This window comes from Canis aureus, chromosome 3 (assembly GCF_053574225.1).
Source record: "Canis aureus isolate CA01 chromosome 3, VMU_Caureus_v.1.0, whole genome shotgun sequence".
Lineage (NCBI taxonomy): Eukaryota > Metazoa > Chordata > Mammalia > Carnivora > Canidae > Canis > Canis aureus.
In genome coordinates this window covers 11,234,984-11,722,570 of record NC_135613.1, presented here as the reverse complement: position 1 = coordinate 11,722,570, position 487,587 = coordinate 11,234,984, and the positions used below count along the sequence as shown (strand labels likewise).

The 487,587-nt window shown below is 40.9% G+C and overlaps 11 protein-coding genes, 5 long non-coding RNA genes, 2 other non-coding genes and 3 pseudogenes across 54 annotated transcripts in view; 9 read left to right on the top strand and 12 right to left on the bottom strand.

The window, feature by feature from the left end:
* Positions 1-287: 287 nt before the first annotated feature.
* On the bottom strand, positions 288-99,281 carry ZNF19 (zinc finger protein 19). Of its 10 annotated transcripts, none has more exons than XM_077889865.1 (8): positions 16,678-16,949; positions 15,639-15,792; positions 15,171-15,251; positions 12,130-12,256; positions 11,486-11,599; positions 6,666-7,761; positions 5,956-6,218; positions 288-745 (listed from the first exon to the last, which is right to left on the bottom strand). In XM_077889865.1, exons 4-7 carry the CDS (start codon positions 12,161-12,163, stop codon positions 6,200-6,202), a joined length of 1,263 nt encoding a protein of 420 aa, XP_077745991.1. In that variant the 5' UTR covers positions 12,164-12,256; positions 15,171-15,251; positions 15,639-15,792; positions 16,678-16,949; the 3' UTR covers positions 288-745; positions 5,956-6,199. The 10 variants fall into 10 exon arrangements, with proteins under 10 accessions (XP_077745991.1, XP_077745987.1, XP_077745971.1 ...); XM_077889861.1 differs by having other exon boundaries at positions 15,187-15,251; XM_077889845.1 differs by lacking the exons at positions 15,171-15,251; positions 15,639-15,792 and adding an exon at positions 99,083-99,281 and having other exon boundaries at positions 16,678-16,856.
* Positions 20,048-22,157, bottom strand: LOC144308766 (RNA-binding protein EWS pseudogene; annotated as a pseudogene).
* On the bottom strand, positions 28,141-28,247 carry LOC144311658 (U6 spliceosomal RNA). The gene has a single exon (XR_013377244.1). It is a non-coding gene; the product is annotated as a U6 spliceosomal RNA (small nuclear RNA).
* On the top strand, positions 48,881-51,387 carry LOC144304341 (ragulator complex protein LAMTOR5 pseudogene; annotated as a pseudogene).
* Positions 55,796-82,350, top strand: CHST4 (carbohydrate sulfotransferase 4). Of its 7 annotated transcripts, none has more exons than XM_077889788.1 (5): positions 55,796-55,945; positions 57,823-57,946; positions 66,106-66,293; positions 67,662-67,737; positions 73,436-82,350. In XM_077889788.1, the coding sequence occupies exons 2-5, from the start codon at positions 57,900-57,902 to the stop codon at positions 74,589-74,591; spliced, it is 1,467 nt and encodes a 488-aa protein (XP_077745914.1). In that variant the 5' UTR covers positions 55,796-55,945; positions 57,823-57,899; the 3' UTR covers positions 74,592-82,350. The 7 variants fall into 7 exon arrangements, with proteins under 7 accessions (XP_077745914.1, XP_077745897.1, XP_077745907.1 ...); XM_077889771.1 differs by having other exon boundaries at positions 55,806-56,044; XM_077889781.1 differs by lacking the exon at positions 55,796-55,945 and adding an exon at positions 56,359-57,211.
* A 1,638-nt stretch (positions 99,282-100,919) lies between the features above and the next one.
* TAT (tyrosine aminotransferase) lies at positions 100,920-113,839 on the bottom strand. Its single transcript, XM_077889609.1, has 12 exons — positions 113,696-113,839; positions 112,848-113,094; positions 112,601-112,705; positions 109,812-109,879; positions 108,363-108,521; positions 107,828-107,966; positions 107,159-107,211; positions 105,823-105,975; positions 104,854-104,982; positions 104,442-104,525; positions 103,609-103,707; positions 100,920-102,104 (listed from the first exon to the last, which is right to left on the bottom strand). The coding sequence occupies exons 2-12, from the start codon at positions 113,080-113,082 to the stop codon at positions 101,964-101,966; spliced, it is 1,365 nt and encodes a 454-aa protein (XP_077745735.1). The 5' UTR covers positions 113,083-113,094; positions 113,696-113,839; the 3' UTR covers positions 100,920-101,963.
* Positions 102,683-139,843, top strand: LOC144308728 (uncharacterized). The gene is made up of 3 exons (XR_013375068.1): positions 102,683-109,996; positions 122,646-122,747; positions 139,480-139,843. It is a non-coding gene; the product is annotated as an uncharacterized LOC144308728 (long non-coding RNA).
* LOC144308726 (uncharacterized) lies at positions 137,167-147,524 on the bottom strand. The gene is made up of 3 exons (XR_013375067.1): positions 147,229-147,524; positions 143,084-143,250; positions 137,167-138,991 (listed from the first exon to the last, which is right to left on the bottom strand). It is a non-coding gene; the product is annotated as an uncharacterized LOC144308726 (long non-coding RNA).
* Positions 147,525-147,655: 131 nt separating this feature from the next.
* Positions 147,656-156,196, top strand: LOC144308718 (MARVEL domain-containing protein 3-like). The gene is made up of 3 exons (XM_077889621.1): positions 147,656-148,104; positions 150,727-150,854; positions 154,989-156,196. The coding sequence occupies exons 1-3, from the start codon at positions 147,740-147,742 to the stop codon at positions 155,597-155,599; spliced, it is 1,104 nt and encodes a 367-aa protein (XP_077745747.1). The 5' UTR covers positions 147,656-147,739; the 3' UTR covers positions 155,600-156,196.
* On the top strand, positions 150,733-161,911 carry LOC144308720 (MARVEL domain-containing protein 3-like). The gene is made up of 2 exons (XM_077889635.1): positions 150,733-150,854; positions 160,329-161,911. Exon 2 carries the CDS (start codon positions 160,364-160,366, stop codon positions 160,964-160,966), a length of 603 nt encoding a protein of 200 aa, XP_077745761.1. The 5' UTR covers positions 150,733-150,854; positions 160,329-160,363; the 3' UTR covers positions 160,967-161,911.
* Positions 161,912-163,942: 2,031 nt separating this feature from the next.
* Positions 163,943-239,285, bottom strand: PHLPP2 (PH domain and leucine rich repeat protein phosphatase 2). The gene is made up of 19 exons (XM_077889602.1): positions 239,157-239,285; positions 232,071-232,339; positions 220,649-220,782; positions 204,441-204,631; positions 197,589-197,714; positions 196,138-196,292; positions 193,799-193,945; positions 193,186-193,416; positions 191,763-191,965; positions 188,487-188,547; positions 184,923-185,018; positions 182,489-182,644; positions 179,861-180,061; positions 176,652-176,814; positions 176,306-176,436; positions 175,585-175,695; positions 174,293-174,487; positions 172,218-172,449; positions 163,943-169,058 (listed from the first exon to the last, which is right to left on the bottom strand). The coding sequence occupies exons 1-19, from the start codon at positions 239,253-239,255 to the stop codon at positions 167,904-167,906; spliced, it is 4,056 nt and encodes a 1,351-aa protein (XP_077745728.1). The 5' UTR covers positions 239,256-239,285; the 3' UTR covers positions 163,943-167,903.
* A 4,019-nt stretch (positions 239,286-243,304) lies between these two features.
* AP1G1 (adaptor related protein complex 1 subunit gamma 1) lies at positions 243,305-322,527 on the bottom strand. The gene is made up of 23 exons (XM_077889578.1): positions 322,175-322,527; positions 298,736-298,939; positions 286,990-287,114; positions 279,936-280,077; positions 278,270-278,366; positions 276,835-276,911; positions 273,405-273,500; positions 272,880-272,960; positions 272,377-272,475; positions 269,910-269,965; positions 268,719-268,832; positions 264,724-264,864; positions 263,909-263,963; positions 259,952-260,074; positions 259,690-259,779; positions 258,968-259,095; positions 257,535-257,639; positions 256,736-256,877; positions 256,422-256,548; positions 252,669-252,776; positions 252,427-252,587; positions 249,519-249,617; positions 243,305-247,517 (listed from the first exon to the last, which is right to left on the bottom strand). The coding sequence occupies exons 2-23, from the start codon at positions 298,934-298,936 to the stop codon at positions 247,416-247,418; spliced, it is 2,469 nt and encodes an 822-aa protein (XP_077745704.1). The 5' UTR covers positions 298,937-298,939; positions 322,175-322,527; the 3' UTR covers positions 243,305-247,415.
* On the bottom strand, positions 268,353-268,437 carry LOC144311631 (small nucleolar RNA SNORD71). The gene has a single exon (XR_013377227.1). It is a non-coding gene; the product is annotated as a small nucleolar RNA SNORD71 (small nucleolar RNA).
* An 11,487-nt stretch (positions 322,528-334,014) lies between the features above and the next one.
* On the bottom strand, positions 334,015-346,199 carry LOC144308703 (IST1 homolog; annotated as a pseudogene). The gene is made up of 6 exons (XR_013375060.1): positions 345,391-346,199; positions 342,414-342,592; positions 341,423-341,513; positions 340,211-340,293; positions 339,238-339,348; positions 334,015-336,123 (listed from the first exon to the last, which is right to left on the bottom strand). The product of XR_013375060.1 is annotated as an IST1 homolog (transcript).
* Positions 346,200-349,866: 3,667 nt separating this feature from the next.
* ATXN1L (ataxin 1 like) lies at positions 349,867-360,778 on the top strand. 4 transcript variants are annotated; one of them, XM_077889462.1, is made up of 4 exons: positions 349,867-349,997; positions 351,901-351,968; positions 352,778-352,865; positions 353,106-360,778. In XM_077889462.1, exon 4 carries the CDS (start codon positions 353,223-353,225, stop codon positions 355,284-355,286), a length of 2,064 nt encoding a protein of 687 aa, XP_077745588.1. In that variant the 5' UTR covers positions 349,867-349,997; positions 351,901-351,968; positions 352,778-352,865; positions 353,106-353,222; the 3' UTR covers positions 355,287-360,778. The 4 variants fall into 4 exon arrangements, with proteins under 4 accessions (XP_077745588.1, XP_077745599.1, XP_077745568.1 ...); XM_077889473.1 differs by having other exon boundaries at positions 353,103-360,778; XM_077889442.1 differs by lacking the exon at positions 352,778-352,865.
* Positions 360,779-362,622: 1,844 nt separating this feature from the next.
* On the bottom strand, positions 362,623-380,316 carry ZNF821 (zinc finger protein 821). 11 transcript variants are annotated; one of them, XM_077889498.1, is made up of 10 exons: positions 380,030-380,310; positions 379,354-379,416; positions 378,054-378,141; positions 377,432-377,504; positions 376,657-376,770; positions 369,134-369,259; positions 366,345-366,490; positions 365,630-365,734; positions 364,318-364,484; positions 362,623-363,544 (listed from the first exon to the last, which is right to left on the bottom strand). In XM_077889498.1, the coding sequence occupies exons 5-10, from the start codon at positions 376,694-376,696 to the stop codon at positions 362,890-362,892; spliced, it is 1,239 nt and encodes a 412-aa protein (XP_077745624.1). In that variant the 5' UTR covers positions 376,697-376,770; positions 377,432-377,504; positions 378,054-378,141; positions 379,354-379,416; positions 380,030-380,310; the 3' UTR covers positions 362,623-362,889. The 11 variants fall into 11 exon arrangements, with proteins under 11 accessions (XP_077745624.1, XP_077745611.1, XP_077745656.1 ...); XM_077889485.1 differs by lacking the exon at positions 377,432-377,504; XM_077889530.1 differs by lacking the exons at positions 369,134-369,259; positions 377,432-377,504 and having other exon boundaries at positions 380,030-380,316.
* A 139-nt stretch (positions 380,317-380,455) lies between these two features.
* On the top strand, positions 380,456-384,895 carry LOC144308641 (uncharacterized). Its single transcript, XR_013375039.1, has 2 exons — positions 380,456-382,959; positions 383,174-384,895. It is a non-coding gene; the product is annotated as an uncharacterized LOC144308641 (long non-coding RNA).
* Positions 384,896-391,784: 6,889 nt separating this feature from the next.
* LOC144308632 (uncharacterized) lies at positions 391,785-394,111 on the bottom strand. The gene is made up of 2 exons (XR_013375036.1): positions 393,071-394,111; positions 391,785-392,569 (listed from the first exon to the last, which is right to left on the bottom strand). It is a non-coding gene; the product is annotated as an uncharacterized LOC144308632 (long non-coding RNA).
* IST1 (IST1 factor associated with ESCRT-III) lies at positions 393,271-427,033 on the top strand. 2 transcript variants are annotated; one of them, XM_077889409.1, is made up of 11 exons: positions 393,304-393,416; positions 408,658-408,699; positions 414,790-414,892; positions 415,306-415,486; positions 416,651-416,738; positions 420,797-420,880; positions 421,373-421,483; positions 422,378-422,584; positions 423,227-423,319; positions 424,437-424,485; positions 425,640-427,033. In XM_077889409.1, the coding sequence occupies exons 3-11, from the start codon at positions 414,805-414,807 to the stop codon at positions 425,837-425,839; spliced, it is 1,101 nt and encodes a 366-aa protein (XP_077745535.1). In that variant the 5' UTR covers positions 393,304-393,416; positions 408,658-408,699; positions 414,790-414,804; the 3' UTR covers positions 425,840-427,033. The 2 variants fall into 2 exon arrangements, with proteins under 2 accessions (XP_077745529.1, XP_077745535.1); XM_077889403.1 differs by lacking the exon at positions 408,658-408,699 and having other exon boundaries at positions 393,271-393,416.
* The window catches only part of PKD1L3 (polycystin 1 like 3, transient receptor potential channel interacting), a 68,361-nt gene continuing 3,592 nt past the window's right edge, over positions 422,819-487,587 (bottom strand). For 5 of the 7 annotated variants that reach the window (XM_077889364.1, XM_077889374.1, XM_077889384.1 and 2 more), the window contains 31 exons: positions 482,780-482,887; positions 476,794-476,840; positions 474,869-475,117; positions 472,482-472,613; positions 469,815-469,991; positions 468,970-469,100; positions 468,755-468,881; positions 467,708-467,836; positions 467,143-467,374; positions 464,297-464,490; positions 461,767-461,997; positions 460,736-460,837; positions 460,290-460,468; positions 457,606-457,752; positions 452,710-452,906; positions 452,180-452,379; positions 451,543-451,723; positions 450,757-450,949; positions 450,420-450,654; positions 445,757-445,856; positions 443,008-443,145; positions 442,016-442,201; positions 438,434-438,749; positions 437,224-437,357; positions 433,698-433,822; positions 432,939-433,099; positions 431,132-431,342; positions 430,601-430,702; positions 428,277-428,408; positions 427,852-427,931; positions 422,819-424,775 (listed from right to left, as the gene is read on the bottom strand). In XM_077889364.1, the coding sequence (XP_077745490.1) occupies positions 424,760-424,775; positions 427,852-427,931; positions 428,277-428,408; positions 430,601-430,702; positions 431,132-431,342; positions 432,939-433,099; positions 433,698-433,822; positions 437,224-437,357; positions 438,434-438,749; positions 442,016-442,201; positions 443,008-443,145; positions 445,757-445,856; positions 450,420-450,654; positions 450,757-450,949; positions 451,543-451,723; positions 452,180-452,379; positions 452,710-452,906; positions 457,606-457,752; positions 460,290-460,468; positions 460,736-460,837; positions 461,767-461,997; positions 464,297-464,490; positions 467,143-467,374; positions 467,708-467,836; positions 468,755-468,881; positions 468,970-469,100; positions 469,815-469,991; positions 472,482-472,613; positions 474,869-475,117; positions 476,794-476,840; positions 482,780-482,887 (4,892 nt within the window). In that variant the 3' untranslated portion in view covers positions 422,819-424,759. Of the gene's footprint in view, positions 424,776-427,851; positions 427,932-428,276; positions 428,409-430,600; positions 430,703-431,131; positions 431,343-432,938; positions 433,100-433,697; positions 433,823-437,223; positions 437,405-438,433; positions 438,750-442,015; positions 442,202-443,007; positions 443,146-445,756; positions 445,857-450,419; positions 450,655-450,756; positions 450,950-451,542; positions 451,724-452,179; positions 452,380-452,709; positions 452,907-457,605; positions 457,753-460,289; positions 460,469-460,735; positions 460,838-461,766; positions 461,998-464,296; positions 464,491-467,142; positions 467,375-467,707; positions 467,837-468,754; positions 468,882-468,969; positions 469,101-469,814; positions 469,992-472,481; positions 472,614-474,868; positions 475,118-476,793; positions 476,841-482,779; positions 482,888-487,587 lie in introns of those variants that run through there. The other 2 variants (XM_077889354.1, XM_077889389.1) reach the window with 2 other exon arrangements.
* On the top strand, positions 474,716-479,105 carry LOC144308636 (uncharacterized). Its single transcript, XR_013375038.1, has 2 exons — positions 474,716-474,901; positions 478,057-479,105. It is a non-coding gene; the product is annotated as an uncharacterized LOC144308636 (long non-coding RNA).

Genomic DNA, 487,587 nt, shown 5'->3' with positions numbered 1-487,587 from the left:
CCCTGCCCACCAGGAGAAAATGACAAATCTTCTCATATTAAATAATATGTTTTTGGTGTTTCCAGTTTTAAGATGACATAGTTAAGGTCGTTCTGCCTGCTTCTCCTCTTGAAAATTATGAGAAAACAACAAAAGTCTGTTTGGGGTTCATTCCAAGAATTCAAATAGGTTTCAATATTATAAAAGTTTCCTTTACTTATGGACATTATGAATGGAATTACTATATCACTCTATTATGTGTAGAAATAGGGCAGGGAGAGGTCTTACAAAAACAACAAAGCAACCAAAAAAGTTAATACATTTATTAATAAATGTATAAGACATATATGAAGAAAAACTTAAATACTCGGAGACTACACCATCACCTTTGCCACCATCAGTAAGAAGTTGTATATAGAAAGGCACAGGTAATTTTTCAAAGAAAGGACATTCATCTTGATTTAATCTTTAAGTCCAATTTCAAACAATTTTGGGGGAAAAAAAGAATAAAGTGGGAGGAACTGCCATACCCAAATAAAACCACAACAGATTTGTTTTGTTTTAAAGATTTTATTTATTCATGAGAGGCAGAGAGAGAGGCAGAGATAGAAGCAGGCTCCATGCAAGGAGCCCGATACGGAACTCGATCCCAGGACCCCCGGGGGATCATGCCCTGAGCTGAAGGCAGACACTCAACCACTGAGCCACCCAGGCATCCCAATAACAGGATTTGTTTTGGAACTCGTGAAATGATCCTAACGTTCATCTAGGGAAAAAATATTATATATTTATTAGGTACTACCAAAACATAAAAATGCAAAAGGACTGAAAGTTAAAGAATGGATATACCAGACAAGTGTTAAAGGAATAATAGCATTAACTATATTACTATAGCAATGATTTTGAGACCAAAAATATCTCTAGGCAGTGTTTCATTTAAGGCAATATAGTGAATGATATAAACTAGTTATCTAGAAATTTAGGATAAGATATAATTTAAAACATCATTTTAGCTCACAGGAAAATATACCCAGGTACCAAAACTGAACAAGAAACTAAAACCAGAGTTTAGCTGCCCTCACTGCTTTGGCCAACACGACCAGAAATAGTAGAAATTTGAAGATCTTGATATCTGCAGAGGTTGAATTATAATATTCAGGAAGCCACATGACGCAAGGAGGAACTGGGGCTACACACACACACACACACACACACACACACACACACACACCCCACAACCAACCAAATGCCTGGACTCATGAAAGTAAAAATTAGAAAAAAAAAAAATCTTCCCACTAGCAAAGAGAGATAACAAAGGTCATAGTCCTTGCCTAGGTTTTGGAGTGATAGTGGGGATGTCCCCTAAGAATTTATAATCATAAAAAGAATTTATAATCATAGTCTGTATTACTGAGCACAGTTTATTTTTAAATTATTTATATATATTTTTTTAGATTTCATTTATTTATTCATGAGAGACACAGAGAAAGAGGCAGAGACACAAGCAGAGGGAGAAGCAGGCTCCATGCAGGGAAGCTGATGCGGAACTCGATCCCGGGACTCTAGGATAACGCCCTGGGCCAAAGGCACGCACTAAACCGCTGAGCCATCCAGGAATCCCTTATTTTTTTATTGTTTTTTAAAAAAATATTTTTTAAATTTATTTATTCATGAGAGACACAGAGAGAGAGAGGCAGAGACATAGGCAGAGAGAGAAGCAGGCTCCCCAAAGGGAGCATGATGTGGGACTCGATCCTAGGATCCCAGGATCATGACCTGAGCCAAAGGCAGGCACTCAACACTGAGCCACCCAGATGCCCCTGAGCAGAGTTTAAAATTAATACTACCTACTGGACTAGTAACTCATAATCTAAGAAATTAAAAATGAATCCTAGCAAACTGCTGAAATTGTCCCTACAGAATTTGGAGACAATGGCATTTAAGTTATTATAACAAAAATAAATAAAAAATAAATAAAATAAAAAAATAAAAAAAAATAAAAGTTATTATAACCACATCACAGATTATAAAATTAAGTAGAGACATGGAAAATATAGAAATGATCTAAATCATTAAACTTCCAGAGATGAGAACTGTAATGTACAATAAAAAGTCATTGGACAGAATTAGGAGTAGATATTTTTTAAAAATACCTTTTTTAAAAATGTAGTGAACTTGAAGTCATAGCAGTAAAAACTATCCAGAAAGAAACACATAGAGAAAATTAAAAATAAATAAGCATTAATAAAACATGCATAGGACTTCCATGTTGAAACCCACAAAATGCTGATGAAAGAAATCAAAGCGGATCTAAACAAATGAGGACAAATACCAAGTTCACGGATTAGAAGATTCAGCAGAGGAAAGAGGTCAGCTCTCCCCAAGTTGATATACAGGTTTAAAGCAGTTCATACTCAAGTTCCAGCAGATTTTTTTAAGATATAGACAAAATTATTTAAAAATTTATATGAAAAGGTAAAGGATCTATAATAAGAAAACCAGTTTGTAAAAGGAGAATAGCATGGAAGGACTAGGTCTACCCAATTTCATGTCTTATTACATAGTTACAACAATCAAGACCGTGTGTTATTGGAAGAGGAATATACACATAGATCAATGAAACAGAATGAAGAACCCAGAAATAGACCTATACGAATATGTTCAACTTATTTCTTTTAAAAAAGTACACAAGCAATTCAATAGAGGAAAGATGGCTTTTTCAAGAAACAGTGGTAGAGCAACTGGACATCCATAAGGGAAAAATGAAATTCAACCTAGGTATCACAATTTATAAACCCAAAATTGATCACAGACATAAAAGTGAAATTATGTAAAAATGTCAAAATGTAAGCATACAATAAAGTTTAGAAACAAGTGAGAGAGAAAATTTTTAGGACTTAGGGTTAGGCCAAGAGTTCTTAGACCTAACATAAAATGCATTAGTCATTAAGAGAAAAAATGGATACATTAGATTTCATCAAATTTCAAAAAAATCTCTACAAAAGATCCTATTAAAAGGATGAAAAGACCAGCTATAGAGTAGGATAAAATATGTGCAAACCACATATCCAACAAGTACTAGCACATACTTCTTGCTTTATTTCTGGAATATATAAAGAACTCTCAAAACTCAACAGTAAAAAAACAAGCAATCCAAGTGAAAAAACACTTCACTGAAGAAGATACACAAATGACCAAAAAAAAAAAAAAAAAAGTTCAATATTACTAGCCATTAGGGAAATAAAATTAAACCACAAAATCATTAACATAATTATCAGAATGACTGAAACAAAACAATAGTGACAACATCAACTGCTGGCAAGGATGCAGAGCACCTGCATCATTCACGTTACTGGTGGAAATGTAAAATAAAATGGTGCAGTCACACTGGAAAAAGGTCTGTCAGTTTCTTAGGAAACCAAACATGCAATTATCACATGACCCAGCACTTCTGGGCATTTAATTAAGGACAAACGAAAACTTACTTTCACACAACAACCTATATACAAATGTCTATAGCAGCTCCATTCACAATAGCCAAAAACTAGAAATGACTAAGATGTCCTTCAACAGGTGAGTGGGTAAACAAACTGTGGGATATCTACACTAGGGAATACAATCAGATTTAAAAAGAATAGATTATTTATACAATCTCAATCTCCAGAGAATTACACTGAGTGAAAAGGCCCATCCCAAAATGTTGTACACTGTCTGGTACCATTCATATAACAGTCTTAAAATGACTTTTAAAAAGGAAATAGAGAATAGGTTAGTGGCTTCCAGGAGTGAAGGAGAGGGTTATGGGTGGCTAGAGAAGGGTAACACAAGCGATCCCTGTGAATAGGGAAGTACGCAGTATGTTGACTGTATCCCTGTCAGTATCCTGACTGTTGTCTTGTATTTTAGTTTTGCAAGATGTTACCTTTGGAGAAAACTGGGTAAAAAATACATGGAAACTCTCCATATTATTTCTTATAACTGCATGTCGATCTATGGTCATCTCAAAATTAGAAGTCTAACTAAATAATAAATGAGATCATAAATGGTGGGACAACTTCAAGCAGACTTAAAAGGTCAGGAGAAGAGAAATGCAACTACATTTTTATATGTATTTAGCATAAAAACTTGTATGTATATGTATACAGGTTTTTATGTATTATATATGTATATATATAAAAACCTATATACACAGGTTTTTATGCTATACGTGAAGTGGTATAATATTACTTAAAGGTAAAGTATGCTAAGTTTAAGAAATATAGTCTAAATCCTACAGAAACCCTAAAACAAAAACTGTTATAGCTAAACAGCCAGAAAAGGAGATAAAATGAAATCACAAAAAATTAACTGATCCAAAAAAAAGGGCAGGAAATGGGGTAGTAGGGAGAACTATGGGGCAAACAGAAAACAAATAACAAGATGACAGACTTAAACCTAAGAAGTATATCAAATACAAATGGTTAAATATTCCAATTAAAAAACAAGAGATCACATTGATGATAATGGTAAAAAAGCAGAAACTACATCAACAGCCAAACCAAGTACTTCTGGTTCCTGGAGGTAGTATTCCCTGAATGACCTCATTTGGCCACTTTACAAACCACATTAAATCAGCAAGCTGCTAATAGCACAACGTGTTTTGTATCTTCAGGTCATGTAAAAATGCAATATAGATGGTGGGCAGGAAATGAAAAAGAAACAAACAGGTAAGTTCATTTCGTGTTACCAAGTGCACTAACTTAACACGTGGTAAGTGTAAAACACTTAGCAGCCAGCTTTCAACTCAGTGTGACCTAGTAGGAAGCCTACTGAGGAGTCCTGGCTCCTTCAAGGACTAGCTAGGAGACACTGGGCAATCACTGCATTTTCCTGAAACTCCATTCATTGATCTGAAAAATGGAGTAAAAGCACATAGTTATTGTAAATACTATATGTTGTTTCACTTAAAGTGCATACAGTATGGCCTGGGATTCAGGCATTGCTCAATGTTAATTTCTTTCCTCTTCTATCTCATTTGTGTATCTGAATAACAGCCAACCAAAGACACCAGGTCCTGATTTCTGGAACCTGGTAAATGTGACTTTAAATGGCAGGTTTTGCTGGTGTATTGTGGATCATCTGGGTGAGTCCTAAATGCCACAAGTGTCTTATGAGAGAAGCAAATGGAGATTAGATACAGTGAGGGTGTGATGTGAAAACAAAAGCAGAGATTGAGGAGTGATGTGGCTACAAGCTAAGGAATGTTGGCCCCCACTAGAAGCTAGAAGAGACAAGGCAGAGATTCTGCCCTAGAGCCACCTCAGGGAGCGAAACTCTCCCAACACCATGATTACAGCCCAACAAAATAGTTTCAGACTTCTGGCCTCCAGAACTGAGAATAAACTTCTTTTGTTTTCTGCCACTACATTTGTGGTGATTTGTCACAGAGCCACAGGAAACTAATACACTAACCACAGACTAAATCAAAGATGGCTACTCAGTTGGAGGGGGGCTTCCTGACAGTGGCAATGGGGGTCAGGGACCATGGATGCTGATTACTCAATAAAGAAGTCCACTGGGACGCCTGGGTGGCTCAGTGGTTAAGCATCTATCTTTGGCTCAGGGCGTGATCCTGGAGTCCCAGGAGTCTGGAATGCTGCAGGCTAATTGCTACAATGGTTGAAGCAAAACAACACAGGAAGCAGATTACAATAATCATCTAAGGAAAAGGGCCAGCCAGCTCTTTGGTTTCCTACTGAGATCCCTCAGCACTCTCTCTTATGAGAGACCGAAAGGGTTTCCTTGGCCCACTAACAAATCATAGGGCAAGGTGGGCATGCTATTTTAGAGAAACTGGTCAATGGCATGCTGTAAATGCCAAAATAGCCTGGCATTTACTAGTGTAATCCCTAGAATAGCATCCATCCCAAATAAAAAGGAGTAAAAAGAATGAAAGCTTTATGAGCAGTAGCTTTTGGTTTCATAGTTAAGACTTACCTTGAGAATGGACTCATTGATGCAGACATAGTTTTGCAGTAACAATGAAACTTCCATCGCAGAGCTTAAGTAGCTAGAACTTCTATATACTGGTACCCTGATGCAGCCCAGGCTCTTGCATTACAAGGGGTTTTCCATTCTTGTTACAATCACGAGGACTGCTGGAACTATAGCTAACGGCTTTCCCACACATCATATACATAAAACATTTCTCCATCAGGTTTGTTATCCCTGAAGATTTTTGTTACACCGATAAAGCTCTCCTGCAAGGGAAGAAAACCTATCCTAAGCTTGAGTGAACAAAAAGACAACAAAAACAAAGTTAAATGTGTTGGTTACTGGAACTCAAAAACCCAGATGTATTTCTGGCTTCAGATATGGTTTAAAGTAGTTGTTCAAACAGAAACTTTGAGGGTGATTACTCCTCAACTCTGATTTGTCTTTTGTTGTGCTGACTTCCTCCTCAGCCTCCACAAGAATCTAAGAGTTCCTCTCAGCTTTAAGACTAAGGGAAAAAGAGAAGAGTATTTCTTCCTATTAACTCTTGCCAAGTCCTAGAGCTATAACTGGATCATCTTAGGTAAACTACTGACATTTGAACCTATAGCTATGGCTTAGGGAAAAAAATGTGCAGCTGACCCGGGCCTGTGTCACACATCCTGCTCCTGAGTGGAAGATGAAATCCGAAAGGAAATTTAGTGTATTATTACCAGTAAAAGGGGGTGAAAAATTCTGGGAGGCCAAAATGACAAATGTCCAGGACAGGTTTCTCTCCAGGGCAGACATGCTCATGATGACCTAGCTTGGAAGTCCTAAAGGTTTTTTCATACTTGACACACTCATAGGGTTTCTCTGTAGTATGGCTTCTTTGATGATAAAGAAGATTTCTTCTGCTAGTGAAGACTTTTCCACACTCATCACATAAATATGAAGATTCCTGAATATGGATCCTTAGATGCCTTTTTAATTGTTCCTGAGCACTAAAGGCTTTTCCACAATCTATACAGTCAAAGGGTTTCTCTTCACTGTGGACTCTCTGGTGCCGAGTTAGTTTTGTATGAAAATTAAAGGCCTGCCCACATATTTTACAAGAATAAGGCTTTTCCCCTGTGTGAATACGTAGATGTTGGCTTAGATGAGAAGTCCTTCCAAAGCTTTTGCCACACTCATTACACTCATAGGGTTTCTCTCCAGTATGAATTTTCTGATGTCGAAGTAGTGGTGAATTACCAACAAAAGCTTTTCCACACTTATTACACTCATAAGGTTTCTCCCCAGTGTGGATTCTCTGATGTATAACAAACTCAGAACTACTGGTAAAACTGTTTCCACACTCTCCACAGAGATAGGGCCTGTCCCCACTGTGGATTCTCTGATGCCTGATCAGATTTGCATTATCATTAAAGGCTCTCCCACACTCTTCACATTGATAGGGTTTCTCTCCAGTGTGGATTCTCTGGTGCCGAATTAATGAAGAATTGCCATTAAAGGCTTTTCCACACTCATTACACTCAAAGGGTTTCTCCCCAGTATGGATTCTCTGGTGTCTAACATAGTAAGAAAAATAACTGAAGCATTTCCCACACTCCTCACATCTGAACGTTTTCCTTGCACAGTGGATTCTTGGAACCTTTTCTTTAATATTTTTCACTGTGGGAATTTCCTGGTGCTTTTGTAGTTCACAGGTTTCTAGAAAGTTGGTTCCCTGAACAACATTCTTCTGCAAACCATGTGACAACATCACATCTCTTTCTTCAGAAATTCCCTGTGTTGATGTGGGTTCATTGTCAATGTTGGTCTCAGTACCTAATACAACAGAAAACACAAATGCCACCTGAGAATTATGCTACAAACAAAAGAGCATAAAAAATGAGAGGGCCTTTAGAGATTACTATTACAACCTCCACATCAGACTGCTAGCAACACCAGGATACTAAAATGAAAGTGCCAAATATCACACAGAATAGTCAAGGAGAAACAGGGTATCGATATACACAGCACATAATCAGATTGCTTCCTAAGCTTTTCCAGACTCCATACTTTTTGAATGACTTCTCTCTGGTACATTCTAGTACCTTTTGACCTTAATATATTCATAGGCCAACAAAACACCAAAGGCACAGGCCCTAAGATCAAGTGGTGACACTGGGCTGGCAAGACTCAGAGTCAGAAAGTACAATAGAACAGAGTCAGAATACAAAGATGGTTCTTTAAAAAAATTCATACCCTGCAAATGGCCCAAAAGCCTGGAAACACTGAGCATTACAGGCACTAGGCTGTGACAAGACACAGAGAGAAGATTACACTCAGAGGTTCCTAACTGTAGGACATCCCCCAGAGGTTGTTAACTTTAGGTCCACAGAAGACAATGAACTCGCTAAAACTGCTGGCAATTCCTGTCTTGTTATCAGACTCTCAGAAAAGTCTGAATCTCAAACATGCACAGACTTTATTTGGAAAGGGAAGAACAGAGTTTACTTAGATACACCAAAACTGTAGAGTAGTTCTTCTCATTTTAGCAAAAAGAAAACAAACCACCATAAAATGGCATTTGTGTTCCAAGACTGGATGCCCTTTTGCTTCACTTAAAGTCAATCTATTTTATATAAAATGTTGGGCTAATTTTGTTTTAACATTAATCTGGGTTATCTGGGTTAATTGGCTCATTAATCAAGTTCATCCTTCAAGTGTGAGTCAAGGGAATAAGAGCCCTTGGAGAAAGGCAATGGGAGAAGAGACATTGGAGACTTAAGTCAACAGGGTAAGGTCTAGTCTGGAAGACAGTGATCGAGACAACTGACAACTGGACCCAGTGATGGGCTCTCACACCACCTTCTTGCTACTAGGGTGCTCAGTTATAAAACCAGGACTGAACAATCGATGACTTCTTTATTTTCCTGCTGCCCCTACTCTACCATCATCTAGATCAGGATCCTCACAGCAAGTCTTCCAAGCAATCACCTTCCTAGGTCTCTAGCCATTACCCCCACCTTCCTGCTGAAAGAAAAAAGCTGCCCAGATGCAGTGCCCTCAACGTCACACCCACTCATCTCAAGCCATCCACTACCCTCTCAAGTCTCACGTTTCTCAATCATCCCTGATGCCATCTCCTCCCTTCCCCTGCTACACTGCTCCCTACCAGATGTATCATCCCTCCTCTTCATCACCAACCTCTTTCTGCAGATCCTCAAATCTTGGGCTTAACAGTCATCCCTTCACATCCAACTTTTTTTATAGTAGTGTCTTTCAAACTGCCTACCCATTAGTTGTGAAAGTGACACAGTATTAACTATCAAACACTTTTTCAAATGAAATACACTAGCCTAACCTAGAACAGAATTCACATACATTGCAATGCCAAGGTAAGTTTTATCTCTTGATAATCAAGTCTCAAAGTACATAATGAGTAGTATACAGGGTTGTGATACAAAATCTAAAACCTGCTGAAGCTCATAATAAAAAAAGAGTTGGTACACTTATATTTCATTTCATAATAAAAAAAGAATTGGTACACTTATATTTAATTTTTTAAGATGTTATTTATTTATTCATGAGAGACAGAGAGAGAGAGGCAAAGACATAGGCAGAGGGAGAAGCAGGCTACGGAGAGCCTGATGCGGGACTCAAATCCTGATCCCAGGATCACATCCCACGCCAAAGGCAGACACTCAACCACTGAGCCACCCAGGCGTCCCTTATATTTCATTTCTAAACTTACCAAAATAAACTTATCTAAAATGCTGCCTCAATTTCATCATCTCATTTACTCCTTCTCTATGAAGTATCCACCCTGAAACTCCTACCCTTGCCTTTAGTTCCTTGTTCCCTCTTGGGAACCCTCCTCTGCCTATATTCACTTCCCTCTTAGAATTAAATATCCCTTAATATTCTTAATATTTAAGATTCAGCCCCTTTTTCTCTCTAGGTGTCTTTTTTTTTCTTTTTTTTAAGATTTTATTTATTTAATCATGAGAGACATAGAGACAGGCAGAGACATAGGCAAAGGGAGAAGCAGGCTCCATGCAGGGAGCCCAAGCAGGACTGGATCCCAGGACCCCAGGATCACTGCCTGAGCCAAAGGCAGATGCTCAACCACTGAGCCACCCAGGTGCCCCTCTGGGTGTCATTTCAATTAAAACTCTGGTAGAGTACACTCGCATCTACCCCTGTAGATCTGACATTAATCTCAGACTCTACACCTGTTTTCTCATGGCTTGTTCTGGCCATCCATTTATACATATTCTAAACGAACCTCAGATTCTGTGCTCAGATCTGAATTCACATGTATTTAAATAGCTTCTTTTATGTCATGACTTCCCAGTATTATCTGATTCAACTCTCCTCTTTGATGGATAAGTTTTGGTAAGATCGGGTCTTTCCTCTTCCATTTTTGCACTGTCACTGTCCCCTATCCAATTCCCTCACTCAAAAGTTAACACCTGACATATAGTAATGGTTTAACGAGATTCTATGCTTTCAATTTCCTTCAGCTCAATCCAAAGCACACACCATGATAATATTTTGCAAATACAATTAAATACGGGCCTATGTCACTAGAGGCAAGGTCACTGTGGCAGGGGTCACTGTTCCTGCTCCTTGTTTGCTTTTACCAGCTCTATCATTTCCTGTTTCCACGCCCTAAGTTCTTTAGGATAGAGCCTTCAGGTCCACCACAAACTCTGCATTCTAGACTTTCCACACAAGGCTGGGTGGGTAAGATACACCAACTATATTCTTCTAAACCACCTGAGTAAATGGGGTCAGGGTGTATTATAGACTCTGCCAGCCCCAGATTCCAGGAAGTCTTACTTGGGCTTTGAGTCCTAAGCTTCATGCTCTTCAACTGCTTACTAGAAAAGACAAATACTTGTAGGTGCTCCAGAAATATCCATTTTAAAAAATGCTCCCCAGGCAACTATCCCTGAACATTAAACTGTTAACATTCTTCCCAACAATTTATTGGATCCTCTACTCCTTTTCTTAGGCCAGATATCTACCTTCTTTTTTTCCACATGGGATCCATTGTCATAAGTCAAATTTGGAACAAATAGCCTGCCATTGAAGGAGCTTACTTAAGCTTCTAAATGAGAATTTCTCCTCCTGCTGTGCTCCCACAGCCCACTACCTATATATCAACAACAGCACCTAACACACTCTTTTTTTTTTTTTTTTAAAGCTCTTTACATCTGTCTCCATAGCATGTATCCTCCAGAGCTTCTTAAATAAAGCTTGGCATGTGTCAAGTGCTGAAAACCGCTTTTGAACAAATCCATCCTGTCCAAAGAACAAGAACCACTGAGATAGGAAATGCTGAAACTCAGGAAGGAGTAATGGATTAAAAAAATCACATGAAACTTACTAAAGGGAACTTGTTATCATGGTGACAGTTAAAATTAATGGGAAAGGTTTCATATTTTACTTGTTAAGAGAAATCATCCATTTTATTTAAATCCTTCCCAGCATGGTTCATTTTAAAACATACTGCTCTATACAGCTCCATAGTTGCCAGTTCTAAAGCTTCCTTGCTTACCTTTACAGATGCCTTTGGACCTCTCTGCAGATGGGTTATTCTGTGCCTCCAAGCCCCAAGGCAAATTCCCTCCCTCCAGAAGGGAGACCAGAGCAGGTCTGGGAACTGGGTATCCTGAAAAGGAGAGAAAATGGCACCTTTCAGCTGTGTGTCTGCTGTATCAAAAGAAGGAAAACCCCAAGAGCCTCCCTAAGAGTAAGATCCACAGAAGGCAGCTCAGGATTGGGAAAAGCCAAGATCTGATCAAGAAGGAATCGAGCATTTGCGATCCCTTTCTACTTTAGAGTAATGTAAGTTAGTGAGATCCTATAAGACAAATGCAAACACAGAGAAGGGGTCACACCCTTCCCTACACAAGCTAAGATCTTAGCTCTGGTAACACAAACTATGTATTCCTTACTTGGCAGAGCCCCCTGGAGGATGGGACATACTCTTACCAGGGGATAGCAATTCCATACATGGTGACCAAACTGACCCAAGATCTCTTCATACCCAGCAATCTTCGAAGTGGGTCATTTGGTCTCAGCCTTGGAGCCAGAGTGGAGGATACCAGAGACAACCATTCCCTCCCATACTGCACAGTCTATTAGAAGAGAACAAGGAAGGAAACAGCAGAGAACAGAGCTGAGTTCCAGCAACCTTACCCAGGGATGTCAAGTTCCCATAATTCTCCAGCATCACACTTCTGTACAGGGCCTTCTGTGCAGGAGAAAGTCCAGCCCATTCTGTCTGGGTGAAGTAGACAGCCACGTCCTTAAAGGTCACCAACTCCTAAAACAAGAGGTTCCTGCTGTCCCAGAGCCAATTCTCTGACTCAGGGACAGAGTGCAGAGCACAGGGGACAGTATGAGGGAGAGGTCCTTTTAGGGATGGCTAATGAGAAAAAATGAAGGAAATGGATGTTAGACCATTAAATGACTTTTTACAGCCAAAAGTCTGACACTTCTCTGATGGAAGAGCTTCCATTAGGACACGAAATGTACTAATATAAAACATGGTAGCATTTCAAAAACCCTGGAAAATCTTGCATTAGTTAAACTTCCTAAAGAAAATTCTTTGGTTTTATAAATACTTTTATTTATTATTTTTTTTAATTTTTATTTTTTTTAATTTATTTATGATAGGCACACAGTGAGAGAGACAGGCAGAGACACAGGCAGAGGAAGAAGCAGGCTCCATGCACCGGGAGCCTGACGTGGGATTCGATCCCGGGTCTCCAGGATCGCGCCCTGGGCCAAAGGCAGGCGCTAAACCGCTGCGCCACCCAGGGATCCCTATAAATACTTTTAATCTTTCATTGTTACACCTACAAATGGACATGAGCTTCAATAAGTTTAGACACCCACTCACAGGTGGCATGTCAGGACCCACCCATTCCCCCTTCACTGCCTCAGCACCCAGGTAATCCATCTGTATCCACACATGCTCATTCTGCCCCAAACCTCAAGCCCACTTAACAAGAACAGCATCGTGGTCTGGAGTGATGAGCCAGTCTCATCCAACCCCCACCTCTGCTTGTTCTCAAGAATGATCAGCAGAGAGCTTAGTGCCGCCCAGAGCAGTCATTTCTGAGAGACTTCCTGATGGGTCTTCCTAGGAGAATTTGCTCTTGGAATCAAATTGCTACTGGGCAGCTCTTTTAGCTGCTCTTCTGTATATCTCCAAGACAATCTATAATAGTTCCTATCAACCAAATTTCAAGATTTTTCACCAGCCCCTCCTTTCTCTTCTCTGACAGTTCCAGCTCTACCTTCCTAGAAAGCACCAGCATCTTGTTTAGATCCTCTATCTACTCTTCAGACTTTGGTATCAAACTGGTTACCTGAACATGCAATGAATATCCTCCTACCTTCTAACACCTCCATTGATGCTGCAGATCCCCATCTTCCACTAGTTCCAGCACTGCCTCAGACTGCCTGGTGACCTAACATGGCTGACCCACCAACTACACCAAACTTATCTTCCAACCAAAACTAACTTTTCTAAATCATATAAACTCATTGGCACTGACAATTTTGTTTCCCTATCTCAATTAACAGTACCAATTTCAGCCCAGACTCCTACACTAGAACTTGAGATTCACCTAGACTAACTCACCCCAGGCCCTGGTCATTTCTCATATGCAGTTGGTAATCAGATCCTGCCAGTTTCATTGCCTAAATATTTCTGGCATCTGACTCTTCTTCACCCTCATACAATCAGTACACTAGCTCAACAGCTGGGAACACTTAAACAGCTCCAATTCCAGGCTGTCTTGCACTGAATCTATCCTCTGCCAACACATACAATGATCTATTTAAAATGACAACATAACCCAATAAACTCAATGACTTAATGAGTCAGCACTAACTACAATAGTGGTTATCAAAGTGTATCCCCCTCCCAGCAGAAGCAGGAGGAGGAGAAGGAGCAGCAACAGCAACACCTGAGAACTTTTTGGAAAGCAAACTGGTAGGCCCCACCTGAGAGCAATTTCTGCCTTAATGAGCCCTCCAGGTGATCCTGGACACACTAAAGTTTGAAAAGCCTGGACTACAGGATAAAATCAAAGCTCAGGAAACTGAGCTGCATCAGGTGATAAGTAGTGAGAGGGGGAGGCATGAGAGTATACATAAACTAGCTGGAATACTCTGCTAACAAAATCCCAGGGAAAAAATGACGAAACCTGAATGATGACAACATATATGGGACAAGCGGAAGAGACAGCAAGCAGAAGTTGGACTTGGTGCCTCTCTAGAAGTGGTATCAAGGGAGATTGAGTCAACAACTCACCCGTACTTATAGAAGATCAGAAGAGGGTGGAAGCTACAGGGAAGATACTGCATCAATTAAATTCAGGGAGAAGGACCTACCAAATGTCAGAAATCCAAGATTGGGAACTTGGGATATGGTTCATGGGTGCTAAGTTACTGGATAAATAAGTCCCAGCACGAGGAAATGGTAATCAGCACCTAGAAACTCCCTAGTCAAAAAGTGAACTACAACCCAAGAAAGGAATTGGCCAGTCCCACAAATGCAAAGTACTTAACGTTCACTTTACAGATGAAGTCCATCAAAATACAGAGTTCAAGTGATTGGCTCAAGACCACAGAGGCCTAATGGGATCCCTAAATTCAGATGTCCTGTCATAGAGCATATTTGTCCTGGTGCAGATTATCCTCAACATAGCCTACTGGTGCCTCACCTTAGCCAGCAGCACTGACCTCAAGGGTGATACATCTGTCCTGATCATGAAGCCTAAATTTCTTTCTTTAGGAGGACAAAGGCTAGACGCCCCCTTTTCTTGTCTTTCTCCTGTTAGCTCCCTGCTCCCACCTCCCAAGAACCTTGCAACCTCAGTGATCTCAATCACTCCCATTGAACACTGGATACTTCTACCACCAGCCTGAGTCCCTCATTCTCACAGATCCCTTCATGAGAGTCCCTCCTGAACCTGGGAGCTCTCCAGTTCAGCAGAGATCCATGGAGAACAGGAGGCTGTACTTCTGATTTCTCGGACACTCTCTCCAGCCAATGTTTTCAGGGCTTCTAGCTGCTCAGCTCCTCACCATCAGCTTTCTCCCCAACATCTAGTCATACTGGAGACAATCAAGAGGTGCCTTCCTGCTGCTTTAGTTCTAAGAGCCTTGCCAGAATTATCCCTCTCGTGCCCCATTTCCTTCAAATAAGATCTCTGAAGGCTAACCTGAGTCACAGCTCACCTGGTGCCAGGCGTTCAGGGGCATGGCTGACATCACCTGGTCTCCCTCTCAGTGAAGGGCAGGGGCTGAGGGAAGAAGCAAAGAGAACCATGAGTGAGCCTGGCCCAGCCAAAGGCTCTCCTTTAAACCCAGAAACCTGTGGCAATAACAATAGCAGCCATCATTTACTCAATGCCCACTGGATAAGTGGCATGTGTTTCTTCTTTCAACCCACACCATACAAGTTTGAATTTGGAAGAAACAGATTTTCAAAGGGTAAGTAACTTGCCCTCGGGCACCAGAGCCTACCACCATCAAGCAACGCTGCCTGTCCTGGGTAAGACGTAAGAACAGGGGGAATGGAAGTACACAAAGAGTAAAACAATACTAAAACCAAAACTAAACAAAACTAAAGCAAAACCTAACAAGAGGATATCTAGATCTTTTTTCTTAAAAATAAACGTTTGGAACACCTGGGGGGCTCAGCCGGCTAAGCATCTGACTCTTGATTTCAGCTCAGGTCATGATCTAGGTGTCGTGGTATCCAGTTTCACATTGGGTTCCCTGCTTGGTGGAGTCCACTTGTCCCTTTCCCCCTGCTCCTCCCCCTGCTCGTACTCTTGTGCTCTGTCAAATAAACAAGTGAAATTAAACAAAACTTTTACTGAGAAACATAAAAAGTAAAAAAAAATACATAAATATATATAGAGATATAGGTTATTGGATGTAAAATACATATCCCTTCATTCAGTGTCCACTTTCATCCTCTGAATTTTCTTTCTCCCAAATGAGAAAACAAGGCTATGAGAATAATTTTCTTCAAGGTCATAAGGTGGTGGATGAACCTAGATTCCAACCAGATGTGCCAGATTCCAAAGGCCACGTTTTTAGTTAACTACACTAGATCACTTCCAATCATAATCCCAAAAGGATCTCTTAGAACCTGATAAAGTAATTCTGAGGTTCACATGGGGAGAGCTGTCACCAAGAAAGTTCAGATAAAGAATCACAGAGTAAGTCTTCCTTTTCTTGGATCTCAAGGCAGGCATCTTGTTCACCACTCTGTTCTAGGACCCAGCGATGACCGAAACTGATTAGCAAAGGGCCCGGAAAGGCCACCTCAGCACGCCCAAACGCTGGGTTGTTACTTTAATTACATCGTCCCCTACGACACTCTGTTTTCTTGCTCAACAGTCACACTCTGCCCCAAGGCCAGCATCTTCCCTAACCTCACTGCACTCTGTAACCTCCTGCTAGCCTCATCTGCCACCCTCCTGTTTAGCCACTCTGGCCTCCCTTCAGTTCCCTGTACTACGAAACTCAGGGCCTTTGTGCTTGCTGTTGCCTCTGTACGAACTACTCTTCTCCAACCTCAGGACCTCTGTAACTGATACGGTCTGCCTACAACACTCTCCCGCAGCCTGCCCCTTCCTCCCCTCGGTGATGCTAGATCATCCTTCAGATCATCCTCTACAAACCAGGTAGAGGTTTCCCGTTAAACCCTCCACTCACACGGTGTTCGCTGTCCTGTAGACCACGTCTCCAAGTTTGAGAGGATGTATTTGCATTAGTCTGTGCTTTCTTCACCCAACAAACATTTATCAGATACTTCATTCATTCCAGGCCAAGCGTGAGATACGGTGGAGAGAGGAAACACGGGTGTGACCTTCTGGCCTGGAGCTTTGTCTAGACTAAAGGAAAGGCGCACATTAATCGGAGATTCTCGTAAGTAACTTCAAGATCACAACTGTGATTATCGTAGACCGGACGACTTAGGGGTAGGAACTGACTAGGTTAACCACGCATGCCGTGGAGGTGAAAAGCCAAGGCTGCAGCACAGCCGAGACCGCGTGCCGCCAAGCCACGGCGGGGTCGCCGCAGAGGATGAAGCCATGCGGGGATCTGCGCGCACGTACAGGTTGGTCTCCCGCCGAAAAACCACAGCCGCAGCTACCGGGTTACAAACAGGTGGAGTGAAGCGATCAGATTTGATTACGAGGTGACGTTCCCGTTGGACTGAAAGCCCCCCGAGGGGGGCCGACGCTCGTCTCCTTTAGGGCCGCATCCGGGGGCCCAGGGCAGCGGCCGCCCCTCAGCTGTTGGCTAAGCAGCGACCGGCAGGGCCCGGGCCCGCGGCGCCATCTCCTTTCCATCCGCAGCCTCCCTGCCCCAAAGCGGCCTCCCCCCACCGCTGCTTCAGGGACGCGGGGCAGCTCCTGGAAGGGCGCAGCGCGCGCCCCCCGCACACAACACCCGCCGCCGGAGCCCCCGGCTCACCTCAGGAAAGGCGCCGCGCGCGGCGGGACCGGAAGTGCGTCACCGCGCGGGAGCGCCGCCCGAGCCTCACGTACGTCCTCTCTAGGACGCCGAGCGCGCCTCGGTGCTCTCCTGGCTGCGCGCCCCGGGGAGGCCGGCGGGGCTCCTGCACCCCCGCCCGGGAGACCTGCAACGGCGGGGAAGTTGGCGGGGGTTGTCGCTGCTCTCTAACCGGTAGCCTTCTCTTCAACTGAGTGTTGGCAACAAGCCACGGTACTATCAGGAGCACCTGTGGATTGTCCCCAGTGGAAAGCACAGATATTTTCTTTTTTTTTTTTTTATCATTATTTTAAAAGATTGATGGATTGATTGATGATAGACACAGAGAGAGAGCGAGAGAGAGGCAGAGACACAGGCAGAGGGAGGAGCAGGCTCCATGCAGGGAGCCCGACGCGGGACTCGATCCCGGATCCCGGGATCACACCCTGGGCCGAAGGTGGTGCTAAACCGCTGCGCCACCCGGGTGTCCCCAGATATTTTCATTTATCGCTCCACAGATGACGCAGGTTTCTCAAAATACACGCTATTCACATCCCTCATTTGAAAGTATTATCATCGTTGTTATTAGGGCTCACCTTTGGATCTTGTCATTTCATTTCACCAAAGTGGCAAAAACACACGTATATTAACATATCACAGTTTTTTAATTGTTTTTTAAGGTTTTATTTATTCATGAGAGACACAGGGAGAGAGGCAGAGACATAGGCAGAGGGAGGAGCAGGCTCCCTGTGGGGAGCTCTATCCCAGGACCCCGGGATCACGGCCTGAGCCAAAGGCTGACCCTCAACCACGGAGCCACCCACGTGCCACTCACAATTTTATTTTTTAAACCCCTTAATTGTTTTTTAATAGAATTAGTTTCAGAATGGTCCACAGATGTCCTCACAATGCCAAAGAGGCAGTCAGGCAAAAAACAAAAAACCCTGTCTCTTTATAAATGAATGAATGAATGAATGAATGAATGAGTTAAAAAAAAAGAAAAAAACCTGTTTTCCTGAGGGATAAAGATCCAATCACATTAAGAAAGACCAGGACTGTGAAGGGATACTATTCCAGAACTATTTAGGAAATGAAAACAGCGGAGATTTTTTTAAAAGACTGAATAACAGATATGAGAGACAGGGAGCAATCTACTATAGCCATGAAGTTTGAGTGACCTGATAGATGAAGGTGTCACTAACGGAGATTCAGTTAATTCAGGAATTTAGGAAAAGTCGCTGGTTTCAGGCAGGAAGATCACAGAATTTGGTTTTAGAAATTACACACACACACACACACACACACACACACACACACACTAGCTTTATTAAAATGTAATTCACATCCCATACGATTCATCCATTTAAAGTAAACAACTTAGTTTAGTTTTTGGTATATTCACAGAATCGCACAACCATCACCACAGTCAATTTAGAATATTTTCATCATTCCCAAAAAGAAACCCTGTAACTATCAGCACCAGCGCTCACTTTCCATCTTCCCAGTGATAGGCTAGATACTGTTCCCCTCAAAGATGTCTGGAATTCATATGTTGGATTTCATGACAAAGGAACATGAAGGTTGCAGACGGAATTAAGTTGCTTATCAGCTGATTTGAAAATAAGATTATCCTGGATTATCTAGATGGGCCCAATGTAATCATAAGAGTCCTTATAAGTAATGGAGGTCATGAGAAGAGCCACAGAGGTGACAAATTGAGAGAAACTTGTCCCATCATTGCTGGCTTTGAAGGTGGAGGAAAAGCTCCACAAATCACAAGTGGCTTCTAGAAACTGGAAAAGGCAAGAAAATAAAGTCTCTCCTTAGCCAACACTTTGAATTTAGCCTGGTGAAACCCATTTTGGACTTCTGACTTCTAGAACTATAACATAAATTAATAAGTAAATTGAATAAATGTGTGTTGTCTTGTAAGTCACTGTTCGTGGTAATTTGTTACAGCAGCAACAGAAAATTAATACAATCCCTGTGTGAGGGATTAATACAATCCCTTCCTCCATTCCTAGACAACTACTGATCTACTTTCTGACTCTACAGACTTGCATATTCTGGGCACTTACATCATATAATATCCATTAAATCTGGACATAAAACAAAGATCTTTATTGTTGGCCATTTTATTAGTCTTTGGAATAATGGAAACCTATGTGATCCCTGGCAAGACTTGGGAAGAGCTTGATTTTTTTTGCTTGGGAGGGGTTGCTATACTTTTAATATGCACAAACCCTCAACAACAACAACAACAACAACAAAAGACTATCCCAGTGAGGAGAAATGTCTCAGTTATCTCCGGTAAGTGATCACTCCGAGCAGAGAAGCAGTGAAATTTGAGATGTGGTGTTCTTTTTTGTTTGTATATATATAAACATTTGGAATTTTATTTAAACAAAAATCACAACCATGAACATTGTTACAGTTAGAGGCCCTCTTGGTTCTCCACAATGATACTGAGCACGCTCACACGGAGTTCCCATTGTTTAGTCTTTAAACAACCATCTTTAAAAGAAGGAAAAGAAACTCAGCACACTACCATTTAACTTGTTTTAATGTGTCTTCACAAATGGTGAAAAATACTAAAGTACAGACAAGGAATAATCATAATGTTGTGGCCAACATTATAAATATGGAATTATAAATTTAAAACATTTTCTGGTTTAAAAAATAAATCTGGTAGTCAAGGCAGCTCTGTGGGGTCTCCGCATCTAGTAGGGCCGGTCTCTGCGCTCCTGACGGTGCTCACCTTTATCCATTTTCCAGGTCCTCCATGCCTGCCTCTTCCTCCTCCCATCTGTTCCATCTCAGGTCCAGGGAGCCCACCAGGACCACCTTGTCTTCCTCCGCCACAGCCACCTGGGTCCATGCCCCGGCCACCACGGAAGCCTCCTATGTCTCAGGTCACCTCTGAAACCCCCACCCGGACCCCTTCGGTCCATGAGGCCACCTCTTCCTCCCCGCATGCCACCACGGCCGCCTCTGTCCTGGTCACCACCCAGGGGCGGGAAGGGTGGTGGAAGGAAGCCTTCAGGCTTCAGAGCCTTACACTGGTTGCATTCTGTTCTCCAGGCAAAGTTCTGGTTTCCACACCCCGGATTGGGGCACTGCCAGTCCTTAGCTTGGTGCTGGACGTTTTCTCCTCCGGATGGGTTCCCTTGGGAACCCTAGGGTCCTCCTAGGGGAGAGCCACCTCTGTCTCCTCCATGGCCTCCCATGTGACCCATGGGGCCCCCAGGACCTCCTGGGCCCCCTGGACCTCCATGGAGTGGCGGTGGCATCCCTCTGCCCTCACGGGAAGGCATACCACCCTGCATGCTGTTCGTTGGAGACCTCTTCCGAGCAAGAGAAACCTTAAGTTTGCTTCCTTGAAAATCTTTCCCATCAAACAACTCCACAGCAGCCTTGGCAGTTGGTGGATCTTCATAGGACACTGTAGCACCACTTTTGGGTTTTCCTGTTTCCTTGTCCAAGTAGATATGGATCATGGGTTGTCCGGTTCTCTTGCTCATCTTAACAACTCCACACTGCTTAAAGAAGACTGCCGGATTGTCTAGAGTCACAGTGTCATTTAAGCCTTGCACATAAATTGCACTGTTGTCAGAATCTTCATCTGGATCTACAGGTGGGCCTAGATCAAGATCTGGTCCTTCATCCATGGGTCCACCAGGCTTATTGAAGCCACCTCACTCTCCAGCGCCCATTCCACTGAGTCCTCCTCCCCTCCCACCTCTGCTCATGCCTCCCCGATCAAATCCCCCTCTTCCCCTGCCCCGGTTATCAGGGCCACTTATGCTCTGGTTCTCTTCTGGTCCAGAAAATCCTCCAGACTGCCACCCATAAACACCCATGCTACTGGGGTGGTCCTGTTGGAATGAACTCTACTGCCCGTAGCTGCTGCTCTGTTGACTATATTGACTTGGAGCGTAGCTATAGGATCCAGTTTGGAGGGGACAACTAGTGGGCGGCTGCTGCCCATAGCTGCTTTGTTGACCATAGCTACTCTGCTGTCCATAGCTGCCCGGCTGCCCATAGGTAGCCGAGAGTAACTGCTGAGAGTAACTGCTCTGATCATAACTAGTCGGCTGTGTAGAGGAGTAGCTGGTAGGAGGATAAGATGGTGGTGCTGTGACTGGCTGCATGGGGTAGCTCCCAGGTACCCGGGGATAACTGGATAACTGTAGTTACTCTGTCCATATCCTAGGCTGGGCTGGTTGTAACCCCCTGTTCTAGATTGAAGTTGACTAGTCTCAGCGGGTTTGTTACCGCTGTGGTCTTGCAGGTGTGGTGGCTGCTGGCTGCTGCCCAAAGGCTGGGTAAGCAGGCTGAGTGCCATATGCAGACTGAGTGGCATAGGAGGCCTGAATATTAATGAGCGTCGCAGTGATGGTATCATAAGAACCAGTGCCGTACCCCTGGACAGGCTGACTGTATGCTTGGGGGGCAATTGGAGTCGTATAACCAGCAGGAGGCTGTCCATAAGAAGTTGCCTAGGTGGTCTGCCCATAGGTCACAGTGGTCTGAGCCTGGGTATAGCTGATATCAGTGGGCTGTCTACAGGTTCCATAACTTTGCTGCCCATATGCCTGGGTGGCCTGTGCATATCCTTGAGTTGGTTGGGCAGTGTATGCACTATAGCCCTGGTAGGCTGCAGCTTGGCTGTAGGTACTATACTCTGTGGATGCCATCTTCTCTCCTTCCTTCTCGTTCTCTCACCATCTGTCTCCCTCTCGCCTTCCCTCTAGGCACCCTTGAGATGTGTTTTGAAGTCCTTTGGACAAACTACATACTGCGGCACCTTTCAGCCCTGGCCATAATGAGCATTAGCAGATGCCTCCTAGCAAGGCTTGAACTTAAGTGCCCTGTTTCTCCATGATATTTTATTTATTTTTATGTAAGGGTTTTTTTTTTCCTTCAAATCATTTAGTAAATAGAGCAAGATTATTGTTGCAGGTGAATGGCAGGTCAACAATACTGTCACAAGCGACTCATGGGGAAGGGTTAGAAGTTAAACAGTGTTGCTTATTTCTTGCATAGTCATATTTTATGAATCAGAGTGTATACTATTCTTGATATTTAGAGAGAAATTCAGTAGGATTTTGCAATTTGGGTTTCCCTGACCAAGACTCTAATCCAATGTTCTTTGGACCTTTAGAATGGGGAAATGCTAGCCCATCTGAAATCCTTTTTGCTTAAATGGTGAGTAACTTCCACTCCCAATTATCTACATGGTATCCCAGTGCATCTTTAGAATTAATAAACAGCTAATTGGTGCTGTCCTACTGGACCACCTACAAGAAAATGTACACTCATATCCAGATCTATTGTGGTATCTACCATCAAACATAATTATCTTAACGCCTCAGCCGCTCCTCAGATTCCACTGGGAGCCACCTTCTCCTGTGGTCACCTTATGGCCTGAATACCTGGCTCTCTCTCTAACTCCTATGTTATCTTTTTTTTTTTTTTTTTTTTTTTAAGATCTTATTTATTTACTCATGAGAGATACGGAGAGAGGCAGAGACAGGCAGAGGGAAAAGCAGGTTCCATGCAGGGAGCCTGATGTGGGACTCCATTCCAGAACTCCAGGATCACACCCCGAGCCAAAGGCAGACGCTTAACCACTGAGCCACCCAGGCGTCCCCTATGTTATCTATCTTTAATTTAGACTAAGAGCACTGTAAGTCAGGAAAGCCAGAATATAGCGTATGATCATGGCACATTTGCTGTTTGTTATTCTTGACTTTAAAGTGGTGGGGAAAATATCAATTTCTCTCCCAGCTCTCTGAAAACCATAGCCACAAAATAGACTGAAGTTATAGTGGAACTTAAATTTCATGCACAAAACTTGACTGTCCAAAAATGTACAAACTCAATGTTTTGTTGCAGTGGCTACAATGACATAGGATTTTATGTGAATTATTTCCTTGCAGCTGAAAATATACTGAATGGTGACAGAGAGCCTTCCATCCAAGATTGGGCACAAGACAGGTATGTCTGCTCTTGCCACTACTATTCAACACTGTCCTGGGAGTCCTAACAAGTGCAAGAAAGCCAGAAAAAGAAATCAAGGGCATACATACTGGAAAGGAAGACATAAAACTGCTACTATTTGCAAGAGGACATAACTGTCTACATAGAAAATCCCAAGGAGTCTATAAAATCTCCTAGAATTAACAAGTGAATTTCACAAGGTCACAGAATTAGTGGTTACAAAAAAGAAAAAAATCAATTGTTAGAAACTGAAATTTCTGATAATAAAATTTCCTGTGAGACAATACAATTTTTAAAAAAAGATTTTATTTACTTATACATGAGAGACAGAGAGAGAAAGAGAAAGAGAGAGGCAGTAGCAGAGGCAGAGGGAGAAGCAGGCTCGATCCCAAGACTCTGGGGTTATGACCTGAGCCGAAGGCAGATGCTTAGCTGCTTAGCCATCCAGGCGCCCCAATACAATACAATTTTAATAAAATTTCAAAAATAGTACCATTTACAATAGAACAAAAAAATCACAAAATATTTAGGTATAAATCTAAGAAAATTTGTCCAATATATGCATGCTGAAAATTACAAAATAATGAAAAATGAAAGAATACCTAATAAACAGAGAAATATGGTGTTCATTGGCTGAAAAACAATATTAAGATGTCAATTATCCCCAATTGATCTATATATTCAAATTAATCCAGTCTAAATCTCAGCAAGACCCTTTGTAAAAATCAAGCAAATGACTCAATTGTATGTCAATCATACGATAAAGCTAAAAAAAAAAAAAAAAAGCAGTGGAGACAGGAGGGCAATGCTGTGTAATGGTTAGCACATGGGCTCTGAAGTCAGATTGCCCAGGTTTGAGTCTCTGCCCTTCCACTTATTAGCTGTATCTTTGGGCAACCTGCTTAATCTCTCTGTTCTTCAATATCCTAACTGAAACAAGATAACGGTATCTACTTCAAAGGCTGCTATGAAGATCCAGTTAATGGGGATTACCTAGCATAGGAAAGCACACACAATGTTACTGGTTATTAGTGTTTATTAAAGAACAGCTATAACAAATAAAAGGGAGGCAACAACTGGAATAAACAAACCTTGACTTAGGTGATTTCTATCATTTCTTTGCCTGAATCACTTTTGGTGTGTCTGCACAATTTTAAGTCCATTACTAAGAGATGACCTCCCAGTGTCTTCTCCTATTTGAACAAATAAGAAGATGGTAAAGCTGTCTCTCAGGGCAATATTTCAAACATCAGGTTAAGTCTGGGATTGAGAACTGTCATGAAGTAGATGATAGTACAAGGAGGCATACGACATAACAAGGCACAGACTGACAAGCCTGCAAAGAAGAGAATCTCTATATTCTCTAGATCAGTGGAGACAATTTTGATTTTCATGAGTGGGGTCAGGCAGAGTGTTACAAAGAGTATCTAGTGGGTAAAAGTCAGTGGGTAAGCTAAACACCCTACAGGACAGCACCAACAAACAATTATCAGGTCCCAAATGTTAGCAGCGTCAGGTTTGAGAAACTCTGCTTTAGATTTAGGCCAAGGAAATGGCCTTGGTTATCATATCCCCTTACCAAATCTAAGGTCATGGCAGCCATGCTATTCTAGGCATTATAAGGACGAATGTCAAATTTTGCATGCAAATATCTGAGTAATAAAAACTCTTCATACAGATTTTGTCAACCAAAAAATTTAGGAATGCCAAGGAGCATATATCAAAAAAAAATTTTTTTTAAATACAATACATAAGGGCACCTGGGTGGCTTGGCGGTTGAGCTTCTGCCTTTGGCTCAGGTCATGATCCCAGGGTCCTAGGATAGAGTCCAAAATCAGACCCCCTACAGGGAACCTGCTTCTCCTACTGCCTGAGTCTCTTATGAATAAATAAATAAAATATTTTTTAAAGGGTACACAATCTGCGTAAAAGGCAGGGCTAATGATTTATAAACGTCAGTAAGAAATTATAAATTACCAACATTGGTTCAAGAAGTAGACAGTGTCATTGGATCAATGCCAGAGAAGGGAACTGAAAAAGTAATCAAAGACCTCTTCTCCTCTATACTGTCCCCAACAAAAGTAACTGGCCCAATCAGCTTTATTAGATGGACTTTTTTTTTCAAATTTCCAAGGAACAGATAACTGCTAGGCTTTTGAAACTGTTCCAAAGTACAGGAAAAGAACAGCCTCCTAATTATTTCTAGCAATCTCATATAATTCAGCTCCCAAATCCCAACAAAGATGGAAAAAAATTATAGGACAATCACACATATGAATATAGATGACAATATCCTAAATATTAACAAATACTACCCAGCAAGATATAAAGAAATGTGTACTAGTGTATCCAACTACTATTATAAGAGCATAAATATTACTAAGTAATAGGAAAACATTAATATAATTAACTATAGGTGGGTCAAAAAAGAAACATCCAGTAAGATCTAAAATAAGATTGAAAATTCAGCATCTACTTCTGTCAGAAACCGAGTAGGAAATAAACAAGGCTTTCCATTTAATACATGCATCTTCCTTACAGAATATTCATTGACAGAGATTTAGTTTTATAGTAACTTGAAGGGATGCCTCGCTGGCTCAGTCAGTAGCACATGTGACTCCTGATCTCGAGTCATGAGTTTGAGCCCTACGATGGGCACAGAGCCTAATTAAAAACAAAACAAAACAAGAAAAGCACCTATACAAACTTGAAATTTTCATTATAGTGCTTAAATTGCTAGAACTTCCTTCCAAATGGGATCCCTGAATGTTAACCTGGCTTAAGTGAGGGTTAATGGCCTTCCCACATTCATATTGAATGTTTACCTCTGTGCAAACCACCAGAATCAAAGCTACTGTGTTTCTAAAACATCACAAATATGAAAGGTTTCCTCATACTATGGACTCAGTGATGCCAAATCAAGTTTATATTATCTGAAGGTCTTTGAAACATAGGAGACATTGAAATGGCTTAGTATCAACAAGGAAAGAAAACTCAACTCAAAACAATTTAAGCAAAAAACTGAAGTTTATTTTTTATTTTTATTTTTTTTATAGATTTTTTTTAAATTTTTATTTATTTATGATAGTCACACAGAGAGAGAGAGAGAGGCAGAGACACAGGCAGAGGGAGAAGCAGGCTCCATGCACCAGGAGCCCGATGTGGGATTCGATCCCGGGTCTCCAGGATCGCGCCCTGGGCCAAAGGCAGGCGCTAAACCGCAGCGCCACCCAGGGATCCCAAAACTGAAGTTTATTGATTTATGTCACTGAAAAACCCAGAGATAGATTTGGTTCTCTCCATTTCTCTCTTATCTGCAGGGCTGGCCTTCTTTTCATCCTTCATGATGGATCAAGGCTAACATCTGAGTCCAGCAGAATAAAATGTTGCTTCTAGGCAGGTTTTGCACCTGATTGGATGAACCTGGTCACTTGAATCCATCGTTGTGGCAGGGGGAAGGAACAGTATAGATGGGCTAGACTAGGCCACAAGTTCCACCCCTGCTGTGGGGAAGAGAGCCCCACCTATATACCACAACAATTGTTGAGTGAGGGCAGGGTGGCTTTCCAAAAAAAGCAAGGCAGTAATTACCATGAAAAGGGGGTAAAAAATGCTGGGAGGCCAAAGGAACCAAGGTCCAGGACAGGCCTCTCTCCAGGGTGAGCATATGCATGATGATGTGGCTGGAGGAAGTCATATGGTTTCATATGGTTTCTCTCCACTGTGTATTCTCTGATGCTGACTTAAAGTTGATTGACAGCAAAAACTTTTCCACGCTCATTACACTCAAGGTTTTTCCCCAGTGTGGATTTTCTGGTATCTAACAAAGCTGAAGCATCTCCCACACTCCTCACATCTGAAGGGTTTCCTTGCACAGAGGATTCTCTCATCCTTTCTTTTAGTATTTTTCACTGTGGGGATTTCCTGGTATTTCTCCAGTTCACATGTTTCTGGAAAGTCACTTTCCTGAGAGACACTCTGCAGCAGCCCATATGATAGCATCATATCCCTTTCTTCAGAAATTCCTTGAGTAGATGTGGACTCACTGTCAATGTTGGTCTCAGCATCTGACATGAGAAATGGAAGACACATGACACCTGAGACTTATACTGGAAAGAATAGAGCATTGAAATTATAGGGCCTCTGGAGATTACTATGGCAACCCCCATGTAGCCTACCAGAAATATAAACCTATTAAACTGGAAGAGCCAAATATGAAAGAGGCAGAAAGTAGTAGCTGGGGAATAGGAAATGAGATTGTGAACCCAGTTCACTGCACTTTCCAACACAGAAGGCTGCTTATTAAGCTTCTCCAGACCTGTATGTCCCCAGTAACTTGTGTTTTCGTAGTACTTAAATGCTTGAAAATGCTCATGGAGGAAGAAGCATTGAATCTAAGAGCAAGAGGCAACACCTGATGGGCTACAAGTTTGTGCCTATGCTATCAAACTATTAGAAATGGCTGAGTCAGCTGTTGTGGACTCAAAACAGGTCTGCTCAACTGCTTAGAAAGGAGAGAGCAGTTAGCTGTGAGGCCCAGGCTCCATTTGCATACTAAAGAACAGGAAAGCCGTAGATGAGAAACACAACAGGAACAGGCTCTCTAGTGGCATTTGTATTTCCAAAGATTGAAGGACATTTTCATTAAGTTTGTTGAAATCCAACCCATTTTTTTTTTAAAATATGGAACGCTTCATGAATTTGTGTGTCATCCTTGCGCAGGGGCCATGCTAATCTTCTCTGTATCCTTCCAATTCTAGTATATGTGCTGCCGAAGCGAGCACCCATTTTTTCTAAAATTTTGAGTTAAATTTCATATTCAAGTGTTGATCTTTATGAATTTGTACACTTGTTAAACATTTGTAACTAAAAGTGGATAACAGTATTTTTATGCCTTTTGCAAATAAAATGATGTGCAGAATGTGTTTATCTTTCCTTTTTTCCTTTTTTTTTTTTTTTTTTACAAACTAGCTGCCCTATGCCCTTAAACCACTAGAACATAAGCTCCATAAGAGCAAGGGCTTTGTTTTCCTTCCTGCTGTATCCTAGGTGTCTTGAGCAATTCTTGGTACACAGATACTAATAAATGTGATAAAATGATTGAATAATTATTTGTTATCTATGAATAGGCATAGAGACACACCGGGGTGGCTCAGTCAATTAAGCGTCCAATTTATCATTCTGGCTCAGGTCATGATTTCAGGGTCAGACTGCACACTGGGCATGGAGCCTGCTTAAGATTCTCTCTCTCCCTCTCTCCCTGCGCCTCTCTCTACACCACAACCCCAACTTGGCTCGCCCTCTCTCAACAACAACAACAAAAATATAGGCATACAATTTATGTACTATAATATAAAACTATTATGGCTCAAAAATCACTGGATCCATATTATAACATAAGTTTTATGTTGGGTAGATAACTGGGGGTTATCTACCCAGTTCTCTGCACACACCTACATGTGTGTGAATTTGGAGAGGGGGCTTCTTCCAAAGGGAAGTGCTGGGAAACAGGAGCAAGGAGACAGCCGAAACTGTGAACACACAGGGAAATAACAATCTGAAATACAGTGACCAGAATAATGTGGACCCTGGAGGTCAATTCTTATATATCTTTTCCCTCACTGTTTGGCAGAAAGGTGTGTTGTGTCACACGATCCAAATTAGAGTAATAGATGACATGGAAATCCCCTCTTTCCCTGACACCCTAGAACCCTGTCATTTGGACTGATCAGTTTCCCCACAGCGGTCCTTCCAAGCAATCACCACTTTCCCTGGACCTCCAACTGCCCTCTCACTCAACTCTCCCAACAGTATCATCTCTTCCTCGCTTGGAAAACCAAGACGGCCTCAAAGGTGCACCTCAAGCTCCACACTGTCCACCCCCACAGGGTGGCGCCCATCTCCCATCTTCCCTTTAGGGCTGGCTGTCTCCTCACCATGATGCCAACTCTGTCCACTCCTCTAACGAAGCTCATTGGATACATCCTCTCCCTTCTCCCCTTTCACCTTTTCTGACTTTTATTATTTTTTAAAGATTTTATTTATTTATTCATGAGAGACACAGACATAGGCAGAAGGAGAAGCAGGCTCCATGCAGGGAGCCCGATGCAGGATCACACCCTGGGCTGAAGACGTACTAACCTGCTGAGCCACCCAGGCTGAGCACCTTTTCTGACTTCAGCTATTCAGGTCCACTTGAGGGTAATTACCTTTCCTAGACTAGTTTTTGTTTTTTTCCTTTTTAACTGTTTGATGACCCACCAGTGGGTCATGAAATAAATGTAGCAGATTGTAAACAGAAAATTTTAAAAGTGAAAGACATCAGACTAGATTTGAATAGACAATAGAGAATACCAGGCATCAGAGCAAACAGAAAGGTAAGCTCTGAATCTGAAACTTTGGTTTCAGTTACTTATAGAAGCATTTATATACTGGGTTATGACTTAAGTTGTATTTCTTACTGTAGGTGACAGTAAAAAATGTTTGCAAAACATTGCCTTAAAGCCACTATTTACAGTCTTTCTTTCATTCCTAAACCACACAAAAAGTGTTTCCTCAACATGTTCACATCCCAGTTACTTCTCCATGGGCTTCTGCTCCATTGCCCACCATCTTCCTTGGAAATCTTCCCTCCTTTAGTTTCAATCTCACCCTTCTCTCTTTGTGATGTTTCTAGTCTTTATCTCTACTTCCTCCTCCCTCTCTCTTCAACCCTAGAAAATCTTTAAGATTCTCCTCCCCACCCCCTTCTCTATTGAGGGGACATTTCAGCTACATGGAGTCCTTTATACAGAACAAGGTGTCTCAATCTCAGCACTACTGACATTTGCAGCCAGATAATTCTGTTGTGTGGGGTTGTCCTGTGCAGTGGAGGATGTTTAGCACCCTTCCTGATAAAGTAGCACCCCCTTCCCCAGTCTGAACAAACAAAACTGTCTCCAGACATTGCCAAATGTCCCCTAGGGGACAAAGTGACTGGTTCCTAGTGAGAACCATTGATCTGGAGGATTCCCAAAACAGGATGATCATAAAGTCTGGAAGCAGATGTATTTTTTAATAGATTGAAGATGTCTTTCACATCATCATTGTGTATGTCTTCCTAGGTTTCTAGACTTTGACACCCTGTGTAATTCAGCCTTGACCTTGTCCCAACATGACAGAGTTGCATTCTCAAGAGTTTGCTATATCCAGAGAACTGTGTGTTGCAGAGAAACTCAAACTTCATGAGATAAATACACTGTCATCATCACCATAAAAGCTATTATTATATCATGACTTATTTATGTTTACTGCTAATTTTTATCAGTGCTACCCTGACACCTCTACAGTCCTTTCTATCCCTGCATCACCCTGTCCCTACCCTTGCAGGTCTCCAAAGTTATTAACTGCAATATAATAACAATGTAACAAGGTTTTATGCCTTAATTTCCCCCACAGTCCAAATTACATACTACATTAAGTTAATATTTTTATTTATTTTTATTTTTTTGAAGATTTTATTTATTTGAGAGAGAGAGAACATGAGCGAGGTGAGGGGCAGAGGGAGAAGCAGACTCTCTGCTGAGTCTGCTGGGCCCCACCAATATGGGGCTCGTTCCCAGGATCCTGAGATCATAACTCGAGCTGAAGCCAGACGACCAACTAACTGAGCCACCCAGGCGCCTCCAATTAATATTTTTAAAACATAGCAATCATGAACTTATGTCATATGCCACTAGTGGCAAGGTCACTGTGGCAGGAGTCACCTCTCCTGCTCCACATTGTTTTGCCAGCTCTCTCATTTCCTATTCCTATGCAGTTATGTTCCTTAGGACATAGGGGACAAGTCTTCTGGTCTGACATAACCTCTGTGCTCTAGGTTTTCTGTACACACCAATGATGTTTATGCATGGTTGGCTAAGTAAAAGGGCTCAAGGGCATGCTCTGTAGTAAAGCAGGGCTGTTCAAAAGAAATATAATGTGAGTCATAAATACAATCTATATATTTAATTTTGTTTTCCTGGGAGCTACATTAAAAAAGTAAAAAGAAAATGGTAAAATTAATTTTTAAAAAATTTTATTTATTTATTCATGAGAGACACAGGGAGAGAGAGAGGCAGAGACATAGGAAAACAGAGAAGCAGGCTCCATGCAGGGAGTGGGTCTCGTTCCTGGGTCTCCAGGATCATGCCCTGGGCCAAAGGCAGGCACTGAGCCGCTGAGCCACTCAAGGATCCCCACTACTTTGTTTTAAAATTTGTTTTTCACTTTAGTGGTCCTTTTGCTTATTTCATTCTGATCTTTGTTTTCAATTTCTGGTCTCTGACCTTAGCAGAATCATCTAGGGTGAAATTTACTTAGGTCGTGGTTGATATTCTTGACTCAGCCCACTCATACAGCCACTCTGCACTGAGCAAAATGACTAGAAAGAAGAACTCGCCACAAAAGAAAGAATCAGAAACAGTACTCTCTGCCACAGAGTTACAGAATTAGATTACAATTCGATGTCAGAAAGCCAATTCAGAAGCACAATTATAAACCTACTGGTGGCTCTGGAAAAAAGCATAAAGGAATCAAGAGACTTCATGACTGCAGAATTTACATCTAATCAAGCCAAAATTCAAAATTAATTAAATGAGATGCAATCTAAACTGGAGGTCCTAACGATGAGGGTTAATGAGGTAGAAGAAAGAGTGAGTGACAGAAGACAAGTTGATGGTAAGGAAGGAAGCTGAGGAAAAAAGAGAAGAACAAAAGACCATGAGGAAAGGTTAAGGGAAATAAATGATAGCCTCAGAAGGAAAAATCTACGTATAATTGGGGTTCCAGAGAGCGCCAAGAGGGACAGAGGGCCGGAAAGCATATTTGAACAAATCATAGCTGAGAACTTCCCTAACTTGGAGAGGGAAACAGGTATTCAGATCCAGGAGATAGAGAGGTCCCCCCCCCCGCAAAAAAAAATCAATAAAAACTGTTCAACAGTTTGACATTTAATAGTGAAACTTGCAAATTCCAAAGATAAAGAGAAAATCCTTAAAGCAGCAAGAAACAAGAAATCCCTAATTTATATGGGGAGAAATATTAGATTAACAGCAGATTAACAGCAGACCTCTCCAAAGACCTGGCAGGCCAGAAAGGACTGGCAGGATATATTCAGGGTCCTAAATGAGAAGAACATCCAGCCAAAAATACCATATCCGGCAAGGCTCTCATTCAGAATAGAAGGAGAGATAAAGAGCTTCCAAGATAGGCAGACACTATATACAATGGAATATCACTCAGCCATTAGAAATGATGAATACTCACCCTTTGCTTCAACATGGATAGAACTGAAGGGTATTATGCTCAGTGAAGTAAGTCAATTGGAGAAGGACAAACATTATATGGTTTCAATCATTTCAGAATATAAAAATGGTGAAAGGGATTAAAGGGGAAAGGAGAGAAAATGAGTGGGAAATATGAGAGAGGGTGACAGAGCGTGAGAGACTCCTAACTCTGGGAAACGAACAAGGGGTAGTGGAAGGGGAGGTGGGCGGGGGGATGGGGTGACTGGGTGACGGGGACTGAGGGGGACACTTGATGGGATGAGCACTAGGTGTTATACTATATGTTGGCAAATCGAACTCCAATAAAAAATATACAAAAAAAGAAGAAACCTTGAAAGTGATAATATTCTTCTACATGCTTTTGAAAAATCAATGCCTATGTTTCTCTAAAGAAGTATTTTGAAATACATACCAGTTGCCTAAATTCATTAAAAAGAGCATAAGCCAGATGGGACACCAGTGTAGTTTGAGTCCAACCAATGCATACTTTATGTGGTAGATGCTGTGGAGTGGTTCACTCAACATGTTTTCCAGCCTTCTTCTGGTGTACCTTTTTTTTTTTTTTTTAAGATTTTGTTTATTCATGAGAGACACAGAGAGAGAGACAGAGACATAGGCAGAGGGAGAAACAGGCTCACTGAGGGGAGCCGGATGGAGGACTCGATCCAGGACCCCAGGATCACACCCTGAGCTGAAGTCAGACATTCAACCACCGAGCCATCCAGGAGCCTCTGGTGCGCCTTTCTGTACACAAGATGGAAAGCTAAACACCAAATGTCCCATATTCCCTGCGAGTGGGCTTCTGAGTAGGCTCCACTGATGTATCCATGCAGGGCTAACTTGTGTGATTCACCACAGAGGCAGCATTGTTCAGAAGCCACCAACTGTAATATAGAAGAAAGTTTCAAATCTATTGCAGGAATTAGAGTCCCTTTGATTGTACAGTCATGTAGTGTTGCTGTGGGAGTCATTCCCAGAGATTTAGCCAGAATCTATTTCTTCAAACTTCCCAGTGATTTTATAAGTTTCTAAAATCTTGTAATACGGACACTTGGGTGGCTCAGCAGTTGAGCATCTGTCTTTGGCTCAGGGCGTGATCCCAGGGTTCTGGGATCAAGTCCCCCATTGGGCTCCCTGTAGGGAGCCTGCTTCTCCTTCTGCCTATGTCTCTGCCTTTCTGTCTCTCATAAATAAATTTTTTAAAAATCTTTTTTAAAAATCTTGTAATAAATCCGGTTTACTTAAACTAAACTCTGACAAATACATACTGTGTCTTATTATAATGAATTTGAATTTCTGTTTAATTGCATCCATTAACAAAGACACTTGCTAAGTGTATGCTTGTTGTAGGAAATTGAGTTTATTCACTTAATGTGTAATAAGCATATTACCTCTACTGTGATTCATTACCTTCATTCTATAACTCCCCTATTATATAAGTAGCATGAACTTAACAGCTATTAAATATGGAGACCTCTTTGCTTTGGCTTTCTCCCTACAGACCTCTTTGAGTTTGTGTCTTTACAAGGATATTCACTATGGCACTCCATGAAATAGTGCGAGTAGATAAGCAGGCTGTAGAGAATCCTATTCATTAGTTAAAATGAACTGGAGCTACAAGCTTCAAAATAAAATCTCATAAAAATCATGCTGAGTTTAAATCATGTGACAAAAGGACACAGTGCAAAATGTTTTTACATTTAAAAAATACTTAAATTATAAATATATATAATATTTATGGATAATTTTTAGAACTTACATATATAGTAAAAGCTCAAAAGAAAAACATGCATAGTTCATGATACACAATAACCCCAGAATAGGTGCTTACACTAAGAGAAGGCAGAAGGGAAGGAGAAAGAAGGAGGAGACACAGGGGAAGCGGGGCTTTAGCTATGAAAATATTTTTGAAATGTTGGAAAAAAATCCCAGTATTTGCTTAACCTGGGTGGGGGGGGCGGTGCAAGAGAATTGATTACTTTTACTACTTTTCTATGTCAGTTATTTCACGTGAAAAACAAAGATTTAAAAGTAGAAATAATGCTTTTATCACATTCGTTATTATTAGACTTTTACCTTGGAATGGACTGTCAGGTGATATATTAGTTCTGTTTTAACACTGAAGCCTTCCAGATGTATTATTAGAACTTGTTTCCACAGGGTAAATCCTAGGCTGTCTAAATTCAGAGTAACTCTTTTTTTTTTTTTTTTTTTTTAAGATTTCATTGATTTCTTCATAAGAGACACAGAGAGAGGCAGAGACACAGGCAGAGGAAGAAGTAGGCTACTTGAGGGGAGCCCGATGTGGGACTCAATCCCCAGACTCCGGGATCATGACCTGAGGATCATGACCTGAGCTGAAGGCAGATGCTCAAACACCAAGCCACCCAGGGGCCTCTAAATTGGGAATAACTCTTCCTGTACAGTCACTGAATTTCTCACCTCTAATGCATAGTATCAATAGAACCATAGCTGAAACCTCTCTCACACTTTATACATACAGAGTTTCTTCCTATCATGATGCCCATTTAATTTTGCTTTAACAATATCGAAGACTTTCCCGTAGCACTCACACTGGTAGAGTTTTTCTCCAGATACTCTGATGCTTATCAAATTGGGAGGTACTTTCAGAACTACAATTAAATCCCCTCTCACATAACATGCATTTGTTGTTTATTCCCATGGCAAACCTGAATCCCTGATTAATTTTGCATTAACAATGTGGGGGGAATCTCTTCTCTAATGTAGGTACTCTCCTATTAACTCACTTGGGAGGCATACCTAAAGGCTTTCTTGCAATCACTTCACTCATAAGATGTCTCCCCAGTGTGGATTTTCTGATGCCAACAAAGTCTGAAGTTACAGGTTTAAGAGCTTTCTCAGACCTAATAAAGTCATGGCTTCTCTTGGCTGTAGATTTTTTTTTAAGATTTTATTTATTTATTTATTAATGAGAGAGAGAGAGAGAGAGAGAGAGAGAGGCAGAGACACAGGCAGAGGGAGAAGCAGGCTCCATGCAGGGAGCCCGACGCGAGACTCGATCCCGGGTCTCCAGGATCACGCCCTGGGCGGAAGGCGGAGCTAAACCGCTAAGCCACTCGGGCTGCCCTCGGCTATAGATTTTTTGATGCCGAATTAGTTTTCCACTGATGCTGAAGCCTTCTCCACACACCTTACCTTGAAAGGGCTTCTCTCAGTATAAATAAGCTGATGCTTTCCACACTGGGAGCCACATCCGAAGGCTCTCCCACCCTCATTATATTCATAGACTCTTCCCAGTGTGGATTCTATTGATGTTGAAGATAGAATTACAGCTGAGACCATCCCAATATTCCATATACAAATAAGGTTTATCATTATTATGGTTTCTTTGATTGGATTTGCATTGACATTGAAAGCTTTCTCCACATTCATTACATGCATAAGGCTTCTCTCCAGTTCGATTCTTTGATGTCTAATATAGAAAGAACTATACTTGAAATCTTTTCCACATGCTATATATTTGAAGGGTTTCTCCACGGTGTGGCTTAATGCCAATTTAGTTTTGCCCTCATATTTAATGTTCTCCCACATTCCTTACATTGATATAGATTCAATTCAAAACTCTTCTGTGGACTTTTCTGGTGCTAAGTTGGGAGTTAAATCCAAAGATTTTTGCACACTTTCTCTATATATTTTTTAAGATTTTATTTATTTATGAGAGACAGAGAGAGAGAGAGAGGCAGAGACACAGGCAGAGGGAGAAGCAGGCTCCATGCAGGAAGCCCAACACGGGACTCGATCCTGGGACTCCAGGATCACACCCTGGGCCAAAGGCGGCACTAAACCACTGAGTCACCCAGGCTGCCCAAATCTTGTGTTTCTAATTGGAGAACCTTTGTTTTTTTCACTCAGGACAAGACCCCATGTACACATGAAGTATACTCTCTTAAACAGAAATTCCTAAATTCCTAATTCCTAATGCAACAAATTAAATATAAGTGAGCTCTCTTCTTACTAGTTATCCTGTTATAGTTCACATACAATACATTCTTTCTTGACATTTCTTGCCAAAGTCCAAGAATCATTAAGACTGGGAACAATAACTTCTGTGTGTTACATGTAATTTTTGTACCAAATTGGTAGATTTGGATGCTACAAAATAACTGGACACTACAACAGCCTTGGTTAAAGCTTCAGCCTTTGGTTGATAGAACCCAGAAGGCTGTTGAGTTTCCCAGGGCCAGAAAGTCTCCTCAGTTAACATGTGCATCTAGCTCTTTAGGACATGGTCTCCTGTCTCACCCTTTCTCATGCCTGAGCAGTGCCACCTGCACACACTTCCTTTGTGCTCCTGAACCCGGGGTTGCTCTCTTTCCAACTCCAGTAATGGGGCTTGCACTTGTGAGGCCTCAGGGAGCAGCCAGCCTGGGTCCAAGGCAGAGACACACAGGAACCCTGCACATGGCCACCCTTCACAGAAAGCACTGAGGCAGGTACCCTCCTTTGGTGTTCCTTAGAGCTTGGCCCCAAGAAGTACCAAGTATAAGACATGTAGAATGAATCATAAATAAACAAGAGAAAATCAAGGTTCGAGGAGTTTTGGTAAAGCCATAGCAATCATATTCTGGCATCAAATGGGAGTCAAAAAAATGAACAATCAAAAAAAAAAAAATGAACAATCTTCAAACACTTGAAAAGCCTCACCCTGTCCTAAATATTAAATAGCACTCCTGAGTCTCAGCTACATGTCACAGCACGATGGTGACATCTAGTGTTGGTTGGAACACTAGCTAGCTCTGCAATTTACTTAAAATTTAAAGAAACAGATTTCTTGGTGCTTCCCTTTCTCTTAGGTTTCCTACAGGGACAAGAAATTTGTTTTTGTTGTTGTTTTTTTTCTAGTTTGTAACTTGCCTTTTAATTTTCTTAATAATTGCTCTTGGGGGGATCCCTGGGTGGCTCAGTGGTTTAGCGTCTGCCTTTGGCGCAGGGCATGATCCTGGAGTCCCAGGATCCAGTCCCACGTCGGGCTCCCTGCGTGGAGCCTGCTTCTCCCTCTGCCTATGTCTCTGCCTCTCTCTCTCTCTGTGTGTCTCTCATGAATAAATAAATAAAATCTTAAAAGAAATCGCTGTTGGGGAGGAGGAGGCAAGATGGCAGAAGAGTAGAGGTCCTCATTTCATCTGGTCCCCCAAATTTAGCTAGATAACTTTCAAACGTCCTGAATACCTATGAATTCAACCTGAGATGTAAAGAAAGAACAGCTGGAACACAACAGAGAGAAAAGTGATCACTTCTTACAAGGGAGGAGTGTGGAGAAGAGAAATGGAAGGGATAAATGGGAAGATAAACTCAAACCCAGCGAGCCTTTGTAAACTGGCTGCAGGATAGCAACTCAGCTCATAATAGAGACCTTTAGAAATTTGCTCCTGAGAGAGTCTTCCCTGACTGAAAAGTGCTTATTGGGGAAGAATTAGAGGAGCGGCAGTGAAGTCTCAATATTTCCGGAGACACAGAAAGAACAGAGGTACCTGGGAGAAAGTTCAACTTGTGCCATAAACTGCAAACCGAGGTTAGGTCGGGGGACCAATGCCATCCTAGGTCCTGGCAAAGGACTAGAATGCAGCAACCCTCTGCAGGCATCTGGGAGAGGTGGAACAGGTGCACACTGGAGCGGGTGAATGCTCTGTACCTCAGGGCCAGGCAGCGGACAGAGGCAGGCTATCCTCCATTCTCTCTGGGAGAGGTGGAGCCAGTGAGCCACAAGAGGGTGAAAGCTCTCCCACTGCCAAGCACCTTTCAAACTGTACCAGTCAGTGCCCCCCGCACCTGCCCCAGGAGGATGTGAGCCAGTGTGCACTGAGAGACTGTAGTTTGGTACATGCTGGGAGCTCCTGGCTCCAAAGCTGGAGATCTGGCCACTACCATTTTTTTTTTCTCCTTTCACCTGGGAGAGGTGTTGCCTCCAGGGAACAAAGGCCTCACAGGGCAAACAGCTTCCATGGAGCCCAGCCACCTGGCAAGGGGTGGAACATCCTCACCCAGGCACAGACACCTGAGAATCATCACAGCAGGCCCCTCCCCCAGAAGAACAGCTGGAAGAACAAGGGAACAGCAAGTTTACTGAACAAGCAGCAATGGAAAACTCCAGGACTAAGGGGAAACAATATATAGAACTTGAGGGTTTTTTCCTTATGAGTCATTTATCTTTCAGGTTAAAAATTTCCAATATTCTTTCTCTTTTCTTATCTTAACTACCATATTTTATCAACTCTTCATTTTTAAGTTTTTTCCTTTTTGACTTTCATATTTTTACGATTACATGTCATAGATATATTTTTCATTTTTGGCTTCCTTTCACCATATTCAACTTAATTTTTGTAGATATGTAAGTTTTGTTTTGCTTTATAATTTTGGAATTTAGTACCTTCTAACATAAAGACTAAAATACACTCAGAACCAAGTGGAGCACCATGTTGGTCCACATTGAGATTATATTCTCTCTTCTTTCCCATTCTGCACCCCACTTTTGTCGTCTTGTTTTTGTTTTTGTTGTTGCTGTTGTTTCTCCATATAAGTTTTGCTTGTTTATATAAATTTGGAATTTATCACCTTCTAATATACAGGCCAAATATACTCAGAACCAAGAGGATCACCATCTTGTTCTACTCTGTGAGACTATATTCTCTGTCCCTTACCACTTCTTCTCCCCTAACTTTTTAAAATTTTTACTATTTTTTAATTCATTTTTCAGTTCCATGGTCTTTTTTTTCTTTTTCTTTTATTTTCAGGTCCTTGACCTCTTCAGAATTGTCTGGGGTGTATTTTACTTAGGTCGTGGTTGATATTTTTGACTCTGCTCACTCATAGAGCCATTCTGCACTGGACAAAATGACTAGAAGAATTCGCCACAAAAGAAAGAACCAGAAGTAATACTCTCTGCCACAGATCTAATAGATATGGATTTAAGTAAGATGTCAGAGATACAATTCAGGAACAATTATAAAATTACTGGTGGCTCTTAAAAAAAAAGCATAAAATACTTTAGAGATTCTCTTACTGCATAATTGAGATCTAATCAGGCTTAAATTAAAAATACTTTAACTGAGATGAAATCTAAACTGGATCCTCTAACAGCTAGGGTTAATGAGGCAGAAGAGAGAGTGACAAAGAAGACAAGTTGATGGAAAGGAATTACTTGATAGTTTGAGAAAGAATAATATTCATCTTATTGGGATTCCAGAGGGTATGGAGAGAGAGAGAGAGAGGACCAGAAACTATGTTTGAACAAATCACAGCTGAGAACTCCCCTACTCTGGGGAAGGAAACAGGCATTCAGGGACTGTATAGGTAATACTATGACACTAAATTCATATCTTTTAATAGTTACTCTGAACATGAATGGGCTAAATGATGCAGTCAAAAGACACAAGGTAAAAGCAAGACCCATCTATATGCTGTCTACAAGAGACTCATTTTAGACCTAAGGACACCTTCAGACTGAAAATGAGGGAGTGGGGAAGAATTTACCATACAAATGGTCCTCAAAAGAAGGCTGGGGTAGCAATCCTTATATCAGATAAATTAGATTTTAAACCAAAGACTGTAATAAGAGATGAAGAGGGACACTATATCATATTTAAAGGGTCTATCCAACTATAAGACCTAAGAATTATGAATATTTATGCCCCTAATGTGGGAGCAACCAATTATATCAACCAATTAATAACCAAAGTAAAGAGACTCATAGGTAATAATACATTAATAGTAGACTTCAACACAGTGCTCTCAGCAAAGGATAGATATTCTAAGCAGAAGATCATCAAAGAAACAAGGGCTTTGAATGACACACTGGACCAAATGGATTTCACAGATATATACAGAACATTTCATCCTAATGTAACAGAATGCACATTCTTCTCAAACACACATGGAACTTTCTCTAGAATAGACCACATACTGTCACAAATCAGGTCTCAACCAATACCAAAAAATGTGATTATCTCCTGCATATTTTCAGACCACAATGCTTTGAAACTAGAACTCAATCACAAGAAGAAATTTGGAAGGTACTCAAACAATCAGAGGTTAAAGAGCATCCTACTAAAAGATGTCAACCAGGAAATTAGAGAAGAATTCAAAAGATTCATGGAAACTAACAAAAATGAAAGCACAACTGTTCAAAATCTTTACAGCAAAGACAGTCCTAAGAAGGAAATATATCTCAATACAAGACTCCTTCAAAAAATTGGAAAAATCTCAAATATATAAGCTAACCTTATATGTAAGGAACTGGAGAGAGAACAGCAAATAAAGCCTAAACCAAGCAGAAGAAAAGAAATAATAAAGATTAGAGCAGAACTCAGTGAAATAGAGACCAGAAGAACAGATCAACGAAACCAGGAGCTGGTTCTTTGAAAGGATTAATAAGATGGATAAAACCCTAGCCAGACTTATTAAAAAGAAAAGAGAAAATATTCAAATTAATAAAATAATGAATGAAAGAGGAGTGATCACAACCGATACCAAAGAAATACAAACAATTTTTAAAAATGTATTATGAGCAACTATATGCCAACAAATTAGGCAGCCTGGAAGAAATGGATGCATTCCTCAAAACCTACAAATTACCAAAACTGAAACAGGAAGAAATAGAATACCTGAACAGACCCATAACCAGCAAGGAAATTGAAGCAGCAATTAAAAACCTTCCCAGAAATGAAAGTCCAGGAGAATTCTACCAAATATATTTTTAAAAATATTTTATTTATTTATTCATGAGAAACAGAGAGACAGAGAGGTAGAGACACAGGCAGAGGGAGAAGCAGGCTCCATGCAGGGAGCCCAATGTGGGACTTGATCCCGGGTCCCCAGGACCATGCCCTGAGCTGAAGGCAGTGCTAAACCGCTGAGCCACCCAGGCTGCTCTCTACCAAACATTTAAAGAAGAAATTAAATGTTCTACTAAAGGTGTTTCAAAGGATAGAAATGGAAGGAATACTTCCAAACTCATTCTATGAGGCTAGCATTACCTTGATCCCAAAACCAAACAAAGACTTCACCAAAAAGGAGAATTACAGACCAATTACATTCCTGATGAACATGGACACAAAAATTTTCACCAAGATACTAGGCAATAGGATCAAACAGTACATTAAGAGGTTTACTCACCATGGTCAAGTGGGATTTATCCCTGGGAATGCAAGGGTGGTTCAACATTTATAAAACAATCAATGTGATAGATTACATCAAGAAAAGAAAAGACAAGAATCATATGATCCTCTCAATAGATGCAGAGAAATCATTTGACAAAATACAGCATCCATTCCTGATTAGAACTCTTCAAAGTGTAGGGATCGAGGAAACACATCTCAATATCATAAAAGCCATCTATGAAAAGCCCACGGCAAATATCATTCTCAATGGGGAAAAACTGAGAGTTTTCCCCTAAGATCAGGAACACGACAGGGATGCCCACTCTCACTGCTGTTGTTCAGTTTAGTACTAGGAGTTCTAGCCTTAGCAATCAGACAACAAAAAGAAATAAAAGGCATTCAAATTGGCAAAGAAGAAACCAAACTCTCCCTCTTTGCAGATGACGTGATACTGTATATAAAGAAGCCAAAAGACTCCACCCCAAAATCTCTAGAACTCATACAGCAATTCAGCAATGTGGCAGGATACAAAATTAATGCCCAGAAATCAGTGGCATTTCTATACACTAACAGTGAAACTGAGGAAAGAGAAATTAAGGAACCAATCCCATTTATAATTGCACCCAAAAGCATAAGATACCTAGGAATAAACTTAACCAAAGAGGTATATAATAATATGTATATTTATATTACATATTTAATATAAAAAATTTTAATGAAATGAGTTTCATATTCAAAAAATTTGAAAGTCTCTAGAATTTTTCTTTTACCATAGAGGATTGGATGTGATTCCAAGGTCCCAAACATGGCCCCTAGAGCATGCCTAAGGGTACCTTGAATATAATTGAAATATAAAGGAAGTGGAGGGAATCCTTTAGAAATAATGTTCGAGGATATGGGGGATTTTTTATGTTACAACTGGGAATCCTAGAACACAGTGTTGGGGGTAACGGGGAGCTGTTGGAGGATGTCAGTCTGAGATGGACCAGAATGAGTGAGAATCAGGAGCAGCAACCAGGATGTCTTCTTTCTAATTCCCATCGAGGAGGCAAGAGGGCTCCATAGTTATCAGGGGACAGAGTACCACCAATGTAGCATCCAATCCAGGAAACATCCTGAGTACCTACTATACTCCAGGTTCTGGGTTAGGGAACATAGATGGATACAGGACTAAGATGCTGTTCTTGTCTTCAATGAACTAGCAACCTATCCAGGGGAGACTGCCAGTCTTCAAGTTCCCTCCCATCCTGAGGGAGGTCCCTGCTGTCCTGGGGCAGACATGTGGGTCCCAAGAATCTTCTGTTACTTTCATAGGCCCCTGCCTAAGCACAACTTTGTGCAGACATGCCCTCACTTCCTCACTCTCCTCCAGCCTGACACAGAAATGTCTTCCCCAGAGCACTCCTTCTCAGTTTGCACAGCCAAAGGTCCCTTCTGACTTCATGTCAAATCAACAAATAAGGATGTAAAAAGCTCATTACGTGCAAGGGGCTAGCTAACCTTGGCATTCAAAGTTAAAGTCTTCAAAACACAGGAGAAAAACACACACACACACACAAAAACAAAAACAAAAACAAAAACAAAAACAAAAAACAAAACAAAACAAAACACAGGAGAGCTAATTTAGCAGGTAGCAGAGAAAGAAAATTTGGTACTATAAATTGTAGTTTCAATCTACACAGACCTTCAAGCCACCCCACTGAGAAGGGATTTTTTTTTTTATTTTTAGTACTACACCTCTAGATGGGAGAAGGGTCACTCAGACAAATTGTCAGAAAGCTTTGAGGCAATAGCATGATGCTGCTGAAGAACAGAAGGGTACTAGACAAGATCTACAGAAACACAGTGGCTTACATCTACAGGTGTAGACCATAACATTTTTGCTTGCACACGTTCTAAAATAATTTTGCAAAAGTGAGATAGTCATGGCCAACAAGCACATGAATAGAGAGATGTTCACATCATTAAGGAAATGCAAATTAAAACCACAGTGAGAGGTGCCTGAGTGGCTCAGTCGGTTAAGCATCTGCCTTTGGCTCAGGTCATGATCCCAGGGTCCTGGGACTGAGTCCTGCTTCAGGTTCCCTGCTCAGTGCAGGGACTGCTTCTCTCTCTACTCCCTCCCCCTGCTCATGATATCTTTCTTTCTCCTACTCTTTCTTAAATAAATAAATAAATAAATAAATAAATAAATAAATAAATAAATCTTGTAAAAAAAAAAAGGAGATACCACTCTATACCTACTAGGTTAATTATCTTTTTAATGGAATAACAAGAGTTATCAAAGAAGCAGAGAAATTGGAACCCATGGTAGCTGCAAATGTACAATGGTACAGTGGCTGTGGAAAAGTTTGGCAGTTCCTCAAAAAGTTAAACAGAATTATCAGCAATTTTGCTCCTAGGTAGAGAATTGGAAAGAATTCCAAAAGAATTGGAAAGGAGTATTCAAACAAATACTTGTACACTCATCCTCACAGCAACACTATGCATAATAGCCAAAAGGTAGAAACAAGACAAATGTCCATTAGCTGATGAACAATTAAGTACAATGTGGTATACACAGATGATGGAATGCTTTTCAACCATAAAAGGGAATGAAGTACTGGTACACACTACCACTTGAATACACCTCAAAAACAGCATGCTAAATAAAAGAAATCAGACACAAAAGGTCAAATATTGCATGATTTCATTTATAGGAAACATCCAGAATAGGTAAATCCGTAGAGACAGAAAACAGATTAGTGGGTGCCAGGAAACAGGCAGGGCGTGATGGCAGTTATTGTTTAATGAGTACAGGGTTTCCTTTTGAGATGATGCATATGTCTTGAAATAGAGGAAGTGTTTGCACAATATTGTAAACATACTAAATGCCACCGAATTGTATGCTTCAATGTGGTTAATGGTTAATTTTATGTTATGTGAATTTTACTCAAAAAAATCCATAAAAGAAAAAAACCTAAGTAGTCTCCCTAAACGTTTTCAGTTAATATTTAACTTTTTTAAAAAAGATTTTATTTATTTATCTGAAAGAGAGACAGAGATAGTGAGAGCACGAGTGGGGAGGAGAGGAAGAAGCAGGCTCTCCACTGAGCAGGGAGCCCAAAGTGGGGCTCAATACCAGGACCCCGGGGTCACACCCTGACCTGGAAGGCTCAACCACTGAGCCACCCAGGCATCCCTCAAAATAAAACTGTTACATTGTTCTTTTAAATATATCCATCTAAATGCTCTAATTTGATACCCCGTTGCCTTTTTTTTTTTTTTTTTTTAAGTAACCTCTACCACCTGCATGGGCCTTGAATTAATGACCCAAGATCAAGGGTCTCCTGACTGAGCCAGCCAGGCTCCCCAACCCCATCACCTATTTTTAAAAGTACATGAACAACATCTTCTATAATTATCAGTTATCTTATTCCTTTTTCTCCTTGAAATTATATTTCCATTACATTTCCTCTCAGATTTTTATCTTTGTGTAATTTTTATTTTTTTAAGATTTATTTATTTATTTTGTAGGGGAGGGACAGAGGGAGAAAGAGGGAATCCCAAGCAGGCTCCCAACTGAGTGTGGATTCCAACATGTGGCTCAATCTCACAACCCTGAGGTCATGACCCAAACTGAGACCAAGAGTTGGTGCTTAACCAACTGAGCCACGCAGGCACGCCTCTTTGTGTAATTTTTAAAGTTTTTATTTCCCTGATTCCAAAGTCTCCAAATATTAAAAATTTATTCTGGATTGAGTTGTTATAGTTGGTATTAATATACAATTGATCAAAACAACATAAATATAACAAACTTTGATGAACAATTGGCACACCTGGGTGGCTCAGTTGGTTAAGCATTCAACTCCTGATTTTGGCTCAGTTTGTGATCTCTGGGTTGTGAGATTGAGCCCCAGGTCAGGTTCTGCATTGAGCATGAAGCCTGCTTGAGGTTCTGTCTCTCCCTCTCCCTCTCCTCTCTCTAAAAAGAAATAATAATATGGGACACCTGGTGGCTCAGCAGTTGAGTGTCTGCCTTTGGCTCAGGGTGTGATCCCGGCCAGAGTTCCAGGATGGAGTCCCATATCAGGCTCCCTCCATGGAGCCTGCTTCTCCCTCTGCCTCCTGTGTCTCTGCCTTTCTCTCTCTCTTTCTCCGTCTCTCATGAATGAATAAATAAAATCTTAAAAAAAAAAAGTCAGATATTTAGCTGACTGAACCACCCAGGCATTCTTCTTAAGTCTTTTATTGTAAATTTTTAAAAAGATTGTATTTATTTATTTGAGAGAGACAGAGAGAGCATGAGCGGGGGGAAAGGCAGAGGGAGAAGGGGAGGGAGAAGCAGACTCTGCCAAGCAGGGAGCCCAACACAGGCTTGATCCCAGGATCCCAAGATCAGGACCCTAGCTGAAGGCAGACACTTAACTGATTGAGCTATAGAGGCACCTCTTAAATCTTTTTTTAAAATCAAGAGATTTTTTTCCTTGTTTTTCTTTCCTCTTACAACTGATTTATTGAAAAACTGGGTCATTTGTCCTGTAGATATATTTTCCATGTTCTGGATTTTGCTGATTATATCTCCTTGACCTCTGTATTTCCTGAAAATTGATATTTAGATCTTGAGTCTTGAATAGATTCAGATATGATTCTTTAGCAAGACTCCTTTATAGCTGGTGTGTATGTAGTCTTTATTTCATTGGAGGTACCTGAAGTCTAGGTGTCTTTTTTTTTTGTGATAGACTGTATCAGTGGGTTCAGTGTTATAGGCTGTATCCACTCATTACCAGGGTCCCCATCAGCTTTTCATCTGATAGTTTAGCAGCCATTAATGATCACTACTTAGATCCATCATTTCATTACATATTTTTCCTTCAATTCAATGAAAATAAATAATTGAGACCCCAGACAATAATCTGTTCCCTAATCATTAGTCATTCACTTTATTAATTTATTTTTTTAAAGATTTTATTTATTTATTCATGAGAGACACAGAGAGGCAGAGATACAGACAGAGGGGGAAGCAGGCTCCCCATGGGGAGTCTGATGTGGGACTCAATCCGAGGACCCCAGAATCATGCCCTGAGCCAAAAGCAGATAGATGCTTAACCACTGAGCCACCCAGGCGTCCCACACTTTCTTAATTTTTGAAAAGTAGTATACTCAAATAACTTCAAGAATTATTAATTATCAGATTATACGCTTATTAATATTGAGAATTATATAACTATAGTTATGCCTGTTACCTCTTTTTTTAAAGATTTATTTATTTATCAGAGAGAGAGGGTACTCATGTGGGTTGGGGGAGGGGTAGAGGGAGAGAATCTTCAAGCCGACTCCTCGCTGAGTGTGGAGCCTGAGGTGGGCTTGACCCCATAACCCATGAGATCACGACTTGAGCCAAAAACAAGAGTGAGATGCTCAATCACTAAGCCAAACAGGCACCCCTGCCTATTACTCTTTCCTGTAAGAGACATCTTGTTTAATATGATATACTCAGAAATATTGGAAAAACCAAATATTAATTCTAATGCATCATAGCTAATTCAATATTTTTCAATAAAATTAATTTTCTCATCCCACATTTTAAATATACTTTTGTTGGGCACCTGGGTGGCTCAGTGGTTGAGCATCTGCCTTTGGCTCTGGGCATGATCCTGGAGTACTTGGATCAAGCCCTACATCAGGTTCCCTTCAAGGAGCCCACTTTTCCCTCTGTTTATGTCTCTGCCTCTCTTTCTGTGTCGCCCATGAATAAATAAATAAAAAAAATAAACAAATATACTTTTGTTAAAAGTCTTGGAAGTATGTCTCATTTCACTTATGAAAAACACTCACCATGTTACCCAATTGTCAACTCTGATCCTCATTTTCAAACCAATAAACTAAATCAGCATTAATTTCTGCCTGAATTTAAAAATTCAGGTAAATATGTTAATAGACATTCTTAAGGAATATTATAACAATTACTGAGAAATAAGTTATGGAACACATCAGTAAGATACATTAGTAAAAGCAGGTAAGATTCAAATAATGGGGCAGCCCCAGTGGCTCAGCGGTTTAGTGCTGCCTTCAGTCCAGGGCGTGATCCTGGAAACCCAGGATCGAGTCCCACATCGGGCTCCCTGCATGGAGCCTGCTTCTCCCTCTGCCTGTGTCTCTGCCTCTGTCTCTCTCTCTCTCTCTCTGTCTCATGAATAAATAAATAAAATCTTTAAAAAAAAATAATGCAGCTCACATAATTAATTTATTCACATTTAGAATAATTTATAAAAACAAGATATTTATGCTATTTGCCATCACTTAGTTATAGTCTTTCAATGTTCAACTAACATTGTAAATTATTTACAAAGCAAGAAATATGAAGAAGATATGTTATTTCTTTGATGTGTACATATGCATATATAAATATCAGGTGTTCAACTTTTGAAAATAAAATTATGTATAAAAATCAGAATTAACTTTACTACTTTAGTTTGATATCCAGATTGAACTTTTCAAAGAAAGAGAAAGGCCTATTAAATTAATTAGCCCAGCACTTGATTCATTAAACATTTTAGAAGAGAAATAAGATGAGAATTAACTGCTATTGTAATAAATATTTCATGATATGTTTTGATAAACTACCACATTGATTAATGCACACAAAATCTGAAAGAAATCACATGGGATTTTGTTGGCAAATTTATCCAGTATATCTTGAATAATTTGATAGTCCCAGGTGAAGTTTCCTTAAAGGAATCAGCACTATTAACTTGTACCCCAAGGGGCACCCGGGTGACTCACTGCCTTTGGCTTTGGGGTGTGATCCCGGGGATCCGAGATCGAGATGAGTCCCACATCAGCTCCCACTGGGAAGCCTGCTTCTCCCTCTGCCAGTGTCTCTGTCTTTCTCTCTCTGTATCTCTCATGAATAAATAAATAAAATCTTAAAAAAAAAAAAAAAAAAAGCTTTAACTTGAACCCCTTTAGAGGTACCTTTTCTTTCCACAAAAGATGTCCTGTGGTGAGTACTGAATGAAATGTACTGAATGGACTGGTTTATCTTAAATATGAGGTGGGGGAAGTCATTTTGGGGATTTGATATTTGCTTTGATTTCACGGGGTTGTTGCTAGGAGCAAAGGTTTTTTCAACAATAAACTAGAGATGGAAGAGGTGAAATGATTTCCACCCCCATGCCCATGCCACTACACAATATCTGCATTCAGACTGTCAAAATGCAGGCCAATTCTTCCTAATAAAAAATGTATAAGACAATGGAAGACAAAAAGTAGGTGGGGTTTGTTTTTCCCTTCAATTAATTATTTAGGGAGTCTTTTCAGAAATCTATATTTTAACCTATCTCTTCGGTGCCCCAGAGGTTTTGACTCTGTAGGGCAGGTCAGGGCAGCTTAAGAGTATGTGTTCTTTTTATAAAGCAGAAGGGCAGATTATGAAAGCGGCTTTGGAAGGAGAACCTGCAAGGGCAAGCAGCCCTGCTTCCACACGAAACTGAGGATCTGGATATAGATGCTGCTAGTCTCAATTTGAAGACCACACTGACCACTGACCTCCAGCTTTGAGGGTATTTCCTTGGACTGGGAAAAGGTAGATAATAACAGGCTCCCCCCACTGACTTGCTTTGGAATTCAGGGAACGTTCTTCAGCTTTCTTGTTTCAATCTCGCAAGTGGAACCAATGTCTAGTTTCTGGTTTCCTTCCACAGTATTTTTTTAAATCTTTTTTTTTAATGTTTATTTATTTATGATAGTCACAGAGAGAGAGAGAGAGAGAGAGAGAGAGGCAGAGACACAGGCAGAGGGAGAAGCAGGCTCCATGCACCAGGAGCCCGATGTGGGATTCGATCCCGAGTCTCCAGGATCGCGCCCTGGGCCAAAGGCAGGCGCTAAACCACTGCGCCACCCAGGGATCCCCTTCCACAGTATTTTGAGAATTAAGCATGAGAAAGAGTTACCAGGACTACTTAGGTTTCAAACAGTACTTTTAAATTTCCAAGACTTTGTTGTCTGGATCTTGTGTTTTCCTCCCAACTGTCCTTCAAAGGCAAGTCTTCCTCTTGTGTGATAGATGTGAGTTATGGAGATCCAGGCAAAACTTGCCAAAGATCTCACAGAAAATAAGTGACCTGGTTGGGAACAGCACCTTCTTTCTCCAACAGCAGAGAATGAAGAAATCACCAATTACATCAAATACCAGCAGATTAACATAAAGCATGAAGCATATCCAGTATGTATGCTACATACAATATATAGCATATCTAAGTTTATGGTCCATCTGGATTTTTTTAAAATATCATTTTCATGATCTAACAGAGGTCAATGAATATTTTTTTTTTTAAGATTTTATCTATTTATTCATGAGAGACACACACACAGAGAGAGGCAGAGACACAGGCAGAGGGAGAAGCAGGCTCGATCCTGGGTCTCCAGGATCACGCCCTGGGCTGAATGCAGGTGCTAAACCGCTGAGCCAACCAGGGATCCCAAGTCAATGAGTATTCTTAGTTTGCTCCCTCACACTGTGACTCAGTTAACTGAAGAGCAGAAAAAGCAAAAAACATAAAGCTCCCCAAATGCACATTCGTTCTTCACTGTCCAGTATCTGTGATGTACTTTGTACTTCTTCTTTTTTAATAAAGATCTTATTTATTTATTTATTTATTTATTCATGAGAGACACAGAAAGAGGCAGAGGGAGAAGCAGACTCCATGCAGGGAGTGGGCTGCATGGAGTCCATGTGGGACTTGATCCCAGGACTCCAGGATCATGCCCTGGGCCAAAGGCAGACACTCAACCACTGAGCCACCCAGGTGTCCCTACTTTGAACTTCTGTAACCACCCTGCAAGATGATCCTTCCTGGGGGGGAATGATGTCAGCCAAACAAGGAAGTTATTTCAGGCTAGACTTTTTTTTTTTTTTTTTGGCTTCATTTGAAACAATATGTTTCTTTATTTTTGACTAGTAATTCAAAAGATTTTACAAAAGAGTAGGTTTCCCTTCCAACTCCTCCTGCCACCTTCTTCCTTTCCTCAGAGGTAATCAATGAGAAAGAATTTAAATCATGAAATCTGTTATAACCCTGTACATGCCAAGGCAACATGAAATAAGACATTTGGAGCTAATCTGTAGTTTGGGAAGTGTTGGGATATTATAAGATCTTCATTTATGGAAGACTAAATATAGAAAGTTGGTGGCAGGGCCGGGGCTGGGTGGACCATAGGCGGGAAGGAGATGACCTTTGAGCAGCACTTGGAAGACATAATAAAGAATCCATCCATTGTTGGGAGTCCTCTGCGCAGATTCACAAGGACTTAATCTGGGCTGCTGTGGGAGGCTGTCAGATGAGCATCCTGGGGCGATGTGTATTCTAGCCCAGCAAGTAGCTAAGCTAACCTCAGACCTCACTGATATTCCTGTGGAGTGTCTCGAATCAGATAATGGGAACATGATGATCCAGAAACATGACAGCATCACAGGGGCAGTGCACAAAATGGCCTCTTGACATCTCATATCAGTTCTCCAGCAGCCTGTCATAGGGACTCAGTGTTAATTATCTTGTAGAACTATTAATATTCTGGTAGGCCATTTATTTAGTGAGCATTAGGCACTTTTCCATTAATTTTAGAGTAAGCTGCTTTTTGACACTCATAGACTGTCTTATCAAAATATTAGGAAGAAAGGATCATGTTTTGAAGGAACAGGTCCAGGGTATTTTGTACACAGAATTTTGGCATATTCAATAAATCTTGTTAGAGGATTAAAAAAAGAAAGTTGGAAACAGGGTCTAGTTAAGGGTCAAGGTAAAAGTTGACACACATCATATAAGCATAAGGATGATGAGGGATAAAGAGTGAACTACTGAGTTCAGGAGAAATGAATTGCAACTGGGAGTTATGGGTGAGTCCAAGGGAACATGGGTTTCCAGAAGTCCATAGAGCAGTTAAGAGCAGAATAAATCCAGGTGTCCAAGACAAGTCAAAGTGAAACCTAGGCACAGAATCCAGTCCAAAGATGGCCCCTCTTCTCTGAGCTGTCCCAGAGACTGCCTCATGATCTGAAACCCTTGCCTCTGACTTCCAAAACTTACGTATACCTAAACTGCTTCACAAGCAGAGATCCTTTACATTTCAGAGCAGAGAAGAAAAATATTACCTAATACATCTAATTCTCAAGCAATTTGATCCCTGGGCCCCATAATACTCTTAAAGACATTAAGGACCCCAAGGAGTTTTTGTTTATGTGTGGGCTATAGCTATTGATATTTACTATATTAGAAACTGACAATGATAAAAATGTTCAAGTGTTTATTCATTTTATTTTTTTTATTCATTTTAATATAATAACAATAAACATATGTTAACAAATAACATGTATTATGAAAAACAACTGTATTACAAAACGTAAAAAAAACGAAGTAAAAAAATTGGCATTCTTTTACATTTCTGAAAATCTCTTTAGTGTCTGGCTCAACAGACAACAGCAGAGTTCTTATCCCTACCTCTGCATTTAGGGTGTTTGATAGCACATGGCGTGTAGCTTTGAGAAAATCACTGTAGGCACACAAGAGTGGTTTTCAGAATACAGACCCCTTGAAGGCTTCCGGATTACCCTTTGAGAACTACTGATCTGGTGTAATTTGGGAATGCACTCTCTTGTCATGTCACTTATTAGCACTTTGGCATGTGACTTAACCTCTCTACTCCTTACCTTCCTTAGCTGTAAAGTGAAACTAAAAACAAGTCTTTTTTTTCCAGGATTTTATTCATTTATTCATGAGAGACACAGAGAGAGAGAGGCAGAAACATAGGCAGAGGGACAACCAGGCTATTGTGGGGAGCCTGATGCAGGACTTGATCCCAAGACCCTGGGATCACAACCTGAGCCAAAGGCAGAGGCTCAACCACTGAGCCACCCAGGTGCCCCCAGAAGGTCCCTATTATGACCATGTACATTTTTATGGATGTTGTAACCTCACAGGCATTTAGATACATAAGTGAGATGATGGATACCTGTAAATGTTTAATACAGGGCTTAACTCATAGTATTTATTCAAAAACTGGCTTTTCCTACTATTGTTGTTAGTAAGTTGTTATTAACTACATTCCAAGCAATATGCCAGGCACCAAGGGTCACATCAAAATGAGTAGGATGATGACCTGAGTTGCTTAAGAGTACGGGAAGTAAGAAAAATACACACCTATAGAGAACAAAACATATTATGTCAAGAATGATACAAAAAAGGGAGAGGCAATTCATTCATTCATTCAACAAATATTGGGGAGCAATAGCCAGGAAGGGGCCAATGTAGTGGAGCCAAGCAAGGAACAGGAGAGTGGCAGGAGGTAAGGGAGGGCCACAAAGAGATAGGGGTGGCCCATGCACGCGTTGTATAGGCCTTTGTAGGCCAGTGTGATTGGGGATATAAGGAAATGTTTCATGTGAAAGTGGCATTTGAGTTAGAACTTGAAAAGAGGTAAGATTTGGAAATAGAGTTGACATACACATGCTTTAGATCACTCATTCAACAAACATTTGATTTTCTTGCTGAGTCTGCTCCATGTTGCATGAACAAAAGATTCCTACTTTTTTAAAAAAATTTTTTTCTTTTTTAAGATTTTATTTATTTGAAAGAGAGAGAGAGAGAGTGTGTGTGTGTGTGTGTGTGTGTGTGCGCGCGCGCACAAGTGGGGGTGGGCAGAGGAAGAGGCTCAATTCCAGGACCCTGGGATCATGACCTGGGCTGAAGGCAGATGCTTAACCAACTGAGCCACCCAGGTGCCCCAGGGTTCCTACTTTCAAAAAAGTAAATTTTGTATTTGTTTTTATTATATAAGGAATACCTACCTGGTCACTTGAAAAATTAGAACATACAGATGAGCAAAAATGAGAAAATAAAAACCACCCACAAATCCCCCAATCCAGAGAGAATCCCTGTAGGGCCAGGATTAGAGGGAGGTGAGTAATACAACATTTAAGGGAGTGGGGCAGAGCCAATGCTAAAAAAATTCAGTAATCAAGATAAATAATATTTTAATGTAATAGTTTTTAAGAAGCAAAATTATTGCAAAAAATCCAGGATGACACAATACCTAAATTTTAATAAAGGCAGGATCCCACCCTGCACTTGCCTTGCTCAGCCTCCCTCTCCTTCCCCTCATCCTGGTGCTGCTGTCCCTGCCTGTCCCTTCCGCCCCAGTTGTGTTCAGCCAATGGGAAGCACCTGTAGGAAACCAGAAGCTAGGTGTTTCTTCCCCACTCCCTCCCTTCCCATCACCAAAGTTCAGGCAGTGGCTGCTTCTTCCACAGAAACAGCTCCTGTCCAGAAGCCCCTCTCCTACACTTTCAGCTTTTGCAGAGCTCCCTCCCCTTCTTCAGGCCTATGGGTGCTTTCTGCTTTTGCCAGATTTTGGGTACTTCATGTTCTTTTGTTGATTCCTTTATTTTTTTTAATTTTTAAATTTACTTATGATAGTCACACACAGAGAGAGAGAGAGAGAGAGAGAGGCGCAGAGACATAGGCAGAGGGAGAAGCAGGCTCCATGCACCGGGAGCCCGACGTGGGATTCGATCCCAGGTCTCCAGGATCGCGCCCTGGGCCAAAGGCAGGCCCTAAACCGCTGCGCCACCCAGGGATCCCTGTTGATTCCTTTAATGCTGCTTACATTTCTGTAAGTTGACCCTTTAGAAGAAATTCCCTACTAAATTGCAATTTAGGGTGCCTTCTGCTTCTTATGGGAACCTTGCTTGTTACAACTACTGTCAACATTTCAGGTCAACAATTAAGGTATTTGCATTTTTAAAAGAAAGAAAAGTTTGTTAATTTCAAGACTCCAAAACGATGATATTATAATTGCTTTATGTGGTTATATTATGTGTTAAGGAAAACTGTCACCATGCTGGCTTATAATATCCTACTTGTGGAGATTTGCTACAGAAAAATACAAGCAAAAATCCACCATTCGTGCTACCTTTTCCCCACAGGGGACTGACTGGTCAACTCTGCTTCATTCTCTTCTCCTAGGCCAAACTATTTCCAACAATTTCTAGCCTGGGGCCTGGAGACTCTACCTTGAATTGTTCCCTTAATGAAATGCAGGGTGGGGGGAATGGCTGAACAACCATCTGACTGTATCACCAGGGAAAGTACTTGGGAAAAGAGCCTAAAGCTAAGAGCACTGGAGTCATTGGGGCTGTGCTTTGTTACACATTTAAGGAGCTCAAGGGGGTTAACAGCATGCCTTTGCCGCAAGTCCATTCTCCACCTTTCCTAACTGGTGCTCCACTCAGCCCTTGAAACTTGCCCGCTCCTTCCCTGTTTCTTTTGGCACCCTGAGAACTGGGCTGTGTGTGAAGCTTCGTGACTTGGCTTCCCAAGAACCATGTACCAGATTCAACCCTAAGCCGGGGTGGTACCAGTGGTTATAACCATAGGAAGTTAGAAGAAGCCGGAAGAGCCCGTCTGCCAGTGTAGACTTATTTCTCTCCTCTTAAATAAATCCTGCTCATGTTCATTTAGCCCTAATTACCTACTGATTAAATCTCATGCCTATCTGATTACAGATTTGAAAAACTGGAAAGAATGTACATTAAGGAAAATATACCAGAGGGCCCAGGCGATGACTCTTCCTCTGCCTGCTCTCCTACGAGTCATTGGGTGGAGAAGGATGTGGTGGGGAAGACAGATCTCCTCAAGAGGAAGTTCCTGGATGGAGGAAATGTGAGAAAACCAGGGCAAAGTGAGTAGAGTAAGCATCCACGTGGAAGACTCATTGAGGCAGAAAAAGTAGCCACACCTGGTGGGGCCCCTGGGAGGGGTCAAGGTAATAGGGAAGAGCTCAGCACACAAGTGCCGGAGTCCACAGGTGGAACCCCGGAAGTGAACAGTGTCAGGTTTGATCCGGTTGGTAGTGAAATGAAATAGGCCAGGCAGAGGTCAGTGGAGACAAGCTTTGAACGGACGCGCTCTCAGGCGAGGTTCCGTGGCCCGCAAGGGAGTGAGATGGGAAGGCGCGGGCCGGGGAAGAGCGCCCAAAGGGAGTACACGCCAGCTTAAGGGGAGGGTAAGGGGTTGTGTCTGTATGGGGTCATAGGTTTTAGGGCATATTACTGGTGGAATCGGTATGAGTGATGACTGCTTATGCCCTTTTATGGGGGTCCAGGTAAGGAGCGGTTCCTGTTTCCTGCATAGGCCCTGTTTTTCCCATGATGACGTCTGCTAGTGGGAAAGTCCCGAGGGGAGAGTAACAAGATGGAGGGTCGGCCGCCATTTTGTTGGCGCCTGCGGATCCCCCTTGATCCCGCCAACCCCACACACACCACAAAGGAGCAGCGCTTTCATTTCCTCCATGGCTGCAGGAAGCCTGGGAAATCTCCATTCCCAAACATTTTAAAGAAGAAAAACATAAGAAGAAAGAAGAAGAAGGAAGAAGAAGAAGAAGAAGGAAGAAGAACAAGAAGAACAAGAAGAACAAGAACAAGAAGAACAAGAACAAGAAGAACAACAAGAAGAAGAAAAACATGATTTTTTGGTATTTTTTTATTGGAGTTCAATTTGCCAACATATAGTATGACACCCAGTGCTCATCCCGTCAAGTGCCCCCCTCAGTGCCCATCACCCAGTCACCCCATCCCCCCGCCCACCTCCCCTTCCACTACCCCTTGTTCGTTTCCCAGAGTTGGGAGTCTCTCATGTTGGGTCACCCTCTCTGATATTTCTCACTCATTTTCTCTCCTTTCCCCTATAATCTCTTTCACTATTTTTTATATTCCCCGTATGAGTGAAACCATATAATGAAAAACATGAATCTAAGTGGAGATGGTTTGGGGCGTTGTCCCTTAATTCTCTGCTTAGATTGTTAGAAGAGTTTAGAATTTTCCTTTTCACTTTTCTGTTTTCTCCCTTTGGATTTGCAACATTAACGGAGCTCCTACTGTGTACCCCAGCCTGTGCAACCTTTCCTCCAAAGGGAGGAACAACCAAGGATCCTGGGCTCCTTGTGTGACTGGCATAAACCTGGATAAAGGGAATCGTGATAACAGATAATGATGCTCTCAAGGAGGACCGTCATTGGTCTATTGACTTGGCCTATGCCTTAAAGTAGCCAAAGTGAATACTGTTGGGTGTCCAAGGTGCACTTGTTCATGCTTGACAGTGATGATGTGGAGCCAGGGCAGGGGCATTGTCTTATCCAGAGCACCTGAAACTCCAGAAATTTAGAAACTTCATCCTGGAGAGAATTAGTGTCACCTCTTCTGCAAATGATGCCCAGCATCTGGAGTTAGCTCAACTGGAAGAACTGGAGTTCCATTTGAAGGAAGAAAGGAAGGTAATGGTTGTGCTTGCAGCACTGACTGGCACAGCAGTTCCTGGGTGCTGAGCCATAGGACAAGGCCATTGCTGTGGCTCAGTGGTGCAGTTAGGTGCTATCTTTATGTAGACCTTCAATCTGATGATTATTGTGTCATGGTCATAAGTAGGCCACTGCATATCTAGGACTCACATCTGAATTCCAGACCAAAAATGGGGAAAAGAGGTAAAGGGTACATACATTCATCCTCTAAATGTACTTTTCTAAGTGCCTTTTCCAAGGACACATCTCACCTGAGTTTTGGTAAATACTACTGGGTGTGAAGGTGTCACTATGTTCTTGGGAAAGGTTTCATAATTCACTAATTGTATTTGCTACATGAGTGTCACTATTTCTTTTTATTCAAGTAGAACTTAGAGTCAGGAAGGTAAATATCTAACCCCAAATCTTGTCATGTTAGTGATAGAAGCATGTCTTTTTATACTCCATTCCTTTATGCCTTAAAAAAAAAAAAAAAAACGAATGCTCTCCTCTCTACCTTACTCCTAATTTCACTTTACAAACTCCCATTCAGCTTTCTTTCTTTCTTTTTTTTTTTTTTTTAAAGATTTTATTTATTTGTTTGACAGAGAGAGAGCACACAAGCAGGGTGAGCTGCAGGCAGAGGGAGAGGGAGAAGCAGGCTTCCTGTGGAGCAGGGAGCCCCATGTGGGACTCAATCCAAGGATCCTGGGATCATGATCTGAGCCAAAGGTAAATGCCCAGCCAACTGAGCCACCCAGGCGCCCCCATTCAGCTTTCTTTTTAAAAATATTTATTTATTATTTTTTAAAGATTTTATTTATTTATTTATGAGAGACACAGAGAAAGAGAGAGGCAGAGACACAGGCAGAGGGAGAAGCAAGCTCCTCACAGGAAGCCCAATGTGGGACTCAATCCCAGATCCCAGGATCACAGCCTGAGTCGAAGGCAGATGCTCAACCGCTGAGCCACCCAGCTGTCCCACCATTCAGCTTTCTAAACCCTGTTCAGAAATGCCTTGTCTGTGCAACCTTTCCTAATCATGATTCCCTTTATCCAGGTTTATGTCAGTCACACAAGGAGCCCAGGATCCTTGGTTGTTCCTCATCCCTTGGATTTCATCCCAAATGGCTCTGTACATGCTGTTCTCTAACCCCATTTCCCAGCTCCCCCACCTCCTGAAATCCTTAGCAGTTAATCATCAGAATTGACAAAATCCCTCTTTTTTCGAAGTTTCTGAATTTTTTTTTCACGTTTTTGCTCTAAGGAGACTGGGGTTTCTTTTGGGGACACTGCTTCCTCTGTAGCCCTCTCAAGTTGTGGCTCTTTTTCTCCCACATCCCACAGTGGAATCATCATTGTCCTCTGTTATTCTCTAACGTTCCCCATTGCTGCTTCCAGACCATTCTACTTCCCTCCTTCTTAACATAGCTCAGCTTTGATTCTGATGATAACCAGACTATGCTACCCTCCTTGCAGCCTTATGGCCATACGCCCTTTGTAACCCAGCTCCTACACAATCTCAACATCCTTAGGAATGATCCTTCCAAAAGGCTTATTTCTAAAATCCTTGACCTCCTTCCCTCAAAAAGCCTGTCTTCCTCCTTAGCTCAGTTATTCCTCTCATGTCCTTGTTTCATCTCTTATGCTCTTAGATTCTGTGGCTCTTTATTATCACTCTTTTGAATACACCATTGGTTTCCTTTCTCCTCTGTCATTTCATTAGACTCTTGGACAGAACACCTTAATTAACAGCCTTAATTAAATCTAACTCTCCACCTGTCTACACAATTGCAACAGCTAAACATGGCTGGAAAATTCACACACTTATGCCAACTGTTCTCACTTTAAGTTTATGACCACATACTTTGCAAAGGCCTTCAATGTCACTCATCAATACTACTACTTACATTACCCTAGCATAGTTACTAACCCATCCTCATTAATGGCTATTCCATCCTTTCTCCTCTATCTTCAAACTTTCCACAACTTCTTTCCTATCCTCAGACTCAGCTAAAAACCCTGTCAACTAGTTCACTGAGAAAATAAAAAACAGTAAGAAGATAATGTTCACAAACTCTCAGAACATCATCCCCCCACCTACCTGCAGCTGGGTTACATAGTCCACCTTCCCTTCTATTAATAAGGACAAACTATATGTGTTCCTAACTTAGGCCAACTCTCCATTTGTGTACACTTTATTCCATCACTCTAACCATTCTTCTCTCTGTCCTGTACCATTTCCACCAATAAATAAACAAGTTGTTATTTCTCCCATCTTAAAACAAAACAAATAAACAAAAAAACCTGTCTCTTGACCTTACTTCCAACTACTTACTGTCCCATTTCTCATCCTATTTAGACGTTGACAGTTGGCTATCTTCCCTACTTCCAATTCCTTTCCTCCCAACAGATTTTCATGCTTATAACTCTATAGAATGCCCTCCTGTCAAGGTCATTAATAACATCTATCTTTCTGTATCCAATCAATATCCAGTCTCTATCTTTCTTAATCTTTCTGAAGCTTTTAACACAACTAATTACTCCTTTCTCTTTTTTTCTTTTTAATTTTTATTTACTTATGATAGTCACAGAGAGAGAGAGAGAGGCAGAGACACAGGCAGAGGGAGAAGCAGGCTCCATGCACCAGGAACCCGACGTGGGATTCGATCCCGACTCCAGGATCGCGCCCTGGGCCAAAGGCAGGTGCCAAACCACTGCGCCACTCAGGGATCCCTCCTTTCTCTTGATATACTTTTTTCTCTTGGCTTTCAGGACACCACAACCCCTTGTTTTCCTCCTAACTTGCTAGTGACTCCTTCTACTGGTTTCCTTTGTCATCTTCTCTATCTTCTCACTCTTCCAGAATGTTCTCATCCAGCCTCATGGCTCAATATACTATCTCCATCTTAATGGTTCTCAAAAGTGTGTCTCCTTTGATCTCCAGACTATTTACCTGACTACTCCAACATTCCCACTTGTATATCCATAGGCATTTTGAAATTAACACAGCTCAAATCAAACTCCTGATGTCCACCCCAATCATAATTCTTCTTCTGTTCCTTCTTCTTTCCTTATTTTTCTTTACAGCACTTAACCACAATCTGATATTTATCACACATTTGATGTATATGTTTGTCCTTTATTCAGTAGAATGCAAGTTCCACAAAGGCAGTGAATTTTGTCTTTTGTCCAATGTGGTTTTCAGGGCCTTGAGCAAAGCCTGGTATGTAATAGGCAACCAACAAATATTTTTGGAATTTATTGCATGAAGAAGATTATAACAGAGGGTAGAGAAACACCTGCTCTTAAAAGGTGCTTAATAGCAGGCCAAAAAATCTTTCACCTTGTCTATAATGAGCTCCATCACAGCATTTTATCGGAGAAGTGATTGGGACTGGATCTATACAATGAAAGATCACTCTAACTGCGGAGTGAAGCAAAGACTGGAGGGGGTAGGATTGGAGGTTGAGAGAAGAGTTGAGGGGTTTTTGGCAGAAACTCAGACAGGAAAAATTGAGAGCCTGAGCAAAGACAGCGTCTGTGAACAAAAAGAAAAAGGTAGCAAATTTGAGTTATATAGAGGTGACCAATGTGATACATGGGGTTAGAGCCCAGCAGAAGACACCTCTTTACGCTCCCCAGATTTCATCCCCAGAAACTCCTTGACTAAACCATCATGGATCGCCTATATCAATCTCTGGAGATCTTCTAAAAGCCTGGAGGTAGAATTCTCATCTCAGATAATACCCTGGCCCAATTCCAGATAAGGCACTCATTGTCCAATAATGTCAAGCTCCTGAACCACCAACAACATACAAGACTTAGCTTTAGGAGGAACTCCTGACTCTATTCCCCATTTTCTCACCCCCTCTGTCCTATTCAGGAACCTCAAGAAAGTAAGAACCAACAAGAAACATAATACCATGTTTACCTTTTCCTTCATCCTAACCTACTCTAATCCAACCTGTTCTCCCACTATTGAAACAAATACTTTTAACACAGAGATAAGGGCCAAGGGATTCCCAACCAGGTGTCTACCCCCAGGGCCCAGCTCAGGAAAGAAGGTTCTACTCAAGGCAATTGTCCATTTGATAATAGGATTTATAGCAATGAAAATTCCCCTTCTGGCACACTTCTTCAGAAGGTGCTGGCTCTCTAGGATGCTGAGGTCCAATCTCTGCAGCCTGCAGATGCCTAACCAAAGTAAAAAGCTCTAGTCCTCCTAACCAAAGTAGAAAGCTCTAGTCCTCCAGAATCCATTCTTTAAACCCAGCCTGTACCCTCATCAGGCCTGGCACCAGGCTTTGGTAAGTAACATAGGGCTGGTGATCGATATAGGGAGTACAATGTCACTCAGGTTTCAGGTATTGACATTCATGCTGCAGGCTGATCCATATTGAGTAATGTATAGAATTCTGGAGCCCCCATGGGAAAAGGAACTTAAGGAAAGCCTAACTGTTTTAAGAGGCAGGGAGGGGCAGAGGGAAAGGGATAAAGAGAATCTTAACCAGACTATGCTACCCTCATTGCAGCCTGAGATCATGACCTGAGCTGAAATCAAGAGTGGGGTGCTTAACTGACTGAGCCACCCAGGCACTCCTGTTTGTTTGTTTGTTTGTTTTTAAAGATTTTTTATTTATACATGAGAGACAGAGAGAGAGAAGCAGACAGGGAGGGAGAGAAGCAGGCTCCATGCAGGGAGCCCAATGTGGGACTCGATCCCAGGTCTCCAGGATCACACCCTGGGCTGAAGGCAGGCACTAAACCACTAAGCCATCCAGGGATCCCCTTATCTGTTCTTTTAAGGTCAGTGAATAGGAAAGACATGTAGCAAGTATAGCATTCAAGAAACTCCAATCCTAGTACATAGGGAGCAATGGTCTGGGTAAAGGTAGGAGTATAACTAATAGAAAGATTCTTCTTGACCCCTAAGAAAATCAGACTCTGGATCAGTGGCTGACTCTTTACCATGTGAGGGGGTCCCCAGACTATAAAGATGGTAAAAGTCCAAGAGGGAGAGTTGGGGCACATAACTGATGAACAGTGGTCCCTGGAAGATAACTCTTGAAATCATGCTTTGAGAAGCACCTAAGGTACATACAGTCTTTTGTCAGGATTCTTAAGTAGGGACTCTTTGCAATTGGATATGATATTGTGTTTGTATAATGATCAAATGTACATTTTTCTAGAGAGACAGTCTTTATTTTTCATAAGATTTTCTGAGACCTGGTACATTAGCCACATTTCAACTGTCCAGTGGCCTCACATAGTAGTGGCTGCTGTATTAGGCAATGCAGATACATAACATTTCGCCATCACAGAAAAGTTCTATGGATGGTGCTGACTTAAAGAAATGGTTTTCCCTGTGAATGTTCTACTCAAGGCTTAAATGTTCTACAAGAAGGCTTGGATATCAAACACTGGCATTCAAATTTCTTCCTGGTGCTGTGGAATACTGTAGACTCTTTTTTTTTTTTATTAAAGATTTTATTCATTTATTCATGACAGACATAGAGAGAGAGGCAGAGACACAGGCAGAGGGAGAAGCAGGCTCCATGCAGGGAGCCTGACGTGGGACTTGATCCTGAGTCTCCAGGATCACACCCCAGGCTGAAGGCGGTAGTAAACCACTGGGCCACCAGGGCTGCCCAATACTATAGACTCGTAAAAGCCACATATCTGAACATGCTGACTACTACCAGAGACTAATGATCAAAGGAGGCTTTTCTTTAGCTGCCTGGCATTCTATCAGCACAAATTCCTATCAAGAAAAAGATGGTAAGTGATATGAATTATTTAGGGTTTTGGTGTATATGAGTGACCTCGTTATATTTGGGAAAGCTTCAGAAAAGCATAAAAAAATAGTAGAAAGGGCTGGATTAAAATTATCGGTATTAAAAATTAATAAATAAAATTATCGGTATTCATCAATGACTGACAAAGACCTAATTTCTCTCTTCTTTTTACATAAGGCTAGTAGAATCCCCCAAAAAGACCAGGGATTACAGGTGATGCAGGGAACTGGAACAACTCCTTCCTCTTTATGAATGTTAAATTTCTATTCCTACAACTGTAGAAAGAGTTCTGCCCTGAATGAACTATCAACTACTCTTAGGAGGACAGTAAAAGGTAATAGACTTAATAGTCCTATCCATGATGAGACAGAGGTAGCAATGTCGATGAGTAAGACTGGACTTTGATCTCAGATGGAAGATTGGGTCCATATTTTCCCACTATGAGTTATGTAACTGTGGAAATATTGTTTAACTTCTCCAAGCCTCTATTCTATCATCTGGAAAATATGGAATTTACTTCATCAGGCAACGGCAAAGGCAACAATGCAATGACCCAAATAAGCATGCAGTGCAGTGCTTGGCTTGTAGCCAGCTCCGAACAAGCAGGAGCTATCATATCACTCTCTTCTTTCACAGTCTTCATGCCTCCTAATTCCTTCCTGGGAATGCCCTCTGTTTGGGATACCCTGGGTTTCTGATTACTGTGAATACCTATTTTAAATGGCTGTTTCCAGCCTAACCTTTCCGAAAATTCTTCCTAACTGATGTAGAGTCACAAACTAAAGAGGCTAAGATCTGTGGTATTACATGTAAGAAAAGGGGTGGGGCAGCTACTCACACTGAGAATTATGCTAGGTGTTTCATTAATCATTAAGATCACCATATTTATCACAGTGTTATATGTAACAGGGAAACTGGGAACAATCTAAATATCTGACAATAGAGCACTGGAATGTTGGCATGTGACAAATCCTTTTGAAGTGATGTCTTCCATAAATACTTGTTTACATGGATAAATGCTAAGTATATGGTATGAGGTGAAAAAATCAGAGCCAAACACACCACATGTCCTAGCATCCCCTAGAGACACTTGGGTAAATGTGTGCCTGGAGACATGTCAAGAATATTTAAGTCATTACTCCAAACTACAAACACTTCAGATGTTGATTAACAAGATCATGGACAAATTGTGGTATATTCACACATGGAATGTTAAAAGGATAACCAAAAACAAATTTTAAAACCCCTATAATTATATGCAACAATATGATGAATTTTACAAGGATAATATGAAAGGAAAAAAGCAAAGCTCAAAAGAATACATGTGGTATGATTCTATTTACAGAAAGATCAAATTGGGGAAAATTTAATTGTCTTAAGATAATAAACTGTAGGGGCCACCTGGCTGGCTCAGTTGGTGGAGTGTGCAACTCTTGATCTCAGGGTTGTGAGTTTGAGCTCCACGGTGGGTGTACAGATTACTTAAAAATCAAATCTTAAAAAAAAAAAAAGACAAAGTGTAAGGAAAAGCAAGGAACCTCACATCATGATAGTGATCACCTCTGCATAACAATGGCAGGAGGAGGTTGTGGGAGGGAAGGGATGCTGAAACAATCTTGATAGTGTCCTGGTTTCTTTTTTAAGTGGTAGCTCCTTCATATTACTTGTTAAATTGTACCTACATGCCCTTATTCTACTTTTGTAATTTAAAATATTTTAAAATAAAGACAAGGGGAAAACAAGTAGAAATGTGTATTTTCCAGTGTGATCTCAATTATACAGAGTTCTGCAAGCATGGGAAAAAAGCAGTTCCCTCTGCATGGCAAATGTAAAGGGATTTATAGTATATTGTCTTTCTTATACATTTTGTAATTTTCACATTTTTTATAATGAACAGGTACTAACTTTTATAATAAGAATAAAAACAGAACTACCAGCTGCTCAGTTCTGGCCCTTCAATTTATACCCTGGCATGGAATGACTTTGAGGAAGAGAAATTTTTCTTCTCCCTGCCAGGGAGAAATTGGGAGAGAGGGAGGGCCACACAATTGAAATCCCATTACCATAGGTCTGGTCATTCGAGCCAATGATAAGACCTTAGGAGGCTCAGCTGAGAAACCAGCAAAGACACTTCCTAGATTAGCTTAGAACTCCTACATAACTCTCCAGCCACTGAGCAAGGAGGTATTATGACTATCACTTAAATTTTTTGTTTTTACTCTTTTATTTCAGTGGGAGAGAGAGAGTGCAGGGGGAGGGGCAGAGGGAAAGGGGGATAAAAACTCAGGCAGACTCCCTGCTGAGCAGGGAGCAGGACAAGGGACTTGATCTCAGTACCCTGAGATCAGACCTGAACCAAAACCAAGAATGAGATGTCTAACCGACTGCACCAACCAGGCGCCCCTTAACTACCACTTTTTAACTCATTATTGTCATAATGTTGTATTAAGGGTGCTATATGCATTAATCTTGCTCTAACATTCACAAGAATTCTATAAAGTAGATATATATTTTACACTAATATTCTGGGGCTCAGAGAAGTGGAAAAGGACTTACTGAGATGTCTGACTGCAAAGTCAGTGACTTCTATACTTGGCCACAATTTATGTTTACTTGAGTTTTCTCATCTACAGTTTATATTCACAAAAATCATGTAAAGTGGCCCAGAGTAGTTGTGTGATTTGCCCAAAGACACACAGCTAGTAAGAAGCTAATTTTTTAATAACTTGTTTCTTTTTTTCTTGAGGAGGTAATATTTTTCCTGTACTCCAACCAAATGCCAATACATCCACGTCCTCCCATACATTTAGTTATTGCATGTAGGTAATTATCTAGTTATAATCTCCTGTAAGAAAGGTTGAAGATGTTGAACATGACACAGAGGCCAGAAAAATGTTATCTCCCTAAATCCAGTGGAGTAAGCGGGCAGGTACATTCCAGAAACAGCATGCAGTTTTTCTCTTCTTTTTGGCATCAGAGATAAGATTAAGGGCAAGGCTTAAAATCTTGTGAGTATTTGGTTGTAATTGTCACTGATTTCCTTATCGACCTCATCTCCCAGGTCTTCTTTTTCTTTTTCTACTCTGTCCTAAGGGATTTAACCTTTTCAGCTGCGTTCAAGAAGCCTACTTTCCAGCACCAGCTTCCAGCTGTGGGATACAGAACTTCCTCCTTTGCGTCTACTGCGAGCAGCCTCTCCCAGTGCTTGAGTGTCTCAGTGTTAAAGCTGCTAATATCAAGGCTACTCGGGAGTGAGCGCTTTCTCAACACTGTTCTGGAAGGTGGGTCACTATTCCGGCAGAAGGGAGAGGTCAGTGGAATTATTTCTGAGCACAGTTTATTATGCAGAATGTAAGGAGGAAGTGGAAGCCGATAGGGGAGTTGGTGGGTGAGTCAGAGGAGAAAAGCACAACTTGGCTTGCAGTGAGCCTTTCTAAAGCAGTGGAGAAGCCTAAGTTATTATCAAGGTAAGAGGAGAATTTTCTCTGTATACGCCTCCATAGCAGGGCCACTGATCCAAGGCTCCTGGAGTGGAGTATCAGAAAGTTACCCGAAGCTAAGCTAAGGATTTTAACTGTGGTGTCAGAGGGAGGGGTTGTGGAGGGCGGCTAAATCAGAATCACCTGGAGAATCTCCCTGAAAAAGCGCAAGCTGCCTACCAGCAGCTCCCTCATCCCCACTGGCTCCATCTCTGAAAGGATCCGAAAAAGCCTAGAATGCCAGTAGGGCTGTCTTGATAGATATTTTGTAGATGGTCCCCTGATGCATCTAACTTGCTCAGATCCTGGCTTCTGAGTGCAAGTTTCTATACTTCGTGTAGCTTTTCTGCTCAGGTGCTGGAGGTGGCAGGTGGGAGGTGGAGGTAGCTGTAGGTTTGGGATGTGATAATTGAATGCTCTCAGCCCTGAGACTCAACAGACCTGGGGTCTGATTAAGGTGGGCTATTTCCGCCATTGGATCAATCAGTTAAAATTCAATTTACTTATCCTGAAAAACGGGTGTGTGAATTATCACTGTCCTGTATATCTAACCGGATAGCTGTCATGATTGTGACTAAATGGGGTTTCAAAGTTGTGGAGTGCTATTCAGATGTAAAAGAAGATTAAGTTATGAGGCCAGCGCATCAACCAAAGTAGAAGAGACTTCTGTCTTGTATGGCCTCAGATAAATCTAGAACTTCTAGTTGGAATTGAAATAACTTTATACACGCAAAATAAGAATATCTTGTCCTACCTTCCTTATCCACATCAATGAGGGCACCTCAAACAATAAAAACTGCCTTACAAATGACGTCATTCAGTCATCATTCAGTAACTTTCTCGAGCACCTACTATGTGCCAGGCACTGTTGTTGACACACCAGAGACACAGCAGTGATGAGGACCCAGGTCCAACCCTAACTTTCAGTCTAGTTACTGTTTGTTGCCTTTGCCTGGGTCCTTATCCCCATGGTTTTCCGGGCTCTATAGGTATATGTGTAGATATCGGCTTCCCCAACCCAGCTCTGATCTCTTGGTTTGTGAAAATATCTCCTACAATCTCTGATTTCGGGTTATGGGAGCATAATCTTCCTGAGGAATCCAAGTTAGGAATGTGCCAGTGGCTGGAATCCAGGGCTCTTAAATTGCTGTCTGTTATTTTTTCCCTCAGAAGTCTTCATTTTGTTTCTAAAAGGCTACACAGCATCCATTTGGGAGTCATCCATAATTCAGCCCTCTGTCATCAGGTAAGGTCATGTTTATGATGGTGATTTTTTTTAAGAACAATACCACTCATCCCTCCTTGATGCAATATGTTTTTTAATTATTGGGGGGTGGTGGTGACAGATGTGCTGAGGGTTTTCTCTGTTTTTTCTTTTTCTAACTGAACTAGTTAGACAAGAGAAGCAGTCTGAGTGGTCTTGTGTCCTGCAATACAGTTTTTATTTTATTTTATTTTTTAAGATTTAGTAATTTTTTAAAGATTTATTTATTTAGGGAGAGGGAGAGAAGCAGACTCTTTGCTGAGTGGGGCTCCATCTCAACCCTGAGATCACAACCTGAGCCAAAATTCAAGAGTCAGATGCTCAACTGACTGAGCCACTCAGATGCCCTGCTTTTATTTCTTATTAATTAAAAAAAAAATAATAATGTTCATGGCTTTTTTTCCCCTAGTTTTCATGAATATATATTCAGTGTAGAAACTTTTTTTTGGAGTAAGGTTGATTGTGCCATGCCATCAAACCTATGCGTCTGACTTTATTAATATTTTGCTCCATGCAATTGAGATAGTTTTGGTTCTGTGCTCAATGCTCAACGGAATCACCTAAATTTTAGTAATTGATACTAAAGAGACACCCATGTGCATTTAGGAAAGGCCAAGTTTTCATTTCTTGACAGGTCTCATTCAGTTGTCTGCTTTCCAGCATGATTATTTCTTTTCCCATATTCAATTATTAATTTATTCAACCAGTGTTTAAAGAGCCTTAATCACTTATAAGTTTCATGTGCCTGTAAATAAGATAAGACAGCACTTTATCCACTTACCCTTAAGTTATAGCAGCCCTGTCGCAGAAACATTCTTCTACAGCTATTTACAATAGAGGGGAGAGATGGATGCTAACTGAAAGTTCAAAGAACAATTAAATCTCAGGAGGAATGACTTCTAAGTAACAGGAAAGAACCAAAAATCTGGAGCCTACGATGCTGAAAAGCAAGGGACTGGCAGGGTATCAAGATCAAACCTGAAGGTCCTTGGCTACAAGATTTGGGGATTTTGATTTAATCCTGTATGTGTTGGAAAGTTACTGAAGGATTTCAAGGAGGGAACTGATAGACTTGTACTTTAGAAAAGACAGTTTTTGGCAGCAGTGGATGATGAGACAGAAGAGAGAGGCTACTTATTATCAAATGCCAGGCTAGAGACAGCAGACAACAGACCAGAGATTCTGACAACAGGGAGGCAGGATTCAAGCTTGCCAATGAGCAGCCAGGAAAGTACACTTGGCAAGGTGGACCACGGACTCTGAAATGGAGTCATGTCACATACTTCTCACAAATGCTGACCAAATCCAAAGACTACAGAGGATGTTAGTGGGAGAGAGGTGGGAGACAGGAGAGGATTGAGGAAATAGCTGTAAAAAAACCCGACTTGCCCATTCTTCATGGAGCCACACCTGCTCACTTCTCCCAGGCCTTCAAGAGTATCCATCTCTATCACTGATTACAATCTCTGCAGAAATGAACTTTATCTATAGTCTTCCCTGGCTGTTCTGGCTCACCCCATCATGGTACTTCCAGGAAGTACCTAGAGCCCAGTGACAAGAGATGGGACTCACTTTACAAAAGCACACTTTCTTTCTGGCCAGGGTGAGTGCTCATGGTAAGAAAAAGCAAAGGAAGGAATCGAAGGATTTCCATGGGAATTCCTGAAACCACGGACAACTAAAGCCTGAGGACAACTGGGGATGGAGTTCGAAGGCCTGGCTCCAGCTCTGAGAATGGGCATGAGGCCAGGAGCTATACTGGTAGGCAAGGAGGACTTAAAGCCATTGATCCTGCTGAGGACACTGAAATGGCCCAAAGCCGTGTTGGGAAGAAAGGGTGTAACTTTGAAAGGTCTATATTCCTAATCCTTAAGAAATGTTAGCTTCTTTTTGAGCTGATTACAGTCCCTGCATAAAGTTCTATCATGGTTTCCTTATAATTAATTGTATACAGGTCAAGTTTTTCTCTTCTTTACTTTTCTCTCTTTTGCTCTATTGTTTCCTATCTTTGTTCCAAATTTTTCTTCATACTTACATTACCTTTGGGAGAGGATCTCTTGCTAAAGTCATTTCCTCAGTCTTTGGGAGGTGGAGGTAGAGGAGGACAATCTTTGGCTATTATTAATAATGGCCTAGTTTCTTTTTTTTTTTTAATTTTTATTTATTTATGATAGTCACAGAGAGAGAGAGAGGCAGAGACACAGGCAGAGGGAGAAGCAGGCTCCATGCACCAGGAGCCCAACGTGGGATTCGATCCCAGGTCTCCAGGATCGCGCTCTGGGCCAAAGGCAGGTGCTAAACCGCTGCGCCACCCAGGGATCCCATGGCCTAGTTTCTAATAATTTCCTCTTAGGCTTGCGTTTGAAAGACCTAAGAGCATATCTTAGCTGGTCTTATTCTAAACTTCAGGGCCAAGAAAAGAATTACCACTCATTGGCATTTCCCTGGCTATAGCAAAATAACCTTGGCAGTGAAAGAGAGATGATCCTCATTGGATCCATTTGACACAGAAGGAGGAAATGCATTGTTGTAATGAATGGAAGTGAGGAGTTTCTGTGCCACTGCCACATAAGGTCTGGCTTGGGTCGGTACACAGTTCCCAGAAGGTTCAGGGGACTTCCAAGGGAAGCCCATGAGCTGGCAAAGCATGCTGTACCTCTTCAGGAAGCACGCTATAAAATCCAAGAGTCACATCTATGGCTGCCCAATTCCTCCTCAAAAACCTACTCCCTGGTGGCCCCGGTGGCTCAGCGGTTTAGCGCCGCCCACAGCCCGGGGTGTGATCCTGGAGACCCGGGATCCAGTCCCACGTCAGGCTCCCTGCATGGAGCCTGCTTCTCCCTCTGCCTGTGTCTCTGCCTCTCTCTCTCTCTCTCTCTCTCTCTCTCTCTCTCTCCTCTCTGTGTATTCTCATGAATAAATAAATAAAATCTTAAAAAAAAAAACCTACTCCCTAGAATCTCTGCAGCTCTTGATATAGTGAACGGTTCATGACCAGTATGAATGCTATCTGAGTGATAAATAGCAAAGTTACTCACATGTGTATTTTTGGACTTTATGCTTTCACTTCTGGGGATTTAGCTTACATGCATATGTAATGATCATGGTCAGTGCTGAAGTTTGTGAAATGGCAAAAGAGCTGGAAATAAGTCAAAAGCCCATCAATGAAGAAACTATTTAAATAAATTGTGGTACATCCATATAATAAACTCTATGTAGTGGTAAAATGGAATGAGGAAATGCTTTATGTGCTACCATGGAAAGCTCACCAAGACATACAGTAAAGTTAAAAAAGTATGGTGCGAATAACTTGCTACTTCTGTTATAAAGAGGGGGAAAATTAAGACTACATGTACATTTGAATGTTCTTGGGTATGCAAAAAGCAACTGAAAAGACACATGAAAAATGAACCCAGTTGCTACCTGGGAGCAAGGTGGGAATGGGCAGATAAGGGACACATACTGGAAATAGACTTTTGCTGTACAGTAATGACAAAACACTAGCTAGTAGATTAATCCTAGCTGTGAGTAGAGATGAGGTTACTGAGTCAGCTGCCGGTAAAATTCTTGGGTGTTCTTTCCCTCAGGAAAATACTGTGACCCATCATTAAGGTAAATCATTACCCCTGTTTACAAAGAGCTCTAGAAGTTTTCTGGTTTATGAGTAGAGGCTTTACCCACAGACATAACTGCTTGTCATAGTATTTCCCCCATCTATTAAAGATTTGCAGTGTGACACACTAGGCTCTGGCTGGTAAGCAAGCACTCCCGTAATGCTCTTCCTGCATGCAGAATTACAGGAAGCCTTCTTTTAAATTCTAAATCTGGATTCAATGTTTATGATAATGATACTTTTTAAAACAATTTGAGCTGTGTAACTATTACTCATTAAAAACTTTTTAAAAATTACTGATAAGATCTGTCACCAGGAAAATAACCCTAAATCCAGCTCCAATTACTTTCTAGAAATGTATTCTTTGTCAAAGCTGGAAAGAAGAATATTACTAGTATATAGTGATGTGCAAATTAGCACATTGTGGGTGCCTGGCTGGCTCAGCCAGTGATGTATACGATTCTTAATCTCAGGATTGTGAGTTTATACCCCACATTGCATGTACAGATTACTTAAAAATAAAATATTTGAAAAAAAAATTAGCACGTTGCTTCTATTAATATTTTACACTGTGAAATAGCTTTCTCTCAATAGTTGTTTATGCTAGGAAGTCACCCAAAACAATCCAGAATTATCTTAACCCTTAAAGAACCCTTAACCTTAAACTTTAAAAACAAAAAACAAAAAACTCCTCAGAATAATATTCTAGCATGGCACCAGGAACCATGGTCTTTTCATACCAAGTAAGCCTTGATTACTAAGGGAGTAAATTGAGGGTTGCCATCAGGCTGTATGAGCCTTCGTGTGAATTACTAGGAAGAATTCATTTCTCTAAATATATTTTTAAAGATTTTATTTATTTATTTTAGAGAACACATGCACATGTACACACACAAGTGAGGTAGGGGCAGAGAGAGAGAAACCCAAGCAGCCTCCCCACTGAGCATGAAGCCCAACCCAAGGCTCAATCTCAGAACCCTGAGATAACCTGAGCCAAAATCAAGAATCATCTGCTTAGCCAATTGAGCCACCCAGGCACCCCTCTCTAGGTATTTAACATCTAAAAATTGGAAAATCATTTTAATGTTATTATTCTCTTGGACTAAAATACTTTACTGTCACCTGTGAGAACATTTTTTAATAATAAATATCTTAAAGTTTTCATGAGATGGCATTCCCTAGGATTATAGTATACAGCCTGGCCATCTGTATTGAGCAGCCCTGATTGGGTTGTGTCAAGCAGTTAACAGGCCATAAGTAGCACTATTGCAGCTCTTAGGTTGGCTTGCCACACTTCCATAGCGTCAGCTGTTAAGGAGACAACAATTCAAGTCAAATAGATAGTTTCTTAGCTACACTGATGTAAGGTCAGCATTGGGTCAGTTCCTCATGTCCCTAGTCCCACAGGATGAGACCCGATCAGAGGAGACTAACTGACAAATGCCATGGGCACTTGGCTCTGTCACTGAGGAGACAACCCCAAACTCAAGCCAAACAATTTTATAGCCTGTGACCATATCCTTCAGGAGATTGAAAGGCTTGTGCTTGCTCAAGATGAAGGAAGGTAATGAGAAATGATCTATGGCAATCTTCCTCAAGATAGGGGAGGTGGGTGAGCAATGGCCTTGAGGTAGTTCCTCCCAAGTCAGCTAATCTCTCTTAGTTTCAGAAGGAATCACAGAGCAGTCAACCAAAACTTGTGTCAGACTATGGTTAATCTTTGCCTAAGTGGCCTGTGTGGAGACATGCATGTCACCAAGGCAGAGCTATTCTTCTATGTCAATGAAATATGGCTGGGTTCAGGGATTTTTGGTAGTTTACTGGACAAGAAAGACCACAAGGGAGGAAGTAAGGAGCCTAAAATAAACAGAACTTATTGACACACTAACTGCAAGGGACAGGAATTGATTCAGAGAAGGATTTGTATAGCTGGTTGCCAGAAGTTTCCAGCACTCTATGTTGCTCTTCACTGGGGGTCAGAGGAAAAAAATGGCATTGGCAGGAAAGGGGATGGAAGGCAGACACCAAAATAGAAACATAACACAGCCCTTCTGCTTGTTCCTTAAGGATCTTCCACTTCAGCGTGATGATACTGCCAAAAAAGATGAAGCCACCGCTGTTTCTGATTTCCCAGATGGCCATCTTTGCTCTATTCCTCCACCTGTATGGCCACAACTCCAACTCCCCATCCACCACAGAGGAGCCCAAGCCCATGCATGTGCTGGTCCTGTCTTCCTGGCGCTCTGGCTCTTCTTTTGTGGGACAGCTTTTTGGGCAGCATCCAGATGTCTTCTACCTGATGGAGCCTGCCTGGCACATCTGGATGACCTTCACACACAGCACTGCCTGGAGGCTGCAGATGGCAGTGAGGGATCTGATACGTGCCATTTTCCTGTGTGACATGAGTGTCTTTGACGCCTACATGAAACCTGGTCCTCGAAGACAGTCCAGCCTCTTCCAGTGGGAGAACAGCCGGGCCCTGTGTTCCCCACCTGCCTGCAACATCTTCTCCCGGGATATGATCATACCCCGGGCTCACTGTAAGCTTCTGTGCAGTCAACAGCCCTTTGAGGTGGTAGAGAAGGCCTGTCGTTCCTACAGCCATGTGGTGCTCAAGGAGGTACGCTTTTTCAACCTGCAGATGCTCTACCCGCTGCTGAGAGACCCTTCCCTCAATCTGCGTATCGTGCACTTGGTACGTGACCCTCGGGCAGTGTTCCGTTCTCGAGAACACACCACAGAGGAACTCATGATCGACAGCCGCATTGTGTTGGGGCAGCATTGGGAGAAACTCAAGAAGGAGGATCAGCCCTACTATATGATGCAGGTCATCTGCCAAAGCCAGCTGGAGATCTATAAGGCTGTGCAGTCCTTGCCCAAAGCGCTGAGGGAACGCTACATGCTCATACGCTATGAGGACCTGGTCCGGAACCCCATTGCCCGGACTGCACAAATATATGAATATGTGAGATTGAAATTCTTGCCTCATCTCCAGACCTGGGTGTACAACATCACTCGAGGTGAGGGCATGGGTAATCATGCCTTCCACACTAATGCCAGGAATGCTCTCAACGTCTCCCAGGCCTGGCGCTGGACTTTGCCTTACGAAAAGGTTTCTCGACTTCAGAAAGTCTGCAGTGATACCATGACTTTGCTGGGCTACCAGCTTGTTAGATCAGAGCAAGAGCAGAGAAACCTGTCACTGGATCTTCTGTCTACATAGACTACCTCCAAGTAAGTCTACCAAGAGGGTTGAAGAGGCTGTGTGTCCCCACTTGGCACCAGCCTTGGCCACATTAACAAAGGCTTCTTAGTCTTAATTACATCTCTTTTGGTGTACATGTGAGCATGAGTTGTGCCTATACGTGCTCAAGCTGAGAAATCTTCATGTCTCCACTCAGGCCTAGAAGAGATTCAGAAACGTATACGAGCAGCATGTTCCACCACCTAAAAAGGAGTATTGCCTTTCTTCTCTTCTTGGTCTTCCCATCTGCATGTACCTCAAAGACTTTGTGGCCTGGGGTCCTAATTGGCACCACACAGTATCAGTGGGATAAATCCATAAACTTCTCTATCCACATCTTGCCCAGTAGGAAAGGAGAGAGACAGGAAATGGGTCTTCTGCCAAAGAGCCCACCAGCACATTCCACAGGGATATGAACTTTGAGCCCATGGAGCTCCTGGTGGATTCACAAAGGGAACAGAGAAAAGAGTTGGATGCTTATGGTGGGCTTGGCCATTACAGTTATCAGTTATCACAAATACAAAATGAGATCTCCGCATAATAGAGCAAGCTCTTAAATTCATGGAGTGGCTAGGCCTGATATGGACATTGTTTCCCCTCAGTGTTTTCCTATCGCATAGAAGATTTTGATTTGTGAAGCTGCTATCCATTAACACTAAAATTCCAAATAGGATTCTGTTTGGAGTTTTCCCTTTTATGCTTTCTAATTACTTAGTAGTAAATGCTAATTCTTATGGGATCCTAACCTGATAACATAAGCATCTTTAGAGACTTTTTTTTTTTGTGTACTTTTACTATTATCTATTACCCACACACAAAAATTTCTAAGACAATATTTGGTGTCAGATGATGAGCTGAGTCTAAACTGATCAATACTGACCACATTGTGCTCTTAAGAATCTGTAGAAAGTAGGCAACTAGCAACAAGCCCTTTCTTTCTTGTGTGAGGTGTGAGTTGCAGTAACACTCTAGGGTCTGGGCAAAGGGTTCTTCTAATGTGATCCTCAGCCAGAGGACCTCAGGGTTAGTATGGCTAGTGATGTTCAGCTCTTCCTGGGTCACCTCTCCACCTGATAGACGCTGTTTCTCCCAGTCTTTGCAGTACTCCCCAGGTCTACTTATACATCAGAATCCACTGTCAGAAATTCATTTTGCCATGCCCAACCTCAGATCTACTGGAATTGGAATCCACCAGGGTAGGGGCTGGGATTCTATACGTTGATCAAGCAACCCTGGTAATTCTTTCAAGACCAGCCTAATAACGCCACACCCTCCATTGGGCAGCAGCACTGTGTGCCTTCCCACTCCAGAACAGATGCCTTTTCAGCACATGCCAAGTATCCATGCTGCTTGCTCCTGACATTGGTCCTGTCCTCAGGTTAGAAGGAATAGGAAGAAGGGTGGCTCAGCAGTTTGGCGCCTGCCTTTGGTCCAGGGCACGATCCTGGAGTCCTGGGATCGAGCCCCACATCAGGCTCCCGGCATGGAGCCTGCTTCTCTCTCTGCCCCCCCCCCCCTCTCTATCATGAATAAATAAATAAAATCTTTGGTAAAAAAAAAAACAAAAACAAGGAATAGGAAGAGGGTCTCTATCGGTCTGGAACTCCAGGGACCTCTGAGTCCCGACTTGCTTAATATTTCCTGTCCAAATCTAAAAGATACCATCATTTCATCTTTCCTTTTGTTCCCACTCTGGACATGGTCCTTACCTCATAAAGTGCTCTCAGTGTCAGATGGGAATTCTCATACTTGATTCTGCCAAGGAGCTCTTGGGCTGTGGCATCACTTAAGATATGTGAGCAGCTACCTTTCCCAGCTGGGTCTAGCAAAGTTAATTTATATGTGAATCTAAAGGAGTGGATTTATTCTAACACATAAACCTAAGCCACTCTAGACACACCTCAAGAACCTAGCCAGGATCTCCCAAGCAAATGTTTCTTGCTTCTACAAACCTTCCAAAACTGTGAAAAGTTTCCCCAACACTGAAAATAAGGCCAGGGCAGCAGGTATGGTGCAAACAGTGAAGAAGGCAAGTGAGGGGGGAAAGACAGTGAGAGACTCAACCACCTCTGATTTCCCCTCTGAAATTCCAGCCTCCACCTGAATTGTCTTAATGCTAGCAACTTCCTTAGGAACCATTTCTATGAGATGCTGGAGTACAAAGCTGTTTGCTTTTCATTCTCCAAAGGAATCGTTATGTGCTCATGAGCACATGGGCTCTGGAATCCTGCTGCCTGGGTGACTCTACTATTACCAGCTGGGCAATCTCCAGCAAGTCCCTAAACATCTCCATGTCTCTGTTCCCTCATCTGTAGGGTCGGTTGAATAATGGTGGCACTGACCTCTTGGAGTTGCTGGGAGAGCTGATGAATTAATAAATGGAACATGCTTAGCAAGCATCTGGCTCATAAGCAAGCACTCACTAAGTGGTAGCAGTGAATATATTGGTAACAACACTAGTTTTAGCTCTCTCAAGGACCATCTTCTATCATTCTGGTAATATCCTCATTAAGGTGATACTCAACAGCAGATTACAAGCCGTTTGTGGCATGTCTGATCATACTGAAACAATTAGATTTACAGCTGTCTAATATTCCAGTTTATCCACATCCGTTGTTCTCCACCCAAGGTGATTTTGTTTCCTAGGGAACATTGGGCAATGTCTAGAGACATTTTGGTTATTACAACCAGTAGAGTGTTAAACCTCCTATAGTGTACAGGAAAACCCCTATCCCCAACAAAAATTCTCTGATCCAGTATGTCAACAGCACATCTGTTAAGAAGACCTACTCTAGGGACGCCTGGATGGCTCAGCAGTTGAGGGTCTGCCTTTGGCTCAAGGTGTAATTCCAGGGTTCAGGATTGAGTTCTACATCAGGCTCTTTACAGGGAGCCTGCTTCTCCCTCTGCCTGTATCTCTGCCTCTCCCTATGTCTCTCATGAGTAAATAAACAAAATCTTAAAAAACAAAAACAAAACCCTATTCTAGGGGTGCCTGGGTGGCTCAGTCGGTTAAGCATCTATCTGCCTTTGGCTCATTTCATGATCTCAGGGTCCTGGGATCAAGCCTCACACTGGGTTCCCTGCTCCGCAGGGAGTCTGCTTCTCTTTCTGCTGCTCCCCTTGCTTGTGCTCTTTCTCTTTGTCAAATAAAATCTTAAAAAGAAAGAAAGAGGAAGAAAGAATCCTACTCTACATTCATCAGATGATGCATATATGCAAGATGAAGAGTCAATGATTAAAACAAATTTCTCTTCTCCTTTTTTATTTCTCTTCTCCTTTTTCTCAGTCTTATGCAGTCTTACTCAGACAGTATACCCCCAGGCCAAGCGTCCTGATGGGGGAGATGTTGCAACCAACCAGTGATCTGGCACCCACTCAAGTCCTGTCAAAGGGAGTAAGTAGTGAAGCAGGCATTATCAAAATTCAGAGCAGAGGAAGCAAGCAAAGCCAGGCTTCCTGGGACCAGTCATGCACTGGCCAATCTGTGCCTTAACTGGTCTCGGCTTATGTCCACCCTAATTCAGTCCACTGTGGCCAGAAGAGGAGTTTAAAGTGGGCAAAACATGGGATCCCTGGGTGGCTCAGTGGTTTGGCGCCTGCCTTTGGTCCAGGGCGTGATCCTGGAGTCCTGGGATCGAGTCCCACGTCGGGCTCCCAGCATAGAGCCTGCTTCTCCCTCCTCTGTGTCTCTGCCTCCCTCTCCCCCGCTCCTCTGTCTATCATAAATAAATAAATAAATCTTTAAAAAAAACAAATAATGTGGGCAAAACATAGTCATTGAGGGTCTTGGGGAAGATGGACAGGACAAATGAAGCCAGAAGCAGACACTACACTAGACAAATGAGCTAACATTTCTGGAAACGAAAGAATCACTCATGAATGTCAAAATATTCCACAGACACTACAAGATTTAAACCATGACTCCCCAATATTTTTTTCCTGTTATCACCTCCTTCCCTTAGCAAGCCTATGGTAGACATTTTTGTTCTAATCGTCCTCTATCATGAAATGTTAATACCACAATAAAAACTGCATAAAAATATATGTAGCTCCCCCAAAAGCTACAAATCACAGTAATGCTTTCATTCCCCGCCCCCCGCCCCAACAAACCACTTTTTACTGTCGGTGGTAACAGCAGCTCCACTGAGAATGTATGATCTTAGCTCCCTTCCTGCTCCTATTTTCCTCATCATGCCTTTTGTCATGCCCCCAAACTATGTTCCTTGCTCTCACCAATAAGACTTGTACCTTGCTCAACTGTAATTAAATGTGATCATGCAAAATAACACATATGAGAGCAACTTGTAAATTATAAAGACCTATGAAAATGTTGCTTATTATTATTAGAATAATAATAATAATACAAGTAACTCTCATTGCCACCCTCTTAGCCCCCACTCCCACTAGCACTAATCTTAACTATTTGGGATGGCCACTGGCCTTGTTTGCCTTGCCATGTTTTGAGATGACTTCTTATGATCCTGGAAGAACATTTTGTTTGTGTCTTAAGTGTATGATAAGAAGTGAACAAGTAGAACAGGCACATAGGGCTACTGTCCATAAAGAATGAGGTGTGTTTCAGGAAAAGTAACCTATTGTTCCACCCTAAATCAATATGGATTTAAATGGCTAACGACAGATAATGTAAACATGTTGGATGAAAGGGATAAAGACTCCTGTCCTTTTAGGTAGGGGTGAGGTAAAAGCCTGATTACCTGATCAAACAATGAATAAACTAAACGATGAGACTTTAATAGATGTAGTACACACATACATGCACGTACACACACAGCATTCTGGAAACAAATAAGCTTGAAAAAGTTGACAATACTAAATTTAACCAGGTTTTTATTTTTTTATTTTTTATTTTTTTATTTTTAAATATTTTTTATTTATTTATGATAGTCACACAGAGAGAGAGAGAGAGAAGCAGAGACATAGGCAGAGGGAGAAGCAGGCTCCATGCACCGGGAGCCCGACGTGGGATTCGATCCCGGGTCTCCAGGATCACGCCCCAGGCCAAAGGCAGGCGCCAAACCGCTGCGCCCCCCAGGGATCCCTAACCAGGTTTTTAAATGCAAGACCCTCAGAACTTTCAAATATGTTTGTGCATATTAAGAATGGGAAAGAGCAAAAAGTGATTCTCCCATATTTCTTTGACCAAGAGGTTTTTTTTCTTCAATATACCTATTAACATCTGTCAGGATAATATTTGGAGAAAGGCCAATCTGGGAAATGCGGAGTTGTCTTCAGCAATCCTAACTCTGGATGACCCCAACACTTTGGTTTCTTTTTGCCTCCTCCTGAGCACAGGCAGGTGAATGCTGAATTGAGGGCATTGCAGGCAGGCATGTAATTCACAGGGGCTTTATGATAGTCCATATCAATTTATGATCACTTCAACACTCACAACTCTTTCCCTCTTAGCATAAGAACTTTCCCTACTCATCTTCTGGCTGCATACTTTCCCAAAGAAAAGAAAAGTCATCTAATATTAGACTTCTCTACTCCTCAATGCAAACATCTGAACCACTCCATGCCAGTATCCATTCTTCCTCCTTATACTGTAGTACAAGATAGAGATTGTTCTGTCTTCTATTGAAGGCTAGCCTCCCCTCTATTGGAGCTTTGGATTCTATCCACTCACCTTTTCAAGAATTGTATATTTTTAGTATTCATTCTCTTTCAACTCAACTTCTCTTTAACTGAATCCTTCTCTTTGGCCTTTTAACTTAGTATACTCCCATTTTGAAAAAACTCTTCCTCTCCAACTACAGATCTTCTTCCACTTATGATGGAGTTAAACCCATCCTAGGTCAAAAGTATCATAAGCCAAAAATGAATTTAATACCCTTAACTAAATGAACATCATAACTTAGCCTGGCCTACGTTAAACATTCTCAGAACACTTACATTAGCCTACCATTGAATAAAATCATCTCCCACAAAATCTATTTTATAATAAAGTGTTAAATATCTCCTGAAATTCACTGAATACTGTATTGAGAGTGAAAAATAGAATGGTTGTATGGATACAGAATGGTTGTCAGTATATCAGCTCTTTACCCTTGTGATGGTGTGACTGATTGGGAGCTGTGGCTTGTTGCCCTGTCCAAGCTCACAACAGAACTGAAGCACATATCCCTAGCCTGGGAAAAGATAAAAATTCAAAATTTCATGTATGGTTTCTACTGAATGTATGTTGTTTTCACACATTATAAAGTCAAAAGATAATTAGGTTGAGCCATTGGAAGCTGGAGACAATCTGTACTAGCTTCTCCTCATCTCACAGCCAAATTGCTCTTACGAGATGTCTATAGTCATTGGCTTTTTATTTTTTCACCTTCTACTTCATATACTTCAATCTGGATTTTGTCCCCTTTTCTAACTGTTCTAGCTGGTAACAAAATTCCAAGTTATTCATTCACTCAATGGACATTTTCCAATTCTCATTTCACCTGACTCAGCAATAAACTTGAGAATTTCTCCCTTCTTGAGACACTGTATCCTAGTTTTCCTCCTATTCTCTTCTTTCTAGCTATTAAATGTTGGAGTTACTTAAAACACAACATAGATCCTCTTCTTTTCCCACTTTATACTTTCTCTCTAGACTATCTCATTCATACCCATGTAGTTTTAAAAAAACACCCACATGTAGATGATCCACAATTTTATATCTTTGATGTTTATCTTCTCTGATCTCCAGATCTGTAAATCCAATCACCAACTGACATCCCTAGAACATCTCAAAAGATGTTTTAGACTCGGTATGTCCAAATATCACATTCACAATTTTCCCCTCCTCCACCCTAGACCATGCCAAACATCTTCATCCCTTCTGGGTCTCTTCCCACCTTTTCAACCTGTTGCCAAATCAAAAAACTGGACTTTGCCCTTGACTTCTTCCACTAATCAATCAACAACTGTTGATCTATCCCATCGACATTTTTTTTAAGTTCATTTACTTCTCTTTTCCTGGTCCCTCCAAATCCTCACCCCTGTTTTATTCATGCCATCACCATCTCTTTCCTGAAGCACTAACTGGTCTTCCTGCCTCCAAGCTTCCCACTTCAGTACAATCTACACTGTATTGAAAATTCAGAAAGTTCAAATTTCTTATTATAGTTGAGATAGCCTTTCATGATCTGGCTCTTGCATCTTTCTCTTGTCACTCCCTCTTAGACTGTACTTTCCTAACACCTCAAATTTGTAGTTTTACCAATGTGCCACATATATGTCTAGATCCTAGATCATGCTATTTCTCCCACCTAGAATATGCTATTCTGCCCCATCCCCAACTTCTCTGACTCATTTTTTAAATTCCTTCTCAACTAAAATATCTCCTCTGGGAGTTTTTCCCAGCTTAACCTTCAGTGCCACTTGTACAGGCTTTCCTATCATCACAGCACATATTGCAATATAATAAAACCACCCAATGTATGTGTCTTTGAGCTCTTTGAAGGCAGAAACTATCTTTTTCACTTATTATAACTGATGCCTAGCACAGTCCCTGGTACAGTCTCTGGCATTCATTAAATGTTTAATAAATGAAATGTTAATCTTATCTGCATTATATGTAAAGAGCTCATTCTTTATGTAAGACTTAGGAAAAAAAGGCTAATCACAGAACCTTCTATTCTGAGAAACAGAGTTATATGTTTAAAGATTCAGATAAGAAAGAACCAACATTTAAAAGTTTCCTGTTTAAGAAAAATAAAGGAAGTTGAATCTCAAAGCCAACAGCTCAGAAGTGCTGGGTCAAGTGGGGTGGCAGATGGGAGGTAGAGGATAAAGCAGAGATTCAGAAATTAAGCTGACATGTATTTCTAATAGTGCTATTACTATGGCAAGAAGAGCTGCAAATTATGCTGGTTTCTAAAGAGTTGCATGTGTTCACAGGGTGTAGTATATGAACGAATCAAGTGCCACCTGGAAGCATTTGGCAAATACTTGCTTAGTGGTTGCCTTCTGACTGATTTTTAGCCAAATCTCCAAGCAGAAAAAGTTACCAATCTTAAGCCAGATGGAAAAATAAAAAAAGACTATAATTACTAAAATTGAGAATGAAAGTGGGGATATTACTACTGACTTTATAAAAATAAAAAAGATGATACGGGAATGCTATCAACAACCATATGCCAACAAATTAGATAACAGACAAAATGAACAAAGTCCTAGAAAGACACAAATTGTCAAAAATAACTCAAAAAGAAATAGAAAGTCTGGAAAGACTGATAAGTAAAGAGACTGAATTGGTGATTTACAACTTCCCACAAAGAAAATCCCAAGCCCACGTGGCTTTACTGATAGATTCCACCAAACATTTAAAGAATTAATATAAATTCTCTTGAACTCTTCCAAAGTAAAGAAGAAGAGGGAATACCTCCCAACTTGTTGTATAAGGCCAGTGTTACTCTGAGACAAAAACCAGAAAAACTTGTTACAAAAACCCCTACTTACCAATATCTCTTATAAATATAGATGCAAAAGCTTCAACAAATAATAGTCAGGCAGCCCGGGTGGCTCAGCGGTTTAGCGCCGCCTTCAGCCCAGGGCTTGATCCTGGAGACCTGGGATCGAGTCCCACATGGGACTCCAATCCATCCAATATGGATGGCTCAGCCAGTAGAGTATGTGACTCTTGATCTCAGGTTTGTCACTTTGAGCCCCATGTTGGGTGTAGAGATTACTTAAAAATAAAATCTTAGGGGTGCATGGGTGGCACAGTCAGCTAAGCATCCAACTCTCAATTTCGGCTCAGGTCATGATTTCAGGGTCATGAGATCGAAAAAAAAGTATTCTAAAATTGATAGTGGTAACAGTTACACAATCCTGTGAATATACTAAAAGCCACAGAATTGTATAATTCATCAGTTTTTTAAAATATTCATTCATTCATTCAATATTTGACCGAGAGAGTGTGTGAGCACAAGCAGGCAGAGTGGCAGGCAGAGGGAGAAGGAGAAGCAGATTCCTGGCTGAGCAGGGAGCCCCAAGTGCCAATCGCAGGACTTTTAAATCATAACCTTAGCCTAAGTCAGACACTTAACCGACTGAGTCACCCAAGTACGCCTACACTATTCTGTTTTAAGATTTTATTTATTGGAACACCTAGGTGGCTCACAGGTTAAATGTTCACCTTCAACCCAGGGCGTGATCCTGGAGTCCTGGGATCGAGTCCCACATTGGGCTCCCTGCATGGAGCCTGCTTCTCTCTCTGCCTGTGTCTCTGCCTCTCTCTGTGTCTCTCATGAATAAATAAATAAAAGCTTTTAAAAAAAATTTTTGAGAAAGAGAATGTGCTCAAGTTGTGGGGGAGGTGAGGGTGGACAGGCAGAGGGGGAGGGAGAAACAGACTCTCTGCTCAGCAGGATCCTGAGATCATGACCTGAGCCAAGGCAGAGGATTAACCGATTAACAAACTGAGCCACCTTGGCGCCCCCAAACTGTAGACTTTAAATGGATGCATTGTATAGGAATTATATCTCAAGAAAGCCATTAGAACAAACAGAAGAGAAACCTCCAGGGGTTTCCCAGTCCACACAGTACTTCTCCCTTCATTCATTCACTTCTATCCATGCTCTCTTCTTTGTACCAATTTTCCAACCTTTGCACCTGTGGTTTCTACTTAGAACATTCTACCCCAAATTATCACAAACTGATCTCTTTCTCATTTAGCTTCAATTCAAATGAATCCTCCTCAGAGACATTTTCCCACAAGTCTCTCTCTCTTCAAACGATGTCTTCTATATTCTGTCAAGGAACAAAAATTAGTTGAAGTGACTCAGGTTAAAGTGACTCAGGTATTTAGCTGATTGTATCAGGCAGTCCCTCAGGATGACAAAACTCCCTGAGCTGAAGCAGGATTGGAGTTTTTACATAGAGGGCACAGAGAGAGGGGCCTATGGTTAGGATATTGTCCCAGTTGCAATTTTCTTTATCTGTAACTGCTGCAAAGCTTTGCAGCTGGAATGATGGGTTATGTTGGGGTTTTTCATGATTGTTGTTGCAATCTTACTTTGGTAGCTGTTGAAACAGTTCTTTTGAGAGCTATCTTTGTAAGTCCTTTGAGTCATCTAATGCTAGTTAAGGTTCAAGGGAAGGGGAGGTAGAAAGGGGGAAACAGAGGGAAGGAGAAGAGAGAGAAAAAGAAAGAAAAAGGAAAGGAGATGAAGATTAAAACAAGGAAAACCAGGGTCTGTTTTAATTCTTTCATAATTCTTTAAAATGCTTCTCAGTACATAAAAGTTGTCTTAGTTATTTGCATGTTTATCTTCCATCTTTCATCCTCTGACAGGATGTTTCCACCTTGTTTGTCCACATAGCAGGTGCTTATTAAATATTTGATGGTTGAAGGGACAAATTCCACATCGACATGATAAATCCAGGATGAAACATAAGCAAACTATTTGACTTTTTCTAACCACACCTCTCATTTCTCCTGAATATAACTAACTTCTAAGGAAGCTATGGGCTGAGTCTCTATCATCTGGGTGCTTGTTAAAGCTATAAATTCTTGGGCTGCACCTCCACAAATAGGTTCATCTGTGCTTTTATTTTTTTTTTATTATTTTTTTTAAATTTTATTTATTTATGATAGTCACATAGAGAGAGAGAGAGAGGCAGAGACATAGGCAGAGGGAGAAGCAGGCTCCATGCACCGGGAGCCTGACGTGGGATTCGATCCGGGGTCTCCAGGATCGCGCCCTGGGCCAAAGGCAGGCGCCAAACCGCTGCGCCACCCAGGGATCCCTCATCTGTGCTTTTAACTACACTTCTGCCTTGCCCGGAAAAACAAATATATATTAAAAAGTTAAGATCAAAGTCTGTGTAATAGTCTGTGCAGTGCTTCCACTTGGGGACCTGTGTGTTAAGAAAAACAAGGAAGACTCAAAAAATAAAACTCAAAAGTAATTCCAAAGCTTTGAGTATGGTTTTACTTTCAGATAATATGAAGAGATCGTATTTATTTTTTTAAAGATTTATTTGTTTGTTTGTTTGTTTATTTATTTATTTATTTATTTATTTATTTATTTATTTATTTATTTATTTATTTATGATAGACTGAGAGAGAGAGAGAGGCAGAGACACAGGAGGAGGGAGAAGCAGGCTCCACGCCGGGAGCCCGACGCAGGACTCGATCCCGGGACCCCAGGATCGCACCCTGGGCCAAAGGCAGGCGCCATACCGCTGAGCCACCCAGGGATCCCCAAAGAGATTGTATTTAATTTTGTTAGACATTATGACATCATGGTTGTGTTGTATGTATATATACATTTATACATATATATATTTTTACATATATACATAGTCTTTGTTATTGATGTACCACACTGAAGTACTTATGGATGAGTTTATATATTTTGGATTTGCTTTAAAATGCACCAGAAAAAAAAGGGGGGAGGGGACAAACTGACAAAATGGTGATCATTTGATGATGTATACACTGAGATTCATTATACTACCCTCTCTACTTTTCTGTATGTGTGAAATTTTTATAATAAAATATTCTTTTAAAAATAGTCTCAAGTCCGTGATAACTACCAGTCCCCCCCCCCCCCCCCCCCCCCCCCCCCCCCCCGCCAAAAGGCACTTGGCACTTATGGTGGGAAAGTATAGTTAGAAATGTTGTGTATTTGTCCCAAAGTGAAAGATGAAGGGGAAGGAACAAGAAGTAAGGTTTATGGGCCAGACCCTTTGGGTACATTCCTCCATTGAATCCCCCCCAACACAACTCTGTTACAGTTAACACCCCCTTAACTGTGTGATGGAATTTAGCTTGGCTCATCCTGTGACAAACTGGTATTACATGCCTCCTGGTGGAGTATATGGGGAAGTACAAATCATCATTGAAGTGGTCCTCTTGCCAAAAAATGTTTAACTTCAATCTAATCATGAGGCAGCAGTCAAGTGCTAAACATGGATATTCAACCAGACAATAGGCCTGGACTCTTCAAAACTGTCAATATCACCAAATACAAACATTTCTTAAAGACAAGTATATTGCTTAAAGAAGACTAAAGACATAGGACATCAAAATGCAATGGGTGAACTTCAATTGGATCCTAGATACAAAAAGGCAGAAAAAAGACACTTATGGGGACAATCAGAAATTTTAAAAATGGACAATATATAATATTTTTGAAAAATATTAAATGTAGTGACTGTGATGAAAAAAAAAATAACCTTATGAAGTAAGTGGTAACCCTCTTTTCCAGACTAAGGTTCAGAGAAACCTTGCCCAAGAATCCAGAGCTGGCAAATGTCAGCACCCAAACAAACCAGATATCCCTGCCTCCAAACCATAAGCTCTTGGCTAGTGGATGCTTCTTCCTCTGAAGCATCCCCAGTAAGTAAGAGATAAGACTGTGACCTACATTATCTCCCAGGGTATGGTAGTAGCGAAAGGTGGTAAAGAGGCACCCCTCACTCTTGTCACCAGCAGTAATTAATTTATTCAGAATTTAATTGGTGTGTGACAATGATAAGAAAAAACACAAGCCAGTCCCTACACTCAAGATACTTCCAGCCTAACGAAGGAGACAAATGTTAATCAAATATTGGAACCACCCAAAGGAATATATAATAACAAAAGGTAAAAACAATGAAGAAAAGAAAGCTGATCAAAGCTGGGGGTCTATGGAAGACTTCTATGAGTTGTACTTTGAAAAATGAATAGAAATTAATGATACAGACAGAGGGAAGAGTATGAGTAAAAGGCCGATGGCAAGAGGGAACGGGACTTTACAGTAGGAAAGCCCCAAAAGCTTGCCTGGTGCAAGGTGAAAATGGAGGAAAGCAGACAGAACAGACAACATAGGACCCCAAAAGCCATGCCAGGTATTCTTTTTTTTTTAATTTTTATTTATTTATTTATTTATTATAGTCACAAAGTGAGAGAGAGAGAGGCAGAGACATAGGCAGAGGGAGAAGCAGGCTCCATGCACTGGGAGCCCGACGTGGGATTCGATCCTGGGTCTCCAGGATCGCGCCCTCTGCCAAAGGCAGGCGCTAAACCGCTGCGCAACCCAGGCATCCCTCTTTTTTTTTTTTTTTTAAGATTTTTTGTATTTATTTATTCATGATAGATACAGATAGAGGCAGAGACATAGACAGAGACAGAAGCAGGCTCCTCACAGGGAGCCTGATGTGGAACTCAATCCCTGGACCCAGGAACATGCTCTGAGCCAAAGGCAGAGGCTCAACCACTGAGCCACCCAGGCATCCCCTTGCCAGGGATTCTGTTTGATTTTTAAAGCAATGGAAATTGATAAAACCAAAAGACAACCAACAGAATGGAAGATGTGTGCAAATGACATATCAGCTAAAGGACTACTATCCAAAATCTATAAAGAACTATCAAACTCAACACCCAAAGAAAAAATAATCCAATCAAGAAATGGGCAGAAGACATGACAGACACTTCTCCAAAGAAGACATACAAAAGGCCAACAGAGGAGATCCCTGGGTGGCTCAGCGGTTTAGTGCCTGCCTTCGGCCCAGGGCATGATCCTGGAGTCCCCGGAGCAAGTCCCGCATCAGGATCCCTGCATGGAACCTGCTTCTCCCTCTGCCTGTGTCTCTGCCTCTTTCTCTGTGTCTCTCATGAATAAATAAATAAAATCTTTTTAAAAATGGCCAACAGACACATGAAATAAATGCTCAATATCACTCAGCATCAGGGAAATACAAATCAAAACCACAATGAGATCCCATCTCACACCAGTCAGAATGGAGAAAATGAACAAATCAGGAAATGACAGATGTTGGTGAGGATGTGGAGAAAGCAGAACCCTCATACACTGTTGGAGGGAATGCAAATTGGTGCAGCCACTCTGGAAAACAGTATGTAGTTCTTCAAAAAAGTTGAAAATAGAGCTACCTGGGCAGCCCCAGTGGCTCAGCGGTTTAGCACCACCTTCAGCCCAGGGCCTGATCCTGGAGACCTGGGATGGAGTCACACGTCAGGCTCCCTGCATGGAGCCTGCTTCTCCCTCTGCCTGTGTCTCTGCCTCTCTCTCTCTCTCTCTCTGTGTCTCTCATGAATAAATAAATAAATAATCTTAAAAAGAAAAAAAGAAAATAGAGCTACCCTACCACCCAGCAATTACACTAATGGGTATTTACCCCAAAGATACAAATGTAGTGATCCAAAGGGGCATCCACACCCCAATGTTTATAGCAGCAATGTCCACAATAGCCAAACTATGGAGAGAGCCCAGATGTCTATTGACAGATGAATGGATAAAGAAGATGTGGTATATATATATATTATATAACACACACACACACAATGGACTACTACACAACCATCAAAAAAAATGAAATCTTGCCCTTAGCAACAACAGGGATGGAACTAGAGGATATTATGCTTAGTGAAATAAGTCAGTCAAAGAAGGACAATTACCATATGATCTCACTCATATGTGAAACTTAAGAAACAAAACAGAGGATCATTGGGGAAAAGAGGAAAAAATAAAGATGAAATCAGAGAAGGAGACAAACTATAAGAGATTCATAATTAAAGGAAACAAACTGAGGGTCACTGCAAGGGAGAGGGGTGGGGAGATGCAGCAATTGGGTGATGGACATTAAGGAGGGCACGTGATGTAATGAGAACTAGGTGTTATATAAGACTGATGAATCACTGATCTCTACCTCTGAAACCAATAATACATTATATGTGAATTAATTGAATTTAAATTTTTAAAAAGACAACAAAATCAAAAGTAATAAAAGCGATGGAAAGTTATTATTTAAGCAGATGACAAAATCAGATTTCAGGTTAAAAGACAACAACAACAGACTTCAGCTGCAATGTTGAGAGGATAGTGGAGCAAAATAGATGTTGTTAGACCAGTTAAGAGATTATAGTAGCCAGTGGTAATTTGGATTAGAGTGAGCAGTCTACAAAGATGGAAGTGGCCAGCCAGATCTAAGGGATAATTGGAAGTATATAGGAAAATGCAAGTGAAGGAGGTGTTGAAGAGATTCTTAGGTTTCTAGATTGTGCAGTTGGATGGAGATGCCATTTTCTGAAAGAGGGAACAGTGGAAGAAGGCCAGATTTGGGAAGATACGAGTGGAATTGAGGAATTGATGTATTTCTTAGGTCTCCAAGTGGATGGGAAGAGGAAGTTGGATGTGCAAGTCTGAAGTTCAGAAGTCTAGACTGACATGTTCATTTGGGAGTCATCAACTTATAGTTACTGAAATAAGGGTAAGATGGCCTCAGAAAGGGAGGAGTTAGGAGTTAATTCCAATTCCCTGGAATTGGATGGTTCTTAAAGAGAAGGCAACTGAGACAGAAATACTGGAAGGGAGCTGTGGAAGGGAGAAGGTTGAGTGAGGAGCCTGAGGGAGAAGTGGTGGGCTGGAGAAAAGCTTTAGTGTCATTCTCACTACTTCTAGAAGTGCTGCCTTCTGCCACCAATGGCATGTTTTTCACTAGTGTTGGAGGATGGTTGATGTTCTTCTCCACCTGGTGGGCTCTACCATTCACCCTCCAGGTAAACCTCTGGTAGCCTCCACATCTGCTGCCATTGCTTCATGGGGAAAGTCGCTCTATCGCTGGGCTTCTCTCCTGGTATCCTCCAAATAAGCAATTAACTTATTTATTAGCTAATCCCTTAGTGATGTGCAAAATTTATGGGCAATAATTATGGTATAATCATACTATGGAATACTATGTAGCAGAAGAGAGAGAGAAATTTCTCTGTGCACATATATGGAGAGCTCCCCAATTCATATAATATATATTTTATATATTGTACATTACATTATACATTATATACTTATACACAAATATGTATTTTTAAAAATTTTTTAGAAGATTTTATTTATTTGTTCATGAGAGGCACAGAGATAGAGGAAGAGATATAGGCAGGGGGAGAAGCAGGCTCCCTGCAGAGAACCCGATGTGGGACTCATCCAAGGACTCTGGGATCATGCCCTGAGCTGAAGGCAGATGCTTAACTGCTGAGTCACCCAGGTGTCCCACATATATGTATATTTAAAGAAAAAAATCAAAGCACAAGATCCTGACTCATGCTTTTATATTTTTTTCATGCTATCTTTTATATTAAGGGGAGAATATATAAATCTATATTCGAATGTGTTTGTATACGCCTATACACCATGGAGAATACATGAGACACTAAAAGCAGTGACCCCATAAGGAATAAAGCAGGTTGGATTGGAGATGAGGAATAAGGATGAAAGGACAACTTTTACTGTATGACTCTTTATCCTTGAAATTTTCTGACCTTTATGACTATACCACCTATTCAAAAAATTTAATCAAAAAGCCTGGAAAAATGTCATTTCCAATTTTCATGAGTTCATGTTCTATATTTTCTAATGAAACTGATTTTGGCTGGTATGATATTTTTGTAATTAATTTTTAAAGATAATTAGATTGTAGATTCACAAACAGTTAAGAGAAGTAACACAGAAGGATCCAATATACTTTTCATGCATCTTCAATATTTTTTAAATGGCACATAGTAGTGATGAAATGTGATGAAAATTGCCTGTATTTTGACTGTATTAATGTTAATATCCTGTTTGTGATGTTGTATTGCAGCTTTGCACGATGTTTTTATTGTAGGGGAAAATTAGGTGAAAAGTATATTGGATCCTTCTGTATGATTATGGATATATATAAACCTGCAAGTAGAACTGCTATAGTTGTATGTTTATCTTTCCAAGAATCAATAGATTGTTTTCCATAGCAACTATACCATTTTGGGGACTCGCCGCCTCTGTTCCCGAGTGGCCGCTGATGGCGGCGGAGGCGCGGAGCAGGAGCAGGAGCCGGAGTCGGATCCGCCCGCCCCGCCGCGCCCCGCCGCGCCCCCCGCGCCCCCCGCGCCCCGCCGGCCCCTCGACCGCGAGCAGGGCTGCGGGCCGCCTGCTGGCCCTGGCGCTGGCGCTGGCGCTCGTGCAGGCGGCGCTGGTCCGGCCCGCCGCCGCGGAGCCCTTCCCTTCTGCCGTCACTATCAAGTCATGGGTGGATAAGATGCAAGAAGATCTTGTCACACTGGCAAAGACAGCAAGTGGAGTCAATCAGCTTGTTGATATTTATGAAAAGTATCAAGATTTGTATACTGTGGAACCAAATAATGCACGGCAGCTGGTGGAAATTGCAGCCAGGGATATCGAGAAACTTCTAAGCAACAGATCTAAAGCTCTGGTGGTTCACTTTCCTTGATCGCATGGGATAATCTTGTCTCTTCAGTGAAGAAATGGAAGAGCTAGCAGAAATGAAATACTTCAGTAAAGGTCACAACAAATTTATCACAGCTTTGCTAGATTAAAAAACATCTGTGAAGGCAAAACTCATCTCTGGTGTTAGAGCACAAGGGATGTTAGTGGATGCTAGTAATTTCTGTTTTTTCGATTTATATGCATCATATGAAAACTTCTACCTTGTTAGAATCATGATTCATACACTTTTTGTATGTATGCTATTATCAACAGTAGGTTAAACTAGGAAAAAAGTTGCAAACACCTGTATAAAATTATAGAATTGGTCATATTATGAAAATATTGATATGTTGAGGTTAAAATGTTCTTTGAAACATAGTTCTATATAGTATTCACTCTAAGAGGCTTTAGGATTATTTCACCTAAAATAAATTTTTTACAAAGTGTGTTTTTCCCCTATAATTAGCTAAAAGCCAGGAAAGAAAACGATGTCTTCATATGATCACTTAAATGCCTCTATGTCATAAGAAATTAGCTAACTGGTTTTACATGTTTCAACACTTCTGCTTGAAAGCGGTCCTGAAGCATCTTTGTAATTAGTTTATTAATTTTTTTCTTGCTTATTTAGGCTGTTATACTAGAAACATGAGCTATTCTTTACCCCGAATTTTGTAAAAATAGAAGCAGTTACTATATAATTGTCAGCCTTAAATTAGATGACATATGAGAAAAGTCTGTAGCGTAAGGTGTGGCACGTGATGTATTTTCAGTAACAGTCAGGTTTTTTTGTTTTTTTGTGTGTGTTTTGTTTTTTCTTTTTCCTCTGTGGAGATCTTATTTCAGTCTGCTGTTGGAAATGGGTGGATTTTCTGGCTTGTTGGCAATACAAAGAAATGAACATTTGTTGCTTTGAAATATGCATCATTTTATGAGAGCATTAGCCAGATGAAAAATCTGTGTTGTAGATGGCGTTTCTCAATGTGCTGAGTATGGGCTAAATGGACATGGTATCTTAATTTCATCTGCTACTTGGTTTTACATTCTAATACTGTGACTATGTAATATGTAAAACTGGCAAAATTATTTTAGGAACAATAAATACGTTCATTCTCTTTGAAAAAAAAAAAAAACTATACCATTTTGCTTTCCCACCACCCACAAACAAGAGTTCCTATTTCTCCATGGCCTTGCCAACACTTGTTACTTTATTGTTTGTTTTTGTTACAAGTCATCTCAGTGGATGAGAAGTGATATTATACTGTGTTTTGACTTGCATTTCCTTAATGACCAATGATGATGTCAGTCATCTTTTTATAAAATTGTTGGGCACTGCATATTTTTTTCGAGAAATGTCTATTCAAGGGTATATGGTTTTTTTTTTTTAAAGATTTATTTATTCATGAGAGACACTGAGAGAGAGAGAGGCAGAGACACCAGCAAAGGGAGAAGCAGGCTCCATACAGGGGGCCCGATGTGGGACTCCATCCTGGGACTCCAGGATCATGCCCTGAGCCCAAAGGCAGACACTCAACCACTGAGCCACCCAGGTGTCCTGATGATTTTTTCTTTAAGATTTTATTTGCAGGGATCCCTGGGTGGCGCAGCGGTTTAGCGCCTGCCTTTGGCCCAGGGCGTGATCCTGGAGACCCGGGATCGAATCCCACATCGGGCTCCCGCTGCATGGAGCCTGCTTCTCCCTCTGCCTATGTCTCTGCCTCTCTCTGTGTGTGTGTGTGTGTGTGTGTGACTATCATAAATAAATAAATAAAAAAAATTAAAAAAAAAAAAGATTTTATTTGCAAGTAGTCTCTGCACCCAATGTGAGGTTCAAACTCACAACCCTGAGATCAAGAGTCACAGGCTCTACTGACTGAGCCAGCCAGGTGCCCCCAGGGGTGTATGATTTTTAATTGTATCATTAATGATATATTTTAAAACAAAGGGATTTTTAAAAGATTATATTTGTTTATTCATGATAGACACAGAAAAAGAGGCAGAGACATAGGCAGAAGGAGAAGCAGGCTCTCTGTAGGGATCCTAATGCGGGACCCAATCCCAGGACCCCAGGATCACTACCTGAGCCAAAGGCAGATGCTCAACCACTGAGCCACCCAGGCATCCCTGGGGTAGGATTTATAGCTTCTCCAGTTTAAGACCAGCAGGAGGCCTGGAAGTTAGGGTATTAGTCACAGGAATGTTGAAATGTCCCACGTCTCAAGGTCCTAAGTAAACAAAGGAAAGTGCACAGAAAGGGTATAAAATAATATAGCCTATATTTTAAAGAAGGATGGTTATCACAGGACTCCCTCAGAGAGATAGTTTGAACTGGCTCTAGGCATGGCAGTGTCTCTGGGGGAACAGCCAAGTTGCAGTTAAGGCAAAGAGGTAAAGGAACATTCTAAAGAATCTGGGAATGACGGGGAATTTTATCTGCATTGGAATAAGGATTCCAGGGGGAAAGAATGGAAGGAGGAAGCATCAGATTAGAGGGAGCTACAAGTATGGCAGTTTCTAGAGCCATATCAGAAACTAGATAACATATGAAAATGTTTTGCCTTCAAAACACCTAGATATGCTGGATCAACTCTAACAAATATTTTCAGATTAGAGCTAAACTTGCAAGACAATAAGGTAATCTCCCAAGGCACAAAGGTAAAGAGGAACTGAAAAGCAGAACAATAAGAGTACACTTACGCTGGTACTAGCTCAGCAACCCAAGGGTTTGGATTTTAATACTAGGAGGGGAGACCTTAGGCCCATGTAAGGCAGGGAGTTAAAATTTAGACTCTGCACAAAGTCAGGACCCTCCAAATACTAAACATGAATGAAAAGATGGATTCAAAAGAAATTTCCTTTTTCTGGGAAGGAAAAAAAAAAAAACCTCTCCCCCTAAGAATCTAATCATGAGTGTTCCTTCACATGGGCTTGATGTTCAAATTATCTGAATAGTCTGGGACCCCAAGTTGAGAAATTCACATGAAACGGGTTTCCTGTCCAGGTATTTTACTACCGAAAAAGAGGAGAAATGGGTGTTAGGATACCTAGCAGTCTGCCATTTCAGTCTATATTTTTGTTGAAGAGAAATATGATCAATACAACACTTTCGGCGATAATAAAGGACTACATTAACACAAAATTGGGGGCAAACATGGACTCGAAATACAAGATCAAGAGAGAAAAGGAATGATGTAAATTTTCTAATATCATTCCTTTTGAAAATGCATGTTCTAGAGTTAAAATTCCATTTAATGGACATCTGGGGTTTAGAAGAATGAGTTAAATGACAGCAGCAGGAAGCAAACAAACACACTTAAAATGAGTGTAGGACATTCATTCCACAGGACAACGATTTCTGCAACAAGTCAATGGCATGAAAAGATTAAAAGAGATTTAAGAGAACTAAAAGTAAGTTTGAACCTTGTTTGGATCCTAATTTTAATTAACCAACTATAAAAGACATTTTGAAGACAACTGAAGAGATCTAATTATTGGTGTAATGCGTCACTGTGACTAAGCAATTACAGTTTTGGAGATGCATACCAGGAGTTTGAGGGAAAACAACACATGCCCAGGATTTACTTTATAATCCTTCAACAAAGGCAGCAAGCAGGAAAGAAGAAATACGGCAGTCTTGATAATGGATGACGAGTATATGGGTGTTAATTGTACTTTATATGTGTTTAAAAATTTCAAAGTCAGAACTCAAAATTATTTAGAGAACACATGAACCAAAATTCTTATTTTTTTTTTTACAGGTTTTATTTATTCATGAGAGAGGTAGAGATATAGGAAGAGAGAGAAGCAGGCTCCCTATGGGGAGCCTGATGTGGGACTTGATCCCAGGACTCTGGGATCACAACCTGAGCCAAAGGCAGAGACACTCAACCACTGAGCCACCCAGGCATCCCTGAACCAAAGTTCTTAAAGAGGACTAGTGTAGCATATAAATTACACTGGAAATTTCTTATCTTCCACTTGTGGAAGCCAAACTGACAGTCGACTTTTTTTTTTTAAGATTTTATTTATTTATTCATGAAAGACACAGAGGAGAGAGAGGCAGAGACACAGGCAGAGGGAGAAGCAGGCTCCATGCAGGGAGCCCGACGTGGAACTGGATCCCCGGACACCAGGATCATGCCCTGGGCCAAAGGCAGGTGCCAAACTGCTGAGCCACCTAGGGATTCCCACTTTGTCTACTTCTATTATAAAATGTCAGATCAGTGATCACCTGGGTGGCTCAGTGGTTGAACCACTTAACAAGTGGTTGAACCACTTAACAAGTGTTAAGTAACCACTTAACAAGTTTACTTAACAAGAAGATAAAAAGTAATGGCAATATATTAGTCTTTGTATTTTTCATTCATTCATTCATCCAATGTGGTTTGAGTACCTATTATGTGTCAGAGGCTGTTCAGGGCACTGAACATATATAAGAAAATAAAACAGACAAAAAAACTTTACATTTTTGTGGCTTTCAATTTTTATCCCAGTTTAATTGAGATATAATTGACGTATAGCACTATGTAAGTTTAAGGGGTACAGCATAAGATACATATTGTGAAATGATTTCTACAGTAAATTAACATCCATCATCTCATATAGATACAGCAAACAAGAAAAAAAATTGTTTCCTTCCGTGTGATGAGAACTCTTAGGATCTACTTTTTTTTTATTAGATAGAAAAGAAACAGCATAAAATTTACCACCTTAACTAAGCATAAGTGTACAGTTCAGTAATGTTTAGTATATTCACATTGTTGTAAAAGAAATCTCCACAACTTTTTCATCTTGCAAATATGAACTCTATACCTACAAAACAAGATGCCTGGTAATCACCATTTTACTTTGATTCTGTGAAATTGACTACTTTAGATAACCTCGTGGAAGTGGAATCATAAATTCTTTGTCATTTCGTGACTGGCTTATTTCACTTCACATAATATTCTCAAGGTTTATCCATGTTATAGCATTTCCTTCCTTTTTTAAGGCTGGATAGTTTTCTGTTGCATGTATACACCACCTTTTGTTTATTCATTCAATCATCAGTGAACATCTGGATTGCTTCCACCTCTTGACTCTTGTGAATAATGCTGTTATGAACATAGATTTACAAATATCTCTTTGACATCCTGCTTTCAATTTTGGATATATACCCTGAAGTAGTATTGCTGGATCATATGGTAGTTCCATTTCTAATTTTTTGAGAAACTGCCATAATGTTTTCCATGGTGGCTGTACCATTTTACATTCTTACCAACAGTGGACAACGGTTCCAATTTCTTCATATCCTTTCCAGCACTTTTCTTTTCCTTTCTTTCTCTCTTCCTTTCTCCTTCCTCCCTCCCTCCCTCCCTTCCTTTCTTTATAATCATCCTAATGGGCATGGGATGATAGCTCATTGTGGTTTTGTTTTGCATTTCTCTGATGAATAGTAATATTGAGCATCTTTTCACTTTTCATCTTCTTGGTTAGGTTTATTTCCAAGTATTTTATTCTTTTTGATGCTAAATGAGTCTCTTGATGTCCTTTTCAGATTGTTGTTAATATACAGAAACACAACTGATTTGTGTTGATTTTGAATCTTGCAGCTTTGCTGAATTCAATTGTTAGTTGTACTAGGTTGGGTTTTTTTAATGAATTTTGCTTTTAATTTTTATTTTTTTATTGATGTATAGTTGATATGCTCTAGTTTTCTCATGGACTATTTAGGGTTTTCTATCTATAAGATCATGTCATCTAACAATAGAGATAATTTTACTGCTTCTTTTCTAATTTGGATGCCTTTTATTTCTTTTTCTTTCCTATATGCTCTGGCTAGGACTTCCAATATGGTGTTGAATACAACTGTAGAACTGGTGAGAGTGGGCATCCTTGGAAAGGCTTTTAGCCTTTCACTATTATGATGTTAGCAATGGATTTTCATGGATGGCCTATAATATGTTGATGTCATTTTTTTCTATTTCTAGCTTGACTGTTTTTAGCATAATAGAATGTAGAATATTGTCAAATGCTTTGTCTGCATCTATGATGTGTTGTTTTACCCTTCATTTCGTCGTGGTTGTGTATTACGTTGATTGATTTTCTTATGTTGTAAGATTCTTGGATTTCTGGAATTAATCCCATGACCAAATGGTGTATAATCCTTTTATTTATCTATTTTTTAGATTTATTTATTCACGAGACAGAGAGAGGTAGAGACATAGGCAGAGGGAGAAGCAGGCTCCATGAAGGGAGCCGAATGCGGGACTCGATCCCGGGACTCCAGGATCACGCCCTGGGCTGAAGGCAGACACTTAACTGCTGAGCCACCCAGGCGCCCCGGTGTATAATCCTTTTAAGGTGCTGTCGAATTTGCACTGCTAATACCATGCTCATCTCTGTATTGTTTCAATTTTAGTATGTGTGCGGCCAAAGTAAGAACTCCTGTGAATTTATTTTTTAAATAAGGAATAACCTACCTCCCTTGAATTCCAAAAAGTACTTTGCATTTCAGTTACCAAATGAGTAAACGTCTCAAAGAGCAAGAATTCTTTCCCATGCTTGAAACACTGACAAAAATTAAGACATACTTGCTAGTTCATCCCACTGTTTCCTTAGCAGAAATAGCATCATCTCCCACATGATATACTTTTTTTTTTTAATTTATTCATGAGTGACAGAGAGGGAGAGAGGCAGAGACACAGGCAGAGGGAGAAGCAGGCTCCACGCAGGGAGCCCGACGTGGGACTCGATCCCAGGACTCCAGAATCACTCCCTGGGCCAAAGGCCGGCGCTAAACCGCTGAGCCACCCGGGGATCCCATATACCTCAATTCTTCTTTGGAAGGTGCTGTGTAACAATCTGACCCACAGAAATCAGGCAGATTTGTAGGTTCTAGGAAACCCTATGAAACTTGCTTGTAAACATACCCAAATTGTTTAAAATAAATGAGCGTGAATAAGAGGCACCGGGAATTCAGGTCGACCTTTAGGGTACTTAACATACAGCCCCTTCTGGTAGTAATACGGATAGTGTGTGGAGCCTAGCGGTGGATTCATTTTCCTGCCCAAGTAGAGATCCAAACCTACAAGCCAGGTACTCAGGATTATAAAGGACACAATTCTTTGGGGGGAAAAAAGTTCCAGGGACCACACATTTGCTGTCAGCTACTAACAGCTACCGGGAATCCCTGTTTCTGCCTCTCATCGGACTCGCTGGGGCGGCCCAGGGTGAGGAAAAGAAAAACGTACAGTTCACTTATTTAACAGGTGTTTACAATACCTAGGGATGTGTCAGCTTCCGGGAAGCCTCCTGCCACATGTGGCCCAGACAGCGGGCAAACGAGGAAGAGAACTTCTCCACAGGGTGCGGGTCCGAGAATGAAGCTGGAGGAGGCAACCGAAGGGAAACCTCCCCAACCGAGGAAAACCCAGCACCTGCCACCTAGAGCGAGGCTCGGCGGCTGCTCGCGTTCTGCGCCTGCGCCCTGAGCGGCCCTTCGGCGCCCGGGACCGCGCATGCGCCCCGGGCTGCACCGCCGCCCCCCTCCGCCCGCCCGCCCTTGCATTGGCGCCTGCGCAGCCGTAGCTTCTCCTCTCTCTGCTTTGCTCCCGCCCGCTGCCTTGGCGTTGAGGGCTCGTGGGGCTGGGGTGGGAGGCGGGCTGGTACCAGCCGTGGGATACTGGCCAGTTACCCGATGGGCGGTGCTCTGGCTTAGAAAGAAGGGTGATTGCACAGACTTGAACGCATTGCTTTCTCTGGGAAGCTCAGACGCCACCCACCCTCCTGCCGCAGCTGCCCGCGAAGCATCGAGAAGCTCTCTCCGGGGGGGATTTTAATCTTGTTTGCAAGCAGCCCGGCCCTGGGGTTCTTTTTATCTAGAAACACCCAGGTGATGGGCGCCTCAGAAATATCCTTTCTTTGTCTTCCATAGAAAGCTGAATTATAAAGCTGAGTAATAGTTACTTTGAAAAAGGAAAAAGGGAAAACACACACGTTTACAGATGCACAGAAGAATCTCTAAGAAGGGACCAGCAACTGCTAACTGGTCACCTCAGGGGACAAGGGTCTGGGAGGCTGGAGGACAGGCATGAGGAATGTTTCTGGGTTTTGTTCGTTTGCATCTTTTGAAATGTGCTGTGTGCGTGTATTATTATTATTATTATTATTTTTTAATGTTTGAGTATTTCCTTGACTCCTTTATCAAAACATAGACATGAAATTCGGATGTTTAAGAAGTCTGAGTAGAATCCAGTAAAGCTGGATAGAATTATATGTACATGTTAAGATCAAATGTCTTGTGTAAACCACCAAGTGTTCCTGTGGATTTCTGGACGGAGATCTTTCAGGGGTTGGTGCCAAGGAGGTATAGGGGGAAAGGCGCTTTGGGAAAATTCTTGGCATTGATGGCATACAGGAAACAAATCTTTATCATCTCAATTGTTCTATGTTCCCTCTGGATTTGCCAAAGAAAATTAAAACGTAAATTTTAGTGGGAACTCACTCCATGCGGACATTCGATGTTTATTTTTGTAAAGGAAACTAACTGGGTGTGACTGGCAGGGTTGAGACCTGATGTGTCTCTTCTATAGATAAGGAAAATTTCTCTTAGTGACTAATCTCCAGACTGAAGATGGTATGCTCCTCCTCCCAACCTCGCAAGATAACTTGATGCTTTCCTCTAAGGGAAGTTGTGAGGGAAAAACTAGTCAACTGTGCCTAAGAGGATATGCAGGCAAAAGGCCCCTAATGAAAGATATTTAATACCTCTCATTTCCTGGGTCAACTGAACCCATTCAGTTTCATTCACTAATGAGTGGTTAGTGGATCCAGAGCATAGGAATTTGGGACCAGAGATTGGAAATTCCAAAGAGTTGAAAGTGTGAAGTCAAAGGCCAGAGGTTTATAATAATAAACTTCTTAGTTTGCCTTGTTTGTAAAGTAGGAAGCCAGAGTTGAACTCCCAAATAAAATGTTTTAGGCATAGTATTTCTTAAATAGCTCCAAAGGTCAGTACATGGACAAAGAAATAAATAAAGCATCAATCAGACTGAACAATGAACAGCACCTGGAAATATGAATTCCCCACAGAGGAGAAAAACCACACCACAAAAGAGCATACTTAGTAAAATTTATTTTTTTTAAAAAAAGAAGAAAAACAATAATTTATGCCCTTGGCAAAATAAAGGATCTTGTCAATATAAATGTTTCTTAGAAAACATATGAAAAGATAATATAATATATATATCAATAAATCAATATCAACATTACAGCAAAAGCAATGATTCCATAAAAATGATAGGATATTTCTGGACCTAATACCACAGTATTTCTGGAAGGTCCTATGATTCCTCCTTTTTTTTTTTAAGTATAGATGTGCCCTCATTTTAAGTAATCCTGATGTACACATATCTAAATTTAGAAAGTCCATTGATTACCTTTACAATCAATAATTCTATTTATGTATGTATGTGTGTATGTAATCTCTGCACCCAAAGGGGTCAAACTCATGACCCCAAGATCACGAGTCACATGTATGGACTGAGCCAGCCAGGTGCCCCATGTAATCAATCATTCTTCAAAAAAAATCAATGAGAAGGTTTCTGTAAGGGATCCGTCAAATCAGGAAATTTTGCTAATGTGTTTAAAATCCAATTAACCAAATATATGTGTTCCCAACGTCTTTCGTTATAGTTCTATTGCATAAAGCGAGGTATATACCTGAAGTGAAGCAGTAACAGAATTGGGCCTTAGACCTGACTGGAGAGTGTGTTCTTACTGATATAATATGAGGAAATGTTTGGGGACACAAATTTTCTCAATCTCTTTTTTTCTCTCATCATGAGCTTTAACTTTTCTTGTCTCTTCCACTTTCTAGTAAATTTTGCTCACCTCGTACTCTCAGGAGAAAAGGAGGAAGTCATATAGGAGGGGACATATTCAGGAATGAGTGAGTCACTCCAGAGCAGAGTGAGAGGAGAATCTGGGATTCAGAGTGTGTATGTGGACATAGCTAGGGGAAAGCACGAGCCATTCTGAACCCCTGATGTGCTTTCGAGGCCCCTCTCCCAGTAGGGGTGCCTGATTCCTCTTAAGGAACAAGAGCAAGGCCTAGTCCAGCCCTCCCCAGATGGGGCACCTACTCAAGAGAATGGACTTGGGCCTATTTGTCACACTCCTCCTGGCTCCCTTCAGCACAATGGTAGTGCAGCTCGCAGAACTCCTGGATCCGGCTACAGGCCTCCAGCATCATCACTTTGGGGACTGTGATTACCACTCGGAAGAAATTCGGGTACTCGAAGCACTGCAAAAATAAGAGCCCATTATTCTCATAGCAATTGAATCTGGTACTAAACTCCCCTAAAATGACCAGGGTCCTAATCAGCAAGAAGCAGCGATGTCATTTATTCAGAGCTATCAGTTTACTCAGTTACACTGTGGAAGGTGAAATGAAATGGTGTCACTTTTGTCACAAGGTTTTTTTGTTTTTGTTTTTTGTTTTTTGTTGTTTTTTTTTTTTTTTTCAATTTATTTATGATAGGCACACAGTGAGAGAGAGAGAGGCAGAGACACAGGCAGAGGGAGAAGCAGGCTCTATGCACCAGGAGCCTGACGTGGGACTAGATCCCAGGTCTCCAGGATCGCGCCCTGGGCCAAAGGCAGGCGCTTTTGGGATCCCCTTTTGTTTGTCTTTTAATGTTACAAGGTTTTAAAATGGAGCCAGGAGGTCATTGAGGAGATGGACTGTATGCACCTCTTCACCAGTGAAACTATGAACTTTTGAACTAGGCCAAACCACAAATCTTACAAGGACTCCTTAGTTACTTTTTTTTTTTTTTTATAATTATTTTTTTTATTTATGATAGTCACACAGAGAGAGAGGCAGAGACACAGGCAGAGGGAGAAGCAGGCCCCATGCACCGGGAGCCCGACGTGGGATTCAATCCCGGGTCTCCAGGATCGCGCCCTGGGCCAAAGGCAGGCGCCAAACCACTGCGCCACCCAGGGATCCCTCCTTAGTTACTTTTTACTGCAACTTGCTATAGTAAGAGACTGCTCAGTGATAGTCTTAATAACCAATCATATTTAGCCAAGATTAGTTTCCTGTCACCAAACAATCAAAATTCTTTATAAACAATATATACAAGCATTCCCTTTTGTCTTTAAAAACCCTTGACTTTGGGCATCTAGGTGGCCCAGTCCATTAAGCATGTGCCTTCACCTCAGGTCATGATCTCAGAGTCCTGGGATTGAGCCCCACATCGGGCTGTCAACTCAGTAGGGAGTTTGCTTCTCCCTCTCCCTGTGGGCTTACTCTCGCTCTCTCTCTCAAATTAAAAAAAAATTTTTTTTCTAGAGAGAAAGGCAGAGACACAGGCAAAGGGAGAAGCAGACTCCCTACTGATGTGGGACTCAATCCCAGGACTACAGGATCACACCCTGAGCCAAAGGCAGTTGCTCAACTGCTGAGCCACCCAGGCATCACAAATAAAATCTTAAAAAAAAAAACAACAACCTTTCATTCCAGGGGGGTTTGGGGGCTGGAGGGTGGGAAAACTTGTGGGACAAGCTTGTTTCCCTTCACCTACAATGTATGGCCACAACTTTTCTTCCCAGTACAGATGAGATAATGATGGAGGAGAAACAAATTTTAAATAGAGGCCACAAGACACATCAGTTTAAATCTTATCAAATAAGAATACATTTTCTTGGCAGATGAGAAAAATCAGGTTAAAGACCAGCTCAGGGAGAGCTCCTGAGGCTCTAGAAACGGTTGAGAATGTCCTGAGAGAGACAGAAGCACTCACCGTGGCTGGGAGGCAGTGGACTGATTGTTCAGCAACTAACCGCTCTGTGAACTCCACATCATTCTCAAATTCTGGGAAATGTTCCATCTCAATTCCAACCTATACCAATAACGGAGAGAGGCAAACTTATCAGAAGGAGGGAAAAAACAGGCCAACTCCCTAAGCTATAAATTAAGGTAGGGACTGCTCTAAAAAAATATCTTGGAACTCTACTACTAGTAGCTAAGAGTTCTAACACTTAGGAGCTCAATGAATTTTTCATAGGGAAGAGAGGATATATTTATATTAATATTTTAGTTTTTTGAAGCATTCCTTTCTGGACCATGATAAATGAGAGCTACAAACAGAATGCCAGTGTTTCTCTTAAAAAGGCAATATAAGCATTATGGGCCAGGCAATTCTTGACTGCATGGAACAATCCCACCCATTGGAAAATATTTAGTATCCCCAGTGCACAAAATGCCAATAGCATCCCCTCACACACTCGCCCCAAGTCATTCTGCAAACAAAATTCCCAAATATTCTCAAACACCTCTAGGGAACCAGTATCATTCCTAGTTGAGAAGTACAATCATGTGGAAAACCTCTTATTTGTGTCTTATATCTTCTCTGTATCTACACATAAAATGATTTTCTGAATTGAGGCATTAAGTCATTTTAAGAGGGTTCCTTTTTTTTTTTTTAACACTGAGGTTAAATCATGTTAGTGGGACAATTCAGAACAAGGTGATTCCTAAACTAACTGGCCCAGAAACTTAGCTGGTTGTCTCTGTGAGTGCTGCAGACTGGATTCTGCTTGCCCCACAGCAAATGCTTGCCACCCACATACTTACCATGAGGTACATGGCCCCGGAAGGGCGGACTGGCCGGAGTCCAGGAATGGCAGCCAAAGCTCCATAGCAAAGATCAGCATTGGACTACAAGAGGAGGCAGAAAGAGGTCAAGGATCCAGATTTAAGTAAAAGAAAACCAAAAATAGAGCCAACACTGAAGGCAGGTAATTTAAGCCTGCTCTGCTGGCATAAGGAGTCAACGAGAAAGTCCTATCACCTGAAGCCTTTGGCCAGGAGCAGAGTGAATTGCCAATGAGAGAAATGTAAGGGTAGATGGTTGCACTGATGCCACATAATGGAACCGGAAGCCCCATAGTGGAATATTGCTGCAGAAATGAGGACCCATTATTCCTAATTCCACTGGTGGCTTTCCCTGAGACTTCCAAAGTGGAAGGCCACAGGCTGCCCTTACCTTCAGGAAGCTCAGAGTATTTTGGTAGAACTCCTGAGGGGTGCGACGCAGGATGCTTTTCAGAGCTCCCTGGACGATGGTGCAGGGCCCCAGGATCCTCTGACTCAGCTTCACCAGCCCATCTCGGATCTAAAGTGCCCCAGCAAATGTATTAATTATTTAGCCTTCCTTAAGCATTCCAGCTTTGGGGACTTTTGTTCTGACCTTTTTTTTTTTCCCATTGGGTTTTTAATCTCTGGGGAAATGATGGTCCTAGTGGATCAGACCACCTGGGTTTTTGCCCAGCTCTGTCACACACCTCCTGTGTGACTCCGGGCAAATTAGACAGCATCTTAGTGCCTCATTTTTCTCAACCATAAAATGTAGATAATACTAATCCTGGCCTTGTGGGGTTGTTATGAGGATTAAATTAAAAAGTATATTTTGAAGCACTGGCACACTGTAAGCCTGCAAACAATACCTGGTATGATTAGAGCTACAGTTTCCTTTTTTTGTGATCCTAAAATTAGAAGCAGATGGAGGGATCTCTGGGTGGCACAGCGGTTTAGCGCCTGCCTTTGGCCCGGGGCACGATCCTGGAGATCCAGGATCGAATCCCACGGCGGGCTCCCGGTGCATGGAGCCTGCTTCTCCCTCTGCCTGTGTCTCTGCCTCTTTCTCTCTCTGTGTGTGACTATTATAAATAAATAAAAATAATTAAAAAAAAAAAAAGAAGCAGATGGAACTTCTTCACAGAACCAGGTATAAGAAAACTGAGTTCTGGAGAGGAATAACTAGTACCATCTTAAGGGCATCTTTCCAGGCACTCAGAACAATAGGGCCAAAAACAAAGAGGGAAAAAACAACTCTACAACAACAAAATCACCTCCTAACCACTGTGCATACAAAGTATAATACACACACACACACACACACACACACACACACACACACACAACTAGACATACCATTTCACCACATTGCTCTTACCTCATTGCCAAAAATGTCTCTTCGGTCATGGATGAGGATCCAGCCCAACCTCCAGCCAGGAACCAACCAGCGCTTGGCCAGCCCTCCACAGGACAGGATGGGGACGTTGCTGCTCAGGGTAGCCAGAGGCTCAAATTTGGAATCCGAAAACACCTGAGGAGAGGAGATGCTTGTTAGAGTTGTCTTCTGGCTTACTTTCCTCCAAACCCCATGCCTCCCACTCTTTAAATTGTATAACTAGGGAGAGGGCCTTTCTCATTTCTGGGCTCATTTCTACCCTGAAGCATGACTAGGAGCCCAACAGACTTTAAAGGAGACTATCCTAAGACATTTAACCTGGTGTTTGGTCTGGATTAAAGGAAGCCTACAATGAGGACATTGACCCTAGCCTGGGAATATGTACAACTCAGTGAAGCTTGCTCTAAGGAATGAATGCCTGTTGGAATTAGAGATCTAAAAATAAAATAGAGGCCCACAACGTGTTGTCTGAAATTCCTGGGCTCATATTTATTGCAGAATGCAAAACTGTTTGGATTTTGGATAAGTTATGTAGCACATGTATCAAATATTATGTAACACCCCCAAGGGCAGTGTGGGACAGCACTTTTAATCAAGCATATTAACGTTTTTCTCTCCCTTTCCCTACATTTTTGACAAATATATGGATCTGTGAGATACATAAAATATCTACAAATATCTTTATATCAGGTTAAATCAGGTTTTTCTACCAAATGAATTTCAAAAATAATCAGATTTTCATAGCTTTTTGGACTTCAAAAAACTGGCGAAGGGGTCGCAGATCTATATGTACTTTTTTAAGGGGAGAAAGAGGAGCAGAGGGAGAGAGAGAGAGAATCTTAACCAGGCTCCATGACCAACACAGAGCCCAACACAGGGACTAGATCTCACAACCCTAAGATCACGACCCGAGCTGAAATCAAGAGTCAGATGCTTAACCAACTGAGCCACCCAGGCGCCCTAATCTATTTATACTTTTAAGAGTGGAGGGATACTGGGACTCCTGTGTGGCTCAGTGGTTGGGTGTCTGCTTTCTGCTCGGGGAGTGATCTCAGGATCCAGGATTGAGTCCCACATTGGGCTCCCGATGGGGATACTACTTCTCCCTCTGCCTATGTCTCTGCCTCTTTCTCTTGGTGTCTCTCATGAATAAATAAATAAATCTTAAAAAAAAAAAAAAAAGACTGGAGGGATACTGATTTGCTGCACTGAAATGATTAAGAATTACTTCTGGTTATTCTAGATGCCACCTCTAAAGGCCCTGTGAAATAATTTGGAATTGAGATTATTGTATTGATATACCCTGCCCAAGACTTACCATGTCTCCATAGATCTCATCAGCTAAGATGGGGACGCACTGCCTTGCAGCCACTGAAAATAAGAGAAACAATCATTTTTAAGGTGAATTGCCTTAGCAATTAATATTTACCAGGACTTATTTTACTTTGCATTTCATGTTTGTGTGTGTGTGTGTCTGTGTGTGTGTTTTAAAGATTTTATTTATTTATTCATGAGAGACACACAGAGATTGAGAGAGAGAGAGAGAGAGAGAGAGGCAGAGACATAGGCAGAGGTGAACCAGGCTCCATGCAGGGAGCCCGATATGGGACTCGATCCCAGGACTTCAGGACCATGCCCTGGGCCAAAGGCAGGCGCTAAACTGCTGAGCCACCCAGGGACGCCCTGTTTTCCTCTTTAAGAACTATAAATTCTTCTTATACTCTTCCAGGGTACAGAGCCTAAATCTGCCATTTAGTCAATGGATATTTCAAACCTTCACTTCCACATATGGGGATGAGGCAAATGTTTCCTTTTCTCCTTGTAGACAACTTCTACCATTCCAGTGGCACACTATTTACTGGAGACCCCAGTGGAGCTCCTGCATTTCCATCCTCAGCTAGGAACTGACTCTTTTCTCATTCCAGGAAACAGATAAAGGATTCCATCCCCATATCTACTCCTATCAAATGAGGACTGATGCACTTACCAGCCAGAATTTTCTGGAGATGACTTTTACTGAACACTGACCCACAGGGGTTTGATGGATTATTAACAATGAGACAAGCTGTCTTTTCATCAATCAGAGATTCCAGTTGTTTCAAGTCAATTTCCCAAGACTTCTCTGGCTGGGGAGGGAGAAAGGGTGAGATTAAGATGATTCTGAAAAGTTTAAGGGGAATACTCACCTAACAGTGTCTTCTAAATAATAAAATGTGTTTCTGATCCCACCACCCACTTCCAGATCTTTCTGTGCTAAGATAATGGTCATATATTTTTATGACGTAGTAATTGAGCACTTGAGTCTAAAATTAAAAAGTTGGGCAGCCCTGGTGGCGCAGCGGTTTAGCGCCGCCTGCAGCCCGGGGTGTGAGACCCGGGATCGAGTCCCCGCGTCGGGCGTCCTGTGTGGAGCCTGCTTCTCCCTCTGCCTGTGTCTCTGCCTCTCTCTCGCTCTCTCTGAATGAATAAATAAATAAATCTTTTAAAAAAACTAAATTAAATTAAATTAAAAAGCTGTTTACCAATAAATTGTAGAGTTTGACCTCAATTCCCATCGATTCAGCCAAAGTCCTGTAGAGAGAGAAACCAGGTCTCGGAACTAGGATGTTTTGTCCTGGATTAGCCAATACAGCTAAACAAAGTTCAATAGCCTGACTGCAGCCACTGGTCAGAATGACATCCTGTGAAGAAATAAAAGGTTTAGTTTGTTAGGGGTTCCAACAGCAACAGGGGAAAAGAGATTGTCAGGTGAGTGGGAAGCAATAATAAACTTACTTTCCAAGTTCTCAGTAAGGTGGTAAGGACTGTACTAAGCCAAAATTGAAAGAAATTAATATATTTATGTATGTCCATTTCTAAATTTTGAAAATGTTGACCACTTAAAAGACAAAAATTACTTGGGGCACCTCATTCAGTTAAGCAGCTGGCTCTTTTTTTTTTAATTTTTTAAATTTATTTATGATAGTCACACAGAGAGAGAGAGAGAGAGGCAGAGACATAGATGGAGGGAGAAGCAGGCTCCATGCAGGGAGCCCGACGTAGGATTCCATCCCGGGTCTCCAGGATCGCGCCCTGGGCCAAAGGTAGGCACCAAACCGCTGCGCCACCCAGGGATCCCCAGGCAGCTGGCTCTTAATTTCGGCTTGTGCTATGATCTCAGGGTCATGGGATTGAGCCCCGAGTCAGGCTCCACATTCAGAAGGGAGTCTGCTTGAGATTCTTTCTCTCCCTCTTCCTCTGTCCCTCCCTGCTCGCTCTCTCTCTCTCTCTCTCTCTCTCAGATAAATAAATAAATAAATCTTTATTTTTTTAAAAAAAGAAGTAAATCACTTTGAAAAAGACATGCCATTTGTGACTCATAGGCTTCCATGAGAGATCATTATGACCTTGGACTTTTTCACTTGGTTATTTATTTATTTTTGACCAGAAATTTGAAGCCTGACTCTTCTCTGAAATGCAGTCTGAGGGCACTTCTGTCAAAAAATATCAAACGCACACAGTAGACAACAGAGGGATAGTGGCATTTAAACTTGGCACCACCATCATTTCAATATGCCATAGCATCTCGATCTTCCCAACTGAGTGAACCTCAGGAGAATGAGGGAAGCTACAAATTTAAGAAAGATTCTATTGGTAAAATCTTTAAAATGTTTATGTGGTGTTTATAAATTACATTTTTTTAATGATCTTTTGCAAAGAATCAAATATAGGGGAGCCTCTGAGTTCTTTGTGTCTCCTTAAGACAGGACACCACATAAGTTGTATGCAACATTATTATCATACTATAATATTAAATATAATCATGGATTAGTGGCCTCACTATATGAGAAGTCCTCAAATTGCTACAGGGAAATTCTCCACACCTTTTGTTACTACCCCTGCGACCATTTATTCCTTGTGAAATAGAAATGAGGAAAAAGGTACAGTTTGCCCAATACTGTTTCAGAGCTGATACACTGTCTAAGGCATACCTTAGCTTCCAGGGGTGCCTCAGGCCGGTGGTAATACGAAGCAATCTCCTCCCGACTGGATAAGTAGCCTGAAAGAGTGGAAGGAAGAAGCCGGAAGTTTGCATCTGGCAACTGACCACTATGCCCTAGAGTCCAGAGGGCTTCCAGCTACCTTCTGCCCCTGCTTAGAGCACAGTTCTATTCAGGTTAGTTCTCACCCACAATGGAAAAGAGAGACTGACTTTATGTTTTACATTTTTATAATAAGTTCAAATGTATGTATGAAAAGTATGTAAAGTTCAAATGTATAATAATAAGGAGAACTTTCCAAACTATGAAATACTCTGCACCATCTTGGTTACTGTGATTGTTTTATTTTTCATAAAAACAGAAAGATTTAGATTATTCCTAATCCCTTCCAGGGACTATGTTTTTGAGAAGTTATAATCAGGATGCCTGGGTGGCTCAGTGGTTGAGCATCTACCTTCGGCCCAGGTCATGATCTTGTGGTCCCAGGATTGAGTCCTTCACGGGCTCCCTGCATGGAGCCTGCTTTTCCCTCTGCCTCCGTCTCTGTGCCTCTGTGTGTGTGTGTGTGTCTCTCTCATAAATAATATAAATAAAATGTTTTTAAAAAAATTTATAAGCAATGCATTCAATACATTGGGTCCCTTTTAAGTTTTTTAGATCATATAAGATACCGATTAGGGATTTTGTACAATTTTTTCTTTCAAATTCTATTCTTGGACAACATTTCCAAATGTTGGCTTATGACCTTGAAGTAGAGTCAGCATCACACAAATTATGTTTTGCAAAATTTCTTTCCAAAAAGATTCCATTCAATCATAAAGTCCAGATGCAATATTTCACAATATTCCACATGGTAGTTAAAGATAAATGTCTTTTTTTTTTAAGATAAATGTCTTGAAGTTATATAAATCAGCACTTCCTTAATTATTAATAAGGAAGAACATTTTCCTAGATATATATTATGATCTATATTTCCATTAGCATGAAATGTTCATATTCTTGAATATTTGTCAATTGGAGAATTGGTTCTGGTTTTTCAGGTTGAATCAGTTCCCTAATACTTTGGGGATAAAAGTTATAAGCTTGTTTTATTTTTGGTCTTATTTTGTTTTTATTTTTGTTTTATGAAACTGTATATATAATCAACCTAAAAATTATGTCCCTCAGACCTCTTTGAAGTGTTTTTGAAATTCTATTTTAGCATAAAACTGGATTTGTATTCTATGTTAGAAATATGTACTTAGGGGACACCTGGGTGGCTCAGCGGTTGAGTGTCTACCTTCAGCTCAGGTCGTGATCCTGGGATGCCAGGATCGAGTTCTGCATCGGGCTCCCTGCACAGAACTTGCTTCTCCCTCTTCCTGTGTCTCTGCCTCTCTCTCTCTGTGTCTCTCATGAACAAATAAATAAAATCTTTTAAAAAAGAAAAAAGAAATATGTACTTAGGTTTTGCATTTGCAACAACATGGATGGACCTATTGGGTATCATGTTAAGTGAAATAAGTCAGAGTGAGAGAGATAAATTCCATGATTTCACTTATAAGTGGAATTTAAAAAACAAATGAATGAACAAACAAAAAAAGCAAAATTAGACCCATAGAGAACAAACTGATGTTTGTCAAAGGGAGATGGGTAGGAGGATGGACAAAATGGTAGGAGGATGGACAGGACAGGAAGATACAGCTTCCAGTTATAGAATGAGTAAGTCATGAGAATAAAAGGCACGGCGAAGGGAATATAGTCAATGATATTGTCATAGCGTCGTATGGTGACAGATGGTAGCTACATTCTCAGTGAGCACAGCATAACATATAGAGATTTTGAATCACTATGTTGAACACCTGAAACTAAAGTAATATTGTGTGTCAATTATATTCAAATAAAAAAATAAAAATAATTTTTATTTTTTTAAAATAATTTTTAAAAAAGAAAACATGTTGCTAGGTGTACAGTATAGACAGTGTGGAACACTGAAATAAAGTCAAAGGATCATGTATTTTATTAAAATGTCTAATGTGGAAATATTTAATAGATGGAGACAGTTACACCTAAGTAAGAATAGGATATGAAAAAAAAAAAAAAAGAATAGGATATGGGCAAAATGGGTGAAGGGGTCAACTGTGTGGTGATGGATGGTAACCAGGCCTTTGGTGGTGATCACTTTGTAGTATGTACAGTTGTCATATTATAAAGCTATACATCTGAAACATATATTTTAAAAACACCTAAATAAGAATACTTTCTTTCTGTCAGAAACCACTTTCTAACCTTCAAGAGGACAGCCTATTCTTTATATTCTAGTTTATTTTTATCTCTTTAATCTGAGACAGTTACGACTGCATTTGAATGTGATTAGAACCATAGTTAACTGTCGAATGTATAAAGAAGGAGATATAAAGCCAAGAAGCTATTAACATAGTGCAATAAGTAAATTAATTTAGGACCTAGAGGACTCAGTAGACAAGCAGCTGCAACTAACCTCAAGGCCTTCATATGAGAATTAGCAATGATAGGATAGGAGTGCTATGTGAGAAATAAGTATGTGAAGGGAGCCGAGAGAGGAGGGGCTGGTGCGCCAAAAAGACCAGGAAAAAAGCTGGACTTTGCTGGCTGTGTTTGAGCATTCTAAGACCTCCCCAAATCCAAATGACCATTTTACTTTAGCCTCTCTTTAGGAACCATGCATCAAGGAAGCAAGGGAGAACTGCTAGAAATTTATTCCTAATAGAAGAACACTAAAGATTTGGAAGCCACCAGAGGGAGTCTCAGGAGAAGCTTACCAATGGAGGGGGCATAGCCGTTATACTTCCCCGAGTCCAGGGCATCTTTCATTGCCTGTGTAACTTCAGGGTCTGTAGGCAGGTTTCCGAACACAGTAGGGTCGCCTTTTCGTGGGAGAGAAAAAAAAAAAAGCCACCAAGATGTTACTCTTCTAGGCCCAGTGCTCAGACATCCCTTCTACTCCTATCTTCTCCAAACAGTTGTGAGACACAAGGATCGCCCCTCCCCAGAGTGTCCCCAACTCACCAATAGACAGAGCAATTGTGGCTTTATTTGGATTTGGCTTCACCTTCGAGCTGTCCACGATGGCCCGGATGGGGTTGAAAGTTTTGTTAGACATGTCTGAAGGCCTCACAGACCATCTGGCCTTCCTGCCTTTCATTTTTCCTGGCAAGGAGCTTCTCCCACCAATATTGACATGCACATCCAGGACTGAGGGGAGGTTGCTGTTGCTGTTCATCTCAATCACATATGGGTCCATCACGAGCGAAGCCTATGGGGAAAAGGATGTCCCTGAGACACCAAGAACAGAGCACCATCCTGGGAGGCTATGTTTGGACCTAAACATCAGGGTGATTTCACTAGACATCTTTTTCCAAACTGCACTGTTTTGCTACATTTCTCATGCTTTCTTGTGAATGAGGGGAGTTTTAAGACTTTGTCCTGAGACAGAAAATAAAGTAAGAACCCACTGTATAATGTTAGCAAAGACCATCCCATTGCATTCTTATCTACTGTGAGATTTGCTGTGTACAACCCTAATGCCCATAAAAGTGCTCTGAGTGAAACCGAGGGGAGATGACATGAAAATCGTGAAATCATCAAAGACTATGTGTTGCCTCCTTTCAATGCGAAGGCTACCCAAGAGTCTCCTAATGCTTCAACAGACTGTGTCTTGCCCTCTGCAAAACCATTCTATCTGCAAAACCATTCCACATTGTTAGAAATTTAGTGTTAATCTTGTCATGAGTAAAAATAAAGCCCTATTCCATAAGTATCTTACTGCTCTGTGGAAAAAGAAGTTAATACACCATAAAGAAAAAAGCATACATCCCAATCACCACCACCAGATTAGCTGAGGCTTGAGATTTTACCTTCTAACTGAAGGACAAACAGCCTCCAAGTAGACAAACCTGGAAGCTCTCTTGATTCTTCTCTACCAGGTCACAGCGACAATGGCCTCAGATGCAATTCTTGACTCCTGAAATAGTCTGCACAAATGGGCGTTGGGCCTGGAACTTTTGTGCTATTGGTTAGGGTGAGAACTGGGTGGCCAGCCCTCCCTTCCCTCCCCTCTTCACTTTCTGCTACTTCTCACCTCTAACCCTTCCCCCACCCCCACCACCAGATCAGGAGTTTGTCCTCACTTCAAATATCTGGAATTCTCGGTGTTAACTCTTTCTGAGCACTTTGTGAGACATTTGAGAGGACTGTCAGAGGTATAGTTATGATTACAATTGGCAATTTTTATTAAATCTCTTTTGGTACAAAACAACATATTAAAAAATGTTTACAGTACAAAAATGTGTAAAATAGAAAGTGAGAGTCCTTCCTTGTACCTCTATATGCCCTATTCTCACTGCCGGGGATAGGCAGTGGTAATGATTTGGCCATTTCTATCCATTCACCAAGATGGAGTAGGAGGTGGGTAGGTAGATATATGATAAATACATAGATACAAGATAGATACACAGACATAAATCATAGATTTTCAAAACACCGAAGGGATCAGGTTCTACAATTTGTTCCGCAACCTCTATATTTACTTCCTATATCTTGCACTCCTTTCCCTGTCCACGAGATTCTACGCCAGTCACAACAAAGTGGGCGGTTGAAACAAATTAAATCCTACTCAACAAATACCTAGAAGACAGTGTGGTCTTCGAGGCAACTAAAATCTGTGCAATATTATCTTGTCCTGTGAATTCTCCTTCATTTACCTGTATGGAGTTATTGGGAGAATAAGATGTCAGGTGAGATCTAAACAAAACAACTTCGCTAAGCACACACAGCAGAATTCTCAGCATTCTAGTGAGCCTATGACTAATACCGTCCATTCAAGGGTTAAAAGAAGCCTCAGGAACTCCATGGCTCAAATCCTATCTGTTTATTTATTGGAAGACAAAGGGTTGTTACATAAGTTCTTTCTTCTCCATTTACTTTTGGGTGATTCGAGTCTCCAGTGGGGTTGAATAACCTTTTATTTTTCTGGACCTTTCATCTCTTAGTACTTTGAAGAACTTATCTAACACATTGCCTTCCCCACTCCAATGAAGCAAGCGTTTGCCACTTTGTCTTACCAGTGGAGCAGCAGAAGCACAAGGCAAGAACAGGAAGCCAGTCAGGTCAAAGAGAATTTAAGTTCTAAAGCTGGAAGCCAGATACCCTGAGCTAGAGACCTAGGGCTGTTCTGTTTCAAAATGCAAGTACACAGCCCTGTTTGTACAACATCCAAAGACACGGAGAAGGAAAGGGTTGTCAGTTCTGCTATTTGGCACCCTACAGCAAAAGGCAAATGGCTTCTTTGTTTTACTAAACAGCAGGTAAACATTGTACAGATAGGTGTATACTTCACAGGCTGGACAAGGCCTAGCCTTTGTGTAGCTGCCAGCATAATGAGAACGTGGTATTGTTTCCAAAGTCCACAGATTTTTGTCAAGAGAGAAGACTTTTCTCTCCCAACTGCTTTTATTCCACCACCACCTCCATTTGAAATATAATACATACGTACCGGAGAATAGTAGAAAAAAATTAAAAGCATTTATAATCCCATCACCATTGTTAACACATTAGTCTTATTCTTCCCCTACAAAGTTGATATCTTCTTCTAAATCCATATTTTTGAAAGTGAGATAAAATTCATGTAACAAAATATTCAGTTTTCTTCATTTCAGAATATAAGATTCAATGACTTTTAGTACACTCGCAGCGTTGTACAACCATCACCACCATCAAATTCCAAAATATTTTCTTTTACTCTTAATTTTTAGTAATTAAAATCCTCATATAATAAATTCAAATAGGGATGTTTATAGACAAAGCCCTGAACACCTTTCCCCACAACCCCACTCCATAGAGATGGCCGTGTTAGTCATTCCTTGTATCTCATTAGTGTTTTCTGTTTCTATGCAATACTTATATATAGCTGGTTTTAAAGCTGCTTGAAAATTTGGGAAAAAAAATTGGATACTATACATCTGTCCTATAGCTGCACTGTCCCTTATGGTAGCCACTAGTCAAACGCAGCTACTGAAAAAAAAAAAAAAAAAAAAAGGCAGCTACTGAGTACTTAAAATGTGGTTTGTTTAAATTGAGACATGGTGGAGGGAGGGGGGGAAATAAACTGAGACATGGTGTTGGTGTAAAACACACACCAGGTTTTGAAGACTTATATAAAAAGAATATAAAATATCTCATCAATAATTTTATATTGACTACATACTTAAATATTTTGGATATATTGGGTCAAGTAAAGTATACTATTAAAATCAATTTCACCTACTCCTTTTTACATTTTAAAATACTTCTGCTAGAAAATTTGAAATTAAATTATTATGCGGTTTCCATTCTGTTTCTATTGAATAATGCCTATAAGCTTGCCTTTTAAAAAATCTTAACATGTTGTCTTGACATCCTTTCCATTTTCATACTGGAGATCAATTCCATTCCTTTCAATGGCTAAATAGTATCATTTAACCATTCTACTCTTGTTGGACATGGGGCAGCTTCTAAATTTTTTTTCTCTTACAAATAAAGCATATTAAACACACTCATTATTAATGACTGAGAATTTTTATAGGTATCCTATTCCTTATGGGATAGTTTCCTAGAGGTAGAATCACATTTCACATACTGAGACACCTACCAAATTGATCAATTGATGTACTATAGAAAGAAGAGACAATACAGATATGTCTTATTTTGACAACCTACCACTCGAAATTTAGACTTTCAAGGATCCCAGCCCCATCCACATGAGACTCAGGTTCAACTCTCCCTCCCACACACTCACATAGTCTATGGGCTTTGTATCCTGTCCTCGCCTGGAAGTTAACACAGAAGGCTTAGGCTATTGAGATAATCCACTCTGGGTAGCAGCAATGTCAACCCACTTTTGTCTCTGGTTCTCAGTTCTTTTTCATTGTTTGGTCCCTGGTGTATTCCCTTTTGTATTTTTGGAGCTCTGTCAGGGGTTTTGTTATATTTTATCCGACATTTCCAGATATATATTTTTAAGTTGAACTGTAGTTGACACATATTGTTACTTTAGTTTCAGGTATAAAACAGTGATTGGACAACTACATGTTATGCTATGTTCACTACAAGTGTAGCTTGTCATTACAAGATTATTACAATATCATTGATGGTATGTGTCCTATTCTGTGTGATCTATTCATTCCATAACTGGGAGTCTATACCTCCTACTCCTCTTCACTCATTTTGCCCATCTTCCCATTCCCCTCTCCTCTGGCAACCATCAGTTTGTTCTCTGTATTTATAGCTCTGATTCTGCTTTTTGTTTGTTCTTTTTAGATTCCACATGTAAGTGAAATCATGGTATTTTTCTTTCTCAGTGTAACTTATTTCACTAACACGATACCCTCTAGGTCTACTCATGTTGTCCCAAATGGCAAGATCTCATTTTTTATGGCTAATATTCCATTGTGTATGTGTGTTGTGCATGTGTATCAAGCTTTCTTTATCCATTCATCTATCAATGGACATGGGTGGCTTCCACACCCTGGCTACTGTAAATAATGATGTAATAAATGTAGGGGGGTATATATCTTTTTGAATTAATGTTTTCATTTTCTTTGGGTAAATACACAGTAGTGGAATTACTGGATTGCATTTCTATTTTTAATTTTTTTTAGAAGACTCCATACTGTTTTCCACAAAATTTTTTTTGAGAAGACTCCATACTGTTTTCCATTGACTGCACCAATTTACATTCCCACCAACAGTGCATGAGGGTTCCTTTTTTTTTTTTTTTTTTTGAGGGTTCCTTTTTCTCCACATCCTCACCAATGTTTGTCATTTCTTGCTTTTTTGTTTTTATATATTTTAGCAATTCTGACAAGTGTAAGGTAGTATCTCATTGTAGTTCTTTGGTTTGCATTTCCCTGATTAATGATGTTGAGCATCTTTTTATGCATCTGTTGGCCACCTGCATGTCTCTTTGGAAGAATATCTATTCTGGTCATCTGCCCATTTTTTAATCAGATGATTTGGGAGTTTTTTGGTATTGAGTTGTGTAAGTTCCTTGTATGTTGTATATCAATCCCTTATAAGATATATCATCTGCAAATATCTTCTGCCATTTAGTAGATTGCCTTTTCATTTTGTTGATGATTTCCTTCACTGTGCAAAGGCTTTTTATTTCAGTATAGCCCCAATAGTTTATTTTTGCTTTTGTTTCCCTTGCCTGAGGAGACATATCTAGAAAAATGTTTCAATGGCTGATGTCATAGAAACTGCTGCCTATGTTTTCTTCCAAGAGTTTTATGGCTCCAGGTCTCACATTTAGGTCTTTAATCCGTTTTTAGTTTATTTTTATGTATGATGTAAGAAGATGGTCCAGTTTCATTCTTTTATGTGTAGCTGTCCAGTTTTCCCAGCACCATTTATTAAGGAGGCTATCTTACTCCCATTGTATATTCTTGCCTCCTCTGTCATAGATTAACCATGTAAGTGTGGGCTTATTTCTGGCTTCTCTACTCTGTTCTATTGATATATGTGTCTATTTCTGTGCCAGTACCATACTGTTTTGATTATTATAGCTTTGTAGTATTTCTTGAAATCCAAGATTGTGATACCTCCAGTTCTGTTCTTCCTTCTCAAGATTGCTTTGGCTATTCAGGGTCGTCTGTGGTTTCATGCAAGTTTTAGAATTATTTCTTCTAGTTCTGTGGAAAATACTATTGATATTTTGATAGGGACTGTAATGAATCTGTAAATTGATTTGGGTAGCATGAACATTTCACAATATGACTTATTCTTATCCATAAGCATGGTATGTCTTTCTATTTGTTTGTATCATTTCAGTTTTTTTCATCGATGTTTTATGGTTTCCAGAGTACAGGTCTATCATGTCCTTGGTTAAGTTCACCCTAAGTTTTTTTTTTTTTTTTCTTTTGGTGCAATTGTGGTTTTTTTTTTTTTTTTTAAGATTTTATTTATTTATTTATTTATTTATTTATTTATTTATTTATTCATGAGAGACACAAAGAGAGAGAGAGAGAGAGAGAGAGAGGCAGAGACACAGGCAGAGATTGAAGCAGGCTCCATGCAGGGAGCCCCACGGGGGACTTGATCTCAGGTCTCCAGGATCACGCCCTGGTGGGAAGGTGGCACTAAACCGCTGAGCCACCCGGGCTGCCCCCTTTTGGTGCAATTGTAAATAGAATTATTTTCTTAATTTCTCTTTCTGCTATTTCATTATTAGTGTATATAAATGCAAAAGATTCCAGAATATTTTGTATCTTGCAACTTTATTGAATTTATTACTTCTAATAGCTTTGTGTGTGTGTGTGCGTGCGTGTGTGTGTGTGTAATCTTAAGAGTTTTCTATGAATAGTATCATGTTATTTGAAAATAGTGATGGTTTAACTTCTTCCTTACCCATTTGGGTGCCTTTTATTTTTCTTCTCTGATTGCTGTGGCTAGGACTTCCAGTACTAAGTTGAATAAAAGTAGTGAGAGTGCACATTCTTGTCTTGTTTCTGAGCTTAGAGAAAAAGCTGTTTTTTCACCATTTTGAGTATGATGTTGCTGTGGATTTTCATATATTGCCTTTATTATGTTGGGGTATGTTCCCTCTACACCCACTTTGTTGAAAGTTTTTTATCATGAATCAATGAATGTTGAAATTTGTCAAATGTTTTTTTTGCATCTTATTGAGATGATCATATGATTTTTATCCCTCATTTTGTTAATGTGGTATATCACATTGATTTGTGGATATTGAGCCATCCTTTCATCTCCAGAAAAAATCCCACTTGATCATGTTGAATGATCCTTGATATTGTTGAACGAATTACTACTATTTTCTTGAGGATTTTTGCATCTATGTTCATCAGGGATATTGACCTATTGCTTTTTTGGTTTGGGTTTTTGTTATTTTCCCTTTCAGTGTCTTTGTCTAGTTTTGGTATCAAGGTAATGCTGGCTTCATAGTATGTATTTGGAAGCTTTCTTCCTCTCATATTTTTTTGGAATAGTTTGAATGTTTGTTACAATTCAACTGTGAATCCATCTGGTCCTGGACTTTTGTTTGTTGGGAGTTTTTTGATCACCAGTTCAATTTCATTACTAGCAATTGGTCTGTTCAAATATTCTTTCTTTGTGATTCAGTTTTGGAAAATTGTCTATTTCTAGGTATTTATTCATTTCTTCTAGATAATCTATAATCCAGTTTGTTGGCATGTAGTTTTCCATAGTAGTCTCTCATAACCCTTTGCATTTCTGTGGTGTCAACTGTTCTCCTCTTTCATTTCTGATTTTATTTGAGTCTTCTCTTTTTTTTCTTTGATGAGTCTGGCTAAAGGTTTATCAGTTTTGTTTATATTTTCAAAGAACAAGCTCTTAGTTTCATTGATCTTTTCTACTGTCTTTTAATCTCTCATTTGTTTTTACTTTGATTTTTATTACTTCCTTCTACTAACTTTTTTCTTCTTTTTCTAGTTTCTTTAGGTATAAGGTTAGACTTTTATTTGAATTTTTTCTTGATTCTTGAGGTAGGCCTGTATCACTATAAACTTCTTTCTTAGAACTGCTTTTACTACATTCCAAAGATTTGAAACCATAGCAAGCATCTATCATGTATGATACTAGAGATCAATTACAAGAATAAAACTGGGAAGAACATAAATATCTGGAAGATAAATGACATACTCCTGAACAACTAATGAGTCAATAAAGAAAAAATACATGGAGACAAATGAAAATGAAAACACAGTATTTGATTTTTTTTTCAAGATTTATTTTTTTTAATATTTTTTTTATTTATTTATTCATGAGAGACACACAGAGAGAGGCAGAGACATAGGAAGAGGGAGGAGAAGCAGGCACCATGCAAGGAGCCTGATGTGGGACTCAATCCCGGGACCTTGGGATCACACTCTGAGCCAAAGGCAGATGCTCAACCACTGAGCCACTCAGGGGTCCCTATTTATTTATTTTAAAGAGCAGAGGAGAGGGGCAGAAAGAGAATGAAAGAAATCTAGGCAGACTCTGCGCTCAGGATGGAACCTGACACAGGGCTCAATCCCACCACCCCTAGATCAGACCTGAGCCAAAACCAAGAGTCGACTGTGCAACCCAGGTACCCCTAGATTTGTTTTTAAATTGAAGTACAGTTGGCACACAATGTTACGTTAATTCCAGGTGTACAACATAGTGATTCCATAAGTCCTAGAAATTTCGGTAACTGAAGATTCTCTAGGTCATTCTGACTTCAATATTGCCAGAAATGGAAGTCTCTCTCCTTGTTAACTTGAAATGGCACTTTCATCTTGTTCTAAATTCCTCTTTCTGAAACTTTTATGGAATATTCTATTCTAGAACAAACGTTTTTACAGTTCCTGATGTGATCCACCAGCTTGCTTTCAGAAGGGCCAATTAACTTTCTATCAGCAATTGTTTGCAAACCCTGGAAATGGTTTTCTAAAGAAATCTTTGCCAAATTGATTGCCAGGTGAAAAAAAAAAATGGTATTAAGGTATTGCTATTATTTCTGTCCCTTTTTACTTTGATGAGAGTGGTCACTTTTCATATGTTTTTTAGTTCTTGGTATTTTGTGAGTTACCTGCTCATGCCCATCACCTGTCTTAGAGGGAGAACTCATTTTTTTCTTAGGTGAGGTGTGGACCTAGGAAGTGACTGCAGGGCAACAGAACAGCTGCTCTGAGATCATCTGGCCAGCCTCCTCTGTCTCAACCCAGCTGGCTCAGACTCAGGTTTACAGATCAAAGAACAGCCAGCAGCACAGGATTTTGGTGGGTGGTCCTGCAAATAATACAGCTGACGCAGAATTTGCAGGGTTAAGGGGGTGTGAAGGGGGCAGGGGCTGCTGTATCAGGTCATCCGCATGGACACGCCTTCAGATTCAGTAGCTAACAACTGAACCTAGATCAGAAAGAAAAACAGCCAAAGCAAACAAGTTTTGGTAATACCCCTCTTCTGTAGCTCATGTTTTTTCTCAATAGAAATCTGAGGGGGAAAACAAATCAGAGGACTCACGTCTACTTAGGAAGCCTTACTGTTCCTGGGCAGTCAGGGTGCAATAAAGTGTAGAAATACCCACAGAAAGCTACACCAGTCAACCATTGTTATGACCTTCACTTAAAACTCAAACAACTTTTACTCATTTTTTCCCCTTAAGTAAGTTTGCCATAGAAAAGTTTTTTTTTAATTGTGATAAAAAAACATAACATTAAATTTACCATCTTAATCATTTCAAGGGTACAGCTTAGTAGTATTAACTACATTCACACTGCTGTACGACAGATGTCTAGAACCTTTTCATCTTACAAAACTGAAACTCTGCAACTATTAAACACTAATCCTCCCACACCCTCTCCTCAGCCCTTGGCAACCACCTTTCTAATTTCAACCTTTCCACTTTCTGATAGAAGAGTATTTTTTAAATAGTTCCACCACCCAGAGATAACTGTTAGCCATTTTACCCACATCTAACATTTTGAAATATTCATATATTTTTCTAGGTACACATCCAATAGGTCTTATGTAAGAGTTTTGCATTCTGTGAGCCTCATTTTACATAATATCATGAACATTTTCCTAAGACTATAAAAAGTGTTATAAACTTGGCTTTACAATGATTGCCTAAAATCCCAGTTCTTTCATTTTTATACACCTTTTTCCCACAGCCTTCCTTTCTCTACCCATGCAGAAAGGCATAACAGCTTGCACTTACTGGGCACCTAACCCATACCAAGCATGGCTTGACACACTCTACCTCAATCAACTCATCATTCTCCCATCAATCCTAGGAGTAGGGCCTATTTCATTTCTACTTTGGAGATAAAAAAGAAGTCACACAGTAGCAAGTGGTGATTTGGAGTTCCAGTATCATCATGTGGCTCTACATTTGACGACGCAAGTCTGCCTCTCCCTAAGGACAAGGTGAGTTGAGAACTATATAGTCTTTTCTTCCCAAAATAGGGGGAAAAAATAGAAAATGAAGAGATGCTCAGGTGGAAACAATTTTAAGAAAATAATTAACTATGTGGATTAAGCATTGACTAATTTGCCTGCCTTTGATTGCTTATTGCCTTATTAGTTACTTTGTATCTTTCTATCCTGAACCATTATCAATGATCACTCATCTACTGGGTACAGAAGAAGGCACATGTTTTAATTCCCCTGGAGTCCTGGAAGCTCCCGGAAGAAGTACAAGATGGGGAGCATTCCTTCTGCTTTTCCACATCCTCCTTCAAGTCTGGCATGGCACTTTATATGAGCCGTGCTCAATCCTTGCTAGCCAGTTGGCAATAAATAGTACATAAACTAGAGTACATGGCAAAAGGTGTAATAAATGAGGAGATACCAGTCTTTGTATAGTTATGGAAGGTGGGGTGGGGAATTTAGGAGTGATGAGGTAGTTATGTTGGACTTTGATCATTTATAATGGCACCTTACGTTTACAGAGAGAGCTTTGGGGTTCGTTCCCACATTTATTATCTCATGCAGTATTTATTAAACCTCCCCTCTCCCCAAATCTGTAAGCTAGACAGAAAGAAGCCTGTCAGAAAAGAGGTGAACCTGGAGGAGCTTTTAAAATTCTAATTAACTTTTTATTTTAGAACAGTTTTAGAGGCATAGAAAAGTTGTGAAGATAGTACAGAGGGTTCCCCATACCCTTCACCCATTTTCACCTGTTTTTTTTTAAGATTTTATTTATTTATTCATGAGAGACACACACACACAGAGAGAATGAGAGAGAGAGAGAGAGAGAGACAGGCAGAGGGAGAAGCAGGCTCCATGCAGGGAGCCTGATGTGGGACTTGATCCTAGGACTCCAGGATCACGTCCTGGGCCAAAGGCAGGCACTAAATCACTGAGCCACCCAGGTGTCCCTTCATCTGTTTTTAACATCCTATGTTACCATGATACATCTGTAGTCACAAATAAGAAATAAACATTGGTCCATTAACATTAACTAAACTCCGTATTTCATTTGGACTTCACAAGTTTTCCCACTAATATTCTTTTTCTGTTCCAGGATCCCATCTAGGATACCAAATTACACTTTGTCATGTCTCCAGAATTGAATCTAATCTGTAACAGTTTCTCAGACTTTCCTGATTTTTCATGACCTTGACATACAGAACATTCCTCATTTTGGCTCTGTCTGTTGTTTTTCTTATGGTTAGAAGGGAAGACCAGTTGAACTATTAATGTTAAGGACTCTAAAGGCCAAAATGAAATTATTATTATTATTTTAAAGATTTTGTATATTTATTCATGAGAAACACAGAGAGAGAGGCGGAGATATAGGCAGGGGAAGAACCAGGATCCCTGTGGAGAGCCTGATGAGGGACTCAATCCCAGGACCTGGGATCATAACCTGAGTTGAAGGCAGACCCTTTAAAAAACATATTTTAAAAAATTGCACATGCACGTACCATACAATCCTAAGAAAAGATATCCCATGCTTAGGAAAAGAAATAAAAACTTAAGTTGACACAAAACCTGTATGTCACTTTTTATAGTGGCTTTATTCATAATTGTCAAAAAATGGAAACAGCCTAAATGTCCTTCAGTTCATGAATGAACAAGCAAATTGTGGCACATTCACATAAAGGAAAGCTACTCAGCCAAATAATAATAATAATAATAATAATAATAATAATAATAATAAATCTCAAATGCATTAGGCTAAGTGAAGGAAGTCTGATTCAAAAGGCTATATACAGTATGATTTCATTTACAGAATAATTGGAAAAGGTAGAGTTATAGGGATAGAAAAACAGATCAGTGGTTTCCCAGAGGCTGGGAATGAGGGACAGACAGCTGTGCATGGAAATGTGGGAGGATGAAGGAACAGTTCTACACCTTGACTGTGGTGCTGGCTATGTGACTGTATGCATTTGACAAACACAGTAGGACTCTACACCAAATAGAGTGAAATTTACTGTTTATAAATTGTACCTCAATTTTTTTTAAGATTTTATTTATTTATTCATGAGAGACACACAGAGAGAGAGGCAGAGACACAGGCAGAGGGAGAAGCAGGCTGCCTCTGGGGAGCCTGATGTGGGACTCGATCCCGGGACTCCAGAATCACGCCCTGAGCCAAGGGTGGACGCTCAACCGCTGAGCCACCCAGGCATCCCTGGTACCTCAACTTTTTAAGAAGCATGAATAGGTTACCTCCAAACAAACAAACCAAACCAAAATTACCCGTGCTGAGAAAGGTGCCACTGAAACTTGGTCTCGTAGCTCATCCTTTAAAGTAACTTCGCAGAAACAGATAATCACCTAAACAATGGTTTGTTGCTTCTTTAGAAAGTAGAAGTGTCTTTATTGAACAAAACATATTTTTTGCACATTTTGGCTGCAGTATTGGTGCTAGAATATACTATTTTATGGGCCATCTCAATTTCTATTTCATATTTATTTATCGTTAGACCTCGACCACATTCTTATTTTTCTCCTTCCACTTCTTTGCCTGTAGGATGTACTGTACATACTCATGCCCTTTGTATTAATATATTAGAAATCTACAAGGGCGCTTGAGTGGCTCAGTGGTTGAGCGTCTGCCTCTGGCTCAGGGTGTGATCCCAGGATCCTAGGATCCAGTCCTGCATTGGGCTCCCCAGAGGGAGCCTGCTTCTCCCTCTGCCTGTGTCTCTGCCTCTCTATGTCTCTCACAAATAAGTACATAAAATTAAAAAAAAAAAAGAAATCTACAAATCTGTTGTATACTTTTTATATGGTTGGATACTTATAATCAAAACCTTTACTAGGGGGATCCCTGGGTGGCGCAGCGGTTTGGTGCCTGCCTTTGGCCCGGGGCGCGATCCTGGAGACCCGGGATCGAATCCCATGTCGGGCTCCCGGTGCATGGAGCCTGCTTCTCCCTCTGCCTGTGTCTCTGCCTCTCTGTGTGTGTGTGTGTGACTATCATAAATAAATGAAAAATAAAAAATAAAAAAAAACCTTTACTAGGGTATCAAATAAATTTAGTCTTACTAGAAAATAAGCAAATCCATATCCAAACCTCCTCCTCCAAACTTTTGGATGGCTTCTCGTTGTACTTGGAAGAAAATCCAAACTTTTCCTAAGTCCCCACATGACCTGGCCCCTACCAACAGCCTGGACATCACATTCCTACTGCATACCCCTCATACTTCACATTTGACCACATTGGACTTTGGGTCCTTAAATGAGCCAAACTTATCTCCACTTAAAGACCACTGACCCAGACAGATGTGGATCACAGTTCCACGCCTTCTCAACTACATAAATTGGCAAATTACTTAGTCTTGTGCCTCAGTTTCCTCTTTGGTAAATATGAGAATAATGATAATACCAATGTCATAGGGTTGTGGTGGTATCTGGGAAATTAACATACATAAATCACTTTAAACAAAGCTGAACATGTTGCAAATGTTCAATAAATATTAGCTATTTTTATTTCTGGTTCTGGAAGCCCTTGCCTTTTGTATCCTTTGTTCTTATGATCCAGAACTGTTTGTGTGCATGAGCATGGCTACTGGGCAAAATATCTTACAGAGGGGCTGTGGTTTCAAGTACACTAATAACAATGTTCTGGTTAAACTTTTTCCTTGGGGATAATATTAGATATACAGAAACATTGTAAAGATAGTACAGAGATTTTTTTTTTTTTAAGATTTTATTTATTGGGACACCTGGGTGGCTCAGCGGTTGAGCGTCTGCCTTCAGCTCAGGGCATGATCCTGGAGTCCCGGGATCGAGTCCCACATCAGGCTCTCTGCATGGAGCCTGCTTCTCCCTCTGCCTAAGTCTCTGCTTCTCTCTGTGTGTGTCTCTCATGAATAAATTTTTTTAAAAAAGATTTTATTTATTTATTCATGAGAGACACAGAGAAGAGGCAGAGACACAGGCAGAGGGAAAACAGGCTCCCTGCAGGGAGCCCGATGTGGGACTCCATCCCAGGATCTCAAGATCACAACCCAAGCCAAAGGCAGATGCTCAATCACTGAGCCAACCAAGCGCCCCTATGAGAAAGGGGAATTTATCATAAATAATCAATAACCCGGACAGTAATAGTTTTCAATACCTCGGCTAACCAGGACATAAAATTAAGCAACTGGAACGAAAAAAGGAGATTATCAAAATATTTCTTTAACAATGAACTGAAAATTAAAATACAAAAATTTTATTTATTAATAAATTTTGATCAAGCACCTCTCTATTCTTGGCACTTTTGCAAGTTCTAAATACTTTACAGATGTCAACTCCTCTGATTCTCACAATAGCAGGAAACAGGTACTAACACAAGGCACAGAACCCAGACACAGAAAGGTTAAGGAACTCGCCAAAGGTCACACAGCGACTAAATGGCTGAGTCAAAACTTAGTCCAAAGCAGCCTACTCTAGGTCAGCATTCTTACCCACCAGGCTATACTACCTCATAGCCACTAAAACATCCTATGCTGTATTGATGGTACTTAAGTGACAGTTAAAAAATCAATAAAGCAATAAAAATCATTAACTTTTGTTACTAAAGTGACACCCCCCTCCCCCCCACCAGCCCCTGGTTAATTAGGCCATTCAGTTTGCTGGCCAATTATCAAATGACGAAAGGAAGGCAGAGCCAAACTGCTCTGGTTGGCTTTTGTTCTATTGACATTTGTTGAGTGCCCTTGATGTGACAAGCACTGTGATAGGCACTGGGGACAGATAAATAAAGGGGCTCAGAGACAGATAATCGCCACATGGAAGCCTGTAGAAGGTTCAAGATGCGTCCAGGGGGACAGAGAAGACTTTACTGATACTCGTGTTGAATCTTGAAGGAGGAGTCAGGAGCAAAGAAAGGCTGGACTCATTGCCCTGCCCTTCAGACATGAGGCCTGCCCTCCAGACATGAGGCCAGGTATATTCCTTCCCCTCTTTACAAAACAATTTTTGGTTCCCTAGAACATGAGAACAGCTCTAGTTCCCTATCTCTGCCAGAGCAAATATTGAGAAATGTCTGGCTCAATGACTTCAGTGTTGCACCTTATTGCGTGTGCCACAGAATGGATCTATTCCTCCCCTCCCCCCCACACCACCCAGATGGGAATCATGTGGCTGTGGCAGAGAGATGTCCCAGTAAATCAGAGTGGGGAACAACCAGGGACTGCCAAAGAATGCAGATAGTGAGAAAAGAACAGAAAGAGAGTGACCAGAGACTGATCCTGCAAAGTTTCCTGCATACCAGGGCACAGGGAATGCACAGATGGTGATGGACTATTGCCTGACATCAGATCAATAATCCATATGTACAAGGCATGTGAATGCCAGCTGTTCTGGGGTCTCCCAGGAACTCCTGTCTCCTTTCTTAAAAAATAAGTAATGGTTACAAGTACACACATGAACATACATCAGTGTTTTCTTAAGAGATTTTATATATGACCAATCTTTCAAAGCAACCAATAAATTTGCCTACAAAAGTTACTGATTTTTACTGCTCTATTGATTTTTTTTAACTACCATTAAGTTAAAAAAAAAAAACAACTACCTCTAAGTTCCCACTCAGACGTCAGTGAGCCATAACATGAAAATTAACTGCAATGCTTATGTGTCTTGTGAGTATTTGATCAATGTGTTCTTGGCTTGTGCCTGTGCCAAAGCGTGGACTCTGGGAAAGTGTATATATTTCTAGATCTTTTCATGTTTGTGCATTTCTGAGGGCAGGGGCTATACTTGTTTAACTCGTTTTATACAGTGCTAGTTCCATGACAAGGGAATACTTAATTCAATTTAATCAAGAGGTGGATGCTTATTTCCAAAAAGGGGTTAACATACAAGCATCACACATCTCAATGTACACATTCACACATCTCAATTTTTAAAAACTCATAAAACAAATATAATTTACAAGTGCCAAATAAATCAGACCAAAATATGTATCCTAACTAATAAAAATGACAATCTGGGCAAACTCATATATTTTGGCTTGTTAACATTGAGTGACCATTCTCACCTGGGGACAATGACTTGGGTCTGAGGTAGGGAGGGTCAGAAGAAAATTGCAGCATAGCAGTAAAGCTTCAACTTCCAAAATGCTCCATGCATCTTCAAGTCATGTCTATCAATGATTTTTCCCTCTTAAAAAAAAAAAAGGTATTTTTCATGGTTATGCTTTCTGTCTCATGTGAAATATGGGAAGGTTCAGGTGTAAAGGTATACAAGAGAAAGTAAAAATGGTAGCTAACACTGACATAGAACTTATTTATTTATTTGTTTATTTATTCATGAGAGACACACACAGAGAGAGAGAGAGAGAGGCAGAGACACAGGCAGAGGGAGAAGAGAAGGAGGCTCCATGCAGGGAGCCCAATTGGGTCTCGATCCTGGGGCTCAGGGATCACCCTGAGCCAAAGGCAGACGCTCAACCACTGAGCCACCCAGACATCCCTAGACCTTATTTTTTTTAAGATGTATTTATTTATTTTAGAGAGAGAGAAAGAGAGCAGGGGGAGGGGCAGAGGGAGAGAGAATCCCAAGCAGACTGCCCTGACGTGGATCTCCATCTCACAACCCTGAGATCAGACCCTGAGCTGAAATCAAGAATCCAATGTTCAACCAAATGAGCCACCCAGACGTCCTTATGTAAAACTTACTATATGTCAGTCTGGATTCTAGGTGTTGTATATATATTAACTCATTTAATTCTCACAACTACCCTATGAGTTCAGTTTTATGCTCACTTACAATGGAGAAAAACTTTTCATTTCATTAAAGGAAACTTAGGTCCAGAAAAATTAAATATCTTGCTCAAGTTTACAAATCTATCAGGTGGGATCTGGGATTCAAACCCAGGTAGGCTGGCTTCTAGATTTATCACAACCACTAATCAACGACCAAAAAGAACTCCTTCAAGAACATTCCAGTCATTTTAATCATGAGTGGCCGTGGACTGGATGCTTAGTAGCTGGAACAATTAACCTCAAAACTTCTTAAAAACCACAATAAAGGGGCACTGGGTCAGTCAGTGGAGCTTGCAACTCTTGATCTGAGTTGTGAGTTCAAGCCCCACGTTGGGTGTAGACATTATTTTAAAATAAAAATCTTTAAAAAAAACTTTATCAAATATGTTAGTATATATGTCATGTGCATTTTTATAACTTGATAGTTAACAGAGACTCCTGAAAGTCTCTGTTACCTCTGATGATATTCAATCTATTTTTCCAACTTTACCCAAGCATCTGGTACCTGCAACTGCTTCCTCCATATCTGCTATCCCAGAGGTAACTTAAACTTAAGATGTCCCTATTACCCATGGATGCCTGGGTGGCTCAGCAGTTGAGTCTCTGTCTTTGGCCCAGGGCGTGATCCTGGAGACCCGGGATCAAATCCTGCATCGGGCTCTCTGCATGGAGCCTGCTTCTCCTTCTGCCTGTGTCTCTGCCTCTCTCTCTCTGCGTGTCTCTCATGAATAAATAAATGAAATCTTAAAAAAAAAAAAAAGCCCCCCCCCAAAAAAAATGGCCCTATTACCCAGACCGATCAGCACTAACTGTTCTAAACAATCTCCAGTCTCAGTGGCTTACTGAAATTAATGTTTATTTATCAATCACCTAAACTTCAAAGCAGGCATTCAAGGTTGTGATTTCTCATAAGAAGCTTTCTTGCAGCAGTGATTCAGGGATCCAGACTCCTTCCATCCTGTGGTTCTGATATTTTCACCACAAACCCTCAATGACATCCTGGTTTGGCGGAAATGGAGGTAGGGAAGACAGGGAGTGAATGTAAAAAAGGCAGAACCATTCTTAATGGTTTCAAACTGGAAGTGGCACATATCATTTCTCTTTAAATTCTATTGGCAAGGGCAGCCCTGGTGGCACAGTGGTTTAGCGCTGCCTGCAGCCCAGGGCGTGATCCTGGAGACCCGGGATCAAGTCCCACATCGGGCTCCCTGCATGGTGCCTGCTTCTCCCTCTGCCTGTGTCTCTGCCTCTCTCTCTAGCTGTGTCTCTATGAATAAATAAATAAATAAAAGCTTTAAAAAAAATAAATTCTATTGGCAAGAACTAGTTGGATGGCCCCATATATATTATATTCTCCCCTGAAACCTAGTTCTGCTTCAGGATTCACTTACTCAATGGATAAATATCTCCATTCGGGTTAGTTATCTATTAATGCAAAACATAGTGCCTCAAAACTTAGAAGCTTAAAACAACAATAAAATTTATCATCTCTCACAGTTTCTGTGGATCAGGAATTCAGGAGCTTAGTAGAGAGAGCATGCCTCAGAGTCTCTCCCAAAGATGCTGTCAAGATATATCTTGGGACTGGGGCACCTGGGTGACTCGGTTGGTTTAGCATCTGACTCGATTTCAGCTGAAGTCGTGATCTCAAGGTCATAGACATAAGCCCTGCACTAGGCTCTGTGCTCAGCAGGGAGTCTGCTTAAGGATTCTTTCTCTTCCTCTCCCTCTGCCCCTTGCCTCTCTGTAAAAGAAGAGAAAAGAAAAGAAAAGATAGATGTATCTGGGACCACAGTCATTCACCTCCAAGATGGTTCACTTGCATGGCTATTGTCAGAAAGCTTCAATATTTTGGGTGCTGGCTGAAGACCTAAGTCCTTTTCCAAGTAGACCTCTCCAGAGGGATGCTTGAGTATCTTGACAACAAGGCAACTGGATTCTCTCAGAGCGAGTGATTCAAGAGAAAGAGGAAGGCAGAAGCCCAGTGTCTTTTTTGATCTAGCCTCAGAAGCCACCCTCTGTCATTCCTATGGTATCTTACTGGCTCCATAGATCAGCCCTATTCAATAAAGAAGGGCACTGATGTCAGGAGGCAGGAGTCATTGTGGGCCATCTTGGATTATGGCTACTCTCCATTCAAGTTATACAAACTAGATACCTAAGCTCATCACTGACTCCTGTCTCTCCCCCACCCTTATATCCATTATTGGTATCTCTTTCTTCTTTTAATTCTGTCAGTTTTGCTTCTCATATTTCAGGGTTATATTTAGTAAGTATGTGTTTACAAGTGTTATAGATCCTTTAACCTTTTAGGATTGAGATGCCCCTCTTTACTAATACTTTTGTCTTAAAATTTATTTTGTCTGATATTAGTATAGCCACTTCAGTTCATCTATGGTTACTCTTTGCATGTATATTTTTCTCCCATCCTTTTACTTTCAACTCATCTGTGTCTTTGAATCTGAAGTATGGTCTCTTGTAGTTGGCATACAATTAAATATTTTTTTAAAGATTTATTTTATTTATTTGAAAGAGAGAGAGAGCACAGGGGGAGAAGAGGGAGAAGGAGAGAATCTCTAGGAGACCTTGTGCTGAGCACAGAGTGCAACACAGGACTCGAGCTTGAGATCATGACTGAGCCAAAACCAAGAGTCAGATGCTCAACTGACTGCACTACCCAGTTGCACCAAATTGAATCTTTAAAAAAAATCAGTCTGACAATCTCTGCCTTGAAGTTGGGTAGTGTCATTCCTCCAAATCTGATTCTCTTTCAACATTGTGTTGGCTCTTCTTGGTCTTTTATTTTCCAAATAAAAGAAACCAGCCTTGCATACCTGAAATAAATCCCATTCGGCCATGGTATATAATTCTTTTTATATATTGTTGGATTCAATTTGCTAATATTTTGTTGCTAATTTTTACATCTGGGTTTATGAGAATTTGTCAATATTCACAAAATAATTTACTGGGATTTTGTTTGGGGTCCTATTGAATCTACAGATCAACTTGGGAAGAAATGACAGTTTGACACTATTGACTCTTTCTATCCATGGACATGAAATATCTCTCTACTTATTTAGTTCTTTGACATTTTTCATCTGAGTTTTGTAGTTTCCCTTATATATATTTTGTACCTATTTTTTTTAAAGATTTATTTATTTATTTATTCAGAGAGAGCGAAAGAGAGGCAGAGACACAGGCAGAGAGAGAAGCAGGCTCCATGCAGGGAGCCCGACACAGGACTCGATCCTGAGTCTCCAGGATCACACCCCGGACTGCAGGCGGCGCTAAACCACTGCGCCACTGGGGCTGCCCCTATTTTGTACCTATTTTGTTATATTTGTGCCTATTTCACATTTGTAGTACTAATGTAAATGGCATTGTTTTTTAATTTCAAATTTCACTTCTTCATGGCTTTATATACAGGAAAGTGGTTAACCTTGTATCCTGAAACCTTGCCATAATTGCTTATTTGTTTTGTTTTGTTTTTTTGGATATTTTTCATAAATGATCATGTCATCTGTTAACAAAGATGGTTTTCTTTCTTCGTTCCTAATCTGTATGCCTTTTATTTCCTTTCCTTGTCTTAATGCATTAGCTAGAATTCCAACTATGATGTTGAAAAGCAGTGATGAAAGAAGGAATATCCTTGCCATGTTCCCACTCTTGTGGGAAAGCTTTGAGTTTCTCATCATGAAGTATGATATGAGCTGTACATTCTTTTATAGGTATTCTTCATCAAGTTGAAAAAGCTCCCCTCTATTCCAGGTTTACTGAGAGTTTTTATCATGAATGGGTGTCTAGAGTTTATAAAAGGTTTTTCTGCATCTATGGATATGATCATGTGACTTTTCTTCATTAGTATGCTGATGTGATAGATGACATTAATTAATTTTCAAATGTTGAACCAGCCTTGCATACCTGAAATAAATCCCATTCGGCCATGGTATATAATTCTTTTTATATATTGTTGGATTCAATTTGCTAATATTTTGTTGCTAATTTTTACATCTGGGTTTATGAGAAATATTGGTCTGTAGTTTGTCAGGTTTTGGCATCAAGGTAATGCTGGACTCATGGAATGGGTTAAGAAGTATACCCTCTGGTTCTATCTTCTGAAAGAGAGAACTGATATACATTTCTTCCTTAAATATTCAGCAGAAATCACCAAGGAACCCACCTAGGCTTGGTACTTTCTGTTTTGGAAGGTTATAGATTATTGAGTCAACTTCCTTAGTAGATATAGGCCCATTCAGATCATGTATCTCTTGCTGTGTGAATCTTGGCAGATGTGTCTTTCAAGGAAATGGTCCATTTCACCTAAGTTATCAAATTTGTGAAGAGTTGCTCATAATATTCCTTTATTATCTTTTAAATCCTTGGAATCTCCAGTGATATCACTCCTTAACATCCAGTGATATCTCCTCTTTAATTCCTGATATTAGTAGTTTGTGTCATCTTTCTTTTTTCTTAATTAGCCTGGCTAGAGTGAGAGCAATCTTTTCAAAGAATTGGCTTTCAGTTTATTGATTTTCTCTACTGATTTCCTGTTTTATATTTCATTGATTTCTCCTCTAATTTTCAATATCTCTTTTTCTTCTGCTTACTCTATTTATTTGTTTGTTTGTTTGTTTGTTTATTTGACAGAGAGAGCAAGCACAAGCAGGTGTAGCAGTAGAGGCAGAGGGAGAAACAGGCCCCCTGCTCCCTGGACCCTGGGATCATGACTGAGCTGAAGGAAGACACTTAACTAACTAAGCCACCCAGGCACCTCACCTTCTGCTTGCTTTAGATTTGCTCTTCCATTTCTAGTTTTCTACAGTGGAAGCTTAGATCGTTGATTTTATATCAATCTCTTTTGGTAAATGTTCCATGTGAGCATGAGAGGAATATGCATTACGTACATTGGTTGGATAAAGCAGTTTATGGATGTCTATTATATTCCTAATCTTTTTCTTTGTACATAAGCATAAATGCAACCTTTATGTGTATATATACATACAACATACACATACAAACAATAGATACAATTTGTGTAAGGTTCCTTGAATAATAGATCTAATTTGCATAGGTATAATCTGATGGTATACTCTATGCATCAAGCTTTTTATCACACATTTTCATATTTTACCTTAACCTGCATATTCGTGACTTTAATAACCCCAACTGTTGACATTTGCTTGGAAAACTTTACTTGTGCCTGAGTACTACTAAAATCTTTTAAAAAACAAAACAGAAAATCATCAAAAAGATTCTAAGTCCTATGGTGAGTACTGATTTCCCAAGATTCTATGACTTGTCAAGGTCATACTGGGGTGATACTAGTTTACTAGGGCTGTGACACAAAGGACCACAAACCGGGTTGCTTAAACAACAGAAATTTATTGTCTCAGAGTTCCAGAGGCCAGAAGTCCGAGATCATGGTGTCCACAGTGTTGGTTCCTTCTGAGGGCTGGGAGGGATAATCTGTTTCATGCCTCTCTCCAGCTTATTGTGGTTTACTGGCAATCTGTGACTTAAAAGTGCATCCTCTTGCTCTCTGCCTTCACCTTAATATGTCACACTCCTTGTGCACCTGTGTCCAAAATTCCCCTTTTATTTTTTTAAAAAGATCTTATTTACTTATTCATGAGACACAGAGAGAGAGAGAGAGAGAGAGAGAGAGGCAAAGACATAGGTAGAGGGAGAAACAGGTTCCCTGAGGGGGACTCGATCTCAGGACCCTAAGATCACGACCTGAGCCAAAGGCAGATGTGTAACCATTGAGCCACCAGGCATCTCAAAATTCCCCTTTTAATAAGAACATAAGTCATATTGAATTAGAGGCCCACTCTCCTTCAAAAACTAGTTACATCTGCAATGACTCTATTTGCAAATGAAGTCACATTCTCTGATACTGGGGAGTTAGGACTTCAACATATGAACTTTGAGGGAACAGAATTCAACCCAGAACAAGGAGCAAATAGGAGTATTGGTATGACAAACTGGAAAGACAACAGAATTTGGGTTCCAGTCTTAGTCTGTTATCAATCTGTTGCTGACCTTGAGCAAATTGGCCAAAGAGGGGAGATCCTATAGATGATACCAAGGCCTCTCTTCTGGTCCTGTTGTTCTTGAAATAGCACTTCTGGGGGCAGCCCCGGTGGTGCAGTGGTTTAGCGCCTGCCTTCAGCCCAGGATGTAATCCTGGAGCCCCAGGATCGAGTCCCACATCGGGCTCCCTGCATGGAGCCTGCTTCTCCCTCTGCCTCTGTCTCTGCCTGTCTCTCTCTCTCTCTCTGTGTGTGTGTCTATCATGAATAAATACATAAAATCTTAAAAAAAAAAAAAGAAATAGCATTTCTGTGGGAAGACTTAAAACATAAAGTTCTAAATTAGATGTTGGATTTGAAACAAGTCATCAATTCAAAAGAGAGACCTTTTGAGAGGACTGTAGTATGAAGAGTCCCAGCAACACAAGGGGCAGGATCCCTGGGATTGATTTGCTAGAGTTGCCTTCATATACATGGTGTCATAGGACCATTGCCTTCAGGCCGTGATAATTTCCAGCCTTTTAGGAGTTGCAACACCCAACATGTTACGGTTGTTTATTTGATTTTGTGACACTGCCCATTATTCTCCACCTCCCTGAAGCCTCTCTCCCCTCCAGCTCCAGCCCAAAGGAATGGCCAAACATGAACTTACCTTTAAAAATTAATTAGGTCTTCTAAATTCTATCATACCATAAGATAATCCTATCCCCTTTGTCAAAGATATAAACAAAAGAAATGGCCACTGGGCACATAAATGGATGTTGGAGAGAATACTTAGGACCACCCAAAAGACCATTTGCAGGAAATTATGAATTATTTTTTAATACCACCTTACACTATTTTAAAGCGCTTTCACAATAGCAAGTATGTAAATTTGGATGTCAAAGTTACTGGAAAAAATATAAATCACTAATGTTAGTTGGAATAGGGAGTTATAGATTTATGGGTGATTTTTCTATGGGTGATTTTAATTGCTTCTCTACGTTTTTCTCCATTTTAAAATATTTCTACTACAGTAAGTGCTGCTGCTAATTATCCAAAATAATATTTACTTTATTTATTTTAAAATATTTTATTTATTTATTTGACACAGAGAGAGAGAGAGAGCACAAGCAGGGGGAACGGCAGAGGGAGAAGCAGGCTCCCCACTGAGCAAGGGGCCCAACTCTGGGGCTGGATTCCAGGATCCCAGGGTCATGACCTGAGCCGAAGGCATATGCTTAAGCACTGAGCCACCCAGGTGCTCCAGTAATATGAACTTTAAAAGATGAAGTTTATTCCTCTAGTCAACAAATGTTTATTGTGCACCTACTGCATGCCAGGCACTGTCACAGCAGTAAAAAAACAGCTCCTGTGGGGCTTCCATTTTTGGAGTGGGAGGGGGACGGTGAGTGATTTTATTAGGCACAGATCACTTGTTCTTCTGTGTAAATGTTTACTCTGAGCAGATTTTTTGGGGGTAGGTGATATAAGTGGGGGGATAACATGTGCCCCCAAAGAAGGAAATGCTGCTGAATGGAGAAGTCTGAAGGTGGTGAGCAACACCTTTCATCTGTATCCAGATTTTTTTTTAAAGATTTTATTTATTTATTCATGAGAGACAGAGAGAGAAGGAGAGACATAGGCAGAGGGAGAAGCAAGCTCCCTGTGGGGAGCCCAAGGTGGGACTTGATCCCAGGACCCTGGGATCACACACTGAGCCAAAGGCAGACGCTCAACCACTGAGCCACCCAAGAATCCCAGTATCCAGATTTTACTGGAAACTGGCTCTTGAAGTCAGAGCTCCATCCTTCCTGGTCCCAGGCTGCCTCTTGTACTCAACTGCCCTCCCAGGGACATTGTGAAACTGAGTTGGGAATCACTCACAGCTGGGTGGTACTGGTCAAGGTGGCGCTAAGAACAGGACAGGGCATTCTGCTGACGTCACTGTGCAGAAAGCTAACAGGGCCCATACTGCGGTCCCTTGGCAGGTCAACAGGTTCTAAGCCACCTCTGAAGGCAACACACTGGATATGTAGTGAGACGAAAAGATTGAAGGAACTGTTTTGGTTAGTGCACATATGCTGTTCCTGATGTCCTAAGATTTAGGCAACTGCTAGTTTTGCCAGCACCTCACCGACTTTTTCACTGAGCACTATAATTGAAACTACAATGCTCAGAGGGCAGAGGCACTACCAAGGGCACAAAGCTCTAGAGAGGTCCAGGACAGAGACGGATCATTACACAGAGCTTTGATTTGCCATGGCCAGGTTTCTGACACGGCCCACCAGAGTGGCCCTTCGGGAAAACAACGTGGTAAGACACATCCAGACACAAAAATATACATATTCCCTGACCCCAGAAATTCCACTCCTGACAATTTATCCTACAAAGAAAATTATCTCTGCATTAGCTGTAATATTGTAGCATTGAAAACATCCAAAGTGCCACAATTTCATAACAGCTAAATAAACTGATAATATCATTCATTTAACGAATCCACATTATAATAATGAGTATAAACACAGTTGCAAAGGTATATATCCCATCCTAGAAAAGTGTTTGTACTACTCTGCTAGTGCTGCTGTAACAAAGTGATCCAAACTGGGTGATTTAAACACCAGAAATTTATTGTCTCACAATTTGGGAAGCTAGAAGTCCAAGATCAAGGTGTTAGTAGGAAAGGCACCTCGGGGGATCCCTGGGTGGCGCAGCGGTTTGGCGCCTGCCTTTGGCCCAGGGCGCGACCCTGGAGACCCGGGATCAAATCTCACGTCGGGCTCCCGGTGCATGGAGCCTGCTTCTCCCTCTGCCTGTGTCTCTGCCTCTCTCTCTCTCTCTCTCTGTGTGACTATCATAAATAAATAAAAATTAAAAAAAAAAAAGAAAGGCACCTCGGTGGCTCAGTGGTTGAGCATCTGCCTTCAGCTCAAGTAATATCCTGGGGTCCCGGGATTGAGTCCCACATCAGGCTCCCTGCAGGGAGCCTGCTTCTCTTTCTGCCTATAGCTCCCCCTGCTTGTTCTCTCTCTCTCTCTCTTTCCCTGTGTCAAATAAGTAAGTAAAATCTTAAAAAAACAACAACAACAACAAACTAGTGATAATAACCATCGGGGATAGCCTCCACAGTGATCCTTGCCTTCTGGTGGTCATGCCCTCGCATGGTTCTTCCACATGCAATAAGGGCTGACCTGTGTGACCAGTGATTCCACTGAGGAGGTGATAGCATGTGACTGCCAAGGCAAAGGTCAAAAAAAGCATTGCAGCTTCCACTTTTATTTATTTATTCATGAAAGACATACAGAGAGAGAGAAGCAGAGACATAGCAGGGAGAGAAGCAGGCTCTCTGCAGGGAGCCTGATGCGGGACTCGATCCCGGGACCCCAGGATCTCGACTTGAGCTGAAGGTAGATGCTCAACTACTGAGCCACCCAGGAGTCCCAATAAATAAAATCTTAAAAAAAAAAAAAAAAAAAAGGTGTTAGTAGGATTTGGTTTCTTCTAAGGGCTGTGAAGGAAAAAGAGTCTGCTCCAGGCTTGTCTGCTACGCTTGCCAATGGCCATCCTTTCCCTGTCTCTTCACACGGTCTTCCCTCTATGCATGTCCATCTCTGTCTTCAAATGTCCCCCCCCTTTTTTTATAAGGACACCAATCATATCGGATTAGAGGCCCACTCTAACAGCATCATTTAACTTGACTATGTCTGTGAAGACTCTATCTCCAAATAAGGTCATAGTCTGAAGTACCAGAGGTTAGCAGTTCCATATATTTCCCCTCCCCTTCCTCCAACAGGAAGACGTAACAGTCTTTTACAATGACAGTGTTTTATGACATAATGCTAAGAGAAATGGTAACAACAGCAAACTCTCACTTGGCATTTTCTATATCCCAGGTAATGTTATAAACGCTTTAAATATGTTAAACTCATTCAATCCTCACAGCACTCCTATGAAGTATCAGGATCCTCATGCAGCCAATAAGGAAACTGAGGCAAAGCAGAGCAGAGGTAAGTTATTTTTCAAGGTCACATAGCTAGCAAGTGGTGGAATCAGGCTTTGAACCCAGGCAATTTGGCTCCACAGACCACTTAACCTCCTCCTCATACTGCAAAATGGTATATATTATATTTACAACAGTATTAAAATATGTAAAAAAACATATTTTTACAGAAAAAGTCTTAATAGAATATGCAAAAATTAAAGTAGTTTCTAATTATGAGGAGTTATTTGTTATGTTACATTACTTTTACAATTAATACATAACATGCATTTATAGACTTCCTAAAAACAAAGAATGCTTTGAAAATGCTTCCGCAACCTAAGAAATTTCTTAAGAATACCATAAATCAAAAGATCAGTGATAGGCAGCTGGGTAGCTCTGTTAGTTAAGTGTCTGCCTTCGGCTCAGGTCACGATCCCAGGGTTCTGCGTTGGGTTCCCTGCTCAGCAAGGAGCCTGCTTCTCCATCTCTTTCTGCCTATAGCTCCCCCTGCTTGTTCTCTCTCTCTCTCTCTCTCTCTCTCTCCCTGTGTCAAATAAATAAATAAAATCTTAAAAAAAAAAAAAAAGACTAGTGATAATAACCATCGGGGATAGCCTCCACAGTGATCCTTGCCTTCTGGTGGTCATACCCTCGCATGGTTCTTCCACATGCAATAAGGGCTGACCTGTGTGACCAGTGATTCCACTGAGGAGGTGATAGCATGTGACTGCCAAGGCAAAGATCAAAAAAAGCACTGCAGCTTCCACTTTGGTCTCTTGGATCTCTTGCTCTGGGAAAAGCCAGCTGCCATGTGTGGATACCCAAGCAGTCCTATGGACAGCCCCACTGAAGAGGAACGAAGGCCCCCCAATCACAGCAGCATTAACTTGTCCACCATGCGAGTGGATGACCTTTGGAGCAGATCCTCTGGCCCCGATAAAGCCTAGATGACTGCAGCCGTAACCAAACTCTTGGCTGCAGCCTCATGGGATTCTCATGAACCACCCAGGCAAAGCACTCCTAAATCTCTGACCCACAGTGCCCCCTGCAAGATGTCCACAGCCTACTCCCTGGAAACTGAAAATGTCACCTCACATAGCAAAAGCAACTTTGCAGATATGATGAAGTATCTTAAAATAGGGAAATTATATCCTGGATTATCTGGGTGGGCCTAGTCCCTGGAGCCTGAACTCTAACATGCCTGGACTCTAAATCTTTTAGGGGAGGGGTTGGGCAAAAGAGGGCTCTAAACTTTTTGCAACCTTTTGAAATGGTAGAAACTGTAGGAAGGGTGATTCTTTTTTCTTTTTTTTTATTCATGATAGTCACATAGAGAGAGAGGCAGAGACATAGGCAGAGGAAGAAGCAGGCTCCATACAGGGAGCCCAATGTGGGATTCGATCCCGGGTCTCCAGGATCGTGCCCTGGGCCAAAGGCAGGCGCCAAACCGCTGCGCCACCCAGGGATCCCGGAAGGGTGATTCTTAATTATGTACGTGGACAGCTTACACTGAGAGGAGTCCCCCAGGCTCTGAGGGCTGAGCCTGCCCTCGATAATTTTTCTTCCTCTAGAGAAATGGGTGCTTGTGCATGAGGTATAGAAACTATTTTTTGTTTTATTTTGTATCAGAAAAAAAAATTTTAAGATTTTATTTATTCATGAGAGAGAGAGGCAGAGACACAGGCAGAGGGAGAAGCAGGCTGCCAGTAGGGAGCCTGATGGGGGACTCGATCCCAGGACCCCAAGATCACACCCTGAGCCAAAGGTAGATGCTCAACCACTGAGCCACCCAGGTGCCCTGGGCTGTGAGCTTTAAAAGATAGTCTTGGGGCCTGGGTGACTCAGTTGGTTAAGGGACTGACTCGATTTCAGCTCAGGTCATGATCTTAGGGTCATGAGAGCAAGCCGTGCGGAGGTCGGTGCTCACTAGGGGGTCTGCTTGAGATTCTTTCCCTGGGCCCCTCCCCCTGCTCACAGGCATGCACGCACACAGTGTTGCTGGCTCTCGCTCTCTCTCTCTCAACTAAATAAATAAATCTTAAAAAAGAAAAAGTCTCATTCACTTAGGAGTCCACACAGTTCCTGATAAATAATAACAGGGACAGTAGGACAGTAGTAACAGCTAATACTTTTATAGTACTAATATATCCAACCACTGCTTCAAGTGTTTTACACATATTTACACATATTCATCTGATTTAATTCTAGGAGATGGATACAATTACCCCTATTCTGCAAACAAGGACACTTGGACACAGAGAAGTTGAGAAACTTCCAGGTCACTTATTATTCAGGGAATACTGAACTAAACTGAACTGTGTGCTTTCTGTATCACACCTGAGATGAGAGAAATAGAGTTACCTAGGCCCAGGTGGGCAGGGAAAGGCTCAGGCTGAGGGACAGGGACATGCTGGGGAGGCCCCAACCTGAGCCTGTGCTGCCGCCTGCTGGCCAGCTCTGCCCTCGCTGCAGGCTTAACCAGGTCACAAGTCCCTCCGCCACCTGAGCTGGAGTCTGGAGTCTGGTGACCAGCATAGGATGTTCTAAGAGGGAGAGGGAGCCAGGGGATCATGCAGGGACTATGCAAGGATTGCCTCTGGATCCACTCACCTGAAGGACTTCCTCCTGTTAGGGATGGCTGAATGAAACCACTCAGAGTTAAGAACAAAATTGGGAAAGTAAACCCTCTGCCCCAAATTGCCTTAAAAGGTACCCCAAACCAACAGAGATGTTTATTTTTATTTACTTATTTTTAAAGATCGTATTTATTCATTCATGAGAGATACAGAGACAGAGGCAGAGACACAGGCAGAGGGAGAAGCAGGCTCCTCACAGGGAACATGATGCGGGACTCGATCCCAGGACCCTGGGATCACGACCTGAGCCAAAGGTAGATGCTCAACCACTGAGCCACCCAGGTGTCCTGAAATGTTTATTTTTAGGAAAAAATTTAGGTGAGAATTTGGATTAGTTTCACATTAGGTTAGGCTCTCCTTTAGGATGGAAAATTGAATGCTAATTTATATTAATAAATTAGTTCTCAAACGGGATGCTTCATGGAACTATTAAAAAATGCAGATGCACAAAAAAAATGCAGATGCACAGGCTTTTGTGAGCCTGCTAAGTCAGAAGAGGCCGGGTATACTATTTCTCCTCAGGGCTAGCCTCTCAGCTACATTTTCCCAAACCCACAAAGCATCCCACTTTCCCAGTTTAAGTGAAGGCAATGCCCTTGCCTTTGTGCTTCAGCAGAAAACTGTTATTTTACAACTCTGCATTGTAGATAATCGATAGCAATGCAAAAGAAAAAAAGTTTTGCCTATAGAGATGCAAATTCTATTTTGTCTGGTAAAGATTCAACTGATTTTCCCTTTCCTCCTTGCAAGCAATCAGTTTTGCCTCCTTCGTACGCTCATTTATCATTCCTGATCTACACTGGGTATGTTCTTCAGATTTTCTTTTGAATCTGTTGTAACACCTGCCTGATTCCTTCAGTGATGACTGAGTTACATAAAATGTTTAGCATGTGTCCATTTTATATCTGAATGAGAACTGTGATCTTACCTTTTTAGGACATTTCTTGTTAACACACCAATGGCGAGTACTTTCTTTTTCTGCTCTTTGGCCGTCTGCTCATGGTGCTCTTTGCTTTGGTTGAACAATCAAGAAGTTTCCTCAGAAAAGAGCTCCCATCCTTGTTACCTTCCACCATGTGCATAATGTCAAGGGTTCTGGGAACAAGGTAGATAACCCAAAGGTTTTACACTTCTAACTAAGGCAAAAGAGATGTCAGAGTATTGGTTCCTAATCTCTCTACAAAAACAAGAACATACACTAAACTAAAATTAAATAAACTCATCAGATTTTCATTGGGCTCTCATTCAGTCACCTTACTTACTCTTTTCCTCACTATCAAATGATTAGTTATTGAGCAATGCAAATTCTCTGTGCAATGAAAATGGCAAAAACATGGGCAGCCCCGGTGGCTCAGTGGTTTAGCGCCTGCCTTTGGACCGGGGTGAGATCCTGGAGACCCGGGATCAAGTCCCACATCGGGTTCCCTGCATGGAGCCTACTTCTCCCTCTGCCTGTGTCTCTGCCTCTCTCTCTCATGAATAAATAAATAAAATTAAAAAAACATATCATTCCAGGGAGTTGACTGGCTAGAGAGACAGACTATACAAATAAATGTAAGTTTTCAAATAAAATGCATGTATTGAACCAAAACTGCAACAAATTTTTCAATTCAAAAAACTTCCCTACTCAGAAAAGGGAGAGGCCAAGATGAGCTGGAGTCAAGGAATGGACACTGGTTATCCTCTGCTAAGTAACAAATCCAATTTCTCCCCCTTCCCAACTTTGAAGCATAAGACAACCATGTTCATGGATCCCGTGGGTCAGGAATTTAGAAACAACCAGTGAAGATGGCTTGTCTCTCCTTCACAACGGAGCAGGAACTGAGCAGGAAAATTCAAAGGCTGGAGGTGATTCAAAGACTAGGAAGGGAATCATTGAGCCTTCATTCAGCAACCCCTGGCAGGTGACATGGGCGATCAGCTGGGACCACAGCTGGGGCTAACAGCCACAACACCCACACATAGCTTTTTCATGTAGCCTAGGATTCCTCACATTATTGTGACTGGGGTCCAAGAGGCAGGATTCTCAGAGAACCAGGAGGAAGCTCCATGGCCTTTTATGACAGGCCCTAGAACCCATGTTGTCTCTTTTGACACATTCTATTCAGGGCCAGCTTCACAGGATGTGACCCACTCAGTCACCCAGGACCCCATGCTTAGAACAGCCCCATCCCTGGTTTAATACTCTGCCTTTACCATCTTGAAATTCCTAATATTATTTGCACAAAGGGCTCCCCATTTTTATTTTGCACTGGGCCCCACAAATTACATAGCCAGCCCTGAATCTCTTCATCCAGGTAATCACAAAGGCCTGTCCAGGCTTGGGGGGCGGGGGGGGGGGGGCGTCATTAGATAGAGACTTTCTTCTTTTTTTTTTTTTTTTAAATATTTCATTTATTTATTCATGAGAGACACACACACAGAGAGGCAGAGACACAGGCAGAGGGAGAAGCAGGCTCCATGCAGGGAGCCTGACGTGGGACCTGATCTGGGGACTCCAGAATCACACCCTGGGCCGAAGGCAGGCGCCAAACCGCTGAGCCACCCAGGGATCCCCTAGATAGAGAATTTCTGTCTTGATGGAGCAGTGGCAAGGTTCTGGAAGAGTATGTGGGACTCGAGTTGTGACCTTTTTTAGAAACGGTAAATTTGCCATAAAAGTTTTGTGGAGAAGTTAAGGCACTATGTGGACTTTGGAAAGACTTTGCTCCACAGCCTCCCACAAAGATATATCCAGGTCCTCCTCGTTCCACAAAGCATCCAAGGAGAGTAAAAAAGGAATACTTGTCTGTCCATCCTTCCACTCAGCAAACCCTTACTGAGCACATAAGGGGGAACATTTACAGGTGACTCTTAGAGACCTCAGTAGGTCTCTAAGAGTGTTCAGAATGACAGGGTCTGTGAAGGCAGAAGAAAAAGCAAAGGGTGAATAACTGTTAAAAAGAGAGAGAGAGAGAGAGAGAGAGAGTGAGAGAGAACTAGGGGCCCCCGGGTGGCTCAGCGGTTGAGAGTCTGCCTTTGGCTCAGGTGGTGGTCCCAGGGCCCTGGGATCAAGTCCCGCATCAGGATCCCCACAGGGAGCCTGCTTCTCCCTCTGCCTGTGTCTCTGCCCTTCTCTGTGTCTCTCACGAATAAATAAATAAAATCTTTAAAAAGAGAGAGAGAGAGAGGGAGGGAGAGAGAGAGAAAACCCAAATTGGAGTCATCTGCCCCCCTCCCTGGCCTCCAGTAACAGACCAATAAGAAGTGGATCAAGGTAAAGATACAAAACAAAACAAAACCAAGGGAAAGAAAAAGGTAAGGTGGTAAAGGCATTGGTTTATTTGAAAAGAGGGTTCCAGGGCCCCAGCACTTTGCCACCTCACTAACCATTCCGCGTCTGCTTGTTCGCCAGGTCTCCTACACAGTCACACCTGTCCCAGGCTCAGAACAGGATGCTGCTGGAATAAACACTGGTGGGAGGCCCTAGGATTTGGCCCACAGTGCTTCTCTAAGATAATGTCGGGCAGGTAGGCCTGGACCACCCCCTCCTGGGGTTCCTCCTACCTCACTCAGCACTTCTTAATCCTTTTCCAGTTTAGCTCTAAGGGCTCCATTTCCCTGGGGCTCTGCCCGAGGCCTTCCTAGGCATTCTAGTTCCTCCCTCAAAAGGCCAGCACCTTTACAAGGGCAGAGTACCTCGCCCCACCCGGACCTGCTCCAGACTCCTTCATCCATCCCTTTGCCACCGGACGTCTACACCGGCATGAATCCTAGCCACATCGAATTTAGCGCGTCCAAAATGAAACTCCCCACTTTCCCCCCTACCTTCTTCCCTCAGGCTTCCCATTTTGGTAAGCAGTTGCTGCCACCGCTCTCACTCCTCCACATACTTAAGTTCTTCCTCCAAACCACAACTGGGATCCACTCACTTCTCACCAGCAACTGAGTCACTATCTCCCCTCACTCAGTTGCTCTGGTAACTTCTTAATTTTATCTCTTGCTTCTAAGCTTGGCTCCTTATCATTCAGCCTCTACACAAAAGCCAGACTGGTCTTTTAAAACCGTAAATCAGGGACGCCTGGGTGGCTCAGTGGTTGTGTCTGCCTTTGGCACAGGTCTTCATCCTGGGGTCCTGGGATTGAGTCCTGCATGGGGCTGCCCCTGGGGAGCCTGCTTCTCCCTCTGCCTGTGTCTCTGTGTGTCTCACGAGTAAATAAAATCTTTAAAAAAATAAAAATACAGAAATAAAACCATAAATCAGGGGTACCTGTGTGGCTCAGTGCATTAAGTGTCTGACTCTTGATTTCTGCTTAGGTCACGATCTCGTGGTCATGAGATCGAGCAGCTTCGAGCTCCATGCTGGGTGCGAAGCCTGCTTAAGATTGTCACTCTCGGGCAGCCCCGGTGGCTCCGCGGTTTGGCGCCGCCTTCAGCCCAGGGTGTGATCCTGGAGACCCTGGATCGAGTCCTGCGTCAGGCTCCCTGCATGGACCTGCTTCTGCCTCTCTCTCTCTCTCTCTCTCTCTCTCTGTGTCTCTTGTGAATAAATAAATAAAATCTTAAAGAAAAAAAAAAAAGATAGTCTCTCTCCCTCTCCTCTTCTCTAAAAAAAAAAAATAATAATTTTTTAAAAAGTGACTCAGAGCAAGTCACTCTCTTGCTCGAAATCCTTCAGTGTTTTCCCCTTACTTACTGAATGAGAATGTGGCCTCTTCACCGTGGAGACCCTATACTACCTGCCTGCTCTCACCTCTCAGCCTCATCCTATTCCCCACTCGCTCCCCTGGAACCGGTTTCAGCTTCTCTTTCTAGAACATTCTCTCAGCCATCCCCACGGCTGCCTTCCGGGACTCACTCAACTCAAAGATCCCTTCTCAGATCTGCAGAAAGAAACCTGCCTTCCTCGTTAACTTCTAGACAGTCTCTGCCCTCAGTGCCCTCTCTTTTCCCGCACATGCTAAGAGGGAAGCTCCTTGCAGCCGCTAGAGGCCGCCACTGTGTCCCCAGGGCCTGCTGGGTGGGCGCTCGCGTATCCTGGTCTAAAGGATTAATTAACAGGCGGAGGTTCCGTACGCTTTCAAATATCCTTACTTGGCAAAAAAGGAAAAGCCGCGTGTGCTGCGTAGTCGTTTTGAAAGTCTGACACTGTTGTAGTAGATGAACTGGCCTCAAGGCCCCTGGACGACACAGTTAGAAGGACGGCGGGGCGGAGAGCGAGCTAGAGGAAGGAAGAGACGGCTGGGAGGCCGGGGGCAGAGGACCGAGCGACGGGGTGCACGGGCACGCTCCGGGGATGCCACCCACCTTTCGGGGTCACCGAGAGGATGCGCCAGGGAAGGTGTCGGCGCCCCTCGGCGCGGAGAAGCGAACCGGGCCCCCGCGCGCCCCCTGCCGGCCCGCACGCCCAGGTGAGCGCCTCCGAGCCCGCCGCGCCGCTGCACGCGCACGCCCAGGTGAGCGCCCCGGCCCGCCCCGCCCGCCCCGCCCGCCCCGCTCGGGCCCGCCCCGCCCCGGCCCGCCCCGGCCCTGGCCACCTGCCCGGGAAACTTGCGGTGGGTTGTTGCCCTCGGGTCGCTCCGGGGCGCGGACGCGGGAGCGCGCCATGGGAGATACGCCGGGGGCTCGCGAGCCCCGGGCCCGGCCGAAAGAGCGGGACCCGGAGCGGCAGCCCCGCCCGGACCGAGACCGTCACCCCGAGCGCCAGCGGGACAGACCCGGGGACCGGCGCCGGGAGAGGATCGGGGCCGAGCGCGGGGACGGGCACCGCCGCAGGGGGAGGGACCGGGACGCTCGCCAGGACGGCGACGGCGACCGCGGAGCTGGGGAGAAGGCCCGCCGCGGCCGGGCGCGGGAAGCCCCCCGGAGGCCCGCCGGCGCCGCAGCCCCGCCCCCCTGGCCCGCGCCCCGGGAGACCCCGGAGCCGCCGCCCCAGAGGAGGGAGCGCTTGGGGCCCCGCGGCCCGGCAAGGTGAGGTGGGTGAGGGGCGCCCCGCGGCCTGGGCTGAGGCCCCCTGCGCTGCCCCGGCGCCCCCGGCCCGCGGCCTAGCGAGTCAGCGCCGCCCCTCCTTTTTGCACTTAGAGGTGGCCTGGAGGGAGGGAAGGCCTTTCGATGCCCCCGCTTCTCGATCCGAGCCCGGTTGACAAAGTAGAAACCACGGCTTTTAGCAGTGGCCGTGCGGGGCACCTGGTAAGGAGGAAGAGAACCTCAGGACGGGAAAGGGAGGGGTGGAAGGAGGTTAGGTAGGTGGGGTTAACCTGAGGCTCCTCCCTGACCTCCCCACACCCCACCCCCCACCCCGACGTGCCCTAGCACTGCCCGGGGGCTTCAGACCCTTGCCCTGTGCTCCAAAACCAGCCTCCCAAAGTCCTGCCAGAGCCTGATAAAGTCAACCCAATGAGGGGTTAATAATAACCAGGTGTACCCTCTTCTAGGGGGAGCTGGGAGAAACGACCTTAACCAAAGAACTAAATCTCCCTAAAACTCTCCACTGAAGGACAGAGATTCCCCAGCTTTGTCGGAGAAGTCTCTCTGGGCAGCCTCATTCAAACCCCAAGACTGTTTCAGATCCCACTCCTCTGAATGAACAAACCGCCATCTCTATCTTGTAGAGCACAGAACTCCCTTAGGGCCTTGCGAGGTGAATGCATCCGCTGTTCTGGAAGACTCGGTGAGCGGGTGAGCGTAGGGATGGAAGGGAAGAGAGGAGGCAGTCCTCGACTCCACACTCCCTTGGAAAGTCGGTCTTTTTTCCATCAAGCATTGCATCCAACTCCGCAGGTGTTACTGAATGCCCAGGTTATGTGCCAGGCCAGTAAGGAGACAGGTACTGGAGTGATGACTGCCTTCTGGCTTTTGACATCTGCCCTCTTCTTTAAGGAAGAGTCAGGCTCCTATCTGCTGTAGGGATTTGGAGGCTTAAGCTCAGTCTCTTTCCATGTTGTGTCCACACAGCGGGAAAGCTGTTATCCTGAGTTTATGTTACATTATCTAAAACCAACTAGCCAGACTTTGACAAAGGTTGTGCCCAGATACAGTCACAGGAACTACCTGTTGTTCATCCCTCACCGAAGCCACATTGCATTAGTAGCTCCAGAGCTACCTTTTGAATTTCCTTATAAACCAGGGTCCTAATCCCCCCAGCCCCAAGGTGAGTGAAGGGAATGCTTTTGCTTTTTTGGCTCATAGCCAGTTCAAACCAGTTGCTGGTTTGAAACCAAAGGACAATTTATCTCCACCTTTCTTCTACACAATAAGCTTTTATTTAATGAGCAGGATGAAGGGGCTAGGGCTCCATTACTTAATGGGTGAGATCTACTGACAGGGTCCACACTCTGGTAGGAGGCTGACAGGTAAACGTGCCACTGCAGGGGAAACAGATTTGGAGAGAACAGATCCCCTGCCTGAGATCTGGAAGATTTACTGGAGGATATTGACTTCAAAGCTGAGCTCTGGAAAAGGAGAGGAAATGAAAGGAGTTCCAAGCAGAGAAAGAGCTTCAGTGACCTAGAGCATGGGAGTGTAGGTCATCTTTTTTGGGGGGGGGGGTAGCAGTTCTCTATGACTGGATCTGTGAATGTCAAGTTGTGAGTGAAGAGAGATGAGCCAGGGTCTCCTGTGCTGTGCTAAAAGTTTGGACTTTATCCAAGGCTACGAGAGTTTAAGGATTTCAAATCCAAGAGATCCGTAATGAGAATACTGGAAGGATCCTTGGAGCCCAGCAGATAGAATGCAGCCCCCACCACTGCATCCCAGACAAAGCTCAGGGTCTGCTCAGGGTATGCTGGACAAAGAGGGGGAAGGAAGGAAAGTGCCAGCTCCAGCAGAGGAAGAGGGAGAGAGGGGAAGACATCCAAAGGTGTCTGTGTTGCCCATATGCCTGGAGAGTTATTGTGGATTCAGACCTTTCCAAAGTAACAAGAGAAGGAAGAGAATGTCAGCCTGGGCATCAGAGCCTTGTGAACATAAACTAGCTTTATTTTATTTATTTATTTATTTATTTATTTATTTATTTATCTATTTATTTATTTATTTTCATAAACTAGCTTTAAAGAAGGCCTGGTCCATGCCGAACCGAAAAGTTAGGCTCACAAAGGTGGGTCCCTGGTTACCTGGTTAGATAGCTCCTGCAGGCGGACAACCCAGCATCCAATCAGTGCTCAGAATTATAAGCACAGTAGCTTAGCAGTGTTGGGCCCCGTGTTTAGATGCCCTCTGGGGCCACTAAACCAGAGAATTCTCTGGAATACGAAATGCTGCGGCAAATTTTGTTTCTGTTCTGCACATTTCTTTATTTTTTTAAAAGATTTTATTTATTTATTCATGATAGAGAGAGAGAGAGAGAGAGAGAGAGAGGCAGAAACACAGGCAGAGGGAGAAGCAGGCTCCATGCCGGGAGCCCGGCGCGGACCTGGATCCAGGGACCCCAGGATCGTGCCCTGGGCCCAAGGCAGGCGCCAAACCACTGAGCCACCCAGGGATCCCTGCACGTTTCTTTAATGTCTGGGCGCAGCATGAAATGTTCAGTGTTCCAATACTGAACAAGCTATTGAATTTGCAACCCGTAATGGCTGTGTGTGTTTTTGGTTATAGTGAACCCACTTCAGGGAGATACCTGCCCTCGAACCCCAGGTCTGGACTAGAGGAAGTGGAATATTACCAGTCAGAGGCTGAAGGACTCCTGGAATGCCATAAATGCAGATACCTGTGTACTGGGAGAGGTGAGCCATTTGGGAGGCATTTTGACGTTTTACTGTTTGCTGATGGTTCTGGAAAGAGTCTGAGCTGGTGAAACAAAAATTCAAGCAGACTTCACTTTTGGGTTCTAACATTTTTAAGATTTTTTTTTTTTTTTTAAATTCATGAGAGACACAGAGAGAGAGAGAGAGAGAGAGGCAGAGACACAGGCAGAGGGAGAAGCAGGCTCCATTCAGAGAGCCCGATGCAGGACTCGATCCCGGGACCCCAGGATCATGCCCCGAGCCGAAGGCAGGCACTAAACTGTTCAGCCACCCAGGGATCCCCCTCATTTTTATTTCTAAAACAACAGGAGGTTCTCATTAAAAAAAAAAAAAAAAGATAGAAATATCTGAAAGGTACAGCTAGATTTCCAGTGCTTCTTTTCAAATGTGCCCTGGGGGCTGAGGGCTCAGGGTCTGGTGAGGCAAGGAGCCATGCGAAGGCTTTAGATTCAGGTGGAACTGCAGGTAGAACCAGCTTTGAGCTGCCAGCTGTGGGAGGGCTGAGTTAGAGCCCTCTAACCTGGAGGGGCAGCCTGGTAGCAGTTCATGCCACAGATGTCTTAAAATTTGTTGCCTGAGACCCATAGTAAGAAATATATTTTACGTTAAGACCAAGTTCATACACATACGCACGTAAAATGGTACTTTAACATTATTATATGCCAAGTATATGGGTAATTTCTACCCTGTTTCATTGAGAACAAACAAAAACAAAAAACCAGTTATTAGAATGTGCACAGTTTGCAAAAACACATACATAATATCATGTGTTAATTCCAAACATGGTACCCTGAGTTCCCATCCAAGCACAAGTCCTGGCCTTGCCAGCAAAGAAGAAAATCTGGTTTGCCAGGGTGAGCCCTTGTGGCTCACATGACTTGGTGAGAAATTTTTCTAGGCTGCATATGACTAAGGGGGAAAACCTCTCAGCCTAAGGGAGAGAAATCAAGGAACTTGTACCTGTAAATCTATTGTAGGATGATTCCAATGATGCACATAATTATGGGATTTTGTGGACCTTCCGTTAAAGAGCTCTAGGCAATCCAGATACCAGAATCTGCACTCTAATTTATACTTATTGGTACAACTTAATTGCTTCTAATTTGCTCAATAATTCCTGAAGCTCAGAGAGGTATAGTAAGATAACCAAAGCCACACAGCTATTTAGAACAGCTGGAATTGAAACTTAGAGCCTAATTCTAAAGCCTGAAACAGTTTACTTGCTTGACCTTTTTTTTTTCTTGATGATAAAAATAATAGGAATAAGCCAGAGGCCGGTTAACAGATTTCTCAGTAGAAATATGTTTTCCTCTGTGTTTATTTTACCAAGAAGCGAGGGAGGCACTTGAGACTCCTGACTAAAACACACTTTGATTTAGCTTTGACTGCTTCTGGCTATTTGGCTTTGGGCCTACAGGTTGTTTCTGAGTCAAGATCGTGAAAGGCTGGTTTAGCAATCAGAAGCTAACCATTGAAGGCTTACAGAGGACTCTGGATGTTCAGAGACCCACATCAGGACACAATACTTGGTGTTGTGTTGAGAGAAACAGTCACTGAACACCAGGAAATGCATGCCTGGGTAAAGGTCACCCAAAGATTTTCAGCCCTCTTAGAGCAGATCTTTTGTGACTCTTTTTTCCTTATCGGTGAAATCATGTCCTCTTCCAACAAACTGGTGGAAGCAGGAGGCAGCCTATGGCCCTCCCTGACTTCCTAGGGAGACCCTGAAGTTTGGGCAGTGAGCCATACTTTTGGAAGTTCAGTGTAATAGGACACTGGTACTTATGAGCAAGTCTCCTCAGATACTAAAATCTTTAGGGGTTGAGGCTAATGATCAGATTAAAAGTATGTACAAAAAAAAAAAAAAGTATGTACAACTGTCCGTGTGTGCATATCAGATCCGCAAGGGATCCTGTGCGTGTACAAGTTGTGCTCATTTATTATTTGGAGGGATGGGTGAGGAGTTGCAGGTTCCTTGGGAAGAAGGTGCATTTCCTGCTCCCCTCCTTGGCTCCCTGATTTGGTTGGAACAGTTTCTTTTTCACCTTTGTTCTTTCCTTTTCCCTTTCGACTGGTAGTGTTCAAACCATGATGTTTGCGTTCAGATTGTGGCCTGAATTGCACATCTCCCCCAGCCCTGCTTATTCTTTCCTAGTTTTATTAAAGTTAAAACAGGAACAAGGGGTTGTAGCAGCTCTGCCTTCGTCACACTGTATTAAAAAATATATATATTTGTCCCCATACAACAAGACGTTGGGAAAACTCTAAGTATCCTTTATCTTGGAATTATTCAAATTCATTGTGGTGTTACTATACTTCCTTTAAAGATATGAAGTATATTTATATTTGCTGAGATAGAAATGTTCATACTATATTCTTTTTTTAATCACTTAGTTTTTTTTTTTTTTTAAGATTTTATTAATTTATTTGACAGAGAGCACAAGCAGCGGGAGCAGCAGGCCAAGGAAGAAAGAAAAGTAGGCTCCCCCGCTGAGCAGGGAACCCAACGCGGCCCACGTCCCCGCTCTGTACTTCTACTTCCAGCGCCTCTCAGGATCATAACCTGAGCCAAAGGCACGTCACTTAACTGACTGAGCCACCTAGGTGCCCCCATACTATATTCCTTAGTGAAAAAATAGATTATATAATAGTAGATAGGGTAGGACCATATTCTTCACCTACAAGCAAATAACAGCAAAAATTATGCATATATGACAGAAGTCCAGAAGAAAAAATAAAGGTCACAGCAGTTATATTTTTAATTGGTTGGATTTTAGGTAATTATTACATTATATACTTTTGTCTGTATTTTTTTTTACAATCAGTATATATATCACTTTTATAATTACAGAAAACAATAATGCTCTCTGCATTTTGGGGAAAAATCGAAGAGTTTATAGACAATACTTGAGAGCATATCATTCCGATTGGAGAATGTGTAGATGTAGCACAGCTTCATATGTAGACCAACTGGACAGAGGCACAAAATCTGGTTTTCTAAACATCAGGAAGCTGCTAACAGTCTACTCCAAGTCAGCTGACCTCCTAGAACTGTTCGGAGCATATACAATTTCCAGCTCAGAAGCACCCAGCTTTATAGAGTCCTGAGAAAAGCCACACACACAAGAGTATGTAACTGTATGATTCCATTTACATGAAATTCTAGAAAGGCTAACCTAATTCCTAATGGCAGAAAGCAGATCAGTGATTGTCTGAGCAGGAGGGTAAGGGACTGACCACAAAAAGTCTCTTGGGAACTTTCTGGACAGAAGAGCATGTTCTGTATCTTGACTCATTGTGTGGCTGGTATATTTGTCAAAACTCAAGCTGCACACGTAATGGTTCTTTTGTTCCATAGCAGTTATATCTCGAAGTTGCTTTTAAGGAAAGCAGCCAGCTTTGGTGCAAAAGCTGCAGCACTGTCCTCATCCAAGACAAAGAAGCCGAGGGTCCCCAAGAGAATCTAGCCCTGTGAAAGCATCACAGCCCAGATTTGCTCTTTGGGGAAACTAAAAGAAAACAAGTTAAATTTTAAGCAGACCTACTTAGTTGAAATCTAAGAACAATGAAACCAATTCCATTTAATTCAGGAAGCCCTGTGTGTTTAATTAACTTAATCTTTCCTGTTTCTGATGTATGTCAACCATGGTTAACAATTTGTTGTCCCTTCCATGCTTTTTTCCAACTTCACTGTATACTTTAAGCTCTGTGTCATTTCCTTCAAACTTGGAGAAGTTTCCTCTTTCAAACCGAAGAAAGCCACAAAAGAGGAGGTCACCCTTTCTTAAGTCTTTTTGGCAGGGAAGGCCTGGGGTGAGGATGCGCCTGCCTTCCATGTAGGGTGCCTTTCTTTCTGGGTGGTAACTGGCCGATCCCTCCCACCGCCTCCCTGGCCCGCAGCAGGGCAGGCGCTCTTTTGAGGGTCACTCTTCTTAGCCCAGAGTCCCCGCGACATCCTTTCCAGAGCCTTCGGGGAGGGTTCCCCGCTGCATCTCAGGCCTCCCGGGGCGGAATAGAGGGCCTGCGAGCTCCCGCGGGGAAGCTGAGCAACCCGGCCGCGTCTCCGGGGACCCAGGGGACCCCTGAAAGTGGTAACGCGCCCTTCTTTTGCAGCCTGCTGCCAGATGCTGGAGGCGCTCCTGAACTTGTTGGTCCTGGCCTGCAGCTCTGTGTCTTACGGCTCCACAGGGGGCTACACGGGCCTCCCCAGCCTGGGGGGCATTTACTACTACCAGTTCGGAGGGGCTTACAGTGGCTTCGACGGCGCGGCCGGGGAGAGAGCGCAGCAGCTGGACGTCCAGTTCTACCAGCTGAAGCTGCCCACCGTCACCACGGCCATGGCCTGCGGCGGGGCCCTCATGGCCTTCTGCTGCCTCCTCGTGCTCCTGGGCGTGCTGCGGGTGCCGTGGCACTGCCCCCCGTGGCTGGTGGCCGAAGGCCTGCTGGACGTGCTCATTGCCGCGGCCCACGTCCCCGCTCTGTACTTCTACTTCCAGCGCCTCTCGGCCGCCTACGCCTCCCCCGTGTGTAAAGAGAGGGAGGCTCTGTACCAAAGCAAAGGCTACAGCGGCTTCAGCTGCAGTCTCCACGGCGGGGACATAGGGGCTGGAATCTTTGCTGCCCTGAGCGCTGGGGTCTTTGCCGTGGGGGCCGTGCTGGCCATCAGGGGTTACCGAAAAGTCAGGAAGCTGAAGGAGAAGCCTGCAGAGATGTTGGAGTTTTAGGCTTTTTAGACTGTCCTGCCCCGTGGGAGTGGTGGAAGTTACTCTCAGGGAGTGCTTTGTGGCGGGACTTGCCAACACGTGCAGTGACGGGCCAATCTGGCATCCTGGGTGAAGCTCTGGGTTACACGGGGCAGGATTCTCTGATGGAGCAGGCCCTGGTTCTAGAGCCCTCTGTTGGTGAGCGATGAAGCAAAATGATTGAAACAAAGCAAAACCAGAGGTCAAGGCCCACAAGGAAAAGGCGTGGGCTGCAGCAAAAGGCCCCTGTGATGAACTCGAGGGAGAGAACCAAGTGGATCTGAAGAACTTTATCTTCAAAGTCCATGAAAAGCCATATACCCAGGAGACAACATTCCAACTTGAACTTTTCTAAACACAGCTGTGTGAAGCAGGTGAGCTCCAGAGTTTTTCCACACTGAGGCCTCCGATTCTTCACCTCCTTACTGCTCTGGATGCAGGGTGTAGGGAGGCTGGGAGACTCTGCCTGTAAGTTGGAGGTAGGCGTGGGCCAAGCAAAGAGGAATCAGATTAATTCACTGGGTTGCAAAAAGCTATGCTAACAAGCCCCTCACAGTGGCTTTGAAAACTCAGTGTTTTGTACCTCTTGTAAATGTACCGTTGTATGAAGAATTAAACCCGACATCTGGAATTCAGGATCCATCCATTATAAAAGAATGAAAAATCTGTTCCAACAGAAGAATGCTACTTTTGGCCAGACAACTTCACGGGTCCTTATTGCATGTTAAATTATGACTTCTGGAACATTACAATATATTCTTGGTACAAGTGAATATGTTCTTTGCTTTACATGAATCTTCTCTTTACTTCTCTTTACTAACACTCTACGCTTAAATACAGGCAACTTGTCACATTTAAAACGTGAATTCCATTTCGGTCTAGAGAATGAAATAAATGCTTGTATATGATTAGGCAATTTTTTAAAGAATCCTTAAGAAAGTGTGAAGAGTATTTGTTTCCAAAGAGAAGGAGATTTTATTTTTCATTTTAGCATAGCTTGACTGCATGTTTGTTTTATTTTATTTTTTATTTTTTTATTTTTTTAAATATTTTATTTATTTATTCATGAGAGACACACAGAGAGAGGCAGAGACATAGGCAGAGAGAGAAGCAGGCTCCCTGTGGGGATCCTGACATGGGACTCGATCCCGGGATTCCAGGATTATGCCCTGGGCTAAAGGCAGGTGCTCAACTGCTGAGCCACCCTGGCATCCCTATTTATCTATTTATTTTAATATTTTATTTCTTTATTCATGAGAGACACAGAGAGAGAGGCAGAGACATAGCCAGAGAGAGAAGCAGGCTCCCTCTGGGGAGCCCAGGTTGTGGGACTCCATCCCAGGACCCCCTGATCACGTCCTGAGCCAAAGGCAGATGCTCAACCACTGAGCCACCCGGGTGCACCTCAGTGTTATTTTAGATAAATAAGAATATTGATTTATTCCCCTCTTTTTTCTTTTCTTTTTTTTTTTTTTAAAGATTCTTTTTTATTCATTTATGATAGTCACAGAGAGAGAGAGAGAGGCAGAGACACAGGCAGAGGGCGAAGCAGGCCCAATGCACCGGGAGCCCGACGCGGGACCCGATCCCGGGTCTCCAGGATCGCGCCCTGGGCCAAAGGCAGGCGCCAAACCGCTGCGCCACCCAGGGATCCCTCCCCTCTTTTTTCATATTTACAAAGGCAGAAGTACATGTATAAGCAGAGTATTACATGATCAGCCACAGAACCAGCCTCACCCAGAAAGATCCCATTTATAACAAAAATCTCATGTCTGCTCATATCTGTTCTGGCCTCCACTTCCCTCTATAGAGCCCTCTGCTCCCTTTCTGGACACTTGTCCCATCCCACCATCGAGGTAAACTGCCAGCGCTAGCAGTCACCCTTGTTCTCTTCTGAGAGCTGTGAATCTTTCCGCATTAACAGCAAGGGCGGAAATACGTGAGCCTGTTTGAGGTTAGTCGCAAAGCCAGGTACTGTGCTGATCTTTAGTGGCCGTATTCCTTCCGCAGACCCAAGAGCACTGGACCCGGCGACAGACCATTAATCCTCTCAACTGTTGTAGCTAGTGGGGTAGTTGACAACATCTAGGTTTATTTCATTTCAGCCTAGTGGATACATGCATGGATCATGACTCTACTGTTTTGGCAAAATCTGTCCCAGAAGGAAGACCAACGTTCAGCTTTTCCCATCTTGTAGTAGGACAGTATTCCCATCTCCCTTTGAGGGTGAGACGTTAACATGTTTGCAGAAGGAAAACCTAGGCAGGGACGCCTGGGGTGGCTCAGGGGTTGAGCGTCTGCTTTTGGCTCAGGTGGTGATCCCAGGGTCCTGGGATCAAGTCCCACATCAGGCTCCATGCAGGATCCATCAGGCTCCATCTCCCTCTGCCTGTGTCTCTGCCTCGCTCTCCGTGTCTCATGAATAAATAAATAAAATCTTAAAAAACAAAAAACAAACAACAAAAAAAAAACACAACCAAACCAAAAAACCCAAAGTAGAGAAAGATATTGGATGTAGGGGTTAACTACTCCCCCTGAATTTGAGTGATGTTTGGGCCAAGTCGTTGGCTCTGCTATGGGGAACAAGTGGCCTGTCACACTGCCTGGGTAGAGAGTGGGCACTTCTGATGTTATTTTCTGATTTAGCTTAGAGGAATGTAGCTCCTCAACTGTCAGGGCCTTTGGCTGCTGTGTCCCGTGGACCTCCTAGGAATTTGTGTGGGCCCAGCAGGAGTTAGAATCAGCAACCCCAGGAGCTGGTGCCCCTAAGTACGTTAGAGAGCTGGATTTAGCTGCCCAGTTTTTAAATGTTGAGGTACTCCCTAGGGTATTAGGCTTCCTGATTTCTGGGAAACCACACTCCTCATTTGTCCCATTTCTTAAATCTCCCCCTAAGCCCCTTCCATTGTACAAAGGTTACAGAGTAGCATCACCATCCACTTGCATTAATGTTTTATGATTTTCCAAGTATTTGCATGTACTTGCTTTCATTGGGGCCGCACCCCAGCCCCTCGGGATAAGACAGGCAGCCACTACCTTCATTCGCCAGGTGAAGTGTGTAGACCCCTCGAGTCCGTGACGGAGGCAAGATCACAGGCAGTGAACTGTTGGGGACGTGAACCTGGTGTTCCCCCTCTAGGGTCATATGCTTTTCTTTTCTCATCTCTGAATCCTGGAGAATGACAGGAGACAGGAGACATTCTAACAGAAGTATACCTAAGCCAAGGCCAGGGCCTCTGTCAGTGATGAATGAAAGCTGACCTTGGACAAGAAGATATTCAATCTCCATTCACCTGTTGGTTCCTTAAACTCATCAGAAACCCCCAAGTGAACAGCCCCCATGCCCATCAGTTGCATAGACTGGTCCATCCACATAGTGGCATTAGAGCCCACGTAACGAAGTCTGTGGTCACTGTAGGAGCTGATCTGAAAACATCTCCAGGAACAGTAAATGAACAAGACTCGGAGCAGTGCCTGTGGTATGCCTCCTGGTGAAAAACGCAGGGAAGGGGAGATGAAATGCAGATTTGAGTGTGCTTTTATTTGCATAAAGGAACACTGGAAAGTTACTTTAGGAAGTAATGAAAGCAGGTGGGGGCAGAGAACAGGATGGACAGGGACAGGAATGATTTTTCTCAGTTCATTCCTTTTTTATGTCATTTTTTTTAGTTTTTAAAAACTTGAAAATTTGAAATAATTTTAGATTCACAAAATGTTACAAAACTAGCACAGAAATCTTGAGTATCCTCCACCCAGTTTTTCCACAGAGCTCACAGCTTGCATAACTATGGTGCGATACCACCAGCAGGGCATTGACCATCCATAGAGCTTTAGGTTTCACCAGTTTTACATGCATTCATGTCATCACCATGATCAGCTGTCCCATCGTCAGGCATGGCTAGGGCTCCCCCCTTATAGTCACCTGCAACCCCTCCCCGCTTAGCCCCATTCACCGACAACCATGGATCTGTGCTCTATCTCCATAATTTTGTCATTTTGAGACTGTTACATAAATGGAATCATACAGCATATAACCTTTGAGACCGGCTTTTTTTCTGCTCATGACAATTCCCTTGAGATCCTTCCCTTTTACTGCAGAGTAGAGTTTTCCATGGTACGACTATACCTGTTTAACCACTCGCCTACTGAAGGACATGTGGGTTTCTGATTACTAGGCTATTACAAATAAAGCCACTGTGGGCTTTCATGTACATAGTTTTGTGTAGACTTTTTTTTGTTTGTTTCTTTAGGATAAATACCCCAGGAGTCCAGTTGCAGGGTCACAGGGTAAGCTTATGTTCAGTTTTTGAAGAAACTGACAAAGTTTTTTTCACAGTGTCATTTTGTTTTTCAAACATGAATATTAAAAATAAAAAACTGGGGTTCCTGGGGCACCTGGATGGCAGTGGTTGAGCATCTGCCTTTGGCTCAGGTTGTGATCCCGGGTCCTAGGATCGAGTCCCATATCGGCCTCCCCTGGGGAGCCTGTTTCTCCCTTTGCCTACATTTCTGCCTCTCTCCCTGTACCTCTCATGAATAAATAAAATCTTAAAAAAAAAAACCCACAAACAAACAAAAAACCCTGGAGTGCCTGGCTGGCTTGGTTGGAAGGGTATACAACTCTTGATTTCAGGGTTGTGAGTTCAAGCCCTACACTGGGCATGGAGCCTACTTGATGTCAGTGTTAAATCCCGCATCTCTCTCCTCCTAGGTGTGGTACAGATAGTGGAGGTGATACTGAATGGGATGGTTCTCATGTGTGTCGTGGCCTCCTACTTTGTCCTTGCTGGATTCAGCGCCAGCTTCACCAGTGGTGGCGGCTTTGGAAACAACTACTACTCCCCATTTGAGGGCACGGAGCTGGAGCAGGTTCGGCAGCTGGACCAGCAGTATACGGTCCTCCGGGCACCTCTGATTTATGGTGGTGTGGCTGTGTCTCTGGGGCTGGGTGTCCTCACTATGGGTGTTTTACTCCAAGGAGCCAAAAGCCTAACCAAACTGTGGGGGAAGTGGCTCCTCCTGGAGGCCGCCTTCAGCCTCCTGGCGGCTCTGAGCTACGGCGCAGGCATTGGCATTTACCTCCACGTAGCCTTGCAGATCAATTCCACCGACACTTGCAGAGCACGAGCGAGGCTCTATGCCCGCAAGGGTCTCACCTGGATGAACTGCGAGCTGGCAGGCACGGACGGAGCAGCAGCCACCTTTGCCTGTCTCCTGGTGATCATGTATGGGGCCAGCGTGGTGCTGGCGCTGCGGAGCCACCGGGAGCAGCAGCGCCGCAAGGAGGGCCAGGCGCAGCCCCGAGAGTACCATGACGGCCTGGAGTACCTGTGGTCAGGAACACTCTGAGACCTTCTGGAGCCCAACTGGCAACCCATCTCCCTTGTTTCTCTCCAAAAGATGTGACCCTTACAATGACACATTAGACAACCGTGGCTTCCGCATCCTTGAGTTTCCGTACGTTCCCTTCGGTCCCAGCACGAAGCTAGATGATCACGGCAGTCTTCTATCAAAAAGTCTTTGTTGGCTGAGACCTTGGAAAAAATACGTCCACCTCTGCAGCAAAGAGCAACATCAGAAGCCTGGGGCCGCCCCGTGGTGTGGCTCCCCTATGGGATGGTAAGATGATAATGACACAGAACTAAGGAGTCGGGCGTTCGGAAAGGGAGGCTGCACGTCAGGGGTAGGCAGGCCCCACTGCAGAAATAGCGGGCCTGTCCTAACTACTCAGAGTCACCCAAAGAAACATGCCATTGCTCCCTGGTGTTTGGTCCCAGGGGAATGATTTTAAATCGGTTGTATGACTGACTTCTGAGTAATTACATTCTGACACTCCTAGAAGGAAACTGGCCTGACTGCCTGGCTGCCAGGGAGCCTTCCTCCCTTAGAGACGGGGGCGATGCTTGGAGGCGATGCTTGTCCCATGCATGTTCTCCCTCCCGGGCTCCTGCATCAGGGCAGAGAGAAAATGCGGTTTTGCCAGCATTCCAGGTTCCTTTTTTGTTGCAAGTCATTCATTTGGATTTCACACTCCAAAAATATGTTTTAATGTCCTTAAACGAGGCTTTCAGAGAGTGAGAAAATTCATGAACTTCTTAAATGCATTAGTTCAGTTGATTTCAAAATAAGAACAGTTAATTTTACTAGACTAGAAGGACGTATCGGAGGCTTCCTCATTTTTGCCTGCCCTCTAGAGTAGGCAGGGTGTGATCTCTCATGACCCTGGATTGTTTTTGTAATATAACAGATCATTAATGCTGAATAATAAAGTTCTTTCAATGATTTTAATCTCAAGTTTTATAGCTGTTCGTAGACTTTTACAACTGGTCTCAGATCTTCAGTTCACGTCTGACGCACCTCAAAATTCAGATTATCATAAAGTTTTCCCTTAATTGCCCTCTTGCTTTTCGATACCTCATCCTTTTTTATTAAAACAGTAATATCACTGTTTTACTTTCATATTGTAAATGAGGTTAAACTATTAATAAACTCAAATATTTAGTACATCTCCAAAAACAGTATTTCCACAATGCAATTTTGACAATTTCAGATTTTCTAAATATAGTAAGAAACTAGCAAACATAAGCTCTTTCAACATATACCAAAATGGCTGCTAAAAGAAAATTAAGTCATTGTCATCCCCTACCCCCTAACTGCTCTCCCCTCTGGAACATATTACCTCTCCTCACCTCTCACATCCTTTCAAAAGCTATTGCTTAGAGAACATATCCAAGCCGAAAGATCAAAGCTAAACGTCATGCAGAAATGGGAAAATATCTAATTCTACTTCTATAAAAAGTAAAGCTTGGAGGAAAATAATCAACTGAAAATCTACATTATTAGGTTAACATACAAATGTGCCACAGAAAGTTGCTTCTGCTGTCACCCTCAACCTTGAGGCAGTGGCCAGCGTCCCAGTTTTTACCGAGTGGTAGACAAGGAAGTTTAACAGCAGCAAAACCCAAACAACCCATTCCTCACACACCCCCAGAACAGAGTATCTTCCTCTCCACCCTCCCAACTATTTTCCATCTGGCATTATTCCCTGAGACATGTCCCTGAGAGCTTTACCTACGTCTGGGTCTTCAGCTTGATAAAATGTGGACTCTGGCCTATCCAAACCCCAAGACTACGCCCAGAGCAGCTATGCTACTGCTCCAGAGAGTCTCCTCCTGAGGGATCAGAGTCCACCCGTCACCATAATCATAACCTTCCACCTGTGGAGTTTCAAGTCCAAGGCTTAAGCAAACTTCATCTTATTTACTATCACTTGTCTGATACACAAGTCAGGATTTATTGTTCACTTGTTACACATGAGGAGATGAAGGTTCGAGAAGGTTAAGCGGCTTACCTAATAGCTGGCATTTTATTGGCTGCTCACTGTATGCCAGGCCCAGTACTGGGCTGAGGCAGCATTTGCACCATCTCATTCATACTCACAACTGATGGGAGAGATGGTATTATATCCATTTAGCAGTTGAGGAAAACTGAGTCTTAGGCTATTTAAGTTCCCAGAAGTCAATAAAGTCAAATCTTTTCTTTTTTTTAAGGGAGGGAGGGTAGGGCAGAGGGAGGAGGAGAGAATCTGAAGCAGGTTATATGCCTAGCTTGGAGCCTGATGCAGGGCTTGATCTCAGGACCCTGAGATCATGACCTGAACTGAAATCAAGAGTTGGGACGCTTAACTGACTGAGCCACCCTGGGGCTCTAGTCAATCTCTTAGGCAGTAGAAACAAAACTTATCCATAATATTCAGAACATGTTCTGAGACTTATGTACTCTAAGTGGTTTTTGGTGAACCAGGGAGTATCACGTGAGGTAGAGAACACACTCAGAGGATCTGACCGCCATCCTGGTGTAGAGGGGAGTCTCAAAGTCCTGAGGCACCAAAGCATATAGATGGTGACTCTGAGCCCAGCACATTTAAGGTGCTCACAAACAGCTAATGTACCAAGGTTTTAATATGTTCGTTCTGCTAGATAAGGGAGAAGCCTAACCTTATCTTGCTTGGAAACCCAGAGATTATAGGAGACAACCTGCAGGGAAGGGAGGGAGTGGGAGATAATTTAGAGGCTTAGCTGGATTTTAAGTATTTTGTGAGTCAAAATGCATCCCAACATCTGAAGTTCTGACACCAAACCTTTACATTAGGACAAACACGACGGGTAGATTATCCAACTGGCTCCTCTGTGTCATCATCTGCTCTAATTTAGGAGCTGTAAATTACTTACGATAGAATTTCCTTTAGTCAGCTAACAATCTGCGTGCAAATAAGGGCCGTTTCCTGTCTTTGAGATTTCTTTAAACATATAAGTCAAGTCAAAATGTTTCTTAACATGAAAAAATCTTTATTGCTATTTCAGCTTAAGAGGTGATCAAAAATATTTATTCTTGCTGTAACTCATAGCTTCATAGAGTGTCATGGAATGTGGTTTCATTTATTATCTTCCTCTAAAGCAAGAAGAAAAAGGGCAAAAAAAAAAAAAATAAATCCTAAAGGTGCTTTTGGTTAAGAAACTAATTCTGTATACAAGGTTAGAGAAAATTACAGTTTCATGCCAAAATAAAGTATTTATAAAATAACAGGTATTCCATTTTAAAACAAAGCCATGAAAAAGATATTCCATTTTATTTAATTTATTATTATTGTTATTTTTTACAAACAATAGATTTGCTGCAACATGCTCTGGCTCATATTATTGAATTAAAAAATTTAACACATTTCAAAAATATCAAAAATACACTATAATGAGTCTTAGGACTACAATACAACAATGATTGCACAAAACCGTAAGATATGGACTCACTGTCTGGATGATATCCACTGGCAACAGTGAGAAAAACTCTATAGCATCTGGGAGAATTGCGTGAAATTGAGAATACAAGGAGCTTATGTGTGATTGAATGGTCACGAAATGAAAGGAACAGCGGGGTTTACTGTAGCTGCTTTTCTCAATCTAGGAAGTGCTTACCCGACTAGGGGGCAAAAGTCACTAACTGGAGAGAAAGATGAGCTTGCCTCCAGGACTGGGGGAGTCTGAAAAGGCCCCGCCCAGAGGGAAGTAAAAAGTGACGCGACACAATTCTCTAGTGATGCTGCAGGCATCACCGAATGGCTTGGAGACTAATTATTTAATAATTGGTACATTTATCGATAACAGCCAAATGCTCCCTTATGGAGGTCTCTTTGTTAGTAATTATTGAGTAGATAGAGAAGGTGAGCCTGTGGCTTCCAAGTACCTGCTTTTGCTGAAGGTCTACAAGGGAAGAGCAACGTTTGATAGTCAGTAGATAAACCAAACCTAACTGGCTCCATCTCCTGGAAAATAGCACTCACGACAAACAACTATAATAGCACCCAATGATTACCAAGCTGCTTGTGTTGGCTCTTCCATATGCCAAGAAAATGAATTCACCAACTTATTGCACACATACACTCTACAGTAGTAGTACAAACACTCTCGTTTGTAGTAGGAGCGCCAATTCAATAACTCTACGGTAGACTCCTAATGACATAGTGGCACTCAAGTTTTCAAACATACTTCCAATCCATTTGGATAAAAATAAGAATACCATGGCTGCCAAGACTCATGTATTTTTCTTTCTTCCATGGGACTCCCAAACTGCTCCCAGAAGGAGCCTCTTTCACAAATTCTCTTAAAAGTTCTCTACGAAACGGGAGGTACTCACAGAGACCTGAGAATCCTGCAGAGGCCAGACTCTCTGGGCCAGAGATCAATGGAACTCTGCCCACCTGGGGAACACAGCCTCTGGGTAAAGTCCTGGGAAGCAGATTACATTCACCTGGAGACAGATTCCTGGATTTCACCACCTGACAACCTAATCAGACCACACAACTGTAAATGACCTTATAGGTCAAGAGTTCTGTATGATATTTTTGGTAACGGACTATGGCCTTTTTACCCTGTATCTTAATACAGAGTAATTATAGAGGGAAATGAATGAAAGGAAGTTAGAGAACAGAGTGGTTAGTTTGGTACAGCTTCTATGAAAGGTTTTCAATGCAACCTAGTGTTTCTTGAAAATAAATCTACCACGTAAAAGAACATATGGAATTTTAGAGTTCTTCTGATGAAAGGTAAATACATTTACTTTTGGTAAAGTCATTTCAGAACTGGGTTTCATGTCCAATAAGTAGGGTGGGAAACAAAGACAAGAAAAGTGTTCACAGAGAGAAAGGACGATTTTAAAGAAACTATACTATGAAAGCGGTACATTCCCAAAGTAACTTCTGCAGACAGCACCAGTGTTCGGTAACTCAGAGATTCTGCTGTCTGGGTAGCAAGACGTTTCACATCACCCGTCACTATTAATTATCTTGGGCTTTTTATTCATTTTCATTTCTCTTTCATTTTTTCCTCCCATTTCCCCATATAAAAATAGGGCAGCAACACACGATTTGTTCCCCTTTTTCTAACGGCACCTAAACCTTGTATGAACCATTATATCCCCCACTTCAAATCAAGACCAGAGTTCTAAAACTTTTTAGTAGTTGACCAGTAGTTTGACATAGGGAAGTCAAGAATTTTCCTGACAATATAGGACTCAAAGTCAGACAGCTGCTGGAGTGGTATGGAACCCCCCAAGAGTGTGCCACACATGCCATGCGTGCATGTGTGCGAGCATGGAGCCTCTGAAATGAGGATACATAATCATTTGTGGACAGGTCATCTGGTTTCCTATTGCTTTAACAAAAACTTCAAAAACCCCCTCAAAGATATAAATAGATGGACAGATCTATATATATCTCAACCCTATCTTTAACATTTTGTTTCTCAGAAAGCAAATTAATGGTTCCACACTAATTTTCTTTTTAATTGTGAAAGTATTCTAAAAATTCAAAGCACATTCCCCACTGGGTAAAATCAAGCAATGTCAAAATTTTATAGGAATAAGTAGGATTCGTTTCCTCAGTAAATCTTCTAAATGGAAAAGGCAACAGAACAGAAATAAGGAAGGAACTGCATTTTGCTAGGGTCATGTGGAATGTGCAAACAATACAGTAAACCAGGTTTTCTGTAAGCTTAGGATTTTCTCAATTAAGTCTTTCTTCTATTAGTAATTGAGCCCAGTACTCTGAAACCATGTGATGTGGATAAGCAGTTTCCAGAAGAGTACCCTGGTTCAGCGTTAAAGACAAACTCAACTCCTCTCTGACACTTTAGAAAACCATCCCTCTGCTCTGGACTAAGAGAAGGGACGTGTCTAACCCACAAGCTCTGTCCATCCATCTGCTCTCATTCACCTGAGTCTGTGCAGAATCCCCTGCTACGCTCAAGGCTGCTTGGATGCAAGTAGCATCCGCCATGGTCCTACACCTGAGGAGGATGGCTGCCAACCCCATCACCCGTCATGGGAAGAGGCCAGTCCCCAAATACTTCTCTGGTGATCTGCTGGGCAATTCCTCGCAATTGTCACATTTGCCAAGGAGTTAATTCTCTTTTTCTGATGGGGGTTGGGGGAAGCAGTCTTAGTCTTCTCTCCTTCCCCATCTTCATCCTCAAAGATCCCACCCCTTCAAGATTCTCAGGAGCTTTCCCAGTCTGACCTCCAACAGTTCAAAGATTTCCCAGGGCCCTTCCTAGTACCCTCACAGAATGCTCCAACACCTGATGATCATTCTGTCTACAAAGGTGCCGGGCTGCCTTTAAGAAGATTGGCTCGAGTGCAGATTCAAAAATAAAAAGTTCACAGTCAATGAAAAGTGCTCTCATTACATTACATACATAAATTATCTGTTTGATTGGTTCTACATTTCCAATAAACATCATTTCGAAAGGCTGTATTCTCGTAGAGAAGAATGAAAAGCCATGTGACTAGTCACATCACATCCCATCAGTTAGGTTGAGATATAAGGTGATTTCTCTGTCACAGAGATCCATCAGCAGCAATTAGTAAAGAGAATCAGTCTTCAGTTATTTCCTCCACAGAAAGAGTCCCTTTCCTGCCCAGGCAGGCAAATTCTCAAATTATCCTAGGAGAGAAAGGGTTAATGGCAGGTGGTAGGACTGATACAGAACATCTGCTTTCTTCCCAGTAACTCTGGGAATTCCAACGCAGGTTACACATGAAACTTAACACTGATGGTGTTTACTAGCTTATCCGGAGCAAGACCTTGACAGCTCTCACCATGTTGGCTCCAAGTTCTACACCCCCCTCCCCCCCCCCAGCTATGGTTTAGAAATGCAGAGGCAAAGTGCCTCTGGAAGGATCCCTACCCCAACACTACACAGCCTTCCCTAATGCTACAGCTCCTAGGGGAGGATTACAGTGCTGTGTCAAACTCCTCCGGGAGCTCGGTCCGATCTTCTTCGTTGGGCTCAGGCTCAGGCCTGCTTTCCTGGTGTTGTTTCATTTGCTCTTTCACTTCCTCTTCCAGGTCACGAGGTACGACAAACTGATCCTCTGGCTCCAGCTGAGTTGGGGCAGCGAAGTAGCCAGTTTTCTTCTTGGGTGCTTCTGTGGCCACTTCAATGAGGTTCAGGCTATCTTCTAGGGGCACAATAGAGCCATTTGAGAGTTTCTTTCCATAGAGACAGGAAGTGGAGGGGGACTTCTGCAACTCCATCCTGTCCTTGCTCACTGGCAGAAGTATGCCACTATTCACACTGTTCTGTCTTCGGATCCCAAAAAATGATCCTCTAGCATGTTCCTCAGGACATGGGGTTGGAGAATTCTCTGTAAGAGTGGGGGAGTTCTCGAGATCCCTGCCCCTACAGCAGTGGATATCTACTTCTACTTCTACTTTGCTGCCATTTGTTATGACACCTTCAACAGGCTGGTCGTCATCACTGTCCAGGCCATTGTCAGACTGGTTACTTGAGAAAGTTGCACAAGAAGGCTGGCGCTGAAAAACCCCCGAGGTGGGTGTTGGATGGAGGCTGCAGCGCCTCTCTGGCCTTGGAAGCAAGCCAGCATCCAGCCCGACAGTGTTGTGTTCATCAGAAGCCGTGGACCCCACCTCGCTGCTCACCTCTGAAGTGGACATCTCGCTGCCGAACTCAGAGGCAATGCCACTACTAGAGGAAGGAGTGGTTGGCTTCGGTGGGTCCTTGATGATGGTGGTGGAAGCAAAGCCCACAGGACCTGGGAGGGTGAGCCCATTCATTTCACACGTGCACCCTTCCTCACCAATGTTCAAATAAACCACCATCGCCCCCACATTGTCCTGACAACCATAGCTCTGGGCTAATGTGCACAGCTTCTTGGCAGCAGCTAAGGGGTCTTGCACATGGCGTACTGCGTTGACAGCTTCTGTATATGACAAGTGTTCCCACAATGCTTTGTTTCCCAGAATCAGCAATTCATCTTGAATGGTAAGTGGAGTGGCACATATGTGAGGTTTAGGGAGGATCCAAGGGTAGAGGTATGTACAGCCCAGCATCCGGGTACAGCAGGTTACCCCATTCACTTTGTTGTCCTAGAGACAAGCAGAATACAAATTCTGAGACACAAGCAACAATGTCATTTTTTTTTTTTTAATCTTTCTAGATGACAGTGCCTAGGGCTCTACAGTAAAAGAAAACAGACTTGTTATATGGTTTCCCCTCAGTTCTCTGTAATTTAAGTGGACTTACAAAAATGAATGTACAGAATTCTTAAAGGACAAGATATCATGTGGTTAGTAAACCAAAGAGTTCACAGGACCTAAGTTAAAAAAATTACGTGGCTAAAAGTTTAGCACCTCCATCTCACATGAAGTACAGGCCTCAGCATGTCCTTAAATATAGAAACATTTGTTAGAAAAACAATAAGCGGAACTATCATTAATTCTCCATCACCAGTATTCTCACAGAGGCCAAAACTCAGGTGGGTCACCAAAAATCATCTCTCATTGGGGCACTCTGGTGGCTCAGTTCATTAAGCAGTTGCTCAGGTCATGATCCCAGGGTCCTGGGATTGAGCCCCACGTAGGGCTCCCTGCTCAGCAGGGGTTTGCTTCTCCCTCTGATCCTCACCCCTGCTTGTGTGGGTCTATCTCTCTCTTTCTCGTTCTCTCAAAAATAAATAAAATCTTAAATTATTTCTCATTAAAGGCACAGTTGGGACAGAAAATAGCTAAGAGAATCTTCACTTTTTTAAAAGATTTTATTTATTCATGAGAGACACAGAGAGAGAGAGGCAGAGACACAGGCAGAAGGAGAAGCAGGCTCCATGCAGGGAGCCCGACGTGATACTCTATCCCGAGTCTCCAGGATCATGCCCAGGGCCAAAGGCGGCGCTAAACCACTGAGCCACCCAGGCTGCCCTAAGAGAATCTTCATAACTTTAGCATAACTAAAACATCTCCAAAGCTGTTTAGCCTAGAAAAGTAAAGTCTGAAATCCATAGCATAATATAGCTAATCTGTAAGGATTGTCCCAGGAATGAATAGCAGATCAAGTCACAACGGATATAATTCTAAACTTAGAGGAAAAGGAGTAATACTGGTCACAGGTTGGGAATGGTCATCTGCCAAATACTTTGTACTGATTTCTTTTCAAGATAAAATCATACAAAACCTCTAAAGCCATCAATATTTGTTTCAGAGTTGTGGTCATTCTCTGGGTGAAAATCTTAGCTCTCTCATTTACCAGAATTTGTCACAAACTCTAAATTCTATTTTCCTCATCTGTAAAATGGAAATAAAAGGACTTCCTTCATGGGGATTATTGTGAAAAATAGATAAAATAATAGGAGTCAAGTGCTTAGCAAACAATAAATGCCTGTGGTTAAACTGATATTTATAAAAATAAATCCTGCTTGCCTACGACACCCCAAGAAAAACTAAAACATTATCTAAATTCTGGAAAAACAAATTAATCAAACAAAAACTTATCTTTTATCTTGCATTTGTTTTGACTGAAAGACTTTCCTGAGACTACTGCCCCAGCATTCCAGAATCTTCTTTGTATCAACCCACATTGTAACGGTACTTTTTTTTGGTTTTGTTTTCTTTGGGTGGAATCTATTCTGGGTATCCTTACACAGGATTCTGAAAGAACAGACAGCCCAAATATGGACCCACACAAATATGGTCCACTGACCTTTGCCAAAGGAGCAAAGGCAGCTCAATGGAGAAAGGGCTGTCTGGTTAATGAATGCTGCTGGAACAGCTGAATAGCCACACGCAAAAAGGGAAAAGGAATCTAGACACTGAGCTTACATCTTTCACAGAAATTAATTAAAAATAGACCACAGACCTAAATTAAAACATGAAACTTCTAGAGGATAACACAGAAGAAAATCTAGGTGACCTTGGGTTTGGCAATGAGTATGTAAACACCAAAAGCATGAACCCGTGAAAGAAAAAAAAATTTGGTAAATGGGACTTCGTTCAAAGTACAAACTTCTGGGGATCCCTGGGTGGTTCAGCGGTTTAGTGCCTACCTTTGGCCCAGGGCATGATCTGGAGTCCTGGGATTGAGTCCCGGGATCAAGTCCTACATCGGGCTCCCCACACAGAGCCTGCTTCTCCCTCTCTGCCTTTGTCTCTGCCTCTCTCTGTCTCGTGAATAAATAAATCTTTAAAAAATAAAAATAAAAACTTCTTGGGGTACCTGCGTGGCTCAGTCAATAGAGCATCTGACTCTTGATCTCAGGGTCATGACTTCAAGCTCCACATTGGGCATGGAGCCTACTAAAATAAAATTTTTTTAATTAAAAAAAAAATTCATACTAAGAACTTCTGCTTTGCAGACAACACTGTTAAAAGGGTGAAAAGACAGACACAGAGTGGCAGAATGTGTGTACAAAACACTTATCTGATAAGGACTTGTATCCAAAATACACAAAGAACTCTTAAAACTCAACAAAGAAACAATTAAAAATGGGCAAAGTATCTGAGCAGAATTCTGCTTTGCAGTAAACAATGTTTTTTGATTTTTTTTTGTTTTTTTAAAATTTTATTTATTTATTCATGAGAGACACAGAGAAAGACATAGGCAGAGGGAGAAGCAGGCTCCATGCAGGGAACCCGATGCGGGACTTGATCCCGGGACTCCAGGATCACGCCCTGGGCCAAAGGCAGGCGCCAAAACCACTGAGCCATCCAGGGATCCCCTGCAGTAAACAATGTTAAATGCAATTGTTTAAAGTCTCTTTGAAAGCAAAAATGTAGTGCTAATTTTACTAAAAAGGAGACAAGCTATAAATTACTAGAGATACTGATGCTTCATTATTAAAAAAACAAAAAAAACCCTAAAAGCCACCAAAGCATACTAAGCCATACATAATATAAACGGTTAAAATATTTAAAAACTTTTCATTTCAGAACAGGATGTCAAATTGTAGAATTTTTTCTTTTTCTGGTTAGAATAACAAAACAGAGGAGTTGGAAATTAACCAAGGGAGACATTTACATTCATTTTACATGCCAGCTATACATCTGAAGGGTCCTAAATTAGGATTTTTAGTTTCTAACTTGCCTTTTCTTTTTGTTAGTCATTACCTATTTGTTAGATTTTCTTCTAGTACTATTATCTGGATTGGATACAATTTACAAGGCTTGATAGGAAGAAAATGAACCTTCACTGCCTGTACACAGAACAGCATTCACTAGATTTGGGAAGCAGAAGTAACTAGTGGGAGCAAGATTCACCTCTGTTATGATGGCTTTCTGGTCCTTCACCCTTTGAGCCTCCTCCAGGTCCTGTTCTAGGCTGAAGACTTTTGAGAGTGGCACTGGTTTCCCACTGCGGCACAGGACTGCCTGGCATGTGCCAACGTTGGCTACAGTCAAGCTAAAACTACTCGCTGGGTCGGCAGTGTCAGGGCGGATATAACAAAGGAGAGCAGAGGAGCCCAGCTTCTGGCCAGCCATTCCCAATTTCCTGTTTAGAAAAAAAAAGAAAACAAAGACATGGTAGCCAGAGTTTTAGAAGTAGCAGTCCTTCATGCCCATGATTTCCTTGTTTCTCTGCCACAGGACTATGAGCCAGGCTCACCCATATTCACCTGAAGGCTGCCTCTTACTACAGGAGATGATGGTGAAGAGTTTTGCCTTCCACACTTAGCTGACCGAGAAAAGACATTTTACAAAAAGATTGAGGGTAGGGGAGACAGTGAAGACACATCTTTCTCTACCTCTCCTGGGTGTGTCTGCTCATGGACTGCAGTGACCTCATTCAGTCATTTTTCAGCTTCAGCACATCAGAGTCACCTGGAGGGCTCATTCAGAGTTTTTGACTCAGGGGTAAGGGGCTAGTCCAGTAATCTGCACTTCTAACAAGTCCCTATTGATGCTGAGGATGCTGCTCCTAGAATAACACTTAGAGAACCACTCACTTAGGCTGTAATTTTCTCAAAAGAGGGACCACACTCTTCCCTATCTATCTCCATACACATGGCATCCATCCCCTAGCACACAGCATACAATGCTAAGCACAGAGCACATACTATGAGTAAGAGCTGGTTGCAAATTCCAGCTCTCCCATTTGCTCACTGCAGATCCACAGTGAGATATTTCTCTGAGAAACTTTTCTAATAAAATACCCACTTCTTTGGCTTGTTTGGAAAATTAAAGATATGGTATGAGAAAGACAGATTCACTTTTGCCCAGCTCTTGGGGGTGCTTCATAAACTGAGTTTTCTTTCCCAAACTCTTTATTTTGCCAAGCTCCTAGCTCAATTCTATTACTGAAAAATAGCATCCTTTCCCCACATCTTCACTTTGTTGTTATAATGAGAGATAAGACCAGCTTGGGCTCCAGGCTATTCCATCCCGACCTGGACCTCTCATTTGCACGTGTCCTTCATGCAGCCCACCTGATGTACATGACGCTCCATTAGCTACTAAGAGGTTTTCAATAGTTTGGTTATATATAGTTTTTGCCCTTGAGTGGTTGAGAAGATTAATTGGTAAATCCCCAATACTATGTATTCTATAAATTTTTTTTTTAATTTTTTATTTATTTATGATAGGCACACAGTGAGAGAGAGAGAGAGAGGCAGAGACACAGGCAGAGGGAGAAGCAGGCTCCATGCACCGGAAGCCCGACGTGGGATTCGATCCCGGGTCTCCAGGATCGCGCCCTGGGCCAAAGGCAGGCGCCAAACCGCTGCGCCACCCAGGGATCCCCAATACTATGTATTCTAAACACATGAATCTGATCAGTGCTTAACCTTTTGAAGGTCACTGCTTTTTGTGACGAATCTTACAAATGTGTATACCATCTTCCTTCCCCTAAATGTAAAAATGCACTTATACATACACAACCTTCTACACATGATTTCTGGGTTCTCCAGATCCTCAGCAGCCTCTGGGTTCAACAGGGAAAAGAGATGGCTTCATAGGCTCTCTAAAGGACCAAAGTCCCCAGGTGCTTCGGTGGCTCAGTTGGTAAAGTATCTGCCTTCAGCTCAGACTGTGAGCTTAGGGTCCTGGTATGGAGGCCCAAGTTTTTGGGCTCCCTGCTCAGTGCGGGGGTTGTTTCTCCCTCAGCCTCTGTACCTCCTCCCGCTCATGCACGCGAGCTCTCTCTCAAATAAATAAAAATCTTAAAGGACCAAAGTCCCCACATTCCTCCATGCTGATATAGAGACCAGTCATAGCAGAAGGAGCAAGATCTCACCTTGATCCTGTACCTATAAATTTATACCCCGACCTTCTGACTTAGCAAGATTTATTTTCCGAAAGTAGAACTGAGTTAGGGATTATTCAACCCACCTGCTTACCTGTGAGATACCAAGAAGGTGTTAGCCATGAAAACTGTGTCATTTGTTGACTGCTGGACTTCTTCCAAAAGCACGTCTGCCATGGTACACTGGAGGAGGCGAGGGAGCTCCTCGTTTCGGTCCCCATCAAACATGCCATATACAGCTCCTACCCCCTCTGCACAGTTATCCACGGCTAGGGCAGATACACATAGCCTAGAACACAAATATGAGAGAAACAAACATCAAAGAAAGTTATGGTAAAAGGATTATTCTCCAGGGAGTCTTCTTTGAAAAGTATTAATCGAGGGTGGAAAGAACAGTAGTAAATTCTAATCTACACATGAAAAAAGTATTAGGGGGGGATCCCTGCGTGGCGCAGCGGTTTGGCGCCTGCCTTTGGCCCGGGGCGCGATCCTGGAGACCCGGGATCAAATCCCACATCGGGCTCCCTGTGCATGGAGCCTGCTTCTCCCTCTGCCTCTGCCTCTGCCTCTGTCTCTGCCTCTCTCTCTCTCTCTCTCTCTCTCTCTCTGTATGACTATTATAAATAAATAAAGAAAGAAAGAAAGAAAGAAAGAAAGAAAGAAAGAAAGAAAGAAAGAAAGAAAGAAAGAAAAAAGTATTAGGTAATTAAGTAGCACATGAGAGAGCTGATGTCATAAGACCTGGGGGATTTCAGCCAAGAACAGTAGGTAGGAGCTGTGCAATGCTGCCAAAGGCTGGAAAGATTCAATGCTTTCCCTTAGTGACTAAGGACTAGTACAGTCAACGCACTTCAGCCAAAGAGCCCCAGGGGCACAACTACGGTGTGCCCACAACTACGGTGGAACAAGCTGGGTTTATTATGCCTTGCAGTAAGAGAGAATGCATACCATGGGATTCTGAGGTGAACAGGTAAGAGTGTGGAAAGGATCCGCATTACAGGATTTGGGTTTTGGCTAGGTCATTTTGGGGAAAGTCTACTGAAGTGCACCAAGATTAGATGCTGTCAGAAAGTGGAGCCATTCTATGGTTGGGTATCTCAGTAAATCTTATCTACAGGGAAAGAAGATTAGCCTGTGGATAAAGCTGTAACTGGTCAAGAATGTAGCAGTCACCATTTTAGCCATGAGAGGCAGTGTTTGGTATTCTGTGGTCTGTGCATTCCCATCTTGTTTTTGACTCACTCCATCATGGTCTGAGGGATTTTCTCCGATGCTGGCATTCAATGATGTGTTTATGTCCCACAGAACATGATGGCCTAGCTTGTAGCATCAGATCAGATGTTAGGTGCTGCCTTGTAAATTTCTCTCCATGGCCAAGATACTCACTTATTTCTCTGCCCTGCCATCTCAGCCAGTCCATGGCTCCAGAAGGTTGATGTAACAGTAGAATCAGTGGTTGGTAGAGGTTTCTGATCAATTTTCAAGGTTGTGATATGGCTGTGAGAAGTGCAGAAAGGGAAGATTAGACCGCATATGCTTCTGTGTTTCACAAAAACTATCCCAACAGGAACATGCGTTTATATAAAATCACCTGTTGACAGACCAAGGTTCATTTCCAGAGAGACTAAAGGAAAGTAGTGTGTTGATCCACCAGCCAAGGAGGAGGAGAAAGAAAAGGGGTAGGAGGAAGAAATAGGGCCAAATATTTTGACAACTGATACTATTAATCTCAATGTAAAACCAAGCACATCCAAAGATTTCAAAGTCTTAATCAATTGTCTACTTAAATATTCTGATACAATGAAGGCTTGGTACAATGAGTGAACCTGCATCATCTCTGAGATGATGTAATGTAATGTGATCTATGACACCTAAAATGTCTATGTAAAAATATTCAGTGTGTGGCTGAGCAGTACCCATGATGCGGAGTTCTGATATAAATGGACTATCTACTAGATAGAATATCTATCCAGAACTGAATTAAATAAAAGAACTGAGGGGCTCTATGGCCTAATTCATTCTATTCCTTAAACAGACTTTTACAAGATCCATACATGGCAGGTGGAACTAACAGCACATATAGACTCAATTTCAAAATTTTTCCTACCTAAATGTGTCCAATGTCTTGTGTTCCAAAACCAGATTTGTATTTCCAGTCAGGTCAAGGTCTTGTAAAGTGGCAGGCAGTGCCTCCGGAATCAGGATTTCTGTCAAGTCATTGCAACTTAGGTCTACAAACTGGGAGGAAAATGGGGAAATCAAAAGTAAATACATCACAACGACTGAATTCTTAACTCCCTAATAGTCCCCTACAATATCCTCAAAGAAAAGAGTATCTTCCCAGGAATCAATTAAATCTGTTGTGATCCCAAACTGCCACCTTATTTTTTTCTGTGAGAAGAGAAATACTTGTCATTTCCCCAGGAGGACCCCATTCCATCACACAGAAGTACCTGGATCTGGGGCAACTGCAGTATTTCTGGGAAGATGCTGATGTTGTTGGAGTGTGCCACAAGGGTATGAAGCCTTTTGCAGTTGGCTATGGTCGTGGGAATGGTTTTAAGCTTGTTGCCACTTAGGTTCAGTTCCTCCAATTGCTCCAATTTATTTAGTTTGCTGAAAAAAAAAAAACAACACAGAGCATACCACACTCAAGATGAGCAGCTGCCAAGCCAATTTTACAGCAGCCACAAACAGAGTACAGTGGTGAGCTGGTCCACTGCCAGAGGGCTGGTCAAAATGAAACAGCCAGACACTGGCAGGGGGAATGGCTCCCCAAAGGGAATGCTCTCCTTGGGTCTCAGTCTAATCTGTCTCTCACTGGGTTTCAAGGACGGAAGCTTCCCTTGCTTCTCTTACAGCTGTTGGATCTTGTGAGTATGAACATCTTCCTGTTATTTGACTTACAAGAAGAGACTAAATCAGTGCTGGCCTATGGTTACATTATTATAGTACTTGCTTGGGCACTAACTGGCTGAAAGATACTGCAGGATTTATTGTCAGTGGGCATCAACCTCCTCAGCTGTAAAATAGACAAAGTGTACTAAATCATCAATAAGATTCCTTTCAGGGATCCCTGGGTGGTGCAGCGGTTTAGCGCCTGCCTTTGGCCCAGGGCGGTATCCTGGAGACCCGGGATCGAATCCCACATCGGGCTCCTGGTGCATGGAGCCTGCTTCTCTCTCTGCCTCTGTCTCTGCCTCTCTCTCTCTCTCTGTGTGCCTATCATAAATAAAAAAAATTAAAAAAAAAAAAAAAGATTCCTTTCAGTGTTAAATTTCTGTAGTTCTCTATTTATAAACATAATTCATCTTAAGTAAATATTTCATGAGTGCTTACTATGCATACAGCGATGTGCAAGTGACTGTGATATAAATGAGTCGCATTGTTCTGTGGGACTAAGCAAAGCTTTCTACACAGAAAGCAAAGTATCTTCAGACAGCCTAACATCTTTATCTATATAATTACAAATTGTTCTGGCTTATTTATAATTTATTAATTAAAAATTATAATAATAATAAACTTCTATAAAATGGAAAGTTTGGAAAATAAAGAAAATAAATAAATCAACAATACCACCAATCTGAAATTACTATTACTTCTTTTGCTAAATAAAATGCATATTCAGAATTTTCATGTCTATGTTTTACATAAAACTTATATCCTGCCCTTTCCATGTATAGTTTCTATTGCTAGAAAATTCATAATTTTTAATTACTAAGTTTAGTCAATTAAAACTGTTTTTTCCTATTACAAAAGTAATGCATATTCATTGAAAAAAACCTGAAAAGTAGAGATGAACAGAAAAAAATCCTTTATTCCTACTACCAGAGATGATCTCTCATAACAGTCTGGGGAAGGTATTCTTGACCTTTTTAATGCAATAAAAAATTATATTTTTCAAATTAAAAAAATGGTATATATGTTGTTTAATAACTTGCCTTAAAAAAAAAAAAAAAAAAACACCTAACAGTACATTTTATAAGTGGTCTCCTGTCCAAATCTCATGCTTTTCTATTATCCTACTCCTTGCTTGGATCTAACCCATAAACAGAAACACAGGATCCCTATCTCAGCCAGCCTCTTACTGAGCACCCAGGACTATACCGGATTCCGAAAGCAGTCCAAAAGAAACAGAAGATTTGGACTGTGCCTGTGTAATTAAACACTGTTCAGGTGATGACTTGACAGTGGGTTTATTATTCACTATAAAACAAGCATTTTCTTTAACATACTGTTGCTAAATTCCATTTAGTTTTATTATCTGTATTCAGAGTACTGTAATTTTGTGTAACCTCCTATTAATTTTTATCTTTACTTCTAACCTATTTTCATAATCTTTGATGTTTTAAAGTTTTGTATCAGTCTGCTTTTAATGCTTCCAGTAAGAATGTCATCAGATTAGGAGGAATTCATCAGCTCCAGGGCATTCCATCTGTGATCTCCCAAAAGCTTCATAAAACCAATGATTTGTCACTGTCTGTTGTTTCCCCTTTACAGGAACATATCTGAGGCCAATGGAATTTATCTGATAGGATTTCAAGAGATCTATCACATGCTGAAATTAAGATTCTGCCTACACATTAAAAGCCACCGTTCAAATTCTTTGAAGGAAGCAATCCAGTTTATCCTGCTTGTTTTCTATATAAGGTCCAAATACCTCATTTCATAAACATTAACAAAATTATCATCTTTATAAATTTTTCTAAGTTTATCACATTTCTAAGAAGATCTGTAAAATAAAATTAGAATCAAAATATAGTTTTGTTTTCAAATTATATCAAACATATAGTTTCAAATTATAGCAATCATAATATAATTTTATATGACATGTATAATTTCATTCAAATTATGTCAAATATCATTTCCCTATAGTCTTCATTTTCTAAAACATCACTTTTAATGACTACTTTCATGGTTTAGATGGATTCTTCTGACATTAAATTTTCCAAAAAAATTTTTTTAATCAAATGTATTTTGGAAGATACTTATTTCTCCACTGACACTGTTTAAAACTTTGACAGTATTAAATTTCTCTCTTATGTTTTCTTATAGGTATAGTGTAACTACTAGTAGTTAACTACTATTCACCTCTTTCTCCAGGAAGGCCAACCCCAGCCCTAGGCCCTGTGCAGTGCAGCTAGCTACCCTTGTATCTTTAACATTCTGCATTTATTACACTGCACTGTAATTGCCTGTGACTTGTCTATTTCCCCAATTTGACTGTACCTTATTTGAGGACAGAGACTGCTAACCTAACCACCACTGTTTTTCCAGTACTTGACATACAGTAGGTGTTCAAAAACATATATATAATGAATAAATTAATGGACTCAACAGTATATCATAAAACAGTGTTGACAAGGGAAAAGAAAAAATTGTTTTCAAAATGCATTTCTTAAGCTTGTAGTTTTCTAGGCTGAAAATTCTCAGACTATTATTAAATCATTGTAACAAAGAATTAAATGCATTTTAGCTACCATTTCTCTGGTTACTGATAATCAACTGGGTATAGATTTTCTTCATTCAACTAGTGGAATCATAGCACCACCAAGCTGCTCAACATAAAGCAAGAGGATCCAGAAAGAGAACTGTAATGGAGACTGGCAAATGCAGATTTCATGCTGTGTATCCGAAATGACCAGTGTCTGCATTTGCTTACCTTGCAGGAAAGGTCTGTAGCTGGTTGTTCGCAAGATGCAAGATTCGCAGGTGCGGGTGCCCCACCAGAACGGGCACACACTGGTCTGTCAGAAGGTTGTTGGTCAGATAGAGCAGCTGCAGAGCACTCAGACTCTCCTCTCCAGCACTAGCAGATGGCAAAGATTCCAGACTGTTTGCAGATGCATTCAAGTATCTGAGACTGACAGAACACATATACAAATCACCATTTCCTTTACGGTTGTTACCATCATACTATCTCAGTACAGGACACTGCCATTTCATACTCCCAAACTTATGACAAGTAATTTCCTCCAGGATTTTTTCTCTAATTGATTCTATCCACCCAACCAAAGTTCCTTTATTCAACTCATGCAATTGAAGCAGAGAGGAAAGAATTCAGGCTTGTTTGTGTTCCCAGGCTTTTGTAGTGGTCTGATTCTAAGCTAGTGTCCTCTTTTACTGTCTACTGTGCACAGAATTGTTGAATGTCATGTTCACTAATATCTCACTTGTGAAGGCACCTTTCAGAAAAGTTTTTGTCTAACTTTAGCAGGATCATATTTATTTAGCCAATCCACTTATAGTCTGCAGACAATAGCATATAGGCTGTTGGCAACTATTTACTATTACAGACATTGTGATGAACAACTTTGTGTCCTTATCTAATTATTCCTTTAGGTTATATTCCCAGATGCAGAATTTGTAGGGTCAAAAGTACATTTATCTTTAAGATTTGTATATATAAATATTATCAAACTGAATCCCAGAAAGGCTATTCCAAGTTATACCTTCCACAAGCATAATATAAGAATGTTTGCTCAATCTTCTGTCAAAGCTAAGTATCATACTTAATACTTCATTTTAATCTCTGCCAATCTAACAGGTAAAATATGGTATGATTTAAAAATTTTGCATAGCATGGTGTTTGGTATACGTGAATATGCTCAATAAAAGATAGCTATTATTATTAACCTTGTGTGCTCTTAAGTCTTCTTAATATTATGTGATTCACATCCCTCATTAGCTTTTTAGCTGTTGAGGGTACTATTTACGTGTGTGTGTGTGCGTGTGTGTGTGTGTGTGTGTGTGTGTGTGTCCCAAAAGTGTTCTGGGCAGTTAGTATTAGATTAGTTTCATTGATAGTTTGCTACAGCTACTAAGTAGCTTCCTTACTAAAAATTATAAGGTTGTAAACTAATTTTATTCAGGCTATCATTAGAAATAAATGCAGTGAAAAATAAAGAACTACACCTGGCTGGTTCAGTCTGTGGTGTGTGTGACTCTTGATTCTGGGGCTGTGGGTTCAAGCCCCATGTTAGGTGTAGAAATTGCTTAAAAATAAAAACTTAAAACACACACACACACACACACAAAAGGACGCCTGGGTGACTCAGTCTTGATATTGGGGTTGTGGGTTCAATCCTCACATTGGGTGTGGAGATTCCTTAAAATAATATGTAAAAAAAAAAAAAAATGAAAGAAAGAAAAGTAAAAAGAGAGTGTCTGGGTGGTTCAGATAATTAAGCATCTAATTCTTCATTTCAGCTCAGGTCAGTATCTCAGGGTTGTGAGATAAAGTCCATGCTGGGCATGGAGCCTGCTTAAGATTCTCTCCCTCTGCCCCTAACCCCCCTCTCAAAATTAAAAAGGGGGGGGGCCTAAAGGCAGTGTTATACATTACTAACAAATACTTGTTAGTTACCAAGTTAAATGTTACTGCATTAAGATCCCGTATAAACTTTCCAAAAAGAAAATTTCCCTCAAATATTTTCTAAAATTTCCAAAGATTCTACTTTTAGGAAAATCCAACCAAGTATATTATACATTAAGAGATACATAAGCTGCCAAAGAACATGCCAGACACCTGTGAGCTACATGCTTTTTGTATATATCCTGTAGTCTTATGTTAAATTACTACTGCTTATCTCTGTTTTCTCCATTTTTAAACTGAAGATAATATTACCTTCTCCCTATTGCAGAAGACTATAATTAAAACTAGTTTTCACTTAATGGTGACATATGCATGAGATAAATCTGGTTATAGGAAGTAATAGGAAGACACACTATCTATTGGTTAATTCACAATGAGAACACAAACACCTTTGGAACAATGTTTCCTTTAAATGCTCAGTTTTCAAACCAGGTAGTAAAAAAACACTGCACATTAAGAATGTAACTTGATGATAGCTTGGTAAACAAAGCAAGAAGCAAAAATAAATTAACTTTAGTGATACGTCTGTCCTCTTTCCCCAAATGCAAAAGCTAAAAATCGCCCAAGAAAGCTTTATCAGAATGCTGTAATTATTTTTTACGAGGCCATGAATGTATTCATTTTTGGAGATGAAAGCCTGTTTGAAATTTCCCAACCTGCTCGAAAACTGTCTATAACATTAAAACTTAAGTATTTGATGGTTATTGCAACTTTTGAGTCAAAGACTATTGCCTCATCCAACAGTGTCATCTTTTATTTCCTATAAATTACTCATATAAGTCAGTCTCCACCCACACACAGTTGGACCAAGAGGCAAACAATGTGAATATAGTTCCAAAGATCACTCCAATGACCAGTCAGTATAGTTGGTTGCACCAATGATTCTCTCCTCTAAATAAACTTGGTGGCACTTACTTTAAGGCCTTGGAGAAGAGAGTATCTGGCAGCCTGGTGAGTAAGTTATGCTGAATATCCAACACTTCCAGAGGGATGTGCTCCACCAGCATGGGCAGGCTCTGCAGCTGGTTGTGTGCCACTGTCAGCTTCCTAAGACTCAAGCTACTAAGGATTCTAAGGGAAACAGTACAAAGAAATAAATGAAAAACTTACTTAAATCATTCTTTCTGAGTCTGTCCTTGGCCACCTCCCTGAAATGAGTAAACTAACAGCAGCATATTCTAGACAGTCTAATCACTGGCAAGCACCTGGGCCAACAGAGCAGCCATGACCATATGCTTATCCACCACCCACCAGGAAGAAGTCATTATAAGGTCATTTTGGGAAAAGGTGACTTTAAAGCAAACAATACAGAAGAGATCTAAACCAAAATGCCATTTCTAGAATAAACTGATTTATATTTTAAGTCTAGACAGTACCACAAATGCAGTGAGTTTATTAATATACAGTTTATCCTTGAACAACCTGGGTGCGAACTGTGTGGATCCACTTACATGTGCATTTTTTTTCTAACTTCAGTATAGTATTGTAAATGTATTTTCTCTTCCTTACAATATTCTTTTTTTTTTTTTTTTTTTTTAAAGATTTTATTTATTTATTCATGATAGTCACAGAGAGAGAGAGAGGCAGAGACACAAGCAGAGGGAGAAGCAGGCTCCATGCACCGGGAGCCCGATGTGGGACTCGATCCCGGGTCTCCAGGATCGCGCCCTGGGCCAAAGGCAGGCGCCAAACCGCTGCGCCACCCAGGGATCCCCCCTTACAATATTCTTAATGAGATTTTCTTTCCTCTAGCTTACTTTAAGAATGGAGTATATAATACATATAACATACAAAATATGACTGTTTATGTCATCAGTAAGGCTTCCAGTCAATAGTAGGCTCTTAGTAGTTAAGTTTTGGATTGAGTCAAAAGTTATATGTGGATTTTTGACTGTGCAGAGGTCAGGACCCATAACCCCCATGTTGTTCAAGGATAACTGTAATTGATGTTAATAAATAACAAAATATAACAAAATATACCACTTATTTAGTGCTTAAAATGTGCTAGGCCAATTTTACTATTAAGTTCAAAAGGGTTAAGGGGCTTTGATTTGCCAACAATCTCACACTGAATGTGAGAAACAGTATGGTCAGGACTTGAACTGAGGTCTGACTCCAAAAGCTGTATTCACACCTTGTACACTGCAAGCCTCTTTTTTTTCTTTTTTTTTAAAGACTCCACTAAGGGACTACACATTTTACATCTCAATGATTTTGAAAATCCCATTCCCTCACCCATAGAACCTTCCTCTCTCCCCCTCACACTCAGAAATCTTACCATCCTATAAAAAGGTCAACTCAAACATGCAAATCTCTCAGAAAGCATTCTATAATTGTTCAAAGTTGGGAACCCTGGGTGGCGCAGCGGTTTAGCGTCTGCCTTTGGCCCAGGGTGCAATCCTGGAGACCCGGGATCGAGTCCCATGTCAGGCTCCCGGTGCATGGAGCCTGCTTCTCCCTCTGCCTATGTCTCTGCCTCTCCCTCTCTCTCTGTGTGACTATCATAAATAAATAAAATAAAAATTAAAAAAAAAAAAGAAATCTGTAATATAATTGTTCAAAGTTGTAAATTTCTACAACATTTGATTCATACAGTGTAATGATGAAAAATGAAGGCTTTGGAGTAAGAATGACTACATTCAAATGTCAGCTCCCAGCATTTCTAGTCAAGTGTGACCTTGGGCATTACCTAACCATGGCAGGCCCTCATTCCCTCATTTGTAAGATGACCATAAGAGGGTCTATCTAATAGATGGTTAAAGGATTAAGATAATAAAAGCAAGGTTCTTAGAATACTACTCAGTTCATAATAACTTATCCAATACAAAATATCTATTATCACAATCAGATCCCTGATCTATGCCAGTAACTCTTGTTATGTTTTATCACAGTTATCTGTGCGCAAGTCATCTCAACTATCCACTTACCAGTTCCATGTAGGCTGAGACTGTGGATTAGCCATTACTGTATTCCTTACGGCACTTAACACTGCCGTGCACTCAGTTAAGTACTCAATATTTAACAAACAAATGAATGAAAGTACCTTTGTAAAGCAACCCAAGGGGTGCCTGTATGGCTCAGTCAGTTAAGTGTGACTGTGGCTCAGGTCTTGATCCCAGGGTCCTAGGATTGAGCCCCATGTCAGGATCTCCGCTGGGTGAGGAGTCTGCTTCTCCCTCTGCCTCTGCCCATCACCCTGCTTGGGCTCCCTCTGTCTCTCAAATTCTCAAATAAACAAAATCTTTTTAAAAAGGGGGGGGGGGGGCGCAACCCAAATCTAGGAAAATAATTGCACACACATACATGCAAATACACGTAAGACTACATACATACGTTAACATACACATACCTCATGGGAACTTCTGTCAGAAGATTATAGCTCACATCTAATACTTCCATCTTCTTTGCTTCACAGGCCCAGTCAGGGACACATTCTAGCAGATTTCTAAGAAAATAATTAAAAGGTATTGCTGAAGATGACAAGTTGAACTCATTTCACTGGTCTGTAATGTATGTTAGCCAGCCCGTGAGCTCCTTGAAGGCAGGAGCACTCTCCCTAAGGCATCCCTAGCATACTACCTAGAATACAGCAAGTGCTCAATGAATGTTGTTGACAGGCAGAGAGAGACAAACATACAAACATGTAATAGTATATTGGATCAATTATGCTACTCACTCAAAGAAGACACAGAGGTGTTACGCAGTAAGGAAAGCATGGAGTAGAGAGATGGCATGAGGAAAGACAATGAAAGCAGGGGCATTTTAAACAAACTTTCAGAGACAAGTAGGATTGGCACAGGTAATGAATGCCTGAAGGAGAAGAGAAGGAAATTGTGGAGAAAATGAACCAAGTGAACACAGGTGAGGAAGCAGAGACAAAAGGTGAGTGGTGGCAGAGTCTACAAGCCATTCATAACGTGAGCCCAGCCATTTAGTAGGGCACCAATCGGGCAGATACTTAGCAAAAGCAATTCTACATTCAGATGCTACTTAGCTTTGCTAAGGCTCAAGGTGTCTACTGATCAACAGATTACACAAGGCAGGAAAAAGCAGGCACTGAAGCAGGGGATGCAAAGAGGCTGTTAAGACAGCCTTGTGAAGGGACCACCTTGCCTGACATGGATCAGGGCCAGCTCCCCAAGAAATATGACATCTAGGTTGGAATCTGAAGAATGCTGTCCAATGACCCAAGATGAGGAAGACATACTGAGGAGGAGGTGACAACATGAGCTAGGGTAGAAACAAGAAAAGAAATGGCTTGGTGGGGCAGCCCTGGTGGCGCAGCGGTTTAGTGCTGCCTGCAGCCTGGGGTGTGATCCTGGAGACCTGGGATCGAGTCCCATGTCGGGCTCCCTGCATGGAGCCTGCTTCTCCCTCTGCCTGTGTCTCTGCCTCTCTCTCATTCTGTGTCTCTCATGAATAAATAAATAAAATCTTTAAAAAAAAAAAAAGAAATGGCTTGGTGTATATGAGGAACAATAAACAGTCTGGTGATACCAGAGCAGCACATATGGAGCCAAAGGTAAAAAAACAACCTGGAAAGACCTAAAGACCTAAATCATGTCTATAAGGGTGTGACTGTATCCTGCAGGTATACCGGGATCACCGAAGGAGTTTGTAAGCAGTGGGAAGACTTGGTCAGTTTTGCATTTTCAACAGCTCACTCTGTGGATACCCAGAGGTCTGCCTGAGGTGTTTATATTAGTAAAAGAAAGCTGTTACGGAATTCTAGCCACAAAATGATATGGGCTTCAAAGGGGGGTAATTAATACACATGGAAGGGAGGGGAGGGATTTCAGAAATCCCTAGGAAGCAAATATCAAACAACTTGGAGATGAATCAGATGGGAGTAGAGCAGAGGGAAGAATAAAAATGACATTTAGGCTTCTTGCCTAGACAGCCAGGGAGAAAATCATATCCAGAGAAAGGACTGGTAGGCTCCAAATGAGGTTGAAAATTTGAGTCACGAGTGGTGTCCATCTGATAACGACTATCTTACAATAATGCCCAACGCTGAAACAGACACAAGACATCAAGCAAAGCTAGGGTTGGAGGAGTGGATAAGGAGTTTCATTCTGCACATGTTTGAGGTACTTGGAGACCGGCAGGCCAAAAATGCCTAATGCAAAACTGGACACGTGGGTCTGAGGCTAGAAGAAGAGGTCTGGGCTGGTGACCCAGGTGATGCTGGTGCTGAAGTGTAGCTAAAATCACTGGACCAAATGAGACCGTTGAATGAAATGTAGTAGGCAAGGACAGACCAGAATAAGTGACCTGTAAAAGGCTGGCTGAGGAAGAAGAGTATGCGAGAGACAACAGTGGTAGGAGAAGCAATAAAAAAACAAAAAAAAAAAAAAAAAGGTTGGTATTAGCCAGTTGAGGAAAAAGCATGCTTAAAGAAAAGAGATCAAGATCAACACTATCAATATAGAAAAGTTCCATATGAGAGGGTCAAAAGCAAGCTGTGATGGGATAAACAAATGGGAACAAATGGAAACTGAGCCAACACTGAAAATACTGAGAAACTAGGACAAAAAGGAAATGAGAAGAATGAGGTAGTACCTCAAGGGGCTGCAAAATAAAGCAAACTCTGTCAAGACAGAAGAGGTGTGAGTGTACGTAGACTGAGAAAAAGGAAGACCCTGACCATACAGGAGAGAAAGTGAGAACTCACAGAGCAAGATCTGGAGCAGGGCAGGGGATGCCACCCTGAGCCCAGAGGCAGGATTGGACTTCCCAGAGGAAAGAAGCTGAGAATGGATATGGATCTACATGCAATGTGGTAGGAAGCTGAGCAACGTGGAGCAGATGCTTAATTAAGACACTAGAAGGAGCTGACAAAAGAAAAGACTGATAAGCTCCAGATGAGGATGGAAATTGATTTACAGGGGTGTCCATATGATTATCCTTAGCAAGGATCAAGCCCAGAGGAGAAGATCAATCTTAGTATTGACCCATGCTGGGGTTTTGTGGGGAAGATATGAAAGAAATCTAGAACAGCTTAATAATCATGGTAACAGGGATGCCTGGGTTGAGCGTCTGCCTTTTGGCTCAGGGAGTGATCCTGGGGACCAGAAATCGGGTCCTGCAAAGGGCTCCAGGCGGGGAGCCTGCTTCCCCCTCTGCCTATGTCTCTCATGAATAAATAAAATCTTTTTAAAAAATAATAATCATGCTAACAGAGTAACAACAACAAAAAGAAACCTGGCTACAACAGTTAGTATTTCCTGGAAGACTATTTTATGCCAAACACCATGCTAATACTTTGCATTTATTACCCCATTTAATCTTTATAATAACCCTGACCATATAGGACCCTTTCTCTTTTCTACCTTTCTATAATCACAGCATCTAATAAGCTACCCTGTAACTGCTTATTTGAGTCAAACTCTTCATTAGGCCATAAAACTCAACCACTGAATCCCAAATGTCCAAGAGTATTAAAAAAGGAGGAAAGAAAGCAAACCTCAGTTATCTTTGTCCTGACCACCAAAGGAAGTAATAAAATCCTGAATATAATTAGTATCTCTCCAACCATCAGACCAACACAGGTCATAAGAATACCCCAAAAATTAAGAGAATAAAATTAAAAAAAAAAAAAAAAGAATTATCTGATTTCAGTCAGCAGAAAGGAAATCACTGCCATGAAGGAGATAAAAGGACTTTGTTTGCATCTCATTCTAATTCCCCAGACTTTAAGAATAAGTAATTCACAGGCACCTTTCTGTTTCAAGAAGACCCTTCCTGAAATAGATGGTACAGTATTCTTCTACTCATCCTTTCTCCCTTCTCCAGGCTATCCAAACATTTCAATGTATTTAGATCTCTTCTACCTCAAAATTACCGAAGTATCTATAACCATCTCTTAAATATTAAGAATCAAACAGGCACCATTCTCATGAGACACACTCACCGGGAAAGTTCTAGAGAAGTGAGTTGACTGGGTACTGGATAGACATTCACTGCTGTCAGCCCTAATCAAAAAACAAATAGGTGTTAGTGACACTCTCCAAAGAAGAAAGTAACTGAGAGTAAACAAGGGCAGAGTGGTTCAGTGAGATCACCAGGAGGAACACTGACTGATGTCATCTACTGAGATGAACTGAAGACAAAAACCTGGGTAGCTCAAGATGACTAACTTTACCAGATCCTGATCTGAAAACCAAATAAAACAACTAATTGAAGGATTCTGTGTACTGGTCTAGATTCACCCCAGCTCAAGCAGTTGTTAAATGTTGGCAGCGACTACGAAGCTTTCAAACTTAAAAAAAATAATAAATAAAATAAAATAAATAAAATAAAATAAAATAACAATTGGATTTTTACTGGCAAATCTTACCTTTGAAATAAAGTAAAACATAAATACAGAAAAGTGCAAAAATCTTAAGTGTATAGATGAACAAATTTTTACAAACAGAACACTGTGCAGTTACCAGTACCCAGATGAAGCAACAGAGTGTTACCAGCTGCTCCCGAGTCCCCCCTTACCATCACTTCCTAGCTGGGCAACCCCGCCCTGACTCCCAATACCACAACCACCTTTGCCTCCCTATATAAATACAGTCTGCATACTGTTCTGCCTGGCTTTATTCACTCCACACTGTGATTGTGAGATTTGGTTATAGACTACACATGGCTGTAGTTCATTCATTCTCATGGCGATATCAAATTTTTTATGTAAATATACCACAATTTATTTAACCATTTTAGAGTTGGTGAGCACTCAAGTCTTTTCCAGTTTGGGGTTACTCTGAATACTGACTGCTTCCATGAACGTTTTTTGTCCATGTCTTTTGTGGATTAATATAATCAGCATTTATCTGAAGTATAAACTAGGAGAGAGAGAGTGTGGATAATTCCACGGTTTTCCAAAGCAGTTGTACCGATTTACACTCTCCACAGCAGACAGTGGTGTTGTCAGTCATTTCCATTCTAGTCAGTCTGGTGGGTGTGCAGTGGCGTCACGCTGGGGTTTTAATGTGCATGTCCTTTTCCTACATTAACTGATCACTTGGATAACCTCTTTTGCGAGGCTGTTCTTTACTTCTGAGGCATCAGAGCTGCAAGTGTTGGTGTGAACTCTCCCAGGTTGTAGAACTTACGGATTCTTCCTTCCCATCCACAGTGGCTATCTTCAAACAAGCCCCATTTAGTGCAGTCCTGTGAGGGAATCTCAGCTCCCAAATACAGCGGGTACCAATGAGGCCTTTTCTAACAGGCCACTCATTCAGGTTCTCTAGATACTTTAGAATAGAGAAGGGGCCTGATAACAGATATTTACATGACAAAAGACTGACCACCACCTCACAGTAATACCTATAAACAGCACGCGGTGACCTTCAGCTTTAACACTGTTTTGATCTAAGCAATTATTCTAAGCTACAATTCGAAATTTCTCTAGCATGATAAAAGACAATGAAAAGTTCTTAACTTTTATCCTAATAATATATTTTAGAGATATTGAAGAGAATAAAAAAATGAACATTCTTTCAACTCATCACCCAGCTTTTAACAAATCTTCACGTTCTGCCTTATATGCTTCAGAATTTTTTAATTAAAATATTGCACATACCAAGAGGTAAACATCATCCTGAATATGATTTTCATCCTTCCCATGGGTTCTCTTAAACTGTTATGGCATACATATAGCTAAGGAAATAACATTTCTGTGTGTTGGAATATTTGATACAACTATCTTGGTGTACATAAAATTATGCTTTTTTCCCCCTCACAAAATGTTTCTAAGATTTATCCATATTAATACACAAAGCTTGGATCCCTGGGTGGCGCAGCGGTTTGGCGCCTGCCTTTGGCCCAGGGCATGATCCTGGAGACCCGGGATCGAATCCCACATCAGGCTCCCAGTGCATGGAGCCTGCTTCTCCCTCTGCCTATGTCTCTGCCTCTCTCTCTCTCTCTCTCTCTCTCTGTGACTATCATAAATAAATAAAAAAATTTAAAAAATTAAAAAAAAATACACAAAGCTTTAGGGCATTCATTTCCATTGCTGTGCAATATTCTATTGTATAAATATGTCACTGTTTAGTTTACAAATCTTCCTATCAATAGTCGTATTTTTTCTTATTTTTTTTTTTTAGCACAAGTAACAACACTGCGATAAACATTCCTCTACACATCACTTTATGCACATGCGAGCGTGCCCGGGAGACATCCCAAATGGAGGAACTGGTAGAACATGAGCTCCATCCATCTTTGACTTTTCCTAACACTAATTGCTCTCCAAAATGAGTTGACCTACTGACCCTCTCTCATTGACAATGTAGGAGAGCTGCTTTTCCACATCTTCAGTAGCACTCAGCATTATTTTTTTAAAAATTGATGAGTATACAGTGGCATTATCAAAATTTGCATTTCTCTGACACTTAATGATATCAAACATCTTTCCCCATCCCTTCCTTAAACAGAGAAAAAGTAATCACAATTTCCTTGGTAAGTATGCTCCATAAAAAGAATGGCCCCAACAGATATGGGGACTTTTATACTGAGAAATACTTCTGGAGCAAATCACTACTGAAATAAGGGGCTTCTCTTAGAACTGAGGCTGCACAATATTTTTGTCTAGAGATGAGCAAAGGTTTTCTGTAAAGGTATAAACATATAGTAAATATTTTAGGCTTTGCAGGCCCTCCGATCTCTCTTACAGCTACTCCATTCTGCCATGGTCTCGTGAGATCAGTAATATATAAAGAAATGACTGTGGGTTTTATTTCAATCAAATTTTATTCACTGGTATTTGAATTTCACAGAACTTTTCCAAGACCAAATCATTCTTTTGATTTTTGTTAACCCTACCCTAAAAAAAAAATGTAAAAACCCATTCCTCAAGGGCCAGGTGGAAGGCCAGATCTAGCCCCTGGGCTGTTGTTTGTCAACCCTTGTTTTAGACTATTATTGATACTCTATTTTGAACATGCTTGCCCTCCCTCCTACCCCTTGTTATTTTGCAAAATGCTTCTTATCATGCTCACTTGGCGAATCTGGAGATGTCTTTTTATGCATGTCTCAACCATTTGAATGCTGACAGCAAGCTTAAAAGACAAAGCTGATCTCAATGAGCCTCAAATCACACTTTGCAGAGTGGCTGAGCAAAACCACAGATGCCACTGTTCTTAGAAAGCTCTGGCGAGAGCTACAAAAGAAAAAACAGGAGGCTGGAAGGAGAACTCACTGTTGGAACTGGCGTAGAGAGTCCGAAGGGAGAAGCCACTGAGTGTCAGCTCTCTCAGCTGGTTCCGCTCACAGTGCAGCTGCTCCAAGCTACACAAGGAGCTAAGATCTAAGTCAGCTAGTTGATTGTCCCGCAAATCCATGTGGGTGATGTACTTATTTCCCTCCAGATTTTCAGTAACCACAGTTTTCAAAAGGTTCATCCTTAAATATTCAGAAATAAAGAGATCATAAGAAATAAATTCTACTAAATACACTTACCAAAAGAAAAATAGGAATGATTCCCTTCTTTCCTAAACAACTCGAAAAGTTCACTATTAGCTTCACTTTGCAAGGTATTACATAATCACAGCCAACTCTACCTTGAGTTCTTTGTTTATAAACTTAGACAATCCAGACTTGCAAATACAAATACAAATTAAATAAAGAGAAAGGGAAAAGGGACCATGCTTACAAGTTGTTGGTTAAAAACTTAAATCCAAATACTTAAGTTAGGCAGGGGCGAAGAAGCAGGCCAAAGGAACAAGAAGATGAACATAAGCTTTTAGGTTAGGGAGTAGCAAAGCAGTCATGGTGTATCATGTGGAGAACAGGAGGAAGCAGCCATATTTTCTCCCGTTGCTCAGCCTACTCTTTCTTGTGCTAAGATTTACTTTACGCTTATTAATGGAAGGGAAAATAATCTGTATCTATATGGAAATGTTCAAGGGCAAATTACAGAGTATGGCTTCTTGGTTCTCTACTTTACTTATAGAGAACAGGCATGTTCTCATTCCCCTGTATTTCAGTACATTTTTCTGTGACTGTTTCTTTACAAGGAATGTCAATGGCTTAGTGTAAATGATAGAACACTATGCATATGTGTCTTTTACCAGCTTTCTTTAGGAAAACATTATAACTAGAAAATAAAAACTATAAAAAATTCATAGCAAAACCTTTAACATTCTAATTGCAATACAACAGATATCAAGAAGAAACCCAAAGATTCAATAGAAAAATGGTCAGGTTTAAGGAAAAATACAAACTACCAATGAGCATATTAAAAAGATGCTCAACCTCACTCATAAATAAATGCTGATTAAAATAAAACACTGTTTTCTCCTAGGACACTGACACAACAAGGAAAAATACTGCTAAAATCCAACATTGGCAAGGACGAGAAGAAATGGGAATTCTATAAAATGTTACTGGGAGGGTAAGTCAGAACAACCTACGTCAAAGGTAATGTGAAAGTCTCTATCATGTGGTACACCTACCTTACTCATAGTGTCTCTGCTACTGAGTAAAAAATGAAGCTTTACTACAGTCTGGAAAACATACACTGTTCTAAAATCCATATGTTTTAGAGGAGTCTTAGTAAAGAGAAAACATAAAAGACCATCAGAGGTCGATTTAAAGGAAGACATGGTGGAGAATGGCCTCACCTTAAATCCACATGTCTGATATGGCTCATCCTGTTCAGCACCCCAAGGTTTAGGACTTTCAGGCAATTTCCTGCCATAACCACTTTATCTAACATAGTGAGCTTCCCATAAACTTCAGGTATTTGACTAAAGTTGTTGAAGGAAATTCCCAGGGAAGAAAGCTGTTGCAGATTTCCCAATTCTTCAGGTAAAGTTGTCAGAAAGTTGCCATCAAGACAGAGGGTTTGAAGACTGTGGAAGAAAACAGAACCACACTTTGTGAAAGCTTTTAATCGGAATGGACAGAACTAGAGGGATGGACTCTGATTTATGTCACTAATTCATTAATGAATGAATCCAATAATGATAAAATACCCTATCTACAGAGACTCAACGACACACATCACTGATATGGATGGTCCCTCCAACATCAAAAATTGTCAAAGCTTCTACTGTTGAAACTGAGGAACTAACTGGTCACTCGTGCAAGCAAGTAACAACTGCTGACTAGAATCCTCATAATTACATGATTTATTTCACTGCAAGAGCTCATGCAACTACATGCATTCCAAATCCCAGACAAGCTCCTTACTCTGCAAGTAAAACACCAGCCCAACAGAAGTCAGACACTTACTTTAGCAGACTGCCAATCTGACTCGGCAGGTCGTGAAATCCATTACAGGAGAGGTTGAGCTCAGTCAGGGTAGAAATCTCACATAACAATACAGGAAACAACCCAAGTTTGTTGTGGGACAAATTCAGCCCCTTCAGCTGAGAAAATCTAAAAAGCAAACACACAAATTCTAGTACTAAATGAAAATGCCATCTGTTTTAAACGTCCACTGTAGAATTTGTTTTACAAATATCTATTGAGCACTCACTACACGCCAAACATTGTGCACAGCACAGAATGTGGAGATGCCTAACAGAGAGGCTCCATACCAACAAGGAAATCGGGTCTAGGGCAGTGGAGTTCTTCTCTCCTCTCTTTAAAAAGGCACAAAATCTTAAAGAAAATTCATGCTGGTATAATTATATCAAGTCATATCATCTTTGAAATCGCTTCACCAAATTTCTACATATAAAATAAAAGACCTTAGAACTTACAAATACATGAAATGGAGTTTTACTGTAATATGATCTCATAGAGAACATGAAATAGTAACTTTTAGTGCTTCTGCTTCATTCCTGAAGGAAAAGTATACTGTCTTACTCAGAGACAGTATCATCATACACTGGATCCACAGGAATCACTCCGGGAATTTTACTTAGGAGTATTACACTAATGATTAAACTAGTGCAAGAGGGTAAGGCTGAAGTGGTGTTCTCCACGATGATGATATGTACCACCTGCTTCTAGAATGGAGTCATTGGTACCTCATTCTAATGCTCCTTTTTCAAATTTACAAATTTTGATTTCCAATTTTCCTGACCTTGAGTACTGATTGTTCCTTTGGCTTGGTGCCTTGACTTCGGAATTCCTAATCCAACCCTCAAATTAGATTAACCCCATTTCCATAGTCACTCAGAAGAAAATGCTAGAAACCCACTTCTTTAAAATTATAGCTTGTGTTGTTTTTATATACCAATAATTATTCTAGAAATATCGGTTATTAAGTAAAATATGTAACTTTAATGTGTATTAACCTTTTTTTTAAAAAAAGATTTTGTTTATTCATGAGAGACACACAGAGAGGGGGAGAGAGAGAGATTGAGAGAGAGAGAAAGAGAGAGGCAGAGACACAAGCAGAGGGAGAAGCAGGTTCTACGCAGGGAGTCTGATGTGGGATTTAATCCTGGGACTCCAGGATCATGCCCTGGGCCAAAGGCAGGTGTTAAACCGCTGAACCACCCAGGGATCCCTGTATTAACCTTCTTAAAAAGATCTTATTTATTTATTTCAGAGAGTGAGCAAGCAAGAGCAAGCACGAGTGGGAAAGGGGCAGAGGGAGAGGTACAGGAACAAGCAGGCTCCCCACTGACTGCAGAGCCTGACACAGGGCTGGCTCCCAGGACACAGAGATCATGACCTGAGCTGGCCAGAACCTTAATCGACTGGGTCATCCAGGCACCCCATGATGTGTATTATCTTTTTAATCACCATTTAATTTGAATGCTTTAATTTCCAACTTCTCTTCCGCTCACAGGAAGCCCACACAATTACTTCAAATATTAATTCACTTCCATCTACTTTTAAAGGAGGGGGGGAGGTAAGGTGGTTGGAAGGTAGGAAGGGGGAATATATTCTAACAAAGAAATTGGAAAATAGGGATGCCCGGGTGGTTCAGCGGTTTGGCACCTGCCTTCAGCCCAGGGCATGATCCTGGGAACCCAAGATCGAGTCCCACATGGAGCTCCCTGCATGGAGCCTGCTTCTCTCTCTGCCTATGTCTGCCTCTTTCTGTGTCTCTCATGAATAAATAAATAAAATCTTAAAAAAAAAAAGGAAAATATATGGGCCATAGTCCCTTAGGAGTGAAAGGATTCTTTTATCATAAAAGAAAGGTTTCCTAGCTGTCAAAAGGCTTAGAAATTAGCATTAGCAGGTACACAGGAAAGATAAAAGCTCTGAACTGGGAGTGGAATTCTTAAAATTAGGCCTATTTTCTTTAAGTTATTTAAATTTGACACTTATGATTCAAAAACTTGCCATATACTCAATCTCTCAATTTACCCTGGCTTCAGATCATGCATCAACTGCCAGTGATTTATGTAACAAGAGTAGCCAGATCAATGGCAACTCAACTTTGCCTCTATAACAGAACATTTGCATCTATCTTCTGTTTCATGGAGGGGAAAGGGAATACTAAATAAAAACTGTATGAATAAAAAAATTTACTTCCTCTTCAAAATGGAGAGGAAATTTTCAAATATATATGATGGTAAACATGCTCACTTCCAGGTACACATGACTAAGACAATGATCACAACTTGGTTTGAGTAAGTTAGTCTGGAAACCCATTCTCCTCATACCTGTACAGAGTGTCAAGGCCCCCTGGTCTTTCCAACTGCATGAAGTTGTGTCGCAAATTGAGGTAGGTGATATCTTGACTGTAGAAGAGATGCTCAGGAACCTCCTCAAGGCTGTAACATGAGAGGTCAACAGTGCTGATTCGCTGGGACACCACCTGAATACAGTCAAAGACAAGAGCCATCTGAGCTAGCACCAAATGTCTCTCATCCAGCACAGGAACAAATAACATTTACACAAAAAGGTGGTAATTTTAAAAATGGGAAAGAGAAATAGGTAATGACATCTAATTATTCATTTATAAAAATCCGTTTCTGTTTTTCCTAAAACCATAACCTGCATGAAACACACAATGGTGTAAGTTACAGTGCCTATAAGTAAAAACTCAAAAAATACAAATCATAAAAATGGAAAGTTAACATTTCACCCAAGAAGTTGACAGCATTCAAAATAACTACACAAAACTTTGGGAGGCAGTGTCATTTTGAAAGCCATGGCCTTCTGTATCCACACGACTCTGCTACTTACTAGTGCAGTTTCTGCATCTGGTGTGAGGATAAAATTAAATAATCCAGCATACAGTACATTGCTCAGTATGCAAAAGATGCTCAAAAAATATTAACTTCTCTTTGTAAGGTCAACAGAATGGAATGGCTACTTAAAATTGAGACTAGTTTTATTTTGAAGAGATTTTATTACCACTACAATATATGTACAGAAAATTCAATAAAACCAAAACAAGTTTTTATTTCTATAACGGCATGCTTATAAAAGATGGGTTGTGAAAATTGGTCTAAAAATCAAACAAAATAACACTGGAAAAGTCATTCATGTTTTATGGCATCTCATTACACAAAATGATCCTTTATGTAACTATTTAGCTCCAAAAGGAAAAATGTGCTAAAATTCTGCAAAGATAGCTAGGATAACAAGAGAATTTGAAAGTGCAACATAATTTTAGAGCACTTCATCTTTAAAGATTAAAAAAGCAGAAATGATGTTGAAAAGCTAATCATCCTCAGCATACAGAACAATGCTTTGTGACAGGAGCACAGGTCACATCCCATGATAAGTCCAAATTTAAAGGGGTTCGTCACAGCTATGCTAAATAAATACAGGCTGAGAAGCACGAGGCTAGGAATGATGAAATGGCTCTATCACTGACCACAGTGGTTCAGGCAGTCAATTCATTCAAGACCCCATATTCTTATCACAGAGATGGAGGAAAGGTAAATGTACCTGGAAACACTTTTAAAAGCTTTTTGTACTACGCAAATATAAATAATTAGGACCTGTGGATTTCCATTATTTCAGCCATTACATACTTACAGGGACCTAAAGTAAGATATATAAAAATTATATTTCACACTCTTGGGAGTGAGTTCTGTTTCAAAATACATTTCTACTGGACTTTCACATTCTCCCCACAACAAGATGTCTGACAGCTTATCACCTTGGATGCCTGTCGCTGCCATCTCTGGCACTCAGCCAGAGTCTCAAAGCTGACATGATAGGTCTGAGCTTGGGCTCCAGCTGAGCTGAATGCGAGGGAATGCTGCCGCCGCTTCACTTCTTCTACCTGAAGAGGAGGAGGGAAGAAAACCAGAACCAAGAAAAAAAATCCTAGTTAGAGAGCAAAGGACAAGACAATTTTTTAAAATAGGCAAAAGATGTTAATAGACATTTCTCCAAAGAAGATTGAGAAATGGCCAGTAATGACAAGAAATGATGTTCAACATCACTACTTATTAGATAAATGCCAATCAAAACTGAAAGATACCACATCACATTTGCTAGGATAGACAGAATTTAAAATAGTAAACAACAAAAGTTAGATGACAAGTATTAGCAAGTTATGTGGAGAAACGGGATCCTCCATACACAGCAGTGGGAATGTAAAACGGTGCAGCTACTTTGGAAAACAGTCTGGTAATTCCCCAAAGGGTTAAACATAGAGTTACCATGTGACCTAGAATTCCACTCCTAGATATATACTCAAGAGAACTGAAAACATACACCCACACAAAAACTTGTACACAAATTAGAGCAGCAATTTCCTAATAGCCCAAAGGTGGAAACAAACCAATGTCCATCCATCAACAGGTAAATATACATACAAAATGTGGTATATTCAAACAATGGAATATTACTTAGCCATCAACAGAAGATACTGATGCACACTATTATATTAACACATGTGAACTTGAAAAGATTATGTGAAATGAAAGTCACAAAGAACAGTATACTGTGATTTCATTTATATGACATATCCAGAGTCAGCAAATCTGTGTAGACAGGAAGTAGATGGATGACCAGGTGCCTCAGGGCTGGGGAAAAAATGGGGGAGATGATGGCTAAGGAGAGCAGGCTTTCTCTTCAGGATCATGAAAGTATTCTAAAATTGATTGTGGTGATGGTCACAAAGCTCTATGAATAGACTAAAAGCCACTGAATTGTACCCTTTAAAAAAGCAAATTATACGGTATATAAATTACGTCTCAATAAAGCTGTTTAGAAAAAGCAAAGGCATACTTAGCAAGTATGTCAAAGCAACAGAACTCGGGGCATACTCATAAATGTAAATGTATTTATTAATTCTTCTGTAAGTCACAACATAATCTCAATTTGATAATTAAATATTTGTTGTGTGGATACATTCTACTGTTCTGTGTGCTGGAAACAGGCAGGGGAAAAACAACACCCCTGCCCTTGGTGGAGTTTGTATTTGAGAATAAACAAACACTCTAACACCAAAACAGTGACATAATGTAGCATAACATATGAGTAATCTCAAGAAAAAGAAAACAGGGGAAAGGCTTGGAGAATAGGGCAGTCATGGAAGGACTCACTGAGATAACACGTGAACAAAGATGCTAAGGGGGTCGGGGTGGAAAGCTCCTGGGCAAGGAACATTCCATGCACAGCAGCAGCAAGCATAAGTCCCTGTGATGCAAGGCCTCATGCCACATTTCAGAACACAAGAGTCTCTAGACCCACGTGGCAAGAGCCAAAGTCTCCACTGCAAAAGGAAGACAGTTCCAACCCTCTCCACCCATACTGCAGTGCCATGGAGGTAGCTGCCTACCTGCAGAGTGCCCTGGTCTGCTCTTTGCACTCCTTTCCTCTCTTACTTAGCGCTGGGCTAGATGTCATTTTTTACTTCCTCCAGGGCTGAAGTAGAAGGGGAGGAATGACAGGAAAGATAAAAGCTCTGCTTGTCTTGTTCTTACTAGACAAGCAGAGTCATAACCTGACTTCACAGATCTGGCCCTAGCAGATTTTAAATGGAGGCTTTTCCTCAATAGGTCTTTTTAAGGGTTCTTTTGGTCACCCCCACCCTAATCCAAACAACAATGGCTTCTCACTTACAGATCCCTTGACCTGGCTAATGCATGCTATTCCAGCAGTTGACTACTCCCTCCTCAGACATGAAGGAATCCTGTAGTCCACTGACAGCCTGTCCTCAAGGGAAGTCTATTTCCCCTTCAAGATGGACCTACTAGACAAGTTCTAAGAGAATCCACCCACTGGCCTTTTTTCTCTCAACCCATCTGGGTCACATACTAACAAACCCAAGGAGCACACAATGATCCCAATGGTGAGCTAGGCTCTTAGGCTACCTGGCTGTTCTGGTGACAGACTCATGTCTTGGCCTCAAGACTTCTTGGTCAGAGGGCAGGATACCAATCCACTATGGTCCCCTTACTTCAGGGTACCCATATTTAGCTCTCATGAGTTCTGCTGAAACCTCTTTCACTAGACTGAAGAAAAAGGCAGAAACCTCCTCCATTTCCCATTGAGGTGGCTATAGGGATTCATAGCACAATAGTTGTTCTCTTCAAAGCATTTCTCCCCCCAAATCCAACAACCCAATTCACATAGCTTTGATGAAGATGAAGTCTTTATAGTTATGGAACCACTTACATCTTTGTCTGACATCTCACTTTGATATGTCCTAACTATTGAATCTTGGTGAGTCAGCTGCAAACTTCCAAATTATACTCATAAATCATTAGGTTTCTGGTGCCAAGTAAAGACTGAATCAAATAGCAGAAACAAAACAATTTAAGCAGAAAAGATCCCAATAAGACGACCTGGGTGGCTCTGTCAGTGAAGCATCTGACTTTGGGGATCCCTGGGTGGCTCGGTGGTTTAGTGCCTGCCTTTGGCCCAGGGCATGATCCTGGGGTCCCGGGATCAAATCCTGTATCAGGCTCCCTTCATGGAGCCTGCTTCTCCCTCTGCCTGTGTCTCTGCCTGTGTCTCTGCCTCTCTCCTCTCCCTCTCTCTCATAAATAAATAAATAAAATCTTAAAAAAAGAAAAAAAAATATCTGAATTTGGCTCAGGTCATGATATCACCAGGGTCCTGAGATGGAGCCCTACTTTGGACTTCGTGTTCAGCAAGGAGTCTGCTTGTCCCTCTCCCTCTGTCTCTCCCCACCACTCTTGCATGCTCATGCTTTTTCTCCAATAAATAAAATCTTAAAAAAAAGAAAAGATCCCAATAAAATTAAATAATATTCATAACATTCAATTGCAATGCTCACAATAGGAATATTTTGTATTAGTAATAAATCATGCAAATCAGTGTCAAAATAAAGGATCTTATTGAAATGAAGAACAGATACTAATGACTGTTTTAGAACAATCTTTTAAATATTTTACTATGGGATATTTGACACAGAAAAATATACTCATAAAATCAAATACTGAGAAAGGTTTGTAAATCTGAGATTCTCTTTCTGCCTTTCCCTCTGCTTCCCCCCACTCCCGCCCTTGCACTCACACTCTCTACCTTTCTTTTTCCCTCTTTTGCACACACGTGCTCTAAACTAAATAAATAAATCTTTAAAAAAAAATGCTTTTGAGATTCATCCTTATTTTGATGTATATCAGCAGTTTATTCCTTTTTATTGCTCAGTAATATTCCATTGTGTGGAATGTGCCACATTTGTTTATCATTTTCACCAGTAGTCAATGAACATATGGTTTTTGACAACTGTGAATAAAGCTGCTATGAACATTCACTTAAAGTCTTTGTAAAGACAGATGTTCATTTCCCAATACCTATGAGAAATGCTGGGCCATCTGATATGCATATGTTTAAGTTTATAAGAAATGAAAAACTGTTTTCCAAAGTGACTGTACTCCCATCAATGATGTAGGAGCATTCCAGTTGCTCCTCATCTTTGCTAAATTTGGTACTTATCAGTCTTTTGATTTTAGTTATCCTAGCAGTATAGTAGAATCTCTCTGTGATATTGACTTGCATTTCCCTAATGACTCATAATGGTGAGAATCTTCCTATGTACTTACTTGCCATCTGAAGATCTTCACTGGTAAAGGATCTGCTCAACTCTTCTGCCTTTTTACTAGGTTATCTGACTTTGTCTCACTGTGGTATAAAAGTTCTTTATGTATTCTGGAGACAGTCCTTTGTTGCAGATAAACTCTCATTAAAATGTTTTGTATGGAGACATCTGGATGGCTCAGTTAAGTGTCCGCTGTCTGCCTTCCACTCAAGTCATGATCTTGGGGTCCTAAGATCAAGCCCTATGTAGGGCTCCCTGCTCAGCAGGGTGTCTGCTTCTCCTTCTCCCTCTGCCCCTCCCCTGGCCCATGCTCTCTCTCCCCCAAATAAATAAACAAACATCTTTTTTAAAAAATGTTTTGTATGATGTTAATATAACCAATTTTCTTTTGGTTGCTATTTGATTAGCACAATTTTCCCACCATTTCACATTCAATCTTCTAAGTGTTGGGAAGATCTCTTATAACAAGTACTGGGATTTTAAATGACAACTTGACAATCACAATTAGTATCATTACGGATATATTTCGATATGTTCCTGTCACTATAATTTATGATAATTCATCACCTAATCATTTTGTTCCTTTCTCTCCATTCTTTTCCTGCCTTCTTTTAGCATTATAAATTTTTGATATTTTCTTTTCCCATTCTACTTTTAGTGGCTATCCTATAAATTTTTACATTCATACTTAAGGTTTTTTCCTAATAAAGTTAAAAGTTACTTGGTGTTTCTATTCTCTTATTCCAAGACTGTATCACATGTTACTCATTGAACATACCACTACATCTTAAATATCATTCAGGGTAGTTTGAGCATTAGTAGCTTAAATTATATTTAAAATACAAAAGAGCTCTTGGGTGGCTCAGTGATTGAGCATCTCCTTTTGGCTCAGGTCGTGGTCCTGGGGTCCTGGGATCAAGTACCACATCGGGCTCCTCACAAGCCTATGTCTCTGCCTCTCTCTGTGTCCCTCATGAATAAATAAAATCATTTAAAATATATAAAAATGATAAAATACAAAAATTTAAACTTTTTACAATCAGTATTAACTTTACCACTATATTTTATCAATATCTGCACTCATCACTGTTTCTTATTTTTTGTACCTTCTCTTTGAATTTCCTTTCCTTTGTTGTATTCTTTTCTTTTTGGGGGGCAGGGGGATATCTTTTTTTTTTAACCTATTTTTTTCATTCTATCTTTTAGCCTCCAAGACTGAACCAGGTTCCTGCCCCTGGTTGATACTGGAGTGTGCACATTCATTCAGTGGGGGCTTGTTCACTTCCTGGTCACAAATCTGGTCACAGATCACATAACTGAGTCCTTCCACCTCTCTAGAACCACAGCTAGAACAAGACTTGGTTCCAGTAAGTTTGTTAACAGCAGTTTTGGGGCTGGTTATTCTTTTATTTTTGTTATCTCCAGCATTCCTTTGGGAGCAGAGAATCTACCATTCATCTCCTGTTCAAGGAATAAGCCTAGTCCAGGTTCCTCTCATCAACAGAGGACTTTTAAACCCAAAAACTTATATAAGACTGGCACAACCTTTCAGGCCCAGAACCCAGGAGGCCCTCAGATTCAGACCCACTCACCATGTACATTTCTATTTTATATTCTATAACCTAGCTATGTCTTTTTATATATTTACATTTTGAATATATTTTATCTATATTGCTGTGCATCTGGACCATTTTGGACATCTCAAAGCATAAATTCACTAGGTCACTTTGTCTGGAAGTTTTCTAAAATTCAGACTGTTTTGTGATATTCAACATGGAAAATAAACAAAATGATGTATAGCTTCATATAAATATTAACATATCTGTTTCCAGTCATCTTTCAGCTTGACAGACTTGCAAGTGAACTCTCTGCCTAGGATGGGGAATTCTCTAGCACAGTCCAGAAATAGACTAGAGAGGTCTAGAGAGGTGCTAGAGAGGTGCTTGTGACCACTCCTGACTTTCAATTTTATTCTAATGAGGAAAAAGGAGAAGCTGGAAAGAATCTATTTTGGGGATGGATGTGGCAGGAGGCTACAAGTGGCAGCACTCTATCTGGGTGTAATCAGTGCCTACCTAGCAGTAGAGGCAGAGGTATCAACAAATGGGTTCCACAGCAGAATTTGGGGTATGGACAGACTTTGGACCTCCCAGAAAATCTATGATATAAATAAACTTGTTTTATGTTTAAATTAGCCTGAGTGGGTGGCATGCCTGGGTGGCTCCATCGGTTAATCATCTGACTTGGTTTCAGCTCAGGTCATGATCTCATGGGTCTTGAGGTTGTGAGATCATGAGATTGTGAGATTGAACCCAGCATTGGTTCTGCACTCAGCAGGGAGTCTGCTTCTCTTCTCCCTCTCCCTTTGCCCTCTCCTTGCTTGCACACTCTCTCTAAAATAAATAAATAAATCTTTTAAGTTTTTCTAAAGATTTTATTTATTTATTCATGAGAGACACAGGGAGAGAGAGGCAGAGACATAGGCAGAGGGAGAAGCAGGCTCCCCGATGTGGGACTTGATCTCTGCACCCCAGGATTACGCCCTGAGCTGAAGACAGACACCCAACCACTGAGCTACCCAGGTGTCCCAATAAATGAATCTAAAAAAAAAAAATTTAGGGGCAGCCCGGTGGCTCAGTGGTTTGGCACCACTTTCAGCCAAGGGCGTGATCCTGGACACCTGGGATCGAGTCCCATGTCGGGCTCCCTGTGTGGAGCCTGCTTCTCCCTCTGCCTGTGTCTCTGGTTCTCTCTCTCTCTCTCTGTCTCTCATGAGGAAATAAATAAAACCTTAAAAAAAAAAAATTTAGCCTGAGTAGGTTTCTTCTGGTTAAACCTAAGAACTCTAAAAAACAAACTTTATAATGCAATCTTAAATAATATTAATCCTGGCTTCTTTAAAAAGATGTGGGTAAAGTGCTGAAAAGCAAATGTGATTTAAATTAAGAAGATCAAACAAATGAAGAATAATTCATTTTTTATGAGTCTTACCTTTCCCCCAACCAGAGGCAAAATGTGCATCTTTCCAGTCTGACAATCCTTCACTGAGGAAACGATGAGGCAGGTGCCACAGAGAACAACTAGGCGTTCAGCCCACTTATGCAGCTGGGTCTTTCCCTTGCGTACGTTATAGATGCCAGACAGAAGGATTCGATCCAGATGATCCATCTGGCATGGTTTTTCTACAAGAAAAAAGAACTTCAGAAATCACCATTCAAGTAATAGACTCTTGTAAGGAAAAAGAAAGTATTGTGTGTCAACATTCAGCAACCTTGTTTACAGATTTAAGTTATCAAAGCAATATAAATATTACAAAATAAGATCTCAGTCCTAAAATGTTATCCATCACTGAAGTTATACAATGGAAGTACTGTGGATTTAGTGCTAGGGACCAAGATTTTATTTTGGATGCTACTGTTAATTCTTCTTCCAACACAGTCCCACGTACAGAGAAAGGCATAGACTTGGGGGCCAGATATGCAAACCTGAGTTTGAATTCTGGTTCTGACACTTAACTTTGTTTCTCTGAACTACTTAACATAATCACTGAGGTTGACTTTCTTCACTTACAGTTTGGATCATAATACTACTTTAGGGTTTTCTTATTTTAAAAAATTAGGATAATTAATGTAAAGTACCGAGCATAGTTCTAGGTAACAAAAGTCACTGAAAGGGACACCTGGCTGGCTCAGCAATTGAGCGCCTGCCTTCGGCCCAGGGCATGATCCTGGAGTCCCAGGATCGAATCCCACATCAGGCTTCCTGTATGGAGCCTGCTTCTCCCTCTGCCTGTGTCTCTGCCTGCCTGCTCCTCTCTCTCTCTCTCATGAACTAATAACATCTTTTTTTTTTTTTAAGTACTGAATAAATGACCGTCACTATTGTGATTAGTCTATTCTAGAAGGAAGAAATTAATAAATATGGGAGCTTTCTGGTTCTGTACACATTACTCCATTTTCCTGTTCCTTGTGAGGAAAAGCTTATGGCTGATATTTCAATCCACTATCCCAGTCATGGTGGCAGAGGCTCATATGTGCATTCAAGAGCTGTTTTCTTTTTGTATTTCTTAAAAATCTTTGTAAGGCTGAGATAAAGTGAACAAAACAGCACATGATGACAGAAGACAGGTTCTTGATTAAAGCCCAGCTAAAACCAAACTAACTCTACACAGAAATGAATACGAGCAGCACATTAGTATGAGGTAGTATAAACAGCAATAAACTGGGAAGGGAGAAAATCACATTGTACTTGATATTATTAGAGAATTGATTACAGAGCCTGGGCATCACGTTGCCCTTTTAGGTATGTTTTCCCATATATGATCTGAGGAAATGGGTTAGATGGCTTTCAGAGCTTTCAAACTTTGTACGCGATCACTAGCCCTAGGAGAAAACCAAGTCTCCTTGTATTTAAGGCCAATCCTTTCATCTATATTCCAAACACCACCTTTCTCAGGGAGTTTGGTTCTTCTCTCTTCTCACTCTTCAACTCCACCCTCTTCATTGTTCCTGCCAAAGCTACAAAAACATTTGTGTTTTTTCCCATGCTCTCTCAGGCTCAACTGTGGAATTCCTTTAGTCAGTGACTCCAATTTCTGTGTGCCTAAGACTTACTATGTGAGAACAGTTTAAAATGTGAGACACGGGCAGCCTGGGTGGCCTAGCAGTTTAGTACCGCTTTCAGCCCAGGGCGTGATCCTGAAGACCCGGGATCGAGTCCCACGTCAGGCTCCCTGCATGGAGCCTGCTTCTCCCTCTGCCTGTGTCTCTGCCTCTCTCTCTCTCTCTCTCTCTCTCTCTCTGTGTCTCTCATGAATAAATAAAATCTTTTAAAAAATTAATAAATAAAATAAAATAAAATAAAATAAAATAAAATATAAAATAATAAAATAAAATAAAATAAAATAAAATAATAAAATAAAATAAAATAAAATAAAATAATAAAATAAAATAAAATAAAATAAAATAAAATAAAATAAAATAAAGGACGCTGACATCCACCCACAGACAGTCTAATCCACAGGGCCTGGGATGGAACACAGGAAAATATATTTTTAACAACTATTCCAAGTAGTTTAAATGCAGGTGGTCCACAAACCATATTTTGAAAAACTATAAGCTTACTTTTTTGAGGCTCTTTTCTTCTCATTTGTCCCTCGATAGTAGCTAGCTATCTCTGTTATCTCACCTCCAATTTACTCAATTTTCTTCAATCTGGCTTCCAGCCTCCAGACTGCCCTATCCGAAAGATGATAATGGCCCTCAGATTTCTATCTCCTGCCTCAGTCTTCCCTTGGTTCCAATCTCATATATCTAATTCTTTCCTGGACATGTCCAACAGACGTCCTCATTCACCTCAAATTTCCAGCATCAGACTGGAAAGGAACAAAACTATCTTTATTTGCAAACGAAAGGATCTTGTATGTAGAAAATCCTAAGTGAGCCACAAAAAACACAATTATAACCAACAAATGAGTTCAGCCAACTTGCAGGATACAAAAAATTTTTTGCTGTATTTTTTTTAAGATTTATTTTTATTTGAGAGACAAAGGGTGAGAGAGAGAGAGAGAGAAAAAACACCTGAGTGGGGGGAGGGGTAAAGGGAGATAAATCCTCAAGCAGACTCCCTGCTGAGTACTGAGAGCTGGATGCATGGCTCAATCCCAGGACCCTGAGACCTGAGCAGAAATCAAGAGTTGGAAGCTTAACCAACTAAGCCACCCAGGCGCCCCAGATAACATTTTTAAAAAATCAATTGTATATCTAAGCACAAGGAATAAACAATTCAAAAGTAAAATTAAGAAACTAACTGTATCTAAGATAGCATTAAAAACAATAAAACAAAAATAGTATAGTAAAAACTACGAAACATAGTTGAAGGAAATTATAGACCTAATTTCAAAACTTAACTATAAAGTATGGAGCAAGCACACAAAGTACAGTACTTAGGGCACCTGATTTTTGACCTTGGGGTCATGAGTTCAAGCTCCACATTGGGTGTAGAGATTACTTAAAAAAAAAAAAAAAAAAAGGTACAGTACTGACATAAGGATAGACATAGAGCAATGGATTAGAATTCACAAATAATATCCCTACACTTATGGACAACTGATTTTTGAGCAGGGTGCCAAGATAACTCAATGGGGGAAATAAAAGTCTTGGTAAATGGTGAACTGGAACACCAAAGGGAAAAGAAAAAAGTCAGATCCCTAACCTCACACTATATACAAAAATTAATCCAAAATGTAAGAACTAAAACTATAAACTCTTAGAAGAAAACATTGGAATAAATCTTACATCTTAAAAGTCAGTAAAAGGTTTCTTAGGTATCAACACAAAAAGTTAAAGTGACATGGGGTGCCTGCATGGCTCAGTCGGTTAAGCATCTGCGTTTGACTCAGGTCATGATCCCAGCCTGGGATTGAACCCTGCTTCAGGTTCCCTGTTCAGTAGGGAGTCTACTTCTCCCTTTGCCCAAACCCCACCCCCTGCTTGTGCTGGCTCTCTCTCTCACTCTCACTCTTTCAAATAAAGAAATAAAATCCTTTTATTTTTTTATTTTTTAAATATTTTATTTATTTATTCATGAGACACACAGAGAGAGAGAGGCAGAGACACAGGCAGAGGGAGAAGCAGGCTCCATGCAGGGAGCCTGACGTGGGACTCGATCCTGGGTCTCCAGGATCACACCCTGGGCTGAAGGCAGGTGCTAAACCGCTGAGTCACCCGGGCTGCCCAAGAAATAAAATCCTTTTAAAAAATAAATAAAATTGACAAAAAAGAAAATACAGAAAAATGTACTTCATCAAAAATAAACTCATGTGCTTCAATAAACACCATCAGAAAGTAAAACAATGACTCACAAAGTAAGAGAGAATATTTGCAAATCATATACATAATAAGAGACTTGTATCCAGAATTAAGAACTGTTACAATTCAGCAATAAAGACAAAGAACACAATTAAAAAATGGGCAAAGAATTTGAATAGATATTACTTCAGAGAAGGTATATAAAAGGCCAACAAGCACATAAAAAGATGCTCAATTTCATTATTCACCTGATAGATAAATATCAAAACCACAATAATAGTTCACAAGCAATAGGATGACTATAATTGAAAAAGACAAACACTAAGAAGTGTTGGCGATGATGTAAACAAACACTGCTGTTGTGAAAATAAAATGGTGCAGCCACTTTGGAAAACAGTCTGGTAATTCCTCAAAAGTTTTAACATAGATCCACCATATGATCCAGCAATTCCACTCCTACACCTATATCCAAAAGAACTGAAAACACATGTCCACACAAAAACTTGTACACAGGTGCTTGTTCATAGTAGCATTATTCATAATAGTCAAAAAGTAGAAATAGCCAAAATGTCCATCAACTGATGAATGCATAAACAAAATGTGGCATTATCTACACAATGGAATACTGTTTGGCCATAAAAAGAAATGAAGAACTGATAATATACTACGACATGGATGAGCCTTGAAAACATTAAGTAAAAGAAGCTAAAGCCAGGGCAGCCCCGGTGGCGCAGCGGTTTGGCGCCGCCTACAGCCCAGGGTGTGATCCTGGAGACCTGGGATCGAGTCCCACATAGGGCTTCCTGCATGGAGCCTGCTTCTCCCTCTGCCTGTGTCTCTGCCTCTCTCTCGCTCTCTCTGAATGAATAAATAAATAAATCTTAAAAAAAAAAAAAAAAAAGGCTAAAGCCAAATATATATGATTCCACTTAAACGACTTGTTCAGAAAAGGCAAATCCATAAAGGCAGGAGGTTCATCACCATTAAACAAGATGTGGGGTCTCATTTTATGGTGATGAAAGCAGACTAAAATCAGACTATGGTGATGGCTGCATAAATCTCCAAATATACCAAAAAGCACTGAATTGTACATTTTTAAAAGGGTGTTATAGGCTATGAATTATATCTCAATAAAACTGCTTTTAAAAAATCTCATTATTCCCCCCAAACATGCCAATGGCTTTTATATTCCCCATCCTGGTTAATAGTATCACCTAACACAAAGTTGGCTAAATTATGTAAAAAAAGAAAAATGGGACTTCATATGGTTTACCATGCTTTCAAATTGCCTAACAGTCTTTTTAAAAGTTTACATGAAACATGTAACAAAGATGTTCTATCTTATAGTGGATATATAATTCTCTGAGTCTCTTCTTTCTTGGCCTTATTTCTAAAGAAATTTATTTTATTACAGAAAAACTCCTAAATCAATCCATCACCACTCTCAGAAGGGAACATTCAACTGTGTTCTGGATAATTTATTTGTATATGAAATAACATGCTGTTTGTTAATTTTAGAGTTTGCTAGACATTCAGAGGGCCTCCAGTCTCTGATCTTCTGAAAGTGATTTAAAAAAATAAATAAAAATGAAAAAACAAAAACAAAAACAAAAACCAGAATGAGGGGCACCTGGGTGGCTAAGTTGGTTGAGTGTCCGACTCTTGATCTCAGGGTCGTGAGTTCAAGCCCCACACTGGGCTCCAAGCTGGGCATGGAGACTACTTAAAAAACAAAAAACAACAAAACGAGAATGAGAAAGTTCTAATATTCAGAACGTGTAACAGTTCTAATTAAAAAATAGTTTCAAAAGCCAAGGTTCTAAGTGGAAAATTAAGGGTAATTTTAATTTCCTTATATATTTATATGTCCAAATGTTCTATAAAGAAAATGGAATGTTTCTGTAATTTTAAAAGTTGCTAAAGAAACAATCAAGGGCAACCCTGTAGCAATGAGTTCCTTTACTGCCCAGAGTACAATCTCTAAACATCATTTTTCATTAAAATGAATCAGGAGTCCTTAGAAAAAGAGTTTATTTCTGGTCTGAGCCAGACAATGAAAAGATGAGCTTAGGACATCTTGTTGTGCCAGAACTTAATGGAAAATCCAGAATGCTTTCAAAAAATCCTGGAATCATGCTGGAAGGACAGTAGCCAATGTAAAGAGCTCCCACTAGCTGAGATGGGACAAACTGAGCAACAAAAGAATACTGGCTGTAATGAGTCAAAACAAACAGATACAAGTCCATGAGCTCACAATGATAGACAAAAAAAAATTTTTTTTTTTTGACAAAAAAATTTTTAAAAAGAAATCATACAGACTGTAATGGAGCAGCTATACAAGGAGCCCAAAAAGTAAACAGCTGCAGGCAGATTAAAGAAGAACACCACAATTCAAAATACCACCTAAGCAGTGGCAAGCTTCCCACTGTTTCCTCCTCTGACCTCCCCCAGCCCAGTAGAGGCAGGTGCTGGTGTGGACAGAGAGCTCTAGAGGAAGCCCTCAGGTTGTGTCTTGAGGAATAGAAAAGGGGTCTCCTAACACTCAGAGAGAGTGGAAGAAATTCCTCATTTTTGCTTTCCCTCCCCTTTTCTTCATTTTCTTATGTCCCAGACCCCAGGAGTGGGGACATAGGCACCTAAAACTCTGAGGGGTGTGAACCTCCCTCTCTTATTAGAAGACCTGCAGTCCCAGTCCTATGAGAGTAGAGTGAAAATCTGTTAATTTCTGGTTTCCTCCTCCCATTGGCAGCCCTGCAATGTGGATGCCCTTGAGGGAAAAGCCCAACAGGGCAGGCTTTCTAAAGCCCCAGGAAATCGAAAAGAGGAAGGAGCTCTGGAAAATGACCCCCGTCAAGCTGTCTAGGAATTCCTATGCTCATGCTTGAGGTATACAAATGTGGCTGGGACCCCAAGCAGCATGCCAAAAACGCTGAAAACTGAACTAATAGGTTCTCCAAAGGGAGAGAAGAAATGCTGAAAAATTATTTGAAGAAATAGAGGAAAACTCCTCAACTGAAAGATATAAACTTATGGATTCAAGAAGTTCAGTGAACTCCAAACAGGATAAAACCAGAGAAATTCTAGCCTAGAGACTATATAATCAAAGTACCGAAAATTAAAGACAAAGTCTTGAGAGAAGCCACAGAAAATGGAAGCACTACTTCTACCAGAACAATTCAAATGACTGCATGAAGGACCTGCAGGAGCTCTCTCTACTAATCTCCCAACTGCTCTGAAGATCTAACGTTAGTTCCAAATAAAAAGTTAAACCAATAAATATTGGCTGATACATTACGAGATAAAAATGAAGTATCTATTTACATTTAAAGAACAAAACAGGAAATTTCACAATAAATTTCAAACTTTTAACAGGCTCTCATACAAAAAAACAAAACAAAACAAAACAAAAAAAACTTCTATTTGAAGTATTTCACTAGAACACCTGGCAAATCAGTGGTGGCTAAAGTAATTCTATCATCCAGTTTCATGAATCGAAACAAATCCTTAAGTCTTCCGGTTTTAGTTTCCTGAGTTTAAGACCAAGGAGTTGGATTGGATGATCCCCAGCCATTCTCAGTTCTCATTTTATGGATTCTTCATCCTCCTCGACACTCTCTCTCCAACAACTAAAAGGCGGTGTGTCTTAGATGTTAAAAGGATAAGATTTAGAAGCAGACAGGTGTATCTGTTTCCTGGTTCTGTTATTTGACTGGGACATAGCATAGCCTCTCAGGAATAATAACATTCATCTAGAGGGTTGTAAATATCACCCAAGACAAGGTATACAGAGTGCTCAGCACGTGAGAAAGTGCTCAGCATACAGTAAGGGTATAAAACAAATGCCAATTATTATAATGAAAACTGCTCTAAGCCTCCTTTTCCTACATATAAGAATTTCTTTCAAAGATATCATAACAACTCTTACAGCTTTAACATCCCCGTTTACCCTACTCCCATTATCTGTATGTCCTGAGCTCTAGTTCCCCATTTCCAATGACCTGCCAGACATCTCCAACAGGATACTCACCAGCACTTAAATCAAATATTCCCAAAACCAAGTCAGCACCATCCCCACGAACCAGGTCCATCTCACAATTCAAGTCCTGACATTCTCCTGATGTAATCCTGGCTCCTAAGTTCAGGGTCAGTGTCAACTCTTAGGTTTTCTTCCTCAACTCCCCTTTTCATTTATATGAAAGATCTTTATTTTCTTTTGAACAGTATTAAAACAAATAAATTATTGTGAAGTTCAGTAACACAATGGGCACATGTCAGAGTGAACCTCGTTAAAGTCATTTCCGGTACAGTTACAATAAAGCAATAGATAATTTGATAGTTATTTATCTTACCACCTTATAAAATTGCCTGCTCATTTCACATTGTTCTTTTAATGTTCTTCAGTGAATTGTTGCATTTAAAAAAAAAAAGTCAAAGTTCCATCATGAAATGTACTTCTGTTGATTGACGTATCACCAGTGAATCACATTTTTTTAATTTAAATTCAATTCACCAATGTATAGTATAACACCCAGTGTTCATCACACCATGTGCCCTCCTTAATGCCCATCACCCAGTTACCGCCCCCCCCCCACCTCCCTTTCTGCAACTCTTTGTTTCCCAGAGTTAGGAATCTCTCGTGGTTTGTCTCCCTCTTTATTTTCCCCACCCAGTTTCCCCTCCTCTCCTTATGGTCCCTTTCACTATTTCTTATGTTCCACATATGAGTGAAACCATACGATAATTATCTTTCTCTGACTTCTTTCACTCAGCATAATACCCTCCAGTTCCAACCATGTCAAAGTAAACGGTAGGTATTCATCCTTTCTGATGGCTCAATAATATTCCATTGTATATATAATACCACATCTTTATCCATTCATCTGTCAAAGGACACTGTGGCTCCTTCCACAGTTTGGCTACTGTGGACACTGCTGCTGTGAACATTGGGGTGCAGGTGTCTTGTCATTTCACTTCATCTGCACCTTTGGGGTAAATACCCAGTAGCACAATTGCTGGGTTGTAGGACAGTTCTATTTTTAACTTCTTGAGAAACCTCCATACTGTTTTCCAGAGTGGCTGTACCAGCTTGCATTCCCACCAACAGTGTAAGAGGGTTCCCCTTTCTCCACATCCTTACCAACATTTGTTGTTTCCGGTCTTGTTAATTTTAGCCATTCTCACCAGTGTAAAGTGGTATCACATTAAGGTTTTGTAGTTCCCTGATGGCAAGTGATGTGGAGCATTTTTTCAAGTGCTTGTTGGCCTTGTGTAGGTCGTCTTTGGAGAAATATCTGTTCATGTCCTCTACCCATTTCTTTTTTTTCCTTCAATAATTTTATTTATTCATGAGAGACACAGAAAGAAAAGCAGAGGGAGAAGCAGGCTCCTGGAGGGAAGCCTGATGCAGAACTCAATCCCAGAACCCCAGGATCACAACCTGAGCCAAAGCCAGATGCTCAACCACTGAGCCACCAAGTATCCCTCTTCTGCCCATTTCTTGACTGGATTGTTTTTGGGGTGTTAAGTATGAAGTTCTTCCTACTTTGAAGAAAGATTAGTTGACTATAGAGTTGAGGATCCATTTCTAGGTTTTCTATTCTGTTCCACTGATCTATGTGTCTGTTTTTGTGATGGTAGCATGTTGTCTTAATGATCAGGGCACTATAACACAGCCTGAAGTCAGGCATTGTGGTGCCCTCAGCTTTGGTTTTCTTTTTCAACATTCCTCTAGCTATTCAGGGCCTTTTCTGGTTCCATACAAATCTTAGGATTATTTGTTCCAATTCTGTGAAGAAAGTCCATGGTATTTTGATAGGGATTTCATTAAATGTAAAAATTGCTCTGTGTACCATAGACATTTTCACAATATTTATTCTTCTACTCCATGAGCATGGAATGTTTCCCATCTCTTTGTGTCTTCCTCAACTTCTTTCCTAAGTGTTCTGTAGTTTTTAAGAGTACAGATCCTTTACCTCTTTGGTTAGCTTTATTCCTAGGTATCTTATGGTTTTTGTTGCAATCATAAATGGGATCAATTCCTTAACTTTTCTTTCTTCAGTCTCATTGCTAGTGTATAGAATATCTGATATCTGTATCCTGGCACACTGCTGAACTGCTGTCTGAGTTCTAGCAATTTTGGAGTGGAGTCTTTTGAGTTCTCCATATACAGTATCAAGTCATCTGTGAAGAGTCTGACTTCTTCTTAGCCAATTTGAATGCCTTTTATTTTTTTGTTGTCTGATTGCTGAGGCTACGACTTCTAGTACAATGTTGAACAACAGTGGTGAGAGTGGGCATCCCTGCTGTGCTCCTGACTTTAGGAAAAAAGCACTGTTTTTCCCCATTGAGAATGACATTTGCTGTGGGCTTTTCATAGGTGGCTTTTATGATATTGAGGTATGTTCCCTCCACCCTTAAACTCTGAAGAGTTTTAAGTAAGAAAGGATGCTATATTTTGTAAAATGCTTTTTCTGCATCAATTGAGAGGATCATAATGGTTCTTTTCTTTTATTGATGTGATCTATCATGTTGACTGATTTACTCATTCAACTCTCCTTTTCAATCAGCCATCAACTCATACAGATCATTCCTTCAAAAAGTCTGTCATATGAATAATTCCTTCCCACTCCTCACTTCAGACCCCTATCAATTTACATCCATATTATTATCCACACTGGTGCCAGATTCACCTTCTCTGGCTCACTTGGAACCTGTCACTTCCTGCTGTCATCTACCAAATGAAGACTAAACTCCTGATATTGCACTCAACGCCCAGAACAATCTGGACTCAAATTATCTGTGATTCACAGGACATACGTTGAAATGTCTAATCTCCCATCCCATGTCCTCCTTTTCCTTTCTGCTAAATGAAATCCTGTCAATTTTTTAAAAAACAACTTGGGGGATCCCTGGGTGGCGCAGCGGTTTGGCGCCTGCCTTTGGCCCAGGGCGCGATCCTGGAGACCCGGGATCGAATCCCACATCGGGCTCCCGGTGCATGGAGCCTGCTTCTCTCTCTGCCCCTCTCTCTCTCTCTCTCTCTCTGTGACTATCATAAATAAATAAAAATTAAAAATATATTTAAAAAAAATAAAAAAAAAATAAAAAAATAAAAAAAATAAAAAACAACTTGGGATCCCTGGGTGGCGCAGCGGTTTAGCGCCTGCCTTTTGCCCAGGGCGCGATCCTGGAGACCCGGGATCGAATTCCACGTTGGGCTCCTGGTGCATGGAGCCTGCTTCTCCCTCTGCCTATGTCTCCGCCTCTCTCTGTGTGTGTGTGACTATCATAAATAAATAAAAATTAAAAAAAATAAATAAATAAAATAAAAATAAAAATAAAAAACCAACTCAAATACTACTTCTTCACAAAGACTTCTCTGATTCTAGAGATCTCCCTGATTTTTCAGAGAACAGTGATAAGGTACTTCCTTACCAGCTATCAAAATATATCATATAGGCATATTAACTAAAATAATTTTGGTATTAGCACAAATTGGCCAATGTAACAGGATAGAATCTAAAAATAGACCACTGCCTGTGTAAGAACTTAAAAATAATAAAGATATTTCAGATCGTAGGAAAAGGATAAGCTATTCCATAAATGTTGTTGGGACAAATGGCTGTCTACCTACAGAGAAAAAGTAAAGTTAGATCCCGATCTTATGCATATTTTAAGAATATCAAAGTATTGGGAAGCCCCGGTGGCGCAGTGGTTTAGCGCCGCCTGCAACCCGGGGTGTGATCCTGGAGACCCGGGATCGAGTCCCACATTGGGCTTCCTGCATGGAGTCTGCTTCTCCCTCTGCCTGTGTCTCTGCCTCTCTCTTTGCTCTCTATGAATGAATGAATAAATAAATCTTAAAAAAAAAAAAAAGAATATCAAAGTATTGAAAATACGGAATATATTTATGACCTAGGAAAAGGAAGGAATATAAATGCATTAAAAGAAAAGACTCATCAAATCTAAACAGGACTTCTACACAATAAAAAACAATAAATTTAAGGATAAGTTATAGGCTGAAAAAAATTTTTGTCACAAATATAGTAGGCAAAGGATGTGTACTAAGAATAAATACAGAAGTCCTTTAGATCAATATGAAGGGACACCTGGATGGCTCAATGGTTGAGCATCTGCCTTTGGCTAGGGCGTCCAATGTCTCTGCTTCTCTGTATCTCTCATTGAATGAATAAATAAAATCTTAAAAAAAAAAAAAAAAGGAATATGGTATAGAAAGAAATGCTCAGGCTGGGACTTATTCTGAGACACAGAGCCCTAGAACTACAACTTCCCTAGTAAATCACGCTTTCTGGACTCCTTTTTTTCATACACAAATCAAGAGTTCACTGATGTGCTCTCTTAATCTCTGATTGATCATGCTACCTACTCATCTTTAGTCAATTATGTTATTTCCACAGCTTTTACCATGAATTTCCACTGAGCAGTCATTCCATTAACTTCACTTTTCCCCAGAACTCCCTTTCCAGAAAGACTGATAATGAACATTTGCATAAGAGCTGCTCAGCATACTGGGTACCTTTTAGATCCAGCAAGCACAGCAACATTAACTGGTTTGAACTTAGGCCCTAATGACTCTGGCCTCATTAACACTATATTCTAGCTAACTTACCAGACTCTATACATAAAATATTTAAAGCTGACTACTAAGCTGTTTGCTGCTAAGAGAATATTTCACAGATATTTTTCCTTCTGTTAACAGTGGTAAAAAAAAAAAAAAAAACAGTGGTTATCTCTGGATTTGGGAACTGAGGGGTGGGAGGATCAGGTGAGAGGGAAGCATTCTTTTTGTGACGGTTTTAAGATATGTCCACAAATTCTTTGATAGTGCTCTCTCCAGAAGGTAGGGGCAAGTTAATTTCCCTCTCTATTGGGTGGGCTGTAAATGGTGGCTTACTTCTACTAAACAGAAGGTGGTAAAAATGCCAATGACTTATGAGGCTAGGTCATGAAAAACACTGAGGCCTTGTGTGTGTGTGTGTTTGCATGGCCATCTGTCTGTCTCTTACCGACAGAAGCTAGTTGTCATGTTATAAAGACACTCAGGCAGTCTTAAAAAAGAGGTCCACAAAATGAAGAACTGAGATCTCTGGCCAAAAGCTGGTAAGCCATTCAAGTGAGCCATGTTAGAAATGATTCTTCCAGCCATCAAGCTTTTGGATGGCTATACCTTCAACCAACAGAGTGAATATAATCTCATTCAACCCAAACTAGAACCATCCAACTAAATTACTCCTAGATTTCTGACCCACAAAAACTATATGTGATAATAAATATTTATTATCATTTTAAGTCACAAAGTACTTTTTTTTTTTAGGATTTTATTTATTCATTCATGAGAGACACACAGAGAGGCAGAGACAGAGGGAGAAGCAGGCTCCTTGCAGGGAGCCTGATACAGGACTTGATCCCAGCACCAGGGATCACACCCCGAGCCAAAGGCAGATGCTCAACCACTGAGCCACCCAGGTGTCCCCACAAAGTACTTCTTTAAAGTTTATTTATTTATCTATTTAGTAATCTCTATGTCCGACATGAGCTGCATGTTCTACCAACTGAGCCAGCCAGGTGCCCCGTAAGTTACTTAGTCTTTTTTTTTAAGATTTTATTTATTTGAGACAGAAAGAGAGAGAGGGAGGGGGGGAGGGAGGGAGGGAGCGCATATGCACACAAGCAGGGGAAGGGGCAGAGGGAGAGAGAGAGAATCATAAGACTCCATAGTGAGCACAGAGCCTGATGCAGGGCTTATTCTCAACCTTGAGAACATGACCTGAGCTGAAACCAAGAATCAGATGTTTAACCAACTGAGCCACCCAGGCACTCCCATAAGTTTTGAGGTAATTCATTACATAGGTAAGAGATAATTAATTAACTTATTGATATATGTTTTTTTATTTTTGTTTTTGGTGCCATAAATACATACTGTCCAGTTTCAAAAATAATTAGCTTTAAAACCTCTTTCTTAAAACATAATTTTTTCAAATTATACTAAGCTTCTCTAAATTAATAGAGCCCACTTTTGGAAATGTTCTTTTAAAGACCCTCTTCCTCCCAAAATATAGTGTGTACTACAAACTGGTACTCTTTTATACTCTACTAGAAATATCTTAAGGGTATATGAAGACCCTGGGCATACAATTTAACGAGTGGTGGCAGAAAATTAATGTATCAGTGCCAACAGTTGTACAATATACAACTGAGTGCAAATGTGTCTCAATGGTTCAAAAGGAGTTCACTGGCACTTTAAGGCTCATCTTTCACCACAGAATAAAACATACAATGAAGAACTCACTTTCAACTACAATCACAAAAGGAGCATGTTACTGCTTCAAGTTGTTCTTTTTTTTTAAACCAAGTTTTATAGGCTTAAACAAGCTGTGCTCCTCAAATTAATCTTAAAGGATTCTCCTATTTAATTTTTTTTTTTTTTTTTTTTTTAAGAGGGGCTGAGCAGGGCAGCCTGGGTGGCTCAGTGGTTTAGTGTTGCCTTCAGCCCAGGGCCTGATCCTGGAGACCCGGGATCGAGTCCCACATTGGGCTCCCTGTATGGAGCCTGCTTCTCCTTCTGCTTGTGTCTTTGCCTCTCTCTCTGTGTCTCTCATGAGTAAATAAATAAAATCTTAAAAAAAAAAAAAAAAAAGTGGGAGCTGAGCAGAGGGAGAGAGAGAATCCTAAGTAGGCTCCATGCTTACCATAGGGCCCAATATGGGGCACAATCTCACAACCCTGAGATCATGGCCTGAGCTAAAATCTAAAGTCAGGTGCTTAACTGACTGAGCCACCCAGGCACCCCATGGATTTTCCTATTTAATTTCAATCTAGCAACTATTTCTCTTCCATGAACTAGCAATGAAGAAAAATTAATGGAAATAAATGAAAATCAACTTTTAAGGAACAACATGTCACAAAATAGTGTTATGATGAAAAATTAAACATAAAATCTTCTGTGAGGTACATTAAATAAAGCCAGCTTGTGATATTATGTCACAAAAGTTGTATCAAGAAGTATACAAAGAGGCCTCTGGGGGCTCAGTCAGTAGAATGTGCTACTTTAGATCTCAGGGTCATGAGTTCAGGCCCCACACTGGGTACAGAGATTACTTAGAAATAAACAACAACCAAAAAAAAAAACCCCCACAACAACAAAAGAAGTACACAGAAATTTAATCAATTTGGGAAATGAGAGCAGGGAATTTTAGTAAATGATTTTGCCTACATACACTAATCATTTAGTTATTAGTTTAATTGTTTGATAAATGAGTCATATTAATTCAAAATTGTTAAGTGTTAAAGGGCTTTGTCATTTACTAGCTGTATGACTTTTAACAAATTGCTTAAGTTCTCCGTTTCCTCATCTGTTAAATGAGGTAATAGTTCCTACAGCATAAGGTGGTTGTAATAAACTGGGTAATTCACAAGTATAAAAGCACACAGTAAACAATCAGTGGTACTCAATAGTAGTAGTATTAGTAGACTATGTATATTTGGAAAGCAATATTCAGAAAGTATTTAGCTTAAATAAGTCTAACTACATTATTGAAGTGTCCAGTGAAAAACAGTGGATGGGGGGGGAAATGCACCAAGAGGAAACAAAATTTAAAAATTCTAGATTTAGCTGAGTGAAGTAAGTCAGTCGGAGAAGGACAAACATTATATGTTCTCATTCATTTGGGGAATATAAATAATAGTGAAAGGGAATATAAGGGAAGGGAGAAGAAATGTGTGGGAAATATCAGAAAGGGAGACAGAACGTAAAGACTGCTAACTCTGGGAAACGAACTAGGGGTGGTAGAAGGGGAGGAGGGCGGGGGGTGGGAGTGAATGGGTGACGGGCACTGGGGGTTATTCCGTATGTTAGTAAATTGAACACCAATAAAAAAAATAAATTAAAAAAATTAAAAAATTAAAAAATTAAAAAAAATAAAAAAAATTCTAGATTTAACATATTTAGATTTGACAAATGTATTCATCAAATGTCAAGTCATATGATGACAACCACCTAGCTCTCAACATTCTTGAGCTATCCAGAAGTTCATGGTTCTTACAAGGAGCTTGAAAAGAAACTGATACTGAAAAGCATAATTTGATCAAGATTCTGACAAAGGGATATAATGATTCTAGTAAATCAGCAAAAACACTACAACCAAAAGAGCAAAAATATAAAGGGGAAGGTATTTTAGCTAATACTTCTAAGTCTTCCCTGAACCACACCCCACCTTCTTGTTTCTGTTGGGTTTTTTCAACCACATTAGTTAACTGGCTTAAAAATACCTTTTGCTAAAATACTTTTTAAAAGCTGAAGACAGAGAGAGGCACAAATGATCAACTTAAAAGCAGTTAAACATATTCACAAAGCCACTGATAAATTCTTACCACCATAAAATCGAAGCATACAGCCGAGGTCAGGATCTGTTGCCTCCTCCTGTATACGCACAGGGTCATCAAATCCCAGCCTGGACAAGTAATCATAAACGATCTGAAGAGGTCGTTCTGTAGGTTCTAGTCTCCTGCTTACACAATTAAAAGAAAAGTATTTAGTAAAAATAAAAATGTTTCATTTTTAAAATCTTTTAATATGTTCTAGATTATTACTTCTGTATCGAGATTTTCTTTAATATCGTATGATACAACTAATATAAACAAGAGGACCCCCAAAGAGCTTTTGTTTACATGGGGGAATATCTGCTGATATTTACTGAATAAGAACAACAAATTAATAATTTCCAAATGGTGGGGCACCTGGGTGGCTCAGTCAGTAAAGTGTCTGTCTTTGGCTTAGGTTGGGATCCAGCCCCACATCAAGCTCTCTGCTCAGAGAGGAGTCTGCTTCTCCCTCTCCCTCTGCCCCTTCCCCTGCTCATGCTCAAAACACACTCTATCTTATAAATAAATAAAATCTTAAAAAAAAAAAAAAAAGCCTCAAGGAGCATTAGCCTTTAGGTCTTAAAAGGATTGTTTAGAAAACTTGAGGAGTGCCTGGCTGGCTCAGTCAGTAGAGAGAGCAACTCTTGATCTAAGGGTCATGAGTTCGAGTCTCATGTTTGGTACAGAGATTACTTAAAACTTAAGAATTGTATTAATTAGAAGAAACATGGTACACCTCTCATCAGTGTAAAAAATATGAAGGCCATCTGTATTTCATGGTGAAAAGAGAAGAAAATACAGCTGGCAATAAAATTTAAGTAAAAATAACATGAAATAGTAATATTCCAAAGCTGAAGATAAACAGCTCCAAAATTGTAGAGGCTGTCTTTAGGCAATAGCCCTGAGCAATGGAAACCTGAGCAAGGTAAAAGGGCCCACAGCAACCAAGCTGACACTAACAGACTCATTAAGCCACAGGCCCTCAGCAACCAGCCAGCCAATGGGTCACTTACAGCCAGGCGCAGTTTTTTTTTTTCCTTTTTGATTTAATTTATTTATTTATAAGAGAGACAGAGAGACAGAGGGAGAAGCAGGCTCCCAGAGGAGAGCTTGATGTGGGACTCCATCCCAGGACCCCGGGATCATGTCCTGAGCCAAAGGCAGATGCTCAGGTGCCCCAGCCAGGCATAGTTCTTAAGATTACAAAAAAAAGGTAAGTTCCTTGAGTCCCATGTTCCCTCATTCCAACCTATAACTATAACCCCGCACCACCACCTTGTGGTAGAGTCTCTCCTTTGCTCTCCTGCCCACTACTCCCTTGCAGTGTATTCAGTAAACTCTACCTTTTTTGCTCTGCCTTGGGTGAATTCTTTCACGGGCCCACCCCCAGCCCCCATCAAATCAGAACGCTCCACAAAAAAATGATAATTTAGGAATGTATATCATAGTGATGAGAAAATACAAAAATAAAACAACCACTTGGCCCCTCCTGACTGCTCAGTGCAGACTTTTATCCATAAACTCAGAATTGCTACATGAAGAATGACCAAAGAACTAAAACCCTAAAAAGACAAATAAATACGGAATTTAACAGAAACAGAATATAAACTTTATGAAATAATTACAACTAATCTCTAGGCAAATAAAATAAAAATTCACAAAGGGCTACAGCAGTATTAGACATTTTCCCAGTACACCAGTAGAATTCTTCTAAGGAGAATATATTTTAAGAGACTTCTAATAACCTGTATTCTAGATGGGTCAATTAGCCATGTAACCTAAACACTGAAGGATTAACTAGATGACAAGGGCATAAGGAGCTATCTCGTCTTCCAGTGTCAAGAAGGATTAGACTTACTCTGGATCACTCTAAAGAACAGGACTAGGAACAATGAAAAGTTGCACAGGTAAACCTGGATCAAAAATGAGGAAGAGAGAAAAAAAAAATGAGGAAGAGGGATGCCTGTGTGGCTCAGTGGTTGAGCGTCTGCCTTTGGCTCAGGGCAGGATTCTAGGGTCCAGGATTGAGGCCCACGTCAGGCTCCTTGTGAGGAGCCTGCTTCTCCCTCTGCCTGTATCTCTGCCTCTGTCTCTACCTCTCTATGTGTGTCTCTCATGAATAAATAAATAAAAATCTTTTTTTAAAAAATGAGGAAGAACTTTAATAATTAGAGATGCCCAATAATGAAACAGACTGCCTCTCAAAATAGCTCATGGAAAGCTAGAGAGCCATCTGTCACACGCATTTAATTTAAATAAAGAGTCTCCTAAAAAAAATCAGGCTGAGATGTGTTTGGGTGGCTCAGTCAGTTACATCTGACTCTTGACCTCAGCTTGAGTCTTGATCTCAGGGTTGTGAGTTCAGGCTCCACACTGGGCTCCATGCTATGTGTGGAGCCTAGTTTAAAAAAACAAAAGAAAAGAAAAGAAAAATAGAAGAATCAGGTTGGACAGATGATGTTTAGGGTCTTTTTAGAACTCAAGGGTCAATGAGATATCCAAGATACCTTCCAAATGCAATACAAATTCTGTCTGAATCCTGCTATTATTTTTAGATACAGAGTTCAATGTACTTAAATATCATAATTCCACATAATGATCACATAGCCAAGACCAAAGAAATAAAACTTTCAGGATAACTCTCACTAGTTCAATTTTTCAATTTCTGTCTAGAAAACCAAAAGAAATGGAAACATCCTAATTCTGACACATTTTACCTGATCAACTTTCCTTCCTAAAGAGGCTCTGTAGATTCTGAAACCCTCTTTATACATTTCCACCTAATGAAAATATTTTTCCTGGTAGGACAGAAAAAAAAATCAGGAGAATCTCAACATCTGCTCTTATTACTTTAGCATAAATGAGTAAACAAGAACTATTTCAAGAACTGCAAAAACAAGTAAAATGAGGGACTAATTCTATTTACTCATTAAACTCACCTGCTTAAGAGAGTAGAGAGTATGGGGGGGGGTGGTATTATCTGCTTATAGATCAATTTTATGTTTCAAAGTTCCCAAACTTTAACAAGCTGGTACTTAGCTATTTGTTAAATCTCTCACAAATCAAAGGAAAATTATATACTGCTAAAAGAGGTGTAGGAGAAATATTGTCAATGTTCTATTCAGCATTTGAAATACTTCTGCTACTGCTTTAAGGAAAGACAAAAGATGGTTATAGTTTTAGTTTGCTTCTAAGGCTTCTAGGAGCTACTAGGGTCCCTGTAAATCTGAATATATACAGTTATTTCTCTCCAAACCAACCAACCAATACCTTAATGCTATCAACAGCCATTTAGAGCTTTTAGCCAGGAATAGCAGTCAATAGTTATTCTAAATGATGCCCACAGGTAAAACACAGATAAGAGAAAACTACATTTCATTCCATGTATCTTTTCACAAGAATTCTAGTTAACAGGGGGAGGCAAAAGTACACATTATTAAAATATAATATGGGTAATAGTACAATGTATCAAACCCTAACAAAGCACAGCAGCATTCTCTACATTCAGATTAAAACTTAATCTCTGGCCACCTAGAAAGGTAAAATCTACAGATGTTAAGATCAACAATACAGATAATACAAACATCAATAATGAGGATACTTCAATAAATATCTATTTCATGCCTGACACTATGCTGAAAAGTGCTCAACATTTTATAAAGCTTTGCCTGTTTTGCAAATAAGGAAAATGAGATCCAGTCATACCATTAGTACATTGTGGCATCAAGGTTTGTTGGTTTCATTACAAAGCCTAGTTTCTTTTAGGTAAACTGCATTATTTTATATAGTTAAAATAATTTATGCAGAAGAGAGCTCAAAACACTTTATATTTTAACTTTGCATGGAAGAACCTAAAAAGTAATGTTTTTAAATTACTGTATTCCAGTTTATTACACCATCATTTGAAAGATACATTATTTTGTGCCTATCATTGTTGTATAATACAGAATCTTACACTAGTCTTCGTTCCTGATTCCTGGGGGGGAATTTTAAAGCCTTGGAATTTCCTGAATATTAGGAGTGTCTTAGTCATTCATGAGCCCCTGGCATCACCCCTACCAGATGAGATGACTCAAGATAGGGGCTGGTAACCATAAAGATCAACCAAGTGAAGAGAAGGTTGGGGTTTGGAGCCAGCCTGAATACATAGGGAAGGAAGAGAGAGTTGGAGATCAAAGGCCAAGCATGTGGTCGTTGAATCAATCAAGCCTACTCAATGAAATGCTACTAAAAACTGTATTGAAGGGGTGCCTGGATGGCTCAGTGATTGAGCATCTGCCTTCGGCTCAGATCATGATCTCAGGGTACTGGACGGAGTCTCGCATTAATCTCCCCACAGGGAGCCTATTTCTCTCTCTGCCTATGTCTCTGCCTCCCACGAATAAACTAATAAAATCTTTAAAAAAAAAAAAAACACTGTACTGAAGTTCCATGGAACTCTGTGGTCAGTGAACAAGGGGAGATGTGCTGGGAAGATGACAAGGGAGAGGGCATGGAAGTTCTATGTTTATCACCCTCCCAGACCTTGCCCTATGTGTGCCCTGCTCATTAAGCACATATATTCCAATAACACGAATGAGGCATTGCTCATCATTCAACCTCCCCTCAATAACCATTTATACCGCTTCCTATTTAATTTCTCCAATTTTTGTTAAAAATTTGTACATGTTTGTCATGGAACTTTGATGAGACACATAAGTACAGCAAGAGGAGAGTAATCTCATCCTTCCTGGCACCTGAGCTCAGGGACTTCGCACGCAGATTTGTAACCACGTGGCCAATTTGATGGATAAGCCTTTTTTTTTTTTTTACATCGTCATGATCATTTCTAATGTAACAGTATCGGCAGGGTCCTTTCTAACCAGGCTTATTATTTTTTTTAATACTTGTTATTTCTCGTGGTAGTGGGTTTGGCTAGTTCTGATTTGTACTTTTTTTTTAAAGATTATATTTATTTATTCATAAGAGAGAGAGAGACGAAGAGACACAGGCAGAGGGAGAAGCAGGCTCCATGCAGGGAGCCAGACGTGGGACTCAATCCCGGGTCCCCAGGACCACGCCCTGGGCTGAAGGCAGGCTCTAAACTGCTAAGCCACCCAGGGATCCCTGATTTGTATTCTTTATTATCCTTTACTAAAACTGTAATCATAATTACAACACTTTTTTGAGTCTGAATCATTCTAGTAAATTATTAAACCTAAAAGGGTCATGGGTACCCCCATGACCAACCTCCAGTTGGTCAGAAGTGTGGCTATAATCTGAAGGGCAATCTTGTTGGGGACCATGCCCTTTAACTTGTGAAGTCTGTGAAAAGTTTGGGTGGTTAGTATCAGAACTATACTGTAGTAAACCAAATGGTATTGCAATAACCATTAAGAAAAAAACACTGCCAATTAAACTATGACCCATCAACAACTATAAAATACAAGCTGATTTCATTAGTATTAAAATGTAAAAACGGGCAGCCCAGGTGGCTCAGCGGTTTAGCACTGTCTTCAGCCCAGGGCGTGATCCTGGGGACCCAGAATCGAGTCCCACGTCTGGCTCCATGCATGGAGCCTGCTTCTCCCTCTGCCTGTGTCTCTGACTCTCTCCCTGTGTCCCTCATGAATAAATAAAATCTTTTAAAAAATAAAATAAAATGTAAAAAAAATTAACAAAAATTAATGTATAACAGATTTTTAAGTTTTAAAATATCAGAAATATGAAGCAAAACAAACAAACAAACAAACAAAAACCTCCTTTCCTTCCTCAGTAGCAATCAAGGTCAGTACATATCCTGAAACAGTATCATTCACTCCACTTTTACAATGTCAAAATATGGTAAACAGGATTTTAGTAACCTGCACAAGGTCACTCCGTCGGGTCAAGGACAGAAAAGTAATTAGAATGCAGGATCCCAAACCCCAAGGGTATTTTCTGTTATAAAAATCTTACTGTCTCCTAGCTTATCTTAAAAGATAATCAAACACAGAAATCTTACTCAGTTTGAGGACTAAGAATAAAAGTAAATATATGACCATGAGCCAAGGGACACTCCACTTTTGTCATATATGATCTAGTTACAACTTTTCAGGTAGAAGGCAATGATTATACTAAACTTCACTAGTGAGTCAGTTATCACTCAAACAGTTCAATAAAAAAACAAACCAAATATTATCATCTAAGAGTAATGGACTAGGACAGCAGCAGACTAGGCAGCGGGAGGAACATTCTATCCCCCCGCCCTCTCCAGGTCTGTTTCACATTTATGAAACAAAGGGAAATGGTCTGTTATTCCCACTGGGAAGTTACTGGCCTTCTGGGCAAGACAATTCCTGGTTGTACAAGTCTATCCCACATATTGAAGACATTAAGCCTTTGTGGCCCGTGCCCCGCTAAATGCTGGCAACTCTCCCTCGTAGTTGGGACAATCAGCAAACCCTGCCCCAGACATATTTCCAAATGGTAAGGGCAGGGGGTGAGGGGTGAGGGGTCATGAAGTTGAGTAGACTAGACTTTGTCTAATAGAGGACCTCTTCAGGTTGCTTCAAGTGCTACAATTCTATAAATTAGCAATCCTTCAGTTTTACTGAAGTGACAAGTCCATGACTGAAAAACAGTACGGAAATAAGGGAAATAAGGAAGTCATGGGTGATTTAGAAAAAAAAAAAAAAAAACATGCGGTAAATTTCATCCCAGTAATCCCATTTCTAGCACGGAGCCCAGGGAGATCAACAATATAAAGATTCATGAACTAAGGTTTAGTCATCACAACACCACTTCTAAGATTTGAATGATTTGAAACAATCTAAAGAGGTAACACGCACTGAGCACTTACTGGGTGTCAGACATGATAGTCAGCACTTTACTTCCTTGCCACCCAAAGTGAAGCACATCACTTAGAAGCTTAAAACAGAATCTCAGGCCCCACCCAGGCCTTCTCAGTCGGACTCTGTATCTTAACAAGCTCACCAGGTGAGCATTATAGAGTTTAAGAAGCACTATTTTACAAGTATTAATTCATTTGATCTTCACAAGGTGTAATTAATTTCCATCATGATAGCTCTATAATGTAAATACAATTATCCTCCATTCTACACATTAGTAAACTAAAGCATAGAGCATCATGTAACTTGCAGAGTGACTGCCAGGGCCAGGATATGAACCCACACATGCTTGTTCCAGAATCCAAGCTCTAAATCATCACTGCCTATTATTTCTCAATTTTTAAACAAGTTACAGTATTTCTGTAAAATGGAATACCCTGTAGCAAATAAAACTGATGTCTAAAGAATTTTTCATGACACAGGAAATTAACTGAAGTATGCAGTAAATAAAATTGAATATATGGTATGGGCCCCAAAATGTAATTTTTAAAAATTACATACACATTCACTTTGAAAAAGATCGGAGTGGCGGGGGTGGGGGGGAGTAAGTATGGGGAGTCAATATAGGAGATCTGGTGTCAGAACACAAGAGTTCAAATTCCAGCTCCACCGCTCATGAGCTCAGTGAGGTAGAGGCAGCTTTGAGGTAACAAGCTCAAGCAGTGGAAGCTGAGTAAGGAGGAAGGGCCCATAGGGACCACGGGGCTGAACACAAACAGGCGATGCAAACAGGCTCAGAAGTGACCCCCCTGAAATAACCATAGGCCCTAAATGACCAATTACAGCCAGGCACCCTTCCTAGATCACCAAGAAAGGGAAAATTCTATATGCTCTCGTCCTCCCTCACTCTGCCCTGCAGCTGTGGGCCTTCACCACTGCCTTGGGGCAATCTCTCTGCTTTCACTGCTTCCTTGCAGTGTTGTTTTTTTTTTTTTTTTAATTTTTATTTATTTACGATAGTCACACAGAGAGAGAGAGAGAGAGAGAGGCAGAGACACAGGCAGAGGGAGAAGCAGGCTCCATGCACTGGAAGCCTGACGTGGGATTCGATCCCAGATCTCCAGGATTGCGCCCTGGGCCAAAGGCAGGCGCTAAACCGCTGTGCCACCCAGGGATCCCCCTTGCAGTGTTTTTAACCAACTTTTCTCTCCTGTTCTGCCTTGAGTGAATTCTTTCACAGCCTGCGCTGTAGATCGGAGCACCCCACATCTGGTGGCTCCCCCATCTGACTGCCACAAGCGATCTTGGGTGAGAGGGTTTAACCTTAAAAAGTTTCTTCACCTATGAAAAGAAAATTTTCTTCATCTATGAAATGAAAATAGTATCTACCTCACAAGATCGTTGTGAGGATTAAGTGAGGTAATCTACAAAAAGCACAAACACTGAAGATTATTATTTCTCTTTATACTTTCTCATTTGGCAAAATTTCTACAATGACTATACTTCAGTAAGTAGCAAAAAAAAAAAAAGTGCCTTATATTGTCAACTATCTCACAGGCTATTATGAAGAAAGTATCTATTCTTCTGATTAGATAACACAAGACTGAACTCAAGCAATAACAGTTGAGTAAGAGATCTAAAAATAGATCTTTAAATCATAAGTTTAAGGAGTGAAACTGAGTAAAGGACACAGTACTAGTTCCTCTCCTGGAGGGCCTTTCCTCGAACAAAGTTCACCACCTCCTTAGTCCAACTCCCTGGCAGTACCTGCTTGACCTTGAACAGGTTGTAGGACCTCTTGCAAAGCCTCGCTTTTCCTCTGAAAGAAAGGATGCAACTGCTCTTGGAATTAATTACTGTGAGGATTTAATGAGATTACGTACGTAAATAACTAAGCACACTGGACCTAGCAAAACGAAGCCCTCGATGTTAGCTCAAATCTATCCTCATCACCAGCGTCATCTTTCTTTGGCTGAGTGACGACACCTCTTGAGCTTCTCCTCCAGCAATGAGAACATACTCATTCTTTTCAAAGAGCAATTCAATAGTGTTCTCATTATTTTCTTTTTTTTGTTTTGTTTTCATTATTTTCTAATCAATTAGATCTATGAAGAGCCATTTCATTACAAAATTATCAAGGCCACAGGGCTAAAAAGAAACAAACTCTCAAAAGAAAAAAAAAAAGAAAGAAACAAACTCTCGGGACACCTGGGTGGCTGTCTGCCTTCGGCTGAGGGCCTGATCCTTGGGTTCCATGATTGAGTTCTGTATCGGGCTCCCTGCGTGGAGCCTGCTTCTCTCCGTGCCTATGTCTCTGTGTCTCTTATGGATAAATAAATAAAAATCTTTAAAACAAACTCTCCATTTTAAGTAACTTAGATTCACAAAAATATATAATTTCACATTTGGATTAACTACACAATTAGTAGCAGCAAGCAAATTCAGATAGGAGTTTCGTTATAGTATCTCTGTATCAAATACATTAGTATACAAATGAGTAAGCCTTAGGTTTAAATACATGAACTCCATCAGTCACTACCAGCTCTAATGTAGGTCAAGGCTTTCCACCTGATAAAATTAGATCGGAATCAGTGTTAAGATTTAGAAAAGCCTAAGGATCACCTAGTCTGATCCTTTCGTCTTGCAAATGGATTTAGGAAATGTAGTTAACTGGTGAACAAAGAAAACATTCAAATGCTAATCTACTTTTTCAGGAATTAGTCCAAATCCTAAAAGGAACACATAGTAAATAAAACTCAGTTTAGACTTTTAAAATTACATCAATTTTTAGCTCAGCTAAAGGTGTTACTATTATTACCACATTTTGAGATAAAAGTGGGAGCTTCCTTTCTCACTTTCAAGAGTACTGAATCTACAGCTTTGAATTCTGTTTCGGGACATTTATTACAGGGAAGAGTGAGGAGAGAAAGTCAATGGTCAGTTGCATTAGCTCTTATTCTATGTCTAATTCAAAAAATAGTTGTTTTTTTTAACATTGAAGCAAAGAGTTCATAAGCACAGTAAAAGATACTATGAGAACATTCTCCTTCACAGTCATATAAAAATTTTTAAAGGAACACAAATGGCATTTGAACCTATGAAAATATGCTCTACTGGGCACCCGGATGGCTTAGTGGGTTAAATGTCTTTGGCTCAGGTCATGATTCCAGGGTCCTGGGATCAGCCCTGCAGCAGGGTCCCTGCTCAGCAGGGAGTCTGCTTCTCCCATTCTCTGCTCCTCCCCCCACTTGTCCTCTCTGTCAAATGAATAAATAAAAATCCTTAAAAAAAAGATTTGAAAATATGCTCTACTAAGATAAATGTAAATTAAGATGACAAAAATAAAATTCCTATCAGATTTGCAAGAATCTAAGTCATTAGGCTAGAAAAAAGATTTGTCCTTGGAATGCTGACTTTATAATTCTCTAATTTAAAAACCACTAACAATCATTTCTACCCACAAGCAAGTATCATGCCTGAGTATGTATCTATATTTATATATAAAATTTAATGCTAACATGTTCTGGAGAAAGGGGAAAACAGTCATACTTTTATATTATTTGCTGAAGTTTAACTTCTACAAAAAGAAATGTTGACAATATGTATCAAAATTATAAATGCATATATCCTTTGACCCAATAATTCCACTTCCAGAAGTTTTATTTTACAAGATTACTTCCACAGAGGTGAATTATCATAGGTAAAAGAATATTCACTGCAGCACTGCTTGTAGAAGTAAAAAACTGGTAACAACCTGAATGTCCATTAATAGGAGATCCACTAAAATGATGTAGCCTCATAAAATGGAATATTATACAGCCATTAAATAAATGAAAATTAGATGGAAAGATCTCTAAGAGATTTCAAGTCAACAATGTGCTGCATATAGCACCATTGATTTTTTTCTTTTTTTTTTTAATTCATGAGAGACACAAAGAAAGAGGCAGAGACACAGGAAGAGGCAGAGACACAGGAAGACACAGGAAGAGACACAGGGAAGAGGCTCCCTGCAAGGAGCCTGATGTGGGACTCGATCCCGGACCCCAGGATCACACCCTAAGCTGAAGGCAGGCACTCAACTGCTGAGCCACCCAGGTGTCCCTAGCACCATTAATTTTAAATTTATATACAGACACATACTTATTTATGCACGAACCTCTATACTTATTCTATTTCTTTCCATACATTTCAATTTCATTCAAATTACACATATTATTTTTTTAAATAACTCTTTTAAACAGGTTCCATTCTCAGGTGTTGGGGCTTAAACACATGACCCTGAGATCAAGACCTGAGCTTAAAATCAAGAGTCAGACACTTAACCAACTGAGCCACCCAGGCACCCCTATTTCTTTAAATAACCTTAAAATATTTATTTTAAATTTAGATATTTGACCCGTGTGTAACCCAAATGAAGTAACTATCAAATTTTGCTTCACTGATAGCTTTTAAATTCAAAACCATAATTTCAGCATGCCAAGGACAAGTCTTTATTTCAAGTCTAGTGACCCATAATCAATTATCAGTTCTAAGCACAATTAAAATCCTAAAGCCCACTTCCAAGCAGAAATGGAGATTACTTACACTGCGACAGAGTTAGAGGGGTAAAACTGAGACCTTACCTGACTAGGTCTCCATGAAGCTGTAAATAAAGACTTTCCCTTCCCTCACCAGCACAGATTTCTGATGCTGGTGTCTCCACGGTGCACAGGACAAGATGTAAGTCAGAGGAGGCGGAGGCAGAGGTGGTTGTGGCGGCAGTGGTCGTGTCTGCTCCATAAAGGTAAACACAACCTCTGCTGACATCTTCTCTCAGCCAGTCTCTTTCTCGAGAACCAAACCTACTTCGCCTAGTCAAACAATTCCTGCTCCCATTGCGTTTCATATTTCTCTAAAAAAACATCAAGAGAAAGAAATCATTAGCTACAATGTCTGGCTGAGTTAGACATGTTTAGTCCCCAACCCACCTTTCCACTCTCTATCCACTACCACCTCCTGTCATGAGGCCTTCCACACCTGCCATGCCCATTCCTAAGCTTGAAAACAGTTTTCTCCCCTGCCAGCTGCTTATGGCTTTGTCCAACACTTTGTCTAACCCTTTCTTGTTCTTATATTTTCAGAAAAATGTAAGAATAATAAAACATCTGTTTACCTACGACCTAACTTTCACAAATTTTGTCATATTTATTTCCTTATTTATTTATTTATTTATTTATTTATTTATATTTATTTTTTATTTATGATAGTCACAGAGAGAGAGAGAGGCAGAGACACAGGCAGAGGGAGAAGCAGGCTCCATGCACCGGGAGCCTGACGTGGGATTCGATCCTGGGTCTCCAGGATCGCGCCCTGGGCCAAAGGCAGGCACTAAACCGCTGCGCCACCCAGGGATCCCCTATTTCCATATTTAGATCCTTATTCTAAAGAACATACACACAATATATTCCTACACATTTAGCTCAAGTCACCTAATACCCCACCTAAGTCCCATTTCCTTCCCTCTCTCCCCAGAAACACTCTACTGTATTTGTTTTCACCATTCCATGAATTTTTATATGTTCGCTATATAGGTACATATCTATAAACTAAACACAATTATTTTCCATGATTTAGAACTTTAAATCCTACCATACTTATGTTTCACCCTGCCATTTTTTAGATTTGGTTCAACACTGGTCATGCTAATACACCCAGCTCACTCATTTGAATAATATCCCATTATATGAATACACTGCAATTTATTCATTCTCCTGTTGATGGCATTTAGTTTGTTTCTAATTTTTCACTGTTGGAAACTATGCTGCATTAAACATTTTTGTACATGTCTCTACAATGCAAATTGCAAGTTTCTCTAGGGTCCTGACCCTCTGCCTCAGATTCCAAATAAGTACAGAATACTGCACAAATATTCTTTCCATTCTCATCATTTCCAAACAAATTAGTGTTGCATCTGATAATCTAGGTATGTGAAATTCACACACACTGTGGTTATCTCAAAGTAAAAACAATTGCTACAGCAATATGACAAGTCTCTAAAGATCAGTATTGACCTGCTCTATTTTTATGATGGGCTATTTCTGTTCCCTTTTCTTTTTCAAGATTTTATTTATTTGAGACAGAGAGTGAGCAAGAGAGGAGGGAGGGATGGAGAAGGACAAGCAGACTCCCCGCTGAACACGGAGCCCTGCACCTGCTTACAACTGAGATGATGACCTGAGCTGAAACCAGGAATCCCATGCTTAACTGACTGAGCCACCCAGGCGCCCCTGTTCCCTTTAATATAAAGACATTTCCTCTAATACACTGCTGTACTTCTCTATGTCATTCTCCATACCTATCACTGCTTCAGTCATATCCCGCTTTTAACCCTCCCAATATACCACGATTCCACAATTCTGTGACTTGTCTGAAATGTCCTTCTCCATCTTGTCCACCTGACTAGATAGCCTTCAAAACTCTACTCACGTGTCACTCTTCCCTGTGGGGCCTTCCATGTCTCCCATCCCCATTTTCTCTGCATACCTAGAATTAGTGACTTTCTTTACTCTCTCCACAGCAGAACCTCTTCACCTTGAACCCCCATGTTTACTACTACAGGGATCACAATGTGTTTTAACCATGCATTTGATGTTTCCTCCTCTCTTCTACACTGAGAATCTATTACAGTCCTGCCTTAATACTTGAGTGGCACACTGATGCACACAGAACTCACAGAAATCACATCACATCACATCACATCACATCACATCACATCACATCACATCACATCACAGAATGTATTCCCAGTCTGTACTTTAGCCCAATTTGCTCTGGCAAGAAGCTGAACAAACTTGAGGGGAAAGTCTCCTTTTTATACAGAGAACCCTAAAATCCTTTTTACCAACCACAAAGTAAAAAAAAAATTTTTGCTACTATTCCTTATTGGAAGTCAGAAATGCCTATAAATAAAGCAAATATAATTTTTGTAATTACTGAGATTAAGTACTTGAGGGTAAATATGGCATCTTAAATTCAATTTCTAAGATGATAAAGAAATGCGAAGGAAAAGTGAGAAGGTATTTCCATGTGGGAATAAAGAAAAATATGAGTGAGAATGGCTTCGTTGTTTAAATTAAGGATAACAGGCAAATCCACTGTTTTACAGATATTAAGGATTTGAATATAGCTATTCAAAACCATGAGGATTATTACTGATTCTAACTTTAGATAAGTAGGATAAACCCCTGCTACAGGTAGGAACTAGGTCTCTCTTCTCCACAAAAGCATTTTCTCAAAGCTGAACATCTCAGAATTAACAAAGGGATTTCAAGTACTTATTTTATAAAGACAAAGGCCATCATATTTATATCAAGTAATTTTAGCCACTGAATAATTTATCACTGATTTTAAATATTCCTTCTTTTTTAGTCTTTGGGAAAGATCAACTGGCCCATCTAAAACAGTATTCACGGTACAGTAATATTTATACAAAGAAGCTCTCCATTCTTCACTGAGCAGAGAGAAATTTTGCTCACTATTACTGAGAACAAGTAGATAACTATTCCACAGAACCACCAAAAAGTTTCTTTTAAAAAACTTTTTAAGGTCAAATAATGGCCCAATGATCTTCTCAATCTTAGAAAAGTCAAGAAAAAAATCCCAGGAAGTTATTATATTAGTTCACCCATGATTTTTCTTCTGTGAGGATCTTTAAAGTCATTTTTAGGGGCACCTCGGTGGCTCAGTTAGTTAAGCATCTGCCTTTGGCTCAGGTCATGATCCCAGAGTCCTGGGATGGAGCCTGCATGGGACTCCCTGCTCAGTAAGGAGGGAGTCTGCTTCTCCTTTTCCCCCTGCCATTTCCCCTGCTTGTGCTTGTTCTCTCTCTCAAATAATAAAATCTTTGAAAAAAGAATTTTTTTAAGTCATTTTTAAATGTGTTTATAGGGGTGCCTAGGCGGCTCCATTGGTTAAGCAGCAGACTTTGGCTTGGCTCATGGTCTTGAGGTCCTGGGATCCAGCCCCATGTCAAGGCTCCCTGATCAGCAGGGAATCTGACTGTTCCTCTCCCTCTGCCCCTCCCTTGCTTGTGCTCTCTCTCTCTCTCTCAAATAAATAAAATCTTTAAAATGTGTTTATCCATTTTCCTTAAGACCATAAATCCCTTAAAAAAAAAAAAAAAAAGGCAGCAATAAATCCCTGGCAGCTCTTTCTGCCCATGGGTTCTGTCCCTGTGCTTTAATAAAAACGCTTTTTGCACCAGAAAAAAAATAAATAAATAAAAAGACTATAAATTCCTTAAGAACTTTACTGAAACACATGTGTTGTTGGTCGAAGAATGTATCTCCTATTTATATGATATATTCCATCCTTTAAAGATAAACTGCTGAGTTAGACCTTTAGTGGGTATCATTCTCTTAAACCTGCTCAATGGGCATTTTTAAAAGGCCTAGATACCAAGCAAGCATAGCCTTCTGGCAAAGATCTAGATGAACTGTTCAGCTATTACTAGCTATTGCTGAATTACCTAATGCTTCCTTCTCCACTGTGTAAAGCATCAGATAACTGCTGGAAAGGCCAGTACTGTCCTGATGCTTTCAGCTTTTAGAATCACTTTTCCACTGAAATTGTTAAGATTTTAAGAAGATTCTCTTGCTTCCCTTACTCTTACATAAAAACTGTTGACAAACTTTTCTAAAAGGAACAGGTCTATAATCACCTCTCACATCAAACAAGTGTAAAAGCACATTTAAGATTTAAAATAGGGGCATCTGGGTGGCTTAGTCGGTTAAGCACGTCTGACTTGATTTCAGCTCAGGTCCTGATCTCAGGATGGTGAGAGGGCTTGAGATTCTCTCTCTCCGTCTGCCCCTCCCCCACCCTCTCCCTTAAAAAAAAAGATTGAAATATAGTTCTAAAAACTGCAAGTCTTTAGAAGCCATGAATAAAGTACCCACTTCAGTTTTAAGCTTTTAACTCTCTAAAAATGAAAATAACATGAGGGCTGTGATCAGTTCAAAGGTGATAAACTATTAAACACCCACATACAATTAACTCTAAGATATGTATGGGAAAAAGTCTGCTCAAGTAACTCTCCCTACTGAGTTCTATTAGAATGTGAAATACCGTAAGGTAGGAGATATGCTCCTGCATTCAAAACTTTAAAACAATATGGGCTCATCTCTAGGAATATACATGTTAAGCAATATTTTGGAAAGAGTGGGATCCGGTAAGGAGAAGAAGAATATTTCAGTTTATTAAAAATCTTGGTATTGATTTTTAAAAACCATAAACGCACATTATTTGGGTACAAACTTGAAACCAGTACTGACAAAAATGGATTTCATGGCACTTGCAGTCCAGTTTATGATCTATCTTCTATAGTCTAAGTAAAAATATAATCCCAAACTTGTAGCAACCATCTGGAATATTATTCTTCAAAGTTACTCCCAATAATCTTAAGAATATTACAAATACTACACCTATATTCCAACAACAACAGTAAAGGAGTACACTCTAATTAGTAATTCACTAAATACATCTGGAATTAGATTTTGAGGCTAACTTTCGAATACCCCATATGATGGACCTAGATCTAATCTGGCTAAATTATACTGGCTTAGTTATAGTAGCCTTTTTATGAAGATCTATATTACTTGACAATAATGCTCCTGACTTCGCAGTTAGTATAAAAGCATTACAAAAAAGAACGATAAGCCTTGTCCAAAGGGTCTTCAAAGAACAGGTAGGAAATTATGACTTCTATCCATATATTCTTTTCCAGCTTCATCTGGCACAAAATTCAACCACTCAGCTACTTAAGGAAACTTTTGTATGTCGAACACGCAGCACCTATTCTCCATAGCCAATCCCATTTATTTGCAAGGATTATTTAAAGCATTGACCATATGCAATAAAGCAAGAGATGCAAGAGCATTTAGACACTGTCAACCTCCCATAACACCAACTCAGTACTATAATCAAGATCAATTTCTGGAATCTTTCTAATGGTTCCCACATTGGAACCCAGGGAAACCAGTGGTAAATCTGACCACTTCCTGAAAGTCTAGGAAGGCAGGACCCTTGAATCAAGAGCCTCCTTTCTCAGTTCCTTCCATCTCTCATCAATTCATTCCCTCCCCCACAAAAAGTTGTCATAAAAAAAGCCAAGGTTGTTTATCTTCTAGGCCAGAGGCCATTACCTATCTCTCAGACCTGCCATATCCTGATAAGCCACAGCAGAACTTTTTTTTTAAAGTTCATTGACAATTTACATTTGATGACCTTACAGTTTTAAATAAGTATCTAAAAGCCTTAAAGTCATTATATTTTAAACTTATGGTTAAATAAGTTAAAATAAACATGTACAAGGTTTAGGCAGAAGTAAAGAATAAACTATGAAAAGTTACTGCTTTAAGTCTGCATTAAGACTGGGAGATGATAGCAAAAAAAAAAAAAAAGTCTTATATTTTACAGAGCTCTATTTTTGTTTCATGGATGGGTTCACCAGATGCTTCACATCCTTTTTTTTTTTTTTCCAGTGTTCCCATGTTGTAGTAGTGTCCTACGAATAATCTCAATCAATGTACAGGGCTCATCCTTAATTCCAACTGCCAACTATTACTTAATAGATTTTTTTTAACAACGTGTATTTTCACTGTTTTTGCAAAGTATTTCTGAAAGACATCAAAACCTCTAAATGTTCTTTTCTCTCTTACATCTCAGTGGCCAAGTTTTAAATCCTGCTGATTTCCTCTTCTAGAACTCTATTATCATCGGGACATCTTGTTTACACACTTGACCTACAGAAAAATTCCTCTCCAACTATTTCAGAGGCCAGCAGAAAACTCTATCCAGTTGGTCTCCCTACAACTCCTTTAAACCATCTTTACCGTCGCCCTCCCGACCCTACATTTCCTGTGCATCGAAACTTCTTGTCATCCCCTCCAAGGCTCCACCACTCGCGCCCCGCCAACATCTGCTTTCATTTTCCTCCTACTCCCCCCCGGGCCTGCCCCCGAGCCCCGCGGGCTGCCTGTTGCATAACCGCTCCCCACTGCCGCCTCGCCCGGCTCCCGCACGCAGGAATGCCCTTCCTGCCGAACCCCTCCTCTCTGCAGCAACGCGCCCAGAGCCTCCCCGAGCTCCGGCTGCCGCGGGGATCCTCTCCGCAGACGGGCAGGTGGAGCCTCAGAGCGGGCAGCCGGGTCCCAGCTCGGGCGGCGGGCCCCGCGGCAGAGCCGGCCCGCTCCGCCCGGCGCAGCCCCGAGCACACGGCGGCGCCCGGCCAATCACCGCCGCCGTCCTCCCGCTCGGGTGATGTCTTCAGGTGTCCGGGGAGAAAGCCCTGCGTACTCCCCGCGCGCTCTCCGCCCCGAACGAGGCCGAGGGCGGCCGAGGCGGGCCCCCGGGTCCCGCGGCAGCCGGGTGGGCGGCGGCGGCCGGGCGGGCGGCGGCCCGAAGGCGTGGGCCTGCGAGGCGGGTGGCGCGCGGCCAGGGATGGGCAGCCGAGGGGGCCGGAGGCGGCTGCGGCCTCGGCGGGGGCGGGCGCGGGCGCGGGCGCGGGCGCGGAGGCCTGGGCCGGGGCCGCGGCGCCCCCCGCCGGACTGCGGGGCCGCGGGCGGCGAAGCGGACAGACTGACGCGGCGCGGGGGTCGCCGGCCGCCCTGCCACCGCGCGGGCCGGGGGCGGCCTCTCTCCGCCCCGGGGTCCTCCCCCGCCCGCCTCACCTTCAGGACCCGAATCCCGCCCGGCCGGCGGCTCGCGGGCGCTTCGGGCGGCTCCGGGGGCTCGAGCGGGCCCGCGGGCCCCGGCTCCACCTCCCCCATCGGCGGCGGAGGCTGCACTGGGACGCCGGGCCGGCGCGACGGCGCGCGGAACCTCGGCGGCGCGCGCGAGCAGCCCGCGGCCCCGCCCCGCCCCCCGGGCCCCGCCCCGCCCCCCGGGCCCCGCCCCGCCCCCCGGGCCCCGCCCCGCCCCCGGGCCCCGCCCCGCCCCCCCGGGCCCCGCCCCGCCCCCCGGGCCCCGCCCCGCCCGCAGCCCACCGGGACCAGCGTAGCTGCGGGCCCCGCGCAGCCCCGGCTCAGCTCGGCGAGCCGCAGCCCGACTGGGCGGCGGCGCAACCCCGGCGGCCGGAGCCGGGCGCCTCCACAGGCTGGGCCTGCGCCCCCAGCCGCCCTCCAAGCCGAGGCGGCTGGGAGGGTTATTTGCTGCTACCACCGCCCCCGAAGTACCGGCTGGACGGACTAGGGGCAGGGGAGTCTGCGCCCGTTAGTGGTGACAGGACGCTGCCTGGCGCTCGGGGTGGCTCTTGTAACTTACCTCTCCCTGATGTTTCCTCTTTCTGCTTCGAAACTGGCCTGTCACCCTCACATGCAAAGCCACTGAATGGATTGTTGAGAATATCCCTTAGCAGGGCCTTTTCTCTTCCGTATTACAGATGCTCACGATGTTCTTTAGCAAATTCGACCCAACCTCGTGTACAAGATGTCAACTCACCGCCCAGCCACATTTTAATTCACTTTTCTCCTCCTTTCGGTAAAAGTACCAGAATTCCTTACTCTGCCTCAAGCCATAATATGGTCCAAGACCATTTTATTATTTGCAAGGCTAATTCAGAAAATCCTTAAAAGCTAATTATTTTAATTCCTGCAGTGATGGTACTTTTGTGACTAGCCAGACTGCCAAATTTGGAGTCAGACAGCCTGATTCCAGATCTGAGCTCTACCTCTTATTACACCTATACTCTTGTGCAATTTACTTGATTTGAGCCTTTGTTTCTTAGCTGTGAAATAGAAATGAGTATCTAGCAGTTACTATCAAGATTTTGTGAATGTACACAAAATGCTTAGTAGGGGGGATCCCTGGGTGGCGCAGCGGTTTAGCGCCTGCCTTTGGCCCAGGGCGCGATCCTGGAGACCCGGGATCGAATCCCACGTCGGGCTCCAGGTGCATGGAGCCTGCTTCTCCCTCTGCCTGTGTCTCTGCCTCTCTCTCTCTCTGTGTGACTATCATTAAAAAAAAAAAAAAAAAAAAAAAAAAAAGCTTAGTAGGGATTCATAGGAGCCATTCTAATTATGATCTTCCAAATTCAAGATTTACTCAGTTTCTCAGGTGGAGGAACTCTTCTACTCTTAATTCTACTCTAAATTTTCCTAGGAAACCTTTTAGACTTCTGGATTTTAGGGCTTTCCCTCTTACACAGGTGTTAATAAATCTTCAAGCAACATGTAAGAAATTAAGCACCAAAAAATCAGTAATTCCCTGATCTTTGAACAATTGGTAAAAATGGTTATCACCTATCCACTGCTCCAGCTTGCCTAGTCCATACCAACTGTATGTTTAAAATATTTTAATTATAGGCTTAGTACAAGAGAATTTGAGATCTAACAGTCAGTCTGTGTCCCCTCTCTACTATACGATATGTATCCATTTGGAGATTTTTAAATCCCAAGACAAAATTTGACTCCTGTAGATTCTGATTCGATACAAGTTTGGTCACTACTTTCTCCCTTCATATGAGCTACTTTGCCTATACCAAAATCCCGATCTCCAGTAGTTTTCGTTAGTCTCATTTTAAAATTAAAAATGACTTCTGTGAGTCTGATATAAAGTGAAAAAAGCTCTTAGGTTGACTACCTCCTGGGTCTTCCTTCTACCTTGAAACTACTTTTAAGAAAGCTACTTAAAGGAATTGATTTCTGGGCAGCCCTGGTGGCCCAGTGGTTTAGCGCCACCTTCAGCCTGGGGCGTTATCCTGGAGGCCCCGGGATTGAGTCCCACATGGGGTCCCTGCATGGAGCCTGCTTCTCCCTCTGCCTGTGTCTCTGCCTCTCTCTCTCTCTCTCTCTCTCTCTCTCATGAATAAATGGGTAAAATCTTAAAAAAAAAAAAATTAAAAAAAAAAGTTGATTCCCATTTCAATGATTCCTGGGTAACTTCTTCCAGCAAGAACACTGGTATACAAGCTATAGGTACCCATATGGGAAGAGAAGTGGACTTTGACCAAGGGCAGAGCGGAAAGACCAAAATATGGTCCAGAATTAGTGTTTCTGAAAGCCTGTTTCTTGAGGTTTTATACATTACACATTCCTGATCTTATAAGAAGCTTTTTATTGATTGATCACCTGCACGAAAAGGATTTTATCCCAGGACCAGCATTTTGAGTTCGTGCTGGGGAACAGTGGTGGTAGATTGGTTTTCTCCATTAATGTAATAAAGGCTAATGCATCAATTCAGAATACAAGCATATGCTGAAAGTTATGTATTCACTACTTCTTCTTTCATCAACAACAGTAGTACCTCTTTCAAAAGGAAAACAAAAACAAAAAAACTACCAGCCCAGATGCTGCGGGAAATCATATGATGTAGCTCTTTAAAGGTCTCCATGTTTTAAGATCCAATTCAGGAATCAACCAATTGATTCTTTTTTTCAAGTCATGTACTGCCATTAACATTTTATACTGTTTCAAAGGTCACATATTCATGTTCTTCCCCAGTTCAAGGCAATGTGCATTATGTATGCCAAGGGTTATGTAACTACAATTTCTGGAAATGGTAAACAGCTGAGACTAACCCTAAAAATAAATTCCTCTGGGAATTTCTGTGCAAAAATCCATCTGCCCTCACTGCAGGTTCATCGTTACAAAAATTACTGTTTAGATCAAGCCAAGAGACAGAGAAGTCATTACTGCCTCCTCTTCTGTATCGTTTCTGTAAGCAGCTGCACATACCTCTCCCTCCACGGAGAGGAAAGGACATACATACGTTTTATCACAGGAGCTTTTCCTAACCCTCACTATAAAATCAAAAGAAAGTCTGGAGAAGAAAAGTTCATCTGTCAAAATGTGGTAGAAGAGCCATAAGGTTTTACCACATTCACTTATTTATAGCTAGTTCCCACTCCTTTAATGATCACAAAGTCATCTTTAAGCCTAAATCTCTTATTTCTACCACAGATTAAACAGATTTAGATATGTTTTATTTTAGTTCCAAAGAAACAGTATTTACCTGGCCTCAGGGTTTTAAGGAATATATTTTCAAAATATGGGGACAATTGAACTAGGAGAGGAAATAGCATGGAAAACCCTGAAAAGTGATAAAATTAATTCAGTCCTTCTGGACTAAAGTTCAAATCTGAACACTATTCTCTGTATTTGCTGAGTAAATGACTGAAGTCTATTACTGGTCGAACTTTTCTATTGTAGTTTTTATATTTCCTGCTACATGAAATTATATGCAGATAAACATGTTAACTAAATTTAATATTAGAAACAAAGATGAATTTTAACTAAGCCACATACAAGGAAAGATTACAGAAATGTCAGTTATCAAACAGTGCCAAAGGGCACTCCTGCATAAACTAAATAAATAACAAGGCTTCTCTTTTTCTCCTCACTTAGGGGGCTTTCACACGCTCTCCCCCTTCACAATCAAGGGAAATAGGGATCACCCCTGATGGATAGAAAACCTACATCCAACCATTTTTACTTCTATGGAAGAATTCATATAAAATAGATCATGAAATAGAATTCATTTTGGCTGGTCAAACCTTCTTCCCAGTCACAGATATACTTAAACATAATTTACAAATAGAAACTTGTAACTAAAAACCATGGTCACCCCTAAATACACATTTCACCTTGATACAATTCCTTTGCCTTGTTTGAAAATTTACCCATGTGGAGAAGTAAGCATTATTTAAAATTCCCAATTGCACTTTTGACTGTCTGTAAACTGCAAGTATTTTTTAGGTTGCTCAAATTTCTCTAGGTGAGATTTGTGTAAAAAACGTTAACAGGTAAGTTTAGGTCAAAGCTCTGGAATAAGAATTCATTCAAGGCTTCTCTAATGCACTTGTAAGAAGCAAGGAAGCAAATTTTAAATCATTGAGTATTGACTTTTTATTATTAGTCACTGTTCATAATTTGTTTCAACCAAAAGACAATACACACAGCAGAATTCTAATGCATCCCAATGTAAATGTTTACATCCATTTTATTCCTCACTCACCTCTAAGACTTATCATTTAATTTTAAATTTTTTTTACATCTCAAAAATATGTCTGCAATAATTAGAATTAGCCGTCCCACTTAGAAACAGCCTTTTAATATTTTTACAGTAAAGAAGATGTGATGGGGCTTAATGAAAATGTAACTTACAACAATTATGAAAGAAAAGGGACTTTACAGGGACACAATGGGAGTTCACAAAGGAAAGAGTTCAGAAACTCTTTCCCATGCGCCCTGCCCCCCCAAAATTGAAAACAAAAACAAAACACACAAAGCGCAACAGCAGGTTCCAAAAACAAAAACAAAAAAAACTCCAATGCTCCATCCTGAGGCCAGAATCAGCCTCAAGGAAGTTCATGAAGCAACTGTGCAAGCTGCTTCAGCACGTTCTTCTGTTTAGGTGTCCTGGGTCCTAGAACCCTGCAGATGGAGCCCACTCACTACTATTGCTTGAAAAAGAGTGATTGACTTCCACTTCTACAAGCAGCCCCACCCTCCTGAGCCAAAGCTGGTCAAAGTGTTTTCAACTTCAGGACTTTCCTTCTTCAAGTGACCCTCCCCACCCCCAAACGCTTGAGTATACAGTCCTGTACCACCTCTCTACCAACCACAAATTCGTGACTATCCATTTTTTGCTCTAATTCTCACTCGGTGTAGGACAATGTAGATAAAATACATTCACTAGGAAAAAATATTCACAAACTCTTTCTTCCCCCTAGCTCTCATGGCCCAAGTATTTTCCAATGCAGAAAGTAATAAAGTTGAACCTCAAAAACAGTATCCCTTAACTTCCAACCTCTTCTAAGAGAACTGAAAATGAAAAGCATGTTATACAGTAGATGGAAATACTCAAACCGTTAATCCTGAACAGTTTAAAGGTCTACTCTCTTTTATATGAATGGGACAAATAAAGGGCATGTACCACATCTTTAACCAGTAAGAGGAAAGAATTCCCTCCCAAAAGTTACACTGAGGAATGTTTCTTTAAATGAGAAAGACCTTAAAAAATGAACAGATGACCACTACACACAGCATAAAACATTCCATGACTGTCCAAATCACCTCAAGGTAACAGCACCAGAGCACTGTGGGAGAAGCTTCTCAGGTAGAGCACACTTCCTACAGTTTTTTTTATATTACTTAGATGAATTCTCCCTTAGGATTACTTGGGTGGAAGGGTTGGGAGTGATAGGATACACTACTCTGAAAGAAGGGGGGTAAAATGAGGTAAAAGTGCATGTGTAATTGTCCAAGTATGTGGAGGCTCACTGCTTATCACCCTAGGGTTATTAAAACAGCCATAGAAATCACTCTTTCCTTACAATGGCTCTGATGCTGTAAATCTATCCAAATTTGCTCCCCCTTGCATGGTCATACCAGGGAAAGAAATTACTGAAATGTGTTAAGTATTCATAGAAATTAAGAGATTTCTCCTTTAGCAGCAAGGCCAAGCACAAGGAGAACTAATTCTGATCCTAGAAACTAAGGCACGCTGAAGCCTTCAAAGATCCGATCATTTGCAAAAGTCTTCACAACTGTCAGGATCCTAGGCAGCTTTCTGGCTGCTAGTTCTTCAGTGTGGTGCTCAGCTTCACTCTCCAAAATCACTTCAAATATTCTATGCAGCACCCTTTGCGTTAAGGCCATGATTTGTATTCTGTCTAGACAAAGCCATGGATAATCATAGAACTCCACCTCAAAAAAAGTATAATCACCCACGGAGATGCTTTGTTACTAGAATAGACCCTTTCTAGCTCCGCTAGCTAGCACTGTCTGATAGCATGCATGGTCTTCGGCAGATTTCTGATATTCAATTCAGTCCAACTAAAGAAACTTGAGCTGGTCAACTATTAACATGAGAGAAAATAAAGCCTCCAACCCAGAGGAATGTTAGATAAATTCTACTCGAGAAATCCACCAATATTATGTTAATCCTATCATGTTTCACAGCATTAAGTATCCATCCAATGAAATCAGTCTGCAAAGAATTCTTTAAAGGCTATTCTTCATTGCACAGGCAGAGCAAGTTGTCTGAAACATACACTAGTCCACACTTGCCTTTACTGAAATCTGTGCACAAGATAATATCCTGTTCTTGACTCAGTCAACCATTTGCCCAGTAGAGTAAGTTTTTGGAAATCTTGCTCTTTTATACACATAAGACCAGAAAGTTTCCCTTTGGAGCCTTTTAGCTCAACCCCAGTTTGTCAAATGTTAGAAATAACCTAGCATCTGATACAGAGCTAGATATGACAAGACACTGATTTTAAGTAAAGGCTTGGTGAAATGGGGGGGGGGGGGGGGGGTATCTGAATCCAAGTTTAAGACGAAAGCCAAAGTAGTCAGCATACTGTACTCAATACAGTAATGACTGCAAACATTTTAAGAGCAAGGTGGACCTGACTTTTCCTTTCCTCTTTAGTACATGAGACATGGTGCCCGTGTACCTGAACATACACAGTACATTCACCATGTGCCACCAGTCACCTTACCTCATTCTAGTAACTCAGTGTTAAAGTTTAATAACACGAGTCCTTTCTAAACAGCACTTGGCACTCTCACTAGTTTAAAAAACTCTAGACCTCAGGTCTTTGATGCAGATATTCATGAAACTAGCCTCTCATGAGACCAACTTCTCAGACTCAGGAAAGGATATGCCTACTGCATGGTGTCTTTTTTTTTTTTTTTTTTTTTTCCGTATGGTGTCCTTAAGGACTTCCTCTCACACTGGGGGCAAGGAAGCTACAAGGCTTCATTCCAACACCATAAAGTACAATATAGGAAAGATTTCTTTAACCGCGTGGTCTTTATTTCAGTGCCAGTGTTACAGATACAACACAAATGTTCCAGTTAGAAGAAGGAATTCAAACGGAATGCCAAGGTCCAAGCCAGGCTCAGGAAATAAAAAGGAAGATTTGGAGTAATGGAGAAGATGACTCCAATATGCTCTAGGGTGAGTCTGATACTCACTCTTCCTATGGGCAAAGGTGCTTTTGTTAAGGAGTCTGGTCTTAAAAAGCAAACTCCTCTTTCCACCCATTTACCACAGTTCAACAGGCAAGTTATGGGCTTGGGAGAAACTTTAAAATCTGTTGTGGGAACAGGGGCATTAATAATTATTAATATACCTTTTAGAAGTTGTCCACTTTGCACTTTCAGGGGAATCAATTTTGAAAATCATGGAGAGTATTCGTGACTACAGCTAAAGTATGGAGAGAAAGGGGAGCTGGAAGAGCCTTGGGAGTTTCTATTACAAATAGAGCACCATATCCTTCATGCCAAATCTCTTTTTAACTCCATCTGTCCAGTGTTTACAAATAACCTCTCCAGGTCTGCCCAGGTCTTGGTAACAAACATACATACATGTGTGTGTCTGTGTGTATACAGCAATGCACAGAAAAGGCTACCAGGAGCCTAATGCCTCTTTCAAACACTGGGGGAACCAGTAGAAAAAGGCAGGGCTCCCTAATGTCCATTGTTAACATTTCCATTCTGAATGCCTGATGTTAAAGCGCCTGAAGATGGTAACCCAGCTAGTGAGGAATGAATACCCCACCTCGCCCAGTCCACAGAACAACACAGTAGAAAGAAGGGATAACTCTTTGCTGCAGAGACAGAGTGAGTGTTTTCTTGCCATGGATTCCAGTCCTCTCCTCCAGACCAGCTGCTTATTTCCTCAGGGGCCCAGGGAATGTTGATTCTGGCTGTAAATGTGGGAGGGGTGGAGAAGTGCGGACAAAGGAGAAGAGGAGGAAGAGTGCAAAGTAGCCTCCAGAAGCAGCCGGCCTCAACAGTGGAGGAGAGGAGATTCGTCTTTGACAATGCTTTAAGGTCAGCAATAACTTCAGGAAAATCCTCAACAGTTCTCTTCAGCTCCTCATGCCCATGGTACAGTTGGGGGGGACTTGCCAGCGATCACAACCTCCTTCCCAGAGTTCCTTTGATTGAGTGGGACAAGAATGAGAATGGTGCCAGCCCTCATTGCCAGGACTGAGGGGGAAAGTTGTTCACCTCTGCTAGATCTTGCATTGCTGAGCCCTTGTGGTTATATGTGAGCTTGATCCGCATTCGCAGCTGTTGCTATAGAAGAACAGAGAATCACAAATTATGCACTGAAAGGAAATCTCTAGAATCTGTGTGGTCCACAAATAGACTTTTAATCTCAGAGAAATTATTTTAGGGCAAAGCTGTCTCTTAAAAATGACACACAGGCAAAAAACCATAACCACCACCACTACTGCCTAGTACTCTGGTCAACTCCATGCAGTCAAGTAAGAACACATTGTCAGTGTCAATCCTAAAACTGCATAACAGGACAGAACCACTCAGGAGCATTTTCAGAGTAATGCTGGCTAAGTGCTTCTCAAAAAGATTCAATGATTGTATCCAAGTTTTCAGAAAAATGAGGTAAACATACTCATCTTATGCTCTACACTCAGAAATACTGTTGCTTTGTCTGTAAAACCAATAGTAAATGTGAACATAAACTTATTTTGTTGCCAATACATAAAAGAGTTAACTTACAGTAACAGAATTTAAGAGAACTAATTATAAATCCTTTTAACTTTATGTGGCAGATTTCAAACATTAATGCACTAAGGAAATTTTTACTCTATGTATCAGGTCATCAAAGGAATCTGCTTGTACTATAGGCAGATACTCAAAATACAGTGACTAGCAGAGGAAAGGCAAAATGTTATAAAAGGAAGAAATCATACTGGGGTTATGAGACACTGCTAGAAATCTTTCAAAGTGAAGAAATTCTCTGAACCATTTTCAAAAACTGAAAACTAGTCGATTGCTATTAAAAGTGGAGTCAATTTACTTCTTTGAGAAGATATAATGAAAATATTGCTTCATCTCAGTTTCTTCCTTTTTTAAAAGATTTTACTACAGAGGAAGAGAGAGTACAAGCACATGCAGAAGGAGAGGGAGAACCAGGCTCCCCACTGAGCAGAGAGCCCAACATGGGGCTCAATCCCATGATCTAGGGATCACAACCTGATCCGAAGACAGACACTTCACTGACTGAGCCACCCAGGCTCCTCTTAATTTGTTTCTAAGCTACTTTTCATTTGGCTAATTCATTTAAAATGCCTCCATTTTTACTGTGCACACATAATAATTATAGTAGTAAGTGTGGATATATGGGGACCTACAGATACTCTTTACCTAGACTGCAACTTGTGTAAAGACTAAAATGTCTAAGGGGCATTTGAGTGGTGTAGTTGGTTAGGTATCTCTTAGTTTCTGGTCAGGTCATGATCTTAGGGTCATGAAATCAAGCCCTGTGTTAAGCTCTGGACTCAGCACAGAGTCTACTTGAGATTCTCTCTCCCTCTTCCCCTCCCCCATGCACACTCTCTCTAAAATAAATTAATAAATCTTTTTTTCTTTTTTCTTTTTTTCTTTTTTTTTTTTTATGATAGTCACATAGAGGAGAGAGAGAGAGGCAGAGACATAGGCAGAGGGAGAAGCAGGCTCCATGCACCGGGAGCCTGACGTGGGATTCGATCCCGGGTCTCCAGGATCGCGCCCTGGGCCAAAGGCAGGCGCCAAACCGCTGCGCCACCCAGGGATCCCTCTTTTTTTCTTTTAAAGATTAAAATATCTAAGCTTTCCCTCTTCTACAAAAAACTAGACCTTTAAGCCTCTACATAGACAATTCCTTAAAGCAGCATTTTAGTGGTGCATGGGTGGCTCAATCACTTGAGTGACAGACTCTTGAGTTCAGGTGAGGTCATGAGATCAAGCCCCACATCGGGCTCTGTGCTGGGTGTGGAGCCTCCTTAAGATTCTCTCTACCCCTCTTGCCCCCTCCCTCTCAAAAATAAAAAGAGCTCCATTTAAAAAAAAAAAAAAAAGAGCTCCATTTTAATGCTACCACTAAAATAATTTCAAGCATCTAGGTTACATTTATTATCTAATCTATAAAAGAATAAAGAAGTTAGACTAGACATTTCCACATATTTCTTCTACAACTATGAGTCAGAAAAAAAACTTAGAGAAACAAAGCAGAATTTTATTTCAGGAAATATGTTTACACCTCACTCAGATACTGTCTTCAAATGTGCTACTCACCTTCTGTGGGTTCAGGACTTTAATGACTTGTGTGATGGTCCCCGTATTAAATGCTGGGACAATGCTGCTGCTAGGAGACAGAAGCTGCAGCTGGAATGTCTGTGGGGAACAAAGGGGATGCTTCAGAAAAAATAATACACTCAACACTATGTCAGAGATGTCAACAAATATAAAAGTCAAGTAACAGATTGACCTACTACTACGTTCTGTTTGTTTTCCAGATATCAACAATTCATAGCATGTGACTATAATCTTCATCTTATTTTAAAAAACCCACTGTTAGAGGAGGCCTTTGATCATGAAAAACTAACAATGAGCCACTCACTGTCTTTCAGGCAAAAGGAACTTTAGCCTACCATTTTTCAAAAGGTGACCAATTCTTGTTCTGGCAACCTCACTTAATAGTAACTGATCAACTATGAAGGTAAAAAAAAAAAAAAAAACGGGTGCATGTGGCTAAAAAAAGCCAGAAAGAAATGAAAAACAGAAAGTGCTTTCTAGAAATAACCAACCAGCATACCAATAACCAACTACAGGCCTTTATGCTTGTATATATCTGGATGGTTGGGATAGGGAGACTTAAATTTTGTTTTCTCATGTCAACATAATCTGGAATGTGTTAATGGCTACATGACAGAGGTAAGGAAAGGCTGCAAAGAGCCAAGCTGTTAATATGTATGTGGAATACATCAAGATCTCTTCATTGGCGTCACAGGTCTTAAGTGAACAATTTCATGCAAAGCTAGGCTATACAGCAAAAAACCTGGAAAAGCCAATTGCCATAATGTGTAGTGTCAGTGGGTTTCATTTGTTTACAAAGAAGAGAAATAAAAGTGCTATCATATCAGCAAGATAGGCAAACCATAACTGTTGGTACAATGTAGTACGTATGTAGCTATTCTACATACTAGGACTTTTTTTTTTTTTTTTAAAGAAGGCTCCATGTCCAGCACGGAGCCCAGTATGGGGCTTGAACTCATGACCTTGAGATTAAGACCTGAGCTGAGATCAAGAGTCAGACACTTAACCAACTGAGACACCCAGGCACCCCCATACTATGATTTTAAAAAATCTCTCCTGAAAGGGTAGTCTTCTAAAATAATTGAGAGTGAGAAAAGAGAGAGGGGAAGAGAAGCAGAAGGAAGAAGAAAGAGTAAAGGAGAAAGGGAGGGAGGGGGGGAAGGGGGAGAGAGACAGAAAGATGGGCGGGGAGCAGGGTTGGTGGAAGACAAGAGGAGGAAAGTCTATCCAGCCTTCTCTTAGGACCAAAATTGTAAGAGTAAAGAGACTTAATATCAACTCACAGACTTATTATGTTGGGTCTTATCATAATTCTATTGTCAAGATATATTATATAAGCTGAAATATTAATATTTACATTTATTTAACCAAATGTACGATGTCATTAGTTGTGTGTTCCCACCATCATTTTATGTACCACTGAGAAAGAAAACAGGCTACCAACTAAACTATGACAAATCATCAATTTTAAAATGCATCTCAATTTCAGAGACAATAAAAAGTAATAGTAGAATCTATGAAATATGATATTTTGAAGTTCAAGATACATGACATGCAAATAAGTATTGTACAGTATAGCACCAAAACTAAGGCCATGCTTTAATGGCAGAGATGCTATGTTGCTAGAGTACAGACTAGAGCAACAAATGTAAAACCCAAAGTTGCAGCAGTTAACATTTGCTGAGCAATGAACATATGAAAAGTGCTTAAAACAGTATACAGTACATAGAATGCATCTATTCTTCAAAGGAACTCTAGGAAGTAGGTATCACAATCACCATCCTCCCTCTGTAAATGAAGAAACTGAGACATAGAGGTTAAGTAACTTGCCTAATGTCATTCAACTAATATTGAAACCACCCCATTCTAGTGATTCTGAAACATCTACATGACTCCTAAAAAATGGCTCCTAAAAAAATGCAAGTAAAGGAGGCTGCAAAGTCAGCAGTAACCACAAATAAAAGGTCTTCAAATCCTGAAAGTGTGTTGTTTGAGTATCATATCTCACATGGTACTGCAAAAATTAGATTAGCTTAGTCTAAACCAAGGGCTGGCAAACTATGGCCCATGGGCCAAGAATGACCCAACATCTGTTTTTATAAATGGTTTTTTGGAACAGAGCCACATTCCTTCATTTACATATTAACTATGGCTTCCCCTCCCCCCCACTATACCAGGAGATATGAGTAGATGTAACAGAAACCATATAACCTAAAATACTTACTATCTTGTCTTTTACAGAAAAACTGCCCACTCTTCATTCTCAGTATTTCTTTATACAAAACTTTTCATTATTCTAAGACAGACCATAAATATTCCTTAAACTAAGGTTTCATATACAAACAAAGCTTCAATTTATAAAAACAAGCAATCGTTATATCAATACTAAACTAGATACTAATGAAGAAGGAATGTTTCTTTCACTTAAATAAATATCAAGAAATAAAAACTTTTAATTCTGATCTAGTGACTAAAGAGAATACCAAATAGATAAAAGTCTTCATCTTAATGACTTTTGATTCCATGTTAGATTTTGTGTTTTTTAGGTTTTTATCACTGTATTACTGAACCCCAACCCATCCTCAATGGCCTGAGCATTAGCAGACCACCTTGCAGAATTCTGCTGTCTCACTATAGCTACTACTAGAATATACTTTCTTTACCCTATAGTGCTAACTAGAAGAATATTTCTGACAAAGTAAAAAGCTTTCATTAAAAATGACATGCTTCAATGAACCATAATAGTTACATTATTGCTAATTTGGGTTAAATATGCAAAATCACTTTAACCTCTAAACATTAAAATGTATCCCTTGCCAAGTGCATGAAAGAAAAAAATCAACCCATCTTTAATCAAAGGAAACAGGCAAAGAAGACACTGTAGTACCTTTGGTACTGCAGCCTGGAAAACAAAGTCTGTCATGTCCAGCTCTGTGCTGTTGGAGGCCTGTATCGTTATCACTGTGACGCTAGGATTGGTATTTGACCGTTCAAAGGTGAATTCTATCTTCAAGCCATTCTTACTGTATGCTGTGATGGAGGGGATGCCTGGAAAGTACAGAAAGATCAGTCTAATTGCAGTCAGCTTAATGCTTACAGAATTACACCTCTCACTGATGGTAATCATACCTGTAGTGATGTCATTGAAGAGAGGCTGTGATGAAAGCCCATCCAACAAGAAGGGGGGCTGGGATATCTGTGGGACTGAGGCAGGGGCAGGAGCAGCAGCTGGAGCACCTAAATGAAACATTCCAATGGTAAATCAAATAGCCAGCATGATATAGCTCACACACACACACACAAAATACAGGAGATAATTATTTCATCTCAGGTTAAGAGAAGGACTCCTTAAACAAGATGCAAAAAGCATAAACCAGAGGCATCTGGGTGGCTCAGCAGGTTAAATGTCCAACTCTTGGTTTCCGCTTAGGTCAAGGTCATGAGACCAACCCCCACATCAGGTTCCATGCTAAGTGCACAGAGCCTGCTTAAGATTCTCCCCCCCCCCAAAAAAAAAGATTCTCTCCCCCTCATGCCCTCTGCCCCTCTTCCTCCTAACGCTCTCTAAATGAATAAATGAATACATAAATAACTACTCCTCTTTTTTAAAAAAGCATAAACCACAAAGGGAAAGAACTAAATATTCAAATACTTTAAAATGAGTAACTTTTATTCATTAAAAATACCATAATAAGATAGACTACAGGCAGGAGAAAATGTTTGCCACAAAATAGCAAACAGATGAGTATCCAGACCTATAAATATTTTCTATAAGTCACTAAGAAAAAAAGATGGTAAGAGAAAAAGATAATAATAAAAGTTGTAAGAGACAGAAACAAGCAATTCACAGAAGAGGGGAACCTGAATGAAAAGAGAATCAGTTATAAGAGATAGTGAATATTACCAACAAGATACTACTTCACATTAGTAGAATGGTTAAAATTTCAATGTCTGAAAATACCAGATACTGTTAAGAATATGGAACAATGGAGACTTCTAATCTCTGCTGTTAGGATACAAAGTAATACAAACCTGGAGAACAATTTGCAATAGGAGAGTTGAACAGGATTATACCTCTAAAGTTCCTCAACCTCAAAACTAATGAAATTTTACGCTAATTATTTGCTGTAGGGGGCTACCCTGTGCTTGTAGGATATTTACCAGCACCCCTGGCTGGTACCCATTAAATGATAGCAGCAATCCTCCCAGTTGTGACAATCAAAAGTATCTCCACATAGTGCCAACTGCCAACCCCTTGTGGGCAAAATAATATTTTAATAATAGTAATAATTTAATAAGATTTCATTTTATAAGCTAAGTAGATCAAAGCATTTAAATTTTATAGATGTTAAATACTGCATACTAAAATTTTAACACACATACACATTTAAATACCCTGGGAGAGGTGGTATGAAGTGGAGGAAAGAAGTCACCAAATTACCATCTTTATTTGATCCCTCCAAATAAGAACAAGTTGAGAATCATTTAAGTGATAGGAAATGATCATGAACTGAGAGAAATCAGGATCCCAAGAAGAGGCATAAGAAAACACAGTAAAATAAAGAGTGCATTTTAGGTTTAAATATATTTCAAACTACTTATAAAATTATCTGGAAAATATACCGGTTTTAAAAGGATTAACAAAGTGAAGTGAAGTAAGGCTAAAATTAAAAAAAAAAAAAAACCCAAGTACACAAGAAAAAAAATGACATACTAAAAATTAGCAAAGAAAGTAAAAATATACATGGCCAAGCAAAACTCAAGAAGCTGAAACAAATGCGAACAACATAACAAGTGTAGTAAAGCAGAATACCAATAAAGGATACAAAAAATATTCATACAGTTCTAAATTTTATAACTCTAATCTAGTAATTTTCCCACAATTTCCATTTCCAGAACAATTTTAGAAATGCATTCCTTTTTTTTTTTATTTTTATTTTTTTTATTTTTATTTATTTATTTTTTTTATGATAGTCATACAGAGAGAGAGAGAGGCAGAGACACAGGCAGAGGGAGAAGCAGGCTCCATGCACCAGGAGCCTGATGTGGGATTCGATCCCGGGTCTCCAGGATCGCGCTCTGGGCCAAAGGCAGGCGCCAAACCGCTGCGCCACCCAGGGATCCCAGAAATGCATTCCTATGGAAAATCAGAGGCTACTCAAAACAAGGTGGCAGCATATGAGTCCTTAAATCCCTCAGATTTTAGCTCTTTTCTCCTGTAAAGGAACAGTAAGTAGTTTTGGGAAATAACAAAAACTCACTGCTCCAGTTCCCCTAAAAGCACACACTAAATTTATTTCCTAATTTCTACTTACTTAAATTACTCTGCATTAGGATATATGACTGTAATGATGGCTTAAAGAATGTAAAACTCAAAAATGTTTAACCTAATAAAGAAAATGTGTTTGTTTTGTTTAAGATTTTATTTACTTATTTGAAAGAGAGATCATGAGCAAAGGGCAGAGGGAGAAGCAGTCTTCTCACTGAGCAGGGAGCCCAATACAGGACTCAATCCCAGGACCCCGGATCATGACCTGAGCCGAAGGTAGATGCTTTAACCGACTGAGCAGCCCAGGTGCGCAGGCAAAGGTGTTTAAAACACACTGTGAATAAGGAAAATCCAGGCTCTTTAACATTTTATTAGTCTTCTTCATATAACACTAGGAAAATAAAGTAAAAACAAAAACAAAACATTAAGACCTCCTGACAGGGCGCCTGAGTGGCTCAGTCAGTTAAGTCTCTGCCTTCTGCTTGGATCATGATCCCAGCGTCCTGGGATGGAGCCCCGCATCACATTGCATTGCATTGGGATCCCTGCTCTGCAAGGAATCTGCTTTTCCCTCTGCCTCTCCCCACTGCTTGTGTACATTCTTGTCTGAAATAAATGAATAAAATCTTTTAAAATTTTTTTAAATTAAAAAATTACAATTGTGAAGATTATGAACTAACATGGAAATGCTAATATATTAATAAGTGTATCATCTATACACTATGTTTTAACCAAGGAGTTGTTTTTGCTTTTCCATGTATCCAGTAGAGCTGTGGCATCTGGGGGATTGAAACTATTTGTGAATGACTCAAAAGTGTATAACAAGTAACATTTTGAATTTTACTAAGACATAAATATAAACCATAAGCTCTGGGAGGAAGCTGTTAGAAAAAAAATCACTTAATCTCTGATAGCCAGGCTAGATATCCTTCCAAAATCCTTATCCTATGGCTATTTTCTATTTGAGGTCATAATACGTAGTAATTCACCATTATACTTTTAAAGAAATCACTTTAGAAATTATGTGCTACAGTGATACACTTGGACTCAGGGGTTCATAATGTCACTGAATACATCAACAATTAACTAATGTCTACTACATATAAACAAACATGAGAAAAAAACATTCCCAAATGTAAAGTTGTATTTGAATATCATCATCAGGGACAATTTTTCCCTTCATTGCTTTATTAAGAGGAAGAGAGGAAAATACCTAAATATCTCTCTTCCCTCCACAAATGGCCTTGGCTCCTGAAACCAAATTATGAAAAAGAAACATAGAAAAACTGATGTTTTAGGACACTAACCAAAAGCAGAAGTGACTTGGGATATATTTCTTTTGTAGCCTGAAAGTCCTTTCTATCCTAAATACTATGAGAGCAATTTATCCTCCCAACATTAAATACTGGACTTTAAAGAATCTCTGTGAATTATCTCTAGAATACTAGCATGACAGTTTACAATCCAGATATTGTGAAGATTCTCTTCCCACTCCTGACTCAGCCTCCCCCCTCTTTAACTGATTCATGTGCCAGGAAGTCTATGTTCACTGTAGTTTTTCCCCAAGGCCTTTATCTCCAGCCAAGCATTAAATAACTCCAGTTTGGTCTCACCTGTAAGGTTGATGTCTCCCAGCAAATCAAGAAGTTCTCCACCAGCAGAAGCTGGTTTGCTTGTAGGTGCAGTTGGAATAACAGGTGTTATGTCATTTCCTCCCAACAAATCCAATAAATCATTGGCCTAAACAAGGAATAATATCTCAATTCATTAGTCATTTATCTAATCTGCATCTAAGGCAAAGCTCTTTCAACACTTAAAAATAAGGAAGAGAATCCTCAATCAATCCAGGAACGTTGAAGGCAATCAGCTGAGATACAGGTTATAAGGAACTGTTATAAGATTCCCAGATAAGCAAGTGAAAAGCTACCTGGCTGGTGGGCTGTGGCCCAGAAGGTGGTGGTTTGGTCTCTAGTGGAGCAGGTTCTGTCTCTCCATTTGTCTGCACAATCTCAGTAGGGCCATTTGTGGTCACTTTTTCCATGACAGGCATTCTCTCAAGCAGGGCAGACCTGGAAGAATCTGAAGTGGTTAAATTCTAGGCAGTTAACCTAGATTCCCTACCCAAGACAATCAGTGTTACTATATTAGAGCCAGACATGGACAGTTATCTCTGCTCCCCACCCTCTAAAACACACACTAGAATAGAAGGTGGATTACAAGAATACATGACCTAAATTCCTGACTGGATTAAGGGCAGGCGAGAAACCCTGAATAGACAAACTGTCCACCTAAATCCCGAGAGATGGGGATTTCTCAGAGGTACAGAAATTGGAATGAAAGAAAGGTAAATAAGTAGGTATTAGCCATTTCCAATCAAGAAGACACTGCATAACAGAAGTGGAAAAAAGACCATGCATCACAAAGTTAAATATTAGGACGAGATTCTCTTGAAAAAACACAACTCCCACTTCTTAACCAAATAACATGGAAAATGAAGCAAATATTTCACACCAAAAGAAAGGGGAAAAGGTGAATGAAAGGACACAGATAATTTACAAGGTAGACAGAAGAGAAGATGGACAAATAAAAGCAGACAAGCAATTAGGATTAAACAGAGTTGTGAAGTCCAGTAATAAAGCATGAGGAAGGAGTCTCCTTTGTGGATTATCAAGACAATCTGTTCACATGCTAACAGCCATATGCATTGATTAGTTTCTTCCACTTACCTCATATGGTCATATTTCTTAAAAAGTGCATTATATTCTACTGCCCTCTGTTGGAGTTCCACATCAATGCTGCTCCCATAGATGGAAACCACTTTCTTAATTCGGCTTTGGGATAAAATGACAAAAAAATTCAAATACCCAAAAGAAAGTTCGTAAACAAGCAGAGAGAACAAACAAACCAGTTTTCTGGTTAAAAATCCGAAATACTCCTCTTTCCTTAATTTACATATCTTTTCAAAGACAAAACACTTTTTTAATGTATATTTTTCTATTGGAGTTCGATTTGCGAACATACAACACTCAGTGCTCATCCCTCAATTGCCCCCCCCCCCCGTCAATTGCCCCCACCCAGTGCGCGTCACCCAGCCACCCCATCCTCCCCCCACCTCCCCTTCCACTACCCCATGTTCATTTCCCAGAGTTAGGAGTCTCTCCTGTTTTGTCTCCCTCTCTGATTTTTCCCACTTATTTTCTCTCCTTTCCCCTATAATCTCTACACTTTTCTTTTATCTTCTTACATCCAACATACACCTGAACACCATCATCTACCACTAGTACTTGTTCTGTTAGATGTCCCATACCTAAAATTTGCTAGAAAAAAGTATCAATTATTAATTTGTTACAAAACAAGTATATTAATGTTCATTCTCTTCTTTAACAACCTTACAATAAGCTTTTATCAACAAAAGGTTATTACCTGACAACAAATTCTTCTAGTTCACCATTTAAAGGGTTAGTTTTCACAGAACTACAGAAAGTCTAAGAGAACTAAGTTTGCTTTAAATATGTCTGGCTGAGAAACTAATCCAATTGACTTTCATTCCAAATAGTGAAGAGCAGAATTTAAACATTTAACGAACCACCCAAACCTTTGTGATTTTCTTCCTCTTCAGATACCTCAAAATATTATAATAAACCAGAACCCTTATAGAGGGAAGTAACTACTCTACTTTAAAAAAGAGAAAAGGCATTAGATATCTGATTTTATTTTTTGTAAGATTTTATTTATTTATTCATGAGAGACACAGAAAGAGAGAGGCAGAGATACAGGCAGAGGGAGAAGCAGGCTCCAGGCAGGCAGCCTGACATGGGACTTGATCCCAGGTCTCCAGGATCACGCCCTGGGCTGAAGGCGGCACTAAACCGCTGAGCCACCCGGGCTGCCCAGATACCTGATTTTAAAAACAAAAACAAAAACAAAAAAAACCATAACTTTTTATCTTTAAAATAATAAATGGTGGGATGTGGGAAACAAGGGAGTAAAGTATAGATAAAATAAGGATGAACCATAAATTAATGATTATTACTGTGGAATAAGAGTTATATATGATTCATTTTACGACCCTATTTTGCCTTTCCTTTAAATTTTCTATAATAAAGAGTTTTAAAAATTACAAAATAACATGTTCATCCTACTTTTTCTCCATACTCACTTTACAGTACAGGTGAATCGGGTAGAAAGCTTCATAATGGCAGTGAGAGCATAACCTCGGGTCACAGAGGTGGACATATTAGAGATTAGAACACTCTCTAAAATATCCAACACTTCATCTTCTGTTACCTGGGGAGAAAAAAAAAAAGTCAATATCTAAATCTGATATCAAGTCACAGGATGCCACCAGAAAGACAACCCTACCATCGTTACTAAAACTCTAACAACTATCTGTGCTTTGCCACAGTAACTGTCCAAGCTGATCCATCAATCAGAAGCAGGTAGGAGATTTAAAAAAAAAAAAAAAAAAAAAAAAGAGTGGAAAATACCCACTGGAGGCTGAGAGCCATATTATATTAATTGCAAGAGGCAGAAGTAAAGAAGAAAATAAAAAGATAAATAGAGTACAAGTGTTGTTGCTACCACATCTCCTAAAACCCAGTCTTTTAATAAGCAAATGCTGATATGGATAGGTCTCATTTCTTATCAAGCCACAGCGTAGGAGAAACAATATAATTCAGTCTCATATCGTAAGGAGTAGGTTCTATCCCGACACAGTAAGGATAGTAAGTTCTATCACAAAAACTGCCAAGTTTCCCAATAGAATTCTGGCATTAACTTCTTTAACAGGTTTCCACGGAATCGACCTCAACTCATAAAACATTATCCTCCTATAACCAAAAACACTAGTTTCTCCCCTCCTGAGAGAGTAGCAAAGGGTACCTGAATAGGTTCTTCCTCTTCACACTGGCCTGATACAAGAAGATCTCCATATTCACCTATACACCATGCAGCCACTTGTACCAAAGGTTGCTGTCAAAACAAAGACACCATTTGTCAAAGGCTTTCAATCCTTGCAAAGATTAATGCAAATCCCAGGTCATCTAATCATAAAGGTCAAAATCAAGGCACATCTAGAGTGTTAGTAACAAGAACACACAGGAATGTAATGGGTAATTTCCCTACCAAAGTAAAAAGTACCTACTTGAGAATAATCACCAAGAATTGCTTTGTACAAGCGCTGGACAGTATAGGCATGCATCTCCACACTATTGGTTATTAACTGGATCAAGTTGGGGACTGCATCATCACGAACGTAGCTTCCTGCCTAAAAAGAAATGCAGTTATCCTTAAAACACACTACAATGATAAGAAATGTTAGCTATTGCTTTTATTCAAAGAAGACTGCTACGAAATATCCTCAAAGATAAAACGGGTTCCGATTCTCAGGTTCATATGCAGCTCAAACTTCAAAGTCTTATTCAGATGACTTCCTTATTTAAATGAGTATTCTAAGTTTTCAAATTTTAAAAAAAGTAAAAAAAAAAATCTCCTTTGTAAAAGTAAAAAAAAAAAAAAACAAAGGATTAAAATTTTAAGAACTTTTCTATTTCAAAATAGATTATTAGGTTTAAGATTTCAAAAATGTAAGAAATGCAGTAACTGGGAACTTAATTACAACAACCTCTCCCATCTCACAACTCTTCAACACAGTTAAAATCATATGGGCTAGCTACAGAAACCAAACTACTCTGGAGGATGGAGAGGAGAGTGTACGTCAACAGTCCAAAAGGACAGCATGTTAAAATAAGAATTAAATAAACTGTAACCTTTTTAAAACTTCAATTTAAAACATCGCACTGTCCTTTAGAACTATAGTTTATAAAAATTACAGAACCATTCATCCCAGAAAGGTCAAAAATATTTTGTATTTAATCATCCACACTTTAAAAACAAAAACAAATCTAGTCTCTTTAATGTCCTCTTTACTAGTAGAATCTAAGATACTATTTGCAACCATGGAACAAAGTAAAGTTATTCAACCTGTGAGGAAACTAAATCTTGGCCTTGTCAGAGCATTATGATAACCAAGTTGTGTAGGACACAAACAGTGGAATCTGTGCCTGATATCAGCCCACCTTGATCAAGCTCCCATTACTGGACAGAGGAACAGGTCTGATTTACAAGAATGAGACCAGGAAAAAGAAAAGGAAAAGGAAAAGGGGAGATGGGGAGAGGGGGGGAACAGAGAAGAAAAAGAAAAAAACCTCAGGTGACTGGGATGCCCACACCTACTAGAAAAACACAAAGAGGAAGAAGTTTGGGAAAATGGTCAAAAAGGAACAGAGAGAAGCTAAAAAGTAATTTGTTTTATATTCTTCCCCAATGGGAAAAAGTAGTGTTTAAATAAGAGAAAGCATCGATATGATCTAAATGACATTTATACACCACTTTATCCAATAGCAGAAAACTCCTTATTCTCAAGCTCCAATGGAACATTCACTAAAGACAGACCACATTCTGGGCCATAAAAAAAAACCATCTCAAATTTATTTAATTAAAGTAGGTTCCAAGTCCAACATGGGGCATGAACTCATGACCCTGAGATCGAGAGAGTCACATGCTCACTGACTAAGCCAGCCAGGGATCCCAGAAACATCTCAAATTTAAAAGAAAAAAGCTGAGGGGCACCTTGATGGGCTTAGTTAGCTAAGTGTCGGCCTTGGGCTGAGGTCATGATCCCGAGGTCGATTAAGCGGCAGATTGGGCTCCCCACTCAGCAGGGAGTCTGCTCCTCCCTCCCCCAGCTTGTATTCTTATTCTCTTCTCCCTCTGCCCCTCCCTCCCCCAGCTTGTATTCTCTTTCTCTCTCAAATAAATAAGTAAAATCTTTTTAAAAATAAATAAAAGAATAAAAGTCATACAGGACTTAATTAGAAATCAAGAACAAAGATAGCTAAGAAACCCCAAAATATTCGGAAATTAAACAACTAAACAACACTTAGGTCAAAGAAAATTATAGACCAGTATCTCTCATGAATACGGATGTAAAAATCCTTAAAAAAATATATCAGCAAATCAAATACAACAATGTATAAAAAGAACTGTACAGCACAACCATGTGGGATTTATTCCAGGTATGGAAGGTTAGTTAGTTCAACATTCAAAAATCAATTAATTTTTGATCCAGCACATCAATAGGTTAAAGAGGAAAAATCACAAGACCATAATAAGATTACCTAAGTCAACTGGAAAAATGAAAAGTAGGAGCATTAAAAAAAGAATGGTTTAAATTTTGACAACACTTTTCTTCAGGAGCTCTAATTGTTCTCTTCTTTTGAGCCTTACAAAAACTAATAAACTGTATCCTGATTCATACCTTTTGTTAAAATATAGTTTTCCCATTAAGTGCATTTATTAACATTTTTACAAAATTAATTCAAATAAACTAGAAAACTAGCATGTCACAGACAGAATTCCACAGCAACAAGCATACATACACACACAATTTTAACGATATCATTCCTTCCTACAGATGTTTTATAACTTGCTTAACCAAGGACCATTTGCAGACTTGTAGTTTTTCCCAGTTTTCTCCCATTAAAAAACAAGATTGGGATGAACATCTTTGTATATACATTTTTGTATACTTGTTGTCCTTGAATTTTTCCAAGATAAATTCCTAAAGAGAATTGATGAGTTAAAAGGTACCAAAAAAAAAAAAAAAAAAGGTACAAACTAGGGGCGCATGGGTGGCTCGGTTAAGTGTCTGACTCTTGATTTTGGCCCACGTACCCGAGTATAATTCTAGAAAGGTGGCAACATTTTATACCCACTATGAAGTGGAGAGTACTGCCTATTTCTTCATTTCCTAATTAACACTAGGAATTAGATTAAAAAGTATGACAAGTAAAAAAGGATACCTCACTTATAATTTTACTATTTCTTTATTAATAAGGGTATTTTTCAAAATTAATTAGCCATTTCTTCTTTTGTGAAATGTCTGTTGAAATGTCAATTTTTCCATTACAATGTTTGATTTTTCCTATTAATTGTAAATTATTTATAGATTAAAGATATTAACATGCTGTCATATGTTACAATATTTTTCTCCTAGTTGCCTTTGCCTTTTAACTCTGTAGGTTTTTTTTCCTTTTGCTATGTGTGTTTCAATTTTTAATGTGATAAATCTGTGAAAGTTTCCCTTTATTGCAGCTATTCCTGGTGGCAACAATTACACATAGCAGTTATGTTTTCTTTAAATGCCACTGTTCGGGATCCCTGGGTGGCGCAGTGGTTTGGCGCCTGCCTTTGGCCCAGGGCGCGATCCTGGAGACCCGGGATCGAATCCCACATCGGGCTCTCGGTGCATGGAGCCTGCTTCTCTCTCTGCCTGTGTCTCTGCCTCTCTCTCTCTCTCTCTCTGTGTGACTATCATAAATAAATAAAAATTAAAAAAAATAATAATAATAAAAATAAAAAATAAAAAAAAAAAATAAATGCCACTGTTCTTTCATTTTGATTAAATCTGTAATGCCTATTAACTGAATGATAAACAGGGAAGCTCTAAAACTCTGGACAACTGCCAAAGAAAGAATATCTTATAAAACCATAATTTTAAATCCAGAATAAATTTATTCATTCAAAACCCTCCAATGGCTTTTTTAAAAAAACAAAAAACAATTTCCAAACTCCTCTGAGGACCTATATAATCTAGTCCCTGCTTCAGTCCTACTGTTCTCTGCCTCTCATGCTACTGGCTTCATTCATTTTCTTAAAGCTCTCCAAGCAGGCCATACTTGTTGCTACTTAAGGGCTTTGTAACACTCGCTGTTCCCCCAAACCTTAGCATGGCTCCTCATTTCACTGAAATCTCTCCTCAAGCGTTTCCTTCTCTGAGCGACATGCCCTGACTTCTCCACCTAAAAAACTTGGCCCAATGCCCCATATTCTTACTCTCCCCGCCATTGCTATAGTCCTTCATGCCGCTTCAGTGTTTCTCACAGTATTTTTTTTCCTGCCTAACAGGATACTACATATTTCCCCATGAATTTCCTACTCCCTCACTAGAAGTAAAATGTGTAAGTTTCATGAGAACAAGGGCTCATTAACCAGTACATCTAGTGCATAGTATATGTGGACTAAAAAAAACACTACTTACCGTTGTCAGAACACGCATAATCGTGTCTATATGCCACCGTTTGGAAGGTGCATACCTGGGAAAATAATTGCACCAGATGAAACAATTAAAATCTGGGAACTAGTCTATGCTCAGTGACTTTCAAAAATCCTGTCCTATATCTTCTTTAGGTTGACTGGTAAAGTGATTATTTTTGGACACATTTTATCTTCAAATCTAGCAGCTACCTCATTTCAAAGGGTAATGAAATGGTACAGAAACTCAGAAGTTTCACATTATAACTGCAAGAGGAGTTACTGAGCTGAGACATGGGACTCCATCTCCACTTTTTCAGAAAACAAATCATAACGATAAAGCAGGAGGGCAGAGAAGAAAGAAGAAAAAGGACTGTCCCCAAACCCAGGCAACACTAGGACTAGAAACTCAGTCCCTTAAATTCATAGGGCAGAAGGGAAAAAGAAATAACCATTCTACTAAAATTGAGGTACTTCTTCCTAAAAGTTTTACAAAAAAAACACAATTTAGGTGCTATGATGGTATAGTTCTTCTATTCTCTACCAAAAAAAACACAAACAAAAACTTTTCTATCCTCTCTTCATAGATGAGAAATTAAAGAATATAAAAGATTTTATAAAAGTAGAGGTTTTTGGTTTTACTTAAAACCAAAGTATACTTAAATACTGACTAGAATGGCCTTCTAATGAAGCAAATTTCTAACTGGGAGCCTGAAATAAACATTACACATTTTAAATAGGTTTACAACATTTTCCCCCATGTTGTAAAGGTGCTTTCCAAAAGTTCCAAGCATCTTTTACCAATAAAAGTAAAAATCTTACTTTTCTGCAGCAAGAAAGATTCCAGATGCACAGTCTGCTTTAAATTCTGGCTCACATGAATCCAGAAAATAAAGTAATTCCTTCATCATGCCTCGTATATTATTCCCATTTACCAGGGCAAAACTCAATTCCATTGCACGCCTTGCAGAGGGAAAAAGTAAAAAATAAAAAGTTATGATATTTATAGTAAGAAAGAAACAAAGACCCAGGTGTGTTATTTCTGAACATCAAGTACTGGCAGATGTATTGGATGTTCTTCCACGATCTTGTGATTCCAATCTCATACACAAGATAACCAAAGTTATCAAAGTTAGTTTTAACATTTTGAATTTTCATTCAACACTTTTCTTCAAAAAGCTCTAAAAGATACCTAACTCATGACCAAAAACATAATTTAGGTTCAACAGTCTATACTATGAAGTGGAAATTCAGAATAGTTAAAAGGCTCAAAAAGAGAAGCAACAAAATTACCCAATGATAATACCTCTTTGCATTATTCCTTAAAAATGTGATAAAGCCACCATATTCTTTTATTACACCCACTTCTGTTTAAAATTATAGTCTACATCAAGATATAGAAAATTGGAATAAAAAGACGCCTTGAGGACATTACGGCAAGCAAAATAAGTCAGAGAAAAACAAATACTGTATGATGTCACTTACAGCTAGAAGCTAAAAAAGCCAAAAGCACAGAAACAGACTAGAATGGTGGCTAATTACCAAAGTCTCAGGGTGAGGAGAAAGAGGAGATGTTAGTCAAAAAGTATAAACTTCAGCTACAAAATGAGTAAGTTCTGGGGATCTAATGTACAGCATGATGGCAAAAATCAATAATAATAATACTAATGTATTATATACTTGAAAGTTGCAAAGAGAGTAGATCTTAAATATTCTCACCACAAAAAAGAAAGAACTATGTGGTATTACACAAGTGTTAACTAATGCTATGGTAGTAACTATTTTACAATATATATCAAATCAATGCAATGTACATCTCAAACACAATGTGTTTTTTTTTTAATTTTTATTTATTTATGATAGTCACACAGAGAGAGAGAGAGAGGCAGAGACACAGGCAGAGGGAGAAGCAGGCTCCATGCACCAGGAGCCCGACGTGGGATTCGATCCTGGGTCTCCAGGATCGCGCCCTGGGCCAAAGGCAGGCGCTAAACCGCTGCGCCACCCAGGGATCCCTCAAACACAATGTTTATGTTAATTTTATCTCAATAAAGCTGTGGGAGTGACAATGAAAGTGAAAATGAGGGCCATGGCAAAGGGAAGAAGGGCATGTGCTATGTGGGCAAATAAGAGTTTCTGTAACTGCCTATCAAACTTGGCTACCAAGGCAAAACAGAAATGTTTAACATATAAAAGAAGATTACAGCATGCATCTTTTTATATTTGGTTAATAATTTCAAACATGGTATATAAACTGACTTTCAAAATACCAATTCAGGGATGCCTGGGTGGCTCAGTGCCTTTGGCTCAGGGCGTAATTCTGGGGTCCTGGGATCAAGTCCCACATCAGGCTCCCTGCATGGAGCCTGCTTCTCCCTCTGCCTACATCTCTGCCTCTCTTTCTCTCATGAATAAATAAATAAAATCTTCAAAAAAAAGGGCGGTGGGGGGGAACACCTGGATGGCTCAGCAGTTGAGCATCTGCCTTTGGCTCAGGGCATGATCCCGCGGTCCTGGGATCAACTCCCACATCAGGCTTCCCGGCATGTAGCCAGCTTCTCCCTCTGCCTACGTCTCTGCCCCCCCCACCTCTGTTTCTCATGAATAAATAAATAAAATCTTTAAAAAATATATACCAATTTAATAAGTAGGAAATACTTTCTAAGCTCATCTATAAATAACATTCAATCTTAACAGGAATATAATAGTAGCTAATTCTCACATAATGAATAAGTACTTTATATATAATAATCTACATAATCCTGCATAACCTTTACAAATGGGTGCTCTTCTATTTGCATTTTACATATGTGAGGCAGAGAAAGGGTAAGCAACCAAACCAAGTTTAATAAGGACAGAGCCTGGGATGCCTGGGTGGCTGAGTGGTTGAGCTTCTGGGTTTGGCTCAGGGCATGATCCTAGTTTGGGGATGGAGTCCCACATCAGGCTCCCTGTGAGGAGACTGCTTCTCCTTCTGCCTATGTCTCTTGCCTCTCTCTGGGTCTCGAATGAATGAATGAATGAATGAATGAATGAATGAATGAATAAATGGTCAGAACCAAGATTTGAAATGAAGCACTTGGGATCCAGAGTCAGAGATCCTTTTTTTTTTTTTTTTTTTTTTTTTAAAGATTTTATTTATTCACTCATGAGAGACACAGAGAGAGAGAGAGAGACAAAGAGAGAGGGTGGGGGCAGGGGTAGAGACACAGGCAGAGGGAGAAGCAGGCTCCATGCAGGGAGCCCGACATGGGACTCAATCCAAGGTCTCCAGGACCACATCCTGGACCGAAGGTGGCGCTAAACCGCCGAGCCACCTGGCTGCCTTTTTCTTTTTCTTTTCTTTTCTTTTTTTTTTTTTTAAGATTTTATTTACAGAGTCAGAGCTCCTTAAATAGACTGTCAAGAAGACACAGGTTTTACTTTTGAAAAGCAAAGCCCCGTCACGAGTAATAGAAAAACAACACAGGAGTCAGAAGGTCTAATTTCTATTCCCAGGTCTGCCCCATACAGGGGGGCAGGTTTAGAGGAATCATTTGATTCCTTTGGGACTGTATTTTAACTAATCTGTTAAGTGGGGGTAGAAGTAATTGTCTGATCCGTCTCATTGGCTTGCTCTGAGAATCAACTGACAGGCTTATAAATCCTGAGCAAAGCACTCCCTAGCCCAAAAAATCCTGGGCACCTGGCTGGCTCAGTTGGTGGAGCATGCAAGACTATAGGGTTGTAGGTTCAAGGCCCACATTGGGTATAGAGATCACTTAAAAATAAAATCTTTAAAAAAAAATTTTTTTTTCAATTAAAATAAATCCTATGCAAAGTACTAGGTGAGTTAATGTTGCTGAGTTTAGGTCTACCTTTTTTTTTTTTTTTTTAGTTTAGGTCTATCTTTAAATTGCTCACACACTTAGCATCTGCTTTCTAAAAATAAAAGGAGGGCAGCCCCGGTGGCTCAGCGGTTTAGCACTGCCTTCAGCCCAGGGCCTGATCCTGGGGACCCAGGATTGAGTCCCACGCCGGGCTCCCTGCATGGAGCCTGCCTCTCCCTCTGTCTGTGGCTCTCTCTCTCTCTCTCTCTCTCTCTGTGTGTGTCTCTCATGAATGAATAAAATCTTTAAAAAAAATAAAAAATAAATAAAAATAAAAGAAAAAATAAAAATAAAAGGAACTCAATATCAATAGATATTTGTTAAATGAATGAGTTCAGAGATCATTCCAAATCTAATTTATTCTGAATTTGAACACAGAACCAAAAGTTCACTGAAGCCAACTCTAACTAGGTTTTACAAACATCTCCAGTTCTTCCAATAGAATCAATAGAGTTAATCCATCCAGGAAAAGAATTTATGCATTTTCAAATTGCCACCTGCTGCCTAACAGTCATTCCTAACACACTGTCCTAAAAAACATGGCTACTTCTAGTATCGTGGGGTGTGAGTACTGTGAGAAAATGTGTGCTGTCAGCAACTGAGTTTCAGCATTGTGATAAAACACTTAGCCGATGGATCACTCCGTATTTTCATCCTCCAGCACACAGAGCACAGCACCTCTGTTAGGCAGACTACTGCCAGCTTATCTGTACCTGTTTATCATAAAGAATCAAGGCGGACTTTAGCGTGCACTTCAGTATCCCTGATCGGCCTCCTTCACTGACCTAACCTCCTCCTTGCCAATCCTTTCTTAAAAAGAATTTACTCAGCAGAGTTCATCTGTGAAAATAATGACTAAATAAACAAATGTCAAAATCTTCATTCTTAAAACTATTATGAAGTTATCAGGTGGGGGGGGGGGGGGAAGAACTATCAATAATCTGTTACCGTTTTATTGAGACATCCAAATCCTTTAAACAGTCCACAATTGTGCTTCTGTGCCTCTGTACTGCATTATGATCTGTCTGCACAGTCTTCAACAAAGATGTCAAAGCTACGTATCTGGATGAAACAAAGTTGCAGAAGACAGAATTAAAATGTAAAATTCAGGATAGTTCTTCTCTACTTAAATAATGACAAAGATGATTTAAATATGTTTTAAGCATTTAAAAGACAAGACAGAATTAGAGAGTATAATGGTAACATCTTAAAGGCATAAAAGACATTATAATATAAAGTAGTGGTAACCAGGAGGATTTAGATTTGCATTCATGGTCAAGTCCATTTAAATTCTAAAAGTACATGATTCCATTCTTTCAAATTCTTCCAAGTAGTACAAGAAAAGCACATAGTATGCCTTTCCACAGCCCCAAAATGCAAGAGGAATTGATTTCAATGTTACCATTTATATTTTCTTTGCTTTTGATACTAGCACCAAACTCCCCCTATTAAATCTGAATTTAAGATTCAAGTATTTAAAAATTCTTTTGGAAGGGGGAGATAATTCAGGGTATCACAATGATTATTTACACATTTTCAAATGCTCAACATGATAAGAAACAACATTTTCTCCTGATTAAAACAGGAAAAAGGGCAAGCAGGGTATACTACACAAAGTAACAAAATAAAATACTGATAAATTCACCTACTTAAAAAAATTAGCTGGAGTTCACAAACACATTCCAAGTCTGTGACACAAAATGTTATATTTTTCTTAATTTGCAAGCCACAGCCTCTACCTACAAGACTCTAGCCCCTCTGCTGTATGGTTCTATAAATGAGTTTTATTGGAACACAGCCATTCATCACTTACATAGTCTATGACTGCTTTCATACCAAGATCCAGAGTTTTGAATAGTTGCCACAGAAACCCTAAGGCCCACAGAGCCTAAAATATTAACCATCTGGTCTTTCACAGAAAGTTTGCTGACTCCAAAATTGACAATGTAAACAAAAGTAAGAGTTAAGTCATAAGGCATATCCTCAAATTCTTTACAAAATAGTAGTTTTAAGACCAAAAATTAAAATCCTGAGTTGAAGTTCTAGATATGTCACTCAATACATGTGCAATCTTGAGCAAAGTCACTCTTGAAAATACCATGTAATACCAAGATACACGATATTTTCCAATTGACTTACCTAATATTCTTGTCGTTGTTCAATAAGAAACGACCCAGGATATTTATGGCTAGGACCTAAAGAGAAATAGCATAGGTTAAAAATCTAAGAAAACTAAACATTTATATTGTTTAAGGATCACACCTCCTGGCCTCTGATCGCGCAAACTATTTAAAAGTGAAATAGATGGTATTTCTATAGATGGCTAGCACAAAACAAAACAAAAAATCCGAAGGCAAACTCTTAAAATCATATTCTATTTCAACAGTAATTGCTGGAAGATTATGTTTTAAATTCTTGTTAGTGGAGGAATAATATTGGCAAAGCCTCACTGGAGAAAAATCTGGCAATAATTATGCATATCTGAGTAACTCCTCTGCTTCAACAATTCCACTTCTAGAAATTATCTGACAAACACACTTGTACATATGCACAAGAATCTACTGCAACATTATCTGTAATCACAAATGATTGGGGACATCTTAAGTGTCCATTTATAGCAAATTTGCTAAGTATACCATGGTACATCCACACAATGGAATATCATGCAGCCATTAGGATTCTGACACATGCTACAACATGGATGAACCTTGAAGACATCATGATTAAGTGAAAAGTCAGCTACAAAAGGACAATACTGTATGATTCCACTTACATGAGGTATCTAGAATAGTCAAATTCACAGAGACAGAAGGTAAAATGATGGTAGACAGGTGTTGAAGGTAGGGAATAATGGAAAGTTATTGTTTAATGGATACATAGTTTCAACTTGGGAAGACAAAGAAGTTGAGAAAATAAACAGTGGTGGTGGTAGTGGTTGCAAAACAATGTGAATATACCTAATGTCTCTGAACTACAGACTTAAAAATGCTAATTTTTATATTATGTATATTCCACCATCATTTTATTTTAATGGGAATGGTCTCTATAACATGAATATGGACTAGCTCCAAGATAATGTTAGGGAAAAGAATAAGGTGCAGGACAATATATATGATACATTATCACTTTGCTTGAAAGGGAAGGAGAGGAAGAAAGCTAACCTAAGTAATTTTGGTTAAGTTATTTGGATACTGGAATGTTAAAGACAAAAAGAACTGTATACAAATAATGGACTGTATTTAGTAAATCTGTTTCTTACAAGGCTATGACTAGCAATTCTTTCTTCCATTAAATGATTAAGTGATTGAAAGAACAAATAAATTCATGAGGGAGAATTCTCCTTACAGAAAAATTCCAATTATTTAATGAGGAATAAATAAGGCGAATAGAAAAGTATCATTGGAACACCACCCTAATAACTACAGCAGACAAGATTCTCTGATGGATACTAAAATTGGTGAGCAAAAAGTCTAAGACCAAGGTATTTGCATAGTCCAAAGTGTCTCCCTCAAAGTATTTTTAACTACAAAGGAGAAAATAATAACTCTACAGTGGAGAGACACAAGAGACACCACCTTAACCAAATGATCAAGGTTAATATCACCAGTAATGAGAAAGATAGATAGCATGTACCTCCTGATATGATACTGAGAAGGGCACATCACTTCTGTGGTGGTCTTGCCAAAAAAAGCATAACCTCAATCTAATTATGAGAAAATCAGAGAGAGCCAAATTGAGGACATTCTACAAAGTAACTGATCAGTACTCTTCAAAAGTGTCAAAGTCATGAAAGGCAAGGAAAGACAGAGGAACTGCTGCATGTTGGAGGATGCTAAGAAGACATGACAATTAAATGCACCGTGGGATCAAGGACTGGCTCCTCAAACAGAAAAAGGGCAGAAGTAGGAAAATTGTTGAAATCTGATTAAATTCTGTAATTTAGTATGGTACCAATATTAACTTCTTAGTTTTTATAATTATCTCTAGTTATGCACAATGTTAACACTCATAAAACTGAGTGAAAGATATATGGGAACTCGGAACTATTTTTGCAACTTTTCTAGAACTCTAAATTACCAAAACAAAGGTTTTTAAAAGTGAGGAAGAGAAGAAATATACATATACAGACACATTTTTAAATTTCTGAAAAAAATACATGAGAAAAGGATAACTGTACTCCCCACTAGAACATGAAAGCAACCAGCAAACATTTCCCTCCCTACATACCTTTGTTACTGTTTAAGTGTTCATTTCTTTAAAAAAAACACAAATACTTATGAAAAACAAATTAGCTCAAATATGATGTCTTGTTTGAAGTGAAGAATATAATTCAAATCATGGCTCTAGTAAAAGCTTCTTTGAAATATTCCCTTCACCCAACAGTTTGTATATATCTAACTATATGTAAGAGCTTCCAAACTTTATTATAATCAGTATTAAAAACCGTCAATGGAAGAAATGTTACTTCAAATACCAAAACACAGCATTATACATTCTGCATCACTTTCTTAAAAGATAATTTCCAAATGCAATTCATTTCTAAAGTACTCATGTCTAAGTTATTTATTTTAACTGAAATGTTTAGGAAAAAAGTTAAAAGACTTACTCGCAGTCCACTCTCTGACTTAATATCCATGATAGTCAAAACCGTTTCATAAAGAATAGCATTTCCTACATTTTTACTAGTCTCCGTATTTGTGGCAACCTGCAAAGTCACAAGAAGGCAGTATATAAGTGATAAAAAAAAAAAAAAAACACTTCTGAAAAATATCCAGAAGTAACAAGAGCCATTTTGTGACTGATTACAGCCACCAATCAAGAAAGACAAGTATTGTTCCATCTAACCACCATCGCTCTACTTCCCGCTCCACTAAAATGAAGATTTAAAATAATGCAGATTGAGGGATGCCTGGGTGGCTCAGCAGTTGAGCATCTGCCTTCAGCTCAGGCCACGATCCTGGGTCTAGGGATTGAGTCCCACGTCAGGCCCCCTGTGAGGAGCCTGCTTCTCCTTCTGTCTATGTCTCTGACTCTCTCTCTGAGTCTCTCATAAATGAATAAATAAAATCTTTAAAAAATAATAATATAATACAGATTGAATCTACTCACCTGTGCTAATATATCATTCATAGCTTCACTTGAGTCATCATCATTTCGTCCTAAAATTCTTAATAACCGCAAAATTCGTACCTAGTATGCAAAATATGATTAGTGTTTACTAATTATGGCTGGCACAAAGGAACTGACTTGGTATGAAACTCAAATAACTTAAATGAAGTCTTAGATCTCACTAGAAATGGTCATAATTCAAACAGAAGAATTTTAAATATTATCTTTAGAGAAATAATATATACTTCTATGTCTGAATGAAGTAATTAGACAACCCATATTTTATCACTCCACAGCTAAAGTATACTACCACCTGTAGACATATCATATTGATAAGTCAAGTCTCTATGGAGTACTTATTACATATTACTTATTTTATTCTATTAATGTAGAACTGTCACTATTTACTATATCAATGTAATTAATCAGTTAACTACCAAATTTCTGACACAAACTTAAGACGAAAGAAACAGTCTATTCCAAAGGTATTACATTCATTTCTCCAAAATTTTCTTTCAACCTCACCTGCAAAAAGGGGTCACTGATACCAGAAACATCATGTTCTGGTGAATATCCCGACATGATGAGGTTCTTTAGAATACGAACTAATTGGGGCACAAGCTGCAGAAAAGAAAGATGCATCAAATAACAGTGAACATCAAAGAATTTCTCATGAATAGGCTTTTAAAAAGGGTCAAGGGTTTGAATCCAAAAAATTCTACTGATGCCATATGCTGGTATACTGCTGATGCTTGATAAATATAACTTAGGAGTATTTAGGCCAAGAACTCAAGAAGGAATATGTATTTTATCTCAAGGAAAAACAAATGACTTTTTTACTCCAGAGTTATATATACAAAGAAACTACAAATAACAGGAGGTCAGAAAGCCTATGGGAACCAAGTCAAACAGATGCCCACAGGGCATACTGCATTTCTACTTCTACAGAATTTGACATACCTAGGTAACACAAACATGTTCAGTTTTTATCCAAACATCTGAATATAAAACATTACCAAAAATACTGATGATCTTATTAAAATTACAGTCTAAAAATAAACTTCTCTTAAGATAGGGCTAGTTATATTCTTTTCCAACAAACAACAGGGAATACAAAAGCCTCCAACACTAACCAAATGGAAAAGACACATGAAACATTCTATTTTTCACCTTAAGAAGATACCAAGGCCATGAATAATTTCCTACTCTTAACACATAAGATACAATTTTTGGTAAAATTTTATTTCAGCACTGAATTATACACACCCTGTTGCCTGCTTTCTTGTCTCATCTTGTTAATGATATACATTCCTTACAGTCAGAATTCCCCTCCTGTCCTTTTACTTTGCCCTTACAATCTTAACACATGGTAGAAGCAATTTTATGGCTACGCTGAATTTTTTTAAATGCTTTAAATATTATCATTCATTTCATTCTGTTAATCAAGTGCTTATTAAACTCTATTCCAAAATGTGCCACAATAGAAATGTACAGGCTCTAACTAAAAACTCAATTGAGCTATGTTTATAAAAACTCTAATCACCTAAAATTAAGAAAATAAGTGTCCAAAGTGAAGAGAATAGCATCTCTTTTGGAGGCAATCAGGACAGCCCCAATCAATTTGTGGTAACTCAGTTCCTTCTTCTGTGTTCTGGCTCTGTTCCTCTTTACTGTCCAACTCTAAAAGGGGATCACAATTGAAACAAAGACCAAGGTATGCACTCACAACATTGAGGCCACTTTTAAACGTAAAAGAACATAACCTGTATGAATTTAAAGAAGTATGTCCATAACATTTCAAAGTAAGTGATCCATAAGCCATCGAAACAAAATTCTAACTTCAGTAGCTCCAAGATTAAAACAAATCTAAGTTACGGTGGTGACCTATAAATTCTAAACAGAATCCCCATGAAATCTGCCAACTGTGGGGAGATTTATATTAGAGGTAAGAATAGTATAAATTTGCAAACTCCTTTACAATGTAATAAAGCCTGGACCACCTAGTTACAAAGCTCTTCACAAATAGTGGCTCACTCTCCATACTTCCCAAAGGTCTACTTTTTTGTATTACACATATCCCTAATTATTTGTTTAATCTGATTTCTTGGAGAAGTCTTTTTTCCTTGGGCTATTAAATTTTGGAAGTTTTTTTATTCACTGACAAAAGACCAGCACACCACATAAAGTTGCCCTGGGACAAAAAGCACAAATGTCTAAATGCTTAGCATACAAATTCTTGGAACCCAGCTTTATTTTTCAGACAAAAATGCAAGTTACTAAAACTGATGACAAGACAAACAAAATAAGAGGACAAAGGGAAAGGCTGCAGCCATGAAAATCAGTTGATGCCCACCCACTCTACCTCAAGATCCTTTTCGTATTTCAAAATTTCCAGGCAGATTAAGTGTAGGTAAGGGGGAAATAAAAGCTCTAAGTCTGAACTGAGGGATCAGAAGTACATACAGAGCTTTTTATAAAGTATGAGGTTACCCACACATGGCTCTAAAATATCTACTTCAAAAAGAAGCAGAGTTTTGTGCCAAGGCTCCAAACTGATCTGGAATTGCCATCACCAAAGACACTGGGAAACTGTTCAAAGTTTCTCAAGTGAAGATGAAGAAAAGGCAGAGAAGGAGGCTTAGAATTCAGGAAAGGCTGCAACTGAAATCCAAGGCTGACTTTGGAGTGAGAAGTGACAAGACAAAAAACTGGACTAGGGAGTTAGCCAAAAATGCTTGAACAAATAACTCATAGTATTAAGCACAGCTTCAGCATTAGTATATTTTTAAAAGCCACATTTGTGGATGGATGCACAAAAGCTACTAAGGACCTAATGCCAGCATGCACCATCTAAAAGAGGGTTAATTCTTACCTTTTCATTCTAACATACAGCAGGATTCCAAACAGACAACAGGAACAAAACATACAAAGCAAGCATTAGGGACAGATACAGGCCTCATACTATTTTACAATAATTTAATAAAGACATGAACATCTAAGGGGGGAAAAAAAGCCAAAAAAGAACTGCTTTTAGAACCTCATTAGATCTCAAATACAAAGTAATCCCCATTTACTGAGTGATCAGCATAAAAGGAATTAAATGCATGTCACTACCCAAAGTACAGTCTTTCCCAGGCCTCCTTACTACTGTCTTCAAAAGCCAGTGAAAAAAACAAAAATTTCCATTTTATAATGCTGTAAAAAAAGGGAAGAGGAAACTTGGAAGAGCCAGACTTCCATCACTAGTCAACAGCCTAAAATGAACAGAGAGTGACCCTGTGTTATATAAAAGTAATGTCAAATTTCACTTTGCACGGGAAGCCTGGGTGGCTCAGCGGTTTAGCGCCGCCTTCAGCCCAGAGCATGATCCTCGAGACCTGGGATCAAGTCCCACATCGGGCTCCCTGCATGGAGCCTGCTTCTCCCTCTGCCTGTGTCTCTGCCTCTCTGTCTCTCTCTGTGTAACTATCATGAATAAATAAATAAAATCTTTAAAAAAAACACAAAAAAACAAAAAAAAAAACCAAAAAAAAAAACACAAAAAAACAAAAAACAAATTTCACTTTGCAGTTTTCACCTTTAAAAAAAAAAAAAAAAAAAAAAAACCTGCCTTTAAACACACACACACACCCACACACACAATTCCTGTTTGTAATTTGACCTCAGGTTACATTTCCTGACTTCAGCGTAAAAACAGCAGATAAAGGACAGGAGAGCTTGGTAGGTCTGCCAACACTGAGAGAAGACTTCTATTATGAAAGGGAAAACAACTGTATTACTGCCAGTTCTTATATGCCTAAACCTGGCTTCCAGCCCTACCACACAGCAGGGCTGGTCAAGTCCTTTATTCAGCTCTGTAACTTCTTTTCAAAAGAAAATTCATAAGTGAGGAAAATCATATACTTTTCAGAAAAATCATTTTTCAATCAAGAAAGGCATACAGAATGATACCTACCTTTCTGAAATGTGCAAGCATGTCTGGGCTTCGTTCACACATTTCTGTGAGGAGGACTACAGATGTGTGAAGGACACCTGAAATAAAAGAGCAAACAAAAACTAAAAATGAGGCTATATATTATTCAACTTCATAGAACAAGGCTTTGAGTTCTGAAGGTCAATTCCAAAAGGATAATTGCTACTTTTTTTAATTCCCAAAGAAGCTAAGCATTGAGGCGAATACAAAGGAAGTATTTAATAGATGCCTGATTTAATACTGGTCAAGTCAATCAAATCAGAATATTTTTAACAATTATGTGAGCATAACTGCTAAAAAATGAAAACCAACACAAGTGTCTCTCCATTAGAGAATATCCATAAAGACATGCTCACAGTCCCTATAAGCTAGGTATCATCTGGCCCACATTTAATAAGCTATTAGCTGAGATCTGATCACTTAAAAAGCAAAAATCTTAATAAGATTTTAAATTTCCAGATAAAATCAATCAAAACTCCAAGGTAATTATGGATTACAAAGTGAATATGCTTGTTCCAGGGTGAGTAAAAAGGATCTCACAATAGTCTCCACTAATAATAAGTACCCTAACCATTTATTTGTTCAACAAGTTTATTCTGAGCCTTCTAGGCACAGGACTGAATTAATCAAATTATATATACCTTACTATTTTTTTCTCTTAGCATTTAGTAGGACACATGCATTTTCTTTTCACTAACTTGTTTCACTAACTTCAAAATAAGAATAAAATGTTTTGAGGGGTGTCGGGTGGCTCAGTCAGTGAAATATCTACCTTTGGCTCAGGACAGGATCTCAGGGTCCTGGGATAGAGCCCCTGTCAGACTCCCTGCTCAGCAAGGAGTATGCTTTTCCCTCTCACTCTGCCCCTCCCCCTGACTCATACTCTCTCTCCTGCTCTCTAATAAATAAAGAAAATCTTTAAAAAATAATAATAATAAAATGTTTGGGAAAGGACAGCCATGTTCCATTTAATTTCTCTCATTTTATATAAATATCTGAGTGCCCATTATCAATTCCTATTACAAGTAACCCAAAGGATTTTCATCAATCTTATACTCCTACAATGCAATTAAAAAATAACGTTTTCTTCTATTATAAAACAGCCAGGAAATCAAAGTGTTTTACATATGGAAATCAAGGCTGGGATCACTTATTAGTTACAATGAATATTAGCAACTTAACACAGTATTTTTAATATAGTAAAAGAGGACCGAAAATGAAAACTGAGTTTACTATGAAGGAATCAATCTCTAATTATAAAAATAGGATATGAGAAAACAAAGATTTGACCCATCAGCCCTTCCTGGAAAAGCCTAAGCACAGTAAAAAGGCAAGTCCACTGCACTGAAATAGAAGGCCAACACTGCCTGAGCCTCTTTTCCCTTAATACTTCACAAGTGCATCCAAATCACATTACCATGGTTCTTTTCATTCAATAAATTTTTTGTTGCTGGTAAAAACATCTCCATAAGTTCAGGAACCTTCCTGATGACATGAACAGCACATAGTGCTGCCTATAAAAAAAATAAAAAGGACAAAAGATTTATTTCAATTAAGTCAGGGCAAGTAATCTTATAAAAAACACCAACAAAAAACCTTATCATCTAGTTCACCTACTAAAAGAATAAAGAAGAATGAAGTTAGACATCAGATTTATTATATATTAACTGGTTAAGGCTTTCCAATTTATACTATTTCATGAATGAGAACTTTTAGCTCACCTGTCCCTTTGCTCATAAATCCACTAAATAAGTGGACAAAAAGTTCCTAGACTAGACTATGGTTAATATGAATTTATCTAACAAATTAAATATAACTTATGTGGAGTTTCGCACAGTAAAAAATAGACTTAATCTGTGATACTCATTCTTCTAAGATGACCAAAAGGTTTCATAAAAACACCATGCAATTGAATGACATATTACTGCTGTTACTTTTAATAATATCTATATCTTCCCCAATTCATTCTTTGCTATCAAGAAAATCATTTGATAATTAGATAGTCTCTACTAAAGAAAAGGATGGTTTTGGTTTGTTCACTGGAAAGAAAGGTACAAAGACGGATTTTGATTATGCCGGCCAAAAATTAGTTTAATTACTATTTGCTGGAGTTATATACCACAAAACTTTAGATATAGTAACAAGAAAATATTTCAGCTAATTCTCCCCTAGTTATATTTGTGGGAAAATTTTTTTTTCCAATCCACAAAAATGTTTTATTTAATGAAATAATGTACTTTCTGAACAAGAGCAGCCCACTGATTCTTTAAGAGAAAGCACTAGCTGTGGTTTACAATCATCATTAACAGTCCATGATCCTGGAAAAAAGCATGGCCCTTGCAACATCTCATCTCACACCATTAATGTGGAGGCACAGTGAGTATCAGCCAGGCAATAGTAAGTGTTCACTTCTTCAGAGTTCTATATTTTACACCTCTTGTTTACAGAGATTACAGGGTTCAAGAACAACTTTCAAAAACAAAAAAATGTTTCTATCGACATATAAAAGCATAAGAGAGCAAGATCATTGTATTCTATTACTATTCCATTTAAATACATCAATTTAGAAAGTGTATTCTAGATCATTCTCTAATAATTATCTAGGTCCCAATGGAACTGCACTTCCAGAGATTCAAAGGCACTAATACAGAGACATAGGCACTAATTAGAAAAAAAGTAAATTCTTAAAATTCTGTTATCACTTTAATACTATTTAGAATCTGATAAATTAGGAAGTAATCAAGTATCTAGGAAATTCAGTAACATTTGCTTGTTTATAAATCATTTCCTTGGAAAAAAAAAAGAGGAATGAAGAGAAGAATTAAAGTGTTCACAATTATCAACTGAAGTTAATCACCAATTAAAAAAACCCACCTCCAAAATTAGTATAAAAATAGATTTTGATTTGTAAACACTTGATTCATATATAATTATTTAGAATATATTTACTGCAGAGAAAGATAGGTTATATCACCAGACCTCTCAAAAATAATTTTGCCTCAAAAAAAAAAAAACAAACAAAGAAAATTTGCCTCATCTCCATATTATTCCCTAATCCAAATGCAGACATTTGGTTTCATTACCTTTTTTCTTAAGTAAGAATTGGAGGTTTTCAGGAGTTTCTCTACCTCTCCTGCAAGATCTCTGCACATCTCTGAAGAGCCCATGCAGCCGAGGGTACAAAGTGCTAACCCCTGTACATATTGCGTGCTATGATTAAGATCACTGCAAAAGAAAGGAAAAAGGTAGAAATGAATATGCTTTGCCTGGTGCTCAGCATAAAGAAGCTTCACAATCTAATGAGGTAGCTCTGAGTGATTCACAATTTTCCCAGTAAAGAAAATAATGAATAGGATTATTTTGCAAAAACATGTTTAACTTAATTACAAATCACCAATACAGTGAACTGACTGGCAGTGCCTCCTACAGGCTTATAACTCCATGTTTCCAAATACCAAAGAGAAATTAAACAGCATGTTATCTGTTGAAAACTAGCTACCAAAAATGAAAGAAAGAAAGAAAGAAAGAAAGAAAGAAAGAAAGAAAGAAAGAAAGAAAGAAAGAAAAGAAAGAAAAGAAAAGAAAAGAAAAGAACGAACTAGCTACCTCCAGAATATTCAGCAAACCACTGAAAGTGAAAATCAACAAAGACAGAAACGCGAAACACAACTGTATATTGTATGTTTAAAAGATCCGTGGGGGTGCCTGGATGGCTCAGTAAGTTAAGCACCTGACTCTTGATTTTGTTTCATGTCATGATCTCAGGGTTGTAATATCAAACCCTGCATCAGACTTCCCTGCATGGAGCCTGCTTCTCCCTCTGCCTATGTCTCTGCCTCACTGTGCCTCTCACAGAAAAAAATAAATAAAATCTTAAAAAAAAAAATAAAAGCTCCACTACTAACTACCAAAAAAACCGACTATATGTATACATGAACCAAATCTTAAAAAAAAAAAAATTCAGAAAACACGGTCCCCACTACTAGGGAGAGCATTTAAGAAGACTTAAATATCATAACAGAAATACTCTGAAACCTCTAACCTTATGGTATAGTATTAACCTTGATGTATTAATTTTTACACTTTTATTTTTTGTAATCAAGAGTAAAATATTATTAACTAGAAAAAAATTGGCTGGGCTGCCCAGGTGGCTCAGCGGTTTAGCGCAGCCTTTGGCCCGGGGTGTGATCCTGGGGACCGGGGATCGAGTCCCACATCAGGCTCCTTGCATGGAGTCTGCTTCTCCCTCTGTCTGTGTCTCTGCCTCTCTCTCTCTCTCTGTGTCTCTCATGAATAATAAAATCTTAAAAAAAAAACAAAAAACTCGCTAATTAAATCATCTTTAACAAACTATGCTAGATATTTAGTGAGGCCCTGTATCTGGTAATACAGATATACAAGGTTCTATTTCTAACAGACATTGATTACTGTATAAAATTATTTAACAAATCAGCCAGGAAATATACCTTCAGAAAAGCTGAAATATTAAAAGCTTGAACTAGTAAATTCATTACATATTATAATCAACTTTTACTATTCAGAGAGTAAATTATTGTATGAGTTATGCTACTTCTATCAGCTTTAAGAGCATTTTAGTATCCTTTAGTTAATGGTCCTTAAGGATTTCAGTGGCTAAGGATCTCTGGAAGCCCTAAGACAGCTTCATGGGGTCCAGGAGAGCCAAACCATTTTCATAATACTAACTCATTATTTGCCAAATGTACTGACAATTGCACTAATGATGCAAAAGCAGTGGTGGGAAAAATTACAAAAAATTACATTACAAACCAGAATAATGGCACTAAACTATACTAGTAGTCATTGTATTCACTACCACACAAGCACAGAGGATGGAAGGAAGAGAAGAAAGGAAAGAAAGGAAGGAGAGAGAGAAAAGAAAAGAGGAAAGGAATGTGTCTATTTGTTTCACTTAAGACTGTCTGTGACAAAGCAGCAAAAAAGATTAGTTTTATTAAATCCTGACTCAAATGTATACTGTTTAATATTATGTGACCAAATAGGAAGCATGCATAAAGAACTTCTGCATCCTCAAGTGATGATCTGAGAGAAAAGTACTTGTGCACTTGCAAACTAAACTATGAACTTTTCAAATGTGTATGCTTTTTAAATGAAAAGTAACTGACAGACAACTATAATTATTAAGATTTGGGTATCTGATAGACATCTTCTGGAAAAAGAGTCAAGTTTAGCCTTCACTTCAAGAGCAAAAACCAACAATATTTGTTGCCAATGATGAAATCCAAGCTTTGAAGTAAGAGAATTTTGGAAAATTTGTATTGCCATAATGAAATTCACAGTCTACCAATACTTTAATTCATGAGCCAATTTTTTCCAAATGACTTAGCCATGGTGTTATAAACCTATACATGAGTAAAAGATCCATTCAAAGTGTGAAACAGAACAATGGGTTTTAATATAACAAAGTACCAAACTTCACTGATACAGTTTGAAATTCTACATTGTAACTAATCCTTAAGAAACTACCACTTATGGAGTTTTGGTATAGTATCAAAGAAGAATATCCAGTTATTTGAAAGGCTATTAAAGTCCACAAGATATTGAAAGCAGAGGCAGGGCAGCCCCAGTGGCTCAGCAGTTTAGCGCCGCCTTTGGCTCAGGGCGTGATCCTAGAGACCCAGGATCGAGTCCCACGTCGGGCTCCCTGCATGGAACCCACTTCTCCCCCTGCCTGTGTCTCTGCCTCTCTCTCTCTTTCTCTCTCTCTCTGTCATGAATAAATAAATAAAATCTTTAAAAAAAAAAAATTAACAGTGACCTTGACTTAAAAAATATAAAGAAAAAGAAAGCAGAGGCAAATATGATATCTAGCTATCTTCCACTAGGCCAGATGTATAAAAGACTTACAAAAATGTGAGATAATACTATTTGTCTCATTTGAATAGTTTTTGTTTTGGAAATTTTTTTTTTTAAGATTTTATTTATTCATGGGAGACACAGAGAAAAAGGCAGAGACATAGGTAGAGGGAGAAGCAGGCTCCCCAAAGGGAACCCAATGCGGGACTAATCCCAGAACTCCAGGACCACAACATGAGCCAAAGGCAGATGCCACTCAGGCATCCCTGGAAAATATTTTTTCATTAAAAAACATTACTGATGTTACCATGTAAGGTGTTTATTACTGATCATTTTATTTTTTTTTAATTTTTATTTATTTATGATAGTCACACAGAGAGAGAGAGAGAGAGAGAGAGACAGGCAGAGACACAGGCAGAGGGAGAAGCAGGCTCCATGCACCGGGAGCCTGACATGGGATTTGATCCCGAGTCTCCAGGATCGCGCCCTGGGCCAAAGGCAGGCACCAAACCGCTGCGCCACCCAGGGATCCCCTGTTACTGATCATTTTAAATGAAATAATAAAGTTTTAATCTTCCCTGAACAAATAAAGGAAAAGAAAGTAAAGCATAAATTAGCCAGGTTTGCTACTTTGTAAGAATTTGAATTTTGAAGGCAAAAATTACTGGTCAGGGGTCCCTGGGTGACTCAGTCAGTTAAGTGTCCAACTCTTAATTTTGACTCAGGTCATGAATCTCAGGCTCATGAGATCAAGCTCCAAGTCAGTTCCGAGCCTGGCATGGAGCCTGCTTAAGATTCTTACTCCCTCTCCCTCTACCCCTCTGCACCCTATCCCGACCCCTACTTGCTCTTTCTTTCTCTCAAAAAAAAAAAAAAAAAAAAAAAAGTTTTCTTCTGGTAAAAATGTTTAAGTCTTAACTATGACTTTATCATTTTAGGCTCCCAGTTACCAAGATATTTAGCTGACTCTTTTTTTTTTTTTCTAAGATTTTATTTGTTTATTCATGACACACAGAAAGAGGCAGAGACATAGACAGAGGAAGAGGCAGGCTCCTTGCAGAGAGCCCAGTGTGGGACTCGATCCCAGGACTGGGACCACACCCTGAGCCAAAGGCAGATAGATGCTCAACCTCCGAGCCACCACGTGTGCCTTAGAGCTGACTTTTCATTCATTTTTTTTTTAATTTTTATTTATTTATGATAGTCACAGAGAGAGAGAGAGAGAGAGAGAGAGAGAGGCAGAGACACAGGCAGAGGGAGAAGCAGGCTCCATGCACCGAGCCCGACGTGGGATTCGATCCCGGGCCTCCAGGATCGCGCCCTGGGCCAAAGGCCGGCGCCAAACCGCTGCGCCACCCAGGGATCCCATCATTCATTCTTTTCAATGATTATGAATGTTTGGGCAGCCCGGGTGGCTCAGTGGTTTGGCACCGCCTTCAGCCCAGGGCATGGTCCTGGAGACCCAGGATCGAGTCCAACATTGGGCTCCCTGCATGGAGCCTGCTTCTCCCTCTGCCTGTGTCTCTGCCTCTCTCTCTCTCTAAAAAAAAAAAAAAAAAAAAAAAAGTTTGCATTAATACAGGTTCTTAAAATATCGTATCCAATTTTTAAAGATTCCAAGATCTTTAATCACTTGGAGCTTTTCTAGGCCAATGAACAATGAGGGAAACGTTCATTAACATAAAAACTGCTGGTATACTATGATGCCTTATAATACAAACAAAAAGCAAACACACACACACAAACAAAAACAAAAAACACTGAACAAAAAACCCTTACAAAACAAAGAAACCCATTTGTTAACAAATTTTTTTTAAGGGACACCTGGGAGGCTCAGCAGTTAAATGTCTGCCTTCAGCTCGGGGCATGATCCTGGAATTCCCGGGATCGAGTCCCATCTTAGGCTCCCTGCATGGAGCCTGCTTCTCTCTGCCTGTGTCTCTGCCTCTCTGTGTGTCCCTCATGAATAAATAAATAAAATGTTTAAAAATACATAATTTTTAAAAACAAAACTAAAAAACAAAAACAAAAAACAAAACTAAATGATTAACTGGAGCTTGGACTAAAGTGCAGATCATTTCCCAACTATTAGTTCTCTCTCAAAAAGTTCATTTGGGGTCTGGCTAGGTCTCATTAAAATTCAAAACAAAGGGGTGCCTGGGTGGCTCAGTCAGTTAGGTGTCTTCCCTTGGATCATGTCATGATACCAACTGGGGTCAAACGTTGAGTCGGGCTCCCTGCTCAACCAGTAGTCTGCTTGTCCCTTTCCTTCCCTCTGCCTTCTCGTGCTCTCTAATAAATAAAATCTTTTTTAAAAATTCCAAACAAAGATTTCTTCTTTGCCTGTGTACCTCATTCTTCAATTTTTATCAAGCTACAAACCTATACTTGAGTTTGGTATTAACTCTTTAATATGAACCTGCTGTAAGGCAGAACTGCCAAATCATCAGCATGTGATTGAAGGCTGAAGTAATGAGGGCAACAGAGCATGCAAGAAAAAAATTAAAATAACTCTCAAAGGCCTAGCCAGAGTAAATGTATAAAAGAGTCATGCTGAACATGTAAAATGTAACCTCTACGATACCAAGGATCTCTGCCCATTTTTTTTTCATTCTCCCTCCTTAGAGCTTCTAACAGCTCCTGGCTGTTAGAAGGAATACAATAATAATAGGTATACAATAATATTTATTGAATAAGCAAATCAACTTAGTATTTTCATTAGTATTTATATCAAAGCCATAAAATAAAATTTTCCCAAAATTAAGTTTATAGATTCAATGTATTTACATGACACACACTACATTTACAACCAAATCGTAATTCTCATTTTGGAATTTTCCATTATCCATTGGAAAATTTTTAAAGTAGAACATTATTGACCACAGAAAAGTGTAAGACTTCAATAACTACAAATGTGATCACCTATATTCCCTGCTTCTACTTTGTCAAACAAATAAATAGTGCAAACGAAAAAGAAATCTACAAAGGAGAGGAAATCAACAGACACACCAAAATCATAAAACCATAAAGTACTTTTAACCAGTAAGGCCATCAGAACTTCCATAACTTTCTAATAGACATTTGCTGGAAGAAGGATGCTAGAACTAATTCCCTGTTTGGCTACTCCTCCATACAGCAAGCATTCCTCAATTTGTAAGTTCAACAAACATGACTGGACTAGTAAAGTACCCATGAGAGGAAAAAAGACACAAAAATTCACAGGGCTAGGTATAATTTCGTGCAACTGAAATCTTGAATTGGACCACTGACAGGCAAGACCTCTCCTTCTACCTTTCAATGGTATTTTTTTTTTTCTTAAGATTTTATTCATCCATTCATGAAACATACAGAGAGAGAGACAGAGACACAGGCAGAGGGAGAAGCAGGCTCCATTCCATGCAGGGAGCCCGACGTGGGACTTGATCCTAGGTCTCCAGAATCATGCTCCGGGTGGAAGACAGGTGCTAAACTCCTAAGTTGGATGCTTAGCTGACTGAGCCACCCAGGCTGCCCCCTTTCAATGGTATTTACTCAGAACATACACTGGTCATTCTTTAATAAATGTAACATTTTAATAAAATGGTATTAAAGGACCTTATAGTATTCAAGGTCCTGGAAATATAAGAAAGCTCTGATATACCAATGCTTTTTCTATTATTCTATGTTGGCCCAAATTCTTGTTTCATTACTAAACTATGTTCCTATGATTGAAGATGTACAGCAATGCCTTTGTTTAATTAAATTATTCCCTACAGGTGCACCTGGGTGGCTCAGTCAGCTAAGCATCCAACTCTTGATTTTGGCTTTGGTTATGATCTCCAGGTGGTAGGATGGAGCCCTGTGTCAGGATCTGCACTCAGCGCATGAAGTCTACTTGAGATATTATTTCCCTGCCCCCAGCCACCCTGTGCTTGCTCTCTAATAAATAAAATTTTAAAAAATAATAATAAGGGCAGCCTGGGAGGCTCAGCAGTTTAGCGCCGCCTTCAGCACAGGGTGTGATCCTGGAGACCCAGGATCAAGTCCCACGTCAGGCTCCCTGCATGGGGCCTGCTTCTGCCTATGTCTGTGCCTCTGTGTGTGTGTGTGGCTCTCTCATGAATAAATAAATAAAATCTTAAAAATAATAATAATAAATATTCCCCTACAGAAATTTTAATCCTTTGCTTATCCTCTTTACATATAAATAAGAGCAATTCAAATATATTCTAGATAGTAAATAAAATCAATAGAAGCCTTGATGTCATTAGAAAACTTTAAAAGCACAAAGTAGTCATTAAAAGAAGGAAAGGTAAGACTTACTTCTTGATACAGTTGGTCATAAGAAGATGGACATCTTGTCTTTCATCTAACAGCAGCATTGCCCCTAAATAACCAATGCGTTTGTCTGTGAATTTTTGAGAGGCGATAAGCTTGAGGCACTCCAACTGCAAATTAAAAAAAAAAAGAAAAGAAAGAAATTGCTACCACAATCCGGAAAACAGTGTTTTTAACCCAGAGTCAGTGGATGGCTAAAATAAGTAGTTACCAAATTGCCTAAATAAAAGGCAAATAACTAAAATCTTTAGATACCTTAATAATAGATAACCAAGTTCCAGAATTACCATCTCATTAAGGTCCTGTGATATATGCTATCCAAAATAATCTGTGAAATTTACCTTACTTCCACAGATTGAAATAAATATTAACTAGTAAAGTATTATAATCAAATATAACTCAATTCTTAATTTAATCCTCAGGTTGTACTAAATGAACACCTAACTTATGTGTATATTTAAGGTCTGTTTCCTATTTTGAATAAAAAACTCATAATTGGAAATCCTTCAAACTGCCAAACACTATCTTAGACATCAGGAATATACAACTGAAAAGCAGAGACAGACAACAACTAACTTTAATGTGGAAAGTGTTACATTTAGGGCTTGCATCAAATAGTAGGGAAAGTAAGACTTTAGGATATGAGGAATAAAAATACAGAGAAAAAAGCCAAAGGAAATTTCAGGAGTGGAATTAACCTAAAATGTTTTATATGATTTTTTTCTTTACATAATTGATAAAAATCCTCAGACCTCAAGACTCTTTGTAGTTAAACAGTCTCTCTACTTAGCCTTTCCTGATCACAATCATTTTGATATACTTTATCATTCCATCTTGACTAACATGGAAAAGGCCAAATGTCCCCTCAATAGCAATTGTTTTCAAAGGGTGTACATAAGTTAGACTCTCTAAGAGGAATTTTGCAAACTATGCTCCCATTTAGAACCACCCCATCCCAAGGAAAGGAGCTCAAATGCAGACCCGTGTACAATAGCCTAAAATCACGTGAGACTACTCTCCATCTGAATTTGCCTGTAAGTTCATAAATGAAACTGAGGAAAGTAAAAGAATTTACAAATAAAACTTTTCAAGCTATTTAAAAATTGCTCTCTCGATGTATCTCCATTAAAAACACCTAAAGTTAGCAGAATGACTATACTATCATGAAATCAAAGAAGCCTCCAAGAATAACCATATCCAAAAGGGAAACTGAAATGCCTTCTAAAACTGACAGAGATTATATAACAAGCCTTCCCTTCCTTCTATGCATTCAATTTAAATTTTAAAGAACAATTTCTGAAATAGAAGATGAAGAAAGTCATTTTTACAATGTCAGCAGAAAAATCACTGCTGAGGTGAATGAGAAAATCAGGAACTAAAATACCATCAGAAAATCTTACTTTTTTCAACAAAAGGGTTTTTAATCTTCCTATTTAATAATCCTATAAGTGAGAATTTTAGCAGTGAAAAAAAGTTCTAAGAATCAGTTATTACTGAAATTTTTATCATCCTTATAGAATCATGCTTTCAAAAAAAGTAGGCATTACACAAAAAGAGTAACCAAAAATTTGTTATTAAGATACACTAATAAGAAGACAGGCTTTACTCTTAGGCATTAATATTACTTTGTATTTTTTAGAGCCAAGTTTTAAGATAGTCACACTAAAAGTCATTAGTGACTAGTGAGTACAATTTGTTGCTTTTTGTGATACTTGCTTAAAACTTGCCCAAAAGTAAAACAGAAAAAGAAAAACCACAATTTAAAAGGACAAACACTAAATTAATTCAATATTCCCCATTGGTACAGTGACTTTGCTTCAAGAATAAACATTTGCTTTATAAAGGTGGCAAATCTGAGAGGAAATATAAGACTAAAGACTGGAAATACCATTTGAAAACCACCCTCCACTGAAGGATTAACTCTCATCATACTCTACAGGTAGGTGTCGGTAACCAGCAATAGGCTAAGAAAGTACCATGTTTCATCTTTAAGAATATTATCAAAGGGGCAGCCCAGGTGGCTCAGCAGTTTAGCGCCGCCGAAGATCCTGGAGACCCAGGATCAAGTCCCGCATCGGGTTCCCTGCGTGGAACCTGCTTCACCCTTTGCCTGTGTCTGTGCCTCTCTGTCTCTGTCATGAATAAAGAAAATCTTATATTAAAAAAAGATTATTATCAAAGTTTTCAGATGTTAAAAAGGATGAAGGGGTGTTCAATGGGGTTATGAGTAAATACGAGGGGAAGGCATCTATTTTTGAGCATCAATCATTAAAAATACAACTCTGGTGTGAGTTACAGAAGAAAAACAGTACAACTTCAAATCAGTACTATTTCCTTCTCACTTAAAGCTACTTGAAAATCCCACTTGAAACATTGCTAACCCACAAATCTAGCATATGCTTTAAGACCACAGTAAACAGTCTAGCTTTTATATTCACACAACCACAGAGACAAAAAATAACGTATGCTTTTACTCCAAATTCCGTGAACAAAGTCAAAAATGACAAACTTGGAAAAAATATTTGCAACTCATTTCACAGATATAACAGGATTCTACAAATTGTTTTTCAAAGACCAACAACTCAATATAAAAATGGACAAAAAACATGGGGAGTTCAAAGAAAACAAAAATAATCCAAACATATGAAATGGGTTTCAACCTCCTCATAAAACAAATGCAAACCCATCTAGGTAAATTTACTTAAATCACTGAACTGGGGGCACCTGGGTGGCTCAGTGGTTGAGCATCTGCCTTTGGTTCAGGTCATGATCCTGGGATCCCAGGATCGAGTCCCACATCAGGCTCCCCACAGGGAGCCTGCTTCTCCCTCTGCCTGTGTCTCTGCCTCCTTCTCTGTGCGTCTCTCATGAATAAAGAAATAAAATCTTTTAAAAAATTAATCCAGTTGAATAATAACCATTATTTTGCACATGTATTAATACAAAGGTAGTGTAAGTTCCTAAAAGTGGAATTTCTGAGTCAAAGGGTACGTGTATTTATAATTAAGATAGTCCAGATCTTTTCTCACTACAGCTTTTGTCAGTTTACATCCAATCACTAATGTCCTCGCACTGTTATGACTAACTTTGCTAATATAATAGGTTAAAAAGTAGTATCTCAATATGGTTTCCATGTGCATTTCTTATGGATCCTGGGATCATGCCCTGAGCTGAAGGCAGATGATAGAGTCGATTAGTCAATAGAGCATGTGACTCTTGATCTCAGGGTTCTGAGTTCAAGCCTCACAATAGGTATGGAACCTGCTTAAAATTTTAAAAAATAAAATAAAAAATAGATACATAGTAAGATTGGAAAGAAATGTCCATTAACAAGGCATCAGTTTAATAAATTATGATTCCTATCATCATGATTCATAAACATCAAGGAATACTATACATTACCATGAGTATGTCAAAAAGCTGGAAAAAAGAATGAGGGCATGGGCTAATCTTCAAGACAGATTAATAAGTAGACAATGTACACAGTGTGATGCAGTATGTATTTTACAGTGGAGGGGCATTTCCATTGCCTAGAAATGTATAAAATATCTCTGGAAGGATGGACATGGACAAAAAGCAGAGTTTTAATCATACATTCTTTTGTACCTTTCAAATTTTAAATGAGTGAACTGTCATTATTTCTAAGATGAATAATATTGAGCTAGCAGGAAAAAGTTTGAAACTTCAGGATAAAGGGAAGTTACATTTAACTTGTAGTTAGAAAAGTTAATATAATATTAGAATTTAAAAGGGGAAAAAATAAAAATAATAAAAATAAAAGGGGGGTGGGGATCCCTGGGTGGCTCAGTGGTTTAGCGCCTGCCTTTGGCCCAGGGCGCAATCCTGGAGTCCCGGGATCAGGTCCCGTGTCAGGCTCCTGGCATGGAGCCTGCTTCTCTCTCCTCCTGTGTCTCTGCCTCTCTATCATAAATAATAAATAAATATTTTTAAAAAATAAAAAAATAAAAGGCGGGCAATTATTCCCTCCTCAAAATTGAGTAGTATGTAATTTCAAAAATTAACAAAAATGCATGTAAGTCTTAGAATTGTTTTAGGAAAAGATTAAAAATTAAAGACCAAAATCTTATGAAAATACAACTCAGTAAATGAAAACAATCAGTCCTTTTTAAATAACTTAAATTCATAATGAGTGATTATTGTGCTATTCTATTATACCTCTAATGCTATAAGAGCTTAAAAAGTATGTCCATTCTTTTTTTTTTTTTAAAGATTTTATTTATTTATTCATGATAGACACAGAGAGAGAAAGAAGCAGAGACACAGGCAGAGGGAGAAGCAGGCTCCATGCAGGGAGCCTGTTGCAGGATTTGATCCTGGGACTCCAGGATCACGCCCTGGGCCAAAGGCAGGCACTAAACCGCTGGGCCACCCAGGGATCCCCCCAAGTATGTCCATTCTTTACCTCTAATCCCCACAATGGCTATGCTTTCTTCTATTGGCATTTGTATTTTTCACTATCAGTTTCTTCCTTGTCAACAACATTCTTATAATTGGCTTTCTAACAGCAACCTTCTCACTGTCCCTACTATCTTCCATCCCAAAGGTCTGTTTGCAGTAACTCTTAGCTATTCACTGATTTTCTTTGTATTTACTTTCCAATTGTTTTTGAGATGCTGTGGTTTTGCTTTAACTTCATAAACTCCTGCTACGTAAAAACCAATGTGCTAGACATTCTCACTGATACCCAGTTAAAGGGCACACAAAAAGAAACCAACATTTGGATATATATCAGAAGTATGATACATATATATACATCATATATCACATATATATACACACATACTGTAACAACTATGCACAAGCTACTGTGAAAACAAGTCAGGAAGGGCACTCATTCAGGTGAGAAACAGAAAAAATCAGAGAAAGATTCCTATCTTTTACATAACACATAGTGGAATAGAAACGATTTGATTTAGGAGCCCTAATCCCGGTTCTAGCTTAAGAGACCTAAGCAAGGGGCACCGGGGTGGCTCAGTGGTTGAGCATCTGCCTTCAGATCAGGGAGTGATCCTGGGGTCCCGGGATCGAGTCCCACGTCGGGCTCCCTGCATGGAGCCTGCTTCTCCCACTGCCTGTGTCTCTGCCTCTCTGTCTCTCATGAGTAAATAAATAAAATCTTTAAAGAAAATTTTTTAAAAAAGAGACCTAAGCAAGTTACTTCAACAACCTGGGCCTCATTTTCCTCTTCACTGAGATAACTGGGCCACATCATGAAAGACAACCCTAAAGCAGCCCTCCACTCTCTGCTTTCGAGGCAGAAAAGTAGTCACTAATTCTCTACAGCTGACTCTTGAAGTGGCCTAACAATTTTTCTCAGCAGAAACATTCAGGCAGCCATTAGCAACAAGCCTAAGAGAGTGACACTACGGGATCCCTTTGGAATAAATATAATGTCTTAAGGAAGTGGCTTCCAAACCTGACTGATCAAAATCACCTGGGAGAGTTTTGAAGTATGTAGGTCACCCCCAAAATATCCTGATGGAGTAGGTTTCAGGTAAAGCCTGACAATTTGATTTCTATAAACATTTTCTAAATGACTCAATATTCGAATTTTCTCCAAGTTTCAAAGCAATTTTTTTAAAAAAGGATTTTTTGGCCTTGTTACATTTTTCTAAAGTGAGTAAAATATTGCTCTTTATCAACATTTAATCTGGTTGCCCTTGAAAAAAGCTGCACCTATTTTGTTAGCTTTTAGAACAATTTCCCACAAGGTCAAATGCATATATACATTTGTTTTTATACTGAACATTCTGCTTTATGATGTGATCAATTGTCTTGATGAAAAGATACAATTAAACATTAATGGATCTACAGTGATTGGTTAGGTCTTTTAAAAAGTTACCTTTACTTCAATTTAATATTCAGAAATAACTTTCTAGTCTACACACACACACATACACACACACACACACACACACATTTGAAGAATAAGCTTGTAACTTGCTTTACATACTATGTAGTATGGCAACATAAAAATCCATATGAGACCAGTCTGTTTTTTTCATTCTTCTGGCAGAGGGGACAAAAAATAAAACACTTAACATTGCTATTGCATCCCATTTTTCCTCGAGAAAATTATGAAATATTTCACTCAAAAATACACAAAAATCATGTAACACTCATTGAGTCACCAGTCAGCTTTATCAAATCTTAACATTTTGCCCTATTTATTTTTACATTTTTTAATATTACAAATTCAACTGAAGCACTCTGCATACTCTGCCTCAATCCCATTTCCCTTCTCTCCATCCCAGGAATAACCAAAACTCAAAATTGCGGTTTATCATTGCCATATGTCTTTACTACATATGCTGAGGCAATTGTTTTAAGCTTTATATAAGTATCATACCATATTCCTGCTCTTTTCATTCAACGTCTTTCTGTATTGCTCACATTCAGACAAGAAATTCTAATTCAGCTCTATTCACTGCTAACACAGTATTCCACTTTGGTATGTACCACAACTTACCTATTCTTTTTGTGGATAGATTATTCCCAATGTTTTCAGATTAGAAACAATGATGCAATGAACTCTGATAAATGCCCGTTGTTAAATGGACAAGATTGTTGATCAGATTCAGGTTTTTCGGTTTTTATTTTGATTTAGCAAATACACTTCATAGGTGGTGGTATGAACTTTCATCAGGAAGTATATAGTTATTTCTGGTGGTTGTCTCTCTTGTGAATTGATGATGACCATCAGGGATTACAAAATGTATGTAATATTCTAATTCTTTTATTCTTTCTTCATTTATCAGCTGTACTCTTCCTCTAAGGAGCAACTTCTCTGTACATACTGTTGGGTTACAAATAGTTCCTTCAGAAGGAACTACTGGTAGAAAGGGAGGATAAATGTTTCTTTCCTTTTATTTAGTCAGTTTTCAAAATAAGTCCCTAGGATTCTCCAAAGATGATCAATGGAGTTTTTTGTTTGTTTTTTTAAAGATTTTATTTATTTATTCATGAGAGACAGAGAGACAGAGAGAGAGGGGCAGAGACACAAGCAGAGGGAGAAGCAGGCTCCATTCAGGAAGCCCAGCGGGGGACTCGATCCGGGGTCTCCAGGATCACATCCTGGGCCGAAGGTGGCGCTAAACTGCTGAGCCACCCGGGCTACCCTATCAATGGGGTTTTTTAAAGTTTAATACTTATGAACTCACTGGAACGCCTAGGTAGCACAGTTAGTTAAGCATTTTAGATCAGGTCATGATCTCTGGGTTATGAGACGGAGCCCCATGTCAGGCTCCACGCTCAGTGAGGAGTCAGCTTGCAATTATCTCTCCCTCTCTCCTTCTGCCCCTCTCCCTGCTCACTTGTGCTCTCTAAAATGAACAAATAAAACCTTTAGATAAAAAAAATTATGAACTCACTGATATAAACTTACTTGGTATTTCAACTACAATTATTCTTATTAATGTGCAAATTTTCTTATTTTGGGGCACAACAAAAAGCCCCTTCTGATGGCTACTAAATCCTTTTAACATGACTTCTGTAGTTTTTCTTCTGTTCTGGAACAGTAGGACAGGCTTATTTTGGGCACAATCTGGCCTTAAGGTGCTCAAGACAAGGATGCCTATTATCACCATTCAATTACAGGTATGGCGCAGTAAAGAAACAAGAAAAAAAATGATTACAGATAGAAAGTTAGGGAATTACCACTGCTTACAGACAACAGTACTGACTATATGGAAGAAATGGGTCTATAGGAACTCTTAGAACCAAATCCAATAATGTTGCAAAAATTAATTATTTTCTATATAGAAAACCTAATTATTGAAGTTTTAAGAGTGCTATTTGCAGTAAGAAGAAGAGCTCCACAGAACCTACAAATTTCACCAAAAGTTTTTAAGACCTTATAGAGAATGCTATAAAACTTTAAAGAGCACGAGAAGTGGAGTGCTATCCTGTATTATAATTGGAAGGGAAGCAGGATGCCGGGTGGCTCAGTGGTTAAGCATTGTGATCCTGGGGTACCAGGATTGAGTCCCACACTGGGCTCCCTTCATGAAGCCTGCTACTCCCTCTGCCTATGTCTCTGCCTCTGTGTCTCTGATGAATGAATAAATAAAATCTTAAAAAAAAAAAAAATGGAAGGAAAGAGTACTGCGGATGGGTACCTGGGTATAGCAGGCCAGGCTGGAATGGGAAAGAAATAGACAATGCAAGCCCAGCCTAAAGAAGGTCACCAGCCTACCAGTGCCATGGAAAATGTGGATCCAGTGTTGTCAAATCGTCTGATTTTCTAAGAGAAACTAGAAATCCAGATTTCCATTAAAAGTTCCTTGATTTTTGTATCAGTAGCAAATTCAAAACAATTTAACGTATAGTGCAAAATACATCTGTGGAAGAATCTGGCCCCCAAGCTACCATTTTTTACTTCTGCAATCTACCCACTTCTTTAGATACTCAACTTTATTTCTGGATCATAGTTAAGCCGGACACATGAAAGGTTACAAATTCTACAAGAAATTTATCACGGCTTTTGTTGTAAAAGTGTTGAGGATACAGTCTTTTACATTATTAAGAGACTCCTAGATAAAAGACCCCCATAAGAAAATCTATTTCAGAGGTGCCTGGTTGGTTCTGCCAGAAGAGCATGCAACTCTTGATCTTGGGTTGTGAGTTGGAGCCCCATGTTGGGTGGGAGATTACACACATACATATGTAAATATATAAATAAATGGAAATCTGTATTAGAATTCAATGATTTTTCAAAAAAATATTTTGCTGTCTTTGAGGAAACAGTAAAATCTGTAATATTTGAGTTTTTAATGTATAAAACATAAATGTTTAACATTTACGAATCTAATTATTAATGTTCATAACCCTATACAGTAATATGAAGACTGTCCCTATTTTACAGATGAGGAAACCAAGAAAAGAAAGGTTAAGGATCTTGCTCAAAATCATAGATAGTAAAATAACAAAGCCAGAATTCACATCCAGGAAGTCTGGTTCCTGTAGCTGCACTCTTAAATTCTAGTTTTAACGAGCACATAACTGAATTCTTTTTCTTGCCTTAGCTGCCTCACCAACAGCAAGTACAGTCACTTTGGGTTCTGAATTCTTTCTTTTCCCAACTTTTATTTTCTACTATTCTTTATTATTTTTTTTTTTAAATAGATGCTGGTAATGTATGTCACCTCAAATCCTCTGTACAGCAAGTCAGGGCTAAAGTAATTAAATAGTTAATAAACTTATTTACAGATTTAAACATACCCAAAGAATGAATAAGTTTTAGAGTTACACAAAGTTGAGCTCTAATCCTCTAATATTTGTTAGCTGTGTAAATTTAAACAAGGCCCTTAATCTCTGAATCTCAGTTTCCTCATCTGCACTTTGAGAATATTACCTACTTCATGGGTTTTATCATAAAATTTGAAAGACTTTTCGAAAGTGGCTACTAGAAATTTTTAAATTATACATCTAGCTCATATTTTTATTTCTATTGAACAGCATCATACTAGATACTGCAGTAAAAAGTAAAGAAACAGGTGAAATTAGTTTTAATAATGTATTTTATTTAACCCAATAGCTCTAAAATATAATTTCAACATATAATCAACACAAAAATTATTTTACATCTTTTTATACTAAGGCTTCTAAATACAGTATATATTTTACACTTACAGCACATCTCAATTTGTATACTACATAACTGTATTTAGACTTCATAAAATTTACAATTGATAGATTCACATACCCAAGTTGTCTAAAACATAAGTTTTCCAGTAACTGCATCAAATATCTTCCAAAATTTATTTTCCTTTAATATTCACCTCAGTTGAACTAGCCACATTTCAAGAGACCAGTGGCTACGCAGTTACTGGCTATCATAAACAGCAGCAAAGTCTAACAAATCTAATAAAATGCAATAAACAGTAGCTGTTGTTACACATACTTAAATGAAAATGGCACTGTGATTCATACATCCAGGTGAGAGAATCCAGATTGGAATCTTTTTATGGGTACATTATAAAGGAAATTCTGATGGGCAGGGTACCAAATACTGACTGGATAGGGCCCTGACTTATTCAAATAGAGGAAACATATTAAGGGACTTTAAAATTATGATTCCTATTCCCACTCAGAAAAATCTTTTAAACTGTACAATTTTAGTACAGTTTCCTTGAATATTAACATTTTCCACCTAAGAATTAAATATTTTATCAAATAGTTAAATTCCAGAACACCCAGAAAACACCATCTAGTAAAGCTGGAAAGCCCATTTTATTTAAACATAGTATAGAAAAGACTTTTAGAAATATAGACTGCTCTTTCACAAAATAAAATATCCTGTCTTAAATCTATCGTATATTTTAAATTCATAGTTGGTCTTTTTAGAACTCCTTTAACTCCATGATGTTAAATAGTGGTTATCACTGAATGTAGGCATTAAGTCTCCTCAAACCCTTGAGTATCTCTTACAGCCCAATATATCAGATTTCTGTAAATCTAACCTAAATGTATCTACTTAAAATCAACCAACAAAAATATATGAACATCTATTTACTTTATACTATGACACGCACTAAATGTATATCTACCTGAACTGCTTTTTGATGTGGTAAAAGCATATAACGTGTTTATTCAGAGGAAAGAGCTGTTGTTTTTGTCTGCCTAGTACCTGGGTCCTCCTTTCCTTTGATATTAACACCTCAATTTTGCTTTGGGAAATTAATGCTCTCCCACTCTCAATCATGTATTTCCAGAGAAAGTGATCTCATTCCCAGCCCCAAAATAAGCATAAAACTAACCCAAGTCAGTCTGATAAGATTCAATCCCATTACTGTTTTAACTCAGAGGTGGGGGAATCTTTCACTGGACTTACTAAGCTGAATAAAAGATACACATGGCCATCTTTCCAGGTAAATTAAATATATCAAAACATTAACAATAGTTATCTTTGAATAATGGAAACATGGGTGGTATTTTTCTCCTGCCTAATGTTGCACATTCTTTCAATTTTGCAGTCTTTTCCTTAAAAAGACTCTTTAGCATATAATACAATTCTGAAATTGAGATAAAATTTAATAGCATAAGAATTAAAAACAACCCGCTATACTCTTTCTCTGTAACTCATTCTCCCTTATCATATATAAACATGGAAAGAAGAAAGCACTTATCACCAAGAGTATTATTCTCAGAGCCTAGACTGTCTATATATAATAATATGCATTTGTGTGTAGAAAAAAATCAGGAGGCAGACCTACATAGTGGCTATAACAGTCAAGTAATGAACTAATTATGACAAAACCCATAAACGCCATTATGTGGCAACCACTTAATTTGTTTTACTTAAAAACATGTTCTCAGTATTCCTCCTTATTATCATTGTGCATACAGAATATAATTAAGAAAACATTCAGCAAACATTTCTTAAATATTCATTATCATCCAGCCCCTGTGACAGACCAATCACAATCTACTGGTTAATCTTGATCAATCTCTAAGCAAGCTAGATGCCACCATCAAAACATACTCTAATCCACATAATGAGAGATTTCCAATGGAAAGCACAACTGACACCAATATGATGCCTTTCCAGGTCTGCAACTTTCTTAATTCTACTCTTGGTTCCACAATGATGGGACTATATGGCTATCAAAAGTATCCTATCCTCCTTGACAAGAAAAGATTGACCCTCCCTGAGCTACTGTCATTCAAACAAGAGAGCACCCTTGCTAGATGTAGTCTCAGCCCAGCCTACCTGTCCAAAGTGAGCAGGGTAGCCCAGCATGTGCATATATAGTAATTTTGCCACATTCCGACACCGGTATGTATTGTCTTCTTCTCTAAAAGATGATCGAATTGCAGCACATTCTTTCTGGATCATTTCTCGTTCTTCTGCTTGGGTTCGGGCTGTCCGGATGGTCCGGATCAGCTCCCGCAATCTGATGGGGGCTGGCATCCTCTGGATATGGAAAGACATTAAATAAAAATGTTCATATTTTTTACTACCAAAACTATTCACAGAACTTCTAATTTTTAAGAATTCAAGATTTGCAATGATACAAAACTTCAGCAAAACTATTACATATATAATCTCAACTCAGGAAATTTCTGGAAAGAATACAAACAAAAGTATTAAGTATCAAGTAAAACAAGATAAGACACAGAATATATCAATGTGTAAAATCCATCATTAATATCAAAATATCTTAGGAACAAACTCAACCCAAATCTTAGGTCAATCCTTAAACTAGTAAGAAAAGGTCTATGCCTAACCTTAGGGAAGACAGATATTATCTGCTCAACTGTGAACTCAATATAACTCAACAAATTATCAGATGAATACTGAATATGATCACAAAGTTCAATTCAACAAAATGAGCGATTAGGAGAGAAGACCAATTATCAGATTTAAATACTTTTCCAAGAAACAGTAATCATCTCAGGACTGGGCACTCTGAAAATTGTGATAAGGAAAAAATAATAAACCAATCTTAGAGTATTTTTTAAGTTATAGTCATAGTCTCATAAGTTGTTTTTAAGTTAATAATAATAATAATAATAATAATAATAATGAACTTATAATAGCCAAAACAATTAAGGGAAAAAAAAGAACAAGGTTAAGAGAAACTGCACTATCTAATTTCAAGAAATACTATAAAGCTACGGTAATCAGGACAATGTGGAATTGAATTTAAGGGTAGACTCAGAGAATGGAGCAAAATTGTTTAGGAATAGACCCACACAAATAAGCTCAAATTATTTTCAACAAAGAGGCCAAGATTAGTCAATAGAACAAAGGATATTCCTTGAACAAATGTACTGGCACAACTAGATATCTATGAAGAAGAAATTAACCTTGGACCTTAACCCCATATAATATACAAAAATTAACTCAAAATGAGTCACAGCCCTTAACAATAAAGCCAAAACTAAAAATCTTCCTTTAGAAAACGAAGGAGGAAATCTTTCAGAACTTTTGTTAAGCAGAGATTTCATATATAACAAGCACAAAATATGAAAGAAATAATAAATTTAACTTTACAAAAATTTAAAACTTTTGCTTTTCAAAAGATGAAAATAATGCAATCCATGGAAAGAGAAAAAAATAAAATTCCTATCTTACAAAGGATACATATTCAGAATATTACAACTCAATAATAAGACAATACTATTTAAAAATGAGTAAAAGATTTGAAGAGACACTTCTGAAAGAAGATGTAAGAATGGCCATAAACACATGAAAACACACTTAACGTCATTAGTAAACAAGAAAATGCAAATTAAAACTATAAGATAGGGATCCCTGGGTGGCGCAGCGGTTTGGCGCCTGCCTTTGGCCCAGGGCGCGATCCTGGAGACCCGGGATCGAATCCCACATCGGGCATCTGGTGCATGGTGCCTGCTTCTTCCTCTGCCTGTGTCTCTGCCTCTCTCTCTCTCTGTGACTATCATTAAAAAAAATAAAAAAATAAAAAAAAATAAAACTATAAGATACCACTTTACACCATTAGGATGGCTAAAACTTTAAATCTAAAAGACTGAGGATGCCTGGGTGGCTCTGTGGTTGAGCGTCTGCCTTTGGCTCAGGTGGAGATCCTATAGTCCCCAGGATGGAGCCTGCTCCACAGCCACTCCACAGCCACTCCACAGCCACTCCCCTGCAGGGAGCCAGCCGTGGGACTCGATCCCGGGACTCCAGGATCACAACCTCGGCTGAAGGTGGCACTAAACTGCTGAGCCACCCAGGGATCCCCAATAAAATCTTTTAAATAAATTAACAAAATAAAATGAATAATAATGGTATACCCACATAAATGAATACTTTTGAGAATAGAACCAACACAACAGGGAAGAGTCTCAAAAAAATTACGCTGAGCAAAAGAAGGAGGAACAAAAAAGTCCACACTGTATGATTTCACGTATATGAAACTCCAGGAAAGACAAGGCTAATCTGTAGTCATGCGAAAGAGATCAATGATTGCCTGCAGCAGAGGATGGGGCTGGGGTGGACTGGGATGCAAAGAAACCTTCTAGGGTGACAGAAATGTTATGATGGATATGTAAACCTCTCAATATTCATTGAACTGATGAACAAGTGCATTTTACTACATGTATATTATACCTCAATAATGTTAATAAAGATGATAAAAATTAGATAAAAATATCATTACTCTCATCATCAGTACATACAAACTGTGGAGTCCTTAAACCAATAATTCTCAGTGTCGTTCTAATTGCAAAACCAGGATGATATCCCAGTCCCATTAGTTCACTATGGCATCACTCCTCAAGACAGGGATATAGTATATTAGGAATTAGAAAAGTTCTCTAGGTATTGGTTATGTTCCTCCCTATTGAACCTCTTAAGACCCCATGTACTAAACTATATAAAGCTACCTGTATAACATTTTGTTACTTTTTAATGGTAATATTGTGGGCCTAGTGTTTGAACATTTGTACATTCACTATTTTCATTATTTCATTTGTTCCAAACCATGCTGAAAGGCAGAGATCATTATTCCTGCTTTGCCTTTGAAGAAACCTCAAGTCAGAGCAATTATGCAACCTAAGATCACAAAGGTGGTAAGTGATAGAGCAAGTAAGTACCTGAACACCAAGGTTAGACTTCCTCTAAATACTTCAAAAAGGAACATTATCTTTACAGATAAAATTATATGATTGCTAGGATTTGTTTCAAAATACTCCAGGCTTGGGGATCCCTGGGTGGCGCAGCGGTTTGGCGCCTGCCTTTGGCCCAGGGCGCAATCCTGGAGACCCGGGATCGAATCCCACGTCGGGGTCCCAGTGCATGGAGCCTGCTTCTCCCTCTGCCTGTGTCTCTGCCTCTCTCTCTCTCTCTCTCTCTCTCTCTCTGTGACTATCATAAATAAATAAAAATTTTTAAAAAAAATACTCCAGGCTGGGCAGCCCTGGTGACTCAGCAGTTTAACGCCGCCTTCAGCCCAGGGCCTGATCCTGGAGACCAGGGATCGAGTCCCAGATCAGGCTCACTGCATGGAGCCTGCTTCTCTCTCTGCCTGTGCCTGTGCCTGTGTCTCTGTCTCTGTCTCTCTCTCTCTCTCTCAGGAATAAATAAAATACATTAAAAAAAAAAATAATAATCCAGGGTGTGATCCTGGAGACCCTGGTTTGAGTCCCACATCAGACTCCCTGCATGGAATCCTGCTTCTCCTCTGCCTGTGTCTGTTCCTCTCTCTCTCTCTGTCTCTCATGAATAAATAAATAAAATCTTTAAAAAATAATAAAAGAAAAAGAAAAAATAAAAAAAATAAAATAAAAAATAATAAAAAATAATAAAAGTCAAAAAACAAAGCATTTATGTCCTTAAAACTTTTCATAAATAAGGGCACCTGAGTGGCTCAGTCGGTTAAGCACTGGATTCTTGGTTTCAGCTCAGGTCCTGATCTCATGGCTTGTGAGATCTAGCCGAAGTCCAGGCTCTGTGCTTAGCAGAAGTCAGCTTGGATATTATTCTCCCTCTGCCCCTTACCCTGCTCATGTGCCTCTGTTCTTTCTCTCTCACACAAATAAATACATCTTAACAACAAAAAAAGAATCTTATTTAGGGTGCCTGGCTGACTCGGTGAGAGGAGCATGCAATTCAATTCCATGATTGTGAGTTCTGGCCACACGCTGGCTGTAGAGATTACCTAAATAAAGATTTTTTTTAATCTTATTTATTATTAACCCAAATTTGGTGTGTGGGGAACAAAAGATGACTATGCAACTAAAATTAATCAAGATCAATCTCTGCTGGAAAATATCTTTTCTCTATGAAGGCCTCAATGTTCTATAGGGCAAAAAAGACCAACAGAAAAAGCCTAAATCTAGTCCGAAACACTTAGTCCAACAGGGGGAAAAAAAGTAAGAGTTTAAGCCAGCTGAGAGAAAAACAGGTTACCAGGAGCAATTTCTCAGCTCTGCCACAGAATCACAGAAATAAAGATTATGCCACTAGCTTTTTATGGAGAAAATTGAGGATCAAGGCTGCTAACTACCTTGTACAAGGTCAAAGAATTAATCACTGGCCTGACTCACATCTTGTGATTCCCCCAATCAGCACTCTTTCTCTAGGACCAGGCTACCTCTAGAGGAAAGCAATAATTTTTTCCCTTGGCTGTGACAACTTCTACTTATTTTTTTTTAATCACAAGAAAATGTATTAGTAGGCATAAACAGAAAAGTTAATTCACATGACAAAGAACCCGGTATATTTCAAAATACATTAAATTCAAAACTAAACAAGTTCTAGTTCCAGGAGAGATGGAGTAAACACACTCTATGGAGACTTCTGTCTCTTCCTCTAACCATAACAGTATCCTGAATAAAATGCATGTCACAGCTACCCAAGGACTCTGAAAAGTAAATGACAGCAAACAGATTCAAGAAAAAGAACAGAATTTGAAGTTCCATCAAAAAAGGCAAGACGTTATCACTTTTCCTCCACTACTGCCCAACTTTGACACAATGGCAGCTCAAAACCCAGAAGTGCTCATATAGTACAGAGGAGGAGCTCTAAGAGCTCTAAGAAAAACCCTCTCTCTCTCTGGTCCAGGAAAAGGAAGATGGGAGAAATTCTCTCTTTTGGCCTTTTATTTTTCCCTTCCCTCCACCCCTGTCTCTACACAACACTGCAATGGTGGCAGCTATGGCAGAAAAGTAATGGCAGTAACAGCCAGGCAGGCATCTAAAAACTGGGGAAGGAGATCTTCTTTCTGACCAGAGGAGCTGTGATTCTAAGAGTATGGAGTTAATCTCTTTATTCTCCCACTGCATGATAAAAAGAGTGAATTTGCCAAAAAAAAAAAATAAAATTCTAATTGCAAGTATACATAATAGAGCTAAAAGGTATATAAAGCAAAAATTAACAGATATCAAAAGAAGAATAAACTTCCAATTATAGAGACTTCAAAAAAAAAAAAAAGACTTCGGGATGCCTGGGTGGCTCAGAGGTTGAGCATCTGCCTTCAGCCTAGAGTGTGATCCTGGAGTCCCAGGATGGAGTCCCACATTGGTCTCCCTGCATGGAGCCTGCTTCTCCCTCTGCCTATGTCTCTGCCTCTCTCTGTGTGTCTCTCATGAATAAATAGTCTTTAAAAAAAAAAATAGACTTCAACATGCCCAAGTAAATGATAAAATTAGAGTATCAGCAAGAATATTAAAAGACCGGAAAGCCGTCATCAATTGAATCTAACCAATATTTATAGAACACCTCAACTAGCAGCAGGAGAATATACGTTTTTCTCAGGTGCATACAGAACACTCACCAAAACAGACCACGTTCTGGATCATAAAAAAAAAGTTAATAAATTAAATAGAAATCATATAAAGTATAATCTCTGACCATTAACAGAATTAAACTAGAAATCAGTAACAGAAAGCTCACCGGAAAACTCTCTATGGACTTGAAAATTAATACATTCCCAAATAATCCACTGGTGAAAGAGGATATCAAGGAACATTTAAGTATACAGAACTGAACAAAAACAAACACATTAAAATTTGTGGTACACACTAAAGTAGTGCTTAATGGGAAATGAACATTAAATGCTTGTGTCAGAAGAGAGGAAACATCTCATGCAATCTAAGCTTATATTTAAGAAACTGGAAAAAGAAAAATCCAAGAGAAGTAGAAAAAAGAAATAAAAAAATAGAAATCAATGAAATTAAAAACAGAAATTAGGTCAAGTCAATGAAAGCAAAAGTCAGTTATTTGAGAAGACTAAATTGATAAACCTCTGGTTACATGATAAAAGATAAACAACACTAATTACTAGTATCAGTAATGAAAATGGTATCACCACAAACATTAAAAAGATAATTAGGTGATACTATAAACAATGCACATCACAACTGGACATACATATCATACATATGCAAAAAACCCTGAACCTCAACCTAAATCTCACACCTTATACAAGTATTAACTCAAAATGGAGCATAGCTCAAAATGTAAAACATACAACTATAAAATTGTTAGAAGATAACAGGAGAAAATCTTCATGACCTGGGGTTGTGCAGAGTTTTTGGTCATTATATCAAAGTCATACCCATAAAAGAAAAAATTATACAACTAGACTTCATAAAAATTACAAACTTTGGTGCTATGAAAAACATTGTTAAGAAAATGGAAAGATAAGCTACAGACTGGGATATTTGCAAATTGCATATCCAACAAAGGACTTGGAACCAGAGTATAAAAAGGAACTCTCAAAACACAGCAGTTAAACCCAATTTTTAAAAATATGCCTTAAGGGACGCCTGGGTGGCTCAGCAGTTGAGCATCTGCCTTTGACTCAGGGCGTTATCCTGGAGTCCTGGGATGGAGTCCCACATCTCCCTCTGCCTGTGTCTCTGCCTCTCTCTCTGTCTCTCATGAATAAATAAAATCTTTAAAAAATAAAAGTAAATAAAAATTAAAATATGCCTTAAGGGGCACCTGGGTGGCTCAGTCAGTTAAGCATCTGCCTTTGGTTCAAGTCATGATCGCAGGGTCCTGGGATCAAGCCCTACAACTGGGCTCCCTGATCAGCAAAGCCTGCTTCTCCCATTTCCTCTGCTATCCCTCTGCTTGTGCTAAATAAGTAAATAAATAAATAAAGCACTAAGGTTTAAGAATCTTGAATTCAGAAAGCAGTACAATCAAAGTCTTTCATCAAGAAAACGAAAAAAAAGTTTAACAAGTTCAGGGTTTAACAGTGCAGGGTCAACTAACTACAGCCAACAGAGAAGACAGTATCATAAATGATACCAACATAAGCATCATTTATATCCATTTCAAAGGGAAGAGGAAGAATGTAAAAAAATATGGAAGTGAGCTTCATGCATCTCTTTTTTTCCTCCTTATTCAGTTCAATTCATCACACTATTCCATAGATGACCTAAATAAAAGGGAAACACACCAAAAAGTTGCCAACCACTCATTCAACAAATATTTGCTAAGCCTTCTCTATGTCAAGCATTTCAATAAATGCTGGCAACTGCCAAAGTCATGATCCCTACCCTTAAGAACTCAAAATTCTAGGAAGGAAAACAGATTTTTACAATTCCAGCATTATAAAAAAGTAGCAAAAACTTCCTTTGCTGACCAATGACAGAACATTTTATTTATAGGTAAACTAAGGCTCACTGCTGAGCACCCCCCATCACAGGAAATTGTCACCACGCAGGAGTGGAGGGCCTACTGCTCTCCATTCATCCCATTTTCCAAGGAAAAGTCCGTACTTTTATCTCCCGGTTTCAGTTTTCCAAAATAATGTGTGGGGCAAATAAACATGTCTAAGGGCACCATTTTGTCATTTCCAGTATAAGAGATGGAGTGACTCTAGGGTGAATGTGGGGGAGGGGGACTGATGCCACAGTGGACATCTGGACAGTCACTCAAGGGAGCAGCTGATGGGAGCAAAGGCGGTGGTATCTCTAGCTAATACTAAAAATAAAAAGACATGATTCACCTAGTTACCTGCAGAAATGAACACACAAGCAGAATTGCCCAATTAAAAAGGAAAGTGACCATGACAGAAACCCACTTATTATTTACTGAAGGCAAAAACTTCATTTAAAACTGTGATTTCCTGTTTTATTTGCTATTCACTTTTCCATTTTTAACTCCCACAAGTTCTTATACTGTCATATTTGCCAGCATTAAAAAACAAAAAACATTAAAGAGCACATGGTCTGCTCTTTAATGTCCTGTAACTGCTGTTGCAACTTTTGCACATCAGCATTGACATTGGTATTATCCTTGTCCTTTTGGAACACTGGAATATTTCCACTTGAGATGTCATCAGTGGCATCTTCTGAACTTTTTCCTCCACAACACATAATGAAAGCACTCTTCGTTCAACTACTGCCCGACACTGCACACACTTTTTCATCAGGCTAGCACAGTTCTCACAAGCACATGTGTCCACAAGGTTGAAAAGTGTGTGTCATGACCAAACTAATTCAATATATTTAGAAATTTTTTCTTTTGCAAAATTAAGTGCCTTCTGGATCAGCCCAACAACTCCAAAATCCCACATAGGAAGAGATGTGTAGTGTAGTGCTAGTCCACAATTTCTCATCCAAAATCCTTAAAAACATAACTCAGAATTTTCTGAATTTTAGAAAGGTAATGCAGTGCATATTGTAGGTCATAATGTCTGAGGCAACAGTTCCATTATCAAACACTCTTTCTGCAACAACATATATGAACATTCACACCAAATGAGAAAAATAAATACTACAGCCTCATGTTTAGTCACGACAGATTTTTAACACCAAAAGAATAATGAAGAACGCCTGGGTTTTTGTTTTTGTTTAATTTCAGAAACTGAGTTAAAGGATTGTAGAGCCTTACCCTTATCCAATGACCCTAATCATTGTTTAAAATGATGACCCTGGAGTAAAATTACCTGAGTTTGAATCTCAGCTCTACCACTTATCAGCTGTGTGTCCTGAGCAAATGACTTTAACATCCCAGAGCTTCAATTTCCTCATCTGTAAAATGGGGAGAGTACCTACCTCAAAGGATTGCTACCAGAATTAAATGAGAATACATGTAAAATTCTTATAGCACAGTGCTACACACATAGAATCCACTAAACAAATATTGGCCATAATTGCTGGCTATCCTTGAATAAATTAATCTTGAGCAAAAGTAAGTTACAGGAAAATACAGTACTTGTATTTCATCAAGGTTTAATATGTGTAAAAGAATCGTTCTTGGGATCCCTGGGTGGCGCAGAGGTTTGGCGCCTGCCTTTGGCCCAGGGCGCGATCCTGGAGACCCTAGATCGAATCCCACGTCAGGCTCCCGGTGCATGGAGCCTGCTTCTCCCTCTGCCTGTGTCTCTGCCTCTCTCTCTCTCTCTCTCTCTCTGTGACTATCATAAATAAATAAAAATTAAAAAAAAAAAAAAAGAATCGTTCTTTAGAGATACAAAAATGCATGAAGAGAATAAGAACATCCATGTGAAATACAAAGATCAACACAGAGGCACACTGGGGAGAGGGGAATATGATGAAGAACAGAGTACTACACAGGAGGCTTCAACCATATTGGTGATGCTTTATTTCTGACACTAGGTTGTGGGTAAATTGAGTATATATCATTATTCTCTCCATATACTTTATGTGTGAAGTGTTTCATATTAAAAATTAAATTCAAACATATCTTATATATGTAAGTGAATGCCATAGACCACATACATAATCTGGAAAACAAAACCTACTTGCTCTTATTACAATGTTGAGGATTTCTTTACTTTTTAAGAGTTTTTACTTGCCTTTCAAAATACTCAAAACCTGTAAGATTCCTTAAAATACAACCTTTTAGGGGCACTTGGGTGGCTCAGTCGGTTAAGCATCTACCTTCAACTCAGGTCATGATCCCAGGGTCCTGGAATAGAGACCCACATCAGGCTCCCTGCTCCTCAGGGAGCCTGCTTCTCCCTCTCCCACTCCCCCTGCTTGTGCTCTGTCAAATAAATAAATAAAATCTTAAAAAAAAAAAATACAACAGCTTAAATATCTATTATCAGTAACAACTATCCTTTTAAAAAAAAATAAGGCATGAATATGGTGTATACTGATGACTCAGCTAAACAGGACATAGCTGAGAATCCAAAACATATTTTTATAAACTTCATGAAGCATTACAGAGAGCATCACATCAACATACTAAAACATCTACTTTACTCTATTTGCAGGCTCTATTTTTTTTTTTTTTTAAGATTTTATTATCTACTCATGAGAGACACACAGAGAGAAAGAGGCAGAGGGAGAAGCAGGCTCCACGCAGGGAGGGACTCAATCCTAGGTTTCCAGGATCACGCCCTGAGCAGAAGGCGGCACCAAAATGCTGAGCCACCTGGGCTGCCCTGCAGACTCTAATTTACAAATTAAAAAACTGGAGGGGAAATAACGGAGGGTGGGGACCAGGAGACAGGCTGTTTTAGGGAAGAACACTGACAGTCATCAAAATGTCATCTAACAATAAGAAACAGAATTAACAAAGCAAACAAAACCCATATATAGCAGAAACAAGTATACAAACAACATACCAGCAAGATTAATATATTCTACAGATTTGATATACAACACTGACCCTAGAGACAACAGTACTGTATCGTGCAACTAAAAATTTGTCAAGAGTAGAAATCTACTTGTATTCCTACCACAATTTTTAAAAGTTTGTGCCCTTTAAATCATAGATTTTTATTTTATAAAAATGTTTAAATGATTAATCAAAAAGAAAACAATCAAATCACTGATAATCTCTACCTTTGAGTTCCATAATCTTAAATTATAATTTTTTTTTTACAAATCCAAAATTAAAGTCTTTATCTTAAATACACACACAGAGCATAGTAACCTGAGCTTATTTAGTGTACTAGCAAAAAGCATTTGACACTCCCTAAAATCTTAAGAGTTTTAAACAACAAAGAGTACCATAATTAGTTTTTATAAGACCCTGATTACCAAGAAATGGTTCCAGAACATCAACATTTAACATTTAATGCAAAGGATAGAAAACCCTGAATATAAAATTGTACCCTAACATCAAACTACATACATTTTGTGCATTCCTGCATTTATGTATATATTATATATAATTTATAATCCAATCCATAATGCATTTACAATCCAATTATAGGCATTTTATAAATACTGTGCATACCTCAATAAGGCGGTTTTTAAAAATTAAAATGACAATTACATGAAAACAAAAACTGTACTTATGGAACAACCAATTTCTAAAAATTACATAGTTCAGAAACTGTTTGCTCTTATTAATTACCTGACCCATCCAAGTCTGAGAAAGATATGTTCAAGTCTACCACTATAGGGATGCCTAAGTGGCTCAGTCAGTTAAGCATCTGCCTTCAGCCCTGGTCATGGTCCTAAGGTCCTGGGATCAAGCCCTACGTCCAGCTCCCTGCTCAATGGGGAGCCCGCTTCTCCCTCTCCCTCTGCCCCACCCCCGCTCGCACACTCTCCCAAGCCCTCTTAATTAAATAAATAAAATCTTCAAAAAAAAAAATAAATAAATAAGGGTTCCTTGGTGGCTCAGTCAGTTAAGCGTCTGCCTTCAGCTCAGGTCACAATCTCAGGTCCTGGGATCGAGCCTCGCACGGGGCTCCCTGCTCAGTGGGGAGTCTGCTTCTCCCTCTCCCTCTGCCCCCCGGGCCCTGTCGTGCTCTCTCCCTCTGTCAAATAAGCAAATCTTTTTTTTAAAAAATTTTTAATTAAAAAAATAAAGCCTACTACTACAATTGTGGTTCTGTCCATTTCTCCTTTTATATTTATTCACATTCAGCATTTCAATAGTTTTATTCAATCCCTAAGTGTCCCTGTTTTATTTTTTTTTTAAAGCTCTGGGTTTATTTATTTATTTTTTAAATATTTTATTTATTCATGAGAGACACACACACACACACAGAGGCAGAGACAGGCAGAGGGAGAAGCAGGCTCCATGGAAGGAGCCCGATGTGGGACTCGATCCCGGGTCTCCAGGATCACACCCTGGGCTGCAGGCAGCGCTAAACTGCTGCGCCACCAGGGCTGCCTGCCCCCTCTGTTTTATATTTACATGGCTTGTACACTTCATAAAAAGAAGACATCCTTTTTTGTCCCAAAATACTTACTAGGGCAAGGATGGAAAAGGAATACAGAACAATTAAAATTTTGACTTGTTAAGATACAGAGATTATGGATAAGTGTATTTATTTCATCAATGGTTATCTGATAAATAATCCTGATCAGTTAAAGAGATGTGTGTGGTACCTGAGTGGGTCAGTTGGTTGTGTCCAACTCTTTTGAAAGTTTTTATTTATTTGAGAGAGAGAGAGAGACAGCAGAAGAGCACAAGCAGGGGAGCAGCAGAGGAAAAGGGAGGAGAAGAAGCAGGCTCCGCATAGAGCAGGGAGCCCAATGTAGGGCTGATACCAGGACTCTGGGATCATGACCTGAGCCAAAGGCAAACACCCAACCTACTGAGCCACCCAGGTACCACACCAATCTCTTTGATAAAGATTTTCCTCATACTGCAGTACTAATCTCAGGCCATGAATTACCTTTTTTTTTTTTTCTTAGAAATGTGTATTTTTCCCACTCAAATATAAGCTCCTAAAGGCCAGATCCTTGTTAGTCTTATTACTCTTGTATTCCCCTTATGTAAGGCTAGGAACTTGATAAATACTGTATTTAACTGAATTCTAAATGCTAGAAGAGTTTTAGATAAAATACCCTTGTCCTTTCCAAAGCAAACAAAGTAAAGGCGCACTGGCTACTTACCAACGGCCATGGGAAAGGCATCAGGCCTCAATCCAGTCCTAGATTCTACCCTGCTCAGTTAACTTTCTACTATTGAGCTCATACTACCTGGATGTGAGCTCTGAACCACTGACAGCCCAGTTAAGAACATATAACCAAAAAGCTGGGGCTCTTGCTGTATGATGTCCTTCCTCCCCTAAACCTGAAGCTATGTGAGATCTAATCTAAAAAGAAACCCTAAATTAAAAGCAATTTCTCAATATTAAAATTTCCTCCTTTTCTATCACAAAATCTATACTTGAAGTGTTTCTTGCTAAACAATGAGATTCAAGAAACTAGATTTCAATTAACTTTGCCAGTGATTACTGTCTAACATCCAGTCACAGATGTAAGTATGGCTAAGAACACTCAAGGGACGTAAGTTAACACTAGGCAAACCCTCCAAAAGAAGTTACTGCACTCTCTCACCCACATTCTCCACAAGGCCATTTTTTTTTTCAAATTAATAACAGCAGTGCCTTTATTTTGTAAAAGATCTTATTTGTTCATATAGAGGAAAGGAGAGGGACAAACAGACTCCCAGCTGAGCACAAAGCCAGGTGCAGGGCGCAGGGCTTGATAGCACGACTCTTGAGACCATGACCTGAGCCAAAATCAAGAGTCAGAGGCTTAACCGACTGAGCCACCCAGGCTCCCCTCTCCACATGGCCATATTTTTTAGATTATGCTCCATACAGAAGCCCTATTTCAGATTTTTATTCCATGTATCTGAATTGCTTTAATGCATTTACAACTTACAAAACACTAAAACCGAAAGAGTAAAGCTTACACCAAACTGACCCACAGTATTAAAAGCTTTGATCAGACCTTTACTTTCCAATATATCTTATAGATACCAGCTGTCATTAATCTGACTTAGGTTCTTTTCACCGTCTTTGTGGATTTTTTTCTTTTTTTGGGGGGAGGGGGGCAGTACACATGTATCTTCCCTGTATGAAGAAATGTGCTTAGAGAAGGGAAATGTTCTACAGAGTGAAGAAAAAGGGAGAGTGCTGTTAATACATCACTGTTTGAAAAAGAGAGATTAAATCTGAGGATAAGTATTTTGGTCACTGCAGAGGTAAACACCATTGTGGAACAGGGATAGTTCTTTCATCAGGGCCTACAGAAATGAATCATTCAAGACCATTCAACTTTATATGCTGTGGCTTCAGGCTCATAATCCAACTTTGTCATTATCAATTGTCTTCCCAAGTATCTTGTCTCCCAAATTCCTCCACACAAGGAAAGAGGTGACCTGGAAATCAGACAGGTAATTCAGAAGAAAAGCATAGCCCCTTGGAAATTACAACACTGTTATTCTAGTTCACACATCAGTGAGTTTGATTAGGCTAAATCATCCCTAGATGTAATACTAAAATGGAATTTTTCCATCTCCAAGGCTAAGCAACAGGTGGTGAAATGTGTGACCACATCAAGATACCACCACACCCTGTCTAGGCAGCCAGCTGGCATTCTTCTAAGAAGTCTTAAGCTCAATTCTCCCTAAAATGCGAGGGTAATTACAAGAATCTTCTTTTAAAAGTATCCATAACCAAAATTCACTGAAACTGAGAATTAAAAAAAAAAAAACAGATGTATATAAATGCAAATATGCCTTCTGAACAGTTCAATGGCATAAAGATGCAGAATATAAAGGCCAAATAAGGGGTGCCTGAGTGGTTCAGTCGGTTAGGTGGCTGACTCTTAATTTCAGTTCACCAGTCGGTTAGGTGGCTGACTCTTAATTTCAGTTCACGTCATGATCTCAGGGTCCTGGGATCACACTTTACATCAGGCTCCACACTCAGCAGGGAGTTTACTTGAGAATTCTCTCTCTCCCTCTCCCTCCGCTCCTCCTCCTCTCACGTGTGTGCAATCTAAATAATTTTTTTTAAAAATGCCAAATAAACAAGGATAAACACAATCAGTATCTAATTTGACACTAATAAAAAGCAATATTCCACTCTCATCCCTAATACTATTAGCAAAAACGTCCTAAGGAGCCCACAATTATGAACAATTGTAACAAAATTTTCAAAACAAAAATTTTGTTTTTAAAGCTATGCCCCAAAGGATATAACAAATAAATGTTAAGGGAGATAGACTATCTGTGCCTTGTATAAATACAGATGCCTTTTAAAGTTCTATATATTTTCTGCTACCTTTTAAGTAGCAAACATTTATTTGAGCAATAAATCTTGATTTAAAAATTCAAAAAAGGTAATATAATTCAATAATGGATTAGAAAGGAAAACTATGAACTTTCCAAATAACAAGACAGCATTCATCCTGAAAGGACACTTTTACCTAATGGCATTTTCTCCAGGATGACATTAGAAAGTTTATTAGAAAGTTACAAGAAAATGATTTCATATTAAGATAATAAAGTTTCCCTAGCATATTCTTCATAAATCCAAGTTATGTTAGTTCTGGATACCAAGAAAGGAAGGGAGGGGGATCAGGTCCAAAATTAAAGATCCATTTTTTTTTATTTAATTTTATTTATTTATTCATGAGAGACACACAGAGAGAGGCAGAGACATAGGCAGAGGGAGAAGCAGGCTCCCTGCAGAGAGCCTGATGTGGGACTCGATCCCAAGACTCCAGGATCACACCCTGAGCCAAAGGCAGATGCTCAACTGCTGAGCCACCCAGGCATCCCTAAAGATCCATTTTTAACCCACGTTTCTGACATCAGTTAGAAATAGAGGAGGAAGGGCCACAGGTCTCAGTCCATTAAGCATCGAACTCTTGATTTCAGATCAGCTCATGATCTCGGGGTTGTGAGGTCAAGCCCCATGTTGGGCTCCACACTGGGCAGGAGTCTGCATAAGATTCTCTCCGAAAGAAGAGAGAGAGAGGGAGGGAGAAAGAGGGGAAGTGAGGAGCTGAGGGAGAGAGGGAAAAAGAGAAAGAAAGAAATTAAGAAGAAAGAAAAAAGAAAGAAGAAATAGGGGCACCTGGGTGGGGCTCAGTGGCTGAACGGCTGCCTTCAGCTCAGGGTGTGATCTCGGAGTCCTGGGATTGAGTCCCACATTGGTCCCCAAGAGGAGCCTGCTTCTCCCTCTGCCTCTCTGTGTGTCTCTTATGCATAAGTAAAATCTTGAAAAGAAAGAAGAAATAGAGGAGGAAAAGTCCCATTTACAATAGTATCAAAAACTATAAAATACCTAGGAAGGCCTAAGAATTACATGAAAACTATTAAATTTATGAAACTTTTATTGAAGGACTTAAAACTGAAAAAGGACCTGAATAAATGGAAATTAATCATAAGGAAAAATTAAGATAATTAAAAATATCAGGCCTCTCAAAATTAATATATGAATGTAGTGCAATTCCAAACAGTGGGCTTTTTCTGAGGTTTTCTGAACCCAATAGAATTATTTTCAATCAGGCAGCTCAGGTGGCTCAGCAGGCTCAGCAGTTTAACACCACCTTTGGCCCAGGGTGTGATCCTCGAGACCCGGGATTGAGTCCCACGTCGGGCTCACTGCATGGAGCCTGCTTCTCTCTCTGCCTGTGTCTCTGCCTCTCTCTCTCTCTCTGTGTGCCTCTCATGAATAAATTTAAAAAAAAAAAGAATTATTTTCAATCAATAGATATAAAAATGAATGTTTAAGACCGTCAAGAAAATGAAAAATGGCAGTGATAGGAGCTTTTCTTAACAGAGTGCAACTTTTTACAAAGTTATCACACTCAAAAAAGTAAAATAATAGTACAGAGAAAAAAAGAACCAGAAATGGAGCAAACATATATGGAAACAACATATAAGATGGCATTTAATTGGGGCACCTCATTGGCTCAGTCAATTAAGCATCTGCCTTTGGCTCAGGTCATCATCTCAAGATCCTGGGGTCAAGCCCCCACATCAAGCTCCCTGCTCAGTGGGAAGTCTGCTTGTGCCTCTCCTGCTACCCCTCTTTCTGTATATGCTATCTCTATCTCTCAGATAAATATTGTTTTTAAAAGACGGCCTTTAATTCACTGAGGAAAGGAAGATTTGTTTAATCCTCATGTAGCTGGCTCTCTCTACAAAGCAAAACCATAAAAGACCCACTGCTTTTTATCATATAAAAGTTAATTTCAGATGAATAAATACAGGTGTCATACAACAAAGAATATACCAAAAGGTGTTCCTAGAAGATAAAGGAGACAAACCACGTAAAAGAAAAATGAACTAAGGACATGAACAGAAGATTTTCTTTTTTTTTTTTTTTAATTTTTATTTATTTATGATAGTCACAGAGAGAGAAAGAGAAAGAGGCAGAGACACAGGCAGAGGGAGAAGCAGGCTCCATGCACCGGGAGCCCGACGTGGGATTCGATCCCGGGTCTCCAGAATCGCGCCCTGGGCCAAAGGCAGGCACCAAACCGCTGCGCCACCCAGGGATCCCGAACAGAAGATTTTCAATAAAGGAAATCCAAACAGCAAAAACCACAATAAAAAAGGCTAGCTCCAATAATGGCCAGGAAAATTAAGACAAACTGAAAGAGGATTCATCATCTAGCAGACCACTAAAAATTATTTACATCTAATGATATGATGATACAGAAAACCCACTATTAGTGGAGGTGGACACTACTTAAAGTAGGTGACAACCTACTTAAAGAATAATATGGCAATAAAAACATTTCAGGGAAAAAAAAAAAAACATTTCAGGGACACCTGAGTGGGTCAGCATCTGCCTTCAGCTCAGGGCATTATCCTGGAGCCCTGGGATCGAGTCCCGCATCAGGCTCCCCACATGGAGCCTGCTTCTCCCTCAGCCTATGTCTCTGCTTCTCTCTCTTGGTCTTAAAAATAAAAATAAAATAAAATCTTTAAAAAAAAAAATTTCAAGTATATTTCCTTTAACCCAGAAATCCCACCCACTTTGGAGAATCTAATATGTAGAAATTAAAAAGCAGCAAATAAGGTAACATGTACAAGGATGTTTACTGTATCACTGTTTATATTAACAAAATCTTAAAACAATCTAAATGTTCATAAGAAAGTAACTGAATAGGAGCCCCTGGGGGGCTCAGTCAGTTAAGTCTCAGAATCCTTTTCAGTGCAGATCATGATCCCAGGGTCCTGGGATCAAGTCCCACATTGGGCTCCACACTCATCTAGGAGTTTGCTTGAGAATTCTGTCTTCTGTCTTTCCTCCCCCTACCCCACTCCCCATACCTCCTCTCTAAAAATAAATAAATCTTTAAAAAAAAAAAAAAAGGAACTGAATAAATTACATATAGTACACATCCATGCTGAGACATAATAGAGATGTTTAAAAAACAAGATCTAATTATATTTACTGACCAGGATGTGTTAAGAAAAGCTTATTACAGAGGCGCCTGGGTGGCTCTGTTGGTTAAGCATCTGCCTTTGGCTCATCCTGGGATCGAGCCCCAAGTTCATCTCCCTGCTCAGCCGGGAGTCGCCTTCTCCTTCTCCCTCTGCCCCTCAACACCTCTCATGCTCTCTCAAATAAATAAAATATTTAAAAATAAATAAAAATAAATAAAAGCTTGTTACAAAGTAAAATAAGAAGTATGATCTCCCTTATGTATGTGCATATTTGTGTTACTATATACAACACTTGACCAAACATGGGAGAGAAACACTGAAGTATACCCATAACCTGGTAAAATGGCTAGGAAGTAACAATGAAGAGATTGAGAGAAATTAATAGCTCTAAATGTTTTTAGATTTTTTAGCACTATATAAAAGTTTATAATTCAAACAGGAGGAGAGAAAATAACAAATCATTGAACTGTATCAACCAATTTTCATTCACGGGGGGGGGGGGGGGGGGGAGACTGAAGTTCTCAACTTACTATCAGTTTCTTTACCATAATGAATTAGATATTCAAAAGAAAGGGATAGGGAAAAGAGTGATTTTTTTTTTTAATTTCTTTGCTGCCACTTGAAACTTTTGCAAAACAAAGAGTCCGAGTAAATCACAAAGAGAAAAAAGAATGATGCCAATTTCAAAGTTAAACATCTATAATATTTCCAAGGACAAAGACACAAGGTTTTATGTTTTCTAAATCTGAAAATAAACTTCCCTGACATCAACTCTGCACTTCACAAGTAAATGACTTGCAGTAGCTTGTCATAGCTCAAGATCCTGACTGCTATTGGCTCTGGTACCAACCAATTGTCATACACCTGAGTACCTGAATATTTTCCCCATATTATTTTCATTCATATCATCTATTCCATGGAGTAGATAAGGGCCAGGCACTGTGCTATGTACTACGGATGTCAAAATGAAATAGTCTTTATCCTCTGAAAGTTCAAGGAAAAGTAGACAATTCAAGTACTTTAAAGAAAATGGTACACCCCTTTGCCTGGGGGTGAAGAGGAAGGAAGAACATGTTCACTAGGTAGAAGGGAAAAAAGAAAAGCATTCCAGGTATAGGCAGAACAGGTACAAAGAAAATGAAAGAACATGAAGTATTGGAAAAACAGTAAAAAGTTTAGTGTGCATAGAGGCGCCTGGCTGGCTCCACAGAGCATGTGATTCTTGATCTTGAGGTTGTTGAGTTCAAGCCCTACACTGGGTGGAAAGCTTACTTTAAAATTTTTTTAAATAAATAAATTTCAGTGTATGTAAATAAAAATAACAACTAAAAGCTAGTAAGCTACTTCCTTATTCCGCTTTCTTAAATATTCAACACATTTATTCTGCTTTTGCCATGGGATGTTTCTAAAGAAAATAAAAAGCTCAACTTCCACTGGTAGAAACAAACACACGTTTAAAAACCAGCAGCCCCGATGGCCCAGCAGTTTGGCGCTGCCTTCATCCCGGAGTACGATCCTGGAGACCTGGGATCAAGTCCCACATCAGGCTTCTTGCATGGAGCCTGCTTCTCCCTCTGCCTGTGTCTGTCTGTCTGTCTGTCTCTCTCTCTCTGTCATGAATAAATAGAATCTTTAAAAATAAAAAATAAAAAAAATCACATATCCAGTGTACTATCTGGGAAAAAAAAGCTCTTCTCACAACAGCTTACCTTCAATAAATCATACCCAAAACCTAGTTTCTACAAAAACTTTATTGTCACTTAGTTTCTCTATTCATCTCAAACCAATATTTTCAGCATATTTTAAAAGGATCGTGTTTTCAAAAATTTCAAAAAGTGGGAAGGACACCAAATCCTTTGTGCAGACTTTAAAAAGGAATTTTTAAAAATTACTTCCCTTTTCTTCAGCTTAAAACAGAATAATTTCCCAATAGTGAGGTTTAGTAAATAGCTTCACTAAAATGAGCTGTAAAAATACTAATAGAATTCCTTTTGGGTTGTACAACTATATGATCATTTACTAAAGCTAGCTCTTTTAACCCAATAGTGTACATCATCTATTTTGTCGGTCTCATTTTTAACTCAAAGATTTATAAGAAAAGGGGAGTGCAAAGATTTTACAGCCTCAAAGATCTAAGATCATGTCATTCTAATGTTTGCTCTTCCCAGAAGTCCATAACATTAACCTCAAGGCCAAACAAGCTGAAAAGCCTACAATGCTCAGTAAAACATAATCACAATCAGCTCCAACAAGAAAGCTGGAGTGAGCAAAGCAACTACCTATCAGGTTACACTTTGCTGCACTGTATCAACAGAGAAAGGAGGTAAAAACTACTTGCCTTTAAAATGTCTTCATTTATTTATAAAGTACAAAAGTCACATATGTTTCCATCATCTTTTTAAAAACTATGATTTTTTCCTTTGAAATCTATTTTTCATTGACAACATTTATCCCTTATCTTCTCTCTCCAATTGTGAGTAAGCCAAAAAAACAAAACCTCCAAGTACCTAGTGAAAAAGCATTTCTCGTGTCAACCATATTATCTTAAACCTTGTCCTTTTTTACACATAAAAAGTGTTAGTTAATGCTGACTCAAATGTAAAGTTTTGTTGTTGTTTCTTTTACTTCTGGACTCTTCAAACTTTGAAAAGAGATTATTGTAGTAACCAAAACTCATGCCAAATTAAGTGTTTTGAAAAAAAAAATTAAGTATTTTGTGTTACTCCTTCAGTGAAGGGGGAAAAAAAACTTACATGTATTTTCAAGAGAGAAATGAATGCCTTCACGGATATAAAATTTTCTATACAAAAAAAGCAAATGGGAAAATCCTAATACTTTTTGAAAAGGTACAATTCTGAAAACCTAGAAGCCAAGAAATATGAGAGCTTAGACAAATCTATATGTTCTCTTAGTTTTAAAAATAATTGTTAAATCTTATCCTGCATGAAAGAAACTGAATAAAAATAACAGAGATGAAAATGCCAAAATCAAGAACTCTAAACAATTCATAAGGCTGAGAATTAATTAATTTTAAAGACCAAAAATAGCTAAACAAGTAGTTGCAGTTTACAGAAAGGGAAAGTAATAGTTTTTAGAGTCTCTGAAGTTAAATCCAAGAGTTTTAAAGTTCTATTAGTTAAGTCCTGCTTTATACACAAAAGTTTTAAATCCTCATCAAATGCAAGTAAGAGGATTAAGCATTTTGAAAATCTGTTTTGGTATGTAGTTTCCTAATTCTTTTTTTTTTTAATTAAAAATAGTCTTTTGGAAAATATTCAACTTTTTCAGTATGTAAAAAGTTTTTATAAATCACAAAAAACTTGAGGGTGCCTGGGTAGCACAGCTGGTTGAGCATCCAACTCTCGGTTTCAGCTCAGGTCGTGATCTCAGGGTTGTGAGTTCCAGCCCCAAGTTGGAGGTAGAGTTCACTAAAAAAATAAAATTAACTCTCAAATCTACAAGGAACAAGCAACTGCTCCCAGAAGAAAATGAATTGAGATTTCCTAAACAATAATGTTTCTTACAAGTATAATCCCACCACCTTAGACAAAATAGACATTCAAGTATGTGATTAATCAACAGTGCAATCAACAGCACTTTGCTTATAATTTGTAAGGCAAAAGGACACTCTCCAATTGAATGTAAACCACTTAAGAATGAACAACGTTTAACTACCAATAATTATAATACAAAATGAATGAGTTGAGTAACACCTGATATTTCTTCCAATAACCTTTTAAAAAATTTAACTCAGAAAAAAATATATATAGCTCAGAAATGAACATTTCAATAACTACATGGGGATACTTGGTAAATGAGTTAGGTATCCTATACACGTTCAGGGGTTCGACAGTTCCTTCAAACCAAAAGAGAAATTCCCTATCTCAAGAGTAAATACACAAATACTAACATACTTTTGAAAAGACTCTTTAAAACAAACAACAAGAACACTATTTACAATGAAAACATTCAGTCTTCTATTGAAACATCATATGACCAGTACAGGAATTTATCTACCTGATAAGAACAATGCACTTAGACATGGCTTAGAAGTATTAAAAGGTTTGATTCAAGTTATGTTTTTTTTCATTTTCCTCTTCACTCCCTACATCGAGTCCATCAAGTTACAAATTTAAATTTCAGCAGTCCCTATAGACTGTAATCTTAAATTATTTGTCTCTCGCAGATTTTAAAACCCAGGCTGCGATGAAATAGAGGGGATTCGATCACACTCGCCTAACTTAAAATGTAGGAAATAATCCGTGAATTAATGTGAAATGCTTTTTACTCAAGCACGCTACACTGCAAACTTACTTTAAGAACAGCATAAAAGTGGTGAGATTATGGACACCTGGAGAGCCTATATTTTTAAGCCAAAAGGTTAAGGGTATAGTCTGACAAGTATTATGGGGAACAGTAGAAGCGAACATTTAAAATTCAACGAGCTCCCCCCCAAAAAAGAAAAAAATCCCACACACGAGGTCTACCTAAGTATTTTTAAGAATCAGCAAAGATCACTGCCGTACGAAACACCTGCAAGTTGAGATCACAAAGAAATCTTCCGTCCTCTCTTCTGTTAACTAATCGCGACAGGAGCCAAAAAAAAAAAAAAAAAAAAAAAGTTACTTCCCTTACTACGGAGGTCGGATTAAGATCCTTCCTTCTCAGGCAATTTCCCTGCCCCGGGACATACAACACCAAGACAAGTACAGAAGTGTCAATAAACACCCCCCCCCCCCAAAAAAGCCAACTGTTCAGCACAGGAAGAGAATTCACAAATGAGAGAAACCTCTGACAGCCTTCTCCCTACCCCTCCCCAAAAGCCATTCAATCAGCTTTAAAACTGCTCAAGTGTGCTCCGAGCGAACGGCCCGATGGACCGCCTTCATCAAACCCTAACAAGGAAACAGAAGCAATCGTCCCGACTCGTCCAGACAGTCGAGAAGATAGAATTAGTAGGAACTGACGTCCGCAGGGTCAGGGCTTTGCGAGAAGGCTAAGCAGTGGGACTCGCGGGTGAGTTCGGGAGTTGGGGAGGGACCCTGAAAATCGGGAAAGAAGTTGGTGGGAAGGTTAGGGAGAGGCGAGGCCGACGTCCGGTTCCGAGGGGCCGGCACTGCGGGGCAGACAGCGACTAACGGAGCCTCTGAAAGACCTTTGGAGAGTTCTACGAAAGACCTGACCCGAGTGCAAGACACGAGAACGCTGATACGTAGCTCGGAGACGACACGCGGGGGTGGGACCCGCCCCGCTAACCCCGGGCTCCCTGAACGAGCCCTCAAGAGAGGATCGAAGCCCGAGAAAGTCGATGGGTCCAGAGGAGGCCCGCACCGGCCGGGCAGCGCCACGACTCCGAACGCAGCCGCGCGGGGAGCCTCCGGGTCCGAGGCCTCGGGTCGGCCCTCAAGAAGTCGGAGCAGCCCCTGGGACTCCGCGCCCCTCCTGGGCCAGCCTCTGTCCTCTCTTCTCGCCCCCTGAAGCCGAGGACCGGACCCCCGGTGTTGACAGGAAGCTTCCGGCCGAGCGCTCCCAGCAGGCGCGGGGCAAAAGAAGCAATATGTTCGTAGCGCCGCGAGTGACACTCACCGGCCCGAAACCTCGAATGAAACCAGCAGCTCCGGGGGCGGCGGCAGCAGTGGCAGCAGGAACCGAACATCCAAAATGGCGGCTCCCTCGGCCTCACCACCGCTACTGCAGGCGGAAGGATCCTCTTAGGAAGCGGGGAGTTTCTAACTAACTTCACGCAGTACTGCAGAAACTTGGGTCTCTATCCCCCTCTCCTTGTCGATTCCGTGTTCCCTAGCTGCAACTTCTTCTACCTCCCCTCTCCTATTAACCAAGAACTCGGACCCCGCCGAGGACTATTTGCCAAGGAGGAGGTGACTGCTCCTAGCAGAGCGACGCAAAGCGTAGCAAGGTACGGGGCGGTCACTGATGACGAGAGACGCTGCTGCCGAGTCACCGCTGCGAAGAGTCTGAGCGAGAAAGATCCGGCTGACCCTGGAAGGCCTCCGAACATTGGTTCCGCTGGCGGGGGGAGGAGCAGGCCGAGCTACCAGGAAGCGGCGGGGGCCACCGAAAGGGGGCGGGACTACCGCGGAGGAAGTGGGCGGGGCGAGGCGAGGCAGGTGGGGGGCGGGGACTTAATACACAAATAGCCCAAACTGCTGCCTCCGGTGTTTTCAGACCTCACCTTTCTAACTTCAGGGACACGCCCCACGTGGTATTGGCTTCCATACTTGTGTGGTATCTCTGCAAAGTATCTTATAAAAAGAGCTAGAGGAAGATACAGAAGAATGGATTCCAGACCCAGTACCAGCCCTCAACCTCCTGTATTGGACAAGTCATTGAATCTCTCGGGACTTCAGCTTCCTCGTACGTAAACACAAAGGACTTGGACTAGTGATCGTTGTTAGAACCCTTCCAGACTGGGCTTTTCTCACTGTGTCTCCATCAGCTAAGGACCTGAGCCAGAGAGAGTCTACCCAGACCGTTCCTGGCTTGAAAAATAATTACTAACACCTGACACAAGTATGTTCCACGTGAACTTGATTATCTTAGCCCACTGAAGGGAAAGGTGACTTACCTAAACTAAAATCCTTCAGGTACATTGGCAGTAAAGTTGTCCTGGAAGTGAATAAAGCACAGCACCTGGCTAGATGCCAAAAAGAACCCGACTAACCATAAATCTGGAGTTTAGGACCTGTCAGAGACAGGAGGTTGCCCTCTCTTCCTTCGACAAGCCCTTTCATGCAGAGATTTCAAAACATTTTCCAGAAATTGAACTGAGGAGGTCCGCCTGTACAGTTTTACTCCTTAACTACTAGGATTTAAAAAGTGACTGGAAACAAAGCCCTGGGGGCGTGATGGTAGTAATTATCACTTTTTTATTATCAAATATTCATATCATATTTTTTATAAAAGCATCTTCCTTGTGTAATCTAATTTGACCCTCCCACCAATTCTTGTTTGACTCAGACTAAACAAGCATAACGAACTTAGTTTCACAAGTAAGGAGATTGAGAGTCACAAACTATTGCTTACTGCAAGACCCTCCTTCTCCCCTCCCACATTGGGATTCTGCTGTTCAGTGCCACCTCCTGAATTAGAAAAGGTACACACCTACCCACCCACCCTCACACTCACACTCAGGGGGGAATCAGCCCAAATGGAAATGATCTGAGGAACAGAATGCTTATGGAATTCAGTTGCCTCCTACCCTGCAGTGCACTACTGTCCAATGCAGCCTTGGATCACGCAACTACTAAGCAGTAGCACAGAACTAGAACATGATGGGACACCTGGGAGGTTCAGTGGTTGAGCATCTGCCATTGGCTCAGATGGTGATCCTGGGGTCCTGGGATTGAGTCCTACATCCCGCTGCCTGCATGGAGCCTGCTTCTCCCTCTGCCTAGGTCTCTGCCTCTCTCTCTGTCTCTCATGAATAAATAAATAAAATCTTTAAAATAAAAAAAAAAAAAAAAACAAGAACATGGGCAGCCCTGGTGGCGCAGCGGTTTGGCGCCGCCTGTAGCCTGGGGTGTGATCCTGGAGACCTGGGATCGAGTCCCACGTCGGGCTCCCTGCATGGAGCCTGCTTCTCCCTCTGCCTGTGTCTCTGCCTCTCTCTCTCTCTCTCTCTCTTTCTCTCATGAATAAATTAAAAATCTTAAAAAAAAAAAACAGCTTGGGGCTCCCATGAGAATAAGGAGTTTGCAGGTTGCAAAGTAGTTGAAATATTTTGTTTGCAACATCACAGAAATTTGCTCAGAGGTTTAATTCGTGTTTGCCACTGCAAACCACAAAAGAAAAATTATCTTCTTAAGAAAGAGGAAGGAACTTTTCTAGTACCATGCCAAGTCATATATCTCCCCTTCATGTATCTTTTTAATTATGTTTATAATTACCAAACTCCAATGCATCTAAAAAATTAAAGCAATTGACCCAGTATATTAGCATGGTCACCATTATCCTAAGAGCTTTGGTTTCTGTGGTTAGCCATTAAAGTTAGGGAAGACTTACTACGCATCTAGTTAGCATAATTCTTACTATCAGATAAATTACAGCACATCAATAAAATAGAATGCTATGCTGCCAATAAAACTGAAGCTATAGCTCTATTTTATTATATGACATATTAGTAAAAACATATTTGTATTATATATTATATTTCATATAATTATATATTATAATAATGTAAATTTATTTTTTTAATATTTATTTATGATAGGCACACAGTGAGAGAGAGGCAGAGACACAGGCAGAGGGAGAAGCAGGCTCCATGCACCGGGAGCCCGACGTGGGATTCGATCCCGGGTCTCCAGGATCGCGGCCTGGGACAAAGGCAGGCGCTAAACCGCTGCGCCACCCAGGGATCCCTAAATTTATTTTTATTATGATATAAACATTTCAATATTTGTATTATATTTAATATTATATTATTATTTGTATTTTATATTTAATATTATAATATATGATACAATATAATAAATTATAATAGTACAATATTTTAAATTTATTTTACATTATATTATATATTATATATAAATATATAATAATATTGTAAAAAGTGTATATAGGCGTGCCTGGGTCAGTTAAGCTTCTGCCTTTGGCTCAGGTCATGATCCCAGGCTCCATCCTGGAATCCAGCTCACTGCTCAGTGGGGAGCCCACTTTTCCCTCTCCCTCTGCCTGTTACTCTCTCTGCTTGTGCTTGTGCTCTCTCTCTGTGTCAAATAAATAAATAAAATCTTTTTTTTTTACAGTGTATATATACACAGAAAAAAGTTGAAGGATAAAAGTAAAATGTGAAAATGTCTACCTTTGGATGGTAGGATTATGGAGCATTTTTACTTTATTATGTTTTGTTTTTGCAATGAACATACTGTACTTTTGGTGGGGGAAAAAGGCATACTTTTTTTTAAAATGTTATTATAATCAAGTTTTATAGATCCAAATGCTAAGGAGATCTTTGTTTTATTTATTTTTAAGTTATTATTGTTTTTGTTTTTTTTTTTTTAAGTAAAACTGTATACCCAGTATGGGGCTGGAACTCACAACCCTGAGATGAAGAGTCACATGCTCTTCTGACTGAGCCAGCCAGGCACCCCAGGAGATTTTGTTTTTATACAGCAACATCCTGAAGGAATTAACAAAACTTTTAGGAAGAAAGAATGCTGGGAGAAAAGATCATTATTTTTATAGTTTTGTTTACTATTGATAACTCATATATCAAATTTAACAAATAATAACAAAAAAAAAAAACTAAAGAGGCATCAGCCAGGAGTCAGACCATTCACATGCCAGTCCTGGCTGGGTTACTAACTTCATGCTCTAAGAAAGGTGTTTAACATTTCTGGGCCTGTTACTTCAGCTGTCCAATATTTATTTATGACTAGCCTTGTTTGAAAATGGATTCAAAGTGGCTTATTGGCAGGCTGGGTTGCTCAGCGGTTTAGCACCGCCTTCGGCCCAGGGCGCGATCCTGGAGACCCAGAATAGAGTCCCATGTCGGGCTCCCAGCATGGAGCCTGCTTCTCCCTCTACCTGTGTCTCTGCCCCCCCCCCCTCTCTCTCTCTCTCTCTCTCTGTGCCTCTCAGGAATAAATAAATAAAATATTTTTTTTTAAAAGTGGCTTATTATCCAAAAGGATCAAATATGTGAAAGTACTTTGGAAAGTATCAAGGATCATTAGAATGTAAGTGTAAATACTTTTTATGCCACCAAATAATTCACCTAAGCCATTTATTGATTGTCCACTACAAGTCACAGTAGTGCATTGTGTCTTACAATTTACAAAAGTGTTTTTATATACATTGATTCATTTGCTCCTCACCTGTCATGAGCTTGTAAATTATACAGGCATTATACCACAGCAGTTAAAAGTGTTGGTTTCTGGTGCTAGACTGCCTGGGTTTAAAAAGCTGCTCTTGGGGCAGCCTGGGTGGCTTAGCGGTTTAGCGCTGCCTTCAGCCCAGGGCCTGATCCTGGAGACCTGGGATCAAGTCCCACCTCAGGCTCCATGCATGGAGCCTGCTTCTCCCTCTGCCTGTGTCTCTGCCTCTCTCTCTTTCTGTGTCCCTCATGAAAAAATAAATAAAATCTTTTTTTAAAAATGCTGCTCTTCCTCTCTTTATTGTGTGACTTGCAGCAAGTTACCTAACGTATCTGAGGATTTCTGAACCCCATTGTACCCATCTATAAAGTGAAGTCAATAATAGTAGTGACATTGGCATCTTAAAGCTGGTGTCATTATCAAATGAGCCAATACACTTAAAGTACTAAGAACAGTGGCAGGCATATAGTAAGGCCTCAATAAATATGAGCTTTCTCTAGGATAAATATTATCTAAATTTTAGCATAGTTCTCAGGGAACTTGGCAGGGCCACTCTCACTGTTCGGTGTGCATGCTGCTTCTGTAAAAGCTAACTGAAAAACACTGAATGCCATTTTCACTTTTCACTTTTTTTTTTTTTTTTGGTAGAAGTGAAAATCTTCAGATCTCCTTTGGTTATCGAAAACAGGTACTAACATAGGTCATTCATAAAAGTGAAGTGGTCTAATGTGAACTTTTGAAAAGTGAGTGGTAACTGTATATCTCATAGCCTATAATCATTTAATAAATGTACTGCCCGAGACTTTTCACTATACCACATTGTCCTAGGTGCACAGAATCTGTAATAGACTTTTCAAAAGAGACTGTCATACCTCTCTTAACCTCACTAAGGAAAACTAGATTTTAAAAAATCCTCAAACACAAAAATATCATGATATTATCATTCGGCAGATAAATCCTAGTCCTAAAAGAAGCAGAAAAATGAGGTCATTGGGCACCAAAACAGTGAAAGAGGTCTTTTTTAAAGACATCTGTGGTACCAGAAGGGGACCTTCTTTTTTGGGCTTAGATGTAGTGGGGTTCTCAAATGACTCAGTATCAGCAGCTGAAACCATACGATTTTACAGCACATAGGGAAAGCTCTCCCTGCAGAAATGTGGTGAGCATCTTTCATGAGGAACTTTTCCTGCTTCTCCACGTGCCAGAGACCTCAGCCGAGAAAGGAGAGCGAAGGAGATACAACCCTGTAGGAAATACAGTGACAGTGACGTGAGTCAAAGAGGCAGCTCCACTCCTTTGAGTCACCCGAATCTATAAATAAACCTGAAAGTCAGAGAGAAATTAGTCCCTCTGTTGTTTATGTAATGTTTTCACAAAAAAGCATTTTTACAATTCTTTTAAGCATGGTTCCCTACTCACAATTTATCCCGCCTTGAGAAAAAGGTTTAGGAATTAATCTTTCAGTTGTGACAAAAGAGGTAGAAATAATGTAAAAATTGAAACTCTAATAGCCAACTCCATATGGTCTTTGACCTCCTACCAAGACCATTAGGAAATGTAGTATATACATACTCCTTCAAAGTAAAGACCAAAGCCCACAGGATACAAGGTTCACCCAAGCTCCTTCTTTGCTTTAGACATTTCTTAAAAGAGGCAGTCCAGAGGACCATTCAAGAAGTTTCATGTCACAATATTTTCTTTTTCGTGGAGTACTTATATTTGGTGTAAATGATTCTGTATTATGTTGGCACTTTTGGAGTGAAACTCTCACCAGATATGTGAGATTGCAACCAATTCAAACCCCAACTTGAGGAAATAGTGCCATTCTCTAGTTTAGGAAAGACAAAACCGTGGCCACCAGAGAGGGACGCACCGTCCAGAAACACAGCAGGGCTCTGACTCATTTCCTATTCAAGTAATTTTAGTTTCTTAATATGGGCACCATGATTTGCCTAGAAAATTCTGTGGTAAATTGGTTTTGTTGTTCTTTAAGTGCGTAGCCCCATATTTACTCCTCTAAAATCAGGCAGATCTACAGTTGGCTTTAAAATTAGCCTGGGAAGGGGCACCTGGGTGGTTTAGCTGGTTGAGCATCTGACTTTTTTTTTTCATAAGTGTCTGACTCTTGATCTCAGCTCTTCTTTTTTTCAAAAAACATTTTATTTATAAGATTTTTATTTATTTATTCATGAGAGACACACGGAGGGAGAGAGAGGCAGAGGGAGAAGCAGGCTCCATGCTGGGAGCCTGATGTGGGACTCAATCCTGGGTCTCCAGGATCACGCTCTGGGTAGAAGGCAGGCGCTAAACTGCTGAGCCACCCAGGGATCCCTCAGCTCAGGTCTTGATATCATGTTCATGGGTTTGATCCGGTGGTCATGGATTCGAGCCCTTGGGTTGGGCTCCACACTGGGCATGGAGCCTACTTTAAATAAAATAAAATAAAATAATAAAACAAAGCAAAACAAAACAAAATAAGCCTGTGAAATCCAAGAAGTGTTGAGACATACACAGTAATTGACGCAGCAATGTCCTGGTACCCAGTTGAGGAAACACCCCAAAATCCTCAACCAAACTGCTTATATATTCCAGAGGATGATCTAGGAGTGATCATCCAAAGAGGTGCCAGAGTGAGGCGCTATACCCCATAGGCAAGGCAGCCAGCTTGCTGTGCAAGTGGGTCCCTGGCCTTGGATTTGGAAAATCCTTCCTCAGACTCCATAGTCCTTGAATGAACATGCTTTTTATGAGGAGGAGAAAATCCTACAATGAAACATTCAAGATCAAACTGATTTTTTTAAAGAGAGAAGTTGGTTTACAAGTATCACTTTGTCACCTATAAAAGGGGCAATGCAAACTCTCCTAGACACATAAAATAGGATATTGAAATAAAGATTTTGCATAACCAATAACTGCACTTAAAAATTAATTTGGGGGCACCTGGGTAGCTCAGTTGGTTGAGTGTCTGATTTGGTTTCAGCTCAGATCACGATCTCATGGGTCATGGGATTAAGCCCCATGTCCAGGTCCATGCTCAGAAGGAAATCTGTTTCTCCCTTTTCTTCTGCCCCTGCTCCCTGTTCATGCTCTCCCCCTCTCTCTCAAATGAATAAATAAATCTTTAATAAGCTGCCCCCTGCTCATGCTCTCTCCCTCTCTCTCTCAAATGAATAAATAAATCTTTAATAAAATAAAATAAAAATTAATTTAGGGGCACCTGGCTCAGCCAGCTGACCAGGTCATGATCTCAGTGTCTCAGGATGGAGCCCTGCAGTGGGCTCCAAGCTCAGCGGGAAAGCTGCTTGTCCCTCTCCCCTTCCCACTCCTTCACCCCTCCCCCATCTCACTCATGCTCTCTTTCTCTCAAAAAAATAAATAAAATCTTTTTAAAAATTAATTTGGCATTTTGCTGAGAACCTAAAACTGCTCTACAACATAAAGGCTATTAAAAAGAAAAATAAAGGGTAGCCCCAGTGGCGCAGCGGTTTAGTGCCGCCTGCAGCCCAGGGCGTGATCCTGGAGGCCCGGGATCGAGTCCCACGTCAGGCTCTCTTCTCTGTATGGTGCCTGCTTCTCCCTCTGCCTGTCTCTGCCTCCCTCTCTGTGTCTCTATGAATAAATAAATAAAATCTTAAAAAAAAAAAATAAGGACGCCTGGGTAGCTCAGTGGTTCAATATCTGCCTCAGGTCATGATCTTGGGTCCTGGGATCAAGTCTCACATTGGGCTCCCTTTGAGGAGCCTACTTCCCCCTCTGCTATGTCTCTGCCTCTCTCTCTGTGTGTCTCTCATGAATAAATAAAATCTTAAAAAAGAAAGAGAAGAAAGAAAGAAAGAAAGAAAGAAAGAAAGAAAGAAAGAAAGAAAGAAAGAAAAACAAGGGTGCCTGTGGTTCAGTTGGTTAAGCATCAAACTTTTGATCTCAGCTCGGGAGTGAGCTGGAGCCCTGCATTGGGCATACAGCCTGCTAAAAACAAAAGCAGCTGTACAAGAAACAAAATAATTAATCTGACCATCTAGTTTTCTCAGCCTCTCCTTTATCCAATCTCATAGAGTCACTAATATTTAGCCCACTAGAACTTAGCAAATAGAAACTGAAAAGGAAACTAATATCTATTGAGTACGTACTAAGTGCTAAAGAGCTTTACATACATTATTTCTTTTCATTCTCATTATTGTCTCCATTTTACAGGTAAGAAAAAAGAGGCTCACAGCTAGTAAGTGGCAGAGCCCAGACATACCAGATTCCAAGGATTTCCTAACAACACCTCTCATTCACTCTGTGCTTACTCATTCTTTCTTTAAAATATTCATTTTTGTTTATTTATTTTTTGTAAAGATTTCATTTATTTGTTCATGAGAGACACAGAGAGAGGCAGAGACACAGGCAGAGGAAGATGCAGGCTCCATGCAAGGAGCCTAATGTGGGACTCGAACCCATGAATCCAGGATCATGCCCTGGGCCAAAGGCAGGCATCCAACTGCTGAGCCACTCAGGCATCCCTAAAATACTCATTTTAAAAAATATTTTATTTATTTATTTATGTATTTATGTATTTATTTATTTATTTATTCTAGAGGTGGGTAGAGGAGCAGAGTGAGAGGGACAAGTAGACTCAGTGTTGGGCTCTGTACTCAATCGCACGACCCTGAGATCATGACCTGGGCCAAAACCAAGAGCCGGACGCTTAACCAACTGGGCCACCCAGGCACCCCCAAAATACTCATTTTTAAAAAGATACATATTTCTCTAGTTTCCTTGCTCTCTTATTCACATCCAACAGGAGGTACCATTTACCAAAAATCTTACAGTTAATAAGTGGGTAGGGTTTAAATACACACCATTCTGCCTCCCTGAGAAAAGTGATACTTATGAAAGAAATAAGGACCCAGGAGAAAACAATTTATTGACTATAATTAATAAAAATTTTTAGGTCAGGAATCTTCATCTAATATTTAAAAAATTTTTAAAGACTTTATTTATTTGAAAGAGAGAGTGAGGGAGAGAGTATGAGGTGGGGGAGGGGGAGGGGCAGAGGGAAAGGGAGAAGCAGGCTCTCTGCTGAGCAGGGAGGCCCATGTTGGGCTGGATCCTAGGACCCTGGGATCATGACCTGAACTGAAGGCAGATGTTTAACCAACTGAGTCAACCAGGCGCCCCTAAGATTTATAAATTTTAAAAGACAGGAATAATTTTATGTGTATGTACAGACACACACACACATTATTACGGACAGAGAACCATAGACTTTAAGAGATGGGAGGGATTGTAAATGAGAAAACTTCAGACCCACACATGTGTAGCCATATTAAAATTTGTGCTGAATAGCTCTGATTCCCAATTAATTGCCCAATCCAAGACCAAGGAATTATGTGGTTTTCTTCAGCATTTCAAGTCTCCGGTTAAAATCTTCAAAATCGACTTCCTCAGAACCATAAGGGTCAATGGATAGGCTCACTTAAGGGTTTATATTGGGCAAATCAGGTAGCATAAAGTTATCAAAACCAATCTTGGATCTTGATTCTGGCTTTGGAAAAGTTGGGGGGTTGAGTCTTGGACCTGTTCATTTCATTTTGTTTTTAAAGATTTTATTTCTTTATTCATGAGAGACACAGAGAAAGAGAGAGGCAGAGACACAGGCAGAGGGAGAAGCAGGTTTCCTGCAAGGAGCCCGATGCAGGACTTGATCCCGAATTCCGGGATCATGCCTTGAGCCAAAGGAAGACGCTCAACTGCTGAGCCACCCAGGCGTCCCTGGACCTGTTCATTTCAATACATATAATTAAAAGTCACAATAATACAGTCTTCCAGAAAGAAATCCCAGCCTCAAAGACAGTAGGCTATTATGACTTTTGAGAGTGCAGCATATAATCTGGCTGGCGAACGACATAACTCTTCTATCATGCAAATGGTGGTAGTGGTAAAATCTTTTTGGCCCTTACTTCAAGGACAATCTGGACTCTTTAAAAAGGCACACTTTTTCAAACTATGTGCCATTATGATCCAGTGTGGTAGTGGTTTTAAAACTTCTTTGTGCTAAAGATCTCTCTGAGATCCACATCCAGTTTGAAAACTGTTAGCTATTATAAAGGAACCCACTGTACTTCTAGTGAATCAGTAATAACCTTCTCTCACCTATGGAGGAACAGTCTTTTCCTCCATAGTTTCAAGTGAGTTTCAAATGGGGCTTACACTTACAACTCTGAGATCAAGACCTGAGCTGGGACCAAGGGTCAAACCCTTAACTCTCTGAGCCACCCAGGCACCCTGAAGAATTGTCTTATAACAACTGGAAAACTTCAACAAATACTAAGCAATTCCAGTTTCTACGAGAATTCCCCATACTTTCTAGGAACCAGTGAAGGAAGCAAATCGTTCTTCTTTTTTTTTTTTTTTAATTTTTTTATTTATTTATGATAGTCACACAGAGAGAGAGAGAAGCAGAGACATAGGCAGAGGGAGAAGCAGGCTCCATGCACCAGGAGCCCGACGTGGGATTCGATCCTGGGTCTCCAGGATCACGCCCCGGGCCAAAGGCAGGCGCTAAACCGCTGCGCCACCCAGGGATCCCTAAATCGTTCTTCTTATAGGAGTTACTCTGAAAGAAAAAAAGATCACTGGGATATGGTTGGAGTTCCAAACATATTTTTTCATAGTAAGTTTTCAATAAATATTTCATAAAAATAACTTTATCACAGTCAAGCTTCATTCTTCTGAAGGTGATTTTTTCTTTTTATGCCTTCTGGAAATTAGCTTTAGGAGTGGCTATGAGTTTTGCTTCTTATGTCACCTGTGGTCTCCTACAAGAATTGGGAAATCTTTTATCTTTAAGCTTGGAGATGCTACTTGTGAAAGATGATTCAGTTTAATAAAGTCACTAGGCTTTTTCTCCATCAAATAAATGGCAAGGAGAAAAGGACAAGCCAGGAAGAAGAAAGTGTTAGGATGAAAAGATGAAAAAATATATCAACCAAATAAAATGTGTAGATCTTTTTGGATCTTGATTTCAACAAAATAACTGTAAAAATGCATTTTTGAGACAATCAGCAAAATATAATGTGGATCAAGTATTATATAATACTAAGGAACTATTTTTCATTGTATTGGGCATCATAATGGCATTGTTTTATATTATAAAAACAAAAGGTATGTGTTAGAAATATACACTGAAGTATTTACAGGTGAAATTATATGTCTGAAATTTGCTTTAAATTCCTTCTTCTCGGGATCCCTGGGTGGCGCAGCGGTTTGGCGCTTGCCTTTGGCCCAGGGCGTGATCCTGGAGACCCGGGATCGAATCCCACATCGGGCTCCCGGTGCATGGAGCCTGCTTCTCCCTCTGCCTGTGTCTCTGCGCCTCTCTCTCTCTCTGTGACTATCATAAATAAATAAAAATTTAAAAAAAATTAAATTCCTTCTTCTCTACCAAAACAAGTGTCAGGAAGAGAGAAAGAGAAAAGAAATAAAAGAAGCAGAATGTTGACAACTGTTAAAACTGACGGGTATATGGAAGTTCATTGTATTATTCTAATTTTCTATATTTTTAAATTTTCCATAATTAAGTTTTCTTTCTCATTTTTAAAGTTTTTTTTAAAGATTTTATTTATTTATTCATGAGAGACACAGAGAGAGAGAAGGAGATGCAGAGACATAGGCAGAGAGAGAAGCAGGCTCCGTGCAGGGAGCCCTATGTGGAACTCAATCCCAGGACTCCAGGACCATACCCTGGGCCAAAGACAGATGCTCAACCGCTGAGCCACCCAGGAGTCCCATTTTTTGTTTTAATTCCAGTTAATTTTATACAGTGTTATATTAGTTTCAGGTATACAATGTAGTGATTCAACACTTCCATACATCACCCAGGGCTCATCACAAGTGCACTCCTTAATCCTCATCACTTATTTCACCCATCCCCCTTATCTTCCCTCTGATAACCAACAGTTTGTTCTCTATTGTTAAAAGTCTGTTTCTTGGGACATCTGTGTGGCTCAGCAGTTGAGCATCTGCCTTCAGCTCAAGGCGTGATCCTGGAGTCCCAGGATAGAGTCCCACATCGGGCTCCCTACATGGAGCCTGCTTCTCCCTCTGCCTATGTATCTGCCTCTTTCTCTGTGTCTCTCATGAATAAATAAATAAAATATTTTTTAAAAGTCCATTTCTTGGGGTGCCTGGGAGGCTCAGTCAGTTGAGCATCTATCTACCTTCAGCTTAGGCTGTAATCGCTGAGACCTGGGATCAAACCCCTGCGTGGAGCTGTCTGCTTTGTGGGGAGTCTGATCCTCCCTCTGCCTCTCCTCCTGCTTGTGCCCTCACTCTCTCTCTAATAAATAAATAAATAAATAAATAAATAAATAAATAAATACATCTCTTTAAAAAAAAGGAGTGTTTTTTGGTTTGTCTCTCTCTTCTTTTTTCCTTCTGCTAATTTTTTTTCATAAATTCCACATATGAGTGAAGTCACATGGTATTTGTCTTTCTCTGAATGACTTATAGCAGCATTATTTACAACACCAAGATATAGAAGCAGCCCCAGTGTCCATCAACTGATGAATGGATAAAGAAGATTTTATATATATATATATATATATATAAACACACACACACACTGGAATATTATTCAGTCATAAAAGGAATGAAATCTTGCCATTTGCAGTGACATGGATGGAGCTAGAGATTATCACTCTTTTTTATTTTAAATCAGAGGACTTGCATTCCAAGACTGGAAGCTGAGCAATACACAACGTGTGGTTCAAATAATTTCAACAAGGAAAATCAGGGTTAAATTATGTTGAAATATAAAATCTTTTTTTAAAAGATTTTAATTTATTTGAGGGAGAGAATGTACACTGGGGAGGGGCAGAGGGAGAGAAGAGAAACAGATGCCCCGCTGAACAGGTAGCCCAATGTGGGGCTTGATCCCAGGACCCTGGAATCATGACCTGAGCTGAACGCAGATGCTTAACCAACTGAGCCACCCAGGCACCCCTAAAATAGAAAATCTTAAAAAAAAGAGTTTCATGGTCCAGAAATGCCTACCAAGGTAAAAAGAATAAAACAATTTCTCTTTACTTCATAGAGAAGGAATAGAGAATAAAGAAAATTAATGTCTATGGCTCTTTAACTTTTATTTATTTGACTTCTCCAGATTTATGTATACAAACTATTGAGATTTTTATATTATTTTCAACAAGAGAGTAAAGTGTTTTCACTACAAATAAATTAATATTGAAACATAAGTCTAAGTCACTGTATGTTAAAGGCTTTCAGATTTGTCCAGCTCATAAAAATGTTCCTTGCTGTCCATATTGCGGTATTGTCAGGAGGTTGATAAAAGACTATAGGCCCATTTCTCATGAGTTCAGCATAAAAACACATCAAATGTCAGTTAAATGACTGTAAATATGCCCCCCAGGTTTACAAAACTTCACAGAGATTACTGTACTGTTCAAAAAGCTCACAGAAATATACACTACCACTACTTGTAGTATCATTCCAGATTCAGTTTCTCTTTCTGTACTGACCTTTCTTTCAGTAGGAAGGCATGAGAAACAAGGTGCTAGGGATCTCATAGGAAAGGGCCCCGGTACAGAGACTGGTGATGCCCGAAGTGGATCAAACCAGTTCCACCTGTTCTCCAAGAGCACCATTCTTGATATCCTCAGTAAATTCAATACTGACCAGGTCTGTTGGTGCTTCAGCCTGAGGCAAGAGGGTAAGAATCATATTACATTCTCATTTTATCACACATTTGCTTATTGCATACCCACTACATGCAAAAATTCTTTTTTTTTGAAGGGTATAACACATGTCTGTTAGTTAATTAATTAATTAATTAATTTTTAAAGTTTTTTGTTTATTCATTTGAGAGAGAGAGAGAGAGTACATGAGAGAGCACAGACTAGGGGGAGGAGCAGACTCCCCAACGAGCAGGGAGCCCCCTGGAGGTAGAGCTCAATCCCAGGACCCTGAGATCATGCCCTGTGTCAAAGGGAGACACCCAACCAACCTAGCCACCCAGGCGCTCCCATGAGCAAAGAGACGTGATTCCTGCCTTCATGAAGCTTAGACTCCAGTGTAAGTCAATGACAGTTAAAGCAACCTTCAAGCTTCTGGCCCACAAGCTTCTTTTTTTCTTTTTAAGATTTTATTTATTCATGAGAGACACAGAGAGAGGCAGAGACACAGGCAGAGGGAGAAGCAGGCTCCACGCAGGGAGCCCGACGTGGGACCTGATTCCCAGACTCCGGGATCATGCCCTGGGCCGAAGGCAGACACTCAACCGCTGAGCACCCAGGTGTCCCCCACAAGCTTCTTCTTTCTCTCTCTTCCAATAACTATATTTTGAGTGCCTATGAGATCAGACCCTGTGGTACATCAATGATTAAGAGCTACACATAAATATGTATAGATAGGTCTACGAGAGAGTTTATCAAACTTTAGCAGTGGTAAACTCCGGATTTATTAATTTGCTTGACAGAATCTATTGGCCACTTACTGTAAAGTCAGTACAGTGCTAAGGATGCTACAGTGAACAAAACAGACAAGAGTTTCTGTCCACATACAACTGATATCCCCGTGGAAGAAACAGATAATAAACAAGATCACTAAGTGAACTGTACAGTACGTCAGAGATAAAAGCAATAGAGAAAAAACATAAAGCAGAGAAGAGGGAAGAGGTGACATTTCAGAGAAGGTAGCTAGGAAGTGACTTCCAGAGAAGAGAACATGTAAGTACAGACCTGAAGGAAGTGAGGGAGAGATGGGGCCGATTAGCCAGAGAACACAGAGTACTGAAAGTACAAAGGTCCTGAGGTGGGAACCAGCATGCGTGTTTGAAGAAGCACAAGGAGGCCGGTGTGGCTGAGGCAGAGTAAATAAGAGGGAGAGTAGAAAGAAAGAGGTCAGTGAGAAGAGGTGAGAGTGCATGTGGGCAGCCTCCTTGATGAGAAGAAAGTTGCTGCCTGTCATTCTAAGTGAAATAAAAAGCCAATTGACAGTGGCACCTGGGTGACTCAGTCAGTTAAGCATCTGACTTCAGCTCAGGGCAGCATCTCAGGGTCCTGGGATTGAGCCCCACCCCAAATCTGGCTCAGCCAAGAGTCTGCTTCTCCTTCTCCCTCTGCCTCTCCCTCCCAACTCATGCTCTCATTCTTAAATAAAATAATTAAAATAAATAAATAAATAATAAATATCTTAAAGCCAAAGGAAAGGCTTTAAATGCATAAGAGTGACATGATCTGACTTAGGTACTAACCAGGTCTCTACTATATTGAACCTCAGTTAATAGGAAGAGGAGCAGAGGCAGGAAAACCAGTTAAGAGGCTATTGCAGTCATCCAGGCAAGAGATTATTGTAGATTAGATAGATGTGCTGTGAGTGGAAGTGGTGAGAAGTAGTAGGATTCTGGATAGATTTAGAAGGTAGACTGGTTACTTTACAGATTTGCTGAAGATTGGTCAGTGGCTATGGGTAGGGAGAAGGGGTAGAGTCAAGGAAAATATAAAGATTTTGCCCTAGCATGAAATTGCCATGAACTATAGAATGAGTAGGTCCTTGAAGGGGTGAGAGAACCTTTGGACATGTTAAGTTTGAGATGTCTCCGAAACATCCAGGTAAAGATGTCAAGAAGGTGAGTGGCTATCTTAGCTTGGAGTTCATATCAAGCTAGAGGTCTTAGCTAGTAATATACATGTGGAAGCCCTCACCCTAAAGATGGGATTGTAAACCATGAGGTAGGATGAAATCACCTAAAGAAGAGAGAAGAAAGAGAACAAGTCTAGAGATTGACCTCTTGGGTACATCTCTCATGGCATTTCATGTGGCTTTTACTTCTTCAAATCCCTTTCTGTGTTGTCTAAAGTTTTATAAAGTGTCCTCTTTCAAACAAACCATAGAACTCTTTGGAAGCGAGAGAGCAAAAAGAGAGAAAGTAAAAGAGTCCCGATCAGATAACCACCAAGGAGCAAAGCATCAGAAAAGTGTGCCCCTTAACCATAATCCAACATGGTACATGCCACTTCAGCAGTTCGAAGGTATTAGGGGCATATCTTTCTTGCCCCGAAACACTCCATGACCACCTTTTGGAAGTTTAAATCATTCTCAGTGATGACGATGAAAGCAAAACTGGATTACATTGGCTACGTGCCACGTATTGCATTTAACTTCCTTATTCATATAAACTCATTTATTTTTTTTTTCATATTAGCTCACTTAATCATCTCAATAAACTTATGAGTCTTGGTAATAATTATTAACTATTATTATCCCCTTTATTAAAGTTCAGAGGACTGAGTCTTTGAAGGGGTAATTCACTTGCCTGAGGTCTCACGGTTAACAAATGGTGAATCTATGATCTGAATATGGGCCATCTCACTACTGAACCCATACTCTCAACCAACACCAAAAGAGAAAGTGCCTTACACCCTAGGATCTTGCAGCTTTTATTCCAAGAGCTCTTTATTAAAATGCAAATTATCCCTGGGATAAAATTGAGGTCTTAAGAACTAAAAATGTTTATACACTTCTTCATGTATGTGTGTGTTTTTTTTTACACACTTCTAAATACATAACACTTCAGATATCTTCATCTTTGTTTTCTACGTTGTTGTTACCAGCTTAGAAGGGTCATGTGACAGCAGAAGTCAAGCTCTGTTAGGAAAAGTATGTAGGTGAAGAAAAGGTGCAAATGTCACCTGCTTTACAATCCTGCCAGAGCTACTCTGGAAGCCACATTCCTAAGCAGAGAAAAAAATATCTTGGTGCACAAAAAATTCTCAGCTTTAAAGTCAAGTCTTCCTTCTTGAAAGTACTCACCATAGTGGTTGCCTCGGGTTTATATGGCACATTATAGTTCTTAGGAATTTCTATCAGGTATTTTTCCACTAGCACCTGGGGTAGAGTGTTCACATTTAACTTATACAGTAGCTGGGGCACTAGGGTGGCTCAGTTGTTGAGTGTCTGCCTTTGGCTCAGGACATGATCCTGGGGTCCTGGGATCGAGTCCCACATCATGCTCCCTGTGGGGAGCCTGCTTCTCCCTCTGCCTGTGTCTCTGCCTCTTTCTGTGTGTCTCTCATGAATAAATAAATAAAACCTTTAAAAATTTTTACACATTAGCTGCAAGATAAAGAACATAACAGATTTGGTCACACACATCTCTACAAACTCTGAAGCAAAAAGAGTTTAGTTTATATATAAGTCAGCCCTATCCTGGGAAGAAAGAACCTCAAGCCAAGTAAAATAAGGGGAAGAAAATAAGCATAAGAAAAAATATTTTGAATTGAGAAGTCTAATTTTGTAAGTATTTGAATTAAGTCAGAGGTGGTATTCAACATACTTAACCACCAGTACAGTAAGGCACCATCCAACCAGAATTGATACCTTGAAGGCTGAGAATGTCCACAAGCATGAAACAACACTGTAGCTAGATATCTGTGTCTCAGCTGAACGTCAGTCCTGAATTCTATGCGTGTGGTCACGATGTAAAATGTTCCAAAGTTGAAGCTTCCAAGTATATTAACTTCCTTCATATTAACAGGCCAGTTACATTTGGGAAAATGGATGCTTTCTTCATAAAGAAACCATCTCAGCTTGCTTGAGACTAGCTTTTTGATAAGTATCTGAGTCCCCTAGTCCAAAATCTTTATCCAAGTTGCTCTACCTCCAATGCGAAACTTATTTCTAAATATCTTTCAGTCTGCCAAAATTATGTGCCATAAGTTTGTTCATATTTGCTTTTCCTGGACTTACTGGCTTAGAAAAATATATGTCTCTGGAATGGTACTACCTGAGAACTGATGGTTCCAATCTAATTTGTTCAACACAGTTGGCCATATTCTTGGCTATACTTTACACACACCTGCTTAGATACTGGAGCAGACCATCACCAAGAAAGAAAGAAAGGTGAAATTCATGAAGTTATGTATGGCAAATGTGCTGGAGATGAAGAGCCACCAAAAGAGCAAAAATCACGGGATCCCTGGGTGGCGCAGCGGTTTAGCGCCTGCCTTTGACCCAGGGCGTGATCCTGGAGACCCGGGATCGAATCCCACGTCAGGCTCCCGGTGCATGGAGCCTGCTTCTCTCTCTGCCTGTGTCTCTGCCTCTCTCTCTCTGTGTCTATCATGAATAAATAAATAAAATCTTTAAAAAAAAAAAAAAAAAAGAGCAAAAATCACTTTCATCTTACCTCACTGGAAGTACATTCTTTTAGCATCAAAACAACAGCAATAGCAACAAAACAAGTGCTTTGCTTTGCTTTTAAATATCTGATAAATGTGATAAACTTAAAAACTCTAATTCTAAACACCTCATAAATTATGATTTCTGTCTCTACACAAAAGAAATCCAGTTTCAGATTTTGTTTTTGTTTTTAGGTAAGGTTTATTTATTTTTTTCTACCATTGCCATTAAAAGAAAAATATTTTTTCACTTAAAGTTGAAGAGAAGGGCAGCCCGGGTGGCTCGGCGGTTTAGTGCTGCCTTTGGCCTGGGGCCTGATCCTGGAGACCTGGGATCAAGTCCCATGTCAGGCTCCCTGCATGGAGCCTGCTTCTCCCTCTGCCTGTGTCTCTGCCTCTCTCTCTCTCTCCCTCTCTCTCTCTCTCTGTCATGAATAAATGGATAAAGTCTTTTTTAAAAATTACGTTAAACAGAAGAAAATACCTTTATGGTTGTCCTTTAAGAGAAGGAGGGCACCTGGGTAGCTCAGTGGTTGAATGTTGGTCTTTGGCTCAGATCGTGATCCTGGGGTTCTGGGATCGAATCCCACATCAGGCTCCCTGCAGGAAGCCCTGCTTCTCCCTCTGCCTGTGTCTCTGCCTCTCTCTCTCTCTCTCTCTCTCTCTCTTTGTCTCTCATGAACAAATAAATAAAATCCTTAAAAAAAAGAGAGAGAGAGAAGAAAGGATTCCTCTAACTAATCCCAGAATTCCAAACAAATAGCACTAGGGATACCCTTACCTATAGTTGTGCCACAGGCAGTGAAAACTTATTAGACTTACTATTTTCAACTCAGGTACCTCTGAATGGATGTGAGGAGCTGCTCAGATTAGTGTAGATATAGATCGGCCAGACCAGAATCCAGTTTCCTAAGAAAAACACAAAGTTAAGCGACACAGGGTTTTATGCTTCTCTTTCGCCCCAACCCCTGCTTCAAAGGTAGCGCATCCGGGCACTTGGGTGGCTCAGTGGGTTAAATGCCTTCAACTCAGGTCATGATCCTGGGGTCCTGGGATCCACCCCCTTGTGGAGCTCCCTGTTCAGCGGGGAAGCTGCTTCTCCCTCTCCCTCTGCCTCTTCCCCCTACTCCTGCTCTCTCTCTCTCTCTCTCTCAAATTAATGAGTAAAATCTTTCATACAAATAAATATTTTAAAGATCTTATTTATTTATTCATGAGAGACACAGAGAGGGAGAGGCAGAGACACAGGCAGAGGGAGAAGCAGGCTCCCTACAGGGAGCCCAATGTGGGACTGGATCCTGGCACCCCAGGATCACGCCCTGAGCTGAAGGCAGATGCTCACTGAGCCACCCAGGCATCCCAAATAAATAAACAAAATCTTTAAAAAATAGTCTATGGACAATGTTCAAAATATAATGCCAAATAATGTTTAACTGATATTAGAATATGTACATATAAATATATATAACTATATGTGCGCCAATGTATGTGTTTATACACACATAGAAAAATACAGAAATACATATATAAACTGAAAGAAATATACCAAAATTCTTGGTTCCAGATTTGGTGATTTATGGATTCTTTTTTGTCTCTTTTCTACAAGTTTAGGGGGGGAAAAAAACAACCATATGGTTCTAAAAATGGCTCTTTAGACTGAAACAGTCTACTTCTTCCTATAAAAATTAGAGGCAATGTCCTTTGGCACGGTCCCAACAAATTAAAGCCCACCTTCTCCCTCACTAGAGGGCAGGGATGCCTTCTCACCCCTATGAGCCTGAGAAATGGTGCAAGTTCCATAGGTCTTACTTTGGCCTAGATCAAGCTAAACCGAGCCAGCAGCAGGTCACAGGACAGCTCTAGGATCTCCATGTCCTCCACGAGGTAGTCTTCTCAGATAATGTGCTCCACTCAGATCCGAGCTTGTTCATCTTTCCCAGCTGCTAGATGGTCAACAATCTCTTTTCTTGTTTTCTGGGACTGCTCAGCTGCAGCACAAAGCACATTTATAGAAAAATGCATGTACGAAGCGGAGTTCGTTGAATAAAAAAGGCAGGTTATGTGATAAGGTAAAACTGTTTTTACAAAAACAATACAAAATGTAAACCATATGTGCATATATTTTTTAAAAAAGTATTATATAATAGGTCAGTGGTTCTTAAAGTGTCATCCCCAGATCAGCAACACCAGCATCACCTCGGAACCTGTTAGAAATGCATATTCTTGGGGCCCACCTCAGAAATTCTGAATGAGAAAATCTGGAAGTGAGCCCAGTGATCTGTGTTTGAATAAGCCCTCCAATTCTAACACCTATTGAAGCCTAAGAACTATTGCTTTAAGGGGGTGCTTTGTTTTATCCTTTCAGCTTATCCTGCTTTTCTAAAATGTTCTGTAGTGAACATTTAATTATTTTTATAGCAAAAGAGTTATTTAAAGATTTTTAAATTTTATTTATTTATTTATTTATTTATTTATTTATTTATTTATTGGAGAGAGAGCACGAGTAGGGATGGGGCAAAGGGACAACCAGACTCCCCACTGAGTGTACTACTAAGTGCAGAGCCCTAAATGGGGCTCAATCCCAGAACCCTAAGATCCTGACCTTAGCTGAAGTCAGATCCTTAAGTGACTGAGCCACTCACATATCCACATAATAAAAAGATTATTTTAAAAAGAAGAACGGGGATCCCTGGATGGCTCAGCGGTTTAGCACCTGCCTTTGGCCCAGGCCATGATCCTGAAGTCCCAGGATCAAGTCCCACATCGGGCTCCCTGCATGGAGCCTGCTTCTCCCTCTGCCTGTGTCTCTGCCTCTCTCTCTCTGTGTCTCTCATGAATAAATTAAATTAAAAAAAAAAATAAAAAAGAAGAACGCATGAAGTCCTTTGCATTTAAAAAACTGTCCCCAGGGATGTCTGGCTGGTTCAGTTGGTGGATCATGCAACTCTTGATCTCAGGGTTGTGAGTTCGAGCCGCATGTTGGGTGGTAGAGATTAGTTAAAAATAAAATTTTAAAAAAATAAAATAAAAAATAAAAAACTGTTTTCATATATACAGTTCCATTTGATCCCTGTAATACTGTGTGTGGTGCATTTGTTATTTGCATTTTATAGCTGAGAAAATTGAGGTACTGAGAGGTTAAATGGCTTGCTCGTGGTCATGCAGTTAGGAGTAACTGAATTAGAACAAAGCCAAATCTTTAGGATGCAAGTTCTTATGCTTTTTCACCATATTATGCCAATAAAATGAACACATAGAGTCATGCTGGGGAGGTAACAAATGTAACCTGTCCCAGGCCAATCCACTGAGATAAGTCTTAGCACCTTGTGTTGTGTACCTGATGACTGAGCCTCGGGAAACAGGTGTTCCACAAGTCAGGAGAACTTGAGCCTCCAATATGTAACCTGTCTATTCACCAAGTTATGATCACTTTCTTTTTTTATTTTTTTTTTATGATCACTTTCTAATCATGAACAGAGTTACTCTGTCATTGCAAGCAAATCTTGACATGGGACTACTTTTGAATCTGAAATAAACACAAAACTCAGTTCTCAAAAGGTTGCTTAACAACTCCAAAGTAGGAAAATGTTCTCTGCTCTAGACATCATAGGGAAAAGAAATTATAGTAGAAGTGGGCTTGTTTCAGATTAATACTGGACTGTTGTTACATAGCTACAAATATTAGCAAACATTTATGTTGTGCCCGGGTTATAGTTTATGTTACAACTAAAAGGACGCATGGGCATGCAGTTTAAAGTTCACAAGTTTTTTTTTTTTTTTTTTTTTTTGCCACTAAAGTTCACAAGTTCTTAAAAAAAAAAATCACAAGTTCTATCTACACCATCAATGCCATCATCATTGTTCATGGTAACAATGATGGGTACCAATGGGTTTGCCTAAATTTTATTTGCCTAAGGTTTCTTCTTTAAGCCCCTATTTTCTAAAGAATGCCCAAAAATCAGTTTTGGAAGTTTAAGTAACAGCTGCCTCTCTATCAAGAGATTATAGTAATTCAATAGTAAATACTGCTATTTATGGAGCACTCAGAAAACTGCATGCACATGCAGTATTTATTTTACCCTCCTCATAATCAGAGATCATCGATTTTTCAGTTTATTAAGGGTTAACAGCTCATGTAACCCATTGAAATGAGGAAAAAGCAAGAGGCAACAGAAAATAAGCTGTATTTAAAGAAAAGACATTTGTCAGTTACTACCCCCACTCATGGGTGTAATACTACTTGAGCTGTCACCTGATAGAAGAAATAGCTTCTCTTTTGGGGGGGGGGGTTGAAAAAAGGTAAGGAAGCCCTTGAGAAAAATTTGCCCAGCAGCTCAAACTTAATAGCTCCTGCACATTTGAAAAAGCTTGACTAGATAAAGTTCTCTGCTTTGGTGAAGAACAGTCCAGTAATCTGGACATTGTTTTGCATTTTAAATCTTTGGAAACTTCTTTTTAAATTAAACTTTTTATTTTGAGATAATTGTAGATTCAAGTGCAGTTTGTAAGAGGTAAATCAGAAAGATCCATAGTACCCCTTGCTTAGTTTTTGGCAAGGGTCATATCTTGCAAAACCAAAATACTGATATTGATACAATCAAGACACAGAACAATCTTTGCAAACTTTCAAGTGATTTGATCACCATAATCATCATTTCCACAAGTCAGGCACATTCCTTTGAATTCCAAAATTGCTAAGTAATGTCTTAGGAGATCTATGGGGTGAGGGAGGGTAGTGCTCAGTGATGAGAGGCAGCTTGCTGTGCTGTCTGGAGTATTTACTCACTTTTTCTTTTTTCCAGGAGCTTTAGGCGATTGACAACAAGTTGCAGGTTGACCCGAAGGCAATCAGCTTTGAAGGCAGAGGTGAACATGATGATTTCACCACAAGGCACAGCAGCTCTCCACTAACCTTGCTGAGCCAGTTTGACAGAGAATGAGTTATCAATGTCATGGGGGCATTAGTTTTTCCATATCTACTTTACTCATTTACGAGGCCCCTGTAAGGAATTCCTGGCTGCTCAGCAGTGGCCTAAATGAACTTCCTTCTCTGTGGCCCAGTTCCCCAGATAGGACTCTTACAATTCAGAGTTAGGTTTCCTTCGGTTTATTCCAATCATCAGTCTTCTGACTGCAACTTTTCAGAGTTCTACAGGAAGTTTCTGATAAAAATGAGAGCTTTTGGCAAGTGTCTGAGGAAGTAGACAACAGATCAAGATTCCTCCCCCCAAAGGATATATTAGTCACTTATGGAGAAATTCCAAGACCTCCCTGCAAATAAAATATTAATGAATTTGAAAGGGAGATCCCCATTGGAATCTGTAGTGGGCACATAACATTAAAAGCGTGTGGAAATAAGGACAGAGAATTGCTCAGAGAAGCAGGTAAAGCAGAAGCTTGAAAACTGCACATTTCTATGTTTGGACATCTAGAAAAGCTTTTGAAAAATAATCTAGGGGCACCTGGGTGGCTCAGCCGGTTAAGTATCTGCCTTCTGCTAGGTCAAGATCTCAGAGTCCTGGGATGGAGCCCTGAATCTGCTCCTTGCTCAGCTGGGAACCCTCTCCCTCTGCTCCCCCTGCTTGTGCTCTCTCGCTCTCTTTCTGTCAAAATAAGTAAATAAGGTCTTTTAAAAAAAGGAATCTAATGGTAGGCACCAACACATTTCTTGGGAAAGATAAATCTGCAAATTATTTCTAGAATTTCAACATATACTTGAGATTAATTGTTATTTCTGCCATTGGCATTCAAAGATAAAGTTCTTTCCTAAAATGACACTTTTACATGCTGAGTGATAAAAGTAAAAAGACATGACAGTTTGAAGAAAAAAAAAAAAAGAACACACCTATTCCTCTTGTTATGACACACATGGTTTCCCAAAATGCTAGAACTTCTCTTTGGTCTGATTCCTTAACTTCAAAAAAGAGTTGGGATAGTTGTCTGAACATCCCGCTGTCTGTACCAGAGGTCTAGAAAAATCACAAATGAGGAATTAGGCAACACAGAGAACTAATTTGAAACTCATGCCTGCTTTAGGAGAAGAACCAGCTCAGCAGGGTTTTGTGGTCATTGGTTTTCTTTCAACAGAGTAGCTCAAACTCTCCCATCACACAAATTCAATCTACACACATCAAAGGAATTCAGTGGGAACCCAAGGAAAGAGAAGAGGTAGACAAGACAGATTGAAGTATAACACTGTAGTTCCCAAATGTCTCAAATGCCTTTAAAAGTATCCTTCCCTGGGGGAGGGAAAAAAATTTTTAATGAAAAAAATCTCCTTTCAGTTCTATAGCTCTTAAAACTGTGTGGAAATTAAACTTGGTGAAAAAAAAAATGAAGGACCTTCAACTGAGAGAGATTGAAAACAGGTAACAACAACAAAAAAAATAACAAAAAAAAAAAAAAGAAAACAGGTAACAAATAGGCAAAACCACAGAAGAGTAGAAATGAGGAAATGGGACCAAAAAAGAAAATTAGCAAGGAGAGTCTCCCAGTTTGAGTATCCTTGTAAAATGTCATTCAATAACTATCTATTAGGCCAGTTTACAGTGAATAAGGCCCTGGGCTTAACTTACCATAAATAACTTACATAGGGAATTACCCAGATTCCAGAGATTAGTACAGAGTTTTGGAGAAATGAGGTAACTTTTAGTTATTTTAGTCTTAAATCTAAAAACTATGTTAGTTTACTCATCACTAATATTCCTGTCAAATTGTCACCTTGGAGCTTCCTACCATCAATATGTAGGACCAAACAAATGAAGATTGCTTGGAATAAAGAGTTCCAGAAGAGAATACAGCAGAGATACGACCCATTCTTTTGGGACTGCCCCACCAAACGAGGAAATCACCTGTGCCTCGCCAATCAGAACATCCTGTTTGTGTGTGTGTCTGTGTGTGTGTGTGTGTTTGTTTGTTTGTTTGTTTAATCAGAAACGCCTTTGCACTATGTAATCATGTTAACGGCTGGTAGCCAAAAAATTCTTTTTGGTTGCATCTACCTGAGTCTGCTCTTTCAATTTTGTCTGAAACCCCAGCTGTCTGAGAGCATATCTTAAACCTGGAGGAAATGGCTTTCCTTGAATACACCTGGATGATTCAAGGGTCTCTATCTTGGCAGATTTTTAAAATATTTGAATTTGTTGATATGGAAAAAACTGGCAAAGACAGCAGTATGTATTGTCATTTTTTAAAGATTTTATTTATTTATTTGAGAGAGAGAGAGCAAGGTGGGAGGAGCAGAAGGAAAGGGAGAAGCAGACTCCCCATTAAGTAGGGAGCCCCATCCCAGAATCCTGAAATCATGACCTGAGCTGAAGGCAGCTGCTTAACTGAGTCAACTAGGTGCCCTGCATATATCATTTTGATGTTCAAAAAAGAGTATAGACTTGTTTTTCTATCTTGGTAGTTTTTGTTTTATCTTGGTAGTTTTAATGCCAATTTAGAGAGCTAAGCAATGACTTAGAAGCCAGAATGCCAGTTAGTGCTAAAACGGAATCACTGAGTGACCACAGGACTTCCTTCTTAGCCAAATTGAGAGAGAAGATGACTGTCATGAATCATACTAACATCCTCGAAGCATAGCCCTCTGCTGATTTAGCTGGCTGCAGATCAGTACCTTTATTGTTTCACCCACTGGTGCAAGGTGTGTGTGTGGGGGCATTCAATGGTTTTGATGATCCTTTGTGTGTATCGAAGTGAGAAAATACCAAAATTGAGGTCAACTGATTCCCTAGAAGGAATCTTAAAGACCATATACTTTGTTTTTTAACTTACTCATCTTAATATTTCTAAGATAATATCCCATAAGAAATCTAAACAATACGTCCTTTTTGTTATCTTTTTGGTCACCACCCAATGCTGCTTTCTTCTCCAGAGATAATCAATTTTTTTTCTTTTTAGAAGGAAGGGCAAAGTCTTCCTTTCTTTTTTTTTTTTTTTTAAGATTTTATTTATTTATTCATGAGAGACAGAGAGAGAAGCAGAGACACAGGCAGAGGGAGAAGCAGGCCCCACGCAGGGAGCCGAACGTGTGACTCGATCCAGGGTCTCCAGGATCACACCCTGGGCTGACGGCAGCGCTAAACCGCTGCGGCCACCCGGGCTGCCCCGAGATGACCAATGTCAACTAGTTGTTACATAGCCTTCCATTCCTTTTCTGGTACAGGTACATAATATGTCTTTATATGTGTTACATATGTATTTTTGCATTAAATACATGATATCACACTGTACACACTTAATTATATTTTCACTTAAAATGTTTAGAGAGAGCTCTTTTATCTACATCTTACTCCCACCGTCTCATCTAATTTAAGCTCCTCATTTTGCATACGTGGAAACCTAAGTCTAGAGTAGGAAAACGATTTTCCTAAGGTCAGACAACTACGGGCTAGGGACCAGAGCCCAGCTAATTATTTTCAAAATCAAACAACAAAAAAAAATCAGTTGTTATTTAGTGAACAAAGTCTGCAAAAACTGAAAGGGGAAAAACCCACTCGGATTCAATCTCTCTAACAGTTAAACTTAATTTTCTCTCTTGTCTGGATGCAGAACTCTTTTACATCGGTGTAACCAAAGCACGAATTCGACTGGGGTTCGCTTTCCCACTTGCTGATAATCCGATGTCCATGCCATTATGGAGTTGACTAGACGATTGGCAGTGAGTGGTGACCTAAGACTTGACCGTGTTAGCCAAGCCCTCTCTCCACTAACCAAACGGCTTCCACTGTACTGAACCCCTTTCTCTCAACCCTCAAGTTCCCATCACTTGCTTCACCTTCTCCTGGATCCTGGATCCGGTCCATTCTCATCCCCCTCAAAGCCATTTGTCAACGCAAAGCGCTCCCTCATCTCCACCCTGGGTCTCCAGGGGCATCTTCTTACTCCCCTGGACAGGGGTCGCCGGGGGGGCTCCCCGAGGTTCCCAACAGCAGGCTTCACCCGTCAGGCCTCGGAAGCCCAGGAAGGGGGGGTCGCCGTCGGCCACGCCCCGGGGCCCTGTTTGGGAACCCCCAGAATTTACTGGAGTGGAGAGATTGCGGGGGTCACGGTGGGGTCAGGGCGAGAGGGCGAGGCCCGCCTTCTCACGTGACCCTGTTTCCCCCCCTGGGAGGAGTTCGTTTTCCCACCAGAGGGGGCGCTGGGGCCGAGGGGCAAGGGGCTAGGGGCCGCCTCGCTGCCTTCCTGCGTGTTCCTGGGCGTCGCTCTTGGCCTGGGCGGTGACGCTATCTGCCCGCGCCGGGGGCGGGACGCACGTGACGCCATCTCCGGGCGCCCGGCTAGGGGGGCGCTGGGTGTGGGGCGGCTCCGGGGCCGGGGATGGCGGCGGCCGCGGTGGCGGCGGCTCCGGGACGAGCGGGAGGAGCCCAAGGAGCGCCGTGAGATGGGCCGGTGAGTGTCGCGGGAGTGGGGGCTGCCGGGCGGCCTCTCTGAGGCCGAGCGGGCCTGGCTCGGAGCTTAGGAGGAAGTGGCCCCCTGGAGCCATGGCCCCGCCGGACCGGGGCCCGAGAACCGCGGACCCGGAGAGCGAAGGAGGCCGCGCCTGGAGCCCCGCGCGCTTTTCTCCGGCCCGGCCCGGAAGGCGGCCTCAGGCCCCGGCGCCCCCGCGGCCGTGTCCCCGCGGGCCGGGGTGTCCGAGGCTTCGGGGCGAGAAGGGGCCCCCAAACAAGGAAGCATCCCCTGCGGGGCCTTGCCGCTGCTCCTCGGCTTCAGGGATCGCCCCCCCCCCGCACCCCTAAGCGTTAAATTCCCAGTTTGGGGCCCTTCCCTTGTCGAAGCAAGGATTGCAGGATCACGGGAAGCCATCACCCGTACGTAGTCTCTCCCGAGCTCCACTCTCTGGCGGGCGCACCTCTCGCCCTCACCGAATTTCGGGTTCCGTCTCTTGCTTGTGGGCTCTGACTGGCAGCATTGGCAGCTCTCCGGAACAGACCCCCGGCCCCGTTAGCTCGGTGGGGTCCCAGGCTACGTCTCTCCCCACCCACAAGTGCTCTTTGAGCCCCCCACCCCTGAGGAAGAGGTTTCAGATTCCGAAATTGTTTGGCGTTGTTGGAACCTGGTTGCACAGGCTTGGCTCTTTGTTGTCATTCGCTCAGACCTTTTGAGCGAATCTTTTATTTATTTTATTAGGTCGTGTTTGGAGAACCCAGAGGCAGGTTTTGCTTAAGGTTTTAGTTGGCAGGAAGCAAATGTAATTCAGAGATTGGAGATGTGACCCCAATTTCTGTTGCGAATGAGGGAGAAAGCCAATTGCCTCTCAGTTAACCGGGGCTGCTACCGAAGAAGGGATGCAAGAGTCGTGCCCACTGTGTAATTTGTTTACAAAACTGAGGATTTTTCCTTCCCCTCGTTTTCCTATCTCATCACCTTTTCTTGTACATACACCTTGCCAATCTTAAGAGATAAATGTTGCTTCGGTCTGGTTAAAGGCTTGCCATTCTGTAGGACTTGGATAGGGCAGTGGATAGTTTCTCAGTGCTGGTCAATACTGCTTTATCTGGCGTCCGAGATTAACGCTTTTCTCTGGTCCTTGATGTTACCGGCATGTGTAGATTCAGATATTGATAGTTTAGCGTGAGTTTTGTTTCCTCATTGTTAATAAGCTACATTAGGACCCAGGCAGTGTTTTCATTTTCTGTCACACCTGATTCAGCACTTGGTACGAAGTTGTCACTCAGAAATTTTTACATACACATACAAGATTCGTTTTTGTTTTTTTTTTTTTTTACTCTGAAAATCTGTTAATAAGGCTTCCCCTTGAATGACTCCCCCTTGACCTCTTTTTCTGCCCCAGAAACATAAATAATTGTTCTTTTTCCTCTAGTGCCACTTTTCTCATTTAAATAACCTCCACATCTGTGTTTTCATCAGCCCTGAATAATAGTGAAATCCATGGAGTTGATTTTTCCAGCTTGCCATTGTTCACATGGGAATAATGTTGAATCTTCCATTTTTAGTTGTGCATTTACCTGGAAATTGGGATTGGAAGTCAATTTAACCTTTGGGGAATAAAGTACAGGGAGAGAGTGAAGAATGTGATGTTAAGGAAAACAATGAAATTTGACATACATTGAACATTTTTTTCAGGGATGTCTTTCTATATATTTAAAGCTATTTTCTCTATTCAAATGTCTAGACACTCTGCATAAATGTGCTGTTACCTCTGGAGCAGAGGATGAGGCAGGGACTTATGGACTTTAATGTTTTTGTAGCTTTAGAATTACCTTTCTTGATGACCCTGGGGAAAAGGAGAGGCTAGGCTCCTGCTTACTTTATTCCTGTTTCTGTCTTCTAGGCTCCCAAGGCAGCGGGGAGGACACTGCTTCTTACTACAGCTGCTCAGAGGCACCACTGGAAGCTCAGGTAAAAAAGGGAAATTTGGATACCTTGTTGCAGAAAAATACATCTGGGATTCAACAATGGAAAAACAGAACAGAGTGTAATATCCAGATCCAAAGATCTGGAGCCTTGTTTGGAAGAAATAGGTGACAAAGTTCATATGCATTGAAATGTACAGACTGAAAGAATACTTTATGACAGTGGATAAAAGCATGTATGAAAGGTAACAATAAGAGAAAGGGGAGAGAGAACTTTCTTATGGATCATAGAGACCTAGACATGTGTGAAGGAATAGAACCAGAATTTAGGAAGTGTTGCCTAGAGTAGACCTAGGGCAGTGGAAAAGGAGCCATTGGCAAAAGAAAACACACAGGAAAAAAGAAAGAGAATGGATGAAGAAAGTACATTGAAGATAGTCAACAAGAAGAAAAGCAATCTTTCTAAACTGGGGCGGGGGAGTCTTTGTGTGTGGCCAGAGAGTTTTGTTGCTCTTTAGGGAGGAGGAGAAACAACTACATTATAGAACACAGAAGTGCAATCACTTTCCTCGTGGGGGAAATGTAGTATTTCCTGGGGCAGAGAAGATGCTATTTTTCACTGGCATCCCGGTCTTTGAGGTAGTAGTGATATGAGGCAAAGGAAGATGAGAGTTTAACTAGGCCTGGGATGGGGGGATGGGAAAGGTGAGATCATAACCCGAATTGGGCTGGGGAAAGGAAGCGGGGATGAGGTCATATGTTGGAAAGAAGATAGCACGGTAGTCTTTGGTGACAAAAGGAGAAGCTTAGGAAAAAGAACTGGCAGCAACAACCATGTGGCAAATTTTCTCTTAGGGGAGAAGGCTGGGAAGAGTCAGGATCCCTATCAGAGGCACAGCTAATCATGAAACTGTTGGTCTTGCTGGGATTGCAGAGCCCACAGGTTGTTGACGCATCAATGAATGTTTGTTCTTGGAGCTCTATGCAGTTTCCCTGACTGTTTTCATGTCCTGGATTGGATGAATGAGGGGAGGGTGGCATCCATGTTTGCTCCTTTCTCATGCTTTTTTCCCCATTGATCCCCTTTGTTCCATCTTCCTCCATGGGCACAGTTTCTGCTATTTCCTTTGCCTTGGTTCGCCCCTAGGTTACTTTTCTTTGCTTCTGATTTGTTCCCTAGCAGATGTGGGCGCCCCAGCCAGCAGCAGAGAGGGGTGCAGGGGAGCCACAGAGAAGCCCCTTCTGATGCCCCAAGGAGCAAGCCGACCCCTTCCAGGCTCCAGGAACACCACAGAGCAATATGAAACCTGTTCATGAGAGGAGTCAGGAATGCCTTCCACCAAAGAAACGAGACCTCCCCGTGACCAGCGAGGATATGGGGAGAACTACCAGCTGCTCAACTAACCACACACCCTCCAGTGATGCCTCTGAATGGTCCCGAGGGGTTGTGGTGGCCGGGCAGAGCCAGGCAGGAGCCAGAGTCAGCCTGGGGGGTGATGGAGCTGAGGCCATCACGGGTCTGACGGTGGACCAGTATGGCATGCTGTATAAGGTGGCTGTGCCACCTGCTACCTTCTCCCCAACTGGCCTCCCATCTGTGGTGAACATGAGCCCCTTGCCCCCCACATTTAATGTAGCGTCTTCACTGATTCAACATCCAGGAATCCACTATCCCCCAATCCACTATGCTCAACTCCCGTCCACCTCTCTGCAGTTTATTGGGTCTCCTTACAGCCTTCCCTATGCTGTACCACCCAATTTCCTACCAAGTCCCCTCCTTTCTCCTTCTGCCAACCTCGCCACCTCTCACCTTCCACACTTTGTGCCATATGCCTCGCTCCTGGCAGAAGGAGCCACTCCTCCCCCCCAGGCTTCATCCCCAGCCCACTCATTCAACAAAGCTCCTGCCACTTCCCCACCTGGGCAGTTGCCACATCACTCAAGTACTCAGCCACTGGACCTTGCTCCAGGCCGGATGCCCATTTATTATCAGATGTCCAGGCTACCTGCTGGGTACACTTTGCATGAAACCCCTCCAGCAGGTGCCAGCCCAATTCTTACCCCTCAGGAGGGCCAGTCTGCTCTGGAAGCAGCCGCTGCCAACGGACAGAGACAGCGAGAACGAAATTTAGTAAGACGGGAAAGTGAAGCCCTCGACTCCCCCAACAGCAAGAGTGAAGGCCAGGGACTGGTGCCAGTGGTAGAATGTGTGGTGGATGGACAGTTGTTTTCAGGTTCTCAGACTGCACGGGTAGAGGTGGCAGTGCCAGCACACCGAGGGACCCCAGACACCGACCTCGAGGTCCAGCGGGTGGTTGGCGCTTTAGCTTCTCAGGACTATCGTGTGGTGACAGCTCAGAGGAAGGATGAGCCCAGCCCCCTCAACCTGTCGCATCATACCCCTGACCATCAGGGTGAGGGGCGAGGGTCAGCTAGGAACCCAGCAGAGATGGCCGAGAAAAATCAGGCCCGAGGGTTCTACCCTCAGTCCCATCAGGAACCGGTGAAACATAGACCTTTACCCAAAGCAATGGTTGTAGCCAATGGCAACCTGGTGCCCACTGGAACTGACCCAGGTCTGCTGCCCATGGGCTCGGAGATCCTGGTGGCATCAAGTTTGGACATGCAGGCCAGAGCCACCTTCCCAGATAAGGAGCCAACGCCACCCCCCATTACCTCCTCCCACTTGCCCTCCCATTTCATGAAAGGCGCCATCATCCAGCTGGCTACAGGGGAGCTGAAGCGGGTGGAGGACCTCCAGACCCAGGACTTTGTGCGCAGTGCCGAAGTGAGCGGGGGGCTGAAGATTGACTCTAGCACGGTCGTGGACATTCAGGAGAGCCAGTGGCCTGGATTTGTCATGCTGCATTTTGTGGTTGGTGAGCAGCAGAGCAAAGTGAGCATCGAGGTGCCCCCCGAGCACCCCTTCTTTGTGTATGGCCAGGGCTGGTCCTCTTGCAGCCCTGGGCGGACTGCACAGCTCTTCTCTTTGCCCTGCCATCGGCTGCAGGTGGGAGATGTCTGCATCTCTATCAGTTTACAGAGCTTGAACAGTAACTCAGTTTCTCAGGCTAGCTGCGCTCCCCCAGGCCAGCTGGGTCCCCCCCGAGAAAGGCCTGAGAGGACAGTGTTGGGACCCAGAGAGCAATGTGACAGTGAGGGGAAGAGCCAGCCGTCAGGTGAGGGCTCCCAAATGGTAGAGCCCTCGCAGCCGGAGCCTGGTGCTCAGGCCTGCTGGCCAGCCCCAAGCTTCCAAAGATACAGCATGCAAGGGGAGGAGGCGCGAGCTGCACTGCTCCGTCCCTCTTTCATTCCGCAGGAGGTAAAGCTGTCCATCGAAGGGCGTTCCAATGCAGGAAAATGAACCTCTCTCCCAGACCAGGACTGGGGCTTTACCCCGGAGCTGGGCCTCACCGTGCGCAGGCAGAGGATTTGCACATGCCGAGCAGGGAAGGCGCTCTTGGCAGTGAGATTGGGGGGGAGGCGGAGGCGTGAAGGCAGCCTCCCGAGGCAGGGTCTGTTGCTCGTTACCGCACAGCACCCTTTCAGGACAGCCCCAGAGGGTGCTGTGGTGGGGAGCAGCAGGCCTGAGCCAAGGGAGGATGGGGGTGCACACAGGATAAGAAACATTCCAAATATCAGGGCCTCCCTGTTCTTTCCTCCCCATCCCTAGCTCCTGCAAGGGGAAAGTCAGGCTTTGGGGGCAGGTGGCAGAGGGAGGGAGCAAAGAAAGAGCCAAAAATGATGATCCACAGCTTATAGTAGCAGTTCAACTGTCTGAAGTTTTTTTCCTTTCTTTTTTGTGGTGGGAGGGCAGGAAGCCCCATGATCGGGATTAAGAGGGTTCCCACCCAGAACTCTTCTTTTGAGAGCTGTGCACTTTAAAGGGTGATTTTGTTACAGACGTCTGTGGGTTTGTGAGGGAGAAGCACTCATCTGCAGGACTCTGCTTGATCTGTGCTTCAGCCCTTTCCCATCTCCCCACTGTTCCTCCCACAAGGCTTCTAGCACCAGGAGAAAGAGAAGCCCCTCCAGGGTTCAGAGTGAAGTCCTGCTTTGGCGGGGACCCAGGCAGGGGACTTTGGGAGAAAGACCTGATGGCCAGGTAACTGGGCTCTAGGCAGGGCTTCTGGAAAGGTAGCTGACCTAGCAAAGGTCCTTGTACCCAGCATGCCAGACCTACTTCGAAATCGTAACAAATTTCTAGTTCATAATGGTGAGTTTTGAAAGAACCAGTGGACCTTTGTCCCCAGTCCCCTACTCTCCTCCTCTGTCTATGTTGTGCCTAAGTGCCTGCGCTGCCCCCACCCTTCTGCTGCCCTGTCCTCTGCATGGTGTCTTGACCTGGGCCTACTTTGTAGCTGCACTGCCTTTCCTTTCCCCTTCTGCAAAATTGTTTTTGTCCACTCTGACCAAGACCTCTAGTTTTTAGCGTGTAGGGGTCTCTCTGATTTCCTCTTCAGTTATAGTCCCTGTTTTTAAAAACTCATAAAGAATCATGTCCCCTCCTCTCTGCAGCTGAACAGCTTGGTAGTGAAACAAGAAGGGAACTGTGCCCTGGGTCAGGGCAAATAGACCTGGCTGGGCAGTGCCCATCCTGGTGTTTTTACACAGCCCCTCCTATCTCACTCCACTTCCCATCAGCATTCAGGCTTCTCCAAGCCATCCCCTCCCACAGCCAGCTTGAAGGTTCTGGGATAGTCTCGATAAGTTTCCGGTACCTGAAATCTTCTACATCGTATTTTGTGGTGGAGTGTTCTTCTGCAAAGAGCATTCTCAATCTTAGTTGCATTTGCCCCCTTGTGTGTTAAGTCCATGCTCTCCACAACTTTTAGCATTGGCTTGGACTGTGGGTTTCCACTGGGTATTGAGAATTAGGCTCCCCCACCAGCTTTCAGGTGGGTGGGTGGGTTTTTTGTTTGTTTTTCAGGGGTCTTCAGACTCTTGAAGCAACTCAGGGTATTGTCCACCCAGCTCTCTGATGAGGCTTCTCCCAGCGTATGATCCTGGCATTTCCTTTAGAAATGTACTTGGACTGGCTGAGGCCTTGCCCGTCATCAGGAGTCCCAAACCTCTGAGGTCTGATCTTTGCTCTGTTGAGGACTTCAGGCAAGTCTTGTGACCTCTCGCTCTTTCACTTCCTCCCCAGCTGCCAAATGGGGATAAATAATCTTACCTACCTCCTAGGGGGAGGGGGAGTTCTGAGAATGGAGTCATTCTTAGTGTTCAGGTGCTAAAGGTTGTTCTCCTGGGGGAACAAAGTGACTGAGACTGGCTTGTATGCTACAAGCCCAACACGCCACTGTTTCATTCCTAGAGAGCAGTCAGGTTTTAGAGGCCCATACAAAGGAAGCTGTTGACCTGACTGTGAGGACTTCAGTCTCTGGGTCACCTCAGAACCAAACGCCAACTCTGGTGAACACTCAACCTTGTATGCTTTTGGGATCCTCACCTTTCCCTTCTCTGACCCCCATTTACTCTGAATGCTGCTTTCTCTGGCTTGTCTCCTATAGAGGGGGGCCTGTGGGGCTAAGTCTTAGGGGAATCTTCTCAGATGACAGCCCTGGGAGAAGGCCTCATCTCTGGCTATTCTGTGATCGACTCATTCCTAGGGATTATTGTTTGCACGGGTTTCTCAGAAACCTCCTTCCTCATTGGGAGGCTCACCAACTGAATACAGTGGCATGCACACAGTAGACACTCAAGAAGTGTCCATCAAGGACACCAATTGAGCTTCCTCCTGGTGGGAGCAAACCTATGTCCAACCAGATACAGTAGTTTAAACTGAGTGACCCTCCACTTCCCAGCCTGGTAATGTCCACTTAACCCTGGAAAGAGAACATCTTGTGCATATTGGCAAGTTGTGCCCTGACCTTTCTGCTGCTGTTCCTCTTTTGTCTCTTGCCGGTGAAGAACATCAGCAGCTCTTTTCATGTATGTGTATGGAATATATTAATACTCGGTTCTACTAAGCTGCAGAGGTGTCTTGGAAAGTATGGGCTCCCAGGAATAGAAGCTCTGTGCTCTAAATCTTGGTCAGAGCTATGTCATTCCACTTGCTTTTTCCCTCTGGTTCAGTCTTCTCATCGAGGCATGAGAAATAAAAGGAGCCTGTGGTGGTCTGTTCTTCCTTAAAGGAATTTCCTAAGTTGACAAGAAACTGAAGAGTGGTTTTGAGATAGCATTATAGTGGGAAGCTGTCAGCTTTTTGAGAAAGGGGCAATTGAAGAAGGCCAGAGCCGTTCCCTTGGTGGTTTGAAATTCCCAGAGTTCAGGAATAGAAAGGAGGACTCCTAACTCTGGCACTAAACAGGAATGGCTATACCAGTTTGGGAGTAGAGTGACCAAGTGAAGGATGAGTAATACATCCAAGTCTTGGATCATCGTTCCTATCAAGATTAGTGTACATGGGTGTGTGTGTGTGTGTGTGTGTGTGTGTGCGCGCGTGCATGGTTTGTAGTGGCATGGGGGAAGGGAATTCAGAGCTGAATACTTGTGCCCAGGGGGAGGGGCCCTAGCAGATCTGGCTGACCCTTCCACAGTCTTGGTCCCAGTTGGTCATAACACCAAGGGCTTTGCTCTGTGCTGCTTTGCCACTGCTGCTGTCTGCTCACTGTCCTGCTGCCTGCTACCCTTTAGAGCTCCCTGTCCTTCCATGTCTGAGCATATAGAGGAAATCCAGGCATCCTGTGCATTCTTACCTGTGCAAGTGTTACTTTATAGCAAAGTCTATTGAATAGGGATAGTATGAAATGCTGCTGGTGGGCTGGCGAATCCAAAGGGATGTGGCTTCAGTGCTTGTCAGGAGCCTTTGGCTCCCAATATCTGTCTTGAGGGAGAAGCAAGCAGGTCTTATTAGTGGGCATTTTCTATGTATTAACTGCTTTCCTTTGTGGTATCTTGTATCCTGTTTTTAAAAATAAATGATGGGGAACCAGGTTAGGGCCTTTGTCAGCATCCTAGGGAGGTTCATCTGGCTCCAGTTCTGTGGATTCTGGGGTGAAGAGGGTTCGGAGTGTGACCGAAAGAGCCCCTCAGTGGGGTTTAGGGTTTTTTTTCGGTGGACATCGTAGGAGATAAACAGGGTGGTGGGATGATTTAAACCTAGAACATGCAGACATATTGGAGAATTGAATGATCACACTGGAGATGAAGGGTGGACATGGGCTGACTGGGAAATGGCCTGGGTCTTTTGGAGTAAAGATACCTGATTAACTGAATTGGCCATGGAGATAAGGTTACAGTCTGAAGAGCAAAGTCAGTTGGGTAGAGGCCAAGTTTTAGGGAGACTTCCTGGCCTCTTAGGGCTAAGTTTACTAAACCACACTGAAGCTACAGTACTTTCCAGATGGGAAAAAGTGTACACTACAGTTGAAGAGCTGGACTGTGCAAGATTGGATGTTGACCAGGAACCTATTAGCCCTCTGCTGGGAAGCCTTCGCCGTCCAGCTTCCCTGGGCTAGGGAAGGCCTCCCACATTATGCAATAATAAAATAAGCATCTGGGTCTTTGCAGCTATCAGTTGCTCTTTCAACTCTAGGGTTCATCTTTGGGCCAGAAACCTGATCTGGGCCTAGGATGACACTGGCCCTGGAGATGCTAGAGTCGACTGCACTCTCTCCTTACCTGCAGACTATGCACAGTGCCTGGGGTGGAAGGAGGAGAGGTGGTGCGGTTTGCCCTGCTGAGCCTCCCCAGCAGGAACAGTAGTAATAAATGCACTTTTCACACTAAGGTTTCTTTATTAGTTCTCCTGTTAAGCCTAGATCCTCCCCCGGTAGATTGCAAACTTAAAGTCTGTGTGATCCCAAAGCCATTCTACTGCAAATGCCCAGCAGTGAAGATGGCCTCAAATTGGGTTCCTGTCTGCAGTGTATGGCAGCAGCCCATGTGCCTTTACCTATTGTCAAACTTACAAGCATTTATTTCTGTCTTTATGACTGTCACGGGGACCGAGGTTCTTCAGAGAGTGAGCAAGCTGGTGACACAGTGGTTTTACACCCACTCCCTGGACAGGGAGTTTGCACATAGTTGTGAGCTGTGAGTGGTTAGTGCATTGGTGGTATTGCTGAAGGCAGGGTTCACCCCTATTTGCTTGACACTCACACTCAAGAGAATATAGATTGTGCTGGGAAGAGACTGACTGTACTCGTGGCAAACTTGAAGTATTAAAATAAGGCTGTCCCCCTACATCCTTCCTAGTCACACACAGGATCCCTGTAGCCAAAACAGTATATGTTCCAGCTGCAGAGAGCAGATTGCTCTCAGCTTGCACAGCACCTTAGGGGAGGGAAGAATATATGGATAGGGAATGGGGTGGAGAAAGGAAACGGGAATGTTGTCATCAGGTGGCTTTAGGGTCCTGAGGAGTAAAGAAGGACGGCACTGGGGAGGTCTGGATGGATCTGATTTGTGTAGGAGTTCCCTGTAGATAAATTACTGATCCCCCAACTACTACCCCCAGTATGTAATGGCTGAATTAATATGTAATCAACTGCATTGTATCTAAAGCCTTAGAACTAGTCAGGTGCTCCCCCCACCCAGTACCATTTCTTACCCTCTAATCCTACCTGATCTTTAACAAAGCATTAATAATTCTAAGGATAATCTCTATTTTGTTGTGCTTTTTTGTAACTGTTTTAAATAAATCAATTTGTACTGTATATTTGTACTTTTGTGAGATCCTTTTTGCTGTTTTACCATTTTAAGTCTCTGTACTTGGCTACACACAGATTGTATTTTTATTGTTAATGCTCTTCTTATGGATACCTGCATTTAACTTGTGGACTATGTAAACACAATATATATCAATATCTATATATCTATATATCTATCTATATAAACTACTAGCTTTTCCTTTTGGTGTTTGCGCCTTCTTCTTATCCCAGCCTTAGGTGGTGGCTGTTGGGTGGGGGATAGAAACCCTTCATGGGAGAGCTTGTAATGGCAAATAGTGCCCATCTTTATGTGGTGGGCTCTGGGCAGATTTGCACGTTCTGTTGGTGTGTATATGTGCTGCCGAAGTGAGCATGTGCACGTTCTGTTGGTGTGTATTTCAGTGACCCGGAAGTCTACCTATAGGCTTAGATATTAGCACAATCAATCACAAGGACCTGTAGAGGTCCTCACTGCTGGCCTTTTCTCCAGTTCTTTTTTTTCCCCTCAGGAATGCTGCCAGAAATTGCTGAAATACATCAGCTGCAATCATAGCTCCTGCTTCTAAACTAGAAAGCCTGCCAGGAGGAAGAGGCAAAACACTCAGATACAGGACTGTGACTCAGATACATTTATTGAGCACTTACCAGGTGCCACAAACTATCCTAAGTTACATATATTAATAATTATCAATATGTTAATTATATACTTTGTATATAATAGTCATTTGTTGCTGATACTATTAGATCCATTTTGTGTTTGTTTGGGGAAACCAAGACAGGTTAAGTAACTTGCCCAAAGTTAGTTTTTCAATGGCAGTACAGCATTTTAAATCCAGGCATTGGGGTTCTGAGTGTATTAACTCCTAGTTTGTTGTGAAAATTAAATGAGATAATCTATGTAACATGCCCAGAAAAATCTTTGACACATAGGTAGTGCTCAACCATTTTGAAACATCCCAAGTAGGACTTCAGTGTGGAGCTCTGTGAGACAGGCATTTGACTTAATTTTAAGTACTCTCTTTCAAATGTCCAGTACTTTGGAATAAGCTTATTAAAATTTTTGTGTTCCCATAAGAGAAATATTTCAGCCTGCCTGGTAGGAATTAACCCTAGCTTGGTGGTGGGAAGGGGGTCAGTTAACACTACCAAATAGCCTTAAACCGATGGAGGTCAGAGAGGAGTCCAAGTTTCCTTGTTATGATATTGGAAGAGGTCTACATTCCTGGCATAGTTATTTTTCTGGCTACAACTTAACTAGGGCACTTCCTTCTGGACCTCAAGATCTATAATTATCTAAACTGTACACAACCTTTGGTGCAGGCTAAGGAAAGTTCTGTACTTGTTCTGTACCATCACAGACACTTTTTAGAAATGACCTCAGCTCTTGTCTCCTCCTTGGTTTGGCAGACATACAAACTGGTCATTTTGCTCTGGCTTTGACCACTGTCAACTTGGGCTCTCATCTCACTTTAATTCTGGATTTTTCTCAATGGGTTTTATCCTACTTTGGCTCTGGGGAAAAAAATTAAAAAATGGATCATCTCTTCTCTCAAACAAGAGTTCCTTGGTGCTATAGACCTTAATATTAGAGCTATTTCTATGAACATATTCCTGAATGAACGTGACTTCTGTCTAGGATAAAATTTTTAAAGTTTGACAAACTGAAATCTGCCAGGAAAAGTAGCCAGGAACTAGCTTAAATACCATATCTCTTTAGAAAATGCCAGTTAGGAGGGAAGGCTAGATGTCTACTTCTGCATTTGGAAAAAGCTAGGTTTAAATGGCCTTTGGGATCAGAGACGATCTTCGTTAGGGTTGTGGGAATGGACCCTCACAAAGTCAGCATTGGTTCCTTAATGTCATACTTATGCCTCATCAACTTGTAAAGGCCCAAACATGGGATCTCTGGGCCACCTAAATAAGGAGCACCTTCTCTTCAGAAAACAATCCACTAGAAGGCCCTGCCTAAAATTTCTACCCAGGTCTCTCCTAGATCACTTCATTTGCTAGAATAAAATGGAGAGGAAAGCAGAAAAAGGCCAGTAAAGATAAAATTAATTTATTTGCCCTCACAACTCCATGGGCCGCACTGGGCCCCACAGTCCTATAAGCATGCCCTGCAGCAGTGGGCTGGGAGTCCAGGTCTCTGGAGTGCCTACTCCCTTGTCCAGAGCTGCCTTAAGCTGGCTTGCTGCTGACCCCATCATCCTGCTCCCACATGCAAGAAGTGTTTAGGTCCACCTGCAACACACCCAGGCCTGCCTCTGGCAGTAAGGACAGGGCCCTGGGTGAGTGGGAGGGCAGGTGGGTTCAGTGCAGAGAGCTGCTGTTCTGCTCTTCAAAGGCCATCTTGCCCAGGAGCTGGCTGTCCAACTCCACCCCACTCACAGGTAGCTGGAAGAAGTTCATTTCGGCTGCTAAGGCCGCCATGGCAGAAGGGTCCTGGCCAAACTGGGCTCGTAACATCATGTCCATTTTCTCCAGCCTCCTCTTGAGCCGCTTGGCTTCCCGCTCCCGGATGAGCCGGGCCTGCCTCTTTTCTGGGGTTTCATTGGCCCGCTTCAGCCTCATAGCCTCCCGATCCCGCTGCAGCCGGCGTGCTCGCTGCTCATCTGTCTCCTGCATGCGCTGCAGGCGCTTGGCTTCACGGTCCCTCATTCGCCTTACTTCCCGCTCCTCTGGGGTCTCATTGTCCCGCCGACTTTTCTTGGCTGTGCGCTCTCGTTCCAGCCGCTGCAGCCGAACCTCCAAAGGCTCATTCTGTCGGCGTAGGGCCCACTTGCGAACACTGGGGGTCTGTGCTTCCAGTAGCTTTCGGTAGGCAGCACAATTGTTGCACACAAGCAGAATTCCAGCAGGGTACACTGGAGGACTAAAGGCAATGTCCTTCCCCTCAGCACTGGAGGGGCCCTCACTATGGGCTGGGGGTAGGGATTCCATGTTAAGTACTTCAGGGAGTTTCTCACTGGAATACAAAAATTTTGGATGGTTAGTGTCTCCTAGAAAGGCTCAAGTATCCAGCTCAGACTCATGCTGGTCCTATCAGGCCAGTTGCTCCAAGTTCACCACTAGGGGTCAGATTTGAGTACTTGAGAGACCTCTCCTATCTCTCCTACCCAGCACCTTCTCTGAGCTAGGGGGTCTACCAAGTTTTAAAGCCTTCCTTGAGGTAGAGACTGAGCGAAATGCCAGATATCCCCCACAAATGTGCAGTTTTCATTCCAGCTGGCTGATGGTGTTTGTAAGAGCTGTGTAGGGCAGTCCTTCTTGAGATGGAAGCTTGCCTGTAAGGGAGTCCACTGGCTCAACCCCTCCTGCCCTGGCCAACTCTGTAGAGTACCCCAGGCAAATGGAACTAGGACACAATTCACATACTTCCAGTCTTCTGGGACACAGTACAGACTATGTCCTCACATCAGGGGCCTCTCAGCACCCTGTAACTTCTTTCCCCAAGCTTTATCATGAATGTTATTGGACTCCCCCTGCCGCCCAACCATCTCTTTCTAGATGAAAATAAGAATATTTTCAGGGTAAAGAAATGGACAGGATTCAAAGAGAATTCATCTCTCTTTGGGGATAACTAATAAAATGGACATATTTACTAGCTTTATCACTTGTATTTCCAAAGAGTCAGTTGCCTTTGCATTACCTATTTCTAGCTTTTCTCTTGATTTGGGAAAGCAGAACCCATACCCAATAATTTGTTCCCAGAGCAAGAGGGTTAGGTAACCAGCTAACCTGTTAAATGTGGCATGGCTGGTAAAACGGGCTCCACACACAGCACAGTTAGACCTCTGGTCTTCCGAGTGGATTAGGAGGTGACGACCCAATGACCCTGGGGAGCTTAGGGCCCGGCCACAGACAGGACACATGTAGCTCTTGGCGCTCACCACTGCTGCAGTGTGCTGTAAAACAGAGCCTTAATCTGTAAACTCATGCTACTTTTAATATAATCTATGCCCACTCAGAAACTGCTTTCTGGGAAAATCCCCTTTCCTTAGTCTCAGACAAGGGATTTGCAAGTATGCTCCCTGCTTAGCACCTGGAAGTCTCTTGTGTTAACAGGCCTTCAGAAGGGCCAGACCATTCAGATTATGGTTTCAGATTTCATTAGTTTGAGTTTTGACTATATTCTGGAACATGTGGCTGGCTTGGTGAACAATAAGGCGCCAGAGCCAGAGCCCTCTTCAAAACCTGTGAAGAATTCATGCCTGGGATAATTTCTATCTGCTTACCTCACAGGTGTCTGTCAAGGGAGCAGTGAAGGCCAACTGCAGAAGCTGGCTGGGAAGACTGGTATCCAAAAGCATTTTGTCCTGTCTTTTCTTCAATCTTTTAAAAACAATCTTCTAAAGAAAGGCCTCTTTTCACGAATCAACTATCATTATGGTAAAACCCAGGCTGCATGTGTGCTAATGCCTTTCTAATATAGATCACAAGACACAGGTGCTCTGCAATTGGATCAGGGGCAAAAAGAGCACAAAAATTTGTGTTTTTCTGATCCCCTCATTTATACTTTTTCTAGTATCATAGAAACTTTTATGTTAACTCATTATTTCTTCTTTAAAACAAAGCCCTCATTTTTAACAGATGTTAGTTTCTATTTCACTATTTAAAATATGCATTAGGGCATCTAGGTGGCTCAGTTGGTTAAGGGCTTGACTCTTGATCTTGGCCTCAGGTCATGATCTCGGGGTTGTGAGACTGAATCCAACCCCCCTGGAGTTGGGCTCCATTGCTAGGAATGGAGCCTTGCTTAGGATTCTCTCTTGTCCTCTGCTCCTCCCCCACCCCCTCTCTTAAAAAGAAAGAAAGAAAAGAAAACATTAAGTAACTTTGAAAAAAAAAATACTTAATTTTCATAGTGCATCTGCTTGGGAACCCAGAACAGCTTTACCCAACATATCCCACTTATTCTCTAAAACATTCTGGGGACTAGAGTGGAGTCTTACTGGAAGCCACAATCCAAGGTTCCCCTGGGAGCTGGAAGCAAAAGCTAAACAAGCTGCTGGCATTCATGTTCTGGAGTGTGTGGCTCCCCAGCCCATACCTGGTACACATGAGCAATCAGCTGCTCCCGACTCCCACAGTCTAGCTGGCAGAGAGGACACTGGCAGATTCCAAGTAAGGGGTCAGAATTCAAGTTCCCCGTGACCTGCAATTCAACAAGCAGGCAATTCATTAACACTGTTTACCACTCTTTGCCCTGCCCCTACTTCTTTTAACAGGGTATCCTGTTAAAAGGAACACAACCTGATATCACATGTTATCCTTAGGTTCCTGTTATGGGCCAAAGGGAAAAGTAATAGGGAAAGGGAATCACATTTGCTCCTATCTTCATTTTCTTCAAGACTTCCTGCCCTGAGGACATAGGGGCTGCCCCAGGGAGAACTGATCTATTTTACCCCCTCTCAGGATTAGCTTCCCTCCTGCTGTGCTTCTTGCAGGAATCCTCAGGAAACAATTTAAAGAGAAGAGAGCACCTCAGGTAACACTCTAACTTATATTTGCAAGAGTAGACTTCAGGAAGTTGGCTGATAGTCTTGCAAAAGTGATGTTCTGTCTGGAAAGAAGTAGGGAGGCCATGCTAGGGTTAGTGATATATGGGTAAATAGGAAAGCTGGTTTGTTGGGAGTTGTGTGTGAGGTTTGGATAAATGGAGCTGTGAAGGAAGACAGGCTTCACATGAAGGCCCAGGAGGCCACCAGAGGCAAGACCATTACTGTGGCTCAAGCCTCCTGGGCTTGGGAGCCGTTGTCACTTGCCTCATGCTCTGGCACTTCATTCCCACCAACAGGCTGCTCCGTATTTTCTAACTCTTTCTCCACTTTGACCACCCCTCCATCTTCCTCTGATGTGTGGGAAGAGACTTCATCTTGTGTGGTCTCCTCTTCATCACCCTCACTGTCACCTGGAACATACAAATTGGTCACTTGTTCTGATTTTTGCATGAATACATCTTGAGTTGCTTTCCACCGTAGGGTTTGTAGCTATAATGGAAAACATTTTCAGATCTTCCATAATAGAGTAGGTATCAATGTAAAGCTTATATAGTTGGGTACAAATCATGTTAAGTGGAAGAGCTATAGCTATTGTTTATAATGTCATTTATACTACAGAGAAAATCTGAGGCAAAACTGCATTAGAAGATAGTTATTGGACCCTTATATTATCATAAAAGTAATTCTTCTTACACACAATTTCCAAATATCTCATACTTGAAATCACACCTCCATGTATCTCACACCATGCTCATTCCCACAACACACCACCTCTGACTTACCCACATTTCTCAGTGATTTTATTACTTAATTTTCTCCATAACCCCCTGCACAATTTTTCCATGGTATCACATATACTATTATATTCTGAGTCCCACTAATCTTTTCTCTCCCAACAAACCCTAAGGCACACTTAGAGAAAAACCAGCAAGTTTTTCCTTCCTCTTATTTATAAAGGAGGCAGTAGTTAATTAGCTAAAAATGATGTCACCCTCTAGGGAAAAGCTTGTTCAGTCCGGTGGTAAAAAGAGTACAGCAAACCACCTTAGGCCATTTGTTGTGCTACCTGACTCAGTGTGCTCTTACTCCACTAGTAACTCGGAATTCTAGGCTAAATAAATCCATTGTTTCTGTTGGTTCTCTGGATTATCTGACAGATAACTGACTGCATTAAGTGGAGGGGAACAAGCCATTCTATAGGATGAAATCTAATTTCTTGTGACTAAAGATTTGAGTTTGCTTTCATTTAGGGGCTAGGATGTGGCTATGGGGAGGTCTGCCTGTGGCTGGGGGATCTGCAAGGATTTTGTGGGCTGATGTTTTCCCCTATTACTTATAAAATGGGGGGGGGGGATTTTTTAAACGCTACAGTTTACATTACAAAAAAAAGGAGTTTTTTCTGAAAAGGAAAAAAAGAAGTGCTAGTATCTTGAAGATCACAAGAAGAAGCAAAGCCTAGGAAAGCTGTGAGACCCCAGTCCCATCCCAACCACACTTAGATCCTGGATTCCTGGGCCGGACTGTGAGCAAGAGAAATACAAGGTAGATTTGCACCTGTGAGACTCAGCTTCCCTAGCTAACAGTGCTTGTCTTCTCTCTGCTATCCCTATGTAATGTTTAAATCCACCATTATCTGGGCAAAACTGATTACATTCCTTCTCTTCAAAGAAAAATCTAACCAGATCATCTGCTAGTAGTTACGTGTGTTCCTATTAAATATTCCACCAGCCTGGTGGACTGGATTTGGGCCCTGGAACATCTATGGTATGTATGCCTTATTCCCTAGCCCAAAGCTTTCATCTGAATTCATCTCAATAATGAAAGATTGGAACAGATTAAATCATACCATATTTTCTCACCAGTTTATCTGGAATATTTGTAAACTTAATCTAAGACAACATTGTATCAAACACATTACATGACTGATCAAAAATCCAAACATAGCTCTCTACTAAAAATATTTTTAAAAAGTAAGTATGTCTTCTAGAAGGATGATGCAGCTTTTCCAGAATGGAAACCTATTAGACTTTATAGATGTTGCTGTTCCTATCCTGTTACTCAAGCTGGTGGTTCCCACAGGTTTTCTAGAAATCTTTGGTTTCATTTTTCTGTACCTAAGCAATTAGATGCTAAATTATTGTTGGTTTTTTGTTGCTAAATTATTAGTTTGAGTGGAAACTATGATTCCTAGAAGGCTGCTGAACTCTTTCCCTCTTTGTTATTCTTCAACCCCAAATGTGGAGAAAAATAAAAAATGTCACTCTGAATTGACAGTAATACCAACCAATATCAGATGGATATGATTAGTAAGGTATGGAAATCATCCTAGGAAATAATACATCTCAAATATATTTGTTCAGGCAGGTCATGGGGCAGATGATCCATGAAGTTCAGCTAGTTACCAGCCACTGTCTTTTCCATCTCTTTCCAGAATTTTCTTAGGACTTGGTGTGGGAAGACCTTGGCTTTAGCATTTTATTTCCTTTTTTAAAAAATTTATTTTTTTAATGTCTACACCCACTGGGGGTCAAACTCTTGACTCCAAGATTAAGAGTCACCTGTTCTACCGAGTGAGCCAGTCAGGTGCTCTGACTTTAGCATTTTATATGATGCATAATCTCATCAGTAAGCAAATCTTCTTGTGTAACATTAAACTGGGTACTCAGGCAAAAGTTTCATTAATGCCACTCTTACATTTTGTTGTGAGTATACAGACTGTAGGAGACAGAGATTCTCTTCTTTTCATTTGGCCTAACCCAGGGACAGGTTGAGTACTAATTATCCCTATGCACCTATCACAGTCATCACAAACCTGTCTGTATATGGTACTGCACCAACTACTGCAGTCCATGGGTTAAAAAAAAATAATGCCAAACCTGTCCTCTCTCTGGATAAGCATATGCTCATATAACTTAGAGCACCTTTGGAAACACTGAGGATCCACAAATCTTCATATCTTCCTCCCAACCCCCATGCACAATCCCCAGAGCACACACACTCTGATAATTCTTCTCCCATTGCCCTGAGTCATTACCAGAAGGTGCAGAACTCACTGCTACTGGAGTCCTGATCTCTTAGTTGTTGGATAGCTTGTCGCTGACTGCCAAGGTCTCCAGGAAAATCAGTTTTCATCATCGCCTGGCGGGCTTGCTCTTCTAGCCCAGCAAATACTTGATCCCCTGGTGGTCACAAGGAAAAATAGTCAGGCCACCAGCTGGGCAGCATAAATCCCCAGGCAAGCTGGTTGAAAAGTCAGACCATTCAAAGGTAGGAGACAGGCAGGTACCCTATGGTGGGGTCATTCATCTCTAAGTCAGCTTGCTGCTTCCTAGAATTTCTGGGCATGGCTACTCTTCCTAGGTAGTAAGCCAGATGCTCTAGAAAGTATAACTTGCTTAAATCCTCCTAATCTTGAGTCCTTTCAAAAGGTTATCAATTGCTACTTTACAAATTTAGATTCAGAATCTCAATTCCATTTATAACCTTCCATCAGGATTGGTGAGAGAGGCAGAAGAGGCAAAGTGATAGGATGATAAAAAGGGCAACATATCTGGGCACAATCTCTGAATCTTAGTGTACTAACATTATGGCCCTGACTCAGTGTCTATCTCTGACTATAAACATGTGCTTCGAATAATCCTTCCAAACAACAATCTCTCTAATCTCATCTTTCAGCCACCCTCCTTTCAAGACATGGTTTGGAAGTTCTTCCTTGCTTCTCCTATGTCTATCAGAATTAACCACAAGCAAATCAACAACTGCTTGAATAATAAATTAAAAGAACAGATAATATATGAACTCATTTTTGCTGAGGAATGAACTTCCTGAACCACACCAACTAATTAACAAAAAATAATATTTTATCTAGTCTCCTTGGTCAATGTGGTCTTTTTTCTTTCTTCTTTTCTTGTATGAAATATCCAAAAGCCCTGGACCTGTCCTTGAGTATGCATTTACTTTTTTTTTTCTTAATTTATTTATTTATTCATGAGAGACACAGAGAGAGAGAGGCAGAGACATAGGCAGAGGGAGAAGCAGGCTCTTCACAGGGAGCCCGATGTGGGACTCAGTCCCGGATTCCAGGATCACGCCCTGAGCCAAAGGCAGCTGCTCAACAGCTGAGCCACCCAGGTGTCCCTGCATTTACTTTCGATGAACTCTGCCTACAATCTGTGTGGTTACTGAAGAGTTAACATTTAAGTACTCTTTTATTTCCAAAAGGCCGGCATAAAAAGAAAAAAGAATTGAGTTTCTAGAGGTTTCCATTATCTCAGAGTGGAAACTACAGTCCCCATTCTCCAGCCACCAAGAGAGAATAATAAACAGCCCTCGTGAAATGTCTGACAATAGGCCAGGCACTTTCTTACTGGAGAGAAAGGAAAGTAAACAGGCTCGGGTTCCAAGACAGGATACAATGAGGTAGGAGAAATGGTCAGTTGACCTGTGCTATCGTTGTCAGGCAATGAAAGAACTGATGTGAAGCAGACTTCATGTGATTCACTTAGGCATTTATTCGGCAAAAATTCAGTGAGCGTCCATATCCTAAGTGCTAAACACTAATAATAACTACTATTTGGTATGTCCTAGTTCCAGGCTCTATGTTAAGTGCTTTATAGTTTTTATCTTAATTCTCTGCCAAACTCTATGTGGTAGGTATTCCTACCCATATTTTACTTAAGAGAAAACTAAAGTTTATAGTAGAGCAAAGTATTCGAACCAGGTCTGTACAGCTCTAATATCCATATTTTTAAACTGCTAAGAGAGATGTAAGCAGGTTAGATGGTTCATCAGAGTAGTTTTGCTGAAAACAAATGCTTGTCTCTGTGTGAGAAGAATGGCTCTGGTCCTAGCGATAATATTACCATCATACCATAAGTAACTCATGCTACACTTCAAATACCAAAATACTATTCTCAGGGCCAGTAAATGACAAAGGGGCCCATCATTTGGATGGTTCTGATACCCTGTGATGAGTTACCATGCTGAGGTGAGACTAACCCCGGGGCTACTCTGATTGATAATGTGAGTGGGAGGAGAGGTGGTGAGTTCAAGTGAACTTCTAGCCACACAACCCTCAAGTAAAAGAAAAATAAGCTGCTTTAAATTCATTTTCAAAATATCACAATCACAAGCTGGATATAAATTACTGCTAAGGAAAGCAAAACATGAATGCTGTTATAAGCACCTCCTTATCCTCTTTGCAGAAGGAAAATATTTTTCTTCATGGTGGTTGCACTGTAACCACAAGACCATGGCCAACTGCACTAGTTATTGAGTTCTTCTGGGTAGATGCATGCTTTCAGACCTAGAAACCATGGGCAGAAATGGCACTAAGGAACATGTTATATACCAGCAGATAATTATCAAGGGGCAGACCATTCTCATCAATGACACTTCTCATCTCTAAAGAAACAACCTAGGTTTATAATGCGTGAAGAATACTTTTTTTTCCCGTAATAGGTAATTACCATTAGATTAGTAGAAGGGCCTCTAAAAGAATAAATGCTTTTCAAGATCAACTAGTAATTCAGTTTAGATGTACCAACTTGAGCTCAAATTTTTTGTCTATTGATATTGTCTAGATATTTAGGCCTTCACAGAACAGAGGAGAGTCTATTCCATATGATGGCCCTATCTGGGACTTTTGCTGGCAATCCCACTTAGGATAGTTGGAATAAATTAATTCTGTTATTCCTTTTTGTCAGTATGGAAAGAAAAGCTGTGTTCTTATATTTGGTTCTATTCCTCACTTGGGAAAAAGGGTAAAGTAAAATTCATTCCTCAGGGCTATTCCTATCTTAAACATCAGTATAAAGCAAAATATATAAAAATCTTTAAAAAAGTGATTTTGGCATATCTCAGGAGAAGATATGTGAATGATCTTCCAGTAATCACTATTTACCTAAGTTCCAAATTCCACTGTCCAGAACTATCCTCTCGTAAAAGGACAGTGATATTTTGCGCTATGATACTGAAAGTGGTGATACCTTTTACATACCTAAAAGTATGTCATAGTAACTCAAGTCAAATGTGATCCATAGAGATACTGGTGCTTAAGAAGTGTTATATAATTGCCTGCTTTTATAATGCAGAATTATTATTTTCCTTCTATCTTGAGACTATTGTAGTAGGTTAAAAAAAACCCTCAGGTCTCTAGATATTAATGTAGGGCAACCATCTTATTTAACATGGGTATTTATTTATCTATTAATAGCTAAGAACAAGTCATCTAAGCTCTACAGTAAAAAGGAAGGTGCCACCTCTTTTTTTTCTTTTTGGTATAAAATCAAGATACTATTTGTCTGATTTGACTGTTTCTCAGACAAGAACAAGGCCATCCAACCAAGTCTGTAGAACAGATGAAAAGCCCGGGATGAAAGTTACTAGAAAGGCAAAGATCTTACAATTCTCTGCTTTAAGTCCTTGGTGCAATTAAATAAATGCAATTTCTGGCTGACTGAAGTTAAGTAAAGCAAAGCATCTGAAAAAAAATTCTAAAAGACCAGATGTCGAATTCAGAAAAAAGTGAGCTAGTCTTGGGAATGAGAACCTTAGGATTCCATTCCAGCTGACAGTATCTGTAACCCAAGGTGCTACCACATGCTGGGAACACAGCCATTTACCTCACAAGGATGCTGACAGAACGAACAAGGACAAAACAAGTTGTGCTTTTTGAAGAGAAGGAACTTTAAAGGCTTTTTTTCCTATTCCTCTGTAAAAGCCAAGAAGCTTGTATTGGAGTTCAAAATTTTTAGTCTTGTTTGTACTTTGCAATCTGAAAACAAAAGTGCCTTAAGGTTTTTAGTGGTTTGCTTAGCATAAACACACCAAATGAGAGTATACAAGGGACTCTATTTTCAACCTCTCTAGAAACAGTTGACAGAAACTTTTACTCAGGAGGAGGTGAGATGAGGAAGATCTAAAAGCCCATCAGCAGTTTCTCCGAGACTAACAATTCTGGGCTTTTTATTCAGAAAGCTCTGTGTCAAATCTGTTAATGAACTAAGGAAACTACAGAAATATTTCTGGATGTTTCTGAGGAAAGGAGAGATCATTATGGTAATTTAGATACAGAGGCAGTCCTGAGGAAAGCTGAGTAACTGCCAGTGCAGCCTGCCTGTCGGCTTTTAAAGTGGATGTGACACATGCTGCCAGGCTACAGCAGTGGGATTCTTTATATATTCTTTTCGGCAGGCTTTGAGCTTCACGCCACAATCTTCTTCCCAGAAGGCAGATGTAATGGAGCTCAGCCATTACTCTACTGGAGTGCTGATTGGCTTTAACATTTCAACAAAACTTGTGCAGACATTCTTGCCTCCCAGACCTTCAGTCCATTCCATTTACTTTAAATAGATGAGCAGCATTAAATTCAATACATTTGACTGGTTCCATTTCACTGCAAGGGAAGAGGAGACCCAAGTGGCCAGCAGACTGAAATTACCTATTCCTACTTGCCATTATTGTCATGGGCAATGAGAAGATGCCTTTTTGAAAAAGGAAGGATCAGCTTCAGTCCCCAAACAGTTAATAAGTAGAAAGTCCTGAGAAACCAGGGAATCTTAGTGTCTTTTCTTTGGTAGTCAGACTTAGTCTATTACCTGAGAAGCCTCCATAGTTCCCTTCCCAAATGCATTACTGAAAACAGCACCTCCCTGTGGGTCTGCTTTTTAGTTACAGCTAAACATTTCTGTTCACAGCCCTCCTAATGGTCCCTACCACAAAGTCCTCATAGTCCCACCCACTCCACCACAGTATGATGTTCACTTGCTCTGGAAACTATTTCTGCCACTGTGGATACATGATAGTCTCTTCTCCATGGCCTATTTGTCCTTCTGTTTTATTTTTTATTTATTTTTTAAGATTTTATTTATTTATTCATGAGAGACACAGAGAGAGAAAAAGGCAGAGACACAGGCAGAAGGAGAAGCAGGCTCCATGTAGGGAGCCCGACCAGACACAAGACTCGATCCAGGGTCTCCAGGATCAGGCCCTGGACTGAAAGTGGCACTAAACTGCTGAGCCACCCAGGCTGCCCTGTCCATCTTCTCCTTCTGTCTGTGTCTGCCATACAGGCCTCCACTGGCTTCCTCTGGCCTTATCATGATCATGCCCTCATCTCCGCCACTCTCTTAAGGCCTACTCTCCTTAAATCTAACCAAGTCTCTTTGGACAGGTGGCTTTTATAGGTAAATGTCCAACTCCTCTGATTGCCTTATCTGTGACCCCCTTATCTCTTACTGAGTACCTTTCCTGCCCTGCCTTCTTAGGGTCACATCCATGTCTTTAATTAATACTCATTTTCTTTTTTTTTTTTTTTTAAGACTTTATTTATTTATTCATGAGAGACACAGGGAGAGACAGAGGCAGAGACACAGGCAGAGGGAGAAGCAGGCTCCATGCAGGGAGCCTGATGTGGGACTTGATTCCGGGTCTCCAGGATCAGGCCCCGGGCTGAAGGCGGCGCTAAACCACTGAGCCACCCGGGCTGCCCTAATACTCATTTTCAACCAGAGAGGAGAAGACAATCCTCCTAAACCTCTGTACTGGATTACGTAGGCCAGAGATATTCCTCTTGACAATCCTCACATTCAGGCCAACTACATTTCACTGTTATAGCAGCAATTTCTAAACTCTTCCTAAACCACTCACTCACCTTTATATTTAGACTTCCACATCCACCTATACTCCTAGGAGCATCAAACTTGCTCTCTTATAAAACTTTTATAGGACTTAAGTTGAAAAATTGTGTATTAATCTAAACTCATTAACCTATACAATGCTGAAGCTCTCCTGATTCTTCTGTTCCTACTGTTATCTTTCTCACTCTTAAAATTACCCAGTAAGTTAAGGTACATAGTACCTGGCATACAGTACGTTTTTAATAAATTTTAATCCTCTTATCTAACTCCTTGACCAATCTATCCTCTCATATGTAGAGTTCTTTCCTCAAGAAAAAACCTATCATATGTTATGCCACTGAATTCTTGCAGATGTTGCTGTACCTTAGTTAGTCCTCCATAATAATAGGGTGCTATTGGGCTCTTTTTTAAATATTTGGGTAAAGATGCTTATCTGCCCAGATCATAGGAAACTGGTTAACTATATCAAATCTGCATTGATATATTAATGTTAATTTAGGGCAGCCCCGGTGGCTCAGCGGTTTAGCGCCGCCTTCAGCCCAGGGCGTGATCCTGGAGACCTGGGATTGAGTCCCACGTCAAGCTCCCTGCATGGAGCCTGCTTCTCCCTCTGCCTGTGTCTCTGCCTCTCTCTCTGTGTCTCTATGAATGAATAAATAAAATCTTTAAATTTTTTAAAAAGGCACTTTTGAACATCCCCTATAAGCAGTGCTAGAAGTAGAGACGAATAGCAGGAAGTATGAGTGGGACATAGTCTCTGCCCTCTAGAATTACCCAGTCTTATGGATGAAATAAAACAAATATAGAAAACTTCTGAGAAACAATGCAAGGCAATAGCATACCTGGTTTAGCAAGTGCATACCTGGTTTTCCTGTTACCAGTCTTTATCTTGTGTGATCTATCCCACACACTGCTTTGTCGTCCTAAAACACTGCATTCTAAATGTCACTCCACTTGCTCTGCTTGAAAACTGTCAGTACTTCCTTATAGCCCACAGTATGAACTATGAACTTGGACTGGCCTTCAGGACTCTACAATGTAGAGTTAAACATCTCCAACCTCATCTCATGTCCTATGACATCTGGACAAATAAAGCTTCTACTTCATACAAAGTTTCCTTATCCCCTAAATATGTGCATTCCTTTTTTTTTTTTTTTAAGATTTTATTTATTTATTTTAGAGGAAGACAGAGAGAGATAGAGAATGCATGTAAAGCAGAGTAAGGGGCAGAGGGGGAGAGAGAGAATCCCAAGCCAACTCCCTGAGCTGAGCATGGAGCCCAATGTGGGGCTCAATACCATGGCCCTGAGATCATGACCTGAGCCAAAATCAAAAGTCAGAAGCTCAACTGACTCAGCCACCCAAGCGCCCCTGTGCATTCCTTCTTGTATCTTTGCTCACATCATTTCCCCTACCTAATTTTACCTCTTCCTTCTTCCTTTTTTAAAAATTCACTTCCTACCTTCTAAGGCCCAGTTCAAGTTCACAGTCTAGGGCCTCTTCCATGAAGCATTCCCTGCTACCTCAGTCCATGGAACTCTCTTCTTCACCTTCTGTAGTATACACAGTCTGCAGCACCCTTATATGATACTCCGCATATACTACTTGTGTTTTTAGATATTATTTTATGTATGTGGCTACATTATCGGTGTATATATCCTTACATTGGTTTACAGCCCTGGCATCTAGCATAAGACATTGTACAGATAGCTTATAAATGTTTGTAAATGTGAATACTAAGGATGAAACAAGTGCACATACTAAAGCAGATTTCTAAAACCTCCAGCAACTAGACACACTTTAAACCTATCATGTTCAACCTCTTTAGCCCTTTTTTCCTTCACAAATTAGTGTGAGCCTTTCACCTAAATTCAGATTACTCTTTCATTTCAACCCTCAATGTTCCCAGGTTCTAGAAGACAAAACCCAGTACTCACAGTGAACTTTATTCGGATTTGTCTGTTTCCGACGGGACATGTTTCCCCAATCCAAGAGCTCTGGCCTTTCCCAGTTTCACAACTGGATATGTTACCTCCTTGCAGGATGCTGACCTATAATAAAAAAGATATTGTTAGCACATGTCTTTTTTCCCAGAAAATAAACAAAAGTAGACAAAATTAAAAAGACTTTTAAAAATAATCATTGAGCATACAAAACTCACCGGTTATAAATAATTGATTCAAAAAAGGAAAGGAATAGATTTCTAGCATAACATCAAGGTCCCAAGAAGTTTAAGAGGGGACTCCTTCAAAGGATTTAGAGAATTCCACTCTAAATCTATCTGTGGAATCCAGAATTCTGTTAAGTGATCATGATCAAGGTCATAGGATAGAAAATGAAGCAAAAAACTCAGGCAAACAGCTTTAGAAGCACTGCAGGTTCAAAGGGGTAACCCCCATAAATGCAAAAGAAAGCAAAAGGAAGGCAAGGAGGGTGGCAGCTCACATGTTCCATGCCCACTGCAAGTCAAGCCCTGCAATCTGAACAAACGGGAGCCTCCAGATGTTTTTTTCAAAAAGTTACCTTGTCTGGAGGTGACAAAGCATCACACCTCTGTGAGGCACGAAACATTGCAAAACTTTTAGGCGTCTATCAATGCAATCAACAGGGGAAACAGAGCCCCTATCTAGTGAAGTCGGCACAGTGCTGGGCACTGTGGATGACAGGGCACTAAATCAAATCAGGCTTCCAATGTTGAAGATGAGCTCTCACCAGAAGAGTCAGATGCACTCCATACTGTTGAGTAGTAATTCAACCTCCAGTGTGGAACATCAGTCTGGCCCGGCTAACAGAGTGGCAAAGTTAATAACTTTAGTGCCTCCTTTCAATCCAGCCTCTATGTAGCAAAGAGATTAGTGGGAAGAGCAAAGAGAAAAGCTCCCCAAAAAAAGAAGTGCTGCAGAGACCTGCATCTGCTCCCCTGAAATTGGAGAACAGATACTTAAGCATGGAGGTTCCCAGTTAGTTTATAAGAAAGACTTTCCCAGCAGTAAGTGTTGTTAGAGAGTCTGAGATGGATTAGTAGTTAAAACTGTGAAATTTTCTATGAAAGGCACAGTGAATAAACAGATAAATTAAAAAAGAGAGATTCCCTTTTCTACCAAAAATAAGAATATGGATCTGGTCACCCTCTAAATTTTCTTCCAGTTCCCTGCCTTTTCAAATTGTACTTACACTGAATAAGCAAGTAGTTTAATGCCTTAGGAGGCACTAAGAGAGGCAATTGCTAACTATACTTTGCTCTCCAGTTAGTGAAGACTCTTCTCCTGTTATGCCAACTAACTCCTAGCTAGAAAGGACCTCAGACCTGTAATCAGATCCTGCCTCCCCTTACCAAAAGAAGAAAGAAACCGCAAATGGCAAAGACAGGCCTCCACAGGAAGTGGCAAAGGAAGCAGCTTTCAGGCAGTCTTCTATCATATCTGCATATTAAACACAGTTCTTTTTCAGACCTTTAATTAAACAACAACAACAACAAAAAACAAAAACCCAACAAAAAACCCAACTCCAAATGTATACAGTAAAAGTCAATTTTAACTAGTTAGAGGGCAGTATGCTGAGTGCTAATGGTATGTATTCTCCATCCTAAGTTTTGTTTGGATAAATCATTTCTTTCTAACCGAGCAGTTACTTTATTCATGGAAGCAGTAAAGGAATATTCACTTTGAGTCTTTTCCTATAACTCTGGGGAATCACAAAGTAGAAAGTTGAATAAAACGCAGTTTGTCTATCATTTTTTTTCTAAAACTTGCAGAGCTGCACTTCTCTATTATATAGGGAAAAATATTAACTAATCTTTAAATTTTCTCTTCATCGAGATCAGAAATTGAAACTGTGAGATACTGAAAGAAGGGCAAATAATTTGAGACAGGCTCAATTCAGATCATCCTGGTGAGGCAACAGTTCAATACTAAAGCTCCAAGTCAGAAACAGAGATGAGCATCTGCATATTGAAATAGGCAGCGTCCACGGCACCTCACTATCCTCCTAGTGGCCGAATGGGGAACTGACCAGATGGTACCCAATGGGACTTCACACCTGAGGGATTGGGGGGGGGGGGGGAAGCACCCTTTTCTCCCTCAAAAAAAGAAAGCCTGTGGAGTCGTGGGCTCTTGAAAATAAAAAAAGAAAATACATACATACAGAAATGGCAATGTAAGTGCATTCTTGACTACACAGCAAGATCTCAAGAGATCAGACAATAGTCTTACAGGCAATAAAAGCTAATAAAATTCATAGCCACACTGCCCTAAAGATCACTCATCTGGTTTTACTTTTAACACTGCCTCAGTTCCCAAGCCCGAATCTGAAACCAACACAAAAAATGTAAATGAAGAGCCGCCTGAACATCACCATCTGGAAGAAAAAGAAAAAAATGGGACGGGGGGGAAGAAAGGTAAACGGTGAGATTCAGGCTTACAAGGGATGCTATGTAAAAAGGAAGGGAGCTTTGTCTTCAGGACGAGGTTAAGAGTCCTCGGGGGTGGTGGTGGGGGGCAACATCTCCCCTTAACATTGTCCCTGCTCTCCCACAGGTGTTAGGTTGCAGCTTCCAGAACACACCACAGACTTGAGCATGAAAAAAAACCAAACAGGTGAAATCCAAGCTTTAAGAAAAGAGGGTGCACTCCCACCTCCAGCTCTGGTGCAGTTCCCACGGCGCAAAGTAAACTCGCCTGAACCCCAGCGATCTGTATCTGCCAAAAGGGAGAGGACAAGGCAGCGGGTCACGCAGCGGCCCCGCTGTGCACCCCGTTCCCACTCGCCCGGGGCTGGAGCATGTGCACCGTCGGCCAAGAAGGTCCCCTTGGCTTCTCCCGGCACGGACACAGGTAGATTCCCAGGAATTCCCGACAAAAGCCAGAGGTGTTCCGAGGCGGCCCAGACCAACCCTCGGACCACACAGTCCTCTCCGAAATCTATATTTAGGAGGCGCTCGGCGGGCCCGCGCCGCGGGGCTGCCACCGGGTCGGCGCTCGCACGCCCTCCGCCCCCTCGCGCGGCCCCACCCCCGCCTGTCAGACGCCGGGCCGCCGCGCCGCGCCGAGCCCCGCCCCGCCCTGCCCGACCCCGCCGCCCCTCCCGCGCCCGAGGCCGCCGGGGGGCTGCGGGGCGGCCCGCGGGGAGCCGGCGGCTCCGGCCTCTCCTCTGGACGCGGGCGCCGGGGCAGCGGCGGCGCCTGGCCGAGCCCGGGCCCCCTCCCGGACGCAGACAGACAAAAGGACCGACAGCCGGCGACCGGGGGCAGGGCGAGGCGGCCCTGCATCCTCAGCCCAGCCCCGCAGGGAAGGAGACGGGGGTCTTTTTTACCCGGCGCCTCGGCGCTCCGCGGCGCTCCGCGTCCCTGGGCCCCGCCTCCGGACAGACGGACCGCCGGACAATGGGCCACGGGCCGCAGCTCGGGCCGGCCGCGCCGGGGCTCTCGGGACTGGGCCCCGGCAGGCGGAGGGCGGCTTCGAGCCGAGCCGGTGGCGGGGAGCCGAGGGGCGGCGCTGCAGACGGACAAAGCCAACGGCAGACAGACAGACGGAGGGGGAAAAGATGGCGACGCGGGCGGCGGGAGCGCGCTGCTCGCGCACCCGCAGCGAGCGGGGCGCGTGCACGAGCCTCTCCTCTCCTCTCCTCTCCCCCTCCCCCTCCCCCAGCCCGGTCCCCCTCCCCGCTCCCCAGGCGCGCGCCCGGCGGCGTGGGCGGGGCTCGGGGAGAGGGGCCTGGGAGGCGGGGCCTAGGGAGCATCCAATCACGGGCGCCCTCGCGCCGCGGAGACCACCCAGCCTCGTCCCGCGGTGGGTCTGTCTGCGGCGCCCGCGGCCTCCCCGCTGCCCTCACCTTTCCTGGACCTGCGAACTCCGCCCTGACAGTCAGCTCCGATCCTGGTTTCTTACCCCGCCTTTGAATTCAGCCACAAAACCCACATCCCCCAACCACAGCTCCACCGCAGGTTCCCCCTCTCCGTAGCCCAACCTTAGTCTCCCCCCAACCCAAGCCTGTTCCCCTTGGCTGCCCGCACGCTTCGTGGGGGTTTTTTTTTCCGACCCCCCCAAGGCATTTAACGTGACCGACACCCAGGGGCCACAGGCCTTGGTGGGAGGGGCCAAGTTCCGCTGTCAGAATCTCCGAGGAGAAAAATCTTTAGATTTCTTTTAAGGCGTTTAAGTTTCCAACATGATTCTTAACTAATAACAGTAGCTGTTGACCTCGGGGCAGAAGATACAGAGCAGAGTAACTTTGGTACTGTTAACCACTTAAGGGGCGTTTGGGGCAATTGAAAGTGGTTAGACTAATTTCCTAATAAGACACCTTCCCTTATCATCATCCCTGTTTCCCCACTACTTTCCTTTCCTTCCTCTTACTCTGTCTTCTTGTAGAATGCCTAAGACTGCCTCTGACATAGCTTACTTGAAGTAGGGAATGGAGTGAAAAGAAGATGAGATCTGGTAATAGGATATCTAGCCTTGGGTCCCAGCCCCGCCACTGACCGGCCTGGTGACTTGCAGCAAGTCTCTATTCCTGAACCTCTGCTTCCTAAAATGTAAAATGGGTAACAATGTAATCATCCCTAACCCCTACTCTCTTGGGTTGCTGCAATCATAGGATTAAGTAAAATGAAGATATGATAGCATTACGCAATTAGTCCTTGTGACTCCTGGGCCCAGGAAGGCAGAAGAGCTTATGAAGATGCTGACCCTTGTTTTAAGCAACCGAGTCCTGGTATTTGCTTAAAGTGCTTTTGCAAAATGTTCTTCCCATAAATCTCCAGTGAGGTGTCTTGTGTTTAATGTGAGAGAATGGCTGTATTGAAGGAACTTAGTCCTTCACAATTGTGTGGTAAACAGCTTCATTCATTCATTCACTTATTGTGGCTGGGATAATTAGGTAGAAGTTATTATTTAATTTTAGTTAACGAAACATTTTAATTTCATTTTAAATTTTAATTCCTAGGTAGCCAGAAAATGGAATATTCTCATCTAAGTAGAAGTTTTTAAGACAGTTTCATATAGGGGGCACCTGGTGGCTCAGCGGTTGAGCGTCTGCCTATGGCTCAGATCGTGGTCCTGGGTCCTGGGATCCAGTCCCGCATCAGGCTTCTCGCAGAGAGCCTGCTTCTCCCTCTGCCTATGTCTCTGCCTCTCTCTGTTTCTCTCATGAATAAATAAAATATTTTTTATTTTTATTTTTTTTAATAAAATATTTTTTAAAAGACAGATTCGTAAAAAAAAAAAAGACAGATTCGTATGAGAATGCAAGCTGGAATAAATTGCACTACTAGGCATTTACCCAAAGGATGCAAAAATACTAATTTGAAGGAATACATGCACCCCAATGTTTACAGCAGCATTATCTACAATAGCCAAATTATTGAAAGAGCCCAAATATCCACCAACTTATGAATGAATAGAGAAGATGTAGAGCATGTGTGTGTGTGTGTGTGTGTGTGTGTATACCCACACACCTAATGGAATACTACTCAGCCATAAAAAAGAATGAAATCTTGCCATTTACAATGACATGGATGGAGCTAGAGAGTATTATGCTAAGCAGAGTAAGTCAGTCAGTGAAAGACAAATACCATATGATTTCACTCATATGGAATTTAAGAAACAGATGAAATGAGAGGCAAACCAAGAAACTCTTAACTATAGAGGAGAAACTGATGGTTACCAGGGGGAAGGTGGGTAGGATGATGTGTTTAATATGTGGTGGGGATTAAGGAGTGTGGCACTTGTGATATGCACCAGGTGTTCTATCTAAGTGTTGAATCACTAAATTCTACACCTGCAACTAATACAACCCTATCTTAGCTAACTGGAATTTAAATAAAAACTTGGGAAAAAATAATGCAAGCTGGAATAAACATTGGCTTTTATACTTAATAATTCTTGATGAGTTTAGATTGAGGGATGCAAATATAGCTTTATTATGTCACTTGAAAGTTGACATAGATGATATTTTCAACATGAAAATAGCAAACAGGTAAAACACGAGGAGAAAGCCTCCAGTGAAATTTCTTGGCTTCATCATTAAGTTACTGTATGAAGCTGGGCAGCTTGTTCTATCTCCTTGAGCTGCAAATAAAATAGGATCATAATAATGCTATTCCTATAACTTTCCTGTGTCTCTGAGGTGATGTGACTGGGTTATAATCAAATAAGGAGAAAAGTACTAAATAAGGAATTAGTTTCTTTTCCTCTGATCTCACCTAAACTTGTAGATCTAGAAGACTCTTTTATTAAGCATGGGTTTTTTTCAGCTTCATTTTTTTTTTTAATTTTTTTTTTTTATTTATTTATGATAGTCACAGAGAGAGAGAGAGAGAGAGAGAGAGGGAGGCAGAGACACAGGCAGAGGGAGAAGCAGGCTCCATGCACCGGGAGCCTGACGTGGGATTCGATCCCGGGTCTCCAGGATCGCGCCCTGGGCCAAAGGCAGGCGCTAAACCACTGCGCCACCCAGGGATCCCTCAGCTTCATTTTTTATTTCTACTTTCCCAGTCAACTCAGAGTTGTGCTATTATTTTGCCACTTCAACTCTATAATCTTTTCCTTGAAATAGCTTCCTAATCTGTTTTAAATTTACTGGCTCTTACAATGACCTCATTAGGGCTTTATAGTACAACAATATTGATAATTTAAAGAACTTCACTCAAAAATTTATTAAGATGGGATCCCTGGGTGGTGCAGCGGTTTGGCGCCTGCCTTTGGCCCAGGGCCCTATCCTGGAGACCCAGGATCGAATCCCACGTCGGGCTCCTGGTGCATGGAGCCTGCTTCTCCCTCTGCCTATGTCTCTGCCTCTCTCTCTCTCTCTCTCTCTGTGACTATCATAAATTTAAAAAAAATTTATTAAGATATAATTCACATACCATGAAATTCATACTCTTCCTCCTCCTCCTCCTCCTCCTTCTTCTTCTTCTTTTCTTCTTCTTCTTCTTCTTCTTCTTCTTCTTCTTCTTTCTTCTTCTTCTTCTTCTTTTCTTCTTCTTTTTGGTAAATATTTTATTTTTAAGTAATCTCTATACCCAACACAAGGCTTGAACTTACAACCCCAAAGTCAACAGTCTGCTCTACCAACCAAGCTAGACCCTGAAATTCACTCTTTTAGAGTGTGTAATTCAGTGGTTTTTAGTATATTCACAAGGTCATGCAACATCACCATTATCTAATTCCAAAACATTTTCATTGCCCCAAATAGAAACCCTATACTCATGAACAACCATTCCCCCCTCTTTCTTCTCCCAGCTCTTGGCAACGCCTCATCTACTTTCTGTCTCTGCAGATTTGCTTATTGAACATTTCACATAAATGGAATCATACAATATGGGGCCTTTTATGTCTGTTCCTTTCACTTGGCATAATGTTTTCAAGGTCACCCATGTTGTAGTATGTGTCAGTACTTCATTCCTCTTTTTCTTTGCTGTTATTATTTTTATTTTTAAAGTAAACTCTGCCCTCAATGTGGGGCTCTAACTCGTGACCCAGAGATCAAGAGTCACATGCTCTACCAACTGAGCCAGCCAGGTGCCTCAATATTTCATTCCTTTTTCTGGCCAAATAACACTCCTGGGTATGGATATACATTTTACTTCCATTTGTCAGTTGATGGATATTTGTGTTGCTTCCACTTTGGGGCTATTCTGAATAATGTTGCTATGAACACTGATGTATAATTTTTGGGTGAACATGTGTTTTCAATTCTCTCAGGTATATACCTAGGAGTGAAATTACTGGGTCATATGGTAACTATAACTTTTTGAGGAACTGCCAGACTGTTTCCCAAAGTGCTTGCAAAATTTTATATTCCTACCAGCAATGTAGGAGGGTTCTAATTTACCCACATCCTAGACTACACTTGTTATTGTTTTTCTTTTTTACTATACCCATTGTAGTGAGTGTGAAGTGACAACTTATTGTGGTTTTGACTTGCCCTGATGACTAAGGATGTTGAACACTTTCTCATGTCCTTATTATTGACCATTTGAAGGATGTATTATTCAAGTCCTTTGCCTATTTTTAAGTTGGGTTATTTGTTTTTTCAGTGCTGCTTGTTGTTTTTTAATATTCTTGATACTAGACCCTTTTAGGATATGTGACTTCCAAAAACTTTCTGCCATTGTGTAGGCTGTCTTTTTACTTCTTGACAGGGTCCTTTGAAGCACTAAAAATTTTTATGTATGAAGTCCACCTTGTGTATTTTTTCTTTGGCTGCTTGTGATTTAGGTGTCATATCTAAGAAACCACCTCCTAATCCACAGTCATTAAAACTTACACCCATGTTTTCTTCTAAAAATTTTATAGTTTTACCTCTTACATTTAAATATCTGATCCATTTTGAGTTAATTTTTGCATAAGTGTGAGACAGGGAGTTTCAACTTTATTATTTTGCATGTGGATATCCAGTTTTTCTAGAATTATTTGTTGAAAAGTCTATTCTTTCCCCCATTAACTTGTTTTATTATCCTTGTTGAGTATCAATTGACCATAAATGTATGGGTTTATTTCTGGACTTTCAATTCTATACCATTGATCTATATGTCTATTCTTATGCCAGTATCATATAGTCTTGATAAGAATCTTATATTTTAAGGAGATTGTTTTAACTTTTAAGTTTATATTTAGAATCTATAGTTATATTTTCATCCCTTTGGAGCCATTTAAGGTAAAATAAAGTTTTCTAGGATGACTACAATGATGATAAATGCCATGAAAATAATCTGATTTGAGAACTCTCTTTTGATCTTATATGTGAACCCAAATCAGAATCATAACTGTGATTTAATGAATTTTTCATTTGTTTTTTTTTAAGATTTTATTTATTTATTCATAGAGATGCAGAGAGAGAGAGAGAGAGAGAGAGAGGCAGAGACACAGGCAGAGGGAGAAGCAGGCTCCATGAAGAGAGCCTGACGTGGGACTCGATCCAGGGTCTCCAGATCACGCCCTGGGCTGCAGGCGGCGCTAAACCGCTGCGCCACCAGGGCTGCCCAAATTTTTCATTTGTTGATAAAATCAATATACAGGAATTGGAGGTAAAACTAGGATGCAAGTCATTATGGATAATGGAAAGTATATAATGTCTAGTTTCAAGATCTGGGTCAAGATCCGACCCTGGTAGTTATACCTGTTGACCTTGGATTGATTACTACAGGTCCAAGCTTCACTTTTCTCTTCTAAAAACAATCACTTCTGGCCCACAGTTGCTTATAGAAATGTTGTGAGCCTCACTTATATTGAGGTAATGTGTTTGTAAGTAACTTGTAAACTGAAAAATACCATGGAAATATTTAATATTTGTATATAGCCCTAATTAATTATATTAATAAGTTCTCTGAAAAATCATTCCATAGGTGCTCTAAAAAATGCTCTTGATTTTTCTATAGGTCTATGAAAATGTCCAGAATAGTCCATATTTTATATTTCCAAGATTTTCCCTTTTCTTTTTTAAAAAAGATTTATTTATATGAGAGAGAGAGAGAGAGAGAAAAAACATTAGTGGGGGAGGGGCAGAGGGAGGATAACAAGCAGATTTCTCCTCGAAGCCTGGGAGTCCCATGCAGGGCTGGATCCCAGTGATGGGGGAGCAGAGGACTAGCTGAGGACAAAGCACACCAACAAGCTCTTGAAACAGGCAGAGGGACATTCCTTTACGGACTTAACTGCCTCAAAGTTAATACTTTGCTAAGGGCAAAAGGCAATCTTAGCCTGACCCCCAGGATCCTATAAGTCTACCTTAACATATAAAAATTCCTTTAGAAATTTCCTTCATGGGCAGCTCGGTGGCTTAGCGCTGCCTTCAGCCCAGGGGGTGATCCTTGAGACCTGGGATCGAGTCCCACGTCGGGCTCCCTGCATGGAGCCTCCTTCTCTCTCTACCTGTGTCTCTACCTTTCTCTCTTTGTATCTCTCATGAGTAAATAAATAAAATCTTTAAAAAAAATTCCTTTATCTCTATCCCCCAAAGATATATGTTGGCAATCATTCCCCAAGCACATGGCCCACCAATGTACATCTGAAGGGTCTCATGACTCAGGTTTTGTTTTTTTTTTTTTTTTTTTTTAAGATTTTATTTTTTCATGAGAGACACAGAAAGAGAGAGAGAGGCAGAGACACAGGCAGAGGGAGAAGCAGGCTCCATGCACGGAGCCTGACGTGGACTCAATCCCAGGTCTCCAGGATCACGCCCTGGGCCCAAGGCATGTGCCAAACTGCTGAGCCACCCAGAGATCCCCATGACTCAGGTTTTATTAGATGGTAATAAGTGACCTTTCCCCAACAATAACTAGCCCCCTCAAGGTCCTGGAAACCTTGCTTCCAAAATTCCTTAGAGAGTACTCTATCTTCAAACCCCTCCCAACTGCCAGGTATATAATCAGCCACCCTTCACAGGCCCAGGGCAGCAGCTCTTCCTGCCCAGGGGTGCTGTCCCCATGCTTTAATAAAACCACCATTTTGCACCAAAGACGTCTCAAGATTTCTTTCTTGGTCTTCGACTCCGGACCTCACCCCACCAACCTCATCTATATTCCAAAAATTCATCACAAAGATCCCCTGAGAAAAAAAAAAAAAAAAACAAAGATCCCCTGAGATCACAACCTGAGCCAAAGTCAGACACTTAACTGACTGAGCCACCAAGATGCCCCAAGACTTTCCCTTTTCTAAATGTATTTAAAAGAAAAAAGACAAGGGGCGCCTGGGTGGCTCAGTCAGTTGAGTGTCCAACCCTTGATTTTGGCTCATGATCTCAGCCTGAGATCCAGCCTAAGTTAGCTCTGTGCTCAGTGAAGAGTCTGGGATTCTCTCCCTCTGCCCCTCCCCCCAACTCAAATAAATCGTTTTTTGTTTTTTTTTTTAAAGGAAAAAGACAAATTACTTTCTGCCCATCATCTTACCCTTCTCTCTTTACAGGATGTGTAGTACTTTCTTCTATTGCAGCTGTCAGCAAAACTTTTCTGTAAAGGGCCAATTTATCAATATTTTAGGCTTTGTGGGCACATCAGGATTCTGTCACATATTCTTCTTTCCCTTTGTTTTGTTTTTTGTTTTTGCAATCCATTAACCCTGTACAAACCATATTTAGCTGGAGGGACTGTACAGAAACAGCCCTGACTGATCCTGGCCTGCAGGCCTGCTATGGAACATTATTCTATTATGTTCAAGCACTGTATCAGGTGCGTGTCATGGCCCCTAGTTATCATCATGTACACAAAAAAGAGTTACTGGTTAGTTAACCAAAGAAATGTTATGCATTGATTTTTATCCTAACAGCAAAATAGGATTTTCAAACAAAATAATGTGAGTCAGTTTGATTTTTTTCAGTTATGTTTTGCTTCTGAATGAAACTGGTCTGTTCAGCCAAGGACAGTGGCACAATTTACACTGATGTGGGCAGCCCGGGTGGCTCAGTGGTTTAGCGCTGCCTTCAGCCCAGGGCCTGATCCTGGAGAGCCGGGATGGAGTCCCACTTTGGGCTCCCTGCATGGAGCCTGCTTCTCCCTCTGCCTGTGTCTCTGCCTCTCTCTCTGTGTCTCTCATGAATAAATAAATAAAATCTTTTAAAAAATACACTGATGTACTATAGGATCTAAATAATTATACAGAACAGAAACAGATGATCAATGCTGAATTGAAGCAACTGCTGGGTAGGAAGCAATTTTTCTTTTCTTTTCTTTTCTTTTTTTTTTTTTTTAAGGATTTTATTTATTCATGAGAAACACATAGAGAGAGGCAGAGACAGAGGGAGAAGCAGGCTCCATGCAGGGAGCCTGACATGGGACGAGAGAGAGAGAGAGAGAGAGAGAGAGAGGCAAAGAGAGACAGAGAGAGACACACAGAGAGAGGCAAAGACACAGGCAGAGGGAGAAGCAGGCTCTATGCAGGGAGCCCAATGCGGGACTCGATCCTGGGATTCCGAGATCACACCCTGAGCTGAAGGCAGACGCTCAACCGCTGAGCCACCTAGGTGCCCCAGGAAGCAATTTTTCTAAATGAGTTGTGTCACTTTTAGCAAGACATGAGCTCCATGACACTTTTCACTCATCTTTCATGGTTTGAACAAGGTTGCAATAATGTCAAGTACTCCAAAAGTTATCCAAACACACTGTGCTACTGAGGGCATGGGGAAATAAAAACTCTCATACATCAGTGGCGATGTAAATTGATGCTTCCTCTGTCAAGGGTGAGCTGGCAAATCTCTTCACGTTAAAAATGTACCCTTTGACGCAGTTCTGCTTCTGGGAATTTACCTATTAAATACAACCCATGCTAGCCAATATCTAGTCATTGCAGCATTGTTTATAGAGGCAGAATATTGGAAATAACCTGAATTCCCACCAACAGAACAGTGCTTAAAAATTATAGTACACATATATATTGGATTATGTAGTTCTCTAAAAGAATGAGAATTATTGATACCTACTGATATGGAACAATCTCCAAGATATATATCTTTGTATGTGATAGTACAAGTTACAGTATAGTGTACATAATGCTACTACATGTGTAAAAAAGGGCATGTATATACATATGGTTTTACATGCACATAATATCACTTGGAAGGATTTTGAAAGCATTTAACATTATCTGTTTAATATGGTATTCTAAAAGCTTTATGTAATTAACCCACTTAATCCTCATAACAACTTTATTAATGTAGGTGATATTATTCCCATCTTACAGATGAGGAAACTGAAGCATAGAGAATTAAGTAACTTGCTCAAAAGCACCAGAATCTGATAACAATGATTATTCTAACATCTTTTTCAGCTGTGTGTGTGTGTGTGTGTGTGTGTGTGGTTGGCTATTTATGCATTACTGTAAAAAATTTATTTTAAAAGTTTATCTGTACCATTAGGAAAATGAACAGAAGACCACAATGAGCATATTTACAAGCTAGTCAATCTCGCTAATGTTCAACAATATGCAAAGTAAAATAATTTCTTAGTTTCAAAAAGATTAGAAAGATTGACAATGCCTATAGTTGGGGAGTACGAGGAAATGGGCATTCTCATACACTATTACTAGGAAGATAGAATAATAGCACCTTTTGGGAGAGAAGTTTGGTAATGGGTTGTACTAGTTTGGTAGGCCTGTTTTAACAAATTACCACAAATGCGGTCACTTAACAGAAATTTATTGTCTCATGATTCTGGAGACTAGAAGTCCTAGATCAAGGCATTAGTAGAGTTAGCGTCTTCTGAGGGCTTTAAGAAAGAATTGGTTCCAGGCCCTTTCCCTAGCTTCTGGTGGTTTGCTGGCAATCTTTGGTGTTTCTTGGTTTGTAGATGCTTCACCTGCATCTCTGCCTTCATCTTTACTTGGTGTTCCCCCTGAGTGTGTATCTGTCTTCAAATTTTACCTTTTCATAGGGATATAAGTCATTGGATTAGGGTCCACTCTAGGGACCTCATTTTAACTTGACTTGCTTTGTAAAGATCCATTCTCCAAATAAGGTCACAATCTGAGATCCTGGGGGTTAGCAATTCAACATATGAACTTTGGGGGACACATAATATGGGAACCAAATTTTTAAATATGCATATCCTTTGACCTACCAATGCCACTTATGGGACTTTGTCTTTAATAAGTGATCTGAAAAGAAAAATAGTCTGAACATATACACATATATACTTAGAAGGATATTCACTATAGGACAATACAGAACATAATTGGAATCAACCTAAATACTCATAAGACATTTGGCTGAATTATGGTGTATCTGCTTCCATGGTTAAAATGGATCGGTACGTACTGACAGAAAAAAAGATATGTAGAATGGGGTCCTGGCTTGCTTGGTCAATAAAGTATGCAACTTTTGATCTCAGGATTCTAATTTCAAGTTCCACCTGGGCTAAGAGATTGCTTAAAAATACAATCTTTAAAAAATATGCAGAGTATATTAAGTATAAAAAGTAGGTTTGGGGTGCCTGGGTGGTTCAGTCATTTAAGTGTCTGACTCTTGATTTCAGCTTAGGTCATGATCTCTGGGTTGTGAGATCAAGCCTCACATAGGGCTCCAAGCTTAACACATAGTCGGCTTGAGATTCTCTCTCTCTCTCTCTTCCTCTGCCCCTTCCCCTATTTCTCTTAAATAAATAAAACCTTTATTTAAAAATATAGAAAATATATAGAAAGCAGGTTTTTCAAAATTTCAAAAAATTTTATTTATTTGAGATAGAAAGTGAGAGAGAGCAAGAATGGGGGGCAATAAAAAAAAGAATGGGGGGCAGTGGGAGAGGGAGAAACAGGCTCCCTGCCAAGCAAGGAGTCCAACGTAGGGCTTGATCTTAGGACCCTGGGATTATGACCTGAACCAACCGCAGACACATAACAGTCAGACCCACCCGGGGGCCCCCAAAAGCAGGTTTACCGAATAGTGTGCATGTTATTATCCTATTTGTATTAAATTTAAAATAAAAACACAAATTTTAATAATGTCTTTTTTTAAAGATTTATTTATTTATGATAGAGATAGATAGAGGAGAGAGAGAGAGGCAGACACAGGAGGAGGGAGAAGCAGGCTCCATGCCAGGAGCCCAACGTGGGACTCGATCCCAGGACTCCAGGATCACGCCCTGGGCGGAAGGCAGGCGCTAAACCCCTGAGCCACCCAGGGATCCCCTAATAATGTATTTTTAAAAATTAATAATGGCATAGGCATTTTCACTAAACCCCACATATGTACTCTCAAATTGGTAAAAACAAACATATTTTTACTTTCAAAAAACGTGGTGTTAAATTCAATCCCCTTTATTCTGCTTTTTTTTCTTTTATTATTAATTTTTATTTTATTATTCTTAAATATTTTATTTATTTATTCATGAGAAACACACACACACACAGAGAAGCAGGCTCCATGCAGGAAGCCTGATGTCGGACTCGATCCCGGGACCCCAGAGTCACGCCCTGGGCTGAAGTCAGATGCTCAACCGCTGAGCCACCCGGGGATCCCACTATGAACATTTTAAAACATACTTACACGTAGAGAGAATCGTACAACACTAACTCATTCAGTTACACAATCATCACAATCCTTGCCCCATTTTACCCCTATGCAAGGAATTCATGGTCTAAACATTTTAAAAAATTTTTTATTTATTTATGATAGTCACACACAGAGAGAGGCAGAGACACAGGCAGAGGGAGAAGCAGGCTCCATGCACCGCGAGCCCGACATGGGATTCGATGCCGGGTCTCCAGGATCGCGCCCTGGGCCAAAGGCAGGCGCCAAACCACTGCGCCACCCAGGGATCCCGGTCTAAACATTTTTAAAAGGACGTTTTCTTACAAAATCTCAATGCCATTTTCATGCTTAATAGAATAACAATTCTTTGGTTTGTTGGTATCATGTAAAATACCTGGTCCATCATCTAAATTTCCCAATTGTCTCAAAAATGTCTTTTATATAGTTGGTTGGTTTGAATCCTTAAACAAGATCCACACACCTTACCTTTGGTTGCAAGGTCTCTAAGGCTTTTTAGATTCGAGCCCTCCGCCCTCACTCCCATCTTTATGGTTGCCATTATCCTACTGCACAACAGACTTCAATTACATTTGCACGCATTTACAGGGGGGAAAAACACACCTACACATTTGAAAGGAACCACACACACTGTATTTTGAGGTTCTGGGAACGGTTTCTTAAAGAAATATTTCAAGTGGTGATAAACACACACCACTACTGAGTCCATATAAACATACAGTAATGCGTAGCTCCATCCTCGTCCTATGACCGCATTACAATTTCGCAAACCACAGCTTCGGTCCCGGTGGACGCGGCCTCGACAGCAGGGGGCAGGGTTACCTCCCCTAGAAGCCAAGAGCCGAGGAGGCGCCCTTCCTTGGGTAAACGGGGAGACTGGTTTTCAAGGGAAAAACAAAAGTAAACGGAAGTTTCATTTAGCACAGAGATGTTATAGAGATAAGGTAAATCGCCGGAGAACGTGGTGTTGACAAAACATCAGTGAATTAAATAATAAAGACATTCTGGTTGAAAGAGCAATCAGATTTGGTTTAAAAGAGGGGCTGGGAAAAAAATAAAAGAGGGGCAGGGCTATCGGAGGACATGGATGGAGTGATGGTGGGCAACTAAAGGAATAGGAGGAAGGGTCGGAAACCCGCTCAGTCGCTGCCGCGGGAGGGAAGAACCCGACTCCCGGCAGGAAGCCCTTGGGGCGACTGGAGTTGACCCAAGGTCGGGAGCAAATATCGGGGAGCAACTCCGGGTATCTAAAAGGTTAATACTGGAGCTGGGTTTTCGAGGGACTGGGAAAAATCCGGCAAAAAAAAAAAAAAGCACCGGGCACAAAGCAGGTGAGCAAACTACTGCAGCCCACCTCCCTGGGCCCCAGGTTAAGACCTCCGAGAGAGGGCGAGCCTCCATCAGGTGACGATCACGTAGGTGGCGTGACGTAGGCACACGTCACCACCCATGCCTCCGCCGCGGGAAGTAGTCCCCATCGCGCCCGCTCCGAAGGGACCCGAATGAGGGAGCCTCGAGTCCCTCAGGACGTGAGTTCCGGGAGCGGCCGGCTCGCAGCCAATCCCTGGGTAGGGGGGCGTGGCTAGCTGACCCCCCCCCCCCCCCCCCCGCGGATCCCTCCGCCCGCGCTTGCTTGTGCTGAGGCCGAGGGAGCCGCCATTTTGGATGCTGAGCTTTGAGAACCGAGTCGGTGTCAGCCGTTTTCACGCCTGGATTCAGCCAGGTGAGTCTTATCGGCAGTCTTATCGTTAAGGGTCTTTGTTTTTCTCCTCGCGCTGAGCTCTGGGTTTAGGAGTTCCCCAGTCTGGGTTCAGACGACCCTGAGGTGGCAGGTGAGGAGAAAAGGGAGGATCCTGGGTCTGGGGGTCAGGCCGGAGGTCCGCGGCGCGGGAGGCCGCTTGAGGCGGGGGCTGGGGGCGTGGCGGGGCCGCGAGCCGCGTGGAGACCGCTGGTCCCGGATACTTGAGGCGGCGGAACTTTCCTCTTGTGCTTCCTGCCTGGAAGAGTTCTTCCCCCGAGGCGGAAACGCCGCGGCCTCGGCGCCTGTTGGTGACGGGGCTCGGCCTGCGATCTCGGGGTGACACCCTGTGCCCTGTTGGACTGGTCCAGAGAGGCTCCGGGAAGGTCGGGGTCTGCGTCGACCGCTCCACCTGGCGGGGCGGCCTCCATCGGCCGGAGGGAGTCGGCCTTCCTCCGTAGTTTCCGCGAGCAGCGGTCTTTGCCCCCCGTGTCGTAGGGGAGACCCTGTGAGGAGCCCGAGGCCCCCTCCTCGTCTCGCTCCTCTCCGTATTCTCCGCGCTCTCTTCCGGGGTGCTGGAGCTCAGGGCTTCAAACTCAGCCGCGTAAACTTTCGCCGGGATCGGGATCCACAGAGGGTCCGTCTACCATTAGGCGGTAGGAAAGGCACAGCCCCTTCATTAAAATTAAAAGCCGCTTATAAATCACTCTTTTCGAGGAAGGGGGGGGGGGGTTGTGATTCTTTGTTCTGGGTTATGCGTTTAACTTTGTATTGAAATTTCATGCAGACTAAAGGGTAGTAATGAATTCTCTTCTCATTTAGCTTCAACCATGATCAGTTCGGGGCCAATTTTGTTTATATCTCTCCTTGCGCGAGTATTTAATAAAATAGTAGTTGAGATGCCTGTGAGTGGGCGCAGGCACGGAGAAGCCTTTGACTTCTTTACCTACAGCCCAGTAGTCCGTGGGAAATTTTGTTTTTACAACTTTCTCAAAAGCACATCTACTGGGAATAAAAGGACTTCGTGATACCCTTTACTTAGAAGGTAAAAGAGTGTTTTGAAACTTTAATGTGGGCAGCCCAGGTGGCTTAGCGGTTTAGCGCCGCCTTCGACCCAGGGCCTGATCCTGGAGACCGGGATCGAGTCCCACGTCGGCTCCCTGCATGGAGCCTGTCTCCCTCTGCCCGTGTCTTTCTGCCTCTCTCTCTCTCTCTCTCTCTGTGTGTCTCTCATGAATAAATAAATAAAATCTTTAAAAAAAAAAAAACTTTAATGTTAGCATTGGCTCTCATTTTCAAAGTACTGTTACTGTTTTGTCCAAATGATTTGTTTTTACTTTCTTCCTGTGCCTCTGGGCTTCTAGGTGATCAGGAGCCTCCGGAATCCCCAACTCTAGGCTTAAGTTCTCATTCATTTAAAATTAGAATCAAGTCCCAGCTGTAGGTAGTCTCTTCTGACTTTAAAAATAGAAAATAGGGTGTAGTCTAATGAAATAATTTCAAATACGGAAAAAGTTTTTGTATGCATTAGTTTGCACATTAATACTAATTTCAGCATCATTTATATGACATATCAGTTGGGGAAATTGAAAATTACTACTATGGAATATTAGCCATTAAAATAAAACTAAAGACTGTAGCATAATAGATACTATGTTACATGATAAAAGGCGGGGTTCAGTAGTGTCAGAGTCCATGATTACAACTGTGTAAAAATATGAGGAAAAACTCTTGGTGAGATGTATACCCAGTGACTCCTGTGATTTTTTTTTTTTATATTTATTTTGTTGAAACAAGACAAAAATACTTTCATAATATCTACACATTTCAATATTTATAGCTTCCAGAATATATAATGGTCTCTGCTTTCTGTAGTCTGTACTTTTCTTGTGTGTTACACATGATGCTACTGGTCTTGTGACCCTTTATTTTATTAACTTTTTAATCTTGATTAATTTGATCAGTGAAGGTTTGGTAACAGTTGACAGTGTGAAAATACAGTAAAGTTGGCTTTTTTTTTTAAAGATTTTATTTATTTATTCATGAGAGAGAGAGAGAGAGGCAGAGACACAGGCAGAGGGAGAAGCAGGCTCCATGCAGAGAGCCGGATGTGGGACCTGATCCCAGGATCATTCCCTGAGCTGAAAGCGCATGATCAACAGCTGAGCCACCCAGGGGTCCCTAAAATAATACATTTTAAATACAAAAGGTTTCCTTTATACTGCATACTATCATTCTAGTCACTGTTGACCATGCTACTGCCTCTTTTTCCCACTTGGTACTTTTTGGAGCTACTCTTAGGCTTGTCTCTTAGGACCAGATTTTTTTTTTTTTTTTTTTTTTTCTGTTTTTAACTACTTTAAATAGAGCTTTTAGGATTACCACCTCTGGACAGCTTCACAATTTTGGGCAGCAGGTGTGAGTTGCAGCAGTCTCACCTTTCTAACCAAGTAACATGAGGAATGACTCGATTCATGGTTTTATACTTTCCCTTACTCAGAATAAAGAGAATTCTTCTTTAAAAGGCTTTCCCCCCCCAAAAAAAGAAATAAAAACAGAGCTCCTAGAACTGAATGATAAAAGGGAGACTGGATGGATTTGTTCCAAAGTTGAGTGGGATCAAGTGAGTTGGTAGAGCCAATAAGGGCACATGAGGCCAGTGTGTGACATATTGTTGGTACACCGATGAAAATAGTACATCAGTACAGGCATGCCCTGGAGATATTGTGGGTTCTGTTCTGAACCACCATAATAAAGTGAATATCGCAATAGAGTGAGTCAAATGAATATTTTAACTTTTTTTTAAGATTTATTTATTTGAGAGAAGGCATGCGTTTGAGTGCACAAGCAGGGGGGCCTACTGAGGAAGATGGAAATGCAGGCTCCCTGCTCCTGGGATCATGACTTGAGCCAAAGACAGACTTAACTGGCTGAACCACTCAGGAGCCCCTGACTTTTTTTTTTTGTTTTCAAAGTGCGCATATAATAATGTTTACACTTTATTGTAGCCCGTTAAGCGTGCAGTAGCATTACGTCTAACAAAAAAATGTGCCTATCTTAATTTAAAAATATTTTATTGCTAAGAAAAGGCTAACCCAGAAATTGTAACCTTATGCTGGTGGGGAGTCTTCCCTCCATGTTGATGGCTCCTTACTGATCTGGGTGAAGTGGAAGCCCTGGCAGTTTTTTAAAATAAGACAATAATGGAGTTTTTTTGCATCACTTGACTCCTTTCATGAAGTTTCTCAGCGTGTCATACTGTTTGATAACATTTTATGCACCATAGAACTTTTTTCAAAAGTTGAGTCCTGTCAAATCCCTGTTGGTGATTTATGTAATATTATAAATTCTTTGTTACCATTTCACCAATCTTCACTAGGAATAGAATTCATCTCAAGAAACTACTTTCTTTGCTTATTCATAGGAAACAACTTTTAAAAATTATTTATTTATTATTTATTTGACAGTGAGAGCGCACAAGCAGGGCAAGGGGCAGGCAGAGGTGAGAAGGCGAAGCAGGCTCCCCACAGAGCAGGGAGCCCAACTCGGGGCTCTATCCCAGGACTCTGGGATCACTATCCGAGCCTAAGGCAGACACTTAGTTGACTAAGCCACCCAGGGGCCCCAAGAAACAACTTCTCGTCAAGGTTTTATCGTGAAATTTCAGCGATTCAGTCACATCTTCAGGCTTCATTTCTAATTTTAGTTAATTTGCTATTTTTACATTTATAGTAACTTCCTTCACTGAAATCTTGAACCCCTCAAAGTCATCCATGAAGATTGGAATTTTTTCCAGTCTTTTGTTAATATTGTTACTTTGCCCTCTTGCCATGAATCACGAATGTTCTTAATGGCATCTAGAATGGTGAATTCTTTCCAGAAGGTTTTCAATTGATTTTGCTCAAATCCATCAGAGGAATCGCAATCTATAGCAGTTCTAGCCATGTAAGATATATTTCTTTTTTTTTTTTTTTTTTTTTAAAGATTTTATTTATTTATTCATTCATGAGAGACATAGAGGCAGAGACACAGGCAGAGGGAGAAGCAAGCTTCATGCAGGGAGTCTGATGCAGGACTCGACCCCAGATTCTAGGATCACGACCTGAGCCGAAGGCAGACACCCAAACCGCTGAGCCACGCAGGCGTCCCTGTAGGATATATTTCTTAAAAAGACTCGAAGGTTGAAATTACTCCTTGATCCATGAACTGCAGAATGGATGTTGTGTTATCAGGCATGAAAACGTTAATCTCATACATCTCCATTAGAGCTCGTGGGTGACCAGGTGTGTTGTCAGTGAACAGTAAAAGGAATCTTTTTTATTCTGAGCAGTAGGTCTCAATGGTGGGCCTAATATCTTTAGTAAACCATGTTGTAAACATGTACTGTCATTCTGGCTTTGTTGTTTCATTTATAGAGCACAGGCAGAGTGGATTTAGCATAATTCTTAAGTGCTGTAGGATTTTCAGAATGGTAAATGAGCGTTGGCTTCAACTTAGTCACTGGCTGCATTAGCTTTTTTTTTTTAGATTTTCTTTTCATTTATTTATTCATGAGAGACACAGGCAGAGGGAGAAGCAGGCTCCATGCAGGGAGACTGACATGGGACTCTATCCCGGGACCGCAGGACCACACCCTGGGCAGAAGGCCCCGCTAAACGCTGAGCCACCTGGGCTGCCTGCTGCATTAGTTTCTTTTTTTTTTTTTTTTAATTTTTTATTTTTTTATTTTTTTATTTATGATAGTCACAGAGAGAGAGAGAGAGGCAGAGACACAGGCAGAGGGAGAAGCAGGCTCCATGCACCGGGAGCCCGATGTGGGATTCGATCCCGGGTCTCCAGGATCGCGCCCTGGGCCAAAGGCAGGCGCCAAACCGCTGCGCCACCCAGGGATCCCCTGCATTAGTTTCTAACAAGAGTTACTGGGTCCTTTGGAGCTTTAAATCCAGGCATTGACTTCTGAGTATGGAAGTCCTAGATGGCATCTCCTTCCACTATAAGGCTGTTTTGTCTACATTTAAAATCTGTTGTTTAGGGATACCTGGGGGCGTCATCTTGGTCTGGGGATTGAGTCCCACATTGGAGTCCTGTAAGGAGCCTGCTTCTCCCTCTGTCTATGTCTCTGCCTCTCTGTGTCTCATGAATAAATAAATAAAATTTTTTTAAAAATAAAATCTTGTTTAAAGGGCACCTGGGTGGCTCAGTCGATTAAGCAATCCAACTCTTGAGCTCAGCTCAGGTCTTGATCTCAGGGTGGTGAGTTCAAGCCTAATGTTGGTCTCTGTGCTGAGCATGGAATCTACTTAAAAAAATATAGCCACCTTTATTATCTTAGTTACATCTTCTGGATAATTTGCTGCAGCTTCTGCATCAGCACTTGCTGCTTCACGTTGTTCCTTGCTATAGAGGATGGCTTCTTTCTTTAAACTTCATGAGTCAGTCTCTGCTAGCTTCAGGCTTTTCTTTGTAGCTACCTCTCCTCTCAGTTGGTAGAACTGAAGAGAGTTAGGAACTTGCTCTGGATTAGGCTTTGGCTTAGGGAATGTTGTGGCTCCTTTGATCTTTTATCCAGAACACTAAAACGTTCTCCATATCAGCAATAAGGCTGTTTTGCTTTCTTATCATTTCTTCACTGGGGTAGCACCTCTTGTTTCCTTCAAGAAATTTTCCCCTGCATTTATAACTTGCCTAACTGGTTCGAGAAGCCTAGCTTTTGGCCTAGCTCAGCTTTTTTTTTTTTTTTAAACACATTATTATTAGTTAAGATTTCATTCATCTATTCATGAGAGACACAGAGGCAGAGACACAGGAGGGAGAAGGCTCCATACAGGAAGCCTGACGTGGGACTTGATCCCCGGTCTCCAGGATCAGGCTCTGGGCTGACGGTGGCGCTAAACCACTGAGCCACCTGGGCTGCCCCTAGCTCAGCTTTTGACATTTTTTTTTTTTAAGATTTTATTTATTCATGAGAGAGGCAGAGACATAGGCAGAGTGAGAAGCAGGCTCCCCACAAGGAGCCACATGTGGGACTTGATCCCAGACTGCCCTGAGCTGAAGGTAGGTGCTAAACCCTTGAGCCACCCAGGCGTCCCTTGACATGTTTTTCTTAATGAGTTTAATCATTTGTAGCTTCTGATTTATAGTGAGAGACATTTGACTCTTTACCTTGAACAGTTAGAGACCATTATAGGGTTATTGATTGGCTTAATTTCAATATTGTTTCCTAGGAAATAGGGATGCCTAAGCAGAGAGAGAGAGAGACGGGTGGAGCAATCAGAACATACACATAAATCAGTAAAGTTCATTGTCTTACATTGGAGTGGTTGGTGGCACTCCAGTTACAATTTTACAATAGTAACATCAAGGATCTGTGGTCACAGATCACTGTAACATATGTAATAATAATAAAGGTTGAAATATTGTGAATGAGAATTACCAAAATGTGACACAGGCATGGATTGAGCAAACGCTTTTGGAAAAATGATGCTGATTGACTGGCTTGATGCAGGGTTGCAAACCTTAATCTGTAAAAAATGCAGTATCTGAGAAGTGCAATAAAGAGAGGTATGCCTAGGTATGAACTAGTTTTGTAATTACTAGTTCATAATCATTTCCTAGGATTTATGTTACAGTCATTTACATGTCTTACAGTTGTTTTTTGTCTTTCTCATTAGCTTGTAAGATCTTTGAAACTTTAGGGCGAGGTCTTATAATGTGTCTTTCTGTGGTGGCTTAGCACAGTGCTTGATAGAAGAGCACACAACAAACAGTTGGTGAGTGAATGCATGACAGTAAACATGTTGAGGCATAACATCTTAGAATAATCTGTGAATCATAAAAGGAATTTTAAATGTGTTGTACAGTATTAGTATATGGTGCATATATATACATACACATACATATACATTATTTGTTCATATATGTTTTACTTATGTGGATGTTTGCATATATATAGAACAGTTAACTTGACCAGAATATTTTATTAACTTTCAGGTTGTTCCTAAATTTAATATTCCTAATCATGCCAGGTACAAAGATTATGGTATTTAGCTTTGGAAACAGGTTAAAATCCTGGAATGGTAATGGAGTTGGTATTTTGTATTAGACTAGTTTGGGGTCTAATGACTTATTTCATATATTGATAATTATTTAGGATCTTTAGTAGTTGCATTTGTGGTTTAATGCATTATCTTTAATGATTCATGGTTTTTGTAGAACAGGAATCTAGTTTCTGAAAGCTGAAAATCCTTGAAACTTAGGGGTACCTGGCTGGTTCAGTCAGAAGAGCATGCGACTCTTGATCTCCAGGTTGTGAGTTTGAGCACCAGTATGGGTTGTAGAGATTACTAAAAACAGAAATTAAAAACTTAAAAGAAAATTCTTGAAACTTAAGTTAACAAAATACTTTGGCAAATTATTTTTTTCCTTAAATCTAAAACAAAAATTAAGTCAGTGGAATTAAAACAAAGAATGTTATTTTTTTTTAAGAATGTTATTTTTATTTAAATTTCTTACTAATTAACAATAGTGACAGCTTTGTACAAAGCCCTGTGCCTGGCAGTGTGGGAATAACAATGGAACCGCAGAAATAGGTTTGACCAAAGGAAAAAAAAAAAGAAGCTTTGACTTCAAGCAACTATTACTGATTACAGTTGAAGTCTTCCAATGACTTTGAAACAGGTTAGTCAAAAAAAAGTCAAAGCTGGGGAGAAAACATATAAAAGCCCATTTATCATTTAATTCTCATACCAGCCTTACAAGGTGTGAGGGTTCATGTGATACTGGTATTAATTTTCTGTAGATGATTGATAGAAAATTCTTATAGAGAAGCCACCTGGGCCTGAGTTTTTTTTTTCCTTTTGAATGTTTTTTAATTTTAGATTCAATTTTTGTTATGTGTATGGAGTAATTACATTTTCTATTTCTTTGTCAGTTTTGGTAAGTTGAGTTTCCGAGATTTGTCTATTGTTTTTTGAATTTATAGATGAAAGTTGCTAATTCCTCTTTTAATATCTCTAGGATTTGTAATGATATTCATTCCACCCTTCATTCCTGATAGTTTGTCCCTTTTCTATAAATTTATCTATTTTTAAAGATAATCTTTATGCTCAACATGGGGTTTGAACTCACCACCCCGAGATAAGTGTCCTGTGCTCTACTGACTGTGCCAAGCCAGGTGCCCCAAGATTTATCAAATTTTTTTTTAAAGTTTATTTATTGAGAGAGAAACTGTACACATGCCTGGGGGCGGGGGGTAGAGAGAGAAGCAGGCTCCTTGTGATGCAGAGAGATCTCTATCCATGGACCCCAAGATCACGACCTGAGCTGAAGGCAGTCTGCTTGGTGTCTGCCTTCAGTTTAGGTCATGATCCCGGAGTTCCCAGATTAAGTCAGGCTACCCGTTTCTCTCTGCCCCTTCCTCCTGCTCTTTGTCCTCTAAAGTAGATAAAATCTTAAAAAAAAATTTTTTTTCCCTAGATAACCAGCATTTGGTTTTGTTTATTTTTCTGTAGTTTTCTGCTTCAGATTTATTTATTTATTTAGCCTTGTTTTTATTATTTTCTTCTGGTTGCTTTGGGTTAATACAGCTCTTTTTACAGTTCCTTAGGGGGTAGCTTAGATTACTAATTTGAGACCTTTTCTAATATAAGCATTTAGTGTTGTAAATTTCCCCTTAAGCACTGCTATTTTTTTTTTTTAAGATTTTATTTATTTATTTATGAGAGGCAGAGAGGCAGAGACCCAGGCAGAGGGAGAAGCAGGCTCTCCGAGGGGAGCCCGACATGGGACTCGTTTGGGGACTCCAGGATCACACCCTGGGACAAAGGCAGGCGCTCAACTGCTGAGCCACCCTGGTGTTCCCCTTAAGCACTGCTTTTTAAGCTACATCCACAAATTTCAATATTTTCATTTCCTTGCAATTCAAACCTTTAGATATTTTTTCCTGCTTGCAATTTCCTCTTTGAGCCTTGGATTATATAGAAGTGTATTGTTTAATTTTCCAGCATTTGGAGATGTTCTGTCTTGTTAACTGATTTCTGGTTCAGTTCCATATGGTTAAAGTTCATACTTCGTGTGACTTCCACCCTGTTTTGTTAAGGTTGTTTTGTACGCTAGGATATGGTCTACATTCAAGTATGTTCCATGTGCTTTACTGTGTTGGGCGGAGTTTTCTGTAACTATCATTGAGATAGGTTGGTTGGGTGTGTTCAGTTCTTGTATGTCCTTGCTGATACTTTGATCATTTACTGATGAAGTATGTTGAAGTGTCCAGCTATAATTAGGGATTTATTTCTCCTTTCTTATCTGTGAGTTCTTGATTCATATATTTTGAAGCCCTATTTGTAGGTGCATTCATTATTAGGATTGTTATATTTACTTGGTGAATTCACTCTTTTATCATTATATAATTATATCATTTTATAATGTTCCTTTTTTTATGCCTAGTTTTCCTTGTTCTTTTTTTTTTTTTTTTTAAGATTTTATTTATTTATTCATGAGAAACAGAGAGAGAAAGGCAGAGACACAGGCAGAGAGAGAAGCAGGCTCCATGCAGGGAACCTGATGTGGGACTCTATCCTGGATCTCCAGGATCACGCCCTGTGCTGAAGGCGGCGCTAAACCGCTGAGCCACCCGGGCTGCCCAAGTTTTCCTTGTTCTGAAATCTACTTTGTCTAACATTAATATAGTCCCTCCAACTAACTTTAACTTTATTTTTATTTTTATTTTTTAAATTTTTAAAAAAGATTTTATTCATTCATGAGAGACAGAGAGAGAGAGAGAGAGAGGCAGAGACACAGGCAGAGAGAGAGAGAAGCAGGCTCCCTGCAGGAAGCCCGACTTGGGACTTGATCCCGATCCCGGGGCTCCAGGATCTCGCCCTGGACCCAAGGCAGGCGCTCAACCATTGAGCCACCCAGGCATCCCTAACTTTCTTTTTATTTATTTATTTTTTTTGATTTTTTAATTAATTAATTTATTTTATTTTATTTTATTTTTTTAATTTTTATTTATTTATGATAGTCACAGAGAGAGAGAGAGAGAGGCAGAGACATAGGCAGAGGGAGAAGCAGGCTCCATGCACCGAGAGCCCGATGTGGGATTCGATCCTGGGTCTCCAGGATCGCGCCCTGGGCCAAAGGCAGACACTAAACCGCTGCGCCATCCAGGGATCCCATGATTTTTAAATTTATTTATGATAGTCACACACACAGAGAGAGAGAGAGAGGCAGAGACACAGGCAGAGGGAGAAGCAGGCTCCATGCACCGGGAACCCGACGTGGGACTCAATCCCGGGTCTCCAGGATCGCGCCCTGGGCCAAAGGCAGGCGCCAAACCGCTGCGCTACCCAGGGATCCCCCTAACTTTCTTTTTAAAAATTGAATTATACAAGATGAAATCAGAGAGGGAGACAAATCATATGAGACTCTTAGGAAACAGGTTCGCTGGAGGGGTGGGGGTGGGGGTATGGGTTAAGCATAACTGGGTGATGGACATTAAGGAGGGCATATGATGTAATGAGCACTGGGTATTATATAAAATTGTTGAATTACTGATCTCTACCTCTGAAGCTAATAATACATTATATGTTAGTTAATTGAATTTAAATAAAAAAGAAAAGTTGCCCAGGGCCACATATCTCATAAGTGGCACAGCCACGATTTAAAACCAGGCAGTGTGACTCCAGAGTGTCACCTCTGTGCTGTGGTGCTTTTACCATCAGCAATTTGGCAAGAGAAACAGCCAGATTTTGTCTTTTGTTTCGTTTTCATCTCATGATCAAGCAGATGTCATTTAAGAGTACTATTTTGGGGGGACACCTGGGTAGCTCAGTGGTTGAGCATCTACCTTTGGCTCAGGTCATGATTCTGGGTTCCTAGGATGGGGTCCTGGGATCAAGTCCCTCATCAGGCTCCTCTGCTTGAGTCTGCTTCTCCTTCTGCCTATGTCTCTCTTGAGTAAATAAATAAAATCTTAAAAAAAAAAAAAAGTATTATTATTTTTTCAATCCTCAGTGTTTTATGTTGAAACCTCAGCACATTAAAAATAAAAACAAAACAGAAATTAAAAAAAAATAAGTTAAAATTGGCATAAAACATTATATTAGTTTCAGGTATACAGCATAATGATTATTATGTATATTGAAAAATGATCGTTAGAGTAAGTCTAGTTAACATCCATCACCATACACAGTTAACAAAACTTTTTTCTTGTGATAACTTTTTTGTATATGTGTGATGAGAGCTTTTAAGACCTACTCTCAGCAACTTTCAAATAAGCAGTATAGTATTATTAACTAATCTATACATTCACATCCCCATGACTTAAATATTTATTACTGGAAGCTTGTACTGAAATGGGTGGAAGGGTGTAAAAAATTAAACTTCCAACTTTCTTTTGATGAGTGTGTAATACACATTTTTAATTCTTTTACTTTATTTCTTTTAAAGATTTGAGAGAGAGCAAGCTTGAGTAGGGGAAGGGGCAGAGGGAAAGGAACAAGTTGACTCCCCACTGAACAGGGAGCCCCACACGGAACTTGATCCTAGGATCATGACCTGAACCAAAGGCGGGCGCTGAACCAGGTGCCCCAACCTTTTTGTTTTTAAAATTTTATTTGAGTGGGGAGCATATGAGCTCATGTGAGTGGTGAAAGGAGAAGAGGGAGAGGGACAAGCAGACATTGCACTCATGACCTGAGCTGAAATCAAGAGTTGGATGCTTAACACACTGAGCCACCCAGACACATCCTTTCACTTTTAACACTGAGCCACCCAGGCACATCCTTTCACTTTTAACGTACTTGTTTTTATTTTATCAAAGTGAGTTTCTCGTTGATAGAATATAGATGGACCATTTTTTGGACCATTCTGACCATCTCTGTCTAAGTTGTTTTTAGACCATTTTTATATAATTATTTATGTAATTATTATTTAAGTTCAAATATTAAAAAACACCATTTTATTATGTTTTCTGTTCTCTGTTTTTCATTTGTTAGTATTTTTGCCTTTTGGGTTATTTGAATACTAGTATTCCAGTTTAAAATATTGAAGGGTGGGACCCCTGGGTGGCGCAGCGGTTTGGCGCCTGCCTTTGGCCCAGGGCGTGATCCTGGAGACCCGGGATCGAATCCCACGTCAGGCTCCCGGTGGATGGAGCCTGCTTCTCCCTCTGCCTGTGTCTCTGCCTCTCTCTCTCTCTCTCTCTCTCTCTCTCTCTGTGACTATCATAAATAAATAAAAAATTAAAAAAAAATATTGAAGGTTTTTTTTTTTTGTATAGTATTTTTTACAGTATTTTTTATATGTATAACAGTAGATATACTTTGACAATATACTTAGAGTCAGTATTTTCTCTGGCTGCTTTCAGTATTTTACAAATTTATCTTTAGTTTTCAGCAGTTTTTTGATGATGAGTCTGGGCAAACATTTCTTTGTGTTTATGCTGTTTAGAATGCCCTAAACTTTTTCAGCCTATAGACATATGCTTTTCGCTAAATTATGCCATTAGCTAAATTTGGGGAGTTTTCAGACTTTAGGGTTTGGTTTTTTTTTAAGATTTATTTTAGAGGTGCCTGGATGGCTCATTTGGTTGAGTGTCTGTCTGCCTGCAGCACGGGTCATGATCTCAGGGTCCTGGAGTTCCTTGTAAGGAACTCGTGGTATCCTGCCAACTCCTTACTCCATGTTGGGCTCTCTGCTCAGCGGGAAGCCTGTTCTCCCTCTCCTCCCCACTTGTACTTTCTTTTGCTGTTTCTCTCAAATAAAATCTTTAAAAAAAAATTTAGAGAGCAAGAGAGAGAACCCACACATGTGCGATTGTGGGGAGGGACAAAAGGAGAGGGAGAGAGAATCTCTGTTTTCCTCAGCTTCCTTCCTTACCATCAACTTGTCTTCTGTGTCACTCACTCTTTCTTCCACCTCATTAACCCTAGCAGTTAGGAAATCCAGTTTATTTTTTATTTTATTTGTTTTAAAATATTTTATTTATTCATGAGACAGAGAGAGAGAGGCAGAGACACAGGCAGTGGGAGAAGCTGGCTCCATGCAGGGAGCCCCATGTGGGACTCAATCTGGGGACTCCAGGATCACACCCTGAGCCACCCCCCGGGCATCCCAGGAAATCCAGTTTAAATTGCATCTCATTTAATTTATTTTTAATTTCAGATTGATTAGATCTAAATTCTGCAATAATGAAGTCTCTGGAGTCCTTTGTGCTTTTTTTCCAGACCCACTAGTTGCTTTATAATTGTGCTTCTGAATTGGCTTTCTGACATCGAGTTGAAATCCATACTCTGTAACTCTGTGGTAGAGAGTACTGTTTCTGATTCTTTCTTTGTTTCTGATTCTTTCTTTTGTGGTGATTCTTCCTTCTAGTCATTTTGTTCGTTGCAGAGTGGCTGTATGAGCGGGCTGAGTCAAAAATACCAACCGTGGCCCAAGTAAATTCCACCCTAGATGATTCTGATGAGGTCAGAGACCAGAAAATGAAAAAAGATCAGAACAAAACAAAACAAAAGGACCACTAAAGTGATAAATTTTAAAACAAAGTAGTAAAAAATAAAAGGCCAAAAACCCCAAAGAAGAAAAAAGTAAAGAAAAAGGGAAAAAAGGGGGGGGGGGATTGGGGGATTGTGATGGTGAAGGGGTGGTAGTGGAGAGAGAATATAGTCTACCTGAGGGGTCCTAGAGCGTCATCCTCTTGGTTCTGAGTGTATTTTATTTTGTTCTGTATGTTAGAAGATGCTCAAACCCAGCATCCCATATATAAACCAGCAATACTTCTAGAAAGCTCCAACATTGCCACCAAAACATAAGATAAAAGAGGGGGGCAGAATGGAAATGAAGAGAGAATATAATCTCACAGAACGAACTAGTCTGGTATTCCTCTTGGTTCTGGGTGCATGCTGATCATGTTTTAGGAGTATTCTGCCATTGTAGAACAAAACAAGGCAGAGAAAACAAAAATCACAAAACAAAAACCCCTGTCTCCTATATCTCCCCAAATTAAATTGAATATGTTGAAGGGAATCCAGAAGTGAAAAAATATATCTAAGATGTGTAATTATAGAAATATGAAAGTCAAAAAGGAAAAAACTTAAAAATGAAGAGCTGGTAATATTGTAGTTAAGGTGGGGAAAGGGAAAAAATACTGGAAATGTTTAGTCTGATATAAAAACTAATTGTAATGGAAAAAGGGGAAAAACAATTTTAAAAGGGGAGGGAGACCCTCTAGTTCTATATACTATATTCCCTCGATTTTCCCTTGCTCCTGGAGCTTTTCAGCACTGCTTGGTCAAGAACTCTTCCCCTGTTCTTCCAGCTGGTCCTCTGGGGGAGGGGTCTGCTGTGCTGATTCTCAGACGTCTGTGCTTGGGCAGAGATGCCCCGCCCCTTACCTGATGCGGGGCTCAGTGTGAGCTGTTTAGTCCTTGAGGCCTTTGTTCCCTGGCGGCCCTGCCCCTCCCAGGCACATGGTGAAACTAGGAGGAAAAACATCAGTGGCTGCAGCCAGATTTCCAGCTCTGGAGTCGAGCTCCCAATGAGTAACTAATGCAGTCTCCCAGTCCTCACTGGCCTAAATGCTCTCAGGCCGATGAGGGTGCACAGAGATGTACAGCTTGGGGGCGCCCAGCGGCAGGAGAGTTCTCGCTGTCTTGTGCTCTCCCTGGTTCCATCTGTCCAGGGGGAATGTAGGATCGCTGGCTTTGTCCGCTTGGGTGCCCTGGGATCCGGAGCCCTGTGCTGGAACCACGCTCTCCTGGGGGCCACCTCTCCTTAAGGGAAAGGGGCACAGCCGCCTCCGTTCGGAGCCGGCTCACCTAACCTACTGGCTTCTCCCAAATGCCCCGGAGGGCTGTGGCACTCCAACCCTTTACCGATATCAGACCATGGTTTGAGCTATCCCCCCAGGGCATCTCCTCAAATAGTGACTCCGGGAATCTTGAGGCTTCATTCCTCTCCTGTGGTTCTGCCTGATTTCCCTGCTAAGCACTTTTCTGTCAGGGAAAAATCCAGTGCGGATCCAGGGCTGGACTTTCCTGTCCCTGAGGCTTTCACGTTTCTGCTTTAGCTCTGCTACTCGCAGTACCCCTCCCCCACTTTGTTCTTCTTTCTTTATTTTTTTTTTCCACCTTCCTACCTTGTTAGAAGCGAAAACTTTTCTCTCTGTAGCATTCCAGCTGTTCTCTATTTATTTATTTATTTTTGTTCTCTCTTTAAATCTCAGGTTGAATTCATAGGTGTTCAGGATGTTTTGAAAGTTATCTAGGTAAGTTGGTGGGACTGGGTGAGTTGAGGACCCTACTCCTCTGCCATCTTGCCCTGCCTCCAGGGGAGAATCTCAAGTAGATTCCCACCTGGACCTGGAGTCCTACATAGGGGTTGATCTCAGAACTCAGATCTTGACCTGAGCGGAAATCAAGACTCAGATACTTAACTGAGCCACCCAGTGACCCCTCAGCCTATAGGTTTTCACAATTTTTTGGTACCAACTTTTCTGGGACTCTGAGGACACAAATACTAGATCCTTTGTTATTGCCCCACAGATCTCTGAGACTTTGTTCACTTAAAAAAAAATTCTTTTTAAACTGGATACTTTAAGATTTATTTATGAGCAAGGCACCTATGTGGCTTAGTCTGTTAAGCATCTGCCTTCAGCACCAGTTGTGGTCCTGGGGTCTTGGATTGAGCCCACATTGGGCTCCCTGTTCAGTGGAGAGCCTGCTTCTCCCTCTCTGTCCTTCCCCCCTTCTCCTGCATCACTCTCCAGCTCACTCCCTGTCTTTAATAAAATCTTTGAGAAAAAGATTTATGAGGGAGAGAGCAAGCAAGTGAGGGGAGGGCAGAGGGAGAGAAAATTTCCAGCAGACTTTCCACTGAGCGTGGAGCCCAGTGCTGGACTCCGTCTCCCCACCCATGGGATCATGACCTGATCCTAAACCAAGAGGCAGACACTGAACCACCCAGGTGCCCCCTTGGTTCTGGTTTTTAAGGACTACACATGTTACTCTTAAGTATAGCTAGGTCATTAATTCTGACTGCTGCATAGTAATCTGTTGTGTGCTTCTGTCACATTTTATTTGTCCTCTTGTAAGGAACTCGTGGTATCCTGCCAACTCCTTACTACCATAGGGTCTGTATGTGCTTCACTGTATATGGGTCTTCATGGCCCTCTGTACAAATTTCTTTGAGGGTATTGTTCAGCAGTGCGATTGCCAGACCTTAAGGTATATATGTACATTTACCTTATACATGAAGACATACATTTTATTAAATACTAACAGGCTAATATTCACTCTTACAAAGGAAGGAGATCCTGTCACTTGCTACAGCATGGACTCAGACTTTACTTATACTATTGTGTGTGTCAAAATACATAAACAGCATGTTTTGTTTATCCATTCATCTGTTATTGAACATTTGGGTTACTTCTACCTCTTGGCTATAGTGAATAATGCTGCTATGAACATGGGTGTGCAAATAACTTGGAGATCCTGTTTTCACTTTTGGATGTATACCCAGAAGTAAGATTACTGGATCAGATGGTATTTCTGTTTTCAGTTTTTTAAGGAACTACCATACTGTTTTCCATAGTGGTACCCCACTTTACAGTCTCACCAACAATGGTACACAAGGGCTTCAGTTTTTCCCATATCCTTTCTGACACTTTTTAAAAAATATTTTATTTATTCACGAGAGACAGAGAGAAAGAGAGGTAGAAACACAGGCAGAGGGAGAAGCAGGCCCATGCCGGGAGCCCGACGTGGGACTTGATCCCAGGTCTCCAGGATCACACCCTGGGGCAGAACGGCGCTGAACTGCTGGGCCACCGGGGCTACCCGACACCTTTTTTTTTTTTTTTTTTTTAAGATTTATTTATTTATTTATGATAGACACACAGAGAGAGAGGCAGAGACACAGGAGGAGGGAGAAGCAGGCTCCATGCTGGGAGCCCGACACGGGACTCGATCCCGGGACTCTAGGATCACGTCCTTGGCCAAAGGCAGGCGCCAAACCACTGAGCCACCCAGGGATCCCCCGACACTTTTTTAAAAAAAGATTTTATTTATGTATTTGACAGAGGACAAACAGGGGGAACAGCAGAGGAAGCTGGAGAGGGAGAAGCAGGTTATCTTTTTTTTTTTTTTAAGATTTTATTTATTTATTCATGAGACATGCAGAGAGAGAGAGAGAGAAGCAGAGACACAGGCAGAGGGAGAAGCAAGCTCCACACAGGGACCCCCATGTGGGACCCAATCCCAGGCCTCCAGGACCACACCCTGGGCCGAAGGCAGGCGCCAAACCTCTGAGCCACCCAGGCAGGTTATCTTTTTATGTGCAGAACTTAGCACAGTTTCTGGTATACAGTAAAATACTTAATAAATACTAGTTGAGGGGTGCCTGGATGACTCAGTCATTTGAACATCTCACTCTTGATTTTGGCTCAGGTCGTGATCTCAAGGTGGTGAAATTTCTCCCCACTCAGCCAGGAGCCTACTTGAAATTCTCCCTCTGCCCTTCCCCTTTGCTGATGTGTCCGCTCTTTTTCTCTAAAATAATTCTTAGGAAAAAAAAAAAACTTGAATGAAAGAATGAATAAAATGAGTTGCTGCATTTTTCCAAGAAAACAATGTAATGTTATCTTTTTAAAATAAGATTTCTAGGACCCCTGGGTGGGTCAGTGGTTGAGCATCTACCTACTACTCAGGTTGTGATCCTGGGATCAAGTCCCCCATCAGGCTCCCCGCAGGCAGCCTGCTTCTCCCTCTACCTATGTCTCTGCCTCTCTGTCTGTGTCTCTCATGAGTAAATAAATAAAATCTTAAAAAAAAAAAAAGATTTCTAAGAGATGTATTGAGGATTAATCTCAATTGTCTATGCCTTTTTGCCTTTTCCATATAATTTATTACAATTGGATATTTAGTATCCTGGACAATCTTAGAGTTGAAGGGACTTTAGAGATAAGAGGCTTACGTTACTATGTATTTATTGTAGAGAGGGACATACAAGTACCCAGTTTTCTTCTTTTTTTTTTTTTAAAGATTTATTTTACAGCAAGAAAGCACAGGAGTTGTTGGGGTGCAGAGGGAGAGGAGAACCAGACTTCCTGTTGAGCATGGAGCCCCACATGGGTGCTCAGTCCCATAATCTTGAGATCCCGAATCTGGCTGAAACTAAGAGTTGTTTGTTCCACTGAGCTGTTTATCCAGCTCCCAGGATAAACAGCTCCCAGGTGTAATCCACCTGTTTATCCAGGTGCCCCCACAGCTTTTTTTTTTTTTTAAAAGACAATTTAATTTCAGTTTTTTAGTCTGATTAGCTGAAATTTTGTTTTTTGTTTTTTTTTTAAGATTTTATTTATTCATGAGAGACCTAGAGAGGCATAGACTTTGGCAGAGGGAGAAGCAGGCTTCCTGCAGGGAGCCCGATGTGGGACTCTATCCCAGGACCCTGGGATCATACCCTGAGTTGAAGGCAGAAACTCAACCACTATGCCACCCAGGTGTCTCCAGCTAGCTGAAATCTTAACTGCAGTATAAATCTGAGGTTTCTTTGGTAGATCTGGTTCCTGCTGATTTAGTCTTGTGTGTATATGTATAGTCCTTGTGTTTGATACTGTTCCAGAATCAAAAAGCATCCTCTTTTGATGTATGTGCCTGGAAGCTTGCTCTTGTGTGCTGTGTTTATAGGCGCCCTGTTCCTTTCTGCCTCTACCAGTGACTGTGATTCCTGTCTGGAGGCCCTCTTCATATAGTTACCCTTGTGAGGTTTCACGTCCTCTTCTTGTCCTCTCAGTCCTGGAATTATTAATGGTTCTGGGGCAAGACTATCTCCTTTGTTGGTTTCTCTAAACCTTACCCACACCTTTGTACATAGTCTATTAAATTCTTCTCAAATTACTCAGGTTGTGGATGCTGTTTTCAGCTGGAATTGTGATTATTAGAGTCCCTGAATGGGCCCTGTGATTTTACTTACTTTTTATTTATTTATTTATTTATTTTTTTATTTTACTTACTTTTTAGATGTGAACAAATACATGTTTTACTGAATGATAAGATTAGTAATTTGGGTTTATTTTTATCTGCCTTACATAGAGGTTTATAGTAGCCTTTGAGAGTTTCTCTTCCCCAAATATCCCCAACTAGAAGATTAAGAGTGAAATATAAACAACTTTGCCACACTTCAATATTTTCAACTTCCTTCAGTAGAAATTATAAAATTATAAAATTATTTATACTGCAGTATAAATCTGAGGTTGCTTTGGTAGATCTGGGTTCCTGATACCATTGATATCAATGGTATCAATCCGAGGTGATTGTTTTATCTAACTAGACTGAACTCCATGAGGGCAATAACCATGTCTGTTTTTTTTTTCTTTTTTTCTTTTTTTAGTGCCAGTGTGTATCTTTAGTTCCTGTCAGTGTTGTAGATATTCAATTAATATTTGTTGAAAGAGATTAAAAAATAACATAGTATTTTAATTTTTCTGCTGAAATACTGTAGGGAGTGTATGATTAAGTTTGTTTACTTGGATATTTAGATATACTTAGATTTTATTCTTCATTTTACTGGTTTGTTGTTGGTTGATCCTGGGCCAGCGCCTGGTACAGCAAATGACAGTACTAGTTAGTATTTTTTTGGCTGTCTTTCTCCCTCCCATCTATCTCTGGTATGAATCCCTTGGAATTTAGGATACAGTCTGGATCTAGTTAGCACTAGAACCTACCGCAGCACCCGTTGTCTTATAAATAATTGTCAAATTGAAGTTCTGAATTTATGATTATGAGAGATGTTATGGCATAAACTGTAGTGAATGTCATTCTTCAGCTGTCCTGAACTTGTGTTCCTCTGAAAGCTTCTTTTTCTCTCTGGTACCTGGAGTCTACATACAGCACTCCCTCTGCCTGGGGTAGTCACATTCTCTTTTTTACCTTATAAATAATTTGTGTGTCGTTTGGGACCCATCTTAGACTTTTTTTCTCCTGAAAGTATCCTGTAATCTTGGCACTACTGACATTTGGGCTGGATAATTTTTTTTGTTATTGGGGGGACTGTCCTGTTCATTGTAGAATGTTTAGCATCATTCCTGGCATCTGCCCACCAGAGGCCAGTAGCATCCCCTCCAATCATGACAACCCAGGATGTCTCTGGTCATTGCCAAATGTCCCAAATGGGGCAAAATCACTTCTATTTGAGAACCATTCTAAAATTACCCTTTTACCAAATAGTATTGTAGTTGCCAGATTTTGCATTTGAGGGCAAGGACTGTACTTTTTTCTTTTGGTAAATCTTTAGCGTTTAGCTATTGTCTGATGTAGAAATATTTAGTAAATATTTGTTGGTGGATTGAACATAATTCAGTGTAATGGATCCCAGATATTTCATGACATACAACATACAAGCTCCATTGTAAACTGAGACCTAGATTAATTATTTAAATGTATAAAGGCTTCTGGAGGCAATTTTACAAACGAAATATATCTGATGTTTCTTATTAGTGGTATATGCACAAGTGGACACATGTTCCATACAAACTCTTTACATTGGATGTCTTTTTTGGTTTGTCTGTTGATTGGTTAGTTAGATCTAGCTTTTGTTTGGGTGTTACATGTTTTGAAGTTCAAGCCAGGAATTAATTTAGAGACACAGAATTTGTGCTGTCTCAGTATAGAATGCACAATGGTGTACCCCCCTGTAGGTGGAGGGGAATGGTTTTGTTGACTGTATATTTGCTGTTCATTGAAAGTCTTGGTAAAATAGCCTTCTGTTGTTAAGTTTTTTTTCTTGGGCTTTTCGTCCTTTGGTGTATTTCTTTGTATGTCAGCAAATATTAATATTTTTGTGATCTTGGGCACTAGCTTTTTCCCAAAGGCTGAGACTTAGTAAGATTTGAGGAACCAATGGGAGAATATTTTTTAATTTGGTTCTAAATTTGATAATCTTTCCTCATCACTGCCCTGATGAGCTTTTTGGGAGAAATAGGCGTCCTTCTTGCTGTTGCTTTGTCTTTTTATCAGCCTACTTCTACACCAATATATAGATACTAATTTTATCCATTATCAGGTTCTTTCAGCTCTGCCTTCAAGATCTCAAATCCAGTCACGCTACCCTAGCCTAAGCTTTTTCCATCCCTTGTCTGGACTATAGTAATAGCCTTCTCCTTGGTCCTCTTGGTTCTGTTATTATCCTCCCCTAATCAATTCTCCATACAAGCCAAAATGGCCTTTAAGAAATGTTGAATAAGGTCATGTTGTTTTTGCCTGTATTAGGAAATCATTCTGGGTTATAGTGTCAGCTAATCCATCCTCTAACTGGAATAATTTCAGCTTGAAAGTAGTAATTTCTTATCTTTTTCCAGGAGTAACAACACAGCATGCTGGGCTCTGGATTTAAAGCTGAGCGTTTACGGGTCAATTTGAGATTAGTCATAAACCGTCTTAAGCTATTGGAGAAAAAAAAAAGTGAGTAATACATGATTGCCTTATATTTTCTTTCCCAAAATACATCACTGGGTTTTACCACCCTAGTACTGGCTCTATCAGGCTAGTACTATGAAGTCTTAGGGATCCTAGATCCTTGAAGCTTTAGATAGATTACTGCTGCTCCTTGTGACAAGTTAGATTGAATTGTTCTGTTGCAGGGAATGAGTTAACATGACTTCTGAGGTGGGAATTTCTGGCTATAACAGCAATACTCTTTGCTAGACAAAAGAGCAAATTCTGGAGACTAGATGAGTTGGGACTAGATTTGCTGAGAGTGAGTGAACTAGGTTGTAGTAGGTAGAAACACTCACTTTGTTCTTGGGTTGGAAGTCTCCTGCAAGCCAGGGCCCAATGTACTGCTGCTATGTGACTGGATGGGATTTGTGCCTTAGCGGAACTGGCCCAGAAAGCAAGGAAAGAGATTGCTGACTATCTGGCTGCTGGGAAAGATGAACGAGCTCGGATCCGAGTGGAGCACATTATCCGAGAAGATTACCTTGTGGAGGCCATGGAGATCCTGGAGCTATATTGTGATTTGCTGCTGGCTCGGTTTGGCCTCATCCAGTCTATGAAGTAAGATATTTTGTCTTTTTTTTTTTTTTAAATCTTAATCTAGGTATGATTTCTAGAAAAACTGTACCTGTGTATAGAATCTGATGGGTTTGGACATAGGCATACACCTGTATACCATCACCACAATCAAGGTGTGTTTATTAACATTTGTTATTTCCAGAAGTTTCTTTCTGTCCCCTCTCACACCTCCCCCATCCTTTTTTGATAAAAACACATAACATCAGATCTCTTATTCTCTTTTTTTTAAACAAGATTGATTTATTTTAGAGACAGCATGTATGCACGAACCAGGGCAGGGGGTGGGGAGGAGCAGAGGGAGTACGAGAGAATCCCAAGCCGACTCCCCACTGAGTGCAGAGCCTGACATGGGCCTTTAAGACTGTGATTGTGACCTGAGCCGAAACTTGTGTCAGACACTGAATGCACTGAGCCACCCAGGCACCCTTCTACTCTCTTAACATTTATAAATGCATAGTGTAGTATTGTTAATTATATGCATAGAGTTGTTCATCTCTGAACTTACTCATCTTGTATAACTATAATGAAATGAAATAAGAGACTTGAAAACTAAGATCAAATCACTTTTGAGAAAGGAAATTTGAGAAAGGAGTAATATGCAGTGTGGGGGGCCTAACACTAGGGGACTACTTCACATACCCAAGGGCCTTTTTTCCTAACAACTTTGTTGGAAGACCTGATCTTAATGTAGACAACTGTTCAAAATGAGGACTCTGAAATCAAAAGGTCTAAGTTTGAGTCTTGGCTCTAACATTTTTCTGACTTTGTAACCTTGGGCTTGTCAGAGTTTCCCCAAAAGTAAAAGGGGATGATGAAAATGCTAAAGTCCTAGAATTATTTGTAAGATTCTAATGAGCTTGGTGGAAGAAGTTTAGAGGCTATCAAGTATATGATACAAATTGGAGGGTTTTGTTGGTTTATATATTTATAAAGATTTTATTTATTCATTTGACAGAATACAGGTAGGGGAGCAGCGGGCAGAGGGAGAGGGAGAAGCAGGTTCCCCACTGGCCAGGGAGCCTGATGTGGAGCTTGATCCCAGAATCCTGGGATTATGACCCGAGCCGAAGACACGTGCTTAAGTAACTGAGCCTGTTGGTTTGTTTTAAAGAATATTAAATTTTATTAATTTCTTTCCTTAATTAGGGAACTAGATTCTGGTCTGGCTGAATCCGTGTCTACACTGATCTGGGCTGCTCCTCGACTCCAGTCAGAAGTGGCTGAGTTGAAAATAGTGAGTACAGCGTTTCAGTGATGTTTGTAGTTTGTCATATTGTTAGGTTGGTTAACACAAGTCATTTCTGTTTATTTGACCAGATATTTTGTATCCTTCCCCATGCTGCTTTTGAAATAGGCTTTGTAAATTGGTCTACCTTCTTTTCAGGCCTGTTACGTAATGCAATAGAACAGTATTTTCAAACTTGAATAATTTTTTTAAGGAGCAGAGTTTTGCATATCTCCAGTTTTCTCTTATTTTTATTGTAATGTTATATAAGTATATTCATATAAAGTTGTTACACAACTGTAAATGAGTAAAGTTAAAATCATATTAATTTAAGGTTACAGAGGTTTTGTTTCATTCAGTAATTCTACAAATATTTATCTGGTGTATGTTACAAGTTGGTGGGCACTGAGGGTACAGCAGTGAGAAAAATATGACACCAACCCTACTCTTGTAGCTTAAATCTAGCAGAAGAGATAGACATTGAAAACTTCCCCGTCACAACATGGATACGGCACTAGCCGCCAGGATATAAATTCAGTTGAGTTGTTCTGTCCTTTTTTCTACATCTTTGCCTTTTTTATTTTATTTTCTCTAGATTGTTTTATCTCCTGATCCGTCTTTTGAAATTTCATTGTCTTCTGTATGTTTTCATTTTTAAGAGCTTTTTTTTTTTTTTTTTAGTTTTAAAGAACATTAGAGAGAGAGAGAATGAGCAGAGGAGAGAGGCACAGATAGAGGGCGACCCTGGGATCATGACCTGAGGTGGAAGCAGACGCTCAACCAATTGAAGCATCAGAGTGCCCCTAAGAGCTCTTCTTAATTCTCTTAAATATTTACATCATAGTCTGTAGCTTTTGTTTCATAGCTATAATGTCTTTTAACTGAGAATATTACAGTTTCTTAGTAACTTTTCTTGTTCCTGTAATAATTTTCTTCTATTTCTTTTAAACTATCATATAGTGTAAAATCAGGCTTTTCACAAAAGTTTGGTGGCCTTGGCTGTTGGGTTATATTTAAAAGTGAGAAATTAAAACTCTCATGTGCCTGGGTAGGGCTTATTGCCAGATGCCTGTATTGTTGAATGATCTAAGCCCTTTCTTAAGGGAATTCTAGAGTATCAGGAATTAGTTTTCTTCCTCTGGATGGTCATTTCCCTCAGAGAGAAATCCTGTTTCCTACCCCAAGGGTGTAAGTTGGCTGTCAGAATTTCTAACAATCAGAGGAGAAGGAAGCCAAAGGTCTCGTTCTTCTCTTATAGAAGACTTAGATTTTATTTTTCAGTTGTCTTTAAGTGTCTCTGCTCTCTGTTGTGCTTGGAGTCCAGAATCCCTTTAGTTTAACTTCCCCAGAGAGTAAGCCTCTAGTATTCTGATCTGGTAGGAATGATAGTCATAGAGTTTGTGAGTAGAAGAATGGGAGAGTAGAGGCAACTCTTGCCTCCTTTCCTTTTCTTGGTAGAGTAAGCTCTGCACCCAGTGTGGGGCTTGAACTCATGACCTCGAGATCAAGAGTCCCATGCTTTACCAACTGAGCCAGCAAGGTGTCCCAGAGGCAGGTGGTTTTTTTTTTTTTTTTAGATTTTATTTATTTATTAATGAGAGACACAGAGAAAGAGAGAGGCAGAGACACAAGCAGAGGGAGAAGCAGGCTCCATGCAGGGAGCCCAACATGGGACTCAATCCCAGGTCTCCAGGATCACAGCCTGGGCTGAAGGCGGTGCTAAACCGCTGAGCCACCCGGGCCGCCTGAGGCAGCTGCTTTTTACACAGACTTTTAACCTCCTCAGTCTTCTTTTAAAGTATGTATGTATTATGTATTTTTTTTTTAAAGATTTATTTATTTATTTATTCATGAGGGACACAGAGAGGCAGAGACTTTGGTAGAGGGAGAAGCAGGCTCCTTGCAGGGAGTGTGACGTGGGACTCCATCCTGGGTATCCAGGATCAGGCCCTGGGCCAAAGGTGGCGCTAAACTGCTGAGCCACCTGGGCCACCTGCGGCAGCTGCTTTTTACAGAGACTTTTAACCTCAGTCTTTTTTAAAAAGTTTTTATTTAAGTAATCTTGTATCCAGTGTGGGGCTTGAACTCATGATCCTAGACCAAGAGTTGAATGCTCCTCTGAGCCACCCAGGTGTCCCAACCTCAGTTTCATTGTAACCTCTCCTGTATTCTTCCTTTATGTTAGGATTTATTGGGGCAGCCCCGGTGGCTCAGCAGTTTAGCGCAGCCTTCAGCCCAGGGCCTGATCCTGGAGACCCGGGATCGAGTCCCATGTTGGGCTCCCTATATGGAGCCTGCTTCTCCCTCTGCTTGTGTCTCTGCCTCTCTGTTTCTCATGAGTAAATAAATAAAATCTTTAATAAAAAAAAAAAAAGATTTATTAAAGATGAAACAGATTTACATGTTTTTAAAAAGATGAACTCATAAAAGAACTAGAACTAGACATATTTAAAAAATAAATCTCATAGTGGAAATGGCTACAAAAGCCATATAGAGAGTGATAAATTCATATAAGAAAAATAAAAAATTTCTGCATCATATAAAGCAACCAAAAACTTATCAAAAGACAAAGGACAAACTTATAAGAACCATGTCTACATGTGAACGACGAGTGCCTCCTTGTTAAGCTCTCACGTGTTGGGGCCACTCTGGTTCAATACCTAAACTATTATAGTAACTTCTTGAATCTTTCTCCTACACCTACTTTGGTTTCCTTTAGTCTATTCACCATTGCATCAGAATAGCTTAGAGTTCTGTTCAAGATACAAGTCTGATCCTGTTACTACTCCTTGCTTTATTTATTTTTTTTTTTTTTAATTTATTTATTTTTTTTAAACTTTTATTTATTTATGATAGTCACAGAGAGAGAGAGGCAGAGACACAGGCAGAGGGAGAAGCAGGCTCCATGCACCGGGAGCCCGACGTGGGATTCGATCCCGGGTCTCCAGGATCGCGCCCTGGGCCAAAGGCAGGTGCCAAACCGCTGCGCCACCCAGGGATCCCTACTCCTTGCTTTAAAGCCCTTTAGTAGCTCCTATTCTTACAATAGAAACAAAATTCCCTTTTTAAAAAAAAATTTTAAGATTTTATTTATTCATAAGAGACAGAGAGGCAGAGACACAGGCAGAGGGAGAAGTAGGCTCCCTGCAAGGAGCCTGATGGCGGGACACAATCCCAGGACCCTGGGATCATGACCTGAGCTAAAGGCAGACACTTAACCATTGAGCCACCCAGGTGTCCCCCCTTTTTACTTCATTACCTAACATACTCCTCCCTCTGGCTCAACACTCACTTGATTTCATCTTGAAATTAGGATTGGCTCTGTTTTTCCACCAGAGGCCTTTGCACACGCTGTTTTTTAGAATGTTCTTCCTTCCCTCTTATATCTTCGTCATCCCTTAGATCTCATTGAAGCATCTTTTTTTTTTTTTTTTAAGGAGGCCTTTTTTTTTTTTTTTTTAAGATTTTACTTATTTGAGAGAGAATGTGATTGCACAAGTGAAGTGGGGGGCAGAGGGGAAGGGAGAGGGAGAGAATCTCGAGCAGACTCTATGCTGAATGTGGAGCCCTATGTGGGGCTTGATCTCATGGTCTTGAGATCATGACCTGAGCTGAAAACAAGAGTTGAACATGCTTAACTGACTGATCCACCAAGGCACCCCCTCTTACATGACTTTTTTGGTCAAATCTAATTTCACTGTTACAAGCTATTGACAGTCTGCTGTACTTTGCCTGGTTGACACTTACTATAGCTGCATTTATATCTTTATGTGCATGATCAAGTAATGACTGTTTTCTCAGAGACTATAAAACTATGTAAGAGTAAGAACAATGTCTATTTTTGTTCATTGTATTTAGAGCATATATCATAAAGTCTGTAATAGAATTTGGTACATAGCTACAGCTTTGTGGATGGATGAACACATACGAATTCACATATACCCCCTTAAAGTTTTACAGGCCGCATGTTTGTTTTGAAATCCAAGAATAGAAGCATGGTTACTGATGATGGGAAGCTTGAAGCAGTCTGATGGAATGATTTCCATTTTTCTCTGTTTTCTTTTTAGGTTGCTGATCAGCTCTGTGCCAAATATAGCAAGGAATATGGCAAGTTATGTAGGACCAACCAGATTGGAACTGTGAATGACAGGGTAATGAACATGCTTGTTAAACATGATGCAATGGGGTATGGGCATGTTATTTTGTATTGATTGTAGTGGGTCCTAATGTATGGCTGAGTTAATCTAGGGTTGCATATTTCATAGTGAGGGTGAGAAGGCATTTGGGCTGGCAGTGTAGTCCACTCCTTACCTTTTCCTTAAACCTGTGATTGTGAGGCCTTTGGTCCTTTTGTGCCTCTTACAATTTGTGGATGTAGAAGCAAGGTGAGGAACAGAGTGGATGAATTCAAATAGGGAAGGGTGGCATTATCAGTCTTACCGACATCTGGGTCGTGTGTAACCAGAGAACATGAGAGGGGCGTGGGTTTGTAATAATGCTTTGTGACTGAAAAAAAGAAATTTAACTGGTCAGAACCCCTTTTTCTCTTCAGTTTACCTGTAAAATAAGAGGAACAAAATTTAAGACAGGTTAGGCTTAGGCTCATTGGCATAGATTTTTAACCCTGGGTCTTTTACTTACAGCTCATGCATAAATTGAGTGTGGAAGCCCCACCCAAAATCCTGGTGGAGAGATACCTGATTGAAATTGCCAAGAACTACAATGTGCCCTATGAGCCTGACTCTGTGGTCATGGTAAGTTTAGAGCTTTTTCAGAATACAAAGGGAAATGAATCTCTGGATATCACTTTCTTAAAAAGTAACCATATTCTTTGCACTAAAGTTTGTGGGAATTTAAGCCTTTGTCCAGTCAGTGCCTTTTTGGGTAACAATAAATATGCCTGCATTTCTTAGTATTGAAGGATTAGATGAGATGAATGACTGGAAAGCACTTTGAAAAGGTACAAACCTTGATACAAATACAAAATGGCACTATTGCTGCTTTTTTATAAAGTTCAAGGAATTGAAGAAGTGCCTCAAGACCTCGAATGGATTCTGAAACCTTCATTGGGTGCCTGCTGTGTGCTAGACAATGTACAGAAGGCTGTGAATACAGATAAAACAAGGTCACTGTCCTGATGAGGTTTACACTGGAAGGGGGGCAAATATACAAATAGTAATGATTCAGTTAAGGTCAGTGGGATGTATCATTCAGCTTTGGTGTGCTGCTCAGGCAACTGTCCCCCATCCCAAATACACGCACTTAAGGATAAAAGCATTTATTTCCCCAGCTCTTGAGAATATCGATGACTGGTGACTCATACACAGCTGAGTGGCCCTCAGAAGAAAGCTGCTTCATCCAAAGTCTTTCCTGCGGGAGAGCCTGTATTCAGTACCTTGGTTTTAAAGACTCTAGGGTACCTGCTATAGGGCCATCCCAGCTCCTTAATGAATTGAGCAGTCCGTGTGACTATACAGCAGCCCAGCGTTTTCTTCTTCCCAGCCTTGCTTCCTTCACTTCCCCTCAGGTCTTTATCCCAAGGGACCACCGCAGTAAAACTCCATACTGGTCTCCATCTCAGGGTCATCTTCTGGGGGAATCTAGCCTATGATGTGGGTTAATGATAAGAGTTTCTCTCTCCTTCTCAGGCAGAAGCTCCTCCTGGGGTAGAGACAGATCTTATTGATGTTGGATTCACAGATGATGTGAAGAAAGGGGGCTCTGGAAGAGGAGGAGGGGGTGGTTTCACAGCACCAGTTGGTGGACCTGATGGAACAGTGCCAGTGCCTATGCCCATGCCTATGCCCATGCCCTCTCCAAGCACTCCTTTTTCCTACCCACTTCCAAAGGGACCAGTAAGTATACATATAAATGTGAGCTTAAACTATATAAAATATAGATGATGTATGAGTACACACAGGAGTTGTACGTTGTCAAGAAGATTCAGCAGTGACAACACTTGGTATTAGTGATCATATTGTGAAATAAAAACATTGGGATTTGGAGAAGGTCTTTTGGTTTGTGTTTAGTTAATGATGTGAGAAAATATATAGAGAGAATGCTATATAAACTTGTTCTCAACTGCTATATAAACTTGTTCATAGGTTTACTGACTACCTTTGGGACCTGTTGCAGGAGGCATACTAGTAGTTATTTCCAAAAATGAATACTCCTTACTACCAGGAAAACCTCCTTTGTAGACAAGGTGAAGGTCATTACTAGTGATAGGAAAGTTTGATTAGAATCTTCCCTTGTAGACAGCAAAGCAGTTGATTAGTAATTTGAAGACTAGCCAGCCTTTGGCTATAGATCTTTAAAAATCTGCAATCCTTCTGGGGCATTTTTTTTTTTCTTTTGGAGCTCTTGCATATATACATATATTGAATATATGTCTTGAATATTCACATTGAATACGTGTAGGTATTTCTCCCTTACCATACACAGACCTCAGAAATTAGATAGGGGCTGTTTCTGATGTTGCCTTTGTCCTCTTGCAGTCGGATTTCAACGGATTGCCAATGGGGACTTACCAGGCTTTTCCCAATATTCATCCACCTCAGATACCAGCAACTCCCCCATCGTATGAATCTGTAAGTGCATGAGCGTCTTTTGTAAGCAGCAGGAGAGTGAATCCCATGAAGAGAGAGCAAAATAATGGCCACAGGGAAGGCAAAGTTTTGATCAATTCCTAGTACCAGCATTGCTCTTGCTTTGGATTTTTGTGTTGCTTTAACATTATCCTGGAAATGGGGTGGTGGTGGCGGCGGCAGCAGCATCATTGGTGGCAATGCTTTATTTGCACTTAAGCCAGGAATCAGGAGGGAGCTGCAGATCTCCTAGAAAGTTCTAATAGGGCACTTTATAGTCTTTTGGGTTTTTGTTGTTTCTGTTTTTTTGAACTAACTAGGCAGAGAATTGTATTGAGCTGGTATAGTCTAGCTGCTAGAATATCATAATTAAAATACCAGTTTTGTAAATTCAACAGTTTGTCTTCATCAGAAGTGGCCAGTTAGTAAATTTCACACTATGGCATTAATTTTACATTTTAGTCTTATAGACGAAACTTGTTATAAATGGTGGTAATCATGCCTTGAACTGAATTGTTGGTGTTGGTGTTTGCACCGCTTTGAGTCAGAATTAGAGGGCTACTTTCTGTCAGCTTTGTTTCCTCAGCTAGTATGTGCCTTTTGAGACCTATTTCCATCTGATGCATTACAGAGAAAACAAATTGGTAGGGTATTTGCTGGGAGAGTACCCTGTTCCTGAACTTGCTTAGTGTTCTTTCCTTTGGCTTTCCCTTGGGCCTGGGTTTTTCTTATGTTTCGATCTGCATGCATTGAAGCATTGCCCACAACTGTTTCCAGGATATGAGGTAGAAGATCTTCAGTATTTGAGGACTTGTTTCTTGGAGATGAATTCAGTGGGTTAGTGCTTTCTCTCTGCCCAGAAGGTGAAGGTATCAAAGAGAGGTGTTATGGTGTGGTAAGAATTTTCTTTTTCTTGCTTGGTGGTTATGTGTTTAACATGGTAGTTGATCGGAAGATAAGGAAGGAGTACAGGGGGTGGAGGGGCAGTTTCTTTGGAGCAGGTTCTTTTGCTTCTGCTGAGCAGCTTAGCTTTTGGAGAACATAGGGGTTTATATCATTATTAGTACTTTATCCAGTAATGACATTGCTTTCTCCCCCAGTAACAGTTTTTGTATTTCAGGTTGATGACATTAATGCTGATATGAATGTCTCTTCTGCACAGATTGTTGGTGAGTATGAGTCAGAAACCCTCATTGCTGAATCCTTTGCGGTTTTCTCATTGCTGTTCCTGCCTCAGAAATAGTGTTCATGTTTGTGGCATATTACCCACATGCCCTCTTCTCTCCCAGAATGTAGATGATGTATAATGAAAGTAGAACTCAGCATTTCCCTTGCCCAAAAAGAAAGTATCTCTCTGGCTGCAGAGAATCTCCCAGAATCTCCTTGTTTCTGTTAATGGTATCATCATTCTTTCAATCTCAAGTTCTTTATGTACCTGCTGCTTCAACTTCCACTGTACCTAGAAATACCGAAAGAGGTAGATTAATTGGTCTATCCAGATACATATTTTTAAACTTGAGCATTAAAGAGGGAGCAGTAGATAAAACCATAAATGAATAGCTCCGTGGCCTTTTCACAAAGCAAGCATGCTCATGTGGTCATCCACTCAGAAAATAAAACACTACCAAGCACTACAGAAACCCTGGGGGATGGGGTACTTTCTTAAATTAGAGATAGGTAACCTCAGTAAAACTGGTGTAGAACATTTTCATTACCCCAGAAAGTTTCCTTACGATCCTTTCCAGTCTACTCTGTCAATCCACTCTCTACCTTTGAGGCAAACACTGTTCTTCTTTTTTTTTTTTTTTTAGATTTTATTTTTAAGGAGAGACCAAAAAGAGCATATATATGTGTGAGGTGGGAGGGAGGGAAAGAATCTCAAGCAGACTCCATGCTCAGCACCGATTTCAATATGGGACTCAATCCTATGACCCTGAGATCATGACCAAAGCCAAAACCAAGAGTCAGGTGCTCAGCTATCTGAGCCACCCAGGCACCCTCTTATGGGAGCTGACCTTTGTGAAAGGGGACAGTGAGTGAGTGCTCTGTGTACCTAGTCCCAGGTACCACACTTTGAATTTCCCTTAATCTTTTCTCTCACCTTAGGAAAGTGTAACAGGTAGGATTCAACTATATTAAGGAAATGTAGATCTTGTCCTGAAAATTTTTACTGACCTTTAGAATTATTAATCTTTTTTTTTTTAAACCGTGTTTTCTCCTGTATTTTTATTGTTTCTGCCAAAAGGGCTGGTGGGCTTTGAGGATCTGAGCCACTTACTTCTCAGGTGTTTGTAACACTGTGCTTGCTCCTTACCCTAATTAGGTCCTGGACCCAAGCCAGAAGCTTCTGCAAAGCCCCCTTCCCGACCTGTGGATACCTATGACAACTTTGTGCTACCGGAGTTGCCATCTGTGCCAGACACACTACCGACTGCATCTGCTGGTGCCAACACCTCAGCATCTGAGGACATTGACTTTGATGATCTTTCCCGGAGATTTGAAGAATTGAAAAAGAAAACCTAGGTCTTATACTAGGCAACCTCCAGGCTCTGGGATTTGGGACTGAGTTACTTCTCCTTGTAACAAAGAATCTCCATGAAATTCTTTTTCATCTCTTTACCATCACTGAGCACGCTCTTCCTCTGGGCTCTCTTCCTGCTCTAAATTCTGCTGCTTTCCAGTTCTTTTTTGCTCCTAAGAGACTAATGATTAGAGACTATGAGGCCAGAGCAGCTGACTCCTGGCAGCTGGGCTTGTGTCCATCTCCTTTGAGTATGAGCCCAGGTTTTCTCATCACCTGTCCTGTCTCCCCACAGGGAGTGGGAAGGTGAAAGCATTATGAGGAGAGCTGCCAAAGATGGCTGGACATGGAGAAGAATACTTCATGAAGTCTCTCAGCCCTGTGCTGAAGTTCTAGACTTAGAAACAAACCCCTCGATACAGAGGGATTTGTGGTGAGCAAAAATCAAAGCAAAGGTGTGCTATGAATGGGAGAGACTGATTCTGGAAGCCACTGTAACAGTTCTTGGAACCTGGGTCCTCTCACTGGCATATACACTACTCCTTGCTGCAGGGCACTGTTCTACTTGGACTACCTGGATCCAGTTGTGACGTTTTTATGGAAAGTTGAAGGCTTCTCTTAGTTCTACTGGATTCTCAGGGAGCCCTCTGTGGCCTTTTGCTTTGAGTGCTGTGTTTCCCTTTTACCAGAGGGCAGCACTGCATAAATTCCTGTTTTTCCCCATAGCATGTTCTGTTGGATTGCATTTACTGGCAAAGAAAGGACAGATCACATACTGGGCAGAAGTCACCATTCAAGGCTAAGGTGGGCTTCCAGTTGCCTTAATAGAAGTACTCAAGTCTCTTGGGTAATGAGCTGGAATGCCCACAGAAGAGGGGTTCCTGTTTTCATTTGAAAACTTTATGATTAAGAGAACCTTTAAAAACTGATTTCAAGTAAGTTTTTGGTGCCCATTAAAATGGTGGCTGTGGTTCACTACTTTCCTAGATGGATGAGACTCTTACTATTATAACTTAACGTGTTCCTTTGCCCCCTAGCTGAGGCCATCCTTCCCCAGAGGGATGGCATTGGGATCAAAAGATAGGACTCTGGCTTCTGTGTAGTGTAAATGTAAACACCTGTTTCAAGCAACTTTAATGTTTCTGATTGGTTTGTATTTCATAGCTCAGTAGCTGATAATAAAGTTAAAAATTCTGTGCCCTGCTTTCTCCACTGGTTTGGCCAAACGATGAGGTGCAAATCTGGATTTTAGAGGAGAGTATTTTAAGCAAGTGACCCATGCTGGGCACAAGCCAGACCTTGTCTTTGGTTCCTTAGGTAGTATGGATGCTTGAAGCAGCAAGGAGTCCATTTCTCTCTCTGTTTCAGCCCAGATAGCATTTGTGAGTTTCCTTGGTTACTCCTCTGGGACAGGGCTCTCCATTAGCCAGACCTGATCTTATATAGCCAAACCGTATAACTTTGATTTTAATAAACTGCAGTGAGCTCACCTCTGGCTCATACATATTTCCCATAGCCATGCTGAAACCATCAGTAGCGTTTTTTCACTTGGCTCTTTGGCAACAGAGCTGGATTATCCTGTATCACTCTTTTATTAAAGATTTTATTTATTGGAGGGGGCAAAGGGAGAAGGAGAAGCATACTCCCCACCGAGCAGGAGCCCGATGCAGGGCTCCATCCCAGGACCTGACCTGGGATCATGACCTGAGCCACTTCGGCACCCCTGTATCACTTGTAGTGTTAACCCATTCCTGACAGAAATTCATAACTAGGAACTTGCAGCCATGGGGATTTTGATTCCTTAGTGATTTACAAAATTAACAGTATATTATAAACCAATAATTTTCTAAACTAACCCATGCAAAGATAAGTAATAATATGCTAAGTAGTAATAAGCCAGGCTAGGAAGTAACAGAATTAAGATAGTTCATCTTTTAAAACCTGTGTTAAAAAAATAAAATAAAAAATAAAACCTCAGTGTTAATGGCCATTGTTATCATGGCTGTTTACTCACGTGTTCTGGTGCTGCTGGATTCCCAGCAAACTGGAGAGCTTCTGTAGCACCATATCTATCAGTGTACCTTCTTTCAGAGTCTATTGAAAGACAGGAGAGAAGTGAGTGAATTAAAATTGATGCTAATGTTGGAGGGGGAAGGTACCAAAAGAATAAAAAAGTGTTAATAGTAAAGATACTGTTTCTTTTAATGATTTACTGTCAGGCATTGGAGTGTGTCTGCTACTTAATAATTGAGGACCAGCTATTTATAGTAGATTTAGAACATCATGTAGTTAGTCTTGGTAAACCGGGTGTCCTATGAAAATGACTGCCAGAGCTAAAGGGACTATGCTGATACTGTGCATTATGTCAGCAACAATTCAGCTTTTCTAATGATAAAATCATGACAAATTTATATTTCAGTTACTGAGTTAGTTACCTACCTTAAGGGACTTTCTTTCTTTACCAAAGGCCATGAGAATGACTGAAACAAAAAGGTTAATGATCACAAGTACCATCAAGAAGACACTGGTGATTATCAGAAAGGAGCCCAGGATTGGGTCTAAAGCGATAACCTGGGAAGAGACAATAGAATATTTTGAATTTAAATATTGACAGTTTAATTTCTACTTTAAAAATATAAGTTATATGCTAACATTTGGGATATATTCACATAAAATATTTGGTGGAAACTAAGGAGAACAAAACTTTGAAAATGCTTTTGAGTGGACAGAACTTCACAAATGACAAACTTGATGGGTATAAAAATAATGGACACTTCAGAGCTTTCACAAGAAAGGTAAGTCATAGTGGCACTATAAATGATTCAAAGCCCATATGAATTTTGGCAGTTCTGGAAAATGTAACTAAACACAGAAGCTTGAAAGAGCAAAAGCATATTGAAAGAATAAATATCAGAAATCCTAAAAATTCTGCCATACTAAGAACCTCTATAAACACAGAAGCATTCCAATAGAATTAAACAGGTTAACCATAAAAAAACTGGCTTTTATTTTAGTTTTGAGGGGTTTTTTTTTGGGGGGGGGGTTGTATGCTATGTTTAAAGTATGAGGACTGAGTTTTGCCATTCTTTTTAGCATAGACCATTCTCAAATACAGGGTTACTCTTAGAGTACTTTTTTTTTTTTTTTTTAATTTTTATTTATGATAGTCACACAGAGAGAGAGAGAGAGAGGCAGAGACACAGGCAGAGGGAGAAGCAGGCTCCATGCACCGGGAGCCCGACGGATTCGATCCCGGATTTCCAGAATCGCGCCCTGGGCCAAAGGCAGGCGCTAAACCGCTGCGCCACCCAGGGATCCCTCTTAGAGTAGTTTCTATAAGTATTTTAATTTACATGCGTAACAAATGATGTTTATTTTCCCATGGTATTGGCTCATTCACTATTGCCACTAGGATACTGTTTAAAAAACAGCAGTAGCCTAACAACTCAGGATGAATGCTTATAATACCACTGGTGGAAATCTTCTGTATGACCAGATATTGCTTAATTATAGATACTTTTAGGTCAACCGTATAACTTGTAAAATCTGAGTCTGTGTTGCTAAGACTTGTCCCTATAAGTATACTCCATTTTCCCTTCATATCATATGATTATGATTAGAGCAGAAAAGAGGGTTTTTTTTAAGTAGAAAAGGTGTTAGCAAAAGCTTATTTTTGTTATTTCCTTACGAGTCTTAGGGAATGAAGCTTTCACCCTTGGAATGCATAAAGTACTAACTGAACCTAAAACCATAAAAGTTCTTTTGTAGATCTTAGGTGAGAACTTTTCACAACAGAAACTATTAAGAAACTGTAAACTTGCCATTTTTATTCCTAACACTTGAGTTCTAGATCGTTCAGAAAGTTAAACTTCATGAAAGTCTTAAGAGTTCAACTAATTTAAATAGTTTTTTATGTCCTGATCAAACCTATATCTTGGGCGAGGTGCCCAAATCCTCGGGGAGAGAACAGCCTCTCTGAAATGAGCATTTATTAATTATGAACAGAAATATTGCAGCTCTTTTTGGAATTGTATCTCCCTATTTTTCTTAAAAGTCACTTTTTTAAAAAAGTCTTTTTATTTATTTGTTTGTTTGTTTATGATAGAGAGAGAGGCAGAGACCTAGGTAGAGGGAGAAGCAGGCTCCATGCAGGGAGCCTGATGTGGGACTCCATCCTGGGACTCCAGGATCACACGCCCCGGGCTGAAGGCAGGTGCTTAACCGCTGAGCTACCTGATGTCCCAAGTCACTTTCATTGTACACTTTAAAGGGCCACTGAGAAAGCAGTGGGACGCCTGGGTGCCTCAGCAGTTGAGCATCTGCCTTTGGCTCAGGGCGTGATCCCAGAGTCTCAGGATCGAGTCCTGTATCAGGCTCCTTGCATGGAGCCTGCTTTCCCTGTCTGTGCCTCTCTCTCTGCCTGTGTGTCTCATGAAAAAATCTTAGAAAAACAAGCAAACAGCAAATAATGTTATTAATCTGGCTAGGTTATGAGAGCATAAATTCAGGCCCGGGGGTCCTGGCAAAAAGATTGTCAGGAAATTGGGACTAGGTGCTTGGAAAGGACACATTTCTGAGAGTAATAGCCACTCAAGTCATATGCATAGATAGCTCCATAACATGGGAAGGCAAAAATATCTACACGTTCCCCCTTTTCTAGTGTGCAGTGGTACAGAAGGAACTGGTTTTATAAGCAAATTCTCCCCTTAGGTATAATAAAACAAATGGAATCATTCCTGCCGGGAAACCAGGATGGTTTTCACCTCCTCGTGATGAGAGATTCCCATTAGGAGACCAACAACAGTCACTGCGGAGCTGAAGAAAGTTCTGTAGTCAGAAATGCTCCATCCGAACAGCAGATTAAACTGAAAAGGAGAAAGACTAGTCAGAGGGTAGAGTACTGTAGAGCTGACTTCAGTTCTTTCCCAGCTGGCTTGATAAGGAGCCCAACATTGGACCAAAGGGGAATGGAAATCAAATGCCTTAGTGGCTATTCAAATCTCTGCTTTAAAAAGAAAAAAATTTCTCATAATTACGTAGCATTTTTATATCAATTTATTTGGTCTTCACATCAACCTGTGAGCTAAATTTTAGAGGAGACCAATGTCTGCATTAAATCATATTGCTAATTAAGTATGAAGCTACGACTACAAACCAGCTTGCTTACTCCACTGTTCTTTCCAGAACTGTCGACTTGAACTGGTGGTTTTCCCTACAGTGCTTTCTCAGGGAAGGAGTGTGATTCCAAGGCCAGAGCATTTAGGAAAAGACAGACACTGGGAATGAGGGCTTACAGCAATGGCATAGCCCGTCAGCAGGATGAGGATGACCAGCAAGAAGCCCACCACCTCGTCCCAGGCTTTGCTGAGTGTTGTACCGATGACCTGCAGCCTGGGGATATGGTGCATCAGGTTCCACAGCCGAACAGTTGCCAACAGAACCAGGAAGCCCATAAGGTGAATGGCTGCTGAGTTTACTTTTATTGCCTCACGGAAGCTGATGAACCTGTACCAAGGAAGGCCGACAGTTAGCAGAAGTGGATGCCATCTGCCGCAGTGCTTCCCCTGCTGACCTGCAGCAGCTCTGTGCGTCCTGTTAGGTCAAACACTTGTTGATGTAAGAACTCTCCTTTCCAGCGTGACCTCTGGTCCTTGTGGATGTGACACCATTGGCCAAAGATCATGGATTTGGTTGGGAGACAGCTGAAGAAACCCTGAAATACGACCCCTAGCAGATTACTCAAAATTCAACCTGCAAATCAAGGGCAGCTTCCTCCACTGCTCTGGTTTGAGTTCAATCCCTCCTCTCCTTCCTCCTTAACCTAATGAGATGTGCCATTATGCTAGTCTGTTTTCCATGACACTTTAATCCTATATTCTCTGGGAGTAATTGATTTAATAGGTTTAACAGTGCTGAAAGCAGAAAGATGATGAATAAACGACATGAGGAGTGTTAATGTGAGGAACATACTCATAATCTTGTGTTGCAGCAACTAAGTAGGTTACTTGGAAAGACTCCCATAGATGGAGCAAGTTGGCGCTTGATCACAATGGTTTCAGTGTCTAAGGCCGAGGCAGTGCCATACAGCAAGATGGACTCCCAACTGTCCACACCATTTAAACTGTACAGAAACTGTGTCTCTGCATAAGTGACCCTCTGTAAGGCTGACCTGGGACAGTTTCTCATTACACAGATTAGCAATCCACACTACTAGCCACTGAGAAAGTAAAAGTACCCTGTGGCAATACTTAGTCTGGGAAATAGATTTCTTCTCCATGGGAAACACCAAGAAGGTACCCAGAGGGGCACCAGGATGTCTCTTATTAACAGATACCCAAATGAATGAACATTCCTACAAAGAAAGCAACCCTCTTTGGATTTAGAAAATGCACTGTGGGGGGATCCCTGGGTGGCTCAGCGGTTTGGCGCCTGCCTTTGGCCCAGGGCGCGATCCTGGAGTTCCGGGATCAAGTCCCACATCGGGCTCCCGGGATGGAGCCTGCTTCTCCCTCTGCCTGTGTCTCTGCCTCTCTCTCTATCATAAATAAATAAATCTTGAAAAAAAAAAAAAAAGAAAATGCACTGTGTTGTGATTTTATTTAAAGGAGTTTTTTTTTTTTTTTAAAGATTTTATTTATTTGTGAGAGAAAGAGCAGCAGAGACAGGCAGAGAAGCAGGCTCCATGCAGGGAGCCCGATGTGGGACTCGATCCCAGGACTCCAGGATCACGCCCTGAGCCAAAGGCAGACGCTCAACGCTCAACCGCTGAGCCACCCAGGCATCCTTATTTAAAGGATTCTTTGGCCAGGGTGCACAGTAGAACTAATTCCAGCTCCTTGCTATGTGAAATTTAAATGCATTATCCTTGACAAGCACATACCTATTATAAAGGCAGGAGAGCTTTTCAATGTGATTAGCAATACAGTTTCTTGTTTTCTCAGCTGGGGACATTAGTACGAGGTCTATGTTTAACTCTGGTATTATACAAATATAGGTCTGTAGAGCAGTGGAGGAGGAAGGGGACTTTGAAAGAATGCTTCTGTGTAACTGTGAAACTTTAAACATTGAAAAGAAATAGCTTGTGCTGCTCAGGCTCCTTACCTGTCACGGTCATAGTGGTACTGTGCCATGTTTTTCTTACACAGAGAAGTAAGCTTCACCTCCAGACCCAGGAGGACAAAGCTAATAAGGATTATGCTCATGTCCAGAATGTTTCTTTTCCTAGTGAAGAACCTCCACCTCTGTTGTTTCAGCCGATGACCCTACACACGGACACCACAGTCACTACTGCTTGCCTTAAGGATTAGCCAGGTCTTTCCCTAATGAAATATTTTAACACCAGCAAAAGACTAAGCTGTGTACTTGTCAAATCTAACTTGGACACAATGGGTTATGGTCTTGGTTCTGCTCTAGAGTCACAAAGAGCTGTGGCTTACAGAAAAGGTGGCTTCCTCTAATACAACTTTCTTGGATATGTTCATTCCTTCATTCAGGTTGCTTAAATTTAAGAAGGTCTCCAAATTAGTTATTGAGCCTGAAGATGTGTTGGCTTAAGATCAATTCGCTTTTGGTGCCATTACCTGTACTTTTGAGTATTTGTTCATATTTTCCATTCTTGCTATTACCTTATATAGGGATAATGCAACTGTACAAAAAATAGTATTCTTTCTACAGACTTAATTCCTTAACTCTAGGAAACTGGAAGAGCTACTTGGTAGAAAGCAAGTCAGCCTTTAACTGAATTCAGGCCCTGGAAAGGAACAAAGTCATAGCCATTAATTCTAGTAATAGCTCATTGTGGAGCTCCCTGGATAACATGGGAAACCTTAGAATTTCTTACATCTAACACTTTAAATTCACCTGTATAAAGGCACAGTAACAGACTAGTAGGTAGTAGACGACTTGTGAGATGACAGACCAGGCAAAGTCCTTCTTTGCCTGAAAGGAAGTTAAAGTGTCCAACCTCAGCGAGGTGAAGAACGTACCTAACAACAACAAAAAACACCTGTGAGTCAAGAGTCTTTAAAGCTTGTGTCCTCTTCCTTTCAAACTCTGAAATGAGTGTAGCTGTTCCTGGATTATCTTTATTTTTTATTTTTATTTTTTTTAGAGTTTATTTGAGAAAGAGAGCACATGTGTGGGGAAAGAGACTCTCACGCAGACTCTCTGCTGAGCATGGAGCCCAACAGGGGGCCCAGTCTCACAAACCTGAGATCGTGACCGGAGCCGGACACTTAACCGACTGAGCCACCCATGTGCTCCCCTGGATCACCTATTTCAAATGTTCCTGAATCTCTACATTTCACATGGTATTTCCTCTAGAGCTGTCATGGATATTAACTGAGATCATGCACGCAGTCAGATGCACTGACTAGTTGTAATAGTGTTTGGAAAAGAACTGATGACTACAATATAAAGTGTGGAGAGAACGGAATTTAAAGCTATTTAAAATAGATTTTCAGGGACACCTAGGAGGCTCAGTGGTTGAGCGTCTGCCTTCAGCTCAGGGCGTGATCCCGAAGGCCTGAATCAAGTCCCACATCGGGCTCCTTGCAAAGAGCCTGCTTCTCCCTCTGCCTATGTCTTTGCTCCCCGCCCCCCGCCCCCAGTCTGATGAATAAAATCTTTAAAAAAATAAAATTGATTTTCAGAAATTAGTATGATGAAAGTCCTTTGAGCCACTTCAAATTTAGCTACTTTCTTTTTTTTTTAATTTTTATTTATTTATGATAGTCACACACAGAGAGAGAGAGAGAGAGAGGCAGAGACATAGGCAGAAGGAGAAGCAGGCTCCATGCACCGGGAGCCCGACGTGGGATTCGATCCTGGGTCTCCAGGATCGTGCCCTGGGCCAAAGGCAGGCGCCAAACCGCTGCGCCACCCAGGGATCCCACTACTTTCTAAGTATAAAGCATTAATACCCCGTGAAGACTAAGAGTATCCTGGGAATAGTCATTTATATAAAGATAGACTAAAAAGCCTCAGATTCCAGCTAGGACAGTGAGATTATTGTTTGCAAATTCATGAAAGGTGGGGCACCTGGGTGGCTCAGTTGGTTTAGCGTCTGCCTTCAGCTCAGGTCATGATCTCGTGGTCCTGGGATAAACCCTTGTCAGGCTCCCGGCTCAGCGGGGAGTCTGCTTCTCCCTCTCCCTCTGCCCCTAACTTCCCCTGCCACTCCTGCTCTCTATCTCTCTCTCTCTCTCTCTCTCTCAAATAAATAATCTTAAAAAAAAAAAAAAAGTGAATCCTTTAAAAAAAAACATATAAGGGGGATCCCTGGGTGGCTCAGCGGTTTAGCGCCTGCCTTTGGCCCAGGGCACGATCCTGGAAAACCCGGATCGAGTCCAACGTCGGGCTCCCAGTGCATGGAGCCTGCTTCTCCCTCTGCCTGTGTCTCTGTCTCTCTGTCTCTCTGTCTCTCTCTCTCTCTCTCTCTCTGTGTATGACTATCATAAATAAATAAAAAAAAAATAAAATAAAAAAAAACATATAAGAACTTGTGAATATAAACTTTCATAAAACCCCAAAATATTAGAAATGTATAAGAGAAAGTACATTTGAGAATAAAATTAATTCCTACTTCATATCGTTAGCTTTTAAGACTAGGATTTTCCCATGTTTACTTTTTAGCCCTATTTATTTTTTGGTAGTTACCAACAATAAAAAAAAACCTTATAAAGACCACAGGAAGCCTTCATAAAGCTTCATTCAGAAGGAAGTACAGAGATCTACGCTGAATATAACACTGCTGATCAGAAGTAACGCCTGGTGGTAAATGGAAGGCTACTAGTGGCAAGTTCTGGGGACAAGACAGAGAGGAAGCTTGGTTAGGAAAGACTTCCTGTTAAAGGTAGGGGAAGTGAATATACAAGTTTCCCTCTCATCTCATTAAATGCCACTAAAATGATAGTGAAAGGAAAAAAAACCTCAAAGTAAAAGAAGAGGGTAGATGACAGCAACGAAGTGTTGGAAGCTGGAAAACAGAATGACACCGACAGAAGATTCAAGAAACCTGAAACCAAAGTCAGCTGTGTAGGAAACCCAGAAACAAGCCTGGAAAATTGCCAGCATCATGTACTTCTGAAGGTCAGGTGGGACTGAAAATAGAACTGATTGCAAATCGGAACATAAGCAATTGGATCCCTGATTTCCTCCCTCATCGCTCACAATGAGGTATTTGCTGCCTATCCTGCCTTCCACCACCCTAAAACTAAAGGTTTATTTTCTATTGTTGAGAGAATGTGAAGTCATGGGCACCAGGTATATTTCCAAGTATACTGGGATCCCCTCATTTTATCTTTTAAAAGATAAATACTTTATCTTTTAAAAGATACTGGGTGGCTCAACGGTTTGGCGCCAGCCTTTGGCCCAGGGCAGGATCCTGGAGTCCCACGATCGAGTCCCACGTCGGGCTCCTTGCATGGAGCCTGCTTCTCCCTCTGCCTGTGTCTCTGCCTCTCTCTCTCTCTCTCTCTCATAAATAAATAAATAAATAAATAAATAAATAAATAAATAAATAAATAAATAAATAAATAAATAAATAAATAAATAAATAAATAAATAAATCTTAAATAAAATGCAAGATAAAATGATAAAGGCTGCTTGATAATTCTTGAACAGAATGAGATTTTTTCTTCTAGGAGGAGTTTGGAGATGAATCAATGATAGATCCATGCAAAACCAAGCAAATGAAAAAAAGGGTAATTATAAATTCTAAGGAAAATGTAGAAAAGAAAAGAAATTGTAATATATGGCTCATCTTTGAAAAATCATTTATATAATCACAATAATGGAAATATTAAACCATAATTATTACTATGTTGGGAGAATAAGGAAAGCTAAAAGAGAGAGTGTGTGTGTGTGTAATATGTGGGTATAAGAAAGTTAAATGTTCATCGTAGGAAGAAAGAGATAATATCTAAAACTGAAAATTCATGAAATAGGTAATAAGCATGTTAACTTTTAAATTTCAAAGAACCAGTTAAAATAGCTGGAGCTAACTGTCTCTGGGAATAAGGTAGGGAGGAAGAGAAGATGTCTAGTTTTGGCATTGAACTATTTTACTTTTAAAATTATGTATTATAACTTTAATTAAAATACTGTATTTTATTTTTTTTAAGATTTTATTTATTCGTAAGAAACCCACATAGAGAGAGAGAGAGAGAGAGGCAGAGACATAGGCAGAGGGAGAACCAGGCCCCACGCAGGGAGCCCGACATGGGACTCGATCCTGGGTCTCCAGGATCACGCCCCGGGGCTGAAGGCAGCGCTAAACCGCTGAGCCACCCAGGCTGCCCAAAATACTACATTTTAATGGTATAAAAGAAAGAAACAGCTCCAAAGTACCCAGGTCAGAGGGAGAGGAGAGACGAGACCTTCATACCCATGTTGTTGGACTCCAAAATCAGGGTCACTACGCAGAACAGGTTCACATTAGCATTGAAGACCACAAATTCCACAAAGAGGCTTTTGGTGCAATGGTCAAGCCAGTGGCTCTGTTCAAGATGCTGCAGAACACTGGGAAAATAAAGGGGGACAGGGCCAGCGACTTTCTCCATTTAACCCTGCAAAGGAGAAAAGTGCCCTGGCATTTCCAATATCACATACCAGTTGCAAAGCTGCATTTCCAAATCTAGTTTACTTATAAAATATTATTACTAATGCTCAAACTTTCACTACTGTAAAATATAAGTTTAGAAGACTATAAAGATGAAGGTTTTCATAATAGCATTCATACTAAGATTAAATGATCAAGAAAACGTATGTGGTGCTAAACATCTAGGGTAGGATTATTTTATGTCAACTACCTCTATTACTCTATTTCTACTTCTAAATGTTAAATGCTACTCTTTATTTATTTATAATTTTATTTATGTATTTAAGAGAGAGTGAGCAGGCCAGAGCATGAGTGGTGGGGAGGGACAGAGGGAGAGGGAGAAGCAGACTCCCCACTGAGCAGGGAGCCCGACCTGGTGCTCAATTCCAGGATCCTGGGATCATAAACCTGAGGTGAAGGCACATGCTCAACTGACTGAGCCACCCACCCATGTGCCCCTAAATGCTACTTGTTATTAATAGCTATTCAGTTTTGGGAAGTGTGAGGAGTGGAAATGTCATTATTTGGTTGGCATTATTTTTTTGAGTAAATTCTTGATATAAATTTAAATGAGAGATAAATTAAGCCCTTTCATATACAATGACAAAGATTCTTATCACATAGACATACAAAACCACTCTAAAGTCTCCGGCAATTTGACTCTGAATTTTGAATTGATTGTGGTTCATGAAGGGCAATATTTCCTGTTGAATTTGAAGATTACAGTTTGCCTAAACAAGAGATATCTGAATTGAAACTGGTAGGTATTTTCCCAGACGAGAAAAAAAAAATGAGTCTTGGAAAACTGCCAAACTAAAACATACCTGTAGTTTGAGGTTGAACAAGGAATTTTTAAACTAAAAGATTGCCTTAAAAGCCTAAGAAGTGTCTACAAGTGTTACAGACAACAGAGTAGCATTATAGCAGCTGTAATTGTCCTAAGAATGGACGAATGGACATATCTTGGTTCCCTTGTCCAGGGCTCAGGCTTGCTCACCTGATTGCAGTACTGGAGCTTCTTCCAAGTTTCACAACATACCCTCCTCCTGAGTAAGTGGCATGTTCCCCTTGGATAGGATAGCCACCCAGTATCTCTTGATTCTGATAATGCCAAATGCTGTCTGATTTTGTGATGTTTGTATCAGGGGGACCCCAGTTTACTCCATAGTTCTCTGTATCCTCTTGATCTTGGGGAGATAGCTTCACTTGTTCGTGGGGAGACATTCCAGTTGGAAGTAGTACGGCACTGGGAATGCGAATCTGACGAAGCAGAACATTGCCCAAAAGAAAGGAGTTCCCATCGGCAATAAACCCTAACAAAAGAGTACAAGAAACCATTTTTATAAATGTTTCATTAAGTTAGTAACAGAAAATGCACATTAAAAAATCTTATTTGAGAGAGACAGAGAGAGAGAGCACGCAAGCACACACAGCGGGATGGAGGGAGGAAGGGAGAGGCAGAGGGAGAAGCAGACTCCCTGCTGACCAGGGAGCCCAATGCAGGGCTTGATCCCAGGACCCCGAGATCATGACCGAAGGCAAAGGCAGAGACTTAACTGACTGAGCCACCCAGGTGCCCCCAAAATGCACATTTCACCACTATTTTAAAAAACATAATTGGAATTTCTAGCTAATGCAACCAGGTAAGAAAAAAGAATAAGAGGTATAAAAATAAGGAAGTGAAATGATCATAATTTGTAAGTGATACATAGATGATCTAGAAATCATGAGAATCAACTGAAAGGCATCAGCAAGATGGTGAAATAGGAGGTGCCCTTGCTTGTATCTCCTCTCAGTAACAATAATTTGGCAGCCAGCTGCAGATGAAAGGAGCCGTGGGGTCCAAAGGTAGGGAACGGTGAAACTCCAGTGGAGCCCAAGACCAGCAAACCATTCTGGGAAGGCAGGTCCATGCCCAGATGGCTGACTCACCCACTGTGGTCCTGACAACAGACCAAGAAACAGCTCTGTCCCCTGTGGACTTGGCCACAACACCTTTAGGTGTTGGTCCTGCCACCAGCACCATATGCCAAGGGACCCAGGAGTCACTCCTGCCAGTGTTTCAGGTAACAGGTCTGCAGACCTTAGTCCTAACTGAGCGCCAATCCCTCTCAGACACAGTCCAAGGGTCCCTAGAGGCAAGCTCACCAAACTCAATCTGTCTAAAGATCCTGAAATGGCCCTCAGCTGGACGTGGCTGCAGTACATGAGCAGACCTGCTAGTCCAGAGACCTGCAGGGAGACACACCTGTCAGTGCTCCTGGAGACAAGCCTACCAACCTTGTCTGACTTCAGATCCTGAAACTTCCCTCTAACTTGGCTCCAGGCCATCCCAGCCATGGTCAGGGAGCAACCCTGCCCACCAGGAGACCTGATGGGGACACATTCATATATCCCTTTAGAACCAGGTCTGTAGACATTAGCCCTGGCTGTGGATCCAGAAGAGGCCTGGGACTCAGTTCAGTCCCTCTCAGCCACAGTCAAGGGCCCATCCTGCCTGCCCAGGGGCTCACCCAGTGACCTCGAAGGAACCCTCCAGAAATCTGGTGGGAACCACACTCATTCTTGTACCTGGTAATAGGCCTGCTCTGCTCCAACCCTTGTCCCATGCCAGCCCTTCTGAACATGGTTCTGTAGTCAGGCCTGTCCACCCAGAGACCAGAGCAGATCCATACCCACCTGAGCCCCTGGTGAAAGGCCGGGAGGGCGGGAGGGCTGGGATAGGAGGGAGGGACTGGATGTTGCTGGGGGCGGGAGCCTTCCCCTGTAAGCTCGGGAAGGGATCTGGAATTGTAAGTGAGATAGGACTTATCCTATCAGATTTATGTTTGAAAACAATACGATGGGGAAGATGGAATGAAGAGGGGCATGAGCAGAGACAAGGTTGTCCAAATGAGAGGTGGGAAATGGTACCTTCCTCTAGTTTTGACCTGCATTTCTCAAGACTGCTCTTGCAAAGCCTGTCATCTACTCTAAAGCTCTGGGTATTGTCTGAAAACACCAACACTCACCGGGCTGTTGGGGACGTGAGTAGACTCTTCTGCAGTGCTCATGGGAGTGTTAATCGGTACAAGAAGGAAAAGACTGGCAGTAGCTTTTTAAATTAAGAATGTATGCACATTTTAGCACATTCAAGGTATTCATCTTGCAGATATTATTTGCATGCTCTCTGTCTCTAAAATAAATCTTTGAGAAAAATATAGGGACACCTAGGCGCTCATGCTCTCATTCTCTCTCAAATAAATGAACAAAATCTATAGGAAAAAAATAACATTAAAAAAATTGAAAGTAAAGATTTGTTAGTAGTTGAAGAGATAAATCACATTAGGGGCAATTGGTACTGCTTTTCACCTCAGGTCTCCTTCATTATATTCCTTTATCTGCAGATTGCTGTTGTTCTTCCTCAGCCTGTCCGGGTAACTCATGGACGCTCTGTTGTTCCGCTAGCCAGAGCCCCAATTGCCCCAGTTAAAAATAATGATGGACACTTATCCAGTGTATACTATGGGTCAGACATTGTTCTAAGATCTACAGAGTTTTTAATCTTCACGTCAATCCTATGGGGCAGATCCTAACATTATCCTCATCATATGGATGGGGAAACAGGCACACAGATTGTAATTTACCCAAGAACACACAGCTAATAGGTAGAGCACCAGGATCTGAACCTCATCAATCTGACTTCCAAGTCTGTGTCTTTGGACACCATACTGCAGAGCCAAAGACTCTAAGAGGAGGATCATTCCTATCAAGATGACACTAGCCTTAGCCACCCAGGGTTCGATTCACTTTTTATTTGGTCACTACTTTATTCATCACAGAGTTACAGATCGCACATACAATGTGCCCTGAACCTAGAACCATCACTATCCAAAACTGAACTAGAAAGAATCAACACGCGGGACATCTAGGTGGTTCAGTCTGACTCTTGATTTTGGCTCACGTCATGATCTCAGGGTTGTGTGAGATTGAGCCCATCATCTGAGCCCTGCTGGGCTTAGTGCTCAGTGCAGAATCTGCTGGAGATTCTTTCCTTCTCCCTCTGCCCCTCCCTGCACGGGGGCACTCTCACTCCCTAAATAAAATAAGTATCTTAAAAAAAGAAAAAGAATCAATGTACAATGCATAGGAGTTGCCATCTATAAAAACTCTCCTAAATGCACTAAAACCACCTTTATTAAGATAAGTCTTTTAGGTTTCTTTCCCTAGAAACATAGGAGACACTCTAGATCCCAAAAGGAAGCCATCAATGCTGAATTAAATGAACACAACAGTTTCCAGAATACAGCTTACTTAAGATCTAAAGTTATGACAAAGTGGGCAGCCCGGGAGGCTCAGCAGTTTAGTGCCGCCTTCAGCCCAGGGCGTGACCCTGGAGACCTGGAATCGAGTCCCACATTGGGCTCCCTGCAAAGAGCCTGCTTCTCCCTCTGCCTGTGTCTCTGACTCTTTCTCTCTCTGCAGGTCTCTCATGAATAAGTAAATAAAATCTTTAAAATAAAAATAAAGTTACGACAATCGGTAACTGGTAGAAAACATTGAACACGAAGCATCCGAGAAGTGGGTTATGTGTCCATACCTCTGTAATCCCCATAAAGGCTAGGAAGGAGGGTGTGATTGGCCCACAAGTAAAAATGCTTCAGAAGTCTGATCTCTGAGAAATGGCGGGAAAAGCTCTTCCGGAGAGCTTGATGGAGGTAAAACCTATTGGAGTTCTGTGCTGAGTAGACTGTGGTCATCAACAAGATAAGGAAGAGGACTTGTACTAGGATAGGAGAGGGCAAAAATAAATCACAGTTGAGTGGTTAGCTTCGAAATTCTCTACACCTCCTCCCTCATGGTTCCTAAGCCTTGGCAATTCCATATGGTTCAACCTAACAACTGTAAACAGATGAGCCAGCGTATCTAGCACGTAGTGGTACGTACAAATATCTACAAATATTGACATATTTCTTCCCAGAATTATTCTGCCACTATTCAGAAATTTTACCTGAAATAAGATACACAAAATCCAAATAAAAATTGTTGTATTTTACTTTTTAAAACTAAATGCACCCCTGCCCCCAACCTTTCTCTCTCTCTAGCTATCTATGGAGTGTGTTCACAAGAAAGGGAAGGCAGATTAAAAACAGAATTGGCCTTTTTTGGTCCAGGAAATTTGATAATCCAAACACTCACTGGATGTGCTGAACCAGTTCCCCTGCACTTATAGGAGAGCCAGTTCTGAAAGCATATTCATTTCCCCCTCCAGCCTGTGAAGCACACAGAGCAATCTGTGTTATTAATTTCTGTTTGTGGAGGAAAGGACTCATTCAAGCTCATGTGGATGTCTCACAACTCCCAAGTTCCCATTCACCACACCGCCTTAGAGTGCATATTTTTTCTTTTTTTTTTTTTTTGTTTGTTTTTGCATATTTTTTCAAAGTGAGTACTTTCAAATAGCTTTTCACTGTCCTCTATTTTCTTTTTCTTTTCTTTTTTTTTTTTGTCCTCTATTTTCATTTTCTTCTCACACCCCCATGGCTGGGAAACATGCTGCAGGGTTGACACATTACTGGTTGCTCTCCATACCCAAAATATCTCCTGTCAGCTTGAAGAGTTTCTTCTCTTTCATGGTTCTTTCTGGGCGCTTAACTGGACTGTTGGCAGCTGGAGCTACATAGATGGGGTTATTCTTATCTCTTGAGCCAGGTAATGGTGAGCATTTTGCTGTCAAAAACATAAATGTAGGCCAAAAAGTAGTTATATTTCATTAAGCAGTTATTCATCAACAATTGGTGAAACTCTGGGAGTACCTCCTGCTAAATGCTGAAAAAAACAAAGAATAAAGCTATCTTCATGGCACTTCTCAAACTATCATGAAGGATTTTAAAAAAATTGCAGTCCACTAGGGATTGATTTTTTTTTTTTTTTTTTGATATTTATGTCTCTGAGAGAGAGACAGACAGAGAGGTATGGAGGCAGAGGGAGAGGGAGAGAGAATCTTAAGCGGGTTCCACCCTGCGCTCAGAGCTCATCACTGGGTTCCATCCCTGGGCTAAAACAAAGAGTTGGTCCCTCAACTGATTGTGCCACTGACCCAGCCCTGGGTGCTGATACTTTTATAAAATATATTAAAAATTAATAATTGGAAAAATGAAGTAAAATAGGAGTATGTAAAATCCAAATGCCATTTTGAAAATTAGACACAATATGTCTAAAACTGGTCTGTTCAATTGCTATAAAACTTTCTACATGTGTACTCTCAATTTCTGTATTTATCTTGGATGAGAAACAAACAGTTCTTTTCTTTTTTTAAAGATTTATTTATTTATGATAGACATAGAGAGAGAGAGAGAGAGAGAGAGAGAGGCAGAGACACAGGCAGAGGGAGAAGCAGGCTTCATGCTGGGAGCCTGACGTGGGACTCGATCGCACCCTGGGCCAAAGGCAGGCGCTAAACCACTGAGCCACCCAGGGATCCCCGAAACAAACAGTTCTAATCAGCGAACCACGTGGTGGGTGTAATATTCGATAGCAGTGTTTTTCAAATTTCAGTGGGCACAGGAATCACACGGGAATTTTGCTCAAATTCAGATTCTGAGGTGAGACCCAAGATTACACACTTCTGAAAATTCCAGGAGATGCCAATGATGCTGGTCTGCAGACCACCCTGTGAGAAGTATCCAGAGACATGTGAATCAAGATGGAGAGAAAGAAGGAATTAGAAGAGGACATAAAACTTACCAGCAAGTATGTGACTAGTGCTTGGGGAATCACCAAAGAGAAAATAAACCTCCTAAGGAAGTCAGAGAAGGTATCAGAGTGAAACTTGACATTTGTTTTGAAGGATGAGTCAGATACAATTCTCCAAATGAACATGAAAAAAAAAAAAACCTCTTAGGCAGAGGGAATAGCAATTCAAGAGCACAGATAAATGAAAGGAGAACTAGGAAGGCAGTTGGAAATCAGATTAATTTTTAAAAATCTTGTAAGTAAAAATAAAAAAAATAAAAAATAAAAATCTTGTAAGTAATTACTTACCCCTTAGTAAATGTGTTTACCACCGAGCTTAAGAAATAGCTATCGCATGGGGTGTCCAGCTGGCTCAGTTGAAAGAGCATGTGACTCTTGATCTTGGGGTTGTTTGAGGCCCATGTTGGGTATAGAGATTACTTAAATAAAAATTCAGGGCGCCTGGGTGGCTTAGTCAGTTAAGCATCCCACCCTTGATTTCAGCTTAAGTCGTGATCTCAGGGTTGTGAGATCGAGCCCAGCATTGGGCTCCATGCTGGGCCTGGAGCCTGCCTAAGACTCTCGTCCCCTCTCCCATTGCTCATGCTCACTCTCTAAATAAATAAATAAATAAATTAAATAAATAAATAAATAAATAAATAAATAAATAAATAAATAAATAAATGTAATTGCCACTTATAAAGTCTGATAGTGTTCATCTGGGATGGTATCCCTTCCTTTCCTTCAGAGAGCTAATCTAATCCTGAATTTAAGTTTATAATTTTCATGCATTTCTTCATTAAAAAAAATATATACACATATGTATACATATATATATGTATTGTTTCCCATAATTAAAGAATTGTGTTAGTTTTTAGCTAATCATTGTGTTTGTGAGGTTCACCTGCACGATAGACGTAGCTTATTTAAAGGATAGTTTCCCTCAGGCTTAGTGACTGAATGTGAGAAATAGGAATTTAGGATTACTCTGACCTTTTTAGAGAGTGGGGATGTTCTTCTTGGAAAGGAGGAAATATATAGGCATCCGGATGGTGCAGTTAGGGTTAAGCGTTTGACTCTTGGTTTAGGCTCCGGTGATGATCTCAGGGTCTGGAGATCTGGCCCCACGTTAGGCTCTGTGCTTGGCACAGCATCTGCTTTGGATTCTCTCTCCCTCTCCATCTGCCCTCTTGCTCTCTCTCTCTCTCTTAAATAAATAAACAAACTTTTTTAAAGCATGAGAAAATATAGTCAAGAAGGGGTTTGCAGGGCAGGCCATCCTGATTGGAGAACGTCTGATTTGAGACAATATGAAGGTATCCGATACAGGTGGTGAGTGGTTGGAAACAGCCCTGGGGCCTCAAGAGTGAGAGAGATTCAGGAGGAGATGTAGGACACAGACGCGGAGTAAAGCGCTGAGAGAGCGCGAGTGTCGGTGAGGCACTGGTTTGTCTCAGGCAGTGGATGGAGGAGGAACAGCCAGCTATTGAGAGGCAAGATTCCTGTACAGAAAAATCTGAGTCAGTGACATGCCTGGATGTCCACTGTTCCGATATTTGTTCTTTGCAAAATCAGATGCTGGTAGTTAGAGAACTATTGGAATTACCCACGAGTGCCAAGATCCTCCTCGTCTGTTGTTCCTTCTCTTTGGTAAGCCACGGCATCCTGCTCAGCATCAGGGAATCGAACAAAGCAAGGAAGATCGCCTAGACAGGAAGACCATAGGAGAAGGTGACACCGTTACACAAAGGTGAAGGTATAATTCATGCATTTCCATTATTTGGCCCTTTACTGCCATGGAAAACTGAAAATTAGGGAGTTTCATAATAATTTTTGCATAACCAGGGACCTGGTTAATACAATATTTATATTTGTATTTCTGCCTGCAGTCCTTAAACTGCTTAGCTAGGAAAGCTTAAACTATTGAATGATTTGTGATGATCCTTGCAAGTTACTTAAGAACACCTGTCTTTGCATGATCTCAGATGAGCCGGACGGAGAAGCTACACTTTTTTTTATAAAAGATTTTATTTATTTATTGATGAGAGACACAGAGAGAGAGAGGCAGAGAAAAAAATTAGAGATTTTAAGAAAATCTTAACATTTGGAATATAAACTATCACTTTTAATATATCCAGACTAGCTTTCACATCACTACATTTTTTAAAAAGATTTTATTTATTCATGAGACACACAGAGGGAGAGGCAGAGATATAGGCAGAGGGAGAAGCAGGCTCCCTGTGGGGAGTCTGATGCAGGACTTGATCCCAGGACCCTGGGATCACAACCTGAGCTGAAGGCAGATGCTCAACCACTGAGCCACCCAGATGCCCCCATCATTAATTTTTCTTTAATATTTTTTTTTCTTTAATATTTTTTTTTAATTTTTATTTATTTATGATAGTCACAGAGAGAGAGAGAGAGAGAGAGAGAGAGGCAGAGACACAGGCAGAGGGAGAAGCAGGCTCCATGCACCGGGAGCCCGATGTGGGATTTGATCCCGGGTCTCCAGGATCGCGCCCTGGGCCAAAGGCAGGCGCCAAACCGCTGCACCACCCAGGGATCCCTTTCTTTAATATTTTTAATGGTTCCCTGGCATTCCATTATATGGCTATGGCTATCTCATAAGTAAAGCAGTGTCCTATTTTTGGGCATTAAGTTGTCGCCAATTTTTAAAAATAAAGTGCTCAGAATTTTCTCAGGATAGGTCTTTAGAATTGAAGCTTATTTACTAAAGGGATGCAGAATTTGAAGGCTTTTCCTCTGTTAGCACAAGATTTTTCCTCAACCAGCAGTGAATGCCCATTATCTCTGGTATCAACATGTATTATCATGTTTTTACCACTTTCATTTATTTTTTAAAGCTTTATTTATTTATTTTAAAAGATTTTATTTATTTACTCATAAGACACAGAGAGAGAGGCAGAGACACAGGCAGAGGGAGAAGCAGGCTCCATGCAGGAAGCCTGATGTGGAACTCAATCCAGGACTCTGGGATCATGCACTGAGCCAAAGGCAGATGCTTAATCACTGAGCCACCCAGGGGTCTCTAAAGTTTTATCTATTTAAGCAATCGCTACACCCCATGTGAGGCTTGAACTCAAAACCCTGAGGTCAGGAGTTGCAGGCTTCACTGACTGAGCCAGCCAGGCACCCGTGTTGCATTTACATGTTGGCTGGTCCACTGACTCTTTCAGTTACTTTTTTTTTTTTTTTTTTTTTATGTCACAGGTGTTTACGGCTGGGAGACAAGGAGATAACAAAGCTATACACTTTGCCCTCTGCACCTAATCTGGATAACAAGTGGCTATTCATCCACACACTTTGAAAGAAGTGACACAACTGGTCACTGATCATGATGCACAGATGTTATTAGGTAGTGATCTGTGGACTGAAGAGCTAGCAACAAGTAGTTAGAACTTTATGCAATCACTCACGGGTAAATGATATTTCAGCTGTGTTGCTGGGACACTGGTGTTATTTAACTAAACCATGTACCTAAATTCATGTACATGGAAACACTCCAAAGCAAGGACTGCCTGAATGCAAGCATGTGTCACCTAAGAACCAAGACATTCTCCTATCATTATCACACTTAAGGAAATTATCAATAATTTCCTTGTATAATATCCTATTCATATTTAAAATGTCTTATTTATTCAAAGGATCTAGAACACTCCTCCATCATTAATTTTTTTCATGATATTGACTTTTCACAGAAGCTATTATTCAGAATATTACCCCAAGTATGATCTACGGACTAGTGATCACTGGGAAATTGTCAGGAATGCAGACAGGTCAGCCCCATTCCAGAACTATCCTCCATTTCAGTGTGCCTGGGTGGCTCAGTTGGTTAAGTAACTACCTTTGGCTCAGGTCATGATCCCAGGGTCCTGGGATAGAGCTCTACATTGGGCCCCTTGCTCAGCAGGGAGTCTGCTCCCCCACCCCCCGCCCCATATACATGCTTGCTCTCACTAACTAACCAACTAACTAACTAAACCCAAACAAACCTGATTACGCCTGGAAATAATTGAGGCCTTTCAATATAAATTCAGTATTTCTTTGCAACAGTGGATTGTTTAGTTTTTTTTAAAGCTTTTATTTATTCATGAGGGACAGAGAGAGAGAGAGAGAGAGAGAGAGAGAGAGAGAGAGAGGCAGAGACACAGGCAGAGGGAGGAGCAGGCTCCATGCAGGGAGCCTGATGTGGGACTGGATCCTGGGGCTTTGGAATCATGCCCCGAGTCAAAGGCAGACGCTCAACCATTGAGCCACCCAGGCGCCCCAGATTAATTATTAACACTTCTACTACTGCATGTCAAATAGGCTTAGACTACTATCTAAGTATCTTCGTTCTTACTCAGTATTTTTAAATCTGTACTTCATGTTTTGCATTATTTTTGTTTGTATGATTTTCCTGGTCATTAATTTGAGTCTCACTAGTGACATCTCCTTCAACTCAACTTCTGAATTTTAAAAGCTGGTAAATCACATTTCATTTCTGTGTTTGATATAACTGAATTTCCTTAAGAGATCTTGTCATTTTTTTTGTCTCTCTACTCCAGCAGTTCTCTTTTTAGAGAATTTTTTAAAATTTAAGTGATCTCTATACTAAGTGTGGGGTCAAGCTTACAACCCTGAGATCAAGAGTCATAGGCTCCACTGACTGAGCCATCCAGGCACCGTATCATCCTCCAGCAGTTTTTCATTAAGACCTACCTACTCCTTGTTCTCTCCAGAGTTGGTGGGTCTCAAATGGGACTGTACACCAGAATCACTTGGGAAGTTTTAAATGTGCTGGGCCTTGGAACCCATCTCCAGAGATTACTATTAAATTGGCCTGGAGTGAGGCCTGAATGTCAAAAGAGTTTTAAGAGCTCTCCAGGTTTGCTTGTGGGAGTTCTGGCCCATCCTCCAGGGTCCTTAAAGCAGAAGCAATCCTGTCACCAAAAACAGGATATGGAAAACTCTCCTGGACAAAATTTGGTTTCTTCAACAAATGCACTGTGACAAATAGCAAGAATGGAGAGTGATGTGCGGACTCAGTATAAAAAGTACTTAAGAGACCAACTAATTGCAACACATGGACCTTATTTGAATCTTGATCTGAACAAAGTAAACATAAAATAAACATTTATGAGACAACTAGGAAAACTGGAACATTGACTTTAAAAAAACGTGATAAAATACACATAACAAAAACTTACCATCTTAACCTTTTCATAGTATAAGGTATGTTCATACTGTGTAAATATTAAGACATTAGTGTGATAATAGTTTTTATATTTATGTTTTTAAAAGAAAAGTTTTTATCTTTTAGAAATATATACACTAGGGGGATCCCTGGGTGGCTCAGCGGTTTAGTGCCTGCCTTCAGCCTGGGGCCTGATCCTGGAGTCTCCGGATCGAGTCCTGCATCGGGCTCCCTGCATGGAGCTGCTTCTCCCTCTGCCTGTCTCTGCTTCTGTGTGTGTGTGTCTCATAAATAAATAAATAAAATTTAAAAAACATATATATATATATATACACTAAAATACTTAGGGATAAAAGGATGTGAAGGGTTTTTTTTTTCCCCTCCCAAAACAGATCAAGCGAGATTGGCTTGTTTTTGGCAATGAAGTAATTATTGTAGCTGGCTAACAGAATAGTAGAATTCATTACACTATTTTTTCTTTTTTTTAGATTTTATTTATTTATTCGTGAGAGACAGAGAGAGAGAGACAGAGACAGAGACTGAGAGAAACAGAGAGAGGCAGAGACACAGGCAGAGGGAGAAGCAGGCTCCCTGCGCGGAGCCCGACATGGGACTCGATCCCGGGACTCCAGGATCAGACCCTAGGCCGAAGGCGGTGCTAAACCCCTGAGCCACCCGGGCTGCCCTCATTACACTATTCTCTACACACTTCTGTGGGCTTGACATTTTTCTTAATGAAAAGTTTTTAAAAATTAAGTTTTCTGGTGGGTTTTTTTTTTTCAAAGTAATTTATCGTCGATTGATTTTTTTTACTTGACCTTTCCTAACTTGGCAATCTTTTTCTGCTCTGCTTCTATTACTCACGCCATCAGTTCTCCTTAGTTTTTTCCGAGACTTCACACATATCTGAAATTTCATTCTGCCTATTTCTGTTGTTTCCTTTTATTTTTTTCCTTTTGTCAAATTGTCAGAACCATGAGGCACTTTAAATTGACACCCAAGGATCTCATTTTTCTGAGCTACCTGCAACCACAGGGGGCCCCTGGGCTGATACTATCTGCTTTTCACATACCTTTATTGGCTGGCTGATGACAATGTTTTGAAGCACTGATAGTATCACTGACATCACCCAGCTGGTGGCTTGGTCTTTGGTCAGTTCCAGGCTGTAAAGTGCAGTAAAAAAGGCTGCAACCAGGCTAGTGACACCCAGACAGAGCCAGCAGATATAAGTCACTCCTCTGGGCAGGCTGTAAGCGATGGGCTCCTTCCCTTCTTCTGGGCTCAGGAGGGGGAAACTGGTGACCTCCCTGCAGAAGAGAGGTTAAAGGAACCATCTGAACACCAACAGTGGGGAGAGAGAGGTTCGGGATGACAGCAGGTGTTCAGGGAAGCCAGGTGCCGGGTCTTACCTGGAGGGCCCCTGCTCGAGGTGAAGAACACGTGTTTCCAAGAGCTTCTGGAGTTTTTGCAGTTGGTTGGTGGCATCCAGGACGTCACAAGGCTGGTCGACCTGAGTGGGACCCACGGCACTTAAGTGAGAATGGAGTCGCTGCACAACTCCCAGCAGGTAACAGCAGAGATGGTGGTGGCTATCAGGAACCACTGCAAATACAGGCCAGGGCTCACACTTCTGCAAGTGGGGGGTCAACAGATGGTGCTCAAGGGCAGAGAGCAGCAACTCATTCACTGACAATGAGGATAAATCTACCAATCAGTGGAGACTGGACACAATTATTGTCTTCTCTGAGCATGCTGGTGAATTAGTGCATTAGTAACAATTTCTAAAACTCTACACTTTGATCTAGAATCAAATAAGAATTTAAACCTAACTGGGCTTCTTCACTAGAACTACAGTAAGTACCCAAGACGTGAAGACTATATTCAAGATTCCATAAATCACATAATCTCACTATTCCACAGAAAGAATGACAAGGCTGAAGAGCCCCCAACAAATCAGATGGAGTGTAAAGGGATCTAAAACGGAGGGCACTTTTGTGGGTTCTTTCTTCATCCTTTACTTTGTATCACCAGATATATTGTCCTTAAAGCGATCAGCTCTATCCTGGAAGCTTAAGCAAAGTGAAATAAGCAGAAGGCCGTATCACGCCTGCTGGTTACACCAAGAGGTAGGAAGGAGTAAGAGGCAAGCAAGTGGGAGGCAGAGAACAGATCAGTTACTAAAACCTGAGGTTTACCATTTGCCCGATGGGGTCCTGCCTGCTGGTGAGAGCCGTGACGCTCTAAGTGAGAATAGATGAGGCTGGATAAAAGCTGAACCAGCTTGTTAATGCTATAAGAAGTCCATAAGGATTGTTCACACTCTGAGAGTAGGTATGTATTTCTCCTGAGCAGGAATCCCACAGTTTCCTTTAATTCCTAAATGTAGAACCAAGACAAGAAAAATCAGTGTGACATTCACCCAGGACTGGTAGCTGTTATAGGTGGTAAGGCTTTACTTGGAGAGCCAAACGCTTAGTGGAAAGAACCTCCATTTTTCATTTTCTTTCTCCTTTTTCAGAAAGCAGTCACCTAATAGTAGCTTCAAAACTAGTTTTATGAGGGAATACCAAATGAAAGAAGAGACAGTTTGATCAAACATCAACAATGAAAACTCTAGAGTAGTACAACCTGCGTTCACACCCAGTCCTCAGAATACATTAAGAGGACAGGTGAGGGGCATGATGCATCATGGCCCAGGGGACAGGAGTTAGAGAAAAGGTATCAAGGTTAATAGGACTGGAGAGCTTTCCAGGAGATCCTCTCCACTAGCCTTTCTCACAACACGGGAAGCAGGGCCCGCCATCTACCTATCAAATTAGACACGAAGCTTACCTCAGCCACCTCTGTGAGAGACAGAGGCTCAAAAGTAGCATCCGAGAGGCAGGAGGCTTGGCTGGGAGGAAAGAGAGGCCGGGGTTCCTGTGGCTGGATCAGTGGGAAGAGGCGCCCAATTACAAGATTGACAGGGAAGAGAAGGACAGCAGTTTGGACGCTGATGATCACCTGGGACCAGGTCACAGCAAATGGACCCACTGGAATAAGAGCATTGTGTCAACCTTCATCCTCAAGAACTGAAATCATCTCAGTCATTCTTTTTCTGGGTTTAGGTATTTATTTGGTAATTTAACCATGATTATCTAAGGAGAGGACATCATCGTGGCAGTAAAGATCCCGATGTGTTCCCAAGCCTGCTTCACTCATTAATGAATGGGAACAGTGAGGAAATCTGTAAAGTATTCAAATGTTAGGGCAGCAAAGGAAAAGCAAAGGCCCAGCAGGGCTGCTTCGGACCCTGAAAAGGAGGATGCAGTACAGTAACAGGATCATACACCACAAACACCACACGTCAGGCTCACCCCTACCTTGCTCGTCTCTCTTGGCAGTGGTGCTGCTTGTCCTCCAGAACATAACATTGATGACCATATTGCACAGAAGCAAGGTCATGTAACAGGTGAGCCTCTGGACTCTTGTGAACTGGTTCCAGGGATGTCGAGTTAAAACCGAGAGCCACAGATAATCCTGGGTGAGCTTTTCTACAATGATGGAGGAGAACAGGTGTCTACAAAGATAAATGAGAACAGGACAGATGTGAGTTTTCATCCTGATAGTGTTCTAGAAGAAGATGTGATTTGCCCGGCATCAGGCTTATCTCAACCACCCAGCTGCTCTCCTATACCCCTTGAAGGTGCTTTCAAATGACACGGCAGCATGATTCTCTGGTGATTTTAGGACTAAAGGTTTTTGAGGATAAGGTTAATTTATATGGTATGAGAGTTTAAAATTAAAGTTTTTTTTTTTTTAGCTTTCCAAGAGTTTTGATAAATCTTTTGCTTTTCAAAAGTTTGCATTAGGTTTCCACTCAAGATAGTTCAGTAAATTCATACTTTGAGGACCTGCTCTACTCCAAATGTGGAGGAACTAGAAATAAGATACAAAAAGAAAGAATAAAAAATATTGGCTGGGCTTAAAAACAGGATAACTCTCTCTGAGGAGAAATGGAATGAGAAAAAGTGATGATGAGCAGGGAAGTCACAGGATTTCTGTGCCGGGTCTGGAAGAAGACAGTACACAGGCGGGGCTTTGCCTCTCATAGGGTCCTGGAACTCAAAGTGTCTGGGGAGGGGGAAGGGAGAGTGAAACCAACCTCAGGGGAGCCCAGGTTCAGGCTAGAGCTCATGAAGGGATACTGCGTAACAAAAGACTCCAATTTACAGGTATGGAGGTGGGTGAAAAAAGAACAGCAGGAATTGAGCCAATAAAACACACTGGACTGGTTCATGATAAGATCTGCAATAGCCCTACTTTTTGTTCATTCCAGTGAGGGGCAGGAGCTCCAAACTACTGTAATATAATCTGGTCTACCTAATTTTAGACTAGTGATGTGAAGGACTGCATGGAACAGTAGCAAGACTACTAGTCAGAGGAGAGGGAGAGGGAGAGAAATTTAACAATAAAACTGCCCCAAATAAACATATAATCTCTAATTCCTAAATACACGAAGAAATTGAATGTGGAGAATGGCAGCCAACACAGTAGTAACTCAGACCTGAAGAGATTAATTTTGTGGAACAGTCTGACAAAGATTTTAAAATAAGTATTTCAGGTTGCTTAAAAGAGACAAGTCAAGGAACATTCACTTAAGAAGAATAAATAACAAAAACACAGGACTTAATTTGAAATCTTAAACCTGAAAATATGGTCATTAAAATGAAAAACGTAGGAGGTATGGACATGGCGGACGAGAAAATTAGTGAACTAAAAGGCTGTACTGCAGAACTGACCCAGGATAACTGCAGAGAGACAAAAATACGATAAATATGCAGGTCCATTTTAAAAACACAGAAGATAGTTTGAGAGATTCCAATACAGGGAATGCTGGAGGGGCGATATTTTCACAAGCAAAGTCAGACTTTTTCAGACTGGAAGGCATGATGCTGCACATTCAAAGTACATTCTATGTTATGTGTATTTTATCACAATAAAACATTTTTTTGAAGTACCGTGTGAATACCAAACAAGATAAAAAAGAAAATCCACAACCAAAAGAGTTATAATAAAATTTGGGACACTGACGAGAAAGAGAACATATTAAAAAGAGAAAAGGCAGCATACTTTAAAACTAAAAGCCAGATTGAGAGGAGACAGGCAATAGCAGAGGCGGTTTGGGAATGCAGATCCCCACCAACACTTCACATCTAGGATTAATAAAGACTGTGCTCCCATCTTCTCTGGTATCTCTGAATAAACAGCCCTGGAAGGACAAAGATAGTGATTCTATTTAGTGCAACTTTATTTACAGTTCCAGGTTGTAAAGATGGAGACATCCCACTCCCCAGAGACATTCCAGGGTTATAAAAGAAGAAATGCCTCCTTTCCACCCCTTGAGAGATGGGCTTACATTGCAGGGTAATAAAGATAATGTCTAAGTTCACAAGGAGCACTCGTAGGTTTTCCAGAAGCACTTAGATCAGATCAGTCTTTCAGCCTAGCGTTCCTCTTCTGTCATGTATCTGTCTCCACTGCATATGCAGGTAACACCTGGCTCTCATCATGTCACCCCGTCAGAATCAAGCTTCTGGGAAGTGACAAAATATGACTCTCACTGCTACTATTGCTCTTAGTAGTAAATCCATTTGGATCCGTGAAAATGAAAGAGTAAATATCTTTGAATTTTCTCTCTTCCATTCCAGCAATGATAAAACTTGTTTTAAAAAGCCAGAATTTATGGGGATCCCTGGGTGGCTCAGCAGTTTAGCACCTGCCTTCGGCCCAGGGCATGATCCTGGGGTCCTGGGATCAGGTCCCACATCGGCCTCCCTGCATGGAGCCTCCTTCTCCCTCTGCCTATGTCTCTGCCTCTTTCTCTCTCTCTCTCTCTCTCTGTCTCTCATGAATAAAGAAATAACATCTTTAAAAATAAAATAAAAAGCCAGAATTTGGGATGCCTGAGTGGCTCTGTGGTTGAGCATCTGCCTTTGGCTCAGGGCATGATCGCAGAGTCCCAGGATCAAGTCTCATATCGGGCTCCCCACAGGGAGCCTGCTTCTTCCTCTGCCTGTGTCTCTGCCTCTTTCTCTGTTTTTCATGAATAAATAAAATCTTTAAAAATATAAAAATAAATAGCCAGAATTGGGGGTGCCTGAGCGGCTCAGTCAGGTGAGCATCTGACTCTGATTTCAGCTCAGGCCATGATCTCAGGGTCATGAGACTGAGCCCTGCACTGGGCTTTGTGCTCAGCTCAGAGTCTGCCCGAGATTCTCTTCTTTCCACTCTGCCCCTCCCCCCATTCCTGTGCACACTCTCTCTAAAATAAATAAAATCTTTAAAGAAAAAGCCAGAATTGAAATTTTCAGAGTTCACATAAATAACCCAAGTATTATAGCAACCTGAGAGTGGTTATTTAAGAAAAATGTCTGAATATCAGTAAAAACAGTTAACTCTGTGGCATTGTGACTTGCCCTAGTTCCATCTCCTTTTCTCTAGCTATATGGTAACCTGACAGTCTTTAATCACAGTGAAAAGCAGCTGCCAGTAAGAGGAGGGCAGAATGGGATTGGAGATACTTCAAAGCCTCCTTCTCAGAGAATTGTGATTATTTGACTTGTCTGGTAGTCCCCTGGAAAACCCAACGTGCAAGGCTGCCCTTATTTGACTTGACTGGGTGCTCACCTGCTGTAAAATGCTTTTCCTTTGGGGCACTATCAAAAAATATTTAGAGGCAATTGTTTAACTTCACAGTTGTCTGCCCTGGCGGGTGAGCAACAGGCTAACCAAAAAGCTTAAAAGAAAAAAACTGGGAAACAAGAAGTCTATGGGAGGTTTGAAAAGCTCTGACATATTTCTGGGAATCTGGAAGGCCAAATACATGCCCAGAGCTGTGTGCATGCTCAAAAAACCCTTGAGAATGCCTTAAGTTCTCACCCCTGGATGACCTTGAAGCTCTCAGGAAGCAGGAAGTGAAGGCTAAGGCAGAGCTGTCAGTTGCCTCACTGAGTGTTGAAGGCATGCCACAACATGCACACAAAACCCCTCAGCAAAGAATGGGAGATTTGCTGATTCCAGGCATTTATAAGATCTCTGTCCAAACATTAGCTGACCACAAAACAAGCTGGGCAGAAACTTCAGTTGCATGCCATGATAAAGAATACATAATTCATTCAGAAAAGTCACTAGACAACAATTATGCACTCTAAGAACAAGAAATCCTGGGGGAGGGAAAGGAAATCGGATTTCCAGGATTGCCACACTCTATTGTTTAAAAGGTCTAATTTTTAACAAAAGATCACAAGACACCGAAAGAAAGAACGAACATGTGCATGTGCGTACACACAAAGCAATAAATACACTGTCCCTGAGGAAGCCAAGACACTGGATATATTAAAACAAACTTTAAATCACCTATTTTAAGTGTATTCAAAGAACTAAAGGAAACCATATCTAAAGGACTAAAGTATATGAGAATAGTATCTTGCCAAATAGAAAACATCAATAGACATATAGAAATTATTATTATTTTATTCATTTATTCATGAGGGACACACAGAGAGAGGCAGGGACATAGGCAGAGGGAGAAGCAGGCTCCCCGTGGGGAGCCCAATGTGGGATTTGATCCCAGGACCCTAGAAATTATTTTTTTAAAAAGATTTTTATTTATTTATTCATGAGAGACACACAGAGAGAGAGAGAGAGAGAGAGGCAGAGACACAGGCAGAGGGAGAAGCAGGCTCCATACAAGGAGCCCGACATGGGACTCGATCCCGGGACTCCAGGATCACGCCCTGGGCCAAAGGCAGGAACTAAACCGCTGAGCCACCCAGGGATCCCCTAGAAATTATTTTTTAAAAGAACCAAATAAGGGACCTGAGTGGGTCAGTGGTTGAGCCTCTGCCTTTGGCAAAGGTCGTGATCCCAGGGTCCTGGGATTGAGCCCCGCATCGGGCTCCCCGCAGGAAGTCTGTTTCTCCTCTGCCTGTCTCTACCTCTCTCCCTGTGTCTCTCATGAATAAATAAAATCTTAAAAAAAAAAAAAAAAAAAAAAAAAGAACCAAACAGAAAGTCTGCAGTTGAAAAACACATTAAGTGAAATGCCAAGTTCACTAGAAAGGCTCCAGAGTAGATCTAAGCAGTCAGATGAAAGAATCAACATACCTGAAGATAGCTCAACTGGAATTATCCAGTCTGAGAAGCAGAAAGAAGAATGAAGAAAAACTAACAGAGCTGTAGAGACCTGCAGAACACCACCATTTTCTCACCAATACCTAAAGGAAAAGAGTTCTTTCTTTGAGACTGGCATGAAGACCCGGTCACGCTGGCACTCTCCGAGGTCAACGGCCAGCCAACAGTTGCACAGGAAGCACCATTTCCTTTTACTGGCCATGTCACTGACAATTACCTGGTTTACGTACCTATGGTAAAATGAAGATAAGTACATTAGGGAGGTGGACACAAGCAAGTTGCTGTAACAAGAAGTAACTTTGCACTGCCAGCAAGTGGATCCTTTTAATGGTGAGGCAAGAACTAAAGAAAGAAACAAGAGCTGATCCAATTTCTCCCTTCCAGACCTCTAATCGATGTATCAAAGCCAGAACGCGGTATCTATAATTTAGGAACAGTTCAGGGTGTGTATGTATCCCTGGACTTTCCTTGTTCACTCGTACCACTGCCCTGCCACCTCTTCACGAGCCCATCTGCCTCCATCTTGTCACCAGGGCCTGGGGGGTAGGGGGGTGTACCTGAGGGCTGGGGAGTGGTCTGCAACATTTATGTTAATGACTTCTCATCCTGTTGGGGTCTGTAGCTTCATCTTGACTTCATAGAACCAGAGGCCCGGAGGTTCCACCCTCCTTCCAACCACAATGGTTTACCATGTGTCTAATTTCTCCACCAATTCACTTTCTCTACTTGAATTGAATTCACCAATTCAATTTCTCCACTAATTTCTCCACCAACTTCAACTGCCAACGAACTTGGACATCTGGGACATCTGACTGTTCAAGCTGCTTGATGTCATCTTGCAATTAGTCCAATAACCACCTCCTTTTTTTTTTTTTTTTTTTTTTTAAATTTATGATAGTCACAGAGAGAGAGAGAGAGAGAGAGGCAGAGACACAGGCAGAGGGAGAAGCAGGCTCCATGCACCGGGAGCCCAATGTGGGATTCGATCCCGGGTCTCCAGGATCGCGCCCCGGGCCAAAGGCAGGCGCCAAACCGCTGCGCCACCCAGGGATCCCAACCACCTCTTTTATAGTCATGAAGCTATTTCCCCAAGAGCCTATGTTTCATGTTATAAAGCAACTTAAATCTCTCCGGTCAAAATCTTTGCTTAATTTTAGTTGAAAGTATTTCCTGTGTGATGACTACATATTCCTTTAAAGCTAAAATATTTCTGGGCACTCTCCTATTGAGGCAGTTCATAAAATCACAGGTGACTAAGGTACATTCGATTTCAGCTTAGCTCATGTATCTTACACTGTTAAAGTTTTTCATTTACGAGTAAAGTATAAAAAAGGAGAAAAAGGGGCACCTGAGTGGCTCAGTGGTTGAATGTCTGTCTTTGGCTCATGACCCCAGGATTCTGGGATTGAGTCCTGCATCAGGTTCCCCCCAGGGAGCCTGTTTCTCCCTCTGACTGTGTCTCCGCCTCTCTCTGTATGTCTCTCATAAATACATAAATAAAATCTTTAAAAAAAAGGGGGGGGGCAGCCCCAGTGGTGCAGCGGTTTAGCGCCGCCTGCAGCCTGGGGTGTGATCCTGGAGACCCGGGATCGAGTCCCACGTAGGGCTTCCTGCATGGAGCCTGCTTCTCCCTCTGCCTGTGTCTCTGCCTCTCTCTCGCTCTCTCTGAATAAATGAATAATTTAAAAAAAGGGGGGGGAACCCCACTTTCTCATTGGTGAGAAACGAGCTTTTTATGCTCCTAGTATTACTTTTTTTTTTAAGTTTTATTTATTTATTCATGAGAGACACAGAGAGAGGCGGAGACACAGGCAAAGGGAGAAGCAGGCTCCATGCAGGGAGCCCATTGCGGAACTCGATCCCAGATCCCAGGATCATGACCTGAGCCAAAGGCAGGTGCTCAACCACTGAGCCGCCCAGGCGTCCTTGTAACTTACTTTCTTATTTCATGTGTGAGAAAAAGAATCCAACATGAGTGTACGAATTCATTGTTCACAATTCTGAAAATATCTAAAAATATACTGAATTTTTTTTTTTATACTGAATTTTTAAAAATGCATAATCCTAGTACTCAGTTATTGGTTATATTTATTATATATAGTTCTAGACCTTTCTCTCTATGCATACTTAAAAAATCAACTTTATTGAGATATAATTTACATACGATAAAAGGCCTCCATTTAAAATATATAGTTCAGAGGTGCCTGTGTGGTTCTGTCAGTTAGGCATCTGACTCTTAATCTTAGCTCAGATCTTGATCCCAGGGTTATGAGTTCAAGCCCCGTGCTGGGCTCCATGCCAGGCATGGAGCCTACTTAAAAAAAGAAAAAAGAAAGAAAGAAAAGGACACCTGGGTGGCTCGGTCAGTTAAGCATCTGCCTTCAGCTCAGGTCATGATCCCCAGGTCCTAGGATCAAGCCCTGCATTGGGCTCCCTGCTCAGTGAGGAGCCTGCTTTTCTCTCCCCCTGCTTGCATTCTTACTCGCTCACTCTTTCAAATTAATAAATAAATAAAATATCTAAAAAGAAAGAAAAGAAAAAATCATCTATCACTTTACCATCGACACAAAATCATATTGTTAATTTTCCCTATTTCTTTTCAGGGTTTCTCCTTCATAAATGTTTTGAAACTTAAATCTAATAGGCATTTATTACCATTTGGCCCACAGCGTTATTGCTGTGTGTTGTGATGGCACGCTGGTCTTGCCCCAGAGCGCTGAAGATCCACAGAGAAGAAAGGACAAGGCAGCCTGGCGCAGGTACTTACCAAGAAGGACTGGTACCCGAATTGTCATGCCAGAGGCGCACGCTGTGCAACTCCCCTAGGGAGGACTTAGTGCTGAGGAGGAAGACGTCCAGTCCCCCTCGCTCAAAGACTGCCTTCTGGGAGTCACAGAGGTGATGGGGCTCACTCCGTCTCTCTGATCCATAAAGGGTGATAACCACCTAAAACATGACAAAGAAATAAAATGCAGGAAGTCCTAACAGGATTCTCTGGGTTTATCCCTAAGGAGAGAGGGAGACAGACAGAGCTGCACTGAGGTGAAGTCTCTGGGGGGCTGGACAAGTGCAGGGGGCTCTGCAGATGCACAGCTTAGAACAAGGAACTGCCCTTGAAATGTGCCACTGGACACCAGGGTGTCACCATGTCAGAGTGTATCTCATGTGGTCAAAGACACAGGGCAGGGAGTGAAGAACATTCATTTCATTCACCTTCGCTGTTGTGGCAGCCTTTCTTCGATAACCAGTGGAGACCTGAAGAAGGTAGTGAAACTGAGAGCTGGGGTCATTATCAGCCAGGACGGTGACCTTCACCTGCAGGAAATGCAGAACCAAGAAGGATCTTCATCTCAGGAGAGGGGTGCACAGCTCCAGCTTTGGCAACTTGGTGGAAAGCAAGAGTGATGTGTGGATAGTAGATAAACAAGCAGACCTAAGTGATGGAACAGGGCTGAAGGCTGGAGGGCCTGGGTTTATGCCTCTAAAATGAAATATTCATAGAATCAGCTGATCAGGTCTTGGGCTTCGAAATCTTTCCACCCCCCTCTCAGGAGGGTGGGGTTATCACACAACAGGGAGGATGCCTAGTTCAGTGCGAATTTCAGATAAATGAGGAATCATATGGGAGTGCACTTATACTAAAAATGTCTTCACTATTTATATGAAATTCAAATTTAACTGGGTGTCCTATATTTTTATTTACTAAAACTAGCAACTCTATACCCATAGCATCAAAGAAATGGACAGCGTGTATTCTAGAATTTCTAAGTGTAAGGAAACATAAGAATAAGAAATGCATAGAAGAGGCTGTCATCAAGGGATTTTTGTTGTTGTTATTCCAATAAGAGATTCCTTACAGGTTTCTTATATAACGCAGTTACATGAAATTATAATTTCACTCCCACATAACTTTCATATCCAATGTATAAAGTGAGATAAACTTGCATCTAATTTTGGCTAAGTTCTCTAGATGTTCTGGCTTATTCCTAACCTAAATGAATCATAGGAGGGTTTAACCTCCACTAAAGGAAAGAAAAAGAGAGAGAGAGAGAGAGAGACAAAGTGTGAAGTTGCTAAGCCCTGAGACAAGGAGACATGAAGAGAAATTTAAGGAAAAAAGTCTTCCTTGAATTTCTATGCCACCTTGTTCAATGCTACCAGCCTCTTCTGGTGAACGAGTTTTCCATCTTGTTCAACATACTCAAGACACTGTGGCAAAGCTTCTGGAATCAAAGTCTCCTGACCTTCTGCATGTCTGCTTGATCCTTTCTCCAAGCCCACACACATGTGAGCATATAGAAGCCTAAGAGGCTTATGAGCAAAGACACCCCGACAGGGTTGGTGGTCACGCGAAGGAACAGCTTGATCGTGTCCTCAACGTTCACTGTCCGGGGCGCAATGAAGAAGTCACTGCCAAAGTAGGCCAGGCGGTTACAGAGACATTGTGTCCTCAAAACCGTGCTCCGTGGCCCGACCTGCAATGAGAATCAACACAACGAACATAAAACACAAACACAGGCGCCTGAGAGAGGGAAAACGATGCTCCAGTCACGTCTTCACCACCAGTGATTGTGTAAACCGGTGTAAGCAACATGGAGAACCATCTGGCAACCTCTGCTAAAGCTGAAGAAGCACAAACTCTCTGAATCTTATCCTGCCATTCCAGGTCCGAACACACACCCGATAACTCCGCACATGTGCACAAGGAGAGGTGTCGGCATTGTTTGTAACTAAAAAAATCAGAAACAACCTATATATACGTGCCCAGTGACAGCAGAACATGCAAACAAAGAAGTAGAGGATTACGACTGAATAGGATGGAATACTCTATAACAGTCAAAATGAACGAGTTAGAGCTAGATAGCGCAACGTACATAAATGCCGAGTGAAAGATCCAAGTTAAAGGTACAGATGATGCTGTTGATGCAGGATGCAGAGACCAGAAACAAGCAAAACACTCCTGTATCTGTGTTGGTTAGGCTCCCTTGCTGCAACAAAAGCTCGTGAGGCTGCTGTCTTGTCCACTCTACCTCTAGTTATGTAGGCCTGGCATGTAGAAGATGCATGCCCAGTGAACATGCTGGAAGAATGAATACACGTGCCAGCTCAGGACAGTGATCATGCTCTGGTGAGATGGAGGAGAAAAGACTAAGGAGGACACAGGGGCGCCTGGGTGGCTCAGTCAGTAAAGCATCTGACTCTTGATTTCGGCTCAAGCCCCATGCTGGGCTCCACGCTCAGTGGGGAGTCTGCTTGGGATTCTGTCCCCCTCCGCCCCTCTCCTTGCCTGTGCTTTCTCTCTAAATAAATAAATAATCTTTAAATAAAAAAAAAAAACTGAGGGGATACATAAAGGGCTTTGGTTATTCCTGCATGTTTTATTATTTTTAAAAATCTGAACTAAATAGAGCAAAATATTAACTTTGTGATAGAGCTGAACAGTGTTCAATGTTTTTATTATATTATTCCCTATAACTTTCCATATGGTAACATTTCTTCATCAAAAATATTTTTTTAGGGATCCCTGGGTGGCTCAGTGGTTTGGCGCCTGCCTTCAGCCCAGGGCATGATCCTGGAGTCCTGGGATCAAGTCCCATGTCACATTCCCTGCATGGAGCCTGCTTCTCCCTCTGCCTGTGTCTCTGCCTCTCTATGTGTGTCTCTCATGAATAAATAAATAAAATATTTAAAAATATACATATTTTTAAATGTCACTAGGCAATCAAATGGAAGGTGCCAACTCCACATTCGATGGTGCAGATGAAAAGCCTAAAATACTGTCAGTATGACTGACTGCTCTCCAGACGCAAGGTTCAGTTTTGGATGCCGGGTCTATCTCTTGCCCTGGGAGGAACTCTCATCCTGCTCTGTGCAGCTCTGTTCCCTGCACAGGGTCCAAGCACTGTGCGGGGCTCCAAGGAGGCAGGAACCCCACCTTCTCATGCCTTTCGTGAGCAGTAGGGTCATTGTTGGGTGAGTCTTGGTACTCAAAGTGCCATCTCCCTGACTGGCAGCACTGATATCACCTGGGAGCCTGTAAGGCAGAGAACTTCAGGTCCTGCCCTGATTCACTGCAACAGAATCTGCAATTTAACAGGCTGCCAGGTAGAGGATTTGCTTGAGAGGCACTGCTCCAGATGTTCCAGAAATCACTGCTGAGGCCATGAATGGCATAGGTGCCTTCCAGAGCATCCTCGTTTCCTCTAATTCCCACGTGAATGACCCTCTGTCGGCTCTTTTACAAACCGCCTCATCATTTCCAGAACCTTGCACCTCAGTCTTTCTGCAACTGAACCAGAACTTAAATCAGAGGGGATCACACAAATTCACCGGTGTGAGAATGCAGAGTGCCACTTTAACATGGCACACACCTGGACCTAGATAACCATCTGACAAGTACCTGCCTAGCCTGGAACGTACAAGAACTTACTAGCTTATTTTTTTTAAAAGTTCTCTTTTACTAAGCAGGAAGTTTTCCCTTTACCCACAACCTATTTAATATTTGTAGAATTTAACGTCTACATATTGCTTATTTTGCCTAGGATCATCAGATTCACCCTGAACTGATGTTTGAGAAATTACAAACACGAAACATACGCCTGCTCCAAAGAGGCACATTTTCCTGGCCCACTACACATAATCTTTCTTTCTCCCAGGCTAATTTACTTCCCTTCCGATGATTTTTCTTTCTGTGCCCCTAAACGAGGTAACAGATGCTCTGCATTTCTTGCCAGCTCAGGCAGAAAAGAAAGAGGAAGTGGCATGGCTTCTTACGTGGCATCCAGTGCTCTTCCATGTGCTATTGTGGCTGTCCCAGAAATAACACTGAGTGACGGCAGTTACCACTGAGAACAGGGTGGGAGTCTGCTGGGCACTCTCCTTGCTTTTATTCAACGTGGCTGTTATGTGGTAGGTGCCAATCCTATACTGCAGACTCTCTGGAGTCAATACCCATGTGTATTCCTCATCTGAGAACAGAGAACGGTGCTTAGTTGCATTTCAAATGGGACAAAAGGACCATCAGAACCTTCCTTATGAAGGGTCAATTATTATTATTACTTTAACTTTTAAAAAAGATTTTATTTATTTGAGAGAAAGAGAAAGCAAGAGAGCGTGTGCACAAGCAGGGGGAGAGCAAGCAGAGGGAGAGAGAGAAGCAGACTCCTCGCTGAGCAGGGAGCCCAATGTGGGGATTGATCCCAGGACCTGATCACGACCTGAACCAAAGGCAGACACTTAATCGACTGAGCCACCCAGGCACTCCAATCATTATTTTATTTTATAAATAGGGAATTGACTAAGACTAGAATTACAAATTATTTCACTTTTTTTAAGATTTATTTATTTATTTTAGAGAGTGCACCAGCTGGAGGAGCAGAGGGAGAGGAAGAGAGAATCTCAAGCCGCCTCTCTGCCAAGTGCAGAGCCCAATGTGGGGCTCAGTCTCAAGCCTCTGAGATCACGACCTGAGCCGAAAATAAGAGTCAAACGCTTAACCGACTGCACCATCCAGGCACCCCACAAATGATTTTTTTCCCCCACAAATGATTTTAAAGAAAATGACCAGCGATAAAACCTGGGGCTCTGGATTATTCCTGTCCCAATATGAAGTCGTATTCTCTTGATAAATGAAGATTTAGGTCTAATGACTCAGAATGTATTATGAGTTTTAGAAAAATGAAATAATCACACATCAAGATGAGTAGCTGCAAGACCTAGCTGACAAAGGAAGCCCAACAATGAAGCAAGGATGGGAACAGGGTGGTTCCAGGAAAGAGCCCTGATTCCAGGCCTGGCTCTCTCACCCAGGGGCTGGTAAGGGCTAAGGCAAGTCACACAACCTCCCTAGTTTTCTCCTTTCGAATGAAGACTCTGGACCAAAGGTTGTCTAAGATCCCTTCTGGCTCCAATTGACAGGATACTGTCAAGATTGACATGGAAAATGGAGTGCCTGTTGTGAATCGGGATAGAACCTGCTGGTGATGCAGATAGAACTCTAGCTGGCAGTCCTGTAGTAAGAGGTGCTGCTTCAGGTGCTCTAAGGGCAAGAAGCAGTGAGTAAGAAGTGACCATTCCTGTGTTAGTGATGCCTCCACGAGAGCCAGAGCTCGTTCAACAAGACAGACAGTAATAAAAGGAGGCTATAACATGCTTTATCCATTTGGATTATTCTCCCTCCACCCCATTTTTTTAAATGCAAAGGGTAGCTTTAAGACTTCCCAGTACTACATTTATTTTGTTGTTGTTAGCTTTCGAATAATTTTATTTTTTAAATTTAAATTCAATTAACATATAGTGTATTATTAATTTCTGAGGTAAGAGTTCAGTGATTAATCAGTCTTATAGAACACCCAGTGCTCACCACATCGCGTGCCCTCCTTAATGCCCCTCACCCAGTTACCCTGTCTCCCTACCCACCCACCCCCAGTACTACATTTTTTTTTTTTTAATTTATGATAGGCACACAGTGAGAGAGAGAGGCAGAGACACAGGCAGAGGGAGAAGCAGGCTCCATGCACCGGAAGCCCGACGTGGGATTCGATCCCGGGTCTCCAGGATCGCGCCCTGGGCCAAAGGCAGGTGCTAAACCGCTGCGCCACCCAGAGATCCCCCCAGTACTACATTAAAAGTTGATATCCAGTGACTACGTATTTTAGTCAAGTATATCTAGGTCCTATCTATGTATCGCAGAGATTCTTAACTATTCTAAGCTACACTGAAGTCAGTTTGATATTACACCAAGACTTACTAAGACAGCTTTGTCCTTACCCGAACATAAGATTAGAAATAGTTTGAAATATATATAAAATACACTGTGCTGGATTTTTACTTCTCCACATTATGGAAATTTTCAACCATAGAGAAAATTGACTAAAGTGAACACCCATATCATCACTAAACAGATTTTATAATTAGCATTTTACTTTAAATTTGGGGCACCTGGCTGGCTCAGTCAGAAGAGCATGTGACTCTTGATTTCGAGGTCATGAGTTTGAGCCCCACATGGGGTGTAAAGATTACTTAAGCATAACTTAAAAAAACATTTTACTAAAATTTGCTCTATCACAAATATAACTTGATCCATTCCACAATCCATCTTTTTGAAAAATGCATTTCATGGTCATGTATATTTACATGTGATAAAATTACACAGAATAAACACACATACACAAGTGCCTGTAATACTGATGAATCCAAATAAGGTCAATGCTTTGTATCAGTGTCATTTCCTGGTTTTGATATTGTGCTATACTTATGCTAGATATCATCACTAGGAGAAACTGGGTGAATTGTATGAGATCTGTTTTATTTTTCACAATTGCATGACAGTCTACACTTATCTCAAAATAAAAAGAAAAAAAAAGAAGAAATGCCTTTCAAAATAAGTTTCTTTTTTTTTTTTTTTAATTTTTTTTTAAATTTATTTATGATAGTCACAGAGAGAGAGAGAGAGAGAGAGGCAGAGACATAGGCAGAGGGAGAAGCAGGCTCCATGCACTGAGAGCCCGACGTGGGATTCAATCCCGGGTCTCCAGGATCGCGCCCTGGGCCAAAGGCAGGCGCCAAACCGCTGCGCCACCCAGGGATCCCTCAAAATAAGTTTCTGATTGAAGTTTTACCTTTTTGCCACACCTGATCCTTTGGAAGGGTGATGTTCAGGTCAAAGCGGGTGTGGTTAGGCTGATACTGGAACCCCAGGTAGAGTGTCATTAAAAGGGGACTTTCAGGTTCTACGCACACGATCAGGGATTTCTCCAGGGAAGTGATGTTCATTATGATAATAAAATGATCTGAGGTCACGTTGAGGCTGGTGGGATGGGTTTCCATGCTAACATTTCTCCATAGCATGATCTAGAAGGAGATAGTTAATCAATCTTCAAGTTTAAGATGGTCCATCCATTTGTCTTTCAGTCTCCTTTCTAGTGATAATGGAATGTAGCTTCCTAGGTCTTCCTCCCTGAGTATCAGTAGGTAATATAGACCCAGGGATCAAGGGACAATATACAATCTCAGACCTAAAACACCTTCTCCTAAGGGTAAGGTAAGCTCCTTGTAGAAGTTCCCAAGTGAAGATGTGAATAATCAAATAATGGCACTGCCATGAATTTAAAATGACTTTCTTCCACCCTGTTCTCCAAGAATTCCTATTCCCTTCTCTTTCATTCCCTGATAATCAAGTCATACCTCAATATCTCCCATTAAATCATGGACTTGAAACAATTTCTGATTAGAGCTTAGCAACACACTTCCGATGTTTCCAACAATGTTCTTGTCATCAAAATCCTTGAAGGGATTGAAAGCTAGTCCTGTTACCTAGAGACAAGAAAACTTATTTCATCAACCACTGAAATCTTTGGAAATAATACTCTGATAGGTAATAAGGTGTCAGGTAGCAAAAAATAAAGGAAATGTTGGGATCTTTCCCCTTGCCAATATCTCAAATGAAATTATATTTCTCATTAGAACATCATATGAGAAAGAATTAAAGATGAGTCATTTACTTGTGACCCTCAGAATTATTATTGTTTTTTTTTACTTCTTTATACCTGGAGGATTCATGATTACTAGGAAATATTCTGCTCTCCAGGATAAGGCATCAATCTTATCTGTTAAGTAACCGCTGAAAGAAATACAATATACTGATATGGCTAAGTCATATACTGAGTCAATACTTATTCAGAGGGTGCCTGGGTGGCTCAGTCTATTAAGCATCTGCCTTTGGCTCTGGTTGTGATCCTGGGGTCCTGGGATCGAGCCCATGTCAGGCTTCCTGCTCAGCCTGCTTCTCCCTCTCCCTCTTTGCTCTTTCTTGCGCTCTCAGGTGCTCTAAGGGCAAGAAGCACCTAAGAAGTGACCATTCCTGTGTTAGTGATGCCTCCATGAGAGCCAGAGCCAAATTAATAAAATCTTTAGCAAAAAAACAAAAAACAAAAAAAACTTTTTATGCAGATATTCCCAGCTTTGTATATGCATAAGCTGTTTAGATCAATTCAAGCCATAACACAGAAACTATCAAATCCAGAAGTCTGCTTAATGCTCTCAACCTTTACCATGGATCATTTTTAAGGGGCCTCCACCCTGCCACCATAAAGTAGAAATCCATGGCACCCAGCCTTCTCTTGTTTGGTCTGGTCAGCTTACATTTTACGGTGCACCCCCTGCATGGTGCATTGAAATGCCTGCAGCCATCAATCCCATTTCCATTCGGATCAGAATCAATTTCACACTCACTTGTACATTAACTCCCGGGTGTCTGTTCAACACCTCTTCCAGTGCTGAAGCTGATAGAAAGCCTAACCTCACAAGTGCTGGAGACCCAAGAGTGTAGGAGCTCAGAGGCCAGGTTGACATGTTTTGGCTAAGAAAGAAATTAAATGGAAATCATTTTCTATGTCTTTTCTAAAGTTCAAAAACCTAAAATGAACCTCTCCCTGCTCCTCTGTTACCTGCTCAGCACCAGGGTAGCAACAGAAGAGGTCAAAGTCACTAAAGACTCAGAAAACCGGTTCTGTTGTAGGAACACTTCTTGGATCTTCCCAAGAGCCAGCAAGGCCATTTCCAGAGTATTTTCTACCTGCTTTTAGAAGGAAACACCATGTGAGCCGAGCAACCTCAGTGGATAATGGTTTTGGAGGGGTCAGTAAGGGACAAACACCTTGACAGTGACGTAATGAAAGGTGACATTCTTTGGAAAGGACCCACTGAAAGTACTTTTGGTTTGGCTAAAGACTCACCATCCTTTTATTAAGAGACCACTCAAGGATATATTTCTTTGTCCCATGTTATAAGCTGCCCTGGACCTGACTTTTTTCTTTTTTTTTTAGAGAGGGAGAGAGATAGAGAATCATTTTGTTGTTGTTGTTTTTTAAGATTTATTTATTTGAGGGCAGCCCTGGTGGCCTGGTGGTTTAGTGCTGCCTTCAGCCCAGGGCCTGATCCTGGAGACCCGGGATTGAGTCCCACGTCAGGTTCCCTGTGTGGAGCCTGCTTCTCCCTCTGCCTGTGTCTCTGCCTCTCTCTGTGTCTCTCATGGATAAATAAATAAAATCATTAAAAAAAAAAGATTTATTTGAAAGACAGAGTGTGTTTGCATGAGTTGGGGGAGAGGGAGAGAGAATCTCAAGCAGACTCCCCACTGAGGGCAGAGCCCCATGCCAGACTCCACCTCACAACCCTGAGGTCACAACCTGAGCCAAAATTGAGTAGAATTCTCAAATAACTGAGCCACCCAGGCACCCCAAGATTAACAATTTTCCAAAATGAGTTCCATATCAGGAGCTCCTGTACCCACCTGCTTAATGTCATGTTTGGATCTTTGCAGACTGGTCTTACCAGCTTCTACTACATCGTCAAGGGAGTGAATGAGGCAGACAGTCACAGGGTTTTCAAAGCCCCGAATGCCATTGCTCTGAGATACACTGTCAGGTAGCTGCTCATTCAGGTCCACAAGAGGACTGATGACACTGACCTGGGAGTTTTAGGAGGCAAACACACATCCCTGAGCTGTTTCAGACTTTTATTTTTTATTTTATTTTATGTTTCAGACTTTTAAAAAAATTTGTGTTCTTCTGATAAGGAGTTTGATGTTCTTTATGCATTTCAAACACATTTTATAAAAAGCACTATTACAACTTGGCAGGAAAAGAAAATATCTTACATATTACCTCTAGGGAGGATTCGTATTTCTGTTATTTCTGAGAGAACCCCCCCTGGAGTGGTAAGTAGATCAAAAACCTAATTAACAAAACTAAGCCAAAAAGAGAGAAAAACCAGTACTGGCTGGAACACTGAGTACACTGTCCCTTGCAACTCGGGCCTCAAAAACGTTCAAGATTGACAACACAGAGAACAAGCAGAGTTATAAATGAAGCAGAAAACCCCAATTCTCATTTCTATAGGATGTTCTTATGCAAAACAAGTAGAAAGGTCAAGCAAATTGATGGAATATCCCCGGTAGGTTCTACTATTTTGGATTTTAAATCTTTTTTGTTTTCAAAGTAACATTTAAAAACTTCTGCGTAAAAAAGATCCAATAAACAAAATTAAAAATAAGACATAGGCACAAAATATATGCAATACATGTATCAAAAGGCCAATATCAATAAATAAAGCTCTCTTACAAACATGTAAGAAAAATGACAATGTGTTCAGGGGAAAAATGGACAAGGACATGAAGAAGCAATTGAGAAGAGAAATGCACATGGTCAATCAATATGTACGATGTTGTTCAACCTCCTTAGTAATCAATAAAATGCTCTCTCCTCCTTTTCTTTCTTTTCTTGCCTTCGAAATTGGGAGAGCGTGGGACAATGATTGGTAGACATGTAAAACGGTGCCTAATTATTCATTCATTCATTTGTTTATTTATTTTAGAGACAGAGAAAGAGTGTGTGTGTAAGAGAGGGGAGAGGGGTGGGGGTGGGGGGTTAGAGAGAGAATCCTAAGCAGGCTCCACACTCAGCATGGCTCCATCTCATGATCCTGAGATCATGACCTGAGCCAAAATCTAGAGTTGGATGCCCAGCCAAGCCACTCAAGCACCCCAAAACAGTACCTTTTGAGAGAGAATTTTGTCATCTACGGAAAATGCAAAAGCCCTCCACCTTTCTTTTTAAGATCTTATTTATTTGACAGAGAGAAAAAGAGAAAGGGCACAAGCAGGGGGAGCAGCAGAGGGAGAATGAGGATAGCCGCTGGGTCTCACTCAGCTCCCTGCTGAGCAAGGAGCCTGACTCAGGGCTTGATCCCAGGATTATGACCTGAACTGAAGGTAGCTGCTTAACCAACTAGGCCACCCAGGAGTCCCAAAAGCCCCTCACTTCAATCTCTGGCACTCTATTAAATAGAAACACTTGCATAAGTACTTAGTGATGTAGGGACATGGATGTTCATGGGAATGCTATTAGCAAGAGTAGACAAAAAACGTCCAAGTGCACATGAAGAATTATTGGTTTGGTTATGTGTACTGACACAAAAAGATATCCATGACACAGCATTAACTAAAAAAAAATCAAGGGGCTGAAATATTTGTATATTTTAACCCCCATTTTTGTTAAAACGACAAACTTGTATATGCATAGAAAAAAGTCTGGCAGGCTATGCCAACAAATTAGTAATACTCTGATACCAGCAATTACATCTAGAGAATGAGATTAGCAAGAAGGACACAGATAGGGTTTTTGCTTTATAACTATATGCTTATGTTCAGATTTTTAAATAATAAGCCTGCATTATGTCCATAATTAAGAAGCCCAAATAGGGGGACCTGGGTGGCTCAGTGGTTAAGCGTCTACTGATTTTGGCTCAGGTCATGATCTCAGGGTCCTAAAATCGAGCCCTGCATCAGGGTTCTGTACTAGGCATGGAGCCAGCTTAAGATTCTCTCTCTCCCTGCTCCTCTTTTTCTGTCTCAAAAAAAAAAAAAAAAAAAAAAAAGGCCAAATAAACCAGCACAGATTACATTTATAGGCTTATTGCAAAATATTTGAAAATGCAGGACGTAGAAAAGAAAAAATTAAAATTCTCTGGAATCCTAGTCTCTTAATTTCCTTATGTGTAGGGAGTAGAGACAGGCATGAATAATTACTGGGAATAACTTGGCAGATGGGGCAGTGAGGGCTGTCATCTGTTTCAAAGCTGAACTGCTCTATCTCGGGCCAGGACTGGATCTATTTCTGTCTGCCGTGATGTCTAACAAATATATCAGAAAGGCAGTAACCTGATAAATGAACAAAAGAAAATAAGCATATCTGAGAAGGTCATCACTGATTACTTGATTTGCAATCTTCAGAGGTAAAGGTACAAATATGTGGCTAAATATTGAGTCTCCACAAAATAGTGTGTAAGACTAAGTTCTACACAGGGCACCATCTCCAGATTATGTATTTTGTCTTACTTTTTCTCTGGTTTGCTTCCCCATTTCTCATACCTTGTTTCCTACTGATCACCGTCTGCTTACCTGAGCTGACTTAGAAAATTCTGGGATTAAGGCTGTCAGTTTCTGGAGCATCTCACAAGCTGTCTGTAGTTTGCTGTTAGTTTGCAAACCATGAATTGCTTTGTTCAAGTTCCTTGCTGTCTCATATACGACCTGTTGGGGACAAAGGATTCTGCCAAAATTATTTATAGAAAACTACTTAAGTAGTTTGAGACATTGTTTTAACACGAATTGACCTCGGATAACCTTACAAACTCAATGAATCACAGACTCCCCGTAAGAGTTACTACTTTCAGAAGATTTTCTCCAAATGCATAGAATTTTCACCTCTTCCATACAGTAGAGGAACAGATCTCAAGGTCATACAATGACTGATACAGGGACAGATTGGTCTGGAAATACGACTTAGAAATTTAAATCTCAGGGAAATGATCCAACTGAGGGCAACACCTTGAAATCAAAACAACAAAAACAAACTTTTCTATTCAGAAGTATGCTTATCTCCTCAGGGTTCGCACTGGCTTATGTCCCTCAATTCAAGAGTTCATGCTCAAGACGGGAGTATTTGAAATTCCAGATGGCAGGAGGTGGGCGGCAGAAACTGAGAAAACAAACCCAGGGATCCCTGGGTGGCGCAGTGGTTTGGCGCCTGCCTTTGGCCCAGGGCGCGATCCTGGAGACCCAGGATCGAATCCCACATCAGGCTCCCTGCATGAAGCCTGCTTCTCCCTCTGCCTGTGTCTCTGCCTCTCTCTCTCTCTCTCTCTATCATAAATAAATAAAATTAAAAAAAAAAAAAAAAAAAAAAAGAAAACAAACCCAGATCTCTGGACGTGATCCCAAAACTTTAAGAGGCTTTTGAACTGGATGGAAGTCCCAAGCTGAGATAATCTCTATTTTCAGCAGCTACTTAGTGCATTTCTAGAGAGCAGCTCAATTCAGTTAGTATTCAGTAAGCCTTTATTAAATGCCTACTGTGCGCAGCTAGACTCAGGAGTTAGAGTGGTTAAAGTCAGTCATGATCCAGCCCTTGTCAGTCTATACAACTGAAGAAGGTGATTTCTAATTTACAGGGTTTGTAGGAGGTTGGATTAGTTACAGAATGATCTTAGAATTGAGGACCACCCAGTAAATAAGCAGGAATAAAGGTATGAGTGAGACCCAGCTGCTACCCAACTGCATGTTTTCCAGTGGAGGTCAGGTCTTATTTAATGCCATTCTAGCTACATCCAGGGAGGACACTGAGGATGGCTTATTTGAGGTTTTAGAGCTGGGATGAATCACGGTAGATCTTACCAATTTACCTTGCCTTTCTTTAATGGCTCTTAATAAAGCTTTATAGTTGTCTCCATACAAATTTTGCTCATCTTTGGTTAGATTTACTCGAGGTACTTGCTATTCTTTTTCTTTTTAAGCGAGAGACCATGTGCAAGGGAGGGGGAGGGGCAAGGGAGAGGGGGAACCACAAGCTGGCTCCCCACCGAGTGCGGGGCTCTATCTCAGGAAAATCAAGAGTTGGACACTTAACTGACTGAGCCACCCAGGAGCCTCTGCTATCTTAAAAAAAAAAAAAAAAAAAAATCTGATTTTCTAACTGCTTGCTGCTGACATGTAAAAGTACAACTAGCTTCCGTATATTAATCTGGTATTCAGCAACACTGATAAATTCTCTGTTTCTAATAATTTATCTGCAGGCCTTTTTGGGTATTCTACACTTCAGACTTCTCTTTGTTTAAGGAAAACAAAGCACTCTGTTGAAGCTTCTGAGATCAATTTTTCTGCCAGGAGAACACAACGCTAGCTGAAACAATAGTGAACAACTAGTTCCAATTACTGCTGAGAGCAGATCCAGCACAAACAGGATTATCTTTCAGTTAGATTGCATGTAAGTAGGGCTTGTGTTAAATTAAAAAAAGGTAAGAAGTAGGATGATTTTCTTCAGTCAACATTATCAGGGTGGCTTTGCTTTTTTTTTTTTTTTTTTTTTTTGAAGTTTGTGGGGAGAAGGGCACAAAGAAAGGGGAAAGGAGTGCTGAACTGGTGAGGAGAAGAACAGTCCAGAAGGGTGTGCTACTGCTGGACAATTGTGGCAGGTGGACAAAGCGCCCTCCCCATTTGAAGCACTAAATATAATAGCATTACATAAAAATAAGACATTAATATACTGAAGGGGGTAAAAAACCCATCATGGAATATTCCCATGGGCTTGTTCAGTGCTTGCTTTTAACTGGAGCACATGCTTGTCCATCAGGCACTGTTAGGCAGAGCTCTGCTCAGACATGAAGGGTGAACCAGGCCCCTTTCTCACATCACTATTCTTGAAGCATCAGCAAAATAAGAGGAAAGAATAGAAGTACGTTCACAGGATCACAAAGGTCCCTAGTGTGACCTCAGTTTTCTGTACTTACCTGATCAGAGGCATCCTGAAATGATGTTTGTAGGTGAGTGGTGACAACCTCTGTGTGGGTGTTCTCTTTGGGGCTTGAGGTCACTTCTACCAAAGCTTGCCCAGACTGTTCTTTGGGTGCAGGCCTGGGGAGCGCTGGTGTGACAGAGAGAGGGCGGCTGGTAGGCACCCAGGTGACTGACAGGACCTGCCATGTGACTCTGGGCAGTGCTGAAGGAAACGGGCTGATGGAATGGCATAGGGTCTTGGACTGAAAGGGGCATACAGGAAAAGGCTGAATCTGATTTTTAAAAATATTTTATTTAAATTCAATTTGCCAACATACAGTATAACACCCACTGCTCATCTCATCATGTGCCCTCTGTAATGCCCGTCACCCAGTTACCCCATCCTCCCATTTTACTAAGTGAAAATGAAGGCAGTGTTTCCAAAATTATTCTGGTACTCCCACATCCCATGAGATCTCAATGGGCATTTTTTTCAAAGAGATTCAGTACTCAGTTTTGAAAAAGTGGCATACTATGTTACCCTCTTTTAGATTCATAATTTACATTAGTGTATTTATTATCAACCATTCAATAAATTGCAATTAAACATCTACCACATGCTAAGTTATGTTTTGGGGAAGCAGGTATATGGCAATGAACAAAATGAGTGAAGTTCTTGCCCTCATGGCATTTCCATTTTAGTGGTGGGGGCAAATTATACTATGTATTAAATAAATGCCATGAAGTAAAATAATAAGAGCAAGCAAATGAAAGGAAAGGGTGTGTTTCAGATAGGGCACTCAGATGTATGGAGACAGCATTTTTGCTGAGAGTTGGAATAAAGAGAGAAAGCTCTACCAATATATTAGAGACAGGCATTTGAGAAGTGCAAAGGCCCTGTGGTAACAACCTGCTGGGTTTGTCTGAGGAAGAACAGGAAGCTAGATGAGCAGAACTTGGATGTGGGGGAGAGCAGAAAGATCCTGGGGATGGGGGTGGGAATGAGGGATGGGGTTGGGGAGAGCATGCATATGTCAGGCAACGGAGAAGAGTATGATTTTACCTTGAATGAGATGGAAAGACACTGGGGGCTTTGAGAAGCAGCAGGATGAGCTGACCTGTGTGGCAAAGGATTGCTCTTCTGACTGCTATGTTGAGAACTGACAAAAAACAGCCAAGGGCAGAAGGAGGGAGATGAGCAGGAGGCAGATGCAAAGTTTGGCCAGGAGATGATGGTGGCTTAGACTACAGTGTGAAAATGCTGAAGCTGGTGGGATGTGGTTAGGGTTGGTCATAAGAAAGGCTCTGAGAAGTCCTACAGTCAAAAATCTTTGTTTTCTTTCCTTCTGGAAACATTTTAAGGAACGTTGGTTACTATTTTATAGAACATCGCTTGGAAAACACTGACTCAAGGGATTTTGGCTTCATCGCTGCTCTCTTTCACACAAGAAATGCCTTTTTTTTTTTTTTTTTTTTTTTTTTGCAGTGGGTCAAATAAGTGTAAATCTATCTTCAGACATCCACTGCAAGGTTTCTATGTAGGACACAAAGTAAAAAAGGCTGAGAAATTTCTTGAATGTGAAATTTTGCAGATTATGCAGTCTCCACTTTTATTTTCCTTTCACTCAGTTTTTTCCCCCTAAAAGAAATTTAAATTTCATTGCATAGCATATACTTTTGTAAGATGTCACAAGTCCTTTTTGGAATGAAGCAGGGAATAAACAACCAACCAACAAATGATAATTACAACAACATGAAAGCCAAAGTAGGCTTTAAAAATGTCATTAGTAAAGCATTCATTCAACCTGGTTCTTTCCTGCACTTAAGTACTTTCCTCTCCTTATGCAAAAGCTATATCCAGAGTGGCATTCTGGGAGGATCCACCAGGAATGACAGAGATGACTAATCCCAGATGTGTACCATCAAGGGAAGTACTTACAAGATCAGCATGAGCAGGGTGGTGACATGGGGGTGCAGGATGAATAGCTGCCACAGAAAGCAGAAAGCAGACTAAGTTCAAGTAAAAGTCTAGGGTAGAAATATTTCTATTTGAGGGCATCTTAGTCTTGGTAAAAAACAATGCAAATCACTTTATATGGGAAACTAAAATGATCATTTCCGACTTAGGATAATTCTGTAGACAAGCTAGGATTCTGGACCTCAAGTGTCACAAATCACTAATATCTAATCTCTGTTTATTCTTCAAAGGTCCTCCGTATAAAAATATTTAAATCAGATCAATTGTAAAGTTATCATACATGAATACTACCAGGAAATATTTGTCCCATAATTTTACCAAAATGACGAGCTCCCTATTAATACATCAGCATATTTCTGATACTTTTAGATGAGATCGGGTGCATGCAGTGTGGTATGGCCATAACATGATACTTTCAAAGAATCTTTTTACTTCTTTTTTTTTTTTTTTTAAAGATTATTTATTTATTTATTCATAAGACACAGAGAGAGAGGCAGAGACATAGGCAGAAGGAGAAGCAGGCTCCATGCCGGGAGCCCAATGTGGGACTCAATCCCTGGTCTCCACGATCAGGCCCTGGGCTGAAGACGGCGCTAAACCGCTGAGCCACCTGGGCTGGCCTCTTTTTTTTTTTTTTTTTTGGATTTATTTATTTTAGAGAGAGCATGAGCAGGGGGAGGGCCTGAAGGAGAGGGAGTGGGGAAGCAGACTCCTCGCTGAGAGGGGAGCCCTACTTGGAGCTCAATACCAGGACCCTGAGATCATGACCTGAGCGGAAGCCAAGAGTCGGACGCTTAATAGACTGAGCCACTCAGGCACCCCGTAGTGTGATACTTTTAGAAAATGATCACTGACAATTTTTTGCCAGATCACGGTTCTTGCTTTCGTTACCGTTCCACATTCTGCGGTAAGAACACCATGATCTGAAGGCAGTAAGTGTGTTAACATGGCTATTTGCTATTAACTTAGGTTGACCTCTTTCGAGGCATGTGCTCTAGACCCATTACAGTTTATCTGGCTATAGCAAGCCTGCTCTGCCCTCTCCATCTCTTCTTGTAACAGTCCCTCTGGTGTTGAAACGACTGATATGTTTATTTAGCAGCAGAATCATTGTAACCACCACTACTGGGGGAGGAGAGTTCTTTTTTTTTTTTTTTTGGAGGATAGAGTTCTGATATGTTCTTTCGGTTAGCTGTCATGTCTTTCTTTTCTCTTTCTTTTTAGAGAAAGTGAGAGCTCATGTGCAAGTGGGGGCAGAGGGGCAGATGAAGAAGGAGAGAGAGAGAGAGAGAATCCTAAGTTGGCTCAATGCCCAGCACAGAGCCTGATGTGGGGCTTGATCTCACATGCCTGAGATCATGACCTGAGCGGAAATCAAGAGTCAAGACACTTAACTGACTGAGCCACCCAGGCACCCCACCGTGTCTTTCTAGAAGGAATGCAGGATGGAGAGAAGAAAGAAACTGGATTTTGAAGCAAAAGACTTGAGCTCCTGACCTGGTCTGCCTTTTACTGTAACTATGAAGCCTTAGACCAATGACTTAACCTTCTAGTTTTCTCATGTGGAGAATGGGTGTAATAATACCTAAATATGTGACAATTAAAGCAATGTCTGTAGAGTTCAGAAACATGTCACCGTGGATTAAGGTCATTAGTTTAACAGCTCAAGGGGAAGAGGGAACAGATTCTGTACTTTCATGGGGGATCTGAATGGGGTTATGACCACCAGGTGATCCAACAAGCTACTGAACCAAGAGTGATCCAATTTCTTGGTCTATGGACAAACACTGTATTTGGATAGACCTTGCCTTAAGAATGAGGGAAAAAAACCAACAAAAGGAGCCAATGAATACTCTAGAACCTGGAAATTGAATCCAGAGGACCTCGAGGAAAGTATACTTGAGTTAACAGCAAAATCCAAAAAATATTTCACAAAGCTGTTTCACATCCTTAATAGGAACAGAAAGTCTTAAACCAACTGAAGCTAAGATGCACAAGTACGAGATAAAAGAGAAATAAATGATACTAGAGGATTTCAAGAAAGCTAAAATGCTGTAGGAAAATTAAAATCCACATTGAAGTAATACAGAATTGATGTGGAAAAATCCAATCAGTGAGGAGGAGGATAAAAATTCTCCCAAAATGCAACAGAGGGATACACACAAAACCATTCTTTTCACTTAAAAGAGTGACAGAAGAGAGATGGAGGACAGAAATCTGCAATTTAGCAAATAGGTAACTAGTATTTCTCTCCTTTTCCTTTTTTTTTTTTTTTTAAAAGAAGGGCAGCCCCGGTGGCGCAGCGGTTTAGTGGTGCCTGCTGCCCAGGGTGTGATCCTGGGGACCCAGGATCAAGTCCCAAGTCGGGCTCCCTACATGGAGCCTGCTTCTCCCTCTGCCTGTGTCTCTGCCTCTTTCTCTCTCTATGAATAAATAAATAAATCTTTAAAAAAGAAAAAAAGAAAAAAAAAAAAAAAAGGGAGAGAGGTGGGGGGGAGGGGCAGAGGGCAAAGGAGGGCAAGGGAGAGAATCTCCAGCATAGTCCATGCCCAGTGTGAGCCGATGTGGGGCTCAATCTCAGGGCCCTGAGATTATAACCTGCACTGAAATAAAGAGTCCAACCCTTAACTGATGAGCCACCCAGGTGCCCCAGATAACTGGTATCTCTTATGGACAAAACTAGAACTAATAAAATATAAGTGATAAATAAGTAGAAGAGAATAGAATTGTCATGAACAAGAAAAATGTGTATATATAACATCACATTCTAGGCAAGATCAGTGAAAAAGTGACCTGGAAACCTACTAAGAAAATTTCTGTATTACAAGGATTAAATAATTTCACAATCTGATAAGAGAAAAAAGGCTACATGCTAAAAAAGTAACTATATTCTTTTCCACAATAATATTAAATGCCAAAAGACAAGGGATCGGTGCCTGCAGAGTTTTGAGGGGAAGACTGACAAAGGAGATAATGTTCCTTGTATTGCAGAGACTGCTGCTTATTCTGCCACTGTCTCTTCCTTCCTTCTAAGGAAACATGGCAGCCCCACCAAGGACTACATTTCCCAGCCTTCCTTGCTTGCAGCAGTATGGCCATGCGATCACGTCCTGGCCAATGGGATATGAGAAGTAAGGTGCAATTTCCAGGCTGTTCCCTTAAAGAAAAGGATCAGGCTTCCCATTATCCCTTCTTTTGGGAACTCATGAACACTCTAAGGCCTTTCTTGTCCCTTTCCAGTAGGCCATGTTTTAGCAGGATATACAGCTTAAAAGCATAGGGTCGGTTATTGTAACAGAAGTCAGAATGGAGGGATCCCTGGGTGGCGCAGCGGTTTGGCGCCTGCCTTTAGCCCAGGGCGCGATCCTGGAGACCCAGGATCGAATCCCACGTCAGGCTCCCGGTGCATGGAGCCTGCTTCTCCCTCTGCCTATGTCTCTGCCTCTCTCTCTCTCTCTCTGTGACTATCAGAAATAAATAAAAATTAAAAAAAAAAAAAAAAAAAGAAGTCAGAATGGGAGCTTGAACAAATGGAAGTTCATTTCTCTTGCTCCTAACAGTGTAAACAAGCAAGCAGTCCATGGCTGATTAGATGGCTCCACAGTTTATGAGACCCAAGCTCTTAATGCCTTGTTCTGCTGTCATCACCTTGTAACTTGCATCTCGTGGTCTATAAAAGCTGTGTTAGCTTCTTGCCTCCGTGTTCTTCAAGGAGATTTAAAGTTAGCTGTTTTGGAGCAAACCTGACTATATCATTTCTAAGGATGTAGGTGAAACAATCAAATAATCTAGTTACTTAATGGAGTAACTTGTTCTACAAAGGCATGTTTAAAATCATGTGTTACCTAAAGTAATGTAACTCGCATTTCATGACGTGGCTTTATTGAAACTTTTCAAATGCATTCTCAGCCTTGGTGCTTTAATTACCATCAGAGCGACTTCTGTAATTATTTAACAGTTTTTAAAGTACACCAACTTTATTTTCATCTAATGCCATCACGAAACATTTCTTCCCCAACTCATAAGTACTCAGCTACAAAAGCATGCAGAAAAGCTGATTTTTACATTTGTCCTTGAGATAGATATTTATGCCTCTACAATAGCACTTTCAGAATTGTTCTTTTAAGGGATCCTTAATAGGCTTGTTGACAAAGACATCTAAAACTTGAAGTTGTGAGGTCATACCCCTCAGAATAATCACTAGCTGCATTTTAAATCTGTCTCTTTTCCACCCATTTGGTCAGATGATCTCTATAATCATCCAACACTGGTATTGACTGAAGTCATTTCAGGCTAATGCATCCTTTCCCATATCATATTTATTTTTCAAAATTAAAAAAAAAATGAGAGAGAACACCACAATTTGAAAGAATCTGCAAGGACTTTAAGACGATTCTTTGGATGGAAACCTTTGTGAGAGAAAATCCTATCTTTCATTTGGTTTTGGGCACATGTGAAAAGAAGATGGCCAAAGGCCCATCAAGAAAGAAAGTAAAAAAAAAAAAAAAATAAGAAAGAAATTATTCAAACAATCCAATCATGAAATGGGCAAAAGACATGAACAGAAATCTCACAGAGGAAGACATAGACATGGCCAACATGCACATGAGAAAATGCTCTGCATCACTTGCCATCAGGGAAATACAAATCAAAACCACAATGAGATACCACCTCACACCAGTGAGAATGGGGAAAATTAACAAGGCAGGAAACAACAAATGTTGGAGAGGATGCGGAGAAAAGGGAACCCTCATACACTGTTGGTGGGAATGTGAACTGGTGCAGCCACTCTGGAAAACTGTGTGGAGGTTCCTCAAACAGTTAAAAATAGACCTGCCCTACGACCCAGCAATTGCACTGTTGGGGATTTACCCCAAAGATACAAATGCAATGAAACGCCGGGACACCTGCACCCCGATGTTTATAGCAGCAATGGCCACGATAGCCAAACTGTGGAAGGAGCCTCGGTGTCCAACGAAAGATGAATGGATAAAGAAGATGTGGTTTATGTATACAATGGAATATTACTCAGCTATTAGAAATGACAAATACCCACCATTTGCTTCAACATGGATGGAACTGGAGGGTATCATGCTGAGTGAAGTAAGCCAGTCGGAGAAGGACAAACATTATATGTTCTCATTCAGTTGGGGAATATAAATAATAGTGAAAGGGAATATAAGGGAAGGGGGAAGAAATGTGTGGGAAATATCAGAAAGGGAGACAGAACGTAAAGACTGCTAACTCTGGGAAACGAACTAGGGGTGGTGGAAGGGGAGGAGGGCGGGGGGTGGGAGTGAATGGGTGACGGGCACTGGGGGTTATTCTGTATGTTAGTAAATTGAACACCAATAAAAAATAAAAAAAATAAAAAAATAAGTAAATAAAATAAAAAGAAAAAAAAAAAAAGAAAGAAATTATTGGGGCGCCTGGGTGGCTCAGTCAGCTGGACATCTGCCTTCTGCTCAAGTCATGATCCCAGGGTCCTGGAATTGAGCCCACGTGGGGTGTCCTACCTAGTGGAGAGCCTACTTCTCCCTCTCCGGTTCACCCTGCTTCTGCTCTCTGTCAGATAAAATTTTAAGTATCTATAAAATGAGAGTAAAACTTGCAATAATAAGATCGGACAAAACAGAATGCAACAAATATTGAGTACATGGGGATCCCTGGGTGGCGCAGCGGTTTGGTGCCTGCCTTTGGCCCAGGGCGCGATCCTGGAGACCCGGGATCGAATCCCACATTGGGCTCCCGGTACATGGAGCCTGCTTCTCCCTCTGCCTGTGTCTCTGCCTCTCTCTCTTTCTCTCTCTCTCTCTCTCTCTCTCTCTATCATAAATAAATAAATAAATAAAATTTAAAAAAAATATTGAGTACATGGTATGAGGATACACTTCAGCATTAACACTTGTGTATCTTTTCAGGCAAGATTGATTTCACTACACATTACCTGGGATCTTTTTGTTTCTTGGTACTGCCATTTCTCCTCTTGTCTCCTCGGGTCTCCAATGTAAATGAGGATTATTTCCATGTCTTTCATGTTGGTCTGAGAAGGCATCTATTTGGGAGGCCAATGGAAAAGATAATTTCTATTGTGTAACTAGCTGTAAGTCTATAAAATAGTTGTTACCAGCATATGCATGGTAATCGAAACAACACAAATTAATGATTACTACCCTTTTTTTTTTTTTTAAGAACGTAGGAATTCTCAGAGAGCTCTTTTGCTATGGAGCAGTCACATCACCTTCTATCACCCAACATCACAAAATGAGGTCCACTGACGGAGTCAAACACCATGAAGACAGAATTAAATTAATCAAAAAAATTTTTTAAGATTTTATTTATTTGAGAGAAACAGTGAGTGAGAGAAAGAGCATGAGCAGAGGGGAGGGGTAGAGGGAGAGAGAGAAGCAGACTCCCCGCTGAGCAGGGAGCCTGAAATGGGGTTCCATCTCAGGACCCTGAGGATCATGACATGAGCCGAAGGCAGATGCTTACTTGACTTAGCCACCCAGGTGCCCCAGAATTAAGTTCATTTTAAGAAATTACATTCTAAGTATAATATTCTCCTCATATTCTGTATTCTTATTGGTAGAGATAAAAGAGTTCAGGAGAACAATAACATTCTTGAACATGCCTCCTTACGTATACTTGCTGTTTCTCACACATGCTGCCCGACATGGCTTGAGAAGATTGTACAACCTCACTGACTATATCTCAGCTAAAATTTGGATGACAAGCGGGGTGATCACACACTCTCTCTCTATGTCTATCATAAATAAATAAAAATAAATCTTTAAAAAAAATTTAGAGTTCCAATGTTAAAATTATGAAAGCAGGTACATTCAGAAAGATCTAAATTCTATTTCTCCTTTCTATCCTATTCCCTCCCTTCTCCATAAGCAATCATTTTCATTTCTATTTTTCTATTATGTTTATAGATTAGATATGTGTATAGGTATATATGCATTTATATTCATATTAACCTCTTTTTTTTATGATAGTCACACACACACACAGAGAGAGAGAGAGGCAGAGACATAGGCAGAAGGAGAAGCAGGCTCCATGCACCGGGAGCCCGACGTGGTATTCGATCCCGGGTCTCCAGGATCGCGCCCTGGGCCAAAGGCAGGCGCCAAACGGCTGAGCCACCTAGGGATCCCTAACCTCTTTCTTAAAGTAGAATATACATTGTTCTGCACATTGCTTTTTTCCACTAAAACAACATACAAATAACCCCAATGCAGTACATTGAAATATTCCTTATTTCTTTTTACAACCAGAGTCCCACTAGATGGGTGTGGATTGTTTCTACTTTTTTGCAATTACACAGAGAGTTACAATGAATAGCCTCATGTGTGTGTCTTTTTATATTTTTGCCATTCTAACTTCAAGATAGATTTCCAGGAGCAAGAATACTAGATCAAAGGGTAGATGTAAATGCAATTTTGCGAGAGATTCCCAAGTATTCCTCTCTTTAGAAACTGTATCTTAATGCATTCCCATTTGCAATTTATGAGAGTACCTATTTCCCTACAGTCTTGCCAACATAGTATGTTGTTGAGTTTGTGGATTTATGCCCATCTGATAGGTGGGAAATGGTATCTCAGTTTAAAGTTGCATTTCTCCATTTTTTGGTAACAATACTTCATAATATGAAACATTAGACCTCTCTTCTGAATGTTAAGGAACAAATTTACAAATACTTCTTCTACCAACATGTTATTTTGGAAGAGACATTTCTTTTCCTTCCTTCTTTCTTTCCTTCTTTCCATCCTCCCTCTCTCCTTCTCTTTCTTTTAAGAGAGAGGCACTGTGCAGGAGCATGGGGAGGGGCAGAGGGACAGGGAAAGAGAGCATGGTTCAGCAGCATGGAGTCTGACGTTGGGCTCCATCTCATGACCCTGAGATCATGACCTGAGCCAAAATCAAGAGTCACGCCCTTAACCGACTGTGCCATCCAGGCACCCCAGAAGAGGCATCTTATGCTCACAGAAAAATAAACAAACACTATGACAACAATAGCTATTTCTTTCTTTTTTTTTTTTTAACATTTTTTATTTATTTAAGAATCTCTACACCCAACATGGGGCTCGAACTCATGACTCCCAAGATTATGAGAGACATAGAGAGAGAGGCAGGGACACAGGCAGAGGGAGAAGCAGGCTCCATGCATGGAGCCCGACGTGGGACCTGATCCTGGGTCTCCAGGATCACACCCTGGGCCGAAGGAAGGCACTAAACCACTGAGTCACCCAGGGGTCCCCCCAGTACTTTAGTTTTAAAGATAATTAGCAATATTGGATCTCCAAGAGATCCAATGACCTTTGACATGAATGTGAAGTAGAAAATAAATTTTGCACAAAAAAATAGAAATTCCATTAATATTAACAGTAAGAACTACAAAATTCTGCCAAGTACTGTTCTAATACTTTACTTATCTTACTAATCCTCATAACAATCCTTTGGAGGTGACACAACAGGAAAGTCCCAGAATCAAAACATGAACTCAGCAGTCTGACTTTGGAGCCTGATCTCTTAATTGCAGAAACATATTTAATCTCATTATGGGAATGTTGGCTCAGAATTTGCTGGGTTGGCTTAGATAACTAAATAGAATTCTCTTTAAAAACACTTTTGTTGGGGCACCCGGGTGGCTCAGTGGTTGAGCATCTGCCTTTGGCTCAGGTCGTGATCCCGGGGTCCTAGGATCGAGTCCCACGTCAGGCTCTCAAGAGGGAGCCTGCTTCTTCCTCTGCCTCTGTCTCTGCCTCTCTGTGTCTCTCATGAATAAATAATAAAATCTTTTTTAAAAATTTATTTTTAAAGATTTTATGCTTAAGTAATTTCTATACCCAGCATGGGGCTTGAACTCAACTCTAAGATGAAGAGTCATATGCTCCACAGACTCAGCCAGATCCCCCTAGAACTCTTTTTGCCCAAGATTATCTTCCACACAACCATTCCACGTTCCTTGGCAGTAATCTCTTGTGAGTACATGAATGATAGTATCAGGAAATGCATTTTCTTTTCTTTTTTTTTTTTAAGGATTTTATTTATTTGTTCATGCGAGACACAGAAAGAGAGAGAGAGAGGCAGAGACACAGGCAGAGGGAGAAGCAGGCTCCATGCAGGGAGCCCGATGTGGGACTCGATCCCCGGTCCCCAGGATCAGGCCCCAGGCTGAAGGCGGTGCCAAACCGCTGAGCCACCCGGGCTGCCCCAGGAAATGCATTTTCATCCCCAAACCAAGAGTAGGTGAAAATATCTAAAAAGTCAAACTTTGAAGAGTAAAAAATGGATAGAAAACCATCACCCTGGGAACCCTGGGTGGCGCAGCGGTTTAGTGCCTGCCTTTGGCCCAGGGCGCGATCCTGGAGACCTGGGATCGAATCCCACGTCGGGCTCCCGGTGCATGGAGCCTGCTTCTCCCTCTGCCTATGTCTCTGCCTCTCTCTCTCTCTGTGTGACTATCATAAATAAATAAAATTTAAAAAAAAAAAAAAAAAAAGAAAACCATCACCCTATTTAGGGTATAATATACCCTAAATGTAGGGTATTTAAGGGTTGCTTTTCCTGTTCTGGAGATGAGTTGGGCCAAATAACCTCCTGTGAAGATGAAAAACAGTTCACAATTGTAAAGTGGCACACTCACATTTGTGACAGTGGAACACAGGACCACTTCATTTATACAGAGATTGGCCTCACCAACAACCTCATGCTCTCATGGTAACACTGAGCAAGCATATTACAGAGAGCTTGAAAGGGTGGAGAATGAAAAGCTGGAAGCCAAACATTTATGACCTGGAAATACTAAATACTGGGTCCTTTCAATACCCAGTATTTGAAGAAGGTGATCTGTTTTTTTCTTACAATAAAGAAATATTACAATGTATTCTGTTTTATGAAACACCCATAGATGCTTCATTTTTTAGTAAGAATGTATATGTGACATTTTAAGGTGGAACAAAATTCTTACTCAGACTATCCTGCGACATTGGAAGGTCTTTGAGAATTCACTGCAGTAAGACTAAATGCTGGACACAACCACCATGAAAAACGTTGACTAAAAGAAAAACCACACCCCCAACTTTATGCACACAATTCTCATCGCCTACTCCTGAGGAAGCAAACCTACATGACAACAGCCTCCTCACCCTTCACCCTCTCATCTTCCTACACCACATGCTGTTTTCCTCCTTTGCTTTCCTGGTCCTCCCTGTGAAGCCCAAGCACTGAAAGGGTTAGGAGTTCATGTGAGGAAAATGGAATTGACTGCTACATTTTCTCTCACACTTCACCCAAGTCAAGAAATGAAGGCAACATCACACACAGCTATAACTACCAGAGTGAGATGTATGTGAAAGTTATTCCAAATGAACAGTTTCTCAAATCCATCATGAAAATCAATATATATCATCAAAATCCCTATAGGCGTCCTATGGTCTATCACTCACAGACTTTGTGACAAGAAATATTCCTGAGCACATTCCCTCCCATCCCGGCCCCCATCCCCATTTTTTCTTTCCATTTAACCATACCCTTAAATAAATCTTGGGGCATGAAGTCCTTGGTCTGGGGTACACATCTCTTCCTAAACATTCTCCTCTTGGGTGGTTCCCTTTTAATGAACCATTCTTTGTCAAGCTGGACTTGACAGTCTTTTTCTTCAGTCTTTTGTCTCCTTTGGTCTTTGGATGTCACTTTGCATTTACCTCCTTTTCATGAAACAGACTCCTTAACCAATACTCTCTGCTG

Excerpts from the sequence above, each read along its gene's own strand:
- AP1G1 (XM_077889578.1), bottom strand. The coding sequence starts at position 298,936 with ATGCCAGCCCCCATCAGATTGCGGGAGCTGATCCGGACCATCCGGACA. Across the intron at positions 256,878-257,534 it reads AAGAAATATGACCATATGAG|GTCTGCCCTGCTTGAGAGAA; the intron begins GTAAGTGGAAGA and ends AGATTCTTCCAG. Across the intron at positions 249,618-252,426 it reads TCCAGGCTGCAGTACCAAAG|ACATTCCAGCTGCAGCTTCT; the intron begins GTACTACAGTGT and ends TGTTCCCCACAG.
- ATXN1L (XM_077889442.1), top strand. The coding sequence starts at position 353,223 with ATGAAACCTGTTCATGAGAGGAGTCAGGAATGCCTTCCACCAAAGAAA.
- ZNF19 (XM_077889845.1), bottom strand. The coding sequence starts at position 16,779 with ATGAAGTATCTGATAAATGTTTGTTGGGTGAAGAAAGCACAGACTAAT. Across the intron at positions 11,600-12,129 it reads TGGGAACTTGACATCCCTGG|GATACCCAGTTCCCAGACCT; the intron begins GTAAGGTTGCTG and ends TCTCCTTTTCAG. Across the intron at positions 7,762-11,485 it reads GTCCAAAGGCATCTGTAAAG|GTACTGAGACCAACATTGAC; the intron begins GTAAGCAAGGAA and ends CTGTTGTATTAG.
- TAT (XM_077889609.1), bottom strand. The coding sequence starts at position 113,082 with ATGGACCCATATGTGATTGAGATGAACAGCAACAGCAACCTCCCCTCA. Across the intron at positions 109,880-112,600 it reads CGGCTATGCCCCCTCCATTG|GCTACTTATCCAGTCGGGAG; the intron begins GTAAGCTTCTCC and ends CCACTCTTTCAG. Across the intron at positions 107,212-107,827 it reads TCTCCAGAAAATTCTGGCTG|TGGCTGCAAGGCAGTGCGTC; the intron begins GTAAGTGCATCA and ends TCTTATTTTCAG.
- IST1 (XM_077889403.1), top strand. The coding sequence starts at position 414,805 with ATGCTGGGCTCTGGATTTAAAGCTGAGCGTTTACGGGTCAATTTGAGA. Across the intron at positions 420,881-421,372 it reads TTGGAACTGTGAATGACAGG|CTCATGCATAAATTGAGTGT; the intron begins GTAATGAACATG and ends TTTTACTTACAG. Across the intron at positions 424,486-425,639 it reads CTCTTCTGCACAGATTGTTG|GTCCTGGACCCAAGCCAGAA; the intron begins GTGAGTATGAGT and ends TACCCTAATTAG.
- PHLPP2 (XM_077889602.1), bottom strand. The coding sequence starts at position 239,255 with ATGGGGGAGGTGGAGCCGGGGCCCGCGGGCCCGCTCGAGCCCCCGGAG. Across the intron at positions 193,417-193,798 it reads CAGATTGGCAGTCTGCTAAA|TCTTCAAACCCTCTGTCTTG; the intron begins GTAAGTGTCTGA and ends TTTCTTCCACAG. Across the intron at positions 180,062-182,488 it reads CTCTTCTCCAAGGCCTTAAA|TCTCAGATACTTGAATGCAT; the intron begins GTAAGTGCCACC and ends GTGTTCTGTCAG.
- CHST4 (XM_077889771.1), top strand. The coding sequence starts at position 56,023 with ATGCCCTTTTATGGGGGTCCAG. Across the intron at positions 66,294-67,661 it reads TCTCAACACTGTTCTGGAAG|AAGTCTTCATTTTGTTTCTA; the intron begins GTGGGTCACTAT and ends TTTTTCCCTCAG. Across the intron at positions 67,738-73,435 it reads ATTCAGCCCTCTGTCATCAG|GATCTTCCACTTCAGCGTGA; the intron begins GTAAGGTCATGT and ends TTGTTCCTTAAG.
- ZNF821 (XM_077889498.1), bottom strand. The coding sequence starts at position 376,696 with ATGTCCCGTCGGAAACAGACAAATCCGAATAAAGTTCACT. Across the intron at positions 369,260-376,656 it reads AAATCCGAATAAAGTTCACT|GGGATCAAGTATTTGCTGGG; the intron begins GTGAGTACTGGG and ends TGTGACCACCAG. Across the intron at positions 364,485-365,629 it reads TGATTGCTCATGTGTACCAG|CACACTGCAGCAGTGGTGAG; the intron begins GTATGGGCTGGG and ends TCTGTTTTACAG.
- LOC144308718 (XM_077889621.1), top strand. The coding sequence starts at position 147,740 with ATGGGAGATACGCCGGGGGCTCGCGAGCCCCGGGCCCGGCCGAAAGAG. Across the intron at positions 148,105-150,726 it reads GGGCCCCGCGGCCCGGCAAG|TGAACCCACTTCAGGGAGAT; the intron begins GTGAGGTGGGTG and ends TTTTGGTTATAG. Across the intron at positions 150,855-154,988 it reads ATACCTGTGTACTGGGAGAG|CCTGCTGCCAGATGCTGGAG; the intron begins GTGAGCCATTTG and ends CTTCTTTTGCAG.
- LOC144308720 (XM_077889635.1), top strand. The coding sequence starts at position 160,364 with ATGGTTCTCATGTGTGTCGTGGCCTCCTACTTTGTCCTTGCTGGATTC.